Genomic DNA, 455548 nt, shown 5'->3' on the forward strand with positions numbered 1-455548 from the left:
CCATGGTATCAGAGGGACTTTAATCTGTGTGGCGTTGCCATAATGTGACGTCATCGGGAGGCGCAAGGCCCATGGCGAATTCGGTGACGTCATCGGAAGGAGCAGGGACCATGGAGAATTTCTTCGTAAAATTCTCCGTTTACAAACCGCAATACCGCTTTCGAATAAAACCTACACCCCGCTATAATTACTTTAGTAAGCTGTCCAGACCAATCAAAATGTTTTGCGCAATTGTGCAAACGTTAAAACAATTATGTGTTGTGACGTCATCAAAAGGCGCAGGCCCCCGAGTCAATCTGGCAGCCCGAGTCAATCTGGTACCTACACCGGACACCCCCTCTTGGTACTCCCAGTTTTAATTGCATCTGAGAGCAACACGCAACAACACCACATTCGAGCGGGCGCAGTGAGGATTGGGGTCTTCTCACACCCCTGTTCTCCGGCTGCCGCCTGGAGTCTGGGGCCTGGAGGAAGAGCGGGCCACCTGGTCCGTGGTTTTGGCTGGGGCTGGCTGCGGGGCCTAGGTGGCCTGCTGGTGGCGGGGCTGTCACCTCTGCTCTCCCCAAAGAAGGTTGGATGGAGGGGCATGAAGTGCCTGGATGAAGGTTTTTTTTTTTTTTTTTTTTTTTTTTTCTCTTTCTTTTCGGGGGGGGGGGCGGTTCTGGTTGGGTGGCCGGCGCGGGATGGGTGGGCCCCGGTCTCGGGGGGGGCTCTTGCGGGGGGTGGTCCGGTCCGTGTGCGGGGCCGGGCTTGAAGCAGGAAAGAGATGGGTTGGTGTGGCGGTGTCGCTGCTCCCCTCCCCTCACATCCGGATTTTAGGTTCACTTATGGGGTCATCCGATAGTCCCGGGACCGACCACCGGTGTCACCGGGTTTTTGGTCCTGGTATTATTGGATGTGAGTGTTATGTGTGAATGTGTGTCTGCGTTGTTATTTTCTTTATTTATTATTATTATTATTTTATTCAATTTTTTTTTTTTTTTTTTTTTTTTTTTTTTTTTTTTTTTTCCTGTGGTACGAGTGGGGGCACTAGGGAGGGAAGGCATGATTGAGATGGTGTGTTTTTTTTTTTTTTTTTTTTTTTTTTTTTTTTTTTCTTTCCCAGGTTGGGGTCTCAACCGCACCCTCTCCCAAATACATCTCAAGTCTCCGCTAAGTGCAGAGCCCATTCCCCCCGTCCTGCTCTCCCTCCGCTGGCTGGCGTCGGGGCTCACCGGTGCACTGGTGGAGCTGGGGGTGGATGCCCGGGGGACTGCTGGCTCATTCCTGGCGGCCTCTCCGCTGGCCCCGGCCGGCCGGGGCTTTGCTGGGGCTCCTGTCTGGGGATGGGGTGCCCTTGGGGCCTCGGATCCCTGGGGCCTGGGACTGGATCCGCTTCGGGGTGGGGCTGGGTGTTGTTCGGGGATTTTCGGGGTCGGTGCCGGTGCCTTCGCTACGATGCCGGTTCCTGGGCGGTGTTTCTTTCCTATGCCGGTTCTGTGGTATCGGTTCGGGGAGGGGGGGAACTGCGCGGCATGGTGGGTGCGGGTCTTGGGTCCTGTTTTGGGCTCCGGTTTTTCCGCTCGCACTTCTCCTCTTGCCTATTTATTTTAATTGTAATTATTAATTAATTTATTTATTTACCTATTTATTTATTTATTTATTTATTTATTTTTTTTTTTTCTTCCTCGGTGGGGGGGAGCGGTTGCAGGCGGGTCGGTGTCTGGTGTCCGCTGTCGCATTGTGGGGGCCCCTTTTTTTTTTTTTTTTCTCTTTTTTCTTTGGGGGGTTTGGCATGTCTGTTTTCTCGGGGGGCGGGCGGGCCTGCTGGGTGGGGGTCCTGCTGGCGGCGCGCCGCTGGTGTGTGGGGGTCCGGGCGGCTCCGGCGGGGGTAGTGTTGGGGGGCCGGTCTGGGCGGGCTGGCTGCGCTGGCTGGGTATTCGGGTGGGTTTTCCCTCCTGGAGGCATGGCGGGGCTGCTCTGTTCTCACTGATCGCGGCGGGTGGGGCTGCGGGGCGGGTGGGGGCCTGGGGTGGCTATGACCGGCGCGTGGTGGGGGGCCGGGGCGGCGGAGCTGCTCTGGCCGCGTGTCGGGGCCTGGTGCGGGCTGCGGGGGGGGGTGGCGGACGTGGCTGGGCTGCTTTGGCATCGTCCGGTGGGGGGGGCGGCGCGGTTCGCTCCGCTCTGGCTTTGTGCTGCCCCTCGGGCTGCTGGGGGGGGTGGTTGCGCCGGCTGCGGTCTGCTCTTCTTGCGGTTTTGCGCCGGGCGGCTTTTCTGCTCTCGGGCTGATTCTGTGCGCGGTGTGTTTCGTTGCGCGCTGTTGGCATCGGTCTTGGTGGGGTGGGGCTGCGCTTTTGGCCGGGGGGGCGTTTTGGGGGGGGTCCCGCGGCGCTCGTGGCCGGTTCGCGGCGGATGCGCATGGGCCCCGGCCGGGGGCGGGGCCGCCTTAGTGTTTTCCTGGGTGGTGCGGTCGCGGTGGGTGTTGCGGCCGGTCGCCGGGGCTTGGTGCGGGGGGGCGGGGCGTGTTTCGGTGCTCTGTGGGGCTGGGGCGTTTCGGTCGGCGCCGTGGGGGGGCTGGTGTTCGGCGCCCGGCCCTACTTCGGGGTGGCCGGCTGCCGGCGGGGCCCGCGGACTCGTCCCCGCGGCTCCCCGGGGCGCCGGCATGGCGGTGGCTGGGGGGCTTCCTCGTGGCTGTCTCTCCTCCTGCCTTGGTGGGGTCTGGTTTCCGGGGCTGGCCCCGCCTTGGTGCCTTCGCTTCTGGGGTCCCCTTGGGCGCCTGGGGCTTTGGGTCTCCCGGCGCTGGACTCAGTGCTCTGGGGGGTGTGCCTCTCCGGCTCTCCACAACCACTATTGAGCATTTTTTTCTATGGTTAAAACTTTACATGCACAAGTTCACCCTCACAAACAACTACAGGTGCTAGGCTTCAGGTACTTAGAGATTCACTTCCAAACAGAAACCCCACATTCATATCTTCAGGTAACACAGAGTACATGTCAGACTTAATAATATTACTTTAGCGATAGTTTCAAGGTGTTTGCTTTATTGTATATCTCGTACCATGTTTTTTGGTTGTGCTGTTCTTTTTTCTTTTTTTTTTTTTTTTTTTTTTTTTCTCCATCTCATTACAGGTGTTGAAGCAGACTGAAAATGTTTTGTCATTGTCTCCTTCCTATCTCCTCTTTCTTTCATCTTTTGTCCTGTTTTTTTCTTTTTCTTTTTCCTTCTTCTTCTTCTGTTTTTCTGCTCTACTTACATTGCAGTGTCCATATGAACTGTAAAACTCCCTGCATAATTATAATAAAGCAATTTATATACATGAAACAAGTGGAGCGGTATGGCAATTGCGATACCGCTACACTTGTGAAAGTAAAATCTGTTGGGCTCCTTTTGGCATCAAGACAATTATTCTTATTGCCACCTTGCCAGACAGGACACTGTAAAAAAAAAAAAAAAAAAAAATATGACAGATGCAACCAACGATGGAAGAAAAGCTTTGGCGATATTGAGGGAGTATTATGCAGGGAGGGGAAAGCCCCGCATAATCAACCTGTACACCACGTTGACATCGCTTGTGAAAGCAAATGATGAAAGTGTAATGGACTACATTATCAGAGCGGAAACAGCCATCACAGCACTGCGCAACGCGGGTGAAATGCTAGGAAATGGACTGCTAATTGCTATGGACCTGTTGTCGGAACATTTTTATCTTTCTTCTATTATATATTAATTTATCCTATTTACTCACTGTAAAAGTTTTCACTCAGTCTGTTTCTCTCTCAAGGCCACACCATTCCCTGCAGGATGGTGTTTGTAGACCAGCCATAGCTTCTTCCTGTAACAAATCGGATTCTTTCTCAAGGTTTATTCATAACATGTTACTGTTTAACCAAAGTGTTTTTAATTTGTTTTGACTCTGACTGCTTTCCATTGTTGTAAGTAATCAATCTCTGTTTATTTAACTAGGATGAATAGTTGAATACTTTTTTCCAACGACAATTTGGCGTTGTCAAAGCAGAATTCTCCTTGGTTGATTTTTTTCTGAGGACAGTGATTGTCAGACGTGTCAGGTACCACCTGGAGGTACCTGACACGTCTTCCAGCCTCTATACACCGTTAGAAGGTTAAGGGAGTGAGGTCTTCTGGCATCGAGGTCCCTGGAGGTCAGCAGGATGATAAAAACTAACCTTTTTTTGAGACGGTGAGATTAATCTTTTGTCGGCACAGTTTAAAATAAATTTCACAATCTAAATTACAAAACAACAGGTTGTTAACAGATTTAAAGATTATTAGAAATCAAATACTGGAAAATTAGCTCAAACAAAGTCCTCTTCTTCTCCATTAAAAATAATTAAATAAATAAATGTAATCTAGCAAAAAAAAAAACTAACTAAATTAAAGATTAATAGGTTAATCATTTTAATGCACCGATGATAATTTTTCTTTTGGGGACACGAAAGGCAATTCTGGGGTTCCGCCTGTGAACCAAAAGACCTTGCATAAGAACGTGAGGCTTTCTCTAAGGGTGAGAGGAAGGTTGTAGGTACCACCAGAAGGTACTTAATTTTACTGAGACATTGGTAATCTAGAGTGGGATCCCCGCAGTTATCCAGGTCGGCACCAGAGGAATGGTGTGCATATTGGAAACCTGTAAATTACCTGTAGATAATGGGAAAGGTTTGCAGTTCTATGGTAGAACAAAAGGCAAGATTCCAGAGAATTGTCAACTCCCCAAGAAGAAATTTTTGATTTAATGTTGCAATACAAAAATGTTGAAGATAAGATAAACCAAGTTGAAGTTAGAGGCTAAAAAGAAGGTAAGGTAAGAAGATTTACAGATAAAAAAAAAAAACAGCAACAAGAAAGAAACAGTTTAAAATGATGGATGGATGAGAGGAGTTTTCAAGGCCGCCGGAGCAAGACAGCCTGCTTCAAGCATCAATCTCCCCCCACCCCCCAATGCGCACACACCGACACAGCAACCGGATGGAAATGATGAGTTAAAATATGGGGAAAACAAGACAAAAGGATTTTCATCTGCTCTGAACCCCTGACCCTAGTGGCACACCTGAGCTGCAACCTGCTCCACAATGTGTGTGTGTGCAAGAACTATGAGGACAGAGACACTGGGGAATTTTTTATTTTTTTTTTTTGTGGGGAAACAAGGAGGAGGTGCACCAAAAATAAGGCTTTCCTTTTCTCTGGTGCCAAGTATTTTTTAATTATTGAATTATTTTTTTTTTGTTTGAGAAGTGGCTGACCTTTTTTGGACAGAGGTGGTGGAGCTCCAGGACTGAAATGCCTGTTGACAGCAATCAGTAAAGGGTAAACTGATCGACCAAAAACAGGACGGGTCTCGTTTTGTTCATTTCCTGCTGTCACCATGTTCCATTATGTTATGGAAGGACCTGTAGATGAAAACTGAGGCAAATCCAGAGAGAGAAAAGGGTCCAAACATGGTCTGACACAGTAGTAGTAAAATCTGCACAGGTTTTAGTCACAAACCAAATTCTCTATTTCCACAGCAGCCACTCGGAGAGATTAGCTTTATCTCTTCATGATTTTGGTATGTTGCTTTGTCCCTGTGCCATGAATGTCTGAGGTTCTGACTAAGACAGAGAAAAGGTGATGGTTGCTCTGACTTATGAAAATGTAAGCAAAATAGCACTGTATTGAGGAAAAAGAATGAATAATATAATCCAATAGGATAAAATCTAAAGTTATGTGTCAGTTTAATCTGAATTAGATTTCACTAAATGTAAAACTAAGAGAAATTGATGAGGACAGCATGTCAATTTGATCTATAAAATAAATGCTTCTTCTCCCGTCCTGGGGCAATCAGATGATCGACTGAAGGTGTCCTGATTTTTTGACATTCTACCATTGAAAACCACCACACCTTTCCTCCAAAAATATTTCTACACATGTATATCATTAAAACATATGAACAATGAAATCTGTGATTTTCATCCCTTAAGTGTTAAAAATAAATGTTACCCAACAGATTACCAAATATATGGGATATAGTTAGGAAAATGAAACTAAAATATATAAAAACTATGAGTTTATTAACTAAAATTATAGATTTGCAAAATATAAATAATTCCTGAGGATTTGACTCAAAGTGGCATATTTTCCTAGCCTGGGTGCCATTCCGAACTTAGTCCCGCCCACAAGGTTTGAGGTTGGGAAGTTCGGTCTGGCTCTGCTCCATAATAGCGCGAGTATGATCACCCACCCTCTGGCGATCCAATCAAATTGTCAGGGCGGGCTTTATACTATGATGGACAGATGATCAACAGTAACGTAATCAACCTCGTCACCAAAGCGCGCTTGGGTGACAACAACAATGGCTGCCGCCGGAGAGTTGAGGTGAGTAGATTCTGCTATTAGGTCTGTTCTAGAAGATATCGACAGCAAATTAATTTTAAAAGAGGAACAGAGAAACGTGATCAAGTCTCATCTTCTTATTCTAGGCGTGCAACTGCACGCTTTGATTTTTGTTGACAACAACTATGCGTCGCTTAACATACGTCACGCACTCTGTTGCTCTTATTGGTTGTACGTCTATCCAATTGAGTGCAGAGGCATTTTTTTTCCTGGTTCATTCGAAACACGCCCCATAATCACAGCTCTATGGAGCAGCATCAGACTCATATTCTGACTAGAATTGAGTAGGACTACGTCAGGCTAATATTTTCCTGAGAGAGTGAAATAATAATAATAATAATTTTTGGCACATTTTAAACAATTATGTTTAAAAGAGAATGAAACCTAAAACCTGCTTAATGGATTTAAATCTAAGATGATAAAAAACAAAAAAAATCCTAACTTTCAGAATTAGGACTGAAATAGCACCTGATATAAAGTTATAAATGGTTGATAATGCTTTCTACTGGGACTGGCCATTAGGAGTTTTCACCTGAGAACCCAAAAGATCCCCCACAGGCTTTAGGTAGAGGGGGGCTTCAAAGTTTAACTTTGAGGGACGGTAGCAGAATACGCCATAAGATGTTCTGATTCTTAGGTCAGAGGTGACGACGTTTTCAGAGAGATCTCCCTATTATCCCAGGTTGGCTTACAGCAGAATAGTAACTGGTTCGCTGTTTATTGACTAGAGTTAAATTACCTGCGTAAAAATAGATTGAAAAGCGGTCATTTTACCGTTGACCCAGTTACAGGAGGTTCAGTAAAGACATAGTTTCTTCCCATAACAAATCAGATTCTTTCTCAAGGTGATTCTTTCTCACTTTGGTTAAACATTTTACTGTTTAACCAAAGTGTTTGTAATTTGTTTTGATTCTGAATACTTTCCACTGTTATAAGTAAGGGGGAACGAACGCTGTCCAGATCAGAACAGGGCAGAATGCTTTGCCATAAGGGCCGTATGATGAGCTGTTCTCTCTTTGCAAAGATATGAATAAATATGCCGACTGAGTGAAATCCATCGATCTCCGTTTATTTAACTAGGGTGAATAGTTGAATACTTTTTTCCCCACGACAGGTCCTAAAGGGATTGCCTGAAAGTTTTAAGCCATTTCCAATACATGTGGCACATGCAGACGATAACATTACATTTACAGAATTCAAGACTAAACTACGTAGTTTTGAAAAGACAGAAAAGATAAAAGCAGCTGAGTTGAGCGACAGCGTGATGAAGACTCAAGGGAAAATCGGACAGCGGCCCGCCAAGACAAGCGCAAGTGCCTGGATAAAGGATGACACAGACTTAGTATGCTTCAAGTGCGGTACCAAAGGCCACAGAGCAAAAAGCTGTTGACAGAGAACCTGGAGTAGTTACTGCACAAGTGACACACACAAAGACGCCGCGTGTAGGCGTAAGGACAATGACTATAAGAGCAAAAAGGATGGTGTGAGTAAAGCCTCAGAAGAGTCCGAGGACTACGTGTTCAAGATGAGAGACGACGAAAGCCAGCGGCAGCCGCCATGCAATGTCCAGCAGAGGGATCTGATGGTGGACATTGAGGGTTAGACACCTCTCATTCAGTCACGGACATAACCATGTTCAAGAGTTCGATCCAGTGTTCAGGCCAGAAACGCACAGTGTCGAACTGGCAGACAGCACACGGTGCAGCAAGATCGCTCAGCGCAGGGGAAAGGGAGATTTCCCTCATCGACAGCGAAGGACAGCGACGCAATGCGGTGCTGAAAGACGCTGTTTGTACCGTCGTACCCCCAAAGCATCTTCTCTGTGAAGGCACTGACCACCGGTGGGGCTACGCTTGTTTTTAAAGAAAATGAAGACGACCCTGATAACCAAAGTAAGTACCAGATTTGACATTCATGTATAAAGCAGGTTGTATTTTTTGCACACTGAAGCTAAGTCTAATGATAAGTGTAATGCATGTCATGACATACAGACATGGCATGAGATATTGGGCCACTGTAACTATGAGGATGTTTTTAAGTTGCAGAACGTTGTTGAAGGTATGCAGATCAAGGGCAAAACATGCAGACCCGAGCAAGAGTGTGAGGTGTGTATTCAAGAAAAATTCGCACAAACCAGAAATAGGGACCCTGGTACCAGAGCAAAGACTTCCTTACAGATGGTACACACAAATCTCGCATCTCACCATAGGCCGTTCTAGACAGGGGCCAGGACATGATCTACAGGGGCCAGTGCCCCTGTAGATCATGTCCTGGCCCCTGTTATGGCCCCTGTACTGAAGACATAATACCCAAAGAAATTCAAATGATGATCTGTGCTTGAACAGACATGGTTACTGATAGGTCCTTTGGATCTATTTAATTCTTTTCTTTACAAATTATGTTTTACTAATTATCTACTAATTTATCCTTTAGTCTAGGCTCAGCAGCAGAGCTGACTTGAAAGGGCTTGTCTCTGCTCTGACATCATCAGAACGATCAGAACTCTAACACAGGCAAACACGCCACTACTATTGTCTGTAGAGTCTGCAGGGAATTAAAGAGGGAAAAAGCCTTCCCAACAAATGAGTGCTGAAAAAAAAACTTAATGGTAATTAATAAATTATTTTAGTCATAACGACAGCTATCCCTTGTCTTTGATTGGGATTAATGTCATGGCTGTAGCTCATTCACAACCTTAATGGGAAAAAGAAATAAAAAGGTTTCTTATACTTGTATGTGAAATCGCCTGCAGAGTCATCAACTTTGGTTTGGTCTGAAGGCATTATAAGGAAAACAATACATCCTAGGGTAATTCCAAAGACATTGTTTGAAAGCAGAGACTGTATTCTACAAACTGACCAAAAACGGACACTGTAGCGCAAAATATGTGGGCGAGAGAGCGTTGTAAAGATACCTGCATTTGTGCCCATCTCCCAATGGGATCCATGTTATGAGATGGAGAAAAATCCATCAGAACAAATGCTTGCCCTATGAAAACCATAAATGCTATTCAGAAAAGTCTTTCACCGTCACAACAAGCATTCCTCTTCCTCGATTTTGTTGAATTTCATGTGTGTATATCATTCAAAAAATAGTTATGATGATGTAAAAATGTGCTCTGCTTGGTGTAAATGAATGTGAAAGTGGGGAGAGATGGTTAAAGTTTTTGTCGGTCTGGAGTCGTTTTAAGGAAAACTATAGAGCCTAGAGTAATTCCAAATATAATGTTTGAAAGCAGAGGCTTCAGTCTACAAACTGACAAATATGGTGATGCTAATGCAAAATATGTAATTTTGATTTTTAAAATCCATTACTCCACTGTGCTGCACTCAGTGGTATGATGTCACACATTGTCTAGTTTTCCATTAAACTTTTTTTCTTTTGTTGTGGAGCTTCTCCCACGTTAGCAGTACATGCACAGAAGCAGTCACGTCGATTCTGTCTTTATAACGGGAAAAGTATGGGGTGTGTTAACAGGTGCCACCAGGGACATTAATCAGAGGCAATTGTTTTTTACAAAGTGTGAAATGTTTATATAAACTAGTGAAAAGCTCTACTTTTCTTAGAAACCTCTTCACTAATAAAAAGTGTTCAAACACTATTCAATCCATTATTTGTGGATTTCACTTGAAAGAGAAGCTGTTGTATTAAGCAGGAAGTTGTAGTTTGTCCTTCTGGTTAGCTTTGTGTGTTTTGTGCAATCTCTAGCCCATATGTTGCCAAATAAAATTAAATTATGACAACTGAGTACATCATGCAAGTAGTAGCATTACCCAACTGAGATCCTGTTGAGGTCTTTTTTGAAGTTCTGTTCCCCCTGTGTTAAGAGAGCAGGGGCTTATATAATCAAATATATAATTCAATTCAATCTACTTTATTGATATAACACCAATTCACAACACATGTCATCTCAAGGCACTTTACAGTTCAAGCCCCTGTCACACCTTGACAACCCAAACGTACAAAAATTAGGCAAAAACGCTGACATGTCTGGCACTGGATACGTTTTAGTTACATTTTGTGTAAGTTATGAGCACGCTGAAGTACACTGAAGCACGCTGGCACATGTTGACATACAGCAAGAGGATGACATACATTTAATTACAACGAGAGAAACAGTACTAAAAAACAGGCCGATCTCCAGCATCTATAAACAAAGGTGTTGATGGCAGCAGCAAAGCTGATATTTCTCTCCAGGATGGAGTCACAGCCAAACAGGAGCAGATGAGATGAAGCTACTATTATGACTAAAAGTAGACAGAATTAAATAACGAGTGGAACTAACAAACAGAACTAGGGAATATAGATGGAATAAAGCAAAATGATGAGAAGTGGTGCTCGTGTCCTCCGGCCTGGTTATCCTCTCGCAGCAGTGTGTCGCAGTAAGCTTGTCGCAGATATTTTGATTTATGCCCAATATTGAAGCGTGGTCTGCACTGTTATTCCAGGCCACAACGCAAGAGGGACAATCAGGAACTAGCTGTGGGTCTAGATACACCTGGCAGTGAGGAAGTGGGGGCAAGTTTGTGTGACAATGGAGGAACATGAGGGTGAAAATAAGCGGGGATCCAGGTGGAAAAAGGGTCCCAGTGTTCTCACGCACCTCACTCTTCTAGCTGGTCCATCTTCACCAGTTGTTTTCCACAATGGTGGTCATACAGATAAAACAGCCGGTAAGGTACAAAACACGAAATACGTATAGTGTAGAGCGGATCCAGAATTGACCAATCAGCGGCCTCCTGCCTGCGGCACTGTCTGCGGTCACCTACAACTTCAGAGAGGTACAGCAGAGTGTCTGCGGAAGGGGTGGGGATGTCTTTGCGTTCACTGCGACACACACGCAGACAACCTGTCTTCAAAGTATAAATCAGCCTACAACAGAATAATTATAGAAAATAGCTCATAATAACCTGAGCTATTTTGGATGAAGTATGAGAAATGTAAAAGTGAAAGTGAAGTGAAAGCCCTTTGGGAAACTCCTCCAACTCCCATTGTCATTGTGACACAGCGCACACAAGTGAACACTGCACACCATGAAATTGCATTTATGCCTCACCCGTGCAAGGGGGCAGCCCTCAATGGCGCCCCAAGGGAGCAGTGTGGCAGGACGGTACCATGCTCAGGGTACCTCAGTCATGGAGGAGGATGGGGGAGAGCGCTGGTTAATTACTCCCCCCACCAACCTGGCGGGTCGGGAGTCGAACCGGTAACCTTTGGGATCCAAGTCTGACACCCTAACCGCTCACCCACGACTGCCTATCACCCACGACTGCCTATGTCCAGGGACTCTTCAGTCTGGACTGAATCCTCTTCGGGCAGTTCACTCTCCCTCATCCTACCTCACTACTCACACAGCATCTGATTTAAATACCATGTTCTACACAGCTGTTTCCTGCAGATGGCGCAAAAGATCATCTGATTCTCTTCCACTCACATCTACTATCTTATAAACAATTTGCATATTCTTCTTCACTACATTAATATACACTGCATTCTCTTAACTTTTTCTCCTATTACTGCTTCTATTTCTGGTATCACTGAATAAAGTGGAAGAAGAGTACCAATAAGTGTTATACTTTAAAGCAGTTGTTTAGGTAATTGGTATTCTATGAATAATGTGGTTAAAGTTTTCTCATTAGAAGGCAGCGCTCCTCACTACTCAGGAAGAAGGCGGTTTAACTTGAAATCACTTCCTCAACAGTAGAAACAGTCAGACAACTGAGAGGAACGATGAGGGTAACACCTCTACCATGTCTGCTCTGTAAGTAGGAAGGATTTGAGCTGGATTTTTCTAAAGTGCTCTTTCTGTTGGGATTGATTGAGAAAAATTATGTCATGACAAAATGATTTGGTTGAAATCAGGTAAAATGGATGAAAATATTTATCACAGTTTTAAATCAATAAACAGGTCTAGAAGAAAATGTTGAGTTTCACACATTTCTACAGACCATTCAGTCTCAGTGAGCATTTAGTCAGAAGCTTGAAATTAATAGCAATAATGTGTCTTTAGGGCTGGCCTTCCTTGAGTGTCCTGCTACAGAACAAGGTTGGCAATTACAGTGGGGCAAAAAAGTATTTAGTCAGCCACCAATAGTGCAAGTTCTCCCACTCAAAAAGATGAGAGAGGCCGGTAATTTTCATCATAGATATACCTCAACTATGAGAGACAAAATGAGAAAAAAAAATCAAGAAAATCACATTGTCTGATTTTTAAAGACTTTATTTGCAAAATATGGTGGAAAATAAGTATTTGGTCAGTTACAAACAAGCAAGATTTCTGGCTCTCACAGACCTGTAACTTCTTCTGTAAGAGGCTCCTCTGTCCTCCACTCGTTACCTTCATTAATGGCACCTGTTTGAACCCGTTATCAGTATAAAAGACACCTGTCCACAACCTCAAACAGTCACACTCTAAACTCCACCATGGCCAAAACTAGAGAGCTGTCAAAGGACACCCGAAACAAAATTATAGACCTGCACCAGGCTGGGAAGTCTGAATCTGCAATAGGTAAACAGCTTGGTGTGAAGAAATCAACTGTGGGATCAATTATTAGAAAATGGAAAACATACAAGACCACTGATAATCTTCCTCGATCTGGGGCTCCACGCAAGATCTCACGCCGTGGGGTCAAAATGATCACAAGAACGGTGAGTAAAAATCCCAGAACCACACGGGGGGACCTAGTGAATGACCTGCAGAGAGCTGGGACCAAAGTAACAAAGGCTACCATCAGTAACACACTACGCCGGCAGGAACTCAAATCCTGCAGTGCCAGACGTGTCCCCCTGCTTAAGCCAGTACATGTCAAGGCCCGTCTCAAGTTTGCTAGAGAGCATTTGGATGATCCAGACGATGACTGGGAGAATATCATATGGTCAGATGAAACCAAAATAGAACTTTTTGGTAAAAACTCTACTCGTCGTGTTTGGAGGAGAGAGAATGCTGAGTTGCATCCAAAGAACACCATACCTACAGTGAAGCATGGGGGTGGAAACATCATGCTTTGGGGCTGTTTTTCTGCTAAGGGACCAGGACGACTGATCCGTGTGAAGGAAAGAATGAATGGGGCCATGTATCGTCAAATTTTGAGTGAAAACCTCCTTCCATCAGCAAGGGCATTGAAGATGAAACGTGGCTGGGTCTTTCAGCATGACAATGATCCCAAACACACCGCCCGGGTAACGAAGGAGTGGCTTCGTAAGAAGCATTTCAAGGTCCTGGAGTGGCCTAGCCAGTCTCCAGATCTCAACCCCATAGAAAATCTTTGGAGGGAGTTGAAAGTCCGTGTTGCCCAGCGACAGCCCCAGAACATCACTGCTCTAGAGGAGATCTGCATGGAGGAATGGGCCAAAATACCAGCAACAGTGTGTGAAAACCTTGTGAAGACTTACAGAAAACGTTTGATCTCTGTCATTGCCAACAAAGGGTATATAAGAAAGTATTGAGATGAACTTTTGTTATTGACCAAATACTTATTTTCCACCATATTTTGCAAATAAATTCTTTAAAAATCTGAAAATGTGATTTTCTGGATTTTTTTTTCTCGTTTTGTCTCTCATAGTTGAGGTATATCTATGATGAAAATTACCGGCCTCTCTCATCTTTTTAAGTGGGAGAACTTGCACTATTGGTGGCTGACTAAATACTTTTTTGCCCCACTGTAAGTGAATGTCAAACAGGTTTTATGTCTAACCGACACCTAAGTAATAACATTAGATTAATCTTAGATTTACTTGACTACTCAGATCATGTGGAATCACAAGCAGTTATTGTATTTCTGGATTTCTACAAAGCTTTTGATACATTAGAACACCCCTTTACTTTTAATACATTGAAGTTAATGGGATTCGGAGAAAACTTTATCTCAATTGTTAAAATGTTATACAAAGACATTAACAGTAATTTATTTATCTACCCCACCACCTCTAAAAGATTTCCAATTAGTCGTTCCGTCCGTCAAGGATGTCCAATTTCTCCCTTTTTATTCTAAATTGCAGCAGAACTCCTTTTCATTAAAATCTTACATAATAACTATTTAAAGGGTTTAACCATATTTCAAAAGGAACTTAAAATTACACAATTAGCTGATGATACAGCTCTATTTCTAAAAGACAAATCTCAAATTGAGCAAGCTTTACAATTGGTTGCTGATTTTTCTAAAGCCTCAGGTTTATATCTTAACATTAACAAATGTGAAATCTTGTGTCTTTATGATACCAATTGTACAAACATATGTAATATCCAAGTAAAGAAAATGGTGAAATACCTATGCATAGATATCTCTAAAGATTTGTCTTCCAGACAGCAACTTAATTTCCTCCCCAGAATTATAAAAACCCAAAATTGTTGGGAGCTGGGAGAAGTACCACCTTCCTCCAGCAGAGTCCGCCATGGATCCTCCTGAGCCGAGCCTCCTGCACAGCTGAAGCTCATCCCATCATCAGAGGATCCACAGTATTTAAGCTTTCTTCAGACCTTGCCTCAACGCCGCAGTGTTTTATCCAGTTGGTTAGCACCTAAGCCTAGTATCTCTGAGAACCTTTGTTGACTTTGAATCCAGACTGGATTCTAACCTTTGTCTCTGTCTTCCAGGAAACCTGTTTTTCTCCTGTGAAGCTCAGGAAGAGCTTAACCTGCCGAGCCTGCCCTCTGAGCCAAACCTGAAGTCTCTCTCTGGATTTTCCATGCAGCTCTGGACCAAGAGCTGGAAACTCAAAGCCAAGGTCAGCTCATTCTCAAGAAGTAAGACGCTGAAGCAGTTAACGGACTCTGCTGAACAAACTATCTCCGGACCCAACAGTTTCCCTCTCAAGGCTTTAACCAAGAACCCTCAAGGTACAAACCTGAAACTGTCTGAATCAAACTCCTCTGAGCAAACGCTAACTGAACTGTCTCCCACGCAGATTCCACTGAACCAGTCCCCAGGCCTGAACCAGAACCAGTAGTTAAAACTGTGCTTGTGACAACATTGTTAAACCTTTTACTTCTGTTTCCGTCTCCGTGGTGTTCTGCATAACTGGGTCTCACTAGTGAACCCATCAAGACAGAACACTGCGGCCAAACACAAGGCCCAGCAGATCACTTCACTCGTCGATTGGAGGAGCAGGAGGCCCAACTCCATGGACACGCACTGGCTCTTCGTGAGTTAAATACCCACATTGAGATGCAAAACCAAGTGCTCCAAGGCTATGCTAACTACATGAACAGCGGTAATGCCACGCCGGCAGCACAACCATTTCCGGGTCCAGTTCCATCTCCGAGGTCATCGGCAGTGACGTCATCCGAGTTCCGCCCAAGTCTACCTGAAAAATTCTCTGGTAATATGAAAGATTGCAAGGGATTTTTGTTTCAATGCCGTTTAATCTTTCAGAACTCTCCTGGCAGTTTTCCCATGGACTATAAAAAGATAACTTTCATTCTTTCCCAATTGACAGGAAGAGCCCTGGAATGGGCTCAGGCAAGGTTTGCCTCCGACGAAAGCCTCAGTTGTCAATACTCTGAGTTTATTTCAGAATTTTCTCAGGTATTCAATCAAGAAACTGATCAAACCATTGACTCTCGTGCTCTTTTCAACATTAAACAGGGAAATTCCTCTGTGGCGGAGTTCTCCATTAACTTCCGGGTTAAAGCGGCAGCTTCCGGATGGAACCAAAGCGCTTTAAAGGGGGCTTATTTTATGGCTTTGAATGAAAGCATCAAGGATGAACTAGCAACCCTCGACGAACCTGCAACACTTGAAGAATTAATCCGTCTGACGATAAAATTGGACAACAGAATCCGAGCTAGAAACAGCTCCAAGTCTAGAAATCTGGGTTCTTTTTCCTCTGCCCCTGCTTCTAATAATGTGACTGTTTTTTCTGCTTCCACAGAACAGTTGTCCAAACCAAGATCTAAAGTCCAGTCTCTCCCTTTGCCTGTTCAGGCCTCTCATTCCGGAGAGATGGATGCCGAACCCATGCAGGTTGGACATACCAGGCTCACTCCAGAGGAAAGACAAAGTAGTTTTTTGAGCAAACTTTGCATCTACTGTGGTGAGAGTGGTCACTTCATCGCTTCATGTCCAGTTAAATCAAAAGCCTGGGCCCGCCAGAGGTTCTGAGGAGTCTGGCGGGCCATGATAACTCTAAAAAATCTCCTCGACTGATGCTCCCTGCCACTTTGTTTTGCTCGAATCAAAGCCTCTCTTTTTCTGCCTTCATCGATTCAGGCTGTGAACGAAATTTAATTGATTCAAACCTTGTCCAGCAGCTTCAAATTGAAACTATTCCCCTGACCCAGCCTCTTAGTGTCTCAGCTATTGATGGGAAAAAACTCCACCAGGTTACCCATCAAACTCAACCTCTCGAGCTACTACTCTCAGGTAATCATCGTGAAACCATAACATTTTTTGTTTTTCCCTCCGCATGCTCTCCCCTGGTGCTTGGATTCGAATGGTTGGAGAAACATAATCCACATATTAACTGGACTGATCGTCATGTGGAATCATGGTCAACGTTATGTCACGAAACTTGCCTCCGTTCGGCAGCCCCCGTGTTGGGGTCTCCTAGAGGTGGGGGGGAGATGGACTCTCCTGACCTTTCTTCTGTCCCTTCTGAGTACCATGATTTGGCTCCTGTCTTCAGTAAGGTCAGTGCTACGTCCCTTCCACCACACAGACCATATGACTGTGCGATCGAGCTATTACCAGGAGCACCTCTACCCAGCAGCAGACTATACAATATTTCCAAACCAGAACGAGAAACCATGGAAAAATACATAAACGAGTCTTTAGCTGCTGGGATAATTCGCCCATCTTCTTCTCCGTTGGGTGCAGGGTTCTTTTTCGTAGGCAAGAAGGACGGTTCTTTAAGACCGTGTATTGATTACAGAGGCCTGAACCAAATAACTATTAAAAACAAGTACCATCTTCCACTACTCGCCTCAGCTTTTGAACCTGTACAAGGGGCAACTGTTTTCACCAAACTAGATTTGAGGAACGCTTATCATCTTCTTAGGATCCGTGACGGAGATGAGTGGAAAACAGCCTTTAAAACCCCCTTGGGCCAGTTCGAATATTTGGTCATGCCCTTTGGTCTAACAAATGCTCCTGCCTGTTTCCAAGCCCTTGTGAATGATGTTCTCAGAGACTTTTTAAATGTGTTCGTGTTCGTCTACATAGATGACATACTCATTTACTCTAAAGACCTCTCAGAGCATAAGAAACATGTCCGCCTTGTGTTGCAAAGATTACTGGAGAACAAACTTTTTGTCAAGGCCGAGAAATGTGAATTCCATCAGCCTTCAGTCACCTTTTTGGGGTTTGTGCTCGAGGGCGGGCAGGTTAAGCCTTCTGAGGATAAAATAAAGGCAGTTTTGGAGTGGCCGGTTCCTGAAAACCGCAAGCAGCTACAGAGATTCCTGGGTTTCGCCAATTTTTATCGCCGATTCATCAGGAACTATAGTCAGACAGCTCTTCCTCTAACCTCCTTAACCTCACTCAAACAAACCTTTCAATGGACCCCTGAGGCACAAACCGCATTTGAGAAACTGAAATCTTTGTTTTCCAGAGCACCCGTGTTAATCCAGCCTGATCCTTCCAAACAATTCATCCTCGAAGTAGACGCTTCCGACTCTGGTGTTGGAGCTGTCTTATCTCAAAGACTCGACACTGATCAAAAGATTCATCCTTGTGCCTTTTTCTCTCGAAGACTTTCCTCCGCAGAGCAAAACTACGATGTTGGAGACCGAGAACTACTGGCCATCAAGTTGGCACTGGAGGAATGGAGACACTGGCTGGAGGGAGCTGAGCACCCGGTTCTCGTTTGGACGGATCACAAGAACCTTGCTTACATCCAGTCAGCTAAACAAGCCAATCCCCGTCAATCAAGGTGGTCCATATTCTTCTCTCGTTTCAACCTCATTATCTCCTACAGACCCGGATCCAAGAATGTCAAACCCGATTCTCTCTCTCGTCTATACTCCGTTGATCAACCCGAGACGCCTGAACCTCTCCTTCCCGCATCATGCACTGTTGGAGTGGTTACCTGGGAGATCACCGATCTAATTAATTCCGCCCTGGCTTCAGAACCTGACCCAGGTAATGGTCCAGCTAACCGAACCTATGTACCTTCTTCTGTCATATCTCGCCTAATACAGTGGATGCATGCTGCTAAGTTCTCTGCCCATCCGGGGGTGAGCAGAACCGTCGCTTTGATTTCAAGACGTTTCTGGTGGCCAACTCTTCACAAAGATGTCAAGGAGTATGTGTTGGCCTGTTCCACCTGTGCAAGAAATAAAGCCTCACATCAACCTCCCTCAGGCCTGTTACAACCTCTTCCAGTTCCCTCACGTCCATGGTCCCATATAGCTATCGACTTTGTCACTGGTCTTCCCATCTCCCGAGGTATGTCCACAATCCTCACCATCGTTGATCGATTCTCGAAATCCTGTCATCTCATCCCTCTCAGGAAACTTCCCACGGCTTTTCAAACCGCCCAGCTCCTGGTGAAACACGTCTTCCGTCTACATGGCATTCCCCAAGAGATCCTCTCAGACCGTGGTCCCCAGTTCATTTCACAAGTTTGGAAGGCATTCTGTTCCGCTCTCGACTGTAACTTCTCTCTAACTTCCGGTTATCACCCACAGTCCAACGGCCAAACTGAGAGGATGAACCAACAGCTAGAGTCAACCCTCCGTTGTCTGACTTCAAGCAATCCCACCGACTGGAGCCAGTACCTAACTTGGATAGAATACGCACACAATTCTCTTAAATCTGCTTCCACCGGCCAGTCACCGTTTCAGGTCAGTCTCGGTTACTACCCTCCACTTTTTCCCGCAGACGAGAGAGAGATTTCGGTCCAGTCAGTCAACCAGCACATCAGACGCTGCCAACGCATATGGAGAGAGACCATCACTACCCTCAATCGTTCCTCCGAGACTACCAAGCGTTTCGCCGACTCCAGAAGACGTCCCGCCCCTGAGTACTCCGTGGGCCAAGAGGTATGGCTATCCACTCGAGATATTCCCCTCAAGGGAATGTCTCGTAAACTCTCTCCAAAATTCATTGGTCCGTATAAGATTTCCCAGGTCATCAACCCATCAGCCATACGCCTTCAACTTCCCCCGTCTCTTCGTATTCATCCCACATTCCACGTCTCTCAAGTGAAACCAGTAGTCTCAAGTCCTCTGTGCCCACCATCCGACTCCCCTCCACCCGCCCTGGAAGTCGATGGTCATCCTGCATTCACCGTCCGCCGGATCGTGGACTCCCGTCGGCGAGGTCGCGGCTGGCAGTACCTCGTCGACTGGGAGGGCTATGGCCCGGAGGATCGCCAGTGGGTTCCTGGCTCTTACATCCTCGATCCAGCACTGATCGAGGAGTATGAGCGTTCCTGTCCATCGACATCTTCCAGACCGCCAAGGGGCGGTCGTTGAGGGGGGGGTACTGTTGGGAGCTGGGAGAAGTACCACCGATCCTCCTGAGCCGAGCCTCCTGCACAGCTGAAGCTCATCCCATCATCAGAGGATCCACAGTATTTAAGCTGTCTTCAGACCTTGCCTCAATGCCGCAGTGTTTTATCCAGTTGGTTAGCACCTAAGCCTAGTATCTCTGAGAACCTTTGTTGACTTTGAATCCAGACTGGATTCTAACCTTTGTCTCTGTCTTCCAGGAAACCTGTTTTTCTCCTGTGAAGCTCAGGAAGAGCTTAACCTGCCGAGCCTGCCCTCTGAGCCAAACCTGAAGTCTCTCTCTGGATTTTCCATGCAGCTCTGGACCAAGAGCTGGAAACTCAAAGCCAAGGTCAGCTCATTCTCAAGAAGTAAGACGCTGAAGCAGTTAACGGACTCTGCTGAACAAACTATCTCCGGACCCAACAGTTTCCCTCTCAAGGCTTTAACCAAGAACCCTCAAGGTACAAATCTGAAACTGTCTGAATCAAACTCCTCTGAGCAAACGCTAACTGAACTGTCTCCCACGCAGATTCCACTGAACCAGTCCCCAGGCCTGAACCAGAACCAGTAGTTAAAACTGTGCTTGTGACAATAAACATTGTTAAACCTTTTACTTCTGTTTCCGTCTCCGTGGTGTTCTGCATAACTGGGTCTCACTAGTGAACCCATCATGACAAAAATATCATGAATATGTGGCTTCAACGTGACCTTTCGATTTTTGGCAGAGTTCTCTTATCTAAAGCTGAAGACATTTCGAGACTGGTATATCCTGCCCTATCACTTTTTGTTGAAAATTCATCATCCAAAGAAATAAATAGAATTCTCTGCAAATTTACCTGGAAAACTAAGAAACCCATTTTGAAGAATGAGATTCTCTCAGCACCCAGGATACAAGGAGGATTCGAATTAATAATTTCAATGACTTGAATAACACCTTTAAAATAAAATGGATTAAGGAATGTCTTAAAAACCCTAATTCAATTTGGTTTTTTATTCCCAATAATATTTTTAAAAAATTGGGTGGTCTGCACTTTTTACTCAACTGTAATTACAGTATTACAAAATTACCTTTAAAACTCTCCAAATTTTACCAACAAGCTCTGTTAGCATGGAAACTCTGCTACTCCCACAACTTTTCTCCTCACAAAGCCTTAATTTGGAATAATGAAGATATTACTATTAGGAAAAAATCTATATTTTTACAGAACTGGGTTGATAAAAATATAATCTTTGTATGCAACCTTTTTGACTCTAATGGTATAATGCTAAGTTATGAACATTTCCTTAGACTTAAATCCTTTCCTGTCACATATAAAGAATTCAATTATGTAACTAAGGCTATCCCTAGTGGCCTTTCTCTCCTGATCCGAAGTCATTGTCAGTACCTTGAAGCACTTAGAATAAAACCCCCTCTAATGATTAACGGTTATGATGTAACAGACTCAAAATGCAACAACAAACATATACGTCATTGTTTTTACGAAAAGAGAATGATAAAGCCATGAGGAAAAGCATTTTGGGATAACATCTTTATGGTAACTGACTGGAAGAAGGCTTGGCTATTACCTTATAAATACTATATATCTAATAAGATAAAAGAGATTCACATTAAAATTTTACACACTATATATCCAACAAATTTATATTTTTCTAAATTCTCAGATATTGAAAATAAATGCAGTTTTTGTAACATGGTACCAGAAAACTTATCTCATTTATTTTATCACTGTACTCAATCTACCACTTTCTGGACTCTTCTTGAACAATATATAATGTGTAAACTCAAAACAAACATTGTAATTGACTATAAAAGTGTAATATTTTATTTTGTCCATGGAGACATGAATTCTGCTTTTATTACAAACCTATGCATTTTGTAAGATGAATTTGATATACACAAATGCAAACATTCCAAAACATCCCCCAACTTCAAATGTTTCTTGTTTGAATTTAAAGACTACATGAAAGCTCTTACATTAATTGATTCTAAACAAAGCACCACATCCACAGATAAGAAAAAATTATTCTCTTTATTTTATTTATTTTTTGTTGTTGTTGTTGTTGTTGTTATTATTAGAGCACCTGTCTAATGTTCTATGTAACTATATGTCTGTATGTTTGTACAACATTTTCAATAAAGTTCTATTAAAAAAAAAAAAAAAAAAAAAAAAGGCTAGACCGTCCCATTTACCAACGGCTGAGGATCCTCCGGAGCATCCTCCGAAGGCTGGGTCCTCCTAAGGCTGGCTAGGCTGGGTCCTTCGAAGGACGCAGCCTACGAATTGAGACGCAGCTTACGTCTATGGAGGCGGAGCGGTGACGGAGGATGTAGGATTTCGGGGTTACTGGAGCTGATCATCGCCTAACCAAGGCTATCGTTTAGTTTGGTTTACGGACTGAAACTACCTTGAACTGTTTCTCTAAATGTTAAACCAAACTAAATAGTCAAGTCGGAGTTCTTCTCTAAGTTTATCTACAGGAAATGTCATCCGCTGCGATTCTAGTGTCTCAGCATCTCTGCTTTCTGCTCTTCATCTCCGCTGTTTTGCCGGTTTCTGCAGGTGAGTTTTAACTAAGAAGAGTCATTAACTCTCAACTAAACATTTTCTATTATTTACATGAAGCTCAGTTTATCAGTGTCTCATGCCTTCCTGGTGACAGTACCTGATTAAAAGCGGAATAAAAACGAAGATAATTGAAAACAGACCAGTAACAGAAAAACTGGCACAATGTTGGTATAGATAATTGAGAAAAATCAAATATATAAGCTGTAGTGATGAGAGGAGGGGGCGTCATTTCAACACAAGACCTCTATTGATACTGTGGCTCTGTTCGAAAACCTAGGACGTGTCCTCCAAGGACGCGGTCTACCTAGACTGGATCCTTCGAAGTCCTTGAAAATAAGGAGACCGGAAGATTTTAGGCTGTGAATTCGACCAGGTCTACCCTTCGGCGGGTTTTACCGCCGTATGCTCTGTTGCTTAGCAACCGTAAACGTTGACACACAAAGCAGGAAAAGAATGAATACAGAAGTTTTCAAAACTGTTAATTTATTTCTTTTTTATTGTGAAGTGAACAAAGACTACATTAACAAGAATCCATGGAATAAAGGTTCCAACCACCAGGAGCAGGAACAAATCAAATCAAATGTAATGATAGAAACCTTAGTCAGTTAAATAACCTGCTGCTGTCATTCTGCACATCTCTGATGTTGCTGCTATTTTCAAATATCCATTACTGTAAAAATGTCCATAGCTGCATATTGGTTATTTATTCTCCAGTTTTATATTGTTAAAACACTTTACAGTATTGTATTGTTTATATTTGAACTCTTCCCTATTATGTTATTCTTATACATTTTTCTAAGGTCCACATTTGTGTGACCATTTTCAATAATCTTTCTGCTGCTGTAAATTTCCCCATTGTGGGACAATAAAGGGATTTTCTATTCTATTCTATAAAAGGGGTAGAAAGATATAAGTAAATCTAAACAATGTATTTATAAAAAATATATCTGCAAAATCTCTAATATTCAACAACAAAAAATACGTAGTTAAGCATATTGTGCAAAACAGCAATAAAAAGATAAAAGTCCTATCAGATTTATAGTCCCCATCCTGCAGATATATTAGAATCTGTCCTTAAATTACAGCCAAACCCATTTACACAGTAACAGATTAAAACCTTTAGATAAATCAAACATTACCGCCACATATCTGACTCAATAACCATTAAAACAACCATTTTTAATTAATCTCAGACGGAACTATTAAATGACTTGTATTATATTAAACTGAACTTCCAATTTTCACCACTGTTCGGCGCCAAGTAACCTTTCCTCTGATCACGGCTTGCTTGGTCTCGCAATGAATCCTGGGATATCCAAGAATACCGAGGAAACATCAGACCCGTCCTTCAAATCGGGCAAAAAGAAGGACGCATTTTAAGGCCGCATAACAAGGACTCTTGGAATCCAACCAGACCTCGGCGCCGCGCTATGACGTAATCGGCCTTCGAATCCGGTCTTCTAAGGATGCGTCCTAGGTTTTCGAACAGACCCAATGTCACTGAAAACAGGGCTGTCAACTCCCACCGATTGGGAGTGAGACTTACCCATCTCAGTGTCTTCACACACTCTCACTCCTAATTACCAATTTCTCACAGTAAAAAATGGCAGCTATTAAAACTCAACTCTGTTCCACTTATTTTTGTATAAAAATACCATGGTGATCAAAATCCAGTCCGTGTTTTTAATAAAACCTTAGTGCTAACACACAAGGACCATGCTTTGCTCACAAGTTAAATAATTATTGCTCAGTCCAGTTTAATAATCTCCCGTTGGTGTTTAGCAGTAATTAAACCAACACAAATATTTTAATTCTTAAAGCTTCTAGGTTTGCCTCTCAAAACCATAGGAGGTCCACAAAAAGAAAAAGAACCATTTCATTTTATTTTTCAAAAGATCAGCCATCCAAGACCAACCTCCAGAGAGGATGTGCAGGATAGCTCAGTTATCAAGGATTTATAGAGGAGAAACCACAGGGATGTTCTCATTTTATTATTACTTATTTATTTATCTTTATTTTGGTCCATTGAATATGTTTAAAAACTTAATTTCCATCACACCTTCCAAATGAAACATGCAGAGAAGTTCTGTCTTCTGTCATGGTGAGCTTTTATAATATCTACAGCCTCCTAGAAAAAATTTCCACATAACTATAGATAATTTATCTTTACCCGGTAAATTTACTGTGCTATAAAAATTCCTCTGAAAAAATAGCTGAACCTATCCTCATCTAACCCTGACAGGATTTCCTATCCAAACTATTTCAAAATTTCATCCCAATGTTTGGTGAAAAGTTGGCGGCCCTGTAATACTGCTTTTAAAGTCCCTAAAGTAAGCCTATTTGACAGATTTAACTGACAATGATTTGATCACCTTGTATAATACTATAGTTTAAATAAAGTTTTACCATACATTTTATTATTGTACATTCTCATTTATAGTGATATTTTTAGGTAATCAGTGAATAATCCAACATATAATATGAACATTTAAGTGAATATATGAATGAGGATGATTGTGGACTAGGATTAAAACATTTTTAAAAACAATAAGTACTGTAAAAACAATAAACAAAGAGTCACTTTGATTTTTTTTCAATTAGATAAGTGGCGTGATAACTGAGAGGATCATGTTCACACAATGAGAAAATTAAAACAAATATAAGATCAAAATGGTTCTGAAGTCCAGCCAGCCATCACTTCTGTTTCAGAAGTTATTGATCAATTTATTCTATATCATCTGTTTCATTGTAGCTGTTAGTAATTTGGTTAATAATGTGTCAATAATTGGTTCAAGAAGGAGTAGTTTTAGGTCTTCCAAAAATAATGGAAGGTTGATCTGAATATAAGCTTCTTCAAAATTTGTAGATTTCCTGTGAAATAACCTATTGATTAGTACATTCTTTGTCATCTGTAATTAATAAATTAATATATTTTCTCTCCTACCTATTTTCTTTTCTAGATGACTAAGTTAAGGTTTATCTTTTCACCATCTTCTATTCATTTAGCTCAAGTTCCTATGTAGGCTACTTATAGGCACTTTGGCCCCTTTTAGATGTATAAATTGTAATTGATTTTGTAATGCTATAAAGCTCACTGTCAGTTTTAGTCATTTCGGTTTTTACTAGATAAATTATTTCTATATTGCACCAATGGTGCCTTAAATTGACTGTCTACAATTTGCTGGTGATGATTCCCAGTCATCCAGGTGATAGTCATTCCAAAAAACAAACCACTAGATTTTGTTCTCCAAATTTGAAGACATTTCGCTTCCCATCCAGGAAGCTTTCTCAATTTAAAATGTCTGGATTAACATTGAGTTCCAGGCTTATAGAATGGCCAAACAAAGGCCTTGTTGTGGCGTAGAAAACATGAACAATTGGACCGAAAAAAACAGGTCCACCCCTCAGTAATGGTGAGTGGTTGAGGTCTTTGTTAACCTGCAAAAATCGATACTGGCCTATGCCTCTGAAAGGGGGTCGTTAGGCCCATTGTTTGCCTGGCTGACCAGGTGAGATGTTTTGGTCCCCTCAATGGCGATGAAGATTGAGATGACAGCGGGAATGAAACAACTCTATTGCTGCTTTGTAGGTTTTTCTCTCTTAACATAAATGGCTTCTTTCACACCTCTTTCAAACCACCTGTCTTCTTAGTCCAAAATGTGATCTTCAAATGAGTGTCAATTGTCCTTAAGGTGGGGGTGAACAGAAGAGTCTTGTGCGGAGGAGGTCGTTCTTCTGTTTTGGGCCAACTGAGGTCTGGGGGTTTTGTCTTTAGGATGCACCAGCCTCTGTCTATGGTTCTTGTTTGGTTTGAAATGTACTGGGATTTTGAGTTTGGAGAAAAGCCTCCAAAGTGCAGATCAGAGGGTGCAGATTCAATTTCAATTCAACTCAATTCAGTTTATTTCTATAGTGCCAAATTCACAACACATGTCATCTCAAGGCACTTTACAGTTCAACCAGATCATCCAGTCAAATTGATATAAAGTTTTCTATCAAAGGAAAACCAATTGATTGCATTGACTCATTGACTCAAATACAATCCCTCACACTAAGCATGCTTATAGTGACAGTGGAAAGGAAAAACTCCCTTTTAACAGGAAGAAACCTCCAGCAGAACGAGGCTTAGTGTGAGCGGCCATCTGCCGAGGCCGACTGGGGTTCAAGGAGACAGAAGCAGAGATACAAAAAGCAGCTGTAAAAGGCGGCCCCATCCAGGAAACACACAGCCAGGCAGACGAGCTCCCAGCCAGCTCCCATGCCAGAGGACGAAGAGAGCACATCCAGCCAATCACAGTCAGAGAAACAGGACCACACTGGAAAACAGGCCGATCGCCAGCATCTATAAATAAAGGTGTTCATGGCAGCAGCACAGCTGATGTTTCTCTCCAGGATGGCGTCCCAGCCAAACACGAACAGACGAGGCAAAGCTACTCTGAGGAAAAGCAGAGAGAGCATAACGTTAGAGATTGAACTAACAGCTTCTGCAGAATAGGAGAATAGAGAGAGAATGAAGCAGAATGATGAAATGGGGGTCCCTATGTCCTCCAGCAGTCTAAGCCTATAGCAGCATAACTATAGAGATAGATCAGGATAACCTGAGCCACTCTAACCATAAGCTTTATCAAAAAGGAAAGTTTTAAGCCTAGCCTTAAAAGTAGACAGGGTGTCTGCCTCACGGACTAAAACTGGTAGTTGGTTCCACAGGAGAGGAGCCTGATAACTAAAAGATCTGCCTCCCATTCTATTTTTAGAAATTCTAGGAACCACTAGTAAACCTGCAGATTGAGAGCGAAGTGCTCTGTTAGGAACATAATGAACAATCAGATCTCTGATATAAGATGGAGCTTGGCCATTTAAGGCTTTATATGTGAGAAGGAGGATTTTAAATTCTATTCTGGATTTAACAGGAAGCCAATTAAGAGAAGCCAGGATAGGAGAGATATGATCTCTCTTTTTCATTTTCATCAGAACTCTGGCTGCAGCATTTTGGATCAGCTGAAGGCTTTTAATTACAGCTTGTGGACTTCCTGAGAGCAAAGAATTACAATAGTCCAGCCTTGAAGTAACAAATGTATAGACTAGTTTGTCAGCATCACCCCTGGACAGGATATTTCTAATTTTTGCAATGTTCCTCAGATGAAAGAAAGAAATTCTAGAAACCTCTTTGATATGGGATTTAAATGACAGGTCCTGATCAAAAATAACACCAAGATTTATTACTTTATTATCTGAAATCAGTTTAATCCCACCCAAATAAAGTGACTGACTAATCAGCATCTTTTTCAAAGACTCTGGTCCAAAGACTATAACTTCTGTTTTGTCTGCATTCAGAAGGAGAAAGTTAAGAGTCATCCAGGTTTTTATGTCTTCAAGACATGCCTGTAATTTATGTAATGGGTTAGCTTCATCTGGATTTATAGACAGATATAGCTGGGTATCATCAGCATAACAGTGAAAATGATCCCATGCTGTCTAATAATTCTACCGATTGGGAGCATGTATAAAGTAAAGATAATTGGTCCTAGCACTGATCCCTGTGGTACTCCACAGGTAACCTTTTAGCATGTTGAAGATCTATCATTAATATGAACAAACTGAATTCAATCAGATAGATAAGATTTAAACCAGTCTAGAGCTGTTCCTTTAATTCCAACAAAATATTAAAGTCTTTCTAAAAGAATATTATGGTCAACTGTATCAAATGCAGCACTGAGATCCAACAGGACAAGCACAGATACAAGTCCATTATCTGAGGCCATGAGAATATCATTCGTGACTTTCACCAGAGCTGTTTCAGTGATATGATGAGCTCTAAAGCCAGACTGAAACTCTTCAAAAAGTTCATTATGGTGTAAGTGATTGCAAACTTGTTTGGCAACTACTTTCTCAAGAATTTTAGATAAGAAAGGAAGATTGGATATAGGTCTATAATTGACCAAGTCATCTGGGTCAAGAGACGGCTTTTTAAGCAGAGGTTTAATTACAGCAACCTTAAAAGCCTTTGGTACATATCCCTGTAACAGAGCTAGATTAATCACATCTAAAATGGAGAAGGAAATCAAAGGGAATACCTCCTTAAATAACCTGGTTGGAACTGCATCTAACATACAAGTTGAAGGCTTAGATGAAGACAATAATTTCGCTAACTCGGAAAGTTCAACTGGATCAAAGCAGTCTAAACCCGGTTCAGATTCCATGAGTACCTCTGATACAATCGCGGATAGAGGAGTGCTTATGATCTAATTTTTAATAATCAGTCTTATCTTTAAAGAATCCCATAAAATCCTTGCTGCTAAGAGCAGGTGGAATGGACGGTTCAACAGAGCTATGGCTCTGGGTGAGTTTGGCAACTGTATTAAAAAGAAATCTAGGATTATTCTTATTCTCCTCTATTAATGAGGAGAAGTATGCTGCTCTTGCTTTACAAAGGGTCCTCTTATACAGCAGTAAACCATTTTTCCAGACTAGGAATGACTCCCGCAGGCCTGTGGAGCGATATTTTCTCTCCAGTTTCCTAGCATTTTGCTTCAAAGTGCACAGCTCTGCATTAAACCAAGGAGCAAGCTTTCTATTTTTAACGTTTTTTATTTTCAAAAGAGCTGCGTTGTCTAAGGCAGTACGCAGAGAACTAGCAACCCCATCAAAAAAATCATCAACCTGTGAAGGGGAATAAGCTAAGGTTTTGCACTCTGCAGCACTGCTCAGCGACACAGAGGAGAGAGCGAAGCAGATTCTTTAAAATGTATAACTGCACTATCTGATAATGATCTACTAAAATTGAACCTTCTTTTGGGGGAGGAGAACTATGTTAAAGTAATCCTGAAGGTTATTAGAAAGTGGTCAGAGAGGACAGGGTTGTGAGGAAATATTGTTATTTCTTCACATTCTATGCCGTATCTCAGCACAAGATCAAAAGTATGAAGATGAGAATGTGTGGGACTATTCACATTTTGAACAAAGCCAATAGTGTCTAAGATAGCATTAAAGGCTGCTCTTAAACTATCACCTTCAATGTCAGCATGGATGTTAAAATCTCCCACTATGATGACCCTGTCAGTATTTAATACCAAATCAGAAAGGAACTCTGAAAACTCATCTAAAAATTCAGAGTAAGGACCTGGCGGAGGTTTTCTTGCTTTGAAATTTGGATCAGGGAAATTAAGGGTTAATTGTTCAAAAGAGCTGTAGGTATTGACTGTTTTGGGAGTAATCAGTAAGTCAGACTGGAAGATTGTTGCTACTCCTCCTCCTCGCCCAGAACTTCTGGGTATGTGAAAATTTAAATAGCTTGAAGGAGTTGCCTCATTTATGCTCACATAATCCTCTTGCTGCAGCCAGGTTTCTGTAAGGCAACATAAGTCAATGTGATTATCACAAATCAAGTCATTAACTAGCAGACTTTTAGAGGAAATAGATCTTATGTTAAACAGACCACATTTAATCATTTTAACTTTTTCCCCAATTGGAGTTATTGTGATTTTAATTAGATTATCATGATTTACTCCTTTAGGAATATTTTCTAATTTATTAGATTTTGGTCGTGGGCAAGACACTGTCTGGATGGAGTAAAGAATGGGTAACAGTAGAGAAGCTGCAGAGATGTGTGTTAAACTGGTATGAAGATCTGGTATGGAGTAAAATTAGTCTTGTTGTTTAGGTCACTGTCTTGTTGAAGGTGTTTCCTCACTGTTTCCACTGTCTCTGATATAGGTATGCATGTGAAACGAGAAGTAACATCAAAAGTCACCAGGGTTTCTCCTGGTGCCATCTTTAAATGTTTGACTTTGTTAGCAAAGTCTTTGGAGTTTTCTATGTGATGTGGTGTGTTTCCCAACAGGGGGCTAAAATATTATTAAGCTGTTTTGTAATGTTATAAGTTACTCAGTTATTGCTGCTGACAATGGATCTAAGTTGTGTTCCTTCCTTTTGAATTTTTGGGAGTCCATATAAGCATGGAATGTGCTCACCTGGATTTAATCTTAGATAAACTGAATGGTTAATTACGTTGTCTTTTCTAGTTGCATGAGGTAGTCCGTGATTTTCTTTTTGTAGGCGTTGGTTGGATCTCTTTTTAAAGATTCATACGTGTGGGTGTTACTCAGTAGAGTGGGAATTTGGTCCTGGTAATCCAAAGTGTTGAGGACCACAGTGCATCTTCCGTTGTCTGCTGGTAATATTGTGATGCTTTGGTCGTGGCTAAGAAAAGGTATGACTTTCCTTTCTTGTAGTGTGAGATTAGAAGGAGGTGGTTTGGGGCTGGACAGGGTAGCTGTTACATTCATCCTGAGTTGTTCTGCCTCCGTTTCAGCCAGGTTGTTGTTCCTGATGTCAGATTCGGTGGCAGTGATCAGTTCCACAATGATTACTTCTTGTGGAGAAATGGCAAAATTCAGGCCTTTACTCAGAACATCCATCTCTAGTTTTGTCTGTTAGACAGCTTTTTATCCCACTTTTCCTGAACCTCAATGTTGGTGGGTCCCTACTGTGGTATATTGTTATCTTGTTTAAATGCTGATTTATGTTGTAATTTATTGAATTTAGCTTGTTGCCTCTTTTTTTCTACTTTTTTTGGTGCTGTGAAATCTTAACCTTATCAACAAACCTGAAAAATTCTTCAGACTAAATTTCAGGGAGAAATTTGGACAGCTTCTGTCTTGTCTGATCTATTTTGTGAGCTTCAATGGTGAAGTTAGTCTGTCTTATCTTTACACTAAGCAGCTTGTATGCATTCCTAAGAATCTCTTCTGCCCTGTGCCCTATGAAATTTGACTTCAGTCTTAAGCTGTTGGGGACAAGTCTTTGCTGTCTTGTCTCAAATTGAAACGAAGATTGTTCCTATAATCTGCACATTCCTAAGCAATTTCTCATAGTCGCTAGAGCTGGGCGATATAGAAAAAAAGCTTATCGATAAAAAAAAATGCATATTGATCGATATCGATAATTATTGAAAAGATTTGAAACCATATTTTATGTGCAGCTCTGCCTGGACTTTTTATGATATTGCTAAATGATTTAATTTTAATAAAGAACACAAACACAGACTTCCAATTAAATATTTATTTAACCAACTTTTTTAACCATAACAGAATTGTTTTAAAGAAAAATAACTTAAAAGACCTGAGTTATGTTATTAAATACTGACAAAGGATAAACTAAAGTGACCAAAATAAATATAACAAATAAACCTGGTTCAGCTTAGTTTCCTGCTTTAACCTGAGTTATTACTTTGAAGTTTCTGGCCCCTCAGCATTTTTCTCTCAGTTGTTAGAACTACGTGGTAAACTGCCCATAACTGAATATATATATATATATATATATATTTTCCCGAAATTCCCGAAGATTCCTCGGAGGAGAGCCGCGTCGGGGCCTACAGAGCTCATACTCCTGCGGGTGTGAGCGGCTGAGATGATAAAAAAAAAAAAAGTTGGTTGTGTTATCAGACTTCGTTTTCACTGGTTCCCGACACATTTTACAGATGGCTGTGGTTTGTTTTTTTTCCGACTTGCCATGACCGAAATACTGCCAGACTGCCGAACTACAAAAACCCTTCTTTGGAACAATTTCCTCTGCCTATCCTGCTGCGACATCTTCATGTGCTCTGTGTTGTGGTTTGAGAGGGCGGCGCTTTGTGACGGCGTGCCTGGGTCCGCGATTGTGATTGGTTGGGAGGAAGTAGTGACTAGCATAAACCTACATGCTAGGCTACAATGAGAAGGAAGGAAAACTGCATTTCTTTATCGAACTTTTATCGAGCCTATTTTTTTCTATTGCGCCACACGTCTATCGATCGATATATATCGTTATTGAATTATCGCCCAGCCCTAATAGTCGCGCACTACTCGAAGTGTGTCCTTCCCAAAATGGAGTACAATATGCTGGTGAAGTTTCTCAGTCATTCAGGTCATAGTCAAAAAAGTTAAAAAACAAAATCCAATGGACTTTGTTTTCCAAGTTTGAAAACATTTCGCTTCCCATCCAGGAAGCTTTCTCAATTCAAAATGTCTGTTTGCTGTCTGCAATTCAAATTTTATATCAATTTTTAGATTATTTTAACATAATTTTAATCTTATAGTTAGTCAGTATTAAAATTTTCCTAAATTTGTTGTGATTAGTTATAGGGGTGGAACGGTTCACAAAATCCACGGTTCGGTTCGGTTCATGGTTTCATGGTCATGGTTTTCGGTTCGGTATATGTTGATTGTTAGCCTGACTTGCTGGTCATGTTGCTGTTAGCATAAACAAAACGTGTTGCACAATGCTTGCACACTGTTGCACTTTTATCCACAACCTTCTTTCCACCACCATCGTAGGTCACTCTAAATGCAAAGTGGTCCCATACAGCAGACCTATAAAGTGCTGCTGGCGCGTCTTCCAACTCCTGTTCTTTCCCACTCGCCATACCCACACAATTCTCCACAACAACTGATTTTTTTCTGCTACACCCGGCTACGCTGCTTCGCTTCTTCTCCTTGTTTACTACTGGTGGTTGGCTTTGGTCGTAGTACCTCACTTTTGTTTTGCCAGAGAGCTTCCCTCAAAGTAACCCAGCAAGCAAACTGAAGGGGTAAGTGAGATTTTACAACCCAGGCACAGTGATAAGTCCTTACATACCTGTACCCAGAACTTCTGAACTGGCGTGCATAACCATAACACATGAATATAGTTATCAAGATGATTGCCTGTGCACTATGGACAGATGTTAGATTGTGCAAAACCCATCTTGAATAATCTTTGACCTGTATAGTGCCCTCTGTGGATGATTTTGTATTGTATTAATATTAAATTGTGGTTTCTATTGATGTTAAAAGTTCTTAGACATATCTGAGCCCAGATGTTTTGTTCAAAGCTAAAAAAAAGATAGATCCTCCTCCCATTTCATAATAGGAAGAGATAATGTATCATCTAGATTAGTCAGTGTCCTTTATAGTTCAGACAGTAGTTTGGGGGGGTTTAACTCTAGGAACTCTAATATATAACTTGGAATTTGTAAACCTACATTAGTATGCTTAAAGGGGAAACCACGTTATTACATCATGTTCTACTCACTCATATGAGTTTTGTGTCATTTGGAGCCGTTTCCAAGTAACGTCTTCCTATGGGCAACCACTTGAAGGCACAAACTGAACTGTTCATAATTTATTATTTATGGTATGCCAGCATTCATAACTGTGAAAAGCACAGGGTGCCAGTGGTGGACCTGCCAATTCCGGTATTCTGTGGCAAATGCCAATCGAGTTCCATGGTGCCGGGCAGTGAGCACATGGCCCACTAGAGGACGTCGGGCCCTCAGGCCACCCTCGTGAACTCTGTTTCTGATTGTTTGGTCAGAAACATTCAAACCAGTTTTTTTTTAGGCTAAACTACCCATAAGTGAGATTGGAAGAAATCTCCATCTTTCTAGGTCCTCTTCTATATTTTTTAAAAGCAGTGTGTGATTAGGTTTTGGTAAATCAGCTAATTTAGATGACAGTAATTCCAAAATATTTGATATTTCCTGATTGCAGTTGTAAATCTAGCGAGTTCTGTAGAGAGCAATTAATTGGTATTACTGTAGATTTAGACCAATTTATAGAGTAATCTGAGAATCTTGAGAAAGATTCTAGTAATCTAATTACTTGGGAGAGGCAAGTTTTTGAGTGCTGGAGATCAAGTAATACATCATCTGCGTAAATACTAGTTGTATGCTGTATTTTCATGCATTTTATACCTTTAACAACTTTTTCCAATTTCTCCATTACATGGAGTAGCAGTTGTGGTGAAGTGAGGATATATTGCTGGTCTTCACAAGGTATTTTGAAATGGTTATGGTTAGGGCATAGAAAGGGTTGAAAATTACTGAAAGTCAAAGGAAGACAACACATGGTCTTCACTACATATAGCAGAGCAAACGTGTGGATATGCACTTTTATGCTGTATTTTTCTCTAGAGACACCAGAAAAATTCCTGCCCCCTCTTTGTGACCCCATTAACATTTTTCAACATTTGCCACTGGTGGCAATATGTAGCCCAATATCAGAGCAGGTCTTCTTCTTCCATTTATATCTCAATATTTCCTCCGTAGAAGCTGCTGTCATGCTGTGTTTTCCAGGTTCCACATACAACATTAAAAATGATCCTTATAATTGGTGTGAAATATGTTTTTTGATCATTGAAATGATCCAAACCAACTCTGCTGTCCAGTAGTTCACACAGGTTCTGTGGTTCTGACTGATGAAGATCATATTAAAGGCAAACTGTGGACTTTATGACCTGAAGAGTTGACGCATATGGGATTTTTTTTTCTTTTGTGGTATCACTGTCACAAGTACAGCACAACTAAATTAAGGGTCTTTGCTTAGTGGCCCATAGTGGCAGTCTGTAGGAGTGGGCCTTGATCTCAGAACCTCTGGATTCCAAGTGCAATGCCCTAACCACTAGGCCACCACTCAAATCATATTTTAAAGGATTCTTCAGGCCAACATACAGAGCTCTAAACTATCAATGATACAAGCTGGGCTCCCCATTTGATATACCGCCTATCAGTGTTGGGCATGTTACTTTGAAAAAGTAATTAGTTATAGTTACTAGTTACTTCTCCTAAAAAGTAACTGAGTTACTCCACAATAAAAGTAAATATGTTACTAGTAAAAGTAACTATTGCGTTACTTTTGAGTTTCTCGCCCCTGTAACCCTCACCACCCGGCCCCCACCTTCTCGCCGTGTGTTTCCAAAGCCAGCTGAATAGAGCGGACGACAAAGACAAGAACCTGCAGAGAGTTTAGCATTTATTGCAACTCAACGTAAATGACATCAGGGGGGAACGCCATGTGAAGTTTTTTAACAGGGCATTCAGATCTGGTGAGTATATGAAATTAATAACTGGAGATGACTAATTCTGAAATCCTGTGTGTTTGGGTTGTTATAGATACTGCAACATCTATCTATCCATCTATCTATCTAGATCTATACTCTGCGTGTGACATAAAATATGGATCTCCATCCCTGCCACAAAGGCCATCAAATAATGTTTAAAATAAAAACTACAGTAGGTTGAAAAGTATCCATCCATCCATCCATCCATCCATCCATCCATCCATCCATCCATCCATCCATCCATCCATCCATCCATCCATCCATCCATCCATCCATCCATCCATCCATCCATCCATCTATCCAGATTTCTCCCTTTCTCCATATAGGCTATCATTTGATCGTTCACGCTCTCCATAGTTCTCCTGTCACAGGGCGACTGTTACGTGACTCTTGCCGCCTGCACTGTGCGGAGATGCAGGAGAAACCGTATGTGATGGGGAAACGCAGCTCGACGTAACACCGGTATTTCCATCAGGAAAACGCTGTTTTGCTGCTGGAGTCCTCCTCACTCTCCATCTCTCTGTGTGTGCTGTACGTTAACACCCATCAGCAGAAACACCCGCCTACCCAACTGACAGACGGAATCTCACTTTACATCAGCCATTCTCATCCTCCCCTCTCTCATGACAAGGCGCGCACGAGTCCTATCATGAAAAAAGGTTCATTGTGCGACCTGAGTAACGTGCAGTAACGGGGTGTCTGCAATGGTAACTGCATTATAGTTACAGTCAAAGTAATTAGTTAGATTACTCGTTAATAAAACAAGGTAACGCCGTTAGTAACGCCGTTACTTTCAACGCTGTTAGTCCCATCACTGCAGCCTATGTAAGTTGGGAGAAGACGCACCTTCATTGGTCAGGTAATGTGACCTGGAAGAACGTATCGCTTTACATCAACAGGCTCTTATACAGTCATGGAGCTAAGACTTTTGCTCTACTATTTATTCTGCATGCTCGACTACTGGTCATGGCTGAGGCAAGAAAAAAAGTTTACACCATCTGTTCCCGATCAAAAGACACAGGATGCTTGCCGGCTGACTGTTTGTTGACTTTTGACATTACTGAGGCTCTTGTGGCAACTAAGGGCGCTAGACTTGAAAGTTACAGGTCTACGGCCTCTAGTGGCCAAAACTTACACAGTGTGCCACCCGTCCTGCAAACAGGAAGTCTGGGTTTGTATCCCTGCTGGGGGCAATGAGCTGCAAGTATGGGCTCTGATCTCTTTTAATTCACTGGATTGCTGTTTGGCCGAAAAAAGTGAACCCACTGGCTGCCATATTGGTACTCCCCATTCCCATGGAGACGTGCCATAAAAATGCCTACGGGTGTAGCAGTTGGCTGTTAAAACAAGCAGTTTTCTGGCTGTGGGAAGATGTTTCACATGTAATTTTACAGTCAGTGGATGAACTTACCAAGAAAATCCATATATACGCCGATGTATCCTATAGGTGTATTTATATTTGGACTGTCCAAAATTCTAGTTTCAGATATCTCCAATTCAATTCTGACTAGTCTAAATGACGTCAGATTTAACATAAAATTTTGAGTGAATGGATGCAGCATTACACTATTACACTAACAGATTTTTTTGGTTTTCATATTTTATTAATATTTTTTCTTTTCTAAGCATTATAGGTGTAGTCACAGAGCCATTGTTAAGTCAGAGACAATAAAAAGTTTGTTTATAGAGTGTGCCCCCCTAAAAAGATACAACAAACATGTTTCCATCTCATCTTTGTCACATTTTTTTCTCTTCAAATTCAAAAACCAATACATGTAAGCCTAAAAACCTTTTTGTGAAACTTGTGTGTATTTTCAAATTTTGCTCTTTCCATCAGGATCTTATAACAAGGTTCCTGCGGATCCCTAACCTCTTAAAACCCACCTAACTTTAAGTAATCCTTGACTATTTTGCATACCCAATTGGAAAAGCAAGTAATTTAGTAACTGTAAGACCACATTACATGAGGGATGCATCATTTAAAAGCTAACACCTTCTAGTTTCTGAAAATTGGGTGAGTAAAACGCGGCCTAAACTGCATCAGTTCAAACATGACGTCAACCACAAATGTAGAAAATATCAGACATCCAGCTACATCAGTTCAAGTTGTAGTAGATCTGCTACAGTGAACTTTTGGTGTCACCAGCGTCTCCAAACCTCTCCAAGTGTGCTAGATTGTGTCAAATGCAAACAACTATTTGACCCATAGAATAACACTGAAGCATTTTGATGGCCACATTTAAGTAGCAAGTATTTTCCACTGATGATTGACTGGTGAACTCAGGCCCGATTTCAACTCATCGTATGGTTTCTTGATTCATCTTTTTTTAGATATATTTTAGAACATATAATGAAAAATTTACAAACTACTTTGAACTAAATTAAAGTGAACTTTTTATTCTTATGCACAAATTTGGAAAGAGCACAAATAATGACATAAAACTTTGTAAACCAAAAAAATAAGTAAACAAATGTATAAGACTATATATATTCAGTTAGCAAAATACAAACTGAAATAAAAAAATGCAGCTCTTTGAAGGTGCATAAAAAAAGTGATTATAAATGTAAAAACATATAAATCAATAAAAGTTGTGAGCATGCTCATTTTCAAGTGTCCATGTAACAAAAGCAAACACTAAATAAAAACAGAATCAGTGTATATAACAAAATGTAACAACTATATAGCTGAATTAATATTAAAATCTATAGAAAGTAGTGCAGCTTTTCAAGTGTCCGTATGAAACAAACTAAAACAAAGCAGCCTGTTGCCTCAGTTTTCACAGTCCATTCTCTGTGTGCCAGAGGTTATAGCAGCTCCTCTGTGGCAGAAAACAGAGGGGCACGTTACAAGACTGACGATCCACTGGTGCCTTTCTGTGACACTGTACACAGCTCCTCGTGTCTACAGTGCCAGCATATCTTTTGTGAATATTTAATCCCTCAGATAAGTACTTAGGTTTATGAGAAATTGCCATGGAAGGAGTGAATTGCAATGATAATGGTTGAGATGTTGAACCTGATCCATTGTCTGCCAACTCCTGAATAAATTCTTCCCTAAACTGCACTTGTGTCATGGAGCAACCGGTCTCACACTGCTAGTAAAGAATGTCGACATTCACAACCGCGATGTCCACAAAGAGATAAAATAAGCGGTGGTACCATTTTATTTTTTTGTGCTATAGTGTAATGTAGTTCAAATTCCCCATGTGCTGTCCTCACAACACGTGACGATGAGAAGCTAGACAGCCAGCGAACAACATGAAAAAAGTTCTCCTCACAAGGCTTGCTTTTCTTGCATTCTTGAAGAATCTTTATTCAATAATCTGCTTTTGGTATCCTTTTTTATTTTGTAACTGAAATACACAGAAGAAAAAACTAATCACTGACTAATATTCAGATCTAAACATCCTCAGCACATTCTACACTAAGTTAGCTTAACTTTAACACAAATTTATCTGAGACATTTCTCATACTCTACAAAAAATTATTTCAACACATGTTCAAGTGTTTTCTGAGCAAAACAATACTCCCAAAGACGAATATTTTCCAAGGCAGACGCGTGTAGAGCATTTAACTTCAACATGAACCGTTTCTGTAGCTAACTTGCTGAAACGGGATTTTCCAGAGAAAAGGAAAAAAAAATACGTTAAAGATATTTTCGATATGAGAGCACTAACTACCTAACGTATTTACCTTAAAGCTCTAACAAAAACGAGATGTCTCACTCTGATTAATTATAAACCCGAACTCTTTTTAGCTGCTTTTTAACAAAAGGCATGACACCCCATGTTAAATATATATATAGCTTTTTTTTTTACCATATTGATTTGTGTTGGCCAATAAAGTAACCAGCACAGTGTCTGTAACAAATAAATAAAAAAGTGCATTGGGGTTGAAGCAATCCTGCTCCTTTGCTGTGGTCCAGGCTGTCTTGCTGGTATGAAAACCAGTGGAGGGGAGCAACATCATCTTCATCTGCTATGTACCACTGCATTCCAACTGTGGGTGTGGAACAGGTTGGCGGAAGAGGGCACTGGATCTTGGGTTGATTTTCCTCTTCTACCCCTCCCCGTGCGACTACCTCTGGGAGCACATGGCTCTCCTGTAAAGGCTGATTTATACTCAGAAACCAGGTCGTTTGCGTGTGTGTCGGAGTTAACGCAGATATGCCCCTGCCCTGCCGCAGACACTCTGGTGCGCCTCACTAAAATTGTAGGTGACTGCAGGCGGTGCATTAGAAAGGAGGCCTCTGATTGGTCCGATCTACATCTGCTCTACACTATGCGTATTTCCTGTTTGGTTAGTTACTGGCTTGTTTTGTTTGTATGACCGCCATTCTGGAAACGACTCTTGAAGATGGACCAGCAAGAAGAGCGAGGTGTGCGAGAACACTTGGACCCTTTCTCCACCTGGATCCCCGCTCTTTTTGACCCTCATGACCATTGTTGAACAAACTTACTCCTTGCATTTTTCCATTTCCTCACCACCTTGGCCTTATGTCGACCCACTGCTAGTTTGTGATTGTTCCTCTTGCATTGTGGCATGGAATAACATAACATAACCATGCTTCAATAAAAAAAAGTATAAATCAAGTTACAGAGAAGCAGCAGGTATTTCTCAGTTCTGTTCCACCCTTGTCTCTGCAATGTCTAGTGTTGGGCACGTTACTTTGAAAAAGTAATTAGTTATAGTTACTTCTCCCAAAAAGTAACTGAGTTACTAACTGAGTTACTCCACAATAAAAGTAACTAGTTACTAGCAAAAGTAACTATTGCGTTACTTTTGCGTTTCTCGCCCCCGTAACCCTCACCACCCAGCCCCCACCTTCTCGCCGTGTGTTTCCAAAGCCAGCTGAATAGAGCGAACGACAAAGACAAGAACCTGCAGACAGTTTAGCATTTATTGCAACTCAACGTAAATGACATCAGGGGGGAACGCCATGTGAAGTTTTTTAACAGGGCATTCAGATCTGGTGAGTATATGAAATTAATAACTGGGGATGTCTAATTCTGGAATCCTGTGTGTTTGGGTTTATCATAGATACTGCAACATCTATCTATCTAGATCTATACTCTGTGTGTGACATAAAATATGGATCTCCATCCCTGCCACAAAGGCCATCAAATAATGTTTAAAATGAAAAATACAGTAGGTTGAAAAGGCAGAGTATCCATCCATCCATCCATCTTTCTCCCTTTCATTTGATCCTTCACGCTCTCCATAGTTCTCCTGTGGCGCGAGCACAGGGCGACTGTGGCGCGCCTTTAGCGAGCATGCGCGTTTCCTGTCGCTTGCACGGTGACTCGTGCCGCCTGCGCTGTGTGGAGATGCAGAGGAAACCGTATGTGATGAGGAAACGCGGCTCGACGTAACACCAGTATTTCCATGTGGAAAACGCTGTTTTGCTGCTGGATCCTCCTCACTCTCCATCTCTCTGTGTGTGCTGTACGTTAACACCCACCAGCGGAAACACCCACCTACCCAACTGACAGACGGAATCTCACTTTACATCAGCCATTCTCATCCTCCCCTCTCTCATGACAAGGCGCGCACCTCTGGATGACCTAAAAAATAATCTTTAATATCTCTTAAACAAAAGTAGCACAAACAATATTTTTTTCTGCACAAATCTGCACTAACGTTGCACTAACCATTCAGTCTATTTGCAGAGTTTTTTGACGTGGGTGGGGTGTCAGCTTCACACAGCTGCGCACGAGTCCTATCATGAAAAAAGGTTCATTGTGCGACCTGAGTAACGCGCAGTAACGGGGTGTCTGCAATGGTAACTGCGTTATAGTTACAGTCAAAGTAATTAGTTAGATTACTCGTTACTAAAACAAGGTAACGGCGTTAGTAACGCCGTTACTTTCAACGCCGTTAGTCCCATCACTGGCAATGTCTCCACAGCCAACTCCCACATCAACAACAGCGGCAACTGTTTGTGAATTCAGTTCAGTGGTCGTTTAAAATAGATCTGTTATTTGTGTGTTTTTTAGCTTATATGGATAGTTTTTTCAAAATTGGAAACACTTTTAATGTGAAGTTGGTGTTAACTATTTATTTCAAGTGGCATTAAAAAGTCTTTAACTTGCCAAATGCTGTAGGAACCCTGTGTAATCTGATACTTTGAAATGCAATACTTATGGAAACATGTCTATCGCCATTATAAAATGAACCTTAGCAGGGAGCGTCATTTCTTTTGGCCATACTCAGGTTGATGCAGCACTTACAGAACCATTTGTTGACAGAAGCATATAGGAAGGATTAGCGGTTAATTGAAATCTTAACAAAACTAAACTTGGGGTTATAACAGTTTAACTCATGGTTTGCACTGTTGCACATGTTTTATCACCCCATACAGGCTTGATAATACGGATTAAACAGAGAACCTTCAAAATTGTCCTATAATGCCAGAATATGTAACTAAAATATTAAAATATTCAAGGGAAATGGAGAAAAACAAATTCAAACAATAAAAGGAAACATTTCTATCCTAATTGGACGAATGAGAGGAAAGGACAATTAGAGGAAAAAATCCTAAGAAGCTCTGATTCTTTTCATCTAAGTCTCTATCCAAAGAGACTTGAGAAGATTATTAAACATTAGTTCTGGAAATAATTTAGAGATTTATATATATATAGTCTTATACATCTGGTGAGCTGGAAGAAATACGATCCTATAATTTAGACTAAAGCAGTTTCAGATTTTAATGTTTAACCACATCTAGTTTATAAAGTCATGAGGCAGAGGCAGCCCAGATCCCAGATGATGCTGAGAGCAAAGATCTGCTGAGGGAACCACCTAGACAGAGAACATCACAGATATGATCACAAAGACTGATTGATGTTAGAGCTCAGGTAGCAGAGAAGAGTTGGTCAGAGTTTAACGTCCAGCAGACACCTGATAGATGATCATGTGTGAGATGTAACCTGTGCAGATCAGTCTCTCTGCTGGCTCTGACTGTGAGCTGAAGGTCAGAATATCAGGCAGCAGCTCCTCTCCTCGCTGTGACCAGTGAATGATTGAGAGCTGCAGACCTGCTGGCTGCTATTTTACACTGTTCTGGTTCAGCTCTACTAGAGCAGGGGTTGGCAACCCACGGCTCCGAAGCCGCATGCGGCTCTTTCATCCTTATACTGCGGCTCTGAGTGGCTTGGGAAAATAAATTACTAAAAAAAAGTAAGTATTTAATGTAAGTGTATTTTATTTGTGTTAGTTCTTTAATATTTTAGTCCTCAATAAAATAATGGCAAAAGGTTTAAATCACCACCAGTTCCGTTCGTTACTGGATGAGGTGGACAGCACATACTCTGATCTCCTGCGACACAATAGAGTCTGGTGGCTGTCCAGAGGAGAGGTGCTGAAACGTTTTGCTGCATGTCTGGGAGAGGTGAAAACTTTCATGAGCAGCAAAGGGCTCACCTTTCCTGAGCTGGAACAGCCAGAGTGGCTGGAAAAGCTGCACTTCATGGTGGACATGACAGCGAACCTGAACACGCTGAACACAACTCTTCAGGGGAGAGGAGGCACAGCACTACACATGCTGGAGGAGGTGTTAGCATTTTAATGGAAACTGACAGTTTTAGCCAGAGATTTACAGAGAGGCACACTGTCTCACTTCCCCTCTTTAAGGGAGTTCAAACAAGCTCACAAGGTGATCAATTCAGAGTATTTGCAGTCTGCAATCACCACAATGCAAGCATCGTTTCGCAAACGATTCCGTGAGTTCAGAGAGGAAAAAATCACATTGTCCTTCCCCGTCACTCCCCTGAACATCAATCCATCCCTGCTAAATGCTACTGCATTTGCAGGTGTAAGTCAACCTGATCTGGAGCTGGAGCTGGCTGACATAGCTGACAAAGATATGTGGGTGTCCAAATTCAAACGCTTGACAGAGGACCTTGAAGATGTTGCCCGTCAGAAGGCCACTCTTGCTCAGAATCACAAATGGAGGGATATTGAGAACCTTCCAAGACCGGACAAACTCATGTTTGAAACATGGAATTCCATCCTTGACACCTACATGAACATGAAGACATATGCCTTTGGAGTCCTATCGATCTTCGGATCCACATATGTATGTTAAAAACATACATATATACATTAAAAACAAACACCACTTACGCCTCACAGATGACAGCTTACAGTCCTGCGTAAAGATGAGAGTGACTTCGTACAGACCCGATTTGCAGACGCCCTGCGCAGAGGTTCAGGAGCAGAAGTCCCATCAATCAGGTTAAATAAATATTTATGCAGATATTTTGCAAATATTTATTTTTCATTGTTTAGTGACACAGTTCTTTTTTCCCCAATTTTTTTTTTGAAATTCAGGTTCAACATGCTCTGAAAGCCCAAAGGCGATATAAGGATGACAGCTCACAGCATTTTTTTGCTTTTGTTTGCTACATGGATAATTTAAGTTCAGCTTTTTAATTTATTTGAAAGAGACATTCAGACATTTTATTATTTTTTCAAGAATTCAAAATGTTCACAATGTGTTCATTAGATAAAATTTTATTTTCTCTGTAGCACTTCCTGAATTTCATAAGCAAAACACTTTAGTTGTTTATACAAAGTGTAAAGGTAAGAAAAAGCAATATATACAGTGTTATCTTCATTTTAGATAAGATGATAGCCCATCTTCAAAAGGGTAGTCAAAGCACTAATAAGTGTACTGTACGGCTGGGGTGAACCCCGAAGCATGAAAGGGAAGTTGTTGTTGTTTTTTAAAAATATTTTTTCTTTCTATTTAATAAATGCGTTCATAAATAAATTCATTTTAGATGTCAAAAAGTATTTGCGGCTCCCAGTGTTTTCTTTTCCGTGGAAACCGGATCAAATGGCTCTTTCTGTGTTAAAGGTATCCAACCCCTGTACTAGAGGCTCTGAAAATGGAGGAAACTTTCTACATATTAACCTTGTAGTCTCTGCCGTACGCTGAATGTCTGCTGCATGATGCTGTCAGTGGGCACTAGAATGGTGAATGTCTCACTAGGGATGTCTATTTGATGGTGCATTCAGACAGGGCGCGGTGGCCGTCTAACCTGGCGCTGCAATCTGGATTATTGGAGGATCTGAGTTTTCAGTCTCAGAACAAATCCAGGTTGAAAGACTCCCACTAATACATCCGTGTGGGGACCACCAGCGGGTCGAACCAATGACATGTGAGCAGGTTTGTTGGGGCGGGACATGTAGGAATGACAACAGTCAGCAGGGCCTTGCTGGGACATTACTAACATGGTTACGCTGGAGGACTCGCCTGTAGATAACAATTGACTTGGTCTAAGCTAGAATAGCGACAATTTCTCATTTAAAGAAGTAGCAAAGAGAAGCACTTTGTGCATTTGTAAATGTGCTTGAGTTTGGAAAAGGTTTGATTTATCAGCATACAAAATGTCATGATTTGCCGCTACGATTGGCTGAAAGTGTATTATGGAATGTGGATATTAGCTGGCACGTCACCCAATCAGCACAAAGAATTGTGCTAAATGCCCCCCCTTTTTATGGACAGACTGAACGGCAGCCATCCCAGATTGAAATCATCTCAGTTCTACACATATAAAAAAAAAATTCTAAGGTCCATATTTGTGTGACCAGTTTTTCTTTAACTTTTTTGCTGCTGTAAACACCAGAGTTTCCCAATTATCAGACGACAAATGGATTTTCTATTCTGTTCCAGCCACTAAATAAGGTAAACATGCCCACAGTTATATTCAACACCAGCACAGGAATGACATTTGATGTTATGTAATAACTTTATATCATTTAGAGCAGCACCAATCCCTGCTGGGATGGTGATGTCATCGGCCGTAATTAAAAATTATTCCATCTTAAAAACCAAATCAGCACAAACGATAGTTTTACCTGCAGAAATTAAGTAGCAGTGAAAAAGTAGGCTAGATGATTTTGATGCAATTCAGATGCAATTCAATTCTTAAATGGGGGATAGTTGATCTCTGGGTGACCTAAAAAAGATTATCTTTAACATTTATCAAATAACAGTAGCGCATTTTATGGTTTTTCGTCTATTCGTGTTTTTTTTTTCTAGCAAATGGCCTTTTTAAACACTCAAACCTGCGCTAAAGAAACAGTGGGGTGTCAGCTTCACTCTGCAGAAGCTCATACTATTTGATGATGCGGTTCAGGGTGTAAGCACTGCATCTGAAATGCAGGACACCTCCTTTCTATAGTCACTGCCTCTGGTTAGAAGATGCTGTGGCTGATTGTTTCCAATATCTAATCCATCTCAATGCTGAACTGAACAGATTCCCTGTCAGAAAATCAGTGGCCTCTGGATCCATCATTTTCTAGCCGCCATTGCCTCGGCAACCACTCAGCATTTCCTGTCTCCACCTGGGAATCTAGACTTCAAAATAAAAGCACACAGAGTGATGTAAACATTAGAGGGTGGCTTTGATTTTAAATTGTTGTCAATGCCAAACCTTCTGATAGGGCTGGGCGATAAACCGGGTTATTACCGCTATCGTCATTCACTATGACAACAACGGTGACAATTTTCCCATGTCGGTAAAATTAATAAAAGTAATTCTGGTGTTTTTCCTGTGTGCTAGTGGCTGATATTTCCTTCCCCTTCAAGACATTGCAGCATATGGTGAATCACGTGACTCCACCGATCCAGTCAGAAGCATAAACAAAGAGGATGCAGGATGAGCCCAGTGAAGAAGTGTCAAACAGCTGTAAACAAAACTACATCAGTTAATCCTATGGAGCCAAGAGGGAGCAGAGATGAAGCTGAGCACGCAGAGAAGAGGTCCAGAGTGCGTTGCCAGAGTAGTGCAGTGCACATTGTTTGAACTACACAATTAGTTCGGTCGCACCAAAATTACACCATAGATCTTGAGCAAAAGAACAGGAAATGCAAAGTTTGTCTGAAAACTGCTGGGACTACCAAAAGTAACATATCCAACCTTCACCACCTACAGCAGAGTTCAAAGATGTACAAAAGGCTCCATTAGCTTTGGGCCAAACTTTTTGCAAGAGAGGAAACCTTTTTTTTATTGTTCAACGAGACATTGTTGAATTTTTAAACATGAATGGGTACATGACTTTAATATTTAATTGAAAGTAATATGTTATTATATTTATTGAATAAATACATTAAAAATAGATCAGTTGGATTTGCTGCACATGCCTTTACTTCTGATGGAGGAGCTGGAGCATTTATCATGCATTTATTGTTATTGACGTAAAACTGCCAATTAATCATGATATTTATTTCTGGTTATATCGCCCAGCCAAACCTCCTGATGCTCATAGCAGAGTATTGAGGAGCTTCAAGGCAACACAAAGCATTGCTGATATCAGACGGTTTTTCTAGTCACATAAAGTTCTGCAGTCAAATTGTAGCCATTGGCAGAATATTAGGAAATTCATAATCTCTGTTGTCTTTAAACCACAACAGAATCAGTCATTTCAATAAAAAGTGATGATCTGAAAAAAAATCTGTCAGCAGTTACAACTGTCTAAAAGTTGCAATGTCTGTTCAGGACAACTTTTCCAATTATTGGCCCATTGAGTTTTACGGCACCAGTGGCTCATTTTTTTTTACATTAGGCTGACAGGAAAGGGGGTGTAAGAGAGGGGGAGTGACATTCGGCAAAGGACCACAGATCGGATTTGAACCCGGTCAGTGTGTCGCAGTGAGCTTTGTCGCAGACATTTTTGATTTATGCTCAATTTTCAGTGTAGTCTGCGCTATACGCTGTGGGTCTAGATACAGCCGAGGCGATGAGGAACTGGGGGCCAGATTGTCCAACAACAGAGGGACATAATGGCGAAATACAGCGGGGATCCAGGTGGAAAAAGGGTCCCAGCGTTCTCGCAGACTTAGCTCTTCTAACTGGTCCAACTTCACGAGTTGGTTTCTGCAATTTTGGTAATAAAAACAAAACAAGCTCGCCTCCTGTCACTGTCTGCGGTCACCTACAATTTAGGAGAGGTTCAGCAGAGTGTCTGCGGGGGGGACGTTGTTTTGTTCACTGCGACACCTTTGCAGAGGACCTAGTTTCAAAGTAGAAAATCAGCCTTAAGGCCTCCGCACCTGGGTCATGCGCGCTAACCACTGCTCCACCTGAACGCTTTTTCAAATTCTAAATGTTGTTTGATTGCCTGAATTTTAAGATTTTCAGTTCTTTTACATGCTCTTTGATCAAAATTAACCTTGAAGTTTTAGTTTTAGGCTTTAACCTAAAACAGAAAAATAAAGTAACTCATCTTCAAAGCTATAAATAAATTCTCTGTCTCTTCCTGTTTCTGCAGGTCAGATCAACATTAAAGCTGTGATTGGAGAGAACAAGATTCTACCATGTAGAGCTGAGAATGGATCCATCAGATTGGTAGAGTGGAACAGGACAGATATAAAGGAAGGAAATGTTCTACGGTACAGAAATGATGCTGTGGATAAAGGAGACCAGCATCCATCTTTTAAGGACAGAGTGGTTTTCCAGGACAGAGAGATGAAGGATGGAGACGTGTCTTTGGTTCTCATTAATGTGAAGATGAATGATGCTGGAACATATGAGGCTGAGGTTGATTATGATGGAACACACGATGAGAAGAAACTCTGCTCCATCCACCTGGATGTAGCTCCTCCTCCTCCTCCAGGTGAATTTGTGTCTCTGGATCAGTTCCTCCTGCAGCTTCCTTGTTCTGGATGTTAGAAATATCTCAGGATAGATGTTTGTTTTCTAGAGATGCTTTAGATGACTTTGTAGAAGCAGCTGGTCTGAGATCTGAAGAAACTTCATCACCTCCCTGATAGAAATATTAAGCTTGGTTTATAAATGAAAGCTTTATTGATGACTGCCTTGGAATTTTACTTTTACAGAGTAAATTCAGACATAATCAATATTAAGTCTGACTTCAGCTGAAAGAAATGATCCATGAATGAATAAGTTTCAGATGTGTAACAGTCTAAGCTTCAGTTTTAGTGCTGGACGTCTGATGATCCAGTTTGGTTCCATGAATTAAATCTATTGTTTGCTTTAGCAATAAGGACATAGGAGCAGATCCAGTCTGGCTTTTACTGCTGAACCAGTCCAGAAAACATTGAATATCCTGGACAGGGATGGACTCAGCATAGAGGCAGCCGCCTGGGGCCCCTATGAGGGCCCCGCTGGTTACCCATCCCTCCATATTGGGCCCCTATGAGGGCCCCACTGGTTACCCGTCCCTCCATATTGGGCCCCTATGAGGGCCCCACTGGTTACCCGTCCCTCCATATTGGGCCCCTATGAGGGCCCCACTGGTTACCCGTCCCTCCATATTGGGCCCCTATGAGGGCCCCACTGGTTACCCGTCCCTCCATATTGGGCCCCTATGAGGGCCCCACTGGTTACCCGTCCCTCCATCTGGGGCCCCTATGAGGGCCCCACTGGTTACCCGTCCCTCCATCTGGGGCCCCTATGAGGGCCCCACTGGTTACCCATCCCTCCATCTGGGGCCCCTATGAGGGCCCCACTGGTTACCCATCCCTCCATCTGGGGCCCCTATGAGGGCCCCGCTGGTTACCCATCCCTCCATCTGGGGCCCCTATGAGGGCCCCGATGGTTACCCATCCCTCCATCTGGGGCCCCTATGAGGGCCCCGCTGGTTACCCATCCCTCCATATCGGGCCCCTATGAGGGCCCCGCTGGTTACCCATCCCTCCATCTGGGGCCCCTATGAGGGCCCCGCTGGTTACCCATCCCTCCATATCGGGCCCCTATGAGGGCCCCGCTGGTTACCCATCCCTCCATATGGGGCCCCTATGAGGGCCCCTCTGGTTACCCATCCCTCCATCTGGGGCTCCTATGAGCAAAGGGGCCCCACTGGTTACCCATCCCTCCATCTGGGGCTCCTATGAGCAAAGGGGCCCGCTGGTTACCCATCCCTCTATCTGGGGCTCCTATGAGCAAAGGGGCCGCACTGGTTACCCATCCCTCCATCTGGGGCTCCTATGAGCAAAGGGGCCGCACTGGTTACCCATCCCTCCATCTGGGGCTCCTATGAGCAAAGGGGCCCCGCTGGTTACCCATCCCTCCATCTGGGGCTCCTATGAGCAAAGGGGCCCCCCTGGTTACCCATCCCTCTATCTGGGGCTCCTATGAGCAAAGGGGCCGCACTGGTTACCCATCCCTCCATCTGGGGCTCCTATGAGCAAAGGGGCCCCGCTGGTTACCCATCCCTCCATCTGGGGCTCCTATGAGCAAAGGGGCCCCCCTGGTTACCCATCCCTCTATCTGGGGCTCCTATGAGCAAAGGGGCCCGCTGGTTACCCATCCCTCTATCTGGGGCTCCTATGAGCAAAGGGGCCGCACTGGTTACCCATCCCTCCATCTGGGGCTCCTATGAGCAAAGGGGCCCCGCTGGTTACCCATCCCTCCATCTGGGGCTCCTATGAGCAAAGGGGCCCCCCTGGTTACCCATCCCTCTATCTGGGGCTCCTATGAGCAAAGGGGCCCGCTGGTTACCCATCCCTCTATCTGGGGCTCCTATGAGCAAAGGGGCCGCACTGGTTACCCATCCCTCCATCTGGGGCTCCTATGAGCAAAGGGGCCCCACTGGTTACCCATCCCTCTATCTGGGGCTCCTATGAGCAAAGGGGCCCCGCTGGTTACCCATCCCTAGTAACCAGCGGGGCCCCTTTGCTCATAGGAGCCCCAGATAGTGGGCGTTAATATTTATTGATATCGATACTCCTTATCCGAGTCTTTATCGATACCACTATCAATACTTTTCTGTTATTTGGTGGAAAGACGATGCAACAAAATGTTTTTAACAGAACTGGTATTGCTTTTATTGCTTAACAAGTGAGCATAACAAAAACGTTTCTAGCCTTCAATAAACATGGCTAATGTAATAGGCCACTTCGAAATGACATAAAACTAACTAGAATATATTTTCACAATTGTTGGTTAATGTATTGTCTACTGTCACTTTTCATCATGTTTTTAGTGATTAGGAAAATATTTAGCAAATAAATAATTGTATTTTAAATTAAATGTAATTTTTAATAAATGTTGGCATCAGTAGTTTAATTATATATTCTAATATAATTAGAGCAATATACAACTGTATTACTCATGTTTCTCTCCAAAAACTCAATTTCCATTTTCTTTACGTTACACTTGAACGCATCATGATAACCTAATTGTCGTTTTACTGAGCCAATCTGAACACATCATCACGCAGCACGTCTGAAACTTTATTTACTTTTCAAGTTAACTAGCTTGTATGCTTCCGATTACAACACGGATTTCACAATTACTATTTCTAACTGACCGGACAAGCTACAAAGTCTGTGTGCGCGCCTACCAGTGGTACTCTGAGTGGATGATGAAGGCGGGCCCGACTGTGGTGCGGCGGCGGCAGCAGCAGCAGGAGGAGGAGGAGTCTTTTCTGTTCAGCCATCCTCGAGTCGCGAGCAAAGTTTACTGCCAGAATTCACTTGTGTTACTTTTAATATTTGTTTGCTTACAATTTCATTCCAAAACATTGGTGGACATGCTGCAGTGATTGGATTGATTAGATTTAAATGCTGTGACGCGAATCGAGGGAGTTACAGGACCTCCGGGAGAAAAAAAAAAAACGACCAGACTCGATAGTGGTATCGATAAGCCCAAACGTTATTGATTTTCGGGTTTTGAAACTTTATTTACTTTGAACTACGCTGTCTGTGAGCGCACGCCACTTTGCGCCGTCTTTTTTGTATGCTGCCTGTCGATTAATTGCTTCAGTGATGGTGGACCGTCGCAAACTTGAAGACGCAGACGGGCCACCGCTTGTACTTTGTGTTTCCAGCTGGAGAAACTTTGCTGGGTGGTTGTGCTTTAGCTGCATGTGTAGGTTGGTTGTATTGCTGCTCTTTGTTGCTACTGTTTTATGACAAATGCGACATACTGGCTGGCATAGGTTCAGTGGTTCGCCTCTCTCATTTGGTTTGAATCCAAAATACTCCCACACTGCGACTGTTGCGCTCGGCTTTGAAACCAGTTCCATTTTGAGCTTTTGCCCCCAACATATGATGTGGGTTGTTTTTTTACCTCACTTACTCCTCACGGGGCTCTTAAGCTGCAGAAGTACAAAATGATGCACGCTGACTACCTGATGCGATAGTCCACTCCTCCTCCCTCCTCATTTTTTCCCTTCCTAATTTTTTAGGAAGGGGAGGGGTCAGTGGATAGCACAGGGGTTAAGCCTTTTCATCCAGCGTCATCAATAGAAAGAAAAAACACAGGCAGAGACGATATAGCCGATAAATTAAATGACATGGATAGTTTTTATTTATCGTGCGATTAATTGATTTATTGATTATCGTGACAGGCCTACTTGTACTTAGTATTTTCCTATTTTTATCTGTTTTCCTGTTGAATTTTAATCCATCTGCCAGTTTCTCTGCCAATGCCCAGTGAAGTTTATCATTCTGAAATAGTGGACTTCCCTTCTCCTTCTTCCTGCTTTGAAGTGATCTTAGACTTAGACAGATTTTATTTGTCATCTTGTTTACACAAGTGTAAAACAAAAAGAAATTTAGTTTGGAACAGCTCTCTGGACAATTTCATCTTTTTTTTAAGTGCAGCCTTGAAAAGTAGCAAAAAATATAAATAAAAAAATAAATGTATGTAACGCTTATTAAGGCTAGGCGCCTGACTACAGCCAAATATAATAGGCACTCAGATAGGTTTGTCTATGGAGCCTGTGGGTGTGAACAAAATACAATTAGACAAAAGTATGTTTAAATTATTGTATTCAAGTTTGAGTTTTTTTTCATATATATAGGAAGATATGCAATATTAATAATATTTATAATAACAGTGATTTTCTATAATATAACCAAAAACACGACAAGAAAAACAAAAAAACAAACTCTGCAACAAAAACAATAAACCCTGATGTCACCCAAGAGTTTCTATTTTGGTCCATTCATGAATCCAGGGTGATTAACGGTCCATCAATCAATATCTGATTGTTTTGTTTTGGGTTTTTTTTGTCCATGATCCAGAATGAGAAAATAGCTTAGTTCATTTAAATCCTACCGCGAAGCTGCGGTGATCCGGTAGCTCGCCATCCTGACGTGACACAGGGGGTGGAAAAAAAACCTGACCTAAACAAGGTCATAAATAAAAATAAAACAAATTAGCTGTCATGTTTAAACATTGCTAAACTGTTATCCAAAATAAATAAACATTCAACATTTACAATAAATAAATAACTACATTCCATAAAGTGATTAACCGGGCGTGTCGCCACCGCATTTCTATTTCTAAAGAAAAACAAAATACGTAAATTAAACGACTCACCGTCGAGCGGTCGACAGAAAACACCCGATTTAATCCTTCGGCCGTTTTAGTAAGCCTCGATCCAGCCGTATTCTTCCATAAGTTTAGAAGACGCCGAGACGAGCAGCTAGCCACAGCGACAGCAGCAACAGCGATTCAGATCCGAGTCTTCTTCTTTTTAATGGCGGTTGGCAAACAACTAAGAGGTGCATTACCGCCACCAACCAGTAAGGAGTGTGGATCAAGACAGACATGCTCAAAAAAAAAAAAAAAGGACAAACCTAAATTCTTTTCGCTAAACCTGTAGCTAATAAATAACGAAAAAGTATTCTTCCTTTTGAATCTTCTTCCCACTGTTTTTGCCAATCTTCTCGGATCTTTCTTTTAATAATTCTTTAAACTACTATTTTACTCATATCGATTCTTATATCACTCTTATTTTGGCTTATTGCCATCTGCTTCAAGTTTTTGTATAACTTGATTCCACGAAATATTCCTCATCCCTAAGAATTTCTCAGCTCCTTTAACAATGATTTTGATTTTCTCATTTTTATGCTTAACCTGGTCCGTGCAGTTAATAACAAAAGCCATAAACAAAACTAGTTTGTCAAACTCAACAGGGTTATATACCTTGGCATGCTGCTCTGGTTCTCACCTTAATACTTGAATGTTACTCACAGTTTCTTTTTCCTGAACCTTCTTTAATGCCTCAGCATAACTTAGGTTGTTTGTTGTTTTCACTTTTTGAACCTCAACTGCTTTCTTCCTAACTTCACACCCTCCATATGTTGCCCTGTGCTCTCCACCACAATTACAGCATTTATCCTGAGTATTTTCACCACATTCTTGTATTTTGTGCTCTCCTCCACATTTTAAACATCTCTGTTTGCCCCTGCACACTGCAGCAATGTGACCATATCTCTGACACTTGTAACACCGAAGTGGAGGAAGAACATAAGGCCTGACTGGATAGCACATGAAACCCACTTTAACTCTCTCCGGGACTTCTGGAGTAGAAAATTCCAGAAGCACAGATAAGCTGTCAACTCTCTCATTGTTAACTGTTTTCTGCAATCTCTTTATATCACTGACTTCAACATTATGGATGTTATGCTTTAATCTCTCCAAATCTTCATTAACCGGAATTCCGTAAATAACTCCTCGGGATCCTTTCTTTTCTCCCAACACTCTTTTACTTTCCACTCTTTTCTTTCCAATACTTTCAACACTCATTGCTTTCCTTTTTTGTTCTTCTGATTTACAGACAATTAGCAAGTTTCCATCTCTCAGAGTTTTAGCCACTTCCCCCACTTTCTTTTTTAGTTCCTTAGAAACTATTACTGGGCTCAGAATAATATTTTCATCTTCCTTTCTGAATTTTAATATTATGTTCACCTCTTCTTTCATGATTTTTTTACGTACACCCTTGCTTCCATCATCTGTGCTTTCGTCTTCAAGGTTTCTTTTGTTTCCTGAATTCCCACAAGCTCTGCCCGCTTCACTACTTTTGAATTTTCCACTTCTCCGGTAAGTACCCACTGGCGTCCAACTATCCATATCCGAATCACTTTCTAGCTCTTCCTCATCCTCTACAACTTGAGCCGCCATCTTGATCCCGTCACAAACTGGCTTATGCCTCAGATCAGTGTCGTTGTTGTCGTCTCCTTCTTCCGATGAGGTCCACCAAGTTGAAGCGAGCACCTCGCTCACTGAGCGTTTCATAAACAACGGCTTCTCTCCAACTCTCTCGCCGCCAGCACACCCGGCTCAGATCCGAGTCAACCTGTGACCCGGAACTTAAAGGGTGCTGTCAGTTTGACCCGCCAAAATAAAATACGGGTGGAAATACGGGTTTCTTATTTTGTGCAGGTTACATGTATATATATATATATATATATATATATAAACAGTGATATAAACATATGACTGTAAATTTACAGTTCTAACGTTTTTTTCATCTCTACTGAACTGTGTGTGGGTATCAATTGGTGCATTTAGATTTTTTGTCTGCACAGCCTTTTTCTGGAGATCTTGACTGCTCTTTTCTTTATTTTTGGTGAGTGAGTGAGTGAGTGAGTGAGTGAGTGATATGGTGTGAAGTTCTTATGAGATTGTTAAGTTCTGTTTTTGTAACCTATTTTTTGACACAATTGATCATTTCCCCGTTTGTTGGACTTACTGTTTATTCTCCACCTGTGCAAATAAAAAACAAATACTGCCATCCCTTGTGTTTGGCTTGGTAGATCTCAGCATGCCATCAACTTTAAAAGTAGATCTTGGTTTAAAACAGGTTGGGCACCCCTGATGTAAATGTTTAATAAGTTCAATTTTAGACTTTTGCATTTAGGTTTTGAAAACTAAAAAATTAAGAAAAATCTGGGTTGATTTGTTTTTCTGCTTTTGTGTCGAAAGAGGAAAAACTAAAGAAGGAACCAGATGAAGATTTGATTGATATATTTCTTTACATTTTCTTTGATCAAAATTTCCTGGAAGTTTTTGTTTTAGACATCTTCAAATCTACAGATAAATTCTTTGTCTCTTCTTGTTTCTGCAGATCAGATCAACATTAAAGCTGCGATTGGAGAGAACCTGATTCTACCATGTAGAGCTGAGAATGGAAGCATCAGATTTGTAGAGTGGAAGAGGGCGGATATAGAGGAGGAAAATGTTCTACGGTACAGAGGACAAGTTGATGCAGGAAAACAGCATCAATCTTTTAAGGACAGAGTGGTTTTCCAGGACAGAGAGATGAAGGATGGAGACGTGTCTTTGGTTCTCATTAATGTGACGATGAATGATGCTGGAACATATGAGGCTGAGGTTGATTATGAGGGAACAAACAGAGAGAAGAAACTCTGCTCCATCCACCTGGATGTAGCTCCTCCTCCTTCTCCTCCTCCTCCTTCAGGTGAGTTTGTGTCTCTGGATCAGTTCCTCCTGCAGCTTCCTTGTTCTGGATGTTAGAAACATCTCAGGATAGATGTTTGTTTTCTAGAGATGCTTTAGATGACTTTGTAGAAGCAGCTGGTCTGAGATCTGAAGAAACTTCATCACCTCCCTGATAAAAATATTAAGCTTGGTTTATAAATGAAAGCTTTATTGATGACTGCCTTGGAATTTTACTTTTACAGAGTAAATTCAGACATAATCAATATTAAGTCTGACTTCAGCTGAAAGAAATGATCCATGAATGAATAAGTTTCAGATGTGTAACAGTCTAAGCTTCAGTTTTAGTGCTGGACGTCTGATGATCCAGTTTGGTTCCATGAATTAAATCTATTGTTTGCTTTAGCAATAAGGACATAGGAGCAGATCCAGTCTGGCTTTTACTGCTGAACCAGTCCAGAAAACATTGAATATCCTGGACAGGGATGGACTCAGCATAGAGGCAGCCGCCTAGGGCCCCTATGAGGGCCCCGCTGGTTACCCATCCCTCCATCTGAGGCCCCTATGAGGGCCCCACTGGTTACCCATCCCTCCATCTGGGACCCCTATGAGGGCCCTGCTGGTTACCCATCCCTCCATCTGAGGCCCCTATGAGGGCCCTGCTGGTTACCCATCCCTCCATCTGAGGCCCCTATGAGGGCCCCACTGGTTACCCGTCCCTCCATATTGGGCCCCTGTGAGGGCCCCACTGGTTACCCGTCCCTCCATATTGGGCCCCTATGAGGGCCCCACTGGTTACCCGTCCCTCCATATTGGGCCCCTATGAGGGCCCCGCTGGTTACCCACCCCTCCATCTGAGGCCCCTATGAGGGCCCCGCTGGTTACCCATCCCTCCATCTGGGACCCCTATGAGGGCCCTGCTGGTTACCCATCCCTCCATCTGAGGCCCCTATGAGGGCCCCGCTGGTTACCCACCCCTCCATCTGAGGCCCCTATGAGGGCCCCGCTGGTTACCCATCCCTCCATCTGAGGCCCCTATGAGGGCCCCACTGGTTACCCGTCCCTCCATCTGGGACCCCTATGAGGGCCCCACTGGTTACCCATCCCTCCATCTGGGGCCCCTATGAGGGCCCCACTGGTTACCCGTCCCTCCATATTGGGCCCCTGTGAGGGCCCCACTGGTTACCCGTCCCTCCATATTGGGCCCCTATGAGGGCCCCACTGGTTACCCGTCCCTCCATATTGGGCCCCTATGAGGGCCCCGCTGGTTACCCGTCCCTCTATCTGGGGCCCCTATGAGGGCCCCGCTGGTTACCCACCCCTCCATCTGAGGCCCCTATGAGGGCCCCGCTGGTTACCCATCCCTCCATCTGGGACCCCTATGAGGGCCCTGCTGGTTACCCATCCCTCCATCTGAGGCCCCTATGAGGGCCCCACTGGTTACCCGTCCCTCCATCTGGGACCCCTATGAGGGCCCTGCTGGTTACCCATCCCTCCATCTGGGACCCCTATGAGGGCCCTGCTGGTTACCCATCCCTCCATCTGAGGCCCCTATGAGGGCCCTGCTGGTTACCCATCCCTCCATCTGGGACCCCTATGAGGGCCCTGCTGGTTACCCATCCCTCCATCTGAGGCCCCTATGAGGGCCCCACTAGTTACCCGTCCCTCCATCTGGGACCCCTATGAGGGCCCTGCTGGTTACCCATCCCTCCATCTGAGGCCCCTATGAGGGCCCCACTGGTTACCCGTCCCTCCATCTGGGACCCCTATGAGGGCCCCACCGGTTACCCATCCCTCCATCTGGGACCCCTATGAGGGCCCTGCTGGTTACCCATCCCTCCATCTGAGGCCCCTATGAGGGCCCCACTGGTTACCCATCCCTCCATCTGGGACCCCTATGAGGGCCCCACTGGTTACCCATCCCTCCATCTGGGACCCCTATGAGGGCCCCGCTGGTTACCCATCCCTCCATCTGAGGCCCCTATGAGGGCCCCACTGGTTACCCGTCCCTCCATCTGGGACCCCTATGAGGGCCCCACTGGTTACCCATCCCTCCATCTGGGACCCCTATGAGGGCCCTGCTGGTTACCCATCCCTCCATCTGAGGCCCCTATGAGGGCCCCGCTGGTTACCCATCCCTCCATCTGGGACCCCTATGAGGGCCCTGCTGGTTACCCATCCCTCCATCTGAGGCCCCTATGAGGGCCCTGCTGGTTACCCATCCCTCCATCTGAGGCCCCTATGAGGGCCCCACTGGTTACCCGTCCCTCCATATTGGGCCCCTGTGAGGGCCCCACTGGTTACCCGTCCCTCCATATTGGGCCCCTATGAGGGCCCCACTGGTTACCCGTCCCTCCATATTGGGCCCCTATGAGGGCCCCGCTGGTTACCCGTCCCTCTATCTGGGGCCCCTATGAGGGCCCCGCTGGTTACCCATCCCTCCATCTGGAGCCCCTATGAGGGCCCCGCTGGTTACCCATCCCTCTATCTGGGGCCCCTACGAGGGCCCCGCTGGTTACCCATCCCTCTATCTGGGGCCCCTATGAGGGCCCCGCTGGTTACCCATCCCTCCATCTGGAGCCCCTATGAGGGCCCCGCTGGTTACCCATCCCTCCATCTGGAGCCCCTATGAGGGCCCCGCTGGTTACCCATCCCTCTATCTGGGGCCCCTATGAGGGCCCCGCTGGTTACCCATTCCTCCATCTGGGGCCCCTATGAGGGCCCCGCTGGTTACCCATCCCTCTATGTGGGGCCCCTATGAGGGCCCCGCTGGTTACCCATTCCTCTATCTGGGGCCCCTATGAGGGCCCCACTGGTTACCCATTCCTCCATCTGGGGCCCCTATGAGGGCCCCGCTGGTTACCCATCCCTCTATGTGGGGCCCTGGAATATTCATGCATGTTAGAAATAAAAATCTTTAGGATTTGTAACCAAACTCTGAGAATCCTGTGAACCCAAACAGCAGTGACTTCTGCTCCTCCTTTTCCGCGAAACTGAAATGGAAAACCATCCTGAGATGCAGCCTGAGCAGCAGGAGAGACCAGAAAGAAACCATGAAGCAGAGCTTTGACAGCGGAGCTGAAAGGAGGAACAAGTGATGGAAAAAAGGAGATTTATGGGATACAATAATGAGCTGAAGCTCCAGATGTTTTCTGGAAACCTCTGGATCTCCTGGAAGAAGAGATTTAGATGGAAAAGGAAGAATTAAGGCCCAAAATGACTTTAGATTAAATTAATAGATCTAATTTATTTAACATCAATCAGATCAGTGAGTAAAACTTCATTTATTGAGAATCTTTCAAGATAACAAAGTTGTTCAACAATCAACATAAACACAGCAAAGTAGTATTATGTCTGCTAATGGTTTTCCATATCATGACTTCCTGCTCCAGTGGGAATCAAAAGAAGACGTAGCGAGTTCCTCTGAGAGCCTCTAACAGGGTTTCATCAGGGATCCGCTTCCTTTCACAGCTGGAATGAGCTCAGAGTTGGAGCCTGGTGCTGCTTTGAACACAGGATCAGGTGGAAGTGGATTAAAGCAGCTGAAGTTAGCCAGAAAAGCTGAATAGTGACTCAGAACAGGAGAACTGTGAGCTCCAGCTAATAACCTGTTCACCCTGAGAGACCTGAGCTGGAGGTTTGCTCTGAAAGCATCACCAGCCTCATCAGAGGGACTTTCAGCTGAGCTACAGTTAGACTTAAAGCTCTGACTGGGATAGAAAACACTAGAAACCTTTTCTTTCAGCTTCTAGCTGGATTTACTCCCAGATGGTAGAAATATCTGGACCTCAGATCAGTGGAAATATAAGTATTCATTCCTGAAGCAGATAAACACATTAAAATGTAGACAAAGAAGCTATAATAAACAGATAAGATATGGGGTATGGACTAGTGCCAGGAATGCAGATCATCAGTAATTATCTCTATTCATGCTGTAAAGCTGTGATTGGTTCATTGTGCTGTGAGCTTCTGATTGATGCTCAGTCAGTCTGGCTGCCAGGCTACCAGCATAGAGGGGAGGTTTTCCTCTGCAGGTGGTTCAGCCTCTGATGGAGCGTAGAGGAGATTCCTCCATCCTGATAGCAGACATGTCCACCTGTGATATGATCTATGAAAGACTTCTGGGAAATTACCATAGAAAAGAAGTATTTATTGAAATAATATTAGAAATGATAATAGAAACATTTGTCATTTAATTAGACACTGAGCAGCCTGCAGCTGACAGTAGAGCTAAACCTGCTCAGAGACGTTAGAGGAAGAGAATGAAGAGTTAACATCATAGATCAGCTGGTTGAAAGGGATAGAAACAGAAAACTGTTGTAGATCTAAGTCAGAGGTCATGATGTTCTTCTTCTGTCTCCACAGAATTATGTCCATTCTGGGCCATAGCTCTGCTGGTTATCACTTTTATCCATGTTCTAAATCTAATTCTCATTGGTTTTCTTCTCTATCGTTGTCATCGTCTCTGTTCAGAATCAGGTGAGTCTCTAAAACCACGTTTCCCATAATCCTGATCTCCACTGTCTGATCTCTTATTAATGTCACAGCCTTTTCAAAGAGACACTTTATAAATGTTTCCCTCCCTGCATCTACAGCAGGGAGGGAAACATGTTTCAGCATCCAGATGAAAAATAAGGTTTACCTCCAGGTCAAAGGTCAGGTTTATTTTTGTTATTGTTTTTGTCTAGAACAGAGGGGGGTCCGGGACCCCTAGGGGGTCCATGGAGGTACTGCATGGGGGTCGCTAAAGTTTTGGTTGATTCGACTTTTTGTTTTATATATATATTCTCTCCTGCAAAATTTTCCACCAATTAAAATGTCTTTAAATCCACATTAACATGAATTCAACAGACTGTAGTAAACAGATAAATGAAAGCAGAAGATGTCTTTCAGTCATCAATGCACACATTCAGCGACACACAGGAGCTCTTTCAAGCTGGACACCATTTCATTCACAACACCTGTCCCATCAACCAGGAATCAGAAATACTTTAATAATCCCAGGGAGGGATTACTTTAGTTACATTACTCCATCTGTAATAGAGTGACTATAGGACCAGTTTGATAGAACACTATTTCATACAGTATATATAATTAGGGGTCCCTGCTCCATCTCCCATCAGTTTGGGCTCCTTGGCCTGGAAATCGTTACAGACTCCTGCATTAGAGGGCCAAACTTTCTGCTAACCTGCCTTCAGTTCATAGAGCTGACTGGAGCAGCAACAATGTTTATTGAGCAGGTGTTGATATTCAGGGAGGAATAGATCTAGAAAGGTTTCAATCATCACTGCTGGTAGAAACAGTTATTTAGTTCTATTCTCCAGCTAACAGCATAAAGTCCCATTTTATAAATGAACCCAGTTCTCCCTGTTTAACTCAGAAATAACCAGCTCACACTCTAATGAGAGTCAATTATGTTCCCCCCCTAAAGGTGCGTTCATATCAGGCACATTGTCCACTGGGAGTTGCTGGATTCACATAGAATTCCTCTGCAAACCGCGCAGTGAAGCAGCCAGCCTTAAACTCCCACAGTGAGGCGTTCACTGCTCCTCCCCCACCTATTGCTGCTAGATAGAGCTGAGGTGTCAAACAGCAGCACCGCATGGAGAGAGAGGAGCGCTGATCACTGAAGTAGAAACAAGCTGAGCTTTACTATGAAGAAACGACACGGCAGCCAATCAGGGACTGGCTGTAAGGCTGTAAATGGTAACTAGCCTGTTCTTCTACAGCGCTTCATCAAGTCAGAGGACTCAACCACAGAGCTTTACACTACATTCACTCATTAACTCACACACTGATGGTGGCTAGCTCCATTGTAGCCACAGTTGCCCTGGGGCTCACTGACAGAAGAGAGGCTGCAGTGCACTGGCTCCACCGGCCCTCTGACCCCCATCAGTGGTTGTAGGCGGAGCTTTTTTCACTTAAAATAAAATAGAGAGATAATAATGTTAACAAAGGTAGAAATAAAGAGGTCAAGAGGTTTTTAGGTGGCTTCAAAAAAAGCCATTTTAAATTAGTCCTAGAAGGACTGTTCATCATCATCCCTCACCTCCGGCTGTAGCCCGGCACTGGAGCTTTCTGATGGGGGAGATTTACAAGGAGGTCCCACCGAATCAGAGCTGAGTCTGGATGAACCAAATCTTTTTTTTTTTTTCTTTTATTGTAAGATGCTGACAGCGAGAGCCTGATAGGAAATGCAGCGTCTGGTAGGCTGGTGATTTACTAGATATTAAACAATCATTCCAGCCACTAAATTAGGTAAACATGTCTACTGTTATATTCAATACCAACACAGGAATAAAATGTGATCTCATGCAATAACTTTATATCAGGAAACGAGCACAGAACTAACATCAGCTGAGATGGTGACGTCATCTGCCGTAATTAAAAATTATTCCATCTTAAAAACCAAATCAGCACAAATTATAGTTTTACCTGCAGAAAGGCAGTAGCACTGAAAAAGTAGGCTAGATGATTTTGATTTAATTCATAGCTTAATGGAGGGGAGAATTGACCTCTGGATGACCTAAAAAAAATATATTTAATATCTCTGAAACAGCAGCAGCACATGAGATTATAATTTTTTCCAAATGACATACTTTAAATTCACAGACCTGTTCTAAAGAAGTTCTCACCATTCAGTCTATGTCATGATGGGCTTCAGAGATCTAACCCACATGCAGATAACCATTCAGAGACAAAGGGAAAAGTTAACTGGTTTATTGCAGAGGTTACAAGCTCGGAGAGAGAGAGAGAGATTGAACAGGTTTTCTTAGAGGGAGATCCAGCAATCAGGTGAACCGGAACCGGAAACTCTAGGGGGAAATCACAAGGATGAGTTCAAGGGCCGTAGGGGAAATGATCGAGGCTGATGAATGGTTCAGTTAAGACTCACATTCGAGGGATTCTTGGAAGACCCTTGGGTCCAATTTGTAGTGGTATTGTCCAGAGAAGATTGTACTCGTTGGAGGGCGGACAGGCAGGTTTTTCATGTCAGTGGGGTTCTAGCTCGTCCCATTTGATGATGTGTAACGAGTGTAAACACTGCATCTGAAATGCAGAGGTGAACTATCCATGGAGCTCAAGGAAATAACCGTATTCAGTCTGAACGCCCCCTAAAAAAAGTTACAAAGAGATCCAGTTAATTGATCGATATCAGAGGTGATATTGGATCCAGGTATGGGATTGGTCCATCTCTGTTTCTGGAGGGGTTTCCTTCTGGAGCATTCATTCTTTTTCACCTTCAGTTATCGATGTTTGCAAACTGTGAAAACAGGAGATGAGATCAGATTTGTTTTCATCAGTGCATCATGATTATAATATGCTGCCTTTAATAATCACTTTACCATCTGTGTTAATTTGCAGAGGTCAAGAAGAAAAGGACAAAGAGATGATGGATAAAAACCTCTCCTATTAAGGTGAGTCTAAAGCAGGATTCACCAACCTGTTAGGACTTGATGAATCGAATCAAAGAATTGCAACATTATTCATCAAGAGCCGTTTGAAATTATTTTCAAATTTATTTTTCTGAATGTAGTTTTCTAAAGTAATTGTTCAATATGTTGTGAAACATGATGTAAAGCTGCTCTGTAGAAGTGATTCATAGCACAACTGCAGAAGCTGCTCATGTTCATCATTTTCCTTCTTAAAGCTTAAACTCCCTTTAGACCCACATTTGTTTTTAAGGCTTCAATCATCACTGTTTCATTTGATCTGTTTTCTTTTCTCCTGAGCTCCTACCACGGGTAAATTACACTGATTACTAAAATGTTTTATTGATTCTATATTTCCCAGCCTTCCTGCTTGTTATAACACCCTGTGTTTTAACTCAGGGTGAACTTTGCTGGTTCACATTGTAATTCAGGGATCTTGTATTTTCTCCAAAGCTGATTGTGTTTTTCTCTCTCCGTGTCTCTAAATCCTGAGGTTTCTGCCAGATAGCTGCGTAGGGTTGACCAACATAGAGGTGGAATGAGATGAAGCACAGAGGGATCAGAAAGTCTCAAAGCAGCCCTGATGCTGCTCAATGCTCTGCAGTCTGTGCTGCAGTGATTCAGTGGATTTTTATCCCTGGTAGGAAACTTAATCTGCCGTCTGCGTTCTGCTGGTTCATTTGACAGGAAAGCTAATCAAAGCAGGATGGAGCAGCAGGTTTGGCTGCTCGTCTGTCTCTATTTCTGATTGGTAGTGTTGTTTTTAAACCTGAGTCCCTGGTTGATGGCCAAAAACTCTCAATCTCCAACCTCATCATCTTCTGCCTCCTTTAGTACCGAGTCACAGAGGCAGCAGTCTCAGCAGAGACTCCCAGACTCTCCACAGACTCCTCCTCCTGCTCCTCTGGAGGAAGCCTGAAGAACTCCTAGGTCAGCTGAGACGAAGTCCTTCCATTGTGTGCTGGACGGTCCTCTGGTTTTCCTCCTGGTGAGAGGAGTCTTCCTCCTCCTCGCTGTTACCTGCTATATTTAACAATGATCGACATCAAAGTCAATATTCTGACTCTCCTGTTTCGGGTTCCTGCACTATCTTCACTGCAGAATCATCATGTTCCAGGGAAACAAAGTGGATGGATGGTCAAACTAAAGCTGTCCTTGAAACCCGGTTATCACCCATCTAAAGGAATATTCATAGAGGGATTTGATCACCATAGTTTCCTGGATCCAGTTGATTCCTTCCTGGTCTCTCTGGTGGGTCTTGGTCTAAGCGGGTCTCCTCTGATCCATCGCCCCTCTGCCTCCTGTCTCAATGAGAACCAGAGAAACCTCTGAAACCAGAGGATGCTGCTCTACTGTCCTTTACTTATTCTATGTTCACACCAGGAGTGCTTTGGGCAGCAGAAGCAGTTGGTTTATATGCAAAGTCAATGGTTGACGTGCATCAAGGCGCAGCAAAAGGTCCTGCAGTGTATCTAGAGCAGCAGGAGCGGTGCATCTTGACACATTGAAGCAGCTGAAGCAGCACCTAAATTAACTTAAAATGTGGAAACCTGCAAAATATGTTTGATTTTATTATCCTGCTGCCTGCAGTTTGTACCACATACCTGGAAAAATGCTAACATCTAATTCCAGCCACCACAAACAGTAGAGGAAAACCCCCAAGAGCCAACCCGTCTAACAGCTGCTGCTGGGGATTTCCATTGACAGAGTACTGCTGGTATGTGGGGATCTGAGCGGCTCAGAGAAATAATATTTGAAGGCAGGATCCTAATCTTGATGAACTGACTGCACAGATTATGTTTTCAGGACTTTATCACTCAAAAACATATTAAACTACTTTTTACCCACTGATCACATAAATATAACAAGGCTGCTCTCTGCCATTGAACACAGGAGCTGCAGAAGCATCAGATGCATCTGGACACACTTTACTGGATGCACTGCAGGAATGTCTAAGATGCTCCTTAAACGACCCTGACCTTTATGTGTTCAAGCATAAAAAATTAAGCAGAAGACGCATTAGTAGCAACATAACAGACAGACATGTTGCCCATCTATTTTAGACTTCCACCAGCAGATTGCTGCTATTTTCTTCACCACAGATTCCAGGGAGAGCAGGAGGAGCAGCAGCTGTGCAGAAAGCAGCTAACATTTAGCTAAAGCCAGAGTCCCTGTTAGAAGCTGTCTGTCTCTGAACCAATCATCTGCTGCTGGGTTCTCCATGGCCTTTAATCAGCTCTGTTCCTCCTCATGTTTCCTCCTCTCTAGGCCAGGATTTGATTTCCTGCTTTGATTCTTCTTAACAAACAATCTTGGACTCACTTTGTTCTTAACTCTTGTTAGAACTCCTGCTTAGAGGCATCAGCTGATTAATGGAAAGTTTTCTTAACTTTCTTTATTGAACAGGTTGCTGCCATAAGGGCCCTAATTCACCCCCAGATCTCTGATCTGGTGGTGGATTCGATGAAGGAGTCTGTCCTGCTGCCTTCGATGTTACATTGGAGTAGAGATGGAGACAACAGGAAGCTCCGTGTGTGGAGCTAAACTGGGACAGAAGAGTTTGGAATCATGACTAACATTCATCAACAACCTATTCCCAGCTGTTGCATTCAGGGACCATGTGAAATGGAAATGTCTTTTAATATCCAATACTTTGTGTGTTTGTGATTGGTTTAGAAAATACTTGTCTTTACTGATTAACCTCAACATTCATCGATCGCCGGCAACCGTTTTTATAGCGTTTACAACTAACAACTTAGAAAACATGAAAATTACTGCGGTAAAATGTCAGTATAATTGTATTAATTGCGTGCAGTTAGACATTTGTTACTAACAAAGCTCCGATATTTTTGAAGTTTGGATGCTGATTTTGTTTTATTACAGTGCTTTATGCGAAAAAAAATAAAACAAAACACAGTTCAGAAAAGGCCCTGGAGCTTATTTAAATAACACTCCAGTGGGTTGTCAGTCTTGTAATGTGCCCCTCTGTTTTCTGCCACAGAGGGACTATTATAACCTCTGGCACACAGAGAATGGACTGTGAAAACTGAAACACTAGGCTGCTTTGTTTTAGTTTGTTTGTTTGTTGTTTTGTTTTATATGGACACTTCAAAAGCTGCAGTTTCACTATTTTTTTTTTCATAGATTTTGATTTTCTTTTAGGTTTACAGTTACATTTTGTTATATACACAGATTTTGTTTTTATGTAGTGTTTGTTTTGTTATATGGACTCTTGAAAATGAGCATGCTCACAACTTTTTTTATTTTGTTTATTTTTTCTTACATTTATAATCACTTTTTTTTTGCCAAGTGAACATATATAGTCTTATGTATATTTATTTACTTATTTTTCTGTTTTACAAATTTGTATTTGATTTAAATATGATCTTTCCAATTTGGTGCAATAGAATAAAAAATTAACCTTTAATTTGGTTCAAAGTGGTCTGTCATTTATTTCCATTATATGTTCTGAATTAAATCTGGAAAAAGATTAATCAAGAAACTATACGAACAGTTGAAATGGGTGGTGACCTCACCATTCAATCATCAGATGAAAATGAAAAAAATAGCAAAAATACTTGCTTCATAAATGTTTTGTGGCCATCAAAATGCTTCAGTGTTATCTATGGGTCAAATAGTTGAGTAAAAGAATTTGGCACATTTGGAGAGATTCGGAGACGCTGGTGACGCCAAAAGTTCAAAGTCCCACTGCTCTGGAACTGTTGTAGCTAGAGGTGTGAAATTTTCTGCATTTGTGGTGCAAATACAATGAAACATGCCTTTTCTCAAGCATGTCTCTGTTGCTTCTGTTCAAATATACCAAGTATTTTCAAGAAGAAAAAAACAAGTCTGACTCATGAACTGATGCAGTTTAGGCTGTGTTTTACTCACTTAATTTTAAACTAAAGGGTATTAGCTTTCTGATCACGGGAACTAGAGGCTAAACTTAGAGCAACAACGTATTTCAGCCTGATTAAGGCTGTTTTTTTGTTTTTTCTTTGAAGGTTTTAATGCCAGCCTCCTGGTCTCCCTCCCATCATTTCAGCCGCTTGTATCCGGGATCTCGTTCTTTCGGTCATGATCCACATTTCATGACCATAGGTGAGGGTAGGAACGTAGACCGACCGGTAAATTGAGAGCTTTGCCTTTTCGCTCAGCTCTCTCTTCACCACGACAGATCAGTGCAGTGTCCGCATTATTGCAGCAGCCGCACCGATCCGTATATCGATCTCCCGCTCCATTCTTCCCTTGCTCGTGAACAGGACCCCAAGATACTTGAACTCCTCCACTTGAGGCAGGGACTCTCCTCCAACCTGAAGGGGACAAGCCACCTTTTTCCGGTTGAGAACCATGGCCTCGGATTTGGAGGAGCTGATTCTCATCCCGGCCGCTTCACACTCGGCTGCGAAACGCCCCAGCGCACGCTGTAGGTCTTGGCAGGAGGGAGCCAGCAAAACTACGTCATCCGCAAAGAGCAGGGACGAGATCCGCTGTTCCCCAAACCAGACCCCCTCAGGTCCTTGGCTGCGCCTAGAAATCCTGTCCATAAAAGTTATGAACAGGACCGGTGACAGAGGGCAGCCCTGTCGGAGTCCAACATGCGCTGGGAACAGGTCCGACTTAATGCCGGCAATGCGAACCAGACTCCTGCTCCACCTGTACAGAGAACGGATGGCCCCCGACTCCATACTCCTGGAGCACCCCCCACAGGGCAGCACGAGGGACACGGTCGAATGCTTTTTCCAAGTCCAGAAAACACATGTGGACTGGTTGGGCAAACTCCCATGAACCCTCAAGCACCCTGCAGAGGGTGTAGAGCTGGTCCACCGTTCCACGGCCAGGACGAAAACCACACTGCTCCTCCTGCAGCCGAGGTTCGACAATCAACCGGACTCTCCTCTCCAGCACCCTGGCATAGACCTTTCCGGGGAGGCTGAGAAGTGTGATTCCCCGATAGTTGGAACACACCCTCCGGTCCCCCTTCTTAGGGAGGGGAACCACCACCCCAGTCTGCCAATCCAGGGGGACTGGCCCTGACCTCCACGCGATGTTGAAGAGACGTGTCAACCATGACAGCCCGACAACATCCAGAGCTCTAAGATACTCAGGACGGATCTCGTCCACCCCCGAAGCCTTGCCACAGTGGAGTTTTTTGACTACCTCAGCGACTTCGGCCTGGGTGATAAACGAATCCAGCCCCAAGCACCTCGTCTCTTCTTCCCCCATGGAAAGCGTGTCTGTCGGGTTGAGGAGATCCTCAAAGTATTCCTTCCACCGCCCGACAATATCCTCCTTCAAGGTCAGCAGCTCCCCACTCCCACTGAAAACAGTGTTAGCGAAGCACTGCTTTCCCCTCCGGAGGCGCCGGACTGTTTGCCAGAATCGCTTTGAGGCCAACCGATGCACAATATACATGTACTATCAACATGTTTGGGTGATTAAAATAAAATTGTCTTCAGTAATCCCTTTAAGTTGCTGCTAGAAAGCAGCAGTAGTAAACTCTGTAGAGAGATTGAACTTCTTTACTTTAATAGAAATGCAGACATTATTAATTGAACTGATTATTACTGTTAGATCAACAGGTTTAAAGAGCTGCAGGGTCACAGAATAAAGCAGAACAACCTAAACACAGAGAGATGGGGTAACAGAGGACATGACCAAAAATATAGTACATATCTGTAGAAGATCTACATTTTGGGCCATTCCAGATTACACTAGTCAGCCACATTAAATGTGATGTTTTTATCATCTTCTGTTTTTTGTGCATTATCTAATCTAACATCCATATTTTCTATGATTGAGCAATAACCCCTCACCCTTTGTTATGAATAACTGAACAGTGTGATCACATCGGTCTCTAGACCTAGAACCTGTAGAATAGCTGTAGGTGAGGAAAGCAGGATAGAGGATCAGGACTCTGGATGATTCATTATCATCAGAAATCCAACATTATGAACACAGACTGGCTGTAATGTTTGTCTGAGAACAGACTGAATGTTTCTGGAACAGAAACGCTCCACATTTCTCTGTTCTCAGAGGGTTTCTGCTGTTTGGGACTGAGGTCAGTCTGAGTCTTTCTGAACCTCATCTGATTCTATTCACAGCTTCCCTCAGAGACACAGACAGTCTGGATGGTCCTCATCAGTCTGAATGTCTGACATGGTCAGATGGATCTCTGTGGAGAAATGTTGCTCTTCTGATTCACATTCACTGAATCTAACAGGTTTCATGTTCATTGGATGTTCTACAGCTTAGAAATCTCCCCACATTTAAAGATGGCTGACAGGTAGGAACCATCCTGGTTAAACTGCTCTGCTGTAAAGTCAGTTTGGTTTCTGTGTAAATAAAACTAAACCAGCTGCCAGTAAAGGTTCATGTTACATGACAGCAGGACAGACTTTCTGCTTTAGATCAGATCCTGAAAAAGTCAGAAACAGTTCAAGAACAACCCACCACCTGCACACAAAGGAACCAATAACAGAAAAGTTCATTTTATTTCGTTTTAAGTGAATTAAATCATTTATTTTAAATATCGGGTCAGCTTTAATCCATCAGAACATCAGATGTTCTCGAATAACAGTAGTAGTTTGTTTCCTGTAGTAGTTGATCATTTATGTTCTCAATGTTGTCTTGTTAATAGTTGAACCAACAATGCCACCCAGTGGTTAAACTCAGACATTGCCTTTTATCCCTGTAATATTTTCCATCCCAGCTGACCGTCTCTGTGTGGTGGAGCAGCGGGCTGAGTCAGTGTCTGTCATTCAGGGATCAGGGTTTGAATACCGGCTGAATCACAAGGAGTGAAAACAGCTCTGTTTGAAAGTTGGAATCAGTTGCTATGGTTACCCATAAATAAGGATTCAGCCAACACTACCACTACCCCCCCTCACATAGCACCCCCCTGCTCTACTATAGATAAAACTGCCAACCTCCATAACCACCTTTAACTAGGCTTATTACCTTTATGCATTTGAACCAATTATTTATCTTTGAAAATCAGGATCTATAAATATATTATTAATCAAATCTGTATTTATTATGATTACAGCAACAATTAAAATAGACAGTTACTAAGAATATTCTACAGAAAATCCCATAAAAGCATCTACACCTCAGTGAGGTAGTCCACCATCTGACCTCTGACCTCCAGCTGCTGCCTTCTGAATGCTTCATCCAACAGACTCTGTTTACTTTTATATATTTATATGCGTCTTTTATGGGTCTGCTGTATTTTATTGTGTTAATCAGCCAAAATCCACCATTGCTCACTATCACCTTTTTCACTCTCTGGGTCTGTGGGTTTCATAGAGCTGATAGAAAATAACTGATGTGTTCCTGTTTGGTCTTTGCTACCTGATGCACCACTGATCTGTAGAGCAGCAAACAAAGAACAATAAACCACAGACTGAGAAATGCTGCAGTGGAAACTTCCAGAGAAGAACCACAGTGGCTGAAGCTGCTGAAAGGCTCTGACCTTATTAACACTTTAATAAAGTCTGATTTAATCTTTCAGGAGGTGTTTCATCTAAATATGTTCTACCAACTTTGTTACCTTTGTCACTTAGGCTATATTCACACTGCAGGTTTTAATGCTCAAATTTTTTTCGTATGCGTGAAATCAGTGTCTATGGATGGATTTCAGCAGCTGAATGATACAGCAGACAATGAGGAGTGTGGAGGAAAAAATGAGCACTGAGAGTTGATATCCAAGGAACTAAAGGTTTCATTTTACTCTGCAGAGGAGAGCGACACGAAACAGCTGAATTCAGCTCCCAAGTGTGACTCTGAGAGCTGTAGCATCCTACCCCTACATTTAAAGAAGATTCTACACACACACACATTAACATTTCCCAGGAGAAACACTTTAGTTCATCAAAGGACAGAGATTTGTTTCAGATAACAGGTTTCCATACACCCCAAGTCATGAGAATCTTGAACACAATGAGAACATGTTATCTATATTATCCCCTAGGGGGAAACTTCCTTTCATCTTAGAACAAAGCTTCTAAGTAATCACTCATATTCAGGAAAAGAGAAAAGGCACACTTTCTCACAAGGAAAACATATGACTCTACAGGAGAAAGAGAGCTAAATCATTAATTGCCCTCAACTCTCCACACACCTCCAACCACCGGCCCCCCAGAGACCTTTCCCCCCCACCGCCGCCACTCCCACCAACCCTGACCCATCCACACCTCCAGTCGTGCCTTCCTCCCCCCTCACAGTAACAGCAATGCAGGTGAGAGGGCAGCTGAGGAGGCTGAAACAGAGGAAGGCCTCAGGACCAGGCCTCCCCCCCAGGCTGCTGAGGACCTGTGCACATGAGCTCTGTCAGGTCCTCAGCTACATGTACAACCTGAGCCTCAGCCTGGGGGTGGTCCCCACCCTGTGGAAGACCTCATGTGTGGTTCCGGTTCCCAAAACGCCACACGCCATGGATCCGGCCCACTTCAGAGCAGTCACCCTGACATCCCACCTGATGAAGACCATGGAGTGCCTCGTCCTCGCCCACCTCCGCACCGTGGTGAGCCCCACCCTGGACCCGCAGCAGTTCGCCTACCGGCCCAACATCGCAGTAGCTGACGCCATCATCTACCTGCTGCAGCGGGCGCTCACCTGGAGACCACTGGGAGCGCTGTGAGAGTCATGTTCTTTGACTTCTCCAGTGCTTTCAACACCATCAGACCGGTACTGCTGAGGGGGAAGCTGGAGGATGCTGGGGTGGACAAGCACCTAGCTGACTGTACCACCAACTACCTTACTGACCGTCCTCAGTACATGCGGGTGCACGGCTGCCAGTCAGAGGTGGCCCTCTGCAGCACCGGGGCCCCCCAGGGCACCGTCCTGTCTCCTTTTCTTTTCACCCTCTACACCTCGGACTTCACCTACAACACGGACAGCTGCCACCTCCAGAAGTTCTCTGATGACTCGGCCATTGTGGGCTGTGTGTCTGAGGGGAACGAGCTGGAATACTGGTCGGTCATCATGGACTTTTGTGGACTGGTGTGAGAGAAACCATCTTTCTCTGAACACCAGTAAGACCAAGGAGATGGTGATCGACTTCAGGAGAAGACCCCCCCCCCCCCGTGGAAAATCCAGGGACAGGACATAGAAACTGTGGAGAGTTTCAAATACCTGGGTGTTCACGTTAATAATAAACTAGACTGGACTCACAACACTGACGCTCTGTATAAAAAGGGCCAGAGCCGTCTCCGCCTCCTGTGGAGGCTGAGGGCCTTTGGAGTCAGCAGGCCCCTCCTTAAAACCTTCTCTGACTCTGTGGAGGCCTCAGCCCTCCGCTACGCTGTCGCCTGCTGGGCCCCTGGCAGCTCAGAGCGGGACAGAAAGAGACTGAATAAGCTGGTGAGGAAGGCCACTTCTGTCCTGGGCTACCCTCTGGACTTGGTGGAGGAAGTGGCTGAGAGGAGGATGCTGTCCAAACTCACATCCATCATGGACACCACCTCTCACCCCCTGCACCAGACTGTAGAGGAGCTGAGCAGCTCCTTTAGTCAGAGACTTAGACACCCTGTCTGTAAGAAGGAGTGCTACCGCAGGTCATTCATTCCTGCTGCCACCAGACTCTATAATAATGCACTATAACCACAATAACTCCTGTAAAAACCACTGTGCAGCTATATTATAGTTTTTTATTTATTGACTGTGCAATATGCTGAATGTGCAATATTTCTCCACCTGTATATAAGCCACCCGGATTGTACATATTTTTATTTCTTATTTTTATCTTGTTTTTCATTGTGTGTGATACATGTACACATGCACCTTAATCCTATTTATCTTGATATACTGTATATACCTAGATATACTGTATATATATATAGCTTATTCTTAATGCACCTTTTTCCTCCCTGTTTGCACCTTCTGTAACTTCTATGCCAATATGTGACGAGTGAATTTCTCTGCTGTGAGATCAATAAAGCTCATCTAATCTAATCTAATCTAATCTAATGGCTTTCATTAAAGGAACACACTTTTGGTGTTTTAATACTGTCCAGTGGCTTATATAGTCACTCACAACAGATTGTAAGGTACATGATGTGTCATACTGATTTAGATCATAAAGCAAATGGTCAACAAGAACTATAGCTACCCCGCTCCCCTCTCTCCTCCAGAGTGCAGGTAAACACACCCATTTAAGCAATCAGCTGTCACCTCGGTGATACATACACATGCACACCTATCATTATGGCTCCTACATCCATAATCCAGTTACTACTTGTCAAAATAAAAATGTTATAAAAAATTCTAGACATCTAGAGATTGAAATCTTGACATCAAGAATATATTTCTACCTGTAGAAATATAATTATAGCCATCAACTACTGATATCTGACTTTTGAAATTGGAGTTTCCGATACAAACATATTTTGACTAACATTAAATTGAATAATGGGGCTCCGTTTTACCACAAAATTGACAAGCTGACTAGGCACATTTCTATTATAGACAGCATTAAAGCATTCTAGTCATAATTACATTTCAGATATCTACAAATCTGTTCTAATTAACTTTGGGTTTCGGTCAATTTTGACTCCCCCCAAGGACAAAAGCTATGTTGTTTAGCCTGAAGGAATCCAGCAGCTCCCATGAGGAGCACATAGGGCAGGATTTATCAAGATCCAATTTTGCGTGCAGTAATTTGCACTCGCAAACTGGAATTTTGAGCGAGGGGCTGAACCATGGTTTGCGGGTGATTTAACAAGAGTGATTGCGTAACTGGTGGCAGGTGCAAAACTGTTGGAGACGCCCTATTTAAATGATGGTTTTGCGCGTTTTGTGGTTTGCGGCAAAGTAGTTTGTAGTTTGTACAAACTAGTGCATTAAGAAATTTAAATCTTACAGTGACCCCCCGAAAAAAAAAAAAATATATATATATATATTTATATATATATATATAAAAAGAAAAAACTTTGGCAACCTTTGTCCCCTAAGGTGGTATGTGGCTGAATTTCTACTTCACTGCAGTAAAAAAAACAACAAAAAAAACAGGTGTTTTGTATTGGCCTGTAGAAAAATGCACATACCAAATGGCTCACAAGAAGTGACTGTGGATGAGATTACTGCGCGTGCGCATCCCCGCAGCATTGGCATGTTGCTCCACAGGCGCAGGGGGGAGGTCTGGGTTCTCCGGTAGGGCGTCAGGGCGACATGGTATTTAGAACGTCGGACAGCACTTCTGAAAAACGAGATTGGGAGATCCAATGTTGCAAGGAGTTTTGCGTGGGTCCTCCTTGTGGCTGGCTCCAAATCCATTCGGAGTTCCCCCAACAGCTCCAAAATGGCAATGCTGGATAAACGATATGTTTTGATGATGGTTTCCTCGTTCATTCTTAAAATATTCACACGGAGTGAAAAAATGCGTTCTCTGCGTCTCCTTGCTTCATTTCGATGTCTCCTTCTTGCGACAATAACCGCTGCCATGTGTGCGCAATTACGCATACAGACCATTTGCACCTTCTTTTGAAACGTGTTAAATATAGAGTCAGATACTGTTATCAGGTTTGATAAATCACTTTGCGAGTGCTAAATTAATATATTTACATGTTCTCCTCCCACAAGACGCACTTTTGCGTGTAAACGCCCCATATTGCATATTCATTGCAGAAAAAGTACTAAAAGGATAAGAGGCGCTATTTAGCACGTTTTAAAGACCAAATCCTTTTAGCACGCTGTTGATAGATCAGTTTGTACATTTTTTAGCGTGCTCAGTGAAATAGCTCACGTTTTTATACATGCAAACCTTTGATAGATCCGGCCCAGTGTGTTTTAACATCCTGATCTCCTGGTCACCTGCCGTTGGATTGAACTACAGCTTTTGTTTTTTGTTTCCAGTGGCTGTGTGAATGATGAAGAGCGATAATGTAAATAATCCAATTGTGGATAAACAATGTTATATGATGATGTTGAAAATAAGAGATGAAAAATGTTGGTTTTAAACCGTATTTTTGCTTTTACACAAAGTAGTTAAAATGTTTATATAAACTGGTGAAAAGCTCTCTCATTCATACATAGCTATTTTGAATGAGGTATGAGAATGTAGAGCCAAGAAGACCTTAGGCTGGACTAAATTCTACTCAGGCTGTTCACTCTACCTCCTCCTACCTCAACCAGCAACTGAATTAATTAGCATGTTCTGCACAGCTGCTCCCTTTAGATGGCGCCACAGATCATGTGACTCTTCCACCCACCTCTATCATCTACTATCTGAGAGAACATCTGCATATTTTCCTTCAGTGCATTAATTTATAGAACCTATTCTGTACTGTTCTATTATGTATCCTACAGGAAAGCTTAATTTTAAAATTTCTGATGTCTGATGTTACTCAGTTTATAAAATAGTTTTATCTAAAAAAAATCTATCTTGCTCACTGTGTGGCTAAAAAACTGGTGCAGAGACTTTGGTCCCAATGACCTGGTAAGACCGGATAAAGCAGAACACAAGTTCTAGTATATTCTATAGTTTAAAGCAGCTGATTAGGTATTTGGTATTCTATGAACAATGTGGTTAAGGTGTCCTCATCAGGAGGCAGCCCCCTCCTCATTACTCAGGAAGAAGGCGGGTTTAATTTCACTTCCTCAACAGAAGAAACAGTCAGATGAGAGAGAGAAACGATGAGGGGAACATCTCTACTTTGTAAGTAGGAACATTTTTAACTTTTTTCTAGTGTGATCTTAGAATAGAATTCAACTTTATTGTCATTCCACTGTCACAAGTACAGAGCAACGAAAGGAATTCTCTGCATTTAACCCATCTCCTTGGGGAGCAGCGGGCTGCCATTGTGCAGTGCCCAGGGAGCAGGGTGGGGTTAAGGGTCTTGCTCAGTGACCCAGAGTTGCAGTCTCTGGGATCGAACTCACAACCTCAGGATTCAAAACTCTATACCTTAACCACTAGGTCACCACTCCCCATGCCTCAGTTCCTATGTACTCCAGTAAACTAAGCCTATAGTAGCGTAAATATAGAAAATATCTCAGGATAACCTAGCTATTATGAATGAGGTATGAGAATGCATAGCAAAGAAGACCTTAGTCTGGACTAAATTATACTCAGGCTGGTCACTCGACCTCCTCCTACCTCTCTACTCTTATAGTTAGTATGGCTGAGAAGATAAATTAATAACAACATGATTTAGCTGAAACGGATGTAAAGATTTTTCACAGGGTAGAGAAAAAGTATATTCTATTTACATTGTTTTGAATCAAGAAATCAGATTTTCAAAAAAAATTGAGTTTGACATATTCCTACAGTTTATGGAGTCTCAGTGAGCATTTAATCAGAAGGTTGAAGATTGAATTTCATAAAATAACTGTCTCATCAGGGCTGGCCTTCCTTCACTTTAATGCAACAGAACAAGGTTGGTAGTTTTGTATTTTATCATCTAAAATAAAATGCACTTTAGCAGTTTTGATTCTTTTGAAAATAATGTAACTGGTTGTTTTTTCACTCCTTCCAGCTGGTCTGACTGTGAGTCCCAGCAGATCTCAGTTCTTTAAAGGTGACTCTGTGTCTCTGAGCTGTGAGGAGAACAACAGCTCTGCTGGATGGACTGTATGGAGGAACACAACCAGAGGACAGTCTGAGTGTAAGGATGGATGGGGGAAACCAGATGGTTCTACCTGTACCATTAAATACCCTCTCCCAGAGGATAGTGGAGTTCACTGGTGTTGGTCGTCCAGAGAGGGAGCAGCCAGCAGCAGCATCCAGCTCACTGTCACTGGTAAGATCAGACTGTGGAGTTAGTGTTGATGAAGCTGTGTGGAAATGGATGAAATGCTGTAGTTTGTCTCTGTGTTGAGGTGGATCAGTGATCCTGCAGAGTCCTGTCCTCCCTGTGATGGAGGGAGATGACGTCACTCTGAGCTGTCTAACAAAGACCACTCCCTCCAACCTCCCAGCTGCTTTCTATAAAGATGGCTCCCTCATCAGGACTGAGCCCAAAGGTCACATGACCCTCCACCATGTGACCAGCTCTGATGAAGGCCTCTACAGGTGTAACATCAGGGGTCATGGAGAGTCTCCATCCAGCTGGATCTCTGTTGAAGGTCAGAAGGATCAACATCTTCCTCCCACTGTCTGGGTTTCAGAGAATGTTTATATTTATTTAATGTTTATTCCTCAGAGAAACCATCCTCAACCTCACCAAACCTCCCCTCCTCAGATTCCCAGTTTCCTCTCTCCTTGATCGTATCTCTTTCATGCATCAGTCCTCTGGTTTTACTGGTGATAACCCTGCTGATAAAACAAAGATGTTACAAGAAAACTGGAAGTAAGACTTTTAACCTTAAATTTCTTTGAATAATAACTGAATTTTATGAGTTTTAAAGCCAGCTTTCTATTTTAATTTTCAATCTCTTTCTGTGAAACAATAGGATCAGTTAAAACCAGTGAAGATGGAAGGGATAATGTAACATACAGTGATGTAAGAATATTAAAGGGACATGGACAGAAAAAAAGACCAACAGAAGGTAATGATTCTTTGTACTTGATATTGTTTTCAGTGACTTTCTTAGACAGGCTTTGACATGACTGATGTTAATGGTTCTTCAATTGATTTATGTGGTTTTATGTGTACTTGTTTATATTACCTATTTAGGACCATTTCTACTATATATACTAGCACTCTGGGGACCAACAGACCTTATAGGGAGCTATCAGGAAGTTAGAGGTATGGTGTGAATTTGGGATAGGTTAAGGTTAGGAATACACTGGTAATGGTTACGGTAAATGACCATTAGAACCATGCATAAGTGCAATAACTTTTAAGTAAGATGTAAATTCTCATTCATCGGGGTCATAGCAACCACAAACAAGCTTAAATATGAAGCCAAGTATACTTTCGCTCAGTTTTTTCGAAAACGTATTAACACCTATCCAAGAGTCTGTCATTTCTGTTGGGTTGCACCAGAGCAATCTCTACTTGGAGTGCTGATGTGTTTAAGGAGCATGGAGGTCCATCCTCCTCACCACATTCCAAGTCAGACGCTAATCAAATAGCCACTCTTTGTTCTTCTGGATTGTTGGACGCTTTTGTTGTACATGGACTGTACGCTGGTAACAGGGACACATCTCTTACTAACAGAGTGTACAGAGGTGAGGATTTGGACAACCACACACCATGTCACCCAAACCTAGAACTTAACCAGTCGTAACTGAATGTTCTGTCCATGTAATGATCTCAGAATATTGGACCCAGAATTCAAGGCGAGACAGGCAGTGGGAAAGTTCAAAGCGTTTATTTAAATAGCTGGTGCGCGGGGCTGCTCGTCTGCTGCGGGGCGGAACTCTACAGGGATAGGAGAATATAGGTCAGTGACTGGGCGTGGAGCTTAACACGACTTGGAGCAAAGTCACTGACCTGATTTAAAGTTCAGTCCGTTCGCGGAGGGTTGACCGCAGTTGCGGCGGACAACGCCCCCAGAGTTCATAGATAGCGAGCAGCAGACGCCGAGCAGCAACAGAGTCCAGAAGAGAAATCCAAGGCCAAGGTCAGGAGACAGTTCAAGGTTCAGAAGCTGGAAGAATCCAGGATCAGACAGGACAAATAGAGCAGACAGGGGCAAGGCAAAAACTTGAAATCCTCAGGGCAGAAAACTGGTCAAAATCAGGAAAACAGGCAGACTACAGACTGCTAGGAAACGTATCACAAAAACACACAAATAACCTGACACTGATGGGAGGCAAACACACAACTTAACTAGTAGAGGAACCAGGTAGAAATGATCGGCGATAATCAGCCGCAGAGCCAATTAGACAGGGGAGCAAGGAGCAAAGGAAAAAAAACCATACCATCAGCGCCAAGATCATGACAGAACCCCCCCTTCAAGGGCGGATTCCAGACGCCCCAACAGGCTGATCAGGATGATCCCCGTAGTGGGGGTCCTGATCCCGGATCAACCGGGCCGGAATCCAGGACCTTTCCCTGGGTCCATAACCCTCCCAGTCAACCAAATACTGGAGCCCACTGCCTATCTTCCTAGACCTGAGGAGGCGCCTGACCGTGAAGGCAGGGCCCCCCTCTCTGAATCGGGTGGGTGGAGGTGAACGGAAGGGATAAAGGTCTCCTCTATCCCCATAAAAGAAATCCACCAAACCAGACTCAGAAGAAGGGGGAGAAAAATAACCTGACCAGGCTCCGGGGGTGCTGGGGCCGAGGTTACCGGAGGATCTGGAGTTCTTGAAGTAACCACACGAGTCTTAGGTAACAGGAGAGCTGGGGAGGCAGAGAGCCCAGCCTAGTTTTACCCCTAGAAGGACAAGAACTGAGGAAGTGTCCATCACTGCCACAGTAGAGACAGAGGTGACAGCTGGTGCGACGTGCTCTCTCCTCCTTGGAGATGCATGTGCGTCCCAGCTGCATCGGTTCGGGCTGTGGCATCCGAGCCAGACTAGGGGCCGACGTAGGTGCATAGGGTGCGGAGTGAAGAGCAGGTTGAGGAAAGGCCGTCATCAGTGCTCTCCTCTCCCTGCGACGCTCAGTGAGGCGAAGGTCAACCCGGTTGGCAAGGTCCTCCAGCTGCTTCAGAGTCCGGGGGTAGTCGCGGCTCGAAACTTAATCTTTGATGCTTTCCCGCAGGCCAAAGAAAAAAAACATCCATTAAAGGAATAGTACACCCAAAACATGATTAGCCTTCATTTTCTACTCACCTCCATGCTGAACAACACTCTGGAGTACTTTTTTGATATCTCAAATGCATCTGGAGATCTGGGAGGCTTCTTGCTGTCTGCTGACATTCAAATAATGGAGGTCCATGGCGCCCGAGACAGAAAGGTCCATAAAAGTCCACAAAAACGTGTCAATATTCCTCCATACTGCTCGTCCAATGTAATCCAAGTGTCCTGAGTGGGTAGCATCCAGAATTTACTTGAAACGAAGTCATTTAGAATGTTTTTAGAGCATAAACAGTAGTGTATAGGATTTCCTAATAGCGCCCCCATGCGCGCTCACGATTCTACGGAAGCCGGCAGACCAAACCGGAAGGAAGTGCGCATTCAGCGTCTGGTCTGCCGATAATGCAAGCGTAGAAGAAGAAATGTGCTGTTTACCTGTGCAAAGAAAGAAACAACGAAAGAAAAATGTCTGAGGACTTCAGTGTTGAGGAAGAGCATGAGTTCTTTGCCGAGCTGAATGCGCTGGTTCGGTCTGCCGGCTTCCGTAGAATCGTGAGCGCGCATGGGGGCGCTATTAGGAAATCCTATACACTACTGTTTAGGCTCTAAAACGTTCTAAATGACTTCGTTTCGAGTAAATTCTGGATGCTACCCACTCAGGACACTTGGATTACATTGGACGAGCAGTATGGAGGAATATTGACAAGTTTTTGTGGACTTTTGTGGACCTTTCTGTCTCGGGCGCCATAGACCTCCATTATTTGAATGTCAGCAGACAGCAAGAAGTCTCCCAGATCTCCAGATGCATTTGAGATATCAAAAAAGTACTCCAGAGTGTTGTTCAGCATGGAGGTGAGTAGAAAATGAAGGCTAATCATGTTTTGGGTGTACTATTCCTTTAAGGCGTCCTCATTCCAGGAACAGTCGGCAGACAACAGGTGGAAGTCAGCAATGTACTCCATCACTGACCAATCTCCCTGTCTCAGAGTCAAAAGTCCCCTAGATGCTTCCCTACTCGGAAGAACTGGGCAAAAAACTCGGATTAGTTCCAAAGAAAAATTATTATAAGAGTTACAGAGTTCAGGATTATTCAGCCACTCTGACGTTCCCCATAATTTTGCCTTTCCCGCTAACAGAGATATACCATAAGCCTTGGGAGCATCTTTCCTTAAGCACAGAGAAGGCAGAGTTAGCTTCAGGGTTTCAAATGAAAGGGATCTTTATGGACGTGAGAGCATGGAGGGGGTCGGCAATCTTGCTGATGTTGGCTTGGATGAAACATCGGTAAAAGTTTGCAAACCCTGAAAACAGATGTAACTCCTTACGAGTGTAGGGAACAGGCCAGTCGAGGACCACCTTAACCTTTTCAGGGTCAGAGCAAATGCACCTTCCCTCCAGGATGAGACCCAGGAACGTGACAGATGGTCTCATACTCATACTTTTCTGCTTTTACGAAGAGTCTGTTCTCGAGAAGACTTTGGAGGACTTGACGCACATGAAGTTCAGATAATCACAGAGGACGTCATTGATGAGGGCTTGGAACACAGAGGGAGCGTTACATAATCCAAAAGGCATGACCTGATATTTAAAATGTCCCAGAGGTGTCTTAAAGTCCGTTTTCCATTCGTCCTAACCAAGTGGTAAGCATTACCTAAATCTAACTTGGTAAAGATGGTAGCAGACTGGACCGGTTCGAGCGCGGAGGAGAGAAGTGGAAGTGGGTACTTGTTTTTAATGGTAATCGCGTTTAAGCCACGATAGTCGATACAGGGGTGAAGGGTGCCATAAGCCTAACCCGCCCTAACCAACGAAAAAGAACACAGCCCCGAGAGGAGAGGACGAAGGATGAATCAGCCCTGCTGCTAATGACTCCTTTATATATTTCTCTAGGGCCTGCCGTTCAGTCTGGGAGATATTATAAAGGTGGCTAGAGGGCAGCGGGGCGCCAGGTGGGAGGTCCATTGGCACAATCATAAGGGCGATGATGATTTCAGCCAAAAGCAACCCAGAACCAGTGGAGTGTGCTTCACAGGGAAGATAAAGAATTACATTACTTCTCTATGGTTACCCGAAACAGCAACCGTCAGGGGTTTGGTTTGGTGGGTGATTTGGGGAAGATCCCCACCGTCCAAGGCTGAAACCTGGAGGGGGTTTTGGAGAGGAATAGACTCGAGCTGAGCTTGACAAGCAAAGGAAGAATCAATTAAGCTAAAATCTCACCCCGAATCAACCAGGGCATGCAACTTAAAGGTGTACTGAGCCGTAAGAATAGTTGCCTGGAGACACGAAGACGTCGCAGAGGTGTGGATAAGGTGCTCTTGTCCGCCGGTCTCTCCGCTACTGCAGAGGCCTCTAATCGTTTTGGTCACTTAGGGAAGTTATTTATAAAATGTTCCAGGGACGCAGTAAATAAATTATTTGGCACTCATTCGTTGATGTCTCTCCTCATGAGAGAACCGCACCTATCCCACTTGCGAGGGTTCTGTAGGGGAGGCAGCGACGCAACAGCGTAAAATAAAACATTGCAAAATAATATATATATATATATATATATATATATATATATATATATATATATATATAGATAGATAGATAGATAGATAGATAGATATTAATATATATATATATAATTAATATATATATAAGATTTTTATTTATTTGGTGTTCTTAGTTGAATACTATAGCTTTAGTCTGCCACTTACCCAAGTTGTGTCTTTCAACTCTGGAGGATTCCTGGAGCGGCTGTTAAAATCCAGTTATTCCCACCAATTTAGTGACTAGGTTACCAGCAGAGCTATTAATTATCAATCACAGAACAATTTTGGCTGTGTTCATTAAAGCTGTTACCAAAAGAGGGTGGATCTAGCCTGAGTGATAAACATTCATGTATGAATCACAGACGACTGCAAGTTAAACAATGGCGCAGCTTTGGCCTCAGCTCTCTGCAGGTCCGTCTCACACCGGGTCAGCTCTTGGAAGAATTTTAGATAAGTCTGATGCTACAGCAGAGAAACTTGGTCGCTTTTTAAGGCTTTTCAAGATGGTTACTTACGGCTATCAAAATAAAGGCGTCCCCTTGCAGACAGACCGTAACAAGCGGTGTGGGTCCTCAGAAGGGGGGGGAATGCACGCACAGTGCTCAGCCTTGGAGACTCCATTTCTCACCCAACTCAGCGGGCACTAGGCAAAATTAAACTGCGGTCCGTGACTTTTGACGCAGGTAATGAAAGCTACCCGCTTATAGCTTCTTGGCATGATTACACTGCGGTCCGTAACTTCTGACGGAGGGAGCTTCTGAGCATTCCACATGAAATGTTCCTCTCCTTACAGGCGGCGAACCCCAGGGAAAGAGGCAAATTCATTCTCACGCCCTGAATTTAAACCCTGAATGACGTAGGGGTATTTCCTGCTGGGATTCCAGCCTCCTTGTCAGCTGATTGGTCCATGCGTGAGCTTACTGACCTTTTGGCTGGAAGTTTACAGAATCAGTCTTTGTTCTCTTTGTGAAAAGGGGAGGGGGAGGGTTTGATGTGGTTGATCAAACTGATTTGGCTCCATTGTGGCAATATTTCCCAACAAAACTAAGCTTTTGTACTCTGCAGCACTGTTCAGTGACACAGAGGAGAGAGAAAGTGAAACATGGGGGGGGGGGTCCTTCCGGATTGTTAAAGTAATCCGGAAGGTTATTAAAAATGTGGTCAGAGAGGACAGGGTTGTGAGGAAATACTGTTATTTCTTCACACTCTATGCCATATGTCAGCACAAGGTCCAAAGTATGAAGATGAGAATATGTGGGACTTTTCACATTTTGAAGCCAATAGCATCTAAGATAGCATTAAAGGCTGCCCTTAGGTTATCAACTTTAATGTAATGATGGATGTTAAAATCCCCCACTATAATGACCCTGTCAGTATTTAATGCCAATGACACAAGGGAGACTGATTCTCCTTAGAGTTTTTCAAGCTGTGAATTCTGGCAGTTGGTGCTGGGTCAAAGTGGTGTGAGACAGAGTAGAGATTGGATAGTTGTACATTACAGCATTTTAAACCACTTGGTTCCACTAATAGATCTGTTTGTTTCTCTTAGTCTCTGTCTGTGGCAACAGTCTGACTTCCAATGCCTTCGCTTTCTTTTTTGTGTTAACTCAGAAATTAGAGACTTTGTGTCTGATTCAGGAACTGTTTCCTTTCAACTGTTTTGCCCTCCTGCTGATTAAAAGTCTGCTGGCTTTGTTTATCACATAGCTCCTTGAGAAATGGGGTTAAACACTTTTTGTTCTAAAGCCTTGTCACTCTGGCCTTGTTGGTCTTTGATTCTTCCAGCTTCAACTGATATCTCAATTTCTGACAATAAATGCTTTGCAGCACTAACTCTGTGCATGGTCATCTGATATTGTGCCTCTAAATCGGAGAACTGTTTAGCTTTTATTTTGGATTCAAGCTGATACAGCAGCGTGAGCTGACAGATAGCATCCGTTATCAAAAAAGTTTTCAATTGGGTTTGAATTAAGTTAATTAACTCTTCAATCTTTTCTTAACATAGACTGGGCTTAAAATTGTTTAGGTTATCTAATGTATCTGGAGATAAGTGGATAAGCTTTGCAACAGTTAGTTTCTTAACCCTATGACTGTGGAGTCAATGATGTGCCCAGAATTAAGGATGCTTGGATACATTTTCAGCTGATGGCACAAAAACACAAGTTAAGAAGAAATTCGAAAAGAACACAATCCAGTCCAGAGGGTCAAGGGTTGTCTTTAAACCAGTGACATCAAAGAAACACTTTTCTTTCAGGGTTAAAAATGCTACACCTTGGTTTAGGATTTACTTGCTTTTTTAGCACATGCCTTACCCATCTCTGAGGATTTATTAGCAGTTTGGTGCAGAGCTTAATCTTTAAGGATTTACTAGCAATTTAGCTAATGCTTTACCTTTTCTGTAATGGATTTTAAGCAATTTGGTTTAAATCCACCCCCTTTCGTTTGGGTAGGACCTCAGATTAACTTACCTTAAATACGGCAACAAATCTTGTTCTACACAATATAAAATAAGTGTTAAGGAGTCTTATCAGACTTATAGACAAAGAGATTTAGGAAAAATTTTGATGCATATAACCTATTTTGGACTGGAAGTGACTTTGAAATAGCATAAATTGGGAGTTTTCATTTTTGGGTTATGGTTATAGAAGCCACAAATGGGAGGATCTAGTAATAGATGTGCATACATTTTGGTCGAACAATAAGATTAGCTTGGTTAAATCTTTCAGTTTAGTTGGACCAAAGTGATCAGATTGATTAGAATTATCTGAGTTTTTGCTTTGAATTAACGTTGGTTATTACTAGATGAAGAGATATTTTGGAGTTATTAGCTTTTGTTAAATTTTCTATATTTTGAAACTCCAGGAATGTCAAAAGTTATATTTTCATCTCATATAAGCTTAGACATCTAATGGATTTTTAGGTTGTGACTTTAAGATCTCATTATTGAAGGATGAGAGCTGATGTTAATGCTTTCACACGTTTTTTTTAATAATTGCTCTAAGTTTATTCTCATACATGTGCCGAAGGACTGTTATATTCAATGCCCACCCAGGGACGCCAATTAAAATGTTGTGATTTTATGTTCAATGGTCATCCAGGAATGCCAATTACTGTTGGGATTTTATGTTTCTTAAAGATAGGCTCTGTACCTTGATGCTCTACCTCTCTGGTTCTTTTCCATGAAAAGAGATCACTTGGAACAAACTCTTTAAATAACACTTCATAACATATGAATTAAATAACCAGGAGACATGACAACAGATTTTGATAGAAAGTATAATCTTACTCAAATCAGAGAAGTTGCTTAGAATATGCAGAATGGCAGCTGCTAACCTCTGCGCTCACCTCTCAGAAAGTGGCCCCCGATTAACAGTTAAAAAGGCATTTTATACATCTACAGTCTGAAAATCATCCTGCCAATTAACACCCCATTATCTTATTTTGCATCATTCAAGTAAGTAGATGATTACACATCCATGACTCTAGCCTTATCAACATATCACACTTAGTTCTTAGCTGACGGACACTGCTCTCATTCCATTTCAAAAAATCTTTGCCACGTAAAAAATGAAGATTATAACTGTATATCCAGACAGAGGAATTGTCCTAATTAGATTGAAATGTCAGTTCTGAGGTGCAGCAGGCAGCCAGGGTGTGATGAACTCAGACATCTTCAATGATAATTATCCTAACATGTTCTATCCAACTACGATGGACTGGCGACCAGTCCAGGGTGTACCCCGCCTCTTGCCCATAGACAGCTGTAGATAGGCACCAGCACCCCTTGCGACCCCAGTAGGGATAAGTGAGACAGAAAATGGATGGATGGATGTTCTATTCAATTCCCAGCAAGCTGGGAATTTATATTTCTGGTACTTTAAGATGCTTATTAGATTTTGACTGTTATATATTGTTTATGAAAACATGCCCTACTAGCTGTGTGTGTTAGAACATATAAATGAAATAGTGGTTCAAGCTCTAATCATGGTCAAACAGGTAAATCTGCACATACATGAAATAAATTCACCACAACTTGTTAAAAAATAAGACTATTAACAAAAATAATTCAGCTCCAAGTCAAATATATATCAGTTTAACACTCTTAACTAAAAATAGTGAAACTCAACTAAACTAAACAACTACTGCAAAGAGGAAGGGGAAACATGGTTTTAAACCATATTACAGTTTAAGATGGATTTTGTGTTTGAAAACCAAAGTTAATCTGGAAGATTTGGGGATATGATCACCTTAGATTTTCACAAATTTGGAGAAATTTGAATATTTTCATACCAATTCACAATGCAAATCCATGAGGTCAATAAAATATTATTTGACCAAATAATGTTTTATTAAATGATTTGCTTAATCAAGAACCAGTAACTTTTAGTTAAATGATTCCTTACCCTCTTTGAAATAACTAGCAGCAAATAGACACGAGGATTCCATTAAATGACCCTTGGTCATACTTGGTAATCGAAATGTAATGAGCATATAAGGAACATATGAACACTAATGTTGTATCAGTGTTTAAGCCCTTAGTGAAATAAAGCTTGTCCAAGTTTCAACAACAGCTCAAAAACATGTTCTGTAGCATAGCGTAGCATGTAGTCCATCCTGTTAGCTTGTCTTTACTCATCAGTAAACACATGAAATGATCAACATCATCAAAAGAAATATTGTTTGTTCTGTCCCTAATTGTTCCAGACCTGCAAACTTTTTTTGTCCATGTCCATTTGGAAAGTTGAGTTTCATCCAGCAGCAGCAGTCAGGCTAACAGCAGCCAAGGACCCTTAGGAGTCCTTCTCATCCAGTCTGGCTCTGTAAGTTCTGAATCTCAAGACAAAAGTGTTGCAAAAAGTCCTTTGCAGCAGTTGGATCTGAAAGGTCAGAATGACTCATTGTTGATGGTTCTGGAGATCTGGGTCTTTTCTGGCAGATACGTTGCCCGGGTCCCCACTTTGGCAGAGAGACCCTGTGGAAGTGGACCTTGGCAGCTTCATGGAGAAGGACTGGAGGGAAAAGAGAAGGAGAGAAAGTGTTCTGTGGTTTTCAGTGTCCTCTACATAGAGGGGGGTGGTTGGTCACACCTCTGTGACTTGCCATGTGACTTATCTGTGAAGGCCTTTACTGAAAAGGGGGGTTGCAGAGATCTTAAAGCGGATAATTCACCACAGCTGCTTCCTCTTCTCTGGTCATCATGTCAAGAGGAAATATGGACACTGGTTCCAATGTCGAAAAAACGTGATCATTGTATATGGCATAACAAGAGGAAGAAGTAAGAGTTGAAAAGAGTCAAGGGAGGGAGAAAGAGAAGCCATAGTGATGATAAGGTGGTCCTAGCCTAGGCTAGCTACTCATTACTACCAGAAATAAACCGTGTGACAATGACAAGTGCGCAGTAGAGAAGAGTATAGAAGGGGCTATGTTTTAAAGTGGTTCTGGACAGTTAGAGTTACTTAGATACAGAGATATCACAGAAAAAAATAACTTAATTCAAACATCAACAACGCTGCTTAGCAGTCAAAACAGGAAGTGAAGATGATATGTCTCCGCAGCAGTAGCACCCTCTAGTGGCAGGAGGATTTGACAGAGAGGGTCTTTGCTGGTGGCTGTGCTGACACATGCTGCTGCACACCCGGAAAACAGTTCCCAATGAAATTGACAAGCATGTATATAAGGAGGCAAATGATTATCTCACTTCATGGGATGTGATTACCCCTGATGGTATTACAGCCAAAGACCTAAACCAGGAATATCTTTATTGTTGAAATGTGCCTTTTTGAGAATTCCTTTTAATGTGGACTGTGTTATTGACATCAAGTGAATCCAAGTTTGTCTGTGATTTTTATGAAAAACACCTCACCAGTACAGCAGTTTTCAGTCTATCACCTGCCTGTCCCCTCTCCAGCATAATGTCTCTTGCAATTACCAATGCTTTCAGATCTGACTTACATTCTTCTCCTGGACCTTTGGGGTACAGTTTGCAAAGCCCACTGATCAAACTCCTACTGATCCATCCACCCCTTCTTCATCTCTTAAGTATGCAATTCAGCCAGTCATCAGTTTTCATCAACCAACCCCAACTTGAGCAGCCTGCTTTTTCCTGTCAGCACAAACAGAAAGATCTACTGATTTCCTGCAGTTCTCCACTTCCAGGTTTGTATTGCTTTTTGCAGGTAAAATGTTTAAACACACTGGTTCTCTGTGTGATTCTGCATGTGGGTAAAAAAAAACTACAAACTACCATAAAAGAATCAGCCGTCTGACCCAGCAGAACCTCCCTTGGGCACTTAAACTGAATGTGACTTATATCATCACCACAAAATGTTAATCCACACTTTGACTGCACTGATCAGCAGATGGAGCAGACAAATTCAAAGAGCTATTTAACAGGACTACTCCTACAGGATCTACCCCCCTCTCCAGCTGGTGCAACCATTGTTCCTGAACTAACTCCTCCTGCAACTCTTGATTTTCTTTTTGCCAATTCCCCTACAGCTGAGCCTGATGCAGGTGAAATTGGAAGGTGCCAGGGATTCCTGTAACAATGCCAACTAGTTATCAACCAATCCCCAAGGTCTTTTTTGATTCAGAAGGATAAAATGGTATTTGTGACCAGATTATTGAGAGATCTCCAGTCTTAAATGCTCAAGAAAAGGAAACTGCAGTAGGCCCTTCCCTAGTCACCAGCCTTCAACTGGTTTTCCTGAGCCAATGCGTATTCCTAAACGTCCCTGGTATCATATTGCTTTGGATTTTATTACTGGACTCCCACCATCTAAGGGTTTCACCACTATCCTCAATATAATCGATTGCTTCTCCAAAGACTCATCCCATGTCTTCGACTAGCTTCCTCCTTTGAGACAGCTCCGCTCCTGATTAAACATGTTTTTCGCCTGCATGTTTCTATCTCCATGGCCTGGAAGGAGTTTTGTACTTTTTTGGGGACCAAGACGGGTCTCAGCTCAGGGTTTCATTCCCAAACAAATAGTCAATCTAAATTCATGAACCAGGAGCCTGAAGCATTCCTCTGCTGCCTCAGTTCACCACACCCATCTTAATGGATTACTCAGTTGCATTGGGTAGAACTTCCTATGCTACTGGTCTATCTCCTTTTTAGTCCTCTGTAGTGTACCAACCTCCCCTTTTTCCATCTCATTAGCAGAGCATTGTGGTTATCTCTATCAAACACCACATTTGGCATTGCAGAAGAGCAGAAAACAGCCTGAAATGGCTGACCGAGGGCCAAACAGTCCTGATATACGAAAGCCGAGGACAGTACCAATCAACTATCGGCCAATAAACTGTCTCTCCACACCATGGGAGCTCCTGTCAGGCAGCAAAGCTGCTGAAATAAATCTGCACACTTGTCAACACACGACAGAGGTACAGAAAGGCATTGGTAAAAATTGTCACCAGAGAAGCCAAACTACTGGTTGACAGAACAGTCGCCTGAGACTGCAAAGCCAGACAGACAAATCTGCGCTGGGTTGATTACAAGAAAGCCTACAACTCAATGCCACACACATGGATCCTGGAATGCCTGAAGCTGCACAAGATCAACAGCACTCTAAGAGCCTTCATTGCAAATGGGGCTGTGGAATACCACACTTAAGGCCAACGTCAAGCCAATTGCAAAAATCTCCATCAAAAGTCAAATATACCACAAAGGTGCTCTTCCCCCTTGCTGTTCTGCATAGGCCTAATCACCCTCTGCTAAATAATCAATAAGACTGGTTATGGATGCAAACTCATAAACAGGGCCACTATCAGCCATCTCCCGTATATGGGTGACATGAAGTTGTATGTTAAAAGTGAATGAGACATTGACTTGCTGATCCACACCATCTATAGCACCATGGATTGCACCATGTTTTTTTCTCCCACACTGTTGATCATTACTGCAGGAATCGAAATGTCATGAAAGCTGCATGAAATGAAACATTGGTTTGTATACACTCTGTGTATACAAAATAACAAATGACAAAATGACATCTCTGGGGAAGAAATGTGGCCAGATGGTGACGCTGAGAGAGAAGGTAATCCACAAATAGGGAATCACACTCCCAGAAGGGAGAATAGCAGATATAGAAGAGAACTACAAGTACCTTGGAAAACAGCAGGGAAATGGGAACTACAAAAAGGCCTTGAGGAAAGCAGCAATAACTAAATACCTGCATCAACTAAGGCAAGTTTTGAGTAGTCAGCTCAATGGTCTAGGCAATCAACAGGTATAATAATATTATACCTAATATGTTGGCCTAAAGAAGACATTCTTTAGTCCAACATATTAGGAAGGGCACTGATGTTAAACGCGTAAGCTACTCACCATGCATTGTGGATTTCACCCCAAATCAAGCATCCACAAACTATACACTAAGCACAAAGTAGGAGGCAGTGGCCTAGTGAGCATCAGAGCCACCATTAAAGATGACACATCCAAGCTCCAAGAATACATCAGGAAGATGGCCCAAGGGATGAAGTGCTCAGTGAATGTATAAGAGAGTGGAAGAAAGAAATGAAGGAACTGGAGAAACATCATAGGAGGGAAAAGGGAAAATCCCGGTATTGGATGTATACAGATAGCTGAAGTGGCTGAAATGACCAAATCCTATGAATGGCTAGAGATGAAGGACAGCACAGAGGCACTGATCATAGAAGACCAGGAGCATCCTTGAGGGAAAAAGCAATATAGGCCCATCTCTACCATATCAGTCAAGAGCCCAGATGCTGGTTAAGCAAAGAGGCCCAAGAATCAATCCAACATCTCAAAGTTGGGTGTAAGACACTGGCAAGAAATTATATATATGGAACATTTATATATTTTTAAAGTGAATTACAAAGCGGCTGGTTTAGTGTACAGAAGCATCTGTGCAGAATACAAACAACAGACACCCAGGTCAAGATGGGAGCCCCCTGCTTGGAGAGTGACAAAGCTATGATTCTGTGGGACTTCCAGATACAAACAGACAAAATGGTTGTGGCCAAACAACTGGTCATTGTTAATATTGATAAGCAGCAGAGGACGGTGCTAGTGATCATCCCAATTTATGGAAACATCAGAAAAACAAAAACTGGAACAGGTGGATCAAATGAGGGCAGATGAAAACTGGGTGGAGCTAAGTAGGTGGAAGGAATTAAACTAATGTTCCAGTCATAAGTGCCAAGATAAAGACATTCTAAACAAATTGGTTTTTAACTTTGACTTCAAAAGATCTCAGGCTTTCAACATTTTTCCTGAGTGTGTTCCAGATCAGTGGAGCATAGTAACTAAATGCTTCTTCTCCATTTTTTGTCATAGGCCTGGATGACAGGTTAGGCAAGAATAAGAAGACCGGAGTGTTCTGCAAGGATGATACACTGACATCATATCTGTTATGGATTGCGGTTCTGACCCATTCAGTGATTTCTAGACTAACAAAAGGATTTTAAAGTCTATTCTCTAAGCTACAGGGAGCCAGTGGAAGGACTTCAGAAACCTGCTGATGTGTTCTACTTTCTTAGTTCGTTCTTAGCCACTCTCCTCCTTTGGTCCAAAAATTATTACCACAGTTTAGTTTTTATTCAGTAAGAGAAAATGGTGATGCATGCGCATATTGATATGTTCTAAACATCTAACCAATAATCTGATGGGTTCATAGTTGCCTGGTGGCATTGTGATGTAAAGCTGTGCGTCTTTTGCAAAGTTTTGGTAGCTAATCTGGTTGTTTGCTATAATCTGAGCCAAGGAGAGCATGTAGGTGTTGAATAGAATGGAGCCTTGAAGAACCCCGCAGGTGAATTTTCTGGTCTCTGCTTTAAAGTTCCCTACTGCCAAATTTAAGTCCCTATCCTTCAGCTAGGATTTAAACCAATCCAGTGCTGTATCAGAAAGGCTAATCCAGGTTTCCAGACCTTTTAATAAAATTGAGTGACCAACAGTGTCAAATGTTGTAGCCTACTGAGGTCCAACATTACCAACACTGTGGTTCTTTTAGATTGCAAATTTAAACAAGTCATTGAAGACCCTAATGAGGCCTGTCTCTGTACTATGGTGGGTACGAAAACAGAAAAAGTAGCAATACACTCCACCCTATAAAAGTGGCTCCAACAGAATACCTTGAGAAACATCAGACATCTCAGTCCAGAAATGTGCAGTTCTGGAGACAGCTAAGGTTCTACGAGGAACCCACAGGTCTCTGGTAGAGGGCCTGAGCTTGACATTAACACGGTTAGTAGAATTATGATCGAAAAGCTCTATTTTGGTCTGACCTGACCACATGATCCTGTCATGTTGGGGTCTAAGCGTCTAACCCACATGGAGAAACACTCTTCAGACAGGGAAAAAGTTAAATGGTTAATTTACAAAGTTTACAGAGAAATGTGAACGGGGTCTTGGCTCGGCAGACTGGTCACGGGAGGGAAGCACTAGAGGAGGACAGATCTGTTAGAGTGGATCCAGGAAACTTGCCGTTTAACGGTGACTTGGATAAATACCTGCTCAGAGGGTATTCTGATCAGCAGTGGGGGAACCTTGTGGGTCCAGAGGCTGGTCGGCTGGCTGAGGGCAGAGGCAGAGGCTGAGGTGGAGGACAGACAGGCAGGTTCCAGGAAGCAACTGCTTTCTCCAGAATCAGGCAGGTGTCCAGATAAGTCAGGATCTGAGAGGCAGAAGAACACAGGGTCAGACTTGTTCACAAAAATCAGATAACAGATCAGAGAAGCTGGCTCAGGTTTTGCTGGTACCATTTCTGGCAAACACTCTGGCAGGGAAGTGTCAGCCTCCTCCTCCTTAAGTAGGCCTCATAATGAGCAGACGGGAAACAGGTGTGTAAAAGTCAGCTCTTGCCCTCAGGAGGAAGATCTCTGGCGCCCTCTGGTGGAGAAAGTTAGACAAGCCTCCAGATCCCAACAGATCCAAGTGGTCATTGGCAAACTTAAGACAGGCCTTGACCTATGCTGCTTTAAGCAGGGAAACCTTACATGCCATGGATGATTTCAAACCATAACGTGTATTACCAGTGTTGGGCAAGCTACTTGTCCAGTGTAGTGAGCTAAGCTATCAGTTACTCAACAATAAATTAAGCTTCACTACACAAAAGTTACCACCAAAAGAATTATAGCAAGCTAAGTTATACTCTAAGTTACACTAATGTGTTAACAGTAGCTTAACTACATCAGAAGCTACTTAACGTTGTACCAACCTAATATCAATTCAAAATGAGTCTGATACACTGGTTAAAATATTTATTAAAGATCAGCCAATGACATAACACAGTGTAAAAATTGCTTTATGATCAGCATGATAAAAAAAAAAAAGCTAATTACTAGTAGACAGAAAAATAAACAATCTGCTGTTTTTAGAACCAAATTAAAGGTACTGTGTAGTGTTCTACACATCAAGACATGGCTATGAGTTTGCATTCAATGGACATCTCTAGGGAAAACAAAACCCTACAAAAGGCATCTTATTTCTTTAGGGTCTCCCTTAGAGAAAACTTCTTCAGACCTCAATTGAACAGTTGATTCAAGTAACAAATGAAACTGTTTACAAAAGAGGTGAAAAAATAAAGAAGCTAATTAAGATATATATATATACATTTATGTCTCAGTGTATAATTTAATTTCTACCTACATATTTATTCATTGTATTTTGGGGGGTAATTTATGTATTTATTTATGTATTTATTTTTATACATGGGAGAGCTGTTCCTCCATACCTAAAAAATCTTATCTGTGCAAATAAGCCTTAAAACATCTGAACACGTACTTTTTATCAGAGGATTCAACAAGTTTCAAAATCTCTGAAGATAAGGCCACGGTGTGGTAGCGACAGTTGGCTGCTCTTCTCGCTCTGCTCCTGTCTCCTCCATCCTGTGTGCGTGGCTCTGTGTGTCTGCGTGTGTCATTCATTGAGTTCCACTGCAGTGCCCATGCGCATGTTAAGTAGACACAGACAGGAGAGGCAGAATAGAGGCTCATGCATGAATGTCCAATGAATAACTCCGATTGCTGTTTCAAAAATAGAAAACCTGGTTTCATTACTTAGTTTTGCCCTGGATTTTGTAGCGTTTGTGGACGCTACGTCGCTACTTGATAAAAACAATAACATCACTACTGGAAAGTTACTTGATAAATAAAGCAGCAATGCTACAGTCAAGCTACTGGAAAATGTAGTTAAACTAATAGCTTCGCTACATGTAGCGGCGCTACTGCCCATCACTGTGTATTACCAACAGTAACCATGGAAACGGTGGTCCCAGCTCTTTTCAGGTCATTGACCAGCTCCTTCTGTGTAGTTCTGGGCTAATTCCTCTCCTTTCTTAAGATCAGAGAGACTCCATGAGGTGAGATCTTGCATGGAGCCCCAGTCCGAGGGAAAGTGAATCATGTTTAGCTTCTTCCATTTTCTGATGATGCTATTATTATAATTATGCAGGGAGTTTTACAGATTATATGGACACTTCAATGTAAATAGAACAGAAGAGGAAAAACAGAAAAAAAGAAGAAAAGATGAAAGAAAGAGGAGATAAAAGGGAGATAATGATAAACATTTTCAGTCTGCTTCATCACCTGCAAAGAGATGTAAAAAGGAACAGCACAACCAACAGACATGGTATTAGACATACAATTAAAGTAACACCTAGATACTATTGCTGAAGTAGTTTTATTTAATCTGACATGTACTCTGTGTTACCTGAACATAAGAATATGGGTTTTCTGTATGGAAGTGAATCTCTGAGTACCTCGAACCAAGCAGCTGTAGTTGTTTGTGAGAGTGCACCTGTGCATGTAAAGTTTATCTAAAGAAAAAATGCTCAATAGTGGTTGTGGAGAGCCGAAGAGGCGCCCTCCCCAGAGCACTGAATGCAGCTCTGGGAGACCCAATGCCCCAGACGCCCAAAGGGACCCCAAGAGCGAAGGCACCAAGGAGGGGCCAGCCCAGGAAATCAGACCCCCACCAGGGAAGTCCCCCCAGCCACTGCAATGCCGTAGCCACCAGGACCCACGGGGACAAGTCCGTGGGCTCCGCCGGCAGCCAGCCAACCCAAAGTGAATCCGGCCCTGGGCCCCAGGGATCCGAGGCCCCAGGGGCGCCCCACGACCCGGCAGGAGCCCCAGCCAGGCCCTGGCCGGCCGGGTCCTGTGGAGAAGCCACCAGGAATGAGCCAGTCACCCGGGCATCTTCCCTCAAACCCCGAGATCCACCAGTATACTGGGAAGCCACAACGCCAGCCGGCAGAGGGTGAGCAGGAAGGGGGGAATGGGCTCCGCACTTAGCAGAGACTTGAGATGTGGTTGGGAGAGGGAGCAGTTTAGACCCCAACATGGGAGATAAAAAATAAAATAAATTCACAGTCTCAATCACACCTTCCCACCCTAGTGCCCCCCTCACACCACAAAAAAAACCCACCATGGACTCACATTCACACATAACTAACATCCAATAATACCCAGTAAGCGAACCTAAAATCTGGATGGGGGGAGCGGTGACAACGCCACACCAACCCAACTCGTTCCTGCTTTGAGCCCCCCACCCCGCACCCAGAGTGGACCACCCCCAGCAAAAGCCCCCCCGGGACCGAGGCCCACATGCCCCGCACAGGCCACCCAACCAGAACTCCCCACCCCACCAACTAATTCACCTAGCCACTTCACGACCCTCCCTCCAATGAGAGAGCAGAAGTGGGAAGGGGGAGACAACTCTGGCCGGCCAGCCCGCACAGACCATGCAGAACCCCCACCCCGGACAAGGCCCCCACCAGGGGACGACACAGCACAGGACTGAGACAGGGAGTCAGACTCAAAGCCCTTCTAAAATCCTCATCCCTACATTAGCAGAGTGTAAACCCCTGAGGGGGTAAGCAACTTCCATAAGCTGTTAATGTACATGCCCCAGCCCAGCCCAACAGGCCCTGAGTACCCCCAGCACACCAGAGGCCCCGGCAGGGCCGGACAGCCAGGCGTACACCGGCCCAGACCCCAAGATGCACTCCCCACCGAACCCGAACCCACGACACCCCGTCGGGTTCCCCGCCCGAGGGCAACGTGCCCCAGGGACCCCAGACCCCCGGACCCACCCAGCAGCAGCACAGCTACCAGGCCAGTAGCCCACGTCCGCCACTGCGGAACCCCCCAAGAGCGCCGCATGCGGCCGCCGTAGGACGCCCCGAGACGTCCCAAGCCCCGCGTCGATGGGGGTAACAGACCCCGGGGCCAGACCTGCCAGGCACCCCACTCCGAGTGTCCCCCGAGTCCCCCAGGACCCTAGAACTCCCGAACCAGCCCCTGCGCCCCGCAGGACGAGCCCCACAGCCCCCACTACACTAAGTGATCGAGCTGATCAAGGGAGCCCAGAAAGATCGGTCTGATGGTGATGCAGATGCTGTCTCAAGATTAATATGATCCAACAACAGATCTCTGTACTGATTGATGCTGAGTTTGTCCTTACTTTTCCAATTCATGAGGATAGTTTTCTTTGTGTGACATAATGCAGTGAAGGCCATGCAAACTGATTGTTTTTTCCAGAGAGCTTCCCTCAAAGTCACCCAGCAAGCAAACTGAAGGGGAAAGGGAGATTTTACAACCCAGGCACAATGATAAGTCCTTATATGCCTGTACCAGACCTGGCTGCAGAAAGAAATTAAAGGGGGGGCATTCCATTTTTTTGGGGGGCACACCCTTTCAGCAAAAATTTGATTTACTTCAAGCTTAACACTAGCTTTGTGACCATTCATTCAGTAAAATAAAATCTCAAATCTTTATAAAAACATTTATTAAAATTATTTTAAAATCTTTTAAGAATTATTTGCTGAATTAGAAATCAGCATTTGTTTGATTCTTAGTGTTAGAAAAAAAATTGTCCTGACAGGTTTTCTGAATCATGTTCTAATGTCTCCCCCAGCTGCTGGTAGAAACAAGATTTTTTACAATCATTCAGAAACTGGATACGTGTTAGATCTGTATTTTGTTGAAAAACATTTATTGAACATTGTTATTGATAAATTTTAGGTACAATTAGGTCCAGATTAAATAGTCAAAGATCCACAAAATATAAAAAATAAACAATAGTGTAGTGCTGTGGCCATTCAAATAACTCAAAAGTTAACTCCTAGTTCGAATCAGAGTCTTTCAAAGTCAACTATTTAGAAATCTGAGTGCAGTATTGACTGTGGGTTATAAAATCTGACCTCATAAAACACAGTAATGTGTAACTTTGAGCTTAAATCATTCAGTCAGGGGCATTATTCAGGTTTAAATGTTCTGTGCTCGTTTCATTTTTTTTTTTCTTTTAAGAGAAACAAATTACCCTGCAGGATAAAGAGAAAGCATGCAATATATAATATTTACACTGGGAAACAAACAGCATTAAGACTTTCATATATCTTATTAGCCCTTTTTCGATTCAATTCAATTTCAATTCAGTTTATTTATATAGCGCCAAATTCAAAACACATGTCATCTCAAGGCACTTTACAGTTCAACCAGATCATACAGTCAAATTGATACAAAGTTTTCTATCTAAGGAAACCAGTTGATTGCGTTGACTCATTGACTCAAATACAATCCCTCACACTAAGCATGCTTGTAGCGACAGTGGAGAGGAAAAACTCCCTTTTAACAGGAAGAAACCTCCAGCAGAACCAGGCTCAGTGTGAGCGGCCATCTGCTGAGGCCCACTGGGGTTCAAGGAGACAGAAGCAGAGACACAAAGATAAGCTTTGCACTGAAATAGGTTTGCTTTAGGAAATGTAAAGCTGATGTATTTGCTGACCTTTTCTGTGTAAATTCAAACTGGACCCAGTCCAGGCACATAGATCACATATATGCTGGAATGACTATATTGCAGCTGAAACTTTATTGTCATCATTTGATTTATTTAAAAATAAACTGATTGGAAAAGCGTTTTTTTTTACTTCAGTGCTGACTGTCTTTCTTACATTTCCAGCAGAAACTACTCCCTGGCCACTCTCATTTGCTCTGTTTTCAGTACTTGTCCTTCTATTGCTTTGAAAATAAGCCCAAATATCCATACCGACGCGCACTGACTGGTGACCAGACGGATTTAAAGCATGTGCGAACGTTAAGTATGTTTGACTCAGTGTCCAGCGACTCCCGCCCCCTCTGTTGTTTGATTGGATGTTGTCTTTAGTCGTCGGTTTGATTGGTTGAATTGTATTATTGACAGAATGACAGAGGAATAATAGAAAGCTGGCTACGCTGAGTTAAAGGGGAAAAAAAAAAAAACGGCTGCCAGTCCAGGGCGGGCACGGGCGCCTCCGTGGGTGGGCACGGCCCTACAATGCCCGCCCATGCCGCCGGGTCTGGCCTGTACCCAGAACCTCTGAACCGGCGTGCATAACCGTAATGCGCGAATATAGTTATCAAGATGATTGCCTGTGCACCGTGGAGAGATATTAGATTGTGCAAAACCCATCTTGAATAATCTTTGACCTGTATAGTGCACTCTGTGGAGGATTTTGTATTGTATTAATTGTAAATTGCGGTTTCTAGTCATGTTAAAAGGTCTTAGACATATCTGAGCCCAGATGTTTTGTTCAAAGCTGACTTATAAATCCTCCTCCCAGTTAGTAATAGGAAGAGATATTGTATCATCCAGTTTAGTCAGTGCCCTGTATAATTAAGACAGTAGTTTGGGGGGGTTTAACTCTATGATCTCTGATATATTAGTTGGAATTTGTAAACCTCCATCAATATGCTTAAATTTATTTCTAATTACAGCTTTAATTTGCTCATATTCTAAGAATTTATTAATGCCATATTGCAAATTTGATCTAGCAAATGTGATAACCTCCATTCCGTGAAAATTCAAAAAATCCACTGGACTTGGTTTTCAAGATTTGAAGACGTTTCGCCACCTCTCCAGGAAGCTTTCTCAATTCAAATGTCTGGATCCGCAGTGAGTTTGAGTCTTATATAGACAACGCCTTGTATCGCTTGGAAACATGCAATGGTAACCGATGAATGGGTCGTTAGTTCCATCGTTAGCCTGTAATATATGAACCTGTCTATGATTCTAGGGCTCAGTCGTTAAAGGGGGGATTGCCATTAAGGGGGGGATTGTCTCCTGTAATACCTGAAACCTGTCTATGATTGTTAAGGGTTGGTCGTTAAGGAGGTATTGTTCACCGGCTGGGGTGGGTAGGTCCCTCGTTCCTCTGTGATGGGGTGGGGGGTGATAAACTCCGTACCTTCAAATAAATGATCCAGATAGTTAATACCTTTATTCTTCCAGTACGGAAAGTTTATCACATTATTGTTTTGTAGAATGTCAGGGTTATTCCAGATGGGTGTACGACTGCACGGGATAATTGATGACTTCTTTTTGACGTCATTTTAAGAAATTCCGACCATGCTGTCAGGGAAGAGCTGATGTTAATATTTTTAAAACATGGGTGCTGTTTGATATTAGAGCTAATAAACGGCAAATCTGAAATTATGATATTACTGCATATTTTCTGTTCTGTGTCTATCCAGGGCTCATCTAAGGGATTATGTTTTATCCACTTAGAGATGTATTATAATCTATTTGCTAAATAGTAGTGTTGGGAGTTAGATAAATCTAGTCCCCCTCTGTCTTTAGTTTTCTGTAGTGTCTTTAGGCTGATACGAGGGGGTTTGTCCTTCCAAAGAAATTTAGAGATGGAAGAATCTAGAGATTTAAACAGTCAGATGATGGTTTATTGGAAATCATTGAAAATAGGTAGTTAATTCTGGGTAAGACCATCATTTTAATTGATGCTACCCGACCCATGAGGGAGATCGGAAGCAATTTCCATCTTTCTAGGTCCTCTTCTATTTTTTTAAAAGAGGGATGTGGTTGAGTTTTGGTAACTCAGCTAGTTTAGATGACACAGTAATTCCCAAATATTTGATATTTCCTGATTGCAATTGTAGACCTGAGGGATTCTGTACAGAGCAATTAATTGGTAGTATTACAGATTTAGACAAATTTATAGAGTATTCTGAGACTTTTGAAAAAGATTCTAGTAAACTAATCACTTGAGAGAGGCAAGTGTTTGAGTGCTGGAGATAAAGTAATACATCATCTGCGTAAAGACTAATTTTATGCTCTATTTTCATGCCTTTTATACCTTTAACCACATTAGTTTGTCTGATTGTAGCAGCCAGAGGCTCAATGAAAATAGCAAAAAGTGAGGGCGGGAGCGGGCATCCCTGTCTGGTGCCCCTCTGGAGACAAAAGCTGGAAGATGTTTGATTATTTGTCCTGAAACAGGCTGTTGGGAAGCTGTATAATATTTTTAACCAATTTATAAAGGAATTGCCAAAACCAAATTTATGTAGAGTAGCAAATATAAATTTACAGTTTACTCTATCGAATGCTTTTTCTGCATCTAAAGACAATATATAGGATTTAAGATTTTTAATGTAGGAATAATCTATTAAATTCAGCAGTCTGCATGTGTTAGCAGCTGACTGTCTTCCTTTAATGAAACCAGTTTGATCTGGGTGGATTATGAGAGGAGTGACTTTATCTAATCGTTTTGCTAAAGCTTTACAGATTATTTTAATATCCACATTAATTAAGGATATGGGAAGATAGCTGGTCGAAATATTGCACACCAAGTATGATGCCCACTCTTCCTTGAAAAATTTAAGAAACTCTTCATCTTTAAGCAGTGATGTATTAACTCTCCAGCTCTTGTTTTGTGGGGCTATTTTTTTTATTTTTTAGGGTTAAAGTAACAGGAGCATGATCACTGACAGCAATAGGATGGATTACAGCATCTGAGACATCAGACAGCAGCAAGCTACTGATTAGGAAATAGTCCAAACGAGAGTAGGAATGATGGACATTAGAAAAGAAAGTGTATTCCTTACTGTTAGGATGAAGAGATCGCCATGCATCGCAAAGACCAAAATCACTCATGTATTGTTTGACTACGTTTAATGATTGCCAACTGCGCTGGGTCCCTGTTGTATTCAACCTGTCCATTTCTCCATTTAGACCAAAGGTGAGGTCACCCCCAATAATTAGAGAACAGTCCCCGTGCTTTGAAAGTGCATGAAAAACTTTGTGGAAGAATGAGGGGTCGTCAACATTTGGACCATATATGCTGACAATACACAACTTTTGGTTATAAATAGATATTTTAATTATGATGAATCTGCCTTCAGGATCTATAATTTTGTCTAATAAAGTGAAACTGAGGTTTTTGTGGATTAAAATTGCTACTCCTCTCTGTCTAGAGTTATAGCAGGCTGCAAACACATCAGGGAACTCAGGGGAGTTAACATCACTTATAGTTGCCGCTGATTTATGGGTTTCTTGCAATAAGACAACATCTGCATTTAATCTTTTAAGCTGGTTAAAAATTTTAAGCTATTTCTCTCTGGTGCCAGCTCCATGCACATTCCATGTCACAAACCTTACATTCATCATAGGTGTGAGTGAGAAGATGAAAAGTACATGCCTCTGAATAAATAGTTATACCTAGACCCAGGTAGCATCAAACCGTGTGCTTGTGATTGTGTGAGCCACAGGGAAGAAGCCGACGAATAAGAAAAAAGAAGACAGAGAATTAAGAAAGTACAATGAGTAAGAAAAGGTGAAAGAAGAACCCCAGCCCATGCTTCTTGTACCCAGCTGTAACTAACAGTCATACCGTGTAAACGTGCTCTAGAGCTGTGCATATATTTTGAAATGTTCTATACACTTTAATCAGGTGTCACATGCTTTAAATCCGCCTGTTGTGCATCTAATAAAGCCAAGGAGTTATTTTTTGATCCCTGAACAGCTGACCATTAATATAAAGTTTGTCAACTGCTACTGTAGCTCTGATGCCTTCACTAATATATTTCTTCCTGATTGGTAATAAGACTTGCCTGCGATCTAATATTTCCTTTGGATACTGGTCATTGACGCTGAAATCTGTTCCTCTCAGCTCTCTGCCCTGACTCCTGACCTGCTCTTTCTGCTTGTAATGCTCAAAATTAGCTACAATTGGTCTAGGACGGGATTTATCAGGCCTCTTACCTCCGAGCCGGTTTACGCCATGGAAGGTGATGTTTTTTACCTGGTCCGCCAGGATTTTTAGCTTCTGCTAGAGGAACTCACAGATTGTGACCTCAGGGTCCTCATCCTGCCGATCCTCGATTCCTGCGAAGACGAGATTGTCTCTTAATTTACAATTATTGGCTTACGTTCCCGGGTGGATTTGTTTTTGAATTACCTGTATGTTGCCATTTTACTTACGCACACAGCTCTTGTGGGATCTTAGCTGCTCATTCCCTCCTCCTTCCCAAGAGATATCACAATTCTACAGGTCTGCATCACCATTTTACAAACATCAGTTTCTTTCCTTGCTTGGTCACCTCAATTTTGCCATATGTTTATCCCCCAGGGTCGCTCTTTTATTTTCAGGCTGCTTGATCTGGCTAACTCCCTTCCCTCCCTCCTTGACCAAGTTACTCTGGATGAGGGCTGCCATTCTGATCTTCCCTTTTTGTCTAAGCTGCTTCATGACTGGAACGGCAAATAGTTTTTCTACGATGAGGTCATTCTGTCTGCAGACAAGCTTCAATTCTGTAAGGATGCATCCGTAGGTTTTAGGGGGTTCTTCCTAAACACTGTAGTTGGCTTGCGGATTCGTGGCCTTCTCCTCTCATTGATTCACAATCGTCTGCTCTCTGCAAGGTTTACCCAATAGCCCTACCTTGCTGCCTGTGGTGCCCGTTTTGGAGAAGGAATACTGCAATAACATTGCAGTGGTCCCTCCTTCTCTCAATCTTTCATGCCTTTTATTAGAAGCATTACTTGGCAAGCAGTCTTAATCACAGCTTGTCATTTTCCCGGCCATTCTAATTATGCTGCTGATTCTCTTTCTCATTTCAAAATTTTGACTTTCCACCAATTTCAGCCTTCAGCCGACCTCCATCCATCCCTTGCTCCTCCTTTAGAAACAACCCAATCTCAATTAACCCACTCTCTCTAGCCGTAGTTATTTTCCTCTACTTTCTACATTAATTCGGTTTAGCCCCTTCTACTTTCAGAACCTATAATTTCGCATGGGGATTATTTGCTAAATTTAGCTCAGGATTTAACATACTTATATATCCACTACTTGTTACTTCTGTTTTGGTGTTTATTTCTTAATGGTTCCACGGTCACCACTCTGAACTTCCTTACATTTGCAGCTTGTTAGGAGGTATTCACTTCTTTTCAAAATGCTATGAGCCTAACTCTTCTAGCCTCTTCTGAAATTACTCTGTTAGGCTCCTTCTCAAAGGTTTAGCAAAACATTCTTCATATTCACTTGATTCACAAAAACCAATAACCTTTCCAATCCTTGGAAAACTTTTGTCCTCACCTTCCTCCAGCCCTTACTCATCCTACGTCAAGTCTCTTTTGTCCAGTACCTTCTTATTGCCTTTCTATGGCTTTCTGAGAATAGGGGGATTCTCTGTCTTCTCCTAATAGTCACTTTGATCCATCCAGATATTTTTCACTTTCAGACCTTCATTTTATTATTGATCATTTCAAACTATTCTTGAAACACTCTAAAGGGAGAGACTCCTGCTCTATTTCCATTGCTTGAACACATGGTCTCTTCTTCCCCCTTCCCGCTATGTTAAATTTTTTTCAGAAATGCTACTAGATTTTCCCATATTCCAAAGCTTGTTTCATTACTCCTGAGGGTTCTCCCGTGTCAGCTCACTGGTTTTAAAAACATCTCAAACAACTGTTAGAATCCTGTGGCCTTCCATCTAGTTGTTATTCCAGCCATTCATTCAGAATAGGAGCAGCCACAACAGCAGCTGTTCGTGGACTCTCTGTGGTTTCTCTCCAGTAACTGGGCTGATGGTCATCATCAGCCTATACCTCATATATTTTGCCCTGAGCATTCATCCATCCTAACTGCTCTACGCTCTCTCAGCCTTTAAGGGTAAGATAACTACAAATACTGGTGGTGGTTTTAAAACTTATTCATCTTTCATCAGACCTCTATTTTTTATAATTTCTATTATGTTGTATTATTCATTCTCATTTCCCATCTCACTCTTGTAATTCATCAGCCTAAATGGTTGTTATACCAGGCTCCTTTCCTCTCAACATCTATCTTCCATTCCTTCCTTCATCCCATCATTCATTCCCTTCTTCATCCCATCATCATTCACCTCACTATCCCTTTCATTAAACTGTTGGTAAGCCTTCACTACAACAGCCCTCTTTTGGTACTCCTTCGCTGTACTGGCACCTTTTCGGTAAGGCTTTGCTGCACTGGCCCTCTAGTAAGCCTTTGCTGGTCATCTCCTATGTTACTCCACCTGCTATACTAGATTTCAGAGATTTCAACTCAGTCTCTGCCTTCTGAGCATGCTTTCGTTTTGACCTCAACCTCTGCAATTTTTTGGAGGGGAAACATCCCTGTTCTTTACTCCTGCTTATGCTCATCAAAACAAAATTCAGCATTAATGTTTCCGGCCCAGGTCTGAGTACCAAAGAGTACAGCAATTTTATCAATCAAATTCTTCAGAAAGATGCCGACAACGGAAATAGCTGATCAGTCATGTGAGGTTAAAGTTTGCTACGTCAGAGCTGATTCTAAGTCTTTTCATCTCTCATTTTGCACATCAACCCTTTTTTGCAAAACCAAAAACCACCTGAAGCAAGTGTAATTTTATTTTGTAAAGTTGATGTAGTTTTTTTTAAATCTTGCCATTTCTATCAAGCTTTTCTGATGCAATACTTCAAAATGAGCACTTGCAAAAGCTGATGGAAACTGACATTATCTGCTAACAGCCACAGCTCATCAGATGTCTTCCTCCAGGATGGTGTCAAAGCCCAACAAAGTGCCAGACCAGATAAAGCTACTATTACAGCAAAAAGCAGAGAGAACATAAAGTTAGTGTTTGAACCAATAGACCATGCAAAATTTGTGGATAGAATTTGTAGGTAGTAGACTAAGAAAAGGTGGCATTTTTGTCCTCTAGCAGCTCAAAGTTGCATTAACACAGAACATTCACCTGCGCAAATAAACCGATGTTTTCCTATCACCACGTTGAGGAAAGAGATAACCAAAGGTCTGCAAATGGAGAGTGCAGTCTTTATTTTCTTATTTAGGCCAAAAATAAAGAGCAGTAAACACCAACACCCTGGTATAGGCCTGTTTAGGCATGTTTCTGGGGGGTTGATAAGTGTGATCTGCCTATAGTTGAAACATGGACCCATTCTTAAGCCGATGAACCACCACCCCAGTCCACCAATCCAGGGTCACTATCCCTGACCTCCATGTAAAGCTGAAGATGTGTGTCAGCCATGACACCCCAACAACATCCACAACTGTAAGGTGCTCAGGGTGGATGTTGTCCACCACCAAAGCCTTGCAACCAAGGAGTATTTTGACCACCTCAGGGACTTCAGCCTGGGTGACGAGTGAATCCAGGCTTTCTACTGCTGCAGGAGGTGTGTCATCTGTTTGCATTTAGTTAGGTGTGTCAGTTATTCAATTTTACCAGCAGATTATGGATATATTAATAATTGAACTTGAAGTTCTAATTGTTTAATTATTTCTTTAACCAAGGGTAAAAAAGTACATAAATATTCGTCAAATGATTATAACTGATTATTTGCTCAACTACCAGTTATTATTAAAAACTTCCAGGCTTATCTTTGTGGTTGAATGTATTCGACTGGCTGTTAAAATCTGTCTTTACCATCAGTAAATGTCAATAACTTGGAATATCCACATTAGACAGGGACAAAATCTGCTGCTTACCAAACCAGAACCGCACTGGTCCTGGGTTATGACTTGAAACCCTACACATAAGTGACAGAGAACACCCAGGATGGAGTCGAACATGCAAAGGGAACAAGTCTGACTTAATGCCTGCAATGCAAACCAAACTCCTGCTCCGCTCGTAGACCCCAAAAGAGCCCATGATGATGTACTCCCAACAGGGCACCAAGAGGGACATGGTTGAATTCCTTCTCCAGCTCCATGAAACAATTGTGGACCAGTTGGGCAAACTCCCAAGAACTCTTGAGAACCCTACAGAGAGTATAGAGCTGGTCCTCTGTTCCACAGTCAGGACAACAACCACGCTGCTCCGCCTAAAACTGAGGTTTGAAAATCAGCTGGGCTCTCCTCTCCAGGTACCTGACATAGGCCTTCAGGGGGAGAATGAGAAGGGTGATCACATTATGGAACCAGATGCATAAGACTGATCTGTCTGTAGCTTAGCAACAATTGAAGTAATGATATAACATGCAGTAGTGGTAAAAAAAGCTGGTGGAAATTTAACAGTTTCCTAAATAACACTGGTAAACTATCTGAGTAAATAATATGGAATGATGTCTGGCCTGCAGAGAAAAACAGTTCACAATAACATGCCCTGGATCAGAGATATGATCCTGCAGTCATGTTTCAATTTGGAGAACTGCATCCCCAGTTCTCCAAATTGGTTCTTGCTAGGGCTTATCGTGCTTAGCAGACCAAATGCTTTCCTACAGATCAATGTGCTTTGTAGAGAAGTGGTCTGTGTGTGCAGATGTTCCATGCCTCCCACATCCTTCCTAAACCTTTTCCTTAAGAGCCAGAACAAGTTTTCTCCTAAATGCCCCCTCATTCTCCAACCTACACTGTCTGAGTTTGAACATGAACCAGGGTTGGTCATTATTCTAACTCCTCCAGATATATAGCTGTCCTCACAGGAGATGATGTAGGACCTTACAGCATCTGTAAATTAATCCAGATTTTTGGTAGCAGCCTTAAAAAGACACTCCAGTCACTGCAGTTCAAACACCCTCAAAGGCCCTCTACAGCTTCACTGCTCCACTTCTTTGATCGTGTCACTACATGCTTACAGAACTTTTATTGCAGCCTGTTTGAATATAATAGAATTCAGCTTTATTGTCACTAGTACAAAGCAACAAAATTCACTCTCTGCATTTAACCCATCCCCTTGGGGAGCAGTGGGCTGGCATTGTGCGGTGCCCAGGGAGAAGTGTGGAGTTAAGGGTCTTGCTCAGGGACCCAGAGTGGCAGCCTGTCAGACTACAGGAATGAGGTTGAACCAACACAGATCATAGTCAGCAAGGGCAGCAGCAGGTACTTCCTTATAGGCCCTTAGTTACTGTGCTATATCAGTAATCCAGCATTTCTATGTGGAGCTTAGTGTAAAAAGAAGAGGAAAATATTTTTACTCTCACTTACCTGTTATTTAGTTCACTTTCTTCACATTTAGTTTTTTCCTCCATTATATCAAAAACATATATCTTAAATCTATACCTAAATGTCACATCTATAATGTCAATCTAGGTATGTAAATGTATCTAAAAAGTATTTAGACATCCTTTATAAATATGAAAACATATTTATATATAAATATTATATATGCATCTAAAAATATATCTTAATCTTGAATATATGTGAGGGAAGTTCATTTGGGCAAATGATAATCATGAAAAATCATTCACTATACCTACAATGATTATAGTTCTGTATATTATTGATAAATACATACATCAGTATATGCACACTCTAAGAAATGGTTCAAGTGGTTAGTATGCAAAGCTCAAAATAATAAATATTTTCAACACAAAATATTATGGTTGCTGGATGAACACATATTATTCAATTGTTAACTTGATTTAAGGTGTTAGTCGCAATAGAGATGAAGATAAACTGTCTCAACTTGATAATTTACTCATTTTTGAGATAATAGAATTAAGTTTACTCATCAAGGTAACATAATTAAGAACTCATATTTTTACAAGGCATACTTAAAAAGCTGAAGACAAGGTTAATTTGCCCAGACACGTCTTGCAGACAAGACCACGCCTGTAACAGAAGGACAGAGAAACGAAAGAGGCTGTATTTGCATCATTTGAAGTCATACTACATTTCTGGTAAGTGTCTTTGTGAAATTTCTGAAAAGCCACGCAATATTAACCCACAGTTGCTACGATACACATGAAACTCAGAAGAAATGTTAGCTAGTTCATGCCATATTCTGGATGCAGCATGTTGGTTAGATTTAGCTTTCTAAATGGTGCAAATTCGCAGGTGGTGGCACCTCGCATTGTTTTGAAAGTGATTTTTACATCCCTGTGAAACAAAATTCTGTATTCAAGTCAGTGAAAGCAGTTTGTGAAGCCAGCACACTGACACTCCATTAGAAACACGTTTTTTTTTTCATCTCGTTTTAACCATCTCAAGATTAGTTTTCCTAAGTTGTTAAACATTTAGGGTAGTTGTTCATTTTTACATATCTTTTTTGTTCTGTTTTGTTTGTGTATTACAATCTACATTTCATACTGAGGCAGCTGGCACATTTTTGTTTTATAAATCACTTGAGAGTTTCATTAAGTTTCACCCACAAACCCAAATTATTTTCTTAAACAATAATTCAAAATTAACATATGATGTTACTAAATTACAATTTTATAAAAAATTTTTTATCTATTATTACTTCTTTCGGTTTCTTGTTATTTGAATTACTATTGTTGATTTTAGCCTTTTATTTAATGGTAGAGAATGTAAACTTTCAAGCACAACTGTTAGTAAATGTGGATGTTTGAATCCGTATTTAGCAGGCTTAAAAGATGTATGGACTTTAAATATTGATACTGATTCTGACTTAGGATGAAGAGGGCATTACGAGTGAAGTGATAAGGATAATCATTGGAGGGACCACAGCATCTGACGGAGCCAGAGCACGAATTGTGATTGAGGGAACAGAAGTCCTTCAAGACCTTGATCCACCCAGAGCCTGTGCATTACTGATGGGACTTATGTACACCTTTAACCTCAACTACCCAAAAGTCCTTAAAAATACTTTGGAAGCATTTCAGAAGATATTCCTTGTGCTGGATGGTTTGAAAGCCAGCCATAAGGTTATGACTCTGAAAAACAAACTGCTGCAATAAAATGTGAGATCAGGCTGTGGTCAGCAGACTCAGCAAGAAATGTTGCATGAAAATGCTGCACTTAAAAGATGTTATTCTTGCTGTTATTGTTTTGGATGATTCCAGCTGTATTACCTTTTGAGTATTTGTATTCATATACACAATTTTCTTTTTATATTTTTCTAAGATGGCTGGATTCAGTTAAGATTATCTCACCAAAATCCAGATAATTCATTTGAATATGTTAAGAATAATTTGATTGTACCTTAATTAACCTGATTTATTGTCTTGTTTTCCTGCTGCTCATGACATCCACCAGATTTTTTTCTGACTATATTTAAAAAATTTTATCTTTTGCACTAATTGTAAAAATGACCATTTGAATGTATGTTTGTTTTTTGCAATAAAAAGAGCAAAAGAATAAAATTTCCAGTTTTTTTTTTTTCCCAAACTTGGGTGAAACAATTTCATAGTACTCTAAATAATTGAGGTAACAATCTGCATAGACCTTTTTGAGTAGAATTGACCCAAAAGAAAGAAGTTATGATAGCTTATATAACTAACACCAAAACTTAATTTTCCTTCAAATATTTTAGTAATTTTAAGTTCAATCAGCATTATTAAGCATTTAGACATCAATCTAAATCATATTGGTTATACTAAAACAGTTAAGTTTGTTGAACTATAAAAGTTTCTTGATATATACTTGATAATGCTTGAGTTGTAAGTACTTAAAAAGGTCCATGCAAATTGTTGCCTCAATTTTTTTTAAGTTGAACCATTATATTATTTTTGAGTGCATTAAATGGGTTTGGTTATTATTTATCTATAATTACTGTTAATAATTCTGTGTTTACACTTTGAAGCTTTTTTCTCTTCGGTTTTGTTTATGAGACAAGGTCACTAGGGACAAACTCTTTAAATAACACTTCATAATGTATATGTATAAAATAACCATTTGAAATAACAACAGATTTTGATAGAAATGTAATCTTACTTAGATCAGAGAAGTTTCTTAGGTTTACAGCATGCAGCTGCTTACCAACCAGGGTATCTTCTCGTGAAGTGGCCTCGAATCACAAGAAGCATTTTATTCAACTCCGGTCTTACATATCATCACAACATCACATCATATACGTTAGCAGATAAGGAGAGATCCGTGGCTATATATTATACTCTGTTCTTAGATCAAGGACAACGCTCTCATTCCATTCACAAATTTTGGCCACATACATCCTGAGAGGAACTTTCTGAATTCGATAAACTACTGATGAAAACATTAGTTTTGACACAACAGGCAGCTATTATTAGGGTTTAACAGACTCACACATCATCAATAAGGATAATCCTAACAACTACCCCTTAAAAAGTAAAATTTTTACAGTCACCTTTAGTTCTTAGTTTTTAGTTATCGGTTATTCTGTTTTGTTAATCTTTGGTTTATTTTCCATTATATTCAAGCAGTCTTTAGTTGCACTTTTTGTTGCCCTCTTGTGTTTGTTTCCTTTCCCCTTGGCTTCCTTCTAGTTAATTTTCACTCACACCTGCTCCATATTCAGCTGATTAGCCCATCCCCCTATACTTCACAACTACAGTTACTCAGTGATGGTTCCTTGTTTTGCTGCTTTTTTATCTCCTGCTCCCCATGTGAGTTTTCCACTGATGTTTTCTTTTTTTTGGTTCTCTGTATTTTTGTACTTTGGAATTTTGCCAAAGTTGTCAGATCTCTGCATTTGGGTCCTCAAAAGCAGACATTCTCCAAAACATTCGTCCAACCATGAAAAACACTTGTACTTCCTAAAAACCCATTAAAGAAGAACACCGGTTTTTTGACATCGGGCCCTTAATTTCACATTATTACAACATTTCCTCCAACTGACATAAAAACATGTTCTGTTTTGTGTCAGTTGGAGGCGTTCTGAAGATATTCCGTTAGTTTATATCCAAGTAACTTCTTCCTATGAGCAACGTGTTGAAGGCACAAACTGAACTGTTCATAATTTATTCTTTATGGTACACCAGCATTCATAACGTAGGCGAATCACTGTTCCCCAGACATCCGCGGTTATATTTTTCATATTTATATGTTTTAAAAACAAAGCAATGCATGTATGACGTCATCCACACCGGCTACCATTCATTCATCCTGTCCGCTGAACTGCTGCTAGTTTTACTCACATGCATGGAAGATGTCAAGTGCTACTACCACAGATGATTTCACTCTCGAATTGGAATTGAACGATTCAGATTAGCTAGCCGAATGAACAGAAGGAGTAGAGCATAATCACCTGTGGCCTATTGCTTCCTGCTACGACTCCAGTCCGCATGCGTGGATGATGTCATACACATGCTACTTTATTTTTAAACCATATACATTTCTCCACTTCTGCAATGAATTTGCATGACATCGCCTTGAGGGGGATGTCATAGGTGGAAAGCCAGACCTTCTGGCCCGGGCGATAGGATTCTGCTGGGAGGTCCTTCTCAGGGCCGTCCTGGCCCGGTTCCAGAAGGTCCGGCAGCGGAGGATATGTTGCTGGACAGCGATTTCTGCCTCTTCAGATGGGAAAAGTGGTGGCTGGTAACCTATGGGAGCCTCAAATGGAGATAGTCCTGCAGCAGAGGAGACACTAGAATTGTGTGCATACTCAACCCATGGAAGGGGTTGACTCCAGTTAGTCGGATCTGATTCAGTAAGGCATCTGAGGCTGGCTTCCAACTCCTGATTCATTCACTCAACTTGTCCATTGGATTGGGGGTGGTAACCGGAAGTGAGAGAGACCTTGGCCCCAAGTGCCAAGCAAAAACTTCTCCATACCTGGGAGATAAACTGCGGGCCGTGGTCAGACAGAATGTCCTGAGGTATTCCATGAAGCCGGAAAACATGTTTAATGAGAAGCTGGGCTGTTTGCAGAGCTGCAGTGGGTTTTCTCAGAGAGACTAGATGACAGGCCTTGGAGAAATGGTCTATAATGGTGAGGATGGTAGTCATACCTTTGGAGGTGGGGAGTCCTGTGATGAAGTCGATGGGGATGTGTGACCAGGGTCGCATGGGAATGGGTAAAGGTTGAAGCAGTCCAGAAGGAGGTTGATGAGGTTGTTTGTTGCGAGCGTAGGTCGGGCAGGCTAAAACAAACTCCTTGACATCCTTCAGCAAGGAGGGCCACCAAATGCGCCGACTGATGTGGGCTACTGTCTGACTGATCCCTGGATGGGCAGAAAACTTAGAAAAATGAATCCATCTGATAACACGAGCTCGGATGGAGGAAGGTACAGAAATTCTGTTAGGTGGCCCGGTTCCAGGATCAGGTTCAGTTTGTTGGGCCTGTTTGACGAGATCCTCAATCTCTTAGGTTACTGCGTCAATAGAGCAGCTGGGAGGCAGGATGGGAACAGCCGACGCCTCAGATTCGTCCGGGGAAAACTGCCTAGACGGGGCGTCCGGTTTGACATTCCAAGAGCCAGGGCGAAAAGAGATAGAGAGGTTGAATCGAGAGAAAAACAACGACCATCGGGATTGGCGGGGTTGGATCTTTTGGCGGATTGGATATAGGAGAGATTTTTGTGATCTGTCCAAACCTGAACTGGATGTGCAGTTCCCTCTAGCCAGTGTCTCCATTCCTTCAGAGCCAACTTAATGGCTAAAAGTTTATGATCTCCAACGTCGCAATTTCTCTCCGCAGGAGTGAGTCTGCGAGAGAAAAAGGCACAGGGGTGTAATCTGCTGTCGGTACTGGAAACTTGGGAGAGAACAGCTATAACTCCAGAATCCGAGGCGTCTACCTCCACCACAAACTGTCTGGAGAGATCTGGCTGAGTGAGAACAGGAGCATTGGAGAAACGTTTTTTGAGACGAGAAAAGGCTGCTTCTGCCTCAGAGGACCAAACAAAGGGAACCTTGGAAGAGGTCAGGGCTGTCAGAGAAAGAGCAGTTTGACTGTAGTTGCGGATAAACCTGCGGTAGAAATTGGCAAAACCCAGGAAACGTTGGAGCTGCTTACGAGTCTCTGGTGTAGGCCAGTCCAGAACAGCCTTAATTTTTTCCTACCTGTCAGCCCTCAAGGATAAATCCAAGGAAGGAAACTGATGGTCTCTGGAATTCACATTTCTCAGCTTTGACGAATAGTTTGTTCTCGAGAAAACGTTGAAGCACCTGGCGGACATGGATCTTGTGCTCAGAAAGGTTTTTGGAAAAAATGAGGATATCATCAATTTAAACAAAGACAAAATTTTTCAAAAAGTTTCTCAGAAAATTTTTGATCAGAGCCTAGAAGCAAGCGGGAGCGTTAGTTACACCAAAAGGCATTATCAGGTACTCAAAGTGACCAATGGGAGTTTTGAAGGTGGTTTTCCATTCATCTCCCTCCCCTTTGAGAAGGTGGTATGCATTTCTGAGGTCCAATTTAGTGGAGACTGTGGCTCCTTGGATAGGTTCAAAAGCCGAGGACAAGCGGGGCAAACGGTATTTGTTTTTAACTATGATTTGATTCAAACCTCTGTAGTCTATACAGGGCCGAAGGGATCCATCCTTCTTCCCCACGAAGAAGAACCCAGCTCCAAGGGGTGAAGATGAGGGACGGATTATGCCGATAGCTAGTGACTCCTTTATGTATTTCTCCATTGCCTCCCTTTCAGGCTTGGAAATGTTAAATAGGCGACTGCCGGGCAAAGGGGCTCCAGGAAGCAGGTGAATAGCACAGTCGTATGGTCTGTGGGGAGGCAGAGAACAGGCTTTGGATTTGCTAAATACCTGGGAGAGGTTGTGGTAGTCGGCAGGAATGGAAGAGAGATCGATGGCGTCTGACTCACTAGAATCCTGAACTTGGAAACCTGGGAGAACAGCAGATCTGAGACAGTGTGAGTGACAATAAACGGACCATGAGTCCACATGTCTGCTGGTCCAATTTATAGTGGGATTATGAGCCTGGAGCCTTTCGAAACCCAAAGTTGATGCAGAGTTAGCTGTAGGGAAAACAAAGAAAGAGATGTTTTCAATGTGGTTCCCAGAAACAGTTAGTTGTAAAGGGATAGTCTGGTGGGTTATCTGAGGCAGATCTCTGCCATCCAAGGCAAAATCACGAAGATGGTTCTGTAGAGGAATAAGCTCTATTCACATCTGTTGAGCAAAAGCAGAGTCAATTAGACTCAGTTCACAGCCAGAATCTATCAGGGCCAATAAGGAGACGGATTTATAGTTTAAAAGCAGAGATGCAGGAAGGAGTAAACAAGGTGAAGAGGGAGAAATCTTCTGGTCCACCAGTAGCCCTCTCTCTACTGGTGGACCCTGGCTTTTCCCAAAAGAGATCAAGAAGCAATAAAAGGGCCCGCCTCTCCATAGTATAAACAGAGCTTAGCCCGCATTCTGTGATGTTTTTGCTCAGGGCTCAAGCGGATGCCGCCAATTTGCATAGGTTCAGGCGGGGATGGATTAGCGGGCAGTAGAGACTGACATGGGAGTGGATATTCACTCCTGTTCGTCCCATTCCCACAGAAAAAAACTGTGTCCCGTCCCGATCCCGGGCCAGAGTAGAAGTCTAAATCCTGTCCCGTCCCACTCCTGGTGAAATTCCTCCCACTCCCATTCAGAATGACTCCCGCTCCTGCACCACTCCCATTCAGCTTGCGTTGCAAATCATATTGTACTGCTGTCCCTTGGCCAGGTCTCCCTCGAAAATAGATTTTATCTCAAGGGACTTCCTGGTAAAATAAAGGTTAAATAAAAAAAAATAAAATGAAAAAACTTTTCGAAGTCGAGTTCGCCACTAACTGTTGGTCCCTCCATTGTTGTTTTGGAGCGCGGGTGAAAAACTCAGAGCGGAAGCACTGTTGGTTTTTGGGTCGTGTAGTTTTTTTGACTCGCATTATAGTGTAGGCTTCAAGGAAAAAAACTCCAAAATGGCGGGGCCAGTACTGGATTTTTTTTCTTTCTTTCTATTTTATTTTATTTTTTGGCATCAATCCTAGTTTTTTTTAGTTACTATTGGTTTGCTCCCACTCCCGTCTGCTCCCGTTAATGTTTAATCCTGTACAGTCCCAATCACGTGATCGTTACTAACACTGACTCCCATCCCACGGGAATCCCACGGGAATCCCTTGACCCGTGGGATTCCCGAAAAAATGTCAGTCTCTAGCGGGCAGCTCAGAGGGGACGCTGTTAGGCTGAAGTTTGGAATGAGCTGTTTTACTACTCCTTTCCTTAGCGCAGGCTCAAATGCGATTATCCAAACGGATTGAGAGGTTAATTAAGTCCTCGAGAGAATCTGGTTCATTTAAGGTGGCTAGTTTGTCCTTGATCGAATCCCAAAGGGCATGAGCGCAAACCCCCTCAAGGGCTACTTTATCCCAGCCTGAGGCAGCTGCTATAATACGGCAATCGATGGCGAAGTCAGAAACAGATCTTTGTCCTTGTTTTAATCTCAAAAGCTCATGAGAGCTTAGAGATCTGTCTGTTTCTTGGTTGAAATTTAACTTGAACTCCTTGATAAACTGATCATAAGTGCAGCCATAATTGGAGGATGAGGAAAATCTTACCTCAGCCCCGTCCAAAGCTCGGTCAGTAAGATGCGAGATAATATATGAGATCTTTGTAGAATCCTGGAGAAACTTACTTGGAGCGTGGTTGAATTGAACGATGCATTGCATGAGGAATCAGAACTTCTTGGGATCTCCATCAAACCTGGGAGGATTAGCCAATTGACACTCAGAATGAGGGGGAGAACAAATGGCCTGGTTAGCTTGCTGCGGGGCTAGCTCGCCGGCTGTCTCCGAAGCCTGGAGAGAAAAGCATACAGCCTCAGTTAGATCTGTTACTCGGCGGTTTAATTCGATCTGTCGGTTTACCAGCTCAACCAGGGTGTTATCATGTCTGGACGAGGCGGCTTGCTGCTGGTGAATGGCTCTCTGAATGGCTTCTGCGGGGTCAGCGGTTTGGCCAGAGTGTTCTGTCATGATTTTATCGAGAGCTCGGACCCACATGCAGAGAAACCAATTCAGAGAGACCAAGGGAAAGATTTAATAGGTTTATTGAAGAGATAATGCAGAATCAAGTGTTGCTCTGAACAATGCTCAACCGGAACTGAAATGAGGGGAAGACACAGCGGTTAGTTCAGGCTCAGTAGGAAATTTGATTCTTGAACTTGAAGAGAAGGATTTGGTTGCTGACTCATGTTTCCAGAGACGTTGTTGGCTCTTTGACTCCAGTCTGTGTGCTTTTGTTCCAGTGTTTGTCTGATTCGGTGGAGGGCGTACAGGGTTTTACCCAGAATGCGGTTGTTTGTAGGTGAACGGAGAAGCTGACTGCCACTCAGATTTCCTGTGGTACTTGAATGGGTCGTAGTGGAGATGAATCCCTTGCTCAGTGTAATCTCTTGAGGAAAAGTAGATTCAAACCTCCTGTTTAAATCCTTAGCTCAGTTTGAAGCTCAGATGATCCTTCCAGGGAGAGAAGGTCCGAAACATCCAGTTTGCAGGATGACTTCCTGCCGAGAGGCAAAGACAAAAAACAAGATTGACTCAGGTTGACAAGAACTCAGTTTGACTCAGCAAAACTCAGCTTGGCTAGAGTACCCAAAACTGACAAACACTCTGGCGTCGAGGTAGTGACAGTCAGCAGCTTAAGAGCGCTCCGTTAATGAGGTAACCCTCTGCAGGTGTGTGAGGAGGCGGACCAGAACAAGGCGCCTCCTGGTGGAGGAAAGGAGACAAACACAGAAACACAAACACACAGACAGGAATCCTGACAGAGTTACCATTCAGTTGTTAACCACATCAGTCAAGTCAGTCAGAACCTATTCAAATCCTTTTATCAAAGTCCAGTGAGTCCACCAATCTCAACCCATGTGGCTACTCTCAGCCAAAGTCCTTCAGTCAATTCCTTTCTCCTGGTATTCTGAACCTGCTGAAAAAATAAGGATGAGTGCACTTATAGTGAAAGATGAGACTTAACCAGCCTGTTCTGGGGAAAAAATATTACAACTTAAGGATTTCTACAAACACTGTCTGAATAAAGAACATAATTAAATGAAACTCATTGTTCTCCTGAACTAGGCCTTAAAATTATTATGCCTGCACACTGACAGCTTTATTGTCACTATATTAAATCAGGGCAAAAGTAAAATTAAGTCTTAGGTTTGTTACCAAGACAATTGAACAGATCATCAATTAATCAATTAATCAACAGTGAATCAAGCTATTCATGAAAATTAGTATTTTCATTTACTGAATACTAACTATGGGATTTTTATGCATGTATTTTTGTGAATTACGTCACCATGGTAACTCCAATCACTATTAAAAGTAATAGCACCCATCTTGAGATTGAGCCAGACGTTTTGATGTCTATATTGTGTGGGTGTGTCCTATGGTTCAGGACAAATTAATGCAGCCCGATTACTGGTGCCTCCATGCATTGCATTGGGCATAGAATGCCATTGCGCACTAAACCAGGAAAAGAACCCCCCAAAAAGCATTTTTATAATGGAATCTCCTCACCTCTGCCAGTTGTGGAGTCCAGGGTATACGTGGTATTTTCCTAGGATGGTAAAGCCATCACCTGCACTACTCTGCTTCTAATTTGCTTAGTACTCACTGGCTTTACTGATGACATTGGTTAACTGTAGGCATGATGACCAGTGAGCCAACTGGAGAGAGAGGGGCGGTTCATGTAGAGGTTAACATTGCCCACAAACTAAATAAAATTTATAAGTTCAATTTAAATGATTTGCCTTTAGGATTTACCAGAAATTGATAATATGAACCAAGCTAATTAAATAACATTTTTATTTCCCAATTACAAAAGTCCTTGTGAATTAATATTAGCAAGCACTTTGTATAATGCTAGCGATGCTACCTCGTTACAGTTAAGCCAAATGTCGATGCCCGCTCTGCCCCCCATCCCCGTGAGACAATGTGCTGTAAATGAAGAGGAAGTGGCCTCTTTGCTCTTAGCCAAATATTTCAGTACAACTTGTTTGGTAAAACTATATCACTACAACATGTTAAAGAATATTAACTTTGATGAAACAGAAAATAATCTGATAAATTCTTGGGAGTTCTCCGACTTCTGCAGGGTAAACTTTAACACCTCTCGTCCGTTCCGTGTCCTTGCTGCTACCACTCCATCAGATGTATGAGATGGTTTCCCAAACTAGTTTTAAATAAGAATATAGAGTTGTTTGATTAAAAACAGGTCTTTGGAAGAAAAAGTGGATTTCGGACACCCACCACATGAGCAACAAAGTCTTGATAAAACTAGTCAAGACTTAATCTAGGACTGGTTTGAAATTTGTTTTGCAAACTGTTCCTATGAATTTAAAGAAGAATCATGCCGAGGTTAAAAGACATGATTGACATCTCCAGTCCTGAGGCCAAAGCATGACATAATAGGGAAGATAACCAACAATGGTTGCTTTATACTAAAGGTAGATCCATAGGATCCATAAGATTTATATTGAGGGAATCAAAACCTCATCTTTTCTGCTTGTTTGAGCAGAAGCAGTTACACTCTGTGTTTTTATACAGTCTTTTCATCCTATACAATCTAAACTGAACTAAAGATTGTTTTAACATTTGTTTAAACTGTCTGTCTGTTTTTCAGAGTTTTCCCCTGAGCTGGATGTTGTCTACTCCTCACTGAGGAGTCCTCAGTGAAGTAAAAGCACAGATGTTTGGCTTTGGACCTTCAGGATGGAACAGACAAGTATAGATGTTGATCTTTATCTTTTTCTTTTCAAATCTTTAAACTCTTAGTAATGCAGGGGCAGATGAAGCCCTGGTTAATTTTTCTTTTCATCCGTGTGGTTCTGAGGACTTCACATTAGAGGGATGGACAACCTGAGTGACTCTGAGTTGCTTATGGCTAACCAACCCATGAAGTACTAGGAGCCTCATTAAAAAGTCAGTTTTTATTGTTTTATCTGAATTGAAGGTTATCAGATGTGCTCAGTCCTTCGCTCTTTCCTCTGTTGAAACATGCCTCTACAACCAAATACATCTGATTTCAGCTCATTAAGTTTAATAATGATACAACAGTTGTTTAACTCATAACTTATAATGAGGTATCTTTCACATCACATCTGAGGTCCGTTTCATTAAGGTTTAACAAAGTTTGAGTTTAACAAACTCAGAATTAACTCTGAATTTATCTGGCCTAAGGTTTGAAAGTCTGAACTTTTGTTTTCATAAAAGCTGCTTTGAGTTTATTTAATCAACTCTGACTAGGTCCAACAAGATTTTACTCATAAGAATGAAGTTTTATGTTCCTAGAAACATTTACACATTTTAAGTGGGCGTTTTGACATTTATCAGCTTGACTGAATATGTATTTATATCTGAAATACATTTCTTCACAGTCAAAATCATACGAATAATTATAATTAGGTAACAATAGAAACATGGAGATCTGAAATGCATTTCTAGAAATTGAGAATATTTATTTTAGACATGAGTAATGTAATTTTGTTTGAAACGTTCATTTTGAGCAGGCAAAAATATATTTCAGATATCATAAATATATTTTCAGTCACAATAATACATATCAAAATGTCCTGTTGTCTGTTGTAACCATGATAACATTACAGGGGGGAATTTGTTTTAGTGCTTGAATGGTAGTGGATCAGTGTATTATATTTAAGTGTAATCACCTGTCAGCAGGCTAGGATGAGATATAAAAACATTGTTCTAACAGACAGGAACTGTCCATCATCTCATGGGGTTCTTTCTCATTTTGATCACATCTTCCATTACACAAAAATATACTAAATGCCTTTCACTTCAGATGTTATCATCCAATTTAATGGTCATTGTTAGTAACTATTAGCTCCAGATTGTGCCTCCTACCTACAAGTAGCCTCAGTCGCATCTTTCAAATGTGGTGTTTTTTTTTTATCACCACATTAAATCTGTGTGACTGAAACTTAAGGAATTAATTTGTAGTAAAGTTCTAAAACGCAGTTTAAAAAATATAGATTAATTGTAAATATAGTACATAAAACCTATAAGGTAGATAGAATTAGTAGATAGAAGTAATATAATTTGATTTCCTCCTTTTCACAAATAAAGCCTTAAATGGCCAAGCTCCATCTTATATCAGAGATCTGATTGTTCGTTATGTTCCTAACAGAGCACTTCGCTCTCAATCTGCAGGTTTACTAGTGGTTCCTAGAATTTCTAAAAGTAGAATGGGAGGCAGATCTTTTAGTTATCAGGCTCCTCTCCTGTGGAACCAACTACCAGTTTTAGTCCGTGAGGCAGACACCCTGTCTACTTTTAAGGCAAGGCTTAAAACTTTCCTTTTAGATAAAGCTTATAGTTAGAGTGGCTCAGGTCATCCTGAGCTATCTCTATAGTTATGCTGCTATAGGCTTAGACTGCTGGAGGACATAGGGACCCCTTTTTCATCATTTTGCTTCATTCTATCTCTATTCTCCCACTCTGCAGAATCTGTTAGTTCAATCTCTAACGTTCTGCTCTCTCTGCTTTTTCTCATAATAGCTTCATCTGGTCTGTTCCTGTTTGGCTGTGACTCCATCCTGGAGAGAAATATCAGCTGTGCTGCTGCCATGAACACCTTTGTTTATAGATGCTGGAGATAAGCCTGTTTTCCAGTGTAGTCCTGTTTTTCTGACTGTGACTAACTGGATGTGCTCTCTTTATCCTCTGACATGGGAGCTGGTTGACAAGTTCCTTTGTATCTCTGCTTCTGTCTTCTTGAACCCCAGTCGGCCTCTGCAGATGGACGCTCACGCTGAGCCTGTTCTGCTGGGGTTTCTTCCTGATAAAATTTTTTTCCTCTCCAGGAACTCACAGGAATTGCCTGCGAGTCAAAGAGTCGATGCAATGAACTTGTTTTTCTGGCAATCATAGATGAAGTAGAAAAGCTTTAATTCCAACCTGTCCATCACAGCAGCCAGTGTCCTTCATCTCTATCTGTGTCTCTCTGCTCTGAGCTTCATTGCTGACCTCCCTCCATGTTGGATGCTCCTTCCTCTGCCTCTATCAGCTCAGGGTTCCTGCTCCTTCCTCTCTAATGCGCTTTCGGTTTTCTATCATTCTCACTAATCTGATAACTACTAGGAGACCAATTACTGCCCCAAACAAACAATCCAAAAGGTTAAAGGTCATCAAACTGCTTCATCTTTCATCACTGTGATCTATCTACTCTGATTCCAGATCTAAACTTAATCTGATAATCAGGAGCTCAGCTCATCATCTACATATGTGTATTTGAGTATTTTCCTAATGAAGCAGAAGATCTGCACGATTTAAAGTATCAGCAGTTCACTTTACATCAGAGACCACAAAGAAATCCCATGTGGCGTTCCTAAAGGGTGTGTTTTAGGGCACCTTGTAATTAGTATCTACAGTAGTATCAGTTTAAAGGTTTCCTTTTAGCTGAAAGCCAGCTGAATGGCCTCCAGTTTATCGATGTATTTATTTGAAAGGGGCAGCATGTATTAATGAAGAGCAGGAGCTGTAAATACACTAGGATTTAGCTCAATGCTAGTTTCCATTCATAGTCCAGCCAAGTTCAGCCAAACATAAAAGTCAGCCAGTCAAGGTCCCATCATGGAAACAACTTTTAAACCTCTACTAGTCTATATGCTCCCCCTAACTCCCATCTTTATAAACAATATAATTTACAAGAACTATGCAGACGACTCACAGCTGTGCATTATGATGTCACCTGGTGACTATGAACATATTCAGGCTCTGAGTAAATGGACTGAATGGAACTAAAAGAAGTTTGTTTCAAAGTTAGCAGCCAGCTTCAGCTAATCCAGCTAGAAAGCAGCAATCAGGCTGTAAATCTGGGTATAGTGATGGACTCGGACCTGAACCTTCAGAGGATCATGGAGACAGGAACACAGTCATCCTTCTATCACCTAAAGAACATCTCCAGGAATAAAGGACTGATGTTTATAAACTAATTCCTGCTTCATTCATCTTTAGTAGAATTGGTGTCTTCTGCCTAGAAAGTGGATCAGAGCTGCAGCTGATCCAGAATGCTGCTGCCTGCATCCTCACTAGAACTAAGAAAGTAGAGAACATCAGCCCATTTCTAAAGCCCTTCCTGTGACTCCTTGTATCTCTAGAATAGACTTTAAAATCATTCTGTTAATCTAGAACTTAATGAATACCTTTGCTTCAAAATACATTACAGACTTGCTGTCAGTGGATCAACCACTTCGACTTAAATATTTGAGTAGTTTGTAGTTCAACTCTCCTTTGTGATTCTTGAATCAGTTCAGAATTTTTTATAACACTCCTATTTTAATTACACATTTTTATTTTCTTCAATCATTAATGTTCATTATTTAGTTAATTAACTATACTCTATACTAGACTTTTTCCAATTTTCTTTCTTTTTTTCTTGTTCAGCACATAGCTTTTTAAAATGAACTATGTTCCATTAATAAACCTCCTTGCAGCTCTGCAGACATGAACATGTCCCCTCCTACCTGCTTGGAGGCCTCTGCTTCCATCAAGGCTGTAGAAATAGATCTGGCTTTGGACAGCAGCTCTGTTCCTGGATCAGTGGTTCTGTATTCACAGACCGACCAGAACTTGATGTCTTCCTCCCTGAACTCTGTCCTGAGGAACTGAGAGAAGGTTTCCATCCCATCTGACAGAAGAAAAACACAATGACAGAAACACTGTTAATGCTGAGAGATGAACAACAGAGAGATGAACAGACATACCAAGTCTCCCGGAAGTTCCGGGAGTCTCCCTGATATCGATAGTTGTTCATGGATGCCTGCAAGTCGGATAAATTATCCTGGATTTTAGACTCTGCGGGGTGTTGTTTTTTAATGCCAGTGAGAGCTGGCAGGTAATACAATAATTCGTGCATCATGTGTGGATTAGAACTACTGCGATTGCGCAGGAACAACAAGACAGAGCGGGGTGTGGGAAGGAGGTTGCTGGTGATACCTGCGTATCTGTCCAAAGTGATGCTCTGATCAACCAGCATTCCAGGCGACTGGTTGATCAGAGAGCTGATTGGATCAGGCCGATTAGTTTCTCTGGTTACTCTCTGGCAGTCACCTAGTTACCACTCAAAGCTGTGCATCCTGGGAAACAGCAGAGGTTCAATCCTCGAGTAAAAAACAAAAATATAGGACTGATTTTACAGCAGAATATACAAAAGTATATCTATGTGAAGGGGAGGAACAGTGGCGGATCTAGACCAAATGTACCAGTGGGCCAGAGGGGGGCCAGCGTGTTTTCATGGGGGCTCAAAAAGCATGAAATAAAAAACAGGGCAAGAGATTCAAATATATTAAGATAGCTGCATGAAGGGAAATTTCTTTTCAATTAGGTTCAATAAAAATTCTATTTCTTATGAGGTCAATATACTTTTATAATTTTACATATTTTTTACTTAATTTAAGGTAAAACTACTGTTTTCTATAAAATTTGAATTAGAACTCAAGAAAAACTATTAAATTCATCTGTAAAAATTAGAGGATTTTTTTTATTTGTTGTTAAAATAATTTAGCAGATGAAAACTGGAATCCTATCTCAGTACAATTGAAGCTCTGACCTTATTGTTTTTGAATAATTAGTAAACAGAATTTGTAAAGAAAAATAATGAAATAGATCCAAAGGACCTACAGTAACCATGTCTGTTCCTGCGCAGATCATCATTAGAATTTCTGGTCCCCATTGGCCCCTGTCTAGAACCGGCCATGGTGAGGAATGATGACACCGTGGCGAGGTGCACTGTATGCTGAAGTCCCATGAAAAACAGAAAGCACAACCGATGTTTAAGCCTACAAGATTGAAAGTATTGAAAATAAAAGCATCTCTCTGAAAAGAGTTTTAGGGAACTTGGGATGTCTGGATGAGAGGAGATCTAACTGGGTCAGACCCATATCCAACCCTGCTGAGAAGAACCAGCCCAGGGTGGGCTTGGTCCAAATGTGACCCAGTTCTGTTAGCTCTATGCCTGCTGAAGACACAGACGTCCATCCCCGTGAAAACTGGGACAGAACTCAATGGGAAAGGAAAGGATTCTGATTTCTTATTTCAACCGTTGCCTATATTAGCTGCGACAGATGAATCAAAATGCTATGACCGAAAAAATCTGATTGACAGATGACCGTTGATATATGATTGGCAGAATTTAGGTGTTCAAGCTGAAGTATAATTTTCTGATGAAATTTTCTACATTTTTTGACAATATCATCTGATAAAGAGTACATTTATATTTAATCCAGAATGATTTGACATTTGAATATGATTTCCCAACAACTTTGAAGGTCCAATATTATAAAGAAATAAGGTATACTAATTAATCACAAACTGCCTTTTATTTACTCTTTTAATTTTCCGAATAAGATGTCTAATGTGTAATATAAGGGCTCTGGTGTAAATATCGGTTAGTTATTGCAGAGTGGGAAAATAGAGAAAGAATGAAGTCTAATTCCATCCATCCATTTTCTGTCTCGCTTATCCATGTTGGGGTCACGAGGGGTGCTGGTGTCTATCTACAGGGGTCTACTGGCGAGAGGCGGGGTCCACCCTGAACAGGCCGCCAGTCAATCACAGGAATTACTTTACTTTACTTGGATTTTCACTTTATTTGGATTTAGTTTTTACATATGCATAGATATACGTACAGATATATATACAGAAGAGAATCAAGTTTTATTGCCAAGTAGGTTTGCACTTACAAGGAATTTGACTTGGTGTTGTTGGTGCAGAGAAAAAACAAAACAAAACAAAATAACAAAATAAGATAGAATATATATAAATATATATATATATATATATATATATATATATATATATATATATATATATATATATATATATATATATATATACACAGAAGCTATATACAAACAGTAGACTGTGCGTTAATGTAACGCAGAAATCCTGAATGGGGGAGAGAAACATTGTCCAGTGTCACGGGCAGCTCTTGGCCTTGTTGATAAGGCCGGTAGCAGATGGGAAAAAACTGTTTTTGTGACGGGAGGTTCTGGTCCTGATGGACCGCAGCCTCCTGCCAGAGGGAAGTAACTGAAATAATCTGTGACTGGGGTGCGAGGGATCAGCCACAATCTTCCCTGCACGCCTCAGAGTCCTGGAGGCATGCAGCTCCTGGAGAGGTGGGAGGTTGCAGCCAATCACCTTCTCTGCAGACCAGATAACACGCTGCAGTCTGCTCTTGTCCTTAGCGGTGGCACCAGCGTACCAGATGGTGATGGAGGAAGTGAGGATGGACTGAATGATGGAGGAGTAGAACTGCACCATCATTGTCCTGGGCAGGTTGAATTTCTTCAGCTGCCGCAGGAAGTACATCCTCTGCTGGGCTTTTTTGTGAGGGAGTCGTTGTTCAGCTCCCACTTTAGGTCCTGGGAGATGATAGTTCCCAGGAAGCGGAAGGACTCCACAGTGTCAATGGTGGAGTCACAGAGGGTGATGGGGGTAGCTGGGGCTGTGCTCTTTCTGAAGTCCACACCAACTCCACTGTTTTTAGAGCATTGAGCTCCAGGTTGTTCTCCCTGCACCAGGTCACCAGATGGTCAGCCTCCCCCCTGTAGGCGGACTCGTCACCATCAGAGATCAGTCCGATGAGAGTGGTGTCGTCGCGAACTTCAGGAGCTTGACAGACTGATGACTGGAGGTGCAGCTGTTGGTGTACAGGGAGAAGAGCAGAGGAGAAAGAACTCAGCCCTGGGGGGAACCAGTGCTGATGAGCTGTGAGTCAGAGAACTGTGTTCCCAGCTTTACGTGCTGCTTCCTGTCCGACAGGAAGTCTGTGATCCACCTGCAGGTGGAGTCAGGCACATTCAGCTGGGAGAGCTTCTCCTGGAGCAGAGCTGGGATGATTGTGTTGAAGGTCGAGCTGAGGTCCACAATCAGGATCCTGGCGTAGGTTCCTGCGGAGTCCAGGTGCTGGAGAATGTGGTGAAGGGCCAGGTTGACATCGTCATCTACAGACCTGTTGGCTCTGTAGGCAAACTGGAAGGGGTCCAGGAGGGGGTCCGTGATTTCTTTCAGGTGTGACAGCACAAGGCGCTCAAAGGACTTCATGACCAGAGAGGTCAGGGCGACGGGTCTAAAGTCATTAAGTCCTGTGGTCCTTGGCTTCTTTGGGACATGGATGATGGTGGAGGATTTAAAGCAGGCTGGCACATGACATGTCACCAGTGAGGTGTTAAAAATGTCTGTGAACACTGGAGACAGCTGGTCAGCACAGAGCTTCGAAGTGGATGGAGTGACAGAATCTGGTCCAGCAGCTTTCCGGGGGTTCTGTTTTTTTAACTATATGTGTATATATTTTATCTCTTTTTATTCTTTTTTTTTATCTTTATTATATTGTATAGTTGGATGTGTGTATATATTATATAGAACTGTAACAAAAGTAATTTCCCTCTGGGATTATTAAAGTATTTCTGATTCTGATTCTGAATTAGGTCAAATTGTCTAATTATTTTCTTCTTCTCTTTTAGAATCAGAACCAGAATTTTTTAGCAGGAATCAAAAACAAGGACTTTAGTTTGAAGCGTCCACAGAATACAGACATCTGGTATAAATATGCAACACTAAAAAGAAATGAATTAAAGGATGAAAGGAGCAGTAGGTTTCTAGATGTGGATGAGCGGCCATTTTGTTAGTAGACTCTGGTTGTTTTGATGATAAACAGGAAAGTGGTCGACCACAGAGCTGCTAGTCTGTTAAACAGAACAACCACAGCCTGCAGACACAGACGCTCCACCATGTTAACCTGGGTCCTCACTGACTCCTTTAAACACACCAAGACACTGGATTAACTGGGTTATATGAAGATTATCTCCTATGTTTGGTCGTACAAATATGTTGGAATTATCATTCATTTGTAGAAACCTTTTTTTCTTTTTAACATTATTGTACTTTTTAATTTTCCTTTAATTCCTCCTGTTCTTGTTGGACATGTTTTATCAATAATATATAATCAATAAAATTGATCAAAAATGTAATTCAGTCTTTGCTCTGTCATGTTTAATGTCTTATTAATGTTACAGTCATGTACATAAATCATCCAAAGGTTGAATCATTCTTATATAAAGTAGCTTTAGATGACAAGTTGTGAATTGGAGCTATAGAAATAAACTGAATTGAATATAATTAAAGATTGTCTAGTTTAGATTCAGTAGTTGCTATGGTAACCTGTCCTGGTAACCAGTTCTTTAAAGGAGACTCTGTGTCTGTCATGGTCTTGGTTCTGCTGTTCTTTTCTTTGCTCCTTGTTTTCTAGATTTATTGGTTTAATTCCAGTTTTGTTGTATTTCTAGATTTATATTAGTTCTCATGTTTTTCTGTTGTCCTCTTTTGCCCTCTTGTGTGTGTGTATGTTCCTTTCCCCTTGGCTCCCTCGTTGTCTCCTCTCACACCTGTTCCTTGTCAGCTCGTTAACCCTCCCTTTGTCTCTCTCTGCTATTTATGCTCTCCCTCTGCTCTCACTCTTTGTTGGTTCCTTGTCTTTGCTGTCTTCCCATGCTGTGGTCTATGTTCCTCGTCTCTCCCTGGCTCCTCGTGTTTGGTTTTCCCCAGATGTCTCCTCAGTTCTGGTTTGCCTTTCATTATTAGTTGCATTTTTGGATTCCTGCCTTTGTTTACTGTTTTGCCCACATTAAAACTCCCAGAAATCTCCTCAGCCTCTGCCTCTGCATTTGGGTCCTCCAAACCACAACCAAACCTTGACAATAGGAACCAACCACAATGGACCCAGCAGAGCCCAGTCTGGACACCCTGAGGGACTTTTTCCTCAATCTAGGCAATACTCTGGACTCAATATCCAACCTCACACCGCCTTGGAAGAGGGTGAGTGCAACTAGCCAACTTAAACAGATTCTCCTCTCAAACTCCACACTCATTTCTCCCCCAGTATTATCTGAACTGTTTGAAGAGTTGGAGTGGAACCACCAAGCAGCCAGCGCCCAGCTCTTCAGCAGACCCCCACCACCCAAACCATCTCTTCATCTCCTTCCCACCCTGCTGTCAATCGCCTCCGGTCCAGTTCCACCACCTTCACCAGCTATTGGTCCCCCCATGCCGTCTGCCTCCTCAAGGCGTAAGCGCCGCCGAGGGAGGAAATCCACTCCCTCTCCGGCGGGTCAGCCTGACGCCACCACTCCCTCTCCGGCGGGTCAGCCTGACGCCACCACTCCCTCTCCGGCGGGTCAGCCTGACGCCTCCACTCCCTCTCCGGCGGGTCAGCCTGATGCCTCCACTCCCTCTCCGGTGGGTCAGCCAGCTGCCAGCCTTAGCTCCCCTTATAACCAGGTCAGTTTCTCCCTAAATCTCAGTCATCACCTCCATGACCAACAGCTAGCCCCATCCTTAAAGAAACTCATTACACCCCCTACAGTCAGAGCTCCCCATATTGAGGAGTCTCAATTATGGACCTTCTTTTATGGGGAGAGGGAAGATCTTTTCCTTTTCCTGCCATCTCCATCAGCTTCAGAACCCATTAACGGTCCAGTTTCCCTAGCTCCAGTGCCCATTAACGGGCCAGTTTCCCTAGCTCCAGTGCCCAGTAGAGGGCCAGTTTCCCTAGCTCCGGTGCCCAGGGCCAGTTTCCCTAGCTCCGGTGCCCAGTAGAGGGCCAGTTTCCCTAGCTCCGGTGCCCAGTAGAGGGCCAGTTTCCCTAGCTCCGGTGCCCAGTAGAGGGCCAGATTTCCTAGCTCCAGAGCCCATTAGAGGGCCAGATTTCCTAGCTCCAGAGCCCATTAGAGGGCCGGTTTCCCTAGCTCCAGAGCCCTTTAGAGGGCCGGTTTCCCTAGCTCCTGAGCCCATTAGCGGGCCGTTTAGCCAAGCGCCAGAGACTCCTGAGCCCATTAGCGGGCCGTTTAGCCTAGCGCCAGAGACTCCTGAGCCCATTAGCGGGCCGTTTAGCCTAGCGCCAGAGACTCCTGAGCCAATTAGCGGGCCGTTTAGCCTAGCGCCTGAGACCCCTGAGCCAGCCCTGAGCCGTCTTGAGTCAGCTCTGTGCCTTTTAGAAACCCCTGATTCAGCTCTGTGCCGTCTGGGGACCCCTGAGTTCGCTCTGTGCCGTCTGGAGACCCCTGAGCCTGCTCTGTGCCGTCTGGAGACCCCTGAGCCTGCTCTGTGCCGTCTGGAGACCCCTGAGCCTGCTCTGTGCCGTCTGGAGACCCCTGAGCCTGCTCTGTGCCGTCTGGAGACCCCTGAGCTCGCTCTGCTTCTTCCTGAGACTCCTGATGTGGAGCCACAGTCGGTGGTCTCCTCAGTCCCTGATGTGGAGCCACAGTCGGTGGTCTCCCCCGTCCCTGAGGTGGAGCCGCAATCGGCAGGCTCCCCTGTTCCTGACCCGGAGCCACAGTCGGTGGTCTCCCCTGTTCCTGACCCGGAGCCGCAGTCGGCGGTCTCCCCTGTTCCTGACCCGGAGCCGCAGTCGGCGGGCTCCCCTGTTCCTGATCCGGAGCCTCAGTCGGCGAGCTCCCCTGTTCCTGATCCGGAGCCGCAATCGGCGGGCTCCCCTGTTCCTTATCCGGAGCCGCGATCGGCGGGCTCCCCTGTTCCAGTCCTGGAGCCGCAGTCGGCGGGCTCCCCTGTTCCAGTCCTGGAGCCGCAGTCGGCGGCAGCCTCTGGGGGTGTTCCTGAGCCGCAGTCGGCGGCAGCCTCTGGGGGTGTTCCTGAGCCGCAGTCGGCGGCCGCCTCAGAGCCTGTTCCCGCGGTCCCCTCAGAGACTGTTGCTGAGCTGCTGAAACGGAGATGCCGTCCTCCTCCGAGGTTCCTGCTGCAACGGAGACGTCGTCCTCCAATGGTCCCCCTACGTCGCCTGACCCACGGCCGGCCTCCAGAGCGCCTGCCACGCCTCTGGCCCCGCGGCCGCCCTCCAGAGCGTCTGCCACGCCTCCGGCCCCGCGGCCGCCCTCCAGAGACTCTTCGTCGCCTCCGGCCCCGCGGCCGCCCTCCAGAGACTCTCCGTCGCCTCCGGCCCCGCGGCCAGCCTCTAGAGACTCTTCCTCACCTGCCTCCAGAGACTTTTTGTTGCCCTCGCCCACCCTGGGTGGGTTGTTTTTCTGACTCTGTTTTGCTTTTAATTTTATAAGTTTTTTTATCAAGCTTGCTTAATATTGTGCACAGCAAACAACCTCAAAATATTGTTCTTATTGTTTATTATTTTTATTTATTGTATTTTATTCATTAATGAAAATATTTCTGTTGAATTTTGGAGTCTTTGTTTTTAGCCTTGTGGTATCGAAAATGGTATCGAGTATCGAATATTTTCCTCAGTATCGGTATGAAGTTGAAAAGTTTAGTATCGTGACAACCCTAGAAGGAACACAACCAAAGAACAGGACTCAGTGTGGAAAGGAATGGGGGATAAAAGCAGGATCTACCTTTAACATCAGCTACATCATCCCATCAGACAGTGGAGTTTACTGGTGTTCGTCCAGAGAGGGAGCAGCCAGCAGCAGCATCCAGCTCACTGTCACTGGTAAGATCAGTCTGTGGAGTTAGTGTTGATGAAGCTGTGTGGAAATGGATGAAATGCTGTAGTTTGTCTCTGTGTTGAGGTGGGTCAGTGATCCTGCAGAGTCCTGTCCTCCCTGTGATGGAGGGAGATGACGTCACTCTGAGCTGTCTAACAGAGACCACTCCCTCCAACCTCCCAGCTGCTTTCTATAAAGATGGCTCCCTCATCAGGACTGAGCCCAAAGGTCACATGACCCTCCACCATGTGACCAGCTCTGATGAAGTCCTCTACAGGTGTAACATCAGGGGTCATGGAGAGTCTCCATCCAGCTGGATCTCTGTTGAAGGTCAGAAGGATCAACATCTTTCTTCCACTGTCTGGGTTTCAGAGAATGAAGTTATTTTTATTTTTTGTTTATTCCTCAGAGAAACTCAACCTCACCAAACCTCCCCTCTGTTCCTACCACCAATCCTCCTTCAGATCCCCAGTTTCCTCTCTCCTTGATCGTGTCTCTTTCATACATCAGTCCTCTGGTTTTACTGCTGCTGCTGATGACTCTACTGATAAAACAAAGATGTTACAAGAAAACTGGATGTAAGACTTTTGATTTTTACATTGAGTTTGTTTTTCCTAATCACTTTATTTTATGAAGTTTAAAGCCTACTTTTTATTTTAATATTCAAAATCCCTCTCTGTGCAACAATAGGCTCAGCTGAGGTCAACGAAGCTGAATGGGATAATGTAACATATAGTGATGTAAGAATATTAAAGGGACATCTATGGAGAAAAGGACCAACAGAAGGTAACGGTTCTGTGTATGTGGTTTTATTTTTAGTGACTTTCTTAGACAGATTCTGACCTGATTAATGTTAATGGTTTTACAGCTCTTCAACTGATTTTAGTGGTTGTTAGTGCGGCCATGTTTCTATCACTATGCAGTGGTAGGTTTCTCTGAAATATGCTACTTTTTGGGTGTTTATATGTGCTTGTGGGGACCAACAACTGCTCCCTGTGAGGAGTGGGGGTTTAGGACTAAGAATAGTGGAACCTGATTTTGTATCTGTGCTTGTATTTGTACTTACTGCTGAAAGAACCTTTTTATGTTAGGACATTTTATATCATATACATTATATTTATAACTATAGGAAGGGAAGCTATCATCTTCAAAATGTTCAGATACATTTTCTACATTTATCTACAGCTTGTTTACACCTTACTTAGAGTGGTTTTCTTTTTTTTATGTTTGCAACATTTTCAGATGCAAACTCAAACAGCTTAATCTTAATATAAACATATCTACTCCGGTCTAGTTTCTTACTCTGCTATGATATATTGAGGTCATTATTTCCATTTGCACATGAAAGCAGCTTTTTCATTTCTGCTTTCCAGTTAAATGTGTTCGTTTGCACAGATGGGTGCGAGATGCTTCTTAGTTTCCTCTTCTTAGTTTTACACGCCTGACTCATGAGCAGCAGAGCTGTTAAAAAACAAAAAAAAGGTGAAAGATTAAAATAATTATCAAGCTATGTTCTGGTCTTGTCCAGACTATCTCCGTCTAAATTAAGTTCTTTTTTCTGTGATATCTCTGTATCTAAGTAACTAATTCTCCAGAACTACTTTAAAACATAGCGCCTTCTGCTGAACTTCTCTACTGAGCACTTGTCAGGTTCACACGGTTTTATTTCTGGTAGTAAGGAGTAGCTAGTCTAGGCTAGCGCTAGCTTAGCATTGCTATGGCTTCTCTCTCTCCCTCCCTTGACTCTTTTTTCCAACTCTTCCTTCTTCCTCTCCTCTCTCCTGCTCTCTGTGTCAGATGTTCAGTTATTCCTCTGCCTCCTTCACTGATAATGGGATGTGTAATAAGTGTAGTATTTTGAAGCTTTGGAGGCGAGGCTGTAAGAGTTAGAATCCAGGCTTCAGGCTGTTGAACATGGAATTTAAAGGCTGGTTTATGCTCAGAAACCCCATCACAGAGGAACGAGGGACCTACCCGCTCCAGCCGGTGAACAATACCTCCTTAACGACCGACCCTTAACAATCATAGACAGGTTTCAGGTATTACAGGAGACAATCCCCCCCCTTAATGGCAATCCCCCCTTTAACGACCGACCCCTAAAATCATAGACAGGTTCAGATATTACAGGCTAACGATGGAACTAAACGACCCATTCATCGGTTACCATTTGCATGTTTCCAAGCAATACAAGGCCTTGTCCATATAAGACTCAAACTCACTGCGGATCCAGACATTTGAATTGAGAAAGCTTCCTGGAGAGGAAGCGAAACGTCTTCAAACCTTGGAAACCAAGTCCAGTGGATATTTTTTGAATTTTTACGGAATGACTATGACCTGGATGACTGAGAACCTTGATCAGCATCATAGTATTCCATCATCTTCAAAAGTTACACCTTTTATTTTTGCATTTTAAATCTTTAATATCTCTTTTAATAAAATTTTTGTATGAAAATATTAGTAATTTTGCTCAACAGCTTCCAGGTCATGTGATGAATTGACTCAAAATTACTGTTGCATCATAGATCTCCACTGGCTTCAAGAGTAACGCATTTGTTATTTTTGCATTTCAAGTCTCTTAATAGTTTTTATGTGTAGATATTGGCAGTTTTGCTGAATAGGTTCCAGGTTTTGTGATGGACTGACAAAATCTATAAGAAATCCTGGTACTATACTGGTTTCATGAGATAGACATGTTTTAGTTTTAATATGAAATATCTAAATATGTATAATTTTTGTAAATATGATAAATATCAATATTCTAGTTTGATAGCTTTTTGGCACCCGAGAGGTGCGATCATCTTAAAAAAAAAACATAAAAAGACTGCGGCGATTGTGAGCAGAGCCCTAAAAGGTTTAATAAATTAAAATCCAATAAAAAAGAATAAGTTTAAAAGGAAAAAGATTAAAAAGACAGATAAAAATACAGACTATGAAGAGCAGCAGAGTCAATGGGCCAGTCTGTTAAAGGAAGCGCACTTGGCGGGTACAATGGAGGGCCCCGTCCACCCCAGCGCTGGATCCTCGTTCCGGCACGCTGCGCGTGTGGGCCTCTCCAGCATAGCTGGCCTTAGCGAGGTCACCTCCAACACGCGCCTCTCGCCAGCGTGCCTCTGCGCCTCGCTCCATGACGGGCCTCTTCGCCTCGCTCCGGTGTGCGTCTCTGCCCCTAGCTCCGGTGCGCGTCTCCGCACCTCGCTCCGGTGCGCGTCTCCGCACCTCGCTCCGGTGCGCGTCTCCGCACCTCGCTCCAGCGGGCCTCCGGCCGTCAGTTCCCAAACCTCTCCTGCTGCTTCTCCCTCACCCGCTCCGTCCGGTTCCCTCCACGATCGGCCTTCGCATGTCCGGTGTGTATCTTCCCATGTCCGGTGTGTATCCTCCCATGTCCGGTGTGTATCCTCCCATGTCCGGTGACTGTATCTCCAACCAACAGCTGCCTTTTTATCAGTGTCCGCTTCTTCGCTGATAGGGAACACCTGTGCCGCTGCTGTGGGCGTGTCCAGGTGTGAGTGGCAATGTGACCTCCAAACAAAATCAGAAAAAAACATGCAACACACAAAATGGAAACAAGTAAATCAGTTCAAAAATAAAGAAAATCCAAAATCAGAAAACATGCAATAAACTTGACAAAAAGGCCACATTACCACAGCTTCTTGGCTTCAGAATCTAGGCCTACACTTTTATTTTAAAAACAGGAAGTCGGTAGAAGATGTAGCCGTTCTCACTCGGCGTGTTTTTACTGTAAAGTCTCTAATAAGTGTGCACTTGAAATGTTAGAGCGGCTTCCTCCGATCGCAGTGTACCCGGAGCAAAGGAGAGGTTTTCCCAGAGGGAAGAAGAGAATTAACCGGAGGAAGAAGCGGTTTAACCGGAGCAAATGTCTGTTGAATATCCAACATAAAATTAAATATCCATCCATCCATCCATCCTTTCCCGATTTCTCCCTTTCTAACTTTCTTCCCTTTGGCCTCCCGCTGTCGGTTAGTCAGATGACAATTCTCCACGTATCACGTGACCTTTAGCAGAAACTTACCACGGATTGGGAAGAATTGTCTCGTACGCGAGGAGAGGCTGTTTTGTATGCAAGCAGAGATCGTTTTGTTCTCAGGGACAATTCACAAATTATATTTTAAGAGCAATGTTAGTGTCCGGTTTGTCAAACAAATTTTTGTGTGTGTGCAACATTTAAGGACAGTTTGAAAAAGTTTTATTTGTGTTTGACATTAGATGAGAGTTTGTAACACAAGTTTTATTTGTGAACAATAAGATTTATTTGAGTAAAACATGTTTATTTGTGAGTGATAAGATTTGTTTGTGTGAAACAAATCAGAGCACTTTGCTCTCAATCTGCAGGTTTACTAGTGGTTCCTAGAATTTATAAAGTAGAATGGGAGGCAGATCTTTTAGTTATCAGGCTCCTCTCCTGTGGAACCAACTACCAGTTTTAGTCCGTGAGGCAGACACTCTGTCTACTTTTAAGGCTAGGCTTAAACTTTCCTTTTTGATAAAGCTTATAGTTAGAGTGGCTCAGGTTATCCTGAGCTATCTCTATAGTTATGCTGCTATAGGCTTAGACTTTTGGAGGACATAGGGACCCCTTTTTCATCATTCTGCTTCATTCTATCTCTATTCTCCTATTCTGCAGAATCTGTTAGTTCAATCTCTAACGTTCTGCTCTCTCTGCTTTTTCTCATAGTAGCTTCATCTGGTCTGTTCCTGTTTGGCTGTGACTTCATCCTGGAAAGAAACATCAGCTGTGCTGCTTCCATCAACACCCTTGTTTATAGATGCTGGAGATCGGCCTGTTTTCCAGTGTGGTCCTGTTTCTCTGACCGTGACTGGCTGGATGTGCTCTCTTCGTCCTCTGGCATGGGAGCTGGCTTGGAGCTCGTCGGCCTGGCTGTGTGATTCCTGGACGGGGCCGCCTGTGAAGTCTGCTTGTGTCTCCTTGAACCCCAGTCGGCCTCAGCAGATGGCCGCTCACAGTGAGCCTGGCTCTGCTGGAAGTTTCTTCCTGTTAAAAGGGAGTTTTTCCTCTCCACTGTCGCTACAAGCGTACTTAGTGTGAGGGATTGTATTTGAGTCAATGAGTCGATGCAATCAACTGGTTTTCCTTACATAGAAAACTTTGTATCAATTTGACTGTATGATCTGGTTGAACTGTAAAGTGCCTTGAGATGACATGTGTTGTGAATTTGGCGCTATATAAATAAATTGAATTGAATTGAAACATACTTTTTGCATTTGCAACCTGCTTTATGTGTGTGTGCAACATGCATTTTTGTAGACAATGTTTTGGCAGAAAAATCACTCCATAAAGCTATTAGCACAAAGAAAAGACAACCCTGATTTAGAGAACTCATCCTACTGAACAACTTGGCCGCATGGCAACAACTAACGCCTTAATAAAATGTATAAACTACTATCTGCCCTGAGTTGTGAATTATTATTTTATATAAATTTTTTTATTTTTGCGCTCTGAATTAAGTCGGGTCTTAAAGCAAAGGGTTACCATGGTTTCTAGCTTAGCTAAGAATGCATAAATGAACTAAACACCTTCCTGTAAATGAACCAACCTCTTTAACATCTTCCAGTCAGGCTTCCTTGTTCACCACAGTATAAAGAGGGACCTTGATTGACATCAGTTTAAATGCAGACTGTGGAAGAACCACAGAGGTGGAATGATTGGACCTCAGAGCAGCATTTAACGCTGCTGATCACTCCATTTTATTAGCGAGCTTGAAAAACCAAGTCAGCCTTTCCCTGAGGGCCCCTCTTAGGAGTACAGATGTACTTGATGTGATACTCAGCTTTGACTATGTGAGGAACATAGTTTATCTATTTTACCATGGGAGCTTCAGTATGTTAGTTTAGCAAGTATAGTTATAGATTTATTTTTACATCCTGTTTTCTCTGATCACCTTAACTGACAGCAGCATCCGTCCTGAATCAATAATCTGAAGCCCTATTACCTTCTGTTAGAAAAAAAGGGCCAAATAGACACTGAATTGTTGATAATTATTTTAAAGTAAGACTTTTATAACAGCTAAATCTTTCACCTTTTTTTTGTTTTTTAAGAGCTCTGCTGCTCATGAGTCAGGCGTGTAAAACTAAGAAGTGGAAACAAAGAAGCATCTCGCACCCATCTGTGCAAACGAACACATTTAACTGGAAAGCAGAAATGAAAAAGCTGCTTTCATGTGCAAATGGAAATAATGACCTCAATATATCATAGCAGAGTGAGAAACTAGACCGGAGTAGATATGTTTATATTAAGATTAAGCTGTTTGAGTTTGCATCTGAAAATGTTGCAAACATAAAAAAGGAAAACCACTCTAAGTAAGGTGTAAACAAGCTTTAGATCAGGGGTCTTCAACGTTTTCGAGGCCAAGGACCTCCAAACTTATTGCGAGATGTAGCGGGGACCCCCTAATTATATATATTGAATGAAATTGTGTTATATCAAACTGGTCCTATAGTCACTCTACTACATAGGGAGTCATGTAACGAAAGTAATTACTCCCTGGGATTATTAAAGTATTTCTGATTCTGATTCCTGGTTGATGGGACAGGTGTTGTGAATGAAATGGTGCCCAGGTTTGAAAGAGCCCCTGTGTGTCGCTAAATGTGTGCATTGATGACTGAAGGACATCTTCTGCTTCCATTTATATGTTTCCTACAGTGCGTTGAATTCATGTTAATGTGTATTTAAAGACATTTTATTAGTGCAAAAAATTGCAAGAGGGAATGTAAAAAAAAAGTAATCAACCAAGACTTTCGCGACCCCCATGCAGTACCTCTGCGGACCCCCTGTTGAAGACCTCTGCTTTAGATAAATCTAGGAAATGTAGCTGCACGTGTTCAGGATGATGGCTTCCCTTCCTATAGTTATAAATAACAAACCAGCCTTTAATATACATGTTCAACATCCTGAAGCCTGGGTTCTAACTCTGACAGCCTCGCCTCTAAAGCTACAAAATACTACACTTATTACACATCCCATTATCAGTGAAGGAGGCAGAGGAATAACTGAACATCTGACACAGAGAGCAGGAGAGAGGAGAGGAAGAAGGAAGAGTTGGAAAAAAGAGTCAAGGGAGGGAGAGAGAGAAGCCATAGCAATGCTAAGCTAGCGCTAGCCTAGGCTAGCTACTCCTTACTACCAGAAATAAAACCGTGTGAACCTGACAAGTGCTCAGTAGAGAAGTTCAGCAGAAGGAACTATGTTTTAAAGTAGTTCTGGAGAATTAGTTACTTAGATACAGAGATATCACAGAAAAAAGAACTTAATTCAGACGGAGATAGTCTGGACAAGACCAAAACATAGCTTAGCAGAGAAGCACTGTACTTGGGCTCGTCTATCATTCGTCTTTAGATAATAAATTATTACTTATTTCATTTATTGGGGGAATACTAATTAACACAGTCAGATAAACATATATCAAATTAACATTTTGAAAAAAAAAAAAAAACTCCTTCTTACACGGGAGGTTCTTAATACACGGTTATGCCGAGAGAGGCCTGCTGCAGACGGGCTAACATTAGCCCTGGCTACCGTTAGCCTTGAAGCTCCGCTGGTTGCCGCGGTCCTCCACACAGGAAATATTTTTTAATTACGCATTAAGTCGGTTAATGGACCATATAGTGACGCTTAAAAGATAATATTCTCACCTCAAATTATCTTAAAACGTACTTTTATTGAACAACAGCAAAGAGAACCTTTAACTTTCAATGGAGCGCTTCATTGAAAGCTGCCGCAGTGCATGCTGGGACAGCTGTCAATCTCACAAACGGACAAGTCTACTCTGATGCTGGACTTCCGCTGTGATGGCGGACAGAGCGGACGTACTTTGCTAAGCTCTAAACCACTGGCCCCATCTTACACCATAAAGCAGCTGACCTTAAAACTGAGGAGGGAAATCTTAACTGGGACCTCACAGCACATCTTTTAAGTATAACTCATTTGGTTTGAAATAGAGAGCGCTGTAAAACTTATAGCATTGAAGAAAAACGATGCTAAGCTAACTGTCGCAGTGCCGCTAAAAATGTCTGAGTATGACTATTCCATGGTCGTCACAGCTACCACCAACATGAAGAGAAAATCTTCTCTGTCTACCCCAAAAAAGACTTCACTTCCACCACAAAAAATGAAAACCGTGCAGGAATCCTCAGCCATGCTAGATGAGGCTTTGGTTGCTGCCATAGAAAAACTAACTTCTAAAATGGACGACTTCGGGCTCCAGCTAAGGGAAAATTCTATCATGGTTGCGAATATTTCTCGACTGGTGGAAATTAATGCAGCAGAGATAAAAGATAGCAAAATCTAAGATCAAAGGAATGGAAAAGGAAATACCAAAGATTGCCAAAGAGAACAAAGATCTTAAAGAGAAAGTGACAGAGCTGGAGTGGAATAAGCGGCGATGGAATTTAAAGATTCAAGGTCTGAAAGAAAAGGACGACGAGAATCTACGGGAAATCACAGTGGGTATTCTATCCAAAATAGCACCACAGTGGGCTGCAACCATGGAAACGGTGGTGGACTCTGTTCATCGACTGGGAATCCATCCTGCAGATGTAATCTGGAAGACGTCCAAAAACTGTACAACCTGCAAAGACCTGGGGATTGTCTTCAAGCAAGACTTCTGTAAAGCCGACAGAGAGGCGCGAGCGGCGGCCTGGCCAAAGATGGAGCAAGCCCGGGCTGCAGGGAGCAACGTGTACTTCAGAGGACATGTGGGCTACATCAGCGGTAACAGGGTTCCTTTGGATTAGTCTGGTAAAAACAAAATGCCCTCACCCATGCATTATAAAGATGTTCAAAAATACTGCCTTGTTATAGCTAACCTTATTTTAGTCATTTTCATTTCCCAATTTCTAATAAGAATAAGTTTAGTTGGAACTGATTTCTGTTAGTTTGTTGAAACAGTTAATAAGATTTTATACTTCATGTTATAAAAAAAAGGTTCACATTAGGGTTTATAAAAACTTAGGCTAAGCTCTTCAGTTTTATGACTGAAAATGATCAGGAGCTCTACTAATACTGGACAACATTTATACTGCTAAGGCCACTGGTGATCTAGAGCAAAGTGGTGGAGGAGGGAGAAAGAAGTTCAGCTTATTTCTGTAGGTTAGAAAAAAGAAGGCAGGAACGTAACGATGTGAAAACTTTGATAATTAATGACAAAGAATGCAAAGAGATTACAAAAGCAATCTTTCAGTTTTACAGCAAGCTGTACTCCTCCTCCTACTCCTCTCATGATGCTGAAGCCTTTTTTAACCATGTGAAAGATCTGATTCCTAAGGTCGATGATGCTTTCAGGGAGGTTTGTGAAGCAGAGATTACTCTGGAGGAGGTAGAAAAAGCCATGAGATGCTTATCCCTAGATAAATCTCCTGGTTCAGACAAACTGACAATTCATTTTTCATGAAAAACAGCAATCAAATTGCAAAAATCCTTTTTTTAAATCCAGTTTTACTCCAAGGCTTCTCGTCTGATATTAAACTTAAAAAAATGTGAATTATTACCAATACACAACTCTTCTCAGAGTATTCATAATATTCCTGTTAAATCTGTCGTGAAATATCTTAGTATTCACATCACCAAAGATAATAAATCACTGGAAAAACTAAACTGTTGGAATATTTTAGATAAATGTAAACTTAACTTAAATTTGTGGTCTCAACGTGACATATCAATTTTTGGTCAAACTTTCCTTACAAAAATGAAATGTCTGTCAAAATTTCTCTATCCAGCTTTTAAACCTGCAATTAAAGCTATGAATCAAATTAACTTAAACTTTATCTGGAAAAACAAGACACACTACATTAGGAAAGGAGCAATGGTTAAAGAGTATAATGATGGAGGTCTTAAAGCACAGGTGTCAAACTGGTTCCAGAAAGGGCCATGTGGCTGCAGGTTTTCTTTCCAACCAAGCAATAGCACACCAGACTCCAGTCATCTCATCAAGTGAGTCCAATCTGAACATGATGACTAGATGAGATGACTGGAGTCTGTTTTGCTATTGCTTGGTTGGAAAGAAGACCTGCAGCCACTTGGCCCTTTCTGGAACCAGTTTGACACCCCTGTCTTAAAGCAATAGACTTTGAATGTTTAGACGGAATGATTAAAACAATTTGGCTCAAATCTTTTCTGAAAAATGAAAATAGTTTTTGGTTTCATATCCCCTCCAAATTATTTATAGAATTAGGAGGAATTAACTTCCTCCTTAAATGTGATTTTGATCCTAAGAAACTTCCTGTTAAACTTTCTTCTTTTCATCAACGCGTCTTACTTTAATGGAAACTAATATTTAAGCATAATTTTAGTCCTCATAACACCCCACTATGGAACTCCCGATATGTCCTATTCAGGAACAAGTCTTTATTTTACAAGAGCTGGCTAGAAAGTGGTATATGGTCGATAATGCACATTCTTCATGACAAAGGGAATTTTTTACCTTTTGAAACTGCTGTAAATTCAAACTGAATAACAGAAAACGATATAATATATTAATCAAAGCACTTCGATGCGATGGTCGGTGTCTACATCGCGACGCATGCAAACGTGCAGGACGCACAGCGCACGCTCGCAGACCAGATACTGAGTGTGGAGCGGAGCAACCCCGACTCCTTAGTTATAGTCCTTGGTGACTTTAATAAAGGTAACCTCAGTCATGATCTTCCTAAATACAGACAGTTTCTTAAATGCCCGACCAGAGAGGATAACACTCAGGATCACTGTTACACCACCATCAGGGATACTTATCACGCTGTCCCCCGTGCTGCACTGGGCCAGTCCGACCACGTCATGGTCCACCTGATTCCTGCTTATAGACAGAAACTAAAGCTCTGAAAACCTGTGGTGAGGAAATCAAAGAATTGGACCAGTGAGGCTGTGAAGGATCTTCAGGCGTGTTTGGGTTCTACTGATTGGGACGTCTTCAGGGCTGCTACCAACAGTCTGGATGAGTTCACAGAGGCTGTGACATCATACATCAGCTTCTGCTGCAAAACCATTTTTCTGCCAATGACTCTGCCTCTGTCTGGAAAGGACTTAGGTAGATAACAAACTACAAGCCTAAGGCCCCGTCCACACGAAGTCAAAACGAACACGAAACGCTAATATCTTCCAGAACGTTTGTCGTAAAGACGGAGACGTAAAATAAAAGTGATCGTCCACAAGAATGCATGAAAACGCTGCAAAATGTATGCCAGGCCTGTAAGTGGCGCTGTGGTACCAAAGCAAAAATAGGCAACGAAATGTTGGGCATGCGCACTAATATTTATACATGGTTGCCCTGCGGGTCCATTTTCGTGGTTCAGTCAAATTCAGGTGCTGAACTATGTGGTCGATATTGCTCTGTTCTTCCTGGAGATATTCCAGAAGAAGAAGATTCTGTTGTAAGCCCGACAGCAGGGTGAGTAGCATGAGCAGCAACCATTCAACACAGTACGGCGCCATTGTTGTTGTGATACTGTGTCGCGCATGCGTGTTTAGAGGCGACGCTATGACGCATGCGTGTAAGAAAAAAAATGCGGTTAGAGCTTAAAGATGGAGACGCGAAAACAGCGTTTCAAAATCTTCCCACTCTGAAGGCTGAATAAAAAAAAGATCGTTTACAGACCCCCGAAACGCCGGCTTCGTATGGATGAGAGGCTGTTTGGTGAAAAATTTGTGCGTTTAGGCCAGGGTTTGGCTTCGTGTGGACGGGGCCTAAAGCCCCCCAATCCGTGAACGACCGACAGTTAGCCAACGACCTGAACAACTTCTACTGTCGTTTCGACAGACAAAGGGACAGTCATGCATCCACCCCCCACAACACCACCCAACAGATCACCTCCTCCTCCTCAGTGACAACTCTTTCCACAAAAGAGAGAGATGTAAACAAAATCTTCAAAAAACAGAACCCCGGAAAGCTGCTGGACCAGATTCTGTCACTCCATCCACTTCGAAGCTCTGTGCTGACCAGCTGTCTCCAGTGTTCACAGACATTTTTAACACCTCACTGGCGACATGTCATGTGCCAGCCTGCTTTAAATCCTCCACTGTCATCCCTGTCCCCAAGAAGCCAAGGACCACAGGACTTAATGACTTTAGACCTGTCGCCCTGACCTCTGTGGTCATGAAGTCCTTTGAGCGCCTTGTGCTGTCACACCTGAAAGAAATCACGGACCCCCTCCTGGACCCCTTCCAGTTTGCCTACAGAGCCAACAGGTCTGTAGATGACGCTGTCAACCTGGCCCTTCACCACATTCTCCAGCACCTGGACTCCGCAGGAACCTACGCCAGGATCCTTTTTGTGGACTTCAGCTCGGCCTTCAACACAATCATCCCAGCTCTGCTCCAGGAGAAGCTCTCCCAGCTGAATGTGCCTGACTCCACCTGCAGGTGGATCACAGACTTCCTGTCGGACAGGAAGCAGCACGTAAAGCTGGGAACACAGTTCTCTGACTCACAGCTCATCAGCACTGGTTCCCCCCAGGGCTGTGTTCTTTCTCCTCTGCTCTTCTCCCTGTACACCAACAGCTGCACCTCCAGTCATCAGTCTGTCAAGCTCCTGAAGTTCGCGGATGACACCACTCTCATCGGACTGATCTCTGATGGTGACGAGTCCGCCTACAGGGGGGAGGCTGACCATCTGGTGACCTGGTGCAGGGAGAACAACGTGGAGCTCAATGCTCTAAAAACAGTGGAGTTGGTGTGGACTTCAGAAAGAGCGCAGCCCCAGCTACCCCCATCACCCTCTGTGACTCCACCATTGACACTGTGGAGTCCTTCCGCTTCCTGGGAACTATCATCTCCCAGGACCTAAAGTGGGAGCTGAACAACGACTCCTTCACAAAAAAGCCCAGCAGAGGATGTACTTCCTGCGGCAGATGAAGAAATTCAACCTGCCCAGGACAATGATGGTGCAGTTCTACTCCTCCATCATTCAGTCCATCCTCACTTCCTCCATCACCATCTGGTACGCTGGTGCCACCGCTAAGGACAAGAGCAGACTGCAGCGTGTCATCCGGTCTGCAGAGAAGGTGATTGGCTGCAACCTCCCACCTCTCCAGGAGCTGCACGCCTCCAGGACTCTGAGGCGTACAGGGAAGATTGTGTCTGATCCCTCGCACCCCTTATCAACAAGGCCAAGAGCTGCCCGTGACACTGGACAATGTTTCTCTCCCCCATTCAGGATTTCTGCATTACATTAACGCACAGTCTACTGTTTGTATATAGCTTCTGTGTATATATATATATATATATATATACATACATATATATATATATATTCTTCTTCTATATATTCTTATCTTATTTTGTTTTTGGTCTGCACCAACAACACCAAGTCAAATTCCTTGTAAGTGCAAACCTACTTGGCAATAAACTTGATTCTGATTCTGATTCCTCAGCCTTTGATCATAATGTCATACAACCTACTCCTAAACCATGTCCAGGTAAAACTTCCCTCTCTGTTACTCAACGGTCAGTCTGTTATTGATAAAAAGCTGACCAACAATGTCATACGTAGTTTGTTTGTCAAGGAATTTCATCCCGATACATCCAACAGAAACCTAATCTCCAAGCATTTTCCAAAAGAGAAATTGGTAAAATTTCTGAGTAAATATCTGCAATTTCCTGTTGCTCCAAAGGTTAAAGAAGTCCATTTCAAAATAATCACTGACATTTATCCTTCCAAGGAATTTCTGAGGCTCCATTTTGGTTTTTGAAGAAAATGATTGCACCTTCTGTTAAATTGAGACTGTTGGTCACCTCTTTTACGATTGTATGTACTTGAAAGTTTTCTGGGAAGATTTCTGCTTCTGGTGTTCATCTAAATTTTATTCTCCTTCTCATCTGGACAAAGAGAATGTTTTGTTTGGACTAGAAATGACAGATAAGCTGCAGGACCTAGCCTTTAATGTGTTACTCATGATGGGGAATTATTTCATTAACAAATACATGAGGACCAAGACAACCTTCAAAATGTTTTCTTTAAGAACTTTGTATTTTCAATCACTTAAATTTATGAGGATTAAAAAGGGTATAAAATTATACAATTTTGTAAATGACCGTAAACTCAATGTAAACCCCTAGCTATTATTTTATGTTTGTTTTATTATTTGTTTATTTCATTTATTTTTTTTACCTTCTATGTCTTGTCTTTCTTAAAGTTATTCTTTCACCTATAATTGTCCAATGTTACACCAACTGTTGTATATCTATGCTTGATGTTTGAATAATTCTGTAATGTTACATGGAATTTCCAATAAAGCATTAATTAAAAAAAAAGTCTGCTCTGATGCATGCTGGGTAAAGAGGTCGGGGCAAAAACAACATCAGCCTCAGTACTAGGGCTGAGGCTGATGATGTTTGTCGTGGGAAAAAGTATTCAACTATTCACCCTAGTTAAATAAACGGAGATCGATGGATTTCACTCAGTCGGCACATTTATTCATATCTTTGCAAAGATAGAACAGTCATCATGAAGCCCTCATGGCACAGCATTCTGCTCTGTTCTGATCTGGGCAGCGTTTGTTCCTCCTTACTTACAACAATGGAAAGCAGTCAGAGTCAAAACAAATTACACACACTTTGGTTAAACAGTAACATGTTATGAATAAACCTTGAGAAAGAACCTGGTTTGTTATGTGAAGAAGCAATATCTGGTATACAAACACCAGCCTGGAGAGAAATGTGTGGCCTTGAGAGAGAAACAGATTGAGTGAAAACTTTTATAGTGACTAAACAGGATAACTTAATATATAAAGAAGAGAGATAAAAATTTTCCGACAACATGTTTCACAAGGCAAAAGTATACATATTGAAAAACGAACACGAAGCTATAGCAATCTCTTGTTTCTGCTACAACTGCTCCCTAATGGTGTTTGTTATTTTACACACACATAAATTCAGAAATCAAGAGGTTAAGAAGTAAATTCCGTCGACGTTCCCACTGAGAGCCTAGTTACCACAAACTGCCACGGATCACCAATCATGATGATTGGAGCATTAAAGCAAATAAAATCACTCTATCAGAATAATTTCACTATCAGAAGATATTGAATCCAAATTCAGGAATCTGGATCAGATAGGAAGTTAAAAAATGCTGATCATTGCATCAATCTGCGGTGCTGTGGTTGAGGCTTTTTCTTTTTTCTAGTAAACGGTTTGCCATTGAGACAGTTTTGGTATAAAACAATGACGGTTAGTGAGAAAAGCAGCAGAGATTTACATCAGGATATCTGAGATAAAGACATTTAGCAGATATTCTTCATCTCTGACTAAAAACTCACGGTCAGTAGCAGACACCAACGCGGCGAAGGAAACCAGAAGAAGGAGGAAATACTCCATTCCTCCTCATCGAGTTCGACCAGGTTGAGTTAAATAATGTTTTATCCAAGATCAACAGTTTCACTTCAGAAATAAACTCTTTTAGATCATTAAAAGTTAACAATAAGTTAAGAAAGCTGAGAGAAACCGAGGCTTCGGTGACCGTCTGGTTCCTGTGGAAGATGGTGGAGCTTTGAGGAAACAACACAATTTAGGTAACAGCCCATGATAATACGCACAAACAGGAAATACGTTGGTTTCTACGCCCACAGCTTAGGAACATCAGGTATGAATATATTAAGTTTAAAGGGAATAACAAACATTGAAATGACAGTTTCTACAGGTATTAATGTGTTTCTGATTTACACATATTTAGATAAACTGGCTACTCTCCAGTTAAAGCTCTCCTGCTTTAACTTGATTATTTTATCTTTCTGTTTCGTCGTTACCCACCATTTTGTAGAGATGTTTATCTATTATCTATCTAGAACAGAGGTCTTCAACAGGGGTCCGTGACCCCTAGAGGGTACGCGAAGGCACTGCATGGGGGTCGCGAAACTTTTGGTTGATTCATTTTTTTTTTTTATATTCCCTCCTGAATTGAAATGTCTTTAAATCCACATTAACATGAATTCAACAGACTGTAGTAAACAGATAAATGGAGGCAGAAGATGTTGTAGTGAATTAATACTGCACCAATGATTTAGAATATAGTGGATAAATGTTTCACAATAAATACATTTGTGTTATAAAGGCCAAAGAGTCCAAAGAGTGTGCAGCAGCATGGATAAAAATAAAACACTGTGCAAGGCCAGGTGCAGCTTTGAAGTTTGAGAGATAAGAGCAGGAGGGAAAAAGACAGGTTATGGACGGGAGACAGAAGTATTGGAGTCCAAGGCTTTTGATACTACAAGGTTGCAGAAATGAGGCCTGTTTATAAGACATACGCATTGAGAATGGAATATTCAAGGTTGCACAGCCCAGTTGTACTAAATTGTGATATATTGAGTTGTCATTTTAAGATAAAACAAAGCGATACAGCGCGGTACTGGCCAACACAAAAGTGATGTGTTACTGAAATTTTGAGCATCAAGGTTATGCTGACTTTTTTAATGAGATGTTATGAAAACATAAGTCACACTGGATGAAAGTGTAAAGAAAAGGCTTTGATAGATCTAAGAAAGGCTTTAAAAAAAATGCTCCTCGAGTGAATATAAGTGGGACTGTCTCTGTTTGTAAGTCAGATGTTTACCGGTACGCATCTCGGGTGGTTGACCTGTATTTTGCAATAAACCACTCTGGACCTGGACCCAGCTGCCTCTGCATGATTTTTGATCATGGTTTGAAGACTTTGCAACTACTTTTTAAGAACTTAGAATTTTTATAAGACTTAGCACCAATTTTTAAGTCGTTGGGAGGACATTTCCACGACAATGTTTTTCAGTCATCAATGCACACATTCAGCGACACACAGGAGCTCTTTCAACCTGGGCACCGTTTCATTCACAACACCTGTCCCATCAACCAGGAATCAGAATCAGAAATACTTTAATAATCCCAGAGAGAAATTACTTTCCTTACATTGCTCCATCTGCAGAGATGGCAAAAGTACTCACTTTCCGTACTTGAGTAAAAGTACAGATACTTGTGTTAAAAAATACTCTGGTAAAAGTGGAAGTACTGATTAAACTTCTTTACTCAAGTAAAAGTAACAAAGTACAGGCTTGTAAATTTACTTAAAGTATAAAAGTAAAAGTAGAAACCACTTTTTTCATGCCGTTGCCTACATTTTAAATGGATGTCTGCCAATAGGACTAGATCTCCGTTGTGTTCATTTTCAATCATCTCGTCGTCCATACTACTATGCTAATGCCACCGCCACCAAGCTGCAATGATTTGCGCGAATGAATACCGCCGAATCTGTCGATTCATCTTGTAGTGGTGCATCAAATGCGAAGACAGCTCGCCAACTCCTGTCTCACGTCAGAGGAGGAGTAAGCAGATGACTTGCAAAAAGGTGGTAAGAACCAGCGGACAACAAAATTCCAGTTCAAAGGCGTGTAGCGGTTTATTTACTGGTGCAACGGTGAGGACAAAAAAAAACAAAACAAACAAAATACTTTCAAATAAAGAAAACAAAACCGGCCATTGCAGGCAATACAAAACACTGACAGCCTCACAGCAAGCTGACTTTAAATATAGTCTCTCTAAGCAGACCTTCAAGAGCAGTTTCTCCAACCAGTCTCTCCAAGCAGCCCCCCTAAGCCATTGTGAGTGTGCCCCTTAAATAGACCCACCAATAATCAGCCAATTGAGACAGCCCAACTCAACAGGAAGGCAAATCCCCAATAAATCACATTTAACATTGTAGAAAAATAAATACAGACAATAGCATCATTCATACAAAAACATACATATTTATGAAATAATTTAACCATACTAACATTACCATTTCACCTACTTATTACCATGCAAACAATTATACATTGAAATCCCACTTAACACCCTTGCCCCCTAATAGTCTTTTCCAATGCCCTGGGACAATGGATAAGAGACTGGCTCCGATGCGGTACGTGTTTCCACACGGACCAGTATGCTGACGGACTAAGGGAAGAGAATGTGAAATTTGACTGGGAAGTTTTATTGCCGACTACGGAATGTATATTAAAGCTGTCGCAGTGGGTACCTTCAGAGTTTGCTACGCTGGTGAGTAAGTAAAGTGTTGAATGAAAGGCGACGTTGTAATTTCGGAACTAGTGTAAATTACCGGGTGAATTGTTTGGAACTGCCGCCGCCATGACGGCCGGTCTGTGGTGCATGCTGGAAAATGTAGTGAAGGATGTGACGCTGTGTGTGATAGACGGCGGCTACACTTTGCGAACAGAGGGGGAAAACTGCTCCGTTTTCACAGTATTGATGACGTGAAAAATAATAACGGTAACTCCATTGAAATGATTCAAAACTAAAGTAACGAGCCAATTTTTTATAATGTAAGGAGTAGAAAGTACAGATATTTGTGTAAAAATGTAAGGAGTAGAAGTAAAAAGTCGCCATAAAAATAAGTAGTAAAGTAAAGTAAAAATATCAGAAAAATCTACTTGAGTACAGTAACGAAGTATTTGTACTTCGTTACTTCCCATCTCTGTCCATCTGTAATAGAGTGACTATTGGACCAGGTTGATATAACACAATTTCATACAATATATATAATTAGGGGGTCCCCGCTCCATTGTGTCATCAGTTTGGGGGTCCTTGGCCTGGAAAACGTTGAAGACCCCTGATCTAGAAGATTTAGGGGCGCCATCTTGGGGCGGTCGACTGCTCTGCTCAGTATAATGTGTTGACCAGGCACAGAATCAATTTTAGTCAACTATAACTCGCTGAATATTGAACTAATTTTCACATTGAATTTTTTTCTGAAAACATTAAAACTATAGCTATTATACCAAATGGTTCAGTGCATTTAAATATTCTTAGTGTGGTTTAAAGTAATATAATATTCAAATAGGATGTATGAACATGTATATGTATGTTGCAAATAACAGCCACCCATATATTTTAATAATTTTTTTACTACCATATACAAACACACAGTTGTACACAAACGTAAACACAAACGCACACATGTATATATATATATATATATATATATATATATATATATATATATATATATATATATATATATATATATATATATATATATATATATATATATATATATATATATATATATATATATGTATATAAGGGATGGAACGGTTTATGAAAACCGTCCGAACCGTTCGGTTCGACTGTCTCGGTTCGGTTCGCGTGTGTTTCGTTCGGTTCATGCGCTGCTTCGTTTCTCATAGGCGAAGCGTTTACACTCCAGAGCAGAAGGTGGCGGTACTGCGACCAAAGCCAACCACCAGTAGTAAACAAGAAGAAGAAGCGAAGCAGTGTAGCCGGGTGTAGCAGGGAAAAAAATCAGTTGTTGTGGAGAATTGTGTCGAAATGGCAAGTGGGAAAGAACAGGAGTTGGAAGACGCGCCAGCAGCACTTTATAGGTCTGCTGTATGGGAGCGCTTTGCATTTAGATTGATCTACGATGATGGCGGAAACTAAGTTGTGGATAAAAGTGCAACAGTGTGCAAGCATTGTGCAACACGTTTTGTTTATGCTACCAGCAACATGTCAGGCTAACCCTGAAATCCCACATACTCCGTCTGCACTCCGCTCCGCTGCGCTCCAGACCGCCTGCACAAAGCAAAGCCTACAGCCCCCACTGTGGCTCCCTTCGTCTGCTCCCCTCTGAGTCCCTTGGAGATGGTAGAGAGCATGCGGGAGAGGATTAAATTCAAGGCAGCAAAACATACGGAAATGATCCAGGGTTTCCGTGGATCATTTAAAATAATTACAATCCATTATTTTTTGGGGGATCTTTTCATTAATTTCATAAATTTTTATGGGATTTCGGTGTAACAATCAACATAAACCGAACCAAACCGAAAACCGTGACCACGAAACCATGAATCGAACCAAACCATGGATTTTGTGAACCGTTCCACCCCTAATATATATATATATATATATATGCGGGGTCTACTCTTTATATATGTCTATGTGTACGGCAACCCAACAAGTTACGGTTGCAATCTGCCATTAAACAAAAAGAAGAAGAAGCAGACTTTTTGACTTTTAACAACACTTTACTTACACAATTCAAACATATCAATACTTCTGTTATTATTAGAAGTGGGCGGATCGATACCATCGCTGGTATTGATATTGAACAATATTGGCTTAACAGGATCGATACTAGGATCGATGGTATCGATGTCGGCGATGCTGACCCTGTATTTACTTGCTATCGTAATGATTGAAAATTCCCAGTATCGCCACCTCTAGTTATTGTTTCATTTTCCTGTGCAGCGCTTTGTTTGTCTGATAACTGAATTAATAATAAAGTTGCTTTTTAAATCACTGTGGTTTCTATAGTTATTATGTCAATATTCATCTGCCTACACATTGATATTCCTTCACTAAGCAAAACTAACCCAACGACTACTAATAAAACCAACATTTTATAATATTAAGGTTTTATGCTGGTGTCCCTCCCTCTGTGGGTTCAGACACAGCTGTGACTGAATGAGGAAGCAGGTTCTGCTGCAGTTTAAACCTCTTCAATATACATGTAGTGCCAACATGTTTGGTTATTAAAATAAAATGTTCTGCATTAATCCCTTTAAGTTGTTGCTAGAAAGCAGCAGCAGTAAACTCTGTAGAAAGATTGTTCCATGACCTCTGACCTACTTTAATAGAAATGCAGACATTGTTAACTGAAATGATTATTCCTGTTAGATCTTTCAACAGATTTAAAGCTGCAGGGTCACAGAATAAAGCAGAACAACCTAAACCCAGAGAGATGTGGGATTCCTGTAAGAACAGAGGACATTAGTGAACATATAGTATATATTATCTAATCTAACTTCCATATTTTCTATGATTGTGGAATAACCCCTCACCCTTTGGTGTGAATAACTGAACAGTGTGATCACCTCGGTCTCTAGACCTAGAACCTGTAGAACAGCTGTAGGTGAGGAGAGCAGGATAGAGGATCAGGACTCTGGATAATTCATTATCATCAGAAATCCAACATTATGAAAACAGACTGGTTGTAATGTTTGTCTGAGAACAGACTGAATGTTTGTGGAACAGAAACGCTCCACATTTCTCTGTTCTCAGAGGGTTTCTGCTGTTTGGGACTGAGGTCAGTCTGAGTCTTTCTGAACCTCATCTGATTCTATTCACAGCTTCCCTCAGAGACACAGACAGTCTGGATGGTCCTCATCAATCTGAATGTCTGACATGGTCAGATGGATCTCTGTGGAGAAATGTTGCTCTTCTGATTCACATTCACTGAATCTAACAGGTTTCATGTTCATTGGATGTTCTACAGCTTAGAAATCTTTCCACATTTAAAGATGGCTGACAGGTATAATAAAGGAACCATCCTGGTTAAACTGCTCTGCTGGAAAGTCAGTTTGGTTTCTGTGGAAATAAAACTAAACCTGCAGCCAGTAAAGGTTCATGTTACATGGCAGCAGGACAAAATTATTTTCTGTTTAGATCAGATCCTGTCAGGACAAGATCAACTAGATTAGATCTCAGCGACAACCCACCACCTGCACACAAAGGAACCGATCAGAGAAAATATAAATTTATTCCCTTTTAAGTCACTTAAATTAGCTATATTTAAAATCAGGTAACTTTTAATCCATCAGAACATCACAGGTTCTTTAATAAACTGTGTTTCCTGTAGTTAGTTGATCATTTATGCTCTTAAAGTTGTCTTGTTAATAGTGTAACCAACACTGCCACCCAGTGGTTAAACTCAGACATTGCCTTTTATCCTGTAATATTTTCCATCCCAGCTGATTGTCTCTGTGTGGTGGAGCAGCGGGCTGAGTCAGTGTCTGTCATTCAGGGATCAGGGTTTGAATACCGGCTAAATCTGGAACAGTGAAACAGTTCTGTGTGCAAGTTGGAATCAGTTGCTATGGTTACCCATAAATAATGCGCATGAAGGTTTCCTTCATAACTTTTCTCCATCATATCTTATAAAGTTTGCTGAGACTCTGAGGTCAATGAGGGTCAAACCTTTCCAATAAAGACCTGAAGGCTTTGCTCTCCATGAAAGGTTCTCCTACTAAACCAGCTTCTCTGCCTTTATTAGAAATACACTCTAACTCTAACATTACATGTGACGCTTTAAAACCTCGGTAGCAGTGGTCACATGTTGGGGGATAGAAACACTGTTCAGAGCAGTGGCGGCCGGTCCACAGGGGGCGCTGGGGCACCGCCCTCCCTGATAAGAAGAGAGAAACGTAAAATATATTTTTAGAAATTAACTCATAAATGTCAGTTTTACTCTCTAGAGTGTGTACCTATAAGCAAAACAAATTATATAAACTACTACAACAAATCTGGAACCTAAATGAACCATCTCTTCCGTAAGGGAGTTGGTTTCAACAGCCACTACACGGTCAGTCGCTTTACTTCTCACTTCTAGCAGGGTTTCCATCACCTTCTCTGACTGATTGTCATGATTGGTACTGAGTAAACCCAATATGCAGAACACTAACGGAGGTAGATGAAAAGTTTAGTAATGTTTATTGAACACAAAAGCATAAGAATATTGCTCAGGTACTGGTTCAGGCCTGGGGGGCTGGTTCACTGGAGTCTGCAGGGATGACAGTTCAGTTAGCACATGGGAATGGTGAGTTAAAGTCTTAGAGTTTGCTGATGAATACCTTGAAGGAGTCCGGGTTTCTCTTTGAGAGAGGAAACTGTTGGGTCCAGAGACTGTTCGTTCAGCAGAGTCCAATAACTGCTTCAGCGTCTTACTTCTGACTTTGAGTGCAGACCTTGGTTTGGGTTTCCAGCTCTTAGCCAAGAGCTGTAAGGGAATCCAGAGAAGAGTCTTCAGGTTTGGCTCACGAGGGCAGGCTAGGAAGGTTAAGCTCATCCAGAGCTTCACGAAGAGACAGGAGGTTAAGCTCATCCAGAGCTTCACGAAGAGACAGGATTCCTGTGAGGCAGAAACAAGGAAGGGTTAGAATCTAGTCTCAATGGAGATAGCAAAGATTCTCAGGTTTTGCTAGGCTCAGGTTGCTAACCAAACTAGATCAACACTGCGGCGTTGAGGCAAGGTCTGAAGTCAGCTTATATAGGAGTGGGTCCTCTGATGATGAGATGTGCCACAGGTGTGTTGGAGGCTCAGCTCAGGAGGACCCACGGCGCACTCTGCTGGAGGAAGGTGGTACAGCTCCAGATCCCAACACTGATAGCACAAAGCTTCAATACTTTTTATCCGGCTTTCCCAGCATGTCTCACTCCAGGACTTGAGTGTGATGTCAACAAACGTCAGACGTCGCACCTTTGAGTGGACCCAGCGAACAAATTGTACACCTTCTCCACATTAAAAAAAAACAACAAGCATCCATTGATGCTTTTGCTGCATCTGACACTGTCAGATTTAGTGTATGGGAACTGCAAGGCACATAAAAAGCTCTTGGATTCTTAAACAATAGCCTAGCCACAATTAACCTGACAACAGCCAGATGCATGTCTAGCTCCGCCTAGCTCCACTCACATACATCTGGGAACCCGCCATAGGAATTGCCTTTACTGAAGGCTGGGCCTTATCAAAACTCCTTACATATGATTGGATAAGCCACTTGTCTGTCATCTTTATCGATGTACTATTTCAACCACTCACACCGAAGCTAACCCGTGACACTGTGAGAGCGACGCAGGAAAAAAACAAAACAGAACAGCCGACATCTTGGATATAGCAACAGTGGAATCAGTGCAATGTCGGTAAATGATCAATGTCGTTTGTGCCATGAAAATGTGCGGATAAAAGGCAACATTGTGCACAGCAGACTTATTTTTATTCCACTACGTCACATCCAGGAAACACCCGCCCTGCGTCCTGATTGGCCAGACCATAAATTCGGTTGGGGAAATCACTTTCAATGAGCGATGTCCCAGATGTATGTGAGTGGAGCTAGGCGGAGCTAGACATGCATCTGGCTGTTGTCAGGTTAAGCCACAATAGCTTGTGGAGAAATGACAAGATTCAGGCCTCTAATTTAGCTTTTTTAGTTTTCTGGTGTTGTGGAAGCTGGACCTTATCAAGAAACCTGAAAACGTCTTAAAACAAGGTTTCAGGCAGAAGACTGGACAGCTTCTACTTCTACTTCTGATCTATTTCATGATGGAGCTTCGCGGGTGAAGTGAGTCTGTCCTATCCTCTCACTAAGCAGCTTGTTGTGTGTATTCCCAAGAATCTCTTCTGCCCTGTGTCCCTTGATGGTAGAATTCAGTCATAGTGATGATCTGTATGCAAACTTTGTTGAGATGTTTCAAGATGCCGGTGAAAGACCGTCAGCGTATTTGCAGTGCTTACAGGTGATTTGGCAACAGACTTTGGCAGACATTTATTAAATACATTTTTTGCATTTGTTGGGACAACGCCTTGATATCTGATCTTCAGCTTAAACAGCGCAAGTATGACCCCCCTTTTTTTTTTTAGCAGAGTTACTGTTGCTGCTGAGGACAGAAGAGGACTGTGGAGGAAGCATGTTTTTCCTCGGCTTAATTTGGTTGAATGGAAGCAGATGTAGGCCTTTTATACTGATTACATATGCCAAGGTAGGTCTTTTTAGACCGAGAATTAATTGTAGGCCTTTTATACTGATTTAATAGGCATAGGTAGGTATTTCTAGACCAAGGATAATTATAGGTACTGAGGATAATTGTAGACTGAGTATTGAAATAAAATGACATAAAATAAAATAATAATAATAATAATAGGCTTTTGTAAACAAAAAATAAAATGGGGGATAAATATGAGGACTATGTTCCTGTACGCCCTTATATGGATGAGATAAAGAGAAATCATGGGGATTCATCTTTTTGGTTGTTACCCCAATGGCATCATGAATTTGGTTTCACACAGAATGGTTAATTGATGAGGAGGGCATTAAGAGACTGGACCAGTGCCTGATGGAATAGAAACAAATATTAATGAAAAACAAAACGTTTTCCAGCAAACACATGCAAACCTTAGAGGACCATCAGGAGGCTTTTAAATTATGGAAAAGAGAGGTTAATATTTACCGTCGATCACATTTAAATAAAAAATGGTACAGAAAACACAGGATAAGGTTACCCAGAAAGGAAAAAACAGCCTAATAAGGGCAGGCAGCAGCATGATAAAAAAACTACCACCATGCTTACTAACCCAGAAGTCTTTGTTTCTCCACATGTACCTACTTCAGCTGTTGTGGCCGCAGCACAAGGGGGCCACAGAGAGTAAGTCAAGAACATAACCCTGCCAGAAAACAACTACAGAGACACAAAGTTACAAAGAGTTAAAAATAAACCTAAACAGAAGGCAGAACCCTGACAGTATGTTTTCTGATATTAAAGTGTTTAATTAAATCTTAAATATTAATTTTTCCTGTAGAGAAAAAAGGTGCTTCCTAAATCTTCCTATAACTCTCATATTTCATATGTTATAATATTAAAGTTATCATTATGTATGACATATACTAGTTTGTATGTTCAAACTAACTGTAAACTTGTTGTTCAATTAATTTAGTTCATAGAATACTACATTACAGGTTTCATCTATAGAAATAAAAAAGCTAACTAGCTCTTGAACATTTTCTAATTAATTACTGTGATTTATTGTTTTATTTATTACAGTTAGATGTTTATTATCAGTAAGATAAATGAGAAGTGCTCTGGTTAGTTTTGCAATTTTGTGCTCCATTTTCCCACTTTATTGAGCAACAGCCTTGTTCTACGTGTGGAGCTGGACTGTAAGGCCGACTGCAGCAATGAGACACAATGTGATGATATGAAGGACTTAAAATGTTTGGCTACTTTAGGAAAAGTTTTTTATTGTAACTGAAGTAAAGGAGCAGATATTTTCATATAATGATGCAAATCCAACATTAAGCTCACAGAAAGGAAACTCTATATGTGTTATTTGCTCTGCGAAAGAGGGGTGTGTATGGTGGGGGCACTTTAGAGGCATCACAAACATCTCACTTGTTTAATCACTTAATAACTTTATTAAAAGACAAACAGATTTATATACAATGTTGTTTTTCTTTCAATAGCTATTTCTTCAACAGTTCTGGGAGGGGAATTTATGAGAGAAAGCCATCATTTTGTTTCTTATCCCTTTAAATCCTATAGAAGACCTGAGCCATCATCAATAGTTAAAGCTAACAGGCTGGAGATTTGCTATTTCCATTTAGACAAAGAGACAAAGGTAATACTTTGGTTGGTGACACATTTAGATGATATGCCTTCTGAAACAGGAAGCACAGTTTCTAAAAGTGTTGATGAAGTCAGACCCTTTCATCTGTTCATACCCACTGTGGTTCTTCTCTGAAAGTTTCCACTGCAGCATTTCTTAGACTTTGTAGCTTATTGTTCTTTGTTTGCTGCTCTACAGGTCAGTGGTGCATAAGGTAGCAACCAACAAACAGGAACACATCAGTTATTTTTACTGGCGCTATGAAACCAACAGACCCAGGGTGTGAAAAAAGGTGATGATGAGCAATAGCGGACTCAACCTGATAAACACAACAAAATACTGCAGACATATATAAATATATAAAAGTAAACGGAGTCTGTTGGATGAAGCAGTCAGAAGGCAGCAGCTGGAGGTCAGAGGTCAGATGGTGGACTACCTCACTGAGGAGTAGATGAGGTCTGGTTCTACTGGTAGCTCTGGTAGAACATCATCACACTCTGGTTAGAAGGAAAGAAAATACAGAGAATAAAGCTGCAGGTCAACTATTTAAAACAACACAATATAAAACTAAGGAATATATTTACTCATTAGATCAGAGCTGTCAGTCATTTTGATCCCATGGAAATAATCTAAAGAAGCAGGAAATCATAGATGAAGTAGAAAAGCTTTAATTCCAACCTGTCCATCACAGCAGCCAGTGTCCTTCATCTCTATCTGTGTCTCTCTGCTCTGAGCTTCATTGCTGACCTCCCTCCATGTTGGATGCTCCTTCCTCTGCCTCTATCAGCTCAGGGTTCCTGCTCCTTCCTCTCTAATGCGCTCTGGGTTTTCAGTTTTCAATTTCATTATTCTAACAACTACCAGATGACAACAAACAATCTAAGAGGCTAAAGGTCATCAAACAACTTCGTTAAACAACAGCTCCTCATCTACACATGTTTTTTTTTCTTTCTTTTAGTATTTTCAGCTTTTGATGTAGCAGAAGATATCTGCTGGAATTTTGTTGACAGTAAATAACTTTACGTCAGAGACTAGAAAAAAAGACATGTGGTGTTCCAATCTTCAATCTTAGGGCCCCTTGTAATTAGTTACTATAATACTATAATTACTATAATAGTAGTGCTTTAAAGTTTCCCTTTCAGATGAAAGCTAGCTGAATGGCCTCTTGTTTTTCGAGCCGATGCACCCAAAAATAAAAGCCAACCAGTCAAGGTCCCATCATGGAAGCAACTTTTAAAATACTACTAGTGTACATGCTCCTCCTAACTTCCATCTTAATAAACATTTAAACTATCTAAACTCTGAGTAAATGGACTGAATCAAAAGAAATCTGAATTAATAGTGTTTTAAACCAACTGCTGGTTGTCTAGGTGGTGTCCTGAAAACAACGTGGGGTACGTTAATAATTGGCAATCCTTTTGGGGAAAGTCTGGTCTGATTCAAAGAGACGGCCTCCATCCCACTTTGGATGGTGCAGCTCTTCTTTCTAGGAATCTGGCCACATTTATTAGTCCTCCAAAACACTTACAACCCAGGAGCAGACCAGGAAGCAGAGTCATAGTTTAACACCTCTCTTCACCTTCTCTATTGTTAACCACTCATTACTGCATCCAGACAATGTCTTGCCTATGACCAAAATAAAATAAATTAGAAAAGAATCCCAAAGGAGTAAATCATGATAATCCAATAAAAATAAGTCCAATTGGGGAAAAAGTTAAAACAATTAAATGTGATCTATTTAACATAAGAACTCTTTCCTCTAAAAGTCTGCTAGTTAATGACTTGATTTGTGATAATCACATTGACTTATGTTGCCTTACAGAAACTTGGCTGCAGCAAGAGGATTATGTAAGTATGAATAAGGCAACTCATTCTAGATATTAAAATTTTCACATACCCAGAAGTTCTGAGCAAGGAGGAGGAGTAGCAACAATCTTCCAGTCTGACTTACTGATTACTCCAAAGTCAGTTGATAATCAAAACTCTTTTGAAGATTTAAACCTTAGTTTGCCTCATCCAAATTGCAAAGACACAAAACCTCTTTTTTTGTAACTTTGTATTGTCCACCAGGTCCTTACTTTTATTTTTTAGATGAGTTTTCAGAGTTAGTATCTGATTTGGTTTGAATACTGACAGGGCCAGTGGGAGATTTTAACATCCATGCTGACTTCAAAATGTGATCAGTCCCACACATTCTCATCTTCTTACTTTGGACCTTGTGCTGACATATGGCATAGAATGTGAAGAAATAACAGTATTTCGTATCAACACTGTCCTTTCTGACCACATTACCTTCAGGATTACTTTAACAGAGTTCTCCTCCCCCAAAAGAAGATAGCAGATTGTTATCAGATAGTGCAGTTATAAATTTAAATGATCTGTTTCCCTTCCCTCTCCTCTGTGTCACTGAGCAGTGCTGCAGAGGGCAAAAGTTTGGTTTATTCCTCTTCACAGGATGATGATTTTGTTTGATAGGGTTGCTAGTTCTCTGTGTACTGCCTTAGGCAACGCAGCCCCTTTGAAAATGAAAACGAAAGCTGGCTCCCTGTTTTAATGCAGAGCTCCGCACTCTGAAGCAAAATGCTATAAACCTGGAGAGAAAATGGCACTCTACATGCCTACGGGAATCCTACCTAGTCTGGAAAAGTATTTTACTGCTTCATAAGAGGACCCTTTGTTAAGCAAGGGCAGCATCTTATGCCCCGCCCCCGACGGGAGCCCCGACTGGACCCCGGGGGTCCAGGCCCCATGCAGCGGTCGCTAGGAATATGCCAGTAGCCTCCCGGGCATCCTCCCCCTAATGTAGGGCACCACCAGTACACCGGCGAGCCCAAGCGCCAGCCAGCGGAGGGGGGCAGGAGATAGACGCCACTCAGAACCCTCAATATTTAAATGCAAGAGGGGCCAACCGAGGTGAGTCCCACATAATAACTGAGACTCAGATAATGGACTTGTATCTGTTCCTGTTCTGTTAGATCTTTGTGCTGCATTTGACACAGATGATCATAATATTATTTTAGAAAGACTTGAATATTTTGTAGGAATTAAAGGAACAGCGCTGGACTGGTTTAAATCTTATCTATCTGACTGATTTCAGTTTGTTCACATTAATGATAAATCTTCCTCATGCTCCAGGGTTTCCTGTGGAGTACCAGAGAGATCAGTGCTATGGCCAACTCTCTTTACTATATATATGCCCCCAATGGTAGAATTATTAGACAGCATGGGATTAATTTTCACTGTTATGCTGATGATACTAAGTTATATCTATCTATAAATCCAGATCATGTTAGCAGGGTAGGACATAAAACAATTGTGTTAAAGTAACTAAAGATGATGAAGTAAATGCCAAAAGCGGTTGACTTATTTTTTTTTTAGTTTGTCAATTTTTAAGGGTAGGCTTAAAATTTTCCTTTTTGATAAAGCTTATAGTTAGATTGGCTAGTTATCCAGTGCTAGTTCCTCAGTTATGCTGCTATAGGCTTAGACTGCTTGACGACATAGAATATGCTCTCCCTGATTTTTCTCATAGTAGCTTCATCTGGTCTGTTCCTGTTTGGCTGTGACTCCATCCTGGACAGAAATATCAGCTGTGCTGCTGCCATTAACACCTCTGTTTATAGATGTTGGAGTTTAGCCTGTTTTTCAGTGTAGTCCTGTTTCTCTGACTGTGACTAACTGGATGTGATCATTTCGTCCACTGGCGTGGGGGCTGACTTGGACCTTGTCTGCCTGGCTGTGTGTTTCCTGGGTGAGGCCGCCTGTGGAGCTGGTTGACAGTTGCCTTTTCATATCTCTGCTTCTTTCTGTATGTCTACTACTATCGCCTTGAAACCCAGTCAGACTCTGCAGAAGGCTTTGGCTTATAAGCAGCTGGTTTTGCTGCTTATAAGGGAGTTTTTCCTCTCCACTGTCGCTACAAGCATGCTTAGTGTGAGGGATTGTATTTGAGTCAATGAGTCGATGCAATCAGCTGGTTTTCCTTAGATAGAAAGCTTTGAATCAATTTGGCTGTATGGTCTGGTTGAATTGTCTCTGTAAAGTGCCTTGAGATGACATGCGTTGTGAATTGGCGCTATATAAATAAACTGAATTGAATTCAATTAAAAAAAGAAATGCATTTAAAAGTTCGCAATCAGCTTCACCTAATCCAGCCAGAAAGTAGGAATCAGGCTCTAAATCTGGGTGCTGGGTGAGGATCATAGAGACAGGAACAAAGTCGTCCTTCTATCAACTGAAGCACATCTCCAGGATTAAAGGACTGATGTTGATAAACTAATTCCTGCTTCGTTCATCTTTTGTAGAATTGGTGTCTTCTGCCTAGAAAGTGGATCAGAGCTGCAGCTGATCCAGAACACTGCTGCCTGCATCCTCACTAGAACTAAGAAAGTAGAGAACATCAGCCCAGTTCTAAAGGCCTTCCAATGACTCCCTGTATCTCAGCGAACAGACATTAAAATCCTTCTGTTTGTCTAGAAATCACTGCATGTCCATCCATCCATCCATTTTCTGACACGCTTTATCCCTACTGGGGTCACAAGTGGTGCTGGTGCTTATCTCCAACTGTCTTCGGGCGAGAGACGGGGTACACCCTGGACAGGTTGCTAGTCTATCGCAGTGCCCACTCTAAACAAATATGTTTTAATCCTCATTTAAAGTAACTAATGGTTTAAGTGCTTCTACAATTTTCTGGAAGAGTGCTGAAACCAACAGCTGGTTTAAACTGAGTTAAAAATTTTTTGTTTAGAGTGGCCCTCGATTGGGATTTTTTTAGACGTTATTATATATGGTGTTAATTTTCAATTCTAACTTTCACTTTTTTCTTTTGAATTATTGTATCATTGTTTATTACATTATAAAATTCAAATTGTCTTTAGTTGGTCATGTTCATTAATTATTAATGACCTTTAATGTACTTTTCCTATTATCTTTCTTTTTTCAAGCACAGCATGTTAAGTAGTTTTGTTTCTGAAATATGTTCTATCAATAAACCTCCCTGCAGCTCTGCAGACATGAATATGTCCCCTCCTACCTGCTTGGAGGCCTCTGCTTCCATCAAGGCTGTAGAAATAGATCTGGCTTTGGACAGCAGCTCTGTTCCTGGATCAGTGGTTCTGTATTCACAGACCGACCAGAACTTGATGTCTTCCTCCCTGAACTCTGTCCTGAGGAACTGAGAGAAGGTTTCCATCCCATCTGAAAGAAGAAAAACACAATGACAGAAACACTGTTAATGCTGAGAGATGAACAACAGAGAGATGAGAGGAGATCTAAGGTTGTGTATGGCATCAGGATTCTTCCAAAAGTCCACACTTGCAATAAATGTCCTACAAGCAGTTTTACTGCACACAGACGCTCATTAACTCGTCCTCACGCGCATGTTAAATGTGTTAGATGTCCAAACAGAGCACCACAGGGCCCCAATATATCACCTACATGAGTGCTTCTCTGCACACTTGTGATTTGATTTCCACATGACCGCAGCTTGGACCTGTTTTTGCTTGCTCTTGTCAACTTTTGTCACTTTCAACGCATAAGCGACCGGTCAAAGCAACCTGCCTATGGTTGGCTACTTTTTAGGAAAACCCGCCTTTTGAGGCTGTATTCTTCTTCCTACTAAGCAACTAACAGCTTCTCTATAAGCGTTGGAAGTTTGTGAACAAAGTCGTAATTAAATATAACATGGTCTGGATGAAGACTGGATTCTGATTTCAAAAAAAGGTTGCCCATTGTTGTTCTTCAGTCCATAGAAACTTCACAAGATTTGAAATCAGAAACCAGACTGAATGACCTCTAGAAATTCATTGATGCCAGCTCTTACATTAACTTAGGTGAAAAGATTCGGCAAGCGACTCGGGTTAAAATTGCCTTCAAATAGCTCAGCCTAGATCGTTATTCAGTAGGAACATCAGTCCCTAGACTACCAGCTAATTTATTCAATACTATTGGGAGCAACAAAATGTATGTTTCAATATAGTGCTTGTTACATCTGATCTTACAAGTCAAAACAACTCTGTTTACATTTGATAAACATGGCTCAACAAGATTGTTTACTTTCCTGATTTCTGTCGCAGTGACGACATAATCAATACTAACCCAGCGTGATGGCATTAGCAGACACGCAGTGGTGGGGGAACACAGGCCACACAGCTTTCCAGCAGGTCCGACCCAGCTTTTTTGTCAGTTGGAAGAGAGCAAAATGCTAATTATTAATGGCTACTTTATGTGGGAAAGAAGCTTAAGTGAGCAACAAAAACTTGGTCAACATTTTTGATACAGTACTGGAATTGTTTAAATCCGACTAGAAGAACAGGGACTTTAATGAGTCACTACAAAGCTTTATATCAAAACTACCCTCTGGATCACCCGGCCTTCCTTCGTCCGACCCCGTTCTGATCTTCTGCCTGTCCTCCGACCTCTGGGACTTCAGCATTGGGGACTCTCTTTAGCGGCGCCCGCCATGTCTTCTTTGTAGCTGACCTGCTAGGACCAACCTCATCCTCTCGGCACAGACTGAACTTTAAGACCAGGTTACTGAATCACACATATGTTGTCATTCTCCGCCAGATAGACATGGTCATGAACCTGTGCTCTCCCCCTGCAGAGGTTCCTGCCTTAGACACTAATGCTGTTCTTTGCTGTTCTGTCTTAAATAAACATTTTGTGAAACCTAACTGTCCCTCTGCCTCAAATACTGTGTCCTGACAGTTATAGATTTAATTTTACCACTTGTCTGGCAAGTATTTGTCTGAAACTGACATCGTCTTCCATCATAGATCAATAAACTGTATCAATAATATCTTCTGATAAAAAAGAGCACAAACATTCATATCACAAACATTGCCGTTGACTATAATAAGAGTAATATGTTAGCAATAGCAAACATAATCAATACTTAGTAATCAATTTAAAGGAGGGCCTCATTAGCAGATAGATGTTTTCATATTTTGTTCTTTGTTCTTAACACCTCTACTGGCGATGAGTCAAGAGCGTGAAACTGAGCAGTGGAAAACAAAGAGGTCTTGCAGCCAGGTGTACAAACTGACACATTTAACCACAAAGCCAAAAACAATCAAGCGACTGTCAATGCATGGGCGGAAATAATGACCACAAAAGATCATAGCACAAGAAGAAACTTGACCAGAATAGATATGCTATATTAAGATTATGTTGTTTGAGCTTTGCATCTGAAAGTATTGTAAAATATTGCTCCCTTAAAGTTTTTCCAAGGAAAATAAATACACAATATATAGGCAATAATGCCCAACTGACATAATAATGATGTTTAGCTTTTCTATTGAAATATCTGTTCCCTAAGAAAAAGCATTTGATCAGTCTTGTATTAAAGTCTCTCTCTGAAGAATAGAAGACAAGATGAGCTAAATGCTGTGTAGAAAAATTAAAGAAGAAATAAGGATATAATTAAGTTATAGACCAGGCACGGCCAAAGTCAGGCCCCAGGCCAAATCTGGTCTGTGTCCAAATTTCCACTAGCCCGACGCATCCTGCCATAAAATATGTGGCCCTCCGGCAAAGTTTCCCACAGTTAACCATACACAAATATGAAAAAGCAATTTTATATATCACCATAGGTTGGCATTAGACCTGTGGCTGCAGTCTCATAAATAGTTGCCGTTGAAAAACCTGCCGTTCTCTAATGAGCTGAAAAGGCACGCACTCCTGCCTTCCTGTGTCCAGTATTACTGAGAGTAAAAAATAGGCAGAAAATTCCCATTGGAACGTTAATGAAAGGACACTTGGTCAGGATTCTGTGTACTCTGTATACTCTGCTGATTCTCTTCCACAGATGACTGTTGTTGACAGGTGGTCGTGGCCTGTACCTGCGGCTCATTGGGGCTTCTTTGGCTGGACCTTAAAAGGAGCTTTCAATCAGCTGAAGGACGCCAGAGTGTTAGACCGTTCGTGGTACGCCTAGGCCACTCTCCTGTCGACAGTTCTTTGCTCCTGTGAGTTTGATTTTTCGGATTCCTATTTCTAACTTTTTCTCCTGTCTCTCTCAGTTCATCGTGCTCTGGATTACTCACCCGTCATGTCTCTGTGCGCTGACAACTGGTTCCCTAATACCTGCTACTCAGATTCTGCTCTGGCATTCTCCCTTGTTCAACTCACCCTCCCTAGATAGGTTATCCGTACCTAGCGGAAAGCGAGGCAGCATCAGCACAGATTTCCCTAACTCAGCTGGTGTTAAGTAGTTTCATCTTTCTTCCCGCAGTGCTCCTATCTCTGACGTTCCGAACCTCACCTGCAGCTCACGTAGTGAGCAATCAGATATGTGTATAGCCTAATAAACATCTTTAACTGCTTCTTGTTCACCAACTTTGTCTGCATGTGAGCCAAACACCTTTTTAATGAAAGTTTATGTTAAACTTCCTATCCCCTGTCCTGCTCTGTGAGCAATGAGCTAACAGCATATTCCTGTGCAATAATGAATTAAGAATATTTTTAATCCATTTTGAAAATGACAACTGGTAAGAAAAATAGGAACAAAGTTTTAAGGACAACAGGAAATCTGAGTACGGTTTCACTGACATTCAAAGCAACTGTGTCTGCCTAATTTTCTGAGAGAAATGTTTTAAAAGAAACTAATATTAAGAGGCATATTTAAGGGGCAATTTAATATTAATTTAATATAATGAGGCACAACTAGTTGTAACAAATTACGACATACTAACCGCCAATGGATGCACTGAAAAAGCGAGTCACCTCTATGTCCAGAAGCACTTTAAAACAGCGCCTTCTGCTGCACTTCTCCACTGAGCACTTGTCGCTTTCACACAGTTTTATTTCTGGTAGTAAGGAGTAGCTAGCCTAGGCTAGTGCCAGCTTAGCATAGCTATGGCTTTTGACTTTCCCTCCCTTGACTCTTTTCCAACTCTTTCTTCTTCCTCTCCTCTCTCCTGCTCTCTGTGTCAGATGTTCAGCTCTTCTTTCTAGGAATCTGGCCACATTTATTAGTCCTCCAAAACCCTGACCACCCAGGATGCAGACCAGAAAGCAGAGTTGTAGTTTAAAACACACCCCTCAGCTTCTTTACTGTTACTCTCAATTTATTCCATCGAGACAGTGTCTTGCCCACAACCAAAATCTAATAATTACAAAAGATTCCCAGAGGAGTACATCATGATTATCGGATTAATATTAAAATATCTCCAATTGGGAAAAAAAGTTAAAATGATTAAATGGGGTTTATGTAAAAATGGTAAATAGCCTGTACTTATATAGCGCCTTTTTTCAAGTCATGAGACTTGACCAAAGCACTTTACACCACATTCATTCACCCATTCACGCACACACTCACGGTGGCAAGCTGCATTGTGGCTACAGCTGCCTTGGGGCTCACTGACAGAAGCGGGGCTGCCGTACACTGGCGCCACTGGGCCCTCTGACCACCATCAGTAGACAATGCAGGTGAAGTGTCTTGCACTAGGACACAACGACACTGAAAGTCGGAGTCGGGACCGTCAATCCTTCGATTTCAGGGCAAACTCCGACATCCAACGCCAATGTGCCCCCGACAGAAATTATTATTATTTTTTATTTAAGATGTCTTTGCTCAGAAAGTCTGCTAGTTAGTGACTTTATTTTATGGTAATCACATTGATTTATGTTGCCTTACATAAACTTGGTTGCAGCAAGAGGATTATACGAGCATAAATGAGGCAACTCCTTCTAGTTATTTAAACTTTCACATACACAGAGGTTTTGGGCGAGGATGAGAGTCTTTCAGTCTGATTTACTGTTTACTCCAAAGGCAGTTAAAAATTAAACTCTTTTGAACATTTAACCCTTAGTTTCCCTCATCATAATTGAAAAGCAAGAAAACCTCTTCTTTCTGTAACTTTGTGTAGTCCACCAGTTCCTTACAATGAATTTTTAAAGTTCCTTTCTGATTTGATGTTAAATACTGAGAGGATAGTCGGAAATGTTAATATCCATGCTGACATTGAAGGCGATAGCTTAAGAGCAGCCTTAAATGCTATCTTAGACACTATTGGCTTTGTTCAAAAATGTGAATAGTCCTTTCAGAGTTGGCAAAACTATTGTGTTCATCTAAGCCTTCAACTTGTATGTTAGATCCAGTTCCAACCAGATTATTGAAGGAGGTATTCCCTTTGATCTTGACCCTGTTTTAAGATTCTCCTCTGGATTGTCTCTAGATCTTGAATAATCTGGAACTGACTATGGACTGTCTCCCATAACATTGCTCTGTTTTGTGCCCTTGATCATTCAGCCTGTCTCTGCTCTCATGTATCTGACCCCCTGTCAAAGAATGATTTCTCCAAACCAACCTGGATGGATTCGAGAAACCAATGAGTTTCACCAGTGACTTTGCACGCCAACCAGCTTCCTCAGAAACTCTAGTTATTTTCCCTCAAACTCTGCAAAGTTCAGTGAACCAGAATTCATCATTAGAATAATTGGCCTCTGCTTTTGTTTGATGGCTCAGCTGTCCAATCTCCATCCAGAAGTTTCAGTTGCTGACTGGTGAATCCCTCCTGACCTGCGGCAATCTCAGATTTTAATAAACTGTTCAAACGTCTAGTATTTTCTCTGGTTGAATTCTGGGTCTTCTGTTTCTGGTCATTACAGAATAATGTGACCAAAAATTTACCCATTGCCAGATCAACAATGGTGTGCCGGCATGAAGAATTCCTTCAGTAACCTAGAATCTGGTGTTAGAGAGATTCTAAGTCAATTATTAAACTAACCCAGTTTGAATCTCCACCTCCGCATTCGTCAGCTAACCTCACTGCCCCAATTGTTCTGCTTACTGCCATCAGAGAGGCGTGGTTGTCACCACCAGTGGTGTCAAAAGTTCACACATTTGTTACTTAAGTAGAAGAATAAATACAGCAGTTAAAAAAACACTCTGGTAAAAGTTGAAGTATCAACTTGACCTCTTTACTCAAGTAAAAGTGGAAAAATATGTGCTCCTAAAACTACCTAAAGTACAAAAGTATAAGTAATCTTAAAAAAAAAAAACAGCCAGATGCCACTATATGAATTGAAAGCTCAATTTTTCGACTATTTCTATAAATTCTTTGAGATAGGGCCAAGGATGAGGGAGGTCTTGTTGGTCTCCGTCTCCCGATACGCTCTCGCCTGTGTCCGACCTTTCAGACATTTCAGCATCTTTTTCTGAATCCCACATCGTAGCATGGCATAGACAATTCACGCTAGCAGTTTGAAGAACACCTGCTTGCTTCTGATGGTTTCCTTTAGCTAACCAATGAGTGTTTGCGTTCTATGACTCATCCAATCACATTAGTTTTCACTAGATGTGGATGGAGCCAATGATCTGCATTGGATGGAGCACATGATGTGAAATAAATATTTATAAACATTAAACCAGGGGTAAAAATCAATGGGGTCCGAATAAAGAAAATCATCAACCAGTAAAGGTGGGGAGACATTTTTAATGATCTGTTACTTTAAACAGAATTTAACACTGAAATAAAATGAAGTTTTTATGTATTAAAATTATACATAAAATTTTTAAATAAAAAAAGAAAAAGTTTTCCATTTTAAAATCTAGAGTGTTTTTTTGAAGTAGAGAACAACAATCTTTCAGTTTGGTATATAGACAATTTCCTGATTCACATGTTTTATAAAACACCTGAACTGACAGTTTTTTTCCCCTTTTTCCTGGCTTAATGAGAGCAGTGGGCTTTAGGCTGCCCTGCAAGGCTTTAAACCTGGGTTTGAATCAAGACAAATTCATTCTCAAGCACATATCAAGGTGTTCATTTTGAGCCTGGATCCAGATTTATTTTTGATTCTGTTCATGGTGGAGAATCCTGCTTCACAGCAGCAGGTTGAGCCAAACATAGCCTCCGCTCCGGTACGGCCAGGTCAAGATCCGCTGGAAAAACAATGGCAGGAAGATCCGGTTTGACAAATTAAAATATAGTAACAACAAACCAGTAATAACTAAAAATTAAAGCATAATTCTTATATATTTCAAAAAACTAACAACGTTTATTTAAAAGTTTGGATGCAAACTATTGGTACTTCAACAGACCAGGAAGCAGATTTCTCATCTCCATCAGAAACTGAACATATGCTGGACACTGATGGGGATTTTTTTAATATGTCATATTAAATTAAGCATTAATTTCTGCATGTTTTGCTCGTATGAATTTAATAATATAATATCGCACATGCTCTCCTCGAGCTCCGAGGATAAGTCGGAGCGCAGCAATACGGGAGGAACAGCAGAGGCTGTAGGCTTTGCTTTGTGCAGGAGGTCTGGAGCGGAGCGGGGCGGAGCGCTGACGGAGCGCTGACGGAGGATGTGGGATGTCAGGGTAACAGGAGAAGTGGCGCGGACCACTAATCCGTGACCTCTACATTAAACTGAAGCCACGAGTAACGATTGTTTTATGAATGTAAGGAATAGAAAGTACAGATACCTGTTTGAAAATGTAAGGAGTAGAAAAAAGAAAGTAATGGAGTAAAGTATAGATACCTAAAAAGTGTACTTAAGTACAGTAACGAAATATTTGTACTTCGTTACTTGACACCTCTGGTCACCACCATAACTGCTTCGAGGTGATCCTGGTAACTGCTAAGCTTTTCCGACTCATGCTGAGATCCTTTTTAAACAACAGCCCTCAATTTACCCCACTGATCGAGCTAAGGTGACTTAAATCTTCAGTCATATCTATAGTTATATCTTTACTAGCAGGCAAAGCTAAGTTATGGGGCACTTTTGAATGGCAGAAAAGGTGACACATTTGTCAGTCCTACCTGACATTCTCCCAAGAACTTATTTATTTGGTATTTGGTCCGACTCTGCCCAGCCATGAAGCCACCAGGGTACTTTTGTCCTTAAGGTATTAATAAATAGATCTTTTTCAGATTAATTAGCCACCAGAATAGCTCTCCGTCGTATAGATTGAAGAAAAAAAACGTTTTTTTTTAGACCTTCGACCCTTTTCACTCAAGATCCAGTTCCTGATTTAAGGATACCTCTAAGTGGTAAATCCTCACCTGGACTCATGCAGGTGGGAACAACAAGATTGTCTAAGGACGATACTATCACAGACATAATTGAAATTTATCTTTCTTCTCTGGTGGTAAGGAGCACAGAATATCAATCTGTCCAGTAAAAAAGTCATGCTCAGAGGAGGATGGAAAAACTCTTCTGAGCCAAACAATGGTGTCCAATTCTCCTAACATGACCTTTTCAGGTTAAGATTTGTCTATCAACGAGATCTGTTTTACTCCAGCCTTCTGTTTTGATTAATCCTGGAGTGGACACAGAGTTTATGGACCAGGGGTTCGCCAAGAGAGCATTCAGTTTCCAACATGATTTGTTTAGGGGGTGGATGGACACATGGGCGGTTCTAGACAGGGGCCAATGGGGGCCAGTGCCCCTGCAGATCATTTCCTGGCCCCTCTTATGGCCCCTGTACTGAAGAAATAATACTTAAAAGAAATTGTAATGATGATATGCGCTGGAACAGACATGGTTACTGATAGGTCCTTTGGATCTAATTCTTTTTTTTTCCTTTACAAATTATGCTTTACTAATTATTTAAAAACAATAAGGTGATAGCCTCAGTGGTGTTGAGATAGGATCCCAGTTTTCGCCTACTATTTTTTTTTTTTATTTCAAAACAAATAAAGAAAAAACACTAAAATTTTTACAGCTGGATTTATCAGTTTTTATTGAGTTCTAATTCCGATTTTTTAGAAAATGGTAATTTTAACTTAAATTAAGTGAAAAATATGTTAAATTCCTAAATTATGAATGTATATTGACCTCATAAGAAATTGAATTTTTATTAAACCTAATTAAATATAAATTTCACTTCATAATACATTTAAATCTCTTGCCCTGTTTTTTTTTATCTCATGCTTTTCTGTGCCCCCATGAAAACACTTTGGCCCCCTCCTGGCCCCCTGGTACATTTGGTCCAGAACCGCCACTGGATGGACACCCCCTAAACAAATAACTTCTGGTGTCAGAGGAGGCTACCCTGACTATTGGAGGGAATCGTAATGAGAAAATCTCCATGCTAATTCAGCCGAAGATCCAGTTGTCTTGCAAATTACATTGCTTAAGAAACACCATACTCAGATTGACTGGCAGAGAGTGAAAATCATGGGTTTGGTTCCCATGTCACTACCAGATCCGTCCCAGAAGCACGATCCGTTCTGCGCATCCACGAATAGATATACATCCGGGTGTCTATAAGTAATATAATTATGGTACTAAAACTACTTATTTCTATCCCTTACTCACTAAAGAATATAATACACATCTGAAAAAAATTTTCTATGACTTTTGTGAGACAATGTTTATGCTTTTTACATTTTCTTCGTTAAACAGCTTCTCTGACGTCATCATCAGACTTGCTCAGAGCAGTCCGGCAAAATATGATTAAACCATGTTTATCTACATTTTAGTTGTTTATTTCTTTAGATCACGCACTATATAGCATACGGTTAAAACAAAACAAAAACATAAAACTTTAACTTTTGTTTAAATCCAAAGCCGAAAAATTTATCCACTGGAAGTGCAGATCCGGAAGAGACGAGTGATAAAGCAGAAAGGATTTTAAGGCATTTATTTTCTCAGGAAATTCATTATTAACCTTTAACACATTATATTTTTTACTAGTTTTGGGGAGGGAAAATTTAATTTAGGTATTTTTTAACAAAATGAAATTGAGGACGACCCGGATGTATATCTGGATGCGCATGTGCTAATGAGCTGCTGGCACATGCGCAGAACGGATCGTGCTTCCGGGACGGATCGGGTAGTGACATCCCACATGTTCAGAGAAATGTTTATGTGCAACCTGCTTCTCATCAGATTCCAAGAAGGATGAAGAGATTTACCCAAATCTGTCTAAAGTTCCCTTTTTCTTTTTTCTTTCTTTTTTTTTTTTAATCTTTTTTTAATTAGAAAAATTCAATTCAAAAGAATAGGTGCAACTATATACAGTGAGCAAAAAGGATAATCAAACATTGTCATTCGTTTACAGAAAAACCAAAGAAAAACCACAAAAACCCATTTCAACGAAAATACTTTCCCTCTTAATTATTTACAGTGAAAAAAATTCATGTTTATGCACACCAATTAATCAAATTGTCCAGTTTTGAAAATATTTGCATTTACTGAGCAGTCCGAAAATGTCCTGAGAAAGTTGTTTGTCAATGCTTTTGAATGTTTTACTGTGATTTTCAAAAAGTCCTAAGAACAGTTTCCTGCAGTCCAGTGACTTATTTTCGAAAAGTTTATAGTTCCTGCAAATGTATATTGAGTGTCTAGCAAGAGAAAGGATTATATTGCTTAAGGTGTGCAGATGAAAAGAATGTTGTATTTTTTTCCTTGTTCCAAAAAGTCGTTTCCATTTCCACTCTTTGTTTCCTTTGCTGATGCCTGGTTCCAAACTTTCCATTATTTTACCAATCTTGTCCCAAAAGATGCTGCGGCCAGGGCAGCGGAGGAACAGGTGTTCAAGCGTCTCGGGGTCTGAGAGACAAACGGTGCAATCTCTGCCGAACTTTTCTTTGTTGATTTGGTGCAGGATAATGCCCGTAAAAACCCTCCTGTGTCTTAATAGAAAGTCGGTATTGTTTGCTTGTTGTGAATTGAACTTGGCAGGTAAGTTTGACCAGATCTGTTGAACTATTTTGTTATTCTTGAATGTTCTGTTTCTTGTTACCCAGAGAAAGAAGAAAATCAAGGGCATCATCCTGCACCCTCTGATGTCGTCTCCTCCCATCAATGATCAGGGACCAGTGGTTTGGCAGAGCAGCTTGGATATTTAGACAACTTTTGGCTATCGTCGTTTTCTTGACTGAAATATTAGCCGCTTTAAAATGATTATAGATTTTGTCAATGTCCACTGACCCCTGATCATCCAATATCTGCCCGAAGGTGTGAATGCCCACCCCTCTCCAGGACGGTAAAACACAGCATCCTGCCCCCGCAGACCACTTCAGGATTGTTGAAAATTGGCAGCGAGAGATGAGACGTGTACTTCATGTCTGTTGTCAAAAATGGTCTGACTTTATTCCAGGATTCAAGGACTTCAGCAAGAAAATGGTTTAGCGGTCTTCTTTGTACCGGGGTTGTGATGGAGCATAGATTGAAAATGGTGGTCAATCCAAAGGACGATATTGCAGCTTTAAAGTAGTCATATCATATTTGATGAATGGGTGAAGTTAAGAAGTTAGAAATTTGTTTGATTCTTAAGGCTTGTTTTCTGGCTCAGATGTCAAAGAGTTTGAGTCCTCCCTGTTTATATGAAGCAATCATTGTATTGTGGGCAACAAGATTCCTTGACTGTTTCCAAATAAATGATGAAATCTTAGTGTTTAGTTGATTAAGTATTGAACCTGGTAAATCATATAAGGTAAGTGGAAAGATGATTTTTGAAATTATTAAACTGTTAACTATTACTGTTTTTCCTTTGATGGTTAGTTTTCTCTGCTTCCAAAGGTTTAAGAGCTGTTGAACTGTGGTTAGAACATTTTTCCAGGTCTCATCTCTCGCCACCCCCATGCTGTTTACCAAGATGCACACCCAGGACCTTGATGGTGTCCTCCGCCTCCCTGAAATCCCACCAGCCCGGTGTCCAAGTCACCCCGCCAAAATACATGATTCGGGATTTTGAAATGTTAATCTTGGCTCCGGATGCTAGACCGTATGTGTGGATATGTTGGATTGCTAACTCTAGACTCTCTTCATTTTTGACTGTTAACGATGTGTCATCTGCATACTGGAAAATGTTGCTGATATTACCAAGTGATGATTCTATGCCTTGAATATTGTGGTCCTGTTTTATTAAGAGGGCAAGGGGCTCGGCCACCAAGCTGTAAAGCAGGGAGGACAGAGGACACCTTCTCCTTTATTTTAGTAAAGAATGGTGATAACGCCCTGTGCAAAGGTCCTGGGTGTACATCCTGTTTGCTCCATAGCTGTAAAAACCTTAAATAAAATTCCACTGATTTGCTCTTTGAAATGTTTATAAAATTCTGCGGTAATGCCATCATTCCCTGGGCTTTTGTTGTGGTGTAGGGGGGTTCCTGTCATGTTTCTTGGCACTTAGTACTGGTTTAATTCATCATTCAACACAGCTGTCAGCTTCGACCCATTCCAAATCAGCCTCAATCAGATTCACATGTTCACCAGGCTATATAACCTGGTGTCAGACCAGTCACTAGTTCCATATTTTTTCGAGCCTTCGGTTAATTTAATCCAGCGTTCATGTACCTGTGTGCCTGCCTGTTTCTGAACTGAAACTGTCCCCTGATTCTCTGAGCCTGCCTTAATGCCTACTGACCTTCCATAGGGTGTTTTTGGATTTCTGATCTGTTTCTGTGCCCTGACCACACTCTCGGATTCCCCTTTGGATTGTCTCTGTATCTCGGATTACCTGGCTCTGACTCTGGACTTCTCAACAAGCACATTTATCCGAGCAGAGTTTGCCAGAGTTGAGTGTTCATTAGACACGTATTGAATGAGCGTGTGTGAGTTTAGTTGGTATCTGTGTGGTTATTGGCGCAAAACACCAGCCAGCACCTCTTCCCGGAACTCTGTACTGCCCCAAAACCTTTTAGTGGTACCGGAATGTTCAGGCTTACTTTTATCCCTGAACAGTTGTGCAAATATTTAAGCATGGTTCCCCATTAAAATTAGCAGACTGTGTGTTGTACTGGCAGTTGAGAGTGGTCATAGAAGAAAGATGAGGTTCTAAGCCATGTGGTTAGAGGTACTAATGAAAAAACAATACTTAAAAACATAATGTTAAATCATATATAATATCTGTGTAATAAACTATGTGTACAAGGCTTTAGGATGCAAAAGGCAGAGAGTACGGGTAACTGGCCTGAGGTAAATTATATATTGGGTTGAATGAATAGCCCAATATGTAGCTTGTACACCAGATCTGGCAAATGTTTATAACCAGGTTCCAGGGGCTGAAAAGGATAAGGCCAAATTTTCATTCTGTAAACCAATTAGGATTTTTAAGTTGAATCTGATTACCTTGGGCTGTACAATGCATCAAGCAGTTATCAAGGATTACAGGAGCACATTTTTGCACATCAGATTTCCTACCTTACCTTTATTCGGATAATATTTTTCCATCTTCATTTGATCAAACTCTTAAATGTCTTTACCTTGTTTTTTCTCACCTCCAAGAGCACAACCTAAAGTTAAAGTGGCAGAAATGCTTGAGTCCAGTTTCCTCAATGTTTTAAGAACTCTATTCAATTTCCTACGGCCATTGAACTAAACGCTGTGAACCTCCCTTCCACTTCTAGTTCCGGTTCATTAGCTCACTGAGTTCAAGATCCTATCTCCTGTTATCTTCATCGATAAACCTGTTAAATCCCTTGGTTCTCTGAGTGGTTTTCTGCATGTGGGTCAGATCCCTTAAAAGCATCATGACAGAACACTTTGGCCAAACCGTTGACCCAGCAGAAGCCATTCAGAGAGCCATCAGCCAACAACAAACAGCCCTCACTAGACATGATAACACCTTGGTTGAATTAATCCACCAGCAAACGGAGTTAAATCGTTGAGTTACAGAATTAAGCAAGGCTGTCCGTTTTTCCCTTCAGGCTTCAGGCCCTGCCGGAGAGCTAGCCCCGACTCAAGCTAACCAAGCAGCTTTTTCTTCCCCTTACTCTGTCAACTGCCCAGTCCACCCAGGTTCGAAGGGAACCCCAAGAAATTCCGGGGCTTCCTCATGCAGTGTATCATCCAGTTCAACCATGCTCCAAGTAAGTTCCCTTTGGATTCTACCAAGATATCATATATCATTTCTCATCTAATTGATCGAGCGCTGGACTGGGTCGAGGTTAGATTTTCCTCACCTTCTAATTATGGCTGCACATTCGATTAATTTATTACTGAATTCAAGTAGACTTTTAACCAGGATCCGGATAAGACGTTGAACTCCCGTGAATTGTTGAAGGTAAAACAGGGACAGAAGTCTGTCTCCGATTTTGCCATTGATTTCCGCATCCTGGCTGCAGCCTCTGGCTGGGACAAGGCAGCCCTCATGTGTGTTTTTTCTAACTCTCTCAATGACTCCATTAAGGATGAGCTAGCCACCCGTGATGAACCAGAAACTCTGGAGGAGCTAATCAAGCTATCTATTCGTCTGGACAATCGGATCCGTGCACGAACCAAGGAAAGAGGTACCAAGTCTTCTCTTCCTAAGACCCTTCCTTCGGACAACCTTTTTTCTGAGAACCCCACTAATTCTTCTACTCCTGAACCTATGCAGATTGGCAAAGCTCTGCCTTTATTGTGGTGAGGCCGGCAATTTTGTTGCTTCGTGCCCCCTTTTGCTAAAAGTCAGAGTCCATCGGTAGAGACGAGGGTACTGGCGGAAAATTTCACCCACTTCACCTCGTGTACTTTTGCCCGCATCTCTGCTTATAAACAATAAGGCTGTCTCCCTGTCAGCTCTCGTCGACTCTGGTTGTGAGCAGAACTTAATGGATTCCTCCTTTATTCAACAGATGGGTATTGAGACCATACCCCTTCAGAACCCTCTTCGAGTGTTTGCTCTGGACGGCAGAAGTTTGCCGCAAATAACCCACCAGACTCGCCCCATTCAATTAACGGTCTCTGGTAATCATACTGAACACATATCCTTCTACGTTTTTCCCACCGCCAATTGTGTACTGATTTTAGGGTTTGAGTGGCTCCATTTACATACTGTAACCCTATTATTAATCGAACAAACAGACAAACAGACACGTTGACCCCTGGTCTGTAAACTGTCACTCTCGTTGTCTCCATTCCGCAGTCCCACCAGGTTTCCAACCATTCGATGTATGTGAGGTTGACCCTCTTGATCTCTCCTCCATTCCTGCTGAATACCATGACCTTTATCAGGCATTCAGCAAATCTAAAGCCTGTTCTCTGCCTCCCCACAGACCTTATGACTGTGCCATTGACCTTCTCCCCCCCGGAGCTCCTCTGCCCAGCAGCCGCCTGGTCAATATCTCCAAGCCTGAAAGGGAGGCGATAGAGAAATACATTAAGGAGTCCCTGGCTGCAGGTATTATCCATCCATCATCTTAACCTCTTGGAGCTGATTTTTTTTTTTTGGTTGGGAAAAAGGATGGTTTCCTCAGACCCTGTATTGACTACAGAGGATTGAACCAAATAACTGTCAAATATAAATACCCTTTGCTCCTTTTATCTTCTGCTTTTGAGCCTGTTACATAGCTACTGTTTTCACCAAACTGGATCTCAGGAACTCTTATCATCTTCTTCGTATAAAGGAGGGAGACGAATGGAAAACTGCCTTCAAGACCCCAATTGGACACTTCGAATATCTGGTTATGCCTTTTGGCTTGACTAACGCTCCTGCCTTTTTCCAAGCTCTTGTTAATAATGTCCTGAGAGATTTTTTGAACATCTTTGTTTTTGTTTATATTGATGACATTCTCATTTTGCCTAAGGATCTGTCTGAGCACAGAGTCCACGTTCGACAAGTACTGCAGTGCCTCCTGGAAAACAAACTCTTTGTTAAGGCAGAGAAATGTGATTTACAGAAATCTTCAGTTTCCTTCCTTGAATTCATCCTAGAGGGCAGACAGGTAAGACCCACTGAGGAAAAGATTAAAGCGGTTATGGATTGGCCTACTCCAGAAAACCGGAAACAGTTTCAGAGGTTTTTGGGATTTGCAAATTTTTACCGCCGTTTTATTCTAAACTACAGCCAAACAGCTCAACCTCTTACCTCTTTCACTTCTACCAAGGTCCCTTTTGTTTGGTCCCCCGAGGCTGCGGCAGCCTTTGTTCATTTAAAGGACCTCTTTGCTAATGCTCCAGTCCTTGTCCACCCTGCTCTCACTAAGCAGTTTTGTAGTGGAAGTTAACACCTATGATTTTGGTGTTGGAGCCATTCTCTCCCAAGTCTCTGACTCAGATAACAAGATACGCCAATGTGCTTTCTTCTCTCTCAGACTTTCCCCGGCAGAAAGAAATTGGAGATCGAGAGCTCCTAGCCATAAAGCTAGCACTAGAGGAGTGGAGACACTGGCTTGAGGGAGCAGCTCACCCTGTATTGGTATGGACAGACCACAAAAATCTTTTATACATTCAGTCCGCCAAGAGACTTAACCCATGTCAGTCCCGATGATCTTTATTTTTCTCTCAGTTAAACCTCTCCATCTCCTATCGTCCTTGATCCCGAAACATAAAGCCTGATGCTCTCTCTAGACAGTTTGCCCCTGATCTGAGAAGTCTGCTGCCCCCATTCTTCCTCTTAGCTGCTCAGTCACCACAGTCACATGGGAGATTGAGGATCTTGTTAAGCTGGCTCAGCAGTCATCAGTCTCTGGTACAGGTCCTCCTAATAGAATTTTTGTCCCCTCATTTATTCGTGCTCGAGTTATTAACTGGCTCCACACTTCCGAGTTTTCTGCTCATCCTGGTATCAGTCGAACTGTGGCTCTCATTAATCAACATTTTTGGTGCCCCTCCTTACAGAAGGACGTTAAGGACTTCGTATTAGCCTGCCCGACCTGCGCACAGAACACGTCTTCTCATCAGTCTCCAGCCGGTTTACTTCCGCCTGTGGTGGATGATCCTCCCACCACCACATCGTGTTAGTATTTTCTTTTCTTGCTTTATATTATATTACAATTTATGTTTAAGTTGGTTATTTTAGTCAGGTATTTTCTAATGGGTGCACACTTTAGTTAATGTCTGTCTGAATGGTTTATTTACACTTGTTCTTTTGTTTGAGGTACTGCTGATGCAAACCAGCTGGAGAAGGAAACCTGGAGCATACCATTTTTGAAAAACTGACGGGGGAGACTTGTTTCAAGAAGTTTTCAATTAGTTGGTCACTTAAATATTCACTTATTGTTTCTGCCAAGTAAAAGTTAGTTTTGCTTTATTTGTTTCATAGAATGGTTAATTTTGTATTTATTTGTTCTTTTGTCATGTTGTGCCTCCCTCATTTTGTCGACTTGGGTTACTCCATCCCTTTTTAAGCAGCCTTTAGTTCTTTGTTTGCAGGTCAGTTTTTTGTTTGAGTTGGATCCTCAGTTGAACTCAGTTAAGTTGGGCCCAGATTCATGTTATTTTGTATTGCTTTTGAGCCTTTGTTAACCATTTTTACACAATTAAATGAAAGCACTTTTTGAAATTTTGAACACCTTTTGTCCTTATTTAAGTTTGGTCCCTCACACCGCCCTTGCCCATTCCAAAGAGACCTTGGTCTCATATTGCCATAGATTTTAATCACTGGACTACCCACCTCTAGAGGTATGACCACTATTCTCACTATTATTGACCGTTTCTCTAAGGCCTGCCACCTTGTTTTGCTGAAGAAACTTCCCACAGCTCTGCAAACAGCCCAACTCCTGGTTAAGCAAGTTTTCCAAGTTCATGGGATTCCCCAGGACATCCTCTCAGATCAAGGCCCACACTTCATCTCTCAGGTTTGGAAGGGTTTTTGTTCGGCCCTCGGGGCCAAAGTCTCACTCACTTCTGGCTATCATCCCAAGTCTAACGGTCAAGTTGAGCGCATGAATCAGGAGTTGGAGGCCAGCCTTAGATGTCTGTCTGCTTCTAACCCTACTGATTCAAGCCAGTTTCTCGCATGGCTCGAGTATGCTCACAACACACATGTCTCTTCTGCCACCGATCTCTCCCCTTTTGAGGTCTCTCTGGGATATCAGCCTCCCTTCTTTCCAGCCGAGGAGGTTGCCATTGCTGTTCCCTCTGTTCAGAACCACATTCGCCGATGCCGAGCCGTATGAAACAGGACCACAGCGGCTCTCGGAAGAACGGTTGAGCTCAACCGTAGGTGGACAGACCGCAGGAGAAGGGTTGCCCCTACGTTTACTCCGGGCCAAAAGATATGGCTCTCCACTTGAGACATCCCTAAAGGCCATGTCTCGGAAGATGTCTCCATGCTTCATTGGTCCTTATGAGGTGGAGAGGACCATTGGTACCTTGGCTGTCCGCCTCCGTCTTCCCCCCACTCTCAAGATCCATCCAACCTTTCATGTCTCACAACTTAAGCCTGTTTTTTCCAGCCCTTTGTGCCTACCCGCTGAGCCCCCACCCCCCTTGGACATTGATGGTCACCCTGCCTACACGGTCCGCCGGGTTGTTGACGCCCGTATACGTGGACGTGGGTGGCAGTGCCTGGTTGACTGGGAGGGCTGCGGTCCTGAGGACTGCTCCTGGGTCCCTGGATCCTTCATCTTGGACCCATCCCTTATTAGGGACTTTCGTCTCTCTCAGCCCTCCAGCACTTCTGGACCTCCGGGTGGCGGTCGTCGAGGGGGCGTAATGTTAGGAATTCTGTTTGTGTGGGTTGTTTTGTGTGTGTGTTTGTCTCTCCCTTCACCACCAGGTGGCGCCTTGTGCTCGTTGGCCCTCCTACACATCTGCAACTCGTTGGTTCATCACTGGGGAGCATTTGAGCCATTGACTGCCACTACCTCGACGCCAGAGTGTTTGCCAGTTTTGGGTACTCTAGCCAAGCCATGATTAGCTGAGTCTAACTTGAACTTTGTTTCTCTGAGATTAACTGTGTTCTGTCTTTGCCTTTGGGCAGGAAACCTTCCCGCTGACTGGAAGTTTTGGCATTCTCCCCCTGGATCTTTTGTGTTCACACTGAGCTGGGGAAAATTTCCACATGATTCATTCAAGTACTGTAGGAATTCCAAGTGGCAGTCCGCTCTCATACTCCTCAGGGTCCACTCCATCAACCTGTCCGCCCTCCAAAGAGTTGCCCTTCCTCTGGAAAACCCACACATTCTGGATTCAAAGTTTTGACTGAGACCCCCTCCTACGTGAGTCCCGTTTCCTCAACGTTACAAGAACTCTATTCAATTTCCAATGGCCATTGAACTAACCGCTGTAAACTTCACTTCCACTTCTAGTTCCGGTTCATCAGCTCACTGAGTTCAAGATTCCACCTCCTGTTGTCTTTATCAATAAACCTGTAAAACTTTCCCTTGGTTTTCTGAGTGGTTTTCTGAATGTGGGTCAGATCCCTTAAAAGCATCATGACAACTTGGACCCGTCCAACCAGTGTCTCCACTCCTCTAGAGCTTGCTTAAAGGTGTAGTGGGAGATATTTTCTGACGCATTTTTTACCATTTGGCTTGAAGATCTCCCCACAGCTGCATAGCAAATCGTAAAATGGAAGGTGTGGAAGTGAAACAAAAAAAAAAAAAGGTTCCCGCTACAGTGTGAAATCAATGAGTAGTGCCCACCAATCACAAAACACAGTCCGTGGTCCACTATTGGTTCCTGACATGTTAATCAGAGTCATCTGTTTCTCCCTCCCCGCTGTGCTCATATCCTGACACATGAACGAATCGACCCCCCAATGCTCGTGCAGGTGCGTGGACCAGTGACGTCATGTGAACTCAGTCACGTTAACTAGTTCAAAGCCACGGTCGGTCTGCGAGGTACTTAGCTTCTTAATTAGAGGAGTTACTTAGTTACATAATCTTACCATAGATGGAGAAGAGGACGCCATGGCTGGAAGCTAGCCACAGTTATGTTGATGTTAGCTCATGTTAAGAGCACTTGGTCTCGGTTTGTTTCTGTTAGGATCCGGGGCTTTGCCCACCAGAGGGCGCCATGGATCCATGCCTGGGGAGCTTGGACTCAGCATGAACAGCTGTTTTCCATTCTGCTGATTAAGGAAGCTTTCCTATATAAGCTGAGCTTGACCTCCCCTCTGAGCTGGATCGTTGTCCTTTCTGTGCCACCATGCCTGTCTGAACCTGAGAACCTGCAGAACCCTGTGGTTTCCAATAAATATTGGACTTTTTAATCCTCCCTCTGTGTCTGTGAGTCTGCATTTGGGCTAGTAAAACCATCGCATCATGACAGAACGATCCAGCCAACAGACTAGCCCAGCAGACTCCTTCTACGCGCTCCTGGAGAGCCCGCTTTGTGCCGTCTGGAGACCCCTGAGCCTGCTCTGTGCCGTTTGGAGACCCCTGAGCCCGCTCTGTGCCGTCTAGAGACCCCTGAGCCTGCTCTGCGTCTTCCAGAGACTCCGGATGTGGAGCCACAATCGGTGGTTCCCTCTGTTCCTGAGGTGGAGCCACAATCGGTGGTTCCCTCTGTTCCTGAGGTGGAGCCGCAGTCGGCGGCTTCCTCTGCTCTGGATGTGGAGCCGTAGTGGGCGTACCTGTTTGAGCCTGTTGCTGAGCAGCGGGAGCGGAGACGGCGTCCATCTCGGGGCTTCTTGCTGAAGCGGAGACAGTGTTTCTCCCGGTGCTTCCTGCTGAAGCGGAGGTGACGCCCTCCTCCAAGGCCCCTGCAGCTTCTGAGACTCTGCTCTGCTGCCGGTTCCATGGCCGGTCACCTGAGACTCTTCCTGGCATCCCTGGTTCGCCCTTCGCCCTCCATGGGCGAGTTGTTTTGTTTTCTTTGGGGCGTCTGGAATCCGCCCTTGAGGGGGGGGTACTGTTAGGATCCGGGGCTTTGCCCACCAGAGGGCGCCATGGATCCATGCCTGGGGAGCTTGGACTCAGCATGAACAGCTGTTTTCCATTCTGCTGATTAAGGAAGCTTTCCTATATAAGCTGAGTGTGACCTCCCCTCTGAGCTGGATCGTTGTCCTTTCTGTGCCACCATGCCTGTCTGAACCTGAGAACCTGCAGAACCCTGTGGTTTCCAATAAATATTGGACTTTTTAATCCTCCCTCTGTGTCTGTGAGTCTGCATTTGGGATAGTAAAACCATCGCATCATGACAGTTTCGTTATTGATCTCGGAAAGATCTGAACACCTTGACAGACAGCATGGCCGTTCATGTGTTTTGAAGGCGGGGTTTCGAGGGGTGGTCTGAAGGGAAAAGCATGGTTGTGTATTTTCAAAAATATAGCTTGCTGGAACTATTTTTCCAAGATCTCCTACGGTACCTTTAACCTGCAGCAACTCTCGGTCCCCGACATCATAGTTTTGTTCTGCCACTGAAAGCTTTTTAGTGAAAAAAACACAAGGGTGAATCTTGCCACCCTTAGCCTCCTGGCTAAGCACCACCCAGACCCCTGTAATGGAAGCATACACCTCTAAAATCAATTGCCACTCAGGATCGGGTGACATCAGAACAGGTGCAGAGGTGAATAACGACTTGAGCCTTTTTTAAAGCACGATCAGCCTGATCAGACTACCATCACCTGACCTTGGAGGAGGTGAAAGCATGAAGGGAAGCAGCAACATGACTGCAGTTCCTATTAAACCTACAGTATAAATTAGAGAACCCCAGAAACCTCTGTAATTTTATTTCTATCCCTGTGAATGAACCAGTCGGTAACAGCGTGCAGCTTTATGGGTTCCATGGAGATCTGATCGGGAGAAACCACAAAACCCAGAAATGACATAGTGTTTACATGGAACTCACATCAATCAATCAATCAATAGCCACCTGGATCTTATCAAAAGCTGAGTAAATCAAAGGAATGGGCTAGCGATTCTTGATCGTAATTTAATAGAGACCCCTGTTATCGATACATGGCCTCTGGGAACCATCTTTCTTCCTCAAAAAAAGAAACCCACACCAGCAGAAGAAGAGTGATGAATAATGCTTCCTCTAAGTGATTCAGAGATATATTTCTCTTCGTTGCTAGAGTCTCAGGGGCTAATAAAGAAAATAAGCTACCCCTAGATTTGTAGATTTGACCAATCAGAGGCCTGCTGTCTGCAGCACTGTCTGTGGTCACCTACAATTTTTGAGAGGTGCAGCAGAGTGTCTGCGGAGGGGGCGGGGGCACATTTGCATTCACTGCGACTCACATGCAGATGACCTGGTTTGTAAATCAGCCCTTAGTTTTCCCAATGCAGCTTTTCTAGTTTTTCTCTGTTTAATTAAGCATGGCTGCTTAGAATCACAGCCTTGTGTGTTTAAGTTTTACAGAATGCAGTAATGTAAAAGATTAATGCTTACATTCATTTGTTCATGTGTTTTTCTGAGATCCTCCAATTCTTTATCATTTGCTTCAGACAATCATTGACAACCATGTGCTTGGCTTTAAAGCCGTTTAATATTAAGACTGGAACTAAATAAAACAAAAATATCTTTGAAATATTAGTTGAAATGTATAAGCCACAACCCCCCAGTCAGCGTGAAAAAAGCGCTAACAGGAACAATTACTTTATTTTTCCAAAAACTACAAATGCACACATCCCAAAACACTTAATCATTTGCTATCTTTGTGGGGACCTTCAATTGACTTCCATTTATACTGCAGAAATTTCTATGACCTAGACCTGACCTTAACCATTAAACACATACCTAAACCTAATCCCCACCCCCAAGAAGACAACATTTCCTCAAGCGGAAAAGTCATTGGTTAACACAAGTAAATATAAGTCCCCACAATCTAGCATATTCCTGTGAAATCATCACCACAGGGTAACAGAAACATGGCCACATACATTACCACATAAATCAGTAGAGGAGCTGTAAAGGCATTATCATTCATCATGTCCAAGCCTGAAATACAAAACCATATACTGAAAAATATTATCTTCTGTTGGTCCTTTTTTCTGTCCAAGTTCTTTTTATGTTTTTGCATGAATGTAGGTTATAATAGCCCCTCCAGCTTCATTGGTCTCAGTTGACACAATTTTTTTTGACGAAAAGAGTTTATACATTTTTAAATAGAAAGTAGACTTTACACCTAATCATAAACTAAAGTTATTGTTCAAAATAAACTCAATGTAAAATTAAAAAATCTTACTTCCAGTTCTCTTGTAACATCTTTGTTTTATCAGTAGAGTCACCAGCAGTAAAACCAGAGGACTGATGCAGGAAAGAGACACGATTAAGTAGAGAGGAAACTGGGAATCTGAATGAGGATTGGTGGTAGGAACAGAGGAGGGGAGGTTTAGTGAGGTTGGGGATGGTTTCTCTGAGGAACAAACAAGAAATAAAAATTACTGCATGCTCTGAAACCCAGACAGTGGAAGAAAACTGTTGATCCTTCTGACCTTTAACAGAGATCCAGCTGGATGGAGACTCTCCATGACCCCTGATGTTACACCTGTAGAGGCCTTCATCAGAGCTGGTCACATGGTGGAGGGTCATGTGACCTTTGGGCTCAGTCCTGATGAGGGAGCCATCTTTATAGAAAGCAGCTGGGAGGTTGGAGGGAGTGGTCTTTGTTAGACAGCTCAGAGTGACGTCATCTCCCTCCATCACAGGGAGGACAGGACTCTGCAGGATCACTGATCCACCTCAAAACAGAGACAAACTACAGCATTTCATCCATTTCCACACAGCTTCATCAACACTAACTCCACAGTCTGATCTTACCAGTGACAGTGAGCTGGATGCTGCTGCTGGCTGCTCCCTCTCTGGACGAACACCAGTAAACTCCACTGTCTGATGGGAACAGGTAGCTGATGATACAGGTAGAACCAGCTGGTTTCCCCCATCCATCTTTACACTCAGACTGTCCTCTGGTTCTGTTCCTCCATACAGTCCATCCAGCAGAGCTGTTGTTCTCCTCACAGCTCAGAGACACAGAGTTTCCTTCAAAGAACTGAGATCTGCTGGGACTCACAGTCAGAGCAGCTGCTGGAGGAGTGAAAAAAAAAACTTTCAAAATAACCCAAACTGTTAAACTGTATTTTGTTTTATATAATAAAATACACAATTACCAACCTTGTTCTGTTGTAGAACAGTGAAGAAAGGCCAGCCCTGAGGACAAAATTATTTGTATTAAATTCAATCGTCTACCCTTTGACTAAATGCTCACTGAGACTCCATAGACTGTAGAAATATCTCAAACTCAGCATCTTCTGGTAGATCTGATTTCTTGATCAATCTAGATAATAAAACAGACATTTTTCTCTACCCTGTGAAAAATCTTTAAATCATTTTTACCTGATTTCAATAAAATCATTTTGTCACAAATTTAATTCTATCAACCATACCAACAGATAGTTCACCCTAGAAAAAAACTGCTAAAAACAGCTTTCCTACTTACAGAGCAGACATGGTAGAGATGTTCCCCTCATCGTTCCTCTCAGTCATCTGACTGTTTCTGCTGTTGAGGAAGTGATTTTGAATTGAACCGCCTTCTTCCTGTGCATTGAGAAGGGGGCTGCCTCTAAATGAGGACACTTTAACCACACTATTCATAGAATACAATTACCTTAAAAATGATTTAATTTAAACATACTTATATTCCTATAAGTCTTCCATCTTCTGCGTTAGCCGCTGGTTCTGGATCGTTGAGACCAACCTCTGCACCAGTTTTTTCAGCAACAAAGACTGTGAGCATGAAGGGTTTTTTTTTATAAAAAGGATTCTATAAACTTAGTAGCATCAGACCAGAATGATAAAACTTTATAGATAGTGGATGGTAGATGTTGGTGGAAGAGAGTCAGATGGCGCCATCTAAAGGGAGCAGCTGTGCAGAACATAGTAATAATGTGTGTTACCATCCATTTCCTAAAACAAATAACTATTTAAAAATAATATGTTAAACAAAGAAAGCTGAAATGATAAATGCACATTAAAAACAATGAAAAAAATACAATAAAACATTAAAAATAGAAACAAATAAGTCCTCAGTGACAGATACTGATGCATATACAGAGGATGCATTTGACTGTTGAACAAGTTGAATTATAATTATAATCTTGACTAATCTCTCACTATCACATATTTTCTTCATATTGTAACCCTTACTTCTATTAGTTGTTACAGAGATTATGAAGAACTTCCCAATCCAAAATGAAAAGTGGATGGCTCCTGATACAGTGCGATAAGATACTCTTATACCATGTAGAATTTTAATTGGTCTACATGTATCTATATGGGATGGCTCCTGTAGTTTTTATGAACAAGTCCTTGAGCCACAAACCTTTAGCGAGACAGTCCCCAAGCCAGACCCCCTGATCAGAATCAGATTCCAAAAGTGTTCTTTTTTAAATGCCAGATCCTCTTAGTATTCTTTCTCCTCAGTCATACCCTCCAAGGCCCCTCAATGGGTGCTCTTTGTCTCAAAGGCCCCTTCATTGATGCTTCTCATCTCCAAGGCCCCTCAGTGGGCAGCCATTCTCATCTGCGGCACCTCTTTGTGGGTCTTAAGCTGCACCGACTCTATGTGGGTTCCTGTGTCGCAATCGGTGGTCCCCAAGGCTCCAGTGCTGCAGTCAGCACTCAAGGTTCCTGCTGCTGAGAAGCCGCCCTCCAAGGTTCCTTCTCCCAAGACGCCGGCCTCCAAAGTTCCTGCTGCCAAGAAGGGAGCCTCCAAGGTTTTAGCTGCTGAGACGGGGGCCTCCAGGTTTTCCTGCTTCGGAGACAGCAGCCTCCAGGGTTCCCGCTTCGGAGATCACAGACTCCAAGGTTCCTGCTGCCGAGATGCCAAGCTTTTTTTGTTTGTTTGTTTCTTTCCCTTCTTCCTGGGCCTCCATCCTTTCTTGGTTATGCTTTTTTTATATTATTCTGTTTGTGTCAAGATTTATATCATATTTTGTTATTTCTTTCAGTTGTCTCTTTTCCACATTTTTGGTATTATCTATTTATTTGTGTGTTTTTAGTTGTAGTCATTTGTTTTATTTCCCTTTAGCTTATTTTAAGTTCTTTTCTAGTTACAGTTAGATCCTGTTGTTATTCCTGGTTGTTCTTTTCTGCCCCATAGGGTCAATTTCCTTTTCCCTTTGCTCATTTCTTGTTGCTTCTGCCCACACCTCCTCCCTATCAGCCTATTAGCCCATTAATATTTTCAATCTCCCATATACACACCTCCTGTGCAGTTCCTCTTTGCCAGATCATCTTCATTTTTATGCATTTTTCTAACAAGTGTCTGGGTTTGGGTTGCTAAGTTCCCTTCGTGTTCTGTGTGGATTTAAGCTTTTTTTATTTATTCTAAAAATCCTAGCTCATTTTGGACAAACCGCAAATTTTTGATAAATATCTTTAACACTGTCACCTTTTTTCATCAGGGCAATGTTTGATTCAAAATGGCCGACTTCCTATGGGGTTTAGACCATTAGTTCAAGATAGGGTGGCCATTTCTGTAGCACCAAAAAGGATGACATTGTGTGGAATATCAATAAATAACTAAGGTGTACAGAAGAATCGGGTAAAGTCACATTTATAGTACAATTCTTAGTTGTTTAAAGATGATGCTGGTGTAGCTGAATAGAACAAAATATTAAAGAGATGTAAAAAAAAAAATAGTTCCCAGCATTTGTATTTATTTAATACATTGTGGTGTTTAAAAAGTGACTATCTATCTATCTATCTATCTATCTATCTATCTATCTATCTATCTATCTATCTATCTATCTATCTATCTATCTATCTATCTATCTATCTATCTATCTATCTATCTATCTATCTATCTATCTATCTATCTATCTATCTATCTATCTACACTCTAAAGAATAAAGCATGGGGGTAGTAAATTCAGCTAAAATAAATGCACAATTTCAATATAAACATTTAAGTTTGCAGCTTTTATTTGTTAAACTAAGTAACCAGCTTGATTAACCTAAATAAACCAACTTGAAAAATAAGAAAATATCCAGACTCATTTTCCTGTGTAATTTGAATGCATTAAAGCGCACCAGCTCAATTTGTCTCAAATTTTAAGTTGGTTCAGCTCAAAAAATCTTTTTGAAACTTTTTTTGAAACGGGCGTGGCTACTCAAGCAGCAGACGATACTCAACGTGCACCCGGTTGGGAAAGTCGACGCACTCGTGTCTGCTTGTTTGTACAGAGCTACTATCTGTGTTGGAATTTTATTTTTTGCGCTTTGGAACAGCTGACAAGTCATCTTTGGGGATCTTAATCATTGCTGGAGGACCATTAACCTACAACGTGGCTGCCCATGCCACTTTGGTAAGTAAGCCTTCCCGCCGCCATTACAGTCGCTCAATAGCAAGCCATTGATTTTAGATTGATTCATTTTGAGTGGTTTATTGTTAAGCACTGTTTAGAACATTTTCACTGAATCCCGTTCACAATGAACTGGTGTTCTAAAATGTGTAAATATGAAACTCCCACTAAGACTGAGCTTTTGAAACACTACAGGCTACGACATGTGCATTGTGCGCAAATTCTGCCTTGTATTTATTGGGAATGCTATTGCTCTTTCAAAACATGGGCCAGTCTTAAATCACACATGACAAGAAGTCATGTGTGATATCAGCTGTCTGATATATTCCCTTTAGCTGCATACACCATTGCAGGGAAGCGTATGGTCACTCTGAGGCCCCGTCCACACGAAGTCAAAACGAACACGAAACGCTAATATTTTCCAGAACGTTTGTCGTAAAGACGGAGACGTAAAATAAATATGATCGTCCACACGAATGCATGAAAACGCTGCAAAATGTATGCCAGGCCTGTAAGTAGCGCTGTGGTGCCAAAGCAAAAATAGGCGACGAAATGTTGGGCATGCGCACTAATATTTATACATGGTTGCCCTGCGGGTCCATTTTCGTGGTTCAGTCAAATTCAGGTGCTGAACTATGTGGTCGATATTGCTCTGTTCTTCCTGGAGATATTCCAGAAGAAGAAGATTCTGTTGTAAGCCCGACAGCAGGGTGAGTAGCATGAGCAGCAACCATTCAACACAGTACGGTGCCATTGTTGTTCTGATACTGGTCGCGCATGCGTGTTTAGAGGCGACGCTATGACGCATGCGTTTAAAAAAAAATGCGGTTAGAGCTTAAAGATGGAAACGCGAAAACGGCATTTCAAAATCTTCCCACTCTGAAGGCTGAATAAAAAAATGATCGTTTACAGACCCCCGAAACGCCGGCTTCGTATGGATGAGAGGCTGGTTTGGTGAAAAATTTGTGCGTTTAGGCCAGAGTTTGGCTTCGTGTGGACGGGGCCTGAAGCGATTCATTTACTTGCCATAGATGGATTTTTTTTCACGTTGTCTTTGTGTTATCTAGTGATAGCAAAAGATGGCAGATTTCACCGCAAACAAGCAATCCCAAGGTACAAACTCACATTGTGCTCAATGGCATACACTGGACTGCTAAATTGACACATTTTTACAAGTTGATACAATGCCGCTGATAAGAAAGTATTTACTGTTTTATTCTCTTTATGCTATACATTTTCAGAAAGTATTTCCCCTGCTGAAAGAATACTGCATGCAATAAATGAGGAAATGGATTTTACTGATTCTGATGTTCCAGGTATGGTATTTGTAAAGAGGTTCTGCTAACATGCCTCCAAAAATGTGAAATGTATGCCAGCAAAACTTTTGGATAAAGATGTTGCAATATTCACATATTGTGTCCCATATTAGAGTCACTTAATGTTTTTGTTTTTTTCTTAACAGATGCTCAAACATCTCATCTAAGAAAACCTGCTGTACTTCATGTTATTGTTCAAGACCATATAATTGACAAGCTTGAACTGCCTTATGGAGTACCAGAGACAGTAGATGAGCTACTGTCTATTGTACAACAGAAATATAGATTTGAAGCAGGGAAGTTTATCTTACATTACAAGGATGTTGATTTTGGAGGAGAATTTTTTTCTCTTGCATCAACCAAAGATCTTAAAGATAAAGACACAATTAAGGTTGTCCATATTGTTGATCTCTCCTCATTCCAATTTGTTGTAACTGACCTCGATAAATCTGACGCGGGTGCAGCCAGCAGCTCAGACAGAGGTTCATCCAGCAGTTCTGCTCCGGCTGCCAGTACTGCTTCATCTGAATCAGGTGATACAATGATCTTGTCATCACCTGATCATGGAAATTTGCGCTCAAAATCTTGGCCCTCCAAATTTCCAATACCACGTTTCCACAATGAGAAGGAGCTTGTCCTAGCAGCTGGTAATGAAGCTTTCAATAAAGATGGATGCCCACTCAGCTCCACTGCCATTCTACCAGACATCCTTGAGAGTTTAGCCGAAAGCATCTTTGAGTATGTTGCCTATCCTACAAGTGCACAATTTGCTGATGTAGCAGAAGCACTGATCCAAAAACACCCTTGCCTGAAAGAACCAGGGTCCTACAATGGATGTTACGGATGGCAACAAAGACTGAAATTTAAAATGGGCAATTATAGATCAAAACTTAGGGGTCTTGGGTGCCCTGAGCTAGAGGTTAACTCTCTCCAAAAAAAGCGAGCCAATGAGAAGATGCCAGCAAAAAACATGATGAAAGCTCGAAAGGGTGAGGCAAACTACCTGCTACCTCATCCACTAGGAGAAACCAAAGAAAACCTTGAGCAACAAAGACTGGAACTTCTAGGTGAAGTAAAGAAGAGAGACAATTCCCAGATCATCAGTGAGAAAATGGACAGGACCTTTTCCTCTCGGAGACAAGAAATTGTCACCTTGGCTCCATCTGTCAGTGACTTGAAGGAACTGCTCTATTTCTTCCTGAGCAGGTTAATATTTTAGTATTTTGTTGTATTTAGAATAGGTAGTTTGGCAGGAACATGACTTCTAATATCTGTTGTACCATCTTGCTCTATTTTGTGTCACACAGATCAAGGAAGAATATAAAAGAATAACCACTGCCAATCTGGAGTCAACATTTATGGCAAATCTGGACCATTGTATACCAAGGTTGATGCCATTGGTGATGTCAAGAGGAGGGGCTGCCAAACATAAGATCCAGAAAATCATGGAACTTCTGAAGGTACCTGATATGCTATTTACAATAGGAGATAATAAAAACTAACTGTTGTAAAAAAAAATATATAAAAAACACCTAATTAACCTTTTTTCTTTGAATCCTCCATCAGATCACCACAGTTGAAATTCGCCGAGAGGTTGCCATTCGCTGCTTAGTCGTCTACCTTGGGGAAGATGAGGACAGTCTTTTTGAATATGTGGTAGGTGAAAGTGGATCCCTTTGCAACACCTTGAAGTTGAAGTGAAATGGAACTTTCCTTTCATACTTACTTTGTGAATCTCTAACCAGTATCTGTCTCTCCCTACCCTGTCCTTGTTTGTTTTTGCTGCTGCTTGTTCAGTGTTTAGTAAACTAAAGGGACAAACTAACTTTTTTTCTTTGCACATGTCCTGAATAGAAATATAGTAAAAACTTGTTTTGCTTTTTATTTTCTCAAGAGAACTTCTACATTTGCTCAGAAAAGTATTACGGCCACTTAAAATAAAAAAATTGAGAGTACTTTTGTCTTTTTATTCATTCCAGAAAAATGTCAAAAATTATCCCTTAGATGTTGTGTTCCAGTGGCCCTAATACTCTTCCATATGTTTGCCTTTCACTATGTTAAAACAAGAAACAAGTAAAAACCAGAATATGTTTTTCAGTGCTGTGGCTACAGGCACCATCAACAGGACATTGTCTGTACATATAGTTTTAGTCTTAGAAATTCTGACTCACAGTCATTAGATACCAGGACATTACAGGACATTTTATGTTTTTTATATATATAGTATTGAGTGTGCCAGCTTAATGATATACTGATACTGATATTTGTTTCTGATATTCTTGCTTTCAGGATTCTGAGAGCCAAATTGGAGATTTTGAGAGTCGGGTGGTGAAGATTCTAGTCACCAAAGGTACTACAGCATCTGATCCAGCCAGCACAACCATCATCATAGAGGGCACAGAGGTCCTGCAAGGGTTGGATGTGCCAAGGCCCTGTGCTTTGCTGATGGGCCTCATTTATGCCCTCAGCTACCCACGGGAGCTGAGGTACACTTGCGAGGTATTTCAGAAGGTGTTCCTTAAATTAGACAGTCAGAAATGCAGCCCAAAAGTCACATCTCTAAAGCAAAAGCTGCTAGGAAACCCCTTTGAGCCTCATAGCTGAACATAAAAAATGGGAACCTCATTTGTGCAGTGATGGACTTGCTGTTCAAGTGGCTTTTCCTAATTTATGCAGTGTAATGTCTTTCAACCCACATCTGGTTGCTGTTCATGTCATTCAGGTCTTTGACGTTGATAGTCATGTTTGAGAGCTGGAATATTGGTGAGTGTATTGTTTTCAGCTGACCCAGAATGTTAAATGTTTTTGGCGGTGATATATTTGCCTTTATGGTTATCCATACAAATAGTTCATTCATTTTGCCACATTCATTTTGCCAATAATGCAGAAATGTCCTACCTCAGTAAGAGTCACAGTCGTTTAAAGTCACTGACTCAACTTGGTTACAGCTGTTTAAATACTTTAACACTACACTGTAAACACATACTACACACATTACATACTGTGACACACTACACGACACTAACACACTATAAAGACACTACACACACAGTAAAGAACTACACTGTAACACATAAAAACAAAATATTGACCAAAATTGAAACAGAAAGATCATTAAAGATGGAAATGAAAGTTAAACAGCTATGAAATAAGAGAATTATAAATGGCAAGTTTTCAATGGTGCTGTTATTAAAATATTTGCACTTAATTTGTACAAAATGTTCATAAAATAAACAGTTTTTATTGTGAAATATGGTTCCTGTTCATTATTTCCCTCAACCTGATAAAAATTAGTTGCATATAATTAATATGTTTACTTTTAGCATGGACTTTTTTTAGTTGAAAATGTTTATGTAAACATTTACAACAACTTAAATTGGAATGATGAGATAACAAAATTTTAAGGAATACTCATTAATTAATTAAGTAAGCACTACTTGATTTCTCTTGAATATATATATAAAAACATGGTCATTGTACTTAATTTTTTGTTGTACCTGAAACATATATCAGATACAACCAATGTGACAATTCAATAAGGAATTTTTCATCATTCTGCTTCATTCTCTCTCTGTTCTCCTATTCTGCAGAAGCTGTTAGTTCAATCTCTAACCTTCTGCTCTCTCTGCTTTTCCTCAGAGTAGCTTTGCCTCGTCTGTTCCTGTTTGGCTGTGACGTCATCCTGGAAAGAAACATCAGCTGTGCTGCTTCCATTAACACCCTTGTTTGTAGATGTTGGAGATCGGCCTGTCTTCAGGTGTGGTCCTGTTTCTCTGACTGTGACTAACTGGATGTGCTCTCTTCATCCTCTGGCATGGGAGCTGCCTTGGAGCTCGTCTGCCTGGCTGTGTGTTTCCTGGACGGGGCCGCCTTTTACAGCTGCTTTTTGTATCTCTGCTTCTGTCTCCTTGAACCCCAGTCGGCCTCCGCAGATGGCCGCTCGCACTGAGCCTGGTTCTGCTGGAGGTTTCTTCCTTTTAAAAGGGAGTTTTTCCTCTCCACTGTCGCTACAAGCATGCTTAGTGTGAGGGATTGTATTTGAGTCAATGAGTCGATGCAATCAACTGGTTTTCCTTAGATAGAAACTTTGTATCAATTTGACTGTATGATCTGGTTGAACTGTAAAGTGCCTTGAGATGACATGTGTTGTGAATTTGGCGCTATATAAATAAACTGAATTGAATTGAATTGAATAATTTAAACAAAAAAATAAATAGATTCAACTTGAGATAGTTTTGTATTTATGTGGCTATTTAAGTTGGTGTTGTTATGCTGGACTAGTAGCGATTACTCAATTAACAATGAAGTTAGGACAACTTAAAAAGATCCATGCAAAAAGTAAACATATCTTTTTGAGTAAACCCATTACATTATTTGTTAGAGTGTATCTATCTCTCTTTCTCTTTCTCTCTCTCTCTCTCTCTCTATATATATATATATATATATATATATATATATATATATATATATATATATATATATATATATATATATATATATATATATATATATACATATATATATATACACATACATACAAACTTCAGTCATGGAACTGTGCTTACAGCTCCTTATTTCATGTAAACTAATAACTTGTGTTCATGATACTTGTTGATGGCATTAAAATTATTTCTAATCGCATTAAATTAGAGTCACTCATTCCTGTACAAACCCTGTGAATGTTTAATTTAATATGACAATTAAAAAAAATCCCACCATCATCCAGCAGATGTTCAGTTTCTGCCCAAATATTTTCTTTCTGTTGTGGATTTTTGTAACAGGGATAACTAGGATCATCCATAGTTTGTATGAACTCTGTTTGTTCTCTGCTTCCAAACTCATCATCTCTTCATCCATTCCTGCAATAAAAATTTTCTTTTAAAGTTGTGAGATGCGCTCTAGAATCTCACAACCTCTTCCTGGTCTGTTGAAGCACCAATAGTCTGCATCCAATTATTTAATTAATTGCTCTTAGTTTTTTGGGAATATATACGAACTATGCTCTAATTTCTAGTAACCGACCTGTTTTTACTATAATTTAATTTGACAAACCGGGTCTTCTCTATATTCTTTTTCCTGTTTGGTGCGATTGCAATTGCGGGTCTTGATCTTAAATGACCGGAGTAAAAAAATAGCTCAGTTCCGTATTTTGACGGTGAAGGACGGAGAGGATGTACGTGAACGCTGACGTGCGGAGGATGTGGAACAGCGCTCATTGATTTACATGACAGACAAGTACTCCGTACTCCGTACGTGAGCAGAGCGGAGTGCTGACGGAGTATGTGGATTCTGGGGGTAAAGGAGGACAAATACACGTCCGACTGAATGCGGCGCCGGACGCCGGACAGTGCAATGAAAATCCGGACTTTCCGCCCTAAAGCTGGACATCTGGCCACCCTACTTCAAGAGAATTTTTGGTTGATGCTGATGAGATAAATTTCCACATTTCATAATCCTTGGATAGAGCAAGACTGATTTTTGTTATTATTTTTATTACCTACCATTCAAGGGGGTGCTGTTGAAAAATTAAGCCATGCCCACTAAATGTTGTTGTGGATTACTTTGTGGGGTCGGACAAGGACAATTTCTGATGAATTAGGTGCATATTAAAAAAATGTAAGTGGAAATGAGAGGCAAACGTATGCTCAACCTTTAACGAATAACTGCTTCACACAAACCTTGAACAACATGTTTTCTGTCTGCTTACACAATCTTTACTTGAGGAGTTGAGTTCGACAGAGATGGATCGTTCCAAGTGGAAAAAAGTTACTTCTCGTTCTCTGAGGCGGGGCTTTGATAACTTAGACTTTTTTTGTATAACCGGAGTGCATACAAAACAATTTTTTTTTTGTACAGCTTCAGACAGTGAATGAGATGCAGCTTAGAAGCCAAATGGATATTTCCTATTTCATAAAGTGAAGCACTGATTAAATCTAAACAGTTTGGGAAATAATAGTTGCAACATTTGACTGTCAAATATTTTTGGGAACAGACTTTGGCTTTGTCCAAATGTCTTCCCTAACCACTGTATAGGGCACTACATAGTGGTTACGCCATTTTAGATGAGTGTCCGAATGTCTAGTGGATGAAAAGGTAGTGGACTCGAAATTTCCGACAATGCACCATAAAAAGTCGTGATCATCTATGGTCAATAGACGAACAGATATATCCCGGAATGTTTTGCAAGGAGAGCTCTCCTCACAAAGCATTATGGGATTTGTTGTCACAGCAGCCCGTTGTCAGCCGCGACAGATAACATAACCGTGCACTGTATGCGAAGGCAGAGTTAAGTGACCAACGGTGAGCGAACGTAGTGATCATCTGTCCAAACATCAGTTAATTGAGTCCACTATAAACTCCACTACATAGTCCCCGCTCTATATAGGGACTGAGGGATTTAGGGGTTAGGGTGGATATTAAAACAGCCTTTGTTTCAAGTGTGCCAAATTTCAAATCTCTGCTATTTACGGTTTTACAAGGGTTACATTTCTGCCAAAAATCTGAAGAGCATATTAAGGAACTACAATAATGCAATTATTAGGGTTGGGCAACAATTAAAATATTAAATCGCAATTAATTGCATAATTTGCCTGATTTAATCGAGACTAATCGCATTGTATATGAAAATTCCAAGAATGAAAGCAAAACTAGTGCAATTTTATTTCAGTGTTCTGCCCTGTGAATGAAAGTGCCATTGTCATGATGGGTTTGAGATTTCTAACCCACATGCAAAGAACACTCAGGAGACAGAGAAAAAGTTTAAAGGTTTATTGACAGAGTTTTACAAATGTGCACTGGAACTGGGTTGGTCCGACTGGTCTCGGGAGGATCACCACTAAGGAGAACAGAGAGGTTAGAGGATTTCCAGGGATCCAGTAGTTTGTCAGGTGATTGAGTTAATACCTGCTCAGGGGCGGAACAGATCAGCAGGAAGGGGGATAACCCTGAGGGTCCAGAGGTTTGTCGGCAGGCAGTGGGCTGAGGGCTAAGGTAGAGACTGACCGAATGCAGGAAGGCAGATTCCAGAATAGAGTCATTTCCAGGTTTCAGGTTTTCAGACAGGTCAGGTTCTGTAGGCAGAGAGAGAGAAAGTGAATCAGGCAGGTTCACGCAAAAACACAGAGATATGATCAGGCAGGATGGTTCAGGTCTAGCTGTACCATTACTGGCTAACACTCTGGCACTAGAGTGTCAGTCTCCTCCTCCTTAAGAAGGAGTCTCCTGATGAGCAGATTGAAGACAGGTGTAGCATTCAGCTCATGCTCCCAGGAGATCTCGTGCGCCCTCTGGTGGAGAAAGTGGACAAACCTCCAGATCCCAACAGCCATGACATTTATCATGCAAACACTTAACATCAGCACCTATTGATAACATTTTGTGTAAATCTAAACTTAAAAAAATTTAAAAAGAAATAAAGAATTAAAGTAAATAGTAATAATAAATTAAAGATTATTGCCTCTGACGGGACATTCTTTACCAAAAAAATACAATTGAAACTTCCTTTATGAGGGACTACAACATAAAGTGCATGTTTTACCGGATTTTTCCCTGTTCCTTTCTACCAAGCTAGTTTCTAAGGCACACAATAATATTTATGTTTTCAGAAGATAAAAAGGCTCTCTATTTCTGCACAACGTGGCCAGCAAGAGAAAACACAGGGATCTGAGGTTGAAGGGATGGCCAAATAGTTCTGTGCATATAGAGCCAGCCTCTGTGTGAGCCTGCATGTTTGGACCACCACTCTAATGGACAGGAATCTGAAATTATATGTGCCTGTGCTCTGTAGCGATGCACACTACTCTCAATTGATTTTCTTCCTTTTCAGACGCAGACTCGGATGAAGTAGCCAACAGGGTCATCATTTGTTTTGGTGGCTATGAGGTTTTGTCTTCCATAACTTTCTCTGCAGCAACCCTCTCTTTATTAATTAATCAATGCCCATCCATTACTCTTCTCTGCTCTGGGGATACACTTAAGGTCCTTGAATCTGGGGTCCAATGCAGTGGCAATCTTCAGAAATGACATGTTGGCATTTCCCTTACATATCTCCAGGTCTTATCTGAATGTAGACTTGAACATGATCACGTAAGCATGGTCATCATCTGAGCTCTCCATTACCCTAGAGAGATGTCAAAAAAAGGGGAGAGCCACAGTATGAGGTTCCATTCATGGCAACCATTTATTTCCAGTTTCTTAAGTAAAGGTTTATTTACAGCAACTTTAAAAGCCTTTGGTACATATCAGTGTAACAGGGAGAGATTAATCACATCAAATCTATTTTCCACACTAGGTAGAATTCCCATAGGCCTTTGGAGCACCATTTTCTCTCGAGGTTCATAGCATTTTGCTTCAAAGTGCGCAGCTCTGCATTAAACCAAGGAGCAAGCTTTCTATTTTTAACGGTTTTCAATTTCAAAGGAGCTGCGTTGTCTAAGGCAGTACGCAGAGAACTAGCAACCCCATCAACAAAATCATCAACCTGTGAAGGGGATAAGCTAAGCTTTTGCACAAATAAGGTATTTGGCTGATGATTCCCACTGCCGGCAGATGCTGCCTCGGGAGTGGCCGATGGTGCCCGCTGCCGGCAGATGCTGCCCCGGAGTGGCCGGTGGTGCCCGCTGCCGGCAGATGCTGCCTGGGGAGTGGCAGGTGGTGCCTGCTGCCGGCAGATGCTGCCTGGGGAGTGGCCGGTGGTGCCTGCTGCCGGCAGATGCTGCCTCGGGAGTGGCCGATGGTGCCCGCTGCCGGCAGATGCTGCCCCGGAGTGGCCGGTGGTGCCTGCTGCCGGCAGATGCTGCCTGGGGAGTGGCCGGTGGTGCCTGCTGCCGGCAGATGCTGCCTGGGGAGTGGCCGGTGGTGCCTGCTGCCGGCAGATGCTGCCTCGGGAGTGGCCGATGGTGCCCGCTGCCGGCAGATGCTGCCCCGGAGTGGCCGGTGGTGCCTGCTGCCGGCAGATGCTGCCTGGGGAGTGGCCGGTGGTGCCTGCTGCCGGCAGATGCTGCCTCGGGAGTGGCCGATGGTGCCCGCTGCCGGCAGATGCTGCCCCGGAGTGGCCGGTGGTGCCCGCTGCCGGCAGATGCTGCCTGGGGAGTGGCAGGTGGTGCCTGCTGCCGGCAGATGCTGCCTGGGGAGTGGCCGGTGGTGCCTGCCGACGGCAGATGCTGCCTCGGGAGTGGCCGATGGTGCCCGCTGCCGGCAGATGCTGCCCCCGGAGTGGCCGGTGGTGCCCGCTGCCGGCAGATGCTGCCTGGGGAGTGGCAGGTGGTGCCTGCTGCCGGCAGATGCTGCCTGGGGAGTGGCCGGTGGTGCCCGCCGACGGCAGATGCTGCCTCGGGAGTGGCCGATGGTGCCCGCTGCCGGCAGATGCTGCCCCCGGAGTGGCCGGTGGTACCCGCTGCCGGCTGAGGCCACTTATTGGCAGACAAACTACTCCGTTCCATCAAATAAATTTGATATTATAAAACTTTTAATGCAGTTTATTAAGCAATAACATCACAATATTAAGAAAAAAACAATATATTTAAAAGTGTTATAAATAAGGCATTTGCCGAAAAACAGCAAGAAAAATACCAAAAAAGTGATTAAAAAACAACATGAAAAAATAAGTTAGTGGCTGCTGCCAGTAATACGCCGTGCCATTTACCGACGAGCCACCGGAACTGCCATCAGAACTGCTGCAACGCAGCCACTGGCTTTGTTCGAAATCCTGGGCTGCATCCTCCAAGGACGCGGTCTACCTAGACTGGATCCTTCAAAGTCCTTGAAAATAAGGAGACCGGAAGTGTTTTGGCTGTGAATTCAAACAGGTCTACCCTTCGGCAGGTTTTACCGCCGTAGGCTCTGTTGCTTAGCAACCGTGAAAGTTGACACACAAAGCAGGAAAAGAATGAAAACCGAAGTTTTTAAAAGTGTTTGTTTATTTATTTATTTTTTATTATAAAGTGAACAAAGACTACACTCACAAGAATCCAGAGTGGAATAAAGGTTCCAACCACCGGTAGCAGGAACAAATTAAATCAAATGTAATAGGGCTTGGTCGTCATGAGAAGAAGAATACTTCCCTCCGCTTCCCCTTAGCTGCTCCAGAGAAACCACCTGTTAATAAGGGTAAAAGTGATGCAGCTAGCGAAGACATTGTTGCTACTTTGTCGAAGCTAATAAACGGCAGGTCAGATGAGCTGAAATCCCTGATTCAAGAGAACACAGTACAGATAACGAATCTGAGGGGAAATGTGGAAACTCTCTGTAACCAAATGATTGAGGTGAAGGGGAAAGTTTCACAGCTTGAACAGGCTCTGGATGAAGAAAAGAAACATGTGATTATGTTGGAGTCACGCATCACAGATATGGAACGATACTCTCGGCGGTGGAACCTGAAGTTAACGGCGTGTCAGAGCGCGGGGAAGACAAGGATTTACGGAGAGAGGTGATCTGAATCTGCCAAGCGTTGCTTCCTGAGAATGCCGAGAAACTTCCAGATGTTATTGACTCCGTGCACCATGTGGGAATAAAGAGGCCTAACAGCACCAGGAGCATCATGCTGCAGTTCTCCTCCCGCATGCACAGAGCAGCAGTATGGGCGGCCGCCAAGAATCTTCTTTCCTTAAGGAGAGCAATCTTCGCTTCACTGAGGATCTTTGCAAAGCCGACAGAGAAGCCAGGATGAAGCTGTGGCCCCTTGTAAGTGAGGCTCGAAAAGCTGGGAAGGTTGCCTACTTTGTGGGCGGCCGTGCCTTCATTGATAAGAAGGAAAGCCTCCCTCCAATTTAGAGTGGAATAATGAAAAACCCTGGAACTGTTTGTTGCTGGCCTCTTGTCTGAACGTTGTTTTTTGGGAGGCTACCAATATACTGTGATTCTGGTTCTGATGCTGTTCTCGCGTCATTTACCACTGTTTTCATTGTCAAAGCTCTTTAGCTGACTCTTTTCATTTTATGTCTTTGTCTGTTGTTTAGCTTAACGCCAGGGGTTTGAGGAATAATTAGAAACGTAAAGCTCTTTCTTGTTCAGTAAGCAATGTAAAACAGATTTTTGTTTTTTTCAAGAAACTCACACTGTTTCTAATGACATGCAGTTTTGGGGGTCCCAATGGGGAATAATGTTTTTTTTCACATGCTTCACAACATTCAGCTGGGGTTTGCACATTTAAAAACCGGTTTACAGGTTCTGTTTTACACTCGCAGAGCGACAGGAAAGGTAATTATATTTGCAAAGTTCTTAATGTTTACGATCTTCATTTTATAACTATTAATCTTTATGGCTACAACACAGTACATGAAAATAAAGACTTGTTAAATGAGGTAGAAAACAAAATTCTATTTTGGCTGGCTAAATTTCCTAATGCTTACCTGGTCTGTGGGGGGGATTTTAATATCACTTTCGATGATTTAATGGATAGATGGCCAGCTGGAATTCGTGCTAGTTCCAATGCAAATTTTAAAATATTTATGCAAATTTGACTTAATTGATATATGGAGAGAAAACAATCCCTCTGTTCGTAACTTTACTTGGTGCAATAAATCAAGATCTAGACAATCTAGAATAGACTTGTGGTTAATTTCAAGTAATCTTAAAGATAACACAGATGTTGAAATTCTTTCTACCCCTTTCACCGATCATAAAGCAATTCAAATTAATATTTCTTTGATCCCTTCCGCTTGTCGTCCACATACTTCATATTGGAAACTCAATAGTTCTATTTTATCTCATGAAGCAGTTAAATTTATGGTCAAGAGGTGGATATTGAAATTCTGGAATGAGGCTAAGGCTGACAAAATGTATAGGACAAAATGGGAACTTTTGAAATTTGAATTAGGCAAATTTTTTAGAAAATATTGTTGCGATCTTTCAAAGTAAAAGCGATCTAATGAAGCAAAATTATTTCAAAGATAGCAGCTTTGTCTTCTGTTTCACCTGATAGATTAGATTTTGAAACACCTAGCCGGTGCAGCTTGAACACATCGTCAGTGAAGGACCCAGGGTCATAGGGTGTTTCGGGTGTTTGATCTTCAGACACCCTCGTCTGGGCGACCCAACCGGGGTTGATCAGGCCCCAGTTTGTGTTCAAGCAGCGCGCTACTCCATGCGTCTCCCCTCTTGATCCACAGCCACCTTGAGGCTTTCTCAGCGGCCTCACTGATGTTTCTGGTGGCTCTTCTCTCAAGCAACCCTCTGATGCCAAGGAGCCTGAATGCCCGATGCACAGTCTGACTTAGGAAGCCTCTGCAGCCCACCTCTATTGGCTCACAGCGGGCCCTCCATCCACGGCATCTGCATGCCTCAATCAGCTCAAGATACTTCGCCTTCTTCCTTTCATGAGCCTCCTCCATCCTGTCTTCCCAGGGGACTGTAAGCTCCAGCAACACAACTTGCTTCGTTGAGTCTGATGTTAAGACCAGATCTGGTCTCAGTAACGTCCTTACAATGTGCTCTGGGAACTTTAGCTGCCTTCCGATGTCCACATGCAACTGCCAATCCCAGGCCACCGCTAGCAGTCCGGATGTGCCCCTACCTGCTCTCTCAGGTTTCTCCCCTGCCCTGACAAAGAAGGTATTGTGCCTCAAAGGGGACTGGTGCTTTGACTCCAGGATTCCAGTGCAGATAGTGTCTGCTACTTCCTTCAACACCTGGTTATGGCGCCACGTGTACCTTCCCTCTCCCAGTGCTTTAGGGCAGCAGCTCAGGATGTGCTCCAGGGAACCATGAGCCGGGCACAGTGGGCATGTTGGTGCTTCTGCAAGGCCCCAGGTATAAAGGTTAGATGGACTTGGAAGGACATCATACACTGACTGGATCAGGAACTTAAGTCTTGCTGGTTCATACTTCCATAGTTCTGTCCAGGTGATCTTCCGGGCAGAAGCATGGTTCCAATTGGTCCAGGCTCCTTGCTGGCACATTGCCACCATCCTACTTTGGCGTTCCTCCTCCACCTCTGCACGAATCTCTCCCTGTATCATCTGTCGTCGCTCTTGTCCTCGGGCTTGGTCATAGCGCAGCTTTGTGAGGCTACCTAGACCGGCTCGTCCCACCGCCACAGAGCCAACTATGACGCTATGTCTCAGTCTTGCTTCTGCTTGGTTGACTGCCTGTTGTGCTCGCCATTTCCTCCCAGTTCTGACTGTGATGCCGGCAGAAGAGACTCTGGTGTCAGCAGAGTCTCTGTAAAGCAACACCTCCCTGGCTCTGGTGACTTTAAACTCCTCCGTCACGCCAGTCAAAGGAAGCTGCAGCTTGTTGGAGTGCCCATAGAGGGCAATGCTGCTGAGACTCTTTGGCAGACCCAGCCATCTGCGTAGGTATTGGCTGACATTGCGTTCAAAGCCCTCCACCATGGTTACTGGAACTTCATAAATCAGTAACGGCCACAGAAGTCTTGGCAGGATTCCGTGCTGGTATATCCATGCCTTAAACTTCCCCGGGAGACCAGACTTGTCCACTGCTGCTAGCCATGCCTTTAGCTTTACCTGGGCTGCCTCCACTGCTGCTTTGTCCTTCAGAGTGCTATCGAAGATCTTCCCCAAGCTCTTCACAGGCTTCTCTGACACTGTCGGAATTGGGACTCCATCCACGCAGAAGCGGTATTTGTCCTCCACTTTCCCCTTCCTCAGGACAAGGGATCTGGACTTGGCTGGCTTAAATATCATCCTTGCCCATGCCATGATCCTTTCCAGACCGCGGAGGAGCCACCGGCATCCAGTCACTGATGTTGATGTGACAGTCAGGTCATCCATGTAGGCCCTAATTGGTGGTTGGCGAATGCCGGATCTGGACAAGGGGCCCCTACATTCCACTTCTGCAGCCTTGACCAGCATGTTCATAGATAGGGCAAACAACACCACTGACATGGTGCAACCAGTGATAATGCCCTTCTCTAGGCGGTGCCATGCAGATGTTATTGTTCCAGTGGTGAATCTCAAGCTGAAACCACTGTAGTAGTCCCATATTAGTTCAGTGATCTTCTCAGGGACTTGGTATGTTGTCAGAGCTTTTGACACAAGCTTGTGTGGAATTGATCCGTAGGCATTTGCCAAGTCAAGCCAAAGGACTGCAAGGTCTCCTCGGTTTTCTCTCGCCTCCCGTATCAGCTGGGTGATCACTCCTGTATGTTCCAGACAGCCCGGCATGCCTTGAACTCCGCCCTTCTGCACAGAGGTGTCAATGTAGGAATTTCTCAGGAGATACTCAGATAACCTGTTAGCAAGAATCTTAAAGAAGATTTTGCCTTCCACACTGAGTAGGGAGATGGTGCGGAACTGCGTGATGTCACTCGCATTCTCCTCCTTTGGTATCCAAACAACCTCTGAGTGACGCCATTGCTGGGCCACCTTCCCCCTCCTCCATACTACCCTAATAAGTCTCCAGAGCCTCTCCACGAGTCTCGGGCAATGTTTGTAGACTTTGTAGGGCACTCCACTTGGGCCTGGGGCTGCACTAGTACGTGCAGCTCGTACGATGTTCCTGACCTCTGCCAGGGTGGGTTCCTTAATGTTAAACTGGACAGATGGTATCGGAGGTGTGGGTAGCTCTCTGCAGGTAGGCAGTTCCTCCTCTCTCCTGCTGTCGCTGTATGTGGCACTAAGGCTCTGGTTGATCTCATTTTCTGAGCATTGTAGGGTCCCACTCCTCGTCTGCCCCAAAAGCCGCTTCGTAAATCCAAACGGATTTGCAACAAAGGCTTTTCGCTTACGAGCCCTCTCTCTGCCTCTCCGTCTGTGCCACTCAGCCCGACGCAGAGATATAAGTTTCTGCCTCAGGATGCCACGGAGTTCTCTCAGGGCTGGTCTTTCCTCCTCACCCGCCTTCTTATACTGGCGATTCAGGGCTTTGAGCTCTTTCCTGAACTGGGAGATCTTGGTCTCACGCCGGTTTGGCCTAGCAAAGTTCTGAGCCTTTGGTAATTTTATGCCAAATCTCTCTGCACCGATGCTGATGATTAGTGTGCTCATCAACTGGAGTCGCTGATCAACTTCTCCTCTGCAAGATGCATTTAGAGTAGCATCAATATCCTCATCAAACTGCCGCCACTGAGCCTCCTTGTTTGCAGCCGGCCATAAAACCCGACGCTGTTCTGATGGTTTGCTAGGTGTAGCATGTCGAGCATGGAGGTTCTGGAAACTGTGGGGTGCCTCCGGTGGGGTGCCTCCGGTTCCCGCTCCTCCTCCGTCTCACCAGGGTCAGTGATAAATTGTCCTCTGCAGAAAAAGTGCATTAATCAGAAAACCAAAACAAATTAGACAAATTATATCATATTTTACATAGCATATTTTCACATAGCACATTTTTTTAGACTGGAAAAATCACAAATTGCTACCAACACAATTCACCGACTTCTTATAGATAATGTTGCATGTAATGACGCAACCAACATTGCTAAGTTCTGCTCTAATTTTTATAAAGACCTATACAGCTCCAAATATTGTGAGAATAATGCTAATAAGTTTCTAAATTCTTTGACAGACTTAAAGCAAATCACTCCTCACAACCGAGATTTTTGCGATCGCCCTATTACATTAAAAGAAATTAAGTGTATGAAGAATAATAAATCACCTGGAACAGATGGTTTGCTGTCTGAGTTTTATAAATCATTTGCTGAAGACCTTGCTCCTTTCTTATTGGCGGTCTATAATGAAAGTATTACTAAAGGAAGTCTTCCTCCCACCCTAACTCAAGGACTGATTACTCTTATTCCCAAACCAAAGAAGGATCTGTTACTTATAGATAACTGGTGTCCAATTAGTCTACTAAATAACGATTACAAAATCCTGGCCACAATTTTTGCTAAGTGATTAAAGTTAGTTCTGGATGATATTATTGAAGAAACACAATCAGGCTTTTTAAGAAATAGACACATCTCAAATAACATTAGGCTTCTGCTCGACATATTAGATTACCCCGATTTGATAAATGATGAAAGCTTTATCCTTTTCCTGGACTTTTACAAAGCATTCGATTCAATTGAACACAACTTTATTTTTTAATCAATAAACTTATTTGGTTTAGGTCATTTTTTCTGCAGTACTATTAAAACATTATATAATAAAGGAAATAGTTCAATCAAACTGAAAAACTGAACATCCCCAAGATTCGACTTAAAACTTGGTATACGGCAAGGTTGTCCCATTTCTCCTTATTTATTTCTGTTATCAACTCAACTATTGGCTAATCACATAATAAATAGTCAATTGGGTGGAATGTCAGTTCTGGAAAAAGAATTATCATCAGCCAATTGGCTGATGATACAACAATTTTCTTAAAAGACTCTTCTGAAGTTTCTCTAGCACTTGAATTGATAAAAGTATTTTCTGAGGCCTCTGGTCTTTACTTAAATGTGAACAAATGTGAATTAATGGCTGTTAAGAAATGTGAACTCTCTCATCTCTGCAATATTCCAATTAAAGAAACCATTAATTACTTAGGAATAACGTTAACCAAAACACAGAATACTAGACGTGACCTCAACTTTAGCCCAATTTTAGAAAGAACAAAGAAAAGATTTAACTCGTGGCTCCAAAGAGATTTATCCCTTCGGGGCAGAATATTACTTTCTAAAGCTGAAGGAATATCCAGACTAACCTAAGCGGCTGTTTCTCTGGCTGTTGACCAAAAGATGTGCAAAGAAATTGATAGGACACTATGCAACTTTATTTGGAAAATCAAAACTCATTACATTAAAAAATCTGTTTTAATGAATAGTTATGATGCAGGAGGTCTTAACTTTCTCGACTTTACAACAATCAACAATACATTCAAAGTGAACTGGATTAAAAATTACATTAAACACCCTACCTCAATCTGGAAGTTTAATCCTCACTACTTGTTCTCTAAGATAGGTGGTCTTAAGTTTGTTTTGTAGTGTAATTATAACATTGATCGCATTCCTGTCGCTCTGTCTAACTTTCATAAACAAGCCCTTCTTGGCCTGGTCACTGATCTTCAAACATAATTTTTCTCCTAATAGGTACTTTCTTTGGAATAACAAAGATAGATGTTATAAGAAAAAAACTCTGTTTTTTGAAAACTGGTTTAGGAATGTTGTCACACTTGTAAGTCAACTTTTCAATGAAAAAGGGAACCTCTTTAATTATCAAGTATGTATCATTTTAAGATTCCTATAAGCCCAAAACAGTTTGCTATTGTTTTTGATGCTATTCCACCAGGTGTTATAATGTTATTCAAAGCTCTGTTCTCCAAAGGCGAGACCTCCAACTGAACTGACACCTTTGTAGGTAAATTGTGTTTTTAACCTAAATCTCCTAAAAACAACAAACATATTCGTACTTTATTCCAAGCAAACTGCATTTCATTTCCTTATGTAATTTCAGTCTGGTCTGGACTGGCCTCAGAGGTATGCTGGAACAAAACTTGGTCTTTACCTAATAAATATTTACTAGTAAACAAGGTTAAAGAGGTTTCTTTTAAGATCATTCACCGCTGTTATCCAGTAAAGTTATTTTTGGTTAAATATAAAAAGGACATTGATACCACTTGTACTTTCTGCAACTTTTACTCAGAGTCTGTCTCTCATCTGTTTTGGTCCTGTGAACACACCAGGCGTTTCTGGCAAGGTATCTGTCGCTTCATTCTGGACAATATTTATGATAAATTTGAACTTTATTTTCAAGATGTTTTATTTGGAATTACAAAATTTAAAAAAGAACTTTCTGAACATTTCTTCTCATGTAATCTTTTGTTATTGTTGGCCAAGTTTTATATCCACAAATGTAAAGTTATTGTGACTAACCCCTCCTGTATTTCTTTTTTAAAGGAAGAGACTACTTATTTTTCTACATTGTCCTCCTCCAATAATAAAAAGGCTGCTAAAACTATAACCTTATGCTCTAAATTTAAAGTATTTATATAATCCCTTTTTATGTTTCTATTCACTATTACTTTTTTACTTTTATTTAATAACTTTTTATTTGATTTATTTATTTATTTTCTTTTGCTCACACCCCTGGTGATTGTTCGCTGTAAATTATATATTTTTTCTGTATTATAAAACTTTTTCTAATAAAGTTTATAAAAAAAAAAAAGGCTAGACCGTCCCATTCATATCTATGGTCCCATTTACCAACAGCTGAGGACGCAGCCTGCGAATTGAGACGTTACGTCTCACCAACAGCAAAGTAGCACCCTCTTGTGGCGGGAAGAGCACAAGTATAAAATAGCAATTTAATTTTAAGGCATTTATTTTCTCAAGAAATACATTATTAACCTTTAAAACATTATAGTTTAGTATTCTTACTATTTTTAAGGAGGGAAAAATATAATTTAGATCTTTTACAAAATAAAATCGAGGGTGACCCGGATGTATTTGCTTGCTTCCGGTTTAGCTAACCGGAGGAGTCGCCTTGCTGACCATTACGCGTTAGCCGACACATGTCTTTCCTCATTTAATAAAACCACTATTTTACGGCCTTTTAACATTCGCTATCTTTTTCTGAATGTTAAACCAATCTAAGTGTTGCAGTCGTAGCTCTTTTTTAAGTTTATTTACGGGAAATGGCCGGCTCGCCGAATTCAGCGTCACTTCTCAGCTTTCTGCTCATCATCTCTTATTTGTCGTGTTCTGCAGGTAAGTTTTAACTCGGGGGGGGGGGGGGCATGTAGTGGAAACACACCCAGCATTCGAACCGGGCATCAGCTCTGGGCTGGTCCGGGAACCCCGGTGGACTGAGGAAGGGAGCTAGCGGAAGTAACAGAGGTTGGGTGCAGCTAACTGTTTTCAGGGCGATTTCAGTCCCTGTTTCTTCCCTCTCTCTCGCTGCTCCCGTGTCTCACCTCCCAGTGTAACATCATTTGGTCTGTTGCTTTGAGATATCTGCTCTGTTGTCGCATTTCACTGCTCAGATAATAGCTACGTGGTTGGAGGAGAGACACAGCAGCTACTTCCATGGATGCTTATAAAAAAGTTAGGAGACTGGTTGGTTAAAAGAAATTAGGGATGCCACCGAAAAATCTGTTCGTTAGACCAGGGGAGGATCTAGGATTCTAGGAGATCAGGGGCCCTGAGGGTGAAGATGAGAGATGATGGCAGATTACTAGATTAAAGAAATTTCTAGTATGCTACATGCTAGCACACATAACAATTCCACTCCATAACATGGTAAGAAATAAATTCACCTGCAAGTCTTTAACTGTGTTTATTCCTCTATTCATCAACAACAAACTCTGGATTTGATCATTATTTATTTAAATTATTAGATAAACATTTAAACATAAATTATATTTCATAAAGATCATCAAAGGGGGAATGGATTATATCAGGTGGCTAAAATATATGATTCTCCTCTCATAACTCTGGCAAATAATGATAAAATGTCCCCAAATCCACAGAGTTTGTTGTTGATGAAGAGAGAAATAAACACAGTTAAAGACCTGCAGGTAAATTAATTTCTTCCCATGTTATGGAGGAGAACAGATTATTTCAGGCAGCTGAAATATTCACTCTCTCCTTTCCTCCTCCCATTGAAATAAAGAACAACTGTTTCCAGATTTTTAGAAAATTGTCATGTGTTATAGCATGTAGTATACTATAAATGTCCTTAATCCAGGAATCTGTAATATTTTACATTAGAACAGGATTTAGCAGAAAGTCTACACTCTCATCTTTTCAGGAACTCTTAATATTTTTGTCCTGCTATCAGCCAGTTTCCATCCTCTGATATCAGTAAAGAAACATGATAAATACTCACTATATGTTTGAAAACTGTGTTTGATGACTTTTATTTCTGTCAGGCTGAAGTTACAAAAGTTGGAAAAAGACCAATTATTTGGTGTTTAAAATAACAAGAAGGACCTCGTCTATTTATTTATTTTACAATTTAGTAAACAACAACAGCTGCTGATCTAACTGGATGATTATAGGAGCTGTTTTTAGCCAGAAATCGAGCAGCAGCTCAGTGGAAATGGTCACATCCACCATGTCCGCCTCTCTGGCTTCAATGCGCGCTCCCGACACGAGGGGAACAGAATTTCATACAACACCGGGACAAAGAAGGTCTGGAAGTCAGTCAGAGCTTCACATCCCTGAGACATCAGCTGAAAATGGCAACAGATTGTAATGCTACGTTCACACCAAAAGCAGAATACGCAGCAAAAATTCGTGTGCTGCTTCATTTTTTTATGCTTGTACCTATTTAGTTCTGAGCGCGGCTGGCTGCGCGGTGGTAAGTGGGTCTGATGCGCGTTGGGCGGAGCTCCTCTATACTTTCTTTGTAACAATGGCAACCAATCAAACGTACACTAAGTTATCACACTAATATATTTATATGAATGACAACAACAAAAGAACGTTATAAAAACAAAACATAATTTAATCTACAGGTTTACGTTTTGCACATAGATCTTTCCCTTCTGAGGCTTTTTGAAGGAAAACCTGTTTTAAATTGTCCAATATTGTTTCACAAGCCTAAAAAATAATGTACCAGTTTAATAATGAAGAAGCTAGTAGTCAGCTTTAGATTTTTTTAATATATAAAAGTATTCATTTTCTGAGAATGTGTTAATGAGCAACTATGCAAATTAACAACCATGTAGAAAAAGTAGACTAGATTGTATTATTTTCCATGTGAATCCCAGATTGTTCATGCTTCTTTCCCTTTTCTAAAAAGTGTTTTAAATCAATCTTAGCTGTCTTTATCCATGCTGGGTCACATCCTGACGCTTGGAAAAAGGAGAATAAAGTGTTAGCCTTGCTACATCCAGTTAGCCAAGCCTTCTTGCTAAAGCAGGTCCTGGAAACCCCCCCCCCCCTCCCCCTGGTTAGAACGTTTCTGAATTTGTGGTCGACATTATTTAGAACACATAACACAATGAAACCTTCTTTTTCTCAAGAATGTCTATTGCTGCTGTTCAATAAAGACCTATCATATTGAGAATAAAAAACCCAAGTTTGAGTCATGTTTGAACTGATGCAGGTTGGTCTCTGTTCTAGTCACCTGTTTTAATTTATATATTAGGAAACTAGAGGGTGTTAGCTTTCAAATAATGTATTGCACATGTAATTTCGGCTGATGCTGCGTTCACACCAAATGCAGCAGGAGCAGCAAAACGTGTCTGCTGCTTCGTTTTTGATGCATGTACCAGTTAAGTTCTGACATAAAGTGGTTTTGCTGTATTTGCTGTGATCAGTGGGAATAAAGTAGTTTTAATACATTTTTAAGTGAGAAAGTCCATCTGAAAACTTCGTCAGTGCAGTCACTTCGTCCAGATTATCATCCTGCCTTCCAATATTATTTTTGTCGGAGCCGCTCAGACCTCCACATACCGGCGGTGCTCTTTCACTAGGAATCCCATTCAACAGCAGCCTCTGGCCTGGTCACCTCCTCGGGGTTCACCGCAGTGGCTGGAAGGTGGTTTTCATCTAAATAATCGTAACTGCAGGCACCAGGATAATAAAAGCGAACATGTTTTGCCGGCAAGTTAATTTAGGCGTTAATAAACTGTTTCAGAAGAGTGATCACAGCGCTCTGTGTCATCAGCGATGTGTCTGTCTCCCTGCCAGCTGCCAGATCATCTTCTCTGATTGGTTGATGCGACGCGTCGAGCAGCAAAAGTTCAATTTTTCCATCTCGAGCAGCAGCGCGTTTCTGTTGCGACGCACGCGTCAGACGTGCTGCTGCTAAAAACTCGCTGCGGAACATTTTGCTGCGCCTTGATGCATGTCAACCATTGACTTTGCATGTAAACTCGCTGCTCCTGCTGCGTTTGGTTCTAAGTTATTTGCTTTTCCATTTGGGTATGCAAAATAGGCGAGAATTACCCAAAATGAGGTGGATGTTAAGAGGTTAAAACAATATAAGGAAAGATTTCTGTCCTAATTGGACAGAGAGATAAAAAGTAGAGAACAATATCCTCAGAGGGTTTATGATTCTTATCATCTGGGTCTTTATCCAAAAATAAACAGCAAGGTTATTAAATATCTATTCTGGGTTACATTTAGGGATTCCTTTGTTAGAAATTAAATAAAGTTCTGCTCATGTTTTCCGTAGTCTATGTTTAATTAAAGGCAGGATAGCCTCAACTATAGACTTCCACTAACTAATATGTTTTTACTCTTAACACTTTTAAGCTGCGATGTTTGCTTAGAACAACTGCCATTAATATGTATAAAACAGCATTTGTGTTGGTTTATAATGCTAAAAAATAAACCATGTGAAATATTTCAATAGTTCAATATTAGACATCTGCATTAAAATTTTTGAAAATAAAATAAAAAAGATAAAAAAAAAAAAAACACATTTTCTTTTAATGTTTTTGTTTTGAAAGAGGAAAAAAACAGAAGGAACATTTTAACCTGATTCGTTTTCATTTCTTTACATTTTCTTTGATCAAAATTACCTGGAAGTTTTAGTTTTGGGCTTTAACCTAAAACAGAAAAATAAAGTAACTCCTCTTCAAAGCTATAAATAAATTCTCTGTCTCTTTCTGTTTCTGCAGGTCAGAACATTAAAGCTGTGATTGGAGAGAAGAAGATTCTACCATGTAGAGCTGAAAACAGACCCATCAGAATGGTAGAGTGGAACAGGACGGATATGGAGAAAATAATTGTTCTACGGTACAGAGGACAAGTTGATAAAGGAGACCAGCATTTATCTTTTAAGGACAGAGTGGTTTTCCAGGACATAGAGAGGAAGGATGGAGACGTGTCTTTGGTTCTCATTAATGTGACGATGAATGATTCTGGAACATATGAGGCTGAGGTTGTTTATGAGGGAACAGACAGTGAGAGGAAACTCATCTGCTCCATCCACCTGGATGTAGCTCCTCCTCCTCCTCCAGGTGAGTTTGTTTCTCTGGATCAGTTCCTCCTGCAGCTTCCTTGTTCTGGATGTTAGAAACATCTCAGGATAGATGTTTGTTTTCTAGAGATGCTTTAGACCAGGGGTGCCCAACCAGTCGATCGCGATCTACCAGTCGATCGTGGGAAGTTTTACAATAGAGACCTCTTTATGGCTATGACAAAAAAAACAAAGTTTTAAAAAACACTAATCAAATCATTGATCACGGGCCAATGTGTATTTTCATAATAGTAAAATGAAAAATAAAAAGTATGCAGGGAACCTTTTTTTATGCATGCTGATTGCTGGGCATGGTTTGCAACGGTTGCTAGGTTACCGGGGACTCTAAAGCGCAAAGAGGAATCTGCAGAGATAATGAGATAATGACATCTATCACAACTGATGGGGCTCCATCTATGGTTGGGCGCACTGCTGGATTCGTTGCTCTGTTCAAGCCGCCTGAAACTTTCCAGGATTTTTGGATCAACCGCTGCATCATTCAGCAACAACAGCTGTGTGGCAATATTTTAAATATGAAGCATGTCATGGATGCGATAAAGATCGCTTGCTCTGTTCAGGCCAGGAGTTTTCAGAGGCGTTTATTCCGTGCCCAGTTCAAGGAGGCAGGTGGAGAGCACCCTGATCTGCTGCTGCACACCGACCTCAGGTGGCTGAGCAGCAGCAGATTCTTCCAAAGATTTTTGGAACTTTTGCCCGAAATTAAAGAGTTTCTGAAACAGTCAACAACCCATTCTGCTGAATGTTACATCTTCTCATCCACATGGTTTGTACTCAGTATTTTCCTATTTTTATCTCTTTTCCTGTTGAATTTTAATCCATCTGCCAGTTTCTCTGCCAACGCTAATCCCCAGTGAAGTTTATCATTCTGAAATAGTGGACTTCTCCTTCTTCCTGCTTTGAAGTGATCTTAGACTCAGACAGATTTTATTTGTCATCTTGTTTACACAAGTGTAAAACAAAAAGAAATTTAGTTTGGAACAGCTCTCTGGACAATTTAATCTTTTTTTTTTAAAGTGCAGCCTTGAAAAGTAGTAAAAAGAAAAATTATATATATATATATATATATATATATATATATATATATATATATATATATATATATATATATATATCACTGATTTAAAGATATGACTGTAAATTTACAGTTCTAACGTTTTTTTGTTTTCTCTCTACTGGACTGTGTTGTGGGTATCAATTGGTGTATTTAGAGTTTTTGACTGCACAGCCTTTTTCTGGAGATCTTGACTGCTCTCTTCTGTAGTTTTGGAGTGAGTGAAGTTCTTATGAGATTGTTAAGTTCTCTTTTTTCAACCTATTTTTTGACACAATTGATAATTTCCTCGTTTTTTGGACTTACTGTTTATTCTCCACCTGTGCAAATAAAAAACAAATACTGCCATCCCTTGTGTTTGGCTTGGTTGGGCACCCCTGGTTTAGATGACTTAGTAGAAGCGGCTGGTCTGAGATCTGCAGAAACTTCACTGAATAAGTTTCAGATGTGTAACAGTCTAAGCTTCAGTTTTAGTGCTGGACGTCTGATGATCCAGTTTGGTTCCATGAATTAAATCTATTGTTTGCTTTAGCAATAAGGACATAGGAGCAGATCCAGTCTGGCTTTTACTGCTGAACCAGTCCAGAAAACATTGAATATCCTGGACAGGGATGGACTCAGCATAGAGGCAGCCGCCTAGGGCCCCTATGAGGGCCCCGCTGGTTACCCATCCCTCCATCTGGGGCCCCTATGAGGGCCCCACTGGTTACCCATCCCTCCATCTGGGGCCCCTATGAGGGCCCCGCTGGTTACCCATCCCTCTATGTGGGGCCCTGGAATATTCATGCATGATAGAAATAAAAATGTTTAGGATTTGTAACCAAACTCTGAGAATCCTGTGAACCCAAACAACAGTGACTTCTGCTCCTCCTTTTCCGTGAAAGTGAAATGGAAAACCATCCTGAGATGCAGCCTGAGCAGCAGGAGAGACCAGAAAGAAACCATGAAGCAGAGCTTTGACAGCGGAGCTGAAAGGAGGAACAAGTGATGGAAAAAAGGAGATTTATGGGATACAATAATGAGCTGAAGCTCCAGATGTTTTCTGGAAACCTCTGGATCTCCTGCAAGAAGAGATTTAGATGGAAAAGGAAACATTAAGGCCCAAAATGACTTTAGATTAAATTAATAGATCTAATTTATTTAAGACCAATCAGATTAGTTAGTGAAACTTCATTTATAGAGAATCTTTATAGATAACAAAGGTCTGCAATATTACAGCAGCGTGTTCCACTTTAACTAGATGAACACCTTTTCCAGGACATATTTCTCCATTGTTGTTGCAACCTTGGCTGTTATGCTAAGTTCAGACCGCACTCTGCTGAGGCAGCAGAAGCAGCTGATTTACATGCAAAGTCAATGGTTGAAGCACTTTAAAAGATTGCACATCTTGATGCATCTGAGCATCTGCAGTAGCGCCTCAGGAGCTTCCGAGCATCTCAGACGTGTGATGCTCTGCACAAGCAGCAGCTGCTGGAGTTGGAAAAATTCAACTTTTGCTGCTTGACCTGCCGCATCAACCAATCAGAGGAGCTGCTCTGGGAGCTGGCAGAGAGACAGACACATCACTGCTGCTGATGCAGATCACTATGAAACAGTTTATTAAAGCCTTAATTAACTTCAAATGCACAATATGTTAGGGCTGGGCGATATAGAAAAAAAGCTTATCGATTAAAAAAAAATGCATATTGATCGATATCGATAATTATTGAAAAGATTTGAAACCATATTTTCAACAGGCCGCAGTCTGTGAAGATCCACAACATCTCCTCCTCCACCACAGTCCTCAGCACCGGCTCTCCACAGGGCTGTGTGCTGAGTCCCCTCCTGTTCACGCTGCTCACATATGACTGCTCTCCTCTCCATCCTGGCTGTCATATTGTGAAGTTTGCAGATGATACAGCAGTGGTTGGAAACATCACAAACGGTGATGAGTCCAGCTACAGACAGGAGGTGGAACACCTGGAGGGCTGGTGCAGAGAAAACAACCTCTGCATCAACGTCAAGAAGACGAAGGAGATGATTGTGGACTTCAGACGGAGCAGACACGCCCACCTCCCCCTGCTCGTCGGAGGATCTGCGGTGGAAGTGGTCTCCAGCTACAGGTACTTGGGTGTGCACCTGAGCAACAACCTCACCTGGAGCAACAACACTTCCGCTCTGGTCAAGAAGGCGAATCAGCGGCTTTACTTCCTCAGGCGGCTGAAGCGTGCAGGACTGGGGAGCTCAGTCCTCATCTCCTTCTACAGATGTGTGGTGGAGAGCGTGCTGTGCTCCAGCATCAACGTGTGGTACGGTAGCTGCTCTGCTGCAGACAGGAAAGCTCTGCAGAGAGTAGTGAAGGCTGCACAGAGGACTGTTGGAGTCAACCTCCCCACCACCACAGACATCTACACCTCCAGATGCAGGAAAAGGGCCTCCTGCATCATGAAGGACCCCACTCACCCAGCACACTCACTTTTTGTCCCGCTACCCTCAGGCAGGAGGCTGCGGAGCATCAAATGCAGGACAACCAGACTGAGAAACAGCTTCATACCAGAAGCTGTGAGACTCTCAAACTCCTCTCAGTCTCTCTCACTGCACTGTTCCTAACAATAACTTGGTCACTTCAACCCCTAACCCCCCCAATGACACTGTATTTGCAGTTTACACTCGGACACTTTAAAATGTTGCACTGCTAAATTTATCTTCCCACGCTGCTATATTACTCATACTTCATCCATCCTGTACATTTCTATTAATATACATTTTATTTTCTACTCCTTGTTTTTATATACCTGTAAGTATTTATTTTTTTTTTTTTTCTATTTATATAATTTGATCTTGTAGCTAGCACAATTTGATCTTGTAGCTAGTTTTTATATTTTATTTTTATATTCGGATGTGACTCTCAATTTCGTTCTACCTCATGTAACACGTGATGTGAATGACAATAAAGTCTCTTGAATCTCTTGAATCTTGAATGTGCAGCTCTGCCTGGACATTTTATGATATTGCTAAATGATTTAATTTTAATAAAGAACACAAACACAGACTTCCAATTAAATATTTATTTAACCAATTTTTTTAACCATAACATAATTGTTTTAAAGCTACAGTGTGTAATAATTACAGGGATAGACAGTCAGAAATGTAATATATTATACATAACTATGTTATTTATCATCATCTACGAGCTCAGCCTCTTAACCTTAATATTTGTGTTGCCTTAGAATTCGTTATTTATAATTACATAGGAGCGGGTCTCGCAGCCATGGAGGCAGACATCTTTGCGCTACGGCAGCGCAGAGCCAACAAACTAGCGATTGCGAGATCGCCAAAACGTCACAACGATGTAGAAAAAATAACAGGTATATTTATTATCTTAAGTCTACATGAAATCTATACCCTACACAGACTAATGAAATACTATCTGTAAAATTATCTATGTAAACAAACCTCATCACTTGAGAAGGTAGGTGATGCGGACGTCATGGAAGACATTTTGTCCCGTAACGCTCGCCGTACTGTTGGGGGGAGAAGTGGTGGGGGGGAGATGTTCATGTTGCTGCAGTCTGCAGTCTGACCGCTAGATGTCGCTAAAAGTTACACACTGTAGCTTTAAAGAAAAATAACTTAAGAGACCTGGGTTATGTTATTAATTACTGACAAAGAATAAACTAAAGTGACCAAAATAAATATAACAAATAAATAAATGCCCCCCCCACCGCCCCTGTTTCCTGCTTTAACCTGAGTTTTTACTTTGAAGTTTCTGGCCCCTCAGCATTTTTCTCTCAATTGTTAGAACTACGTGGGAAACTGCCCAGAACTGAATATATATATATATATTTTCCCGAAATTCCCGAAGATTCCTCTGAGGAGAGTCGCGGCGGGGCCTACACAGCTCGTACTCCTGCGGCTGTGAGCGGCTGAGATGATAAAAAAAAAAAGTTGGTTGTGTTATCAGACTTCGTTTTCACTGGTTCCCGACACATTTTACAGATGGCTGTGGTTTGTTTTTTGTCCGACTTGCCATGACCGAAATACTGCCAGACTGCCGAACTACAAAAACCCTTCTTTGGAACAATTTCCTCCGCCTCTCCTGCTGCGACATCTTCATGTGCTCTGTGTTGTGGTTTGAGAAGGCGGCGCTTGGTGACGGCGTGCCTGGGTCCGAGATTGTGATTGGTTGGGAGGAAGCAGTGACTAGCATAAACATACATACTAGGCTACAATGAGAAGGAAGGAAAACTGCGTTTATCGAACTTTTATCGACCCTCTTTTTTTCTATTGCGCCACACGTCTATCGATCGATATATATTGTTATCGAATTATCGCCCAGCCCTACAATATGTTCACTTTTATTATTCTGGTGCCTGCAGTTAGGATCATGTACTTGGAAAAATGCCTACTAGCCGCCGTGAACAGTAGCGGAAAACCGCGAAGAGGCGACCGGGCCTGAGGCTGCTGTTAAAGGGGATTCCCATTGATGGCACATCTGGACACACTTTACTGGACGCACTTCAGGAGCATCAAAGATGCACTTAAAGCGCACCGACCTTAATGTGGAGAAGCATAAAAATGAAGCAGCTGCAGCTTTTTTGCTGCTTCCAGCACTTAAACACACACACCTATTCAAAAAGCTGAATAGGTGGAAGGTAGCCTAACTGTGTTAAACATTTAGCTTTAGATGAAGGTTGAATATTTGAAGCAGGTTGATGTAGATTTTCTTTTCATTGTGAGAGGCCAGCATCCGCTTCAATCTGAAATATTTTACATAGAATCAATACTAGAGACTTCAGTCCTAATCTCCTGAGAAGCTTCATCTTCAGATTTTAAAGCAGGCAGGAACAATGAGTCCTCAGAGGGATAGTTTGGGTCAACTTCTCTTATCATGTTCAGTATCAGAAAACAATTTATGATAAAGATAATAAAAGATTATTAAAACATTTTATGTTTAATTAGACAAAAACCTGCTCAGAGACGTTAGAGGAAGAGAATTAAGAGTTATCATCATAGATCAGCTGATTGAAAGTGATAGAAACAGAAAAGTGTTGTAGATCTAAGTCAGAGGTCATGATGTTCTTCTTCTGTCTCCACAGGATCATTTCCATCCTGGGCCACAGCTCTGCTGGTTCTCCTGGTTCTCCTGGCTGTAATCCTCATTGGTTTTCTTCTCCATCGTCGTCATCTCTGTTCAAACTCAGGTGAGTCTCTAGATCTGCTGATGTTCCAACAGAAACTGCGTTGCTTTTTAGTTTTAATGTGTTTTAATATCCTCCATATGCACTCATGCTTATTTTGAATTGGACTAGTGAGAAATGGGCACTGTAGTGTTCCCTGTTTCTTCCTGTTGTCATGGTGATCATGTTTTCTGTGTTTCATTGCTGAAGCCTTCTTATGTTCTTAAACCCACTTTCTGAAATGGGCCAAAGTCAAAGGTCAGAGATTTAAATCAATTTAAATCCAATGTTGTATTTTCTCCAATCAGCTGATCAGTTGTGATCAATAGTGATCAGAGGCTCATTAGAAGGTCAAAGGTCAATGTGTCTGTCTGAGGTTCAGAGTCCCAGTAAATGTGATGGAATGAGTTCAGCATTTTTCCAGAACCAACATTAGAATGAGTGAAGATGAGGAACCAGAGCAGGAGGCAGAGGTCCGGTCCAGACAGGGACCAGTTTCCAGCTCCAGGTTTTCATCACTTCTCCTGACAAACACTCATCTGATCCATGGAGGAAGGAGCAGCTGGACCAGAACCAACAGACGGGTCAGAAGAGAAACAGCAGCATTTAGGTTCCTGCAGAACAGAACCAGAACCACTGGTTTAACATCTGACCCTGAAACCAGCAGAACCAGAACCAATGGTTTAACATCTGACCCTGAAACCAGCAGAACCAGAACCACTGGTTTAACATCTGACCCTGAAACCAGCAGAACCAGAACCACTGGTTTAACATCTGACCCTGAAACCAGCAGAACCAGAACCACTGGTTTAACATCTGACCCTGAAACCAGCAGAACCAGAACCACTGGTTTAACATCTGACCCTGAAACCAGCAGAACCAGAACCACTGGTTTAACATCTGACCCTGAAACCAGCAGAACCAGAACCACTGGTTTAACATCTGACCCTGAAACCAACAGAACCAGAACCACTGGTTAAACATCTGACCCTGAAACCAGCAGAACCAGAACCAATGGTGTAACATCTGACCCTGAAACCAACAGAACCAGAACCACAGGTTAAACATCTGACCCTGAAACCAGCAGAACCAGAACTACTGGTTAAACATCTGACCCTGAAACCAGCAGAACCAGAACATCTGATCCATATTTGCAGAATTTCTACCTAAATTCTCCTGATAGCAGAAGAACTGATCCTTCCAGGATCCAGTAGAACCGAGCCTTAGAGGTCCAGATGGTTCAGTTCCTCTCACCTTTCAGTTAGTGTTCCTTGTTCCTTGGGGGCGGGGAAGTCTTTTTGTTCACTGCGAAACCTACACAGAGGACCTGGTTTAGAAGTATAAATCAGCCTTTAGCCAATAACAGAGGAGAATAACAACGTGTCGTTTCGCGCGTCACTGGCTGACAGGAAGTGAACCGAAGTTGAGATTTCGGGGATTATATCTGGCTCAAATCGCATCATAAAAATATGCAGACACCTCTGTCTTGTAGACAAGGAGAAGATTTAAAGAACTATACCAAATATTCCGGGCTAACAAGCGAGGAAATAAGTATTAGAAGTAAATATTAGCAAGATGCTGAGCATTAGTTATGACCAGTGTCGTAGGAAAAAAGTATTCAACCATTCATCCTAGTTAAATAAACGGAGATTGATGGATTTCACTCAGTCGGCACATTTATTTATATCTTTGCAAAGAGAGAACAGTTCATCATGAAGCCCTCATGTTTTTAAAGGAATATCAGAATCAAACCACACCATCAAGCAGCTCTGCTCTGAGGACACCCTGTCCCACAGAGGGTTCTGCTGCTGATTGGACCCACAGCAAAGACAACACTGTCTCTGTTCACTGGAGACATGGACACATTTCAGACTGGAACCAGTCCAACATGTTGGACCTTCATCCAGTCAGAGAAAATGTCCTCAGAGCTGCTGCTGCTGTCTGTCCAACTCATCTGCTCCTTTCTTGTCTCTCAGTCCCACAGGTGGAGGTGGAGGAGGGGGTATCTGTCCCTCTGCAGGACACACCCAGTGCCCAGACAGTGGAGCAGATCAATGAAGCCAACGGGACGGTCCATGTAGCTGGAGAGCAGGACCAGACCAACAGAAACGGAACCACAATGAATGGACACCTACTGAGAACTGAAGACACCAACGGCCACAGCAGCGGAGAGGCATGATCATCCTCAGGTCGAAGGTCAGCAGTTTAAATCTGATGACTCTAATGTCCAATCCAGGGGCTCCATCCTTTGAAACCGCCTTTAGTGATGATTATGTCACAGTGCTGCTCCAAAGGCCGTCCCAATGAAAAACCCATCCTAAGACTCCTTCAAATGCAGCTGGAACATGTTCGCTAATTTGAAGGATGAATCTGGAGTTTCCTTTGTGACCAAACATTTCCCATGATTCAATGCGGGTCTAAGAGGATTGGTAAAGCTTGGGCTAAAATGGAGGACTACTTATTACAATTTTAATGAGCCACAATAAACTTTAAAGATGTTTCCTCTCGCTTTTGTTGATACAGCATAGGAGCGGTCAGTCACCAGGACCACTGCTGGTCCAATCAGCTGCAGGTAATAGATGGATGGTAGTTCCCATGACAACGGGAGCTTCAGTAGCATTTAATATGTGATGATCCAGTTTGGTTCCATGAATTAAATCTATTGTTTGCTTTAGCAATAAGGACATAGGAGCAGATCCAGTCTGGCTTTTACTGCTGAACCAGTCCAGAAAACATGGTTACCCATCCCTCCATCTCAGGCCCCTATGAGGGCCCCGCTGGTTACCCATCCCTCCATCTCAGGCCCCTATGAGGGCCCCGCTGGTTACCCATCCCTCCATCTGGGGCCCCTATGAGGGCCCCGCTGGTTACCCATCCCTCCATCTGAGGCCCTCATATGGAGATGGAGAACCCAACCATGTTCCATCAGGGGACAGGTTCTCCTCTGAACCCGTCTGGAGTTCCTCTTCTGTAAGAGACTGATCCAAAAGTTTAGCTGTGAGGTTCTAGAAGAATCCAGCTAGAAGTCTGATCCACTTTGGAGGACTAGAGTCCAGAATCCCACTGAATGGAGATCAGGACAAATGTTCCTCTTCAAGCTGTGGTTCTGCTCTCAGAGACGGAACCTTTGGCTGGTTTGCTTCATCCTTCCAACATGTTCAAATAGAACCGTTGGAGGAAGCAGCAGGTCTGAGGTCCATCTGAGCAGCAGCAGCTGGATCTTCTGGAGATAAACTGGGTCAGAACCATTGATGCTGTTTGGTTCTTCATCTTCAGACCTTCTGATCATTGGTCAGAGTGGGAAGTGATGATCTAAGTGGATCCTGCTGCTGCAGAACCAGTGAGACTCAGACGTGATGAAGGTGTGTGTTCATGGTGAACATGTGTGACATGCTGGCTAGAACCACTGCTTCTCTGGATCCACAGCAGCTGCACACTGCTGCTCAGCTGCATCCAGACTCTGACCATCTGCAGCTTCCCCTGTTACCTCCAGGCCTTCAGCTTTATATAGAATCAGTCAATGAAGTGATGAAGATCTGCTGCTGTCTCTAAAGATCATCTTCCTCTTTGTTCTCTCAGACCAACAGGTCTGAATCTTCTGTTTCTCATCAGGAAGAGTTCAGATCCAGGACCAACTATAGGATATCAGGACCAGAAGCAGCTCCACTGACTCCGCCTCCTCTGATGGCTCATCAACCTGATTGGTTCCTTCCATCTTCAAAGCACTTTCTGCTCCCTTCATGAAGTAGTATAGCTAGCAATAGTCGTCTTTAAGGCACAAAATGGGAATGAATGTATCTGTTGTTCCTTGTCAGACATATTTATGCGAGTACAAGTTTAAAAATTACAAGTCATAAAGTAAAAAAACTACAAGTATAACTCAGAAATTTATCGGTACGAATGCGCAACCCCACTGAAGCTGTTACCCTCCTTACCAGCAGGTGACAGTAATCCACCAGAAAGTTGTTCATCAATTGGTATTAAACAAGAGGAGGAAAAGCGTCCGCCCTAACCCCTAAATCCCTCAATCACTATATAGAGCGGGGACTTTATAGTTTACTAGTTAAACTTGATGTTTGTATGATGATCGCTGCTTTTCGCTCCCCATTGGTCAAGTAATGGTTTCATCTTCAAACGGAAATGTCTTTAGCTGCAACTTTTATTTAAAACTTCTATTTATTTATTTACACTTCTCATCTAATGTCAGCTTATTTAAGAGTTGACAAAAAAACAACAAATCCTAAATCTCTGCCTACTGGTTACCACCAACTCCTTAGGCTTTCTAACTGATTTTTTTCTCTCTATGATAAATGCACTGAGACAAAATAAGTTTATTTATGAAGCACATTTAAATAACAAACACTTTAAGGTGCTATAAATGGGAAAATGACAAACAAATGGGAAACAGGAAGAAAATTACCTTGCAGTGTTATAGTTAGAGAAAGAAGTATTAAGTTATTTTGATGATTAAATGTAATTAAAGTGCTACCAGCAAGCGCGTGTAAACCGTGGACCGAAGCCTAAGATCCTCCATTTCATGAAACCTGATCCCAGAGAGTTCAGTAGGCTCAAGACAGCGCTGGATAACCTATTGCCTGATGATGCAACAGAGCGATTTAAATATCAAATATTAGTGGATCATTTGAGATTTGAAGAAACTCTGCTAATTGCAGATTCCTATACCAACTCCAAGAGGCCATATTCAGACACTATGGCATCCCTCACTGACCATTATGGACAGCCTCACCAGTTAGCCCTGCGACATATCGCTGAAATGATGGATGCTGCCAATATCCGCGCTAATGACACTGCTGCGTTTAAGAAGTTTGCACTCCGTGTCGGCGCTTTACATGGGATGCTTGACCAATTAGGTGAGAGTGGTCAGATTGAGATGCAATGTGGGTCAAGATTGCTGCTGAAGCTACCACAACACCTGCAAGCTCAGTTCAAGCGTTAGCTGTACCCAACTGACAATGGAAATTATAACAGTTGAAAAAAGCTGGACCAAAAACTTAGACTGGAAATATTTCCATAGAAAACTGAGAGTAGAAAAGCTGAAGTCTGTAGATGAAAACAGCTTCCGCTTCACTTTGGCATTAAAAGAGACAGGCTGATCATAAGTGAAACGCTACTACTGCCTGGATTCATATTATACCTTTATAAGGCAAGTTGACCTTTTTGGTCACTTGCACTGCTCTTACAGATGCAGACCAACCCCCCCACATTCCTCAGTTGGGTTTAAAAGCACAGGATTTATATCCATTTCCATGTAAAGATCTCCAATATCAAATCACAGATGTCCCATTGAGCTAAGTAGATGATATTAAAGCTGATATCTGATCCAGAGATTGGATCGTTCCGTCTCTAAAAAGAAGTTGCCAAAAAGCTCATAGGTTTCGTTATAGAGTTAATAAGCTAAGTGAAAAAGCTCATACTGTTAGCCCTTCTATCAGCATTAATGTATTAAGCTGTAATGAAAACAGTGTTTCTTTACTCTAGATTTTTCCATTTTTTTTCTTTTAAAAGCACTTTCTTTTTTTACCATAATGTACTAAGTGACCATTTCAAGTAATTGCCCTGAACTTGATGTTTATCGTGAATATTTCTCTTTTGTTACCAAAGCAATAAGGTTTGTTCTGTCTTCCAATAACAATCTGGGCCTGAAGTTTAGACTTTTAGAGTATTTCACTGAATGCCTTAAAACAAGCGGACAGACCCACTTCCTCCTGATCTCTGGTCCCCCATGACCAGCAGTCTGTCTCCACCTCTGATAACCGCTGATGTCTGCTGTACCTCCAGCATCGTTTCAGCTTCAAGTTAGTTTAACTAACTTAGGTCAGTCTCTGACAGACCACCTCAGAGCCAAAAATCAACACCACTCTGCCTTTACCAATTTCTCAGGGGCAGTTTTCTTTTTAGCTGCATTTCTACTGAAGTGTCACAGATAGTAAACATTTTCATTATGTCCATAATATAAGCAGTGGATCAGTTAGAACTAGTTTAATGCAAAAAGCAGCTGGTAAAGTTTGGTTCTGTTTTGGATTCAGGTCAGCATCTTAACAGTGACATAGCTGGTTAATAAATCATCTTAAATACTAACAGAATAAACGGTTTCCTCTTAAAAGAGAAGAAAATGGCTCTCGCTTTAATATGTTAGAGCTCAATGTTTGAGCAGGGACCTCAATCAACGACCAGTCCAAAAAGTTGAGACATTTTCTTATAACGTGGGAATTTATTGCATACATTTTCTTTCTGGTAACTGAAGATTTTGACTTTAATTCAGTATGAAGCTTTTCAGGCGGCCTGTTGGATGAATGCTGCCATAGCAACCAGCTGTATTAGCCTTGCCAAATAACAAATGTTTGCATTTCTCATTCTGACGTCCAACTTTATGGACCACAGAGTGAGATATGAACTGTTGACGCTTCTGACCTCAGATCAAATGGTTTGAAGGTTTTTGAAAAGATGGGACATTTTCCTTCCAGAGCAGCTTTTTAGGCTCACGTGTTTTTTTCTGCTTGTTTCTGCACACTGCAAATAGTTACCTGAAAGAAGGAAAGGGTGTTTTAACTTGAATGTTACATATAATCAATGCTATTGCTTTTCTTTTTAGACAAGTTTAGAAAAAGCTGCTTGGTCTTAATCTGATCTGGAATCAGCAGAAGGAAAGCCTCCTTTACCTTAGCAGCTGTGAACTGACTGTTTCCAGAACAGATGAAAATTTCAGGGAGAGATGCTTAAACATCTCAGTCTCTGTGTGACCTTCTTTATGTTTAAACACTGAGCAGAGGAGAAACCATTTAGAAGTCTGGAATTCATTATGCAAAAGTTCTTTATGGTTCTTCTCTGCTGCCTTGAAAAGTGTTAGATCTCAGCTGTCTTAATGAGAATGTTATTTTGTTTGACATATTGTGTATTCTGTGTCTGAGCAATGAATGAGTACTGACTTATATGTTCAAAGTCGCTTTATGGATGTGAAGGTACCTTTATTATTTCATTTAATATTATAATATGGAAGTGTTGAAACGTTTATGTAAGAAAATGTGTACTAATAAAGATTTATACTGATATTTGTTGCACTGCTTCTGCTGTTTCCTCTTTTTCTGTTAAAGGTCTTATATCCATCTGTGAAAGCTACTCAGAGGTACAGCATGGGGGTCACCAAAGTTTTGGTTGATCAGAATTATTATTTTTTTTTATATTCCCCCCTGCAATTTTTTCCACTAATTGAAATGTCTTTAAATAAATTCAACACACTGTTATAAACAGATAAATGGAGGCAGAAGATGTCTTTCAGTCATCAATGCCAGTGGCGTTTTTAGACCAAATGTACTGGAGGGCCAGAAGGGGGCCAGGGTGTCTCATGGGGATGCAGAAAAGCATGAAATAAAAAACAGGGCAAGGGATTCAAATATATCAGGAGAGCTGCATGATGTAAAATTTTGATTCAATTGAGTTTAATTAAAATTCTATTTGTGATTAGATCAATAAACATTCATAAATTAAGAATTTTACAAATTTTTGAATTAATTTAAGTTAAAATAACCTTTTTCTCTAAAATCTGAATTGGAACTCAAGAAAAACTGATAAATTCATTTAAAAACATTTAGCAGAGGAAAACTGAGATCCTATCTCATTACCTCTGAAGCTATAACCTTATTGTTTCTAAATAATTAGTAAAACAGAATTTGTAATGAAAAAAATGAAATAGTTCCAAAGGACCAATCAGTAACCATGTCTGTTTCAGCAAATATCATCATTAGAATATTTTTGAGTGTTATGTCTTCAGTACAGGGGCCATAACAGGACAGGATCTACAGGGGCTCTGGTCCCCGTTGGCCCCTGTGTAGAACCACCCATGGTTGATGCAATGCACACATTCAGCGACACACAGGACCTCTTTCAAGCTGGGCACCGTTTCATTCACAACACCTGTCCCATCAACCAGGAATCAGAAATACTTTAATAATCCCAGGGAGGGATTACTTTAGTTACATTACTCCATCTGTAATAGAGTGACTATAGGACCAGTTTGATAGAACTCTATTTCATACAATATTCAATTCAGTTTATTTATATAGCGCCAAATTCACAACACATTTCATCTCAAGGCACTTTACAGTTCAACCAGATCATACAGTCAAATTGATACAAAGTTTTCTATCTAAGGAAAACCAGTTGATTGCATCGACTCATTGACTCAAATACAATCCCTCACACTAAGCATGCTTGTAGTGACAGTGGAGAGGAAAAACTCCCTTTTAACAGGAAGAAACCTCCAGCAGAACCAGGCTCAGTGTGAGCGGCCATCTGCTGAGGCCGACTGGGGTTCAAGGAGACAGAAGCAGAGACACAAAAAGCAGCTGTAAAAGGCGGCCCCGTCCAGGAAACACACAGCCAGGCAGACGAGCTCTAAGCCAGCTCCCATGCCAGAGGATGAAGAGAGCACATCCAGTTAGTCACAGTCAGAGAAACAGGACCACACTGGAAAACAGGCCGATCTCCAGCATCTATAAACAAGGGTGTTGATGGAAGCAGCACAGCTGATGTTTCTCTCCAGGATGGAGTCACAGCCAAACAGGAACAGACGAGGCAAAGCTACTCTGAGGAAAAGCAGAGAGAGCAGAAGGTTAGAGATTGAACTAAAAAAAATGGGAGAATAAAGATAGAATGAAGCAGAATGATGAAATGGGGGTCCCTATGTCCTCCAGAATCTCTATAGTTATGTTGCTATATGCTGAGACTGCTGGAGGACATAGGGACCCCTATTTCATCATTCTGCTTCATTCTATCTTTCTTCTCCCATTTTTTTTAGTTAAATTTCTAACATTCTGCTCTCTCTGCTTTTCCTCAGAGTAGCTTCATCTGTTCTGTTCCTGTTTGGCTGTGACTCCATCCAGCTTTGCTGCTGCCATCAACACCTTTGTTTATAGATGTTTCAACTCGGCCCATTTTTCAAATTAGTCCTATTTCTCTGGGACTGGCTGGATGTGCTCTCTTCGTACTTTGATGTGGAAGCTGTAGCTCATCTTCCTGGCTGTGTGTTTCCTGGACGGGGCCGCCTGTGGAGCTGGTTGACAGTTTCCTTTTGTATCTATGCTTCTTTTTCTATGTCTGCTTCTGTCTCCTTGAACCCCAGTGGGCCTCAGCAGATGGCCGCTCACACTGAGCCTGGTTCTGCTGGAGGTTTCTTCCTGTTAAAAGGGAGTTTTTCCTCTCCACTGTCGCTACAAGCATGCTTAGTGTGAGGGATTGCCTTTGAGTCGATGAGTAGATGTGATGAACTGGTTTTCCTTAGATTGAAAACTTTGAATAAATGTGACTGTATGGACTAGCTGAATTGTCTCTGTAAACTGCCTTGAGATGACGTGTTGTGAATTGGCGCTATAGAAATAAACTGATTTGAGCTGAATTAAATTGTAATTAAAGGTAGTAAATCACTAATCTAACCTACATACAAAACATACTATAAGTAATGGGATCAGAGATTAAAGAAAGATATATCTTAGAAAATAAATTTTAAATATTTTTTTCCACCTTAAATTATTGTGTTATTATTAAATGTTATATATTTCTTTTTTTAAATGTTTAGATGAGTTTCTAGGTTTTATAAAACTAACCAGATGTTATGATCTGTTTCTAGGTAGGCTACTTGATTTGCCTGTCACCAAATACATTTCTACTATTCAGTAATTTGTTGGATGGCTACTTTTGTCTTTTACTATAGAAGCAATTGTACTGCCATGTGTAGTCCTATTCGTGGCCTTATGCTCACTTGGCAACACAGACAATGTAGCATGTACAAACCGGATTCCAAAAAAGTTGGGACACTAAACAAATTGTGAATAAAAACTGAATGCAATTATGTGGAGGTGTCAAAAACAAATATTTTATTCAGAATAGAACACAAATCACAGATCAAAAGTTGAAACTGAGAGAATGTATCATTTTAAGGGAAGAATCTGTTATTTCCAAATTTCATGGCGTCAACAAATTCCAAAAAAGTTGGGACAAGGCCATTTTTACCACTGTGTGGCATCCCCCCTTCTTCTAACAACACTCAACAGACGTCTGGGGACAGAGGAGACCAGTTTCTCAAGTTTAGAAATAGGAATGCTCTCCCATTCATGTCTAATACAGGCCTCTAACTGTTCAATCGTCTTGGGCCTTCTTTGTTGCACCTTCCTCTTTATGATGCGCCAAATGTTCTCTATAGGTGAAAGATCTGGACTGCAGGCTGGCCATTTCAGGACCCGGATCCTTCTCCTACGTAGCCATGATGTTGTGATTGCTGCAGAATGTGGTCTGGCATTATCTTGTTGAAAAATGCAGGGTCTTCCCTGAAACAGATGACGTCTAGATGGAAGCATATGTTGTTCTAGAACCTGAACATAGGTCTCTGCATTTATGATGCCTTTCCAGACATGCAAGCTGCCCATGCCACAAGCACTCATGCAACCCCATACCATCAGTGATGCAGGTTTCTGAACAGAGCGTTGATAACAGCTTGGGTTATCCTTGTCCTCTCTGGTCCGGATGACACGGCGTCCCAGTGTTCCATAAAGAACTTAAAATCATGACTCATCTGACCACAGAACAGTCTTCCATTTTGCCTCACTCCATTTTAAATGATCCCTGGCCCAGTGCAAACGCCTGAGCTTGTGGAGCTTGCTTAGAAATGGCTTCCTCTTTGCACTGTAGAGTTTCAGCTGGCAACGGCGGAAGGCACGGCGGATTGTGTTCACTGACAATGCTTTCTGGAAGTATTCCTGAGCCCATTCTGTTATTTCCTTGACAGTAGCATTCCTGTTTGAGGTGCAGTGACGTTTAAGGGCCCGGAGATCACGAGCATCAAGTAAAGTTTTACGGCCTTGACCCTTACGCACAGCGATTGTTCCAGATTCTCTGAATCTTTTGATGATGTTATGCACGGTTGATGATGATAACTTAAAAGTCTTTGCTATTTTACGCTGGGCAACACCATTCTGGTATTGCTGCACTATCTTTCTGCGCAGCAATGGTGGAATAGGTGATCCTCTTACCATCTTGGCTTCAGAGAGACACTGACACTCTGAGAGGCTCTTTTTATACCCAGTCCTGTTGTCAATTGACCTGATTAGTGTTAGTTTGTCTTCCAGCTGTTCCTTATTTGTTCAATATCCTTTTCCCAGCCACTTATTGCTACTTGTCCCAACTTTTTTGGGATCTGTAGACACTGGGAAATTTTGAATCAACATATTTTTCCTTGAAAATGTTACATTTACTCAGATTAAACTTTTGAGCTGTCATCTTTGTTCTATTACGAATAAAATATGGATATTTGCCATCTTCACATCATTGCATTCAGTTTTTATTCACAATTTGTTTAGTGTCCCAACTTTTTTGGAATCCGGTTTGTAGATTTGCACGTGACTTCCAGCATGTAGACACCCTGTCACGTACGAATCTTGGCAAAGACAGGATTCTTAGTGGCTGACTCATAGGTTAAGAGATTCCCAGGAAGTTTTCGACAGAGCGGCCAGTCTTGCACGTACATCTACATAGTGCGTTGTTGTCCAGTTGCTGTCAAAGGGTCTTCCAGCAACTGGAACTATTATGGAGATCAGAGTTCCAAAGACATGCCAGCTGCCCACAGATAAATATCTGAGAAAGGAAGGGAGAGGGCCTTCCGTGATGTTGGTCAGGAGGGAGCCAGAGCTGCCACTGATGAAATGGTTCCATAATAAACCAGTTACTGTATGATGGCCTCCACTGTCTATGGCAGAGATCCAGAGGATATCTGTAGCAAATGGTCCAACAATGACAAACATGTTCAGGTGCGACGGCCAGCAGTAATCAGAGAATATAATGACAACATGGGTGGCATAGACCTTTGTGACTGAATGCTGAGCTTCTACCGCATGTCAACCACGATGAAGAAATGGATGTCACGTATGATGATGCATTTTTACGATATTGCTATCTTAAATGCTTGGATCCAGTACAAGTCTGACAGTTTAGCACTGAATCGACCAGCTAAAAACACAGAGCAGTACCTGGACTTCAAACTGCACCTGGCTGAAGAGCTGATGGATAGTCCAGCATTTGATGACAGCAGTGAAGACAGTGAGGAAGAGCATCAGTCACCAACCAAAACAAGGATTCCACAACCAGAGCGATCTGTACTAGGAGCTAGACACATGCCAGAGATGATGGACATAAAGCATGCGGGAAGATGCAGGAACAAAGGCTGCAATTGCAAGACATACATGAGGTGCACCAAATGCAAGATGTTCCTCTGCATAACCAAAAAGAAAAGATGCTTCCAGGATTATCACAGCTAAAATATCCAGAGGAACATGAAATGAAGAACTGCTTAGTTCCATATATTATAGTTTATTATTGAACTAAATGCATGTATTTTTGCTGTTGCAATCAGAATTGTATCTGTTTTTATCAAATGTCAAAGGTTCTTAGGTAAATATAACTTTCAAGACATAATAGTTTTTTATTTCTCTATTTTCTTAAGCTTGTTCTATTTTCCCATGCAAATTGTCCTGTTGTTCTCCACAGTGGACATGCAAAGAAATTAAAATTGAAAATATATTTAAAAAAATTAAAATTGTAATGTGTTTTTTTTAGTACCAAATACATGGGAAATCACACAAAAAAAGAAATTGTAAAACATTTTTTTTCTTCCCACAGCGCTATCTGGTGAAGGAATAAAGTATTTCAGATAAAACTTGGATTTCAGAATTATTAGTTTCAGACAGTTTATGTCTATTTTCTCTTTGATTTAGACTTTAGATAAATGAATATTGATATGATTAGTGAAGCAAAAATCCGATCTCAGCACTTTGATCTGTTATCAACTACTGGGGTCTGCAGTTCTCTTTTTTTAGGTGGCTGGAGTTTAAATAAATTGGGTTAAAATAATCTGGGCAGAGCTCTGCTTAATTTAAGAAAGTAGCTTTTTACAGTGTAATATCACAAAGCACTTAAAAAAATGTTTTTGTCAGAACATGAACACCAACTGATGTAAAATGCAGCGTTCAATGACCACGGAAAGATGATTGCCTTTCCACAATTCGCAAGTTCCCCTAAAATAAGACATTCAACTTTATTTGGATTTTCAATGTAATTGACTGCTTTCCGACTCATAAAATAAAGATTTTGTAATTAAATCAATAAGGATGAAGACTGTCTGGATTCAGCACAGTGGTCTGGAGTTCTTCTCCCATCATGCTTTTATCATTGACCATGAATGTTGAAAGTTAGGAGCTGGAACAGAAGATGGGAGCTACAATCTGAAGTGTTCAGATCAAGCCAACGACTTTGTGACTTAGATTGTTTAACAGGGCCAGACTGTATGATCTGGTTGAACTGTAAAGTGCCTTGAGATGACTTGTGTTGTGAATTGGCGCTATAGACTCTCCTTTTGTCTAATGAACTCTGTCCAGCAATACATCATCCTCTGCCAACAAACTTGGAAGTCCACTGTCACCAGCCTTCACCACACCGCTGAGCAGAACAGAAGGTTAGCCGACCGACATTGAGTTCCTACCCCCAAATATCACCCCAGTCAGAAGCTTTGGTTATCCTCCAAAGACGTTCTCACAATCCCTTTTCCAAGAAACCTAGAAAATAGGCTGCTTAAAATGATAAAAACTACATATAAAACCCGCATTTTTGATCGCCAATGCCTGCTGGAGCTACAGTCACAAAATGTTTTAAGTACTGACATTTTTGACCATTGGGGGGGACTGTGAAGCTAAATAGAAATCCCCACAGGCCGCTGCCTCCATCAATCCTGCTCTCCAACATCCGCTCGCTTGCAAAAACAAAATGGATTATCTCCAACTGGAACTCTCTTCAAAGAAGGAGATTAGTAACTGCTGAGCCATTATTTTGATGGAGTCATGGCTGCATCCAGCAATACTGGAAAATGCTATTAACCTGGAGGGGCTAACTCTATACCGTGCTGATAGGAACAAAGGACTAAGCAGTAAGACTCAGGGTGTGCTTACATCAACAACAGCTAGTGTAAAAATGCTAGATTGGTCGCCAGCTTCTGCTCTCCAGAAATCAAGTTTCTGTCTGTTAATTGCAGACCTTTCTATCTGCCCAGAGAGTTCAGTATGGTTAGCATTACTGCTGTTTACGTGCCCCCCAGTGCTAATACAAGAGGCCATGAAAACTCTATACCAGACTATCTCTGAGCTCCAATCTGCACATAGAGGGTGTTTTCATCATTGCTGGGGATTTTAACCAGGCTAACTTGAAGACCGTTTTCCCTCATTTTTACCAACATGTGGACTTTGCAACTAGGGGTGAAAACATTTTAGACCTGGTTTACTCTAACATCAAAAATGCAGTCAGAGCAGACCCTGGCACTCACCTCGGGTGATCAGATCATCTCTCAGTCATGCTTATCCCTGCAGATAAACCCCAGCTGATCAGGGCTAAACCAACAGTTAAAGAGGTCCGGGTGTGGTCTGAGGGCGCCATGTAGATACTCCAAAACTTTTTTGAATGCTCTGACTGGAACATCTTCAAGGCTGCAGCCACATATGACAACTTATTAAATACTGATAAGTATGCCACGACTGCGTCAGCCAACATTAACAAATGCATTGAGAACGTCAGCATCAATAAGAACCTCACCACCCTGGCCAACCAACCACCCTGGATAAATTGAGAGTTTCAGAAATGGCTAAAAACATAGAACTGTTTTATTTTGCTGGGGGTGATCCGGCCCGTGTGTGGGGTGGGGGGCTGGCCGGGGCCTCGCTAGCGCTCCTTTCTGGGGGTCGGGCGCCCCTGTGGCTTCGGATCCCTGGGAGGGTGGAGTGGCGCCGGCCAGTGCGCGTCGGGGGGCCGGGCGGCGGTGCTGGGGAGGTGGCGGACGCGATTGTGCTGCTCTGGCTTTGTCCGGTGGGGGAGCACCATGGTTCGCTCCGCTCTGGCTTTGCGCTCTCCGCGCGCTGCTGGGGATGGGGGGTGGTTGCGCCGGCTGCGGTCTGCTCTTCTTGCGGTCGGGCGCCAGGCAGCTTTGTTTGTTGTTTCTGTGCGCAGTGTGTTGCGTTGCACGCTGTTGGCATCGGTCTTGGTGGGGTGGGGCCGCGCTTCTGGCCTGGGGGGCGTTTTGGGGGGGTTCTTCGGTGCTCGCGGCCAGTTCGCGGCGGATACGCGTGGGCCCTGGCTTTGGCCGTGGCGGCCTGTGTGTTTTTCCTGGTTGGCGCGGTCGCGTTAGGTGTTACGGCCGGTCGCCGAGGCTTGGTGCAGGGGGGCAGGGCGTGTTTCGGCGCTCTGTGGGGCTGGGGTGTTTCGGTCGGTGCCAATCGGGGGGCCGGTATTCGGTGCCCGGCCCTACTTCAGGGTGGCCGGCTGCCGGCAGAGCCCAGGGCGCCGGCATGGTGGTGGCTAGGGGTCTTCTTCGGGGCTGTCTCTCCTCCTCCCTTGGTGGGGGTCTGATTTCCGGGGCTGGCCGCTCCTTGGTGCCTTCGCTCTTGGGGTCCCTTTTCTTGTTCTGTTTTTCTGCTCTATTTACATTGCAGTGTCCATATAAACTGTAAAACTCCCTGCATAATTATAATAAAGCAATTTACATGCATGAAACAAGTGGAGCAATATGGCAATTGCCATACTGCTACACTTGTGAAAGTAAAATCTGTTTGGGCTCTTTTTGGCATCAAGAAAAGATGCCAAAAAGAGCTGGCACTTATTTTTACCTATTTCTCCAGTTTATACCCTGCAAAAAGCGATAAGGCAGTCTCTCTTCGTCGGCTAAACTTGCAATGAGTATTAGTGATTATTTTTTAAGACCGTCTGAGAACATTCCACGAAGGAAAAACGTTGTGACAGAGATGACAGGGAAATCGAGCGGAGAAGCTAATGAAGCTACTGGCGGTTTGGCTAGCGAAAAGGTTCGTGACTCTGAGAGGATGGACACAGCTCTTCAGGAGGTGATTCGTGCGGTAACCGAAAACCTTACGAAGGTATTCGAAGAAAAATTAAGGGACCAACTTGATCCGATATCGAGATTTATGCATGATTACCAGGAGCAGCGTCAAGAACACAAGAGGCGCATCACAGAGGCAGAATCCCGTATCTCCACCTTGGAAGACGAAACAGCCCCTGTCGCTAATAAGCTGAAGTCACTGGAGAGACAGGTGAAAGAGCTCACGGATCACATTGATGACATGGAAAATAGAGGCAGGAGACGAAACATACGCATAATTGGGCTCCCAGAGTCTGCGGAATACGCGGAAGGGAATGATCCCGCTTTATTCTTTGAGAAGTGGCTCCCAAAAGTGCTGAACATCCAAACGGAAACCGGGAAGCTAAAAGTGGACAGAGCTCATTGCACCGGAGGTCCAGTCCCCGCCGCTGGCCAAAGGCCACGTCCAGTCCTGGTCAGGCTGCACAACTACCGCGACAAGGAGAGGATCATGCGTGCGTCTTTGGAAAAGGGCAAGAATGGGCAACCCCCGGAGCACGACGGTGCCTCTGTGATGATCTTTCAGGATTTCTCAGCGGCTGTTGCACAGAAGCGTAAAAGCTTTGATGGCGTTAAGAAACGTCTGAAAACCGTGGATGTCAGCTACAGGCTCCTCTACCCCGCCAAGCTTAAAGTCACTCATTGTGGTACTACAAGGGTGTATCAGAACCCAGCTGAGTACGTTTTCTGGATATACTTAAATAAGCCCCACTGTCAGCGCCATGGGACACATAGGTACTTCGTTTTACTGTTTTATACACCTATGTGAATTCATATTATTGTGATGAATAGTATTCTTATGCAGAGACATTATGCTTGTCGTTATATATTAGTTTTTGTAAAATGGGTAAATAATGGCTCTTATTATTCATGCGCCGGCCCCCCTTTTCTTTTTTTTTTCTTTTTTTGGTTGTTGCTCTTGAATTAGCTAAACAGGCGACTGTTTGTTGTCAGAAGACCTACACACTTGCTCTTCACCGTTTGGAGGAGAAATAGTGTATCTGTTATGCCAATGTTAGGCAATGTTTGTTGGCAGTTAGTTAGTTGTACTGTTTGTTACATGTTATTCCAGCTCTTTTTGAAGTATAGAGGGGGAGGGAGGAGAGAAAAATGTTCGACCTCATTATACCAAAGAAACTATGCCAGAGTCCACGCGCCTTGTTTTTATAGCTAAATGCTATTATGTCAGCACTTAATATTTGTACATTGAATGTTAATGGCATTCACACACCTCTTAAACGGAGAAAGGTCTTAACATATCTTGAAAGGGCACAGGTTCAAGTAGCTTTTTTACAAGAAACCCATATGGATGCGAAAGAACATACAGAATTGCAACAGGGTGTTTTTAATCAGGCCTTCTTTTCCTCCTTTACATCTAGAAGCAGAGGTGTTATCATTCTGATCCGGAAAAATGTACCATTTAAACTTGTAGATTGCATAAAAGATACCGGTGGGAGATATATTATTGTGAAGGGTATTCTGTTTGGGGAGGAGATCGCCTTCATGAACGTCTACTTCCTCCCTGGTCAACCAGGCAAATTTCTAATATCTGCTTTTAAAAAACTGGTGGAATTGAACATCAAGAATACAATTGTGGGTGGAGATTTTAACTGTCATCTCTCCCCCTTGGTTGATAAATCCCCAACTGGCAAATGCCGTATTTCATCTCAGAGCCAATTGGTTTTGACTTTGTGTGAGGAGTTTGCATATGTTGATGTGTGGAGAACGCAACATTTAACAGATAAGGAATTCACATTCTTCTCCAAAGTACATTCTTGTTATACAAGAATTTATTATTTTTTTTGTTCCCAGGCAGTTCCTACCATCAGTTATTTCTAGCTTAATCGGCAACATAATAATATCAGACCATGCCCCTGTATACATTAAATGTAACATGGGAACTGTGGCCAGTCGATCAAGACGGTGGCACTTTGACTCCTCTATTTTGTATGATGGAAAATTTAAAACTTATTTTGCAGAGGAATTCAAACATTTTCTCTCAGTTAATGCAGCATCCACCGATGATCCATCATTGCTGTGGGAGATCTCCAAAGCTTATTGCAGGGGCCTCATTACTACTTTTACAAATGGTAAAAGACGCAGGCAAGCAGAACAAAGATTAATTTTGGAAGCCAAATTGAAGAAGGCTGAGCAGGTCTATCAAGTTACACCCTCCACGGAGAAACTCAAAGAAATCCAGACTCTCCGCTCAGCGCTAAACTGCCTGCTAACAAATGAAGCAGAGAAAAAAATAAGATTTGCAAAACAAAAACTATATGAACACGGTGACAAGCCTGGGAAATATTTGTCATACCTGATCAAAAAGAAATCAGACTCTCAAAATATAGCATTCATTAACGACAGGAATGGCAAACAACTCTTTTACTCAAATGATATTAACAACACCTTCAAAAAGTTTTATGAGAATCTTTACAAATCTCAGATCTCTATTGACACTACAGAGCTAATGAACACCTTTTTTTCCAACCTTAACCTTCCTTGTCTGACAGATATCCAAAAATCAACATTAGACAGTCCTATAACCATTAAGGATATCACGGAAGCCATTAAAGGTCTGCAGTCTGGAAAAACAGCAGGGCCAGAATTTCTTGTTGTAGAATTTTACAAGGAGTTCACCAACCTACTAGTCGAACCACTGCTGCACATGTTTAACGACTCTTTTCAAAAAGGTCACTTACCCATGTCATTGAGGGAAGCAAACATATCTCTAATACTTAAAAAAAATAATCCATTTTTTTTAAGTATTGTGCCTCGTACAGGCCAATTTCCTTATTAAATGTAGACTTAAAGATCCTTTCAAAAATATTAGCGAAACGTTTGGAGATCCTACTCCCAACACTTATTAATGAGGATCAAACTGGCTTCATTAAGGGACGTAGCTCCTTCAATAACATGCGTAGGCTGCTCAACGTGATCCAGCTCTTTAATCAAAGAGCAATGCCTGGTCTAGTTGTTTCCCTAGATGCCGAAAAGGCATTTCATCACGTTGAGTGGTCATATCTGTTCTACACTATGAGAAAGTTTGGCCTGGGGGAAAATTTAGTTAATTGGATCAGAATACTTTACAGTGAGCCTTGCTCAGCTGTTTTTACTAATGGTTTACGATCGCCAAATTTTCAGGTGCAAAGGGGAACACGCCAAGGCTGCCCTCTATCGCCCCTGCTTTTTGCTCTGGTTATGGAACCTCTGGCAGAGGCGGTGCGGATCCATGGGGGGATATGTGGTCTGACCATTGGGGAGAGACAACACAAGATAACTTTATATGCTGACGATGTGCTCATATTTCTATCTCAGCCTGAGGACTCTTATCCCACATCTCATAGAGACCATTAACAGGTTTGGGGATTTTTCGGGCTATAAAATCAATTTCAACAAATCAGAGGTCATGCCACTATGTGCCTAGTGGCAACCATCTATACCAACTCCATTTCCTTTCTCTTGGTCCCCAGAAGGATTTTCATACCTAGGAATAAGAATTACCCCCTCATTTGACAAAATGTATAAGGCCAATTTCACCCCCTTATTTGAACGGATTCGGCTGGACCTTGAAAGATGGAGAGCGCTGCCTCTCTCGTGGGCCGCGTGTCTCTTCGAAAAGTTAATGTCTTGCGCAGACTTTTAAATCCCATACAAATGATCCCAGTTCTTTTTCTCCGTAAAACAATTAAGGCTCTAAATCGATGGCTAAGTTCTTTTATATGGGCAGGAAGGAAACCACGCTTAAAAATTTCTACACTGTGCCTCCCGTCCGCGAGTGGAGGCCTTGCTCTCCCAGACATACGAAAGTATCAGATCAGCGCTCACATGCGTGCTGCTGCTGATTGGACAGGGGGACCTACTTCTCTGTGGCTCGATATAGAAAGCTCTATGTCCAGGTTCCCTTTAAAAAATTTACTTTTTTTGGGAAAAAACTATGCTGTAAAAACGTAATGCAGTAACCCCATTACTATTAACACTGTGAGGGCATGGCAAATGGTCCAAAAACTTGAGGACAGGTTCCAAATTATATCACCTCTTACACCTATTTGTGATAACCCGATGTTTCTGCCAGGCGTTATGGACTCTGGCTTCAAAACATGGTCAATAAAGGGAATTTGTACGCTTTCTGACTTGATGGAAGGTAACACATTATTATCTTTCTCGCAACTGTTGCATAAATATGATATTGGGAGGCAGGATTTCTTTCGCTATTTACAAATTCGAGATTTCATTCAGAAAAAAACCACACTCGATGTGGACCAAACAATTTCAGTGTGTGAAAAACAGCTTTTTTCCTCCAGGGTAAAAACTTCAATTAAAACCTTTTACAACTTGCTGAAAGAGCACCCCTTACCAAATACATTTCACCTAAAAGAAGTTTGGGAAAAGGAATTGCAGTGGGCAATAGATCAGGAGGGATGGGATGAGGCCTGGAAGAATGCAAAGTCTTTCAGTATTTGCAATTGGGTTAAGACTTAGACTTGACTTTATTAATCCCTTGGGATTACTCCCTTCGGGAAATTGTATTTCCAGTAGCAGGAAAAAAATTGCACATACAAGAAAATAGAGGATGTTTAGGCACAGTATATACAATAGAAAAATAAAATCAATTAAATAAGATGTAGGAAGATGTATTGGGGGATGAGGATAGACAAATAAATACAGAGAGCTATAGCAAAAACAATGACTTAAATTAGCAGTTATGTAGTGTATTGCACTTGGATGGTTGAGGAAAGAGAGTGTCCAGATTATAAAAACCACAGCGAGTATCTACAACTCCTTCACTTCTGTTCTCTTAACTCTATTTCCTGCTCCCCCCCAGAGAGGAGTTATAGAGCCTGATGGCATGAGGGACAAAGGAGTTCCTGAGTCTGTTGGTCCTACATTTGGGAAGGAGCAGCCTCCCACTGAACAGGCTCCTCTGGTTGCTGATGACGGTGTGCAGGGGATGACTGACATTGTCCATAATGTCCAGCAGTTTGTCCAGTGTCCTCCTCTCTGCCACCGTCACCAGTGAGTCCAGTTTCATGCCGACCACAGAGCCGGCCCGCCTGATCAGTTTATCCAGCCTGGAGGTGTCCTTCTTAGATGTGCTGCCCCCCCAGCACACCACAGTGTAAAAAAGGACGCTGGCAACCACAGACTGATAGAACATCCACAGCAGTTTGCTGCAGATGTTAAAAGATCGCAGCCTCCTGAGGAAGTACATCCTACTCTGTGTCTTGCCATACAGGTGGCTGGTGTGTGTTGTCCAGTCCAGTTTATTGTGGTCGCAGAACTGGTCGCGGTCTTGGTCTGGACCTCCCAAAGTTGATGACCAGCTCCTTCGTCTTAGAGGTGTTGAGCTGTAAGTGGTTGGTGTGGCACCATGCAGTGAAGTCCCTCACCAGACTCCGATACTCCTCCTCTCTGTCATCCCTGATGCACCCAACGATGGCTGTGTCATCGGCGTACTTCTGGATGTAACACAGCTCCGAATCGTAACAGAAGTCCGCGGTGTACAGGGTGAAGAGAGCAGGGGCTAGCACTGTGCCCTGGGGGGCTCCTGTGCTGCTGACCACAGTGTCAGACGTGATGTCCTTCAGCCTGACATACTGTGGCCTGTCGGTTAGGTTGTCCGAAATCCAGTGCACAAGGTGGGGGTCCACACCCATCTTACTCATTTTGTCATGGAGCAAGGGGGGCTGGATGGTATTAAAGGCACTGGAGAAGTCCAAAAATAGAATCCTCACAGTGCCACTTCCTTTATCCAGATGGGAGTGGACTCGATGTAACATGTAGAGGATAGCATCCTCCACACCAACACCTGGAGTGTATGCGAACTGTAGGCGGTCCTGGGCGTGTTGCACCTGAGGTCTGAGGAGGCCGAGGAAGAGCCGCTCCAACGTCTTCATAGGCCTCATAGGCCATACAATTAAAAAATTTTACACCGTGCGCACATTTCTCCTTCTCAGCGAAGTAAATTCAATACAAGCCTCTCACCATTGTGTTTGAAATGTAGAGTGGATATTGGTAGTCTCACACATTGTTACTGGTCCTGCAGGGAAATTCAAAATTTTTGGCATATAATAAAATGTGAATTAGATAAGATTTTCTCTGTTGGCACACAATTCAACCCATTGAATTTACTACTTGGTTTAACCGACACCGGTATTACTGGTAAGCATCAGCGTCAACTCTACAGAATGCTTACTTTTTGTGCAAGAAAATGTGTGGTACTGAATTGGATTCTGACAAGGCACCAAGTAAATCACAATGGCTAAATATAGTACTGGAATATATATCTTTGGACTATTTGACGAGCAAACTGCACGATAAAGAAAATAACTTCTATAAAGTTTGGGAACCTTTTATCTCTTATGTAGGGTTTGAAACTTCGGTTCTTCTTCGGAGAGGATTTGTAATTTGAGGATGTCCGAATTGTAAACATCTGAAATGTTTTGGTTCGGACCATTTGTCTTCCATTGCTGTCCTTTTTTTTTCTCCCTTCTTTTCTCTTTGGTCGGTATGTATATGTGTGTATGTGTACGCATATGCTCGTATATAGGTATTTAACTTTAAGAGCTGGATTGTTCTTTTGTTCTTGTCTTGTATTGTATTTGTTTGTTTGTTAAAACATCAAAAACCAATAAATATAATTATAAAAAAAAAAAGTCAGAGCTTTGAATCTGTCATTTCCTCTTGGTCAAAGGTCAGAGGATTAAATCAAATCATCTGATCAGTTGTGATCAATTGTGATCAGAGGCTCATTAGAAGGTCAAAGGTCAATGTGTCTGTCTGAGGGTCAGAGTCCCAGTAAATGTGATGGAATGAGTTCAGCATTTTTCCAGAACCAACATTAGAATGAGTGAAGATGAGGAACCAGAGCAGGAGGCAGAGGTCCGGTCCAGACAGGGACCAGTTTACAGCTCCAGGTTTTGATCAATGGAGGAAGGAGCAGCTGGACGCTCTGATTCTGGACTATTTTCACTGCGTTTGTGTTCAGAACCGACTGATGGATCAGAAGGGCAACATGGAACCTGAACCACTGTTTCCACATCAGACAGAACAATAAGTTCTGTAATTTAGCAGCTCCAACATCACAGAACTATACAGAGGATTTCCTACTCAGAAAAATAATCCCCAGGTTCTGATGGGTTTTTTCTAAGGAATCATTTGGATCAGCACAGGAACATTTCTGATTGGCTCTTTATCACCTTATTGGACATCCAATGAGAGTCATTTTCTTTAACCCAGTTTATTTCCACTGTATATATGATCCTGCAGCCATGTTTCAGTAGAACACATAATTTTGCAGCACTATTATCCTGACTGGATCCTCCTTAGTTTGGTAAAAACCTCACATTAACCACGATGATTGATCAGTTCTCTACGTTTAGCTTTTTTACCAGGAGCACAGCTAGAAATTAGAAGCACCAAGAAATTTCTTAAATAGAACATTTTTAAAATTGAAATAAACCTGGGTAATATTTCATGTTTTGTCAAGGTTTCTTTTTGTAAATGTCTTTGTCTTAATCACAAAGACCAGATTACCTGCCTGCTTCTGCCCTTTGCAATAAAATGTTATCCTCAAGTCAATGGAAAAGTTGGATCCAATCTAATTTAAACCTGTGAACCTTGTTAGCGCTGTCGCTACATATTATCGAAACACTAAATGCTGGAGGAAGGTTTGCTGACATCTCCCATTAAAAATAGAAATAAAGACCCTTTAAGTGAAGATAAAGACCTTCTCTTCATCTAAATAATAATTTATCCAGGTTTTTACCTAAACCTTTGTCATGTGGTGTTTATTACGCTTATTTTTCTCTAAGACCAGTTGTAATATTAATTTGGAGGGCCGGACTGGGAGATTGCTTCAGGCCAGGAGTCGGTCATGTAACCAGGTCAGGGTGGCCTGGTTACATGACCGACTGACAGGACTGATTTCTTGGGTAGTAAATAAAAACAGGGCTTGGATCTGCTCTGCTTGGGCTGCTTAGGACCCACCTGAAAAACTAAACAAGCTTTTATCAACTGAAAAGTCTGTTTTTATTACATGTTTGAGTTCAGCTTTGACAAACATCCAGACCAAGCAGAGGAACAGACTGGATGTAGAGAACAGCCTGGGATCAGCTGGTTTCCACTCTGAGCTATCGGACTCAGGTTCTTGATGAAAACAGGGTAAAACTAATTAATTGAGTCTGACTATAATTTTGTTTTGCATTTTGTTCCCAATTCGTCAAGTTTAAATGTGATTAAAAGGAAGTTACTCAGAATAAGTCCTGTGTTATAATATAGGTTTATAATATAATTTTATTCGGACTGGCGCTTCGGGAATACTCCCAGTTCTCCCTATGTTCAGTCTGGGTATGCCTGATGCTGTCAGGGTTATGCTGGTATAATCCAGAGGATTATGCCTCAGAATCCTAAGATCAGAGCACATGACTCCTGCTGAAGGATAGACTGTCCCAATTCAAGTAAGCTGCAAGTAAAACACTCTCACTGTACAGCCCGGTTGATGAAAGAAGAGGAGGCTCTTAGTTTCCTCCTCCTCCTCCCACTTTCTATTCTGAATCCTTCATGCCTCCTTCTCAGCTCCTCTTCTACATGCAGAAGTATTATTTAAGCTTTTGAAATGCTTATCACCTGATTAAGCTTCACAAATTTACCAAAATGGAGAAGCTGTCAGCTAAGATGCTTCCAGCTGTGAGGCATCAAACACCAGAGCAGAATAAAATCCTAAAATCAGAAGCTTTTATCCTCATAAAGAGGAACTGAAGTTTTTAAAGGAATATCAGAATAAAATCACAAAGTTTCTCCATCAAGCAGCTCTGCTCTAACTGAGGACACACTGTCCCACAGTGGGTTCTGCTGCTGATTGGACCCACAGCAAAGACAACACTGTCTCTGTTCACTGGAGACATGGACACATTTCAGACTGGAACCAGTCCAACATGTTGGACCTTCATCCAGTCAGAGAAAATGTCCTCAGAGCTGCTGCTGTCTGTCTGTCCAACTCATCTGCTCCTTTGTTGTCTCTCAGTCCCACAGGTGGAGGAGGGGGAGGCTGTCCCTCTGCAGGACAGACCCAGTGCACAGACAGTGGAGCAGATCAATGAAGCCAACGGGACGGTCCATGTAGCGAGAGAGCAGAACCAGACCCACAGAAACGGAACCACAATGAATGGACACCCACCAAGAACTGAAGACACCAACGGCCACAGCAGGGGAGGAGCCACCATGATGGGGAGACATGATCATCTTCAGGTCAAAGGTCAGTGTTGACTCACGTAGTATCGTTCTTGATTGATCCTTGGGTCCAGTTTGTGGGGGAATTGTCCAGGGATGCTGGTTACTTGTTGGAGGGCGGACAGGCAGACTAATAGCGGGTCCAGAGGAGCGGGGGGGGGGGGGGGGGTGAAACGGAAGAGGTCCTCCAGGCCAAACAGGGGAAAGGGCTCCATCTAGTGGGTAGGAGAAGAAACAAAAACATTCCCTACAAACAGAACCCAACAGATGGAACTGCTCCAGATAATCAAGGACTAAATAAACAAATTAAAGCAAATGCATTTTTATTGTTGTAAAGTCAAAACTTAACTTTCTGTTAGTCCAATAAACCTCAATTCTGAATACTGAAATATTACTGTTTCAGTTATATGTCAAACTGGAATAACTGTTGCAAAAACTCACATATTTAGAAATAAAAATATTTAAGATTAATAGGGATGTCCAAACTTTTTCACATGACTGTAAATCTGATTTTTCTTGGCAAATGCCTTCCAACATATTTTATTTTTTTTATAATTCCCCTTGTTAGGCATATTTTTCAGAAGAAAATTGTTTTTCTTCAGCTGTTTGAAAATCATCCAACTCAAAATGCTGAAGAGATTTATTGATTGACACAGGAGCTCTTTAGGTAAAACAATCCCCACCTCAATCTAAATAGTTGTTTATTTAGAGGTTTTAACTTCTGTGATGGGGCTCATGTTTCTCTATAAGGACCAGTTCTCAAACTGGTTCATCATTTGTTCCACTTTGGTCATTACTAAATCCAGGGTTCCCGCGGGTCCTTAAAAAGTCTTAAAAGGCATTGAATTCTTCAAAAATAAAACTAAGGCCTTAATTGGTATTAAAATGGCTTAAATCAGTCTTTCGTAGGTCTTAATTTTTAAAACATCATAAATAGGATTATTTTTATTACCATTTATTTTTGTAATCTAAATAAAACATAAAAATTTTCAATTTTCTTTTTTTATTATTTAAAATAATTCCGTCCCGATAGCGGAACCAATAAAAGCGTTGTTGTGGCCGGGACATTTGGGAGATGCGCCATTAACTTTTTGTCTGGAAAATATCAGCAAGTGTAAATGTAACCAAAATTGTCTCCAGCCAAGAGTTTTCTCCATGGCTAAAACCAGGGAACATACATGAGGCACAGTGTATTTAGTGCAAGAAGTCATTCAAGCTCAGAACGATGGGAATTAAGGCAGTGGAGTCGCACATGCGAAGCACGAAACACAAAGCGTCAAAATGGAGTTAGCGAGAAACAGCCGGTATTTCTCAGTTTAGTTCCACCCTTGTCTCTGCAACGCCTCCACTTATCACCAAATCAAACATACAAAGAAAAATAGCTGCAAAAAAGACTTAGCACTGGTTATATTGGGGCTTTAAAACTGATTTGTTTTGTTCCCTGCTAAAACAAAGTTTGTGAATTCAGTTAAATAATTGTTAAAATATATCATGTCATTTGTCTGTTTTTAGCTTCTTCCTGTATGGGAAGCTTTTCAAAATTTGAAACATTAGTGCAGTGGTTTATGTTAAAATAAACCTTTGGGTTAAGATGTCGCAAGCGGGTTTTTCTTGTGTTTCTTGTGAATTTGGTCTTAAATTTTTATTTCAAGTGGCATTAAAAAGTCTTAAAAAGTCTTGAATTTAACTTGCCTTATGCTGTAGTAGGGCTGGGCGATAATTTAATAACGATATATATCGATCGATAGACGTGTGGCGCAATAGAAAAAAATAGCCTCGATAAAAGTCCGATAAAGAAACGCAGTTTTCCTTCCTTCTCATTGTAGCCTAGCATGTAGGTTTATGCTAGTCGCTACTTCCTCCCAACCAATCACAATCGCGGACCCAGGCATGGCGTCACCAAGCGCCGCCTTCTCAAACCACAACACAGAGCACATGAAGATGTCGCAGCAGGAGAGGCGGAGGAAATTGTTCCAAAGAAGGATTTTTGTAGTTCGGCAGTCTGGCAGTATTTCGGTCATGGCAAGTCGGACAAAAAACAAACCACAGTCATCTGTAAAATGTGTCGGGAACCAGTGAAAACGAAGTCTGATAACACAACCAACTTTTTTTTTTTTATCATCTCAGCCGCTCACACCCGCAGGAGTATGAGCTCTGTAGGCCCCGCCGCGACTCTCCTCCAAGGAATCTTCGGGAATTTCGGGAAAATATATATATATATATATATATATATATATATATTCAGTTCTGGGCAGTTTCCCACGTAGTTCTAACAATTGAGATAAAAATGCTGAGGGGCCAGAAACTTCAAAGTAATAACTCAGGTTAAAGCAGGAAACTAAGCTGAACCAGGTTTATTTGTTATATTTATTTTGGTCACTTTAGTTTATCCTTTGTCAGTATTTAATAACATAACTCAGGTCTTTTAAGTTATTTTTCTTTAAAACAATTCTGTTATGGTTAAAAAAGTTGGTTAAATAAATATTTAATTGGAAGTCTGTGTTTGTGTTCTTTATTAAAATTAAATTATTTAGCAATATTATAAAAAGTCCAGGCAGACCTGCACATAAAATATGGTTTCAAATCTTTTCAATAATTATCGATATGCATTTTTTTTTTATCGATAAGCTTTTTTTCTATATCGCCCAGCCTTATGCTGTAGGAACCCTGAAATCCATTCTGGTGTTTTTTCTTGGTGAGATAAACTCCAGGTTCTGATTGATGGTTAGTGTTTGTCAGGATATGTTTGATTGAGATGTTGTGCTGCCAGTTTAATTTCTGGATAAAGACTGAAATATTCCCATAATGCTTTGGGGTAACATTGTTTATCATAGCTATAACATGCCATGTTTAGTTCTGCTCTGGCCGCCCTGCTATTAATGTTTCGGACTCACCGAATTCTCAACCAGTGACAGTTAGGGGTTCAGAAATAAGTTTGATTTGATGCCCATGACTTCATCCTCTGAAATTAATGGTTTGTTCATTTTTTCTTGTCTCCAACTGTCTCCTCAGCAGGAAGAGGTCAGGTCCAGAACAAACCAGAGGACATCAGGACCAGAACCAGCTCCACTGATCCAACTCCTCTGATGGCTGAAGAATCAAATTAATAATAATAGAACTTTATTGGTCTCATAATGGGGAAATTAACTCTCTGCATGTAACCCATCCCCTTGGGGAGCAGTGGGCTGCCATTGTGTGGCGCCCGGGGAGCAGTGTGGAGGCTGTGTAGATCGAACAAGGGTACTTGCAACCTTTTCAGAGCACAATCGTACTGCTCTAACCACTAGGCTCCCCCAGTCAGTCTGATTTGCTTCCCCTCCATCTTTTCTGGTCACTGAATGGAGTAAGATAACAAGCAACGGATTCACACATTTCATGCAGATGATTTACGGAGAGAGGTTGCAGTCGCTAGTTACAAAACTCATCATGAATCGCATATCCATGTATTCAACTCAAAATGTGTCATTTATATTTGTAGTAACTTTCCATCTTTGCTGGTGTATAAAAGTTGAGATATTTTCTTAAAACGTATCTATTGCACACATTTCCTATCTTATAAATGAAGATTTTTACTTAAAGTCAGTATAAAGCTCCTCAGGCTGCCTGTTGGAAAAATGCTGCCATGGCAATAGTTTATATTGCCAAAAAGGAAATGTGTTTACATTTCTCATTCTGTCATCCAACTTTATTGACAGAGTGATGTATGAAGTGTTTACTTTTCTGACCTGATGAAATTGTTTTAAGGTTTTCAAAAATAGGAGAAATTTCTCCTTCCAGAGCAGCTTTTCAGGCTCAGAGCTTTTATTTATTCAACACAGCTGAGGTTGCCATGTTTACTGTTTTATTATTTATGGACATTGTAAATAGTTATTTGAAAGGGAAAGGGTATGAAAGGGTATTGCATGTTAAATCAGTGTTGATTTATTGCTTGTCTTTTTTTAGACATGTATAGAAAAAGCTTAATCTGATCTGGAACCAGCAGAAGGAAAGCCTCCTTTACTGAGCAGAGGGGACCTGTGAACCAGACTGCTTCCAGAAAATATGAACATTTCAGGGAGAGCTGCTGAAACCTCTGAGTCTCTGTGTGACCAGAGGCCCGTGCCATGAAGTGAACCAAACCTACCTGGACTCCTCTGTCTTTCCAGTTTAACTAGGGGCAGGTTCAAGGTAGCAGTCCGATCACAATAAGTGAAGGGAGATGTTTTTTCAATGTCTTTAGAGCATTTCTGCTGTCCTAGCGTCCATCCATCATGGACACCTTCCACCCTCTGCACCAGACTAGAGGAGCTGAGCAGCTCCTTTAGTGACAGACTTAAACGCCTTGGAGTGCTACTGCAGGTCATTCATCCCTGCTGCAACCAGATGTGCAATGCCATAATACAACAGGAATGAATTGTGCAATGTATAATATGAAATCACTATTTAATACTTGTGCAATAACCTGTTTTTTTACATTAGATACCAAAAGAAAAAGCTGTGTATATAAATACATATTAATATGAATGCCCATTTAATACCTTGTGCAATAACCCTGTGTAATCTGTTAAATAAAAGACTTCAGCTGTTATTTGTGGAGCACTGTATATACCCCCATGCTCCTTTTCCTCCATTTGGGACATTCTTCTTCTTTTTGATCGAGCCGATGTAATTATTACATTTCTCCACTGTGAATTTAATAAAGTCATTTCTGTCTTAGTTTCATACAGACTCTCTGCTCCACAGGATGAATTTTGAACTTAGACTTTTCATTTTTTGAAGTGCAGCCTTGCTAAATGTAAGCAGCAGTGATTAAAAAGCATTATGATGAAAAAAGGGATGTAAATATATGACTAGTTACAATTCCAACATTTATTTATTTTATAACCCATTTTACATAAGGTTCAGCAGTCTAATGGCAGCAGGGAAAAAGCTGTTACAGAATCTGCTGGACCTGCATTGGATGCTTCGAAGTCTCATCCCAGAGGGCAGCAGGGAGAACAGTGCATGATGGGGGTGTGAGGGGCAGTGTTAATTTCGTCAGCTTTTTTAAGTTTAGTCTAAGTCACAATGACAAAAATCAATTTTAGTCATATTTAGTCATTGCCTTCCCGATTTAGGTTTGGTCTAAATGACAAAAATCAATTTTATCCATCCATCCATCTTCTACTTATCCGGGGTCGGGTCGCGGGGGTAGCAGCTTCAGTAGGGAGGCCCAGATGTCCCTCTCCCCAGCCACTTCGGCCAGCTCCTCCGGGGGAATCCCAAGGCGCTCCCATGCCAGCAGAGAAACACAGTCCCTCCAGCGTGTCCTGGGTCTCCCCCTGGGCCTCCTCCCAGTGGTACATGCCTGCAACACCTCACCAGAGAGACGTCCAGGAGGCATCCTAATCAGATGCCCGAGCTACCTCAACTGGCTCCTCTCGATGTGGAGGAGCAGCGGCTCTACTCTGAGTCGTCCCCTAATGACTGAGCTCCTCACCCTATCTCTAAGGGAGAGCCCAGACACACTACGGAGAAAACTCATTTCAGCCGCTTGTATCCGGGATCGTATTCTTTCTGTCATGACCCAAAGCTCATGACCATAGATGAGGGTAGGAACGTAGATCGACCGGTAAATCGAGAGCTTTGCTTTTTGGCTCAGCTCTCTCCACAACAGACCGGTACAGGGCACGCTTCACAGCAGACGTCGCACCAATCCGCCTATTGATCTCCCGCTCCATGTTCCCCTCATTCGTGAACAAGACACCAAGATACTTAAACTCCTCCACTAGGGGTAGTACATCCTCCCCAACCCGGAGAAAGGATTCTACCCTTTTCCGGCTCAAGACCAGGGTCTCGGATTTGGAGGCACTGATCCTCATCCTGGCCGCTTCACACTCTGCTGCGAACCGCTCCAGCGAGAGCTGTAGATCATGCCCTGATGGAGCCAACAGAACCACATCATCAGCGAATAACAGAGATGCAATCCTAAGGCCACCAAGACAGATCCCCTCAACACCTTGGCTGCACCTAGAAAATCTGTCCATAAAAGTTATTAACAGAATCGTTGACAAAGGGCAACCTTGGCGGAGTCCAACCCTCACCAGAAACGAGTCTGACTTACTGCCGGCAATGCGGACCAGGCTCTGACACTGGACTTAGAGACCTAACAGCCCTTATTAAAGGGCCCGGTACTCCATACTCCCGGAGTACCACCCACAGGACCCCCCGAGGGACACTGTCGAATGCCATCTCCAAATCCACAAAACACATGCAGACTGGTTGGGCAAATTCCCATGCACCCTCCAGAATCCTGCTGAGGGTATAGAGGTGATCCAGTTTTCCACGGCCAGGACGAAAACCACACTGCTCCTCCTGAATCCGAGAGTGGACTATCCAACGGACCCTCCTTTCCAGAACCCCGGAATAGTCCTTACTAGGGAGGCTTAAGAGTGTGATTCCTCTGTAATTAGAACACACCCTCCGGCCCCCTTTTTTAAATAGAGGGACCACCACCCCAGTCTGCCAATCCAGGGGGACTGCCCCCGATGTCCACGCGATGTTGCAGAGCCGCGTTAACCAACACAGCCCCACAACATCCAGAGCCTTAAGGTACTCAGGGCAAATCTCATCCACCCCTAGAGCCCTTCCACCTCGGAGCTTTTTAACCACCTCGGTGACTTCAGCAACAGAGATGGGAGGACCCAAGCCGGGGCCCCCAGGCTCTGCTTCCTAAATGGAAGACATGTTGGTGGGATTAAGGTCTTCGAAGTACTCCGCCACCGACATACAACGTCCCGAGTCGAGGTCAGCAGCACACCATCCCTACTATAAATAGTGTTGGTACTGCACCCCTTCCCCCTCCTGAGACGCCGGATGGTGGACCAGAATCGCTTCGAAGCCGTACGGAACTCTTCCCACGCCTGTTTTTGCCTCAGCGACCAGCTGAGCCACCTGCCGCTTTGACTGCCGGTACATATCAGCTGCTTCTGGAGTCCCACAGGTCAATAAAGCCCGATAGGACTCCTTCTTCAGCTTGACAGCTTCCCTCACTGCTGGTGTCTACCAGCGTGTTCGAGGGTTGCCGCCGCAACATGCACCGATAACCTTGCAGCCACAGCACCAACTAGCCGCCTCAACAATAGAGGCACGGAACATGGTCCACTCAGACTCTATGTCCCCCACCTCCCTCGGAACGTGTTCAAAGCTCTGCCGGAGATGGGAGTTAAAGCTCCTCCTCACGGGGGACTCTGCCAGACGTTCCTAGCAAACCCTCACAATACATTTGGGCCTACCAGGTTTGAACGGCGTGGAATAGAAGCAGAGAAATAATAAATGTGAAAAACAACGTAAACTTTGATTATTTTTTGCAGTTTATTAAACAAATGTATTTTAATTCCATTTGAAAGTAAACAGATTAATCTAGTTTTAACTTATGCGCCTGTTGCTGTAAACTTCTGAATATTTTAGGCCCTTTGTTCTCTAGTAAAACACAATCTGACTACTACACTGTAAGACTTTTCACTGTGAATTTACAGTAATTTACTGGCAGCAGCTTCGCCAGTAAACTACTGTATTATTTACAGTATCTTGCTGTAATATATAAATACAGTATATTGCTGTAAATAATTCTACAGTTAATTACTGTAAATTTACAACAGATCGTATATTCATTTAATGTAAATTTACAGTAATTTACAGGCAACAGCTTTGCCAGTAGACTACTGTATTTTTGCAGTTCTGCTTACAGTACATTAATTCTACAGTTCATTACTGTAATAATACAACTACTAAAAAAAGTAATATAATTATTAGAAATAAATTATATAAATAAATGAAAGCTGGAAAATATTCAGTTTCTTTTCAAATATTTATTTGAAAAATAGTGCCTCATGAAAATTACAACATTGTCAAATTGTGTGATCTGAATACTGTAAAGGATGGACAGAAAACTTTGCTCACACTAAATGTTTTCAATTCTAATGCTAAAACTCTCATACTGGAGCTAAACTTGCTTTCTTATACAAATACCCCAGCATTTTCCCTAACACTGTATGCATATTAGGGCTGTGAATCACTAGGTGCCTCTTGCAATATTTTGCAATTCATATAAAATGAGCAAAACAGTAAAGCAAAGCGCACAGTGCTTCTTCTTAATGTATCATATGTAAAATAAACATTTTAGTCAGTGCATTATAATCACGAACAATTTAGCATCATAAACTAAACATTAACAACCTTTAAAATTTGTGCCATCATATTTGGCAAGAACTTGTCAAACAGAGAGATCTCTTGAATTTCTTCACTGTGCTTTGTGGCATCTCTCGAGACTATTAAGAAGCTAATTCCTACATTCAGACAGGGTACTGTGTAAAGACATACCTTCCAGAACTCAATAACTGTAAATACACTTTCTGAATCAACAGACTCAAAATGACTCATTTGTGAGGGAAGGTCTTAAAGTTACCTTCAGAGGAATAGTTTACCCACAGAACGATTTAACTTTATTTTCCACTGACCTTCATGGTGAGCAAGACTCTGGAACACTTTTTCAATATTTCCAATGCAGCCGGGGATCAGGACGACTACTCGTTTTCCACAAGTCCACAAAACTTGTTAATATTCCTCCATACTGCTCGTCCAATGTAATCCAAGTGTCCAAAGTGGGTAGTGTCCATAATTTACTAAAAACTACGCCATTTAGTATATTTTTAGAGCCTAAATAGAAGTACATTGCATCTCTTGCGCGCACGCCGATGTGCGTTCATGAAACTACGGAAGGCGAGGCAGACGAGATCGCGCACTCTTTTTCTTTCATTATTTGTTTTAAATCAATATCCAACTCCTCTTGTGTTTGTCCCGGTTCGTCTGCAGCTCTGTTGCTCTTAACACAATGTAAACAGTGTATTATCGGCAGCAAAGGCTCTGAACGCCGCGGCTTCCGTAGTTTCGTGAATGCGCAGGTGAGCGCTCCGTGGAGTAATATATTCTTTTTAGGCTCTAAAAATATCGTAAATGACGTCGTTTCGAGTAAATTCTGGACGCTACCCACTCAGGACATTTGGATTACATTGAACGAGCAGTATGGAGGAATATTAACAAGTTTTTGTGGACTTCTAAGGACCTTGTTGGCTCGGGCTCAATCAAACTCCATTATATGAAAGTTGGGATAAAACGAGAAGTCGTCCTGATCTCCGGCTGCATTTGAAATATTTGCTCACCATGAAGGTAAGTGGAAAATAAAGTTAAATCAATCTGTGGGTGAACTATTCCTTTAACAATATTTTGCAGATTGCACATAGATTTAAGTGCTAATGTGGGGACTTTTCTACATGCTGAACCGTTGCAAATAGAACTAAATCTTGCGAGATCTCACCATGCTCTTACAAAATCTTGTGAGATTTCCTTTGGAGAAAATATCAATACAGCATTTTTTTTTTATATCAATATGATACCGCAACATATAACATCGTGCATCGTTATTTTGTCATACCCCTAATGTGTATGCGTGTGTATCAGACAAAGTCCCACTTGAAATCACTGATCTTCTTGATGAGTGTGCTGACATGCGGATTCACAGATGTTGACTTCTTCTGGACCATCTTGCCGCTCTTCTTGCTTTTCACCATCTCATGGCTTGCTTTTGTGCCTCTCTCCGGGTTGATGTCAATGCAGCTTCTGTAAAACAAAACAAAAATTTTTCCTTACGGTTTTATCGGTCTATGAATGTAGCATGTCAACAATATACAATGTAGTGATCCAGTATGTTGAACCACAAAAAGGAGTTTCAGACGTAACATTACTACAAAGGTAGCATTTGTAGTGTTTGTGGTTGCTATACTTGTGTCAGAGCCTAAGGACCATTGGCTATCACGTCAAGGTTATTGGCTTATGGTGTTGTATGAAGAAAAGTCAATCAAATCAAGCTCTGTGGAACACTATATTTGAAAGAGAAGCTACCTCTGAATGAACTCCAATGTGCATGCTGCTTCATGTTGGTACTGCAGGTTAAAATTGTAGTAGGAGGAGAAGACTACTGCAAGGCCAAAAACAAAGGATGTCCCATCACATAACACCTTTTTCTCGATGCTCAACATCCATCGGTTTGCCTGTGCCATATGACCTAAGAAAGAGACAAGTTGGAAACAATAAACAGAGATCCCAGAAATAATGGAATCAGTCTCGTCTGATTATTTTTCTACGGAAGAGGATTAGGGCTACTGCAGAAGAAAAATAATTCTGAGAAAAAATTCAGAATTCTGCCTTTTCAGAATTTGAAGAAAAAAAAAATCTCTTCAAATGTTCTGAGAAATAAGTCTAAATTCTGACTTTTCTCAGAAAAAAAAAAAAAAAATCTGGAACATTTTCTTTTTCAAATGTTAAAAAAGTCAGATTAAAGTCAGAAATCTTGACTTTTCCCCTCAGAATTCTGAGATTAAAGCCAGAATTCTGGCATTTTTCTCAGATTTTTTTTCGCCAGTGGCCCTAATCCTCTTCCGCATGTTTCTATTATAACACAAAACATATTTAGTAAAGTATGAGCATAGCTATCAATATTTTATTCACATTCAAAGTCAGATATTGTACTTACCAGCCACAATCAAACGTGGTGTGTCAGGCAGCGTGACTGTCATCTGCACAAGTGCAGGTGTGGCAGACTCCTTAAAAAGGCACAAAATCAAAAAGAATTATTAGAGACATTTTGACTGGCAATGAATGGACTAGGGTTTTTTTTACAATAATGGAAAGACTTTTTGTAAAGCAGGGGTGCCAAGGTGGTTCCAGCAAGGGCCGTACGGCTGCAGGTTTTCATTTAAACCAAGCAGTAGCACACCAGACTCCACTCATCAAGTCTTCAGGTTAAGACTGGACTCACTTGATGAGATGAGTGGAGTCTGGTGTGTTACTGCTTGGTTTCAATGAAAACCTGCAGCCACACAACCCTTTCTGGAACCACCTTGGCACCCTTGTTATTAAGTAAGAAAAAAGCAGAGATGAGGGATGTGAAGTCAATGAGTCATCTCCATGCCATGTGTTTGTTCTGCCCAGCCAGTGAACCAGGTGAGTCCAATCAGCACCGCTTGTGTCAGCGTTCAATCAGCACAATCAGCCAATCAGCACAAGCGGTGCTGATTGGCTGATTGTGCTGATTGGATTCACCTGGTTTACTGGTTGGGCAGAAGTAGTCTGGGGTGAAGGGGAAGTCGCAACTCGCAAGACTCCTTTGCTAGATGCAGAGAAAAAAGAAGCCTATGGTGAAATCCACCATTTTAAAAAAACAAAACAGAAAACATAACACTGACTCTTAGTAATTTTGGCCAAGTTTAGCACTTTGCCTGTTTTGTTTCTCTTTTGATGTGGAAACTCAACTGAAATAATTTATAGAGCACTTTAACACAACAGAGGAAACTTATAACATGCTAACTCAGACCTGCCATGTTACTTATCCATTCCCCTGATGTTTTAATGTTGATTTAACATTAAATTGAGACAAAGCTAACACAATTTTAGCTAATGTTAGCTTACAAAAACAACATTTTTAAACAGCGTTTTTGTAAAACTTATAAACAGCAGAAAACTAAAAAGAGAGAAGTCCTCAAATCCCGTTTCTAAATCAGGAACAAAAAAGTGAATAATGTGAACTTACTCTGTGAACAGTGTGGAGGACGTTGGGCAGCTCCAGGCATCTGCAGTTGGCTGAGCAGTTTTTCCGAGGACCGATGGTCTAGAATCCTGTTTTCCCACACTTTTCTTTCACCTTCCCATAATGCTTAGCAGTTTACAGTAAAAGTGCAGTAATATTGTAAAAAGAATGACATTCTCTGAAATTGCTGTAATCTTTTTTTTTTCTCCCAGATTGCATTGCAGTTTACAGTATGATACTGTATGGCAGTGATACAGTAAAATACTGTTCAGATTTAACTGTAAATTTACATCAAAGGCTTACAGTGTAGCAGTAGCAGTAGTTTTTGGCTGCTTATTTAGAGGTAACCATAGCAACTGATTCCAACTTGCACACAGAGCTGTTTTCACTCCTTCTGATTCAGCAGGTATTCAAACCCTGATCCCTGAATGACAGACACTGACTCAGCCCACTGCTCCACCACACAGAGACAATCAGCTGGGATGGAAAATATTACAGGATAAAAGGCAATGTCTGAGTTTAACCACTGGGTGGCACTGTTGGTTACACTATTAACAAGACAACTTTAAGAGCATAAATGATCAACTAACTACAGGAAAACAGTTTATTAAAGAACATATGATGTTCTGATGGATTAAAAGTTACCTGAATTTAAAAATAACTAATTTAAGTGACTTAAAACTGAATAAAAGGATCTTTCCTCTGATTGGTTCCTTTGTGTGCAGGTGGTGGGTTTTTGTTAGATCTAATCTGGTTGATCATGTCTTGACAGAAACCAAACTGACTTTACAGCAGAGCAGTTTAACCAGGATGGTTCCTTTATTATACCTGTCAGCCATCTTTAAATGTGGGGAGATTTCTAAGCTGTAGAACATCCAATGAACATGAAACCTGTTAGATTCAGTGAATGTGAATCAGAAGAGCAACATTTCTCCACAGAGATCCATCTGACCATGTCAGACATTCAGATTGATGAGGACCATCCAGACTGTCTGTGTCTCTGAGGGAACCACATTTGGGGGGGGGGTTCCATAGTTTATTTACATTTCAGCAACCACACAAAGTTCTGCACATGAAAATAAAGCATAATAGAAGTACCTCACAGTGGTACAATATAAGTAAAAATAAACCAATATGCAATAATAATGTTTAAGATCAGATTTAATTCTATGATATAGGCTTTACGCATTCATTGAAGCTGCTTTAATCAGTGAAGCAAGTTATTTTTAAACCAATCACAACACAGAATATTGGTGATTAAGAGACATTTCCAGTTCCCACAATCGCTGAATGCAAAAGCAGGGACTAGGTTGTTGATGAGCTTTTAATCAAGATACAGCAATCCAATCAGCAGCAGAACCCACTGTGGGACAGTGTGTCCTCAGTGTGGACAGCAGAGCCAGCAGAAAGCTGCATATTGAACCAACCAGCATCAACACTGAGTTCCAGCTGCTGCTGCTGTTCTTCACACAGTTCTTTGTCTTTATTAGGAGGCTGATGGCTTCCTTTATCAGGTTTTTACCAGACCTATCCTGGCAGGAGCAGCGTCCTCACGGTTCAGAGGTGTCTCTGGTTCTCATTGAAGCATGAGCAACGGGGGGGATGGATCAGAGGAGACCCTCTTAAACCAAGACCGACCAGGAAGACACCAACTGGATCCCAGAAATTATGACGTTTTCCATGGCGGAGATGATGCCTAAGGAGGTCCTGTAGAAACCTTAGACAGCAGTCACAGTATTTGACAGCAGAGCAAGTTTAGCAGTTTACAGTGAGGAATTTGGAGATTTCTTTCATCTGAAAGAGGTGCTGAGGATTACCCAGGGCACGATGGAGGGACTAAGTATCTTGGCTGGCCAAGGAGTTCCTCTGGGTTCCCCCAGAGGAGATGGAACTGGCCTTGGAGTCTCTGTTGAAATCCCTGTCCCAACGACTCTCTCCTGGATAGTGGAAGAGAAAAAAGTTGGAGATTGAGAGTTTTTGGCCATCAACCAGGGACTCAGGTTTAAAAACAACACTAGCAATCAGAAATAGAGACAGACGAGCAGCCAAACCTGCTGCTCCATCCTGCTTTGATTAGCTTTCCTGTCAAATGAAGCAGCAGAACGCAGACGGCAGATTAAGTTTCCTACCAGGGATAAAAATCCACTGAATCACTGCAGCACAGACTGCAGAGCATTGAGCAGCATCAGGGCTGCTTTGACACTATCTGATCCCTCTGTGCTTCATCTCATTCCACCTTAAGGCCAGAAAACACTAGATATGATCAGACCATCCATTGGTTCACATCTGATCACATGAAGTCTTAGCAAAGAGGATTCCCATTGAAAATGTCTGGATGTGGTCAGAGCTCCTGACTGTCTGCACTGCGCTCCTGTAGCTCAGACCGTGGTTAGAACCCTGCTCTATGTTGGTCGACCCTACGACTGAGACAACCAGGACAGGCTGGGAATTACTCAATCAATAAAACATTTGAATGATCAGTGTGACTGACCTGTGGGAGGAGAAAACAAAAGAGATCAAAGGAAACGGTGATTCAAGCCTTAAAAACAAATGTGGGTCTAAAGGGAGTTTAAGCTTTCAGAAGGAAAATGATGAACATGAGCAGCTTCTGCAGTCGAGCTACGACTCACACTGCAGCTTTCACAACATAGTGAACAAATTACTTCAGAAAACTAAAAAAAAGGAAAAAAAGCTTTCTGAGCTCGAAAAAATCTGCTAAAATACATTTAAAAATAATTTCAAACGGCTGTTCAGTGAATAATGTTGCTATTCTTTATAATCTAATCATCAGATTCTTACAGGTTGGTGGATCCTGCTTTAGACTCACCTTCATCCTAGATGTGTGATTCCTCTGATCTCCTGCACCTTTCTGCAAGTTAACACAGAAGGTAAAGTGATTATTATAGGCAGTATATTATAAAACAACTCATCTCTTGTTTTCATAGTTTATAAACATCGATAATTGAAAGTAAAAAAGAAAGGATGCTCCAGAAGGAAACCCCTCCAGAAACAGAGATGGACCGATCCGTTACCTGGATCCAATATCACCTCTGATATCGATCAATTATCAGTGATGGATATTGGATATCAGAGATGTGATCTAATAAACTTTATCTCTCTTTGTTGCCCACTTGTTAATGGATAATACCCCTGGCAACCCCATGTCATTTCCTGTTAAGGTCTGGCTGTTGGCATTTCACAATAAAAGCACAAGTGAAACTTAACATCACTGCTGCTAAAATGTTCTCTATGAACAACTTTTGAGTCTCTGTGGAGAGACCATCAGTTTTTGGAAAACCCCAAAAGCTCTGAAACAAAGAGTCCACTTTGGTTCATCCAGACTCAGCTCTGATTCGATGGGTCTTCTTGTAAATTTACCCCTGCAGAAAGCTTCCATGCTGGGCAGTGAGCAGTGATGGACCGGGCTCTGTGCTGGAGGTGAGGGAGGATGATGAACAGTCCCTCTAGGACTAAATTAAAGCTTTTTTAAAACCACCTAAAGAACTCTGGAGATCATTCCTTATTTCTACCTTTGTTAACATTATTATCTCCATTTTAGGAGAAAAAGCTCCGCCTACAACCACTGATGGGGGTCAGAGGGCCGGTGGAGCCAGCGCACTGCAGCCTCTCTTCTGTCAGTGAGCCCCAGGGCAACGGCGTTACTAACGCCGTTACCTTGTTTTAGTAACGAGTAATCTAACTAATTACTTTGACTGTAACTATAACGCAGTTACCATTGCAGACACCCCGTTACTGCGCGTTACTCAGGTCGCACAATGAACCTTTTTTCATGATAGGACTCGTGCGCAGCTGCGTGAAGCTGACACCCCACCCATGTCAAAAAACTCTGCAAATAGACTAAGTGGTTAGTGCAACGTTAGTGTAGATTTGTGCAGAAAAAAATATTGTTTGTGCTACTTTTGTTTAAGAGATATTAAAGATTATTTTTTAGGTCATCCAGAGGTGCGCGCCTTGTCATGAGAGAGGGGAGGATGAGAATGGCTGATGTATAGTGAGATTCCGTCTGTCAGTTGGGTAGGTGGGTGTTTCCGCTGGTGGGTGTTAACGTACAGCACACACAGAGAGATGGAGAGTGAGGAGGACTCCAGCAGCAAAACAGCGCTTTCCAGATGGAAATACTGGTGTTACGTCGAGCTGCGTTTCCCCATCACATACGGTTTCCTCTGCATCTCCACACAGCGCAGGCGGCACGAGTCACTGTGCAAGCGACAGGAAACGCGCATGCTCGCTAAAGGCGCGCCACAGTCGCCCTGTGCTCGCGCCACAGGAGAACTATGGAGAGCGTGAAGGATCAAATGAAAGGGAGAAATCTGGATGGATGGATGGATGGATGGATGGATGGATGGATGGATGGATGGATGGATGGATGGATGGATACTTTTCAACCTACTGTAGTTTTTATTTTAAACGTTATTTGGTGGCCTTTGTGGCAGGGATGGAGAACCATATTTTATGTCACATGCAGAGTATAGATCTAGATAGATAGATGGATAGATAGATGTTGCAGTATCTATAACAACCCAAACACACAGGATTTCAGAATTAGACATCCCCAGTTATTAATTTCACCAGATCTTAATGCCCTGTTAAAAAACTTCACATGGCGTTCCCCCCTGATGTCATTTACGTTGAGTTGCAATAAATGCTAAACTCTCTGCAGGTTCTTGTCTTTGTCGTCCGCACTATTCAGCTGGCTTTGGAAACACACGGCGAGAAGGTGGGGGCTGGGTGGTGAGGGTTACGGGGCGAGAAACGCAAAAGTAACGCTATAGTTACTTTTACTAGTAACTAGTTACTTTTATTGTGGAGTAACTCAGTTAGTAACTCAGTTACTTTTTGGGAGAAGTAACTAGTAACTATAACTAATTACTTTTTCAAAGTAACGTGCCCAACACTGTGAATGACTGTGTAGGAATATAAATGCAGTTTATTTTAATTAGCACCTTTAGGGGGGGAACATAATTGACTCTCATTAGAGTGTGAGCTGGTTATTTCTGAGTTAAACAGGGAGAACTGGGTTCATTTATAAAATGGGACTTTATGCTGTTAGCTGGAGAATAGAACTAAATAACTGTTTCTACCAGCAGCCCTAATTGAAACCTTTCTAGATCTATTCCTCCCTGAATATCAACACCTGCTCAGTAAACATTGTTGCTGCTCCAGTCAGCTCTATGAACTGAAGGCAGGTTAGCAGAAAGTTTGGCCCTCTAATGCAGGAGTCTGCAACCATTTCCAGGCCAAGGAGCCAAACTGATGGGAGATGGAGCAGGGACCCCCTAATTATATATATTGTATGAAATAGAGTTCTATCAAACTGGTCCTATAGTCACTCTATTACAGATGGAGTAATGTAACTAAAGTAATCCCTCCCTGGGATTATTAAAGTATTTCTGATTCCTGGTTGATGGGACAGGTGTTGTGAATGAAATGGTGCCCAGCTTGAAAGAGCTCCTGTGTGTCTCTGAATGTGAGCATTGATGACTGAAAGACATCTTCTGCTTTCATTTATCTGTTTACTACAGTCTGTTGAATTCATGTTAATGTGGATTTAAAGACATTTTAATTAGTGGAAAAAATTGCAGGAGAGAATATTTATATAAAAAAGTTTAATCAACCAAAACTTTAGCGACCCCGATGTGTAGCGGCCACTTGGAATAAACAGCCAGACGCAGGGAGTTCCAAACGGGTGCAGTTTAATCTTTAGACACCGTGAAAACTGTAGCATGAAATAAAAGAATACAGAATTGTTGTATATGCTTAACTTTTGTATAAAATTGGCACATTAATGTTCACACATACGAATACGTTGTCCTTAGCTCGTCAACACACAGTTTCGTTTTTAAACAAATAAACCAATGACGTTCTACTGTTTTTAAATAAACATTTCTTATTATAAATCACAATTGCGCATATTCATACCTCATTCTGCTTTCCAAGGGCGCTATTTTAACGATTTTCTTTAGCTTTCTTCAGGATCTAACGCTGACTCATCACGCTTAGCAAGAACAGGAAGTGCAGAACCACAAAACACACGAAGAAGTCTAGCGTTATTCAAAATAAAAGCACAAATTAACCACAAGGTGTCACTGTTTAACTAATGAACAAGAAGGAGAATTTTAACATTTAGTAGCCATTTACACTCCCACCAAATCCTGTCACAATGAAAGAACAAAGTAACATATAAAGGGTAAATCAATTGAACAGGATTTCCTGACTCTACTAAATGAATATGCTTGCATAAACTATCAGGAAGTAAATGAACTGTACAAAAGTTGTTCTTCTGTTCTCATCAATTTTCCAAAAGAAGAACCAATTTCTGGATTGGCCTCTCAATAACTGAGGGTTTGGAAGAGGAATTTGACTTTCGCTCTCCAACTTGAACTTTGACTCGACGGACCAAGCCATCACTGCCTTGAACAGTTTCAACCACTCGTCCTAGTTGCCACTGATTCCTTGGAAGGTTATCATCTTTGATAATGACAATGTCCTCCTTTTTCAGGTTGCGCTGAGCTGAGTGCCATTTCTGTCTCATGGAAATGTTCAATAAATATTCTCTTTTCCAGCGACTCCAGAATTTTTCAATGAGATACTGGACTCTCCTCCACCTCTTTGTGGCATATAGGTTCTCTTTGACAAACACTCCAGGGGGGGGAAGAGCAATCTTAGATTTCATCATAATGAGATGGTTCGGTGTTATGGGCTCCAAAGCTTGAGGATCGTTGATTCCATCCACTGTTAATGGGCGGCTGTTGACAATAGCCATGGCCTCATACAGCAATGTCCTGAGGGAGGCGTCATCAAGTCGGCCTGAGCACTGTGCAAAGGTAGCATTCAAAACGTTTCTGATGGTTCTGATCTGTCTTTCCCAGATACCACCTGCATGACTGGCAGAGGGGGAATTGAAAACAAATTCACACTGTTTATCAGTCAAGAAAACTTCTAGTACCTTGGTGTCACATTGTTTCAGTGCTTGTGTGAACTCATTCTTGGCACCAACAAAATTAGAGCCTTGATCACAGTGCAGTTGTCGTACAGCTCCTCTAATGCTGATAAAGCATCTCAGTGCATTTATGAATGAGTCAGTCGACAGATCTTCAAGCATTTCGATATGGACAGCTCTAGAGTAGAGACATGTGAAAATTAGGCCATATCTTTTGTACTCTTTGCGGGCTTTCTTCACAATGAAAGGGCCAAAACAGTCCATGCCACTATATGTGAAAGGTGCAGAGGATTCGACACGTTCTTTAGGAAGGTCAGCAATTCTCTGCTTTTCTGTTGGCCTCCTAAGTTTTCTGCAAAACACACAGTCGCGTATCAGCTTGGCCACCAACTTACTCCCCCCAATGACCCAGAATCCATTGGTTCTAAGCTCCATTTGTGTCTGGCCTCGACCCTGATGGCATGTCTTAGCATGGTAGTGGGACACAATCAGCTTAGTAATGTGACTGTTGCTGGGTAGTATCACTGGGTGCTTGACTTTAAGACAGAGAGATGACTGCTTTAATCTCCCACCCACACGGAGAAGCCCTTCAGACCAGATAGGATCAAAACTGAAAAGAGCGCTGGTGTTTGGAATGTTCTTTTCACCTTCAAGCATCTTTATCTCATTTGGGAAGGCTTGTTGTTGTACAATCTTAATCACTGTTTCAGCAGCCTTTTCACGCTCTTCAACAGTCACATGTTCACTATGTCGTTGCTTTGAACCCAGTCTCTTGATTCTTGCAACCACCTTTAGAAGTGTTGTCCAAGAGGAAAACCGATTCAGGCGTTTGAGGATGTCATTACTGTCTTTGACTTCAGTTACAAGCACCTGAATTGTCTTTACTTCAGGATCACCGACAAGTAATTCTGTTGAATTGCTGGGTGTTAGGTGTAACTCATGCTCCCAAAGAAACCTCGGTCCTTGCAGCCAGTTTGTCGAATGAATATCTGAAGCACAAAGACCTCTGGATGCATAATCCGCAGGGTTTTCTGAGGTTTCAACATAATGCCACTGATTAGGATCACTGTTATTTCTAATCAGTTGAACACGGTTGGCAACAAATATGTGGAACCTGCGAGCATCATTATTGATGTACCCTAGTACAACTCGTGAGTCAGTCCAGAAAAATTCTTGATCAATCTTCAGGTCAAGTTCACATTTGAGCATAACACTGACCTTTGTAGAAACCACTGCTGCTGCTAGTTCTAATCTTGGGATACTTGTGACCTTTGAGGGAGCAACTCTTGCCTTTGCTATCACAAGACTGCAATGGACTTCATCTTTGTCATTTATGTACCTCAGGTAAGAACATGCACCATATCCTACACAACTGGCATCAGAAAAATGGTGCAGCTCTACTCTGACAATGTTGTGGAAGTCAGGGGGGTGGTAACATCTTGGAATCGAGATCTCTTTCAATTTCAGTAGATCATTTATCCATTTCTCCCACCGTGGCTTTATATCTTCTGGGAGAGGATCGTCCCATCCTATGCCTCTGTGACAAAGCTCTTGAAGGATAAGTTTTCCACTAAGGCTGAATGGAGCAATGAATCCAAGAGGGTCATAAAGCGAAGCAACGATGGACAAGCAGCTTCGGCGGGTTGAAGGTTGATCCTTTAAGCTGATGTTAAAAACAAAGGTGTCATTCTTTATCAACCACTGAATGCCGAGTGCACGCTCTAATGAGGCTGGATCCAAACCACGGGGCTCGATGGCTGCTGCTACTTCCGAAGGATCCAAGCAGGCGAGAGCAGCTTCCTTGTTTGAGTTGAATTTATGAAGCCGTAAGCCTCCTTTTTTACACAACTCTTGTGACTCAATGATCAGTCTCTTGGCTTCCTCAACTGATGGCACACTAACTAAGCCATCATCCACATAAAAGTTTTTCTCAATAAATGTGGCTGCTTGAGGATAGTTAGTCTTGTGTTGCTGTGCCAGATGTTTTAACCCAAAATTAGCACATCCTGGAGATGACGCAGCTCCAAAGAGATGAACTGCCATTCTGTACTCCTGTGGTTCTTTCTCCAAATCTCCACCTTTCCACCAGAGGAATTTAAGATAATTTCTGGATTCAGGAGTGACAGAAAATTGGTAAAACATTCTTTCTATGTCACAAATTATTGCTATGGTCTCTTTCCTGAAGCGACATAGCACTCCTAACAAAGGATTGATTAAATCAGGCCCAGTAAGCAGTGTGTCATTAAGAGAAACACCATGGAATTTGGCTGAACAGTCAAAAACAACTCTCAGCTTATCTGGTTTTCTGGGATGGTAGATGCCATGATGTGGAAGGTACCACTCTGTTTCTCCCTCAGATATTGTAGGGGCAGGCTCTGCATCACCCTTATTTATGGTTTCTTCCATGAATGTTTTGTATTGTTCATAGTAGTGTTTGTTGGCCTTTAATTTTTTCTTAAGACACTGCAGGCGAACTTGGGCTAGTCTTTTATTGTTCGGTAGATTAGGCGGATTGCTGCCTTTGAATGGGAGAGGCATTTCATAATGCCCGTCATCCTTCTGTGTGATGTTGTTACTGAGAAACTGTATAAAATTAACATCATCTTGGGACACATATTTATCTTCGTAGCTTCTCTCCATGAAATCCGATTCTAAGGTCTTTAAAATGTCAGTCTGCGATGGGATTGGTAGCTCCTTTACTGAGAGTCGATGCACAAAGCTTTGACTTCCTTGTCTGTCTAGGTGGGGATTTGATGAGCCTATTATACTCCATCCTAGTTCTGATCTTTGTGCAAAGGGTTGGTTTTGGTCACCTGTTATAACTTCAAGTGGAGCTAAAGCAGCTGGACAGTCGTATCCAATGAGAAGCCCTACATCACAGTCTTGAACGGGTGGTAACTTATCTGCCAAGTTTCTGAGATGAGGCCACATTAATGCAGTTTCTTTCGTTGGGATGTACGACTTGTCCACTGGGATAAAATCTCTGCTGTAAGCTTGATGTAGTTGGATGCGACTGTCCGAGTTAAGTCCTCGAACTTGTAGACCATGAACACTCTTGCTGGAAATGATTGTGTCGACAGCAGTCATAGTACTGAGCTTCAGCTTTGTTGGATGAGAATCCACATTCAGTCTGTCAATGACATCTTCTAACACAAATGTTGAGTCACTTTGTGTGTCCAGCATTGCATATGTTAGTATTTCTCTATGTGGCTCTTGTAGTGAAGACACAAGTACTGGTACAATACTGGTGGTGGCAGAAGTATGCTGTGTTGAAGTATGGGACACAACTCTGTGTGTTTCTTGGCTTGAAGGTGGTTCTGTGGAAGTGGAGCTATTTGTTGTTGTCTCCACAGGTTTTTCCTTCCTCTCTTCATGTAAGCAGGTTGGATGACGACGTCTGCATATATTGCATGTGTGTCGTCTCCTACAATCCTTGGTCACATGACCCCTTCTCAGGCAACCAAAGCAGAGCCGATTTTCATGTATGAATGTCCTCTTATCTTCAACAGTCTTTGAAGCAAAAGCGGGACACCTGGTGATGCCATGGTCCTCACTTTTACAAACATAGCACAGTGATTTTGGTTTACAGCTATTTGTATCTTGTCCCCCATGACTGAAACCTTTTTGTTGTGCATTTGTGTTGAAAGTTTTGGCTCTCTTTGGGGTTCTTTCATCTGCAAACTTGAAATTGCCCAACAGGGGTGAGGCGATGGGATTACACGCTATCTTTGCCTCTTTGCTCAAAAACTCTGTGAAGCATTTAAAATCTGGATAATCACCTGATTCATCAAGTTCATCCACTACTATTCGACTCCACTTGCGAACAATCCATTCAGGTAATTTTTTGAGCAACTTATGGTTTTCTTCACAGTCATTGAGGATAGCTAATCCTTTGACATGTGGAATTGCTTCTTTACAGCCTTGGAGGAAGTCAGAAAACTCGCGTAGTGCAAGTGAGTCATTTGCATTGATCTTTGGCCATCTTGCAAGCTTGTCACGAAAAGCTTTCTGTATAATGAAAGCGTTGCCATATCTGTCCTGTAAGACTTTCCAAGCACCAATGTATGCACTTTCTGAGTCACGGTAGAAGAAACCTTCAACAGCTTTGCGTGCTTCTCCAGCAAGATAGTTTCTGAGATAAAACATCTTCTCACTAGCTGGGAGGGGCTTTCTGTCAATAAGAGTCATAAATGACATTTTCCAATCAGTAAACCTTAAAGGATCTCCACTGAATACTGTGGGTTCAGGGACTGGTAAGTGACTCATGCTTAATGAGCTGGCAATTGCTTCAGCTAGATTGGATGTCTCTGGATTTGTTGTCACCTCTGGAGCTGATTGGTAAGGCTGGAAAAATGCAGCATCTGGATTTAAGCAGGGTTTATCTCTAGAGAAGACAGGGTTAGTTCTGTAATTAAGATCTTCAACTTCTTCAACATTGCTTACACAGCGTTCAAATTCATCGTATGCTCTCACACGAGCTGCTGCTACAGCTATTTCCTTTTCTTCTTTTAACCGCTGCAGTTTTGCTCTTTCTTGATCCAGTTGTTGTTGCATTTCCACTTCTTTTTGCTTCATTTCTGACAGCATCTTTGACTCTTTAAGTTTCCATTCGTTTTCTAATTTTTGGAGCAGTGCTTGTTGTGCTTGAATTTCTTTTGTGGCCTTTGATTGTTCCACTTTAGCAGCAAGCTCTGCTTGTGCATCTGCTTTGTTGTCATTAGTACTAGATGAGTTGGAATGGCTGCTTGAACCCTCTGATGATTTAGATGAGCTTACAGTTTCAGTTTGAGTGTGACCAAAGATAGATCCATATTCATCTTTGTTTAATGTTTCTCTTACTCTTTCTTTCTCAAGATGACTATTATAATCTTTATCAATAGTCTCTGTACGATTGTTTATGAGGTCACAAATTTCTTTTGTGAGCGTAACACAGGCTTCCATCTTTTTGACAATCTCTGCTGTGGTGTTACTGTTACGTAGAATGGGTTCGTACTGTAGTCTTACAGCCTCATATTTTGCTTGAATGGTTTCCTGTAAATCATTGAGTTCTTCTAATGTACAGAGGGCCTTTAGTTTTTTCCTACTTTCTCTTGCCACCCACTTCCAAGAATCATAGACCTTGTGGAACGTTTTCTCATGTTTTTTGTTCTCTTGGATGTGCATCTCTTGGCCTTTTTCTGTTAGTTTTCTTTCTCTGGAGCTAGACCTGAGTGGCATGTCTACAGCATTATCTGTTTTCTCTGTTGGAAGTGACATTTTTGCTTTCTTCAACTGCTTTGGGTTCACTGAAGACACACTACGCCAATTCAGTTATGTTGTGAGCTTGTTCATGTGATGGTCCACTTTAACTTTATGGTTTAACTTGCCTGTGTGAGATCATTGGTCCGACTGGAGACAGCTGGCTTCCAGAAAGGATGGTGTCAGCTTCACTGCCGAAAGATCTGGTCTCTTGCGGTGAGTTTTCACTGTAGCGGCCACTTGGAATAAACAGCCAGACGCAGGGAGTTCCAAACGGGTGCAGTTTAATCTTTAGACACCGTGAAAACTGTAGCATGAAATAAAAGAATACAGAATTGTTGTATATGCTTAACTTTTGTATAAAATTGGCACATTAATGTTCACACATACGAATACGTTGTCCTTAGCTCGTCAACACACAGTTTCGTTTTTAAACAAATAAACCAATGACGTTCTACTGTTTTTAAATAAACATTTCTTATTATAAATCACAATTGCGCATATTCATACCTCATTCTGCTTTCCAAGGGCGCTATTTTAACGATTTTCTTTAGCTTTCTTCAGGATCTAACGCTGACTCATCACGCTTAGCAAGAACAGGAAGTGCAGAACCACAAAACACACGAAGAAGTCTAGCGTTATTCAAAATAAAAGCACAAATTAACCACAAGGTGTCACTGTTTAACTAATGAACAAGAAGGAGAATTTTAACATTTAGTAGCCATTTACACGATGCAGTACCACCGTGGACCCCCTAGGGGTCCCGGACCCCCCTCTGTTCTAGACAAAAACAATAACAAAAATAAACCTGACCTTTGACCTGGAGGTAAACCTTATTTTTCATCTGGATGCTGAAACATGTTTCCCTCCCTGCTGTAGATGCAGGGAGGGAAACATTTATAAAGTGTCTCTTTGAAAAGGCTGTGACATTAATAAGAGATCAGACAGTGGAAAACAGGATTATGGGAAACGTGGTTTTAGAGACTCACCTGATTCTGAACGGAGACGATGATGACAACAATAAAAAAGGACAACAATGAAAATTAGATTGAAGACTAAAGAGATACCCAGCAGAGCTGTGACCCAGGATGGACATGATCCTGTGGAGACAGAAGAAGAACATCATGACCTCTGACTTAGATCTACAACAGTTTTCTGTTTCTATCCCTTTCAACCAGCTGATCTATGATGTTAACTCTTCATTCTCTTCCTCTAACGTCTCTGAGCAGGTTTAGCTCTACTGTCAGCTGCAGGCTGCTCAGTGTCTAATTAAATGACAAATGTTTTGATTTCTAATATTATTTCAATAAATACATCTTTTCTATGGTAATTTCCCAGCAGTCTTTCATAGATCATATCACAGGTGGACATGTCTGCTATCAGGATGGAGGAATCTCCTCTACGCTCCATCTGAGGCTGAACCACCTGCAGAGGAAAACCTCCCCTCTATGCTGGTAGCCTGGCAGCCAGACTGACTGAGCATCAATCAGAAGCTCACAGCACAATGAACCAATCACAGCAGGGGGGGGGGGGACTATGATGCTGCAGCACCTTACTGTTACCATGACTACGACAAGACAACATTTCAATTTAAATGATTCAGATTCTTTTAAGAAGAAGATTTTAAAGGTTTCCATGTTCTAAATTAGCCGTCTTGATAAAATGATCTGAACTTCTCAATGAACTTTAATTCCTTCAACATGTAACCTTATGGGAACATTGCTATAAATGATCACATGATTATTCTAACCAGAATATAAATATCATCCTATGAACTCCCATATAATCTAATACATTTTCTAATTCCAGAAATCTATTTTAATGTAGAGCTTTATTGTTTAAAACCTCATTAAACACATTTACATTCATCCAGTGTCTGATGCTTCAGCTACTGATGTTATAGAAAGACCATTTATTCTCTGATTGACCTGACCAGTACTAGTTTTTTATCAGTTATTTGTTATTTATTTCTTATATTGTGTGTAAATTGTGTAAAAGTTAAGCTTTTTGAAATGATTTATTAGTCTAGCAGCTCTATGTTAAAGTGCTTTTCTTTCTATCCAGAACAGGCAGGAAACAAGGCGGCTATCTGCTGAGACGTAAAGTTAGAGGAAGAAACTAGAAAAGGCTCTGATCTCCCTGCAGAGGAGGAACAATCCAGGGAGTCTGTCTATAACAGCAGTGCAGCAGGTCAAAGGTCAGGCTCTCATTTTAGTTAGCTGCTGTTCAATCATCCTTTGCATTATATAATCCCATAGCCAGTGAAGCAGGAAGCTGATTGGTCGTTTCCTTCATTAACTTTTAACTGCAGCAGTGAACAGAAGGCTGCTGCTGCTGCTGATTCTTCTTCTCTGGTTTTTGGCAGCTTCTCGTCCTTATTTCACATATCACACACATTATTCAGAAAAATAAAACTGCAAACCAATAAAAGGTAGTTTTGTATTAAATCAGTAAAACTTATTTCTTTATAGTATTGCACCATTAAACAACACAGAGCCGTTTGTTTAGCATTATATAAAGAATATAGATAATTATAGATGATCTGCCTTCATGGAACCACTAGATTAATCACATTTAATGTTAATGTTTGTTTATCTGCTTCAGGACTGAATGCTGATATTTCCACTGATCTGAGGTCCAGATATTTCTACCATCTGGGAGTAAATCCAGCTAGAAGCTGAAAGAAAAGGTTTCTAGTGTTTTCTATCCCAGTCAGAGCTTTAAGTCTAACTGTAGCTCAGCTGAAAGTCCCTCTGATGAGGCTGGTGATGCTTTCAGAGCAAACCTCCAGCTCAGGTCTCTCAGGGTGAACAGGTTATTAGCTGGAGCTCACAGTTATCCTGTTCTGAGTCACTATTCAGCTTTTCTGGCTAACTTCAGCTGCTTTAATCCACTTCCACCTGATCCTGTGTTCAAAGCAGCACCAGGCTCCAACTCTGAGCTCATTCCAGCTGTGAAAGGAAGCGGATCCCTGATGAAACCCTGTTAGAGGCTCTCAGAGGAACTTGCTACGTCTTCTTTTGATTCCCACTGGAGCAGGAAGTGATGATATGGAAAACTATTAACAGACATAATACTGCTTTGCTGTGTTTATGTTGATTGTTGAACAACTTTGTTATCTTGAAAGGTTCTCTATAAATGAAGTTTTACTCACTGATCTGATTGATGTTAAATAAATTAGATCTAATAATTAATCTAAAGTCATTTTGGGCCTTAATTCTTCCTTTTCCATCTAAATCTCTTCTTTCAGGAGATCCAGAGGTTTCCAGAAAACATCTGGAGCTTCAGCTCATTATTGTATCCCATAAATCTCCTTTTTTCCATCACTTGTTCCTCCTTTCAGCTCCGCTGTCAAAGCTCTGCTTCATGGTTTCTTTCTGGTCTCTCCTGCTGCTCAGGCTGCTTCTCAGGATGGTTTTCCATTTCACTTTCATGGAAAAGGAGGAGCAGAACTTATTCATTCATGGAGCATTTCTTTCAGGTCTAAAACTTAATATTTAGCATTTATCCTTTTCGTAAAAAATAAAAATCAGTCATTAATAAACCTACATCTTTTTTTTTTTACTAAGTCTAATATTTCTATCAGGGAGGTGATGAAGTTTCTTCAGATCTCAGACCAGCTGCTTCTACAAAGTCATCTAAAGCATCTCTAGAAAACAAACATCTATCCTGAGATGTTTCTAACATCCAGAACAAGGAAGCTGCAGGAGGAACTGATCCAGAGACACAAACTCACCTGGAGGAGGAGGAGGAGCTACATCCAGGTGGATGGAGCAGATGAGTTTCTTCTTTCTATTTATTCCATTACAAACAACCTCAGCCTCATATGTTCCAGCATCATTCATCTTCACATTAATGAGAACCAAAGACACGTCTCCATCCTTCATCTCTATGTCCTGGAAATACACTCTGTCCTTAAAAGATGGATGCTGGTTTTCTGTATCAACTGCATCATTTCTGTACCGTAGAACAATTCTTTCCTCTATATCCGTCCTGTTCCACTCTACAAATCTGATGGGTCTGTTTTCAGCTCTACATGGTAGATTTGGGTTCTCTCCAATCACAGCTTTAATGTTTATCTGACCTGCAGAAACAGGAAGAGACAGAGAATTTATTTATAGCTTTGGAGATGAGTTACTTTATTTTTCTGTTTTAGCTTAAAGCCTCAAACTAAAACTTCCAGGTAATTTTGATCAAATGTGAAAGAAATGAAAACGAATCAAATCATCGTGTGTTTCCTTCTTTGGTTTTACTCTTTCCAAACAACTCTTTATCTGAGGATAAGACAACTTTCTAATAACAGACATTGCAGCTGTTAGACAGATGTTACTGCTGACAGATTTATTCAGATCATCACTTTTTAATCCAATGACTGATGCTGTTGAGGTTCAAACAAGACAGACATTATTAATTTCCTAACATTCTGCCAATGGCTGCATTCTAACTGTATTCATCAGTGGCTACAGATCTTTATGTGACTGGAAAAACCCTCTGATATCAGCAATGCTTTGTGTTGCTAAGAAGCTCCACAATACTCTGCTATGAGCATCAGGAGGTTTGGCTTAGAGAACTATTTAAAATCAAAGCCACCCTCTAATGTTTACAGTGCTCTTATTTTGAAGTCTAGATTCCCAGGTGGAAACAGGAAATGCTGAGTGGTTGCTGAGGCAACGGCAGCTGGAAAATGATTGATCCAGAGGCCACTGAATGGCTGCATTCTAACTGTATTCATCAGTGGCTACAGATCTTTATGTGACTGGAAAAACCCTCTGATATCAGCAATGCTTTGTGTGCCCAGTAAGGCAGGTGGGAGGAAGCAAAGGGCCGCCGGTGTCCAGGCTAACGTCATTGCCATGGAGTAACTTTCTGATGAAAGTCAGGGGGACGCTCGGGTGGAGGCTCATGGACCTACAGTTACACTTTCATTAGGCTAATTTTCCAAAAATGAGCTCAAACATCTATTTATTGAATACTTCCCTATTATTGAGAACACAAGAACCACAACACCCTGATATTTATAGATGTTAGAGAGATGCATTTTAGTGCATTACAAATATAGGGCCCAAAAACATCAATGCAAGAAAATAATAATTAATAAGAGCGAGTTCCAAGGCCAAAATTAATATTTCATGCATCCCTAGAAGTACAACTTCAATTCCTTCCAGAAAAAAATGGATATGCTCTATCTTAAATATAGCATAGCATATGTTTTCTTCTGTAAACTTTCTGGTAAACTTGGAGATATATTTTATTGCATGTTGCATATCCCATTAAATCTGCATCTCTCCCTTCTTCTCTCTGTTTAAAAATGTTTATGAACCTATTTACTATATAACGATAACAGAAACAAAATTTCAAGATATGTAAAAGCTCTGCAGTCTAATTCTGTCTGTACAATAAAAAAACATGTTAATTTTAACCTGTAACTGGGAGTCATGGTCCTCTGAGAAGCCAAGATTTTTTAACTAGTAAAGAAGAACAAACTATGTTTTCTTTTGCATTATAATAAAAATTTGTTAAACTTACAATCTATTGCCATTTTTAGCAGAAAAAGCTCAGTATCGCTGACGAATACATTTTTCAGTGGCATCTCTAATTATTTAAACCGACCCGTCTCCTAACTTTTACCTAAACATCGAAGTAGCTGCTGGTTAATATTCACTGAGTGCTGCTGTGTGTCTCTCCTCCAACCACGTGGCTAATCTCTAAACCAGTGAAATATGACCGCAGATCTGAAGTCTCAAAGCTACAGTTCAGATGATGTTAGACCCAGAGGCGGGATACTAGAGTAGCGGGAGAAAAAAAAACAACAACACAGATTTAAAACGCTCTAAAAACAGATAGCTGCACCCAACCTCTGTTACTTCCACTGGCTCCCTGCCCCCGTCTGACCCCCGGAGCTGACGGCTCGGTTCTATTGTCCAGTGTGTTTCCACTACATTCTGCACTGTGGTCGACCAAATTCCCGGACGATTTTGAAATTCCCCCCCTGGACATTTTTTTTTTTAGGTATGAAAAGTAGGACATGTCCAGGAAAAAGGTGACGTCTGGTCACCCTACTTAAAATGATCCCTTCAGACCGAGGCAGGTTAAGAGCTGACTTGGAATGAAGCGGCTTCCTAGAAATCATTCAGTGTGAAGAAAAAACAGCGTTTGGCTGCGGAAAAGAACTGCGCAAATTTAATTAGATTTTTACAACTAACAACGCTTTTTTAAAAATAATGTTGAGAAATCTTAAGATGTAAATACAATTGGATTCTCTACATTTGTGTTAAAACATTAATATTGCTGAAAAGCTACTTTTCATAGTACACAAATCTACCAAGAGATTTTTTTTAAATCAATGTAAAGTAGGATGATTATGGATGACAGCATTTAACAAAATCATGTCATCACCAATTCCATCTTGTGTGGAATTTCCACGGTCAGTATAGCAGCATAGACAGTCATTGCACTTGTTTACTACAAACACACACACACACACACACACACACACCCACACACACACACACACACACACACAGTAACTGGCAATGGGCATGAATTTTCAGGTTTATGAGTAAAATCTCTGTAGTTTGTGGGCCAATCCATATGAAAAGTGTTGTCTAATGTATTCTCTGTCAGCAGAATAATTTATCTTCTCATAAAAGATGTCAAAAATTGGAGACTATATAGCAAAGGTCACAGATTAGCAGACCGTGGTCTGGATCCGGATCCAACTGCTGGGTAATCCAGACCCAACCTGATTTAAAACATTTATAAATTACCGCATGTTGTCCGACAGTGTCTAATTTCCCTTGCGCCGCTTCTCCTGTTAATACGGTAAAGCCATCCGGAGCGTCCGGCTCCAGGCTGCACGTGATCCAAATGAGCCAATGAGCTGTCAGTCTGGGTTGCTGCTGCTGCTACTTTTAGACACAGCAGGCAAACCTGTGGCAAGCCGGGCGATGGGAAAGAAGGAGAAGACGATGAGAAAAAGAGAGCAGAGAAAGTGTGAACTGCTGGAAGAACTGTGGTGAACTGGTGAAAGAAAAGTGAAATGGCGTGCTCAAAGATGACCCTGAACATTTAGAGGATGTTTGGCTCAACCTGCTGCTGTGAAGCAGGATTCTCCACCATGAGCAGAATCAACAATAAATCTGGATCCAGGCTCAAAATGAGCTCCTTGATATGTGCTTGAGAATGGCTTAGTCTCCATTCAAACCCAGGTTTAAAGCCTTGCAGGGCAGCCTAAAGCCCACTGCCAACACTAAGACAGAAAAAAGAAAAAAAAATTACAAACGCTCAGTTCAGGTGTTTTTTTTTTATCTACTTCAAAAAAGACTTTAGATTGTAACATGGAAAAATGTTCTATTTCCCCCCCCCAATTTTTTTTTTTTTAATTCATTGTATAACATGAATGCATAAACACCTTATTTTATTTCATTGTTAAATTCTGTTTAAAGTAACAAATTATAATTAAAAATGTCTCCGGACCTTTACTGGTTGATGATTTTCTTTATTTGGTCGCCACTGATTTATTAATTGGTTACCCCTGGTAAATAGTATATGTGTGACGCTGGCCAATAGAAAGCTCTCACAGCCATACGGAAGTTAGTTTAGTTGAAGGTTTCATTTCCACTTTAAAGTTCTGAATAGGAATGTGATTTTGATCAGGAAGAAACATGCTTTTAGCTAGCCAGCCGTACAGCCTTAACTAAAGAAGGACACATACACCCCATTTAGACTACCCTTGAAAAACCGTGCTGAGACCAGTCCGAGCTCAGTAACTGAGATAACTTATCGTGTGTAAATGGAAAGCAAACTGAAGTGAACCGCGCTAACTGTAGACCAGTTCCAGAGGTGGGCTGGGCTCGGTTATTCCCTGGCTCCGTTCTCTGATAACAAGAGCGCATGAGCAGAACGCATCATCTCCGTATGGCTGCACATCACGATTCACACTCCATTCCAGTAGGTGGCAGTAATGCCCCTCCGGAAACAGAAGAAGAACAGTCAAAATCTTCTCCATGCAACACTTCAAATAATTCAATTCAATTCAATTCAGTTTATTTATATAGCGCCAAATTCACAACACATGTCATCTCAAGGCACTTTACAGTTCAACCAGATCATACAGTCAAATTGATACAAAGTTTTCTATCTAAGGAAAACCAGTTGATTGCATTGACTCATTGACTCAAATACAATCCCCCACACTAAGCATGCTTGTAGCGACAGTGGAGAGGAAAAACTCCCTTTTAACAGGAAGAAACCTCCAGCAGAACCAGGCTCAGTGTGAGCGGCCATCTGCCGAGGCCGACTGGGGTTCAAGGAGACAGAAGCAGAGATACAAAAAGCAGCTGTAAAAGGCGGCCCCGTCCAGGAAACACACAGCCAGGCAGACGAGCTCCAAGGCAGCTCCCATGCCAGAGGACGAAGAGAGCACATCCACTCAGTCACGGTCAGAGAAACAGGACCACACTGGAAAACAGGCCGATCTCCAACATCTATTAACAAGGGTGTTGATAGAAGCAGCACAGCTGATGTTTTTTTTTTCCAGGATGACGTCACAGCCAAACAGGAACAGACGAGGCAAAGCTACTCTGAGGAAAAGCAGAGAGAGCAGAAGGTTAGAGATTGAACTAACAGATTCTGCAGAATAGGAGAACAGAGAGAGAATGAAGCAGAATGATGAAATGGGGGTCCCTATGTCCTCCAAAAGTCTAAGCCTATAGCAGCATAACTATAGAGATAGCTCAGGATAACCTGAGCCACCCGAACTATAAGCTTTATCAAAAATGAAAGTTTTAAGCCTAGCCTTAAAAGTAGACAGGGTGTCTGCCTCACGGACTAAAACTGGTAGTTGGTTCCACAGGAGAGGAGCCTGATAACTAAAAGATCTGCCTCCCATTCTACTTTTAGAAATTCTAGGAACCACTAGTAAACCTGCAGATTGAGAGCGAAGTGCTCTGTTAGGAACATAAGGAACAATCAGATCTCTGATATAAGATGGAGCTTGGCCATTTAAGGCTTTATATGTGAGAAGGAGGATTTTAAATTCTATTCTTGATTTAACAGGAAGCCAATGAAGAGAAGCCAGGATAGGAGAGATATGATCTCTCCTTTTCATTTTCATTAGAACTCTGGCTGCAGCATTTTGGATCAGCTGAAGGCTTTTAACTACAGTTTGTGGACTTCCTGATAGTAAAGAATTACAATAGTCCAGCCTTGAAGTAACAAATGCATGGACTAGTTTCTCAGCATCACCCCTGGACAGGATATTTCTAATTTTTGCAATGTTCCTCAGATGAAAGAAGGAAATTCTAGAAACCTCTTTGATATGGGATTTAAATGACAGGTCCTGATCAAAAATAACACCAAGATTTTTTACTTTATTATCTGAAATCAGTTTAATCCCATCCAAATGAAGTGACTGGCTAATCAGTTTCTTTTTCAGAGACTCTGGTCCAAAGACTATAACTTCTGTTTTGTCTGCATTCAGAAGCAGAAAATTAAGAGTCATTCAGGTTTTTATGTCTTCAAGACATGCCTGTAATCTATGTAATGGGTTAGCTTCATCTGGATTTATAGACAGATATAGCTGGGTATCATCAGCATAACAGTGGAAATTAATCCCATGCTGTCTAATAATTCTACCAATTGGGAGCATGTATAAAGTAAAGAGAATTGGTCCTAGCACTGATCCCTGTGGTACTCCACAGGTAACCTTTGAGCGTGTTGAAGATCTATCATTAACATGAACAAACTGAATTCGATCAGATAGATAAGATTTAAACCAGTCTAGTGCTGTTCCTTTAATTCCAACAAAATATTCAAGTCTTTCTAAAAGAATATTATGGTCAACTGTATCAAATGCAGCACTAAGATCCAACAGGACGAGCACAGATACAAGTCCATTATCTGAGGCCATGAGAATATCATTAGTGACTTTCACCAGAGCTGTTTCAGTGCTATGATGAGCTCTAAAGCCAGACTGAAACTCTTCAAAAAGTTCATTATGGTGGAAGTGATCGCAAACTTGTTTGGCAACTACTTTCTCAAGAATTTTGGATAAGAAAGGAAGATTGGATATAGGTCTATAATTGACCAAGTCATCTGGGTCAAGAGACGGTTTCTTAAGCAGAGGTTTAATTACAGCAATCTTAAAAGCTTTAGGTACATATCCCTGTAACAGAGATAGATTAATCACATCTAAAATGGAGGAGAATATCAAAGGGAATGCCTCCTTAAATAACCTGGTTGGAACTGGATCTAACATACAAGTTGAAGGCTTAGATGAAGACAATAATTTTGCTAATTCAGAGAGTTCAACTGGATCAAAGCAGTCTAAACCCGGTTCAGATTCCATGACTACCTCAGGTACAATCGCGGATAGAGGAGTGCTTATGATCTTATTTTTAATAAGATCAATCTTATTTATAAAGAATCCCATAAAATCATTGCTGCTAAGAGCAGGTGGAATGGACGGTTCAACAGAGCTATGGCTCTGGGTGAGTTTGGCAACTGTATTAAAAAGAAATCTAGGATTATTCTTATTCTCCTCTATTAATGAGGAGAAGTATGCTGCTCTTGCTTTACAAAGGGTCCTCTTATACAGCAGTAAACCATTTTTCCAGACTAGGAAGGACTCTCGCAGGCCTGTGGAGCGATATTTTCTCTCCAGTTTCCTAGCATTTTGCTTCAAAGTACGCAGCTCTGCATTAAACCAAGGAGCAAGCTTTCTATTTTTAACGGTTTTCATTTTCAAAGGAGCTGCGTTGTCTAAGGCAATACGCAGAGAACTAGCAACCCCCTCAACAAAATCATCAACCTGTGAAGGGGAATAAGCTAAGCTTTTGCACTCTGCAGCACTGCTCAGTGACACAGAGCAGAGAGAAAGTGAAGCAGATTCTTTAAAATTTATAACTGCACTATCTGATAAAGATCTACTAAAATTGAACCTTCTTTTGGGGGAGGAGAACTCTGTTAAAGTAATCCTGAAGGTTATTAGAAAGTGGTCAGAGAGGACAGGGTTGTGAGGAAATACTGTTATTTCTTCACATTCTATGCCGTATGTCAGCACAAGATCCAAAGTATGAAGATGAGAATGCGTGGGACTATTCACATTTTGAACAAAGCCAATAGTGTCTAAGATAGCATTAAAGGCTGCTCTTAAGCTATCGCCTTCAATGTCAGCATGGATGTTAAAATCTCCCACTATGATGACCCTGTCAGTATTTAATACCAAATCAGAAAGGAACTCTGAAAACTCATCTAAAAATTCAGAGTAAGGACCTGGTGGACGATACAAAGTTACAAAAAGAAGAGGTTTTCTTGCCTTGAAATTTGGATCAGGGAAATTAAGGGTTAAATGTTCAAAAGAGTTGTAGGAATTAATTGTTTTGGGAGTAATCAGTAAGTCAGACTCGAAGATTGTTGCTACTCCTCCTCCTCGCCCAGAACTTCTGGGGATGTGAAAATTTAAATAGCTTGAAGGAGTTGCCTCATTTATGCTCACATAATCCTCTTGCTGCAGCCAGGTTTCTGTAAGGCAAAACAAGTCAATGTGATTATCACAAATCAAGTCATTAACTAGTAGACTTTTAGAGGAAAGCGATCTTATGTTAAACAGACCGCATTTAATTGTTTTAACTTTTTCCCCAATTGGAGTTATTTTGATTTTAATTAGATTATCATGATTTACTCCTTTGGGAATCTTTGCTAATTTATTAGATTTTGGTCGTGGGCAAGACACTGTCTGGATGGAGTAAAGAGTGGGTAACAGTAGAGAAGCTGCAGAGATGTGTGTTAAACTACAACTCTGCTTCCTGGTCTGCACCCTGGGTGGTCAGGGTTTTGGAGGACTAATAAATGTGGCCAGATTCCTAGAAAGAAGAGCTGCACCATCCAAAGTGGGATGGATGCCGTCTCTCCGAATCAGACCAGGCTTTCCCCAAAAGGATTGCCAATTATTAATGTAGCCCACGTTGTTTTCAGGGCACCACCTAGACAACCAGCGATTGAATGACGACATGCGGCTAAACATGTCATCACTGGTCAGATCAGGGAGGGGACCAGAGAAAATTACGGAGTCCGACATTTTTTTGGCAAACTTACACACCGAAGCAACACTAATTTTAGTGACCTCCGATCGGCGTAACCGGGTGTCATTACCACCAGCGTGAATAACAATCTTACTGTATTTAACCTTATCCTTAGCCAGTAGTTTCAGGTAGGATTTGATGTCGCCCGTTCTGGCCCCCGGCAAACATTTGACTATGGTCCCTGGTGTCTCTAATGCCACGTTTCTGACTATGGAGCTGCCAATCACCAGAGTGGGCTTCTCAGTGGGTGTGTCACTGAGTGGGGAAAACCGGTTAGAAACGTGAACGGGTTGGTGGTGACCAGTGGGCAGAGATCCACGACTACGCTTTCTGCGTACAGTTACCCAATCGCCTGGCTGCTCAGGCACTTTTGGAGGACAGCTACGTGGGGGGCCTACTTCAACAGCCTGAAGCCTGCATTCTAACTCTGACACCCTCGCCTCCAAAGCTACAAAAATACTACACTTATTACACATCCCATTATCACTAAAGGAGGCAGAGGAATAACTGAACATCTGACACAGAGAGCAGGAGAGAGGAGAGGAAGAAGGAAGAGTTGGAAAAGAGTCAAGGGAGGGAGAGAGAGAAGCCATAGCAATGCTAAGCTAGCGCTAGCCTAGGCTAGCTACTTCTTGCTATCAGAAATAAAACCGTGTGAAACTGACAAGTGCTCAGTAGAAAGGTGCAGCAGAAGGTGCTATGTTTTAAAGTAGTCAGTTAGAGTTACTTAGATACAGAGATATCACAGAGAAAATAACTTAACTTCAGATGGAGATCCTCTGAACAGCTGCACACTCAGTTGCACACTCAGTTAATCCAAACAGGAAGTGAACAGGTCCAAACAGGAAGCCTCCAATGGATTAAAATTTCTTAATGCACTAGTTTGCACAAACAATAATGGCATTTTAAATAATAACACCGAAGTACAGCAATAATAATCAAGCATAACTTTCTGAATGTGACGGGCGGCGCCATTTTGATTTGCTTGATTCCCTCCTTCTTTGTCTTCTTGTGTTTTATGGCGGTTGGCAAACAACTTTTGGTGCATTACCGCCATCAACTGCTTGATTTCCTCCTTCAATACTGGCAGTAATACCGCAGATCGTCACTAGGAGGCGCGGAGTTGAGGAACCGAGATAGCGTGATGTGTAAACGGTCGTCAGAACCGAGCTCGGCCTGGTTAACTGATCCGAGCTCGGACCGGTCTCGGCATGGATCGGTTTTTCAAGGGTAGTGTAAATGAGGCTTTAGTACTCATTGTTTTGCCACTGGAAATGTGCCCCTCAATTGTTGAACATTTGCCGGTCTGGTCGCATCCTATTGGTCATATGTCAGCCTGACGCAGTGCAGAGGGGTGCTGTTATTGGTGGAATATCTAATACTTCTAAGGATAATGTTTAATTCTAGCATGGGCAAAAGCTGAAATGTGCCAGTTAGAAATGAAAAGAGGAAAATCAGAATAGAGATCATTTTCAAAAGTGCTGTCAATTACAAAGGATTGGATGGTGGCTCTGGTTCTGGTATAAAGGAGGAAACTGCTACTATAAGCTGCACATCTGTCAGCTACACATCTGTAAGCAGGTGTTTTCCATGCTGACATTTCTCAAGCTTTTTGTTGGCTTATAATAAAATAAATCACTAATGTGCTGGATATAAAAAAGCAACATTATCACCCTGACTGATATGAACTTATAATGCAGCCTAACCCTGGCATTCTCTCTGCTGCGTTCCAGTCCAGTAATACCTGGTCTCTGTGGGTGATGTGAGCTGACGGTAGGTGGAGTTTAGGGGGAACATCAGCCAGAACTGTAGTGTTAGAATGAGTGAATGTGACTGCTGAGTGTGAGGAAGGTCTGAAGGGTCCATGTTTTCTGTTATAAACTCCAATGGAACCAGTGGCGATTCTAGATTAACTTTCCTGGTGGGGGCATAGAACAAAAGAAAAACACAAACTGAAAAAACCCCAAGGACAAGAGTGATCAGAATAATTAATGAGCCATGAAGCCCAGGCTGCACACTTCTGACCTAACAGAAAGAACTGTGATCCTTGTTTAGTACGGCTGAAGCTGAACCTGGCTGTGATAACTTAATAATTGTTTAATTGTCCTGGTAAACTATTATAAACTAGTCCAAGGTACAAATCAGTAAAAGTATCTTCTGTTATAGCATATCAAGAAATTGATTTAGCGTTACACTGCAAAAACTAATCTAAATAAGTAAAAATGTTCTTAAAATAATTGCTTCTGCTCTTCATTTGAGCAGATGATTTTATTATTTTTTATTTTAGATTTTATATACTCTAATAATCCCAGAGGGAAATTACTTCTCTGCATTTAACCCATCCTCTAGGGGAGCAGTGGGCTGCCATTGTGAGGCGCCCATGTAGTAGTGTGGGGTTAAGGGTCTTGCTCAGGGTCCCAGAGTGGCAGTCTGTGGGAGTGGGAGATCGAACCCACAATCTCAGGATTCAAAGCCCTATGCCCTAACAACTAGGCCGCCACTCCTCCTGATTTAACTAAAATAAGGATTTCTAGATATCTGTAATGTTATATTCATTTTTGATGTCTGGAATAATAATTGTGACTAGTAGTAACTTTGTTATGTAGATCTGAAATTAGAGTTCAACTTCGTCAGAATTTATTTTAGACAGGAAGAATGTTTATTTTAAATATCTGGAAGTAAAAGCCCAATACACGTGAATGGGAAATGTGACATCATTTGTACTAGTAAGAATTATATTTCAGATATCTGAAATGTATATGTTAGAAAGTAAATATGTTATTTTAGATATCTGAAATGTTCATTTGGAGTGGGAAGACATGCATTCGGGAGATCCGGATTACATAATCAGTCAGGCGAATAAATGTCAAAACAGCCTGCCATACTACGCCCTCTTTGTTTTTTGTTTTTTTACGGCTCTATTTTTGTTTTGTCGAGCTTCTTTTCCCAACATACAGCTTTATGATGAACTCTAAGCAGTTCCGCGCAGTTTAATCGAAATATAATATATCTGACGAAATTATTTTTAAAAACATTTTTTCAAATAAAGCCTTTCAACTGCCATGATAATCACATGTAATTACTGCCAATTAAGGCCTTAATTAAAAAAATACATAATTTAATGACTTTTAATGATTTGTAATGATCGGCGGAAACTGGTTCATTTCCGCAAGTTTTGACGCTTTGAATTTAATGATAAAGCGCATGCGCTCCTCAAACTCTGGGGAAGTCGTTTAGCAGGACGGGAGGCTGTAGGCTTTGCTTTGCGTAGGAGGTCTGGAGCGCAGCGGGGCGGAGTTGAGACGCAAGATGGGGGGTTTCGGAGTGACTTCCCCTCCACTACTCGCGCCTCGGCTCATTTCATAACAACACTTGTATCTAATATCCATCTTAAAACTAACTTTACCGTAATAAGTTTTCTGCCAGCCCCAGTGCACATCGCTCCCTGCCTGGCCACCCCCGTAAACATTTCCTGGAACCGCCACTGTTGTCAAAGTTTAGTTCATCTTTTTTTATTTCTTATTTCTAGTTCATACAGACTAGCAGCAGGAGGTCGCAGTGCAGTCAGAGGGGAACACATTGGTGTTCAGGTAGAAATAGACGCTAAAATAAAACTGTTCAGGCCGTCATTTCATTTTCTGAAACATGGCAGCTCAGGTTCACCTGTTATTGTCACCAGGAAGGATCAACCGACAAACTGATCTTAATGTAAACAAGAAGAGTAAATTATCCTCAGATAAAACTCACCTTCAGAAGACGCGAAGACAAAGAGCAGAAGGCAGAGTAGCAGTGAGGCGGAAATCGAGGCGGCGGCCATTTCCTACAGTTAGACTTTAAATAGATCTACGAATGAAGTACATGGTTTGGTTTAACGTTCAGAGAAACACTTGAATGTAAAAAAAATCAAGCTGAGTTCAGACCGAAAACCAAACTAAACGAGAGATTTGATGATGAACTCCAGTATGACCGCTCAACACAGCTTCGAAGAGGACGTTTTAGAAGCGAAAGCTCCTCTAGTATGGCAAGCCTTTTGAGATTTATTAGAAGCGCTGTCCTCTCTATCGTTCCATTTGTTGATCTCTAAAATATGGTTCTTCCTAGTCAATACTACATTCTTACTAGTCAGAACTGTACATAAAGATATACTAAATTACATTTTTGCCAGCAAAAATTTACATTTTAGCCTGCTAAAACTGTAATTGTACTAATAAGAACAAACTATTAAATACCTAGAAATCTTTACAAATATTAAGTGACCCTTTAGACATTTAGTAGCTTGACTAAATATATATTTAAGATTTCTCAAATGCATTTCTTCAGATAGCTGCAAAAACATTCTTCCTATGTAAAATATACATTTCAGATATCTGAAATGTAATTCTTAATAGTACAAATTATGTCACATTTCCCATTCATGTGTATTGACCTCCAGATATCTAAAATAAACATTCTTCCTATCTAAACAAAATTCTGATGAGGAGGAATTCTAATTTAAAATCTCAATAATAGAGTTACTGCTACTCAAAATTACTATTTCAGATATGAAAAATGAACATAACATTACAGATATCCAGTAATCCAATTCTTGACATCAAAAATATATTTCTACTAGTATAAATATAACTACAGATATCAACTATTGATGTATGAATTGTTAAATTGGATGTCAGGTTAATTTGATGATTATAAAATTAATGTATGTGCATATGGAATTTTAATTAAATGAGATGCTTAACTCTGTTTACTGCAAACTGTCATGCAACTTTGGTAGAAAACTGCTGATGTTTGTGCAAGGATAATCACAGTTATCGGGAGACAGCTCTATTCTATGATTCAATCAGAAAGAGCATTTTGTCCTATGACCTGATCAATTGCCTTGTCAGAAGAGCACTGTTCTGTAACCCACCCCATGTGTTATGATCTGCTAATAAAAGGCTTCTGCTGAGGAAACCCACCAGAGAGCAGATGTGGCTGAACGTGGCTGGGCAGCTCCAAGGTGGGAAGGACCCTACATTGTGCAACTAGCAACCCCATCACTGTGAAGAGGAGGAGCTAAAAATCCCTATTCTGAGCGGACTCAGTTTATTTTTAATGAAACTACAATTTTGAATGTAACATTTTGGTGCCGAAACCTGGGAGTCAAGATCCAATTGTCCAGGACCGTGTGGGACCAAGGCCAAGAATCTGTCGACAGCCGTCCTCCCTTCGCCGGACGGGGCCAGTTTGGTCCAACCCAAAAGTTTGTCTGGGACCATTTAAGTTACAGCTGTTATCGCAAGAATATTTGACGAGACCAAGTCTTGTTGACGGATGTGGCATCTGGGTATTCTGTGCGTTTGAGTCTGGGACTCTGTGTTGTTCTCGAGATAGTAAGGTTTGCAGCTGCCGCTGCATATTTGATGAAACCAAGTTTTGTTGACAGATGTGGCATCTGGGTATTCGGTGCATGTGAGGGCCTGGAGCTGGAGACTCCGAAGTGTACACGATAGGTATTTTTTGTCTATGTTAGTTAAAATAAAAAAAATATAATATGCCTTAGGATAGGTGTAACTGTGCAAGCTAAATGTGTGTGAGAGTGTGTGAGGAAACAATCAAACCGTTAGGTTCTGTTGTTTCATATTAACACAGCAGGGGTTTAATACAGCACAGCTCTTGTGGATGCAGAGGCATGAATTTCTCACCTGAAAAGGTAGAAGCAGAATTTTTGGGTACTGTCTTGCTGAATAAACATCCAGTGCGTAGAATACCCTAGGTGTTTGTACTGGACTAAATTCTTTAAAATGGGTAAAGGCCAAAATAGATTTAGAGATAATTTAGAATCTACGATTAAAAGTTTTTAGAAGTGCAGGATCCAACAAAAAATAAACATTTGAATATATGGTTAAAAAAAATATATGGGTTTGAGGGACGCCTCTATTCCAAAATAATAAAATAATAAGAACTACAGAATTAAAAAGGATGGGTTCAGGGAAGAGTATAGAGAAGATCATAAGTTTCTGTCAGATTGATCCAAGTAATTTAAAATACTTGTAGAAATGGAAGTAAAAGTATGAAATAGATGGTGTGTGGAAGTAGATCAATGGAGAAATGTGTGCCAGCTAGAAGCAAACACTAGTGACAAAATAGATAAAAAAATACATTATTAAATATATATAAATAGTTAAATGAGCTCCAAATGGTAGGTTGTTGATATAATACATGTGCAAAGTAGATATGCTATTATTAAAAATAAATAAATAGATCTAATGTTGTGTTTGTCCGTCTTTTAATGTTATGTGTTTCTGTCTTTAAAGTTATGTTTGTGGGTCTTTTAAGTTGTTTGTGTGTCCAAAAGATAATGAAACACAGTTTAGAGGGAGACAGCTTAAATCTGCAGCCGCGGGGGAAGGGAATGTAGGATGGGTCAATGACTGCAGCATTGATCTGACTGACGGCCTTCCTAGAGTGCCTGCAGGGTCTCCAAAACACTAGAAAATTATTTTAGTCATGCAAGCTACATACAGGGAATAAAAAAAATGAGGGTTTAAAATTATAGATGTGTATGGAGCATGGGGGATATTAAATGCATTAAAAGAAAAAACATGAATAGTTCTAGCAATTAATGGACAGGCAGTTAGGCTTATATGTGAATCAAGAGCCTGTAATACTTGTGTTAAAAATAATGTAAATGCTAAAACCATCTAAAAGGCTAATTTTTGTAAAATCAGCAAATAATCAAACATCCTAGGATGGAAAATTAGGCATTGCAATTTTCGCCACGCCGGGGGGAATGAAGGCTGTATGAATAATACCTGTAATGGTGTTGCAACCAAATCCTTCAGTGTTTTATGCAACATGCTTAGCATTTCTGCTCTGTGTCTTTTTTTTCCAACTATGGAAACAGCCTTATAAAATTCTATTTAAGGTAAAACCCCACGTTAAAGATTTAGTATGTGTTAAAATAACTCAGCATTCTTTGCTATCAGAATTTGATAAAAATTATTTCAAAGATATTCCAAATGCTTTGTGGTCTACAGGAAAAATTGATGTAGGACTGTTGAAAACTGTAGATCCAGTTAAAATAGTTCCTAAATTGCAATACGGGCCAAGGATAAAACAATATCTGCTAAAATGTGAAGCAAAGGAAAGTATAAAACCAGTTATAAAAATTTTAGCGGATGCAAAGACAAGTTTGTTGTTTGGGCCATGTTATTTCAGAAGAAGGTAAAAAGCTACAAGAATGTCTTTTTAGAATTGTGCAATTACTGCAGCGCTTAGATTCCACATTATAAAAAAAACGAAGCTTTTCTTACGTTTTTTTATAACACACTAGAGAAATAGAACAGCAATTCACAAAGCTAAAAGTAAAACTTTTCTCAGCAGCTGTCTTAGCTCTACAAAATTATCAAAACCCGTTCATCCAAACAATTGATGGTTAAGCAAGTTATATGACCTCTGTGTTTGCAGCCTCATGGTAATAGGCTCATACTTGTAGTGTCTTACTCTTAAGGGTTAAAGGGGACCTGTGGAAACGGTAGCTCCCCTAAAATTTCCCTAAAATTTTGAGCCATGAGTTTAAAACTCATGTCTCCAGAGGAGGGATATTGATGAGTATAGTACAATAAACATATAATCCGACTGCAGGATTAAATAACTACTTTAAAAATTTTTTGCAGAGCATGTCTCACATGCTGCGAAGAACATGTAATCTGCCCAGAGCTCCTTTTGTTTCCCCACAGGAAGGCCTGAAGCCTGGAGACCAAGTGCTGATTAAAATCAACAAGGGGAAAATTGGGCAGCTCCAAGGTGGGAAGGACCCTACATTGTGCAACTAGCAACCCCACCACTGTGAAGAGGAGGAGCTAAAAATCCCTATTCTGTGCGGACTCAGTTTATTTATTATGAAACTACAATTTTGAACATAACATTGGAATTTCAAATAAAATGATTCATGACTCGACTAATACACATACATACCTCATACAAGGAGTGGAATTTCCTAACTTTATTTTGGCTTCAACTGAGACCCTCTTGAAGCAAGTCTGTTCCACTGTTAAAATCTGTTCCCCCTGTGTTGAGATCAGGGGTTTATACAATTAAATATAAAATCAATATTAAGCAGATTAAATATTCCCATATTATCTATTTTGGGATATTTTCAGTCCAAGGGGCTCTGTTTAGTAGTATTTTACCTGAACAAACACCAACAATCCATGTCAAAGCATGAAAGAGAGAACATACAGTTAGTAACAGTAAGATTAATAGAATTAAAGCTGCAAGCAGCATTGGACGTCCCTGGCAGCTCAGTAAGGCTTTGACTGAAAATGGCCAACTTACTTCGGGGTTTGGACCATGGCTCCAAGAGACTTTTTGTAGGTTTGGATGGGTTACACATGTACCAAATTATATAACTCTCAATAAAAGCTTGGCCTGGGGCTTACCTTTAGTTTTCGGGCAAACTGACCAAATTTGACGCTTGGCCACACCCACATGCTTTGATGTAGAAAAACTGCCTCACGTCAAGGTGGAGTGAGTTTTAAGTCTGTAACTTAAAAGCCCTAGGAGGAGTTCACTCAGATAAGTAATGCAGGTAAAAAAGCAGAGTGATTGCTTTGGTTCAAAATGTCTGACTTCCTGTGGGGTTTGGACCATGGCTTCAAGAGACCTTTTTTTGTAGGTTTGGATAGGTTACACATGTACCAAATTATATAACTCTCAATACAATCATGGCCTGGGGCTTACCTTTTGTTTTCTGGCAAACAGACCACATTTGACGCTTGGCCACACCCACATGCTTTGATGAAGAAAAATTATTTTGATCTGCAATGCCTCACATCAAGGTGGAGTGAGTTTTAAGTCTGTAACTCAAAAGCTCTAGGAGGAGTTCACTCAGATAAGTAATGCAGGTAAAAAAGCAAAGTGATTGCTTTGGTTCAAAATGTCTGACTTCCTGTGAGGCTTGGATCATGGCTTCAAGAGACTTTTTTTTGTGCCAAATTTCAAATCTCTGTGACTTATGGTTTTCCCCAACACACTTTAGGGGAAGCTGTGGAACCATTTCTGTGCGGCCATTTTGGATTCTATTAAAATCATGCGATTTCACACAGGGGACAACTTTTAGCAAAGTTTAGTCAGTTTTGCGAATATGTTAATTCATTCTTAGAGGCAGTAAAATAATAATAAGAAAATTCCGAATTACAATAAGCCTTTGGAGCACTGCCCTGCTCAGGCCTAATTACACAGAAAAACAGGTCAAGATCAAACATCTATTAACAAAGGTGTTGATGGCAGCAGCACAGCTGATATTTCTCTCCAGGATGGAGTCACAGCCAAACAGGAACAGAACAGATGAAGCTACAATGATTAGGAAAAGTAGAGAGAGCTGAAAAGTTAAGAGTGGAACTAACAAATAGAACTGGAAAATAGAGATTGAATGAAGCAGGAGGATTAGAAGCTGTCCCTATGTCCTCCAGTAGTCTAAGCTTATAGCAGCATAAATATAGTTAATAGCTAATTTTGGATGAGGTATGAGAAAGGTTTAGTCAAGGAGACTTCAGTCAGGACCGAATTCTCCCTTTTCAGATCATGCTATTCACTAAATGTCCTCCAACTTCTCTACCCAACCAGCGACTGATTTGTTTACCATGTTCTATAGAGCTGCTCCCTTTAGATGGCGCCACAGATCCTCTGACTCTCTTCCACCCACATCTACCATCCACTATCTAAGAAAATTCTCCATAACTACATTAATATACAGTACCTACTCTGTACTTTTCTCCTATGTCTAATATATGTCCCCTAAATCTTAATTTTAACATTTTTGTCTGGTGTTACTCAATTTACAAATTAGTTTTATCAAAAAAAAAACAAAAAAAAAAAACCTTCCTGCTCACAAAGTTGCTGAAAAACTGGTTCTGAGATTTTGGTCCGAATGACCTGGTACCAATGGATAAAGAAGAAGGAAGAGTTCTAGAATGTTTTAAAGTTTAACGCTGTTTTTTAGGTAATTGGTATTCGATTAATTATATTGTTAAAGTGCCCTCATTAGGAGGCAGCCCCCCCTCATTACTCAGGAAGAAGGCGGTTTATCTTAAAATCACTTCCTCAACAGTAGAAACAGTCAGATGAGAGAGAGGAACGATGAGGGGAACATCTCTACCTTGTCTGCTCTGTAAGTAGGAAAGATTTTAGCTCTTTTTTATAGTGTACTCTTATAGTTGGTGCACTGTAAAAACGAAAAAGTTAGTTCAACTCAAAATTTCAAGGCAACCGGCTGCACAGAATTTTTGAGTTGAAGGTATCAACTTAATTTTTTAAGTTTTGTAGAACTACACTTATTAAGTTGTGTCAGCTAAGTTTTTCAAGTTCTGCCAACTAAGTTTTTTTAATTCAAGTTACTGGAACTTTCAAGTCTGTAAAAACTTATTATTTTAAATTCAGATTATCTGTAAAAAGTTATTTTAAATTCAGATTACCATCCCCTGTAATAACTTACATTTTTTAGTTTAAATCATCCACTGACAGTAAACCATCCATCCAACCATTCATGCACACACTCACACCTAAGGACAATTTAGAGAAGCCAATCAACCTAACAGTCATGTTTTTGGAGGAAGCCAGAGTACCAGGAGAGACCCCAGGCCAGGAATCAAACCCAGAACCTTCTTGCTGCAAGGCAGCAGTGCTACCCACTGCGTCACTGAGCAGCCCTGACAGTAAACCAGTTAAATTTTGCATGTTTATTTGAACCACTTTAGCAAAAACAGGTTTACAATTCCACAATGTAAACAAATAATCTTATGCTTAAAGCAAATCAGGTTTCAGCATATATTTTTTTACTTTCCAACTCCTGTTAAAACCTTACAGATAATGCAATATTGCCAGAGATGACAGGAAACTAGTGGCTTAGTCTTCTCTTGGACGAGTCCTCAGGGAAAGTTACCGCCAGCAGAGTGACCAGATGGCTGAACCAAACTTTAGAAGGGAGCTCCTGGGAAAATCCATGGAAACCCTGTAGCAGCCGGTTGCCATGACAAATTTGAAATGAGCATGTGCAGATAAGTTGACCTCGCTCGGACTGGGTGTCAACTACAACTTCTAAGTAAACTCAACTTAATTTATAGAATAAGATGAACTTTTAATCAGAAACTTATGAAAGTGAGTTCAACTGGCTCACAAAAGATAGTTCAAGTTCCAACTGGCAATTTTATTGTCAGTGAATGCAAAAATCTTAGTAAGGTGAACAATTTTGAGTGGTCGTTTTTACAGTGGGCTGAGAAAAATATTATAATAACACAATGATTTGGATGAAATCAGGTAAAATGGATGTAAGGTTTTATCACAGGGAAAATAAAAATGCCTGTTATTTTATTTAGATTGTTTTGAATCAAGAAATCAGATCTAGAATGTTGAGTTTGACACATTTCTACAGACTATAGTCTCATGGAGCATTTAGTCAGAAGGTTGAAGATTGGATTTAATACAAATAATTTTGTCTTTAGGGCTGGCCTTTTTTCACTGTCCTGCTACAGATCAAGGTTGGTAGTTTTGTATTTTATCATCTAAAATAAAATGCAGTTTAACAGTTTTGATTCTTTTGAAAACAATGTGACTGGTTGTTTTTTCACTCCTTCCAGCTGCTCTGACTGTGAGTCCCAGCAGATCTCAGTTCTTTAGAGGAGACTCTGTGTCTCTGAGCTGTGAGGAGAACAACAGCTCTGTTGGATGGACTGTATGGAGGAACACAACCAGAGAAACCAGGACTCAGTGTGGAGACGGATGGGGGAAACCAGCTGGTTCTACCTGTAACATCAGCTTGATGTTCCTGTTGGATACTGGAGTTTACTGGTGTTGGTCGTCCAGAGAGGGAGCAGCCAGCAGCAGCATCCAGCTCACTGTCACTGGTAAGATCAGACTGTGGAGTTAGTGTTGATGAAGCTGTGTGGAAATGGATGAAATGCTGTAGTTTGTCTCTGTGTTGAGGTGGATCAGTGATCCTGCAGAGTCCTGTCCTCCCTGTGATGGAGGGAGATGACGTCACTCTGAGCTGTCTAACAGAGACCACTCCCTCCAACCTCCCAGCTGCTTTCTATAAAGATGGCTCCCTCATCAGGACTGAGCCCAAAGGTCACATGACCCTCCACCATGTGACCAGCTCTGATGAAGGCCTCTACAGGTGTAACATCAGGGGTCATGGAGAGTCTCCATCCAGCTGGATCTCTGTTGAAGGTCAGAAGGATCAACAGTTTTCTTCCACTGTCTGGGTTTCAGAGCATGCAGTTATTTTTATTTCTTGTTTGTTTCTCAGAGAAACCATCCCCAACCTCACCAAACCTCCCAACCTCTGTTCCTACCACCAATCCTCCTTCAGATTCCCAGTTTCCTCTCTCCTTGATCGTATCTCTTTCCTGCATCGGTCCTCTGGTTTTACTGCTGCTGACTCTACTGATTAAACAAAGATGTTACAAGAAAACTGGAAGTAAGATTTCTGATTTATATGTTATGTTTACTTTGAATAATAACTTTATTTTATGAGATTCAAATCCTACTTTCTCTTTTAATTTTAAAAATCTTTCTGTGAAATGATAGGATCAGCTGAGACCAGTGAAGATGGAGGGGATAATGTAACATACAGTGATTTAAGAATATTAAAGGGACATGTAAAGAGAAAAGGACCAGCAGAAGGTAATGATTCCTTGTACTTGATCTTGTTTTCAGTGACTTTCTTACACAGGCTTGGACATGATTTATTGTTAATGGTTCTTTAGTTGACTTATGTGGGGTTTTTGTGTGTGTGTGTGTGTGTTTTGTCATGTTTCTGTTACCATGTGTCGACAATTTCCCTGGAATATGTTACATTTCTGGAACTTAAATTGTCTTCTTGAGTTGGGGATTAGGTTTAGGACTAAGGTACGAATTGAGTTTAGGTTGGGTTTAGGTATATGATGGTAATGATTAGGGTAAATGTCTAGGTTGGGCATAAATGCAATACATTTTAAGTCGGATACCTGTGTAAATTCTCCGTCATATGGGTCAGGGCAACCACATTACATTATGGCTTAAATTGGAAGGCAAATATACTTTGGCTCAGTTTTTTTGAAGACATAGCAACCTTTTCAGGAGTTTTGTTATTTCTGTTGGCTCGCACCAGAACAATCTCTAGTTGGATTGCTGATGTATTTTAGGAGCGGAAGCCGATCCTCCTAACCACATTCCAAGTAAGATGCTAATCAAATAGCCACCCTTTGTTCTTCTGGATTGTTGGATGCTTTTGTTGTACATGGGCTATTTGCTGGTAACAGGGACACATCTGTTAGCAGCAGAGTGCACAGAGATCAACTTTGGGACAAAACACACCATGTCACCCAAAACCACTGCTTGAAAAATCTTTTGAACCTACAACTTAACCAGTCAGAACTGAATGTTCTGTCCAAGGGTCTCAATTTGCAGTAACCCATATGCAACATCCACTAACACAGTGGTTCCCAAAGTGTGGGGCGCGCCCCCTAGGGGGGGCGCAATGCCATTGCAGGGGGGGCGCGGGAAGCGGTATGAGTGAAGAAAAAACAAAAAACAAAAAAACAAAACAGCGCTTGCTTGACTGAGCATAATGGACAGTTGTGACACTGCAACCCAGATTTGAGAAGATCTACAGCAAAAAGCAGGCTCATTACAGCCACTGAAAAGATGGGAGGATTAAAGTACAAAGAAAAAACTCTCAGGGAGCTGTTCAATGTTTTCACTCCATTTTGCACAGATGCTTTTTTATGTATAGATTATAGCAAAGTTAAATATTGTTACAAATAAAAAAAATATATATGTTTAAAATAACACAGACAACAAAGAATCCTCTTCTAATCTACAGTATAGAACTATGAAAAAAATACAGTTACACAAAAGTGTTCCACTGTAAAGATGGTGTAGTTTGTTTTGTTGCAACCTGAAGTGTGAAATAAACTTCAGTGGAGTTTGAAAACAAAATATGTGTATAGATTTATTATATCTGGTTGAACGATGTGTGTGCCCAGTTGATTCTTTTTTTTTTTTTTTTTTCGTTTTTTTTTTTTTTTTGGGGTCGGGGGGTTATGGGGGGTGGGGGGGGGGGGGGGGGGCGTGGACATCTTATTGTAATCCAAAGGGGGGCCCAGAAGAAAATCTTTGGGAACCACTGCACTAACAGTAATTATTACTGCCACTGAATCAGCCATCGGAAACAACAACATGGCAGAGGTCCACTTTCTCTGACTGTGACTAACTGGATGTGCTCTCTTCATCCTTTGACATGGGAGCTGGCTCAGAGCTCGTCTGCCTGGCTGTGTGTTTCCTGGATGGGGCCTCCTTTTATAGCTGCTTTTTGTGGGTCTGCTTCTGTCACCTTGAACCCCAGTTGGCCTCAGCAGATGGTCGCTCACACTGAGCCTGGATCTGCTGGAGGTTTCTTCCTGTTCAAAGGGAGTTTTTCCTCTCCACTGCCGCTACAAGCATGCTTAGTGTGAGGGATTGCCTTCGAGTCAATGAGTCGATGCAATCAACTGGTTTTCCTTAGATAGAAAACTTTAAATCAATTTGACTGTGTGATCTGGTTGAACTGTAAAGTGGCTTGAGATTATGAGTTGTGAATTGGCGCTATAGAAATAAACTGAATTGAATTGAATTTAAAAAAAAGTGGAAGAACTTGGGTTGAATGTTACAGCAGCTCTCTCTAATGCAAAATTGTCCACTTCCAACATTAACAGCAAAGCATAGCAGTTACCTCTCTGTAAGGTTGAGTGGAGGTCAAAGCATGTGAACGGAGCAGAGCGCCGGGCAATTCCCGCTCACTGCTCAGGAGGATGTGCGCTCATTCGCTCCGCTGCTCAAAGTAGCGCCAGGACGCTCTGCTCAAACTCCGCTCTGCGCTTGCTTTAATTTTCCTGCTGCTCCGGCGAAATCGCTCAACTAAAATTTTCAGAATTAGACATTTTATAACATTTTTCCTTCATGTAATTATGCAAGGCCCCTGGGACACACAGTGTTTGATTTAATGATGTGACCGATACATGTGTATTGTCTTATTTAGCTTGATGTTACATTATCGCACTGTTTCCCAGCTATGAATGTAACGCCTCACATCGGAGCGAACTGGAGTGGTGTGTAAACCTTGCTCTGGCCTTTGAATTAAAAAACCGCTCTGCACTCCACCAAATTTGTTCCGCTCCACCGCACGCTCCACCCGCCGCTCCGCTCACTTGCTCTAGTGGGAGTTTGAAGAGGACCCAAATGCCGAAATGTAGTGATGTTATGAGATGAGCCAAGGCTTCTAGGTGTATGTCTAGTAATGGAGGGGGCATTTCCTTTGAAGCGCGTGTTGACCTGTTCACTTCCTGTTTGGATTAACTGAGTGTGCAGCTGTTCAGAGGATCTCCATCTGAAGTTAAGTTATTTTCTCTGTGATATCTCTGTATCTAAGTAACTCTAACTGACTACTTTAAAACATAGCACCTTCTGCTGCACTTTTCTACTGAGCACTTGTCAGTTTCACACGGTTTTATTTCTGATAGCAAGGAGTAGCTAGCCTAGGCTAGCGCTAGCTTAGCATTGCTATGGCTTCTCTCTCTCCCTCCCTTGACTCTTTTCCAACTCTTCCTTCTTCCTCTCCTCTCTCCTGCTCTCTGTGTCAGATGTTCAGTTATTCCTCTGCCTCCTTTAGTGATAATGGGATGTGTAATAAGTGTAGTATTTTTGTAGCTTTGGAGGCGAGGGTGTCAGAGTTAGAATCCAGGCTTCAGGCTGTTGAACATCCAGGAGTTAAAGTAGGCCCCCCACATAGCTGTCCTCCAAAAGTGCCTGAGCAGCCAGGCGATTGGGTAACTGTACGCAGAAAGCGTAGTCGTGGATCTCTGCCCACTGGTCACCACCAACCCGTTCACGTTTCTAACCGGTTTTCCCCACTCAGTGACACACCCACTGAGAAGCCCACTCTGGTGATTGGCAGCTCCATAGTCAGAAACGTGGCATTAGAGACACCAGGGACCATAGTCAAATGTTTGCCGGGGGCCAGAATGGGCGACATCAAATCCTACCTGAAACTACTGGCTAAGGATAAGGTTAAATACAGTAAGATTGTTATTCACGCTGGTGGTAATGACACCCGGTTACGCCGATCGGAGGTCACTAAAATTAGTGTTGCTTCGGTGTGTAAGTTTGCCAAAAAAATGTCGGACTCCGTAATTTTCTCTGGTCCCCTCCCTGATCTGACCAGTGATGACATGTTTAGCCGCATGTCGTCATTCAACCGCTGGTTGTCTAGGTGGTGTCCTGAAAACAACGTGGGCTACATTAATAATTGGCAATCCTTTTGGGGAAAGCCTGGTCTGATTCGGAGAGACGGCATCCATCCCACTTTGGATGGTGCAGCTCTTCTTTCTAGGAATCTGGCCACATTTATTAGTCCTCCAAAACCCTGACCACCCAGGGTGCAGACCAGGAAGCAGAGTTGTAGTTTAACACACATCTCTGCAGCTTCTCTACTGTTACCCACTCTTTACTCCATCCAGACAGTGTCTTGCCCACGACCAAAATCTAATAAATTAGCAAAGATTCCCAAAGGAGTAAATCATGATAATCTAATTAAAATCAAAATAACTCCAATTGGGGAAAAAGTTAAAACAATTAACTGCGGTCTGTTTAACATAAGATCGCTTTCCTCTAAAAGTCTACTAGTTAATGACTTGATTTGTGATAATCACATTGACTTGTTTTGCCTTACAGAAACCTGGCTGCAGCAAGAGGATTATGTGAGCATAAATGAGGCAACTCCTTCAAGCTATTTAAATTTTCACATCCCCAGAAGTTCTGGGCGAGGAGGAGGAGTAGCAACAATCTTCCAGTCTGACTTACTGATTACTCCCAAAACAATTAATACCTACAACTCTTTGGAACATTTAACCCTTAATTTCCCTGATCCAAATTTCAAGGCAAGAAAACCTCTTCTTTTTGTAACTTTGTATCGTCCACCAGGTCCTTACTCTGAATTTTTAGATGAGTTTTCAGAGTTCCTTTCTGATTTGGTATTAAATACTGACAGGGTCATCATAGTGGGAGATTTTAACATCCATGCTGACATTGAAGGCGATAGCTTAAGAGCAGCCTTTAATGCTATCTTAGACACTATTGGCTTTGTTCAAAATGTGAATAGTCCCACGCATTCTCATCTTCATACTTTGGATCTTGTGCTGACATACGGCATAGAATGTGAAGAAATAACAGTATTTCCTCACAACCCTGTCCTCTCTGACCACTTTCCAATAACCTTCAGGATTACTTTAACAGAGTTCTCCTCCCCCAAAAGAAGGTTAAATTTTAGTAGATCTTTATCAGATAGTGCAGTTATAGATTTTAAAGAATCTGCTTCACTTTCTCTCTCCTCTGTGTCACTGAGCAGTGCTGCAGAGTGCAAAAGCTTAGCTTATTCCCCTTCACAGGTTGATGATTTTGTTGATGGGGTTGCTAGTTCTCTGCGTATTGCCTTAGACAACGCAGCTCCTTTGAAAATGAAAACCGTTAAAAATAGAAAGCTTGCTCCTTGGTTTAATGCAGAGCTGCGTACTTTGAAGCAAAATGCTAGGAAACTGGAGAGAAAATATCGCTCCACAGGCCTGCGAGAGTCCTTCCTAGTCTGGAAAAATGGTTTACTGCTTTATAAGAGGACCCTTTGTAAAGCAAGAGCAGCATACTTCTCCTCATTAATAGAGGAGAATAAGAATAATCCTAGATTTCTTTTTAATACAGTTGCCAAACTCACCCAGAGCCATAGCTCTGTTGAACCGTCCATTCCACCTGCTCTTAGCAGCAATGATTTTATGGGATTCTTTATAAATAAGATTGATCTTATTAAAAATAAGATCATAAGCACTCCTCTATCCGCGATTGTACCTGAGGTAGTCATGGAATCTGAACCGGGTTTAGACTGCTTTGATCCAGGTGAACTCTCTGAATTAGCAAAATTATTGTCTTCATCTAAGCCTTCAACTTGTATGTTAGATCCAGTTCCAACCAGGTTATTTAAGGAGGTATTCCCTTTGATCTCCTCCTCCATTTTAGATGTGATTAATCTATCTCTGTTACAGGGATATGTACCTAAAGCTTTTAAGGTTGCTGTAATTAAACCTCTGCTTAAGAAACCGTCTCTTGACCCAGATGACTTGGTCAATTATAGACCTATATCCAATCTTCCTTTCTTATCCAAAATTCTTGAGAAAGTAGTTGCCAAACAAGTTTGCGATCACTTCCACCATAATGAACTTTTTGAAGAGTTTCAGTCTGGCTTTAGAGCTCATCATAGCACTGAAACAGCTCTGGTGAAAGTCACTAATGATATTCTCATGGCCTCAGATAATGGACTTGTATCTGTGCTCGTCCTGTTGGATCTTAGTGCTGCATTTGATACAGTTGACCATAATATTCTTTTAGAAAGACTTGAATATTTTGTTGGAATAAAAGGAACAGCACTAGACTGGTTTAAATCTTATCTATCTGATCGAATTCAGTTTGTTCATGTTAATGATAGATCTTCAACATGCTCAAAGGTTACCTGTGGAGTACCACAGGGATCAGTGCTAGGACCAATTCTCTTTACTTTATACATGCTCCCAATTGGTAGAATTATTAGACAGCATGGGATTAATTTCCACTGTTACGCTGATGATACCCAGCTATATCTGTCTATAAATCCAGATGAAGCTAACCCATTACATAGATTACAGGCATGTCTTGAAGGCATAAAAACCTGGATGACTCTTAACTTTCTGCTCCTGAATGCAGACAAAACAGAAGTTATAGTCTTTGGACCAGAGTCTCTGAAAAAGAAACTGATTAGCCAGTCACTTCATTTGGATGGGATTAAACTGATTTCAGATAATAAAGTAAAAAATCTTGGTGTTATTTTTGATCAGGACCTGTCATTTAAATCCCACATCAAAGAGGTTTCTAGAATTTCCTTCTTTCATCTGAGGAACATTACAAAAATTAGAAATATCCTGTCCAGGGGTGATGCTGAGAAACTAGTCCATGCATTTGTTACTTCAAGGCTGGACTATTGTAATTCTTTACTATCAGGAAGTCCACAAACTGTAGTTAAAAGCCTTCAGCTGATCCAAAATGCTGCAGCCAGAGTTCTAATGAAAATTAAAAAGAGAGATCATATCTCGCCTATCCTGGCTTCTCTTCATTGGCTTCCTGTTAAATCAAGAATAGAATTTAAAATCCTCCTTCTCACATATAAAGCCTTAAATGGCCAAGCTCCATCTTATATCAGAGATCTGATTGTTCCTTATGTTCCTAACAGAGCACTTCGCTCTCAATCTGCAGGTTTACTAATGGTTCCTAGAATTTCTAAAAGTAGAATGGGAGGCAGATCTTTTAGTTCTCAGGCTCCTCTCCTGTGGAACCAACTACCAGTTTAGTCCGTGAGGCAGACACCCTGTCTACTTTTAAGGCTAGGCTTAAAACTTTCCTTTTTGATAAAGCTTATAGTTAGGGTGGCTCAGGTTATCCTGAGCTATCTCTATAGTTATGCTGCTATAGGCTTAGACTTTTAGAGGACATAGGGACCCCCATTTCATCATTCTGCTTCATTCTCTCTCTGTTCTCCTATTCTGCAGAATCTGTTAGTTCAATCTCTAACCTTCTGCTCTCTCTGCTTTTCCTCAGAGTAGCTTTGCCTCGTCTGTTCCTGTTTGGCTGTGACGTCATCCTGGAAAGTAACATAAGCTGTGCTTCTTCTATCAACACCCTTGTTTATAGATGTTGGAGATCGGCCTGTTTTCCAGTGTGGTCCTGTTTCTCTGACCGTGACTGAGTGGATGTGCTCTCTTCGTCCTCTGGCATGGGAGCTGCCTTGGAGCTCGTCTGCCTGGCTGTGTGTTTCCTGGACGGGGCCGCCTTTTACAGCTGCTTTTTGTATCTCTGCTTCTGTCTCCTTGAACCCCAGTCGGCCTCGGCAGATGGCCGCTCACACTGAGCCTGGTTCTGCTGGAGGTTTCTTCCTGTTAAAAGGGAGTTTTTCCTCTCCACTGTCGCTACAAGCATGCTTAGTGTGGGGGATTGTATTTGAGTCAATGAGTCGATGCAATCAACTGGTTTTCCTTAGATAGAAAACTTTGTATCAATTTGACTGTATGATCTGGTTGAACTGTAAAGTGCCTTGAGATGACATGTGTTGTGAATTTGGCGCTATATAAATAAACTGAATTGAATTGAATTGAATTGTTGAGGTGTGATTAGTCTAGGGGAGGGTTCAGAATTGAAGATGTCTGAAGCCTTGCTGCCTTGATACCACGTGACTGCTTCAGGAAGTGGTTCAGAAAGTGCAAGAACTAAGACAGGCATTTATACAGCCTCACTTCTCTGTCAACCTGTGGGGAGTTTCTGTCAGTTGGATAAACTTTGGACAGATTCTAAGCATAGATTGGTTGTTTTTCCAACCAATCTAGTTGGTTAAAACAAATTTTAGTTAGATCAAACAATGAAATGATCAAAATCTGAGCAAGCCACTGGACACAGTTGTAACTTTAGTTATAAGTAGTATTCCTGTCTAACAACTAGTTAACAATGTTACTGGCATCAGCTGTAAGACATTGACTTCATTTCATAAGGTTGGTGGTTCAAGACCCACATTAGACTTCTCAACGTTACTTTTGTATAAGTCTTGTGGTTGACTTATACAAGGGAGCTCTGTGGTTGGTTGCAAACCATCCCCTGTTTTAAAAGAATGCATTTGTGTATTGAGGCACATCAGGAGAGTCTCAAAAATCGATACACACATGCACTGAAGTTTAAAGACCACTGGAACATTAATTTCCTGTATAATTGCTTATGGACAAGAAATTCTTTGGCGAATCCTGTGCTGTGTATGTGTGAACCTTGTATGCTTGCATGAAGCGCACGATGCGTGTGTGGATCTTGTCCTGTGCAAGTATGAATCAGAAATGTGTATTTGTAAAAATTAAGACTGGTTTAGCTCCCTGCATACAAAGCTCCACAGACTTTATTTCAATGTAAACTCTCTCTTTACCTGCATTCCCACATCGGAGGCAGTTCACACATATTTAAACGTGATGAAACCCTGCGAGACAATGCCATTTTAACACTTAATTAGATTTGTGACCTGATGAGCCTCTGCGTATGAATCACATACGTCAAATACAGTGATAAGTTTTACAGTCATGGGCTCCCCAGTTTCCCCTTGTTGCCAATATCTATATGGAGGAAGTGGCGAGCAGAGCACTCAGCAGATACAAGGGAACACAACCATCTCACTGGTTCAGATACGTGGATGATACCTAGCTCAAAATTCAAATCCAGGAAGTTTAGGTCAAATCACATCACCTTGGTGAACATAAACATCAAGTTCACTAGACAGGATACCAAAAAGCACATATTGCCGTTTGTGGACTGTGCTATGCTTCTTGAGGACAATGGAAGTACATACAGACCAATACCTTTATTTTGACCTACATCATCGCTGGAAGATAAACTCCCTGTAATTAGAACGCTGAGTTACCGGGTTGAGAATATTCCCTCAATTACAGAGCATAATAAAAAGGAACCAAAACATGTTAGAAAATCATTTGAAGCATTTCGCTATCCAAATTGTGAGTTTGTTATGTCGGCAAAAACAATTAGCATAAAGAACAACACTGATTGCAACACAGAAGAGAACACAGAGGGATTCAAAAAATATGTAATTCCATATTTGTCAGAAATTTCTGAGAAACTCAGAAGGATTCTCCCAGAACACAACTTACCAGGGAATTTCAAACCTAACAACACAGTCTGACAAAAATGGATTCATTCTAAAGACAGGATAGCCAAACCAAAGCTGAAGCCCCTGTCACACGTTGTTGGTTTAAAGAGCATATGCCTGATGTCCCAGAATGTTCTAAAATGCTGGCATACACTGAACTTTCTTTCAATTTTTTGCGTATACATAGACTATGAAATAACACAAGCTGAAATCCAGTGTCCTGAGGGGGCAGCAATGCACTCGGAGGCAGCAGGCCAGCATAAAAAATATTTATTTGATTGCGGTATTAACCTAGCTGCCATATACCACCCGCAAAAAAAAAAAAGAATGAATAAATAAATAAACAAACAAGAAAAACAACAAGTGAGAATGCTTTTTTTCTGTTGCATGAAATTAGAAAAAATTGCTAAAGAAACGGATAAAAGGGTAAAAAAGAAAAATAAGCTGAAGAATATATAAAAATGTGAAAGTGAGTAATCAGAAACTTCAAAATTTGGATTTTGAATCTTCAGCAGATTTTTTAAGGATACAATCATTTGGCAGAGTAATGGCAGAAACACAATTATCTTAAAGCAGAATAATTCATAAAATTTTATGAAACACAAGAAAAAGTCCAAAAGTATCTGTTTACCTGGAAGTTGAATTGAAGATATCCTTAAAAAGACAAAGTCCTTTGTAAAAGAAAAGAGCAAAATTTGCTAAATTTAGGGGATATGTAAAATGCTGTGTTGAACTATGCATAATACATCAAAAAGGGTAAAAGATACAGAAAAATTTTTAGATCACAAGAATCAGCAGTTGTTAATGAACAACAGTGCCAAGTTTCATGTTTCCACAAAAAAGGACGTGGCAATGTTGATGATGTAAAAAGGAGAATTTTGAAAGATTTTGGTTTGAAAATTTACTGTTTTAAGGCCCCTGAATGACATTCAATTCAATTCAGTTTATTTCTATAGCGCCAAATTCACAACACATGTCATCTCAAGGCACTTTACAGTTCAACCAGATCATACAGTCAAATTGATTCAAAGTGTTCTATCTAAGGAAAACCAGTTGATTGCACCGAGTCATTGACTCAAATACAATCCCTCACACTAAGCATGCTTGTAGCGACAGTGGAGAGGAAAAACTCCCTTTTAACAGGAAGAAACCTCCAGCAGAACCAGGCTCAGTGTGAGCGGCCATCTGCCGAGGCCGACTGGGGTTCAAGGAGACAGAAGCAGAGATACAAAAAGCAATTGTAAAAGGCGGCCCCATCCAGGAAACACACAGCCAGGCAGACGAGCTCCAAGGCAGCTCCCATGTCAGTGGATGATGAGAGCACATCCAGCCAGTCACGGTCAGAGAAACAGACTACACTGAAAAACAGGCTGATCTCCAGCATCCATAAACAAGGGTGTTGATGGAAGCAGCACAGCTGATATTTCTCTCCAGGATGGAGTCACAGCCAAACGGGAACAGACGAGCCAAAGCTACTCTGAGGAAAAGCAGAGAGAGCAGAACGTTAGAGATTGAACTAACAGATTCTGCATAGATAGATTAATCGCATCTAAAATGGAGGAGAAGATCGAAGGGAATACGTCCTTAAATAACCTGGTTGGAACTGGATCTAACATACAAGTTGAAGGCTTAGATGAAGACAATAATTTTGCTAACTCAGAAAGTTCAACTGGATCAAAGCAGTCTAAACCCGGTTCAGATTCCATGACTACCTCAGATACAATCGCGGATAGAGGAGTGCTTATGATCTTAATTTTAATAAGATCAATTTTATTTATAAAGAATACCATAAAATCATTACTTCTAAGAGTAGGTGGAATGGACGGTTCAACAGAGCTATGGCTCTGGGTGAGTTTGGCAACTGTTTTAAAAAGAAATCTAGGCTTATTCTTATTCTCCTCTATTAATGAGGAGAAGTATGCTGCTCTTGCTTTACAAAGGGTCCTCTTATACAGCAGTAAACTATTTTTCCAGACTAGGAAGGACTCCCGCAGGCCTGTGGAGCGATATTTTCTCTCCAGTTTCCTAGCATTTTGCTTCAGAGTGTGTAGCTCTGCATTAAACCAAGGTGCAAGCTTTCCATTTTTAACGGTTTCCATTTTCAAAGGAGCTGCGTTGTCTAAGGCAGTACGCAGAGAACTAGCAACCCCATCAACAAAATCATAATAATAAAATGTATAACTGCACTATCTGATAAAGATCTACTAAAATTGAACCCTCTTTTGGGGGAGGAGAATTCTGTTAAAGTAATCCTGAAGGTTATTAGAAAGTGGTCAGAGAGGACAGGGTTGTGAGGAAATACTGTTATTTCTTCACATTCTATGCCGTATGTCAGCACAAGATCCAAAGTATGAAGATGAGAATGTGTGGGACTATTCACATTTTGAACAAAGCCAAAAGAGGTTTTCTTGCTTTGAAATTTGGATCAGGGAAATTAGGGGTTAAATTTTCAAAAGAGTTGTAGGAATTAACTGTTTTGGGAGTAATCAGTAGGTCAGACTGGAAGATTGTTGCTACTCCTCCTCCTCGCCCAGAACTTCTGGGTATGTGAAAATTTAAATAGCTTGAAGGAGGTACCTCATTTATGCAGCAAGGCAACATAAGTCAATGTGATTATCACAAATCAAGTCATTAACTAGCAGACTTTTAGAGGAAAGAGATTTTATGTTAAACAGACCGCATTTAATTGTTTTAACTTTTTCCCTAATTGGAGTTATTTTGATTTTAATTAGATTATCATGATTTACTCATTTGGGAATATTTGCTAATTTATTTGGATTTTGGTCGTGGGCAAGACACTGTCTGGATGGAGTAAAGAGTGGGTAACAATAGAGAAGCTGCAGAGATGTGTGTTAAACTACAACTCTGCTTCCTGGTCTGCACCCTGGGTGGTCAGGGTTTTGGAGGACTAATAAATGTGGCCAGATTCCTAGAAAGAAGAGCTGCACCATCCAAAGTGGGATGGATGCCGTCTCTCCGAATCAGACCAGGCTTTCCCCAAAAGGATTGCCAATTATTAATGTAGCCCACGTTGTTTTCAGGACACCACCTAGACAACCAGCGGTTGAATGACGACATGCGGCTAAACATATCACTGGTCAGATCAGGGAGGGGACCAGAGAAAATTACAGAGTCCGACCTTTTTTTTGACAAACTTACACACCGAAGCATCACTAATTTTAATGACCTCCAATCGGCGTAACCGGGTGTCTTTACCACCAGCGTGAATAACAATCATACTGTATTTAACCTTATCCTTAGCCAGCAGTTTCAGGTAGGATTTGATGTCACCCATTCTGGTCCCCAGCAAACATTTGACTATGGTCCCTGGTGTATCTATGGAGCTGGATTGGAGCTGCCAATCACCAGAGTGGGCTTCTCAGTGGGCGTGTCACTGAGTGGAGAAAACCGGTTAGAAACGTGAACGGGTTGGTGGTGACCAGTGGGCAGAGATCCACGACTACGCTTTCTGCGTACAGTTACCCAATCGCATGGCTGCTCAGGCACTTTTGGAGGACAGCTGCGTGGGGGGCCTTCTTTAACTCCAGGATGTTCAACAGCCTGAAGCCTGGATTCTAACTCTGACACCCTCGCCTCCAAAGCTACAAAAATACTACACTTATTACACATCCCATTATCACTAAAGGAGGCAAATGAATAACTGACACAGAGAGCAGGAGAGAGGAGAGGAAGAAGGAAGAGTTGGAAAAGAGTCAAGGGAGGGAGAGAGAGAAGCCATAGCAATGCTAAGCTAGCTACTCCTTACTACCAGAAATAAAACCGTGTGAAACTGACAAGTGCTCAGTAGAAAAGTGCGGCAGAAGGCGCTATGTTTTAAAGTAGTTGTGGTCAGTTTGAGTTACTGAGATACAGAGATATCACAGAAAAAATAACTTAACTTCTGATGGAGATCCTCTGGACAGCTACAACACTCGGTTAATCCAAACAGGAAGTGAACAGGCTCAGACAGGAAGTCCCAGACAGAGCAGAACTTACAAACCATAAATGATCTCTAAAACATTCCTTCAATATGAGCATTAGAAACGTGTGAAGATGATCTGTTCAAAGTTTTATGTTTGTAGATCAAGCAGTTTGGGAGAGTCAGTGATGCGTTGTTGAGCCACTGTCTCCCATTATTGGCTTAATTGTCTGCATGATGTATCTTTTCACAGGTAAATTGGGAAATTTGAAAAGTGTAAACATTTGTGTTGAATAAATCAAAAAGTATGGTAGATACTGATATGCATGTTGTAGCTACCATGAGAATCAGCAGGCATTGACGAACGATTTAGCCAACTTTCATGTTTCTACAAAAAAAAAGATGTTGTCATGGTAACGGTGTAAAAAAGGGGGTCATTTTGAAAGATTTGAGTTGCAAATTTTACTGATTTGATGCTCACGAACAAAGTGGCTGCACAGCCAAACCATACATGATATCTAAAAAATTCCTTCAACATGAGCACTATATAGGTCTGATGACTATATGTGCCATGGTTCGTGTTTGTATATCAAATGGTTTGGGAGAGGCTGCAATGTGTTGTTCAGCCACTGTCTCGCATTACTATCCAAGCTTTGGGACTGTTTTTGTTCCAAAAAACATCTTCACCAAAAGACATAGCAGAATTATCCTGAACGGGCAGAATGTTTTGATACCAAAATTGTTGAAATCGGTTGAAAACTGCAGGACTAGTTAAAGTCCAAAAAATAAAGAGTAAAACAATATGTGGGAATGCATAAGCATAGTGCATATTCCCCCTTGATAAAAAGAAAAAGAAAGAAAGAAGGTTTGCAGTCACAGCAGATTCATGGGTGTGACCGCAGGGAGGATCTATCATACTCACATTTTCGCTCACCCTCTGATGGAGATGAAGTCTGGATGAGAACTGACAGTTTCCTCCTGTGAACCCTGTTTTATACTAAAATGCCGACTATATGCCATTATGCAGGCTGTACAGGCTTTAAAGCCAACTACCAATTAAGTAAATCAGGTGGTGCGCATCTCTGTAATGAGAATGGGTGTGGCCTAATGACAGCAACACCCTATATAAGGTGTGCTTAATTATTAGGCAACTTCCTTTCCTTTGGCAAAATGGATCAGAAAAAGAGATTTGACAGACTCTGAAAAGTCAAAAATTGTCAGATGGCTTTCAGAGGGGTGCAGCAGTTTGGAAATTGCCAAGCTTTTGAGGCGGGATCATTACACAATCAAGTGGTTCATGGCAAATAGCCAACAGGGGCGCAAGAAGCATGTTGAAAAAAGAAGGCAAAAAAAGGCCCCCTTTGAACAAGACACACAAGACAAAATGTCAATATTGAGCCAAGAAATATCTGAAGACTGATTTCTCCAAGGTGTTTTGGTCTGATGAAATGAGAGTGAGTCTTGATGGGCCAGATGGATGGATGGGCACCAGGCTGGATCAGTAAAGGGCAGCAAGTTCCTTATTGACTCAGACGCCAGCAAAGTGGAGGTGGGGTACTGGTATGGGCTGGTATCATCTAAGATGAGCTTGTGGGACCTTTCGGGTTGATGATGGAGTCAAGATCAACTCCCAGACCTACTGCCAGTTTCTGGAAGACGCCTTCTTCAAACAGTGGTACAAGAAGAAGTCGCCATCATTCAAGAAAAACCTGATATTCATGCAGGATGATACTCCGTCACACGCATCAGAATACACCACAGCGTGGCTTGCCAGAAAAAGTCTAAAAGGAGAACAAATAATGACATGGCCCCCTAGTTCACCTGATCTGAACCCCATGGAGAACCTGTGGTCCTTCATGAAAGGTGAGATCTACAGGGAGGGAAAACAGTGTCTGGGAGGCTGTGGAGGCTGCTGCACGCAATGAGGATCACAAACAGATTAGAACACTGACAGAATCTAAGAATGGAAGGCTTTAGAGCGTCATGGTGAAGAAGGGTGGCTATATTGGTCACTGATTTTTTATTTTTTAGTTTTTGATGTCGCAAATGTTTATTTCTGAATTTTGAGTTGTTATGTTGATTTACCTGGTGAAAATAAACAAGTGAGATGGGTATATATTTGTTTTTTATTACGTTGCCTAATAATTCTGCACAGTAATATTTACCTGCACACACAGACATCCTCATAAAATGGCCAAATCTAAAAAAAATGAATTTGATAATTTTTTAAAAATCATATGTTTTTTGTTTTATTTTTTTGCTTTTTTAATATAATATAAAATGCAGTTTTGTAATACCATGTAGCTAACAGTGAGGACAAGTTATATTAGTTATGAGTATAGCCCAACGCAATAATTTTAACACCGATTTTAGCTTCTGGCTCATTTATCAACACTGGCCAAAATGGCAATAAGAAAACTCAGCCCCTCCTCCTCTGCCCCTCCCTTCTTGAGCGCTTATCTGCTCAAGTACCCCTGACTGTACCCTGTAGATTGGGGTGTGGCTCAATGTGAAGTCCATCCTGATCTGTGACTCCAGGCTGTATTTCAGGTGCAATCTGGTGGCGAAAATTATTTAACCCAACACAAACAGCAATGCAGCACCTACGACCACAATTGTCCAAAATAACGCATCATAATTGTATACATTTGATGATTCTGTATATAGAATAATTCTCATATGAATTTGATAGATAATGTACATTAAACAATCATCACTTTATATTTATCAGATCCATCCTTTTTTCTTCCTGTCGCTACTTTGATCTATTCTACATATACACACACATATACATAAAACTATATTTACAATTAGTTTTAATTGCTTTCCCCCAAAACTGAAAACAATAAATTACATCTCTCTATATAAAAATCTATTATATGTTGTTGTAGCAGCGAAATTCTGTATAATAAGAATAATTTTTATTGATCCCATATTGGAAAGATTTACCTTGGCATTTAAAAAATTAAAATAAGGGTTGGAGAAGGTAGAAAACAGTGAAATAAGACAAGCCCATAGCAGGCATGCTCTCAGCTTCATCTAGCAATGAAAAAGATTATGATTGTTATCAGCACGATAACAATGAAAGATGTTTAAAAATAAAATAAATAAATAAATAAATATATATAATATCTAAAGAAGATCAGGAAAAAGCAGGGTATTTTAAAAAATCTGTATTTATGTATTTATGTGATATTTTGCTGCAATCATCATATCATTGACCATTAAAGGTGCAGTAGGAGATCTTTTCTGATGCATTTTCTGCCATGCGGCTTAAAGCTCTCCCCACTCCGGGTAGCAAGCAGTGAAATATAAGGTCTGGAAGTTAAACTAAAATAAATTGTTACCGCTACAGTGAGAAATCAATGAATTGTCATGATTGGTTTAATATCAAACCCACATGCAGAACACAACGGAGGCTGGGTAAAAGTTTAACAGAGTTTATTAAAGGTTCTGATACACAAGATAATGAACAGGATCTGGAACAGGTCCGGGCTGGGTTCACTGAAGTCTGCAGAGATGATAGTTTGATTAGCTGGGCAGGCAGATGAGTAATGAGTCCTTTAGATAATTCAGATTCTACCTTGACTGGGTCCGGGCTTCTCTTTGAGAGAGGAGGAACCGTTGGGTTCAGAGACTGTTCAGAGACAAAAAACAAAAACTGAGTCCAGAACAAAAAACGATCCACTTACGGTGGATGAAAGCAAAAGAAATCCCAGACGATTTCTTAGGCAAAGTCTCAGGTGGCCGGCAGTGGGACTGGCAGCCGGACAGAGTCTCAGGTGGCCGGCCGTGGGACCGGCAGCGGGACAGAGTCTCAGGTGGCCGGCCGTGGAGCCGGCAGCGGGACAGAGTCTCAGGTGGCCGGCCGTGGGACCGGCAGTTGGGCCGGAGGCGTGGCAGAAGTTCTGGAGGTCGGTCGTTGGGACTGAGGCGAGGCCGATTCTCAGGGGGCCTGCCGCTGGGCCGGAGGCGAGACAGATGCTCAGGGGGCCGACCATGGGGCAGAAGGCGAGGCTGACGCTCCGGAGGCCTACAGCAGGGCTGGAGACGAAGCAGCGTCTTAGGGGGACCACCGCCGGGCCGGAGGCATGGCAGAGGTTCTGGAGGCCAGCCGAGGGTCTGGCAACGGAGCAGAGTCTTAGGTGGCCGGCTGCGGGGTCGGAGGCGAAGCTGACGCTCTGGGGGTCTGCCGCGGGGTCGGAGGTGAAGCTGACGCTCCGGGGGTCTGCCGCGGGGCCGGAGGCGAAGCTGACGCTCTGGGGGCCGGCCGCCGGGCCGGAGGCGAAGCAGCTTTTCAGGAGGATGACGCCCAAATTTCAGTAGGTACCCCCACGGGGTACCCCGTCCCCTCTTCAGCGGCTCAGGAACAGGCTCTGTAGCGACCGCCGACTGCGGCTCTGGAACAGACTCTGAGGAGACCACCGACTGCGGCTCTGGAACAGGCTCTGAGGAGACCGCCGACTGCGGCTCTTGGACTGGAACAGGCTCTGAGGAGACCGCCGACTGCGGCTCTGGAACAGGCTCTGAGGAGACCGCCGACTGCGGCTCTTGGACTGGAACAGGCTCGGAGGAGACCGCCGACTGCGGCTCCTGGACTGGAACAGGCTCTGAGGAGACCGCCGACTGCGGCTCATGGACTGGAACAGACTCTGAGGAGACCGCCGACTGTGGCTCCTGGACTGGAACAGGGGAGCCCGCCGATTGCGGCTCCGGATCAGGAACAGGGGAGCCCGCCGATTGCGGCTCCGGATCAGGAACAGAGGAGCCCGCCGATTGCGGCTCCAGGTCAGGAACAGAGGAGCCCGCCGATTGCGGCTCCAGGTCAGGAACAGGGGAGCCCGCCGATTGCGGCTCCAGGTCAGGAACAGGGGAGCCCGCCGATTGCGGCTCCGGGTCAGGAACAGAGGGGACCACCGACTGTGGTTCAGGAACAGGCCCATAGGAGACCGCCACCTGCGGCTCCTGGACAGGAACAGAGGAGCCCGCCAATTGCGGCTCCACGTCAGGAACAAGGGAGACCACCCACTGTGGCTCCACATCTGGAACAGGAGGGACCTCCGACTGTGGCTCCACATCAGGAACAGGGGAGACCACCGACTGTGACCTCAAAACCAGCAAGGAGGAAACCGCCCATGGAGGCACATGTTCAGTCTCTGAGGTGGCTTGAAGTGCCTGCAGAGGGTCCTTGGCGGTTTGAGGTGCCTGCAGAGAGACCCTAGGAGGCATAAAACCACATACCCCGAAAAACATCAGTTTTCCCGAAATTTCGCCGCTTTTTACGCCGTCCTGTACCAACAAGCGCCGGTACAAGTGCTGAACTTTCTTGGTCTGGCTGCCTTGATCAGTGATTGGATGCAACCAATCTAATGCATTGGCTATCGGAAAAAAAGAAGGAAGGACATTATTATCATATTAGGAAAACGTGCGTATTTGACGTGCATTGTCTTGGTAAGAACGTGCGTCAAGAATGTGCGTTTTGACCCGTCAAGATGCGCGTTAAGAACATGAGGAGCATGCGGCTGGTTGAAGTTAAAGTTGAGACATCAGAAAAGAGTCAGTGTCAAGGCTAGGGAGGATATCCAAGTGAATACATTTAGTAGTCAGACATTTGTAGATGATCCCCAGTGTTTCTCTCTTCGATATCCTATCTTAACTAGGTAGAGTGTAAAACAGTCTGTCAAAGTCTATATCTATAGCTTGGTGCAGGCGGCTGACTCTGATCAGTCCAGTGAATGGAGGGCTCAGACCTCTTCTGGGAAGTTGTCCTCCTGTGCACAGTGAAGCAGCTGAGTTTCGGCCACCTCCTTCCAGCAGTGAAGAAGGTGGCAGCCGCCCCATGCAGGGATTGGTGAGTGGCCAGAACCTGGTCCTATAATGATTTGCTCTGTGCAGGATCTGGTAGACTATGTGATATAGATGTAAAGCTACAGAAAGCATTCTTTCTGAGCTCTTCAATGCCACAATCTGACAACTCTGTTGGTGGTTTCGGCCAGGTGTCAGGACACTTTGTGAGGAGGGTGTACTGTAGGCCCTGTGACCAGAGGCTGGAGATGGTGAGCTCTGACAGCGGTTTCCCTTTTCTCTTTTCATCAGACCCCCACTGCTCTGGGGAGGTCAACTCCTGTATTTCACAAATGCAGTGCCAGCTGAAACCCATTTTGATCTCCTGGTGATCAACACTACTGAAATTCAACCACAGTTCACAGCTTTCTGACCTGGCCATACTGGGCAGATAAGTAACCACTTCAGGGAGGTTGCCCAGCCACCTTAATGTCGAAGCCCCCAAGAGCAATGGGGAAAATCTTGCAGGCTCTGCCGGCAGCCAGCCACCCCAAAGTGGAACTGGCCATGGGCCCCAGCGACCTAAACGCCCAGGGGCGCCTCACCCCCCGGCCAGGCCTCATGAGGTAGCCGCCAGGAATAAGCCAGCACCCGCCTAGGCATCGATCCCCAAACACCTAGCACCACCAATGCAGCAGCAGGCCAAAGCGCCAGCCAGTAGAGGGGGACAGGACAGGGGGAATGGGCTCCACACTTAGCGAAGGCTTGAGATGTTCTTGGGAGAGGGAGCAGTTCAGACCTGAACCTGATAAGTAAAAGAAAAAAAAATACACAGTCTCGATCACGCCTTCCCACCCTAGTGCCCCCACTCACAACGCATACTCTTCAAAAAACAAAACAAACAAAAAAACATTACCGACTCCTCGGGCATCGACTACTCTGCCATTGCCCAATTTCACAGATTTTGGCTTTGTTAATTCTTGGTAGTCCCAAAGTATTTCTTTTGAACATGTCATATGTTTTAATGCTTCACAGTCAATCGACCATTTGACATACTTCAGTTTTTCATTCTGATTAATATCTCTAGCAACAAATACGTTTGGGCCTACCAGGTCTGACCAGCGCCCTCCCCCACCATCGGAGCCAACTCACCACAAGGTAGTGGTCGGTGGAGAGCTCCGCCTCTCTCTTTACCTGAATGTCCAAGACATGAGGCCGCAGGTCAGATGAAACAACAACACAGTCGATCAATGAACTACGGGCTAGGGTGTCCTGGTGCCAAGAGCACATAATGCACCCTTATGCTTGAACATGGTGTTCGTTATGGACAATCCATGACGAGCACAGAAGTCCAACAACAGAACACTACTCGAGTTCAGGTCAGGTGGGCCATTCCTTCAAACCACGCCTCGTTAGGTCTCACTGTCATTGCCCACAGGAGCGTTGAAGTCCCCCAGAAAAACAAGGGAGTCCCCAGGAGGGGCCCTCTCCAGTACCCCCTCTAAAGACTCCAAAAAGGGTGGGTAATCTGAACTGCTCAATTCAATTCAGTTTATTTATATAGTGCCAATTCACAACACATCATCTCAAGGCACTTTATAGTTCATCAGGTCATTGTCCAATTGAATTGAAGTTTTCTATGTAAGGAAAAACCAGGTGATTGCATCAACTCATAGATTCAAATGCAATCCCTCACACTAAGCATAACACTCACACATCAATAAGGGTAATCCTAACAGCTTATACATTAATCACTGGCTGTAAATTCTGCTTTGATAGCAACAATTTTTTAGTTAACTGTGGAAATACTGGATAGCTTGTACATGTTTTTACCTCAGTTGGTAAAATTTTCCACTGACTCTAGAGAGAGCTGACTTGGCGAAAGTATAAAGGTGCAGTAGGAGATGTTTTCTGATGCGTTTTTTACCATGTGGCTTAAAGCTCTCCCCGCATCGCGTAGCAAGCATTGAAATAGAAGGTCTGGAAGTTAAACTAAAATAAATGGTTCCCGTTACAGTGAGAATGAGAAATCAATGAATAACAAAGAAGAAGAACCAAAATACAACCAGAACAACATGGGATAACAGTTTATCGGAAAGTGAAACTGCTGCAGATTGGGAGGGATTTACCAGAGTCAGCAACTGGAACTTCTGGAAGGAGATTGGACAGCTGGAACAGAGGGAAATATCTCGAATGTTGAATTCTGGATCGCTAACCATCTCAGTGTTTGCAAAGAAGCTTTGAGAGGAGCCTATCAGAAGATGCTGGTTGGCATGTGACATCACTCGGGAACCTCAGAGGATTCCTGAATCTGACCAGGCTGATACAAAGGAATCATTCTTTGATAGCTAATCCTTGGTCCCGGTGAATGCACGTGATCATATCTGTAAGAGCAGAGAGGCAGAATGATTGAGGGGAAAAACAAGAGTTCGGTGTCCAAAAACAGGTCCAGAGTCAAACCATGTGATCCAAGATGCAGACACAATCCAGGGGACAATTCAGGGGCAGGGAACAGAAAACAGGTCAGAGATCCAAAAACACACTATGACAGGTCTGATAGGGTCCAGGCAGACTCAGAGAATCAGGTAGGGTAGCTGTAAGACAGGCTCGCTCGTTGTAGTTGCTCAGAGAATTGCTCTGAGAGAGAGTTGCTCCCTGACAGACGTGAAAGGTGTCTACTCTGTCTGCTGCCCTCTACTCTGGGACCATTGTGGAGGAAGGCCACTTTTACTCTGTGTATGCTGGGTCTCTGATTTTATCCTTTTCTGAGGTTGTTAATTGTGAAGTAAGCAAACCATACTTCATCTTGAAACAAAGTTTAAAGAATATAAAGACCAACGCAGTTGTCCAACTTGACAGTTGGACATTAAGCATGTGTGTGGCTCCATAATACTGCGTTGGTCTTTACAGTGAGATAAAGAGGAGGTTGTTTAGGCTCATCCCTTTTCTCCCTATCCTATTTTCCCTTTGGTGAAAAATATCAACCAAGTCAAATATGCACATTTTAGCAATGATATAAATGTATGAATATAGCAGTGCATTTCTTTGCACCATGTTTTTTTTCCAACAATGTTTACATTTGCTCACTGCTGCCTTTCAAGACATGGAAATGTCATGAGAGCTGTAAATAACGAAATTTTGTTGTAAATAAAAAATTGGGCATTCTGATGCTTTTTGATGGACCATTATGTTTACTCTTGAAGTAAGGGCAAGTTACCCCAGAAAATTATTTAGGCTTTTATTTTGAAAATTACCAGGATGTTTTATTTTGTTTCTGTGCACGACTTCTTGTCCCCCTTAATCTGATCTGTATCAATTTGCTGCATTGAGTTCCGGCATCTGCAGAAATATAAAACAAACCCAAAGCTGAGAAATCAACGCTGAATAGATGTTTAATTTTCAGCGTAAGATGTCGCTGACATATCACTTGCATAATGAATGTTGATTCAACTGCTGGAAATTGATTAACAACCAGTACTAACAGAGTTAAATAAACTTTGGTTCGATTTGCCCTTGCTGGATGAGTAGCTTGCTGGGCTGAAAATTTTCCTCATAAAAAACATGTTTTTCTCAAAGTCCTCTATGACTTAAACTGCTCTCCACCTGCATTTTTAGCTTGATGTGTTCCTCTTCCAGTGACTGCTGTGACTGACGGACTCACTGACAACACTCACTAACGGCATCTGTAACCTGTCTGTGGCAGTTACTAGTACGACAGTGCATGATGATGGTGTGCAGCAAGCATGCCCAAACCTTTCAGTCGCACTACTCTTAGGTTTTCAAACATAAAACACCTCACACTTTTGTGGGAAACTAAGATCATCATTCTACATATACTCGTACTCGTACTCGTACTCGTCGTCTCCCGCTTTATCCGGGACCAGGTCGCGGGGGCAGCAGACACTCCGTACTGCCGTTCAGCCCATAGGCCGAAACAACTGTCAGAGTCCTCCCTTCAACCCTAAGGCAAAGGGATGCGACCCTCTCGTCTACCGGGGTGAACTCCAACACAAGACGGCTGAGCGGGGGGGAACAAGCAGCCCCGACCCCGCCCTCCACCTCTCCCCGCGGTTCACTCCAGAGTAGAAGAGAGTCCAGCCTCTCTCAAGGAGCTGGGTTCCAGAGCCCTGGCTGTGTGTAGAGGCGAGCCCAACTATTTCTAGCTGGTATCGCTCCACCTCCCGCACAAGCTCGGGCTCCTTCCCCGCCAGTGAGGTGACATTCCACGTCCCCACACTGCATGAAAAGTGGGATTTTCGTCAATATGCGGCACTGTAGATTGTCGTGGAACTTCAGGTTAGCTGCAGTTTACGGCAATTTGCAGGATTCGCCGAAAAGTCCCGTAAATTGTCAGAAATTGACGTGGACTTTCTTAGGCAGTGTTCCCCCCATGCCTCCCCCCCATGGAATTCTAGGGGAGGCTTTAACATGTAAATGACAATGCTGGGAGCTATACAAATGCAAATCAGGGTTGCATGAGGAGTTTTACCCCAAGTGACATTTTTCTAAAAGGTAAGAAAATCTCTGATACAAAGAGATCAGGCTCAGTATAGCCTCTTACATTTTAGCTTGAATTGATTTATTTAATTAAAGTATAAAAACCAAAACAGATCTTTAGCTGACAGGGCAATACATTTAGAGTAGTAATTATTTAAAAAAAAAAAAATTTGCATTTAAGAGAAAAAATAAAATGTTGTCTGTCAATATGCTCAATTCACAATTACTTAAGTGGAAAAGTTTCAAGAAATGAGTCTGAGATGATTCACTTTATAACATGGCACATTATCCTGTTGGAAGTAGCCATCAGAAGATTGGTACACTGTGGTCATAAGGTCCGGCCAGGTCAAGATCCGCAATTACAATCGCACCAAACAGGAAAAAGAACATCAACAAATTCCGGTTCGTCAAATTAAAATATAGCAGCAACAGATCGGTGACTAGAAATTATAGCACAATTCTTATTTATAAAAAAAAAGAAACTAACACCGTTTATTTAAATGATTGGATCCAAACTATTGGTTATTCACCAACGAGGAAGCAGATTTCTCATCTCCATCAAAATATTTATTTTATACCGAGGGACCTAAACTTTAATCAAATCCATTCAAAAGAAACTTCTTATTACAGGAATGAAAAGAGATGCTCAGTTTGGGAGTAGAGAACAAGTTTATTCAAAAACAGCAGTTTTGAATTATCCTTATCCCCGTTACAAAAATCTACAAAAATATATATATATATTTGGGCAGAAACTGAACATATGCTGAAAGCTGATGGGGATTTTTTTAATATGTCATATTAAATTAAGCTCACAGGGTTCATACAGGAATGAGTGACTCTAATTTAATGCTATTTTAATACTATTAGAAATGATTTTAATGCCATCAACAAGAACCATGTACACAAGTTATTAGTGTCCATGAAATATGAAGGAGCTGTAAGCACAGCTCCATGACTCCTGTATGTATGAAAACACACACACAAACACACACACACACACATATACGTATATATATATATCCTCTAGCTTTTTCTCCGCCTGGAGCTTCCTTTCCGAACATACGGCTTTATGATCAGCTGACGAAATTGTTTTTATAAGCATTTTTTATTAAAGAATTATAAATACTTCAATAAACATATTTAAATAATTTTAATGCCAATTAAGGCCTTGATAAAAAAAAAAAAGGATGAATTGTAATTATTTTTAATGATCCGCGGAAACCCTGGTTCATCTCGCGCATGCTCTCTACGATCTCCAAGAAACTCAGAGCGGAGCGGTCTGCAGCCACAGCGGAGGATGGATGCTTTGCTTTGTGCAGGCGGTCTGGAGCGGAGTATGTGGGATTTCGGGGTAAAACTCCTCTTTGACGCGATGGCGACTCTGCAGTCGAACAAGACGAACTCAAAGAAGAGATGCTAGCGGTAAATATATGTTCGATTACTGCCTGCTAAGCTAAAAGCAGCCTAGCCTAAAGCTACGGCTAATAGCAGCCTAGCCTAAAGCTTTGGCTAATAGCAGCCTAGCCTAAAGCTATGGCTAATAGTAGCCTTGTAAGAACAAGCTTTATTAAAGTGTATTTTTTGTGATTCACAGGAAGCAGTACGCCGTCTTCACAACTCGGAGACTAATTGCAGGCGCTATGAACCGGAGCAAGGGTAAGATTTAAAGAATATGCTTTCATTCTGCGGTAAAAGAAAATGGATACGGATAGATACCGATCATAGCTGTACATTTTGTTTTCACACACCTCCTATTTGCTCGGAGCCATATCAGCAAGTCCAGATTTGCACGATGTTGATAAAGACGACATTGTGTGTAAGTGACTTGTTTTAATGTTTTCTCCTTCCTTGTTACTGTGACTTGCGTTTGATTTTTTATTCATACCACTCTCATTTAATTGTTTTCCAGCTGCCTGTAAGACGTATTTTTAGACGGTACGCAGGAGCTTCAGATATACGCAGCCTGAGAACACGTTGTGTGCGGAGGCTGCCAAGCAATCTGCTCGGAGTCGGGCTAGAAGAAAGAGGGTAAGACTTTATTTGGTGACTATTTTTCAGGTGCATTGATAGATGTGTTGTGTCCATGCGCAGTGCGCTGATTCATTGTTTTTTTTTCAGCTGCTGAAAGCGAGGCAGAGTGTGCTAGCAGATGAGGAAGTGGAACTCTGGAAGTCCGCCACCGTCTACCTCATGTCCGACGAAGAAGATGGCGTCGTTGGCGGTGTCTCTGGATGGATTGTACAGTCGCCGCTATTTTGTAGGCGATCTCTCTGAACTCTGTGTTAAGCTGCAGTCCCGGTTAGAAGCGATGCCGAAGTACAGGGCCACGCACAGTAGGCGTCTGCACATCGGACCTGCCTCGGAGGGAATGCTGCCAGTTACCTCCAACCCCGAGGAGGCAAACGGACCGTTCACGGACTTGTAATTTTTAGATACGCATGTGTTTGGATACACTTTGAATATAGTTGTGTGTGTTTTAATAAAGCTCTTTCTTTGCATAAACAGCTTCCTGGCAAATGTTCATTTCCTGTATAAATTCATTCATGTCCTTGATGGTAGCCTAATAATTGTGTAGTAGTGTAGGATAACATAAATACACAGCATATGAATGAATAAATATATGAATGAATAAATATATGAATGAATAAATATATATATAAATTTATATGTAAATATATATATATGCCAACCAATCACGAGCGACTTTACTTGTTTAAAAAGAAGTGGTTCCGTCCAATACTCAGTAAGAAAATTAAAGCCTGGCGTGGCCACGTGTGGTTTTGCTGCCAAGCACGAGCGATTTCACTTGTTTGAGAATAGTGGTTTCAGCCAATACTGAGTAGGTTATTCAAGCCAGACCTGGCCAGCCGCGCGGGTTTGCTGCATTCATATGCTAATTAGGGCCATTAGTACAGCTGATTGCTTTCCACATACGTCAGAGTCCGTTTCTGACAATTTGTGGCACGACAAACGCGGACAAGCGCGGGTTGCAAATTGTCGGAAACTGACGAAAATCAGGGAGATCTGCGGGAGTTTACGGGGATGAAAATCTTTTCATGCAGTGCCAGAGCCAGTTTAAGCGCCCACGGATCAGGTCGCCGAGGTCTCCGCCTCTGGCTGCCGCCCAATCCCCTTTGCACAGGTCCCTCATGGTTCCCCCTGCAGGTGGTGGGCTCACTGGGGGATGACGTCGCTCCTTCGGGCTGGGCCCGGCCGGGTCCCGCGAGGAAGAACCCGACCACCAGGCGCTCGCCGAAGAACCCCAACCCCAGGCCTGGCTCCAGGGTGGGGTCCCGGCTCCGCCGTACTGGGCGACGTCACGTGCCTCGTTTTAGTCCTCGTCATAAGGGTTTTTGAACCGCTCTTCATCTGACCTGTCACCCAGAGCCTGTTTGCCTCGGGAGACCCTTCCAGGGGCATTTAGCCCCCGACTACATAGCCTCTGGGATCCCCCAGGCACTGAAACCCCTCCACCACGTTACGGTGGCGGTTCAAGGAGGGGATTCTACATATAGTTTCAGTTTAATTTATTTTAAGAGTTTAAATATCGCAAAACATAAATAAATAAAAAAAATACAGAAGACATTACTGCAGTGTCCTAAATGGTAGTTACAGCCCTTCTTGCAAGTACCAATGCTTTCAGATCTCACTCACAATCTGACTCCTGGTCCTCTGGGGTACAGTCTACAAAGCCTGCTGAATTAAACCCCTACCGATCCATACTACTTCCCCTTCATCTCTCAAGTAAGCAAAGTTATCAGTTTTCATTTATTCAACTCCTTCCGAATCAGCCTGGTTTCTCCCATCAGACCAAACAGAAAGTTTAACTAACTTCCTGCAGTTCACAGCTTCCACAGTCTTGTTGATTTTTGTAAATTAAAGGTTTACACTCACTGTTTCTCCATGTGATTTTGCATGTGGGTAAAAAAACTACAAACTGCCATAACAGAATCAGTCGTCTGACCCAACGGAATCCCCCTTGGGGTCCTTACACTGAAAGTGACTTACTTCATCACCACGGAATGTTACTCCACACTTTGGCTGCACAGCCTCCAACTGATTTTGTCAGCCAATGCTATTCCTAACCATCTCTGGTCTTATAATGCCTTGGATTTCGTTACTGGACTTCGACCATCTAAGGGTTTCACCACTATCCTCAGTATAATCTACCACTTCTCCAAACCCTGCCACTTCATCCCAGTTGGTCAACTACATCCTCCTTTGAGACAGCTCAGCTCCTGATTAAACATGTTTTTCGCCTGCATGTTTCTATCTGCAGACCTTTGTACTTCTTTGGGGACCAGGACAGCTCTCATCTTAGGGTTACATTCCCCTAAAAATTGTCAATCCAAATGCCTGAACCAGGAGCTTGAAGCATTCCTCTGCTGTCTCTGTTCATCACACCCATCTTCATGGAGATTTAAGTTGCCATTAATAGAATACACACATAAATGTCAAACTTCCTATAGTAATGGTCTGCCTCCATTTGACTCCTCTCTAGGGTACCAACCTCCCCTGTTTCCATCTGATAATTAGAACATAGCAGTTACCTCTATCAAACGCCCCAGAAACAATGCAACATTTTACAGTCTGGTGTAAGACACAGGCAGGAAAGGAATATATGGAAGGTTATTAAAATGTGGCTGGTATAGTGTACAGAAACATCTGTGCAGAATACAAACAGAAGATGCCCTGCTCAAAATGAGAGCCATCTCCCTGGAAAGTGACAGAGCTAAAATTCTGTGGAACTTCCAGATATAAACAGACAAAATGATTGAGCAGTGGACTGCTGTAGGGATCGATGTGGCCATATCAAATGATGGAAACATCAGGAAAAACAATCTGATGATACCTTGGTTAACAGCTTTTCTTCAACAGTCAAAGGCAGCTCTAAGCAAATTGGTTTTTAATTTTGTCTTCAAATAACTTAGGCTTTCAACTCTTTTCCAGTCTTCTGGGAGTTTGTTCCAGATCAGTGGAGCATAGATGCTGCTTCTCCATGTATGGATCTAGTTCTAGGTGGACAGAGGAGGCTGGAACTAGAAGACCTGAGTGGTCTGAGAGGTTGATACACTGACTAAAGTTCTGTTATGTTTAAAGTTTAAAGACCACTGGTGCTTTGTAATTTTATTTATAGTTGTTTATAGACCAGAAATACTTTGGCGAATCATGTGTGCGCATGTGTGAATCTTGTATGCTTGCCTGAATTATGCTGTGCATGTGCGGATCCTGTAATGTCTGTGTGTGAACTTGTGCATGCATGAATCACATATGTGTATTTGTAATAAATTGTGACCAATTTGCCTCCACAGCAACAGACCTAGATAATGATAGATGCATATCAGTTTTATCCCCAAAACTTTGACAAAAATCAGACTAAATCAGGAAATAAAACAGCACGATTGGCTGTAAGGAGGGCAGAGACAGAGGACACTCAGAGTTTTGTAAGGTTATAAAGGGATGGACATGGTCAGCAACAATACTCAGGTAGGCTGTGGCATTGCAACAATGCTCAATTGCTACCAAGGGGCCCAAAGAGTGCCAAGAAAATATTCCCCACACCATGACACCACCACCACCAGCCTGAACCGTTGATACAAGGCAGGATGGATCCATGCTTTCATGTTGTAGACGCCAAATTCTGACCCTACCATCCGAATGTCGCAGCAGCAATCGAGACTCATCAGACCAGGCAACGTTTTTCCAATCTTCTATTGTCCAATTTCGATGAGCTTGTGTAAATTGTAGCCTCAGTTTCCTGTTCTTAGCTGAAAGTAGTGGCACCCGGTGTGGTCTTCTGCTGCTGTAGCCCATCTGCCTCAAAGTTCGAGGTACTGTGCGTTCAGAGATGCTCTTCTGCCCACCTTGGTTGTAACGGGTGGTTATTTGAGTCACTGTTGCCCTTCTATCAGCTCAAACCAGTCTGGCCATTCTCCTCTGACCTCTGGCATCAACAAGGCATTTCCGCCCACAGAACTGCCACTCACTGGATGTTTTTTTCTTTTTCGGACCATTCTCTGTCTGGTTTGAACTGCAGGAGATTGTCTTGACCATGTCTACATGCCTAAATGCACTGAGTTGCCGCCATGTGATTGGCTGCTTAGAAATTAAGTGTTAACGAGCAGTTGGACAGATGTACCTAATAAAGTGGCGGGTGAGTGTATATATATATTTATATATATATATATATATATATATATATATATATATATATATATATATATATATATAAATATATTTTTTCACCCCTCGTGGGGTGATATGTGTCATCCTCAAACTCGGGTCCTTGGCTCGGATCCTCAAGCTCAGTATCTTAGCTGTTTCTAGGACTGCGCTCTTCTGGACAGAGATCTCTGATGTTTTAACTGGAATCTGCTTTAGCCACTCTCCCAGTTTGGGGATCACAGCCCCCAGTGCTCCAATTACCACTGGCACCACTGCTGCTCTTACTTTCCACATCTTTTCTAGCTCTTCTTTCAGCCCTTGGTATTTCTCAAGCTTCTCGTGTTCTTTCTTCTTGATGTTGATGTCGCTTGGGATTGCCACATCTATCACTACTGCCTTCTTCTGCTGTTTGTTGATCAACACGATGTCTGGTTGGTTAGCCATCACCTCGGTCATTCTCAACTACCTTAGGAGGGGTCTTCCATTTTGACCTTGGGACTTCCAGCCCATACTCATGGCAGATGTTCCTGTACACTACCTGGTTGTGGCGTTCCATGTATGCACTTCCTGCCTGCATTTTACACCCTGCTATTGTGTGCTGTATTGTTTCAGAGGCATCTTTGCACAGTCTGCACCAGGGGACCTGCCTGGTGTGGTAGACCCCAGCCTTTATTGATCTTGTACTGAGTGCCTGTTCTTGTGCTGCCATGATTAGTGTTAGCCTGTGGCACCCCAAGGGTACTCTTTCACTCAGCCGTGGCAGTCTTGGTCGTTGTACTAGGGGGTGCAGCTTGGTAATGATCTGCAGTCGTAGGTCAGCGGCCCTTACCTTCAGTGGGCTTGTTGTTATTGGGGCTTGGGACCCAATTTCTGAGTGTTGGGATGATGATGAAATATCCCTGTTGACCTGTTGGCCTGACTCCCCCTGTCAGTTGTCAGTAGTAACTCATCAATTTCTAGTTGTGATAGGAGTTGCCGTTTGCAGATGTTAGAACACTGAGCTAGGAGTTGTTTCTTTGTCAGTGTCGATATATCCCATAATCTCTCCATGTAACCTCTCTCACTGGGGTTGCTTGTATAGTAGCATTTCATCAGGTCCAAGTTTTCTGCTGTAGTCCAGGTATGTCTTGTTCCAGTAGGCCATTTCAAGTTGCCCTGGTTCCCTAGCAACTGACGCGGACCTTGTTAACCCAGGCAACGTCCGAGCCGGTATGGCTCTTGTTTTTGCGGTTTCACTCATGCCTGAGGTAGGCCACTAAGCACCTAAGCAGGGTCCAGCTGGATATATATATATATATATATATATATATATATATATATATATATATATATATATATATATATATATATATATATATCCAGCTGGACCCTGCTTAGGTGCGCACTTCATGCACGCCTGAGACTGAACAGTACTGGAGAAACATATGGGAGAAGAAGGCATCCCACAACACCAATGCTCAGTGGTTAGAAGATCTTAGAACAGATCACAGCAATCTCCCAGAAGAAGAACCAGTAACCATTACAACGGCAGATGTCCAAGAAAGAGCGACAGGTATGAAGAGCTGGACAGCACCAGGCCCTGACATGATCCACACCTACTGGCTGAAAAAACTAACCGCACTTCATGCACGCCTCGCAGCACAAATGAACCAACTGCTGATGGATGGGACCCACCCAGAATGGTTAACCCAAGGACGGACAATCCTGATCATGAAGGATCCCCAGAAGGGAACAACCCCATCCAACTACCGGCCAATAACTTGCCTATGTACAACATGGAAGCTCCTGTCAGGCATCATAGCGGCTAAGATGAATAGGCACATGGCTCAATACATGCACCCAAAGACTGGCTACGGATACCAATTCCGAAGCGGAACAATCATCAGTCACCTCCTCTACATGGATGACATCAAGCTGTATGCCAGGAGTGAGTGAGACATCGACTCACTGATCCACACTACCAGGATCTACAGCAACGACATTGGGATGTCATTCGGACTGGACAAGTGCGGTCGCATGGTCTCAAAGAGAGGGAAGATGATCAGAACCGAGGGGGTTGAACTACCAGAAGGCCACATTACAGATGTGCAGGACAACTACAAATACCTTGGGGTGCCACAGGCTAACGGAAACTACGAGGAGATGGCAAGAAAGACTGCCACAGCTAAATACCTACAAAGAGTAAGGCAGGTCCTGAAAAGTCAGCTGAATGGGAAAAACAAGATCCAAGCCATCAACACATATGCCCTACCAGTCATCAGATACCCCGCTGGTATAATAAACTGGCCAAAGGAGGAGATAGAGGCCACTGACATCAAGACAAGAAAGCTCCTCACAATGCATGGAGGGTTCCACCCCAAATCCAGCACCCTGAGACTGTATGCCAATCGTAGCGAGGGAGGCCGAGGGCTAGTGAGTGTCAAGACCACTGTCCAGGATGAAACAACTAAGACCCAGGAGTAAATCAGAAAGATGGCCCCCAAAGACAAATGGCTTGGTGAATACCTCAGGCAGGAGAAAACCGAAAGCGAGGACAAGAAAGAGGAAGGAGAACCATCGTGGAGGGACAAGCCACTGCACGGCATATACCACAGACAAATAGAAGAAGTGGCTGATATCAAAAAATCCTACCAGTGGCTGGAAAAGGCTGGACTGAAGGACAGCACAGAGGCACTAATCATGGCAGCACAAGAACAGGCACTCAGTACAAGATCAATAGAGGCCAGGGTCTACCACACCAGGCAGGACCCCCGATGCAGACTGTGCAAAGATGCCTCTGAAACAATACAGCACATAACAGCAGGGTGTAAAATGCAGGCAGGAAGTGCATACATGGAACGCCACAACCAGGTAGCTGTCATAGTGTACAGGAACATCTGCCATGAGTATGGGCTGGAAGTCCCAAGGTCAAAATGGAAGACACCTCCTAAGGTAGTTGAGAATGACCGAGCTAAGATCCTATGGGACTTCAAGATCCAGACTGACAAACAGGTGATGCTAACCAACCAGACATCGTGTTGATCGACAAACAGCAGAAGAAGGCAGTAGTGATAGATGTGGCAATCCCAAGCGACAGCAACATCAAGAAGAAAGAACACGAGAAGCTTGAGAAATACCAAGGGCTGAAAGAGGAGCTAGAAAAGATGTGGAAAGTAAGAGCAGCAGTGGTGCCAGTGGTAATTGGAGCACTGGGGGCTGTGACCCCCAAACTGGGAGAGTGGCTACAGCAGATTCCAGGTAAAACATCAGAGGTCTCTGTCCAGAAGAGCGCAGTCCTAGGAACAGCTACGATACTGTGCAGAACCCTCAAACTCCCAGGCCTCTGGTAGAGGACCCGAGCTTGAGGATGACACATACCACCCCACGAGGGGTGAGAAAACAGTTTATATATATATATATATATATATATATATATATATATTAGGGATGGGACGGTTTATGAAAACTGTCCGAAAAGTTCAGTTCGACCGTCTCGGTTTGGTTCGCCTGTGTTGCGTTCGGTTCATGCGCGGCTCCTTTTTCTCATAGTCGAAGCATTTACACTCCAGAGCAGAAGGTGGCGGTACAGCGACCAAAGCCAACCACCAGTAATAAAGAAGAAGAAAAGGCGAAGCAGCGTAGCTGGGTGTAGCAGAAAAAAGTCAGTTGTTGTGGAGAATTGTGTGGGAATGGCGAGTGGGAAAGAACAGGAGTTGGAAGACGCGCCAGCAGCACTTAATAGGTCTGCTGTATGGGACCACTTTGCATTTAGAGTGACCTACGATGACGGCGGAAAGAAAGTTGTGGATAAAAGTGCAACCCTGTGCAAGCATTGTGCAACACGTTTTGTTTATGCTAACAGCAACATGACCAACATGTCATACTAACCCCGAAATCCCACATACTCCGTCAGCGCTCCGCCCCACTGCGCACCAGACCGCCTGCACAAAGCCTACGAAAGCCGTGACCACGAAACCGTGAACCGAACCGAACTGTGGATTTTGTGAACCGTTCCACCCCTAATATATATATATATTGAATAAATATAAAATGAATTAAATATGTAATGACTTAATGTCATTACATTTTTCAGCCACCAGGGTGGGGCAGTGCCCCCCTGCCCCCCTAAAAACTTAATCCATGGATTCAGGCCCTCTAATTGCTTCTTCATTTGAGTTAAAGAGACAGACATATGAAAGAAAGAAGGATTAGCGCCATCTTCCAGTTTTTGTTTGAGAACAAACATGCATAGCTTATGGTGCTTTTAGCTCAAACAGCACACACTTGGATGCTGGGTCAAATGCCAGTTGAGATGCTTTGATGCTCTGGAAGGCTCAATGTTCGACACTTCTGTTGTTGAAGTGCTCTGTTCCGTCATTGCGATTTAGAAAGCAGCTTGGTTTTATATGCATTAAAGAGTTGGAAAAAATAGTTCTAATGTGTGTTTTTTTGAGCACGAAAGTACATCTCAAAACATGATCTGTGCTGTCAGTGAATCAAGATTATGAATTTACTAAAATTGTTTACTAAAAAGTTTTTTGTCTGGAGCAGCAGACCGGATTAATGTTTCTGTTTGACACTCTGCATCAAGATGCAATAGTTGAGATTTTTTAATCCCAGTTTATAATGACAGACACCAGACTGCCCACTCCAGACAGTGGGATGTAGTGTAGGCTCTTTTGACACTGGTTGATGCTGTCCAGAGGTGTCAAGTAACCAAGTACAAATACTTTGTTGCTGTACTTAAGTACACTATTTAGGTATCTATTATTTACTCCATTACTAATGTTCTTCCTACTTCTGACTTCTACTCAATACATTTTCACACAAGTATCTGTACTTTCTAATCCTTACATTTTTAAAACTAACGTTACTCGTTACTCTTGGTTTCAATTTAATGCAGAGATCACGGATTAGCGGACCGCGGTCCGGATCCGGACCCACCTGCTGGCTAATCTGGACCCAACCTGATTTAAAACACTTATAAATTACCACATGTTGTCTGACGTCAGTGTCTAAATGTCACTTGAAATCCCACATCCTCCGTCTCTGCTCTGCCCTGCAGCGCTACAGAGCTCCTGCACAAAGCAAAGCCTACAGCCTCCGCTGTTCCTCCCGTATTACTGCACTCCGACATCCTCTGAGCTTTAGGAGAGCATGCGGGATATTATCATTAAATTCGTAGGAGCAAAACATGCAGAAATTAATGTTTAATTTTATATGACATAAAAAAAAACTCCCCATCAGCATCCAGCAGATATGCAGTTTCTGATGAAGATAAGAAATCTGCTTCCTGGTCTGTTGAAGTACCAATAGTTTGCATCTCTAATTTGTAGTTACCGATCTGTTGTTACTATATTTTAATTTGACAAACCAGATCTTCTCACCGTTCTGTTTCCTGTTTGGTATGATTGCAATAGCGGATCTTGACCTGACCGAACCAGAGCAGAGCCTGAACATTTAGAGGATGTTTGGCTCAACCTGCTGCTGTGAAGCAGGATTCTCCACCATGAACAGAATCAAAAATAAATCTGGATCCAGGCTCAAAATGAGCACCTTGATATGTGCTTGAGAATGGCTTAGTCTCCATTCAAACCCAGGTTTAAAGTCTTGCAGGGCAGCCTAAAGCCCACTGCCAGCATTAAGACAGAAAAAAGAAAGAAAAATAACAAACTTTCAGTTCAGGTGTTTTATAAAATATGGGAATCAGAAAATTGTCTATATATCAAACTGAACGATTGTTGTTCGCTACTTCAAAAAACACTTTAGAGTTTAAAATGGAAAATATCTCTATTTCTTAAATATTTTTTTACTAAAAAATTCAGTGCATAACATGGATGCATAAACACCTAATTTTATTTCAGTGTTAAATTCTCTTTAAAGTAACAGATCATTAAAAATGTCTCCAGACCTTTACTGGTTGATTATTTTCTTTATTCGGACCCCAATGACTTTTAATTGGTTTCCCCTGGTTTATGTGCACTGTTGTGATTTTATATTCTTTTCTATTCCCAGCCAGCTGGGAATTTATATTTCTGACACCTTAAGATGTTTATTGCCCTCCCCTGTAGGGGTGGTAAAATATCTTATTTAATCAGATATTATTTCAGCTGTTATATACTGTTTATGACACACAGTCCTACTAACTGTGTGTTAGAACAATAGATGAAAGAGTAATTCGAGCTCTAATCATGGTCAAACAGTTAATTCTGCACATACATGGAATAAATTCACCACAACTTCTGTTCAAAATATAAGAGTTTATTAATAAAAAATCATTCAGCTCCAATTTAAACATACTTCAGTTTAACACTCTCAACTAAGACTAGTAAAACTCAACTAAACTAAACTGTGCAACAAACTATGTACAAAGAGGAAAGGAAACATGGCTGAAAACCATATTACCGATTAAGATGGATTTTGTGCTTGAAACCAAAGTTTATCTGGAGGAATTTGGGATATGATCAAATTAGCTTTTCACTAATTTAGAGAAATTGGAATGTTTTCAGAACAATTCACAATGCAAATCCATGAGGTGAGTAAAACATTATTTAGCCAAATAATGTTTTATTGAAAGATTTGCTTAATCAAGAACCAATAACCTTTAGTTAAATGATTCTTTACCCTCTTTGAAATAGCTAGCAGATATAGACATCAGGATTCCACGAAATGACTCTTGATCAGACTTGGTAATGGAAATGTAATGAGCATCTGAGGAACATATGAACACTAATGTTATATCAGTGTTTAAATTCTTAGTGAAATAAAGTTTGTCTAAGCTTCAGCAACAACTCAACACATATTCCTGCAGCATAGCGTAGCATGCAGTCCATTCTGTTAGCGTTGTAGACACATTAACATAGGGTGACCATATTTTCATTTGGGAAAACCAGGACACCTTGGAGCAGGGGGGGGGGGGGATCACTGTTCCCATGCATAGAGATGTCTGTGGCATGCACTCATGCACTCATGCACTCACTTAACATAGGCTTACGTAATCCTACAATAACATTATATTTACAGTTGATGTATTAAAAATGCTTTTCTGTAAAAGTCAACAGCAATAACTCCAATAACAAACGATAATTTTATTCAAGATGTATTTATTAAAAATGCTTAACATTTCCTATAATGAATAAATAGCACAATGAAAGAAATAATGTCTCATCATCGGGATTTGCTCCGTGATCAGAGGAAATGTTACTTGGTGCCAAACAGTGGTGAAAATTGGAAGTTCAGTTTAATATAATGCAGATTGTAAATAGTTCCGTCTGAAATGAATGAAAATAGTTGTTTTAATGGTTATTGAGTCAGATATGTGGCGGTAATGTTTGGTTTTTATCTGTTACTGTGTAAATGGGTTTGGCTGGAATTTAAGGACAGATTCTAATAGGACTGGGCGATATAGAAAAAAAGCTTATCGATAAAAAAAATGCATATTGATCGATATCGATAATTATTTAAAAGATTTGAAACCATATTTTATGTGCAGCACTGTCTGGACATTTTATGATATTGCTAAATGATTTAATTTTAATAAAGAACACAAACACAGACTTCCAATTAAATCTTTATTTAATCAACTTTTTTAACCATAACAGAATTGTTTTAAAGAAAAATAACTTATGAGACCTGAGTTATGTTATTAAATACTGACAAAGAATAACCTGAAGTCACCAGAAAAGTGACCAAAATAAATATAACAAAAAAATAAATGGTTCAGCTTAGTTTCCTGCTTTAACCTGAGTTATTACTTTGAAGTTTCTGGCCCCTCAGCATTTTTATCTCAATTGTCAGAACTACGTGGGAAACTGCCCAGAACTTTATATATATATTTTCCCGAAATTCCCCAAGATTCCTCGGAGGAGAGCCGCGCCGGGGATTACACAGCTCGTACTCCTGCGGGTGTGAGCGGCTGAGATGATAAAAAAGAGTTGGTTGTGTTATCAGACTTGGTTTTCACTGGTTCCCGACACATTTTACAGATGACTGTGGTTTGTTTTTTCTCCAACTTGCCATGACCGAAATACTGCCAGACTGGCGAACTACAAAAACCCTTCTTTGAAACAATTTCCTCCGCCTCTCCTTGCTGCGACATCTTCATGTGCTCTGTGTTGTGGTTTGAGAGGGCGGCGCTTTGTGACGGCGTGCCTGGGTCCGCGATTGTGATTGGTTGGGAGGAAGTAGTGACTAGCATAAACCTACATGCTAGGCTACAATGAGAAGGAAGGAAAACTGCGTTTCTTTTTTATCGAACTTTTATCGACTCTCTTTTTTTCTATTGCGCCACACGTCTATGGATCGATATATATCGTTATTGAATTATCGCCCAGCCCTAGATTCTAATATATCTGCAGGGTGGGGACTGTAAATCTGATAGCAGTTAAATTTTTTTATTGCTGTTTTGCACAATATGCTTAACTAAGTGTTTTTTGTTGTTGAATATTAGAGATTTTGCAAATATATTTTTATACATACATTGTTTAGATTTACTTATATATTTCTAACCCTTTTATAGAGTAGTCCCACAATGGGCAAATTTACAGCAGCAGAAAGATTATTAAAAATGGTCAAACAAATGTGGACCTTAGAAAAATGTATAAGAATAACATAATAGGGAAGAGTTAAAATATAAACAATACAATACTGTAAAGTGTTTTAACAATATAAAACTGTAGAATAAATAACCAATATGCAGCTATGGACATTTTTACAGTAATGGATATTTGAAAATAGCAGCAACATCAGAGATGTGCAGAATGACAGCAGCAGGTTATTTAACTGACTAAGGTTTCTATCATTACATTTGATTTTATTTGTTCCTGCTCCCGGCTGTTGGAACATTTATTCCACTCTGGATTCTTGTGAGTGTCGTCTTTGTTCACTTTAACTTTTTTAAAAATAAATAAATAAACAAACAGTTTGAAAACCTCTGTATTCATTCTTTTCCTGCTTTGTGTGTCAACTTTCACGGTTGCTAAGCAACAGAGCATACGGCGGTAAAACCTGCCGAATGGTGGACCTGATCGAATTCACAGCCAAAACTCTTCCGGTCTCCTTATTTTCAAGGACTTCGAAGGATCCAGTCTAGGTAGACCGCGTCCTTGGAGGATGCAGCCCAGGATTTCGAACAGAGCCTCTGATTAAGAACAGGGCTGCCCGCACTGACGCGGCTCAGGGATTACGTCACACGCAGTGTCGTGCGCAGTGCCCTAGTGCCTGTAAATTAAATGGTCCAATTAAGGTAATTTAAAAAATCAGGACATTTCCTCACTTTCTAAAAAAAAACGCGGGACGCCCGGGACAGGATGTGAAATACGGATATGTCCCGGGAAATACGGACGTTTGGTCACCCTAATTAAGCACATGTTGTTTGTTCTGTCCCTAATCATGCCAAACCTGCAAACCCTTTTGCATTTCCATTTGAGGGCTTGACTTTCATCCAGCTGCATCTCAGCAGTCAGCGCAGCAACCAGGGGTTGTTGGTGACACACAGCAGGGGTCTTTGTCTTAGTCGTTCATCAAGACAGGGTAGGCCTTCTCTTCGGTTTGGCTCTATAAGTTCTGAAACTCAAGAGAAATATGTTGCAAAAGGTCTGTCTTGCAGTAGTTTTGGTTCTTAAAGGTTACCACAATTACCCATCCTTGGTGGTTCTTTAGAACTGGTTCCTCTGGGCCTTGGTATTTTTCATGTTTCATTGATTTGCCATAAACAAATCTAAACATAAGCTTGTAATTTAATGACAACAGGTGCAGATTTATATTATATTTATAATTGTCTATAAATATTATTTATAAAAGTAATATGTGTTTCAGTGCCAGAGAGTGATCCAGCTGCCGTCTACTCAGCAGTGAGAACAGAGGACATTCATTATGGACAGATTGCCATCGGAAACAAGAAACAAAGGTCAAAACCACGAGGTAAAAGTCTCTTCTTCAACCATTGTTTAATCCGTTTAATACTCATTACTTGGATGGAAAATTGTTAAAAAAAATATATGTTTTTTGTGTTAAAAGACATCCCTGCTGCCTTTGGTATTACTAGAGCTTTCAATTCTGAAAAATAATGCCATGGTTTCAGTTTACCTGCAGTCTTCTCATTGGAAAGTTATTTAAGAAAAAGTAAGAGAGAGTTATTTGTAGTGGTAGTTGAAAGAAAACCTCTTTCCAATAAGCTCCTCAATGTAGTTGTTTTGCTTATTTTCTCTGTTCTAACAAATTGGTGTCCTTTTATTTCTAATAGTGTAACAGCTGCCATGTTAGAGTTCATACATGTGACTCCAGTTGTAAAGAACTCTCAGATGTTTTAAATTTGTTAGAAGGCTCAGAACATAGGACCCAGAATTCAGGCGAGACAGACCGTGATATATTCAAGGAAGATTATTGAAATAGCATGCGGCTGCTTGTCTGCTGAAGCAGGCTCACTGTAAACTCTACGGGAGTAGAGGCTCAGGTCAGTGACTTCAAAACTCAAAGATAATAATGAGCATGAAAGTAGTGATGTTATGAGATGAGCCGAGGCTTCTGGGCGTGTGTCCAGTAATGAAGATGTTTCCCTCAAGTGCGTGCCGAAGCGTGATTCATTTAGGTGCGGGGCCAGAATTGATGACATTCTAAGCCTTTCTACCATGATACCCTGTGACTGCTTCAGGAAGTGGTTCTGACCGACCAAGAACTTAGACAGGCATTTAAACAGCCTCACTACTCAGACAAGATGTTGGAGTTTGTATGAGAGTTGCTGTCAGTTGAATAGATTTTGTATGGATTCTAAGAATTATTAGGCTGGAAAAACAACCAATCTAGTTGGTTAAAAATATTTTGATTAGATTAAACAATATATTAATTAAGATGTGAGCAAGCCACTGGTTACAGTTGTAACATTAGTATTAAGTAGTATTGCTTTCTGGTGGGCAGTCACCATTGCCAGTGGAATCAGCTTTTCTTTGATTTGCTTTTCTAGTGGCATCAAGACTTTTGAAAGTGGCAATAATACTTAACAAGTATTTTGGCTAATGTGTCTCATTTGTATTGGTTTGCCCTAGTAAAAATATAGATTGGGTAAAAATACTGCCAAATTAGATTGGTTGGTTTAGCCAAGAGATTGGTGAAAAAAAAAACAAACAAAAAACTATTTTGTTTGAATAAAGATGACTAAAACTTTTTATTTTGCTCATCATCGACAAACATGTTACTGTCTGCTTTAGCTTATTTCTAAAGTGGCAGACAGTGTACCATAAATGATTGTTTTCTTCTAAGACATTTTACAGAAAAAAAACCTACAAAAGATTTTATTCTACAGACCAATCATTAACAATTTCAAAGCTGCTTAAATAGGAAAAAACAAGACAAACAATTGCAAAAAAAAAAAAATCACAGATTATATTACAAACTGTAGTTCTTTTTTCCACCAGTAAGTGGTGACATGTTCACATGAAGCTTCATAAACTGTGGGAATCGTTGAAGCAATTAGCCCAAACGGTTCTGTAGCAGTCCCTCAGACCAAAGAGGAAACGGAGAGCCCCGACGGGTGGAATTGTTTTCATTTACTGGATTCATAACCAATTTATACCATGAAAACTACACAAACACAAACATAAAATGCATCTGCTTATATGCCTTTCTTTGACCCAGAACATAAAAAAATTACATAGAGTACAAACTTCATAAACAAATAGTTTAAACCTGTACCTCCCTCCGCTGTCCAAGGGCTGCAAGGTGTTTAGCTGTAGGTCCATAAATCTGCTGCTATCAAGGTCCTTCAAGCTGCATTCAGACAAATGTGCACTCAGTCAATTCAATTCAGTTTATTTCTATAGCACCACTTCACAACATGTCATATTTACAGTTCACCAGATCATCAAGTCAAATTGATTCAAAGTTTTCAATCAAGGAAAACCAGTTGATTGCATTGACTCATCGACTCATATGCAATCCCTCACACTAAGCATGCTTGTAGTGACAGTGGAGAGGAAAAACTCCCTTTTAACAGGAAGAAACCTCCAGCAGAACCAGGCTCAGTGTGAGCGGCCATCTGCTGAGGCCCACTGGGGTTCAAGGAGACAGAAGCAGAGATACAAAAAAACAACTGTAAAAGGCGGCCCCGTCCAGGAAACACACAGCCAGGCAGACGAGCTCTGAGCCAGCTCCCATGTCAGAGGATGAAGAGAGCACATCCAGTTAGTCACAGTCAGAGAAACAGGACTACACTGGAAAACAGACTGATCTCCAACATCTGTAAACAAAGTTGTTGATGGCAGCAGCACAGCTGATAAGAAAATGGAGCTGTCGGAGGACCGGAGTGATGTGGTGGATAGAGGGAGTTCTTGTTATGATGCGAGCAGCTGAGTTCTGGACCAGTTGTAGTTTGTAGAGTGATTTCTCAGGAAGTCCAAAGAGGAGGGAGTTGCAGTAATCTAGTCGGGAGGTGACAAAGCTGTGCACAAGTATGGCAGTAGTGTGTGGAGTAAGGGAGGGATGGAGGCGGTTGATGTTTCTTAAGTGGAAATAGGCAGACCGGGTAATGTTATTTATATGGGATTGGAAAGATAGTGTGCTATCGAGGATGACACCCAGACTCTTAACCTGGGGGGAGGGGGAGATGGAGGAACTATCAATAATAAGTGGAAAACTGTCGGCTTTGGAAAGAGTTGATTTGGTGCCAATGAGGAGAACCTCAGTTTTACTACTGTTTAACTGAAGGCAGTTGTTGTTGAACCAGGCTTTTATTTCATAGATGCAATGTGTGCGGGAGGAAGAGAGGACGATGGTTGCGTGGTGAGGTAGAGCTGGGTGTCATCGGCATAGCAATGGAAGTGGATGTTAAATTTGCGGAAGATACTGCCAAGGGGAAGGAGATAGATGATGAAGAGCAGGTGCCCCAGGACAGAGCCCTGGGGCACACCTGAGGTAACGAGGGAGGGGGTGGATTTGAGGGTCTTCCGTTGAATGAACTGAGTGCGGTCAGAAAAGTAGGAAATAAACCAATCCAGCGGAGTGCTAGTGATGCCAATGGAAGAAAGCCTACTGAGGAGGGTGGTGTGACAGATGGTGTCGAAGGCTGCACTCAGGTCGAGGAGGATGAGGATGGTGAGTAGTCCAGAATCAGATGCCATGAGGAGGTCATTGGTGATTTTGATGAGTGCTGTTTCAGTGCTATGGAGTGGCCGGAAACCAGACTGAAATTCTTTATACAGGCTGTTGGCAGATAGGTGAGAATGGAGCTGGGAGGCAACTGTTTTTTCAAGAATTTTGGAAATGAAGGGCAAATTGGAGATAGGACGGAGATTGCTGAAGTTAATGGGGTCAGCACCAGGTTTTTTTTTTTAAATGATGGTAGCAGATTTGAGCTGGACAGTTCCAGTGGTGAGGGAGGTGCGGATGATAGCGGAAATGAGGGGAATCAGAGAGGGGAGGCAGTGAAGCCTGGTTCCAGGTAACAGGCCAGGAAACACAGAACAGGCAAACACAGCCAACAGGGGTGATCAAAAAACTCAAAAGGTCACGAGAAGAAACAGATCAAGAACTGGCAGAACTAAACACAGGGAACACTAGAGTTAAGGGCTAGCTGTGTGTTGCACTGAGCTTGTTGTAGGTTTGACGCAGATATTTTTGACTTATGCCCAATTTTGAAGCGTGGTCTGTGCTATGTTATTCCGCGCCATATATGCGTTAAATGGGACACAGTTAAACAGTTAACTGTTAAGCTTGAATCATCTGCCACCAAAGGCTGGGACCCAGAGGCTTTAATAGCAGCAGGAACAGGTGGATGTGATGAGAGCTGATGAGCAGAGGGCGGAGCAAACCACAGGACAGCAACAAGGAACAAAACGCAGCCTAGAGGTTCCAAGATAATTACACAATTAGGAACTGCAAACTGTAAATTTGCAGGTTGGACCAGCATATTGAGAGTTTATCGAGTTACTTGTTAGAAAAAAAAGGAAAACATTTACTACTGGAGAGGAAATCCTACATCAGAGAACCAGAAATATGTCTGATCAGGTAATAGTCATATCTGTTTTGTTGGCTAACAACAACATTAAGGTAGTTAGCTCTGGTGTTTAATGGCAGCTTAGACTGCCATAAAGCAGCGCTCTGGGTCACATGACTCATTCAGGAACAGATACTACCCTCTCAGGTTACATAGGAGACTTTTTGAAGTCTCAGACCACACAGAGCATCAATATGCACCAAGTGCTGAACACTGACCTGAAAAATCATTTAATTGAACTTAAATTAAACTAATACTTCAAAACGGGTAAAAGTATGGCCTTTACAAAAATATTTCAAGATTTCTGACCATTATTATAGTAATACATCTAATTATTTTTTTTCTTTACTGGTTACTGTGCATCAGTCTGGTTGGAGGCCTCGGGGGACATGATAAACAAAATAAGAATAGTTTACAATAAAGCAGCTTTCTTTGTTCTTAGATGTACCTGAAGAAGTAACATCAATATGTATCATATTAAATTGCCCTGGCTTAAAAAAAATAATTTATACTCGTTAGAAATGTCACACACTGAAAGAAGCCAGAAACTATACTATATATTCAAATTTTCTTTTTTGGTACCAAGGCTCATGATTATCCAACTAGACACACGCAAATCCAGGTAGAATAACACTATCTGAAGTTCAAAGAAATTCATCAAGAATAAGCGGCGCGTTTTACTGGCACAGGGTTAAATGGAGCACTTTGCTGAAAAACATACTGAGATGCATCTGATTTACAAGAAAAATATATCTTGCAGTTTTAGTCAAACCAATAATCTATGCCGTTGATTATGTGTTTACTAAACAAAATTTGATGTATTTGCATAAATATATATTTCAGTGCATATATATTTTTTAAAACATATCTTCATAGTAGTATTTCTTATCTATGACCTGTATTGTTTTTTTTTTCATTTCATGTTATTTTTATCTTATTTGTATTTTTATTTTCAGTGGTGTGATTTATCCGTTTTGTGTTTTTCTGTCGTTCTTGTAAAAACGGACTCCAGAAATAACAGATACAGGGAACTGTAATATATAGGGATCCTGACAACAGAAAGAAAATTCCTCCTATCACTCATGTTAAACTAGGGTAAGAGTTGATGTTTGTGTTCAAAAATACACCACTGCCAAGTTTATAACACAATTAGTTGAAATTTAGGCAGATATGGTTATTTTTCTTTAATGTATCGGCGCTTCGACCGCCATCTGGTTTCCCCGGGCTCTGTCTAGCACAAACACTGCTCATGATAAAAGATGTCAAAATGACACTGAAATTAGGTTGATTGATACTCTCACTTTTAATGAGTTTAAACTTTTGACCACATTCACCACCTTATTGCACTTATATAAGCCAACCAATAATCAGTAAAATGCAGCATGGCTATGCTAGTGCATAGCCAGCTTACTTTGCAGCATAAAATAAAAATATAGTTGGGGATTTTTTTTTTATGCATTAGAGGAAAACTTTGGAATGATTTTAACATCTGCCTCTGATCTTCTCTTATATTCTGTAAAACATCTTATATTATGTTTAAATTCCATGATAATCCACTCTATGCAGACTCACTATGCTACTGCAGCTCCATCACTGTCTAATCATACTGTGACTGCTGCGGGTGTCCATCTTAGATTTTCTAACTTTGAGGCAGTGCAACTTTTTTTGGGTCAGTTTAAATGGATAAAAAAAATATGTTGTTGATGCACAATTTAAACTGAGCAAATCTGATTATTTAGCTTTCTTGAAGGTTAGATTTAAAGCAGAAGCACCCTGTAGTTTTTAGGAATAGATTCATGTTTGTGTTTGAATGATGGTGATAACAGCTTTGATGATGTGCTCATCAGAAGTCATTAGAGTAAAGAAACTGTATGTAACCAATATGAAACAATCAAATAAAATAATTATTCACTGAATTATTTGTTGATTATTTTGACAATTTTAGCTTCAAATCTGAAGCTAAGAGTGCAATTGTTTTGATGGCACTGTTCATTGAAACCACCAGACTGAAACTGGTCTATTTTCTCACATTGGTTTGGTCTTCTGTGGTCATTGTTTCCATCCATGCTCTGCAGGCGTGTTTATTTTCTACTTCTGTGCTGAAACAACCCAGTTTGCACAGAGGTGTGAAGCTTTGTGGTTTACAGCCCTGTGCATTCGATGGTTTATATTTAGCCTTTAGCTGCAGAGTTGTTAGAAACAGAAAAAATGTTCTTTTTCTCCAATCCAATCCACTTTATTTATATAGCACGGTTTAAATAAACACAAGGTTTCCAAAGTGCTGCACAAAAAGATAAAATAACTAAAATAAATAAAAGTAAATAAAATAAAATAAAAGCACTGCCCGCACAGGATAAAAATATGCATGTGTATACATAAAATCAACATGTGTACATAAAATCAACACTCTACATGGTGTTAAAAGCCAAAGAAAAGAGGTGGGTTTTAAGAAGAGTTTTAAAATGAGACAGAGAGGTGGCCTGTCTAATGTGCAGCGGCAATGCATTCCAGAGTTTTGGAGCTGCAACAGAAAACGCTCGATCCCCTCTGAGCTTAAGCCTTGCTTTAGGCACTGTCAGGAGCAGCTGATCAGCTGACCTGAGAGATCGGCTGGGAGTGTAGGGGTGCAGAAGCTCAGAGAGGTAAATTGGGGCAAGGCCATTCAAGGCTTTAAAAGTAAATAAAAGAATTTTAAAATGAATCCTAAAATGGATGGGCAGCCAGTGGAGTGAAGCTAAAATAGGTGAAATGTGCTCGTACTTGCGTGTGCCAGTTAAAAGACGTGCAGCAGCATTTTGAACCAGTTGAAGATGAGCAATTGAGGACCCAGCAATCCCCACATAAAGTGCATTACAGTAATCCAGCCGAGTGGTCACAAAGGCGTGGATTACTGTGTCAAAGTGCCGTCTCTGAAGGACTGGTTTGATCTTTGCCAGCTGCCTTAGCTGGAAAAAGCTAGATTTCACTACAGCTTTTATCTGGCTGTCAAATTTAAGGTCTGAGTCCACTGTTACCCCGAGATTTCTTACAATCGGTTTACAATATTGCGCTAGAGAACCGAGATCAACTAGGGGGGGGGTCACAGATGTGCCACCAAAGACCATGACTTCTGTCTTTTCTTCATTAAAATTCAGAAAATTTAAAGACATCCAAGCTTTAAGGTCATGTAAACACTTTAACAGTGGTTCAACAGAGTAGGAATCAGCCTTTTTGAGGGGGACATACATCTGGCTGTCATCAGCATAACAGTGAAAGGAAATGCCATGCTTCCTAAGAATGGAGCCAAGTGGGAGTAGATAGAGAGCAAATAAAAGAGGGCCAAGCACGGAACCCTGTGGGACCCCACATGAGAGAGGAGCAGTGGAGGACACAGAGTCATCAAGGCTGATACAGAAAGTCCGATGTGACAGGTAGGACATGAACCATTCCAGTTGCTAAGCCCCTGATGCCCACCCACTGCTCCAAACGAGCAATCAGGATTTCATGGTCCACTGTATCAAATGCTGCAGTCAAATCTAAAAGTACAAGGACAACACAGTGTCCAGAGTCAGTAGCTAAAAAGATGTCATTAAAAACTCTTAAAAGCGCGTTTTAAAACCAGATTGGAAAATCTCAAGAACATTTTGTTCATTTAAAAAGTCCATGAGCTGAGAATAAACAATCTTCTCTAAGATTTTTGAGAAGAAAGGCAACTTAGAGATAGGCCTAAAATTCGACAGAACAGTAGGATCCAGCCCAGGTTTTTTTAATAAAGGCTGCACAACTGCAAGTTTAAGATTTAAAGGGACTACTCCAGAGGACAGACTGCTATTAATAACTGTGAGACACAATGGCCCGATAGTGGGAAAAACCTCCTTAAAAAATAGGGGTGGGACAGTATCATCTGGAGACCCTGAAGGCTTCAAGTGACCCACAATCTCCTGCACAAAAGGCAGGGTCACAGGCTCAAACATGTCAAACACAGCAGAGCAGGGGACAAACACCGAAGGATCAGAAGCAGGAGGTGAAATAAGTGCTCTGGTAGAAGTGACTTTATCAATAAAGTAGTGAAGGAAGTTCTCACACACAGCAGGGGAGGCCTCAATTACAGTCTGTGGTGCATTCAGAGCAGAGTTGATAACTTTAAACAACACACAAGGCTTACCCCAGTTTAAAAGAACAATATCAGAAAAGTATCTTCTTTTAGCCTCTTTCACAGTGGATTGGTAATGACGCCAACACTCTCTTAGTTCTCCTTTCTTTTCTGAATTGCTCCCAATTTATTGTAATCTCAGACTGTTTCCTGATACGTAAGTATAAAATGTGAAATATATATTTTTTTACTTCTCATAGACATTGTTGTTTTTTTTCCTTCCCTACCTGCAAGGGTGGCACCTTTGATGGTAGCAAGACCTTAGACACCGTCCCACCATTTTTAACGTCTGTATCTTTGCTTTTCTTAGATTGACTGTACTGAAACTGAAATTTCACCCTTCTGGAGTGCTGCTCCAGGCTGGATGACAAATAAAGTCACTTTGAATCATGACGCTTAATTACTAAGTCTATTAGAATTGTTAGTTTTTATATTCTAACTGTTTTGGTGCCTGAGGTTATTTATTTGTGTCTTCACTTATTTGCAGGTAGTGATCCGGCTGCAATTTATGCATCTGTGAGGACAGAAGACGTCTGTTATGCTCCGATAGTAATCAGAGAAAACAGGAACAGAGGTAAAACGTCTCTTAACTTATGAATGTGAACACACTGTTTCCTTGTCTAACCTCAGTTGCCATGGTCACCAGCTGAGACTGCTGGGTGTAAAGACTTTAACTAGAAATAATGTAATGATTAAACCTTCTACATGCTGGTTTATATAATGAGAATCTGAAAAACCTTTATAGCATTTTACACTAATGGAAAATTAGTTTTGGTGATAAGGTGATGCATAGGCAGCCCTGTAACAAGCATTGAGAACACCGAGGTCATGTCCTTGGTCATGTCAGTGAATATTAACCAGCAGCTACTTCGATAGATGCTTAAGTAAACGTTAGGAGAGGGGATGGTTAAAATAATTAAAGATGACACCGAAAAATCTATTTGTTAGCGATACGGTGCTTTTTCAGCTAAAAATGGCAGCAGATTGTAAGTTTAAAGAAGTTAGTATTATAATGGAAGAAGCTTAAGAAAACATTGTTTGTTCTTCTTTCTGAGTTAAAAAAAGCGTGACTTCTCAGAGGACCATGACTCACAGTTACAGGTTAAAATGGTTTCTTATTAAACAGATAAAATCAGACTGCTTCAACATATCTTGAAATTTTGTTTCTGGCATCATCATATTAGTAAAGAGGTTCATAAATCTTTTTAAAAAGAGAGAAGCAGGGAGAGCAGCAGATTTAAAGGTAAAACAGATTTACTGGGATATGCAACATGCAATAAAAGATATCTCCAAGTTTACCATAAGGTTTACAAGAAAAAAATGCTATGCTATATTTAAAATGCAGCATACTCATATTTTTCTGGATGTAGTTGAAATTGTACTTCTAGGTATGCATGATATATCGATTTGGCGTTGGAATCGGCTCTCATTAATTATTTTTTTCATGTATTGCTATATATTTTTGGGCTCTATATTTGTAATGCACCAAAAAGCATCTCTCTAACATCTATTAATATAAATATCAGGGTGTTGTGGTCTTGTGTTTGCAATAATAGGAAAGCATTCAATCAATATATGTTTCAGCTAATTTTTGGAAAATCACCCTGATGAAAGTGTAACAGTAGGTCCATGAGCCCCCATGCGAGGGTCCCCACCAACTTTCATCACAAAGTTACACTCTTGCAGTCACGGTAGCCTGGACACTGGTGCCCCCCTACCTGTTCCCTGCTCCCTGCCCCCATCTGCTGGGGTACCCAGACCAGCCCTTGGACCTGACAGCTCGGTTCGAGTGCCCGATCTGGCCCAGCTGGTTTTCCCTGTTGTTGGGTGAATAGATGCTCTATTTGAGTGTAAATGGCAGACTTTTATTGTGAAATTTGCTCAGGGGTGTGAAAAGGTCACTAGAGTCTAACAGAAGCAAACTGGTGGAGTTTGGGTCTTAATGTTGAGCCATATGCATCAATTAATGCATGAGTGTAATCTAGAGGCTTTTATTTTGTAGGGTCCTTGGAGTCTTATTTTTAAAGTCTATTCTAGGAAATAAATATGGTTAATTTTATCTCGATCTCCCACAGCCGTCATTTTGATGGCTCTATTAGTTTCATTGTAATTTGTTCCAGCAGTTGATTGACGTTTGGTACCGTTGCCTAGCAACCAACTTTCTACCTAGGACTCTTTGGCTAACACGGAAAAATTACTTTCAGAAGAAATCTAACAGCGAAACAGGCTTTAGAAATGCTTCAAAATATTGATGATAGTGATTTGGGAGGAGGGGGAGAGACCAATGAGGAAAACTGGGTAGGAAGCAGTTCAGATTCTGACAGCGAGTCTGAGGATAATCACACACCCCGGTAAAACGTAGATGTATCAGACAATAGTGAAACTTTTCTTCAAGCACTACCCACACCTCAGCCAATCCACATCCACCCAAAAGCCAAACAAGAGCCCGTAGTCCATAACCACACACAGGTCAGGATGAATGTGTCGAATCACATGATTAGAAAGGATTCTGTAAAAGCTCCAACGCGAAGGAGGCCTGTGGCTGTAATTTACGATCTCCTGGAAATATCAGCTATAAACTCGTTGGTTTTGTTCAGGAGCTGTTTGTCACTTTTTTATGCAGAGATTTTATCCTTGAACTGGTAAAAAAGTTGCGGACAAACCGCAGGTTTCCAGCCCCTCCGCCGCAGTAGAGCAGCTTTGGCGAGGCACAGAAAACAGCGCCAGGAGCTTCAGTGCTGCACAAAAACGCTCATATTACGTTTGTCATAAATGTGAAAAGGTGGTCTGCGGTAAATGTTTGGGGGGAATCAATCAATTTATGTAAATAAAATAGTAATTTCAAACTTTGAACCTGTGTAGTAAAACAGTCTTACTCTACGGATTTATTTTAAATATAAATTTAGAACACAAATAATAATAGGATACAATACAGCTTTTGATAAATAGATTTGTTTTAAGTTTTACAAATCCACAATTGGTTTATATTGCAACTAAACCATTCTCAGGTGATGAAATCATGACTACTCATGCGTAAAAAATGTCAGCCGTCAAATTGACGGGCAGTGGGAGTTCTAGTAAGATCAGAATCCTGGGAGTCTTACCCCTTGCTCACACTGGCTCCGGTGCGGTTACCGAGCCGACGGAGACCGCAACTCCCGCACACCCCTCTCACACCGCTCTTTTGACTACGGTGCGGTGCGGCTCTGCGGCTCCGGCAACAGGTCCGGAGATTTAACAGAAGTTCACTTGAGTTCACATAACTTCACGCGATAACACGGCCCAAATAAGGATATTTGCGAGAGCTTGTTGCGGAAAGCTATCCTTGCGGCACGCCGCAAGGATAGCTTTCTTGCTGAATTTTCTGCAGCGCCGGAGTGTCTCGGTAACCGCAGCCGGTGAGAGAGGTTTACGTCTTTTTAATGACTTGGAATCACTGCGGCGCCGCACCCACCGCACCGCAACGGTAAGACCGGAGTCGGTGTGAGCCGGGGGTTAGTGTTAACGAGCCTGTCAGTGAGAGAGAGAAAAGCACAACACTATCGTTCTTTAGCTCTCAGGCTTTTTTGTATGGGGAAAACTGCTCCAAACAAATGAGTGCTGAAGACAAACCATAAATGGTATTTAAAGAATTCTTTCAGTCTAAGTGACATCTATGATATAGTTGTTTGGTAAAATATGTCACTACAACATGTTAAGAAAATTAACTTTAAAGAAAAAGAAAACAATAATCAGATAAAGTCTTGGGAGTGCTCTGACTTCTCCAGGGGAAACATTAGCACTCCCTAGTGCCCCTGCTGCTACCACTCAATTAGATGCATGAGATGGTTTGCCAAACTAGTTTAATGAGAATATAGAGTTGTTTAATTAATAATGGGTATCTGAAAGAAAAAGTGGGTTTGGGAAACCAAAAACATGAGTCCTGGGTTTTTAACTGTTCGAATATTTAGTGCAGTACTGTGCAGAGATTAAAAGAAAAAAAATGACATATCCAGTTCTGAGGCCAAAGCACGACATCATAGGGAAGAAGACCAACGGCCATTGCTTAGTTCAATAGGATCCATAAGATTTATTTTGAGGAAGCCAAAACCTCATCATATTTTCTGCTGGTCTGAGCAGATGCAGTAACTCGCTGTGTTTTAATACAATATTTTCATCAAATACAATCTGAATTTGCTGAACTAAAGATTGTTTTAACATTTGCTCAAACTGTCTGTCTTTTTTCAGAGTATTCCCCTGAGCTGGATGTTGTCTACTCCTCACTGATGTAAAACCACAGATGTTGGTCTTTGGACCTTCAGAACCGATCAGACCAGTAGGGACGTGGATCTTAACCTTTTTCTTCTCAACTCTTGGGTTTAAGTCGTAGTTCTGCAGGGGTAATTGAAGCACTGGTTTATTTTTATTTTCCTCCATATGGTTTTATGGCTTCTGAGTATTTGTTTTTATTAGAGAAGATTATTAATGTTTTTAGCATATATAGTACTTAAAAGGTATTCAGAAAATTATCATATGCTATATCAACATCTTCTTCTTGTTAAACAGATTTCCAGTCATGTTTCAATAAGTTCTCTTTGAAAGATTTGATTAATTCTTCTGTTCTTACTCTTTTAAATTGTGGATTACTTTTATCTCTATTTTTTATATAGCAATCGTCCCTGACAACAAAGACTGGAAGATGATCACTAATGTGCTGAACTATTAATCCAGTTAACGTATTCTTATCTAAAATATTAATAAATACACTCACCGGCCACTTTATTAGGTACATCTGTCCAACTGCTCGTTAACACTTAATTTCTAAGCAGCCAATCACATGGCGGCAACTCAGTGCATTTAGGCATGTAGACATGGTCAATACAATCTCCTGCAGTTCAAACCGAGCATCAGTATGGGGAAGAAAGGTGATTTGAGTGACTTTGAACGTGGCACGATTGTTGGTGCCAGAAGGGCTGGTCTGAGTATTTCAGAAACTGCTGATCTACTGGGATTTTCACGCACAACCATCTCTAGGGTTTACAGAGAATGGTTCGAAAAAGAAAAAACATCCAGTGAGCGGCAGTTCTGTGGAAGGAAATGCCTTGTTGATGCCAGAGGTCAGAGGAGAATGGCCAGACTGGTTCGAGCTGATAGAAGGGCAACAGTGACTCAAATAACCACCCGTTACAACCAAGGTGGGCAGATGAGCATCTCTGAACGCACAGTACGTCAAACTTTGAGGCAGACGGGCTACAGCAGCAGAAGACCACACCGGGTGCCACTCCTTTCAGCTTAGAACAGGAAACTGAGGCTAAAATTTGCACAAGCTCATCGAAATTGGACAATAGAAGATTGGAAAAACGTTGCCTGGTCTGATGAGTCTCGATTTCTGCTGCGACATTCGGATGGTAGGGTCAGAATTTGGCGTCTACAACATGAAAGCATGGATCCATCCTGCCTTGTATCAACGGTTCAGGCTGGTGGTGGTGGTGTCATGGTGTGGGGAATATTTTCTTGGCACTCTTTGGGCCCCTTGGTACCAATTGAGCATCGTTGCAACGCCACAGCCTACCTGAGTATTGTTGCTGACCATGTCCATCCCTTTATGACCACAATGTACCCAACTTCTGATGGCTACTTTCAGCAGGATAATGCGCCATGTCATAAAGCTGGAATCATCTCAGACTGGTTTCTTGAACATGACAATGAGTTAACTGCACTCAAATGGCCTCCACAGTCACCAGATCTCAATCCAATAGAGCATCTTTGGGATGTGGTGGAACGGGAGATTCACATCATGGATGTGCAGCCGACAAATCTGCGGCAACTGTGTGATGCCATCATGTCAATATGGACCAAACTCCCTGAGGAATGCTTCCAGCACCTTGTTGAATCAATGCCACAAAGAATTGAGGCAGTTCTGAAGGCAAGAGGGGGTCCAACCCATTACTAGCATGGGGTACCTAATAAAGTGGCCGGTGAGTGTATATTATCTATTAATGTGGCACTGTTAAGTGTTTATCCTGCTGGGTCTCATGAATTTGGAAAAAAGGCTCAAAGTAAACATGGTATAAATTAACTCTTCAGTAGGTTTATGATTATTTGAGTTAAGTAGATCAATATTAAAGTCCCCACAGATGAGGAAGACCTTCTGAGATGTAACTGTGTATGTTTGCTCAAACCATTCTTTAAATATTACATATAGGAACCAGGAGCTATGTTTAAACTAAAAATACATTTTTTTGACTTTTCCATAAATTTTCAAATGTTAAACACTCAAATGCATCTTTAGCCACAGCTACTCCTTCCCCAGTGTTCCCTTCTCTAGTGATGTAATTGAACTCTTAACCCTTTAGCTCAAAATCGGCTCGTTTCTCATGAGTGATCCTGGTTTCAGAGAGGGCTATGATGCTGAATGGCTGTTTAAACTGATTCAGACAGTCTTTTATGTTATTGAAGTTTGCATATTAACTTCTGCTGTTGAAATGTATGATAGAAAACGTATTATCTACCTGAACTGCGCTGTTGAATCGATCAGTTGTATAGTAGTAGCAGTTATTAACAATGTCACAGAAGAAGTTGTTTTCTGGACCCACATTGAGCCTCTATGCCCTGACTTTTATAATTGGTACAGCTGAATGTTTTCAGTTCCAGTTTATCTGCAATAACAGTTGTAGGTGTTAGTGTTGTGTCCATAAGTGATAAATAAACAGTTTCTGTAACTTGTGACATGGTGAAAGTGAGTCATACTTGATATGTCCTGTGCTCTAAATGTTGCGAGTTCAGTTGTATTTATCCAGCTCTGTGATGTCCTGAATGACCAAAAAATTCACCTCCTCTAGTGTTCCATTAAACTTAATGAAGACGAGACACCCAGAACTACAGGAAATGAGGAGAAGGTCCTCCGAAAATGTGCATGTGGATGGGAGAAAGTGACCACATTTAGGGGCGTACGGATCCACCAGGGGAAAGTAAAGTGCGGACAGAATGGCCAGCAGCAACCTTGCACTGCAACAGCAGGTGAGACAAGAGGGACCAAAAGCCAGGGCAAAAACCACAGAGCCAATGGACCCAATGTTGCTGAAGGCAGGAGGATGACAGGGGAAGAAGGCCCACTGGTGGAGAACGAGTCCCCATGTGAGCACTAAGACCAAGTCCTCACCACACCAGACAGAACAGAGCCAATCGCAGAGACCAAGAAACCCGCCAGAAAGAACAAGATCAAGTGGCCAAAGTCTAGTGAAGCAGAGGCATGGCGTGCACTGGACGCAGACCTGATCAAGACCCTACAGGAGTCACTGCAAGGAGGGGCAGAGGCCAAGCTGAATCGGATTGGGGACATCATATACCAGACCTGCAAGGACAGGTTTGGAGAGATCGTTTCCAGACAGAGGTCCATCCAAAGAGAGAAGGGAAGGAGAGAGAAGGAAATCCTCCAGCTGGTACAAAGGCGTCGCCAACTCCGGAAAAACTGGAGAAAGGCCACTCTTGTGGAGAAAGAAGGACTGAAAGCCCTATGGGAAGAGGTCAGGAAAAGACTAGCTTTGCTTCGCAGAGCTGAACGCATCCGAAAACGCAGCAAGCGGAAGCAGAAAGAGAGAGCCAGCTTCTTCAAGGATCCCTTCAAGCATGCCAGACAGCTGCTGGAGGAAAAGAAGACTGGCAAGCTTGAAACTACCAGGGAGCAATTGGAACAGCATGTCAGGAAGCAGTACAGCGATCCACAAAGGAATGTCCCCTTAGGAACACCAGGATATTTACCACAGCCTGCACAACCAACTGTTGAGTTTAACACCATGCCTCCCAAGCTCAGTGAGGTTAGGCAAGTTGTGGAGAAAGCGAGGTCTTCTTCTGCACCAGGCCCCAATGGAGTCCCCTACAAGCTCTATAAGAACTGCCCTAAGGTACTAGAGCTGCTATGGTACCTAATGAGAACTGCCTGGAAAAAACAACTCATTCCAGCCGAGTGGCAAAGAGCAGTAGCGGTTTTCATTCCCAAGGAAACAAACTCCAAGGACATAGGGCAGTTCCGTAACATCGCCCTTCTAAATGTAGAGGGAAAGATCTTTTTCTCGGTGCTAGCCAGAAGGATGACAACCTACCTGCTCCAGAACAAATACATCGACACCAACTGTCAGAAGGCAGGGGTGCCAGGGTTCCCAGGATGTGTGGAGCACTCCACAATGATCTGGGACCAGATCCAGAGGGCTAAGCGCGACAAGACTGACCTGCATGTCGTCTGGCTTGACCTGGCCAACGCATATGGATCTGTCCCACACCAGCTGATCATCTACGCCATGGAGTTCTTCCACATACCTGCTTGCATCAGAAGCATGGTAAAAAGCTATTTTAACAACCTGCAAATGTGCTTCTCTGCTCTGGACTTCACTACTGGATGGCAGCGGCTTGAAGTCGGAATAGCGATGGGGTGTGCCATTTCACCTACACTGTTTGTAGCAGCGTTTGAAATAATCCTCATCGGTGCAAGGCAGATGCCAGGAGGAATAAAACTGCCAACTGGCCAGAGGCTCCCCCCACTAAGGAGCTACATGGACGATGTCACCACCCTCCTTCAGACAGCACCATGTACAGCAAGACTGCTGAGGAGGATTGATGAGCTGATGTCATGGGCAAGGATGAAGATCAAGCCCTCCAAGTCCCGTAGCCTGTCACTCAGGAGAGGTGTCCGGAACGACAACACCACCTTCGTCGTCGGGGGAGAGAAGATCCCACTCCTTGCAGAGCAGCCCATCAAAAGCCTTGGGAGGCAGTACACTGCTGATCTTTCTGACAAGCAAATGGGGAAAACCGTTATGAAGCAGCTCTCTGATGGCCTGACGAGAATTGACCAAAGCCAACTACCGGGCAAATACAAGGTCTGGTGTTACCAATTTACACTCTACCAGAGACTGCTGTGGCCCATGAAAATGAGTGAGATCCCCTCATCAACCGTGAGTAGGATGGATGGGAAAGCCAATTCATTTATCCGAAAGTGGTTGGGGCTGCCACGGTGCCTCTCTGAAGCTGGCCTATTTGGGAGGAACATGCTCCAGCTACCCCTAAGATCGCTAAAGCTGGGCTACATGCAAGAAAAGACCAGGTTGGTGCTCGAGCTATGGGAGTCCACAGATGAGCTGGTTAGGAATGCTAACGCCAGGGTCCTGACTGGCCGCAAGTGGAACGCCCAGACCGAGGTCGACCAAGCGGTAAGCCGGCTGCAGCACAAGGAGATTGTAGGCAGGGTTCAGGTAGGAAGAGCAGGCCTAGGATGGGGAGAAGCACCACGCTTCTGGTCCAAGGCCTACCACAAGGAAAGAAAGGAAATGGTGGTGGCGGAGGTGACGAGGATGGAGGAAGACCGCTATAAGATCAAGGCTGTGTCTCAGGGACAGCAAGGAAGCTGGACACCCTGGGAGGGAATCTCAACCAGGAACATCAGTTGGTCAGACTTGTGGAAGATCCCACAGGCAAGACTTAGCTTCCTTATGCGCTCAACATATGACACGCTTCCCTGTCCTCGGAACCTTCATCAGTGGTTCGGAAACGAGGAATGTTGTGCACTCTGCAATGCTCCCAACGCAAGCCTTCAGCACATCTTGTCAGGCTGCAAAGTGGCCCTCTCACAGGGCCGCTATAGATGGCGCCACGACCAGGTCTTGAGAAAGCTAGCCGAAGTGCTGGAGGAGCGCAGAAAGGGTAGTAGAACACAATCGCCAGCAGAGGACCCCATCATCTTTGTCGCGGAAGGAGGAATCAGAAGTTTCAAGCAAAGAGAAACCGCAAGGCCCTTCACTACTGGCCAGGAGTGGAGCATGAAGGTTGACCTGGACAGGAAGCTTCAGTTTCCCACAGAAATCACCACCACATCTCTCCGACCAGACATTGTGGCGTGGTCCATAAAGGCAAGAGCGGTAGCCCTCATTGAGCTCACTGTGCCAATGGAGGAAGGGATCGAAGCTGCCTTTGAGCGAAAAAAGGCCAAGTATTCAGAGCTGGCTGCGGACTGCCGGGAGGCGGGCTGGAAGACTACCATCTACCCAGTAGAGGTCGGATGCCGAGGCTTCACAGGGTTGTCGACCATACGCCTTCTGAAAGACGTGGGAGTCACAGGAGGAAGGCTGAGGAAGGCAACAAAGGAACTGGCTGAGGAGGCGGAGAAAGGGAGCTTTTGGCTCTGGCTGCGGAGGAAGGACAGAACCTGGGGGAATAACACCTAACCCCGAGATAACCATTGCAGGGAATAACATCTTTCAGCTGCAGGGGGTGACAGGGAGACGTCCCTGTCACTGCCCCGCCACCAGGAGACGTTCCAGGATTAAAGGGGCGAAACGTTGGTGAATGGTGGTTCCTGGCTGATGACCCTGCAGCTGACCCATGGGCACCGGAGGAGGAGCGACAGGCAGAAATGCCAAGCAGGATTTAACACCCTCCTGTATTATCATGAAGATGTTACAGTTTGTGGTCCATCTTGACTGGATGTTCTTCTCAGTAACCGGAACTTCCTTGCGATGTTGCCATTCTTGGTCAGGTACTTGTTAATGAACACGTTTGACCCCTTTAGCAGCCTGTCCTGTTTCAGCAGAGCAGATCTTTGTTTTCTGTTACTGAAACTCATGATAATTGCTGGTCTGTCATTGTTCCCCCATCTCTGGAGCGGGTTGCACGCTTCCACAGAGTTCAGCTTTCTTCCCTTCGACAACAGGAAAGAGGCCACCTGTTCCTCTGAGGACTCCGTCACTTTGAGTGACGGCTCACCTACCGGACAGGGCCCTGACATTGTGCCGGCATAAGAGCGGGACTTGACACGCAATCCAGTGATGATCACATCATTCATTCTGTATATTGTCTGTATAGACCAAATGGCTGTTCCAATTCAGCCACTTGGTCTTCCAAAACTGCAATCTGTTTGTCATTTTCCTCATTCAGCAGTTCAAAGCCTTCACCTCTTCAACAAAGTCCAGAATGGACTTTTGCACGAGTCGAATGGCCGAGGTTTCTTCAGAAAGGAAATCCAACCCTTTCCTTATCTTCTCAAAATCTTTTAAGGCTGAAGTCTTCTTAGGGCCCATGCTGGCAACAGGAAGGTAAACACCGTCATGCGACAGCCAAGATGCAGCCAACAACTGGTATATGTTTATAATGTTTATTTTAACAAGGAAAAAATATATGTTTCAGATACATAATACGTATCAAATGGTCTGCCATGGCCTGTTATAACCACAAAAATGTTATTGGGGAAAAATAGTTAATTGCTTGAATAGCAGTGGATCAATGTATCTATTTATGGTCAATCACCTATTTGTATGCCAGGATAAGGTATAAAAACATTGTTCTAATTCAAAGGACCTGTGCATCATGTCATGGGGTTCTTCCTCATTTTGATCCAGTCTTTCATTACAAAGTGAATGTGAAACTGCTGTTTTCAGCTGCTTCGGATGTTATCATCCCTTTTAATGGTCACCAATAGCGATGGTAAGATTTCCTGATATCTTCCACTTCCATTATGTTTGGGTGGTACATCCAGTGTAGGGGCGTATCCTCCCATGACGGAGTCTCTGGCACCTCATCTTCTGTTCCCCATTGTCTGCAACATTCACTGAGGATGTGGTCTGTTTGAGCCTTGTCCTTGATGTACATGTGGATTTTGGATGTTTCATCCTGGATAGTGGCTCTTATGCTATTTATTTCTCGGCCTCCTTCCTTATGGCTGGGGTCTTAGGGTACTGGGTTTGGGGTGATACCCTCCGTGCATGGTTAGGTGCATTAACATCTGTGGCTTGTACCTCCTCCTTTGGCCAGCTTATTATTCCTGCAGGGTATCTGATTACTAGCAGAGCATAGCTATTTATTGCCCGAGACCTATTCTTACCATTGAGCTGGCTTCTTAGGACCTGCCTTACTCATTGGAGGTATTTGTCTGTAGCCACTTTCTATTGTCAGCTTGCCATTTACTTGTGGGATTCCAAGGTACTTTTAGCTGTCCTCAATGTCTACTATTGTTCCCTCTGGGAGTGAGACCTCTCTGTGTGGACTACCTTCCCTCTCTTTGTTACCATCCGACCACACTTCCCTGGTTCGAATGACATCCTGATGTCTGTGCTGAAGATCTGGGTGGCATGGATCAGTGAATCAATGTCTCGCTCATTCTTATTCTACAGCTTGATGTCATCTTTGTGGAGGAGGTGACTAATGGTGGCCACGTTCCTGAGTCGGTATCTGTAGCCAGTCTTGCTGAAAATTTGGCAGGGGTTCAGACCTATGCAGTATAGCAGTGGGGACAGTGCATCTCATTGGTATATGCCACATTTGATGGAGAGTTGTACAAGTATCTTACCATGGCCTCAAAGGTGGTTTTCCACAACCTCATTGAGTTTGCAATGAAGGCTCTTAGAGTCCTGTCGATGTTGTATAGATACAAGCATTCAATGATCCCAGTATGTGGCGTTGAGTTATAGGGTTTCTTGTAATCAATCCAGACAGTGGTTAGGTTAGTGTTTTAGGTTCTGCTGTCTTGAGTGACTGTTCTGTCTACCAGGAGTTGGTGTTTGGCACCTCTGGTATTTGTGCCAATTCCTTTCTTAGCTGTGCTCATATATTGATCCATGTGCCCACTTATCTTAGCCACTATGGTCCCGGACATGAGCTTCCACATTGTGGAGAGGCAGGTTATGGGACAATAGTTGGATGGGACTCTACCCTTTGAGGGTCCTTTAGTATCAGGATTGTGCACCCTTTCGTTAGCCATTCTGGGTGGTTCCAATCTCTCAGCAGCTGGTTAATTTTTGCTGCCAAGCGTTCATGAAGAGTTGGGCGTGTATCATGTTGGGGCTTGGTGCTGTCCAGTTTTTCATGCCTTAGACTCTTTCTTGAATGTCTGCTACTGTGACATTGACTGGATTCTGTTAAGAGAAGTTTCTGTGGTCCTCTGTCACAGCTACCAGCCACTGTGCCTCCCTATTGTGTGCTGCCTCTTTCTCCCATATGCCTTTCCAGTACTGTTCAGTTTCTAGCCTTGGTGGGATTGTTCTAATATTGTTCCTCTGCGACTGAGCATACACTTTGACTAGTTGAGTTGCGAACAGCCGGTTTACCTGTCTGGCTTCATTGTCTCTCCTGTATCTCTTTAGGCAGCTGGCCAAGGCTTGGAGCCTTTGTTCTGCAGTCTCCAGTGCTTCAGGTATGGGCATCTTGCTATACCTCTTGGGTACTTGCTTTTTAATTGCACCTCTCAGAGCCTCGGTCAATTTAATCACTTCTTTCCATGTTGCCTTGAAATTATCCTACAGCCTTCTTTTCCATGGTGTGTATTTCATCACATGGTTGTTCTTACAGCCATGCATCTCTAGGATCAATGCTGCTGTGCAGTATATCAGCTCATTAGTGTCAGTGATGAGCCGCATTAATGTTTGCTGGTAGCCTTTCTGAGGGTACCTGGTGTTAACTCCCCTCTGACCTGGGGTTATAGTTCCTCCTTGCTAGAACAGTGGTTTTGTACCTCGTCAATTTCAAGTTGTGAAAGTAGTTGTCATTTACGGATGTTAGAACATTGAGTTACTAGTTGTTTAGCTGTGATTGTAAACTGTAGGTATCGAAGTATACATTTTACCACATCCTTTGCATATAGCCTCTCTAGTTAGGGTTACTTAGGTAGAAATATTGTAATAGAGCCCTGTTCTCGCATCTTTTCCATTTACTTCGTGTCTTTCCAGTAGCCCATTTGACATCAAGGGGATCTGGTTCCCCAACACCTAATGCAGACCTTGTTTGGCCAGTCACATCACATCATTGTATGAAGTAGGTAGGCATTAGCGTGAAGGGTCTTGCCTAAGGACCCACATGGATATTTCTCCTCGAACCTGGGCCTACCGTGTGCAAGTCGAATGACTTGCCACTTGGTGTGCCCATGATGATACTTTTCAACGATCTATTATCTGAGAATTTAAAAAGAACATTATTTTTGTTTTTAGCTCTTGTCATTATCAGTTACCCTTGTTGCTTCCCTGCAAAGAGAAAAGGGTCAAATCATTCGAACAATAGACTCCTTCATGTCTATGAAATTAATGGATTAACCTGAGCGCCTAAATGCAACATACCTCATTATGAGTAAAAAATCATCACTCTCAATGCAAAATGTTAAAATCATAATGCAAAGATATTTCACACAAGTTCAGCTCTTCAGAATCAGGGTCAGTCAAAGCACACATTTGACAAGGCAGAGGTTTAATATCAGCGCTCCCCTTCCCCAATGATAGCTGAGATAACCCCATCATCAGAGTTCAGTCTCCAATTCAGTCTCTGTCAATACTTACCATCAGCAATAAGGTGGCTTGGACTTTCTTTTGTATTGAGAAACTAATATCAAACACTCAGATGCTAAAAAGTGTTCATCTTTCATTAAGATACAACTAATTTTCCCTTCTCATTCACGCTGTATAATTAAATAATCAAAAAGCCAAAGCTGATGTCAGACATCTTCAGGTGCGTGTCTTCGTCTTTCTTCTGATGTTGGCCCCTTAAACAGGCGACATTTTGAACGTTGTCTGCAGAACAGCTGCTCTTTAACACATCAGATTGACTACTGATGTGTTAATTAACCAATCAGAGGGGATTATTCTGCCCCTTTATTCTGATGTGCTTTGTTGAAGCTTTTCCTAGTTCCTTCCTGATGAGGTCAGATGAGCTCTGATCACTTTCTTTTGATGACTCTGAGCCACACCCTCTAATGCTGAAGGATGGCTGAAAGGTTCCTCCATGGGGGTCTCCAGGCACCTTGGTCTGAATGTAAAGCCGTCTTTAACTCAAGGGGGAAAAAGGTCTCGTGGGTCATTTTAATGTGTCACCTGTCAGTCCTAGTCTGGCATGTGGTCAGTGGTCTGGTCCAGTCTGTAGTCCAAGAAAAAGGTCAACATGTCATGAGCTCATGTGGAGTAAAATCGTGGGTGAAAGTTACCAACATTCTGAATGAAAAGAGCTGATAAGAGGACAGATTATATGTTATCTGCCCCGTTCACAAACAATAGTAGATAAAATAAGTGCATGTAGCTTAAAGAACTTTAGATTAAAATTTGAACTTTGTCAAATACTGTTGAATTTTTTCATAATTTCAAGCTTATTCAGAATATTAACTTTATTACTGTATTGTACTCTTTATCACTTCTGCACATGCAGAAGTCAAAATAAACTTCTCCTCAGCAGAGGAGGGAGGGAGGACTGTGTGTGTCAGTGGACTGCAGCTACAGGTGCTGGTCATAAAATTAGAATATCATGAAAAAGTAGGTTGATTTCAGTAATTCCATTTAAAAAGTGAAACTTGTATATTATATTCATACATTACATACAAACTCATATATTTCAGATGTTTATTTTGTTTAATTTTGATGATTACAAATGACAACAAATGAAAATCTCAAATTCATCATATCAGAAAATTAGAATATTACTGAAGACCAATAAAAACAAAGGATTTATAGAAATGTTGGCCAACTGAAAAGTATGAACATGAAAAGTATGAGCATGTACAGCACTCAGTATTTAGTTGGGCCTCCTTTGGCCTGTATTACTGCAGCAATGCGGCGTGGCATGGAGTCGATCAGTCTGTGGCACTGCTCAGGTGTTATGATAGCCCAGGTTGCTCTAATAGTGGCTTTTAGCTCTTCTGAATTGTTGGGTCTGGTGTATTGCATCTTCTTCTTCACAATACCCCATAGATTTTCTATGGGGTTAAGGTCAGGAGAGTTTGCTGGCCAATTAAGAACAGGGATACCATGGTCCTTCAACCAGGTACTGGTAGCTTTGGCACTGTGTGCAGGTGCCAAGTCCTGTTGGAAAATGAAATCTGCATCTCCAAAAAGTTGGTCAGCTGCAGGAAGCATGAAGTGCTCTAAAACTTCCTGGTATGTGGCTGCGTTGACCCTGGACCTCAGAAAACACAATGGACCAACACCAGCAGATGACATGGCACCCCAAACCATCACTGACTGTGGAAACTTTACACTGGACTTCAAGCAACGTGGATGAAGTGCCTCTCTTCTTTTCCTCCAGACTCTGGGACCTTGATTTCCAAAGGAAATGCAAAATTTACTTTCATCAGAGAACATGACTTTGGACCACTCACCAGCAGTCCAGTCCTGTTTCTCTTTAGCCCAGGCAAGACGCTTCTGACGCTGTCTGTGGTTCAAGAGTGGCTTGACACAAGGAATGCGACAGCAGAAACCCATGTCTTTCATACGTCTGTGTGTGGTGGTTCTTGAAGCACTCACTCCAGCTGCAGTCCACTCTTTGTGAATCTCCCCCACATTTTTGAATGGGTTTTGTTTCACAATCCTCTCCAGGGTGCGGTTATCTCTCTTGCTTGTACACTTTTTTCGACCACATCTTTTCCTTCCCTTCGCCTCTCTATTAATGTGCTTGGACACTGAGCTCTGTGAACAGCCAGCCTCTTTAGCGATGACCTTTTGTGTCTTGCCCTCCTTGTGCAAGGTGTCGATGGTCGTCTTTTGGACAACTGTCAAGTCAGCAGTCTTCCCCATGATTGTGTAGCCTATAGAACTAGACTGAAAGACCATTTAAAGGCTTTTGCAGGTGGTTTGAGTTAATTAGCTGATTAGAGTGTGGCACCAGGGGCCATCAATTTTGAACCTTTTCACAATATTCTAATTTTCTGATATGATGAATTTGAGATTTTCATTTGTTGTCATTTGTAATCATCAAAATTAAACAAAATAAACATCTGAAATATATGAGTTTGTATGTAATGTATGAATATAATATACAAGTTTCACTTTTTAAATGGAATTACTGAAATCAATCTACTTTTTCATGATATTCTAATTTTATGACCAGCACCTGTATGTGAGAGGAGACACTGCAGCTGCAAGTTTTGCGGCAGCATCCTCCGTTGCTTCCACCAGACATGATGTGTGTGGAAGAAGAAAATGGGCTTTCCATCTGATTTCAATAATGAACAATATTTCCAAGGCAATTCTAAATCAAAACCCACAACCACAGTCCTTCAGAAAACTTACAGGCTTCTGTTCAAGCAACAAGCTCAGCAGTTTGAGCTTACAAAGAACCAGAAACAAGTGTTTCATGAAGGGAACAAGAAAAAAAAACCCAACCTGGTTAACACCAGTTTCTGGGTTGCAAGAAGCTGAACCATCAACAACGCTAGATTTTCCAAACACACATCAGACAAGTCAGACTGAGGTGTGCAAACAAGACAAGCGTTTTATAACCTTATTTAACCTTAAACTATTTATTTTTATCTAACCTCAACCTTATTTATTCACTTTACTGGTTCATACACAATTAAGTATTTTATTTAGGTTCTGCTCTCAATTACCAACCCAAATTCCACATGGATAGAAAGATCAACAGCATCTATATGGATCCTTATGAGTTCAGGTTTGTTGTTTTTTTCCTGTTTTATGTCCTCTGTCCCCTGACTGAAATTTTATGTTGTTGTTTCTTCAACAAAACATATATTAATTGTTCTGTTAAAGAAACAACAGAACATTTTAGTCAATTTAACATCCACATATATCCGAGCTATGGAATCATTATAAATTCCATTCATAATGATTATGACATTTTGTATGTTGTCTGCAGAACAGCTGGTCTTCAACACATCAGATTGACTACTGATGTGTTAATTAACCAATCAGAGGGGATTATTCTGCCCCTTTATTCTGATTTGCTTTGTTGAGACTCTTCCTGGTTCCTTCCAGATGAGCTCAGATGAGCTCTGATCACTTTCTTTTGATGACTTTTGGCCACACCTCCTCCTGCTGAAGGATGGAAGGATGGCTGAGATGGTTCCCCATCAGGATCTCCAGGCACCATGGTCCCTCTGTAAAGCCTTCTCTGACTAAGGGAAAAAAGGTCCAGTAGGTCATTTTAATGTGTCACCTGTCAGTCCTAGTCTGGCCAGAGGTCAGTGGTCTGGCCCGTTCTGTGGTCCAGGAACAGGTCGACCCGTCATGAGCTCATATGGAGGAAAACTGGGAGTCAAAGTTACCAACATGCTGAATTAAAGGAGCTGGGAGAAGGACAGATCAGATGTTATCTTACCCTTTCACAAACAATAGTAGATAAATTAAGTTAATGTAGCTTGAAGAATTTTAGATTAAAATGTGAACTTTGTCACAAATCATTGAATTATTCCGTAATTTCCAACTTACCCAGTAAATTTACTTCCTTAGTGTTCGGTTCTCTTTATCACTTCTGCACCTGCAGAAGCCCAAACAAACTTCTCCTCAGCAGAGGAGGGAGGAAGGACAGTGTGTGTCAGTGGGCTGCAGCAATGTAAACAAGGGGAGACGCTGCAGCACAGCCTTCTGTTGCTTCCACCAGACATGATGTGTGTGAAAGAAGAATATAGGCTTTCCATCCGATTTCAAGAACGATGTTTCCAAGGCGAAGCAAAATCAAAGAACCAGAAACAAGAGTTTCATGACGTGAAGAAACACCGAACCAGGGGTGCAAGAAGCTGAACCATCAACAAACATCAACAAAGCTGGTTTTTCCCAAACGCACATCAGACAGTCAGGCTGAGGTGTTCAAACTTCATCCAGCAGTCTAGCAGTCGTTTCTGTCCTCTGCTGCTAAGAATTACCTTAATAGATCATTTTCCTTTATAAGGCCATTTTATTCCCATATTTATTTACTTTACTGGTTTAGTCATAATTTAGTATTTTTTTTAGGTTGTTTATTTATTCTGCTCTCAATTGCCAACCCAAATTCCACATGGACTGTTCCAGATGGAAAAATAAACAGCATCTACATGGATCCTTATTAGTTTAGCTTTGCTGTTTTTCTCTTGTTTTATCTTCTTTCCACCCTTTTCTTCCTCAGAACAAATAAAGCATGTTCTGTTGAAGAAAAACCATAAAGTTTCAGTCATTTTAACCTCCAGATATATCTGAGCTATGGATTCATTGAGAATAGATCTTTTTTTTTTTTACAGTGTCCTGTCTGGCGTTGTGGCAATAAGAATAATTGTCTTGATGCCAAAAAGAGCCCAACAGATTTTACTTTCACAAGTGTAGCAGTATAGCAATTGCCATACTGCTCCACTTGTTTCATGCATATAAATTGCTTTATTATAATTATGCAGGGAGTTTTACAGTTTATATGGACATTGCAATGTAAGTAGAGCAGAAAAACAGAAGAAGAAAAAGGAAAAAAAGGAGAAAAGATGAAAGAAAGAGGAGATAGAAAGGAGACAATGACAAAACATTTTCAGTCTGCTTCATCACCTGTAACGAGATGCAAAAAGAACAGCAAAACCAAAAGACATGGTACGAGATATACAATAAAGCAAACACCTTGAAACTATCGCTAAAGTAATATTATTAAGTCTGACATGTACTCTGTGTTACCTGAAGATATGAATGTGGGGTTTCTGTTTGGAAGTGAATCTCTGAGTACCTGGAGCCTAGCACCTGTAGTTGTTTGTGAGGGTGAACTTGTGCATGTAAAGTTTTAACCATAGAAAAAATGCTCAATAGTGGTTGTGGAGAGCCGGAGAGGCACACCCCCCAGAGCACTGAGTCCAGCGCCAGGAGACCCAAAGCCCCAAGCCTCCACCATTATTATTATTATTAAATAATATTTTTATTATAATTATTTCCAATTGAAAAATTTGAACACCATATAATTATTAACAAATACTTATGTTAAATAAATTTGCATATTTATTCCAGATCAGCTTAAGATAGATTTACTTTTTAAAGAATTGTAAATAATTTAAAAGCAAATTCAATCAGCCTAATTTATTTTTATACAAGTTATTTGCTCTACACATATAGATTTATTTACCCTTAAAGTTTAATCTAAATCTTAAAGAATTAAGGTTAATAAATAAAACTTTAGCATTTAAATAATGACACAGGTCCTTGATTATTTGAAGAAATGCCCAATTATTGTTAAACAGCATAATCTGTTCATTTGATTTAATTTTTAAAAATCTGTTTTATTAAACTTTATTTGTTGTGATATTTGAACCTTATCTCAATCCCCTTTATTCCCACTTTGAACGGCTGTGCATCAACTTTAACACATTTAACTCCTGCTTTGTTTTGAAAACAGGTGAGGGGGGAGAATGAGCCACGGAAACTAGAAACTGTCTTTATTTTACAGTTTAACCTTAATTATTCACTCATTTCTATTTTACCAAGACAAAAAAATAACTAAACTATCATTTCACAAATGGACAACATACAATAGTTAGAGTAGATCCACGACTACAGGATACAGATAAGACAAACAGATAAGACAAACAAAACACAAATAAATGGCCATAATATTAAATGATTAGTCTATTTATCTGCTGGTAATTTAATCTCTATCTATGCAATAAACAGCAAACCAGTTACTATTCTGCTGTAAGCCAAGCTGGGATAACAGGGAGATCTCTCTGAAGACCTCCTCACCTCTGACCTAAGAATCAGAACATCTTATGGCGCATTCTGCTGCCGTCCCGCAAAGTTAAACTTTGAAGCGCCCCCTCTACCTAAAGCCTGTGGGGGCTTCTTTTTGGTTCTCAGGTGAAAACTCCTAATCGCCTTTTATGTCCCAGTCCCAGTAGAAAGCATTATTTATTTACATCCAGTCATTCATCCACCATCAGTAGGCACCATCAGCCCTTCAATTTCTCCCACATACGACACCACTGTACCCCCACGCTACTGTCGCTCTAGATAGATCACATTGATGTAAGAGGAGGCTGTTTGATGACCTTTTAACCTTTTCTATTGTTTGTTGGGAGATTCATTTGACACATGGTATTTTTTAGAATAGTGAGAATGATGAAAAATACAGAGCACCCAAGAAAGGAAGGAAGGGCAACCCTGAGCTCGTAGAGGCAGAGGAAGGACCATCCAACAATGAAGCACAGAGCAGAGAGACACAGATAGAGAGAGGGACACTGGGTGCTGTGATGGACAGGTTGGAATTATAGGTTATCTGTCATGGCTCAGAATAGGGGACCCAGTATTCAAGGCAGACAGCCGGATAATTCAAAAGTGTTTATTTAAAACCAAAGGATCTGCAGTTCCAGTGGTTTGGGTGTTAGGAATCTCTGCAGGAAGGAATATTCAGGTTAGTAACCACATTATTCTGACGAAGGATGATTATGAACATGTGAGTTAATAACCTGGTTCTAACCTGGTTCTATAGTCTGTGCCTATGGAGTCCCAGAGTACTTAGAACAAGCAGCAGATCAGATCCGAAGGATGAAGGAAGGCAGGATAATCCAGATGGCGAAGCCAAAGCCAGTCCGGAAGATGTTCTCAGGATTCAGAACCAGGAGATCAGAAGTCAGAAAAGATTCCAAACAGAAATCCAGGTTGGTTTCAGAAAGCAATTTCAAGTGCAGTAAACAGAATCTAGGAGGAGTGCAAAGGCAGGTCAGACAGGAACAGGCAGGCGCAGTGGTTGAGAGGCAGAACAGTTCAAAATCAGATAATCTGAAAAACTCTCACCACTGTCTCAAGAATAATCTGGCAGATCAGAGCTGCCAGTGAATGAAAATTACTGGCAGCTCTGATCTAATGAGTAAATATATTTCTTAGTTTTATATTCTGTTGCTTTGAATAGATGACCTGCAGCTTTTTTCTCTGTATTTTCTTTCCTTCTATATATATATCTATATCTATATCTATATATATATCTATTAGGGATGAAACGGTTCACAAAATCCTTGGTTCGGTTCGGTTCACGGTTTCGTCGTCACGGTTTTCGGTTCGGTTCGGTATATGTTGATTGTTACACCGAAAAATAAAAAAAGTTATAAAAGTTAATGGAAACATAAAAATGAATGAAATTAATGCAGAAATCCCCAAAAATTAATGAATTGTAATTATTTTTAATGATCCGCGGAAACCATGGATCATTTCCGCATGTTGTGCTGCTTTGAATTTAATCATCTGGCGCATGCTCTCTACCATCTCCAAGGAACTCAGAGGGGAGCCACAGTGGAGGCTGTAGGCTTTGCTTTGTGCAGCCGGTCTGGAGCACAGCGGGGCGGAGCGCTGACGGAGTATGTGGGATTTCGGGGTTAGCATGACATGTTGGTCATGTTGCTGTTAGCATAAACAAAACGTGTTGCACAATGCTTGCACACTGTTGCACTTTTATCCACAACTTTCTTTCCGCCGTCATCGTAGGTCACTCTAAATGCAAAGTGGTCCCATACAGCAGACCTATAAAGAGCTGCTGGCGCGTCTTCCAACTCCTGTTCTTTCCCACTCGCCATACCCACACAATTCTCCACAACAACTGATTTTTTTCTGCTACACCTGGCTAAGCTGCTTCACTGCTTAGTCTTCTTGTTTACTACTGGTTGTTGGCTTTGGTTGCAGTACCGCCACCTTCTGCTCTGGAGTGTAAACGCTTCGCCTATGAGAAAAAGGAGCAGCGCATGAACCGAACGCAGCACAGTCGAACCGAACCGAGACGGTTTTCATAAACCGTTCCATCCCTAATATCTATATCTATAGATCTATAGATATAGATCTATAGATATAGATCTATATCTATAGATATATATACAGAGAGAGAGAGAGAGGTGCAGACCACCTTTGCTCACTATCACCTTTTTCACACTCTGGGTCTGTGGGTTTCAGAGGTGATAGAAAATAACTGATGTGTTCCTGTTTGGTCTTTGCTGCCTGATGCACCACTGATCTGTAGAGCAGCAAACAAAGAACAATAAACCACAGACTGAGAAATGCTGCAGTGGAAACTTCCAGAGAAGAACCACATTGGCTGAAGCTGCTGAAAGGCTCTGACTTCATTAACACTTTAATAAAGTCTGATCTCATCTTTCAGGGTTTTTTTCATCTAAATACACTATATTGCCAAAAGTATTTGCTCACCCATCCAAATTATTGGAATCAGGTGTTCCAATCACTTCCATGGCCACAGGTGTATAAATTCAAGCACCTAGGCATGCAGACTGTTTTTACAAACATTTGTGAAAGAATGGGTCGCTCTCAGGAGCTCAGTGAATTCCAGCGTGGAACTGTGATAGGATGCCACCTGTGCAACAAATCCAGTCGTGAAATTTCCTCGCTCCTAAATATTCCACAGTCAACTGTCAGCTGTATTATAAGAAAATGGAAGTGTTTGGGAACGACAGCAACTCAGCCACGAAGTGGTAGGCCACGTAAACTGACGGAGCGGGGTCAGCGGATGCTGACGCGCATAGTGCGAAGAGGTCGCCAACTTTCTGCAGAGTCAATCACTACAGACCTCCAAACTTCATGTGGCCTTCAGATTAGCTCAAGAACAGTGCGCAGAGAGCTTCATGGAATGGGTTTCCATGGGCGAGCAGCTGCATCCAAGCCATACATCACCAAGTGCAATGCAAAGCGTCGGATGCGGTGGTGTAAAGCACGCCGCCACTGGACTCTAGAGCAGTGGAGACGCGTTCTCTGGAGTGACGAATCGCGCTTCTCCATCTGGCAATCTGATGGACGGGTCTGGGTTTGGCGGTTGCCAGGAGAACGGTACTTGTCTGACTGCATTGTGCCAAGTGTAAAGTTTGGTGGAGGGGGGATTATGGTGTGGGGTTGTTTTTCAGGAGCTGGGCTTGGCCCCTTAGTTCCAGTGAAAGGAACTCTGAATGCTTCAGCATACCAAGACATTTTGGACAATTCCATGCTCCCAACTTTGTGGGAACAGTTTGGAGCTGGCCCCTTCCTCTTCCAACATGACTGTGCACCAGTGCACAAAGCAAGGTCCATAAAGACATGGATGACAGAGTCTGGTGTGGATGAACTTGACTGGCCTGCACAGAGTCCTGACCTCAACCCGATAGAACACCTTTGGGATGAATTAGAGCGGAGACTGAGAGCCAGGCCTTCTCGTCCAACATCAGTGTGCGACCTCACAAATGCGCTTCTGGAAGAATGGTCAAAAATTCCCATAAACACACTCCTAAACCTTGTGGACAGCCTTCCCAGAAGAGTTGAAGCTGTTCTAGCTGCAAAGGGTGGACCGACGTCATATTGAACCCTATGGATTAGGAACGGGATGTCACTTAAGCTCATATGTGAGTCAAGGCAGGTGAGCAAATACTTTTGGCAATATAGTGTATGTTACCAACCAAAGTCTTTCCTTTGTCTTTGAGTCTAAATGCTTTTCTCTGCTATGAGCTCATCTTCAGCCTGTTGGCTTTAGCTTCTGATGATGGTTCAGATCCTCTGTATGATTTAAAGGGATTAGAAACAATATTATGGTTTACACTTAAAAATGATCACCCCAAAGATTCAAAACTGCTGAAAACAAAGCTCATAAAAATTAAACACTACTGTAAATAAATCTATTTGTTATTAATAAAGTTCTAAAGTGATTAAAGTAACCAGTGAGGTGTTCGTGATAAACATTTAATTTCCTTCCTGTGAGCTTCTAGTTCGATTTACATCATTATGTGAACATATCTGCTGCATTTTCTGCATTCAAAAATAAAGAACTTTGCCTAAAATAACCAAACACATTAAAAGTCCTTCCGATCATCGCATTGTGTCTCATTGCTGCAGTCTGTTTTACAGTCCAGTTCCACACGTAGATCAGGACTGTTGCTCACTAAACTGGGAGAAACGAACACAAAAGTACAAAACTTATCACAGCTCCTATCCTTTATCTGTTCAGATCATAAACATCTGAGCTGTTTAAAGGTATGAAAGAAATAAAAAATAAATCATACTAATCAATTACAAACGTATCATTACCTAGTTAGCTTTTTTTATTTCTCTGGATAAAATGTGTAACGTGTTATTTTATTTACTAAATTGACTGGCTCAGAGCTCGTCTGCCTGGCTGTGTTTCCTGGACGGGCCCGCCTTTTACAGCTGCTTTTTGCATCTCTTCTTCTGTCTCCTTGAACCCCAGTCGGCCTCAGCAGATGGCCGCTCACACTGAGCCTGGTTCTGCTGGAGGTTTCTTACTGTTAAAAGGGAGTTTTTCCTCTCCACTGTCGCTACAAGCATGCTTAGTGTGAGGGAATGTATTTGAGTGAATGAGTCAATGCAATCAACTGGTTTTCCTTAGATAGTGTTAGGAATCCAGTTTGTGTGGGCTGTTTGTGTGTTTTTCTCCCTCCACCACTAGGTGGTGCCCTGTCCTCGTTGGCTCTCCCTGCACACCTGCGGCTCGTTGGATCATCACTGAGGAGTATTTGAGCTGTGGGCTGTCACTACCTCGACGCCAGAGTGTTTGCTAGTTAACCTTAATTAATAACCTTAATCCCCACCCCCCACCCCCACCCAGCAGCCCAAGGGGCAGCACAAAGCCAGAGCGGAGCGAACCACGCCGCTCCCCCACCGGACGAAGCCAAAGCAGCAGAGCCACTTCCGCCGAACAAGCGGCCGGAGCAGCTCCGCCGCCCCGGCCCCCCCGACGCGTGCCGGCCAGAGCCACTCCAACCCCCACCCGCCCCGCAGCCACACCCGCCGCGATCAGCGGGAACAAAGCAGCTCCACCATGCCTCCAAGAGGGAAAACCCACCCGAATACCCAATCAGCGCAGCCAGCCCGTCCACACCGGCCCCCCAACACCACCCCCGCCGGAGCCGCTTATTATTATTATTATTATTATTATTATTATTATTATTATTATTATTATTATTATTATTATTATTATTATTATTATTATTATTATTATTGTTGTTATTATTATTATTATTATTATTAATATTATTATCATCATTAATATTATTATTATTATTATTATCATAAAGATTTAGTAGAGATAAACTACTTCTGCTTTAAATGATCAGTAATAATGTGTTTATAACTCAACCCAAAGATTTCAGACATTAGCAGGACTTTATTTAGTAATTTATGCATAAATTATAATAAACCACAGTAAATATCTGGTTTATTTTAGACCATTCAGAGCCATCCATGGTTTACAAAGAATATTTAATTGTGTCACATTTCTAGAATCTGCAGCTGTTCTCTATAAATGGTTATTTTCCCCTGTTCAGAAACATATTCATCATATCAATGCATTTTTAAACTTGATTTCACATTTAGAATCAGTTTATTAAATCTTCTAACATCCAGCAGTTTAATGTTTGATACTATGGCGCCACCTAGTGGAGGAAAATGACTCAGTCTGAGCTCAGCTCTGCAGAGATTTCAGGTGTCAACACATCCAGATATCCTGAGATTTTATCACCTCACTGGTTTCCAGTTAATCTCAGAGCCCAGATTATAATTTATTGTCTGTTTCTTTAATCCCATTAAAGGCCTCCCTCCATCTCATCTCTCAGATATTTTCACATTCAGGCAGAGATGAACATCCTTCAATCGCTGCTGCTCCCTGGATGAGGGAGAAACTTTACATTCATGATCATTTTATTGGGTTTTTGATTTTGAAATTAAGTTTTACTTTCAAATTCTGAATACAAAAGCTAAAATCCTTGAGTTCTTTTTTTAAGTCAAGCTGTAATTATTTAACATCACAGTGAGTCTCTGAATCTGCCATAGTTTCATAGTTTCCTTCATGGTGGATTTTGTTTCGTTGATCAGCCTTTGGATATTTGACACAAATAAATAAACGATTATTAGATATTGATCAACAAAAATAATAAAGAATAGAAAATAACAAAAAAAGTTCTTCAGATCTATTGTATGTACTGCGAGAATAAAGGTTCTCGTATTTTTCCCGTAATTTTTTTTTATTGTTAACACAAACTACTGTTCAGCATGTGGAATTGAAGCAGAGAAATAATAAATGTGAAGAAAAAAAACATTGCTTTAGAAAACCTTGTTGCTTTAAACTTCTGAATATTTTAGGCCCTTTGTTCTCTAGTAAAACACAATCTGACCACTAGGTGGCAGAAGGCTCTATATGACAGAGGAACCACTGATTGGTTGATCTGATTAAAAAATGGCTCCATGATGACATTTCAGAAGGTTTTAGTTTCTCACAAATGAAAAAGCATTTTCAAAAATGCTTTTTCATTTTAAGAATGTTGCTGCACTACTACACTCATAAATGAAATTAGTTATCAATCATCCTATTTGCATTTGCTTGTTCTTCTTTAATCTGCTCATCCTTAATTAAAATAAAAAAGAAAAGACATTTGATATTTATTTTCAAAATGTACCCCAGCAAACACATACCAAAATTCAACTTGAAAATGTAAAAGCATTTCCAGAAATGCTTTTTCATTTTAAGAATGTGGCTGCACTACTAGACTCATAAATGAAATTAGTAATCAATCATCCTATTTGCATTTTCTTCTTTAAGACTGCACATTTTATACCATAATCAAAGAGAAAACACCACGGGCATTGCTTTTTCGTTTTCATGCTCTGCCTGCAAAGTACTGTCCGTAACTCGAAAACAAAAAAGCATTCTGAGCGGCGGGCGCAGCAGAGTGACGTCAGCAGCCGCTCGGGCTACCCATCTTGTTCGGTAGGGGGCGCTGTGCGCGTCTGCATTGCATTACATTGTAAGCGTGCCGGCGGGAAACTCAGGAGCAGTCGGCGTTGCCACAGACGCAGGCACTTGCTCTAATGCTGCGTTCACACCGGACGCAGCAAAAGCAGCAAAATCGCGTCTGCTGCTTCCTTTTTGCTGCTTGTACCAGTTAGTTCTGACGCGCGGCTGAAGCAGCTTTGCTGCTCTGGCTGCGCGGTGCAAAAGTGTGTCTGACGCGCGTTGGGCGGAGCTACCTTATCCTTTTTTTTGCCTTGCAGCTATATTTGCTGTGATAAGTGGGAATAAAATAGTTTTAATATGTTTTTAAGTGAGAAAATACACCTGAAAACTTAATCTGTACAGTCAGTTCATCCAGATTATCATCCTGTCTTCCAATTTCATTTCTGTCGGAGCCGCTCAGACCCCCACATACCAGCGGTGCGCTGTCAGTAGGAATCCCATTCAACAGCAGCCTCTGGCACGGTCGCTCCTCGCGGTTAACTGCGGCGGCTGGTAGGTGTTTTTCATCTAAATAATCCAAACTGCAGGCACCAGAATAATAAAACCAAACATTCTGGTTTCAGCATTTTAAGTTAATTTAGGCATCAATAAACTGTTTGAGAGGAGCGATCATAGCGCTCTGTATCATCAACAATGTGTCTGTCTCCCCGCCAGCTCCCAGATCAGCTTCTCTGATTGGTTGATGCGGCGTGTCGAGCAGCAAAAAATTTAATTTTTCCATCTCGAGCAGCAGCGTGTCACGCACGTCAGATGCTTAAATGCTCCCGATGCTGCTTCAGCTGCTCAGACGCGCTGCGGGACATTTTGCTGCGCCTTGATGCGCGTCAACCATTGGCTTTGCATGTAAACTCGCTGCTTCTGCTGCGCCTGCTGCGTCCGGTGTGAAGGTAACATAAAGCAGCAGTGGCCTCCCTCAGTGGCTCTGCCACTGTTTTGGTCATTGTGGTCGTTCAGTATGTCCTGATAGTCAGACCCTGCAATTCCACCAGTCTCAGTTTATTTCTGGTAATTCTTTTTCATTTGAAATATGGTAACGATTCGCTTCTATATCTAATTGATCACCTTCATTTGGCCATAAATCACAGTTAATCATGACAATCAGATCCAGGATGAAGATCTATGACCACAAGTAGAGAAATTAGACTTTTCAATCAGGTATTTACTGAAATCAATGTGCAGAAAGAAAGCAGATTAGTTTTAGCAGTCAGACAGGACACTAAGCTGAGATCAGGAGGTCCTCAGGGATGTGTGCTCGGTCCTTTGCTCTTCCCTCTGTTCACACACGGCTCTACAAACAAATCATTTAGAAACTCATTAAGTTTACTGATTAAACAACGGCAGTTTAATTATGTATTTTCCATATTGGGAATGAAGCCTTTATTTAGGTGCTGTATTAACAGAAATCTGTCACTAAATGTAGATAAACTAAGGATCTGATTTTGAGTGTTGAAATGAAATGAAACTTCTGGAAGTCTGAGGTTTCTCAGCATCTTTTGGTGTCTCCACACCTCAGTCTTTAGTCTCATATAACCATGAGGCATTTTTCATAGAACATGGGATATTCTTGTTATGTTCCAAACTTTCCTTTGCAGGCTCGCTTAATGAGAAAAGGCTGTTTTATCTTAAGAGTATTAATCACACAGAGATCAAATATCTCCACATGTCCTGATTAAAGTCAGAAAACTGAATGTTGCCCTAAAGCCACAGACAGCATCTCACTGGTTCCTTTAATCACTTCAGGATTTTATTTGAAATAAATATTTTTATTTTCTTAGTCTTCAGTAGTTCTGAGTCTCTGAGAGGAAAGTTTATTAATCCATCCAAGAAACCATCATATTGTTTCTAATCCTGTAGAAAATCTGGACCAACATCGGATGCTAAAGCTAACAGGCTGGAGATGAGCTCTTAGCAGAGAAAAGCATTTAGACCATTGATCTCTATCATATTGGTACTCCCTTGTTAGAACGGTCGCAATGTAAACAATATGCGCTACAGCATTGAACAACGATGACGTTCTGATGTTCAGGGAGACTTAAGACTTTTAAAATAAAGATAAATTAATCACTTTGTCACACACTGGCTGTTTCACAGCATCAGTGGATTACTTTAACATTCACATTGCATTGTGATTATGAAGTCAATGAAGTCTATAAATCATGTAATATAACATATTATACAAATCCATAACAATAAAATTGTTGTGTTAATGGAGCATAATAATACTGAAGTGCCAAAAGTACTAAATAGATAACGCACATGTTATATACATGTATTGATGACATTATTGTTGCTATATTATATTACATATTATTTCAAAATCTTACATAAAGACTGAATTACAAGTAGATGTCTGTTAATGCTGTAGTATTTTCCTATTTGCAAATTGTGCATGAATGATGCCATACATACTTTTATGCTGTGTCTGCATTAGCCTTTAAAATGTTTGAGTTACTTTTTTCATCAGTATTTCAGCTCATGACTTTTTCAAATGAGAAATACAACAATCACTACAAAAATGACAGAATCACCCACTTAATAAAGAATTATTACCTTCACATTTCACTGTGAATTACTTTCTATTTGCTCTACTTTCTATTTTCTAACGTTAGACACAATGTCGATGGCTAACTCGGTCAATGTCTTCGAGTCAGTCTGAAAAAGCCAGACTAATGTTACACTACATACTATACTGTAGGATCCATATATATGGATATATATGTATAGAAGGATTTTCTTGGTTAGTTCATCCATTGACAGTGAAATCACCTGTGGAACGTCTTCCCACAGCCAGAAAGCTGAATGTTTCTGCTGTCAAATATTACACATGTAGGCATTTTTACTGCATGTCTCCATGGGAGTGGGGAGTACCAACATGGCGGACGGTGGCTTCACTTTTTTCAGCCAATCTGTAATACAGTGAATAAATAGAGATCAGTGATTTAGACCAGCGGGAGGCAACGTCAGTCCTTAGTGCCTCTGTTCTGCAGCTTTTGCATGCGTCCCTTCTTTAACACACCTGAATCAAATAAAGGGTTAATTTCCAGGCCTCTATTAGACTTACTGAGAAGCCAAGGAGATAATTTAGCCGTTAGTTTCTGGTTTGCTGGAGCAGGGATGCATGGAAAAGCTGCAGAACAGTGGCACTGAGGGCTCAGATCGCCCACCCCTGACTTAGACTAAGATGGTGAAACATATTTAGATGAAACACCTCCTGAAAGATGAGATCAGACTTTATTAAAGTGTTAATGAGGTCAGAGCCTTTCAGCAGCTTCAGCCACTGTGGTTCTTCTCTGGAAGTTTCCACTGCAGCATTTCTCAGTCTGTGGTTTATTGTTCTTTGTTTGCTGCTCTACAGATCAGTGGTGCATCAGGCAGCAAAGACCAAACAGGAACACATCAGTTATTTTCTATCAGCTCTGAAACCCACAGACCCAGAGTGTGAAAAAGGTGATCGTGAGCAATGGTGGACTGTCTGATTAACACAATAATATACAGCAGATCGTAAAAAACGCATATAAATATATAAAAGTAAACAGAGTCTGTTGGATGCAGCAGCCAGAAGGCAGCAGCTGGAGGTCAGAGGTCAGATGGTGGACTACCTCACTGAGGAGTAGATGAGGTCTGGTTCTACTGGAAGCTCTGCTAGAACATCAACACACTCTGGTTAGAAGGAAAGAAAATACAGAGAATACAGCTGCAGGTCAACTATTTAAAACAACACAATATAAAACTAAGGAATATATTTACTCATTAGATCAGAGCTGTCAGTCATTTTGATCCCATGGAAATAATCTAAAGAAGCAGGAAATCATAGATGAAGTAGAAAAGCTTTAATTCCAACCTGTCCATCACAGCAGCCAGTGTCCTTCATCTCTATCTGTGTCTCTCTGCTCTGAGCTTCATTGCTGACCTCCCTCCATGTTGGATGCTCCTTCCTCTGCCTCTATCAGCTCAGGGTTCCTGCTCTCTGATTCCAGATCTAAACCTGATCTAGTAGTCAAACATTTCTGCTATAGTTTGACTTCAAATGTAAACAGATTCAATAATAATCCTTAATGATAATTTATCTCAGAGCTAATAGTCTGAGGAGCTCAGCTGCGTCTTTAGCTGCTGTTAGACCTCTGCAGGCTCCACCTGATGATTGTTCTTAAAGCTCAGCTCCCAGCCAGCTGATGACTATGGAGGGTTTAGTCCTCACCCACAGACATGTTTCTAACAGTGACTCCATGTTTCAGCTTGAATGGATCAGAACACTAGATGTTCTCTGATCATTTCAGCTCCTGATGCAGCAGAAGATCTCTGCAGCTCTGCAGACATGAACATGTCCCCTCCTACCTGCTTGGAGGCCTCTGCTTCCATCAAGGCTGTAGAAATAGATCTGGCTTTGGACAGCAGCTCTGTTCCTGGATCAGTGGTTCTGTATTCACAGACCGACCAGAACTTGATGTCTTCCTCCCTGAACTCTGTCCTGAGGAACTGAGAGAAGGTTTCCATCCCATCTGACAGAAGAAAAACACAATGACAGAAACACTGAACGGATCTGCTTCTGGAACTATTAAACTCATTGGTTTATGGTCAGAATCAGAAGCAGCTTAATGTCCAAAGTTTCTGCTCCCAAACAGTGAATGAAGTTTCTGCTCCTCTTTGCTCTCCATGACGTTTGAACAAAGCATAGAAAATGTTGTGTAATGATTGTTAGCAGGGAAGCAAACAGAGTGGCTCCAAACTCTGATGAACAGATTGATGAAAACTTTCTGCTCTACATTTAACAGGGAAGCTCAGATCAGCTTCTTTTATTCAATTCATTCAGATCCTAAAACTCCTTCAAGCTCTGAATTGTTTTCTTCTTTTAGAATCAGAACCAGAATATTTTAGCAGGAATCAAAAACAAAGACTTTAGTTTGAAGCGTCCACAGAATACAGACATCTGGTATAAATATGCAACATGAAAAAGAAATGAATGAAAGGATGAAAGGAGCAGTAGGTTTCTAGATGTGGATGAGCGGCCATTTTGTTAGTAGACTCTGGTTGTTTTGATGATAAACAGGAAAGTGGACGACCACAGAGCTGCTAGTCTGTTAAACAGAACAACCACAGCCTGCAGACACAGACGCTCCAATATGTTAACCTGGGTCCTCACTGACTCCTTTAAACACACCAAGGCACTGGATTAACTGGATTATATCAAGATTATCTCCTATGATTCGTCTTTCAAATATATTGGAATCATTATTGTTTTATAGAAACCTTCCTTATTTCTCTTTAACACTATTGTACTTTTTAATTGACCTTAAATTCCTCATATCAATAATATATAATAAATAATATTTATCAGGAATGTAATTCAATCTTTGCTCTGTCATGTTTCATGTCTCCAGCCATCTCCACAAATAATCCAAAGGTTGAATCATTTTTAAAATGCTGCTGATTTTATTCTATAGATCTTAAATTGATTGAATTGTCTGTAAAATAGATTCAGATGACAGGTTGTGAATTGGCGCTAGAGAAATAAACTGAATTGAATATAACTGAATTTTTGTAGTTTGTTTTCATTAATTACTATGGTAACCTGTCCTTGAGAAATAATTATTAAAATAATATTTTTCTATGTAAAATAATTATTTCATTTGGAAATATTTTAAATGATAATCTTCAGATGTTCATTAAATGTTTAGAAATTCCCTCATTGTCCTTTCTTATAACCAACTGTCATGATCTCTGCACTGATCACTGGTTAGTTTACTAACTCCATTCACCTGTCTAACTCTGCCCGGTTTTTTATCGCTGCTCACCTGATCCACCTGCTTCTGCCTCTATTTAAGCCGCTTGCATCCAATCATCAGGACCAGGTTATTCTTGTTCTCTCAAGCCAGTGGTGGGAGTGTTTTTAGAATTCCCAGTTGTTGTTTTTTTCGGGTTTCCTAATCCTGACCTGTTTCCTGATACTGACCTAATCTCTGAGCCCACCTGTTCCTGTTCTGATCTGTTTGCCTGACCTGGCTTCAGACTCCTGGACCTCAGAGCCTGCCTGTTCCTTGAGTTTTCTGATCCTGAGTTATTCTGACATCACTGTAGGTGATGGCGTTCTCTCCTATTTATATTTCTTAAAAACAAAAAAAGAAGAAGAATTCACTTTGTTAAACTTTTTTTCTACACAATAAAACGTGACTGGTGGAAGCTTCTGATGTAAAGTTTTAAGATTTTATGCAAATGTAGATTAGATTACAAAAAATATTAATTATTGAAAAATCTACTGCATATTATGATGTTAACCTTATAGAATAGATTGTTTTAATTTATTGCATGAAATAAACCTGACCATGTGTGAATCTCTTACTGTCAGGTTTCCTCTTCCATCTTGGTCTCACCAGTAGAACCAGCAGCAGAAGGAAAACCACAACCCAGACACAGACAATAGATGGCAGCACATATTTAGACAGAGGAGGAGGTCCAGTGGTTTCAGGGGGAGGGGGGGCTGGTTTCTCTGAAACACAAAGATTGATTAAATATGTGTCAGACAGATAATAGGACTCAGAGAACTGAAGGATTTGATCCTGACCTTCAACAGAGATCCAGCTGGATGGAGACTCTCCATGACCCCTGATGTTACACCTGTAGAGGCCTTCATCAGAGCTGGTCACATGGTGGAGGGTCATGTGACCTTTGGGCTCAGTCCTGATGAGGGAGCCATCTTTATAGAAAGCAGCTGGGAGGTTGGAGGGAGTGGTCTTTGTTAGACAGCTCAGAGTGGCGTCATCTCCCTCCATCACAGGGAGGACAGGACTCTGCAGGATCACTGATCCACCTCAACACAGAGACAAACTACAGCATTTCATCCATTTCCACAGAGCTTCATCAACACTAACTCCACAGTCTGATCTTACCAGTGACAGTGAGCTGGATGCTGCTGCTGGCTGCTCCCTCTCTGGACGAACACCAGTAAACTCCACTGTCTCTTTCTAAAACATAACTGATTTTACAGATAGAACCAGATGAATTCCCCCATTCCTTTCCACACTGAGTCCTGGTTCCTCTGGTTGTGTTCCTGCATACAGTCCATCCAGCAGAGCTGTTGTTCTCCTCACAGCTCAGAGACACAGAGTCTAACTGAAAGAACTGAGATCTGCTGGGACTCACAGTCAGAGCAGCTGGAAGGAATAAAAGTTTTCTAATGTTTATTCTCCAACTCTAATATTAAAATCCTTTATTCTGTCTGAAGAGTTTTAATTCTGGTAGAAATGAACCAACCTGCATCAGTTATGAGGCAAACCAGTGAAGTCAGAACTGGAAAGAATTCACATTTATTCGTTATATCTGATATTTGTTAAATTTTATATAATTTCACATCAGACCATAACAGTCATTTATTCACAGCACAAATATTTTAAAGCTGAAATTATTCTTTATCAGCACTGAGGTAAACACAGCATTACAAGATTCAATGATAGCAAACAAAAATAATCTGATTTTTGCAGAAAAATAAAGATTTATGTCTTTTATAAAGTTCCCTCTAAAGCAAGAAGCAAGCCAATGTATAAATGTAGAGAGTTATTTAATCTTTGATCAGATGAGTGGATTCTTTCTCTAATCATAGGCAGGTTCTTTACTTACAGAGCAGATCATGAAGAGATGTTTCCATCATTGTAGCTCTCACTGGTCTGACCACTGATCATGCTCTGCTGGAGGAGCTGCTGCTGAATAAAGACCAGCCTCTTCCTGGAAACTGTGGCTGTGTGTGTGAAATGGTTTGTGTTGCCTGCTGAGGACCATTTTTAGTATATTTACTAACCTTCTGAGGACCAGCAGGCCTAATGGGACCAGAGGCTGGTCCTAATGTGGGGGACCCCCATCTGTATTGTTAGGGAGACCATTTAAAGATCACCGATGGTAGACCATCACTGATCTACCAGGTTTTAGTTACCATTAGCATAAAGTGGGAGAAATAACAGCCCACCAGCCCCAAATCACCATCAGCCCACTGAACTAATGCCCACTATGTCTGATTGCCAGTCTAGTGGCGATGGTAGGCAGACTGCTTTTGCATGTGGGATTGGGATGTTAATCTCTGTCTAAGATTATCTCTCTCACAACTGATAGGAGGAAGTGTTACAATATGAAGAAACAATGTAATAATAAGAGATTCATTTTAACAACCAATCATGATTTAATTATGTAATGCTTTTATTTAAACGATTTGCAGGGATTTGTGATTAGGAAATTGATGGTGACACATTATTAACCTTATTACCATGTTCTGCACAGCTGCCTCCTTTAGATGGCGCCACTGGTCATCTGACTCTCTTCCACCAACATCTACCATCCACTACCTGATAACCATCTGCATATTCTCCTTCACTACATTAATGTGTTTTCCTTCTCAGTACTTCTATCCTATTTCTCCTTAAGGAAGCTTGATTTTAACATTTTTGGTTTGGTGTTACTCAAAGTGTTTGTTGCTTAATCAACTGGTGCTGGGACTTTAGTCCCAATGACCCGGTAGAACTGCATCAAGCAGAAGACGAGTTCTAGTATGTTCTATAGTTTAAAGCAATTTTTAGGTAATTGATATTCTATAAATAAAGTGGTTTAAGCTTCCTCATATAGAGGCAGCCCTCATTACTCAGGAAGAAGGCGGTTTAACTTGAAATCACTTCCTCAACAGAAGAAACAGTCAGATGAGAGAGAGGAGAACATCTCTACGATGTCTGCTCTGTAAGTAGGAACGATTTTAGCTGTTTTCTCTTAAGCAATCTTTCTGTTGGGAATGGTTGATTAAAATGATTTCATGACTAAATGATTTGGCTGAATTAAGTTCAAAGGAATGTAAAGATGTATTACAGGGTAAAGAAAATGTCTGCTATTTTCCTTAGATTGGAATCAAGAAATCAGCATTTAGTCAGAAGGTTGAAGATTGGATTTAATAATAATTTTGTCTTTAGGGCTGGCCTTCCTTCACTGTTCTGCAACACAACAAGGTTGGTAATTATGTATTTTATTATCTAAAATAAAATGCAGTTTGCATTTTTGGTTCTTTTGAAAATAATGTGACTGGTTGTTTTCTTTCACTCCTCCCAGCTGCTCTGACTGTGAGTCCCAGCAGATCTCAGTTCTTTCAAGGAGACTCTGTGTCTCTGAGCTGTGAGGAGAACAACAGCTCTGCTGGATGGACTGTATGGAGGAACACAACCAGAGAACAGTCAGAGTGTAAAGCTCCATGGGGGAAACCAGATGGTCTAAGATGTAACATGACCTACATTCTCCCGGATGACAGTGGAGTTTACTGGTGTTCGTCCAGAGAGGGAGCAGCCAGCAGCAGCATCCAGCTCACTGTCACTGGTAAGATCAGACTGTGGAGTTAGTGTTGATGAAGCTGTGTGGAAATGGATGAAATGCTGTAGTTTGTCTCTGTGTTGAGGTGGATCAGTGATCCTGCAGAGTCCTGTCCTCCCTGTGATGGAGGGAGATGACGTCACTCTGAGCTGTCTAACAAAGACCACTCCCTCCAACCTCCCAGCTGCTTTCTATAAAGATGGCTCCCTCATCAGGACTGAGCCCAAAGGTCACATGACCCTCCACCATGTGACCAGCTCTGATGAAGGCGTCTACAGGTGTAACATCAGGGGTCATGGAGAGTCTCCATCCAGCTGGATCTCTGTTGAAGGTCAGAAGGATCAACATCTTTCTTCCACTGTCTTGGTTTCAGAGAATTAAGTTATTTTTATTTCTTGTTTGTTCCTCAGAGAAACCATCCTTGGTCTCACCAAACCTCCCAACCTCTGTTCCTACCACCAATCCTCCTTCAGATTCCCAGTTTCCTCTCTCCTTGATCGTGTCCCTTTCATGCATCAGTCCTCTGGTTTTACTGCTGATGACTCTACTGATAAAACAAAGATGTTACAAGAAAACTGGAAGTAAGACTTTTAATTTTTACATTGAGTTTGTTTTTCCTAATCACTTTAATAAATTAGGTTTAAAGCCTAATTTCTGTTTTAATAATAGTGAAATAATAACCTATGCTGAGGTCAACGAAGCTGAATGGGATAATGTAAGACAGAGTGATGTAAGAATATTAAAGGGACGTCTATGGAGAAAAGGACCAACAGAAGGTAATGATTCTGTTTACGTGGTTTTGTTTTTAGTGACTTTCTTAGACAGATTCTGACCTGATTAATGTTAATGGTTTTACAGCTCTTCAACTGATTTAAGTGGATGTTTGTGTGGCCATGTTTTTGTCACTATGCAGGGATAAATTTCTTAGAAATATGCTACTTTTTGGGTGTTTATATGTACTTGTGGGGACCAACGACTGGTCCCTGTGAGGAGAAATTGTCCTCTTGGAGTGGGGGTTAGGACTAACGATAGTAAAACCTGATTATGTATCTTCGCTTGTATTTGTACTTACTGCTGAGAGAACCTTTTAATGTTTGGTCATTTTATATCATATATATTATATTTATAACTCAGGATGAAGTCATCATCCTGAAACCTTTCAGTGTCATGATGGGTTTCAAATATTTTGCCCACATGCAGATACAACTCAGACGCAGGGAAAAAGTTTATACAGTTTATTGAGAGAGTGGCACTCAGACAGACAAAAAACAAAGGATTCTCGGCTTGGGGAATATCCAGCGGTCAGGTGAACTGGAACCTCTAGCGGGAGATCAGAGTGGTGAGTTCAAGATCCAAGGGATTTACAGGCTAATACTGAAATTAAGCCAGATAAGGACTCACTGTTGATGTCCTTTTGTCACTCCTTGGTTCCTGTTTGTGGGGACTGTTCAGATAAGGAGAAACTTTGCTGGAGGACGGACAGGCAGACTAGTAGGCAGACTAGTCAACGAGCTTTCATGAAGTGGACTGCAAACTGAAGTGGTGAATGTTTTCCTGAATCTCAGAGAGACGAATGGGTTCCTTCCAAGGCTTGAAGGACCAGGCTTATCCAGTTGATCAGGAGATAAACCTGCCGAAGACCACAAAGGAGACAAAGGGTTAGAACTGAAGACTCAAAGAAACGAAAACTCAAACTTAGACACTGTTAAGCTAGAGGCTAGAGTACCCAATACTGGCAAACACTCTGGCGTCGAGGTGGTGACAGTCCGCTGCTCATATACTCCTCTGGTAATGACCCAACGAGCCACAGGTGCAACATTTTCAGATGCAAACTCAAACAGCTTAATCTTAATACAAACATATCTACTCCGGTCTAGTTTCTCACTCTGCTATGATCTATTATGGTCATTATTTCCATTTGCACATGAAAGTAGCTTTTTCATTTCTGCTTTCCAGTTAAATGTGTTTGTTCGCACAGATATGTGCGAGATGCTTTTTGGTTTCCTCTACTTAGTTTCATGCGTTTGAGTCATGAGCAGCAGAGCTGTTAAAAAAAAAAAAATGTGAAAAATGCTGTTAAAATATCCTCATTTAAAACGGTTAGCAACAATTCAACTTTTTAGCAGCATAGTTCATTTATTCTAGTGGTTCCAGCAAAGTTTACAATATGCCCTTTTTTTCTGACAGAAGATAATATGGATACAGATTATTCATTTCGGACAGATGATGGTTTCAGTTAAGGTAAAATATTGATCAGATAAAACAGGATGTAAAAACAAATCTATAACTGTACTTGCTAAACTAAACAACTAAAGCTCCCATGGTAAAATAGATAAACTATGTTCCTCAAATGGTCAAAGCTGAGTATCAGATCGAGTGTATCTGTACTCCTAAGAGGGGCCCTCAGGGAATACATGATGTGATTGTTGTGGCCTCTGATGTAAAGTTACTTACTGAAACAAAAAGGCCTTCAAGACTTAAATCAGGCCAGTGTTGGAGCAGAAAGGCTGACTGAGTTTTTCAAATTCGCTAATAAAATGGAGTGATCAGCAGAGTTAAATGCTGCTCTGAGATCCAATCATTCCAGCTCTGTGGTTCTTCCACAGTCTGAATTTAAACTGATGTCAATCAAGGTCCCTCTTTATACTGTGGTGAACATGGAAGCCTGACTGGAAGATGTTAAAGAGGTTGGTTCATTTACAGGAAGGTGTTTAGCTCATTTATGCATTCTTGGCTAAGCTAGTAACCCTTAGCCCGCCCATCTTTAGCGAACCTCCTGTAACTGGGTCAGCGGTAAAATGGCCGCTTTTCAGTCTATTTATCTGCAGGTAATTTAACTGTAGTCAATAAACAGTCAACCAGTTACTATTCTGCTGTAAGCCAACCTGGGATAATAGGGAGATCTCTCTGAAGACCTCCTCACCTCTGACCTAAGAATCAGAACATCTTATGGCGCATTCTGCTGCCGTCCCTCAAAGTTAAACTTTAAAGTCCCCCCTCTACCTAAAGCCTGTGGGGGGGTCTTTTGGGTTCTCAGGTGAGAACTCCTAATAGCCTTTTATGTCTCAGTCCCAGTAGAAAGCATTATCAACCATTTATAACTTTATGTCAGGTGCTATTTCAGTCCGAATTCTGGAAGTTAGGATGGTTTTTGTTGTTTATCATCCTAGATTTAAATCTATTACGTACGTTTTAGGTTTCATTCTCTTTTAAACATAATTTTTTCAAATGTGCCAACAATTATTATTATTATTATTATTATTATTATTATTATTATTATTATTATTATTATTATTATTATTATTATTATTATTATTATTATTTCACTCTCTTAGAAAAGATGCCACTTTGAGTCAAATCTTCAGGAATTATTTATTTTTTGCAAACCTGCCATTTTAGTTAATAAACTCATACAGTAGCTTTTATATATTTTAGTTGCATTTTTCCAAACTACATCCCATATATTTGGTAAAATATAAGGTTTGTTTATTTTAAACACTTAAGGGATGAAAATCACTGATTTCATTGTTCATAAGTTTTAATGATATACATGTATATTTCTGGAGGAAAGGAAAATCAATTTCTCTTAGTTTTTCATTTAGTGAAATCTAATTCAGATTAAAGTGACACACAACTTTATGTTTTATTCTATAGGATTATATTATTCATTCTTTTTCCTCTATAAGTTGCTGTTTTGTTTACATTTTCATATGTCAGAGCAACCATCACATTTTCTCTGTCTTAGTCAGAACCTCAGACATTCATGGCACAGGGACAAAGCAACATACCACAAAATCATGAAGAGATGAAGCTAATCTCTCCGAGTGGCTGCTGTGGAAATAGAGAATTTGGTTTGTGACTAAAACCTGTGCGCATTTCACACCTACTGTGTCAGACCATGTTTGGACCCTTTTCTCTCTCTGGATTTGCCTCAGTTTTCATCTCCAGGTCCGTCCATAACATTATGGAACATGGTGACAGCAGGAAATGAACAAAACCAGACCCGTCCTGTTTTTAAACAACCACAGGCCTGATAATAAACGTGTTGTTTTCCAGTCCTGAAGCCGACATAGGAAAAGACAGTTGCTGCTGAGTTTTTCTCTTTTAAAAAGATAATATTTGGTGTAGATATTTAAGGTTGGTTCTAATTTGATCAAAATTTAATCTAAAACAATCATTGTTTAGTGAAAGCCAACCAGGTTGTACATTATTGCCCTCATTAGACATTTTCCCACAGATAAAAGTCAGGGCGTCAGTGGCGTTGGATGTAGGAAATTGCCCTGAAATCGAAGGATTGACGGTTCAAGCCCGCCAGTGTACGGCAGGGCTCTTCTGTCAGTGAGACCCAGGGCAGCTGTGGCTACAATGTAGCTTATCACCGTGAGTGTGTGTGAATGGGTGAATGAATGTAGTGTAAAGCGCTTTGGTCAAGTTACCTGACTTGAAAAAAGGTGCTCTATAAGTACATGCCATTTACCATTCATGTTAAGAAAGTCAGTCTGTCAGCAGCATTTTCTTCATTGCAAGATGCAGAAAGGAATCTAATAAGAGAAAGTTATCAAGCTTTTCTTGAATAGTTGTAAGTCTATGGAAATGAAAAATAAAATAAAATATATGGTCGATCACTTTACCCTTTACTGATTGCTGCCTCCAGGCGGTTTCAGTCCTGGAGCCCCCTCCTCAGTCCAAAAAGGTTAACCATTTCTCAAACAAAAACAAATATTTCGTTAATTAAAAATTAATTTAGCACCGTAGAGAAGGAAAGCCTTATGTTGGTGCACCTCCTCCTTTTTTCCCAAAAAAGAAAAAAATTCCCCAGTGTCTCTGTCATAGTTCTTGCACACACACACATAGGGGAGCAAGTTGCGGCTCAGGTGAGTTATTAGGGTCAGGGATTCAGAGCAGATGAAAATCCTTTTGTCTTGTTTTCCCCATATTTTAACTATATATAATAGAATGTACAGTTTTGACTTCTTATTTTAACCAATTTCTCTCTGAAGCTGAGAGGTTTATTTTTTTATTTTTTTTTATTTTTTTCAATTTTTTCTTCAAAATCTGTAAATCTTCTTACCTTACCTTCTTTTTAGCCACTAACTTCTTCTCATATTGGTTTATCTTATATTCAACATTTTTGTATTGTAACATTAAAAGAACCAGATTTTCTTAGCAATTGATCAAAAATTTCTCCTTGGGCAGTTGACAATTCCCTGGAACCTTGCCTTTGTTCTACTACCATAGAACTGCAAAACCTTTCCCATTATCTACAGGTAATTTAACTCTGCCCGATACACACCAATCCCATGGGGCCAACCTGGATAACTGGGGGGATCCCACTCTAGATCACCGACGTCTCAGTAAAATTAAGTACCTTCTGGTGGCACCTACAACCTTCCTCTCAGTCTTAGAGAGAGCCTCACGTTCCTATGCGAGGTCTTTTGGTTCACAGGTGGAAAAAAACCTGAACTGCCTTTCTGCTCCCCAAAAAGAAAAGTTATCTTTTATTTGGTATGCATATTCTTTAGTATTATACTAATGCTAATGCTTTTGAAATGATTAATCTTTAATTTAGTTAGATTTTTTTCTATATTATAATTTTAATGGAGAAGAAGAGGACTTTGTTTGAGCAAATTTTCCAGTATTTGATTTCTAATAATCTTTAAATCTGTTAACAATCTGTTGTTTTGTAATTTAGTTTTTTAAATTTAACTTAAACTGTGCCGACAAAAGATTAATCTCACCGTCTCAAAAAGAATGGTTCGTTTTGATCCTCCTGCTGACCTCCAGGGAACTGGATGCCAGAAGTCCTCACTCCCTTAACCTTCTAACCGGGGTATTGAGGCTGGAAGACTGCTTCCTCCAGGTGGTACCTGACACTTCTGACAATCGCTGCCCTCAGAAAAAAATCAATCAAGGAGAATCCTGCCAACAATGCCAAATTGTTGTGGGAAAAAAGTATTCAACTATTCATCCTAGTTAAATAAGTGGAGATCAATGGATTTCACTCAGTCGGCACATTTATTCATATCTTTGCAAAGAGAGAACAGTCATCATGAAGCCCTAATGGCACAGCATTCTGCCCTGTTCTGCATGAGCAGCTTTCGTTCCTCCTTACTTGCAAAAATGGAAAGTAGTCAGAGTCAAAACAAATTACACACACTTTGATTAAACAGTAACATGTTATGAATAAACCTTGAGAAAAAAATCTGATTTCTTATGAGAAGAAGCAATGTCTGGTCTACAAACACCATCCTGCAGAGAATGGTGTGGCCTTCAAGGTGAAACAGAGTGAAAACTTTTATAGTGAGTAAATAGGATATATTAATACATGATTTAAAAAGAAATCTAAATTTTCTGACAACAGTGGGGGACAAAATAATTATTTTCAACTTGAGTTAAATAAGTATAAGATTAAGTAAAGATGTACAACAAATTCTTTAAAAATGCTAAAATGTGATTTCCTTGATCGTTTTGCTCAAGTGTACTTATGATAAACACAAATTGCTTTTCAAAGTTTTTATGCCAAGTTTGTTAAACCTGCTTTGTGAAACGGGCCTCAAATCATTTAAACTGTCCATCATTTCTGTCTCAGATTCAGCTGCAACACTAAAAGCTGCTGGGTTCAGAAGAACCTGATCTGCAACCTGGTGCTGGGTCACATTTGGACCGAGCCCACCCTGGGCTGGTTCTCCTCAGCAGGGTTGGATATGGGTCTGACCGAGTTAGATCTCCTCTCATCTCTCTGTTGTTCATCTCTCAGCATTAACAGTGTTTCTGTCATTGTGTTTTTCTTCTGTCAGATGGGATGGAAACCTTCTCTCAGTTCCTCAGGACAGAGTTCAGGGAGGAAGACATCAAGTTCTGGTCGGTCTGTGAATACAGAACCACTGATCCAGGAACAGAGCTGCTGTCCAAAGCCAGATCTATTTCTACAGCCTTGATGGAAGCAGAGGCCTCCAAGCAGGTAGGAGGGGACATGTTCATGTCTGCAGAGCTGCAGGAAGCTTTATTAATAGAACATATGTCAGTAATAAAAAAATAAAAAAATTGTGCTGTAGTTAAAAAAAGAGAATGATAGAATTCAACTTTTTATTATCATTACACTGTCACAAGTACAAAGCAAAGAAATTAACTCTGCATTTAACCTATTCCATTGTGCAGCTCCCAGGGAGCACTATGAGGTTAAGGGTCTTGCTCAGGGACCCAGAGTGGCAGTCTATGGGAGGGGGGATTGTAGAACCTCTGGATTCCCAGCGCTATATCCTAACCACTAGGCCACCACTACCATATTGGTCTGGTTCATTTACATACAGTTAAACAAGTTGTGAGCTCAGAGATTTAGTAGAGATGCAAAGAAAAGGAGTGAAGTAAGAGTATAGACAGAAGACAAAGTTTGTTAGCTGGAGTACAACACATGCCAGACAGGTTTTTAGCAAGTTTAAATGCTGCACTTTGGTCTCACAGTGCGCTCAGACTGGGAACAACATGCTTAGGTTGGTGGCATAAAGAGCTACGGTACTTAGAAAATGTCTTGCTGCAATGACTGTCTGGTTTATATCAGGCTGGTCTAATCCAGCTATTATTGCTAACTGTAGTGTTGGCTCTACTAAGCCCATAGAATAAGCCAATAAGGGACCATTTTTGCATGTTGCACAGACACCACCGTGCAGGTCCACAACAGTTGAGGGAGCAACTTTCAAGTTGTCCAGGTGTGAGTCGGCTTTATTAGATCGACTTCTGGGTTAATTCCCTACTAATAACACATTAAGTCCTGCAGATCTTCTGCTGCATCAGGAGCTGAAAATAATAAAATATACACACATGTGTAGATGAGGAGCTGAGCTCCTGACTATTAGATCAGGTTTAGATCTGGAACCAGAGTAGATAGATCACACTGATCAAGGAGGAAACTGTTTGATGACCTTTAACCTTTTGGATTCTATGTTGGGGGCAGTAATTGGTCTTATAGTAGCTATCAGAACAGTGAGAATGATAGAAAACCCAGAGCGCATTAGAGAGGAAGGAGCAGGAACCCTGAGCTGATAGAGGCAGAGGAAGGAGCATCCAACATGGAGGGAGGTCAGCAATGAAGCTCAGAGCAGAGAGACACAGATAGAGATGAAGGACACTGGCTGCTGTGATGGACAGGTTGGAATTAAAGCTTTTCTACTTCATCTATGATTTCCTGCTTCTTTAGATTATTTCCATGGGATCAAAATGACTGACAGCTCTGATCTAATGAGTAAATATATTCCTTACTTTTATATTGTGTTGTTTTAAATAGTTGACCTGCAGCTTTATTCTCTGTATTTTCTTTCTTTCTAACCAGAGTGTGTTGATGTTCTACCAGAGCTTCCATTAGAACCTCATCTACTCCTCAGTGAGGTAGTCCACCATCTGACCTCTGACCTCCAGATGCTGCCTTCTGACTGCTTCATCCAACAGGCTCTGTTTACTTTTATATATCTATATGCGTTTTTTATGTGTCTCTTGTATTTTATTGTGTTAATCAGGCACAGTCCACCATTGCTCACGATCACCTTTTTCACACTCTGGGTCTGTGGGTTTCAGAGCTGATAGAAAATAACTGATGTGTTCCTGTTTGGTCTTTGCTGCCTGATGCACCACTGATCTGTAGAGCAGCAAACAAAGAACAATAAACCACAGACTGAGAAATGCTGCAGTGGAAACTTCCAGAGAAGAACCACAGTGGCTGAAGCTGTTGAAAGGCTCTGACCTCATTAACACTTTAATAAAGTCTGATCTGATCTTTCAGGAGGTGTTTCATCTCAACATGTCACCAACCAAAATTCACTCAGATAGATTGCAGTTTAACAATTAAAATTAGGTTTTTTTACATTTTAATCACATAATCTGTAAAAGTTTTAAACTGTTTTATTTTCATCTTATTAACTCAGATTATCTGTTAGATGAAAAACTACAACCTTCTGAAATGTCATCATTTCACTCTTTTCAAAATCAGATAAACAATCAGTGGACCCTCTGTCAGATTATTATTCTTCCCCCTAGTGGTCAGATTTTGTATTACAAGAGAATTATTAGAATCTTCATCTGTTTACAGCAACAAGTAGATCAATATATTAGATTTATAAATTGTAACAAAAATCAATAGATTTCAGTTTATGGTTTTTTGTACATTATTTCTCTGCCTCAATTCCAGATGCTGGGCAGTAGTTTGTCTTAACATTTAAAAAAACGATGGTAACACCTGAAACAGTACAGTCATGGCCAAAAGTATTGAGAATGACACAAATATTATATTTTCACATGATCTGCTCCCCTCTGGTTTTCATGTGTGTATGTCAGATGTTGTCATCACATACAGAAATACAATTGCAATCATATTATGAGTAACAAAAGCTTTTAAAGACAGAATGAGGTAATTCAGCAAGTCAGAGCCTCTGCAATTCTCCCTGGCATGCTCTCAATCAACTTCTGGACCAAATCCTGACTGACAGCAGTCCATTCTGGCACAATCAATGCTTGCATTTTGTCAGAACTCCTAGGTTTTCGTTTGTCCACCCGTCTCTTGATGATTGACCACAACTTTTCAATGGGATTAAGATCAGGGGAGTTTCCAGGCCATAGACCCAAAATCTCTGTTTTGTTCCCTGAGCCAGTTAGATATCACCTTTGCTTTATGGCAAGGTGCTCCATCATGCTGGAAAAGGCATCGTTCATCACCAAACTGCTCTTGGACGGTTGGGAGAAATTGCTTTTGGAGGACATTCTGGTACCATTCTTTATACATGGCTGTGTTTTTAGGTCAGACTGTGAGAGAGCCGACTCCCTTGGCTGAGAAGCAACCCCACACATGAATGGTTTCAGGATGCTTTACAGTCGGCATGAGACCAGACTGGTGGTAGAGCTCACCTCATCTTCTCCCAACAAGCTGTTTTCCAGATGTCCCAAACAATGGGAAAGGGGATTGATCAGAGAAAATGACTTTCCCCCAGTCCTCAGCAGTCCACTCCCTGTACCTTTAGCAATACCAGTCTGTCTCTGATGTTTTTTCCAGAGAGAAGTGGCTTCTTTGCTGCCCTCTTTGAGACCAGGCCTTGCTCCAAGAGTCTCCACCTCACAGTGCGTGCAGATGCACTCACACCTGCCTGCTGCCATTCCTGAGCAAGCTCTGCACTGCTGGTAGCCCGATCCTGCAGCTGAAACACTTTTAAGAGACGGTCCTGGCGCTTGCTGGTCTTTCTTGGCGCCCTGGAGCCTTTTTGGCAACAATGGAACCTCACTCCTTGAAGATCTTGATGATGCCATAGATTGTTGACTGAGGTTCAACCTTTCTAGCTGCGATTCTCTTTCCTGTTAGGCCATTATTGTGCAGTGCAATGATGACCGCACATGTTTCTTTAGAGATAACCATGGTTCACAGAAGAGAAACAATGATGCCAAGCAGCAGCCTCTTTTTAAAGTATCCAGTGGTGTCATTCTAACTTAATTCTGACAGATTGATTTCCAGCCCTGTCCTCATCACCACCCACACCTGTGTTAATGCAGCAATCACTGAAACCATGTTAGCTGCTCCTTTTAAGGCAGGGCTGCAATGACGTTGAAATGTGTTTTGGGGAAAAAGTTCATTTTCTAGGCAAATATTGACTTTGCAATTAATTGCTGTTACACTGATCACTCTTTATAACATTCTGGAGGATATGCAAGTTGCTGTTATAAAAACTGAAGCAGTAGACTTTGTAAATATTAACATTTGAATCATTCTCAAAACTTTGGCCATGACTGTACAGTGTGTTGTGAAAGTTTTCAACGCCTTTGAATCTTTCGACCTTTTGCCAGATTTCAGGCCTCAAACATAAAGATATAAAATAGTAATTTTTTTTGTTGAAGAATTAACAAGATGAAAACAATCATGAAGTCAGACGAAATATATCAGATATTTTAAACTTTAACATATACAAAACTAAAGAGTGGGGTGTGAAAAAATAATCTGCTCCTTTCCTTTCAGTGCAGCAAACACTCAGCAGAAGTTCAGTGAGGATCTCTGAATGATCCAATGTTGACCTGAATGACTAATCAATAGAATCCACCTGTGTGTAATAAAGTCTCTGTATAAATAAACCTGCTCTGTGTTTCAGTCAAATTCTAATTCAGATTCATAGTAGAGTACATTTTTTATTTTTATTTTTACATAGAAAACAATCAAGTCAAACCTCAAGTCAAACTCAGAATCCAGATATTTACTGAACATTTCTTTAATCTGTTTAGAATATAAACAATAAATATATTCAGAAAACATGTGATTGTATCATCCTCAGATCCCCTCAGCTATTTCCAACTGTATGGGAAGTTAATTACTGATATTCACTGATTATAATTATAAAGTATCTGGTTTACTAACAAAATATTTTATTAGAAAGTGCCTTTGATAGCATCCAAGGATTCTGCCCAAATCCAGCAATAAATCAATAAACTCTCTAAGGTGATTTAAACTGCAGAAAAACTGAAACAAAGAGCTTTACATCCTAGATAGGAAAGACTATAAACAACGAGAAATGAAAGTATTTCTATGAGGTAATGAGGTCAAGAATACAACAATGTAAGAAACTAAATTAGAAGAGAAAAAAGACACAGATTAAAAAACCCAAAGAGGATAAAAGAGGTTTAAAACCTTAAAGGATTTTATAATAACCTGTAAAATATTCAGGCAGCCAATGGAGAAACCAGGCCCGTGGTGATGCTCTTTTCCATGACTGTGTCCAAACGTTCCTCCCTAACCCCTACATAGGGAACTGTACGCCATCTTAGACCAGGGGCTGGACGTCCACTGGATGAACATTTTCCCACAATGCACCTGAAAGTAGGGATCATCCATGGTCCCTAGGTGAGCAGATATATCCCAGAATGCTTTGCAACAGCTCTGCTTGCAAAGCATCATGGGATTAGTTTTAGGGGTGAGAAAGAACAAAGATGGTGGCGGCGTTGTACGGGGAGGCGGAGTCACGCCACCAACAGGGAGTGAAAAGCAGTGATCATCATTCTGAATGATCAGTTCACTATAAAGTGGTCTATACAGTGATGGAGGGGTCAGAGGTATACATATTTACAGCTTCAGTGAAATGTCCAAATGGCCATATAAAATGAGCAAAAGAGAAAAAACAAAATTAATCAATTCCACAATTAATGAAAGCACATCCCTTCAGTCCATTCACCCCCAGCTGGGGTTGATTAAAGGTCCCAAGCAAGTTCCCTTTAAAGTGCTTGGTGCAGTGCAGGTCATTGACTGACAAAAATCAGAGCAGAGCGGAAAACAATATTGTTCGTTGGCTGCAAAAAACCTCCTACCAGCCTGGCAGGAGATCCAAATTCTTCATGCACCCAAAGTGCAATCTTTCTTCAAGCTCTAGGCCTGGACCTTCAGCTCGCCATCAACACCTGGCCTGAATAATAAAACAGGACCATTTTCTCAATATATATATAATCAAAAACATTCGAGTGTGCACACAAGTTGAGTAAGCGGCACTCTTTGCACTACAGATAATTCTAAAGTTCCATATAAATTACATCCATGAAAAATTCAATAAATATGCACTAAATAAATTAGTATGAAATTAAATATAAAGAAAACCTAATATAAAAAAGTGCTCAATACATATTTAAGGCACCTCATTGTTCACATATGGGTTCTTCAAAGCTAGTCTGGGCATCTGTTTGTATAATCAGTAATATAGCAGCTAGACAACAAAGACATCAATAAGCTAACATTAAGCCACACAGGAGAAACACTCACCAATTCCGTAGTTTGTATGTCAGACAATCAGATTTTTTTCCATGTCATCTCGGCTAAGTAGTTAGCTCCTGCAGCTCTGCTTCTCCCAACATGCCATAATCTGTCAAACTTCCCCACTCCAACTAATATACCCAGCTGATAGGCTGTTGCACATGTGACCCTGATACTCAACAGCAATCGGCTGTGTAGCAATGAGAGGATGGAAGTGAAAAAAATACACAGATATGATCACTGGGATCTTTCTTCATTATCTAAACATGTTACAGGAAATCACTGGGATTTACTCCCGGGTTACAACAGCATTCATTTCTTGAGTTCCTTCCCCAGCTGCACCCACTGTAGTTCCATTCACAGTATCCGCTGATGTCCCTGGCTCTTGATTTTCATTAACCTGAAAAGTCTTTTTGAATATTTTCAGGGCACTTACAGACTGACTGGCCCTCCTGGTTACATCCAAAACACTTCATAGTTTCCGTTGCCTCAAAAATTGTGTAATCAAAGCCATCAACCTTAAATTTCTTCATCAAACTGAGTTCCTTAATATCATTTTTGAGAATCATAAACACTTGCCTTCTAAAAGAAACATGTTTCAACTTTGCTGATTTATAACCCGACAGGAGCATTTTCATTATCAACATGACCTGACCATGACATGACAATTGCTTCAGCAACACATCATTGCTGATGAAAGGTGGCAAATTAGACAGGAGGATCTTTCTGGTAGGGTCCAATAAAGGGAAAACAGTAGTTTGCATATTTCTCAAAACTGTTCCCCTCTCAACTATGGTGTCTATCTTGTCAATTGAGTCCAAAAACAACCACTGCGTTGTTCAACCTGGACGCTGCCTTCACAGTTTCACACCCAACAACTTCCCCAACCACACTCCTAACGAAAAATCCACACCAACCAGTACTTTAATACCATTTCTACATGAAAGGCTCCTAAAGCCTGCAGCACCATAACCTTTTTCCAGCCATCACACCGAGCTTAAAGGCTGGTGCTGCTGGAAAATACACTATTGAACCACCAGTGAGAATAGAATGTGTTTATGTGCGAAACAATAAATACCACTGTACAAAGTGAAGTTCAATCCTTTAGAAAACCTCACACTCGTTCCCCTTCCACTCCACACATGCAGCAGACACTCACACATGCACACAAGAGAGAGAGGCTCACTACCACTGCTAAATACCATCTTTATTTCCTCAGGAGGGAAAGTCACAAAAACACAACATAACGATACAATGCAATGTGGAAAAAAAACAACAATAAAGAGATACAACCAAAACACTATGATATAAAGAAATTACAGACACAATAGCTATTTAAGAAAGGCATAAAGATAGAAAGGAAATGTATTATGTTGGCTACAAAATAATAACTGCATGACTACAGTGAAGTCTTACAGACATTTCGAAAAACATGCAGCTTTTCTAATAACTGGCATGTTCATAATAGTAAAAACAGCACCTATATATGAAAATATATTACAAAAATCTTAAATCAATTTTTCATACCAGATAGTGGGAGTAGCATTTGTTGTTCATTAACCAGAATTTTAAATATTTTGTAAAACTTCTAAAAGGAACAAGGCTGGATCATTTGATATTGGAAAATTGCATCAAAACAAAATGCATACTTTGCTTTACATTTTATAAAGCTCTAATTATCCAATAGAATACAAAGCAAATGCTTGGACATCTGTGTTTAAAGGTTTTGTCCTCAAAATCTTTGGTGGGTAACAACTAGTTACATTAAGTTAGTGGTATTTCCCCAAGTAACCTTTAGTAACCAAATACTTTTAGGAATAGTTGTGCTTAAATGTTATTTAAGAAAATGCTGCAGACAGGAGGCCTCTGATTGGTCAAATCTACATCCGCTCAACACTATGTGTATTTCCTGTTTGGTTCCTTACCTGCTTGTTTTGTTTGTATGACCACCATTGTGGAAAACGACCCGTGAAGATGTACCAGCTAGAAGAGCGAGGTGCGTGAGAATGCTTGGACCCCTTCTCCTCCTGGATTGCTTTGTGGCGTGGAATAACATAGTGCAGACCATGCTTCAATATTGGGCATAAATCAAAAATATCTGCGACCAGCTCAGTGCGACACACTGCTGTGGGAGGATAACCAGCCCTTCAGTTGAGTAATTTCTTGGATAACTACTTTCTACTTTCTACTACATGACTAACAAAGAGTTAAAGCGACTATGCTTGAGTAAGATTTTGGGTACTCTTCCCTCCTCTGCTTTTGTTCAGATGTTATTGGCAATTTAAAAATACATTTTAAGAACTTTAGTTTTTGGGGATTCTTCAGTGCTTTTTCGTTACATCATACTTCCTCTAAATTTTCATTGCCAGGTTTACCTGGTAACTTCTTCATCTTTTCATATTCCTTTGGCGTTACTTTGTTACCTAAATAAAACATTTCTTTGCTCTTGTAATTTTTGTAGACTTTTTTTTCAAAGGGAGGTAAAAATTGTTTATCAAACTTCTGTGCATTATCTCAGGGTCTTTTTTAATGAACAACAGTACTGTTAATCCCGATGCTGACAACTTTTTGTTTTGGTTTAAACGTTTTTGTTAACGTTTTTGTTCGAAAATTGGGGTTTAATTGCCTGATCTTATTTAAAGCAGCTTCCAGACTGTTAATTTAACTGTTGGTATTCATAGCTGCTCAGATGCTTTATTTAAAGATCAATTAAACATTTGTTTTTGCTGTCTGTTTCTTGAGAAAAAGTATGAAGTTGTCATCAGACAGATCAATAACATTTTGACTTTTTAGACTCTACCAAACCTGTTGCTGAAAGCAAAATCAATTCACCTTTCTGATGATCTATGATCTTTAGATAAGTTATAACATAAAAGGACAGATAGCTAACATTCTAGACATTTTATGATTTGACAAAATAAATAAATAAAAAAATTTCAAATCACATTTATTAAGAATAGCCTCTAGTTCAGAGATCCGGATCCACCTGCTGGCTAATCTGGACCCAACCTGATTTAAAACATTTATAAATTACAGCATGTCTGAATACAGTGTCTAAATGTCACTTGTGCCGCTTCTCCTGTTACCCCAAAATCCCACATCCTCCATCACCGCTCCGCCCTGCAGCGTATCAGAACTCCTGCTCAAAGCAAAGCCTACAGCCTCCGACTTCCTCGGAGCTCAAAGGAGCATGCGCAATATTATAATTAAATTCAAAGGAGAAAAACATGCAGAAATGAACGTTTAATTTAATATGACATATTAAAAAAATCCCCATCAGCATCCAGCAAATGTGCAGTTTCTGATGGAGATGAGAAATCTGCTCCCTGGTCTGTTGAAGTACCGGTAGTTTGCATCCAATCTTTTAAATAAACAGTGTTAGTTTTTTTAAATATATAAGAATTATGCTCTAATTTATAGTTACTGATCTGTTTTTACTATATTTAAATTTCACAAATCGTTTCTTCTTGCCATTCTTTTTCCTGTTAGATGCGATGGCAATAGCGGAACTTGACCTGGCCGGACCGGAGCAGTGCCTGAACATTTAGAGGATGTTTGGCTCAACCTGCTGCTGTGAAGCAGAATTCTCCACCATGAACAGATTAAAAAATAAATCTGGATCCAGGCTCAAAATGAGCACCTTGATATGTGCTTAAGAATGGCTTAGTCTCCATTCAAACCCAGGTTTTAAACCCTTGCAGGGCAGCCTAAAGCCTACTGCTCTCATTACTCCATAATGAAGAAAAGAAAAATAACAAACGTATAACAAACAAAAGTCTGCTAGTTAATGACTTGATTTGTAATAATCACATTGACTTGTTTTGCCTTACAGAAACCTGGCTGCAGCAAGAGGATTATGTGAGCATAAACGAGGCAACTCCTTCAAGCTATTTAAATTTTCACATACCCAGAAGTTCTGGGCGAGGAAGAGGAGTAGCAACAATCTTCCAGTCTGACTTACTGATTACTCCCAAAACAGTTAATACCTACAACTCTTTTGAACATTTAACCCTTAATTTCCCTCATCCAAATTTCAAGGCAAGAAAACCTCTTCTTTTTGTAACTTTGTATCGTCCGCCAGGTCCTTACTCTGAATTTTTAGATGAGTTTTCAGAGTTCCTTTCTGATTTGGTATTAAATACTGACAGGGTCATCATCAGGGGCGGATTAAGAAATTTTGGCCCCCTGGGCCTGACATGGTCTTGGCCCCTCAACCCCCCGCGCGTGCGGGCGCAAAAACACACGCACGCACTATGCAAGAAATACAGTATACTGTGAACAGACATGCACACTGTCCTGTAAAGAAGAGTGCACATACTGCACACACAATATTAGGTATACCACACAGACACTGACAAGCACAGGTTTCACACAGACACAGGGGGAGGGGATAAATGGCCTAAAAATAAACATTTTGGAAAATGATTATGCCCACTTCAGTGATGGTGCATTGGGTCATTTGAGAGATATTATGTATTGGAAGTTGGTAGCTATCATGAAATAAACCCCCCACCCCACCCACAAAACTAAATCGGACATGATTTTTGCCCCCTTTTCCTCCCTTCTATCATTAAAAATAAAATAATATCTTAGGAAAACACTTTGGCATAACGGCAGCTGGGCAGCAAATTGAGGCTCAAAGTCTGTATCTATTTGTGGTTAAGCTTGAGGAGAAGGAGAAAGGTAAAATGATAACATGCATCGGAGAGCACCACAAAGAAAGGTGTAGGCCAGTTCATGGTACAAGGGCTGCATGCAGGTCAAGATAGCCCATTTCCAAGAATGCTATAGTGGCTGGACAGGCACTGGACATGTCCTGAACTCAGTGTCAGACGTGGCTGCCGAATACTTGGATGAAGTGAAGCAGCTGACAGATCTCATGCTGCCCCATCTGAAGACTGTCCTGGCCAGGCAGAGGATGGATGAGGAGACCTTCCCAATGGACCCTGTCAGTGAACAGGCTAGTAACATTGATGGCACCCCTGTGCACAACATTGGGATGGAGAGACAATGTGGCAAGGTGGACTACAAACTGAAGAAGTTGGGCACACTGAAAGCAGTCAATAGGTCAATAATTTTACAGAAGTGCCAGGAGCTTCAGAGGTTTCAAGGCAGCAGCACAAGCAAAAAGGGAGGTTGAACTCAACTGGAGTAAATTCATGAAGGCAAAATTCGAGAGTAGGGCAGATGAGAAAAAAGAGATGGCTCAAAGAAAGGAGAGTAAGAGACTAGACATGCTGGACACACTGAAATCTTTTTATGGCCCCTTCACGATAGTGGGGAAGTTGAAAAGTTCCTTGTGGATGAAAGTCTGCACAAGAATGCAAAGCTGCAGAGAATGAAGCTTGAGGTTCAGTTTGCCAGAGAAAGCACCAAGCTTCTGCCTAAAGTCAATCCTATCTTCACAATCCAGGTGACACTTCCCAGAAATGGCGAAAGTGCAATTCTCCAAGTCATAATGGATACTTAGAATTTTATGGTGGTGGTAAGTATTCATGAAAACAGGTAGCCTAACATTAGTGAATGGGTGAATTCTGGAAATAACCTAAAAATCTTACACAGTGCACCTTTAAGCAAGGGGTTTCTTTCGTGCTTTCAATTTTGCAAAATCATCCACCACATCATTGAAGTCCAACTCTCTTGTCAGCTCACTCTCAATTGCCATTAGAGATAACGCATTTAATCTTTTCTGAGTCATTCTTGTGCGCAGCTCATTTTTTACTCTTGACAAAAGAGAGAATGAGCGTTCTCCCTCACAGTTACTGACCGGTAGAGTGAGAAAAATCTGTAGCGCAATGTATGTATTAGGAAACGTAGGCTGTAGTCCAAAATGTATTATTGTTTTGAGCAGTCCTGAAGGGGTCCTCTCCTCATCAGTGTTGTTGAGCTGTATAAAAGATTTGAACTGTATAAGCTCCTGTCCAAGACTTTCATTGAGGTCAGATGGGTATGATTCAGTGAGAATCTTGGCCTTGTGAAGGACTGAAGCATTGGACTCTGTATCCAAAGAGAAAAGGACACTGAACAAATTGTTCAGATGTTTGTAGGCCTCCAGACGGTGATTAAGGCTTGAACTCAGTTGATCAATAGAGGCAATAAATGTCTCTATTTGAAACAGTTGCCTTCCCTCAAGCACAACATCTGGGGATGCTGATTCATCAGCAAACTTTTTACGTTTCCTCGTCCGTTCAGCCCTGTAAGATGGGGTGCCACCCAACATGTTTAAGGCTTTCTGCTCAAAATGATCAAATAGATCTCTTTGGGAGAGAACAAAGGTGCGCAGAGATTCCAGCAATCTAACTGCTGTACCAAGGTCCATGTCTGCTTTTTGAAGTTGCAGACTTGTGGCCTGAAATCTGGACAGAACAGTGTCCCAAAAGCCTGCCATGAAGGCCATCTCAAGTGAATCCAGCTTCCGCACTAGACTGTCAGCTTCAGTTCGTGTGTCTCGTTTCTCTGTGTCATCAGTGGAAATAACCTGTAGTGCTGCTTTTATTTTACTGTAGTTCTGCCACAGTGCTTTGGTAGATTCTGCACGGCAACTCCAACGCGTGTTGGATAAAGCTTTAAGTGTGAGATCTATGTTGGAATTGCCAAATACCCTGTCCCATCGGTGTGTGGATGCAGTTGTGAAGTTGTAAATAGACTGAATCAAGTCAAAATACTTAGAGACTTCATTTCCACATCTGTCAATGCTGTTGACTCCCACCAAATTCAAAGAGTGAGCTGCACATGGAATATAGTGTATTAATGGGTTGCTTTTCTTTAAGTGAGCCTGCAACCCATTATACCTCCCTGACATGTTGCTGGCATTATCATAAGCCTGCCCCCTGCAATTTGACAGCTCTAACCCTAGATTTTCCAACACAGACATGACACAGTTAGCCAAACTTTCACCTGTATGGCTAGTAATGGGCTCAAAACCCACAAAGCGTTCAACAACACTGCCCTCTTTGCTAACAAAACGGAATATGAATGTCAATTGGTCCACATGAGATAAATCTGGGGTTGAATCCAGAATGATAGAGTAGTATTTGCTTGCTTGCAGTTCATCTGCTATAGCCTGTTTGGTTTTTGCACCAATCAATTCAATGAATTCCTCACAAATGGTGGAGGACAGATATGAGGTATTACCTCGACCCATCTGCCCAAACTTTCTGATGTGATCCTTTAGAAAGGGATCAAATTCAGCCAGGACCTCCAGAATACCAAGGTAGTTCCCATTGAGAGGAGACCCTAACGATTCATTTTTACCCCTAAATGCAAGGCCCCTTTCTGCAAGGAATTTAATGACTGCAACAACTCTTTGTAACACCTGCCTCTAATAGCTGCTCTCTGCCTGAAACTGTTTGAACAGGTCTGCATCAACTATGGCACCTTTGGCGCGGTTCAAGACTGCTTGCATGCAGGTTATGTGCTCAGCACTTCGCTCATGTTCACCAAATCTTTCTGAGTGTTTCCAATCACAATAGCCTGTCACAAAAGAATGCGTTTTTGGGGAAAACAGTTTGCATGCAAAGCAGTAAACATTACCAGTAGAGGGAGAGTACATCAGCCACTCTCTTTGTACTCGTTGTCCATTGGGCAAGTGTGAAGTAAAATGTTCATTGTTTAGGCATCGGGTTTTGCCTCCTAGCCCACTGTTCCTCACAGAAGCTGGATAATGGCTGTGACGGTTGTGAAATGATTTTGCACCTCTTTGAATAAGAACTTCCTTCATTGACTCAGTGAGGGTCTCAGCCCATTTAGCGGGATCACTAGGTAGAGTTGTCACTGTAGATGGTGTTGAAGAAAGATTCAGCTCATTTTCTATGCTGTCCAGAGGTGCAGTGACCTCACATTCATCCGAGCAACTGGCTACTGCTGAATTGGTTGAATCATAAGCATCAGAAGCATTTGGTTCAGTGTCTACACTTGTAGTGGTCTCAGGATCTTGGGAGCTACATGCTAGCTCAGGTGCATTGCTAACCTTAGCTGAATCTGCCAATTACAGCGAAATATATTCCAAAAGAGCCAAGTGACTAGCTGAAGGCAGGGACAAATGCCTTGGAGTGACCAAAAAGAGTGCAAAGTACCAAATGGCAAAATGTGGGAAGACCAACAGGCAGATCTGCTTTTACCACTTATCTTCACAACCAAAAAGTCGCTAAATGATGTTTTTAGTCGCTAGCCAGGTATGGCCAAAAGACACGAAATCTAGCGGCAAAGTCGGTCAATCACACTGACAGTGAAACAAATATTTTGAAAAGATAATAATTGTACAACTTTGTGCACTTTTTTCTTCTATCTAAATATTTTCACAAAGGACACCAAAATGTTGCTATCTGCAGGCAGCTTGCTAGCTATGATGGCAGCAACGATGTCTGCCAGACAGGAGAGAGTGGTCAGTGACGATCGAATCGAGAAAATGACAAAATGGGTCAAAGACCAAAAAGTTATTAACTGACAGCAGTGACAAATGTTAGACTGTAAACTTTTTCGAAAGAAAAGGACAAAATGGGAAGATGCTGATAGTAACAGCAAAATGGAAAATATAAGAATTTCCAAGTAATGCTCAACTCAAGTGTGTGTGTGTGTGTGTGTGTGTGTGTGTGCGCGCGTTAAACTTCTTGTTGAATGATTTCAAATTATCTCTGAGTCTGAACTGAGGGAAAGGAAACCAAATTTTGAGCAGTCTCTCACGAGTTCAAAATACCAAATGAGGAGATTCTAAAAGAACAGACCGGTTTATGAAAGACTCGATGGGGGAGGGGCACAGCTAAGAATACTTGAGTGAGATTCTGTGATCCAAATTCGAGATAGAGCTTTTTGATAATGATAATTTGTCAGAGTAAGGTTGTGTAATCAAAATTTGAGAATGAGCTTTGTCAATCAATCAAGAATATTTGCATTAAGTTCTGTGATCAAAATTCAGAAACAACCTTTAATAATTGATAAAGAATATGTGAGTGAGGTTGTGTGATCCATCCAATTTGAGAATTAGCTTTGATAATAATGATTGAGAGCCTCTGGCCCTCTGTGGATCAAGGCCGCGGGGCCAATTTTGCCTGGCCCCTTGGGGCCTCTGTGGGTCGTGGCCGCGGGGCCACGTTGGCCTGGCCCCTTGGGGCCTCTGACCCTCTATGGATCGGGGCCAAGTTGGCCTGACCCCTCGGGGCCTCTGGCCCTCTATGGATCATGGCCGCAGGGCCAAGTTGGCCTGACCCCTTAGGACCTCAGGCCCTCTGTGGGTCGTGGCCGCGGGGCCAAGTTGACCTGGCCCCTTGGGGCCTCTGGCCTTCTGTGGCTTGCGGCCACGGGGCCAAGTTGGCCTGGCCCTTTGGGGCCTCTGGCCTTCTGTGGGTCGTGGCCGCGGGGCCAAGTTGGCCTGGCCCCTTGGGGCCTCTGACCGTCTATGGATCGTGGCCGCGGGGCCAAGTTGACCTGGCCCCCTGGGGCCTCTGACCCTCTATGGATCGTGGCTGCGGGGCCAAGTTGGCCTGGCCCCTTGGGGCCTCTGACCGTCTATGGATCGTGGCCGTGGGGCCATGTTGGCCTGACCCCTTGGGGCCTCTTACCCTCTATGGATCATGGCCGCGGGGCCAAGTTGGCCTGACCCCTTAGGACCTCAGGCCCTCTGTGGGTCGTGGCCGCGGGGCCAAGTTGGCCTGGCCCCTTGGGGCCTCTGGCCTTCTGTGGCTTGCGGCCGCGGGGCCAAGTTGGCCTGGCCCTTTGGGGCCTCTGGCCTTCTGTGGGTCTTGGCCGCGGGGCCAAGTTGGCCTGGCCCCTTGGGGCCTCTGACCGTCTATGGATCGTGGCCACGGGGCCAAGTTGACCTGGCCCCCTGGGGCCTCTGACCCTCTATGGATCGTGGCCGCGGGGCCAAGTTGGCCTGGCCCCTTGGGGCCTCTGACCGTCTATGGATCGTGGCCGCGGGGCCAAGTTGGCCTGGCCCCTTGGGGCCTCTGACCGTCTATGGATCATGGCCGTGGGGCCATGTTGCCCTGACCCCTTGGGGCCTCTTACCCTCTATGGATCATGGCCGCGGGGCCAAGTTGGCCTGACCCCTTAGGACCTCAGGCCCTCTGTGGGTCGTGGCCGCGGGGCCAAGTTGACCTGGCCCCTTGGGGCCTCTTACCCTCTATGGATCATGGCCCCTTGGGGCCTCTTACCCTCTATGGATCGTGGCCGCGGGGCAAAGTTGGCCTGGCCCCTTGGGGCCTAAGATTATTATTTTTGCAAAAGTAGTTTTGCTTGGGTCGCGGCCGCGGGGCCAAGTTGGCCTGGCCCCTTGGGGCCTCCGGCCCCCTGGGCCTGGGCCCGGTCATTAATCCACCTATGATTACTGCCTCCAGATCAGCTCCTTTCTACTGACTGAGATTTAGCATCCAAACTTGGAAGTTGCAGGAAGTTTTGAAAACAACCTCACCTGCAGGAGGAGCCACCGTCAAGTTGATGGTCATGATGTGATTCATCTCCCCGTTTTCTTGTATCTCAACTCGACACTCATATATTCCGCTGTCATTAGTCGTCACATTGTACAGAACCAAAGATACATTTCCATTTTTAATCTCTCCGTCCTGCAGATCTACACGTTTTTTATAGGACTGATGTTGGTCATGAGCACTAATTTTTCCATTTCTATATACAAACACAATTTTGTCTTCCTGATCTTTAGTTGTTCTCCACTCCACAGGTGTAGGATGTTCTTTTTCTGGTTCTTGACATGTCATTGTGACGTTATCTCCTGCTACAGCGTTGATGTTTCTTGGATCTGCAGAAGATGGAAAACATAGTAAGACATTGATGGTTTTGGGTTTTGTTTTTCTTGACGCTTTTACAACATTTGTCTGTACTGTCAGAAACATAGATTTATACCTGGGGCTAAAGTGGGTTAGATGCCCCAGAGCAGCTGTGGCAACAAGCTGACTATCATCTGTGCAAGCATTGGTGCATGAGTTAATGTAGCGTAATGTCCTTCCCATTCAGAAAGCTTTTTGAATTCAAAATGTCTGGAGTACTGTGGAACTCCAGACTTTATAGAATAGCCCAACAAAAGCTTTTTGGCAAATCAACCGCTTTGTAATGGGCAGTTGTTAAGATCTTTGTTGGCCAGCCAATTTTTCTCTTTATGTAAATGGCTTTCATCTCACCCCTTTCAATGAGCTATCCACCTACACCTTAAAGACAACTGACACTCTTTTGAGGATCAAAAAATGTAAATTTTGGACAAAGAAGATAGATGGGACCCTAATGTCTAATACAGAGGTGTGTGGCAGTTCCGGTTTAACCTGCAAGCCAAAATGATCGTAACGCACAAAGGAGGTGGACATGGTTTGGTTCAATTAGCATTTTCTCTAAGCCATAGCTCTGGGCAATTCTATAAAGCCCGGAGCTCCACACTAGTCCAGATATTTTCAATTGAGAAAGTTTTCTGGATGGGAAGAAAAATGTCTACAAACTTGGACAAAAAGACTAGTGGTTTTATTTATTTATTTTTTTTTTAGGAATGACTATGACCTGGATGATTTAGGATCTTCATTAGCATACACAGATGAGCTGACATGTTTTTTTTTTATATTTAATTTTAATCTTATTTTCTATCCCACTTGAAAAGTGTCAGTAGGGGTCCCCGGGTCTTGTTAATGAGGCCAGTATCAGATGAGAAGAAGCCAAATTTGTATTGCGTGTTCTGATCCTGATGTACCACAGTCTCCTGACAGGGAGGATAATCTGAACCAGTTTGTATCAAGGGTGGTGTCTGGTACAATCTTAGCTGCTCACTTCTGGGTTCTGAAGGTGACCAGGTTCTAAAAAGGTTCTGTTCACTCTCTGATGTTAAGATATTTCACAATCGACTTGGCAGAGCATCAATTTTTAAATCAATACCAGCCAATACAGTTTTACAGCACTTATTAACTGCCATCATGATAAATGACCTTTTAGGTAATTTAACAAACAGTCCAATAACTGTAACAATTGTAGGTTTCTATAAATATAATCACTGTAACAACAATGCAGGTTAATAAGTAATAAACCACTTAATGTCTTATTGTAAGACTTTTAGCATCTTTGAAAGTCAGCTTTCCTCGTCTGCAAACCAATGGAAATCTTTTTTTCTTTATTATCTACAATCCAGAAGATCGAAAGGAAGTCCTTGTTGACAGTAATCTTCTCTCATAAACAATTTTTGTTTGCCATTTATGGGTCAGTTTTTATCGATGCAACAAAATTTACTAAAATACAATAATCTAATAGATTTTCTAATTGTTTTAATTTCTAACAAGTTCATTGTTTTTATTTATTTACATGAATAGCAAATCAGAGCTCTTTTCCTGCTGCAGTGGTTTTTGAGCTTGTGTAAATTTGATAATCGCCTCTCTGACTCAGGAATTATTTTGGTCGACCCACTTCCTCTCCTAGATATTAACTAATAATAATTATAAAAAACATTTTTTTAATATATCAAATTAAATGGAAAATGGTAAATTGCATGTACTTATATAGCGCCTTTATTCAAGTCAGGAGACTTGACCAAAGCGCTTTACACTACATTCATTCACGCACACACTCACACACTGATGGTGGCAAGCTACATTGTAGGCACAGCTGCCCTGGGGCTCACTGACAGAAGCAGGGCTGCCGTACACTGGCGACACCGGGCCCTCTGACCCCCATCAGTAGACAATGTAGGTGAAGTCTCTTGCCCAAGGACACAACGACACTGAAAGTCGGAGTCGGGGCTTGAACCGTCAATCCTTCAATTTCAGGGCAAACTCCTACATCCAACACCACTGTCGCCACTGTCGCCCCAAATTATTTAAAAATACCCATATATTCATTTGCAGAAAAAAGTCAAGTTTATTAAGATTAAATGTAATTTGAAAGAGCGGAAAAGTTCTACATGCTGGTGAGACCCATATCTGGCCAAATGTAGTAGTCCACCAAAACTCTAACAAAAAAGGGTGCAGACCAGGAGGAGTCATAGTTTAAACTATCTTTCTGCAGCTTCTCTACTAACACTCACTTACTGTATTACTCCAATCAGAGAGTGTAATGCCCACGTCCAAAAATCAAATCAATTACAAAAGAATTCTAAACGAGTGAATCATAATAATCTAATTAAAAAACAAATGTGGTTAAGGAGGAGGAGGAGCAACCATCCTTCAGTCTGATTTATTGATTATTCCAAAGTCGAACATGTAACCCTTAGTTTCCCTCCACCCAAATTGTAAAGCACCAAAACATCTTTGGCTTGTAACCTTGTACCATACAAAGCGGTTCTTACTCTCAACTTTTAGATCAGTTTTCAGAACTCCTATTTGAATTAATATTAAAATCTGACAAGGTCATCATAGTGGGCAATTTTATCATTCATGCTGACAACAAAGGTAATAGTTTAAATGTAGATTTTTTTAATGCTATCTTAGACTTGATTACTTTTGTTCAAATGCAAGTAGTTCCACAGATTCTCTTCTTAATACTTTTGTCAGGCTTAGGCTAACCTGGAAGTTACAAAGGGTTTTACTACGGAGTAATGAAAAGGGGGGGTAAACCCTCATACAATGGGGGAGCTGGAGGCAGACGGCCACTGGGTTCACCACCTTGGCCATAGATAATGACCCAATGAACCAAGGTGCCAGCTTCCTGCTTTCCACATTCAAGGGCAGTTCCTTGGTGGAGAGCCAAACCTTATTACCTTCCAAGTATTCAGGTGCCGGGACTCTCCTACAGTTAGCAGCCTTGGTTTAGCTCTCAGATGCATTGTAAATAGCTCTCCTATAGGCTCACCAGCACCCGAAAAAGGACAACCGTGTCAACTGAACCTTCGAATCTTTTTCCTGGATGAGGAACACCGGTGGTTGAAAACCAAAAAAAAACTAAAATGGAGAGAGTCCAGTGGTGCTAAAATGGGCACAGTTCACAACATATTCAATCCATGGCAGTTGGCTGGACCATTTGGTAGGATGTGACTGACATCTTGTTTGGCCCTCTTTGTCTGACCATCCAACTGAGGATAGAATCCCTACGAAAGACAAAGATCCCCAGCATAGCGCAGAATTTTCTCCAGTACACAGACACAACCTGGGGACCCCTGTCAGAGACTATATCCGTTGGGAGATCATGGAGGTGGAAAACCTCATGTGCAAAAATCTCTCCCATTTACTTAGCACACGGGAGTTTGGGCAGTGGAACCAAATGGACCATATTAGAAAAACTGTCGATGATTGTCAGAATACCTTCTGAGGTGGGTAAACCAGTGACAAAATCCATGGCAATTTTGGACCAGGACCCTTACTTCCTTCTCTACGTCCAAAAGTAGTAATAGCACATCTCACAGACTGAGATAAAACATACTTGTCTGCACAACTGGAACTCTCCTCATCCAGCTCAAAAACCCTGAACAGTGCATAAGATTTTACATTCTCAGTCACAGGCCTGTAAGTCAGTGAGAAATTAAAGTGAACAAATAACAGTGCCGTGTGGGGTTAAGTCTCTTAGCAGACCTGAGGTATTCCCAGTTCTTGTGGTCAGTCTAAACCAAGAATGGAACCTTGGACTCCTCCAACCAATGTCTCCATTCTTCCAGGGCTAGCTTAACTGCTAGCAGTTCCTGATCCCCCACATCATAGTTCCCCTTGGCGCTCGTAAGTCCCTTGGAGAAGAACATGAAGGGATGAATCTTGCCATACTTGGCCCCCTGACTAAGGACAGCTCTCACGCCGGTACTAGAGGCATTCACCTCCATGATAAACTCTCTCTCTAGATCAGGGGAAACCAGAACATGTGCTGGAATGAACAGGACTTTTAGTTTCTGAAAACTCGATCAGCTCTTTTTTTCCAACAGAAGCTGTTGTAGGTGGAAGTGTAGGAGCAGGAGTAGCATGCCTGACTCGAGCTGGGAAATTGTGTGAGATTGTTCTGTCAGAATCAGAACAGTAGGATCCAGTATTTGAGGTGGACAAACACTTGATTTCTTAACATGTTTATTGGAAACTAAACCAAAGTGAGCAGCATATCATCATATTCAGTCCAAGCCCAAAGGGTGAGGGTGGTTCTATCTAGATGGCTGCTAATGCAGTGGTTGCTGTGCAGAGAGTCCCAGATGCTGATGTATCCGTGGTCGGAGGACAAGCAGATCAGAACCCAGCAGAGGAAGGTAAGCAGGATAAACCAAAGGGCGAAACCAAAGCTGATGTTGGTGACATGCTCAGTGCTCAGAGCCAGGAGATCAGAGATCCAGTGAGGTGCCGACCGGAGCAGAGTCGGGTAACCATTCCAGGTTCGGTAATTTCAGGTTCCAGGTTCAGATAGGCAGAGTTCCGGCAAGAGTCAGAAGAAAGGTCAAGCAAACAGATCAGATGGGTACAAGCAGGCCCATAGGTCAAGAGGCAGAACAGGTCAGGATCAGGTTACTTCTCACCGACAGCTCAAAAATAATCTGGCATTGATGACTGGTTGAAAAGAGAATAATACAGCTGAATCAGATAAGCAGGTCTCCAGAACTGGGTGCAGCTAAGCAGGTATGAGAAATTAGTATTCAGAGCTGGCATTACTGCAAAGCTAATGACAATTTGGTCCTTCTGCTGACATATGGCATTAAATGTAAAGAAATAAAAGTATTCCTCACAGCTCTGTCCTCTCTCACCAGTTTTTAATAACCTCCAAAATTACTTTAACAGAGTTTTCCACCCTCAAAAAGAAGGTCTTGTTTTAGCAGATCATTATCAGATAATGTGGGAAGACATTTTAAACAATCTGTTCCAATTTTTATTTCCCCTGTTTCACTAAACAGTGCTGTTGAGTTCAACCATTTTATTTATTCCCTTTCGCAAATTTATGATTTTGTTGATGGGGTCAAAAAGTGTATTGTTCAAGACCATGTAGCCTCTTTAAAAAAGAAGTTTAAAAACAGAAAGCTGGCTACTTGGTTTAATTCGGACCTGCATACCTTGAGGCAAATTGCCAGAAAACTAGACAAAAAATGGCACTCCACATGCCTTCAAGAATCCAACCTAATCCAGAACAACTTACCTAGAGCCATAGCTCTGTTGAACCGTCCATCTCCACTACTCTTAGCAGTAATGATTTTATTCATATCTTTTTCTCTGAGTTTCAGAACTTACAGATTTGGACTGGAGGTGGGAGCCTCCTAAAGAAGCTCTTTCTCTGATGTGTACCTGGATGGAAAAAAAGAACCTCTGATGTGTGTGGCTTTGTATTAAACTTTTTCATATTTTTTTTATAATTTCATGTGTTTACTGTTGAGTAACGACAAAGCTAATAAAATGGATGCATATCTTACCAAACAGGTTGATATGTCAATGTCTTGTTTTTTTTTTGTTGTTGTTTTTTTTCCAATGCTAAAACAAGCTTTATTTCACCAAGGGTTAAAACACAGATACGTTAGTGCTCATGTGTTTTCTCATGTGCTCAATAATTTTGATTACCAAATCGTGACAAAAAGTCATTTGATGGGAATCCTCATGTCTGATAGCAGGTAGCTCACCAAAAGAAGACTAAGAATCAATTAACAAGCGAGGGACGAAATATTCAACTGTTCTACTTTAGTAGAGGCATTGATACTCGGAGTCAAATCTTGTTAAACTACAAGTAAAATTCATTCTGTCAAATATCTATTTAAGATAAAGTATTGAAGTACTCACTTTTAAAAAAATGTAAGGATTCAAAAATATATGCATTGTAACAGATTAAGCTTTGCACCAAACTGGTAATAGATTCTCAGACAGGTTAAGCTTTTGCTAAAAACAGCCAGTAAACCCTAAAATAGGGATAAGAATCTTTAACACTGAAATAATAGTGTTTCTTCTTGATTTAAACGTCCTCAACATTGCACACCTTGTTGAATCCACATGCACAGAGAAACAATAGGTCATAGTTGAGAACCTTATCCTGGTATCTTCAGATGAGGTGTATAGTACAAAAAGTGTGAATAAAGATTCAAGAATCATTTTACTTAATTCAGAATCCAAATGAAAGCATTCTGATTACAAGTGTTCTTTGGCAATTCATTATGTTACTTCAGCATAAATACCAACTAAAGGCTGAGAAGTATTATCAGTTCGAAGCTGAATATCAAACGACCTTGTACAGAGTTAGTGCTGTAAAACTTTTATGTACAGAAGCTGAGATAACGACAGACAAAACTGAAAAGATCAAAGGCAGGCAGAGTCAGGGTGAAACTGCTCTTCAAAAAAGGTCTTTACCTCCTCTTCTGAAAAGCTACGCCATAAACAAAATTCTTCCAGCGGACTTCTGTCACTTAGGCAGGGTAATCAATCTATGATGGAATATATCACCGACTTCCCCCTTTTATCTTCTGAGAATATACCTAGAATGAGGATACCCTCATGGATAATTTTTTAGTTTTCGGCCTTAATGAAAGCATTAAGGATTAACTTTAAACCTATGAATACCCTCAGACCCGGAAGCAGTTGAAGGACCTAACCATCCCTAAAGATCTTTGTCTCTCAGAAAGTCGCAGAGAACGGAGAGCTCTGATGTCAGCGTACCCTCCACAAGCTCCTCACCATGCTACCTTTGCACATGTATCAGTTCCTAATCTGGCCCAAACACCAGATTCCGAATCTATGCAGCTGGAACGTACACTACTGTCCAAGGAGGAGAAGAACCAACATAATCAGCTAAACCTTTGTTTGTACTGCAGCAGAGAGGGACAGCAAGCAAGATCATACCTGGTTAAAGATAGAACTCTGCTGAACCGTACCGGACTCTCTGCTTTCCTAGGTATCTCACTTCTAGGGTCTCAGTTGGTTAATTCCAGGACTCACAGCCCTCATTCATCCATGGACTCAGATTCTGTTTGTGATCCCCCTCCAACTTCTGAATCTGAAATTGGATTTTTTTTTTATGGGGAAAGGCAAGACCTATTTCCCTTCCCACCAATTCTTTCTGTTTCCTTTAACCCAGTTCTTCTCAAGCCTAAGCCCTTTAGAATGCTGGTTTCCAAGCCTAAGCCCTATAGTTTAAAGATTCAGAGGGACCCAAAATTCAGGCAATACAGACAGTGGAATAACTTAAAGGTACACTATGCAACCGGTGTTGATTTTCCAGCGAGGCTCCCCCCAGAGGGCGAAAGTAAAAGTGCACTGTCGTAAATATGCTCAGCTGTTCTCCTGGTTTCTCCGTCAAGCCAGGCGCGGTTGTTTTGAGCTTAGCAGACAGGCGAACGCAACGAATGACTAACGCTGCGTTAACACCGGACGCAGCTGGCGCGACAGAAGCAGCGAGTTTACATGCAAAGTCAATGGTTGACGCGCGTCAAGGCGCAGCAAAAGGTCCCGCGGCGCATTTTAAGCAGCAGGCGCAGCGCGTCTGAGCAGCTGAAGCATATGGCAAGCCAAAAGGACCAATAATCGTCCGTACAATAACGCGGTTCGAACCCGTATTTTACGCGAGCGCGCGTTTTTTACGTCACCGCGCGTTCTGGCTGGAGACGCGCGGTGACGTAAAAAAACGCGCGCTCACGTAAAATACGTGCGGTGGCGTTAATAACGTTTGGTGGCGTTTTTTGCATATTATATCATCAGGAGGTTGTCTTTTAGGTGCTCAGCCACTAGATTTAAAGGTGTTTTACCCAATAAGAACACTGCAGTACCAGACACAACCAGGAGACCCCTGATTGTTGGGGAAAGGCAGAAAGAAGAAGCACCTTCCTTTCTGATCCTGTCTAAATCCTGTTTATTTCAATAATAAAGTCTGATATTACACAAAACTCACTCTGCTTGTTCTCCCTACTTATGCCCTTGGTGCAGAAGATAAGTGAAATCTTTAACAGAAATGTTATTATTAATTCTAAAAATATTATCATGTGAATATAAATACAAAGCATACAAAAAATGCAGCTCTATTAAGTGACCTGGTTTATTTTATTTAGCTTTTAATTTCTTTTCAACATTTAGTCCTACTACTTGGCTTGTGCTTTGGTAGTTTCATGTTTAAAATCACAAAAGAAATATGAAAAAGCTTATGGTCGTCAAGTTGTACTTACTCTCATATGACAGCAGATGGCAGTGAAAACCCAAATTCATGAGATTAAATGTTTGAAGTCAATTTTTAAACGTCTGTCTACCACTTTTTTGTGATTTGAATCATCAGTGGCCGGTTTAAACATATTAAATTTCCAAGAATGCAAAGTGAGCATGAAACTATACCATTTTCCAGGGAATAAACAGTATTGTGTGACGCTATGATTCATTTTTTTTGTCTGTATGTACTGTTTTATTATCTTCGGGTCTTTCTTTATATGCCTCAGTACTACTGTTTGTATTATAACCTAATTTTACAGACTGTAAGTTAGTCTAACAAAGCTTAGCCAGAACCCTGAATTAAATTGTCACACCAAATACTGTAAGGCTTGCTGATATTCAAAAATGCAACTTACAACTAATCCAAGTTTTACAAGTTGACAAGGAGTAAGCACTAGCTCAAATATTTGGTTCCCTAATCCTTCACACACCCCAGGTCATCAAGATCTTCCCTCCTGTGTTCCTCCAACCAGCTCTGCTGCTCCTCACCTACTGTATCGAGCGCTTCCTTGAGGCCATTTTTGTCCAGATTACACCCTAATTACACTTGTATGCTTAATTTACACACTTTATTTGGATGATGAAATTATTGTTTCAATGTTTCAATTTGTCCAAATGACTATTTTGTTTCCGGTGGTTTCAATGAGAATTTCAGTTCTGCCTCCTTTATATCCATTTTAAACATCATAAACATAGCATTCATTAACTTGTTTATGAACTGTTTTATTGTAGTGGAGATCAAGGCTATGGCTTAAAACCGGTCGGACTTCAAATGCGCAAAGTAAGTTGCTGAGTGAACAAAGATAAATCTTGAGTGGACTAATTACTGTTTTCCTAACACACTCCAGGTCCTTCACATCATGTGTTCCACCAACCAGCTTTCTTAAGGCCATTTTTGTTCAGGTTGCAATCGAAAGCTTCATTTATTTTTTTCACCAATATGATTGTTACTATTTGTCAAAAAAATGTATTAGATTTAGTCCATTTAACGTATTTAATGTATTACTATGCAAGAAGGATCTGTCTATCATCATAGTGTTGCTCCAAAATCAGACAGATGCAAACTTGCAAAGCATGTTGCTGTGTGAGCAAAAATAAATCTGCACTGCTCTATACTTGATGTTTTTTTCTTGCTTTGGTGCTCATGACCTGTGGATCAGCCTCAGTTATATTGTAGAGTATGCTTAATTTGCACACGTGCTTCAATTTTACTCCTTAGCGGGATATGTTGCATCTCAATGGGTCATCTTTAAGTGCACAGCAATTTTGTATAGTATGGTTCAATGAGTCCATAATATAAAGCCTTAAACTGGTTTACATTATACATCTAAGAGAACCATAAGAAAGGTCAGAAAACGGATAACCTTTGAAACTTTTATTATCACCAGGGTTTTTTTTAATCAGACTTTTCCATAGCCATGTGAGCCCTTGATGGACATTTCCATCATGGCTTTAAATTGCTCCTCACACTCCACTCCTCTTGGAAGGAAAAGGGTGATGCTGCAGGTAGAGGAGTGTGGCAGGCGTTGCTCTCCTGGTTCCTGGTCAAAAAAATTCAACTGATGGGTTTCGTGAAAACCCAAGCGGGGGGATGGTATCTGCCCCTGACACAAAAACAAGTATTTACTCAAAGGAGATGTCTACTTCTCCATCTGTAGAAGGATAGGGAGAGGTCACTCACCATTGATTCAAATGCAAATTAAGGACAGGTGTGTAAAATTACATTGAATAGCAACCAGCCACAAATCCCACCAGAAAATGGTCTGCTCTTCAGCCTCCCTGTGGTTGCTTCCAGGTGGACTCCATTTTATGGTGAAGAGAGACTGCATGCAGCTTCTCCCAAGTGCAGGGAGAAACTGCATGCAGTGTCTTTCCACCACCTCCCAGAAACCACCATATGAGTTGAACCCACTTATATATATATATATATATATATATATATATATATATATATATATATATATATATATATATATATATATATATATATATATATATATATATATATATATATATATATATATATATATATATATATATATATATATGTATCATTGATTTATTTACAGGTTTGAGTGAATGTACAAGGACTAAGCAGAACAGTGATCTTTCTGGTTATATGGAGAAATTTTACACATCACGGTCCACATTTCATGTTTTTATTGGCATTTTACAGTTTATATTGCATTTATCTGTATTTGAAGGTTTAAGAAAATTGCACAGCACTGCAAAAAGGTAACTAAAAGTAGGTAAAATTTTCTGGAAATGTATATTTTTGTCTTTGATATGAAAAGGGATGTGCGAGTACTAGCAGATTCCAATAAGTACTTATTGCATGCTTTAAACTCTAAAGAGAAAAATATTAGTATTTGTTGTTTACAGTGTTATTAGCTGCATCTATTGTATATTGTCTGTTGTTTTTAACTTAAGCCATGCCCTAAAAAATGTCATTAAAGTAAGACGCCGTGACAGCTTCTTGATTTTAGTTTTTTACTTCTGAGGCAAGGCAAATGTATGCGTTTTAGATTATTCTTGTTTTTGCCACTCATTTTTAATAAAGATCCTGCATTTTCTTTCATTGTATAAGGCCTAATGAGAATTTGTCTCCATATTACAAAAATACAGTAGATGGTTAACATAATACAGCAAAACATATGTTATAAAAAATTAGTCCAGTCAAGATTTATCTATGTTCACTCAGCAACTTGCTTTGCACGGTTGAGGTCGGACCGGTTTTAGAGCTACACTAAATATAGCCACATAACTTTGTTGCATGAAAATGGTTAAATTAAAGTTTAAAATGACTACTGTCTGTGTCCATAGCCTTGATCTCCACTACAATAAAACAGTTCATAAACAAGTTAATGAATGCTATGTTTATGATGTTTAAAATGGATATAAAGGAGGCAGAACTGAAATTCTCATTGAAACCACCGGAAACAAAATAAAGTTATTTGGGCAAATTGAAACATTGAAACTATAATTTCATCATCCAAATAAAGTGTGTAAATTAAGCATACAAGTGTAATTAAGGTGTAATCTGGACAAAAATTGCCTCAAGGAAGCGTTCGATACAGTAGGTGAGGAGCAGCAGAGCTGGTTAGAGGAACACAGGAGGGAAGATCTTGATGACCTGGGGTGTGTGAAGGATTAGAGAACCAAATATTTGAGCTAGTGCTTACTCCTTGTCAACTTGTAAAACTTAGATTAGTTGGAAATTGCATTTTTGAATATCAGCAAGCCTTACAGTATTTGTTGTGACAGTTTAATTCAGGGTTCTGGCTAAGGTTTGTTAGACTAACTTACAGTCTTTAAAATTAGGTTATAATACAAACAGTAGTACTGAGGCATATAAAGATAGACACGAAAATAATAAAACAGTACATACAGACAAAAAAAATGAAGCTTAGCGTCACACAATACTGTTTCTTCCCTGGAAAATGGTATAGTTTCATGCTCACTTTGCATTCTTGGAAATTTAATATGTTTAGACCGGCCACTGATGATTCAAATCACAAAAAAGTGGTAGACAGACGGTTAAAAATTGACTTCAAACATTTAATCTCATGAATTTGGGTTTTCACTGCCATCTGCTGTCATATGAGTGTAAGTACAACTTGACGACCATAAGCTTTTTCATATTTCTTTTGTCATTTTAAACATGAAACTACCAAAGCACAAGCCAAGTAGTAGAACTAAATGTTGAAAGGAAATTAAAAGCTAAATAAAATAAACCAAGTCACTTAATAGAGCTGCATTTTTTTGTATGCTTTGTATTTATATTCACATGATAATATTTTCAGAATTAATAATAACATTTCTGTTAAAGATTTCATTTATCTTCTGCACCAAGGGCATAAGTAGGGAGAACAAGCAGAGTGAGTTTTGTGTAATATCAGACTTTATTATTGAAATAAACAGGATTTAGACAGGATCAGAAAGGAAGGTGCATCTTCTTTCTGCCTTTCCCCAACAATCAGGGATCTCCTGGTTGTGTCTGGTACTGCAGTGTTCTTATTGGGTAAAACACCTTTAAATCTAGTGGCTGAGCACCCAAAAGACAACCTCCTGATGATATAATATGCAAAAAACGCCACCAAACGTTATTAACGCCACCGCACGTATTTTACGCGAGCGCGCGTTTTTTACGTCACCGCGCGTTCTGGCTGGAAACGCGCGGTGACGTAAAAAGCCCCACCCACATCAAGGACAGCCATATTGGAAATGCTGACCGCTCTTTGCCTATAGGCCAAAAAAATGTGTTATGTCACATGGTATGTCTGTCACGTGGTATGTCCTTTTTATTTTTAAATCTTTATTAAATTTTCAGATGTTAAAATAACATTAGTAACAAACAGTCTAAAATAAATAACAATAAGGAATTATTATGAAGATGTATTTATCTATCCTCAAAACCTATGAAAAACAAATGTCATAAAACGTAAATTAAATTGGTAGTTTAGAGACAAATGTACATTACATTGAGGACACATTTATCTATCCAATAATTATCATACACGCACACTTATCCCTATAGTGGTGTCGTTAGGGCTGGTGCAGTGGATTCTGGACAGATTCCCCGTCCATCGCAGATTAAGAAAAAATATATCCATCAAATTTCTGACCCGCTTAATCCCTCATGGGGTCAAGGGGGTTGCTCGTGCCTATCTCCAGCGTTGATTAAGAAAAGCAATATAACCAAATACTTGCTGGTGCTGAAGTTCAAATAATAATATAATATGAGTAGACCCCGCATTGGCTGTCGCGGCGCAGGAATTATGGCCGCCATATTGGGGCGGTCGACCTGCTACTCAAACCTGCTGATTCAAGCTGAACACACTAATGATGCCTCAGCACTGTGCGGCGTATTTCTGTTTAAATTCACGGACTATTGACGTCAGGGCTCGAGGGATAACTTTTCACAATTAAGATGAAAACATATCTTTACATACAGTGGGGCAAAAAAGTATTTAGTCAGCCACAAATAGTGCAAGTTCTCCCACTTAAAAAGATGAGAGAGGCCGGTAATTTTCTTCATAGATATACCTCAACTATGAGAGACAAAATGAGAAAAAAAAAATCCAGAAAATCACATTGTCTGATTTTTAAAGAATTTATTTGCAAAATATGGTGGAAAATAAGTTTTTGGTCAGTTACATACAAGCAAGATTTCTGGCCCTCACAGACCTGTAACTTCTTCTGTAAGAGGCTTCTCTGTCCTCCACTCGTTACCTTCATTAATGGCACCTGTTTGAACCCGTTATCAGTATAAAAGACACCTGTCCACAACCTCAAACAGTCACACTCTAAACTCCACCATGGCCAAAACTAGAGAGCTGTCAAAGGACACCCGAAACAAAATTACAGACCTGCACCAGGCTGGGAAGTCTGAATCTGCAATAGGTAAACAGCTTGGTTTGAAGAAATCAACTGTGGGATCAATTATTAGAAAATGGAAAACATACAAAACCACTGATAATCTTCCTCGATCTGGGGCTCCACGCAAGATCTCACCCCGTGGGGTCAAAATGATCACAAGAACGGTGAGTAAAAATCCCAGAACCACACGGGGGGAACTAGTGAATGACCTGCAGAGAGCTGGGACCAAAGTAACAAAGGCTACCATCAGTAACACACTACGCCGCCAGGGACTCAAATCCTGCAGTGCCAGACGTGTCCCCCTGCTTAAGCCAGTACATGTCAAGGCCCGTCTCAAGTTTGCTAGAGAGCATTTGGATGATCCAGACGATGACTGGGAGAATATCATATGGTCAGATGAAGCCAAAATAGAACTTTTTGGTAAAAACTCTACTTGTCGTGTTTGGAGGAGAGAGAACGCTGAGTTGCATCCAAAGAACACCATACCTACAGTGAAGCATGGGGATGGAAACATCATGCTTTGGGGCTGTTTTTCTGCTAAGGGACCAGGACGACTGATCCGTGTGAAGGAAAGAATGAATGGGGCCATGTATCGTCAAATTTTGAGTGAAAACCTCCTTCCATCAGCAAGGGCATTGAACTTTTGTTATTGACCAAATACTTATTTTCCACCATATTTTGCAAATAAATTCTTTAAAAATCAGACAATGTGATTTTCTGGATTTTTTTTTCTCATTTTGTCTCTCATAGTTGAGGTATATCTATGATGAAAATTACCGGCCTCTCTCATCTTTTTAAGTGGGAGAACTTGCACTATTGGTGGCTGACTAAATACTTTTTTGCCCCACTGTATATCTTTATATATATATCTTCTTAAATGTCTATGTGCTTCCCTGCCCTGTTACGTCAGCATTTCCAATATGGCTGTCCTTGATGCAGGCTGCAGCGGGATGCTTCTCGGAAATTCCCAAGCGCACCAAGGCTCTGTTCGAATTCATGGGATGCGTCCTTAGAAGGGCAAATTCGAAGGACGATTAAGTCATAGCGCGGCGCCGAGGCATAGACATGAGCTGTCCATCAGGGTTTGCAGGGCTGACCCAATTGACGGCTGCCATGTTACTAAAAATCTTTAAGAAGACGCAGAAAATAATGACTTTACTAAAACTGTTTTCATGACCCTTAAATGAGAACAGCTAAAATGTGATTATACTTGCCATCTAAATGTAACAGTGGTCGGGTAGACCCTCCTCCAGGGCAGACACCTCGGCAGACAGCTGGTCCCTCTATGGAGCACCACTGACTGCCTCCAACACCTTCTCCCCCTCCTCATCCTCTGGCATGTCGTCCTGCTCTTCATCCTCTGGGATCATGATGTCACCGGCTCCCAGGCAGATGTTGTTCAGGACAGCACATCCCGTTGTGACCTGTAGAAAAAAGTAGGCAAAAATATTTACTTTTATTCAGTCATCTATCTTTATTAAATTACATTTATAACATGATTTATCAGAAATTTTATTTTACTTCATCTAGATCCAGTATTTAACTTTTTTTTCGTTTTTATATTTAGATTTTTTTTCTCTATTATTTTTTCGTTATATAATTGCAAATAAAATCAGGCAGTAAGGGGATAACAATTTAGACAAATGATTATTTATTTCTCAATAGCAGGTAAATGTTACCTCTCACTGCTCTCTGCCAGCCTGAGAGAAATCCGTCGCCGGTTTTGCTGCCGCCGAAGCCATCAAAGCCGACTCTCCTCCTCCAATAACAAGTAAATAAATAAAATAAAATAAAAATTTCCATATCTATATTTTTGTTTTTGTTGTTTCTTTCCGTATTTCTCAAACTGTCAGATTTAGTTTGGCGTTGTTTTTCGGGTAGACGTGATGACATCGTATCGCAACCAGGAAGTGCTCCAAAGGCTAGACCATCCCATTTACCAACGGCTGAGGATCCTCCGGAGCAGCCTACCAAGGCTGGATCCTCCAAAGGCTAGGTAGGCTGGGTCCTCCGAAGATTGGGTAGGCTGGGTCCTTTGAAGGACGCAGCCTGCGAATTGAGACGCAAATATTGACTTGCTGCATTAACTCATTCTGTCTTTAAAAGCTTTTGTTACTCATAATATGATTGTAATTGTATTTCTGTATGTGATGACAACATCTGACATACACACATGAAAACCAGAGGGCAGCAGATCATGTGAAAATATTATATTTGTGTCATGCTCAATATTTTTGGCCATGACTATATATAAATATATATATATATATATATATATATATATATATATATATATATATATATATATATATATATATAAACCAACAGTTTTCTCACCCCTCGTGGGGTGGTATGTGTCATCCTCAAGCTCGGGTCCTCTACCAGAGGCCTGGGAGTTTGAGGGTTCTGCGCAGTATCTTAGCTGTTCCTAGGACTGCGCTCTTCTGGACAGAGACCTCTGATGTTTTACCTGGAATCTGCTGTAGCCACTCTCCCAGTTTGGGGGTCACAGCCCCCAGTGCTCCAATTACCACTGGCACCACTGCTGCTCTTACTTTCCACATCTTTTCTAGCTCCTCCTTCAGTCCTTGGTATTTCTCAAGCTTCTCGTGTTCTTTCTTCTTGATGTTGCTGTCGCTTGGGATTGCCACATCTATCACTACTGCCTTCTTCTGCTGTTTGTCGATCAACACGATGTCTGGTTGGTTAGCCATCACCTGTTTGTCAGTCTGGATCTTGAAATCCCATAGGATCTTAGATCGGTCACTCTCAACTACCTTAGGAGGTGTCTTCCATTTTGACCTTGGGACTTCCAGCCCATACTCATGGCAGATGTTCCTGTACACTATGACTGTCATGATTGGTTCAGAGAGGCCCAATATGCAGAACACCACAGAGACGGAAACTGGAGTAAAAGTTTAACAATGTTTATTGAACAACGGTAAAATGAAAGAGTCAAGTACTGGTTCACTTCTGGGGATCTGGTTCACAGGAAACTGGAAGGGAGACAGTTCAGTTAGCCACGTAGCTGGTGAATGTGGAAATGTTATCTTCAGAGATCTACCTTGAAGAATCCGGGTTTGGCTTTTAGAGAGGCACTGTTGGTTCCAGAGACTGTTTGATTCAGCAGAGTTCAGTTTCAGCTTCAGCGTCTTGCATCTAACGATAGGACAGACCTTGGTTTTCCAGCTCTTAGTCCAGAGCAGCATGGGAAATCCAGAGAAGGTTCTTCAGGTTTGGCTCTGAGGGCAGGCTCGACAGGTTAAGCTCATCCAGAGCTTACAGGACAAAAAAGTTTTCCTGAAGGCAGAGACAAAAGGTAATTAGTTTCCAGCTAGGAGACTAGAGGCAACAAAGATTTCACAGAGGAAGTGAGGCTCAGGTGCTAACCAAACTGGATAAACACTGCGGCGTTGATGCGAGGTCTGAGGGCTGCTTATATGGTGGAGGATCCTCCTGATGATGAGATGGGTTTCAGGTGTGTCGAAGGCTCAGCTTAGGAGGATCCACAGTGAACTCTGCTGGAGACAGGTGGTACAGCTCCAGATCCCAACAGTACCCCCCCCTCAACGACCGCCTCTTGGCGGTCCAGAAGACGTCGATGGGAGGGATCGCTCGTACTCCTTGATGAGGGATGGGTCGAGGATGTAGGAACCAGGAACCCACTGACGATCCTCCGGACCGTAGCTCTGCCAGCCACGACCTCGCCGACGGGAGTCCACGATCCGGCGGACGGTGAAAGCCGGATTTCCATCGACTTCCAGGGTGGGTGGAGGGGAGTCGGACAGAGGGCACAAAGGGCTGGAGATCACGGGCTTGATCTGAGAGACGTGGAATGTGGGATGAATTCGAAGAGTCTGAGGCAGTTGTAGTCGTACGGCAGACTGGTTTATGACCTGGGAAATCCTGTAGGGGCCAATGAATCTGGGAGAGAGTTTACGGGACACCCCCTTGAGGGGAATGTCCCGAGTGGAGAGCCATACCTCCTGACCGACGGAGTAAACTGGTGCAGGGCGTCTTCTTGAGTCAGCGAAACGTTTAGTGGTCTCCATGGAACGGTTGAGGGTGGCTATGGTGTCTCTCCAGATGCGATGACTGCGGCGGATGTGGTGGTTGACTGATTTGACCGAAATCTCTCTCTCGTCTGCGGGGAAAAGTGGAGGTTGATAACCAAGGCTGACCTGGAAAGGAGACTGGCCGGTGGAAGCTGACTTTAGAGAGTTGTGAGCATATTCGATCCATGGAAGGTGTTGGCTCCAATCGGAGGGATTACTAGAGGTCAGACAACGAAGGGAGGATTCGAGCTGTTGATTCATTCTCTCGGTTTGGCCCTTGGACTGTGGGTGATAACCTGAGGTGAGAGAAGATTTGCAGTTGAGGGCTGAACAAAATGCCTCCCAAACCTGAGAGATGAATTGTGGACCACGATCGGAAAGAATCTCCTGAGGGATGCCATGTAGACGGAAAACGTGTTTAATAAGGAGCTGGGCAGTCTGAAAAGCCGTAGGAAGCTTCCTGAGGGGTACAAGATGGCAGGACTTGGAAAATCGGTCAACAATGGTGAGAATTGTGGACATACCTCGAGAAATGGGAAGACCAGTAACAAAGTCGATTGCGATGTGAGACCAGGGACGAGAAGGAATAGGAAGTGGATGCAACAGGCCAGAGGGAGGTTGATGTGTGGACTTGTTTCTGGCGCAGGTAGAACAGACCAGCACATACTCCTTAACATCTCTGTGTAGAGTGGGCCACCAGAAACGTCTTGAAATGAGGTTGATGGTTCTACTCACCCCCGGGTGAGCAGCAAATTTGGCATTGTGCATCCAATGAATTAGGCGAGACCTGACTGAAGAAGGTACATAAGTCTTGTTTGGGGGACCGTTACCTGGATCTGGTTCTGAAGCGAGGGCAGAGTTTATTAGATCGGTGATCTCCCAGGTAACCACCCCAACAGTGCAGGAAGCGGGTAGAACAGGCTCAGGAGTCTCAGATTGATCAGTGGAATATAGACGAGAGAGAGAATCGGGTTTGATGTTCTTGGATCCGGGTCTGTAAGAGATTATTAGATTGAAGCGAGAGAAGAAAAGAGACCACCTTGACTGTCGAGGATTAGCCTGTTTGGCGGACTGGATATAGGCAAGGTTCTTATGATCTGTCCAAACAAGAACCGGGTGTTCTGCTCCCTCAAGCCAGTGTCTCCATTCCTCTAATGCCAATTTGATGGCCAGTAATTCGCGGTCACCAACGTCGTAGTTTTGCTCAGCAGAGGAGAGTCTACGGGAGAAAAAAGCACATGGGTGAACTCTTTGGTCTGAATAGAGTCTCTGAGATAAGACAGCACCAACTCCTGAGTCGGAAGGGTCGACTTCGAGGATAAATTGTTTCGATGAATCAGGCTGGATTAACACTGGAGCTCTGGAAAACAACATCTTTAATTTGTCAAAAGCAGTTTGAGCCTCGGGAGACCATTGGAAGGTTTTCTTGACTGATGTAAGAGAGGTTAGAGGTAGAGCTGTCTGACTATAATTCCTGATGAATCGTCGATAAAAATTAGCAAAACCCAGGAATCTCCGCAGCTGTTTGCGGTTTTCGGGAACCGGCCACTCCAAAACTGCCTTTATCTTATCCTCAGATGGCTTAACCTGTCCGCCCTCAAGCACAAACCCCAAAAATGTGACTGAAGGTTGGTGAAACTCGCATTTTTCGGCTTTGACGAAAAGTTTATTCTCAAGGAGTCTTTGTAAGACCAGGCGGACATGTTTCTTGTGTTCTGTGAGGTCCTTGGAGTAAATGAGTATGTCATCAATGTAGACAAAAACAAACACGTTCAAAAAATCTCTGAGAACGTCGTTGACTAGGGCTTGAAAACACGCAGGAGCGTTTGTTAGACCAAAAGGCATGACTAAATACTCGAATTGACCCAGAGGGGTCTTAAAGGCAGTCTTCCATTCATCGCCATCTCTGATTCTGAGAAGGTGATAGGCGTTCCTTAAGTCGAGCTTAGTAAAGACAGTGGCCCCTTGAACTGGTTCGAAGGCAGAAGCGAGTAGAGGAAGTGGGTACTTATTCTTAACAGTAATTTGGTTCAAACCTCTGTAGTCAATACATGGTCTTAGAGATCCATCCTTCTTACCCACAAAAAAGAAACCTGCTCCTAAAGGAGATGAAGAGGGGCGGATTATTCCAGCAGCTAGTGACTCATTTATGTATTTCTCCATTGTCTCCCGTTCAGGTTTGGAAATATTATAAAGTCTACTGCCGGGTAGAGGAGCTCCTGGTAAAAGCTCGATAGCACAGTCGTATGGTCTGTGAGGTGGAAGGGACGTAGCACTGACCTTACTGAAGACAGGGGCTAGATCATGGTACTCAGGAGGAACAGAAGTAAGGTCAGGAGAGTCCATCTCCCCCCCCCCTCTAGGAGATCTTACAGCGGGGGCCGCTGAACGAAGGCACGTCTCATGGCATGAGGTCGACCAAGACTCAATATGACGATCAGTCCAGTTTATGTGGGGGTTATGTCGTTCCAGCCACTCAAATCCCAAAACCAACAGAGAACATGCAGAGGGAAAAACAAAGAAAGATATGGTTTCTCGATGGTTACCTGAAACCAACAGTTCGAGGGGTTGTGTCTGGTGAGTCACTTGGTGAAGCTTCTTTCAATCAATCGCAGAGACACAGAGAGGCTGGGTTAGAGGAACAGTTTCAATCTGTAGTTGTTCAACTAAATTGGAGTCAATCAGGTTCCTTTCACAGCCTGAATCAATGAATGCAGATAAAGTGAGGTTTTGGTCAGCAAAAATCAGCGTGGCTGGAAGTAATAGGCGAGGAGATTTTTTAGAAATAACATGGCCCGTCAGACTCCTCAGATCCTCTGACGGGCCATGATTTAGCTGGGCATGAGGCAATGAAATGGCCACCCTCACCACAGTAGATGCACAGCTTGCTCCTGACACGCCTTAACCTTTCCTCTGGAGTTAGCCTTGTATGTCCAACCTGTATGGGTTCGGCCTCCACTTCAACCGCATGAGAGGCCTGAACTAGCAACGGGAGAGATTGGATCTTAGTTCTTGGCTTGGAAAAAGGTTCTGTGGAAGAGGAGAAGGCAGGTGCAATGTTAGAGGCAGAAACAGAACTTAAAGGACCATGATTCCTTGGTTTAGAGCTATTTCTGGCTCGAATCCTATTATCCAGCCTGATTGTCAGGCGAATTAATTCCTCAAGAGTGGCGGGTTCGTCAAGGGTAGCAAGCTCATCCTTTATGTCTTCATTGAGAGCCTCAAAAAATGCAGTCTTAAGAGCACATTGGTTCCAACCGGAAGCTGCGGCTTTAACCCGGAAGTTAATTGAGAATTCAGCTACAGAAGAATTTCCTTGTCTTAGTTTCAAAAGAGCTCGAGAATCAACAGTTTGATCTGTTTCCTGGTTGAAGACTTGTGAAAACTGAGAGGTAAAGTCGGAGTACTGGCAGCTAAGGCTTTCGTCGGAAGAAAACCTAGCCTGTGCCCATTCCAGGGCTCTTACGGTCAATTGAGACAAAATAAATGATATCTTCTTATAATCGGTGGGAAAACTGCCAGGGGAATTTTTGAAGATTAATCGACATTGAAATAAAAATCCTTTAGAGTCACTAATGTTACCTGAAAACTTTTCAGGGAGACTTGGTCGGAACTCTAACGATGACGTCACCGCTGGTGACCTCGGAGGAAGGACTGTACCCGGAAATAGTTGTGCTAGCGGCGTGGCGTTAGCGCTGTTTAATTTGTTAGTGAAGCCTCGAATGATTTGATCCTGATACAGAACCATTCTGTGTAACTCACGTAGTGTTTGGGTCTGTCCCTGAATTTGGGCATCTTGTTCCTCCAACCGACGATGAAGTTGGTCTGCTGGGCCTTGTGTTTGGCCGCAGTGTTCTGTCATGATTGGTTCAGAGAGGCCCAATATGCAGAACACCACGGAGATGGAAACTGGAGTAAAAGTTTAACAATGTTTATTGAACAATGGTAAAATGAAAGAGTCAAGTACTGGTTCACTTCTGGGGATCTGGTTCACAGGAAACTGGAAGGGAGGCAGTTCAGTTAGCCACGTAGCTGGTGAATGTGGAAATGTTATCTTCAGAGATCTACCTTGAAGAATCCGGGTTTGGCTTTGAGAGAGGCACTGTTGGTTCCAGAGACTGTTTGATTCAGCAGAGTTCAGTTTCAGCTTCAGCGTCTTGCATCTAACGATAGGACAGACCTTGGTTTTCCAGCTCTTAGTCCAGAGCAGCATGGGAAATCCAGAGAAGGTTCTTCAGGTTTGGCTCTGAGGGCAGGCTCGACAGGTTAAGCTCATCCAGAGCTTACAGGACAAAAACAGGTTTCCTGAAGGCAGAGACAAAGGGTAATTAGTTTCCAGCTAGGAGACTAGAGGCAACAAAGATTTCACAGAGGAAGTGAGGCTCAGGTGCTAACCAAACTGGATAAACACTGCGGCGTTGATGCGAGGTCTGAGGGCTGCTTATATGGTGGAGGATCCTCCTGATGATGAGATGGGTTTCAGGTGTGTCGAAGGCTCAGCTTAGGAGGATCCACAGTGAACTCTGCTGGAGACAGGTGGTACAGCTCCAGATCCCAACAATGACAGCTACCTGGTTGTGGCGTTCCATGTATGCACTTCCTGCCTGCATTTTACACCCTGCTGTTATGTGCTGTATTTTTCAGAGGCATCTTTGCACAGTCTGCATCGGGGGTCCTGCCTGGTGTGGTAGACCCTGGCCTCTATTGATCTTGTACTGAGTGCCTGTTCTTGTGCTGCCATGATTAGTAACTCTGTGCTGTCCTTCAGTCCAGCCTTTTCCAGCCACTGGTAGGATTTTTTGATATCAGCCACTTCTTCTATTTGTCTGTGGTATATGCCGTGCAGTGGCTTGTCCCTCCATGATGGTTCTCCTTCCTCTTTCTTGTCCTCGCTTTCGGTTTTCTCCTGCCTGAGGTATTCACCAAGCCATTTGTCTTTGGGGGCCATCTTTCTGATGTACTCCTGGGTCTTAGTTGTTTCATCCTGGACAGTGGTCTTGACACTCACTAGCCCTCGGCCTCCCTCGCTACGCTTGGTATACAGTCTCAGGGTGCTGGATTTGGGGTGGAACCCTCCATGCATTGTGAGGAGCTTTCTTGTCTTGATGTTAGTGGCCTCTATCTCCTCCTTTGGCCAGTTTATTATACCAGCGGGGTATCTGATGACTGGTAGGGCATATGTGTTGATGGCTTGGATCTTGTTTTTCCCATTCAGCTGACTTTTCAGGACCTGCCTTACTCTTTGTAGGTATTTAGCTGTGGCAGTCTTTCTTGCCATCTCCTCATGGTTTCCGTTAGCCTGTGGCACCCCAAGGTATTTGTAGCTGTCCTGCACATCTGTAATGTGGCCTTCTAGTAGTTCAACCCCCTCGGTTCTGATCATCTTCCCTCTCTTTGAGACCATGCGACCGCACTTGTCCAGCCCGAATGACATCCCAATGTCGTTGCTGTAGATCCTGGTAGTGTGGATCAGTGAGTCGATGTCTCGCTCACTCCTGGCCTACATCTTGATGTCATCCATGTAGAGGAGGTGACTGATGATTGTTCCGCTTCGGAATTGGTATCCGTAGCCAGTCTTTGTGATGATCTGGCTGAGGGGGTTCAGGCCTATGCAGAACAGCAGCGGGGATAGTGCATCACCCTGGTATATGCCGCACTTGATGGTGACTTGTGCTATTGGCTTTGCATTGGCTTCCAGACTTGTTTTCCACAGCTTCATTGAGTTCTTGATGAAGGCTATTAGAGTCCTGTTGATCTTGTACATTTCCAAGCATTCCAGTATCCATGTATGTGGCATAGAGCAGAAATATATATATATATATATATATATATATATATATATATATATATATATATATATATATATATATATATATATATATATATATATATATTCCACTTATTGGGGGTCGGGTCGGGACTTGCAGTAGGTCAGGATAAAATGGAAGAACATTTTCCAGACTATGCTATATAGATGAGTTAGCACTGAATTGAGGTAATGACAAATGGTGTTCAGACAGCAGGATTTTCAAAAACCCGGGGGTAGTTCACTTCTCTGCATTTCAGATGCAGTGTTTACATCCAGGACCGCATCATGAAATAGAAAGAACTTCAGCTGCCTAATGTGTCAATAGGACGAACTTCAGGCAGTTGAAGCTGAAACCCACCGATATGAAAAAAAATAAAAAATTTAAAGAAACTGAATGGTTATTGCTTCTTTATAGCCGGTTTATGGAGTGAAAATAGTCATTTGGAAAAATAAAATAAATCAATAAAAAAGATCAAATGTGCTGGTGTTGTTTCAGATCATTTTCTGCAGATTTGGTTATGATAGAACTGAGAGGTTCAGATGAAGTTGAGAGACAGAAGTTGTGTACAGTAAGTCTTAAGCATAATCCTTGTATTTTAATTTACTACAACAACAAAAAATGTATACATGTAAGCATAAAAGAATAATTAATTATGATGTTTATCCTATAGAAATTAGATACTTTCTGATGCAATACACTTCAAGTTTACAAGATCACTAGCGTTGGTGGGAAGGCAGGGCCTTCAAGGCATTCCTTCAATTCTGGCCTAAAATAACAAAAACACTAACCTACATTCACAACCTAAAATTCCAACTGCATTAATTTATTTTAAACAATCCATTCTCTTCATTTTGAAGTTTTTCTCTTGGCTGCACTATTTTCATTACATTTATGTGGTAGCTATATCAGATTTCAGCCTCTATGTGTTGCTATGTCAATTAAATCTGCACAAGGCCTTCAGAATCAATGCTGGCAGATGTTACCTTAACAATATTAGTGAGAAACATTTTCTAGAACCAATCAGATTTCAGATTTGCCCCACTCAGCCAGGTAGAGCAAAGACATGTATAAGAGTAGACCCGCATTGACTGTCATGGTGCAGGACTTACCGGTGCCATCTTGGGGAGGTCGACCTGCTACCCCAACCTGCTGGTTTAAGTAGAACCAGCAGGTTGGGAGTAGAACAGAACTGAACAGAATGTTGTGAAGGCATCAGAGCTTTGTAAAACATTACTGAATAATCAGCACATACATACTATATATATATGCTGTATGTACTAGTACTATATGTATGTGCTATATATATATATATATATATATATATATATATATATATATATATATATATATATATATATATATATAGTCACTTCCTTAATGTCCACATCTCAGCAGCTGCACAACATCTCTGTCTTTCTGATGTTTAGGTGTAAAAATAGTCTCTGTGTTCCCTGTAGTGTAATCCTTCCTGTGATTCAAGAAAGAAAGTGTCCAATGTCTCTCCAAACATAGTCAGCGCTCTTCCAACAAAATTAACATGCGTGCCATGTCTTTTTTTTTCTTTTTCTAAACGCTAAGATGTTAGTAAACAAACAGAAAAAGGACAAACATACAGACACAAACAATGACAAACATGTATGACAACAAAAAACTCCAGTGGTGCCTCCGACTCCTCCAAATAGTTGTTGGTTCATCATGTCATTCATTTAATGCCTCTGTCAGCATGAGCACTCTTAATGGGTGCACAATTCCACCCCAACAAAAGTCCTCAAGCTTCAAACCACCATAGCCATCTGTACCTCACAGGTTATATCAGAACCAGAGAGGAATTAAAACAAACTCAGCCTCAAACTCACTATCTACAAGCAGGGAGAAAGTAAATGACCCCATAGGTTTGTTACCAAGAAAAATCAATCAAACAGTTAATCAGTTGTTCAATAGCTAGTCATTCCATTCACAAAAATTTGTGAAGTTAGTATAATTTGATAAGTCATGCCCAGATGAATAGTGAAAAGATAAGTGCTAGTAATGATTAGAGATGCAAATTAATCAGTTTGTGCCTAGGCAGTTTCCAAACAGCATTATATATACTGATAGAAATCCATCTAATCTGCTGAGCTCCTGAGGGTATCTCGGCCATATGCTAAGAACTGGTATCACTTTGTCCAGTTGCACTCAAAGTGTGATTCATACTGTTCCGAATCAATCTCTAATGCAATCCTAATGAGAGAAAAAATAAAACTATGTTTGAATTAAAATCATGTAATGTCCCTGTCTGGGATTTTAGTTTTCCCAAAAAGTAAAAGCGCCAACAAGGTGACCTGACCTGCACCTTTTTCACCTTTCACTGAACCAGATCAGAAGTTCATTAATAAAAAAAACTCTCTTTAAACAACAGAAGTGCTGGACTCTAACAATGAGAAATAAATAAATAAATATTACCTACTTCTATTTTGTAAAACCCCTTTTTGGTAAAAGTATTGTAATTTAACTACAGATACTAAAGCTATAGTAGAGTAGATGATGTGTTAAATTCATATATTGGTCCCTATTAAATAAATCAATAAAAATACAATGTAGATAAATATAAACATCTCCACCAAATGGTGGATAAAGATGAAACAGATAAAATAATCAAGTTAAAGCAGGAGCTCATAATGTAGCCAGTTTATCTAAAAATGTGTAAATCAAAAACACATTAATACCTGTAGAAATTGTCATTTCTATGTTTGTTATGTCCTCTAAAGTTAATATATTCATTCCTGATTATTCTAAGCTGTGGATGTAGAAACCAACTTCATATTTTCTGTTTGTGCGCATGATCACGGGATGTGGTCGGAATTTAGTTTCGGTTCCTCAGAGCTCCACCATAAACACAGAAGCCAGTCGACGCTCAGCCGAAGCCTCGGTTTCTCTCAGCTTTCTAACTTTATTTTTGACTCTTAGTGATCTAACAGAGTTTTTTTTCTGCAGCAAAAACTACTTATCTTGAATAAAACTATATTCAAGTGAAACTAGTTGAACTGGGTGAAGAAGAATGGCGGTTCGGCTTGTTCTCCTCTGTTTCCTCGCCACGTTGGTTCCTGCTCCTGTCGGTAAGTTTTTACTCAGGGATGAAGAATCTCTAAACATTGTCTTTATCTAAAATATCCTGAAGTAAACCTGTGCTGCTTTTCTCAGGAACCATCAATGGTTTTATACTAACTAGGCTGTGTTCACACTGCAGCCTTAATGCTCAACTTCCAATTTTTTTTTTTTTTTTTGAGAAATGTGAACTCGATACACACAGTGTCCCTCATGTGCAGTAGAGTACGAGATGACGTCACAAGCGAGCACGTTCTGTTTTTAAGGAAGTAAAATAGGCCATAGGCTAGCTCTCAGAAAGTGGCTAGAAAGTGAGTTCCGTTGCAGCATCTTGAGTAATACTTTTTATTATGGTTTTTATAAGGTAAAATAGTTAATTTTTGAAAAAAAGTTCCACAAGCGGGCATCCTGCAGTTAGTGAGTAATCGTCATTTGAAGTTGGGTAATACATGAAAAAATTGACATTTTAGCCTCTAATAGCATCTTTGACTCCAATTATCTCTAAAAGTAATAAAGCCACACACTTCAAACTTGGTAGATCTGTGGAGGGTCCTACAAATATTCAATCCCTAAAATATTATTTGGAAAATTCCAGAAATTTTTGGCCTCCAATAATAGCTTATTTAATTTCAATTATCTCAATAAAGCTAAACACTTCAATTTTCACAATCGATACGAACATTCCCACATATGTCCAATATCAAATATTATGAGGATATGAGCAATGGTTGTGAAGACATCTTTATTTAAAAATATAAAGCAGCATTATTTCCAACACAGTGCTATTTAAACTAGTACACAGCGGGATCTAATTTGTCATATTGATAACATGTCAGGTTTAGATTATGAACAAAATTAAAAACAAATATGTTGCATATAGTCTATATTTACTATCCCAATTATGTACAGCATTATAAAACAAAATTACAAGCAGGTATATCAATACAGAGGATCCAAAAATAACTGACTTGCTAGTTCTCCAACATTGTATACTGAGAAAAGTGGTTTTCACAAGCCTCACCATGCTCACTGCACTAAATATTAATGTTAAGAAAATATTTACAAATTCTACAATGTCTAGTAAGGCATCATTATGATTGTCAATGATGGTTACAATGTCTATGGGTTGGTGTCAAATGTCTCATTATCTTCAGACAAGATCGTACAATCATCATCATCATTGCTACATTACTAGACAGAATTTCCTCTTCTCCGGTAACATTTTGACACTTCTTGCACCCACACAACTCTGTATATTTAAGGTTAGAAGATTTACATGAACATAATTTAGTATCATATTGTCCTGTTTTGCATTTACAGCTTTAAAGTTTCAGCACCTCTTTAGGAGCAGGATCATTGGTCATCCAATTGATAGAAAGCTGTTTTCATGGATGTTCCCACCATGGCCACCTGGTGATGGTGCAGATATCACTGCCTGCAGAGCACGACGATGAATGGCACACCAAGTACAATACAAGATATAAACCTACCACAATTTGCTGCTTCTGCTTTAGCTAACTTGTCCTTCACTCTTTTCCCCTGGCGTGTAAAGAAATGGTCCTTCCTCTTGCAAATCTAACAGATTTCAGGTAGAATTGCAGAAGAACCATGTATGTCATCTTTTGAATGCAATCTCTTTGGAGAAGGACCAGCACTATCCTGGAAATGAAACAGAAATACCCAGTAAAGATTTAATTGAAGATGGAATAATGAATTGCTTTCAGCCATCATTCTCAAAGGTTAAATCATTCACTAACTGAAGCTGTACTATAGAACAAAACAAACTGTTTGCCATTATAATCCATGCACTTTTTCATTACAAATTCAAAAGGCAAAACAACAGCATTCACTGTCTTATTTGCTACCCTACACTTTTTCACTTTATATATTTGTGTCAATAATGATCAGTATCAGCATGATCAGAAGGACAATCTTTGTGTGGAAGGCTAAGATTTTGACAATGATTAAAAAAATCCCACAACATATATACATGTATGTACATACATATATACATACATGTCTTGCCTATCGCCTTTTTAGGCCAATCGAAAAATACACATGCACTAGGTACGTAATCTGGTCAATGATCATGATGATGGCACAAAAAATGCATGATTGATGACCTATGTTCAGTTTTATGAAGGCTACACAAGATCTCAACAATAATGTGAATGCACTCACCGTTACCAGCTGGGTCACTTTGAGAAAACATCAGATCTGTGTTGTTCAGACATGAAAAGATCAGATCCAGGTCACATGTGTACGGTGGCCCTCAAGTGCAAACTGCAACTACTAATCTAAAAGCGCAACTACATTAAGGAAACCGCAACTACATAAAGCAAAGCGCACTACATTAAGAAAAACAAAATTACATAAAGCAATGCGCAACTACATTAAGAAAAACGAAACTACATAAAGCAAAGTGCAACTACATTAAGAAAAACAAAACTACATAAAGCAAAGCGCAACTACATTAAGAAAAACAAAACTACATAAAGCAAAGCGCAACTACATTAAGGAAAATAAAACTACATTTGTTTTTTTTTATGTAGTTTAGCTTTGCTTTATGTATTTTTGTTTTTCTTAATGTATGTCATGATAGGCTTAAGAGGCTGAACCCACATGCAGAACACCACAGGAAGCTGAGTAAAAGTTGAACAGAGTTTATTGAAAAACACACAGAGTAGTTATGAACTGGTTCTGGTACAGGTCCGGGACTGGAATCACTGACATCTAGATGAGGTTCTGGCAGATCCTTTGAGAGGGGGGGGGGCTGTTGGAGCCTATTAAGAATTAGATTCATTTATCTTTTGCAAAATTATTAATGTTAAAGAGCTAAGGTTATGTGAATGGTAGAGTTATTGTTTATTTGTTTATGTATTTGTTTTGCTTTGACCCTCCTCCTTGTCAGTCCGCCTCCTGCTGAGATTAACAAGTAGAAGCAGCTGATGAGGTGGAGCTGATTGTTTGTTTGAAGGAGTGAGGAGTGCAACAGTTTTTTTCACACACATCACTTAACTTTATATTTGAATTTTTGTAAGTCAACTCTGAGAATATTTCTGTTATTTTTTATTAGTAAAGAAAACACCCTTATTTTGAAACAAGAAAATTCTCCACGAGTGCTTTTTGTTTTGTGAGTCGAAAAACCTCCTCCTAAGACTACTCTGGCAATTTTTGATTTTTTTGGAAACTTTTTTGATGCAAGAGTAGCCGCAACAAGTGAAAAAACTTCACTGATGACTTGAAGAAGAGCCTAAAGTCGGGAGCTGCCAGCCGATCACGCTCTGATGCGCAAAGAAAGCAGCCAGCGGGCCGTGAGTACAATCAGCTGACTGAGTTTATGAATGAAGGCGCCGCTGCGCTACAAAGAATGATCGATAACTACAGAAAGCAAAGCTGTTGATTTCAAAGAAGGATGCTTATTGATGAACTTACTTGAAAGTGAAAAGATCGGTGTGGTCATTAACAATGTTGGACCCTAAATCCACGCCTGCGTCTGAGAACATGTTAAAAGAGCGCGTCCTTTCGCGCAGAGGCAGATTGGGAGCCTGCACTAGAAAGATTAATGAAATAAAGGCTTTGATGACGGATGCAGGAAATATTCATGAAGTCAATGATTTAGTACAAGCATTTAAGGAAGCCGTGGATGAGTTTAAAAATGCTCATAGGTTGGTTCAAGAGCTCTTATCAGAGGACGAAAAGGAAAATGATTATAATGACTGGTTTGAGCCTCGAATAACTAACTTAAACTATTTTTTGAAAGATGTCGAAACATGGAAAAAAGACATTGTACAATCAACAATCAAACCATCAGACAGCATATCTAATGTATCAAAGAAATCAAAGTCATCTTCTTCCACATCCAGATCTTCCTCAGTCTCTTCAGAGTTAAAAAAGGCCAAAGCAGAACAGGCTGCTGCACTGGCACGAGTTGCTGCCTTGAAAGAAAAACATGCTTTACAAATGGAGGAAGCAAAATTAAAGTTAAAGATGGAGCAAATTGAGCTAGAAGCTGATCTTGCAGCATCAAATGCTAAAATAAAGACCTTGCAAAGTGTTGAGGTGGACCAGGAACCGTCTTTAGGTGACGGCATGAATGAATATTATAGCTCTCATCAAGAACCACATTCGATAGAGGGCAATGTGGAATTTATGCATTTAGGTGCTATACCAAAGACTCCACTTCAACGGACCATTTTGGAGAGATGTAAATCGTCTCCCAGTAGATTAAGGACAGCAGAGAATAAACCCCAAAATAGGAATCCCACTGAAAGTGAAACTGAAGCTGCAATTTATGATCATAACGCATCTGAAACTGCACAAGATTACCCAGAGGTGGCTGTTACTGCTGATAATGAAAATTTGAATGTTGTTATTCAAAGACAAAATGACATAGCAGAACTCATTGTCAGCCAGCAAAATCTGTCTTTGTTACCTCCAAGAAATATTTCTGTGTTTGATGGTAACCCATTAGAATACCAGTCTTTTATTCATGCATTTGAACAATTAATCGAAGACAAGACTAAAAATAATAAAGACAGACTGTATTATCTAGAACAATTTACATCTGGTTTGCCAAGAGATTTAGTTCGCAGTTGCTTACATATGGAAGGAAGTAAAGGCTACAGGGAAGCTAAACAACTATTAAAGGAACATTTTGGAAATGAGATGAAAGTTTCTGGAGCTTATTTGGATAAAGCCTTGAACTGGCCAGCAATTAAAGCTGAGGATGGAAAGATGCTGTATGCATATGCAATGTATTTGAGAGGATGTTGTAATGCAATGCAAGATTTACAGTACTTAGAGGAACTTGAAATCCCATCAAACTTAAGGCTGTTAGCATCCAAACTACCTTACAAACTGCGAGAAAGATGGCGAACCACAGCTTATGAAATACAACAGAAAACTGGCAGGAGAGTCAGATTTAAAGATCTTGTCAAGTTTGTGGAAAACCATGCTAACATGCTTTTGGATCCTTTGTTTGGAGACCTTCAAGACCAAACAACAACCAAAAAAACATTCCCAAGAGGCAAAGGTGAACTAAAATCAATTAGAGGTAAGAACAGTAGCTTTGCAACATCAATAGTTACAGAGAAAACAGGATGCGCTATAAAGCAATCCGTTTTGTCTCCACCACCTCCAGAATCCACACCCATTGCCAATATCTCTCACTGTGGATTCTGCCCGGGAAAACACAACTTAGCTGACTGTCTGCGTTTTAAAGCAGAGTCGCATGATTGTAAAGTTGAATTTTTGAGAAGTCACGGATATTGCTTTGGTTGCCTACTTAAAGGTCATTTAAGCAAAAATTGTAAGAGGAGACTAACATGCCAAGTTTGTCGAATGAAACATCCAACAGTACTCCATATTAAAAGTGTAAACGTTTCAAAGCAGGACAGTCAAACGGAGATTGAAGAAACTCCCATAAGTAGTGCTCTTGTTTCAGCAGGTGATGTAAACGGGGCCGGGAAAGATTGTGCACTAGCCATTGTGCCTGTCCGTGTTAAGGTGGCAAAAGGGGACAAATATATTCAAACCTATGCTTTCCTTGACCCAGGCAGCACGGCAACGTTTTGTACTGAAAGATTGATGAACCGGCTAAATTTGAAAGGACGCAAAACAGAGATACTTCTGCGAACAATGGGACAGGAAAAGCCTGCAGGAACCTACGAGGTTAGAGGACTAGAGGTGGGAGATATTGATGGCTGCACATACTTGGACCTGCCGAAAGTTTACACACAGGATAAAATACCTGTCTCAAAAGAAAACATCATCACACAAGTTGACCTGGAGATGTGGCCTCATCTCAGGAGTGTCCCTTTAAAGAAAATCGAGGCAGACATTGAACTCCTCATTGGAACTGATGTTCCTCGAGCATTAGAGCCATGGAAAATAATAAACAGTCATGATAATGGACCGTATGCAGTGGAAACGGTACTTGGATGGGTGGTAACTGGACCACTTGGTGTTGATAGTACCACAGAATATGATGGGCCTATTGCAGTGTCCAGTAACAGAATTTCTGTTACTGAATTGAAGGATATGCTCATCAGACAATATAACCAGGATTTCTCTGAGAACCTGTATGAAGAGAAAAATGAGATGTCTGTTGAGGATAAGCGTTTTATGGAGATTGCTTCTGGCTCATTGTATATGAAAGATGGACACTACCACCTACCACTTCCTTTTAGAAACAAAGATAAAGTTATGCCTGATAACTATAAAATGGTTAAGGAACGCACACTGCACCTTATGAAAAAATTTAAGAAGGATAAGTTGTACACAGAAGAATACACATCCTTCATGGAGGACATTTTGAAAAAGGGCTATGCAGAAAAGGTTCCATTTGAGCAACTTTGCAGGAAGGATGGACATGTCTGGTACATTCCACATCATGGTGTTTACCATAAGCGAAAGCACAAACTGAGGGTGGTGTTTGACTGTACATCCTCATTTCAAGGAACCTCTCTGAACAAGGAGCTCCTCCAAGGCCCTGATTTAACAAACACCCTTATTGGGGTATTGTTAAGGTTTCGCCAAGAACCCATTGCAGTAATGGCAGACATTGAAGCAATGTTTTATCAAGTCTTTGTTGATGAAAATGACAGAGATTTGCTGAGGTTTCTGTGGTGGCCAGAAGGTAACATTAACAAACCTCTTGAGGTTTACAGGATGAAAGTTCACCTCTTTGGCTCTGTATCATCCCCAAGCGTTGCTAATTTTGCTCTGCGTCAAACTGCTGCTGACAACCAGAAACATTATTCTGATGAAATTATCAAAACCATTAAAAGTAACTTTTATGTAGATGATTGCCTCCGATCAGTGGCAACAGTGAACCAGGCAATGAAGCTTGTCACAGATCTCACCAAAATTTGCAGTGAGGGAGGTTTTACATTAACAAAATGGGTCAGCAACAGCAATGAAGTGCTGGCAAGCATCCCTGAACATCACAGAGCTGGAGCATTCAAGGAACTAGATCTGGATAAAGAAAAGCTGAAAGAACAAATAAAAGTTGAGTCTGCACTTGGACTCCACTGGGATACTCTCAGTGATACCTTCAGCTTTAAAGTCACCATCAGGAGTCGACCTGCTACCAGAAGAGGTATACTCTCCACAGTGAGTTCAGTATACGACCCATTAGGATTCCTTTCTCCTTTCATCTTGAAAGCCAAACAGTTACTTCAGGAACTCTGCAAATCCAAGTATGGATGGGATAATGTCATTCCCCAGGAATTTGCAAAGCCTTGGCAAAGATGGCTCAAGGAGTTAAATCTGCAACATGACTTTCAAGTTGCAAGATGCATGAAGCCTGAAAACTTTGATCCCGTGGAAACTGCTGAACTGCATCACTTTTGTGATGCAAGTGAGTCAGGCTATGGTACAGTAAGCTACCTCAGATTAACAAATCACCAAGGTCAAATCCATATCTGCTTTATATTTGGAAAAGCTAGAGTGGCACCTCTAAAGCAGATGACCATACCCAGACTGGAACTAACAGCAGCAACATTGGCTGTTAAGGTGGATCGAATGCTAAAGAAGGAGCTGCATTTACCACTTTCTGATTCAACTTTCTGGACAGATAGTACCTCTGTCTTGAAATATATTCACAATCAAACTAAAAGATTTCACACTTTTGTATCCAACAGGATTGCTGTAATCCATGACCTCTCCCACACCAGCCAGTGGAGATACATAAGTTCAAAAGTCAACCCAGCCGACGACGCATCAAGAGGGCTATATGTAGAATCTTTCTTAAGATCAAAATGGCTGACTGGTCCTGAATATCTCAGCAGAGAAAAAGGAACATGGCCGAAACACACAGAAGGTCTGAAAGAAATACCAGCGAACGATCCAGAAGTGAGAAAGGAGATCACAGTTAACAGTGTGATAATGGAGGATCAACATCCAATATGCAAGATGATAAAGTATCATTCATCATGGAACCGACTTCAGAAGTCTGTAGCCTGGGTATTAAAGGTTAAAAGACATCTTCTACTGCTAAGCCAGCAAAGAAAAAGTCAAACTCACCTGTCTTCAGAAGTGATGAAAAAGTTGGAAAATCAACACGAGACGCAATACTTATCAGTGGAGGACATGCAGAATGCAGAGAAAGCAATCATTTGTTTTGAACAAAAACGCCACTTTCACTGTGAATTTACTTGCTTGGAACAAGGCAAACCTCTCAGTTCAAGAAGTACCATCCTCAAACTGGATCCGATGCTCGATGGTGGCATCTTGAGAGTTGGTGGTAGGATAAACAAAAGCGCAATGCCATTCCACCAGAAAAACCCGATCATTCTACCTAAAGGTTCACATTTATCTAACCTCATCCTACAACAAATTCATCACCAAGTTGGACATTCAGGAAGGAGCCACATGCTCTCCAAGCTAAGGCAGAAATTCTGGCTCCCTCATGCAAACTCCTTAGCCAGAAAAATCATCAAGAGCTGTGTATTCTGTAGACGCATGCAGGCAAAACCTGGTGAACAGAAGATGTCAGACCTTCCTGAGGACCGTTTATTTCCAGACCTACCTCCTTTCAGTCATGTTGGCATTGACTACTTTGGTCCTATTGAAGTAAAAAGGGGACGAGCTCAGGTGAAACGATGGGGCGTCATATTCACCTGTCTGGTGAGTCGAGCTGTCCACCTAGAGATGGCAAACTTCTTAACAACAGATTCATGCATAAATGCTATACGCAGATTCATCTGCAGAAGAGGATCAGTGATGAGCATCAGAACAGACTGTGGGACAAACTTTGTGGGAGCACAAAAGGAATTACAAGAAGCATTAAAAGAGCTAAATCATCAGAAAATCCAAAAGACCCTTTTAGTAGAGGGAATAAAATGGATTTTTAACCCACCTTTTGGGGCTCACCATGGTGGAGTCTGGGAAAGACTAATACGTCTAATCAAGAAGACCCTCACATCTGTCCTTAGGGAACAAACACTGGATGATGAAACCCTGTCAACAGCACTATGTGAAGTGGAAGCCATCCTAAATGACAGGCCAATAACTTCAGTGTCGAATGACCCTAATGATTTAGAACCACTAACACCAAACCATTTACTCCAGCTGAAAGGAAAAGCAACCTTACCACCAGGAGTCTTTGAGAAAACAGATCAATATTCAAGAAGAAGATGGAGACAATCACAGTATCTTGCAGATCTTTTCTGGAGACGTTGGACAAGGGAGTATCTTCCACTTATGCAAGAACGAAGCAAGTGGAACAGCAAAAGGAGGAACTTCAGCCCTGGAGATCTGGTTGTTATTGTGGATAACTCAGCACCAAGGAGCGCATGGACAATGGGTCGTGTGATAAGGATTTTTCCAGATGCCAAAGGTTTTGTTAGAAGCGTTTTGGTTAAAACCAAAGCCAAAGTCATCCAGCGACCAATAGATAAGCTCTGTCTTTTAATGGAGGCAGCTGGATGAAATAAGACTTTCTATGGACTGCTTTAAGCATTAGAAATGTTGAGAAGCTCTAGGTAACATTTATGGACAAAAGAATGAAGTTTATGTAATGTTTTTGCTAGATGTTAGGCTCCTGTGAATATTATTTTTGTAATTGTTATTTTGCTAAGGCTAACAATTAGGGGCCGGGATGTTGGAGCCTATTAAGAATTAGATTCATTTATCTTTTGCAAAATTATTAATGTTAAAGAGCTAAGGTTATGTGAATGGTAGAGTTATTGTTTATTTGTTTATGTATTTGTTTTGCTTTGACCCTCCTCCTTGTCAGTCCGCCTCCTGCTGAGATTAACAAGTAGAAGCAGCTGATGAGGTGGAGCTGATTGTTTGTTTGAAGGAGTGAGGAGTGCAACAGTTTTTTTTCACACACATCACTTAACTTTATATTTGAATTTTTGTAAGTCAACTCTGAGAATATTTCTGTTATTTTTTATTAGTAAAGAAAACACCCTTATTTTGAAACAAGAAAATTCTCCACGAGTGCTTTTTGTTTTGTGAGTCGAAAAACCTCCTCCTAAGACTACTCTGGCAATTTTTGATTTTTTTGGAAACTTTTTTGATGCAAGAGTAGCCGCAACAGGGCCGGTTGGGTCCAGAGACTGTAGATTCAGCAGGGAACTCAGCGGCAGCAGCGTCTAGCTTCTGACTCGTGAGTTTCAGACCTTGACTTGGTTTCCTAGCTCTTCCTTGAGAGCTGTTGGGGGTCCAGAGACTGTAGATTCAGCAGGGAGCTCAGCGGCAGCAGCGTCTAGCTTCTGACTCGTGAGTTTCAGACCTTGACTTGGTTTCCTAGCTCTTCCTTGAGAGCTGTTGGGGGAATCCAGACTGATGTCTTCGGGGTTAGCTTCCTTGGGCAGGCAGGCAGGTTTCCAGACAAAGCTCATCCAGAGCTTCAGACTTTGATCAGGTTTCCTATGAGGCAGAGAAGACAGAGGCAGGTTAGAATCTAGTTTCTCTCTAGAGTCTACTAGGATTCTATAAATTAACAGAGGCTTAGGTTTCGCTAACCAAACTTGGTCAACACTGCGGCGTCGAAGGAAGGTCTGACTGCTGCTTATGTAGGAAGGTCTCCTGATGGGCTGATGAGCTTCAGGTGTGCTGGAGGCTCCAGCCCAGGAGACCCACAGCGCTCTCTGCTGGAGACAGATGGTAAATCTCCAGATCCCAACAGTAACCCCAGTCCCTAACAGAAGACATAAAACAGAAGAGGATCCTCGGCGCCCTCTGGTGGGCAAAGCCTCAGGATCACAACAATGTAGTTGCGCTTTGCTTTATGTAGTTTTATTTTTCTTAATGTAGTTGCACTTTGCTTTATGTAGTTCTGTTTTTCTTAATGTAGTTGCGCTTTGCTTTATGTAGTTTTGTTTTCCTTAATGTAGTTGCGCTTTGCTTTATGTAGTTTTGTTTTTCTTAACGTAGTTGCGCTTTCCTTTATGTAGTTTTGTTTTCCTTAATCTAGTTGCGCTTTGCTCTATGTAGTTTTGTTTTTCTTAATGTAGTTGCGCATTGCTTTATGTAGTTTTGTTTGTCTTAATGTAGTTGCACTTTGCTTTATGTAGTTTTGTTTGTCTTAATGTAGTTGCACTTTGCTTTATGTAGTTTTGTTTTTCTTAATGTAGTTGCGCTTTGCTTTATGTAGTTTTGTTTGTCTTAATGTAGTTGCACTTTGCTTTATGTAGTTTTTCTTAATGTAGTTGCTCTTTGCTTTATGTAGTTTTGTTTTTCTTAATGTAGTTGCGCTTTGCTTTATGTAGTTGCGACTTCCTTAATGTAGTTGCGCTATTAGATTTGTAGTTGCTGTTTGCACTTCAGGCCCACCGTACATGTGGGCAAAGAAACCGGATTTGGGTCACTTCAGGCTGCAGTGTGAAGGCAGCCATAGTGACAAATCTTTTTTTGATTTTTTAGAAAAAAAGGCCCACAGCATCACAGATAGAGATGATCTGAACTAAATCTTTTCACTTCCAATCTGACCTGAATTTAGATACAGTATCTGTTGATAACCACACTATTCTGATCCCAGAGTTTTTTTCTGCTTTCACTGATGAACCATCAATCAGTACACCTGCAGCCAGCATGTCAGTATTCAGAGGACTCTGCTTTAAATTCATAGCACATTTAATAACACCAAAGAGAGGTAGTAAATTGGTTTATTTCCAGAAAGGGCATATGACATACTAGGAACCACATTAAGCTCAGCCAGGGATATAAAACTAGCTACATACCAGCAGAATTGCCTTCCATGCTGGTCGTAACTTTAGCTTCTGTCTGGAAGCATCAAAAACACAGCAATGGTTAAAATGTAAGCCATGTTATTTGCGCAGGTGTTTCTGCATGTTGGATGTATTTCCTCCATCAGATGTAATTGCCACATTACATCCAGACTTTCGATCGGTTTACCCGATGGGACGCCATTTTTTTGTTTTGCTTTTCCACACTGCCTACGTACTTGCTTACTGAATGTCGTGTGTGTAACTTGCGTAAAAAACGTCAAGTAACTTACATAGAAAAGGTAACATAGGTCGTGCTGGAACCGTTAAAAGAACCGTTAAGCGAGCTGCCAAACGGTGCCATGGAATTGGAACACACAGAACCGGTTTAGAACAGGAACCGGTTTTCGATTCCCATCCCTACTTAAGATGAGATTTAACTGTTGATTGATGGTGAACTCCTTAATTATTCACATTATGTTGCAGCTTTTGCCTGCATCAGTAGTTTTCATTGACTGTTTTTGGATCAAATGTTTTTTCTTTCTGTATAATTCTTATTATTTTATCATTTTTCTGTATCAGATCAAACTCATCATTCAGAGATCTTATTTATTTCCCACTGCTTGGCTTTTCACTGGTCCTTTAATTCTGCTACTCAGCTTTCATACCTTGATCTGTAAACCTTTAATTTTTCTTTGTATTCAAAGTCATTTCTATGAATAAACACCTGAATGTTCCTTCAGAGGCGGGGGGAGTTGTAGCTTTATATGGCATTATCAGGGATAGCATCTATAGAGCTTTCTTGGGAAAGCATGCTCACGTACGTACAGGTGGACTGCATCAGGTTTAGGAGGATCATTTAGGATCATTTACTGAATTTTAGAACATTTGTTGAATCTGACGTGTCACTTAAAGGCCCACAATTGGAGAAAAAGAGAAATTTACAAAAGAAAATATGAAAATGTTGTTGCTTGAGGCCCGATGATTCCAAAATATAGCGTAAAAAGGACAGTTGTTGCAATTATCCTATATATTCACAAAAATCAGAGGTAACTTAAGTTTATGTTAGTGATTTAAAAGAAGGCAGATATAAATGAGCTAAAGCTCCTGCTACTGAGATGGAAACCATGTTCTGATCAGTATTAATCAAACAGGTGGTGATATGAAAAGTACTGGAAGTTATTTGTTGTTCATCAGGAACTAATCATTTGATAAACTAGATGATGAATCATAAATCAGATCAGTAATAAACTGGAGTTTAAATATATTTACTTAGTTATTGTGATTTATCTGATAAGTCAGATCAGATGCAGCATCCAGTCAGTAACTGAGATCCAGCAGTGATTACATTAAAAAAAACAATTAAAATTTTTTTACATGTGATTTTAGGCTGCTTTAATCACCCTTAACACTAACATTTTATATTTCCTATATATTTACCTTTATCAGCAGAATAAATATTTGAATTATATATATTTATAGTTAAAGACTCATAAGCAGGTTTTCATTATACTAGAGTGAGGAACATTGCAGCTTTACTTTGATCTGCCCAGAAATACCTAATAAGATTATTCCTGTAACATTTTCTATCATAGGGGAAATGAAGCAGTGAGAGGCGGAGGCACAGACTATCCTATGGAGGAATGCCTTTGCTTTTAATTTTTCAAGATAATTTCACTTTGGTAAAAGGTAACATCTTCCTATGGGCAACGACTTGAAGGCTCAAACTGAACTGTTCATAATTCATCATATATGGTACGCCAGCATTCATAACATGTAGGTGAATCACTGTCCCCCAGACATCCGACCATATATTTTTTATATTTCTATTTTTTTTTTTAAACAATGCAAAGTGTGTATGACGTCATCGGCGAATGCACACTGGAGTCATAACAGGAAGCCTGGGACACAATTGGCTACCGTCTACCCCTTCTATTCATTCTAGCTAATGTGAATCGTTCAATTCCATTTAAAGAGCGAGATCATCTGTGTTAGTAGCACTAGACATCTTCCAGGCATGTGAGGAAAACTAGCAGCAGTTCAGCGGATAGGATGAGTGAATGGTAGCCGGCACACAGATGACATCATACATGCGCCGCTTTGTTTTAAAATAATATAAATATAAAAAATATAATAGCAGAAGTCTGGGGGACAGTGATCCCTACATGTTCTGAATGCTGGCGTACCATAAAGAATAAATGATGAACAGTTTAGTTTGTGCCTTCAAGTCGTTGCCCATAGGAAGACGTTAATTGGATATAACCTAACAGAATATCTTCAGAACGGCTCCAAATAACGCAAAAATCATATGGGTGAGTAGAACATGATGTAATAACGTAACATCAAGGGCCCAATGTAAAAAAAATAGCGTTCCCCTTTAGGTAATATTTTTTATTGAGTTCCAGGGTTTATCTTCAAGGCCTTGAATGCTCTCTTCTCCAGAGTCCTTTGTTGTTGCATGAAAAAGTGCTCACGTCCAGCTCACATGCAGGAATCTGCAGCAGGACACCTGCAACTCTTTCTTCCCTTCTGTGTAGCGACTAACCCACTCTGAGCTTGAATTACTCATACTAACTGTAACATGAACAGAAGTGGCCTGCAGATGGTATGCTTTAATTTAGAGGGGAAAAAGTCATGATGAGTCAGTGCAGAGGCATTGATGACTTCCTCTCTCTGGTTGATGTGAGCTGCCAGTCTGTTTTATAGTGACTCCAGTATGAAGAGAGTTTTAATACTTAGAGTGGTTAAGAAGAGAATAATGGGCTCTAATGGTTCTGTTATTATAGTTCTAGTCTGTTTCTGGGCTGTAAGTGATCAGCTGTAAAGATAATATAGTGCTACTAAGACAACATTCTTCTGTGCAAAATAATTCAAGTTGAAATTCAAATGTTACATTGAAGCCTATAAATAAGAACACTTAGAACCACAGCAAAGCATATAAAGCCTATAGACAGAGATTCAATAGATTAAGAGACAATTTTACAATTTATATAAAAAATGTTTATCTAAATTAAGATTGATCAATCCCAGTAAAATTATCTTTTTCCAGATACAGAAACTATTAGATATTTTGTCTTTTAGATATTATACATTTATTCTCCATCTTTGCCTTAAAATCCTTATTGCTTGTAAAACAGTTATTTGATTTATAAGGTGATCTATAGCGACTCTGAAGCAAAGAGTGATTTAAAGAAGGACTTTGTTCTGGATAATATCAGTCAGTCATATATTTGATTTAGACATTTATTACATTCCCAAAAATAATTCCTGTATCAATCGATAAAGCAAGACCTTAAAAATATCTAAGAATATATATCTATAGTTATTTGATAACCATATTATTATAAAATTACAAAAGCATTCTAAGAGTGCAGACCTCAGCCAAGAAACAGATTTTGCTCCACATAATGACTTCCACCTTCAGCTAAATCTCACACATGATCTGGATTATTAATATGTTTGAATGAATTGTTTCCTCAGCATGAGGAGCAGCTCTGGAAACAATTTCCTCAAAATCTTTCTTCACCTTCTTCTTTCACTCTGCTTTCTCTGTTTCATCAGCAGATCCAGACTTTGATCACTTCTGGACTTTTTAGTCCGATGCTGAAACTCTCCACAGTCCAGAGGTGGAAAAAGTACTAAAATATCATACTCAAGTAAAAGTACCAATACTTGGATGAAATATTACTAAAGTACAAGTAAAATTACCCATCAGAAAAATTACTCAAGTAAAAGTAATAAGTAGCTAATTTAAAATGTATTTTAAGTAAAAGTTACTTAGTTACATTAAAAAAAAAAAACAGTTGAACGGGGCAGGGGATCTCTCCCATGTAGTGAAAATAGGACAAGGAGTCATAGATTCAAAACTATTTAGTTTTTAAAGATTTTTTTAAAGAAAAATCTAAACAAATGTATACACATATAATGACAAGATAACACATGTCACACATGACATTTAAGACCCTTAGAAAGGTATAATGTGCAATTTTAGTTCAGACCATCCCATAAAACTTTTTCAAACAATCAATTGAAGGTAAAAGTGCCATAAATTGTTGGTTCTGAGGGCCGTACTTGTTTTCTTCAAACATTAACAACAGTTATTAATAAGCACTATACAAATGCAATAGCAACATAAAACATGCCACACATGACATTTAAGACCCTCATAAAGGTATAATGCTTTTTAGTGCAGAACATCCCATAAAATGTTTTCAATGTTTCCACATCAATTGAAAGTGGAATTGCCATGAATTGTTCATTCTGAGTGCCATCCTTCTTTTAACATAAACAGTTATAATGCAAATCAAGGCATTATAACCATCGGAATAACCAAAAGAATAAAAATGGAAATTTATATACCACCCCCAGACCCCCCAAAAATAAAAAGTTATCCTCCCTCCTACATTAATTTGTTTCACAGACTGGCCTTTTGTTTATGTTTAAAAAACCTCCTAAATAGACTATGAGAAATGAGTGATGAGGTTCTTTGATGATATTCCTGATTGCCTATAATGTTTTTAATAAATCCTTTTTTTTAACATTCCATAACCTTAACTGTAGAGCTGTTCACCATAAATATTGGTTCAGTTCCACCATTAGAAGATATTGAGCTCCATGATGTCTAATCAGGGTTTCTCTCTGTTCTTTACTGTTTCCTCTCAGATGTGACTGAGATCACTGCAGAACCTGGAGAGAACATCATTCTGCCATGTAGAACCCCTAATCACCAGCCTGCTATAATTGTAGAGTGGATCAGAAATGATCTGGGAGAAGAAAAGAATCTGTATAGAGATAGCAGGTTTCAACTTGATGGCCAGAATCCAGATTATAAGAACCGGGTGGATCTACAGGACAGAGAGATGAAGGATGGAGACGTATCTTTGGTTCTGAAGAACATGACGACTGATCATACTGGAACTTATGAATGTAGAGTTTTTCAGAGAGGAAATAAATGAAGGAAGAGATCTGAAATAAAAAGTGATCCCATCTGCATCATCAACCTGGATGTTCTTTAAGGTGAGTCAGTTTGTCCTCTGCACCAGAACCTCCAGCACAGATGGATGTTTGTGTTTTTCCTAAAGATGTTGATCAGACTGTAGAATCAGCTGCTCTGAGAACAGAAGATGATGATCTTCAGACATGTTCTACCTGATGGCTCAGACTAACACCTGGTTCTGTTCTACAGCAGACAAGAGAGGACTACAAGAGGATGGAGGAAACAAGGATGGAGGAAACAAGGATGGAGGGAACAGTACTGGAATGATAGCTGGAATCATTGTTGGAGTCCTAGTTTTGGCTTTAGTTGGTGGTTTTCTGCTCTGTAAAAAATGCAGACAATCGTCTAAAGGACAAAACCCTCCTGCTGTAGAAACAGAATGTGATCCTATGCATACTGAAAACAGTCCATATGCAAATATTCTATGTTGGTGTCATTCATGTCGGCCTCCTAAACTATAGAGCTGCAGCTAATCTTCTGACATAAACTAAGAGTATAAAATTAATTCCAAATTCTGTGGAGCTGAATTTGGGAATTCAGATTTTTCTGAATCAGAAGAGCAACATTTCTCCACAGAGATCCATCTGACCATGTCAGACATTCAGATTGATGAGGACCATCCAGACTGTCTGTGTCTCTGAGGGAAGCTGTGAATAGAATCAGATGAGATTCAGAAAGACTCAGACTGACCTCAGTCCCAAACAGCAGAAACCCTCTGAGAACAGAGAAATGTGGACTGTTTCTGTTCCAGTCAGAGAAACATATTTGTTCCTAGAATTTCTAAAAGTAGAATGGGAGGCAGATCTTTTAGTTATCAGGCTCCTCTCCTGTAGAACCAACTACCAGTTTTAGTCCGTGAGGCAGACACCCTGTCTACTTTTAAGGCTAGGCTTAAAACTTTCCTTTTTGATAAAGCTTATAGTTAGAGTGGCTCAGGTTATCCTGAGGTATCTCTATAGTTATGCTGTTATAGGTTTAGACTGGTGGAGGACATAGGGACCCCCATTTCATCATTCTGCTTCATTCTATCTCTATTCTCCCACTCTGCAGAATCTGTTAGTTCAATCTCTAACGTTCTGCTCTCTCTGCTTTTTCTCATAGTAGCTTCATCTGGTCTGTTCCTGTTTGGCTGTGACTCCATCCTGGACAGAAATATCAGCTGTGCTGCTGCCATCAACACCTTTGTTTATAGATGCTGGAGATCGGCCTGTTTTCCAGTGTAGTCCTGTTTCTCTGACTATAACTGTCTGGATATGCTCTCTTCCTCCTCTGACATGGGAGCTGGCTCGGAGCTCGTCTGCCTGGCTGTGTGTTTTCTGGACGGGGCCGCCTTTTACAGCTGTATCTTTTTTTGTATCTCTGCTTTTATCTCCTTGAACCCCAGTCGGCCTCAGCAGATGGCTGCTCACACTGAGCCTGGTTCTGCTGGAGGTTTCTTCCTGTTAAAAGGGAGTTTTTCCTCTCCACTGTCGCTACAAGCATGCTTAGTGTGAGGGATTACTAGGGCTGGGTATTGTTTAAAAATTTTCGGTTCCGGTACCAATACCGATACCTTCACTTCGATACCGGTTCCTGAACGATACTTTTTTTGATTCCAGTTTTATAATATCAATTCGAAGAAAATGAAAATTACACAACATAAAAAAGTACAAATCTTGAGTTTTATTTTAAGCTCTGATTTTTCCATTTACATTTTTCCTCTTACATAAAAAAAAATTCAGTGTCTAATATTCACTGTTACATTGTGAGGACCTTTTTACTTAGCAGTTTTCCTTTAGAAAAATTACCATGTCTGAAACAAGCCCGTTGAATGGGATCCTACTGACAGCGCACCGCTGGTATGTGGGGGTCTGAGCGGCTCCGACAGAAATATTGGAAGGCAGGATGAACTGACTGCACTGATTAAGTTTTCAGGTGGATTTTCCCCCTTAAAAACATAATAAAACTACTTTATTCCCACTGATCACAGCAAATATAGCTGCAAGGCAGAGAAAGGATAGTGAAGCTCCGCCCAACGCGCGTCAGAGCCACTTTTCGACCGCGCAGCCAGAGCAGCAAAGATGCTTCAGCCGCGCGTCAGAAGCTGGTACAAGCAGCAAAAAGGAAGCAGCAGACGCGATTTTGCTGCTCTTGCTGCGTTCAGTTTGAAAGCAGCATGATTCACTCCGCTCTGGCTTTGCACTGCCCACTGGCTGCTGAGAGGAGGATGGTCGCGCTGGCTGCGGTCCGCTCTTCTTGCAGTCAAACACCGAGCAACTTTCTGCTCTAAATTATTTCCGTTCACGATGTATTGCATTGCGCACTATTGGCATCAGTCTTAATAAAGTGAAGCCACACTTTTGACCTGGGGGGCATTTTAAAGGGGTTCCATGACGCTCGCAACCAGTTCACAACAGATACACATGAACCCTGGCTGTAGGCGTGACCACCTGTGTATTTTTCCTGGATGACGCAATCACGTTAAGTGTTACAGCCAATCACCAAAACTTGGTACCGAAAGACGAGGCATGTTTCGATACTCTGTAGAACCGAAGCATTTCGGTCGGTACCATAAAAGAACCGATGTTCGGTACCCAGCCCTAGGGATTACCTTGAGTCAATGAGTCAATGCAATCAACTGGTTTTCCTTAGATAGAAAACTTTGTATCAATTTGATTGTATGACCTGGTGAACTGTAAAGTGCCTTGAGATGACATGTGTTGTGAATTTGACGCTATATAAATAAACTGAATTGAAAATTTAATTGAATTGAATTCAGTCTGTTCTCAGACAAACATTACAACCAGTCTGTGTTCAGCCTCTTGTTAGGCCTAGGAATTACATCATTCAAAGATGGATCAATCCTATGTAATCAGGAACATAACATTGCAATGAACCAAAGGAGCAGAACATGTGATGTTCAAGTTAAAACAGTTTTAACAAAATGTAAAGTAAAGCCTGTTGCTAACATTTTGAATAAATCTACTTAACTTCCACCTGCCATTATCAGTATGTTTTTATGTCACATTTTTTTACATATCATATATCATGGTCATATCAAAGTGAAACCCAGCATATTATACCTTGTTAGAATCAGGCAATCCTAAGAAAAATGACCATCAACTCCAATGTAAGCCAACCATACACTACAAAAACCATTAACTAATATTTTGTCATGATCCTAAGTTGTTTTTTCTGTTCTGACAATCTGAAACTGTCGTACGGCTCAGAATTAATACATTATACATACATTGTTTAGATTTACTTATATCTTTCTACCCCTTTTATAGAATAGAAAATCCCTTTATTGTCCCACAAATGGCAAATTTACAGCAGCAGAAAGATTATTGTAAATGGTCACACAGATGAGGACCTAGCTCTATCTATCTATCTATCTATCTATCTATCTATCTATCTATCTATCTATCTATCTATCTATCTATCTATCTATCTATCTATCTAGATCTATCTAGATCTATCTAGCTAGCTAGCTCTATCTATCTAGCTATCTATCTAGCTAGCTCATCATAATTTAGGTTTAGGCACCCCCGTGATCTGATCTAACATCCTCGACACCATACCGCATAGTGACAAACAGGCCTCAGGCCTCCCTTATATAAGGCTTGTGGCTCCTCCCCTTAATGGTCTCACAGGACCTAAAAAAAATTTAAAATATGTAATATTCATAGGACTGAGTTCTGTTTCTGTAGCAGGTGGGTTCTGTTCCTTAAATGATTGTCTGTATTTTCTACTGAGCAGAAAAACTACAGCTAGAGCCAAAACTACAACAATGATTTCAACAATGATTACAGCTATCAGTCCAGCACTGTTTCAGTCTAGCTCTATCTAGCTAGCTAGCTCTATCAATCTATCTAGCTCTATCTATCTAGCTAGACCTATCTATCTATCTAGCTCTATCTATCTATCTAGCTCTATCCATCTATCTAGATCTATATAGCTAGATCAATCTATCTAGATCTAGCTGGCTAACTCTATCTAGCTAGCTCTATCTATCTACTAGCTAGTTATCTATCTACTAGCTAGCTATCTATCTAGCTAGCCATCTAGCTAGCTATAGATATATAGCTAGCTAGATCTATCTATTTAGCTCTATCTATCTATTGATCTAGATCTTTCTATCTAGCTCTATCTAGCTAGCTCTATCTATCTATCTAGATCTATCTAGCTAGCTCTATCTATCTATCTATCTAGCTAGCTCTATTTATCTATCTAGATCTAGCTAGCTAGCTCTATCTATCTATCTATCTATCTAGCTCTATCTAGCTAGCTAGCTCTATCTAGCTAGATCAATCTAGCTCTATCTATAACTATCTATCTAGCTCTATCTAGCTAGATTGATCTATCTAGCTCTATCTATAGATATCTATCTATCTAGATCTAGCTAGCCAGCTCTATCTAGCTAGCTCTATCTAGGGAGGCTGGGAACCAGGAGAGAGGACGCTGGCGTTGGCTGTTCGCCGCTTCTCTGCAAATCCGTCAAAATCTGTCCTCTGCAAAATCCATCCTACTGTACCATATTCTGGGAACTCAGTTACTACAGTAAGAGACAGATTATTTTGTGATACACATCGAATTTGTGTGGTACCCTGCACTTACCGGTCACTACGCTGGACACTGCTTGCTAAGTGAATCGTCCTTTTCTCTGGGCTTCAAATCCCCCAATCCCGCTGCTTCCTTTTTGTGTCCGTCAAACTGGATTATTCCTACGGAGATGTCTAAGTGCTTCATGCCCTCTCTGGATTATCTCTGCATGTCGGCCTGTTGGCCCGTTGGCAACTTGTTTAGGTTGGCTACGCTAACAGAGTTAGCCAGAGCTACTCTTCTATTTACAGAGTCCTATCAGCACCATCAGTCTTCATAAATCTTCCAGTGCCTCCGCCATCCATCCGAGGTCTGTGAATGGAACACCACCTCTGTTGAAGCTGTGGATCATCCTTCTGGGTATGGCTTTTCTCCACCGCTGCTCACCTGGATCCGCGCTAACTGTTAGCACTGGCACGCCATCACGCCACTTGTTGCCCATCGACACCACGATACAACCACTTCGGATTCTCAACATCAACAGAGCTCCATTGGATCTTCCACGTCGACCCCGTTACATCCACCGGGGATCCGGGCGCCGCCTTGTAATGTCCAAACGCGGTGACCACAGCTCCATCGCATCCTTCTGGTCGGCATCACGTCCTGTCGCGCAACAGGTACGTCACCATCTGCGTCATCTGAGCGCTGCTAAGCCTACCTCAGATATGGCTGAGTGGGACCGGCGAACTGGAAGACCTGGAGTGGATTTCAGCGTTCTCCGCACTCTACATAAACTGGACTCCAACTCCCACATCACACTGGAACAGCTTAATGTGCAGTCACTGTCAAATAAATCCGGATTCATCCACGATCACATTCTGGAAAAAGAAATAGACATTCTCTGCCTCACAGAGACATGGCAACAGCCGGATGTCTACAGCTCCCTGAATGAGGCCTGCCCACAAGGGTACTCATACCTGGACAAAGCCCGCACAACTGGGCGGGGGCCTTGCTGTTTTATATCGCAGCTACTTTGCAGTGTCCCTCCTGTCTGTACCTGGTGCTTCCTCCTTTGAAAGCCTTGTTTTTAAATGCAATAATCCTTTCTCTGCTACAGTAGCTGTCATATATCGCCCCCCTAAACCACAACCAACTTTTATTTCTGACATTCATCAGTTCCTAATCTCTCTCTGCACTGCACACTCAAATATTCTTGTAATTGGTGATCTCAATATACACATGGACTCACACACTTCCCGTCTAGCTGCCGAATTCAAACAGGTTTTGGACTGTCTAAATCTTCAACAGCTCACAGATGGCCCCACCCACAGCAAAGGGCATACTCTGGACCTTGTTATAACTGACTCCCTTCCACTCACCAGCATCAACATATATGATGTTGGTGTCTCAGATCACCTGGCAGTTACATTTAGACTCCCCATAACCTTTTTCACCAAACCAAAACGCCATATCACTTTTAGAAACATCAAAAACATTGATTCCTCATCCTTCAGCTCACATCTTCAGCATCTTTCCCCCTCTCCACTCTCATCAGCCAGTGAGTTAATGGATTTTTACAACACAAGCCTCAACTCCATCCTGGATACTCATGTTCCTGTAATAACCCGGACTGTCACATTCATACGTTCCGCTCCTTGGTTTACCAAAGAGCTAAGGCAAATGAAGAGGTCTGGCCGTGTCCTGGAGCGGGCATATAAAACATCTGGCCTGACGGTGCATAAACTGGCCTACCGGGAACATCGCAGAAATTATGCAACAGCCCTCTCGAAGGCCAGGTCCAATTACTACTCTTCGCTCATCAACAATAACCCAGGTAATTCCAGAAAACTCTTTTCCACAATCAGCCATATTCTCAAACCACAGGTCTCCTCCTTCTACAACCACACAGATATAAACTGCAACCGGTTTCTGGATTTCTTCATATCAAAAATAGACAGCATCCGCTCTTCACTTTCACCTTCAAATAGCACCACTATTGATACCCCTCAGACATCTCCCACACAACTCCTATCACACTTCTTTCTGCCAACGCAGCAGGAGGTCGAGAACATCATCCGCAAATCTAAACCATCCACCTGCTCTTTAGATCCCCTCCCATCCCCTCTTCTCAAAACTCACCATCAGTCCATTAGTCATCTCATAACCAAAATAATAGCCAGTTCCCTGGAAACGGGTACTGTCCCATCTACCCTTAAAACTGCCCTCATTAAACCCCTCCTAAAAAAACCCACCTTGGACCCTGAACCTCTGTCAAATTACAGACCCATTTCAAACCTCCCATTCATCTCCAAACTCCTAGAAAAAGTTGTTTCCACCCAGCTCCACAACCACCTTAAATGCAATAATCTGTATGAAAAATTCCAATCTGGTTTTCGTCCCTCCCACAGCACAGAAACAGCTCTCATCAGAGTCACCAGCGATCTGCTGATGGCCTCTGATTCCGGTTTCACGTCCCTCCTCATTCTTCTCGACCTCTCTGCTGCGTTTGACACAGTAGATCACCACATCCTACTCCACCGCCTCCAGCATTTCATTGGTCTCTCTGGCACTGCCCTCCAATGGTTTCACTCCTACCTCACTGATAGGACCGAATACGTGGCCCTGGGGGAGGCAAAATCCAGACCTCACATTGTCACCTGTGGGGTCCCCCAGGGCTCCGTGCTCGGCCCTACCCTGTTCACCATCTACATGCTCCCCCTTAGTTGTGTCGTCGGCAGGCATGGGGTCAACTTCCATTGCTATGCTGACGACACACAACTTTACATTAAAATGACTCCTCCCAGCTCCCCCGCCAACTCTGTCACCCGCCTCAGCTCCTGCCTGGAGGATATAAAGGCGTGGATGAGTCAAAACTTCCTGCAGCTTAATGCCTCAAAAACAGAGGCCATCCAAACTGGTACTCCTCATCAACTCCGTTCCTCTCCTCTCACCTCTGTTTCATTCTGTGGTCATACCATTCCCCTGTCTCCCTCTGTTACAAGCCTTGGGGTCAAGCTTGACCCCCACCTCTCCTTTGACAATCATGTCACCTCCATTTGCAAAACGTCCTTTTTTCACCTCCGAAATATTTCCAAACTCCGCCCCTCCCTATCCCTCCCTGCTGCAGAGAAGCTCGTCCATGCCTTTGTCTCCTCCAGGCTGGATTACTGCAACGCTCTCCTCATCGGGATCTCTGGCAGGAGCCTTCAGAAGCTCCAGTACGTACAGAACAGCGCTGCCAGGGTCCTGATGAGGGTGAGGAAACACGAGCGCATCACTCCCATCCTTCACACTTTACACTGGCTCCCTATTCACGCCCGTATAGAGTACAAGATTCTTCTGCACACCCATCACTGTGTGCACGGTGCGGCCCCCACCTATCTCACTGAACTGCTCACACCACACACCTCTTCCCGGACCCGGTCAGGCCAACAGCACCGTCTGGCCCCACCCAGGACACGGCTAAAAACAATGGGCGATAGGGCCTTCGAAGCCGCAGCTCCCCGTCTGTGGAATGCCCTCCCAGACCACCTTAGGGCCCCACAGACGGTGGATTGTTTTAAGAAAGGACTGAAAACGTTCCTTTTTAGAAATGCCTACAATTGTTGATTTTAATTTTTTTAATAGGCTATGTATGCCTTTTAATGTATTGATTTTAATGATTGTCTTTTTACACTGTTTTTAATGTTATGGTCTTTTAAACTTGTTTTAATTTTCCCCTTTTTAAATGTAGCACTTTGTAGCACTTTGAGATTTGATGTCAAATGTAAAGTGCGTTATAAATAAAATTCATTATTATTATTATTATTATCTATCTATTTATCTAGATCTATCTAGCTAACTCTATCTATCTAGCTATCTATCTATCTAGCTAGCTATATCTATTTATCTAGATCTATCTAGCTAGCTCTATCTATCTATCTAACTCTATCTAGCTAGCTAGCTATCTCTATTTATCTATCTATATCTATCTAGCTAGCTCTATGTATCTATTTATATAGATCTATCTGTCTAGCTATCTATCTAGCTAGCTATCTAGATCTATCTATCTAGCTAGATCTAGCTAGCTATCTATTGATCTAGATCTAGCTAGCAAGTTCTATCTATCTAGCTCTATTGATCTAGCTCTATCTATCAAGCTAGCTCTATCTAGCTAGATCAATCTATCTAGCTCTATCTGTCTATCTATAGATATCTATCTAAATCTAGCTAGCTCTATCTATCTAGCTAACTCTATCTATCTATCTAGATCTATCTATCTAGATAGATCTAGCAAGCTATCTATCTAGATCTAGCTAGCTAGATCTATCTATCTGGCTAGCTAGCTCTATCTATCTATCTATCTATCTATCTATCTATCTATCTATCTATCTATCTATCTATCTATCTATCTATCTATCTATCTATTTATCTATCTATCAAGCTAGCTATCTAACTATCTATCTATCTATCTATCAAGCTAGCTATCTATCTATCTATATCTAGCTATTCTATCTAGCTAGATAGATCTAGCAAGCTATCTATCTAGATCTAGCTAGCTAGATCTATCTATCTATCTATCAAGCTAGCTCTATCTATCTATCTATCTATCTAAATCTAGCTATCTATCTATCTAGATAGTAATGATGAACACGGTGAAATCATCTCTTTACCGTCGACAGGCTGCAGCCATGTCCCGAATTCCTCGTCTTCCATCCACTTTTATTGTATTGTGCATTTTCCAATTCTCTAGCTTTTTCTCCGCCTCGAGCTTCTTTTCCAAACAATGCTTTATGACCAACTGCAAGCAGTTCCAAGCAAACTAATCGCAATATAATATATCTGACGAAATTGTCTTTATAAACATTTTTTTTTAAATAAAGCATTTCAAATGCCCCGATAATCACATTTAATTAGTGCCAATTAAGGCCTTAATTTACACTATCTAGCTAGCTAGCTATCTATCTAGCTATATATTTATCTAGGACCATCCAGACTGTCTGTGTCTCTGAGGGAAGCTGTGAATAGAATCAGATGAGATTCAGAAAGACTCAGACTGACCTCAGTCCCAAACAGCAGAAACCCTCTGAGAACAGAGAAATGTGGACTGTTTCTGTTCCAGTCAGAGAAACATATTTGTTCCTAGAATTTCTAAAAGTAGAATGGGAGGCAGATCTTTTAGTTATCAGGCTCCTCTCCTGTGGAACCAACTACCAGTTTTAGTCCGTGAGGCAGACACCCTGTCTACTTTTAAGGCTAGGCTTAAAACTTTCCTTTTTGATAAAGCTTATAGTTAGATTGGCTCAGGTTATCCTGAGGTATCTCTATAGTTATGCTGCTATAGGTTTAGACTTTTGGAGGACATAGGGACCCCCATTTCATCATTCTGCTTCATTCTATCTCTATTCTCCCACTGCAGAATCTGTTAGTTCAATCTCTAACGTTCTGCTCTCTCTGCTTTTTCTCATAGTAGCTTCATCTGGTCTGTTCCTGTTTGGCTGTGACTTCATCCTGGACAGAAATATCAGCTGTGCTGCTGCCATCAACACCTTTGTTTCTAGATGCTGGAGATCGGCCTGTTTTCCAGTGTAGTCCTGTTTCTCTGACTATAACTGTCTGGATATGCTCTCTTCCTCCTCTGACATGGGAGCTGGCTCGGAGCTCGTCTGCCTGGCTGTGTGTTTTCTGGACGGGGCCGCCTTTTACAGCTGTATCTTTTTTTGTATCTCTGCTTTTATCTCCTTGAACCCCAGTCGGCCTCAGCAGATGGCTGCTCACACTGAGCCTGGTTCTGCTGGAGGTTTCTTCCTGTTAAAAGGTAGTTTTTCCTCTCCACTGTCGCTACAAGCATGCTTAGTGTGAGGGATTACTAGGGCTGGGTATTGTTCAAAAATTTTCGGTTCCGGTACCAATACCGATACCTTCACTTCGATACCGGTTCCTGAACGATACTTTTTTTGATTCCAGTTTTATAATATCAATTCGAAGAAAATGAAAATTACACAACATAAAAAAGTACAAATCTTGAGTTTTATTTTAAGCTCTGATTTTTCCATTTACATAAAAAAAAATTCAGTGTCTAATATTCACTGTTACATTGTGAGGACCTTTTTACTTAGCAGTTTTCCTTTAGAAAAATTACCATGTCTGAAACAAGCCCGTTGAATGGGATCCTACTGACAGCGCACCGCTGGTATGTGGGGGTCTGAGCGGCTCCGACAGAAATATTGGAAGGCAGGATGAACTGACTGCACTGATTAAGTTTTCAGGTGGATTTTCCCCCTTAAAAACATAATAAAACTACTTTATTCCCACTGATCACAGCAAATATAGCTGCAAGGCAGAGAAAGGATAGTGAAGCTCCGCCCAACGCGCGTCAGAGCCACTTTTCGACCGCGCAGCCAGAGCAGCAAAGATGCTTCAGCCGCGCGTCAGAAGCTGGTACAAGCAGCAAAAAGGAAGCAGCAGACGCGATTTTGCTGCTCTTGCTGCGTTCAGTTTGAAAGCAGCATGATTCACTCCGCTCTGGCTTTGCACTGCCCACTGGCTGCTGAGAGGAGGATGGTCGCGCTGGCTGCGGTCCGCTCTTCTTGCAGTCAAACACCGAGCAACTTTCTGCTCTAAATTATTTCCGTTCACGATGTATTGCATTGCGCACTATTGGCATCAGTCTTAATAAAGTGAAGCCACACTTTTGACCTGGGGGGCATTTTAAAGGGGTTCCATGACGCTCGCAACCAGTTCACAACAGATACACATGAACCCTGGCTGTAGGCGTGACCACCTGTGTATTTTTCCTGGATGACGCAATCACGTTAAGTGTTACAGCCAATCACCAAAACTTGGTACCGAAAGACGAGGCATGTTTCGATACTCTGTAGAACCGAAGCATTTCGGTCGGTACCATAAAAGAACCGATGTTCGGTACCCAGCCCTAGGGATTACCTTGAGTCAATGAGTCAATGCAATCAACTGGTTTTCCTTAGATAGAAAACTTTGTATCAATTTGATTGTATGACCTGGTGAACTGTAAAGTGCCTTGAGATGACATGTGTTGTGAATTTGACGCTATATAAATAAACTGAATTGAAAATTTAATTGAATTGAATTCAGTCTGTTCTCAGACAAACATTACAACCAGTCTGTGTTCAGCCTCTTGTTAGGCCTAGGAATTACATCATTCAAAGATGGATCAATCCTATGTAATCAGGAACATAACATTGCAATGAACCAAAGGAGCAGAACATGTGATGTTCAAGTTAAAACAGTTTTAACAAAATGTAAAGTAAAGCCTGTTGCTAACATTTTGAATAAATCTACTTAACTTCCACCTGCCATTATCAGTATGTTTTTATGTCACATTTTTTTACATATCATATATCATGGTCATATCAAAGTGAAACCCAGCATATTATACCTTGTTAGAATCAGGCAATCCTAAGAAAAATGACCATCAACTCCAATGTAAGCCAACCATACACTACAAAAACCATTAACTAATATTTTGTCATGATCCTAAGTTGTTTTTT

General features: G+C 41.7%; 3 protein-coding genes, 1 long non-coding RNA gene and 1 pseudogene across 4 annotated transcripts; 3 read left to right on the top strand and 2 right to left on the bottom strand.

Moving 5' to 3' along the window:
• Positions 1-29975: 29975 nt before the first annotated feature.
• On the bottom strand, positions 29976-45711 carry LOC119775052 (annotated as a pseudogene).
• A 1301-nt stretch (positions 45712-47012) lies between these two features.
• On the top strand, positions 47013-71460 carry si:dkey-22i16.9. Its single transcript, XM_038272923.1, has 4 exons — positions 47013-47037; positions 47501-47845; positions 55055-55408; positions 71045-71460. Exons 1-4 carry the CDS (start codon positions 47013-47015, stop codon positions 71458-71460), a joined length of 1140 nt encoding a protein of 379 aa, XP_038128851.1.
• Positions 71461-156891: 85431 nt separating this feature from the next.
• Positions 156892-375040, bottom strand: LOC119775054. Its single transcript, XM_038272924.1, has 7 exons — positions 374987-375040; positions 374624-374659; positions 184755-185015; positions 184430-184675; positions 184180-184350; positions 161475-161638; positions 156892-156918 (listed from the first exon to the last, which is right to left on the bottom strand). Exons 1-7 carry the CDS (start codon positions 375015-375017, stop codon positions 156907-156909), a joined length of 921 nt encoding a protein of 306 aa, XP_038128852.1. The 5' UTR covers positions 375018-375040; the 3' UTR covers positions 156892-156906.
• LOC119775057 lies at positions 188222-189788 on the top strand. The gene is made up of 3 exons (XR_005279605.1): positions 188222-188298; positions 189537-189611; positions 189758-189788. It is a non-coding gene; the product is annotated as an uncharacterized LOC119775057 (long non-coding RNA).
• Positions 375041-376450: 1410 nt separating the features above from the next.
• LOC119775055 (high affinity immunoglobulin gamma Fc receptor I-like) lies at positions 376451-385064 on the top strand. The gene is made up of 5 exons (XM_038272925.1): positions 376451-376711; positions 376791-377036; positions 377179-377286; positions 383503-383666; positions 385032-385064. Exons 1-5 carry the CDS (start codon positions 376621-376623, stop codon positions 385062-385064), a joined length of 642 nt encoding a protein of 213 aa, XP_038128853.1. The 5' UTR covers positions 376451-376620.
• Positions 385065-455548: the final 70484 nt, after the last annotated feature.

Source organism: Cyprinodon tularosa, unplaced genomic scaffold (genome assembly GCF_016077235.1).
Source record: "Cyprinodon tularosa strain WSP-4 unplaced genomic scaffold, ASM1607723v1 ctg848, whole genome shotgun sequence".
NCBI lineage: Eukaryota > Metazoa > Chordata > Actinopteri > Cyprinodontiformes > Cyprinodontidae > Cyprinodon > Cyprinodon tularosa.

Excerpts from the sequence above, each read along its gene's own strand:
- si:dkey-22i16.9 (XM_038272923.1), top strand. The coding sequence starts at position 47,013 with ATGGCGAAATACAGCGGGGATCCAG. Across the intron at positions 47,038-47,500 it reads GAAATACAGCGGGGATCCAG|GTCAGATCAACATTAAAGCT; the intron begins GTGGAAAAAGGG and ends CTGTTTCTGCAG. Across the intron at positions 55,409-71,044 it reads TTCTCCTCCTCCTCCTTCAG|TAACAGCAATGCAGGTGAGA; the intron begins GTGAGTTTGTGT and ends CCCCCCTCACAG.
- LOC119775054 (XM_038272924.1), bottom strand. The coding sequence starts at position 375,017 with ATGATGGAAACATCTCTTCATGATCTGCTCT. Across the intron at positions 185,016-374,623 it reads TTGCCTCATAACTGATGCAG|CTGCTCTGACTGTGAGTCCC; the intron begins GTTGGTTCATTT and ends CTCCTCCAGCAG. Across the intron at positions 184,351-184,429 it reads CAGCTGGATCTCTGTTAAAG|AGAAACCATCCCCAACCTCA; the intron begins GTCAGAAGGATC and ends TTTGTTCCTCAG.
- LOC119775055 (XM_038272925.1), top strand. The coding sequence starts at position 376,621 with ATGACCTACATTCTCCCGGATGACAGTGGAGTTTACTGGTGTTCGTCC. Across the intron at positions 376,712-376,790 it reads CATCCAGCTCACTGTCACTG|GTGGATCAGTGATCCTGCAG; the intron begins GTAAGATCAGAC and ends CTCTGTGTTGAG. Across the intron at positions 383,667-385,031 it reads AAGCAGAGGCCTCCAAGCAG|AGTGTGTTGATGTTCTACCA; the intron begins GTAGGAGGGGAC and ends CTTTCTAACCAG.